This window comes from Ascidiella aspersa, chromosome 6, assembly GCF_963924565.1.
Source record: "Ascidiella aspersa chromosome 6, kaAscAspe10.2, whole genome shotgun sequence".
Lineage (NCBI taxonomy): Eukaryota > Metazoa > Chordata > Ascidiacea > Phlebobranchia > Ascidiidae > Ascidiella > Ascidiella aspersa.
Window position 1 is genome coordinate 28,255,778 of NC_139452.1, and position 507,536 is coordinate 28,763,313.

The 507,536-nt window shown below is 35.6% G+C and overlaps 29 protein-coding genes, 1 long non-coding RNA gene and 2 other non-coding genes across 38 annotated transcripts; 13 read left to right on the forward strand and 19 right to left on the reverse strand.

Moving 5' to 3' along the window:
* The first annotated feature begins 23,629 nt into the window (after positions 1 to 23,629).
* LOC146141124 (tectonin beta-propeller repeat-containing protein 2-like) lies at positions 23,630 to 42,160 on the forward strand. Its single transcript, XM_083391392.1, is given in 27 exon segments — positions 23,630 to 24,030; positions 24,527 to 24,655; positions 24,968 to 25,099; positions 25,725 to 25,876; positions 26,237 to 26,499; positions 27,003 to 27,161; positions 27,240 to 27,286; positions 27,523 to 27,645; positions 28,553 to 28,673; positions 28,675 to 28,805; positions 29,335 to 29,497; positions 29,781 to 29,872; positions 30,707 to 31,546; positions 31,854 to 31,940; positions 32,283 to 32,391; positions 32,788 to 32,919; positions 33,509 to 33,786; positions 34,184 to 34,292; positions 34,850 to 35,004; positions 36,165 to 36,227; positions 36,547 to 36,661; positions 37,282 to 37,386; positions 37,938 to 38,198; positions 38,866 to 39,044; positions 39,658 to 39,775; positions 40,429 to 40,581; positions 41,563 to 42,160. Coding segments are annotated over 27 exon segments (4,656 nt in total). The 5' UTR covers positions 23,630 to 23,820; the 3' UTR covers positions 41,793 to 42,160.
* Positions 42,161 to 43,102: 942 nt separating this feature from the next.
* Positions 43,103 to 47,644, forward strand: LOC146141125 (ATP-dependent RNA helicase DHX8-like). Of its 4 annotated transcripts, none has more exons than XM_083393155.1 (2): positions 43,103 to 43,726; positions 43,820 to 47,644. In XM_083393155.1, exons 1-2 carry the CDS (start codon positions 43,174 to 43,176, stop codon positions 46,846 to 46,848), a joined length of 3,582 nt encoding a protein of 1,193 aa, XP_083249281.1. In that variant the 5' UTR covers positions 43,103 to 43,173; the 3' UTR covers positions 46,849 to 47,644. The 4 variants fall into 4 exon arrangements, with proteins under 4 accessions (XP_083249281.1, XP_083249280.1, XP_083249282.1 ...); XM_083393154.1 differs by having other exon boundaries at positions 43,103 to 43,660; positions 43,727 to 47,644; XM_083393156.1 differs by having other exon boundaries at positions 43,103 to 43,420; positions 43,622 to 47,644.
* A 3,330-nt stretch (positions 47,645 to 50,974) lies between these two features.
* Positions 50,975 to 52,136, reverse strand: LOC146141126 (uncharacterized). The gene is made up of 2 exons (XM_083392376.1): positions 51,575 to 52,136; positions 50,975 to 51,386 (listed from the first exon to the last, which is right to left on the reverse strand). The coding sequence occupies exons 1-2, from the start codon at positions 52,064 to 52,066 to the stop codon at positions 51,024 to 51,026; spliced, it is 855 nt and encodes a 284-aa protein (XP_083248502.1). The 5' UTR covers positions 52,067 to 52,136; the 3' UTR covers positions 50,975 to 51,023.
* A 7,230-nt stretch (positions 52,137 to 59,366) lies between these two features.
* Positions 59,367 to 60,193, forward strand: LOC146141127 (ADP-ribosylation factor-like protein 6-interacting protein 1). The gene has a single exon (XM_083392086.1). It carries the CDS (start codon positions 59,419 to 59,421, stop codon positions 59,998 to 60,000), a length of 582 nt encoding a protein of 193 aa, XP_083248212.1. The 5' UTR covers positions 59,367 to 59,418; the 3' UTR covers positions 60,001 to 60,193.
* Positions 60,194 to 60,568: 375 nt separating this feature from the next.
* Positions 60,569 to 67,760, forward strand: LOC146141128 (vesicle transport through interaction with t-SNAREs homolog 1B-like). The gene is made up of 6 exons (XM_083392038.1): positions 60,569 to 61,614; positions 62,940 to 62,998; positions 64,503 to 64,616; positions 65,361 to 65,438; positions 66,294 to 66,461; positions 67,401 to 67,760. Exons 1-6 carry the CDS (start codon positions 61,509 to 61,511, stop codon positions 67,551 to 67,553), a joined length of 678 nt encoding a protein of 225 aa, XP_083248164.1. The 5' UTR covers positions 60,569 to 61,508; the 3' UTR covers positions 67,554 to 67,760.
* Positions 67,761 to 69,475: 1,715 nt separating this feature from the next.
* Positions 69,476 to 410,208, forward strand: LOC146141129 (nesprin-1-like). Its single transcript, XM_083392820.1, has 174 exons — positions 69,476 to 69,615; positions 70,318 to 70,402; positions 74,469 to 74,530; positions 75,121 to 75,216; positions 75,637 to 75,720; positions 76,229 to 76,321; positions 77,435 to 77,464; positions 78,359 to 78,543; positions 79,353 to 79,558; positions 82,042 to 82,145; positions 83,407 to 83,569; positions 83,805 to 83,905; positions 84,582 to 84,746; positions 85,858 to 85,978; positions 86,755 to 86,915; positions 88,252 to 88,404; positions 89,539 to 89,691; positions 90,368 to 90,520; positions 91,680 to 91,844; positions 91,979 to 92,122; positions 93,107 to 93,280; positions 93,788 to 93,875; positions 94,847 to 95,067; positions 95,836 to 96,014; positions 96,521 to 96,644; positions 97,261 to 97,418; positions 98,201 to 98,336; positions 98,817 to 98,945; positions 99,545 to 99,658; positions 101,112 to 101,228; positions 104,247 to 104,423; positions 105,104 to 105,388; positions 105,983 to 106,099; positions 108,653 to 108,844; positions 109,527 to 109,825; positions 110,345 to 110,458; positions 110,929 to 111,040; positions 111,242 to 111,334; positions 111,597 to 111,791; positions 290,337 to 290,449; positions 291,332 to 291,556; positions 292,010 to 292,207; positions 292,877 to 292,997; positions 293,789 to 293,885; positions 294,400 to 294,620; positions 295,112 to 295,254; positions 295,714 to 295,920; positions 296,750 to 296,900; positions 297,580 to 297,726; positions 298,259 to 298,424; positions 298,872 to 299,017; positions 299,735 to 299,908; positions 300,424 to 300,588; positions 301,035 to 301,190; positions 301,760 to 301,917; positions 302,388 to 302,513; positions 303,256 to 303,471; positions 304,030 to 304,120; positions 304,561 to 304,773; positions 305,721 to 305,842; positions 306,334 to 306,589; positions 306,963 to 307,096; positions 307,487 to 307,673; positions 308,275 to 308,436; positions 309,071 to 309,235; positions 309,729 to 309,869; positions 310,186 to 310,402; positions 310,867 to 310,984; positions 311,128 to 311,251; positions 311,878 to 312,079; positions 312,494 to 312,648; positions 313,223 to 313,333; positions 313,880 to 314,032; positions 314,774 to 314,938; positions 315,697 to 315,891; positions 316,675 to 316,836; positions 317,396 to 317,574; positions 317,984 to 318,161; positions 318,631 to 318,723; positions 319,001 to 319,207; positions 319,949 to 320,171; positions 320,651 to 320,817; positions 322,083 to 322,260; positions 323,656 to 323,776; positions 324,151 to 324,256; positions 325,975 to 326,093; positions 326,823 to 327,030; positions 327,416 to 327,643; positions 327,990 to 328,088; positions 328,893 to 329,010; positions 330,105 to 330,310; positions 330,836 to 330,978; positions 331,948 to 332,137; positions 332,744 to 332,855; positions 333,223 to 333,410; positions 334,410 to 334,597; positions 335,131 to 335,269; positions 335,838 to 336,008; positions 336,623 to 336,775; positions 337,470 to 337,496; positions 338,614 to 338,811; positions 339,340 to 339,486; positions 340,734 to 340,895; positions 341,598 to 341,749; positions 342,382 to 342,537; positions 343,010 to 343,196; positions 343,844 to 344,014; positions 344,487 to 344,621; positions 345,083 to 345,271; positions 345,711 to 345,848; positions 346,417 to 346,645; positions 347,236 to 347,661; positions 348,187 to 348,321; positions 348,747 to 349,032; positions 349,327 to 349,430; positions 349,909 to 350,031; positions 350,479 to 350,612; positions 351,185 to 351,343; positions 351,997 to 352,173; positions 352,763 to 352,862; positions 352,923 to 353,033; positions 354,173 to 354,220; positions 354,718 to 354,912; positions 356,101 to 356,225; positions 356,796 to 356,882; positions 357,083 to 357,221; positions 357,668 to 357,846; positions 358,247 to 358,342; positions 358,732 to 358,869; positions 359,674 to 359,823; positions 360,283 to 360,468; positions 361,233 to 361,370; positions 361,614 to 361,724; positions 362,382 to 362,555; positions 362,910 to 363,078; positions 363,660 to 363,822; positions 364,400 to 364,516; positions 364,977 to 365,160; positions 365,465 to 365,614; positions 365,928 to 366,047; positions 366,156 to 366,257; positions 366,768 to 366,906; positions 367,547 to 367,706; positions 368,093 to 368,205; positions 368,438 to 368,570; positions 368,970 to 369,162; positions 370,369 to 370,490; positions 371,283 to 371,463; positions 372,049 to 372,218; positions 372,793 to 372,936; positions 373,388 to 373,492; positions 373,956 to 374,187; positions 374,712 to 374,875; positions 375,339 to 375,530; positions 376,184 to 376,330; positions 376,691 to 376,817; positions 377,430 to 377,587; positions 383,257 to 383,419; positions 394,320 to 394,507; positions 395,329 to 395,479; positions 395,934 to 396,047; positions 396,599 to 396,808; positions 401,696 to 401,887; positions 402,097 to 402,290; positions 402,614 to 402,726; positions 403,186 to 403,277; positions 403,351 to 403,411; positions 403,596 to 403,801; positions 404,176 to 404,373; positions 405,098 to 405,280; positions 405,522 to 405,722; positions 407,382 to 407,480; positions 407,817 to 407,845; positions 409,567 to 410,208. The coding sequence occupies exons 1-174, from the start codon at positions 69,580 to 69,582 to the stop codon at positions 410,171 to 410,173; spliced, it is 27,099 nt and encodes a 9,032-aa protein (XP_083248946.1). The 5' UTR covers positions 69,476 to 69,579; the 3' UTR covers positions 410,174 to 410,208.
* LOC146141130 (5S ribosomal RNA) lies at positions 100,167 to 100,285 on the forward strand. Its single transcript, XR_014501391.1, has one exon. It is a non-coding gene; the product is annotated as a 5S ribosomal RNA (ribosomal RNA).
* On the reverse strand, positions 115,574 to 121,739 carry LOC146141131 (uncharacterized). Its single transcript, XM_083391552.1, has 6 exons — positions 121,519 to 121,739; positions 120,766 to 120,978; positions 120,059 to 120,189; positions 119,030 to 119,140; positions 117,646 to 117,730; positions 115,574 to 116,814 (listed from the first exon to the last, which is right to left on the reverse strand). Exons 1-6 carry the CDS (start codon positions 121,737 to 121,739, stop codon positions 116,499 to 116,501), a joined length of 1,077 nt encoding a protein of 358 aa, XP_083247678.1. The 3' UTR covers positions 115,574 to 116,498.
* On the reverse strand, positions 127,246 to 131,856 carry LOC146141132 (uncharacterized). Of its 4 annotated transcripts, none has more exons than XM_083391375.1 (5): positions 131,471 to 131,856; positions 130,623 to 130,838; positions 129,398 to 129,655; positions 129,136 to 129,250; positions 127,246 to 129,068 (listed from the first exon to the last, which is right to left on the reverse strand). In XM_083391375.1, exons 1-5 carry the CDS (start codon positions 131,520 to 131,522, stop codon positions 128,336 to 128,338), a joined length of 1,374 nt encoding a protein of 457 aa, XP_083247501.1. In that variant the 5' UTR covers positions 131,523 to 131,856; the 3' UTR covers positions 127,246 to 128,335. The 4 variants fall into 4 exon arrangements, with proteins under 4 accessions (XP_083247501.1, XP_083247500.1, XP_083247499.1 ...); XM_083391374.1 differs by having other exon boundaries at positions 129,136 to 129,316; XM_083391373.1 differs by having other exon boundaries at positions 129,136 to 129,655.
* Positions 141,050 to 142,440, reverse strand: LOC146141133 (uncharacterized). Its single transcript, XM_083392903.1, has 2 exons — positions 142,365 to 142,440; positions 141,050 to 142,051 (listed from the first exon to the last, which is right to left on the reverse strand). Exons 1-2 carry the CDS (start codon positions 142,403 to 142,405, stop codon positions 141,769 to 141,771), a joined length of 324 nt encoding a protein of 107 aa, XP_083249029.1. The 5' UTR covers positions 142,406 to 142,440; the 3' UTR covers positions 141,050 to 141,768.
* Positions 149,570 to 152,003, reverse strand: LOC146141134 (uncharacterized). The gene is made up of 6 exons (XM_083392260.1): positions 151,892 to 152,003; positions 151,174 to 151,362; positions 150,927 to 151,103; positions 150,582 to 150,638; positions 150,428 to 150,512; positions 149,570 to 150,122 (listed from the first exon to the last, which is right to left on the reverse strand). Exons 1-6 carry the CDS (start codon positions 151,944 to 151,946, stop codon positions 149,702 to 149,704), a joined length of 984 nt encoding a protein of 327 aa, XP_083248386.1. The 5' UTR covers positions 151,947 to 152,003; the 3' UTR covers positions 149,570 to 149,701.
* On the reverse strand, positions 156,791 to 158,457 carry LOC146141135 (uncharacterized). The gene is made up of 4 exons (XM_083391991.1): positions 158,344 to 158,457; positions 158,088 to 158,165; positions 157,511 to 157,592; positions 156,791 to 157,125 (listed from the first exon to the last, which is right to left on the reverse strand). Exons 1-4 carry the CDS (start codon positions 158,393 to 158,395, stop codon positions 156,960 to 156,962), a joined length of 378 nt encoding a protein of 125 aa, XP_083248117.1. The 5' UTR covers positions 158,396 to 158,457; the 3' UTR covers positions 156,791 to 156,959.
* Positions 160,013 to 163,707, reverse strand: LOC146141136 (uncharacterized). The gene is made up of 7 exons (XM_083391553.1): positions 163,468 to 163,707; positions 163,146 to 163,319; positions 162,376 to 162,543; positions 161,896 to 161,949; positions 161,564 to 161,758; positions 161,025 to 161,106; positions 160,013 to 160,685 (listed from the first exon to the last, which is right to left on the reverse strand). The coding sequence occupies exons 1-7, from the start codon at positions 163,523 to 163,525 to the stop codon at positions 160,250 to 160,252; spliced, it is 1,167 nt and encodes a 388-aa protein (XP_083247679.1). The 5' UTR covers positions 163,526 to 163,707; the 3' UTR covers positions 160,013 to 160,249.
* On the reverse strand, positions 189,188 to 193,539 carry LOC146141137 (uncharacterized). The gene is made up of 5 exons (XM_083392286.1): positions 193,318 to 193,539; positions 192,606 to 192,890; positions 191,415 to 191,642; positions 190,474 to 190,630; positions 189,188 to 189,624 (listed from the first exon to the last, which is right to left on the reverse strand). Exons 1-5 carry the CDS (start codon positions 193,379 to 193,381, stop codon positions 189,273 to 189,275), a joined length of 1,086 nt encoding a protein of 361 aa, XP_083248412.1. The 5' UTR covers positions 193,382 to 193,539; the 3' UTR covers positions 189,188 to 189,272.
* LOC146141138 (uncharacterized) lies at positions 195,245 to 196,216 on the reverse strand. Its single transcript, XM_083392362.1, has 2 exons — positions 196,012 to 196,216; positions 195,245 to 195,505 (listed from the first exon to the last, which is right to left on the reverse strand). Exons 1-2 carry the CDS (start codon positions 196,098 to 196,100, stop codon positions 195,256 to 195,258), a joined length of 339 nt encoding a protein of 112 aa, XP_083248488.1. The 5' UTR covers positions 196,101 to 196,216; the 3' UTR covers positions 195,245 to 195,255.
* On the reverse strand, positions 199,620 to 201,967 carry LOC146141139 (uncharacterized). The gene is made up of 5 exons (XM_083391554.1): positions 201,801 to 201,967; positions 201,301 to 201,534; positions 200,711 to 200,920; positions 200,380 to 200,467; positions 199,620 to 199,932 (listed from the first exon to the last, which is right to left on the reverse strand). Exons 2-5 carry the CDS (start codon positions 201,326 to 201,328, stop codon positions 199,620 to 199,622), a joined length of 639 nt encoding a protein of 212 aa, XP_083247680.1. The 5' UTR covers positions 201,329 to 201,534; positions 201,801 to 201,967.
* On the reverse strand, positions 204,093 to 205,582 carry LOC146141140 (uncharacterized). The gene is made up of 4 exons (XM_083391558.1): positions 205,313 to 205,582; positions 204,806 to 204,947; positions 204,682 to 204,725; positions 204,093 to 204,310 (listed from the first exon to the last, which is right to left on the reverse strand). Exons 1-4 carry the CDS (start codon positions 205,413 to 205,415, stop codon positions 204,093 to 204,095), a joined length of 507 nt encoding a protein of 168 aa, XP_083247684.1. The 5' UTR covers positions 205,416 to 205,582.
* LOC146141141 (uncharacterized) lies at positions 207,063 to 209,688 on the reverse strand. The gene is made up of 6 exons (XM_083391562.1): positions 209,625 to 209,688; positions 208,988 to 209,260; positions 208,644 to 208,871; positions 208,092 to 208,292; positions 207,582 to 207,672; positions 207,063 to 207,279 (listed from the first exon to the last, which is right to left on the reverse strand). The coding sequence occupies exons 1-6, from the start codon at positions 209,659 to 209,661 to the stop codon at positions 207,063 to 207,065; spliced, it is 1,047 nt and encodes a 348-aa protein (XP_083247688.1). The 5' UTR covers positions 209,662 to 209,688.
* LOC146141142 (uncharacterized) lies at positions 217,253 to 220,379 on the reverse strand. The gene is made up of 5 exons (XM_083391563.1): positions 220,364 to 220,379; positions 219,308 to 219,532; positions 218,735 to 218,840; positions 218,299 to 218,339; positions 217,253 to 217,716 (listed from the first exon to the last, which is right to left on the reverse strand). The coding sequence occupies exons 1-5, from the start codon at positions 220,377 to 220,379 to the stop codon at positions 217,418 to 217,420; spliced, it is 687 nt and encodes a 228-aa protein (XP_083247689.1). The 3' UTR covers positions 217,253 to 217,417.
* Positions 227,602 to 236,494, reverse strand: LOC146141143 (uncharacterized). The gene is made up of 10 exons (XM_083391565.1): positions 236,455 to 236,494; positions 235,543 to 235,767; positions 234,318 to 234,605; positions 233,537 to 233,657; positions 230,962 to 231,002; positions 230,072 to 230,293; positions 229,488 to 229,706; positions 228,783 to 228,884; positions 228,469 to 228,580; positions 227,602 to 227,997 (listed from the first exon to the last, which is right to left on the reverse strand). Exons 1-10 carry the CDS (start codon positions 236,492 to 236,494, stop codon positions 227,754 to 227,756), a joined length of 1,614 nt encoding a protein of 537 aa, XP_083247691.1. The 3' UTR covers positions 227,602 to 227,753.
* Positions 256,880 to 261,278, reverse strand: LOC146141144 (uncharacterized). Its single transcript, XM_083391566.1, has 5 exons — positions 261,242 to 261,278; positions 260,385 to 260,594; positions 259,743 to 259,940; positions 259,056 to 259,185; positions 256,880 to 258,448 (listed from the first exon to the last, which is right to left on the reverse strand). Exons 1-5 carry the CDS (start codon positions 261,276 to 261,278, stop codon positions 256,993 to 256,995), a joined length of 2,031 nt encoding a protein of 676 aa, XP_083247692.1. The 3' UTR covers positions 256,880 to 256,992.
* Positions 263,710 to 272,950, reverse strand: LOC146141145 (uncharacterized). The gene is made up of 7 exons (XM_083391568.1): positions 272,475 to 272,950; positions 271,769 to 271,951; positions 270,624 to 271,208; positions 270,034 to 270,129; positions 269,432 to 269,561; positions 265,395 to 265,500; positions 263,710 to 264,427 (listed from the first exon to the last, which is right to left on the reverse strand). Exons 1-7 carry the CDS (start codon positions 272,548 to 272,550, stop codon positions 264,290 to 264,292), a joined length of 1,314 nt encoding a protein of 437 aa, XP_083247694.1. The 5' UTR covers positions 272,551 to 272,950; the 3' UTR covers positions 263,710 to 264,289.
* On the reverse strand, positions 273,704 to 277,774 carry LOC146141146 (uncharacterized). The gene is made up of 5 exons (XM_083391569.1): positions 277,741 to 277,774; positions 276,143 to 276,646; positions 274,765 to 274,882; positions 274,308 to 274,383; positions 273,704 to 273,840 (listed from the first exon to the last, which is right to left on the reverse strand). The coding sequence occupies exons 1-5, from the start codon at positions 277,772 to 277,774 to the stop codon at positions 273,745 to 273,747; spliced, it is 828 nt and encodes a 275-aa protein (XP_083247695.1). The 3' UTR covers positions 273,704 to 273,744.
* Positions 328,260 to 328,334, forward strand: Trnaa-ggc (transfer RNA alanine (anticodon GGC)). Its single transcript has one exon. It is a non-coding gene; the product is annotated as a tRNA-Ala (tRNA).
* On the forward strand, positions 391,179 to 393,768 carry LOC146141148 (uncharacterized). The gene is made up of 2 exons (XM_083391571.1): positions 391,179 to 391,193; positions 391,900 to 393,768. The coding sequence occupies exons 1-2, from the start codon at positions 391,179 to 391,181 to the stop codon at positions 393,766 to 393,768; spliced, it is 1,884 nt and encodes a 627-aa protein (XP_083247697.1).
* Positions 410,209 to 419,317: 9,109 nt separating the features above from the next.
* Positions 419,318 to 429,252, reverse strand: LOC146141149 (sodium- and chloride-dependent betaine transporter-like). Its single transcript, XM_083392821.1, has 12 exons — positions 429,078 to 429,252; positions 428,229 to 428,360; positions 425,957 to 426,179; positions 425,287 to 425,419; positions 423,985 to 424,119; positions 423,395 to 423,495; positions 422,827 to 422,920; positions 422,265 to 422,408; positions 421,320 to 421,457; positions 420,619 to 420,825; positions 419,768 to 419,944; positions 419,318 to 419,380 (listed from the first exon to the last, which is right to left on the reverse strand). Exons 1-12 carry the CDS (start codon positions 429,250 to 429,252, stop codon positions 419,318 to 419,320), a joined length of 1,722 nt encoding a protein of 573 aa, XP_083248947.1.
* Positions 429,253 to 433,765: 4,513 nt separating this feature from the next.
* LOC146141150 (sodium- and chloride-dependent betaine transporter-like) lies at positions 433,766 to 443,691 on the reverse strand. The gene is made up of 12 exons (XM_083392822.1): positions 443,517 to 443,691; positions 442,668 to 442,799; positions 440,395 to 440,617; positions 439,726 to 439,858; positions 438,424 to 438,558; positions 437,834 to 437,934; positions 437,249 to 437,342; positions 436,688 to 436,831; positions 435,742 to 435,879; positions 435,024 to 435,230; positions 434,171 to 434,347; positions 433,766 to 433,828 (listed from the first exon to the last, which is right to left on the reverse strand). Exons 1-12 carry the CDS (start codon positions 443,689 to 443,691, stop codon positions 433,766 to 433,768), a joined length of 1,722 nt encoding a protein of 573 aa, XP_083248948.1.
* Positions 443,692 to 448,675: 4,984 nt separating this feature from the next.
* LOC146141151 (sodium- and chloride-dependent betaine transporter-like) lies at positions 448,676 to 456,510 on the forward strand. Its single transcript, XM_083392823.1, has 12 exons — positions 448,676 to 448,850; positions 449,583 to 449,714; positions 450,310 to 450,526; positions 451,023 to 451,155; positions 451,606 to 451,740; positions 451,918 to 452,021; positions 452,723 to 452,816; positions 453,164 to 453,307; positions 453,772 to 453,909; positions 454,665 to 454,871; positions 455,791 to 455,967; positions 456,448 to 456,510. The coding sequence occupies exons 1-12, from the start codon at positions 448,676 to 448,678 to the stop codon at positions 456,508 to 456,510; spliced, it is 1,719 nt and encodes a 572-aa protein (XP_083248949.1).
* Positions 456,511 to 458,605: 2,095 nt separating this feature from the next.
* Positions 458,606 to 468,092, forward strand: LOC146141152 (sodium- and chloride-dependent betaine transporter-like). Its single transcript, XM_083392824.1, has 12 exons — positions 458,606 to 458,780; positions 459,480 to 459,611; positions 460,924 to 461,146; positions 462,234 to 462,366; positions 463,005 to 463,139; positions 463,654 to 463,757; positions 464,251 to 464,344; positions 464,807 to 464,950; positions 465,498 to 465,635; positions 466,369 to 466,575; positions 467,316 to 467,492; positions 468,030 to 468,092. The coding sequence occupies exons 1-12, from the start codon at positions 458,606 to 458,608 to the stop codon at positions 468,090 to 468,092; spliced, it is 1,725 nt and encodes a 574-aa protein (XP_083248950.1).
* A 1,465-nt stretch (positions 468,093 to 469,557) lies between these two features.
* LOC146141153 (sodium- and chloride-dependent betaine transporter-like) lies at positions 469,558 to 475,833 on the forward strand. Its single transcript, XM_083392825.1, has 11 exons — positions 469,558 to 469,723; positions 470,119 to 470,250; positions 470,755 to 470,977; positions 471,239 to 471,371; positions 471,566 to 471,700; positions 472,644 to 472,747; positions 473,245 to 473,338; positions 473,886 to 474,029; positions 474,436 to 474,573; positions 475,170 to 475,346; positions 475,768 to 475,833. The coding sequence occupies exons 1-11, from the start codon at positions 469,558 to 469,560 to the stop codon at positions 475,831 to 475,833; spliced, it is 1,512 nt and encodes a 503-aa protein (XP_083248951.1).
* Positions 475,834 to 477,850: 2,017 nt separating this feature from the next.
* Positions 477,851 to 480,140, forward strand: LOC146141154 (uncharacterized). The gene is made up of 3 exons (XR_014501272.1): positions 477,851 to 477,967; positions 478,759 to 478,873; positions 479,909 to 480,140. It is a non-coding gene; the product is annotated as an uncharacterized LOC146141154 (long non-coding RNA).
* A 1,037-nt stretch (positions 480,141 to 481,177) lies between these two features.
* LOC146141155 (uncharacterized) lies at positions 481,178 to 487,430 on the forward strand. The gene is made up of 8 exons (XM_083392826.1): positions 481,178 to 481,214; positions 482,221 to 482,436; positions 483,182 to 483,418; positions 483,464 to 483,580; positions 483,975 to 484,086; positions 484,696 to 484,830; positions 485,404 to 485,538; positions 487,009 to 487,430. Exons 1-8 carry the CDS (start codon positions 481,178 to 481,180, stop codon positions 487,322 to 487,324), a joined length of 1,305 nt encoding a protein of 434 aa, XP_083248952.1. The 3' UTR covers positions 487,325 to 487,430.
* Positions 487,431 to 507,536: the final 20,106 nt, after the last annotated feature.

A 507,536-nucleotide genomic window follows, 5' to 3' on the forward strand; every position in this document is an offset into this window, starting at 1 on the left:
CTTCATTTGCCAAAACACACGTAACTTGTGCTTCTTTCAACCCATTAGGACAGGGCTCTTAAACTTTTTTTTCTCGATACCCTAAAAATATTTTGCTTTCGTGGATCACGGTCGGTGTGTAAATTGAGAGATGACGTCATAAAACAATTAGGCTTAAAAAAACTGCTGTTTTCCAACTACTGTAAAAATGAAAATTTTGTTTTTAATTAAACTATTTTTTTTGTAAAGTTTAAACTATTTTTTTTAAATAGTACACTTCGATTTCAATTAGGTCACCTAAAAATATAGTCCACGTTCCCCCAAGAGGTACAAGTACCCAGCTTAAGAACCCCTGCATTAGCGCCACTAGTTGTCATTTCGAGGTAGAATTTACCGCGCCGATAACTTGACTTTACTGCAAAATGCAAAGCAAAACGGTTACAGGTGCTTTCGGATTAGTGGTGTTTTGTAAGTAAAGGATAGGAGTTGAGTTGGGTGAAGAACAGGTTTGGAAGGTGTGTGCTTAAAACTGTTAAAAAATGCATACTGGTTAAACAGACCACATCTTTTTGCAGTTTCAACCAAGTTTGAGCAGCGATGTTCGAGCGTCGACATCACTTGGTCACAAGCTCTCAAGTCCCTGCCTGTGTCACGTGACGGGAATGACGTCAGTGTTGCGGTGAGTTTTTGAAACAAAATCTGTTTTGCCGGCATTAACCAGTTTTACTTGCAAAGCTTGGTATGTCACCCGAATACCCCTGGTGGTGGGATTCCAATTTTTTGTCAGTCGGCTATCACAAAAGTCATATATTTCAGCCGGTTCTGTTACAAAAAGTCATATTTTCCGGGATATAATTAAAGTAGTTGCAAGAACAGAATGCAACCCAAGTATCCAGCGAATGTTGCGATCTGCGAACCGGCTAATTCCAATCACTGCTAATAGCCACACTAAAAAGCAGTAGTCGTCTCACGACTTGTACTTATGACGCAACAATTAAATTTTAAAATAAACAAAAGGAAAATTACTAAAATTATACAAATTAACACAATATATGACTGTTACGTGCGACCTTGACCATTGCACATTTAACAAACACAATCACGTGACCTAATTGAATCTCATAAATCAATGTATGGAATAAGCTGCAAAGATCCATTGACAGTAACGTAATGCTAACCGGTTCGCTGAACTCATGAAATTTCGCGAGACAGTTCTATAGAAGCGGTGCGAACCGGCTAAATCCTACCACAGTATCCACCCCTTTGCATAGCACCCTCCTTGCGGGGAAATGAACTTATAAACAAGACGGGACACTTGGTCATTCACTTGTAGACTTAAGAGTTTTTTAGATTAAATTTCTTGTCGGCATTCTTCCAGTTTCAACAGATTTAATTAAACGACTGAGTCAACCTAAAGTTGGCAACGATTTTTCTTCCTTATGGCTGCGAACCAATCAATTGTTGTATGTCTTAGAGCACTTGGAACTGTAGGGGTATGGTCTGATAATGAGTCTTCAATTTATATAATTGCCAAGATGAATCGACCACACTCCTACAAGATTTGAGATGGCCTGTCTTCGTGAGGCCATTCAGGTCCAATACTTTCCTTTAGTTCTGATACATGAACAGTCAATTTTGCTGTCTTAGTAACAGCTGTAAAAGCCTCCTCTGCACTAGGCAGTACTGGGTGATACTGGTTGATACTGTTTTTTATTCGATTGAGCGACTATACTTATAGGCGAAAATATTTCTAAAATGCACAGGAAATATTGACGTAGATATTCTTACGATTTTCAATAATAAATCACGTGACAACAAGGCGTGGTCTAAACCTTTTTCTCTCGACTCTTATAGACGGAAATAATATTTTTGTCCAAATATGGCTTGAACAAAAGCGCTTCGATCTACATTGCGACGTAACTGGCGACGATTCTAAAAATAATGGATTGTTGACAATAAGGCGAATTTCAAAACAAAGCGCTCACATTAAACGGATATACGTCACCTCACATACAGCTCTGACGCATAAAAATTGGTGTAACAAGGCATTCGTTGCAAACTCTAGCAAGAGATATCGGCAATGGAATTTAAACAAAAACTTTCATGACGCAACATTAAGGCGATAAAACAAAGAATTAATTTGATGTGCTGACGTGTTGCGACAAATACTCTCTTTGCAAAGGTTTTGCAGTCATTTCGAATATATAGGAATGACATTCTTTTCCAATTGTTTTCGTGTGTTGTGTTTCAGCTGTTGTGAAATGCTTATGGAGCATTGGACGCGAAATTGTCCGATCATTCAACGCATTTGCGCAATTGTTTTTGGTTCGATTCCTGATTCCTCGAGAAAATTTTCGTTTGTGCCTGAACTGGCAAGGAGGATTTTGATATCAGCGTTCGCTGGTTGCTTGAAATGTGTTTCATCGACACGCCAGAGCAGTTTGCTGTGGCTTTTTTTTTTTTTAGGAAATCTGTGCGGCTTGCAGGAGAAAATCCCTGCACGGTGCGTTGCAATTCTGACGTCACCAGGAAGCCGTTGTTTTGCGCGTTGCATCTCGATCTATCGCTTTGTCCAACGCTTGTTGTGTTTGTTTTCTGAAATTTCAAAATATTTTTCCGGCAGATGTGTGTTCGAAATTATCTGTAGCAACACTCAGTATTCAAGTTATTTATATTTTGGTTATAGACACACATATTTTCTATACTTATATATATACATAGGCGCGACAGGTTACACTTAAAGTTTGAGACAATTAATTACTGCAATTTGTAATTACTCACGTTACATCTTTTGCGATTCAATACAAAATTAAATTCTTTTGATTTTTAACATTGAGCAACATTTCCTTAAAAATTTGCATTTTTTTTTTTAGTTTGCACAATTCGTTCAATGTAAGTTTTAAAATAACGACGCATCACAAGAAAATACGCTTTGAAGTTGCTGCTTATTCACTATTGCTTTCAACAAAAGGCAGGAAATGGGGTGTTCCTAAAGTTGTGATTTGAAAGCTAATGTTTCGCGTGTGGATAAATCATTATGCTTTTTGATACGAGGTATTTAAACTCGTGTGTAAACGCGGCTGCGTGATGAGAGAAAAACAGACAAAAACCCAAAACGTACCAAATGTTTAAAAGAATTCGGAAATTTAACACAAAATTATTTCGTGCACAACAAAATTAAATCGTGATTGACAAGTTTAACGCGTTGATTTCAAACTATTGAGCTCCAAGCACAAAAATTAAGCTCTTTTAACATTTATCAAAATATCGTGCGATCGATGTTTAAGCTTAGACTTCATAGATATAGACTATACATAATTTGCGAAATGCGATACATAATGGTTTAATAAAAAGTCGCACTAAAACAATTTACAGACCTTTCGGTCGGTATTTTAATAATTATACATATATATATTAAAAGTATAATAGATTTTCACCTGATAAACTAGGCAGAATCAGTTATTGTGAAATCCATAATTCCGTTTCGTTTTCCATGATTCCAAACAGTGGTGATGTCTTTATCGGCTACGCTTGTTTGTATTTCGTGTTTCGAATTCCAAGCAAATGCTTTGCTGACGCTATGGAGCGTCTCTTCACGTATCTTTCGATGAGATTATTTTCTTCTAAAGCTGGCTTCTTGCAAGTTCCAAACATGACAGTTTTTAGGCGGTCGCTTGTAGGTGGTCCATACAGATTAAGGCACATATTTTTTTTTTTTTGAGCTTCGTTTCTTCAGTCTTCTTGGGAAAGTAGTTTGCAGGTGGTTCGTTCCTCACTCGGGTCGCGCCAATTTTGTAGGGGGTGGGTCCGGATTAATGAGTTTGCATTTATATAATTGCCAAGATGAATCGACCACACTCCTACAAGATTTGAGATGGCCTGTCTTCGTGAGGCCATTCAGGTCCAATACTTTCCTTTAGTTCTGATACATGAACAGTCAATTTTGCTGTCTTAGTAACAGCTGTAAAAGCCTCCTCTGCACTAGGCAGTACTGGGTGATACTGGTTGATACTGTTTTTTATTCGATTGAGCGACTATACTTATAGGCGAAAATATTTCTAAAATGCACAGGAAATATTGACGTAGATATTCTTACGATTTTCAATAATAAATCACGTGACAACAAGGCGTGGTCTAAACCTTTTTCTCTCGACTCTTATAGACGGAAATAATATTTTTGTCCAAATATGGCTTGAACAAAAGCGCTTCGATCTACATTGCGACGTAACTGGCGACGATTCTAAAAATAATGGATTGTTGACAATAAGGCGAATTTCAAAACAAAGCGCTCACATTAAACGGATATACGTCACCTCACATACAGCTCTGACGCATAAAAATTGGTGTAACAAGGCATTCGTTGCAAACTCTAGCAAGAGATATCGGCAATGGAATTTAAACAAAAACTTTCATGACGCAACATTAAGGCGATAAAACAAAGAATTAATTTGATGTGCTGACGTGTTGCGACAGAACAAACATTTCTCGTTTTTTGTTTTACCGCGTTTGTTTAAGTAATGAGCGTCTCAGTTGGGAATAGGGAATTTACATTAGTTATGATATTTGCCGGAAATTGCAATTTATATGGATGAAACAATAAGTTTAAGATAAGATTAGTGTAACCCTTCTTACAACCCATTAAAGTTGTTGCACAATCCACGGTTTGTAAAGCTTTGTTTAAGTCAGTTAGTTGTTTGCAATTTATAAAAGTAGCCTACACGGCTGATCTTTACGTTTTTCATTGCCTCTAGTTCCTCTATATGTTAAAATAAATTACTGGTTACTGCAGTGTTTCTCAACCTTTTTATGATTAGCGGCACCCCTCAGAAATAACAAAAATATTACGGCACTCCTACAAGAATTTTCGGTAGGTAATTAACTAGAATGTCACAATAACACACCAATCCAACACAACGTTGGAAGTTATAATCGGATTTATTCCACTCTAATTTTTACAAAAAAAGTTTTAAAAGTTGAGCAAAAATCAGATTCTTAAAGATTCTCAAATATCTCGGCACCCTTGAGCATTAGAAATGGCACGTCAGGGTGCCGCGGAATCCCAGTTTTGAGAACCACTGGGTTACTGTGTAGTGCTAAGGATCAAACAGAATAATTTCATTAGATACAAAAGTTTTTTAGCTGTCTTCTTTTCAGTTAAACAACAAATTTATTTTTCTTGGTGTCCGGTATTAACCTATACTTAGTAAACGTGGCAGAAATGTAATCGTGTTGTTACGCTTTGTAACGTCACAATAAACGACCTTGTTTACTGTGTTGCGTCATCAAACAACCATTGTTTAGAAGAATAGTGTATGTGTAGTTGAATCAAGTATATGTCACGCTGGCCTAGCTGTAACTATCGCATCTTTTCTGAAGGTTGTATTCAACGAAAATGGAACTGAGACCATTAAAAGAGAAATTCCGTACAAGAGCAATTTTGTTAACATGCCGCTACAACCTGGAAACACAGTTAATGTACAGGTAGAACATAATTTATGTTAATTTGTAACTTTTTACTCAAGGTATATAACTTTTTACTCATTTGAGAAAAAAATAAACTAACATATAATTTTGCGGATTACTGTAAGTAAGTAGAGATAATTTACCACATAATCCTAGCCATATTTTACTTACGTTTATCTTTAGTTTATTGGAGTGAAGTGCCTAAGTAGTAAGGCAGCAAAAAAGAACAAAAATTCGTTAAGGAAAACACATCTTGATACTTTTGTGTCTGAAGAAATATTGAATTTTATTGTTGCTTTTTGCCATGATAAAGTGAAAAAATAGTGTTGTTTTGTTTGGTCAATAGCTATCCACTATCCCATTAAAATATTGTGTAAATAGCAGGGAGTGGAACACTTTGACTTTTCCGGTTCAGGTTCGGTTCGGGTTCAAGGATTTTTTCGGAATCCGGTTCAGTTCCGGTTTCGGTTCGGAGGAATTTAAAAGTTCCGGTTCAGCTCCGGTTCAATTATCGTTATTTCAAAACCGGTTCATAAAGTTCCGGTTCAGATACACTATAATTTGCGTTAAATCTCAAAATGTGGGTCGATAAATGTAAAGAATTATCTTTGAATTGTAACTCATTTAATCTAAGTTACGTGACTTATTGAAAATACAGCAACTCATTATTGAAATATCTAAAAAATTAAAAAATAAACGATTTTTTCATTCAATATTCATATTTTTTCATTCAATTTCGAACATGGCGTAACTTGACTCTGTAAAATAGAAGTTGTGACGTCATGCAGGAGCAAACCGCTTTTGTTTACAGGTTCGGGTTCGGTTAAGGTACAGGTACTTTCAAAATATTCGGTTCAGTTCCGGTTCAGCTCCTTAAAATCTTATAAAACCGGTTCAGGTTCGGTTACGGTTCGGAAAAAATTGACCCAAAACCGGTTCATAAAGTTCCGGTTCGGTTCCGGTTCGACTCCCTGGTAAATAGTGTATATCTTTCAATTAATAATATTAGGTTTTCATTCGATTTAAAAAAAAATCGGGTAGTCGTATTAGGCGAAAGATTATGTTTAGCAAACGTCCACGCACTTTTTCTCTTATTTTAACGTGGCATTTGTGTCCTTCAAGGTTACGGCGACCTTCAAAGGCTGCAGTGACCACGTGGTGACAACCAACAGCAGCTTTACATCACAAAACCTCGCCAAGTATAAGATAATGGAGCGCAGTTTAACTTTAAAGAATCGTCTCTGTGCAATAACCTTACCAAGCATTTACTCCAACACACCGTTCTGTAGCATCCAGGTAAAATAAAAACAAGAAAAACGATACTTAAACCAGGTAAAGGTTTTGGTTTTTAACTGCAACTTTAAGTACAATTTAATGAGTTAATTAAACTAGATCATCACTTAATGTGTTAGCTTAATTTATTCTTCAAAGGTTGTATGCATAAGTGCTTGTTACGTGACAAAATACATGACAAAAAAATACAAAAAAAAAATACTTCCTTACGTTGTTATAAATTAGCTAACATTGCTGTTTTGGTTTTCCTGAATCCTGATCGTTCTCCTTAACATTTGGTCCAGCCTAAAGAGTAATTTTATTTTAGTAGCTGGGCGTTCAAACCAAAGCAGTTAGCAGGCCACGTGACAACATTCTATGACTCAAATCAGTTCGTTATGTAACATGATCAGTAATCTTTCGTCCAGTCATAAATTTGGGGAATATAGCAAAATTTATCCATAATCACATCTGTTTGATGTAAAAACGGTAATTTACATATTCAATCCTACCAAAACGAGTTAAAACAATGTATCATGGGAAATGATATCATATAATGCAAAGCTCTTGTACATCACGTTTCAAGCCGTGATTCCCTTTTTGTTCTATTATTATATTGACTTGGTTAACACAACGTCACTTGAGCAAACATCAAAGTCTATACAAAAGTAAGTAGCATATGAACGTTTACAAAATGCAACATACTTCTGTATGGTCTTTGATATTGATTCTACGTCCAAGTACAACCTCCAGACTTATATATTAGATTTCTTCGAAACATTCGCCTACTTACTATGTTATATATTTTAATAGTCATTCTAGGTAAGTTACTTTTTCTAGTTTCGTTAAGGCCTGTCGTAAACGAGCTATTTTAATCGTTTTTTTAAGGTGGTTTCCACCAGCAAAAGTGGCACGCAAACCGATGACGTCATTCTCAATCAAAATGGCAGATTTGTTTTCGAAGTTAAAAAACATTCGTTGAATTATGACGTCAGTTTCACGGTACGAACTTTTTATTTAATACCTTTTCACTTTCTTTTTTTTGTTTTTTTCTTACTTTCTTTGTATTGTTTCTTGCGTTTTCTCTTCTCGTTTTCTAATTATTTTTCTTTCTGCCGTGTTTTTTCTCTTTTTTTCTTTCTTTCTTCCCTTTTCTTCTCTTTTTTTTTCTACTTTTTTACTCTCTTTTATTATTTAGACAAGTATACTTCGCATTTGATATTCACAAGAGCACAGTTAAAAGAATAAAAACATTAAATTTACTTCATGCTTACTACAATCAAAATAAAATCCAGATTTTTTATTGATTTCTACAGGTTTTTGCGACCTCTTTAAACCGCTACGAAGGTGTTACTGCGAACTTAACTTGTTCCGAGTCAATCAAAGGTTAGTTTGCTAAAGTTTAATTGACATTAATTTCAAAAAAATAAACAATACATCGCACTTTTTTCAGCTTCTCGAGATGCCTCGATGATAAGCTTGATTGTGGCTGTCGTTGTGGTGTTCATACTTCTTTTCGTAATTATTTCCATTGCTATTTTTTACTACAAGAGGTTAGTATTTGCTACTTAAAAATATTAAATATTACACTTACAGTTTTAACTATATATAAACAACCCGTTCTATAGTCCTAACAAATTCATTTTTTAACCTTCGAAAATAACTTTTTTTAACCCATTTTGACCTTTAAAAAAGCAAAACCCATACTTCAAACAAAACCCATACTTCAAAAACTATAACAACTAGAGTTCTAAATGCAAATAATGTATTTTTCCATCATTTGAGGAGAAAAACTGATCGAGAGAGTTGTTTTATTTTAAAACAATATTTTTCAATACGTGATTTAAAAATATTATTTGCACGTTATTGCGTTAAGGATTATTGACAGTGCTTTTTTGTTGCAGGAGATATCAAAAGAACCAACTTCCCACATTATCCGTTTATCGACCGAACGGTACGAATATATCTCGACTTTACAACTTTATTGCTTATTTATTAAACCTTGTGAATTTTTTATTAACTATTGCGTAAGTAAACTGCCTCTTTTCTGTTAAAATTTTAAAACAAAATCAAAAAGAATAATATAAAGCCAATCCGGCGGTATTAAAATCTCGCCCAGGAATTTAAAAGCCAATCCCCTGAGGTTGCTTAAAACAGGGCGGAGTCCGAGTCGACGAAGTCGGTTAATTTTGCTGAAGTCGGACTCGGGACTCGGGACTCGGGACTCGAGTAAGACTAACCCAATCCCGAGTCCGAAGTACGCATACGTAGTACCAAATTTTGAAACTGATAAGGCCGCGTATTGTAAATTGTAAAGGCGAAATGGCATATGGTGGATATTTCCAACTATATATTGTGAGTGGAAGGGTTTTATGACATCCACATAAATGGATTTCTGAATTTTCACCTTATTTCAATTACGTAAATAGGTGTAATACAGGTTGAAGAGTTGTTACCGGACTCAGAATAACGAAATCGCACTTTTGGCCGGAGTCGGGCTCGGTTAAATTTTGGTCTGGAGTCGAATTGTATTTTTATTACCCGACACGCAGCCCTGTCTTATTACACCGCCTTCTTATAGGCCTATTAACATTCTGCCTGCCTTTAAGACGGGGTTGCGAACATTTTTTGTACAATGTGCGAAAAAATGTACACGACAGAATAACTAACTCTAACTCTAACTTAAAAATGTTCGCACATTTTTGAAGACATTTTAAAATGTGCGCACATTGTGACAAAAGTGCGCACATTGTGCAAAACAACGCCACGTCCCCTGTTTTAGCACTTTTTTTGTTTTATTTCCAGCCCACCCGGACAGTGTCAACTCTCCTTTTAGAGCGAACGGCACCAACGAAGTGGTAAATATAAAGACCGTTATATACAGAGTGGGCCAAAAACAGGCTTACAGTTATAAAAAAGTAGGGTTTGGGCCTAAAAGTAAATTTATTGTTTTGGGGTTCTTCTCATACACCTTGTTTTTTACAACACCTCCAAAAAATAAATTCTTTGGTGTCAGGTCAGGTGAGCGTGGTAGCCATTCAATGCTACCTATTCTTCCAAGCCAACGTTGTAGAATAACTGTAAGCCTACTTTTGGCCCACCCTGTATACCCGCATCGCACAGAGCGAAGCCATATTTTTTAAAAGAAATAAAGAAAAAAAAATTAATACGAAATTGTCAGGTTTCTTTTCATCTTCGTCTCTTGTTGAGTTATCAGGAACGAAAAACTTGTTCATTGCTCTGTGCGAAACAGAATATGACCGTTGCAAGGGAGAAGACAAACAAATTTAGGAAACTTAATGGAAAGTGTCGTGCTATGGACAAGCGTTCCAAAGTACCAAATTTATAATCGACAAATCTATTTTTAATTAGAATATGTATGCTTTGTGTTGAACATGAATAAAGAATTATTCTTCATAAAAATGTTCTTTTTAGAGCGACTGTCTATAGTTTAGACTCTAACAATGTTGTATGTATATTTAGGTTCCAAGAATGCAAATTATTTTGAGCAACTCTAAGAAACCAAATTAATTTACGCACTTTTTTATTCACAGGTCGTGAATGTAATTGAAATCCCACCTGCAAATATTTCCGTTCGACGAAGCACGCGAACCAGCTACAGTAAGTAGAGTATTTTTTGGTAAAATAATTTTCAAACAATAAGTCGATTATTTGGATACACTATGCACGGATCTGTAATGTAGCTTGATAATGAATTGCAAAGCCAAAAAGGTCGAGTAGATGTTAAATTCAACTGATGATGATACAAGTTCGTTTCGAAACGTCTTGATCAAGATGATGTCGATCTACTCGACCTTTTTAGCTTTGCAATTTATTATCAAGTCGATTATTTCTTTAGCAGTATATGCAGCATCCCTAAAACTGCTGCGGTCTTGAGAGCTTTTGAATCTCACCATAAGCTATGGTTTGGCCTTGTCTTGTCTAAACATAAACTACAACGAGCTATTTGCTTTAAACTTATTCAAATTAGCTTTAAATCCAAAATCCGTTACATTTTGTGTTGATTTCTTTAGGAAGCACAAACTTTATTCCAACTGTTGAAGAGACTACTTGCATACCAGCCGACAACTTACTGCGATATTATATGGAGCATTCGGTCCACAAGCAAGAAAGCTTTCGAAAGATGTACGACGTAAGTATTCTACTTTGATCATAGCTGTCAACTGGTAACATTTTAAATTTGTTTTGCTTAATATGCGCCCAAAAATGTATTTCGTCCAATTTAGTTAGAAATACTTTTTGTTTAAATCAAGGATAGTCCAAATTATTTTTTGTTTAACTGGTAACGTTTCAAAACTGTTTGATTAATATGCGCCTTGGAATTTAGATCTGTCCGATAATATCGATTAAGAGCCAATTCTCGATGTCAAGAGCTCGTCCGATATAATTGTCGATCTGTGTAATATGTTTTCAGGCATATTTTGCGATCAAAGGTTGCGTTTTTATCTAAAGAGGTCTTTTTCTTCTTGCTAAATTTGTAAAGCCAAATAAACTAAATAAGTCAGAACAGACCGCTGCATTTTGATCGAAAAGTAATCCCTGAACTAAATAATAGAAACGATTAATTATGCTCAAATTATTTTCAAAAATTAAGTATGATCCAGAGAACTGTGGCTACACATGCGTACCAAAAAATAAGTTTAAATTGTTACTTGAATTTAAATTTAACAATGAAATACAACATTTTTAAATTTGTTTTTACATTTTTGAATATACCCGTTTAAACCATTAGCGCAATGTAACAACTAAAAAAAAAAAAAATAAAATAAAAAAAAAAAAAAAAAGAATTGGTGAGTGATAGCGAACCCATATAGGTTTACCCAACATGGGGTCGCGACCCATTTGAGACATCTGATTTAAAGAACTATTTCACAATGAGAAGTAACTTAGCAAATCGTGTCGTAACCATTTTTAGCTGAAATCAATCGCGACCTACAAGACCTTATAATGCATGTTGCTAATTTCAGGAGATTTGTAAGAAGTGCAAGGAAAATGAGACTTCGAACAGCGTTGCTAAGATGGAGTGCAACAAAGCGAAGAACAGATATCAAGACATTTACCCTTGTAAGAACACCCGGTTGTATTATGTTAAGTCTTCTACTTGCTATACCGTAAAATACTCAAATTCAATAAACATCGAAAATATTTGTTATTAATTATTAGTTATTACATAGCTTACTGAATTCCGCTGTAAAGATATAATTCAGGAAATTTCAATTGTAGCCACTTGAATAATTGATGTTTTTTGTTTATTTTTCAGACAATTGCTCGCGTGTTGTTCTTAATGGAGACGAGTACAACAATTATATTAACGCTTCATACATTGAGGTAACTTAAACTATACTGTCTTTTCTTTGTGGAAGACTCTGTTATGTTAATAGCGTTTACCGTTGCTGTAAAGTAGATACGTTTACTTGGTGGTACCATTTTAGTGTTTAAAAGAATAGAAGCGTCTTTATAAACTTTTATACGCAAAACAAAGTAAAAATCACTGTATAACAATTACTTCAAAAGGTCCGAATCAATGAAACAAGTGTGCTCCAGCTAGTAAAATTTGTAAGAAAATATTTTTTTTAATATGTCCATTTTTCTAAATATGACCTTAACCCCCACTCACCCTACTTTGTGAACCACTGGCGTAAGAAATGTGAAGTTTTGACCTACAAAGCAACATTAACCCTATAGAACAAATTCAAGCCTAAAGTGTGTTCCCTAACTGCGCAGGGTCACTGCGCAGCTCGCAAGTTCATCGCGACCCAAGGCCCGAAACCACAGACCGTCGACGACTTCTGGCGAATGATCTGGGAAAACGGTAGTGACGTCATCGTTATGCTCACAAAGTTATTCGAGTTGGGAAAGGTTTGTTGTAAAAAAGCAATTTATTTTCGATTTGTTGATATTTCGTCGTTACCTTGATTATATTTTATTAGTGGGCTAAAACGTTCGGTCGCATTAGAATTTATATAAACTGTAAAAATTTTTAATTAAAATAAATTTAAATACCAACATGTTTTTATACACGATTTTGATTTTTTCGTTCATTTATAAGATAAATGGTTAGGGATTTGAATAAAAGCGTAATAAAAACTGTAAAATAGACACTAAAAAGTAAATTACTTAATCATAGACATTTTAAAAAAATTTTTAGTCTTTCCAGTTAGGGGTTGATTAAAGCAAATTATACGCCTTAAGATATGAACCATGCAGTGTTGAAATGACCTAAGTTGGCAAGTGCACTCAAGTCACCGTTTTTAAATGACTTAACTCAAATTAAGTCTTTTAAACAAAATTACTTGACTTGACTTAAGTCTTTTAAGAGTCTTTTAAGACTTAAGTATTTTGGCGAAATGACTTGGGTTAAAATAAAGTGCTTTCTTTAATCATTTTTTATTATAATATTAGGTTATTTATCTTATTTTTCCCACAAATATAAAACTAAAAAGTAAATGATATAAACTAAAAAGTAAATTACAGAATATCCTGTATTTTAGTTCATTTTGAAAGCTTAACGGTTTTATAGTTGAGTTTGTTAATAGCGGTCCTCGTTGCTAAGCGCCTTTATCCGTAATTGTTACGTCATCGTTTGTTATGTCATGCGCAGGGCAAGTGCGCAAAGTACTGGCCTGACAACGGCAAATGTATGGAGAGCGGTGAACTGGATGTTGAAACCATAGAAGAAGTACAGTTGGGAGGTTTGATCAGGCGCAAGTTCATACTCTCAAATCACCAGGTAAATAACGAAAACAAATAAATATAATTGTATATAATAAATAAAATTGTATAATTTCGTTAAGCAGACGCTAACAGTGCATAAGGTTCAAAAAGGCGAAAAAGTTAAATAAAAAGAAAAAGAGAAATACGTTTAAAAATATCAGCTGCCATCAGGACGGCTTTGCTCGAAAAATATACCAGCCGAGGTGGGATTCGAACTCAAGACCTTAGCCAAATACATATTATAAATGTTTCAGTTCCATTGGAAAGGGAAAAAATATAAAATTTTGTACAAAGATGACATTTTTAGGCTCCAAGTCTAGCCTACTATTAAAAATGCATTTAATGGTTGTGATACGACTTGAAAGAGAATAACTGCAGTAAACATGTAAATATTATTTTTGTCAATTTCTGTTTAATAAACAAACATTCAAATCCAAAAAAATGTGAAAAATAGCATTAAAAGTAAAATAACAAACTAAAAAATCGCGTTTTTTTTCAAATGCTTTGTTTTAGAAACTTTCTTTTTTGTATCATTTTTTTTCATTTAACAGTTTATCTCAAAGCAGTTCATCTCAAAGTAGTTTATTTATATATACTTTAAGGAAAGGCCGTGTTACATACTTAACCAAAACCGATATTTGACCTCAGATAAAACGTCACGTGACCCACTTCCAGTATACGTCATGGCCCGACCACGGTATACCTGTGACGTCATCAAACCTAGTGTACCTCGTCAACGAGGTTAAGGCAATTTGCGACGACAACCCTATAGTGGTGCATTGCAGGTAATTTACCTATTCTGGTTTAATTTGGCTGGTGGTTAATATTTTCGTTAAATATTGAACGCATTTGCGTAACAGATAGAAGTCCGAAAAAATTATGGAAATATTTAAAAAAAAAATATGTTTTTGGGGTAAGTTCGTCAGTGACTCCTAAACATGAAAAAATATGTTTTGTTCAAATCTCCAGTGTTGTAAACCCGTTATTGTGTGGTGCATTGCATGTAAATTTTAGTTATTCTGGTGTAATTCGGTTAATTGTTGTATTTTTGTTTAATACTGAACGTAATTGCGTAACAGACAGAATTCTGAAACAAAAAAAATTTAAAGTATGTTTTGGGCTTTGTTTAAGTTTGTCGCTGAGACCTAAACATGCAAAGATGTGTTTTGAAATAAATTAAGTTTAAGTCAAGTCATTTGTAAAATAACTCAAGTCTAAGTCAAATCATGTTTGCAAGAACTTAAGTTCAAGGAAAGTTTTGATGATTGGATAACCAGTCAAGTCATAATTATTAGAGCAAGTCAAGTCCTTGTCATAAAAATTAAACGTTAAGCTAATAAAACTGCCAAACGAGTACGATTATGAGCAATACCGGTACCTCAAGTAAAAATATAGAATAAAACGCAACATAGAGCAAGCAAATTGTTTTATGTACTAAACTTAAAATAAATAACCCAATTTTATAAAGCAAAATGTCTAATGAAAGCACTCCATTTTAACCCAAGTCATTTGTCCAAAAGACTTAAGTCTAGTCAAGTCATTTCAAGTCATTTGAAAACATTGACTTTATTCATTACAACACTGCAAATCTCTTATATTATGTATTGCACATTTTTTTTATATTTCCCCCCAAAAATGAAATTGGTTTTCGCAAACTTCGGACGTAAAGTGTACCTTTTTGAATTTTTACCGTACATTTGGTAATTTGAAATGTACGCTTAGTGCCGGTGTGGGTCGTACGGGGACCTTCATAGCAGCTGATGTTTTGTTCGACCAACTGAACGCTTCTGGTAGAGTGGACGTTGTTGCTTGTATGACCAAAATGAGGAAGGCCAGGTCCAACATGATTCAAAGCGCTGTAAGTATTTTTTTCAAAGTAACAGTGATTAAGTTGGGGTGTATAGATGTGCTGTTTTTCAGCACAAATTTGTTTGTAAAAGTGATGTTGCGCGTAAATCTTATTGCATTTTTTAGAAAACACGCGAGTGTAGGATATTTCTGGCTTACATAGACCTTAAGGCTTAAGCGTTTCCTAAAACATGTTCGCAAAATAAACTGTGTGCGATTTCAAATTGTTTACGGGGAAAGCCCAAAATACATGACCTGAATATTCGTAAAAAATCGACATATTCCTGTTTTCACTTCCAATTATTACAAATAACTCAAGCCATATCATGGTAAAAAGCAAGAATAAAATTAAAAAAAAAAACATAAATAAGGCGTCACCATGTCGATTTTCTATGTCTCGGCTTTTAAATGTTTGTTGAAACTTGCTAAAAACCTAAAACTTGCTAAAATTGTTTTCTAACGGTTTCTTATATTTTCAGGAGCAATTCATTTACATCCACCGCTTACTTGCGGAATACAACTGGTCACCGGAATCAGACAGAACTGTGGACGAATTCCGCATTTTTGGAACCGATCAAGGGTAAGACTCTTAAGGCGATACATTTACCATAAAACAAAATCGAATCTTTTGACCAAAATCAGAAAAAAAATAGTAAAATAGCCTGCGTTGAGATTCACACTCACCAGCCATACGTGTGGGTTTTAAGTATGTTTTTAACCTTCCAAAACTGGCATGAAAATCGTTAATTGGTTAACTAAAAACTGTTAGCTCATGGCTCATAATTAACTATCATATAACTCTTGCGGTTAATTAGTCACTAACACTTTAGAGAGCTAGGAAAGAGTTGACACGCATGTGTATGTATGTTTTAATGTCTGAATGGTTCTGTCACGATTTGTTCTAAAAACGAGTAGATCGACATCATCTAAATTAGGACGTTTTTATACGAACTTAAATAATGCTCCGACTTTACAGACTGATAACAATTGCGTCTCACTTTTATAAGTTTAAATTACTTCTCAGTCCCATTAACTTAAGATGATACAAGTTCGTATCGAAACGTCTTTATCAAGATGATGTCGATCTACTCGACTTTTTTGGCTTTGCAATTCATTATGAAGATGCATTTTGTGAGATGTACGTCGTTTACATTAAGGATTTTTGCAGATTAACGATCATTCAGGATGAATTCGATCGACTTGAAGCCCTTAAACCTATACACGTTACAAGCGAGTTCGAAGAATGCGAATTGGGTGAGTCTTGTTATTCGTTGTTATTAACCTTAAGTAACGTATAACAGGGTTGCTATAAAGTTTTCCACTCTTTAAATATCTTTGATTGACTTAGCTTTGGTTTGCGTAATGAAAAGTCCTGGAAAAGCGATGTTTTTCCAAAACTCTTTAAATAGTCTTTAACATTGTTTTGTGTGCAGCTTGAAGTTTGTGTTTTAATTTGATCGATTTCACATGTTTATTAAGTAAGTGCGGTAGCCTACAAAAAAATTAAAAAATTAAATATTTTTTTGACTCTGGCATTTATGCTGATTTGTTTCTGAGTTATATTGAAAAAACGTCGAGCGACAACTTTTTAGTACCGTGGAAAAATATCCCTTCAATTAAAAATATATCAAATGATAACCTGCCAATATAATTAATCACAAAACAACACAAGAAAGTCGTAATGGTTTATTTAAAGAAATCGGGAAAAGTAAGGATTTTATATACTAACTTTAGATTTCTAAAAAGCGCTCGGAAATCTCATATCAAAAATACGTTAAGGCTGAGCGGTAAAATCTGTTCAAACAACAAAACAGAAGATTTAACCTAAAATACAACAATTTCATTTTCAATAGACGAGGATAGCAATCGTGTTTCGGTCGTAATGCCTTCGTCCAATGAAGAAATCCAAGTCGGAGCCCTTTACATAAAGGTAACGTAACATACAAGAGAATAGTAAAGTTCAATAATGTCGGACTGGAGATAGCCACCAAATTAATATAGGATTTCCAACCATGATTGCGATTCAATGCGGTGAATCCACCTTGGAAGCTAAATTCATTAAAAAATAGTAGATTATTAACAGGACGTAACTAAACTTCAAGTTAAAGCAGAGGTTCTTAAACTTTTTTTTTACCGCTGACCCCTAAAATTTTATTTTTGCTTCGCGTGGACCACGGCAGGCAAGAAATTTTTTAAAATGACTACAAAAATTTACGTCACAATACAAATAGACTTTCACAAATATGCTCATGATTCAAGTAAAATGGAGTCTTAATACATTCAGTGCTAAAACGTTTATTTTTTTAAGTGAAGTATTTGCTTTAAAAAATTGATTATTTCTTAAATATATCCTAATACTTCAATTTTGCCTTCATGGACCCTAAAATTAGTTTACGGGCCTCAAGGGGTCCATGGACCCCAGTTAAAAAAAACCTGAGCTAAAGTAAATTGTTTTATAATCATCTAAAAAACATAATGTCATTTAGGATCGGGCCGCGATACTTTTTTGCCAAAATATCGGGTATCGTTATCCGAATAAAATGTCAAGATCGAACATCCCTACAAGACGCCATTAGTACTTTTACATGTCCGTTTTCCTTCCGTAAACCTATTAACCTTTCCCCTCAGGACGCCAGCTTTCCACGCACTTACGTGGCTGCCCGCAGTGAAGGCTTCGACGACCAACGCTTCTGGCTAATGGTGGTAGAATGCAACGTGCTGCAGATAATCGAACTCGAGGACGCGGTAAGCTTTACTCCAATGTTTCACAACCTATTGGTCTCGGCCCAAAATTTGTAAATGCCAGCATCCAGAAAACGCAGTTTGAATGTTTTTGGGCGCTTATTTATTATTCTGCCTAAATTCTCAATTTTCGAAATATTTTTTTAAATTTAAGCATACCATTTTTCAGTGTATGTTCTGTTTTATTTTTAAAACTTCGTTTCTAGCTTTCGAATTTGGTTTCAAACCGTTGTTAGTTTGCCATTTGTGTTATTATGCCGAGCCTATAGAGTTTAATAGAGTAAAGCGACGGCCCTCTCGTAACTTAAATGTTCTCCATGGCAAAAACTAATCACGGATATTTAAAGTAGTCGAAAATTTCAGTTTAGACAGGGCGTAATAGACAAGATCTCGTTTATTGCCAGTAGAGCATGGAAATAATTTAACAAGAGTAACATTACTATTTTCTATTACTGGGCTGACTTTAGATAAATAACGTTTAGCAAATTGAATAAAATTTTGTGTTTTTAGGGTTCCACGATCACGTTAATGCGCAACAACGAGAGTGTGACGTACGGTGACGTCACACTGGACATTCTAGACGTCGAAGAAAAAGGGGGGTTTCTACAGCAACGGATAAAAGTCTCTCTCGCGAGCAGAACCTTTGTAAGTTTTATTGTTTCTTGTTTGGCAAAAAGTATTTTGTATTGGAGTTTGAAAATATTTGTCGATTTTGTTTTTATTATGGTTAAGCCCTGTCTCATTAAATTGAAACGCCATTTGCCTGACACCAGGGCTGTGGAGCCGGACTCGGAGTCTCGACATAGTCTGTTTTATTTTTCTTGGGTAGTACTCGGGACTCGAGTAAGACTACGTAGAATTACCAGAGTCCCGAGTCCAGTAGAGGTGGAATATTTTTCAACCACATATTGTGAGTGGATGAGTTATATGAATGGATTGCTGAACCTCCAACTTATTTTAATTACGTAAATAAATGAAATACGCAGGCTGTAGAGTCAGAGCCGGACTCGGGTTTGACGAAATCGCATATTTGGCTGGAGTCGTTTTTAATCAACTCCGTAGCCCTGCCTCGCATGTTAGACTTAAAAAATAAGTTGAATTTTATTGACACGAAACTGTCAGACTTTTGCTTTATTTTATCCTGATTTTTTGCTGAATGGCAAAGTTAATTGAGTTTTTTTTTGTACGTAAACAAAGTTAGCCCAACAGAAATAGTACAAAGTTATAGCAATTTTCCATTAAAGCTAGAATTCCACTTGAAGTCAAGTTTTGAAAAATCGTTATAACCAGGTTCAAAAATGAAAGCAAAACTGTTAAAAAATTGCAAACTGTCGCATAAATGATTGCCGATACTTGACTTTCTTTCCGATACCGATGCTACTCGAAAACTTTGTTTGTGTGAAAAACATCGCGGTGCGGTCCTATACCAAATAAAGTCATACTTACAATCAAAAACGTAAAATAATATAAATTGATAGTTTCACAATAATTATTTTCCGGTGGCCAGGCCAAAATTTGTTTAGCGTTCTGCGTAATGCAGTTTAGCTAGCTTTGGTTGTTTACCTAATATTATAGATAAATTTGCATTTCAAAATCGCTGCGTGAGGTTACAGGACATAACATAACCAAAATTCCTAGATTAGTTTGGTATTGGATCGGCACCGATACCACCCTAGTATCGGACGAGTACCGATATTACCAATTGGCATCGGGTATCAGCTTCGTTGTATCATCCCAAAAAGACCCTTTTTTTCTTCTTTTTTTTTGATAAAAAATTATTTAACTTTAGGTATGTACGGATGGATCTGTAATGTAGCTTGATAATGAATTTCAAAACCAAAAAGGTCGAGTAAATCGACATCTGACGATTTGCAATTTATTTTTATATTTGGTAATTTACTTAAACTTAAGCCTGTGTTTCTTTCGTTAGGATCCAATCGAAGTTGTTCGCTTGTGCGGTTTTGATTGGCCTCAGGACTTGACGCTTCCCCTTTTACCGCTAGTGGGCGCCATAAACACGATCCACCATCTCGAATCTTCCGTCACAAGAAGCAAGCTGCTCGTGCAGTGCAGGTGAGAAATAAACATTTTTGAAAAAAATACCTTTTTATTGATGGCTTATATGCAAAAATGCAGTAGGCCCAGGCTTTCTGCACGAAGCTAGAACAATATAGTTTTCGGAGCATAATGGTTGGAGGTTGGAGTAAGACGTAATAAGAATATCAAAGCCCATACAGAAGTAGGTATAGTTTTGAACCTGGAATACAGGAAATACGTGGAATACGTTCAAAAAGTATACCTACTTCTGCATGGGCTTTGATATTCTTAATATATTTTTCCTTTTTAATTACCGAAAATAATCATGTAGTATTTATTCGTTTATATACATATTTATTCGTTCTTCATACAAAATAACCCCACGCCGTCAGCCTAAATTTCGTTTAATGTAGCTTTTAATATTGATACCACCTTTAGTATTTATACGTAGGCTACTTTAGTATTGATACGGACTTTAGTATTGATACTTCACCAAGCTTTTTACAAATTTTATTTTAATAAACCAAAGGTGCACAATTATTTCTGTAGTTTATAATTAAGGCTGTTAATAATGTTGACCAGCATAATTATTAATGGACTTGCCATCATTTTGTTTGAAGGGTGGCCATGTTAGTTGATGTGATCATTTGAAAAAAATGACTTTTGTTGCATTTGTTGTTTGTAGCACTTTACGCGTTAAACATAATATTATAAAAAGTAGAAAAGCCAACCTTTGTTTTTCTTCTACCATTTTAGAAACGGGTTCAGTCGCACGGGGATGTTTATTGCTTCTATGAACGCAATTGATCGCTTCAAGTCGCTACAGCGAATCGACATGTTCCGCAATGTTCTTGATCTGAGAAGCATCGACTCAAATTTGGTGGACACTTTCGTGAGTAAAACGAAAGATCTACTTGTTTTCTAACCACATTTGGTGAAGAATGGTTGATAGTTTTGGATAAAAAAAGTTTCTTAATGTTTTGCTATAAAATACATTATACACCGAAAACTTGTAATTTTGGCTGCGTAACTTTATGCTGATATTATATTGAAACATGACTGCAGCATTGGTCCAGAATCCTACCACTTTTTAGAACTGCACTCCTTTAGAATCGTACAAATTTTTGAACACCTGTTTTAGAATTACACTCTTTCAAATAGTACCTGTTCTAGAATTGCGATCTTCTAAATTCGCACCCTTTTTTAGAATTGCGTTCTTCTACTATCGTACAATTTTTTAACAACTTTTCCAATCGTTTAATTTTATGTCAGTGATTTGACTTGAGCCACTGATGACTTTGACCCGGGACTAGTCTTGTTAATCTTTTCAATGGACTGTCTTCGAAATGACTTAACAACACTGGTGAAACACAGAGAAAGCGAAAAAGAACGACAGACATATAAAAGAAGCTGTACTCTGGACGCGAATATGTCCACAACTTGCCTAAAAACAAAGCATTTTTTGCAGGAAATGTACAGCTACTGCTATGACCTGCTGTCGGCCTACATGTCCACCTACAACTCAACATACGCCAATCTGCGCGGCTGACACTGCAAAAGAACTTCCATCATGGCTTGTCGCTAAACCAAAACTTTACAACCAAGTGATTTTCGAGAGAAGAGACATAAAAAACACGGGACCACTTGTCAAAGCATTACGTTTGCGGCCCACCCTGTTCTCTGCTTCCACTGTTTTTACTGTAAACTTGTTTGTCTCATTGGACTTTTTTACTGTAAAGTAAAAAACCTTTTTTACTGTAAACTCCCATTATTTGGCTTTTGTGAGTGGTTATTCCATCACCAAGAAATTTAGGGTGTTTTTAGTTGGTAAATATAGACACTGATATGAGATCTTATTTTCGATTGCCAAGCAGAAAAAATAATCGCCTTTCTGTGGGCAAAGTCTTCCTAGAGTTGGGATTTAAAGAAAATGCGGCACATTTTTTATATCATGACAAATCCAATTCCAATATTGCCATACGTCAAGTAAACTATTTTTGCCATACATCAAGTTTATCTTATAAGCATTGTGCATTCAAGTCTTATACATGCTTGCCTGCATGCCTGTTCTGTAAAACAGATTTCAGAATTTTACGGCAAATTAAAAAATATTTTGAGAATAACTGATTAAGGAATTGTGTTAGTTTTATCGTTTTCCTTTTTCCCATTGTTTCACTTCAAACGTGCCAAGACAGTGTTAATAAGATTATGGAGAAAATACTGTTTTTTTCAATAAACCATTTTTATGAAGAATGTTTGATGATTGTGAATTGTTAGTTTAGAAAAACAATCTTGATTACAACAGTATATGTAAGCCGCAGTCGTTGGTCAAAACGCAACTTCAGAAGGGTTAGATCTCAGTTGTTAACACACATCTGTGTGTATGTTTCATTGAATAAATGATACGGTACTGTGAATCCCCTTCAATTGAATTGCTTGTACTAACAGATTGAGCAAGCATTGGCGTATGGCTGTTTCTCGACTCGCTCCTCTCTGAGCCTTCAGAGCTAAGTTGGTAGAGCGACGGTCCCGGCTTGACCGGCGGTCGTGAGTTCGAACCACACTGCAGGCCAGTTGTTTTTCTAGTCTGCCCTGCTTGCATCATAGACCAACAGACTCGGTGAGTCTGCAATGACTTTCGGTGTAACAATAGCTGTATTTTTACGTTCTGTTGCAGTATAATACTTTTGATTTAATTCCGATCGACAATATTTTATATAAAACTGCGGCGGTCCGATTCTATACAAAATTATGTCATTATTAAGATCAAAGACGCAACATTGGCAAAATTTAAACGGGCGAATGTAGGGTTTCCTTGTTAATAAGACAAATTTGTCTTTCGCGTTAGGAATCCTGTTTATTTTATAATATTTTGTTAATAATTTAGTAAAGATAATAGAAAGCACATTTATACAATGTTTTTGGTCGGTATAACACATGTTTTTAAGTTTGGGGCAGAAATAATAATTCCTCAAATTTTAGTTGGGAAATTTGAATAACATATCAATCATTTAAGTGTGCTTTTATACAGTAATATTTGGCCGTAGGAAGAACAATAACCAAGACGAATTTGTTCAAGAAATGATAGATATTAACAATTTTTTTTAGATTTAAATTGTCACACCCCTACTAACCGCAAAGCGATGAAATGCGAGCTGTTTCCTTTGGTTGCCATTTAGGGACTTACTATAGGGACTTTCCCAGTTGGTCATATGATTGTTTTGATATTTTTATGAACTTACAAACAAATAGAGGCAAAGCAAATATTGGCTGTTGGTGCAATTGCAAGGACACCTAGAATTGTTTAAGTTTGGTTAACAATATTTTGCAAGTTTTCTGTTCTTTTCGTGCGAATTTAGCTAAACCATCATTGCTGCAAATATAAAATCAAGGTTTGCAAGGTTGAAAATATCCGAAGCTTTACTATTTCAGTTTTAGTTGATTTTTTTGTCGAACCATACTGGTAACATGCAAATATATCCTTTAGGTTGCATAAAATAGGCGAGATAGCACGCAAAACTTTTATTTAAATCAAAATCTTGTTGCATATTACATAAAGAACATATTTTTTACGACCTAAATGCTTGCAGATATAACAGGATTACCTACATTTCCATTTTTAATGATACCCAGGTTATATTTTGCTCAATCAATACAGACATAACTATTTTGTTAAAAGCTGTTCAGATTATGCTGTCTAAGAAATGAAGTCCTTGCAATAAAATTCGATTTATATCTACAAACATGTCAGAAAACCTTTTGCTTGCTGAACATCCCCTGTCACATGATGTTTTTGCCTCAATTCCAACCAAGTTTTACCACGGATTTGGAAGTTCCGAGGTCGTAATAACATGTTTTGATGCTACAACGTCTCACATTGCATTTGGTACAAATGCTGGAAGCGCATTCCTGTACAATAGAGATTCTGGACACATAATAAAAATCATTACACAAGTAAGATGTAATAAGATTATCAAAGCCCATACAGCAGTAGATAGAATTTTTGGTGGTCTTTCAGTTTTGTATGTAGAAGGCTATGCAAAAAAAACAAAACAAAAAAGTACCGCTTGCCACAACACACATTATTTGGGTTAGGGTGCGGGTTAGCATTTTGGTGAGGGTGGGTCAAGTGTTATTATTATATTTAACTTTCACCCGAACACTAACCCTAACCCAAACAATGTGCATTGCGGTATTTGTATACCGTTTTTTGGTTGATTTCTACTTTCATAACTAAAGGAGCGGCTAATTTTTAACAGTACGAATAATTCTTTATTCATTTTCAAAAAATTGGGTATTGCCTGTAAATGTTTATGCTGTCAAAATAAAAATAGGTATATTTATCAGTCTATAGTGAAAACAAATAAACTAGTTTCAAGGTTTTAACTGTAGGATTCATAATTTGAGTTTATTCAAGTAATTTAGCCAACATTTTTGTTTGAAATTTCAGGGCAAAAGTGATGTTGTTTCTACGGTAAAGATTATCGTCGGTCTTGACTGTCAAGTTGCGATAGGCACGCAAGATGGAAAAATAGTTGTAATTATTTTCTCTACCACTGCTGGTGGAGTTGCTAAAGAGGTAACATACATTTGTTATCATGGTCATAAAAAACAAGTTTCAAATGAAGTGCTTTTAGAAGTTTATCCAATTTAAACTTTAAGGTTGTAAATTTCCAATTTTGACATGACTTTTTTAAAATTTAGTAAAATATTAATATTTAGAAAGAATTTGCCCAACTGAGGTAGGGCTAAACTAGATCCCACACTGGTTATAACATCAATATAAATTCAACATTTTTCTATATACTGTTTGTATTAAAACAAATTTAAAATGATTAGTCAGCTCTGATTTAGAGGAAACCTTATAAAACACTTTTTTATCTTGTTGCAGGTTCGCAAATTTCCAATTGGCAAGCTTCATTCTTCCGAAGTGTGCGCTCTTGAGTGGAGTTTAAATGGAATGAAGCTACTTTCTGGAGATACCTCTGGCAAAATATTTTGCACTGAAGTTAACTTTGAACTGGTGAGCTTTTATGTTTGGTGTCATAAATATTTGGGCATAACTTTGCTAAATAAAGTCATTAAGGTCTCGATTTTATTGTTTTGTAACCAAATGATGACCACTATAAGTGTTATAACAATGATTTTTTTACAGTGCACTTGTTAAGTGCTAAATATATGTATAACTAAAGCTGGAATAAACCTGCAAACAGTTTGCATCATCCCAAACTTTGACAACTATTAGCTTTTTAAAATTATATTCGAATTAAAATTAGAGCTTTCTCCAGTTTTTTAAAATAGATAAGAATATGAATTTCCCAAATTAGATAACATATAAAACTTTTGGTAAAATCATAAAATACATTAGAACTGTAAAAGAGCATGCAGCAATTCACAAATTTATATTAGATTAGAATCAGGAGAGATTGCTCCAATTTGTCAAATTATTGAATGCTACAATTTGTCCATTTTTATTTTCTGTATCCCCGAAACATACTCGTACATGACCGATACATTTGTTTCAGAACATTGGGGCATAATGGTTGGAGGTTGTAGTAAGATGTTGAAAATGAATAAAGAGTTATTCGAAACGTTCAAAATGATACCTACTTCTGTATGGGCTTTGATATTCTTATTACGTGTTTCAGAACACATGCAGTGCTTCTCTTATCCACTCAGAAGGCAGTAGAATCGTCCAGATGCATTACAAGCACAAGACACTGCTGGTTGCAACTGAAGATCAAGTGGTTTTACACGCAGGCAGTGAAATGCACACAGTTGGTGCAAAACCTCAAAGAAGGTGGGTAGTTTGCATGTAATAAGGTGGTTGTCATTTAGAGTTTGCATGTAATAAGGTGGTTGTCATTTAGGGTAAAATGTTGCTTGTTTAGTTGTTTGTGAAATAATTGATTATTCAAAGAGCAAAACTCTTCAGGTAACCACTGAACCACTGTTTTTTTTTTTTATAATTTAAGTACGCCACCTAATATTTTATGCTGGTATATAATTTTGTTTGAAATTTTTACTTTTTAATTTGTTTTTGGAGTAATTATTTGCTCCAAAAAGCCTTATTCCCCCATCATTAGAATATATTCTTGAAGAAAATAAGAGATTTGATGTACATCAAATTGCAACATATTTTTGTTGAATTGTGTTTCAGTGGTTCATATGGAGCTTGTTTTAATGACGGGACTCTCAGCAAATCAGAGTTGAAAGTTTTCTCCTCGCGACCAAGCTTAAGACTCTGGGTTGCCGACAATGAAGGAACAGTCCAGTCAACAATAATTCTGAAGGAGGCAATAAAATGTAGTGAGAATATCATCAACTTGTCAAAAACTGAAGAGGAATTTCCACTTGATTATAACAGCCTGCGATTTGGGAAGGTCCTGCTTTTTAAAGAGTCGTATTTGGTAATTCACGATGGTAAGTACATGCTTTTACAGCTAAAGCTAGTGAGTCTTTCGTGTAGCCACCTTTTCTTGTAAAAGGTCTTTTTTTGTTTTTCAAAAGCAGTCTGATTGAAACGTCTTAAATTACATTCAATTTTATTAAAAGACCCAGAAATGCGATACCTTTCAGAAGTTTAAGAAGGCCGCATTGGGCAATGATTTGTAACATTATAATGTAAACACAGAATAAATACAAGATAATAAATATTTGTTTCAAATGTTAATAAATAAATGTTTGTTCAAAATGCTGCCTACTTCTTTATGGACTTCAAAATAAATTGTACATTTGACTACAGCCAGTATGTCCAAAGGATACTCTAAAACTTCCATAAATATTTTTGAATAATATGTACTCTATTTCCATTCAAAGGGGAAGATTCAAATTATATTAGAAATACAACTTTTAAGTTGTTTTATCTTGATATTCCAATTTTAAATTTAATTCTATCTATTGTTTTTTTACCTCACTTGCTTCAGAGAGCTTCCTTTGTGTGATTGACACCCGTTCAAATGCTGTTGTTGCTATGGTTTTTAACATCAGGGATTTGGTCGATGTGAGTGTCACCAAAGATGAGATACTAATACTTTGCAAAGGGAGAATTTTCCACAGGCTATCTGACAAGCCAGATGTACAAGGTAGGTTAACACCGAATGTTCTATTGCTAGTTTATTTGTGATATACCAATGTTAGTGCGTAATATGCTAATTTTTTAGGAAAACGCATCATTTCAAACCAAGATGACGACCCACTTAATCTCAAAGTAAGCTGTAAAATATATGAATATAATGCCAATTTTAAAAGTGTAAAAATGCTACATACTATCATACAGTTTAAAAACACATGTCAAAACTCAAACAATGTGATCAACAAATATCCATATTTTGGCTAATTTTATTTTACAGAAATATGAAATGCTATGTTCTGTGTATGGTTAAAGTGTTTGAAAATACATTATGTTTTTTGTTTTTCAATCTAGCATTCCTTTTTTATTTTAAGGCTGTGAAGAATTCATTTTCCGGGTTCAAGAAGAGTTTTTCTCCATTTGTTGGTGCCTTACAAACAAAAATGACAAGCTTTAATGTCAAAACTGAAACAATAGCTCACAAGCTGCAATCTCAGGTATAAAAACAGAATTCTAGTTTTTTTGCAGAATATTTTTCTTTATGAGAAACTTGCATGTCTGTAATGAACACAAAAATATCAGCTTTTACCTTTAGACGAAATAGTCTGGTACAGAATATATAACTCTTTTTTAGTTGTAATTCAAAGGCACATATAAGTGATGCTTTATGTTTTAAATACACAAATTTCAGTTCTTTCCAGATTCAATTAAAATCAGCTTTAGACCATTTGTGTTTTCTTAGGCCTAGATTAGAATTAAATTTACTGAATTTTTACAAACCAAAATATCAACTAGAATTACATTTAATTATTCACAATTAATTTACTTTAAATTGCAATTTTTTCTCATAGGAAGTTAAATATACCTGTGATCATTTTCATATGTTTTAAGTTACAAGTCATTTCAACCAATTCAAATTCTTTGTTTGACCGAGAGACTAAAATACTGTTGGACAAAGTACATTTTTGCTAAAATCCAAATTAGATTAAAACTAGAATAAGAGCACACAAGCAATTCAAAAATTAAATTAAAACGATAGAATTAGCTGCATTTTTCTCTTAATTTGTTGAATTAGAAAACTAGAATTATCAAGTTGTCCAATTGTGGTCACAAATGTTTCTGTGTTGCCATTGGCTCACATTGACACAAACCTCTTAAAAATAGAAGTGATGTCAATGCTGCTGTAAAATGATGTTGCAACTGAAATGATGCCATTAAAAGTTTTTGTACATGCTTAGATTTTGAGTATTGTGTATACCATGTATGTTTTATATATATTCTGCTATTTTTTTCAAAATAACCTGCAAATTTTTACATTCATATAATGCGTTTTATATTATCTGATAAAATAACTAAAAATCTATATCACAGTTCTATATTTTGAACTTAATGTTATTTAATCAGGCCCAAGATCTTAAGAAAAAGGTTGCAGCGATCCCGGTGGTAGAAATAGCCGACCACCTGTTTCACCAACCACAGAAATCGGACAATATAGAGTTGCAAACAGTAAAAACTGATAACTTCCCACAAAGTTGAGCCGTCAGATAAAAGTTTGTTAGATGATAAAACAAAAATTGACGCTGATGTGACAGAGTTAATGAAGGATTTGCTCAATTATTTGGATGATGTTGGAAATGTGGACTTTTTGCATTCGCAAGTAGGGATTAGCATTTGCACACTTTTGAACCTCATTTGTCAAGCTGAAATTTTAGCAATAGTATAAAGCAAAATTAAACATTTTAATCAAAAAAAAAATTTTACGGGAAAAAATATGCTGGAAATGTTCCTAGGGCCATTTATCGTTTTACACTTTTCAGGTTTTTTTAAACACACCAAACAGAAAGTTAAATTTGTCGTTATAATGGAATATTAACATTTGTAAAATTATGTTGTTTCCATATTGGTCACAATCTATGGTGTATTATAATCTTGAAGAAATATTTGTGTATAAATAATAATATTAGATTCTATTTGGTTTAAAATCAGCCAAAAACATTCTAATTTGTAATAATTAAAATTGTAATGTAATATTTGTTAATATTTATTTCTCATGTTAAGGCGAATGGCTTGCTGAATTGTTTGCCACTAATATGTTGTTCAATTTGAACTGCTTCTAAAATTAAATAGGTATTATTTGTTTTATTTGTGCTGTTTAAAACTCAGTCAATTTGTTTTATTTTTGTCAGGGTGATGTCAATCTTTCACTGCCAATGCCGCCCATTGTAGTTCAGCATCAATCTCAACGAAGAAAAAGCAGATTTGATAAAATCGGAGAACTTTCAGATTTGCAAGATGTCAAGGAAATTGTGTTCAGTTCAAAAGTTCGCAGAAAGAAGAAGAAAAATAAATGTAAAAATTGCAATGCATTAGTTGACTTGATATGAATATACTGTTGTGAATGAATGTAGAAATAAACCTTACAATATATCTTATCTCAGAAATGCCAATAAAAAAGTTCAACACATTTATATAATTAAGAATAGATGAAAGATTTTTTGTGAAAATATCAGTTTTTATCAATTTTTTTTAAGCTCTGCAATAGTACAAATACGTCCATTATAGTGCAATAGGGTCTTGAATGCGTGATGTTTCCACAAAAGGTCCAATATTTCTGTAAATATTTTATTTTTAGTGTTCGGTTCTGTCTCTTCTTTGGAGAGTGAAGATGGAAAGATTCAAACCAACTTAACGAAAGATGCAATGAACGACCTACATTCCCATCAGGTTAGTAAGCTCTTAATACCATTGTGTGGTACATGGATTAGCATTGCAATATTTAACTGCCTAGGATTAAATTCTTTCATGTACACTGAGTACATAGTTCCGCATAGGACAGAGGTTTGAGCCTTTGGTTATTAGTAGTTTTGACATGCAAAATTCTCTTTGATCGATGAATGGCAAAAAGGATTTTTCAATTAACTTAATTTGAATGCGACTTATAAGGCTATCCTGGTTTTATTTGTCAATTATATCATTACAGCCCAAACATATCTAAAAGGAGTAACAACACTATAACGTTAAGAATAAAAAAATATAGTTTTCATTTAAAAAAGCTTCATTACTGATAAACATTCCTCACTTCAATGCATTGTGTTAAAAGCTTTACCAGTATTGTCGTTTTTGAATAACTATATCAAGATGACCGAAATAGCAATGAAAATAAACAATACAAAGTAAACACACTTGGTAAAGTAAATAGAATGATGGGGTCAACAATTCACAAGTCTGTTCATCAGTGACTGTCAGTGGAAAAAAACATTTTTTGTTGTTTTTTAAATGTACCATTTTATTGAAAATAACAGATATAATGGCTTTTCTAAAGCTTATAATGCTATGCTTTAAAACAGGTGTAGGCAACCTTTTTTTTGTCTCGTGACAAAAACCGCATGACTGTTAATCAGGGATAAAACTAGCACAAAAAGAGTGCTTTTATGTAGTTGAAATAGCCGAAAAAACATGAGGAATGGCCTCGTGCCCAGTTACTGATGTTGCCTGTAGCCCTTAGGATGCCCACCCCTGCTTTACAACATTATTATTTATTATGTATTTGTATTTCAGGAGACCAAGTTTCAATCAAGCAGCCACTGTGCAGATTTACATCAAGACTCGCCCAAAACTGTAGATCATCTACAAATTCCGCACCATTTCCAATCCACCATTGGCACTGAACCCAAAACACCTGAAGCAGAATATATGCCAAGTATCCCAGCAGCCAGTTTGCCAAATGATCCTGTTACATACTCTATGCAACCTAAAGACAGCACTGGTGATATTTCTATTGCCAATCAAATTGTTGTTTCCCAATCTGGTACTACAGGATCACCGATTTCATCCACAACCCCATCTCCACATTTACAATTAGGTGATTCCTTACATTCTGTAGACCTTAGCTTTATCAGTAAAGAGGAAAATTCAAGTGCAGGAGAAGAACATGCTGCTGTGGAAAAATACAATCCTGAAATTGTTGCAAGCTTTGAAATCCACTCTTCTGCAATTCCAGATGAAAAGTCACAGAATTCACCTTCATTTAATGTAAAACCAAGTGTTCAGGCAGCATCTTATGAAATGCCAACTTCGTCAAATCTTCCAATTTTAAAAAGTAACGACAATTCAGATAAAAACCTGCTTAATAACATTCATTCCGCTGATCACAAAGAACAAGTTGTTGAAACCACTGACATTAGCCATCCACTGCAGTCAGTACCCTCTCTTAACCTGACTAATGACAGTAAAACTGTAATTGAACCGCAAAGCGATAAAACAAAATTACTTAAAATAGATTTATCTGCGACAAAGGCAAAGCAAACTAATGATATTGAGCCTGAAACTCCAGACATTTATGCAGTTGATAGTGTTACCGATGACTTCGGAAGTGAAAACGATTCCACAGAAACTGAGGTAGTTTAAAATTAATTAATCTGCAAGTCTAAGCCTTACTGTATGGTACCTTGATTTTTTGCAATTGTTGCATAATTAGTAAATGTTGTAATTTTAGTGAAAAACTAAACCCTTTTTATTAGGGAAAAAAATACTTTTGTTTTACCTAATGATAAACAACTTTTTATGCCAGTGTTCTTAAACTGGGGTCAACCATTCCGTATATATTAGTTTATTTTATTGTTTTTTTTTATGTTTTAGAAGTTTTTTTTTTTTTTTATGTAAAATTCTTAAAAAAATTTAAAAACCATTGATCTATATTATTTAGTCGGACGGTGAAGTTATCGACCATCTTAATCGAGATCCACCTGTGAATGAAGAAGAAGTTTCACAAAGGGATCAAAAATACTTCGCTGTTAGAATTTGTTTTTACATTTTTACAATTTAATACTTTTTAATTAAAATGTTAATTTTTGAAAAAAAGTTAATTTTTTGAAATGAAAAAGTTTTTTTTTTTTAAGTTGACCTGCAAGACGATTAAATAAGATTGCATTTAAAACAAAAGGCTAAACTTTTCTATTTACTGTTCAAATTTATATCACTGCTTTGAATTTGAACATTGGATTTTTTTTGGTTATAAATTTATCTTCGTTAAGCAAAATGTAATTTGTAACACCTGCACCGATGTAATAGAAAATGTGTTTGCTGTTCGGATAAAGAAACAAGTTAAGAAAGTTTTTTTTTTGCCTGTTTACAGTTTGTGGACAATCAGCCTAAAGTAGTCTCGGCTCTTTCACTTCCACATAAAGTTGCCGACAATTGGAATATCTTGGATCCCCCAGGATACACCATTGCATCTGTCACAGGTTATTCAGGGTTGCCCCAAAGTTTTTGAATCTTTAAAAGTTTAAATCGATTTACGTATACCCCTATGTTTTTTTAAGTAAAACAAACTAGATTTTCCAAGTAAAAAATTCTATGTGTGTTTTTAAAAGTATCATTATAATATTTTTTTTAAATTTTGTTGACTATCACATTTATGCTGCTTTGTTTTCCAATTGTATTAAAAAAATGTTGGCTATTCAATTTTAGGTCCAACTACTACTTTTCTTTAAATGTCTAAAATATAATAACTTTTTATTTGCATAGTAGTGCCTTATTTAAAATGACAACAAGTAACGGATATTTGTGCAATACAGATTGAAAATAATAGTTACAACCAATTTAAATTTATAGTTAGATAAAAAATGTTTTATTTACAGCCTCTGACAACTTTATCTGTCACATAACCTTCCGTAATCGCATTTACGTAACGGAATCAACTGGCGATGTGCATAATATTAAGTGGAGAAAACTTGCAAAGAAGGCTCAGCAAATAGCTATTTCATCATCTGGTAAGCATGCTAAAAAGTACATTGATAGAAGTTGAAACAACTTGAATGTTTATTTAATGGTAGATTTATTTATATATTGATTTATTATCCCATAGTTAAAGCGATCCCTAATTTACAACACATTCAATCCAAAACACCAATTTTTTAAATATTTGTAAACTGGAATCAACAACAAAAATCATTTTTTGGTTTTATCGATTTTTTTCCCCACAATTATATTAAACACTTTCACGTGTAAGCAATCTGGTATAGCAAATAAAATCTAAACAAAAAAGTTTCTATTAAAAACAGGTAATAAAAATAAATCACATCTTAAAATTAACAGCGATAAATAGTAAGCCTTTATTTTTAAACTATGTGTTTTGGTACCCAGTACATTTTTGCTTATATTACAGAAACTGGTGTTGCCTGTTTTGTCCCCAAATCTTTATTTATATCTGTTGATTACAAAAATATATTCACGTTTTGCCCGTTTTTTTTGTAAAACTTTCTAAAGATTTAAATTTTAAAACTTACAATTTTTTTTTTGAATGTTATGATAATTAAGATTTTTTTTCTAATTGTATAAAAAAAAAATATTTTTTTAAAGGTGATTTTACGTGGATCGTAACTCGTCGACAGAACCTCTACTCCACAAAGTGGCCGGCCACAGTTTCAACCTACAGCAACGAGATACAGTTGCCATGGAAACTGGTCTGTCCCGGCGTCACCCATGTGTCCCTGGGGGTCGCAGAGGGGTGGATAGTTGGGGCAGACGGCAAAATAACCCGTCAAGTGGGTCTGACCCGGTCGGAACCAAGCACAGAAGGAGGGGCAACTGTTAATGTGTCGATTATAAAAGATGGGAGAATTGTCGACGATGTTAAGGTTTGTATGTTTTTCAGCTAAAATGGTAATTCTTTTTTTCAAGTGTAATACCAAACCTAGTCACACACTCTATGTCTGGGTTCTTTGCGGACCCACTGAGTGGAGGTAAGTTGACTTATTTTACGAGGTCAATGAAGGCCTAATTGAATTCTTACTGAATCTAAACATAGACAATAAATTTTTATTTTTCAAAAAGTTAAGTTTTTTTCGAAAAAACAAAATGTTTTTTTTTTTTTAAAACAGAGCCGTTTTCTTAAATCTACAAGTTTTATGACCTTGTCTCTAAAAAAACACCCTTTTTTATGGATTCGCGTTAAAAAAAGTTTCAGAACCTATGCTCTATAGGTCTAGGTATAAATAATCAAAAAGGTTGACTTATGGTTGAATTTTTGTTCAGGTTCTCCAGACCGCCCTTACCAATGAAGCGGTGTGGCTCCTTTCCTCCGATGGAGAGATCTTTTGCAAATCGATGGACAGGGTGGATGCAGTGTCGCCATGGCAACGAGGTTTGGCTTTAAATGCCAGTTTACACTACAGCTGCGCTGAGCTGAGCTGAGCTGGGCGTGAAATTGTTTTCACTACAGATGCACTGAGCTGCGCTGGGCGTAAAAATCGAAAACGTAACGTTTTTCTATAGCTGCACTTGGCTTGAGTTTAGCAAAGCGTGAAAATCGCTCCAAAGCGTATTTTTTTCCAGCTTCACGCGGCTTGAGTTTAGCAAAGCGTGAAACGCCGCCAAACTAGAATTTAAATGTAAATTGCGCTTTGCTCAGCTCAGTGCAGCTGTAGTGTAAACGGGCCTTTAGTTTTTACAAAGTGAGCATTTTTTTCACATTGTTGTACAGAAAACCAGTAAAGACATTGACTAAAAGCTATTTTACATCGATACTTAAAACTAATGGGGCCGATCGAACCCTAAAGTATTTATCAGTGTGCAGGAATGTAGTAACAATGCAAGGGGATTTAAATCTTAGTTTAAATGAATAGAAATACATACAATAGCATTTTAAATTTACATTTTTTTTCTTCTGTTGCAATTTTAATATGTTGTTTTTTTGATTAGTGAGCTTGCCAGTATCACACGATCATACCCGTCATCCAATCAAGTCGATAGCAACCAACTCACAAAACACTATGTGGGCGGTCAACCATGTCGGTGAACTCTGGTTCAGGTCAAAGATCACATGTGACGAGCCCGCGGGAGACACCTGGTGGCAGGTTTGTGGTTTTATTTTATTTTTTTGAAAAAAAAAGTGTTTAGTGAAGATACCGGAAATCTAGTTTTTCTTCTGAAAATAAACGCGCTATAAGCATGAAGATATGTAAGTTAGTAATTTGTTATGTTGTTTATATTTTGTAAACTATTGCCTTTTTTGTAAATTTTTATAATAAATGTTTCTGGAATTTAAACATGTTCTTACCACGACTAATATTTAAACAAGTTATTTGTAAAAGTTTTATAAGTTTACAACTTTACTTGATATTTTAAAACTCAACCCAGCTTAAACTTTATTTAGTTCGTCGAAATAAAGATATGGCCTGTAAGAAATAAATAGGCTATAGTAACTTGTATATTTATGTTACGCAAATCGCCTTTTTTGTTTATTGATAATATCTACTGGAAAGTTAATCTTATCAAGGGTCAGAATATATAAAGAAGTTCTTATTAAGGAACATTCATGCTAGTTAGCGATGAATATTACGCAGTACTGTTAAACAACCTTATCTCCGGTAAAAACAACCATGAAAGCACATTACAATTAATTCATAATTAAAAGGCAACCTTTTGTGCAAAATCAATAATAAAATATTCTGTTTTAGTGACCCTGTAGGTCTGTTTATAGCGATCATGTTCTTGTTGTATTCTACGCACGCTTTCTTGTCGTGTATGCGTATTGCATTTGTACTTCCGCTCTTAGAGAGATCGCCCTGTCTCTCGCCCAGGCCATAACTACATTCTCTGGTCTTTTCGCTTCCCTTCTATTCTGCGACCTTATGCAAGGAATAAACTAAGCAACCTAGCAGTACACCTAGTAGTTCGGAATATACCATATAAGTTGCATTGCCTACATCTTCACTATATAATTATGTGATGCTTGCCTCCACTACAATTGTTAGTTGTTGTAATTGCCGCGATTGTTATATAATGTGAACAAACAAACAATGTTGGGTAATTGGCCGTATTCCTAATTTAGTATTTTTTGACAATTGGCTGAATAACAAATGAAGTATTTTTTTTAGGGGAGCTTGCGTGCTATTTTTTATTACGTCGCGTGCCACATTTGGCACGCGTACCGCTTGTTTGACACCCCTGTGCTAAACGAACCAAGAAATCCTATAACTTTGCTTTCCTAAATATTTCTTTTATATGATCGCAGGTTTACATGAGCGATTACCTCCAACCTCCATCCAACACACTTGGGATGCCAACTATATCAATGGTATGTAGTGTTTCTAAATATTAAGGCTATATCGAAAGGCTGCTGTTTCAATTAAAAGCACATTTTTAGCACATATTTAAGAGTTGCTTACATTTTTTTTCACAAAAGATCTTTTTGGATCTATATGGCTTAAGGTTGTTGTCATACGTAAAATGAATATCAAAGCCCATACAGAAGTAGATAGCATATTTTAACCGTTTCGAATAGAACTAAATTAATTTTCAATATGGTGCACTTTACATTAAACTTGTGCTTTAATTTTAAACTCATAAACACGATGTTTAGTTTTGTTCGATCGTTTTAGCCGAATTTTTTTTAGGTGACGTCGTGGCTGTACGGTCCCTCAAAGGCCCGTGGAGTGGCGATGAGTATGGGTGGAGTGTGGGTCGCAACTGACAACAACAAACTTCACGTCGCTTCTGGCGCAGTTACAGGTAAATTGCAAATCACTTTAGATTTTTTTGGGAAAATTTATTAATTTTATATTTTGTATGACAAGCCTCAAAAATTTGGAATTTGTTTGTTTTTAAGCTACACGTTTTTGACAGGCAAATAAACGTTTTTTTGGTGGGTTATGTGTGTACCCAACCTATATTGGAGGTAATCAAGTGTAGGTTTTTAGCTAAATCCGACATACGCTATCCAAACACGAAAATATTGTTTTTAATTTTTGTTAAATTGCTTTAAAACACAATCTGTTTTATGTTTTTTTTAATCTATGCGCTGTATTCTATAAAAAAACGGCAAAACAGTACAGTTACGCATTTAAAACAATCCGTTTATAGGAAAATCAATGAATCCAACGGATTAGGTTCATCAACGGGGACTATATTTTATTAACTGGCGCAGTTTGCCAACGTATTAGGTTTCCACCATAAATACCTGCCGAGAATGAAGAATTCCCTTAAAACTTATATGTTACTCGCTATAAATAGTTTCACGACAAAATGTATGCTTAATTTCTATAACACTGTCGACTGACTGCCATTAATTCTACAGGTATATTAAAAAAATGCGAAATCCATTTTAACATCTCGCTTTGTTTGCGCACCAGGTAACAGGTGGGAATCCCCTAACATCGCTGGAATATCTTCCTCCACTAGATGGAGCCACATAACGTCGTCGTCGATGTTTTCTGGTGATTCTGGAGGCTGGGAAGGTATGCTATAGCTGCATTAAACACTAAGCTAGCAATATAGGAGTTTTCATTAAAAGACCTATTACTGCTCCACTGTCTTGCTGTAATAAATTATCAGTCTTGAGTTGTGCATTAAACGTTGCACCATGTGTGTGTTAATATTTCTGTTTGTTTCACTTAGCTTTCAGAGACTAGAGTGCGGTGTTAAGCAGTATAGATGCCGCTTATAAAAGTCATGTTGGCCGCCAGTATTTTTTCCCTGCAAAACCTAAATTAAAAAATATTTTTTTACTGAAATTTGTAAACAATTACTTAGAAATAAAAAAGTAGTTTGTGTATGGAATTTCCGAAAGTATTTAGGTATATGCCTGGTAAATCCGCTTTAGTGTGCTGATTGCGAACTTAAAATTGCTATGTTATGCGAGCAGAAACATAAATATGATGAAAAACAGTGTTAAGATTAATGTTACAGCAAAAAATCTAAGGAAGATTCGACAGTACAAAACATTTATATTCTACACCGCACTGTTTATATCGCATTACACTCGTTTGTTTACTTTCAAACCTTGCAGGAGTATTGTGGTTGTCACGTAACAATGGCGAGATTATCCGTTTCTCCTCCTGCTCTCAAACGAGCGAGCGCTCCTCGGTGAGAAGAGCAGTCGACCTTGACCCTCCAATTGAGTCAACCTCCGATGTAAGGTGCCTTTCAGCCTCCAAGGAGTCCATATGGCTTGTCATGGATAGCGGCCAGGTGTTTGTAAGGTCGGGGGTCAGCGGTTCGATTCCCACCGGCACCAAGTGGCACAAATTGGACGTGGAGACCCAGTTAGGTGAGCAATAGAGGTGGTAATGCTTGTGATTTATGGGCCGTTTTTTTAAATTAGTCTGAAATACTTTTTTATGTAAAAAGTGACCTCTGTAATATGTCACTACTTTACACAAAATTTGCGAAATTTAGGCTTATGTGTGTAAATTTATTGTTTCGTGTTTCGCCCGATGTATACTTCCAACCATAACATTTTATGTTTCTTATGCGGCCCGCGGTTAAAAATAATTGCTCACCTCTGATCTAAACGCCTTGCCATTGAACAGCAACAATTACACAACTGTTTTTGAACGACCCACAAAAAATGTGATCAACGTCGTTTCTCTGCAAGGTCTTTACAAGGTCAAATATTGCCACGTGGTTAAATTGAAGGTCATTACAAGTTAAAAATCGCCAAGTGGTGAAAAATTCCAATATCGTCACGTGATCAAAGGTTATTACAAAGTCGAATGTTGTCACTTGGGTAAAGATCATTACAAGGTCAAATACATCGCAAAACAATTGTTTCTATTGTTTTAATTAAAAAGACATCGTTAGGAACCTTGCGGTCTTTCGCTGTCTCCTGGGAAATGTCAAATATTGCCAAACATTTTAATTTAGTCGATTTTCAAATTTTTTTAAAATTTTTTTTTTGTTGTGACAAAATAAAACCATACCCTATATTTTCACAGGTGAGCGTAGATTCGTCCATCTGGACTGTGGAACACAGTGTGTGTGGGCAGTCGACGACCTGGGAACTGTTTACGTTCGAATCGGCGCCTCATTCACCGAAGGAAACGTCACAATGGCCGCTGCGTGGCTCCCTCTGGAGGATTTTTGCTTCCCCTCGGCCGAAACCAAGTTTACGCAGGTAACACTGTTCGTCATATGCGCAGTTTTAAAAAAGCGCGTGCTTGAAACGTTGTGTTTAATTAGTTGTAATCGTTCATTTTTAGTCGATGTATTACCTGACAGTGGTCTTTAACCGGATCACTGTGGGGTTTGTGTCCTGGCATTTTTTCCTGGGTAACACCGTTTTTTTTTGGGCCAGTAAAATACTACTGACACTTATACGTATTACCTTATTACCTTATTACCTACACCCAAACAAAAAGCGAAAATGTTGACCTTCTGCCGATGCGCAGTTTAACTTTGTCTTTACCTCCAAGTTGCGGCACCATCTCTCTTTGGGCAAATTGTTGTCCTGAGGACTGGGTCTGAACCCATTACTGACAGTTCAGGCATTCCCGGCTTCCTTTTTGGTCAATGGGAAGAAGAAGCCACTACTCCCATTTACCCTTTACACTTACTTTCTTTATTTTATAAAATAAATAAAAAAAAGAAAATCGTACACAGAAAATAAAAATTTTAGTCAATGTATATAGATAAACAGGGTGGCCACAAAGTCGCATGGATCAGTTAGAGTACTCCTAAATTTACTGATTCTTTTTGCGCTCGCTTCTTATATGTTGTGTGGTATTCAGGTGGCCTGTGGTCCTTCAGACGTTACTGTGTGGGCATTGGACAACTTAGGTAACTCGTACGCTCGACTCGGCATTACTATGGACTTGCCGGTGGGAGAAAGCTGGAAACTCGTCAAAAGTGAGCTTTTTGTGACTCGATATTCTTTTAACGCTCAGGCACTGTGCTATGTTTCGGGTTAACGTACGTTGTGCAAATGCAAACGATTCGTTTGCCTTCTTCATGACCATCTACGTCATAGTGAGTATTGTTACGTCATTTTTGTGTTTTCATTTGAACTGCCATCACTGTTTTGTAAATGTTCTATCATTATGGTATTAATATTATATTCCCTTCCCCGCCATTTAACATCAAACCAGGTACTGAACTTTTTAACCGAAAATAAATTTATTTAATTAGAGTACCGTGTGTTTCATTTCATACAAAAGTAATCAATTTTCGGGTACGAAATTCATTATTTAGTTTGCCCTTACTCACCCAAAACTTATTTATGTTGTGATTATTATCTCAGTCTAGCAATAATCCATTTTTGGAAAGGTTACAAAACAGATTTGTCATTAAAGTTATAGAAGTTCGGTAAAAGAATATATATTTTTTGGAAATAAACATTTAATATAAAATAAAGCAGATTCATTGTAGTATTACATAAATAAAATAGTTGCATGACCACCAACTTTCGCTGGACCTTTTTGTCGCTAACTTAGATTTAAGACAGATTTCAAACTTTTTGATTTTGTGACAACACGTGACGTCACAATGGTACTTGTTTACAGGCAGCGCCGTCACAAAGCAGTTGTCGATCAGCAACCACACCGTGTGGGCGTTACGTCACGATGGGGCATTGTTACGTAGGTACGGCATCACACACAACGACTGCATGGGCGATTATTGGTCCAAGATGCCAGGGACATTCGAATGCTTTACAGGTTGGTTGTCTGCCGAACAGAGTTAAGACCAGGGCTGTGGAGTCGGTTTAAAAACAACCCTTGTCGAGTCCGACTCCGGCAAATTTGCCCTAATCGTTGTATCGCGAGTCGGACTCGCCTCTATTCCACCCATTTACGTAACTAAAATAAGACGGAAATTAAGCAATCCACTCGTGTATTATATAATAAATTCATCCTCCAAAAATACGTAGTTGTAGTGTTTAAGTTGTTTGTCCAAAGAGAAGTAAAAGAAGGGTAACATCATATCTTTTTTAATCAAAGATACTTTATTCCTTAAAAGAGAGTGACTTTCCACAACAGTGTGTTGAAACCGTTCGCAAAACGAATATTTTGCTCTACAACCTATTTGCTAGAAATTATTATTTACAGCCTTGTTGTTACAAGTGATATCGTTATTTATCTCCAAAAGAAATGCGTTGACAAGCTTTTCCGTTGCATTAGGCGGTACCTTAATATGGAAATATTACCCTCCTTGTATTTATCAGTGTTGTGAGGACGTAGGGGAAAATTATCTGAATGAATCGTGCAGTTTATGTTAAATAAAACTTTGGTGAAACAAGGATGTTGCCTGATTTGACCACTTGTTCATTTGCTTTACAGTTTTTCAAGTTTTCGAAAAAATGACATTGTTTGGAATATATCATCTAACCCACTTCAATCGTTTATCATTTTAGTTTGGCCAATGACTTGAATATAACTGAACTAGTCATGTGGTTTACCTTGGACATTAGGTTTTGCGAATAACTTGACTGTGACTTAAGCTTGTAATAATAACTAATGTTTAATACAGCACAGCTATTTACTGTTTGATACGTGAGCACTGAGCAACCTTTTAGATTTGATGGGAATCTTTGCTATAGGCAGCACATTGCAAAGCAAATAATACAGAACAAAAATACACATAAAGACAGATTATAGCATTTTAAAAGATATCGCTGGTTACTAAACTTGTTACAACAGCGACACCTTACGACGAGCTGTGGTCTCTCGATGCCGAACATCACCTTCGAAGTCACGTGACGAAACTCTACCGCCCCCCTCTGGTGGAAGCAATGTGTGAAGACGAACAGTTTATATTCCACCAATCAGCTTCTCCTAAAGACTTTGCTCCTTTGCGTGAATCGCCTCCTGACGACGAAACCTGGGAATTTGTAGATCCGCTAGATGTCGGTAGCGAGTTGCGAAAATAATTGGGCTGATTTGATTTTTGCAAATTATTCCTATTTCTTTTCAATTTTTATTTTCAAGTGCTTTATTCATATCTTTTGTTTATTTTTATCCAAGGTTGAGTTTTACAATTGCGAAGGAAGGTCATTTATAATAATTTACATTATTTTCAATGGGAACCATTTGCATAAAAATATTCCTAATAATCCGGAACTAATTTTTTAAACCTCACAACCAATATTATACTTATTACAAAACGTAGTTATTTTTTATTATTGCGTTTAAGCTCGATAAAATTTTAGAGATATTAATTTTGTTTTATAAAACTGTAAACTTGGCTTGTAAGATATCTTTTTGGTTTTAGTCTTAACTATTTTTTATTACGTTTAACCTGTGCAATATTTGACGTTTAAATGACATACTGTCGTTTAAATTATTTTATTTGTTTTAAATAAATGTATACAACTATTGTCATCCGTTCATTTAGTTTACGACTAAAATTAAATACATTTTTGTATTTAATGAGAAAAATTTACAAAACTAATTATTTGGATAACCTTTTATTATTTCTAGACTAAAAATAAGGGTAGTTTAAAACCATAAAAAGTCAGAGCAGGTTTTTTACTTGGCGGTACCCAATATTATCAAATAAAGCCGGTTACCTGAAAACCATGTAAAAATATATGGAACGCCCTGTAGTTCAGCATTGATACAACAAAATGAAATCCTAAAAACGTAGATAGTTGGCGAATGCGGTATAAAATTAGTAAGGTTGAAGTTTGCGACGTTTCCAAAACGTATGTTGACATTGATGCAATAATATGAAGTTGCGAAATGTATGTAACATCATGTAACTCGGCGTTGATACACAAAATGAGATCATAGCTACAAACGTCGCAAAACGTATATCGTTCAGTTAAGCCAGGTAACATTTATAAATGTATAAAGTTGGGCGCTGGTCTAGAATCCTACCACAATGCAAATTATTTGGGTTAGGGTGCGGGGTTAGCGTTTGGGTTAGGGTGGGTCAAGTATTACTATTAAAGAATGAATATATTAATACTTGACCCGCCTTCACCCAAACACTAACCGACACCCTAACTCAAATATTGTGCGTTGTTTTAATAATGTGGTAGGATTCTAGACCAGCGCCTAAAGTTGTAATGTGACGAAACGCTTATTGACATTGATGCAACAAATAGAAATTGCAAAACTAAAAACGTTATAAATCGCCTTGTATCACTTGATCCGTTCAGTTCTGGTGCATTTAGTGAAAGAGTGTTATATTACAGAAAATTATAGTCTTGTGTTCTGCAGTAGGTGGTGTAACATATTGTCAGTTCAAGCTTTCTGTATTGATTTGCTGTTAAAGTGTGCTAATTATATTAGTACCCTTTTAGAACTATGGATGAATTAAAAGAATTAGAGTACCTGTCACTAGTGTCTAAAGTATGCACGGAATTGGACAACCACTTGGGACTAAACGACAAGGATTTAGCAGAGTTTATCATAAAACTGGCCGAAAAATATCCAACGTTTAAGAAATTTTCCAAAGCTTTAAAGAAGAAAGGTGCAGATTTTTCTGACACTTTCAGTCAGAACCTTCTATCGCTTATTAAACGCATGAGGCCCACAGGTGGTGGTCAAACTAGTAAAGTTGTTGCACCTACAGATGCTGTCACTGAAGATGGTAAAAAAGATTACAAGGCAATGTTCCCGGCGCTTTGTCGAGCTGACGACATTGAAAAGGCAAAAAATGAAACTAAAGAACTTGAAAACCTGGCAACTACTGAAACAGTGGAAGTAAAAGAAAAAGTTGAAATAAAAACCAGCCCTCCTCCACAATCGAAAGATCATAGCGATGATGAAGACAAACATAAAAAACGGGAGCGCCATCGCAAAACTGACCGCCATGAAAGAAATCGTGAAAGTGATCGTAATGAAAGAAATCGTGAAGGTGGCCGCCTTGAAAGAAATCGTGAAAGTGACCGCCATGAAAGAAATCAGGAAAGTGAACGCCATGAAAAACGTCGTGGAGATGAAAGATCAGCGAAAAAACGCTCATATGATACTTCAGATGACCGCCGATCACGCAGGTCTTCACATGAGCGTGATTCGTATGAGAGTAAACGCAGTCGAAGCAGCCACTCAAATAACCGAAATCAGGAAAAGGAACAGCAGAAAAATCAGCCCCACGAAATTACACCAGGTGATATCTACGATGGCAAAATAACCTCGATAATGCAGTTTGGCTGTTTCGTACAGTTGCAAGGAATTCGCAAACGATGTGAGGGACTGGTTCACATTTCCGAACTGCGAGCAGAAGGTCGAGTGTCAAGCGTAACCGATGTAGTTTCCCGTGGGCAAATGTGCAAGGTTAAGGTCATAAGCTCAACTGGGACGAAAACAAGTCTTTCAATGAAGGATGTTGACCAAAAAACTGGCGAAGATTTGAACCCGTCACGAACCAGAAGAATGCAAAATGTGGAAACAGACAAAGAAGAGGTGGCCTGTCGCAACCCAGATCGCCCGACTGACCTTGCCATGGTTGGTGGGAATGCCGAGGGTGGTGGCGTACACCAAAAGCGTATCAACAAAGTATCAGATATGGAGCTTTGGGAAATTAAGCAAATGATTTCCGCCGGTTGCATGGATCCCACTGAGTTGCCCGATTTTGATGAAGAAACAGGGATTCTGCCAAAAGCAGAAAGCGATACTGAAGATCTTGAGATTGATCTTGTTGAAGAGGAGCCGCCATTTTTGTTGGGACACACAAAACAAAGCATTGACTTGAGCCCGGTAAGGATTGTGAAAAACCCTGACGGCTCGCTTTCTAAAGCTGCCATGATGCAAAATGCGTTGTCGAAAGAACGCAGGGAAATTAAACAGCAACAAAGAGAGGCGGAATTAGAATCGACCTCAACCTCGCAAACTAAGAACTGGAGCGATCCGATGCCTAAAGACGCCGGTCAAAACAACATGGCCACTGGTGCAAACAAAATTGGACTAATGGGCGACCTTCCCGAATGGAAAAAGCAAGCTTTCGGTGGCCAGAAGGCTTCTTATGGTAAAAAGACAGAGCTGTCCATCATCGAACAAAGACAAGGGCTGCCAATTTACAAACTCAAAGAGCAACTGGTACAAGCTGTCAATGATAATCAAATCCTAATTGTTATCGGCGAGACTGGCTCTGGAAAAACTACACAGATAACTCAGTACATTGCAGAGGCTGGTTACACAGTTAGGGGGAAAATTGGCTGTACTCAGCCTAGAAGGGTGGCTGCAATGTCTGTTGCTAAGCGTGTTTCGGAAGAGTTTGGATGCAGGCTTGGACAGGAAGTGGGATACACTATTCGTTTTGAAGATTGTTCAAGCTCTGACACAAAAATCAAGTACATGACGGATGGTATGTTGCTGCGAGAGTGTCTTATCGATTTCGACTTGAACCAGTATTCGGTTATTATGTTGGATGAAGCTCACGAAAGGACAATCCACACTGATGTGCTGTTTGGACTGCTTAAAAAGTGCATACTAGGAAGGAAAGACATGAAGCTTATCGTAACCTCGGCTACGCTTGATGCTGTCAAGTTTTCAGAGTACTTCTTTGGTGCTCCGATTTTCACGATTCCAGGCAGAACATTTCCCGTCGAAATCATGTACACAAAAGATCCAGAGCCTGACTATCTTGATGCTTCCCTGATTACTGTGATGCAAATCCACCTAACAGAACCACCAGGTGATGTCCTAATTTTCCTCACCGGTCAAGAGGAGATTGACACTGCTTGTGAGATTCTCTACGAACGCATGAAATCACTCGGAGCCGATGTCCCAGAGCTAATCATCCTTCCAGTTTACTCAGCTCTGCCCTCGGAAATGCAGACTCGCATATTCGACCCTGCACCCCCAGGCAGCCGTAAAGTTGTAATTGCCACAAATATCGCAGAAACGTCGCTCACAATTGACGGCATTCACTACGTTGTTGACCCTGGCTTTGTAAAGCAAAAGGTGTACAACAGCAAGACAGGTATCGACCAGCTCGTTGTGACGCCCATATCTCAGGCCCAAGCCAAGCAAAGAGCTGGGCGGGCTGGTCGCACCGGCCCTGGAAAGTGCTACAGACTGTACACCGAAAGAGCCTACCGAGATGAAATGCTGGCCACCGCAGTCCCAGAATTGCAAAGGACCAACTTGGCTTCTACTGTCTTGGCTCTCAAGGCAATGGGCATCAATGACTTGCTGTCTTTTGACTTTATGGACCCTCCACCAATGGAGACCCTTGTGACAGCTATGGAGCAGTTGTACCAACTCAGTGCTTTGGACGATGAAGGCTTGCTCACCAGACTTGGACGTCGAATGGCTGAATTTCCTCTTGACCCAATGCTGTGTAAAATGTTGATCATGTCAGTGCATCTGTCATGTAGCGAGGAGATCCTGACTGTTGTTTCCATGCTATCCGTGCAGAACGTGTTTTACAGACCCAAGGACAAGCAGTCGATCGCCGACCAGAAAAAAGCAAAGTTTCATCAGAACGAAGGTGACCACCTTACTCTCCTGGCAGTTTACAACTCCTGGAAAAACAACAAGTTCAGCAACCCGTGGTGCTTTGAGAACTTTATCCAGGCGAGAACGATGCGACGTGCACAGGATGTCCGCAAGCAAATGCTCGGTATCATGGACCGGCACAAACTGGACGTTGTTTCTTGCGGCAAAAAGATAACGCACATTCAGAAGGCGATACTCAGCGGATTTTTCCGCAACGCCGCCAAAAAAGACCCACAGGAGGGCTACAGAACTCTGGTTGACCAACAGGTTGTGTACATTCACCCGAGTAGTGCGTTGTTCAACCGTCAACCCGAGTGGATTGTCTACCACGAACTTGTGCTCACCACTAAGGAGTATATGCGCGAGGTGACCGCTATAGACCCCAAGTGGCTCGTCGAGTTTGCTCCCAAGTTTTTCAAGATGGGCGACCCGACGAAGTTGAGCAAGCAGAAGAAACAGATGCGACTAGAGCCGCTCTACAATCGCTACGAGGAACCGAACTCGTGGAGAATCTCGCGCGCTTACCGACGGCGATAGTCGAAAGTTTTGTGTGTACTGTTTTTGCGTCAAATTAAATATCGAAGCCCATCAAGAATAAGTAGCATTGCATTATCGTTTAAAAATTTAGTTGATGAAACCAAATTTGTAAAAAAAAAATTTTAGTTGGCTCTTTAACCAACCATTATTAAGGCTAAATACTCATGTTTGTCTCTAATTATGTAAATTAATTGAATAGTAATTTATTTGAAATGGTTTTGAGTAAAGTAGTTTATTTTAAACTCTTAAAAATTGCTGCAAAACTTCTAAATGGGTTTTCATATTTTTTCAATGATATCTGTAAAACGTGATGCTTTATTGTGTCTGAATTTTTGTCAGTTCTAAGGATTTTTTGACATCAACCTAATTTAACCGCAAACTGCAACTGTTAAAATATTTAGCATCCACCTTTGTAAAGGGTTTAAAAACGTGTGTAGGTCATTTTTCTGTCACTTGTTAAGTTTTGGTGTACAATGTGCATAGAAACACACAACTTCCTAACATAAAGAGTTAAAAAAGTATCTGATTGATGCCAATGACCCTCAAAATGTTTTTTAATTTTCACAATCTTCCTGATAACAAACACTTGAAACTCCTATACCCGAACCATGTTTTGAAAACCTGCCGTCTTTGTGAATTATACTTGCAAATCACCTTTGCTAAAAGTTCAATATTTCCTCAAGTAAACCAATATTTTAATGGATTTGTTGACATATGTCAGTCTTAATTCATTCTGTTGAATTGCCCTTACACAAATTGTGTACAATTTATTTTTAATATAAAAGGCCAATTCGCTCTTTAACAACTGCCAAGTGTGTAAACAAGCCATTTTGAAATGACTGAAGTCCTAGTCAAGTTAGAAGTCCGAGTCAAGTCCTTTTAAATAAATCACAAGTCAAGTTCTTGTAATTAGATCAGCGCTTTCTTACAGGTGCGGGGCAGGCAAATAGATAAAATGTTTAACATTATAAGCATACCGTTATAAATTATTTTTATTTCTCTTTAGGCTTAGGTCATTGACCATTAAATACTTTAACGAAATTGCAACTATAAAGTCAATGTAATTAAAGGGAACACACAAAAAGACCTAAAAAGTAACATTACCTAAGGCAGAAAAATCTATAAATCAAGTTATTGAGACCAACGACTAGGGATGCTCAAAGTAGAATATCAAATCCTTGGATTCGAATCCAATTCTGCCGTTTATTTCGGGTAATTGGAACCGACATAATTTAATGTTTTACCGCCGATTGTCGCGCCTAATTGTACAAACGCGTGTGGTAAGTTGGCCTGTCGCTGCGGCGACCAATTTATAGTGCTTGCTTTAAATGTAACCTCGTAGTGCAGTGTCAGCGTTTTTTCGGGCGACCAATTACCGCGTCTCGCGATAACGTTCGTCTAATAATTAAGTGTCAATCAAGCGTTATTGGGCGAGCGGCTAACGTGTAATGTCTGGTGTGGAGTTCGCAATTTCCCTAAATGTGTTAAGTTGCAAAAGTAACATAGCGTTGCAAAACGTGCTGGCCGTCCACAAAATGCGCTATAGGGTTACTTAAGGTCAACTTTAGGCCAACATTCAGGAAAGTTATGCAGTTATGCACAACGTAATTGTCAAGAATTCGTTATGTCAATAATAACTTTGTATTCTTTGCAGTACATCATTTGACTGCATAACATCATGTTAGTCAAAAAAGAAGCAATAAGACTTAACAATGCTTTCAAAATCAGGACCGAATTGCTTAAGACTTCTGTGTGCAGTGTTGCATTTTCTCACTATTGGCAAAAATATAAGTTTTGGACACAACCTGGACAGTTGACATATTACAGTTTACAGAACGGCTTCAGATGACAGTTGTTAAAAATGTTAAACATATGAGACAGTTTTTTTTATTTTAATGTACACATGTTAGAAAAGTGTTTGGGCGATTTATTGTGGGCCCTGTAGGGTAGATTAAGATTAATCCCTTCCCCAAACAAAATCGAGGTTAAATAATTTAATAAAAATATACTAGGATTCGCTATTCTGGATTCGTTATTCTAGATTCGAAACCTATTATTCTAGAATACCTTGGGATTCTACTTTGAACATCCCTACCAACGACATAATAAAGCCAAATACGCAGTAATATGCAGTGCAGAATAAGATCGAAATCGTCTGAATAAGATGTCGGAATACGTCTTAAATTCATCGCCATTTTAAGCCTTAACTGGCCAAAATAACGCCTGCAACTGTAGGGAGAGGGTATGGGACGATCGATGGCTCACCAGGGCTGCGGAGTCATACTCGGGACTCTAGTAAGACCACCTAAGACGACTACCCGAGTCCGACGGGTTTATTTATTTTTTTGGCCGGAATCTGATTGTTTTGTTTTTTTGTAACCTAGGGTACTCTGCAGCCCTGCTGCTCACTATACTTTTAGCAAATATTATCCAATATTTTTAATTATATAGCTATAGGTTGCATCCGTTTAATTGGTTTGTGCCAGTAATTATTTGAAGGCTACTTTTAATTCTACATGCAAGCTTTTCAGTTAGGCCTATATATTTTATTAATTGACATTACCCAGTTTACGAAGCATGCTTCTGTTAAATCAAATAAAGTCAAATCCGCCCTTGTAAGTCACGTAGGCTATGTTCTAGTTTCGTTTGACTTAGTGCTTATTTTAGTATTAACCTAAGTTAATCTGTGACAATATTTAATTTCGCCAGATAAAATGCACACAGTGAAAAAAAAATTACTTCTTATTAAATTTTCAAATTTTTTTATGGTTGGCTTGACTTTCGAAATTGTTATTCATTTTTGATGATCGATTTTGCAAGCATTGCTCAGAATAAAACGTTTCGACCGATTTAGTAGGTTTAACATTTATGTTGAATGCCATTGCAAACATGGTGACTTGGATTTTGACTAGTTATTATAATTACTTTGACATGAACTTGACTTGTTACCTAATAACTTGGACTTACACTTCACTGGCTCTGAAGTCAGATTTGTTTTTTAGAAATGTAGGGGAAGTGCGGGATCCATGGAACGAATTTGTTTTTTCAGTAATATCTTTCGAAATACAACTCAAAAACAATCGCGGTTATTTTCTTTGGAAAGCTTACAGCTATGTGTAGCCTACCTACATAAAAAAATAATATAAAATCTGACATACCCTTCTCAGTTTTTTTTTAAATATAAAAAACCTAACTTTTTGACCCATCGGTCCCACCCCACAGGACCTATGGAACACCCCATGTGACCTATGGAACAAAGCATTACTACATCTAAAACCACTGCGCTGAGTATTCCTGAAGTGAATAACTATACCCAGTTAATGGTGTACAAATAGTGGCACAAGAAAATTAAAAAAACACTCATGGCTAGCCAGTAGCCTACTCTGAATACAATTAGTCAACCTTACTTTCAACATGTACTTAGATATCCACTCTCTCCACAAAAAAATATTCACTGCTTTACCCAAAGACTATCAAAACACCTTACGAATATCAAGCTAAAAAGTACATTTTTCACCTAGAAAAGTGACAATTTGGAATAAATGAATTATTTCCAAAAGCATGCTGTAGAACTTTTTGGACTAAGTTCCGTACACAAAATCTTATTCCTACAACCAAAATTTTATTTAGTTCTGTCAACAGGGGACGCAATATGCCGGTGTTCCATTGGTCCCCATGTTCCATTGGTCCCGCACTTCCTCCCACCTCGTTTTAATTTCTTTCTAACTCTACTCTGTTTAAAATCCACGTAGGCTACGCCAGAACTTGTTCAACTACGTTTATTGTACAAAAAAATTTACAACAGCAAAGATCTTAAATTGACACTTCATTTCATAGCATGATTTTTCAAGAATTGTTTCGGCCAAGTACGGTATCCAACAGTGGATAATTTTTTTATGAATTGTAGGCCTATGATGGCGATTATTATTGTTTAGTTAGTTCAGCTACGGTAACCTATGGGAACGCGGTCCCAAAATATTTGAGATAAAATGGGCAAAAAAGAAAACAGTTTAATGAAGAAAAAAAAATTATGGATGATTTACCGTACGTAGCCTAATAATGATTAAAACAAATGAAACGATAATGTAATGTTTTTTTCATAAAAATCTATATAGAGGCCACAGTTCTCCACATGCACACTTTATTATTTACAAGGTTTTTGTTAAACGAAAATGTCAAGAAAGCCCCAAATGCTCCTTAATGGATCTTCCCAAATTACCACAGCAAACATAGTCATGGATATAGTGGGCCTTTATTGCACCATTAACATGCCTGCCAAGAACGAGATTTGTTGCCAAATTCATTTGGTTTCTAGCCGACATGGAAACAGGTGGAACATCGACCAAAGATTGGTCATCAGTGCACTGTATGCAATTTCCATCTGGGTCACAGCAATCGCATGTAAATTCATCCAATTTTTTGCCCGTTCTTCGGAAAGGACCCAGATTGTGGATTGTACAACTTGCACGATCTTTCCAAAACATCGGCTTGAGTTTGCAAACCACTGAGTCGTTGGTGAAGCAGTAATTTGCCGCCACCTAAAGTATCAATGTTATTCAAATGTTCAGCAAAACAACATTTATTTGTAAGTTAATGCAACAATTTCGTAAGCAAACAATGGAAAACCAAGTCGAGTTCATATAGTTTACATTTTTTTGTTGTGAAAGGAAACACCTTTTAGTTTCATTTTAGAAATTTAGATGGATAAAATACGCGTGTAACCTACCTTGGCAGCTCTGTTAGGCAACAAGACAATTCCACCAATGCTGAAAACCGCTGTTCTGTTCATGCGTTCATAAGCTTCACTTGGATATATATCGATATGCCTTACAGCTAAATCAAAGCACATAGAGCCATGACTGTGGGTGATGAACACAGACGTGATCTTTCCACAGTTGCACAGTGCTCCAGGCCTGCAAATAGCCGCTCTGATAGCACGAACAGTGTCCCTTGAACTGTTCTGTTTTAAACCTTCGGGGTCATTCAGTGAGAATAGGTCAGCAACACGGCAAGTGGTGTTGATAATCTCCTCAAATCGAGGGTTGAATATACCTCCTATAATACCAAGCCAACCACGTATCTGATTGTATGCTTCTTCTACTTCTTCTCCTCTGGAAGATTGGGAACTGGCAGAGCTAGACGAACTTGCCTTGTATCCAGTCACAAAATAAACTTTAAAATTGCCGCACAACTTTCGACCTGGATTGCATGTTGCCATTGCTATAAGGAAATGTGGCCAGCTCTGAACAAGCAAACAACTCTAAACTAGCGCGCAGTAACATAAAACCAAGCAGTTTTGCAATGAAGCAAATCACCTCACTATAGTGCTCACAGCTGCAGCAGTACAAAGAAATCCTGTAAAATGGCACCCGAAAAAGTCCCTAACGGTACGACGGCTATATATAGCTATAGAAATGCATCAATGTGTGACGCGCCATAAATCGAATTAAAAAGGTAACTAAGTTTGTTTTCACGTCAGTTGGACTTGAACCATGTATAGGTACATCAACTATAGTTCTCAAGCCACGTAATGGATTCAATCAATGCCTTTTTTACCCATAACTTTTATTGCTGCGGCTTGTTTGATAAAATTCCTACTAATAACAACGTTATAACCTAAATATCAAAATTTGCGCTCAGTAAACTCTGTATAGTGTTTTTCTTTTTTAAAAAAACTAATTAAATTTAGATTTACAAATATTTTGTTTTATAGCGTAAATCACCTATTGAAAAAACTCTTTTAATTCATGCTTTTTATATGCAATGTTTTGGATAGCGTCCCTACGCGGACCAACTATATATCGCCATCAAAAATTTAATGCGATTTTAAGACTGTTTAAAAAAACATGTATAAAACATAAAATAGTTTCCTAAACGTTTACAGAAAAGAAGCGTTATGTTTTATACCTGTTTTTGATAATCAGTCTTAACATCATTTGACACGAAAGCAAGAATCTTTCTTTTATATTTTATTGTCTGCGGAAGATTCTGTTCTTCCTAAAGTGCTTCAGCTTCAAAACAATTAATAAATATTTTTATTCACCGTTGCTGATTTGCAACCTACTGTGTTAGATATAGAAAATATACAAAAGGAAGCATTTATGGAAGTGCAAGCGTAATTCACGTTCACCACATTAATGCGAATCGTCATGGAACTATAAACGCCATAAATTGGTATAGCGAAAAATAGTTTCTATCGTTTTGTACATTTTTGTCAAGTTCATTAACTGTGCGAAGCGGCAAAGTTTTCAATGTAACTGGGACAAGCGTCTTAAGCTAATCAGAAAACAAATTCAAACAACAGCGCTGTCTTTCGTCTCTTGTTTGCACCTGGGCCGAAAAAGCTCATTTTTTTCAAGCTTTTTTCTATTCGTTCAGCTTGGCTGGTTGATAAGTGTACATTCGAGACAATGGAAAACTTTATTTCGCGCAAAACATTTTGCAATGAAACCAAAGTTCGTGAACACAAAATAATAAGGACTGTACCCAATTGACAACACTTAATCAAGCATTACCAATAAAACTCAAATTTTGAAAACACGAGTAAAACCAGGATCAGACATTTTGTTGAAGGAAAATAATTTCGCCTATACTGGCATCTTCAGTTCCCATTAGTAAAGCAAAATACATGTAACAAAATGTCTCATCTTGATTTTAATCGGGTTTTTAAGCTTTGAGTTTTATTGTTTATATACGCGTTAGTGGAACAGAGATCGACAAGCAGAAATCTGCTGCAAATGGTTTGGTTTCCATAAGATACGCCCTGATATATATTAATCAAGCATTCTTCTATTTTTCATGCTAAAAATGTAGGGTTAGGTTCAGTTGATGTTTTTTGTTGTAGGCTGCCTGCATCCGCAGTTACCGAATAATTCTTTCTACAGGCATAATTATTATTCTACACGTGATTTGTGTTGGCGAAATTATTGTCCTCTCAACAACAGCTTTGAACTGACTTGGCGAACAGGTGCTTTGATAGGGATGCCCGACACTTGATATTTTATTCGATACACATACACGATACTTTTAGACAAAAATGATCACGATCCGACATGACACCATAAACGTCATTAGTATATTAATAAATGAAAGTAAAACTTTCGAAGATAAGTTTGGCCGGTTTATTGAGCAAAACTTTGCTTTGGCGCTGAGAGGTTTGATTTTACCTTCTGTTGTTAACCTTAACTATTGTTTTTTAATTTAAGTTGGTAGAAATCTCTATGTTGGTTTGCAAAATATGCCTGAAATTGGAAAGAAACGGACTACTCGGATTTTATGTACAGTCAGCATTAAAAAACATAAGAATATACTTAAAACGTTAAAAAAGTAAATAAGGAAACGTTATAACGAGCGTATTAGAAAACAAAGGTTATAAACCACTGTGTTGAATATACAGTTGCACTTTATAGTTCTAACTTTGCTTTAATTCCGTTCTGTAAGCTGCTGCAGCAAACGTAATCGTGGATGTAATGAGCCGCCCCAATCTTGTTTACGTGGTTTCCGAGAACTAAATCTTTCATTACAAAGACTGTTTTGTTTCGCGAAGTTTTCGCCGGGCCATGATCTGAGGACTGCGGCAAACCAGCTGAGCTTGTTGTACAGCTATCATCTGTACACCACACAGCTTCGGTCGTCGTGTTACAGCAGTCACACACGAAATCCCGCAACCTGGTGCTGTTTCTGTGGAAGGCCCCAAGGCAAGAAATATTACATTGGTCTTCCTCTTTCCAGAACTTTCTTTTGAAAAGGGAAACGATTGAGTCGTTTTTGAACCAGTAGTTTTCCGTAACCTGTTGTACAAACAAAATACGAAAGTTGAAAAGACCTAACTTGGACCAGAGCAATATCACCGAAATGAGAACAATCAAGTGGCCAAGTACGCTGCGCCACCACGTATTCAACTACGGGTAAGTTTATTGTACAAAAATGATTTGCAGCAAAACGATCATAAATTAACACTTTGTTAGGCTACATATAGGCCTAGTATGTTTTGTAGCGGTACCACTCGTTTTTATTTGTTTTTACCTCTACTCTGTTTAACGCCACGTACGCCAGAATTTATACAACTACGTCTATTGTACAAAAATATTTAAATGAAATGTGAGAGCAATAAAGAAATACATTTTAAGGATGATTTGCGTAATAAAGATTAATAAAAATGAAATATTGCTGTCTTACAGTAGACTTTTCATAAAAGCTATACAGCTCATCACATGCACACTTTATTATTTACAAGACTTTTTTAAGGAAATCAAGAAAGCCCCAACTGCTTCTTGATGAATCTGCCCAAATTACAACAGCAAACATAGTCATGGATATAATGGGCCCTGACTGAATCATTCACATCACCCGGATCGTGGATTGTGCAACTTTCACGACCATTCCAAAACATCGGCTTGAGTTTGCCAACCACTGAGTCGTTGATGAAGCAGTAATTTACCGCCACCTAAAGTATTAATTGTCTTTTGCAAGAAATGTTTCATAAAAATAATCAAAAAAGGGACGTTAGTATAATTTTAGTGTAACAGTAATGTTACTAAACAGTTATTTCTAAGCTTTGTTGTAAGCTAGAAAATGTTATAAAAACAGAGCGATTTATCCAAATTGGGCGACTTTAAATTTACCTTAAGCAGTTCCGGTACAGAACTTTATATTGATATGAATATGTAACATATACCTTGGCCTTCCTTTGGCAACAAGAATATTATTTGCATAATAATAACCAATGAAGTTGATTAGGTTAAAGCGTATGCTGTAAAACATTTTGTTCAACGTTTTAAATAAATATTAAGGTAATAGCTTGAGGTTGTAGTTAGACGTAGAATAAATATCAGAGCCCATAAAGAAGTTTAACTAAGTAATATGTGATTTAGGCCGATAGCACATGAATCAGATATCTTGGTAAAACAGTATTGCTGGAAAGTTATTGGTTCAATTTGCACACGAAAAACAAGCATGTTACAGAGATGAGCCTAGTAACGCGGAAGAGCAATTTACGCTTAGTGAAAATCCATTTGCCGGTAAAGCGCAGCATTGTGACGCGGTGAGACGTCGTTTGTCAATGTCGCAATTTCCGGTTGTTTCACCGCTTTGTACAAACAACCAGATACGAAGACGTGTAGCATGTGCGTAACATTGCTGCTACTTATTACGCTGCGCACAAAAGTAAATACATACCATGGTCTGCATGGTGTTTTTGTGCTTTGAAATTGAGCCTTGTTTCAAGGTTTGCCAAACGCTGATTAGGTTAAAAATAGACAGAAGAAAAAAAGGATTGGTGTAATAAAAGGTGAGCGCGTGTAGGGGGCTGGGAAACTTGGTAAAAGTTTCAATAAAAAATCAAATGATTGCACTGGAATTTTAAAATTAGATATAGTGATCGTTTGATTTTATCGAAAAAAACGATATAGCAATACACCACAGCTACAGATATATCGCTATCGTTTTTCCTTAAAAACAAACTAATTTCCTAGTTGCTTAACTTCCAAAATTGTCATTTAGGCCTACTGTCTGAATAATTCAAATAATGTTTGGTTTATTGTTGTCGGCTTTGTGTAAAGGTATGGTGCAAAAACAAGAATTGTAGAGTATGATTTTGTACAGTAAAATTAAAATAGGCTTAATTGTTCAAAAATCAGTTTTTGTTCGCTAAAACATGAAAAATCGCTTAACATTGCGAGAATTTTTATCTTTATCTGTTCAAAAATGTAATATCGTTGATCTTTATTAAATATAGTATGACGCAACATTTGTTTGGTGTAGAGTTTGTGAATTAAAGTTAACTCAAATAGAATTTTACTGAATTTGCAGCTTATTTTATTCAAAAATTTTCGACATATCTTTAGTTACGGTCTGTTGGGTAAAGTCACGGATGATATATCGTCTTTGAGCCCCGACGTATTTCTTGTTAACGTATTTTGGAAAATCTTGTTTTAATTTCACGCAATTTGTATTCGCTGTTAAAAACTATTAAATGTCCTTTTGAACGCAAAAATCCTACTAATTATATTTGTCACGTTATCATATTGTTTACTTATAAATATAAACGAGCAAATTAAATAACAATGCTCGTTTAATTGGGAAATTAGCGTGGTAAATTAAGGCATCTTTTAAAATGTGGTTAGATCTTTAATGTTAGTAAATAAATAAATCGCTAGTATTACACATGAACAAACTTGAATGGTAAAAATGTGGAAAAAATGCACGTACTTAATGTAAACAATTTTAACTATTCTATTTAAGTGACATGTTTTTTTTTATCCGTTAAATCGATAATCAAATACGTGCTGAAGGTATTTAAAAATAAAACGACACGACCCAAGTCTGCATTTCATGTCACTACACGCCGAAATCTCAGTTGTGCAGCATTAAATTTTGAGGTGTGCAATTATGTTTTTTCTACACCTCAGGTGTGATTGCTGGAAAGATGTAAGCAATATAAGGATTGTGTAGAAATTTTAACTTTGTATCGTCACAACTTTTGTAGATATTGCCCAAAACCAATCCAGCGCGCCAACTTCGCCCAGGTGGTTGGAAGTACCTGAACGAAGTTGGGTAAAAGTGTTATTGCTGGATTAAAGCCAATACAAGAACTGTACAACAATTTCAGCTTATTAGAGGCACAACTTTTGGAGATATTGCCAAAAATAATCTAGGCGTGCCAAGTTCGCCCAGGTGTTGAACTCGTGTCACAAATTTAGCTCTTTTCCGAAATTTAAGTGCATAGTATACCAATTGAGGTGTGCACACAAATTTCTTTACAAAAAATATTGGGTGTGCACCTGCTACAGAATGGAGGCGGCCTAATGTAAACTTTAATTCTTTAGCTGGGTTTTTAAGTTGAATTACATGATTAGGGATGTTCAAAGTAGAATCCCAAGGTATTCTAGAATAATAGGTTTCGAATCTAGAATAACGAATCCAGAATAGCGAATCCTAGTATATTTTTCTTAAATTATTTAACCTTGATTTTGTTTGTGGAAGGGATTAATCTTAATCTACCCTACAGGACCCACAATCACAGCAATAAATCGCCCAAACAATTTGCTAACATGTGTACATTATAATAAAAAAAATCTCCCATATGTTTAACATTCTTAACAACTGTCATTTAAAGCAGTTCTGTAAACTGTAATATGTCAACTGTCCAGGTTGTTGCCAAAACTTATATTTTTGCCAATAGTGAGTACAATGCAACACTGCACACAGAAGTCTTAAGCAATTCGGTCCTGTTTTTTAAAGCATTGTTGGGTTTTAGGGCTTATTTTTTTACTAACAAGATTTGTTATGCAGTCAAATAATGTACTGCAAAGAATACAAAGTTACTATTGACTTAACTAATTCTTGACAATTACACTGCGCATAACAATGTAAAAGTTACTTTTGCAACGTAACGCATTTAGGGAAATTGCGAACTACGCACCTGGCACTACACGTTAGTCGCTCGCCCAATAACGCTTGATTCACACTTAATTATTAGACGAACGTTATCGCGAGACGGGGTAATTGGTCGCACGAAAAAACGCTGACACTGCGCTACCAGGTTACATTTAAAGCAAGCACTGTAAATTGGTCCCCGCGGCAACAGGCCAACTTACCACAAGCGTTTGTGCAATTAGGCGCAACAATCGGCGGTAAAACATTAAATTATATCGGTTCCAATTACCCGAAATAAATGGCAGAATTGGATTTGATATTCTACTTTGAACATCCCTATACATGATATGCCAATTTAATTCAAAAAAATGTTTTCTGGATAAAATAATGTTAAACAAAATTGCAACTCATTATTGAATCTAAAGCTTTTTTAAAATGTAGGGCCTGCCAAGACTGAATTTCATAAATTTGTGGCCGCCTATAAGATTTCCGCCAAAATTTTTTTCAAAATTCTCCAAACAACACATCAAAAATGCTATTTTTTATTATAGCCGCTAGAAATTTACCCTTAATGATGTGTCTGGCATTGTTTTGGGCAAGCATTGCATGCCAAAGATCTTGGCAGAAAGTCACTAGAATGCAGGGACTTGGGGGAACATGCCATCCACTGCATGTAATATTTTTCTAAACTGCACAACCTTGTACCTACTAGATTGTGAACATAAGACTATTGGGGATTTTATGATATTTGTCTAAAAATAGACTTTTGAATCAATAAAAGTTTGTTGGAAAATGATTGTTTTTTAGGCGCTCTTTCAGTATTGTACGTAAAAATTAATAAAAAACTGTTTTTCTTTAAATGCCGCATTCCACCACACATATTGTTTGGGTTAGATGCGGGTTAGCGTTTGGGTGAGGGTGGGTCAAGTTATTATTAATAATAAACATAATATTACTTGACCCACCCTCACCCAAACGCTAACCCGCACCCTAACCCAATCAATATGCGTTGTGGTATGCGATATTATTATTATTTTTTTTTTGCATAACTTTTCACGTACAATAGTGAAAGAGCGCCGTTTTTTACTGCTTAAAACGTTAATTGTAAATATCTAACCTAAATCTCCTTGTTTTTAAAGTTTTGAAGTTACAAAAAAGCTTAAACTGTGTATCAGACGATAAAAGTTCAGAGACATGGATTCATTCGAAAAGTCATCAGGGGATTGTAGCCCCAAGTCGGTCAAGTCGAGTTTCAAAAGTTGGCGTGAGATCATCGTAGTTGCCAGCAAACTGCTTAAATGGGAGAAGCCATATTATCCCGGGATCGTGATAGGCTTCATATCATTTGTCTTTCTCATGATCTGGTATCTGGACCCTTCCCTTATCACGGGATTGTCGATGCTGGCAATGATCGTTTGCATCCTGGACTATGTTATCCCGTTTGTGGCTCCCTTTGTTTTCCCAGAGACCTACTGGAACTCGGAGAAGGATAAAGAGTACTCAAACGCGTGCACAGCGATTGGCGATGCTCGCTTGACCGTTCGCAAGTCTCTAAACAGCCTCTTTCAGCTAAAGGAGACCAATCCTTGGCTGTATGTCGCTGTTGCCACCGTAACACTGAGCACACTGGCTTGGCTGGGAAACCAGATGCATAATCTGATGTTGACCTACTTCATCGTGCTCATCATTTCTTCCATCCCTGGCTTGGCTCATCACGGTCTCCTTGCTCGAGGCGCAACCGCGATGAGCAAGTTTGGAAAGAAGAGAAGGGACTAGGTTTCTGAGATGAGGTAACTTCAACAACAGCAGTCCGATTTGCAAGTGTGTTTCAACTGTGTATATTTGTATTACCTGACAAACTACTCAACCCCTGACAAGTTAAAATCGATACGGAGCTATAGGACTTTCAAAGTTGATACGGAGCCGTAGGACTTTCAAAGTGGCTAATCCCAGTTACAAATTATTTACTTGTCTTTTTAAGACGGAGAGTAAAGCAACAAGATTAACTCATGACAACTTGAAGTTGAAACTCTTCTGATATGGGGCCCTTAAGTTTTTAAGTGGCTGTTTCCAGTTACAAATATTTACATGTGTTCAGTTACAAATATTTTACGTGTGTTTAAACGAAGACTCCTATTTACATGTGTTAAAAACAAAAAAATCCTGATGTGTTTTTTTTGACATAAGAAACCAAGTAAAGCTTTTCAGTATTCGTAAAAATTAATTGTAGTGTTTTGCTTTTCTATCATCAACAATGTAAATGCAAACTGACCATAAATATATTACCGATTGTAAATAAAAGGCGTAATAGGAGACTACATTCAAATTTGTGGCACAGTTTTTTTTTTGTTTTAAACCTTATTAGGCATGATTGGCTCAAGCACTGAAAGTGTTAGTTGTTTATAGTCGTAGTGCTTGCCAGTTGTACAGACTCATGCATGTTGCAGTTTTTATGCTTTTTTTCTATGTGTTGTGTTCAACGTTTGTACATAATGGCGTTGGCATAGTTGAAACTGTGAAATGTGTGTTAAGATGTCTGTTCTTGTATTTTCTAGTAACCCATTACCAATAATATAGACGATATTCTTTTGTTTAAAGACTACTTGTAGAAAAATGTGGTTCAAATTTAATTTATTTAATTAAATATTTATTGTACCTTGCTGTTCACAAAGAAAAAATTATGAGAAAGTTCCGATTTTGTTGTGTTTTTTATGTTGTCTGTCTTTGATTGCCACGCCTAAGCTGCATTACGTCGTCTAAGTCTGTTGCTGGAATTTGGATCATGCTTTGAATAAATAATTCATGACTCTACCTTTTCTCAAGCAGCTGGAAGTTTGAATTAATCCAAACACTTTAAGGATGTTTTTGCTTACTTCCTTTCATCGTACTCATTTCTGTCATGATTATTCCTTAATCTTTAAAATTTGTCAACTTGGATTCTGGATAATAAGTTACTGCCTATTAAAGTTTCCACATATATTAACTAACTCACATTTAGACATACCTTATCAAAATAATTTTGATTCAAAGTTACCCAATTCTGTATGAGAATACCCAAACATTAACAGTTATGTTCAAAAAATTCAAACAATTTTATTTCTTCTCATATAATAATCCGTACTACTGTACACCATTTTTGAAGTTTTAATTTACACAAAAATGGATATTGTCAATTGTAAAAAAAACTTGTTTTTTTTCTTCTAATATGTAATCGCATATTAAACTGTGCTGCTGTACACAATTGTTAAATTGCGTGTTCACTTTGTTGCATATATACCTAGGTTATGGCGAGTAGTGAACTGTACGAAGAGCTAAAAGACAAATTGAGAATTGTTTTAAGCGACCTTAAGATTTTAACCAAGCAATCTGACATAAGAAATGTAAATGGAGGTAAGGAAACATTTCCTAGTATTTTCGCTTAGACTTCTAGCCGTTTAGGGTTGTTCAATAATTTATTGATGTTAAATAACTCTTTTTGCCACTGCAGTAATGTAAGTGCCGATCATAAAAAGACCATTTTCACAGTTATAAACTACCATCAATTTGTTGGAAGAAATTTGAAAGTGTTCTTGCAATTCTTAATTTGTTTCATCAATCTTATATAATATGTGTAGCAACCTGATGTTTGAAAAAAACTAGGATAAAATTTGACATTTTTATGATTACTTCCTGATTAAAAGATATCAACACATTTGAATAAATAAAGAAGGATTTCATTACCATTTTTTGTTTTTTAGCAATATGTTAAAAAGTAATTTGATTTCATTATTCAGTTCTTTTTTTAGCCCATAAATTGGAAAAGACCTAAAAATTTCCTTTAAAACTGTTAAAAAGACTATGTTTCCTTCAGCAAGCAATGCTATGCTGTGTATTGTTGTTTACCATGATGCAATGACTAATTGCATTGAATGTGTCGTCATAGGCTGCAGAACTAGGGCTTCCAACTAGCAGTATTTCCCTATGAATTGAATTGAATGACTGCGGTTTGTCACTGCATTAAGTTTAATGAGTTTCACAATGTTGCAGTTTTGATATGTCATATATCTTTCTCTTGCATAAATTTCAATTTAAAACAAGGCATTTTAATATTTCATGTAAATTAGACTTAGTTTATGCAAAGCTTTGACTATCTGCATTAGTCTGGCTGACTGACACTGAATATTAGCTTTTAGGAATCACTATAGTTTTCAACATATATACTTTATTGAAGAAAAACCTGCTAAATACCAAAAGAACAACCCCGTTAAATACCTCAATTTTCAATATAGTAGGAATAAATGCATTTTAACACTTGTGCTGCAACTTGTTAACAAATATTTATTATTGTATTTATTATTTGTATTATCTATATATGAATGACGACTGACCAGTATAGTTGACATTGTTCATACAATAAAACTAAGATTTTTTTTTTTTTTAAACTCTAGAAATGTTTTATTTAAAATATTTACACACTGTTATTTAGGTGTAGACATGTATTGTATACTATCGTTTTTCTGTGACTGTTTATGCCTTGTTTTAACACTTTTAAAACTCAAAATATTCACAAATAAAACTTTGTTTTAAAGAGTTATTTATTATTCCTTGTATTTCAGACTGTTTTTGCCGTGGTTTAACACTTTTAAAACCCAAAAATTTCAAAATTAAAACTTTGTTTAAAAGGTGTATTTACAACTTCATTTAAATAATCAACTTTCTTAAAATTGTTGTTTTAGAAGCTTTACATCAGCACGAAAAAACGACTCAAAGACTCTCTTCCCAAGCCCAATCACTGGTAAGTATTAAGGTTGTTTATTAGAACTAGGGTTCCTCTTTTTCCCAGATTTTTCACTCCCGGGAAACGGGATTGAAAAATGAAAATTCTGGTAATCCTGGAAATCTCGAAGAAAAAATTATACCTAATTTATGTGGTTATAATGTTAAAAAATATTTTATATTAGCTTCAAACATTTAATTAGGCTCTTTATGTTCTGTAGTGTTGCTTCTGCAATCTTACAAGACCTTCTTGTATTAAAGGCTGCACCCTTATTTAAAAAAAAGCACATGCATGACGCATTTTATTGGTAGGATAAGTTTAATTAAGTTTTTCCGATGGTAAGCGCAAATAAAGCAACTCAGGCAACAACTTTAATAGGTTTGATATTATTTTATCAAAAACATTTTCGGAGAGAAACCCTAATTAGAACCAGTGGTTCTCAAAATGTTTAATCTGTCAGATAACTTTTTTGATTCTTTAAAACAATGGTTAAATACATCAATTTTAAACAAGGATTTTTTAAAGTCACTGTACAATAATAATAATTACTACTTTTAAATATCTAGTTTTACAAACTAATTACTGTTTGTAGTTTTTTTAATATAATTATTTTGCCCAGTCTAAAGTTTTTATGAATGTAATAATTTAAAAGGAGCTGCGTAACCTCTTAATTTTCTTGACAGTCCCCAATTTGATAACCACTAAGAATTAGCCTATATTAAATTATTATTATTATTAGCTTTTTCTTTCAAACATATTACAGCAGTTAAAGCGTCGTTATAGACAGATATGTAGCATATATTTCTTAAGTGTTTCTAGATAGATATCTGCCATATATTTTTATAATTTTAATAAGTCTCCCTTGGGTTTTTCTCCGGTAAACTCTTTGGCTGAAATCAGTTATTGATTGCAGTCCACAAGCTTTTAATTTGATTTAAAGCTTTGAACTCTGCAATTTCCTTCAATGTGGTACGCAATATAACAGTCTCAGTTTATTGATAGTTTAATTATTGATTTAATTTTTATTCTTATTTTTATGGTTTTAGAGCAGTGATACTCCTCTAAGAACCTTATAAATTTGTATAAAAAGGAGAATTGCGAGAAATGCTGTACAATAATTACTCTTAAGGTTAAATAAGTTATGGATTTGCCCCAGTTAAATTTATCTGGATATGAGTTTAAAAGATGTTCATAGCACCACCTAAAACTTCCTTACAGACCCCAATTTGAGAACCTCTGTTCAAGAATACATAAATATAAAGCAGAGTGTTAATATTCACCTTTACTAGTAGATCTTTTAACTTTGTATGCCAATTTTCGAGCATAATAACTGGAGAGTTGTTGTTTGGTGAAAATATGAAGTTCATACAGAATTAGGTAGCAAACATGTTGAAAACGAAACATTATGGTAAACATTCAAAATATGCTACCTACTTCTGTATGGCCTTTGAATTCTATGCAATTTGCTTCCCTATTACTAAATAAATGTTTTTTTTTACAATATTTGCTTTCCTACTTTCAGATTAAGGATCTTGAAAATGAAATTTACCAAGCGCCAATGTCGTTTCAAGCCGGAATGAATCGCGAAGTGAGGAGATTTAAATATGAGCTGGAGAGCATTGAAAGACTAACTGAGGTTGGTTGCCATTTTTAACAAAGATACATTGTATGTATGTTTTTGCTGGCCATGCTAATAGACTATTTTGCAGCACTGGTATTAAAAAGCACCAGACTCCTTTTTAGCCCATTTTTTCTTAAGTTTTGTTATTTATCTTTAAATTTGCTTAGACCCTAAAAATATTTTTGCTTATTAGTTTTGCAAGTTTTATGTCTTCTCTATACGTCGACCCCTTTTAATTTACTAAAATTTTCCGCGACCCCGTAGTTTCAAACATAATATTTCTCATAGTCTGTTTTGGCACGCATTTGTTGAAGTAATGTGCATTTTTAGGTGTATTGTTTTTATTAAGTTTGCCATTGGCTTATTAAACCAAAAAAATAACATCTTTGTAGATGTAACACTTATTATACAGACTAACCTGTGACCCCTTAAACTGGTTGCATGACCCCAGCAGGGTCGCAACATAGTTTGGGAAGACCTGATATAAACATATGATGTTAAGGTATAATTGTTTAAATTTGTAGCAAAAAAATAACACCTTAACCACACAAAGAAACAAAAAGCTTCCTTGCCTTAAAAAAATTGAACACACCACACAGGTAATACCTGTTTTTGGAACACAGTAGCTCACTTTTTGTTTAAAATGACTCACAATCGAACTTGCTTTTTGTTATGTGGACAAAACTAAAAAGGTTTAAGCGTTTTTGCCGAAAAATCCTAGTGGTTACTACATTCTTTAGGTATTTGTTTTATTTGCAGCAAAAGTCTCCCTACTACATGCGTCAGGCTTCGTATGGTAAAGGAAGTACTTCCCAATCTACAAGTCCAATGGCCAAAGTAAGACTGATAGATTTATATTAATTTTGTTAACTGTCTGTAGTATATATAAGCTTGAATGTTTGTACAAATCGTGACATACTTTTTGCTACATTAGGTGATTTCACACAAATAACATGTTATTACTCCACGAAAAAAACAATATTACCCCACGAAAAACAAGTTTTGGTTGGAAGCTATTTGTAAAAACTAAAATAAATAGTTTTGCTTGGAAGCAATTGTGGTACTGAGATTTAAGATATTCCTAGATTAAGATTATTATTTGGCCAAATGTTTACCAAGGCTGTACTTTTTGCACTATAGATGCAGTTCGTTTTTATATCTTAATATATAATAATACCATAAGCTGTAGTTGGCCAACTCATTAATCATTATATTTCAACTGTTTAATCTCTGCAATTTCTCAGATAACTAAGAGTGTTTAATGCATGCTATTACTAAACATACATTGATATACAGTAAATTACTCACAGAAAAAAAAAATATAAATTTAATTTTTTTTTAGTCTATTCCTTTAACTTTATTACTCAACAAGTAAATCACAACTTTTCTAACAGAAATGTATGTTAAAAGTATGGTAATTTACAGTACAGGAGTCATACAAAAATGATCTTTCCTTGTTAACTTATCGTTTGAACCAGTCAATTTTAAATTTTTAAAAACATCTTTTTTGATGCAATCTAGCTGAAGTTTTCCACCCTTTGGGTTTGAGTAATTTTGCTGATTTAAATCACATATTTTTATGGACGCAATGAAGCACCAGTTTTCCGCCCTTTGGGTATAATTAATTTATCTGATTCGATACATGTAATTTGCTGTCACGAGCTTTTATCAGCAATTTTGATTTTATTTTAGGAACTCTCCGAACAGTCTAACCTTCTTCTCGGACACAAAAGCCTGAAGAGGGCGACAGAGAGCATCGCTCGATCCCAAGTGATCTCTGCTGAAAACGAAGCTATCGGAAACGACATTCTGAGCGATCTCGGGAGCCAGAGAGAGCAGCTACACAACACTAGAGATCGGGTCGGTTATTAAGCTCATTTTTATTGCAAGTTTTATTTTCTTAGGGTCATTGTTTATCAACTTTTTTGTCGCAGCAGTCCAAATGCTAAGCTCATGAATATGAGCGAAGCGTTGACGACCCAATTCTCCTCATTGAAGGTTTTTTTAGAGTACAAAACATAATAGAAATAGCAAAAATTAAAAAAAAAATTGTGAGCAATCTTGCTCAGAAAAAATGCTAAGAAATCTACCTATGTGAACCATTGCAGTGGGCTGCCCAAACCATTTTTGTTGTGTTGCGACCCATAGGTTAAGAAATAGTGCTTAAGGTTCTGAGTTCTGTGGTTTTTAAAGCGATCTATTTTTGCTTGTAATGCTCTTACTTTTAATAATATCTGTCCCCGTGTAATATAGCTCCCGAGCTTAAAGGGTGTCAAAAAAATATATATATATTAAAAACCATATTTTTTCGTCCTTATTAAAAACTGATTGCTGTGTCAATTGGTTGAATTTTTATTACATACCCTAGGTTAAATTGCATTGGTTTTTGGCAAGACAATGACATTGGGCACTGTGGTATATTTAAGGGGCTGTGTTGCTCTAATACACTTTTACTAAAAAAACATTCCTATTACTTCTACACCGAAAGCCATCACAGACTTGCCCAATCTGTTGATTAATGATGTAAGCAGGGTAGGATGGAAAAACAATTAGCATGTGGTGAGATTCGAACTCACGACCTCCAGTCATAGCGGGACCTCCGCTCTACCAACTGAGCTACTCAGAAACAACCATGACACCAAGGTTTGCTACATTCTGTTAGAACAACCAACTTCACATTGAAGCGTATATTACTTCTGTGCTAATATATGTACTCACTTTGTCACCTATATTATCACTTTAGCATAACAGCCGGTATGTGCAAACATTTTTTGAAAAACGAGTCATTTTATTTTGCAGCTTGAAGATACAAATGTTGAAATCACTCGATCACAAAAGCTTTTGAAAAGCATCCATCGAAACGTTGTTACAAACAAGATTTTTCTTATCTTCTTTATATTTATGGAACTTATTGTATTAGGCTGTGTTCTTTACTTAAAATTAAGGCCTTAAAATGTATTAATTCTACGCTAATTGTGCGATAACAGTATTATGTATTATGCTTGTTTACGTAAATGCTTAAAAACGGATTGTACCGTTTTAACTTTGATTTTTAGATTATATTGACGAAAAGTAGATCATTCTTTGTATGTGAAATACTGTATTGCCATATGCGCCTATTTTTCCATCGTTGTGCTATTTATTGCAATTTTGCCAATCCGTGTGCAATTTACTCTTTTATAATAAAATATTAAAATGCAGTTGTGTTTTTTCAGGAACACCGTTGGTTTAAAACCAAAAACGCAATACTGCATTGTATTTACTGCGATGTTAAGCCACAAATTACAATTTATAAAAAAGTTAAAAAAACGACTAAAGTTATAACTTTAAACAATAATGTTTTATCAAGATATTTAAATGCAGATGTTGATTTCAAGGACGTGTACTCTTTGTTGAATGAAAACACTACTTTTATTGGATTTATCATAGTTTTAAACCACAAAATACCATAAGGCTACATGAAAAAAGGAAACAACTTTACTGAAACACCGATTTAACCCGCAAAAGACTCGTAACTAAATTACAAAACTTATTAAATCAAAATTTGCTTTACAAACGGCATACTGTAAGTTTTACAAAAAAAAAAATACAAATTTGTTTAGAAAACAGGTTTAACTTCAAACTGAAAAAACACTTAAAAAGTTAAAAAAACAACTTGGACGACCATCAAAATCACGGCTTATCCACTAGTGGCGCTGCGGAGTCGCTAGGCAAAGCACGCTAAAAATATGGCAACAACGTATCAGTGCTTTTCAAATGAACGCGCGGCGTCCGTAGCGATCCGATCGGCGCTTAAGTCAACATTACTGGGCCAGAATTTGTTTGGACTTGGTGCCCCACAATTAAACAGGTTAAACGAGCTGGTTTTTTGTGCGTTTTTGTTCGAACGGTGAAGTTTTAATGATAGAAAGTAGGTCGTAGCCTACTTGCAATATTCGAGCAGAAAGTACTTTACAATATGGAATTGCAAAACATGTGACAGACAGTTAGTTATTACACAGAACATAACTTAAATATTTGGAATAAAATTTAAAACCACCAGAAAGGCATGTTCTAAAAGTTGTTTCTTCATAAAATGTTGCTTTTATAGAAATTGTTGCAAAGTTCCTGATAGTGGTTGTTAATTTGTACTAAAAAGTGAAACATGATATATATTATTACAATTTTTTTAATTTTTGGTCTTAAGATGTATTTAGGGACTATTCAAGTTCTGCATTTAAAGTTTTAGGAAAAATTTTGGTAAAATGCCCACATTTCTAAACAAATTGTGTAAATTGTAAACTTGAAATTTTAAGTTTATAGTAGATTGTGTATAAAAATGATTTATGTTGTATGTAGCTGGATTTAATAATGATGAAACACATTAATTTGAAAACAGTTTATAATAAAAGCCATATATAAAAAAAATAATTTTAATCAATGCTATGTAGTAGTTTTATCATGTTTAGATAATTGTTCTTTTCTTGCACTGTAAAAGAACCATTTTACCTATCAATGCATTAAAATAAGTAAATCTTAACAGTTTTGAAAAACAATAAAATACAAAACACGATGTAACTTTGCTACTTCATATTAAACTGATGTTTTTTACTGATAATTGTAATTGTATTTAGTATTGGATATGTTGTCAAACACTGCTATGATGTTTTGCATGGACAAAAACATTTTACCAACAACTTCAATCAGAATTGAAGAACTTTTAGTTGTTATTTAGTAGCTTACTGTTCCCAAAACATAATTTAAATTAGTCATTGGTTAGATTTGTGGGTATTTGTTTAAACATTAAGGCAAATTGCACTAGTTTAGAAATAAAATAACAAAACAAGAGGATACCAAAATGGCACCACAAGATAATATTTGCCTTTCATGCTTTTAGAAATTACTTTGAATAGGATTCTTGCAAATATATATGTAAATGTTATCAGAAAAACACTGTGCTATTGTGGATTATCTTTTGGGAGATTTTTGACAGCTTAAAATGTCAAGACAATCTCAGCTTGTGGGAAGCGACGAGGTAAGCTGACAAAAAAAATATTATTGTAAAATTAAAAAAAATAGTGTTGTAAAATTAAAAGAAATGTTATTGTAAATTAGTCGAATGCTTGTTGCATGTAAAATTAGAGTAGATTTATTTTATTTTTTTGGTGTCCCTGTTTAGATCCTCCTGTTTTGTTTGTTCTTTTGCTGTTATGTCCTTAAATTAAGGATAAGTATATGTAAAATTGTATGCATATTGCATATAGAACTGTGGGTTAAGCTTGTAATATAAACTTAATGTTATTAGCAGTGTCACCCCAAAATTGGCTGACTCATTTAATAATATAGAAATGTTTAATTTTTGTTATCTGATTCTGCATTTTATTCTGAAGATAAGTAGTGTTATTTTCAATTAAGGTATGACTAATTAAATATTATTTAAATCGGTCAGATGCAGCACCAAGCAATGGTGCTATGATTGCTGTTTCTCGAAATGCTTCCCTCCGAGCCTGTGTAGCTCAGTTGGAAGAATCACAGTCCCGGTATAACCATAGGTCGTGAGTTCGAACCTCACAGCAGGCAAGTTGTTTTTCCAGCCTGTCTTGCTTGCATTTTGGTCACCGATTCAGTTAATCTGTAGAAGGCTTCCGGTGTATTACACATATCTGATATAATTTCATATTACATATTTGATTGATTTTACTTGTAAATTACGGTTTTTTTAAACGTTGTTTTGAAGCTTCGTGGCCCACGAAGAAAACAACCGTCGACCAATCTTGGCCGTCCATCTTACAACTTCATCAAAACAGTCCAGGACTTGCAAAGTAAGATTTTGACAAGTTGTGTTTCCTGGTTGTTGCCAAAAGCACTGCAATAATAATGGGTGTAGTTATTGGACATTTCAAAATAAAACTGATTGGTAAATTGGAAGATGGGTTTATTATTGATATCAATGTATTTTTTCTGGAGAATTTTAATCAAAAATTTACTGGGGTCAGTTATTTAAGCTTGAATCAAAACCAGATGAGTTGCTTTTTCGTTGTTCTAGCTGTTTGGGCCACACATTGTTTCGCATTACATAAACACGCCAAATTACCACCTAAAAAATGTTTCAACATCCAAAACAATTGTCCGGGGGCCTTAATATGTTATTCACGGCGCAAAATCGCAAAACCACGGTCGCGCCAGTTATCAATGGACGCTTGGTAGTCATTATGGCGTAACAATGAGTGCTCGAGCGCCGGCGCTTTGGCCCAGAAGGAGCCTGGCATCGCATTGAGGCGTCTATTGTGCCCGGAGAGCTTTCACTGTTGCGGCGTTGGCGTCGGCTGTGGCTAGTTTTGTTTCGCCTATTGACTAGCGCCGTGAAAAGTCAACACTCGAAATACTATGCACGCACCAAACGTCAGGCCTGGGCCTGTCGCGGCTACCCTTTCCTGACAGGGCCGATCCTTGATTTTTGTTTGAAGGGGCATGAAAGTTTTTAGGGGTGGCGTCACTAAGTTACGTCATAGCTTGACGTTGTAAAACATTTATTCTTAAAAATACCGGCTGTTCTCGCAGATTGGTATTTATTTGTTGGTTTCAATTGGCAATACTTTCAATGTGAATAGATACATAACATATATATGAGAGACATAACAAGCTCTAAATAACGGTATGAATAGTCCAATTGAACGAAAATTGCACAGTTTGAGCGCGGATTTAAGTGTTTACATAGTTAAACCTAGTAAAAATACGTTTTTTTCGGGGGGGCATGGCCTGGTGCTCCCCTGGATTCGACCCTGATTCACCACACAAGGATTAGACGTCCGCTTACTCTCCTAGCCCATCGTTAGACCCAGAGACCCACTCAAGACCTTAAACTGGTTACAGCGGCCGGCATGTTTGCCTCTGGTCTTACACGCCGCAACCGAGTGGCGTTAGTAGTCTTGTCAAGGGGCTACTGTTTGATTGGCGATTTTTGCCCTTTGGTCTTGCGTTTTTTGAGTGTTGTCCACTCTGTACAAATGAGAAAGCTTGAATTGGAAAGCGTTGCCCATTAATTAAAAAATGGCCTTGAAGGTTTTTAAAGGATTTTTGTAACTGACTAGTGTTTAGGTACAACATACCTTTGTCTCACCATATTATCATATTATCCATTTTTAGTCGTTTGACTTTTTTTGTAAGCGACATACATTGGATAATGCTTGATAAATTAAAATTGTTTTTGCTGTTTTGTGCCAATTCGTGTTAATAATGACACATAAAAAAAATTCCGGCCAAAATTGTCAATCATAAATTCACGAACGGTGGCGTTTTCGAGTGCCATTGTGATGTCACTTTGCCCCCCCCCCCTCCTCCCCCCCGGGCCATGAGGGTCATCGTTCCATTGTCGCCACGCCACCGTGCGGAAACAAGGGGACTTATGGCGGGTGCAAGTTTTTTTGTGAGAATGTCGGTAAAAAGTCACGGAATGTGGTTTGAATTTGCCCGTTTTTAAATGAAAAAGAAACGAAAAGTTAGATTTGCAGAAATTTAAAACTATTTTTAAATATTAACTAAAGTTTACAACGGATTAATTAGAGACTAAAGGCAATATATAGAAGTAGGAAACATTTTGTAATAGTTTTCAGATAAAAAAGAATAAAGATTTGTTTTAAACGTTTACAAAATGCCACCTAATTGTGTATGGGCTTTAATATTCATTTCATCAATCTCCAACCTCCAGCCACAATGCTTTAAACATTGACAGGGGTTACACACTTCACTGCACTGTTTTTGTTTTGAAAGATCCCGCCGTTTTCGTTATCATTGGGGCGCGAAAGTTTTCCCTCTATAGTCCGTCCAAGGAGCCGAGCCGTTGAAATAGCTGAGCGCCTCCATTAATTATTAACCCAAGAGTTAAAACCAAACGTCTTTAAACACGGCGGCTCGTTTGCCCACAGCTTCAACTAACCGCCTTCCTTCAATTGAGCTTAGTTGCCGCGGTTTGCGCTACTAATTCGCCATAAACGATGCCTCTACAAATATCTTGGTTACACGTGTGTAGCACCCTGTTTTTACAGTAGCTGCACGTAAACATTGTTTTTTAGGGTTTTTAGATAGCAATTCAGTTGATGTATCATCGTAAATCGTGCTGTGGGCCCATTTTTTTTATTTGCACTTTTCTTCGTTGTGTAAACAGCGGCTTTAACGATTTGGTCAAATAAGCGCCTAAACAAAACTCTTTAAGAAATGCTTAATACTCGTCATCCGCAGTTGCTAACTGAATATGTTTAAAACAAACATATATTTGAGCATTGAGGCAAAGGGTCACCAAACTACAGCACACGGGAATTCGACCCGCGACCTATATCTTTAATAAGGATAAAGTCGATGGAAAAGTTGGCGAATGCAATTCAAGATTAAAATTTGATGAAATTTTAAACTGAAGGACAAATAATTAAATCTCAGTACCGCTTTTAGTGCATTTCCCTTATTTAACGATATAATGTTGTGAAAAAATGTCAACAAATTTCATATCCCGTCCGCGATTGTCAGGCTTTACCGTTATTTTGCAAAAAAAAAGACCAGCGTTTTTTAAGTAGGGTGTACGCCACACCGGTAAAGCCTGGCAAAATTTTGGTTTGGCATGTATGCTTTTATAGTAGCAGAAAAATCCATATTCTCATGACACGTATAGTAGGTTTAATGTGGCCTGACCTTTGTTGCAAAAATAAGTGGGGCGGTTCAGAAAGTTTGAAAAGCACTGGTTCAGACTGCTTGGTGAAAAACAGGCTGTTTTGTACAGCCTATATATATATATATCTCATTTTAAGCAACAATCTTTGTTTTACATCTTATTTTCGCAATATCTTACGATTTTTTAAGCTATTAAAACAGCTTAAATTGTGTGACATTGTTTAAGAGTGTATTAAATCAAGGCTATTAAGACAAACACTACACACAACTTTCGTTTGTCGGTTTGTGGAATTCCATCAATCCAGCCGCCGGTCGCTAACCTATTATTGCTAACTTGCCCACAGACGCGCGCGCCGCTTTGTTCGCGCCATTGTGACGTCACACAAAGCGGAATCGTTCGTTGTCATGTTGTGGTAACTTTCGTCTTTTCCTGTCTTGCCTGTTTCGAGTGACCATTACATCGCTGTTCGAATAACGGTCGCGAAATTTACGAGACAAAATTAATACATAGGATTGGATTTTATTTTGGGTGATTATGTTCTCTATACGGAGATAAATGATGAATACAGAATATTTTTTTGGGAAATATACGAATTTTCCTACTGATTTTTCAATATTTCCCCGAACAAAGCAATCAAATGTAAAAATAGGCGTAGTTCTTTTGACTCGCCATGTAACGAACATATTTTAACGTAAGAGTTTATAAAACTTTTTATAGTGATTTCGTCAGCATCTAAAGTTATTCCCTTTATCTTTTTCGACGCATCTTGAAATTGCTTAGAATGCTCTCATTATATTTTGTCAAAAGTTTATTTTGAGTAAAACCTTTATTAGGTCGCAATTTTTGCTAAAGTGTACCCACATTTCAGGTTATTCAATTTCATTATTTTGACGAATCATGCAGTTATTCCGATTTATTTATTCTGCGTTCAAACTTTAATCACAGCTAAATATAAACTATTGCTACCAGGCATAATATTAATCGAAAAACAACCCGTATGGTAATGGAAGATTACTCCAGCAAAGCTAGCAATTCAAGTCCGATATTATTAAAATATCTTAAAAGATGTATTTTAATTATCCTGACAAATGTTATCCGAAATACGTTATGCTTTAAGGGGTTCATCAAACAAATGAAACCCTGAGTGCTGTTTTACGAAATGTACCGATACCTGATATTTTTCTGCTTTTTTATTTTACGGTAACTTGAGTGTTTTTGTGTTTCAGATGAGCAAATGTCGGTGCAGAAACGCACTTTCACTCGCTGGATGAATGCCTATCTATGCAAAGTAAGCTCTTTATATTTATGTCGGGTTGCTTATCATTAAGCAGTTAACCGTGCTATTATCATGTTACGGCTTAACAACCATAAGTACAAATAATTCATTGTAAATTATAAATATGTTTCATGGTTTATTACCAATGCTTATGTTTAAATCCTTAAGTTACCGTATTTCGCCAAAAATGACGACTCTCATCTAAGACATTCGCCGAAACGACAGCCTTTGATATTTAATCGAGTGAGTGAGATTTGAACCTGTGTCGGAGACATGGAATGTCCGTCCTTTGTACGTTAGTAGAAAATTGCACAAACGATTTCAAATCGCCTTCAAAGCGCATTTAATTACTTTTTGAAAAGGTTAGGCTTCTTAGAGTGTGATATCTGTCGTTCCCTAAATACTACACGCGTGTTATACAATTACCTGCTAAATATATGTTCGTGATGCATATTTTCGATGGTACATAAAATTGAAAATCAAGTATCTTCAGCGACAAGGCGATAAACAACAAGCACATGGTAATAGATAAACACACCAATTTGCTGATAAGAAAGAAAAAAAATAGACTCGCTCAACTTCAACTTTGTTTACTCTCGCAGTGGCGCCCTCCAATGGAAATTACGAACTTGTTTGACGATATCAAGGACGGAACAAAACTCCTGGCCTTGCTGCAACTTCTGTCCGGACAAAGACTGGTAAGCTTGATTGACTTGCTGTAACTTTTCTAAAGCTCCACTTTTTGAATGAAACCAGCTGACTGACTTTTGACGGGGGAGTTTCCCTGAAAGGCTACCGAAAGGTAACCGGGGAATTCCCATGAAAATCAATTTGCTCCTAAAAATCTTTACTCGAAATGAAAATATTTAAACACATTGAGCGTAATATATAGTAATACTTCATTTGTTGAGTTCCTGACAGTGTATAGCGTATTTATCAAAACTGTCACGGTAACCCTCGGTTTGTTTATATTAATAAACTTATATTTTAGCCTGTAAATGTGCATTATTTGCCAAGCAAATGCGATGCCTCTTGAAAATTATTCATTCAATTTATTTTTTGACTGCTTTTCAAAAAAGTCGAACCTTTTTTTATTGCAACTTTGTATCTTTTTGCAGAACGGCGAGTCAGGCCGTAAACTAAAAAGGGTTCACTACCTCAGCAACATACAAATGGCCCTCGGGTTTCTCGACTCAAAAAAGGTATGTACATTTCCTTATTTCTAATAAATCGTCGACTATTCAAGAATGCCCTAAAAGGTTATAATGTCGTCTATACCATTTTTTTCGAGTCATATCTTGTTTTTGCCCGAACTATTTTTTTGTTGTGTGGTTTAGTTAGGTATGTCTTAAACATCGAAAAAGTATAACTCGTAGACTTTTCAAATTTTAAGGCAAGTTTAAAAAAAGGTTATTGTGGGCGTGGCTATTTTCACCTCTTTATAATCTATCCGCCTTCTATCTTTAGATTTAGACTCGTTCTTACAGTACGTATAGATATGTGGAGATATTGAAGTCACACTTATTCATGAAACTGCCCAAATAACTTTAATATTTTGAATGCATTAAAAATATTATTTTAATATGTTGATATGCCTATTTGTCACACACTTAGGTGGTAAAAATAATACCTTCAATAAACCGGATTAAAAAAGTTGCCGGTCCCTAATCTGCTATTAGCGATTTTAACTAGCTTAACTTTGTCGATCAGATACGATTGGTCAATATCAACGCGAGTGACATCGTAGACGGGAAACCTTCGATCGTTCTCGGGCTGCTTTGGACTATTATCCTCTACTTTCAGGTAAACTATTCATGCTGTACTCTTACTAAATAACAGTTGTGCATTTTGGTCAAAATATATGTAGGTTTTACATTATAGCGTTTATAATTTAAAACTTGTTATAGTTAAGCAAAAGCTATTTAGCTAGTAAACTTTTAAAGACTTCAATTATTAAAAGCTTGCATTTATATAATATTGTCGTGGCTCGTGACATATGGTATAGTGAGTTTATTGCAGCCAACTAAATCTTTAACTTTAAAATATGTTTTACACCCCTTAAATTCTTTGTTTTGCTACTCTAACTACTGCAATTAGGATGTGGATAAAATGGTAATATGTTTTTGCGTTAGTTCTATTAAATTGAAAAACAAAATATCCAAAAATACGGAAAAAATATTTCGCTTGCCTATATTACAATAGCTTTTCACCTATTAGTATTTTAGTATTTCACAAACTGTGATAATACGTTTGTAGCTTATAGTTGTCCGTCAAATTAGCCTCCCGAAACGTAACAATATGTTCAACATATTGTCGTGCATGCCACAATACGAACTTGTTTATTTTGTTCTCAACTCCCACCAAATACCGAATCGTACGTGTTTCTTTCGCTGTTATAGCTTGCCCAAAGTCTTGTTCGACAAGAGAAGTGAAGTTGTCCCGCTATTTGTAGCACGTTTTGTGTATTGTGTTGATTTATCATCCGATCACGAATCTAACCGCAAGTAAATCAACAAACCTATTCAGCTCAAGATTCCAATAAAGTCCCAATCCGGGCACACTTACTTTCTGCTTTATTTTTAACGTTTCGTCAAAAATGCAGCAAAAAGTATCAAAAAAACCTGACGCTGAAGTTAAAGACGAACTCGCGCACATGTTATTTTTGTTTATTTTAATAATATTTTAGCTTGTAGATACGAAACAGGGGTTGTTTGATCAAATGCTTTTTTTTCGATTTTGACCGTTTTTAGTAAAGGACCCAAGAAGAAAGTGGACGATAAAAAATAAAAAAAACAATTGAACCACTTTACATTTTTGATTTATCGAAAAATAACTTTACCCGAAATTAGTTTTTTTTTTAAATACTTGATTTTCTGCATGTTAATACGTTATTGTTGTTTGTGTTTGTGAACGAAGATAAGACAGAACCTCCTTCCAATGTTACACGTAAGTTGTACACGTCATCACCTTGCCACGACGTCACAGTATTGCGTTATCATTCATATTGTCACGTCATCGTTGCATGTCTATTTATTATTCACATCGCACATAGCGACACCTAACGGCACACAACGCATGTGCGAATTTTTCAATGCTAATTTTTGCATATGTTTTCCTCCACAGTACCTAACGCATATATTGGGTGGACTTTGTGTACTGTATATAATTACTCTACTAGTAGAGAATATATCCTTAGTTTTTAGGGAGAAACTGTTAATTGCAAATCTTTTATTTTTAAGATGACCTAAAATGCATAGGAATAAACAAACTGTTAATGGTATATTTTTATCATAGAAGATATAATTTTATGAAAACGAACAAACTCGTCAAATAAACTTCATTTTAGCTGTAAACTTTTAAAGCCGTTTACCATATTTCTAAAAGATATTGTTTTGCAGAATTACTTTTTTAACACAAAATTACACTGGTTGGAACTTATGAAATCGATTAGAACATGTTTTGCGATTAATAATTTCGCCATTTGACTCTATATAGTTTTTGTAATTAGTCTAACATTTCTTTTTAAAACGTTTATGCCTGGTTTTCCACGCAACCTAATTTTAAATAATAACTAAAGCATGAATGTTGGCCATTGCCATTTAATTTCATTTAACCAGGACAGCCAATCATAAATGACTATCTTCGTCTAATTTATTTTTTTATATTATATTTTTTATATATATATTTTTCTAAATTGTTGGAGGGTAAACCATTAAATATACAAGTTTCCATTTTTATGTAAAAAAGGACAATAGAATCGAACCCATCACCGCAACGAATTAAAACAAAAATTCTAATTATTTTTTAAGTAAAACTTAATAAAACATCTTACTGATCCAGATCGAGGAAATCACAAACAACTTATCACTGACCGGCGAACTGTCCGGTAGCACTTCCAGCCTGGACAGCTGCGTTGGGGCTGAGGATGGTTCACCCCCTCAGAAGCAGAAAAAGGGGGCCAAGGCAAAGTGGCAGGGGGCCGCCAAGAAGGCCCTGCTTTCCTGGGTGAAAAGGAAAACAAAAAAGTAAGTCTTTTAACCTTGTTGTGTGATTGTTTGCGTCACAGTCCAGTGTTTTGACTTGAATTTGTTCAATAAACGTTAAATAACCACGTTTTTCGATATGTACAGAATTATTTTGTTTTTGTTTTTATGCGTTGACTTTTATTGCAATACAGGAATCGCAAAATATTTAAAAATTTAAGTAATCTATACCTGTTCTTTTTACTGCTACTTGTACATACAAAAATAAATGGTTTTTGAAAAGTCAATTTTTTGGGGGATGTTAAACTGGTAATTTTATTAAACTGGTACCACGGCCTCAAACTATAGTTTGGTTCAAAAAATTATTCCATTTTTATTTGAAAAAGGGGAAAAAGTATGACTAAAATTAAACACAACTTGGCGAAGCAACTTTTTTACATTGCCTGTGTCAAAAGTGTTCAATATACTCCCAAGTGTTCAATATACTCCCAAGTGTTCAATATACTCCCAAGTGTTCAATATACTGCCACCTTCTTTTTAGCGCGTTTTAAAAATGCCCAAATTCGCCTAATTAAACCTTTTGCAGCTCGGATCCCATATTATTATCACCAATCAAATGAAGTAGAAACAACGTTAAAAAAGGGTCGACACCAAAACGACCGATGCACGACTGACGGCCCCCGATCGTCCCATACCCTCTACCTACAGGCGTTATTGGCCATTTATAACTTATTTCTATGAATTTAGAACGTATTCCGATAGTTATTTCTGGTTATTACTCGAATTTGGCTTTATTAGGTCGTTGGTCTTAATAATGACAAAAATGGTAAACTTAACTCTTACAATTGCAGCAAACCACCCGAACTTGACGTTGCTGTCCGCGACTTCGGTCCATCTTGGAGGGACGGCCGTGCTTTCCAGAGCATGATCCACACCATTGACCCTCAGTTGGTGGACGTGGATGCTATAAGAAGGGCCACAAACCGCCAGAACCTGGCCACGGCCTTCGATACCGCTTACCAGCACCTTGGTATACCTAAACTGCTGGACCCTGAAGGTTTGAAATCTTATTTCTTGTTGCCTTTGTAGTTGCTTGATAATTAGTTTCTAATTTCAGTCGTTTTAAACATGTTTAAACAGCAAAAACAAACAACATTTGATCTCAAGGTCTGTTGATTTTGTCCGTTTGAAAGGTTGATGTAGCTCCTATTAGTTTTCTTTAAATTATAGGCTGCCCATAGGATTTTTCGGTATTTTTCATTTCAGTCCTATTTAGTCATCAAATGACAACAAAAAACTTAAACTTGGTAGCAAAGTTTCCGTTTTTTTTACCATACGTTCCCTAAAGTTTATACCACCATAATGCCAACACATCAACTCCACAAGATAATGCATTTAACCTTGGCTAACATTATAGTGCAGCCCTATGCAATTTACTTGCTAAAGTTGTGTTCTATTAAGGCCAGCACACACGATTTTCTTAAGGTAAATTTGTTCCTATACTTAATTCCTAAGTAATTCTGTGTGTTGTGGGCCTCGATCTCTTATGAGAGATTTAATTATAATTAAAACGCGGTTTCGCGAAACCTTTGTGGAATATTTGTGCCTAGCCATCCCTAACCCCGACGTGTTAAGCATTTGATTGAAGTGTATTGATTGATCATTATGCTGCTGTGTCACTTAATCACACTCTGGTCCACCGTAGTAGCACATAAGAGTGGTCCTCCAGTGCTAATTTCGTGCACCAAAGCAGCAAACTTTTTACTGTAAATTAGCGCCGCGAAAGTATAATTTTACAGTTTTAAAAAAACACTTTAGGTTGCATTTTATTTCCGGAAGTTACTAACCTACTTATTTGTTCCAAGTTTGACATTTCAAATCATGTGTATTGTTACGCCATTGAGTTACATTGTATAGGTGCACACTCGTATAAGAGCATACGTTGTTGTCATTTTGTTTTCACTTGAATATGTTCAGGCGTATGCTGCATTTTTTTGGTGTTGAGGGCCCCAATTGGATCACTAGGCTTCGGCTTAAAATTTTTAAGTAGGTTATTTTGCTTTGGTAAAGATTGTTTTGGGGCAAAGGTTTTAGTACCGTGAGAAAAACTTGTTTACTTGTTTTGTCATTTAAAATTATATCTTGTTGTTGCAAAAGTTCCCTCCCCCGTTTAAATTTTGAAATACCCCTAGTATTAATCCATAGTTTACTAATTACTGTCGCTTGGTATAAACTTACACTATAACGGGTAGTCAGCCGTAAGATGGGTATTTGTGTATTTAAATGTTAAACGTTGTGTATTTAATGTCCATAGACAGACAGAGTTGTTTAGGTTGTAATTTGTTAATTTCATTTTCCATAGCCAAGTAGTGTCTATACTGTCAGTGCATGTTCATCTTCAATATTCACACGCTTGTTTTTGTCCTTTTGGTTCCAAGGATAATTCTGACACATGATGCTTAATATCAAACGCTCACGGCATTAAGTTATACAATGTAAAGCAGTATTTAGTTACGCCCTTATCCAACTCAGGAGCAAAATCTCTATTATTCCAAACCCATTTGAGCTGAAGCACTTTTAGGCCCCTTTACAATGTGAAACCAGCAAAAACTCGCCATTTAAACCAATTTAGTACAAATATTTACTTTAATTCATTATTTATAGACATTTTAACTTACAACGTTGGTATACTTAAATCGTAACAATCGCCACGTTCTAGAACCAACCTCAGTTTACTCTAGCGCCTGTGACGTGACAATACCGCGAACAGAGCGGTTATTGTTGGCTAACAATCCCGCTTGGTTACTCCGACTCTGGGCATTGTTGCGTATTGTTACGTCGATAATGGATGAATGAAGTGCTCAATCGCCGAGCTTTGTATTTTTATCACGTGACTTGGGTGTCTTAGCACAACAAAACTGCCGAGGAGCTTTATTTGGATGTTTTGCTGCGAATTATGTTCCGCTTTTGAAAAAAAGCGTGTCTAGAGCGAGTTTTACCAACGTTTTAATTTAATTTGCAAAAAAATTGCATGAACGGCGGAATTTTGTAAAAGTGCATTTATTACGAACCTTTATTGCACAAAAATTCTAATTAAGCCAACTGATTAAGGGAAGATAGCGCATCCTGTATATTATTACGAGTAGGAAAGCACGTATTATCGGTTAAAGGCTGATCCCAAAAGCACGGCATATTTTTGTAACAATACTATGATGCAGTACCTTTTAAGACATTTAGCGAAAACAAAACGGCTTTTACGAACTGGGAAGGTAATTGTGCCATCAAATATAGTTATCTAGAAGTGAAAGCAACTCAACTTTGGACACTAAAGCAAAACATGGCTAAAAACAACTTTACTATTTAAACGACCCTAATAATCACGCAATAAGAAAGGAGCGCATGAACGTACTTTGTGCCATTAACATCGGACCAAAATAAGGAAATACCCAAATGTTTTCTACTAAGTGTGACAGACTTTTGAATTATATAGGCCGAAAATTTATTTTCGGGACATATCTTTAATATTTTGTTTTTCTGCAGACGTTGACGTCGACCGACCCGACGAGAAGTCCATTATGACGTATGTGGCCCAGTTTGTGAAGCAATACGGTACAGCCGGTGAGGAGGGTCACGAAACCCCCCAGGTGAGAATAAAAGTTAATTTTGACAATAGTAAGTGGTTTACGAAAATTGTTACAAGCTTGCTTAATATTTTTAAACCTTTTTATAATATTTTTGTGTTTTATGCATTTATAATGTTGTCAGTCAAATTATAGTTTTCTATTTTATTTTTTAACATTTTGAAATTGTATTTAAATAGTTTTATTTGATTGACGTGACAATATGTTAGTTCCGCTTACGTCATGCATTTTCATCAATGCCGCGACACTATCTTCCAAATATGCCAATATTTACCGACACAAACTAGAGATTAGACGTGTCCTTGTATGAACAAGTTGTTGAAACTGATACCAGGGCACATGTCTCGGCCCTAACGTGTTTACTACTACACAACATCATAGGCGTGTATTCAATATTGTTTGTTGAGTTGAAACCTTTACGTCAACTGTTGTTTTAAAGCAGTGGTTCTTGATCTTTTTCTCTGCTGCGCCCCTTTTAAATCACCAACCCAATTCTTGCACCCCTTCTAAAATTGCCAAATTAACAAAACCATTGTATTTTTTTTTAAGTAACTGATTTTTATACAAGGTAACTGATAACACAGCAACACAATACAAAATTGTGAGTTAGTTTTACATTTAACTGAGCAAAGAAATAAGTTCCATTCATACATTTACTGTGTCTGACTCAGCATTCCCCTACCACCTTGGAATAGTTCTCGCACCCCTTAGGGGTGCGAGCACCCCTGGTTAAGAAACCCTGCTTTAAAGAGTCAAATATACACTAGCGGATAAAGATTAAAAAAGTTTTCCTATAATTAAAATAAGTCTTAATTCAGAGGTTGTCCACCAGGGGACCATATATTAGCTTTGTTGTGCGTTTTTTGACAGGTATATATGGATGTCCGATAATATCGGAGCCGATACCCGATGACCAGCGATACTCCGATACTCGGTGCCGATCCGATACCAAATTAATTTGTGAATTACAGCGATGATTTATGATAAAATGTAGCGTCTATACTTAGAAAGCTAAATTTTAGAGTATTTTGCACCGAATTTTCGAAAAACAAGTTTAATAATTTTATCAATCTATGTATGCGTGCTGCGTAAAGCGAATAAATTTCCTTTAAATCGTGTCAACGAACTTTAGTATCGTGTTAAAGAGTTAATATCTTAACAAGACATGTCAAAAAAAAAATTCTATCCACCTACGAAGTCCATTCTGTAATACCCTCATAAATACAAAACAATATCAGCCCATAAACTTATCCGTTGCCTTCAGGTTGACGAGGATGTGATACAATACGAGGACCTGATGACGTGGCTTTCTGAAGCAGAATCGACGATGGCCGACGTCCATAAAAGGCACAAGTACAGACAGCAGGATTACCTCGACCAGAAGGCGTTTAAACAAGAACTGGAACACAAGAGAGACTTGGTACGTAGTCTCATGCTAGCTCTACCTATATTAGAGTCCTAATGTCCGAAATAGCAAAACATTACTGCTAAGGGCTGCAAATAACAATGCCTTGTCCCCCCAGGACTTAAAAAATACAGCCATTTGAGTGACCTAATAGTATTTGTGATTCGAACATATTACTTAAAGTTTTACCGTCAACAACTAACCACATATCTTTTGGTTTATTTTTAATAAAGGTTTAATACACTTTTAGATTCAAGCGTTGCGTGAAAAATGGTTGGCAGGCGGCGCTAAAACCCTTGACCAAGACCAAATCAAGGCCATGGAAGAATTGCTCCTCAAAATAAATGACTCAGCAAAGGTAAGGGCTTAAGATCCAATCTTGGGTGACTTGAAAAAATCCTGAAGGGTCTCTGTAAATATATACTGTACACTACGATTAATATGATTTACAACTATGTTGTTACTGAAATATGCTGCTGTATCTCGCTTAACACTGCATATACGGAGTAGTTGGCAATTTGCGAAAGACAAATTGTTATTTAATATATATGGATTTATCCAGTCTGAAATATTGTAGCCTGATATTCTAGCCAAAATGGTATGTATCTTCTTCGATATGTGCAAGAGTAGAAAGCCTATTACTGAAATAAGAGATACAACTTTGGAACACTATATACGGATCTGTTCATAAGTTAAATGGATCTGTTCATAAGTTTAATCACTGATGATGGCATTAGAAATTGCCGAAACGTTTGAAAATAAAGCATGTCGCTTTTAACGTCTATTTGGGCCGTTATTTTCAACATTGAAGAGATAAAACATTTTAAGAAAGCGAAATGTTAGCAACACATTTAAAACTATGTAACAGAAAACAAACTGCTTTAAATCTTATCATGCTCTCACCATATTATGTCAAGCAAAATCCTTACGCAAATAAGAAAAAATCGAGATAATTGGGGATTGCAATAATGGAAAAATGTTAAGATCAGGTTCTAAACAAGTGAAGTTTTATAAAAATAAACTTTTTCCATAAGCGTTGGCACCGAGAGCTTGACAGTCGACTGCCAGGTCAACTTGGAGAAGTTGGTGCTTGGATTCACAAGGCTGAGGCCGCGGTCAGTGAAGCGGAATACGACGATGACGTCAGCGATGACGATTTGATTGCTGACGCCATCAAGCAACAACTGGACGAACACAAGGTTTGGTTCGATAGGATATTTCAATATATTAATTTAGTTTAAGTTTGAACTTGTTTTGGTTAGAACTGCGATTGTTACGTCACAAACGTTCAAATAAATGTCTCGATTTTTTGATTGCCTTAAAAGTTTTTTGAAGCTTACTTTGGTTAATACTAATTTACCTACTTTAAGTATGTAAAATAAGACATTCCTAGTCTAAAACAGTGCCTTTAAAACACTGGGCCCTTAAATATGGAAAGTTTGTAGTTTTAAAGTTGAAGTGTGTTATTGTAGTTCAACCGCAAGTAAGCCAAGCTGTTAAACGGTTCGAAAATTGGATTTATAGTTGTTTGGGCTTAGGTTGGTTTTATGGCTAATCAGCTGAACTAGAATTGGTACACCTTACTTTAATTAGTCTTAGTTACTTTCAGAGTTACCTTCTACACTAATATCTACAATTATGTTTTGATTTTTTAATAAACATATAGCAAATGAAACTTACTCAAATGCGACCCTTGTTTCTTTTTTTACCTTGAGAAATATTCTTTTTAACCTTGATTGTTCAAATTTTTCTACGCAAGTTTATTTTCTAGCCGGGTAATTGTTAAGCGACCCTATTAGGATACCTTTATTTAATATTATTTTGTTATTATTTTTTTACTTGGAATTGTTACGTCACAAACCCTAAAGTGTCTTTCGAATGTTTTGAAGGTTACCAATTGAATTAAAAATAAAGGAAATCGCTGTGAATAGGCTTTTCGGTGCAAAATATCTGGAATATGGATAATGTTGTTAGTTTTGAAGTTAAAATGTGTTATTTTAAATATTTCAACCGCAATAAGTCAAGTTGTAAAACGACACGAAAAGTTTGCTTTGCTGGCTTGTGTTTCCCTCTGTTTTTATAGATAAACTAGCATGTTGTATAGTGGACTAGGATATAGAAATAACGTAACTACAGTATTAAGAGTTACTCTCTGCAATGAACGTAACACTTGGTTTCCAAACAAAAATTATTAAATCGTTTGATGTTTGTCAATCAGTACTGTAACTTATTCTGGTGACTGTTTAACCCTGGTTTCAATCCTTGCTATTAATGTTACAAATCGTCAATGCAAGTCTGTTTTCTACTCAGGCCATCTTTAAGGATATGAATCCAATGCTACAAGCCTTTCAAAGAATGCGTAGGGCTCATAGATTTTCGGGACACAGCATCCCACTTGAACAACTGGAAGAAATGTCAAACAGATTTGCAGGTGGGCAGCGTTTTTTACAATTGTCGCGACTTTGCTATGCAAGTTAATGACAACGTAATTTCACATTAAAGCAAACAATTTTCAGGCTTTTCTGGCATTCACAAGGAGAACTATATAGATTTAGCAGTTTATTAACTAAATTAACGAATGGATAAATATCTTATAAAATGACTAACTTTCAATATGTGTCAGTGCAGTCTGAATAGTATGTGCTTTAATAGATATTTTAATAAATTGGTATTTTTTGAAGCTATTGCAGTAATTTTGTAATCTGTTCGAAATCCAGGGCAGTTATAGTACTGTAATTGGAAATGTAATAAATTAGTATGACACGTAGTAAAAAAAAACGTTTTTGTTTTTTTGGTTATGTCACCTATGAGCACCAAATATGTTTGCGGTTTTACCAAAAGTGACAACTTTATAGTTAATATAGTGTGTTATAATTGACATACTTATATAGAGTGCGTTATAATGGACATAGAAATAATGAGAACCACATCATCATAAAAAAAAAGAAATAAAAAATCACTGTACAATATTTACTCTAAGATTCAAACAAGGACTCCCATAATAAATACACGGGCTGTCAAGTGATCTATTATCTTGAGAAAAAAGCAAAAAAGTTCCCCGGCTGATATATATTTTGTCAATGAATTGAAAACGTGGTAAACAGACCCCTTAAATAATTTATAGACCCAAAGAGGTTTGTGGACATCAGTTTAAGAACCACTAATCAACATAATAATTAATTAATAACTCTTTAATGTGCTTTACAGCGCTGACCACCGCTTCAACACAGCGCTCTGCGCAGCTCGAATACGCCGAAACCAAGCACCGCTTGATGGCGCAACTGAGCAATGCTGACAAGATGGTGGCCGAATGGACCAAACGTTGTGGGGATAGGGAGTCGGTTCACGACACCTTGCAGAACTACATCGTAAGGGTTGAAATGCTTAGAATATGGAAACTAGAAAACCCTGTTTTATAGCAAAATATATATTTCTGTTTATTTTATGGATCTGTTTCTATTAAACAGTTTAAATGTAAGGTAAAATATATATTTGATTGTAAGGGACATTTTTGATACCTTGTATGCAGTGGGATATTGCCCTAATACTTAAATATGCTGTTATATTGCTAATTAGAACAAAGCATTGCTGCCCATATGTCGTTTATAGTTTTTTATTGCAACAACTTTAGTTGCCACCTTTCTGTGCAAGTTTTCTATCTAATCAACATTTGTTTATTTTTAAACCAGTTGCTATTTATCAGTCACTGTGAACCATTGTTGGGCAAAGATAGGCTTGTTATGCCCGTTTATGCCGCAGCATTTCCACTGCAAAAAGGTTAATCAGTGTTGTAAACAAGTCATTTTGAAAAGACTTAAGTCCAAGTCAAGTCATTTGTAAAATAACTTAAGTCCAAGTCAAGTAAGTATTTTCGAGCAAACCAATTCAAGTCCTTGTCATAGAAAATAACAAAACACGAAAAATAGTAAGCTAATATTTTTTCGTGCACAAATTGACACAAATAACGCAGTTTTATAAAAAAATTGCGAAACGACAACACATTATTTCAACCTAAGGAATTTGTCTAAAAGACTAAGTCAAGTCAAGACTTGGACAACTAGATTTATTTTAGCTTTTTAAAATTAGATTAGAATTAAAATTAGAGCATTTTAGTTTTTCTAAATTAGATTAGAATTAGAATTAGATCATTTTGAGTTTTTTCAAATTAGATTAGAATTAGAATTACCGAATTCTTGAAAAAACTAATTTGAACTAGAATCACATACAAGCAATTTAATTTAATCGCAAAGTATTCTTATAAGCATGTGAATGGTAAAGCCTTTTTATGCTTTTTATACTGTAAAAATTACATACAACTCGTTCCAACCAAAGAGTTTTAATTGAAATTCTGTGTTTCAACTGAGTGACTAAAAATGTCGTTGGACAAAGTAGCAGTTTTGGAAAAATCCGAATTAGATTAGAACTAGAATTAGAGCACACAGGCAATTCATAAATTAGATTAGAATTAGAATTAGCCGCATTTTGCTCTAATTCAATGAATTAGAAAACTAGAATTATCTAGTTGTCCAAGTCTGGTCAAGTCAAGTCATCTGAAAACAGTAAGATAACTTCACTTAAGTCATTAAAAGTCATTAACTTAAATCATTACAACACTGCTTGTTAACTAACAACCCCCGTGTGTATGCAGGAGCATTTGTTTGGGGTACTCATTACAACACTCTTTATTCCAAATTATGTTTCCAGGACAACGTCGAGAAACGTCGCGTTCTGGACAAACTCGAGTACATGTCATCAAAAGCGCGTCAGCTCGGTGAAGCGTATCTGCGCAGTGACGACACAATGACTGACGTAGAAAGGGAAGCTGTCCAGAAGTTTCTATCGGACAAGGAAGAGCAGGTAAACGACGCTGATCCTTAAAGTGATCGGTGTGTTGTAGTTTTTACACGTTTGCGCCGGTTTATAAGGATAAAAAAATGTGCTTGAGTGTGGTTCGAACTCACGCCCATTGGAAGTCGCAATATTGTTGGAGAGTGTATCGTCGATTACTTCTGTGTCTTTGAAAAGAAGAACAACTAAAATTGATGCACCTATTTAATCGTTGTGCTTGCAAACATTATAGCTCTTTACTCCTTACATAAACTTGTGCAAGTATTGGCGCATGGTTGTTTCTCGACTCGCTCCTCTCTGAGCCTGCTTAGCTCAGTTGGTAGAGCGACGGTCCCGGCATGACCGGAGGTCGTGAGTTCGAACCTCACTGCAGGCCAGTTGTTTTTCTGGCTTGCTCTGCTTGCATCATAGATCGACATATTCGGCGAGTCTGCGATGGCTTTTCGGTGTACTATTGATACGGAAGCCGTAATCGTTGGTCATAAAGCAACTTCCGAGGGGCTAGATAACAGATGTTACTAAACACATATGTTTGTGTGTATCTTTCATCTCCTTACATAAAGTTTCACCCTATATTTTTAGTTCCAACTATTTAAGACGAATCAAATATAGGAAAAACGTATTTTCCATTGGCTTGAAATAAATATTTAAGCCCAGGTCGTTAACATTAAACGTTTAGAACTATTTTAACATCATTCCCATTACGCCTTGCTACAAACCAATTATTCTCGAAAAATGTAGTTTTTCTAATTTCAGTTGCTAACTTCGTAAAACCAATCGATAACCCTTATAACGAAAACTAAATTCCGTAATAAGATATCAGCAACCTGTGCTGATTAATTAATTGTGCTATTTTAAACAAAACGATTTATTCGAATTAAGAGACTGATGGTGCCCTATTTTGTGGCGAAATATATTTTGCTTATAAATGACCAGAAATTATAAATGACTGATTTTGACAAATACAGAAAATTCTAAAGAATGTATGCTCCCATTTGAAGTCACTGTCGTCATTTACGTGTAGGGCGAGGAGATATCTTCTTATTTTACACATTTAGTGTGACATTCTTCTATTTATTTCTTTATTCAATTCATTAAATAGCCACACTCAAAGCAATGTCATCTAATTTTATGTCAATCCAGGCAAAGGCAGTGTGCGGTGAAATCGTAGAGGCTCGCAAGCAGCTTGAAGACGCCGCAGAAAAGTGGCGGGAATATGAGGAGAGCGTCGAGCAATTCCAGCCGTGGCTTGTGAAGGCTGAGAGCGCTCTCGTTGCTCCTGAGGAGGAGAAAAAGGTGCGAGGAGCAAGAGCAAAATCCGAGATGTTTTTTTGTCGAGGGGATAACATTTTTAGAGAACATGACGTCATAACACAATTATTCTTAAAATCACCTGTTAGTGCGCAAATGCTGTAAAAACCTACTCTGTTCGCCAAAAAATTGTTTATTTGGATAATTCGGCAAACTTTAATTAAAAAGGATACGTGAAACACGAAGCACATAACAGGTATTCTCATATTGCTCGAAATAACACTATTTGTATTATAATTTAGCATAAATTGCACTTCAGTTTATAAATCACACGGCACAACTTGCCATAGCATGCTTTGCGCCTTTGCGCTGAATATCATCAGATTAAGTCCTAAGTTACTTAAATGGGAAAAAACATAGTAAAAACAAATAAAAGTTTGCGCTAAGGAAAAAAAATCTTACTTATACATCATAGGCAAAAATAGAATTAAGCGGCATTGTCCGTGTACGTAATGTACGTAAACCCATACTTGCTGTTCAATGCGAAATTCAATCAACTTTTTGGAGCGCTTTTAAGTGACATTGCGTATATCTTTTTACAAAAAATTATGAAATTTTTTTACGAAAAACAACTTTTGTTACAATCCCAATCTTTAGCTTTGTTCATAAAACTCGCCACACGAAACTATTACATCCTTTATTGCAAGTTGCTGTTTTTTAGAAATTCTTTGGCGACTGGAAGCGTATGGAGAAAGTGTTCAACGTTCTGACCGAGAGCGGCGAATATTTGGCCGAAGTTTGTGAGGATCAGATTGCTGAAGACATCGACCGACACATGGACATTCTCGCATCACCCGCTGCCCGAGTCCTACAGGTGAGACAATAAGGTTCCGATATAAAGTCGCCATTTTGTGTCTATTATGTAAATCAGCTTCATACAAGCAGCGGTGCTTTAGAGCAGGGGTTCTTAAACTGGGGTCCATGGACCCCTTGGGGGTCCGTGAACTAGCTTTAGGGGGTACATAAAGGCCTAATTAAAGAACTAGTGTATACTTAAAGTAATTAATTTTTAAACGTAAACACTTTAATTAAAAATTAAACGGTTTTGCACTCAATGTATAGTTAGACTCCATTTAAGTTTCACATTTTTCGGACCGAAATAACAGAGTCATGAAGTCTATTTGTATTGTGACGTCAATTTATGACCTCATTTTGGAGCATTTCTTGTCTACCGGGGTCCATGCAAAGCAAAAAAAAAATTTAGGGGTCCGCGGTAAAAAAAGTTCAAGAACCCCTGCTTTAGAGTATTTATTTGACATTCATGGTTTCTGTTATTGATTTTATTGTATCGTGAAAAATAACTAGCTTGGTAGCATTGGCTCTTACCAGTTTTTGCTACAGTTAAAGCTGTTTTTATTTGAACATATCTTTGTTGGTTTGCTCCGCTACTTCCAAGCCGAACTTAAACTGTAGACGCAATAATATAATTTAAATTTTAAATAATTTAAAACAGGAATTTATCTTGGATCCCGGCAATTTTTGGTCACTCAAACATCTTAGTGACATTTTCACCAAAACTCAACGTTAAGATTATTTTATTTTCGTAAAGTGTATGTGATATGTTTATATATAATCCGATGCCTTATTATTAGGTTTGTTTAAACATATGGTGCCAGGCCCACATTATGGCACTATATTTTTTACCCAAATATTTTTTGTGTTTTTAACAGAAAAATAATTCTTGCTTATAATTCTTAAATTAGGATCGTTAGAACAATCGCTTATCGTGTATCTTTGGAAAACTAACACGGATAAATAACTTACCCATACTGAAGGAATGTGTGTTAACACAAAAAGATAATGCACCTATTAGGTTTGGACAGCATCTTCCGTAATCAAAGTAACCTGATGAAGCACGGTTGTGCAAAAGCTTGTCGAGAATCTAATACAATTTGTCTTTATACAGTGCCACCTGATTTCTTTATTTAGAATTAGACAAATACGGCCATATACAAAGGGAGCTCTTTATGTAGGAATGCGAGAAGTTTTCAAAAGAGGAAGAGATTGAAAAGCGACGACGTGATTTTGAGCTTGGCATCGAAAACCTTGACAAATGGTTGAACAACGTCGAGGCTGGATTGAACCAGTCGGTGCCGGTCGACTATAGTACTATAAAGGGACATATACAGGACTTGGAGGTTCGTTAATTAATGGGATCTATGTAATAGGATTGCAGTCACATGGACACTTTTTTTCTTCAGTAGCTAAACCTAAATTCGGATGTTTGAAAGTCTTCCTTAAATATTGTAAACCCCTCTTTTTTGCTCCTCAGGACGTGAGCGAAGAGACGACCCAGGTTGAAGAACAGTTCAAGGAACTGAGTAAAGTCGCACAAAGTCTTGTGAAGGACACCGAAGCAGCTGATGTGGATGTAATGCTTAAGACCATGACCGACGTCAAAGACAGGCTTTTAAAGGTTTGTTAACGCCACTAAGTTGAATAATTTTTTCTTTTTCTAACTATATCTTGTTCGGAAGTTTGTGTGGTAGATTTAGGTTGGATTAGTTTTAGCTTTAGATTACAGGGGTTCTTAAACTGGGGTCCCCCTTGGGGGTCCATGAGGGTCTAACTGGAATATTAGTTTTTATTTAAGAAGTAATCAATTTATTAAAAAAATCAATTTATTTAAAAATAAAATGATTTTGCACTGAATTTTTATTTAGACTGCATTTCACTTTCACAATTTTGGAACAAAATCAGCAAATTTATGAATTCTATTTGTACTGTGACGTCAATTTATGACGTCATTAAAAAAAAAAATTGGCCTACAGTGGTCCACGCGAGATGAAAGAAAATTTAAAGGGTCCACGGTAAAAAAAGTTTAAGAACCCCGGCTTTAGAAGAAGTTTAGATAATCCCAGACGCAGCATTTTCTCTTACGTTGTAAAGAAGGCTCAGCTAACATTTCCAGGGATACGTGTTGAAGTTTAATAACCACTGTTGTTAAAACCTGGGCTGTCGAGTTGGTTAAAAACAACTAGAGTTCGACTCTTGCTACACAGTTTTTATTGGCCTGATTTCAGTTAATCCCTTTGTGTTGTAGTTGCCTCATTTATTTTAGGGGTTGGTCGTTTAAATCCTATTTTCTCCCCGAAGTGATTTTTGTTAGATTTCAGCCAAATATTACATATTTTCGTTAAAATTTCAGCGTTATGTTTTTTTTCACCCACGTCATTTATTCCAAGCGTTGTAGGTTCAAATCTCATGCCCTTAAAAGAATTTATTTTAGATTTTCAGCCGATGTAATCGAATAGCGAGCAAGCTTTATATTTTCTAGGCCTGATCCCAGTTAATACTTAATCATCAGGCCCGTCATGTATTCCAAAGGTTGCAGGTTCAAACCCTCCAAAGTGATTTTTTTTTAGATTTCAGCCTCCATATTACATATTTTTCAATCCAGGCGCGCCGAACGGTGAGCAAGCTTTCCACCAACTTCTCTGACATGCTCAAGCCGATCCAGACTGTTGACGTCGACATAGAGTCGCTCAATGATTGGCTGGACGACGCCGAGCGATTATTGACGTCACACTCGCACCCAGAAACCGACATGGAGACTCAGTTTCAAGCACACCAGGTTAGTTTTGTTAACACGGTTGGGTGGGTTTAAAACCTTTAAAAAAATTTGGAATTTTTTTTTTACTTTTGTTGATGGGGGAGTTTTTCTTTCAAATACGCTTTGCTATTTTTTAAAATTGATAATTTTTTTTGAATTGATTTTTTTGTTGTTCTAAATGTCATTTCTAAACGTTTTTAGAAAGTGTGGCATAAGTTTTTGTTACGTATGATATTACGTCACAGGGTTATGACAAAATAATATGAAAAACCTTTTTAAACAGGATGGTATATAATGTTTTTGATAGTTAATTGATTGTTTGAGCATGCGTGCCTTAAAATGGATGCCCACTTTTTTAGGTGGTGATAAAATTGGCTATCAGATTAGTTTCGAGTTAGTAATACATTACATTTAAGTCAAATTTTATAAAAAAGGTGAAAAACTGGATAATAAGGTAACCGTCCGCTTTAGCAAAGTTGATGTAAATAGTCAATCATTGTCAATTTTTAATTAATGTTTGTGTTTTAGAAATTCTTCGCCAAAACGGAGCAGCAACAGGAGAAGTTAAGTCGGATGAGCCAAAACTTCTCCAAGATCCAGCAGCTAAGCACCCCCGGTAAGAATTTCGTGCCATAAATTTGCTCCTGCCGTTACTCCGTGTTGTTAGCCGTTAGGTTTAGACTGCAAAATGGAGTCTTTATATAAGAAAAATTATAAATCGATTTTCCTTGCCTTTATTTTAAACTTTTAGCGTTTTATCTTAAACGTGTATTCTTACCTTGATCATGATAAAGCCCTGTTGTGCCGAAGCTTGTCGATAGTATAATAGAATTTGCCTTTCAACGTTTCCCATAATCTTCAGATAACGTGTCAGACAAATGCGTCTATCATTAAAACTAATCACAAATAGTTATATACCTCAAAAGCTGTAAACTCCACATCTTGTAACACGCATGTATGTGGCGTTGTTAAATTTAAAGTTCTTTAAATAAGCCAAAGAAGTTTCGAAACGTTTTACGTTGAATAAAGTGCAAAAATTCGTTTACCAATTATTTTTCTTTAAAACGTCAGCCCCTAACGCCTCATTCGACCAATATCAATACATAATCCAAACAAAACTCTTAAAACTCCACATCGAACTACTGTTTTACTTAGGGATCGTTGATGCAATACATATACTTGTACAGGCTTGAGTGCCTTGTTAACATAAGCTACAGTTTAGTATCATAGGGTGGATGCCATATCACTTCTTGTAGGTAGCGGTTTAAAAGTTTAGGCTTACAATAAAATGTTATTTGAACCACACATCCAGCTAGATATTTCTAATTTACATTGTTTGCATGACAATTGTTGGCTAACCGACCAGTTAAGGTTAGCATCTCAAATGATCCCAGTGTACTATGGTTGGTGTGCCATTATTTTCGTTGATCATATCACAGCTGTACACAAACGTATTTGAATTTTTCACTACATAGTCTAATTCAAAGCTTAAACACTACTTTTTCTTTTGTACACTACTTTTTCTTTTGTACTAATAAAACTACTTTTTCTTTTGTACTAATAAAACTACTTTTTCTTTTGTACCAGGCATGGCAGTGGCAGACGTGCAAGACAAGATAACCGAATCAAGCGCTCGCTTGCAGCTCTGCACACAACAGGCTGCTGAGTGGAAGCCCAAGCTTAAGCAGGGCACCGAAGCACTGCGCAAGTACAGAGCAAGTCTTGGAGCTATGCAAAGATGGATGGAAAAATCACAAGAGGTTATGGTGGACGGAAAAGACCCAAAAGAAAGATTATCAGTGCATCAGGTGGGAATGGTTTCTTAAATAGATGGGATAAATAGGTGTTTTCGAACAACCGGGTATGAACAATGTATGAACAAACTCGCACATATGCATTTGCAACATTGACACTTACATAGAGTGACGTGTGACATATCATTAACGTTACATGAGGCACTGAATATGAGTAACTAACGACTTAGATAACAAACCTTATTGTTTTGCGTCGAACAAAATTTAAACTTTAACCAGTTTGCTTAAGCTGCGTTTGTATAAACAGTTTAAGAATGTCTGAAAAAGGAAATTTCATCATGTTAAAGACAAGGGATGTCTGATATACCGTATTTTATTTCGCTAGCGATACTAGATTGTTTAGGGCAAAAACTTATGTCCAAGCAAAGTAATTTAGCTGAATGAAAAAATTCAAGCCAAGTCATTTTGAAGCGGTGGTTCCTAAGACAACATGGGTAGCTCAGATATTAGTTTTCTTTCCCTTGGTCCATAAAAGCATACACATAATTCCGTAACATTTCAGTTTTCAACGAAGAACTTCTTGAACCCCGAGAAATACCCTATTTGGGATATTGGCTGATATATGTTATCTTTTTTATTAACATTTATACAAAGAAATTCTCCTCCGACCTTAAACAAACCCCTATTTGTAATATATTCCTTTTTTGTTAAAATGTGTTTCGTCAACGAAGTGTTTCTTCTCGGATCTTGAACGAACCCCTATTTGGGATATTGCGCAATATATATGTAACTCTTAGGTTAACGTTTCTTTTTTTAACGAAGGAATTTTTCTCCGACCTCCAACAAACCCCGATCAGTAGTTTCCTTGAGGCCAGTGATCAACTGCGCGAAGTGCAAACGTCACAAACGGAGCGCGCGTCCATCTATGACGTCAAGAACCAGATGCAACAGCAGTACCAGGCCGTGCTTAAGAAGGCCTCGGCAAAACTTATGCAATTAAAGTGAGTTGAGGCTGTTTCAGAAAACACATTTTTTTTGCTTTTGTAGAAATTTTTAGCTTAGTTTAAACCTAAAAGATTTTAGCAGGAATCGTTCTAAAGGTTAAAAACAAAAAAATTCATATTAAAAAATTCTTGTTACTGTTTTATAATTAGAGATCATTTCTAATTTTGAATTATTTTTGTTAAACGGTTAAACTTTATTTGACTGACAACAAAACTAAGTATATATTATACTTGAAGCACAAACTTTTATTTTCTAATTTTAGTGAATGCAGGAGATTCCTTTAATATTTTAAAGTTTAAGCAATGTGAAAAGCCATTTTTTTGCCTGTTTAGAATGTTGTACACCCTTTTTAAAAAGTGCTTTATTTTAGGTGCGTTACATTTAACAAGTATTTGTTTAGCGCAAGTTGAGCCAAATATTTATGCTTTTGAAAAAATATGTATTTCTTACAAACTCCTTATTTGTTTCTCGCAAAGATAAACTTTTATTTTCATTTGTTCAGATACGACGAAGCAGCGGATGAGTTCGCCGCTATACTGGATGAGTGCAAGGAGCAGCTGGCGAGCGAAGAAAACCGACTTTCGAGCAAATCCGTAGCACCAGAGGATTTAGTCGAGGAACACAAGGTATGATATTGAGATTTTTCCTTAACTTTTAAATAACTAAAGGTTAAAACGTACATTTATATTGGGGTATACATCAACCAGAACTTATGTCAATATGAATTCAATTATACTTGGGTACACTATGCACGGATCTGTAATGTAGCTTGATAATAAATTGCAAAGCCAAAAACGTCGAGTAGATCGACAGCATCTTGATTAAGACGTTTCGATCTACTCGACCTTTTTGGCTTTGCAATTTATTATCAAACTTCAATTATGGTAGTATAGTATTTGTATATTTAAAAAACCTGTGTATGGCACTATTAGAGACAAATTTATGACCTAAATACCTTTTAAAATACAATTTGGAATTTAATGACTGTTTTGAGTTTTAGCAGGACAACCTTACTTTTTGTATTGCGCAATCAACTTTTATATACCTTAATTGTAAACAGGTTTAGCGTTCCTATTTATACTTTTTGTCCTTTGAGCATACACACATAACTATAACTCATAGTAGTTATTTCGTTGAATAAATATAATTTTTTTACGCTATTTGTTAAATATTTTGCCCTTTGTACTGACCAGTGCTTTTTATTAGGTAAATATAGCTTATTCTTACGCTTTTTCTTCAAAGAACCACTTTCAAGAGCCGTTAGATCGCTTGTGCGAGCTTCTACAAAATATGGAGGATCTCAGCCAAAGTATGCCGTCACAAGGCCGTCAGGTGGAGCCAGTGAGCAGTAGACGAGAGGAGTACGAAAGTTTGCTGGCTGCCGAAGAAAGAACGCACAGGTGGAGATGGTTAAACTGATATATTATGACGTCACAACCGACGTCAGATGACATTAAAAAAACGTATTGAAAAGTCCGACGCTACGTACAGCGTTACCACTATTTTTTTCCTTTACTTACTTCGAATAAATACCGAAAAACTATTTTTACAGATTATTTTTTGTTGAAACGCAAAAAAATTTTTATGTTTTAACTATTTTTGTACTGGGACTCAATATCTACTATTGGCTAATCAAATCAAAACTCATTTTTATTGATAAATCCCTTTTTTGGTGTAAACCGAGTTAGTAACCAACATTTTGGTGAAATATACCAGCTTAGACTGGTATGTTGCCTGGTCGAGCAAATTCCAGTGAAAAAACTCATACTTTTCAACATTTTGTAATGTAATTTTCTTATTTCTTTGATAAACTTTCGTATCTATCTCTGGTTGTTTTCAATTTTGTGCCATCTTTGCGATTATTTATTCTGTTCTGTTGCAAAATATCTGATAAAAAGTGATATCATTTAAAAACAACGTTTGATATTTTGCCTAGTGGAGCAAAATTCAAGTTAAAAAAAAACTCACATTGCTTAACCTTAACTATGTACGTTCCTAGTACATTCAAGTTTCACTATGTACGTTCCCAACAAACTGCCGTAAAACTATTTGTGGTGGTTTCCAATTTGATAATGGATTTTTTTACGAATCTTTAAAAAGTTGTTTTTGCTAAGCAATTTAATTTGAATTTTACATGCAAATAATAAAAATAAAATTTTAATTAAACCCTTGTTTTTTTCAGCAAACTGACCCAGGTCCCTGAGAAGCAAAAGGACTTCAAGGCGACCCTGGGTAAAGTACAGGACTGGGTGAAAAACGCCGAAGAAATTATGGGGCTAATTCATAAACCACTGGAAGCAGATCCCATCAAGTTCAAGGTATGTTTTGAAAGGGGAGACCCCTTATTAAGTGTTTGTAACATTCTGTAGAAATAAATTTGATTCATTATCTGCAAAGAACTCTATCCTATAAATTAGAAGGATTGTTTTTATATGCTTGTATAGATAGGCTCGTTTGATTTTAAAAACAACGTTTTCCAATAAAAATGTTAAAAAAATAAATTTTAAATAAATGCGAATTGTTATGTGTTTTATTATTTCACGTTACTTTTGCCCCAGGATTTCGTGTTTAATGTTATCAGCAGGATAGCTTAGTTTACATGGACTCTTTTTTCAAATAGTTTATAAACAAACGAAAAATAGATTTTAAACAAATTACATTTTCTAGCAGGTTACGTGTTTCTGCGACATGTTGCCAAAATTAATTAGTGAAATGTCTATTATAAGCCTACGCTGTCCCTTTTCATATGTTTTTGGCTCGTTCTTATTGTATAATCCTTGATCCGTTTCACTTTCCAGGGGTTGAGGGATCGATTCTCGGCGACGACGGGCAGCAAGGACGCGCACTTGGACTCCCTGGAGTGGTTGAGCGACACCCTTAAGCACCTCGCTAAATACCTACCGGAAGACGAAGTGGGAAAAGACTTGGTACGTTAATTTTGTTTTTATAACCTTTTTGTGTTTAAAATGCGTTATTTTATGCCCGATTTCTTGGTATTTCATTCCAATACCCGATGATATTTGGGGCAAAATGAACAACCATCCAGTAACATATTTATTTTTATTGCTATGGTCAAAAACATTAATTTATTGGCATGGTTAAATATGCAAAATTTCTGACATTCAAACGTTTAAACCTTATTTTACAGGTTTAAAGGGCCGATAAATTTGAGAGGTTTAATAACTTCTATTAACTTTGCGCATCTTAGTATTTGTTTTATCAATAATTTAGTTTTGTATTCCATTTTTTGCGGTCAACGGGAATTGAGCACATGGTCCCTTGACATTTGCCATTGACGACTTCTTTGTGTTAAGTTTTCAGGTTTGCTGATGGAAAGAAATTGATTTCAAAATCCAACCCTTATTTCTAGTCTCGGAGAAAAATAATGTAGCAACTTTATCTGTTAGCCTAATTTTTTTTCTTTTAATATGCAAAACGTTTTGCTCACATTTTAAATGTTACTCATCGCTAGCAACTTTGTTTAAATGTAGTTTTTAAAATTTTAACGCTCTTTAATACTTTGCAGGAATCGCTTTTGTCGTGGCGAGCAAGCAGCCTTTCCATTATCAACGCGTTTGACGTGACTGAACGTAGGTTGGCTGCTGCAGAAACATGCTTCAAGTATCAACATGATATTGAGGTGAAGCAAAAATTTAACCAAATTTTTCAAGTGTTCTCGAATAGGATAAGTTTTTGCCCCTACGAAAATGTCTTACTGCGCCTTTTCTAGACTATTATTGTTATGGTAAATAATGGTATTTAGAATGTATTGTCTTAACTTCTAAATTTGTTATTCTATCTAATGTGATTGCGCCGTGCACTACGACTAAAAAGCATGTCAATAATTAACCAACCAAAAAAAACTGTTTAAGTTATGTTTTGTAAAATGAAAAATAAATATTCAGGTTTCGTTGCTACAGTTTCCGTCCTTTTTCAAATTACTCTTACTAAAACTAGAAGAAAGTTATATTGTGTCTGACTTTCTACTCTTCAAGTGTATTACCGGTTTAATTTAATCGCAGTTTAAGTCTCTTTATGAAAACCAATAGCATTATTCAAAACTGCTACGCAAAAATTACGCTAACTTGCTTCAAACTCAATAAGCGAACGTAAGGGCACTTTAACTCCATCGCTTTAACTACTGCTTTGCCTACGACCATACCACGTTGAATCCACCCCATCTCGTCCGATCTGGGAAGTTAAGCAACGTCGGGCCCGGTTAGTACTTGGATGGGTGACCGCCTGGGAATACCGGGTGTTGTAGGCTTTTGAGCATTATACGTTTTTTATACATACTCTCGAAAAAATCTAGCTAACTTTCAATTTAATATTTTTGCGCTGGTCTACCAGGGGTTTATATTGCTAACATTATTTGCGATAGGGTGCGAGTTAGCGTTTGGGTTTAGGTGGGTCAAGTATTATTATTATATTTATTCTACAATATTTATTTCTTCCTTGCAATTTTAATTTTGACAACTCGTTTGTTACTGTAGAAAAGTGGTAGGATTCTAGACCAGCGCCCAAAGATCTTACGTCGCACTTTTCTAGACCAGGGTTAACAGATTAATTCAAAGAAACAGTACAACTTTGGTGAAAGATAATTCATCAAATATTTTCCGGCAAACACCCTTACCCACACGTTTGATGCGGCCAACGAATAAGCTTTACCTAATTCTTGGGGTTGCTGCGCCACTCCCCAAAACCACCTTCAGTAAAGTCAATTCTGTTATTTTCCTTGGTCAACGTCGTAAGCACGACCAGGTCGAGTTATTTTCAACAAATATTATGTCAATTCTAAATCATTAGTTACTCAAGTCAATTCCAAGTTGTCCGAATTATTCCCATAAAAGTCCAGTCATTTAAAAACATAAGTGCTTTACATCAGGACATCAACTTAAATCATCACGACACTTCTCATTGGGGTTTCCGACATTGGTCACTTCAGGTCGACATGTATATTTTTTCACCCCATAAACTTGAAACCTCAATGACTTTCTTCCCCATAATGTGTCCTTTAGTAATAAGGACAATTTCCGTTAGGGTTTGTATGGCTTTAATAGCAAACGTTTACAATCCACCATGTTGTATTTCAGGAAACTGAGGAACTAATCGAGGCCGAAATGCGGAATCTCGAGGAATTCAGTAAAGATGTGGAAACGCAAGTTGTGGATAATTTGGACGATGCCAACCAGCAACTTGCTGCATGCCAGGTTCGTTACAATCCATCACTTCTTAATACAATAGCATTTTTGGACACGCAAAATCCCTAAAAGAAAATATCATAGTTTCAAAAAACACCTTTAAGGGCAGTCAATATGTAGTATTAAAGTATTATTCGCTTCAAATAATTAAAACCGAACAACCCTTCAATTATTTCCTCAAAACTGGATTGGCGAAGGTAAAAATTCTCTCACAGATACGAAGCGTAACACCAAAATACCTGACATACATGTAAAAAATCGAAATTTTGTCAGCCTGTAGTACAAGTCTGTTTTTATTTATAGATTATAGACTTATACGAGAAGTTGAAAAGTAATACAAATGTGGTTGTAGGCTTCAAAAAGTTTATAAAATTAGCAAAAATTAATGTAATAACACGCTTTAGCGTAATTTTTCTTGACAATTTTTTTATTAGAAATTTGTATTACAGGTTTAAAGCAAAAAATGTTTATACAAAAAAATCAACTAAACTACCTACTTGTTGAAATTACCTCAGGTTCAAATGAAATCCCATTAAAAATATACTAAACCCCTTCAAAATGTTAAATGTAGCTTGCCAAAATTGTTATACCTTTTGTTTATCATCCTTTGGAAAGCTAACGTGTATGGCCCTTATACATAACCACAAATTCTGCTTTACCGCGTTTAGCACACGCGTACCGCTAATACCACAAAGTGGCTTGAAACAATACGCCGCTTAAAGCTCTCATACCACAGGCAAACAAATACTCACACGCGGCGAAAGTTATGCCAAACGCGCCCACTTCGAGTGTGTATTCTTGGCCGCTCGAAAGCTGGCCAATTTCTAGGGCCACTTTACCGCCCAGTCTTTTTTTTTCTCCACCTTTTTAAAGCCAACTATGTATTCTTTAGTTTAACATCACAGATTTGTGCGTTTAAACAAATTTAATTTAAAGCCGGTGTTTTAAAAAATTTCAGGTAATTTATTTATATTTTAATGTTAAAACTGGTATATATTTATTCGTTTAGTTGACTATGTTGTGTACTTTAAACAACTGGATTCTAACCCCTATTTTAATCCCGTGCTGGCATGAGCTTTTCAGCAAGCTGCAGTAAAAGTTGCGCTGTGCGTTTAACAACTAACAAAACATCAAGTTATCGGACGTTTTCTAGAACATTTTTGTTTTACTTTTTAACTAAAACCTAAGAAACACTGTTACGTATAATCGTATGCAATCTTAATTCTCCACCTTATTATATTTTTTAACCTAACTTTGGTATGGGAAACATATCTGTAAGAAAATCAGTTTAAAAAACTACCGCATTGTTTTGTAACACCAAAGTAAACTGGCCCAACGGGTGAAAATGTCACAAAAAATAGGGTTCCGGCTGCTTTTGGAGTGGCCCCGAATCCCGGCCGTTTATAAAGCCTACTTGAGTTTTTCCTAGCCGAGAAGCACTTGAGAAGCTAACCGTTCCTCCACAGCTGAAACCTGTTGCAGTTGCGCCCATGCCAGGGGCCCGCGCTGCCCTTGGCTGTTTGTTGAGCTATAAAGTTTGAAGTCTTGAATTAACGCTTTGTATATTGGCGGCCGTGGTTTAAATCGTTGGCGTCGTTATGTGTACGACCGGCTAGCAGGTTCAGCTTTATAGTGAGGTTTGTAGAGGTTTAACTGTGAGATGTTAGCTTGGTATGAAGCTTAGTAGTTCTTGTAACACTTATAGCTACACTGTTTAGTGATTTATACAAATAGTTGTTCCTTTAGGATGTTCACGAATGCAGGTTCAGCTTTTTAGTGAGGTTTGTAAAGGTTTAACTGTGAGATGTTAGCTTTTTACGAGATTTTTTTTAGAGACTTTTAATGCCTTATTTTTTGGCGATATACCTTTCTCTTTTAAATGACTAGAACTTGTTAATGAATGACTTTGACTAAGACAGGAAGGTCTAAAGAATATTTGCTTGTTACGACGCTTAGTTCTTGTAACACTTAGCTGCATTGTTTAGCGATTTATTTTACCAGTTGTTCTTTTGAAATGTTTTACGAAATCTTTGACTGTGTTTCTTTGCTTTTGCTGTCAGTTTAAGTTACGTTTTGTTGACTGAGCAGTTAAAATTGTACACGAAGTAAATGTGCCTGGATTGCTGATCTACCATGTGCTCTAATCGCCTGTTTGTAAGTTACCTTATTTAACATTGACTAGTAATTTGTTAGGAACGAAACATCGCAGTTGTTAGCTGTCGTTGATTAAAATAGATTTCTTCGCTTTCCGAAGAAAGTCAAACCTGTCATTTTTAATCGTTCAACAATTTTATTTTTGGCTAAGGTTTTAATAGTCTGATTGAAAAAGAGTAATATAGATCAGGCGTCTTAAATTCTTGACACTGCTCGTTTTGCGAAACTTTAAAACAATCATTGTTTAGGGGATAATGGCTGAGCTATAGGTTTAATAGGTTGCTTTGCTTTAAAAAACATTATAGGCCTTATGGAAACTTACATGAAAACATGGCTCAGCCGCTCAATACGACACTGTTGACATTCGATGATGTTGTGTGTGTACGTAGGCTTATACAATGTTGTTCACCATCAAGTCTATATATATACATAATATTTAAAGACATGAATAAATACCTTTAAATATAGGTCAAACTAAAGGAATGATTTGAACCCATTATTGCCGGCGTATGTGTTTACATAATAAGGAAAAACGTTTTTTACTTTTTGGGTAAATTTTAATAGCAGCTAAAAGTGCTCTATTTTCGCGGTTGAATTCAATTCAACTTTTGCGAAAAAGGCAGCGTACTCACCATTAGTGTGTATGTGTATCGCCTAACTTACCAATCAAAAACAACTCTTGATTATTTTTTTGCAAACGGACGTATCCTCGCTGGAGCCGCTTTGATAACCATATTAATGACGTCATTCGTTATCAGGTCGGGCCGCGATACTTTTTGTCCAAAATATCGGGCATCGGTAGCGGACATTCCTAGTAGTGCATGTGTATCGTCCAACTTGACATTCGACTATAATTCTTGATAATTTTTCCAGACGGCCGTAAACTCGCTGGAGCCGCTTTCACAGCGAGTAGCGAGTGACGTATCGGCTGGAAAAGAGCTCCACGCTGACGAGCAAGTTCCATCCTTTCTCTACAACGACGTCTCCAACCTGGAGAAGCAGTGGAACAATCTGCAGCAAGCAGCATCCGAGAAGTACGATCAGATAAAGGTGAGTTTTAAATTAAAAAATTTGACGTTATTTAACATTTCAGGAGTTTTTATTATATTTTATGTTAAAGCATAGTAGTAATATAAAAGCCCATTCAGAGGTAACATTTTTAGCGTTTCGAACAGCTCTTGATCGTTTTTTACTATGTTGTTGATAATGAACAAAGTGTTATTCGAAACGTTTAAAATGGTGCCCTTATACTGCTTTAGGGGCTTTTATTTTATTACTCCGTACCATTACGCTCCTATATCAACACCTTTTATATAAGGTACTTTTTACATTTATTCCGAAGGTTTTTCGGCAAAGCTTCAAAAGTTGCGCTGGGTGTGTAGCAAAATCAAATTCGTGGTTATCAAACATTTTCTGGGACATTTTGTTTTAGTTTTTTTCATTAAAACCTGATAAACACTGTTTCATATAATCTAATTTTCAATGTTGTTTTAGAAAGCCAAAATGTCTTTATTTTTATTCAAGACACCACTTTTTATTTATAGAAAAATATTTACCTGTTTTATTAATCCGTAATTTTCGTTTAAATAAAGCAGCAAAACATAAGTGTGATGTTTTTTTAACCAAAAAACTATGATGTCTACATCAGCAAAACATTGAGCTAGTTATAAATTAAATGCTGAATAAAATTGCCAACCTTTCAATAATCTTTTAAACTTTTTATTCCGTAGTCCACCGTGGAGGCATGGGAAGAGCACGAATCGTTGTGCGTCGAAGTGACCGACTTTATTACGTCATCACTCCCCGCGTTGGACGCGAGATTACGCCTGAGCAACCTCAACTCCATAAACCAGGAGCTGAACGGAAAGTTCCTCCTGAAGAAACAACTGGAGAGATCGGAAGAGGATTTTGCCGCTATTAAGTCCGGATGCCCCTCCTTGACCTCCAGGAGTAGTGAAGATGGAAAGAGGGATTTAAAGAGCAAAAATGATGAGATGAAGCAGGGACTGGCTAAGGTGCGTTTGGCGTTGTAAAATAAACGTGTGCTAAATAATGGGAAGAACCTGCGTCAGATATAAAACTTTTATGTGCTACACAGTCGTATTTAAATCTAAAAAACACACATAGCCTTGGTGGTTTACTAGATACAAAAAAAATTACTTCAGGAGAGTATAAAAAAATTCTTCCAATTTACATACAGTTAAAGCAAATAAAATGTCCCAAAATTGTTTAATAAAATACGATATTTCCAAAATTAGATTTTTGTTTAATTAATACTGAGTGTTGTTAATTTTTATGTGCATTGTGCAATAATATTTTACATTAACAAAACTTTAGGAAAGTCCTAAAATAATGAGCAATTTTATGTAAAACTTGACTATAAACATTATGGTTAAATAGAGATCCACTCCTAAAATCGTATTTTTCAAAACTACTAACCTATTGTATCTAACACCACTTTTACTGCGTATGCCAGTTAATAGTTATACAAAAGTTTGCGTCAGCTACTACCCAGGTTTAACACAGGAAACACCTCATTAATATATCTCAATGGTTTGATGTTAAGTTTATTTCACATTAGGTTTTGTTAAAATGTAAATTTCCCACAGGTTCGTGAAAAGCTTGAGTTAAACATCTCCAAGCTCGAAGGAATAAAAGAGGATTGGCTTGATTGCGACAAACAGCTCACCGAGATCGGACGGTGGACACAAGATGTTCAGATGCAGGTGGGAAAAAAATATTACGGTGGAATAAGAAAGGGTCTTCATTTGCAGCAGTTTAACAATACGTCTGTCATTTACAAAGTTCAGAACTATACACACAAACATTAAACAGTTTTAGAATCATGTTTTCTGGCTCTAGGCATGAGATAAACCTGTTGATAAACGTATTTTAAAAAGTTAATTAATTTCGTGACATCTCTTGTCGTATGGTCTTTGTTTTTATTTTGGTAAAATCATAACAAAATTATTAATATCATTTCCTAGCAAATCAATTGATTTTTTGTCCATGTTTTATGGAAAATATTGCAAAGGTCAGGCAACAGTAGTATATGTAAATCAAAAATGTTGGGGTTAGCTGTATAAGTTAGGCCACTATAGTTCGACAGGCAAAGTTGTTTAAGAGGGAATTGCAACTGCAAAAACACAGCCTTTTAATTGCTTTCCAATTTTAAAGAAAAAATTTCGGTAACCATATTTGCCTTAAACAATAGGCAAGTCTCTTGACTGCCAACTTTAAACACTAATAGACTAAGAACAGTAATATACCACCATATGTAAATACGTTTATGAACCCCTGTGATTTTTTTGTCTATTTTTAGTTGCTTTGTTTAATTTGGACAACATGCCCTTTAAATCTCGATTAATCTGCTCAAGTCTATCCCGTGCGTACCTACATTTATAAACCATGATAAGCAAACTACCAATAGCTAAACACGTTTATAAACTAGTGCGAAAAAACACGTTTTATAAACTAGTGCGTTAACAAACCCTACAATCTGCACAACCTACTCTTAAATGGTTTACATATGGCATATAGGTGTTTATTTTGAGGTCGCTTATCAAGTTATATTCGCCCTTTGCTTGTTTGTTGAGCAAAGTTTAGTGTCAGAAATGCGGTCTCCATGGTGATAGTAGTTTATACTGCCACCTGACGGTGTTAACTGCGGTCAAATTGTTTGTAAAAGATCTTTATGAGTATTCAGTTAGGGTGTGAATTGAATTAAAGCATATTGCTTTGATTGCTTAAATTTGTGTGATTTAAAGTTGCTAGCTTGATTTTTTGTTATCAAGCTTGTCCTGGTATTATCCTGTTATGCGTTCTTTTGTACATTTACGTATTGGTTTGTTTGTAGTGGCAGTTGTTTCTTATTTAGGTTTTAGTAAGTCGTATAGTAAGAATATCAAAACCCTTGGGTTGGTATTCAAGGCGTAATAACAATCCTTGGCATAATTTAAAGTCAGCTTACGGATTAAGTAATAAAGCAATAGGGAGGTTGTGTGTATTGAAGCAGTGGTGTGCTGTGATGACAACTGGGTACTTTGAATCGCAGATTTAGCACTTGTCCTTGCTTTTTTATCGAATAAAAAAGTTTTTAGCCTAAACATTAAACTACATATGCGTTTTCGCAGCTAGTCTAGTATTTAAAATGTTAGGATTTTTTTTTAGTCCGCGCAGACGAAAAACACAAGTAGTTCATTTTGGTTGACCATATACTAATATAAGCTTATTAAAGTACATTTTATTAAGGTAGTCAAAAAATATTTTACATAAGTTCCAAATATGTAGAATTATTTTCAGGATCTTTATTGACCATCCGAATCTTTATTTTGTTTGGAATATTTTTGTACCCATTGTATTTTCATGCTGATGTAATACAGCAAACAATCAGTTAAAAATAATTCATATTGTAGGCACAGGCAGCTATATAGGTGTATAAGATAAGCGACTTTCGTTTCAATGTAACAACTTTCCCTGCGATGGCATTTCTTGGTCTGACGCGAGGCTTTAAACTTTAATATGGACTTCACTCGGCTGTTTGTATTGCGAGACTTCATTAAACAACTTAACAGCAAGGTAACCAAATAAAACGCTACTGTTGAATTGAAATGGAGAAACATTCTTTCTGCAGCAACTATACTGAGGATAATCAGATTTTATTGGTTTCTTATCCTTTTTATTATGAAAAGTTATTATTAAGTGTACCGCACACTTGTATTTCATATAGGTATTTAGTTTATTTCCTAAACTACATTATAAACTATCGCCAAACGCGTAGTATCTACTTTAGGCTTTAAAAGCGAAATACATCTAAAATTCCTCGTATTGTCCACCAATTAAATAAACGCATACAATCATACTTAAACAATAAATAAATTGTTAACACAGCCACAGGTACAGTAACGATTTCATGGTAATTTTTTATCTATTAAACTTTTGACATTCCGACGTATTAACCAGCTATAAGATGGTATTAATTATGGTGGTAAGACAAATCATACACAGAAAGACGCCACTGGGTTATTGCGACTTATTTGTGTAGATACATAAATCTTTGGATAAGATGAAATGTACTTTAATTACTTACTGAATTGGACTTGAGTCATCTTGACAATGAATGCATTTTGATTTGGGTTATTTTGCAAATGGTATAATTTTAAGTTATTTTTAAATGACTTGACCTGACTTGGGTATAGCGAATGACTTAAATCCAAAATGACGTAAAAACAGTGATAGAAACCAATCACGCATACACTCATGTTTTCTGTCTTCTCCAGATATCTGAGATCGAGCAATCGGATGAGAGTGCCGAGGTGCTCTTCTCTCGCGCCCAGGAGTCCTCCGGAGCAGTGAGGAGCAAGGAGCAGGAGCTGTTGGAGCTGGAGGAGCGATGCTCTTCCATCGAAGGACTCGTGAGTCCGACCACACTGGACGCTAAGCTGACTACTGTGAGAGGAAAATGGAAACAGGTAAGATGATGTTCGTGTGTTGATAGATTAGGAATGTGACTTTATTGGGCTACACGATTTAGATGGGTCTTATTAGTTTTTAACAGTTGGAGTTTTGCGCAAAGCTTTTACGAGTTAGACTGGTTTTGCTAATGCATTGTTTTTTTTCTTCGCTGTGTTCGGAAAACGCATTTTAAATGCCATTTTTGTCAATATTTCTCCTTTTTTTTAAGGCTACAATATTTGGTATAAAATTATATGTGAACATTTAATTTACATCTTTGGCCACATGCTTTACTCAAACTTATCGTTTAACGTTCTTTGTACTTCTAGTATTCAAATCAAAGTTAATGTTTCTTGTTTTGGTATTTTACAACTACACAAAGATGCTAAGTAAGTCCAAATTCTTAGCATTTTTTTCGAAGGTTTGAAAACATTTTTCAGCCAGGGTTATTTTTTGTCGATTTTTGAAGGCTTAAAAAATAGCAACTAAAGCCTTCAACCTAACATAATTTCAAAGTCAAAATTTAATCCCCTTTGCAAATTAATTTTTCAGCTATATTACAGATCAGTGTATAGTGTACCTCTCTTTTTACTTCACGATTTGCCTTTAATAGTTTATTTCCGTCATGCACATAATGACAGATTCAGTTTTTCAAAAAACAACATCGCACAAAGCTAATTGTGACGTCACAAATTGCAGGCGCACGCCCGTGTGGAGGCGCTAGTAAGCAGCCTGGGCGAGCACCTGAGTCACCAGGATAAGTTTGACGCCACGCAGCGGCAGTTAGACGAATTCCTCGAAAACGCTCAAACTCAGCTGGAAGCGCCGCTGGAGGCGTGTTCGAGCTCGGATGACGTCACAGACCGGAAGGACGCGCACCTGAAGTTTTCACACGGGTTGGAGCAGGTCAGGTTGGGACTCACAACGCTCCAGTCTGAATCGAAGTTGCTTAAAGATTCGCGGAGCGCTAATGATGTATACAAGAAGCTACAAAACAGGTGATTTGTGGTGTTTATTTTTTTCGGATTTTAAATTGCATTTTGTGAAATGGTGAAAAATGCAGAATGGCATATAATAAAGTTCCTTAATGAACTAAATATGTTTTGAACACTAAACAAATATTTGTTCGCATCTTTTCCAAAGAAATCATATGATGAATTGTTGTGCTATATCAGTACGTTCAAGGTTGGTTTCGTTTGAACGCATGCCAATAAAAGCATGAACCTGTTTTTTTGCTTTATTTATTTATTTGCCGTTGAATGGCGGTGGACCAGTTTACCTTACTGACAGTGGATGTTTGTATTACCGGTGATTTTGCTCTTTTGTGCTCCCTTTTTAGCTAATTTTATTATTAATTATTTATTAATTATTAAGCGCTTCTTTGTCCTTAATGTTTTTCTCTTTTTCCATGTTTTATCTTTTTAAATATGTTTTACTTACAAAAATCAACTAAAACACAGCAGCACCTGCTTATCTGAATTGCATAATAATCATCTGATTGTCTTCGTGTTCTACAGGTATAATGACGTCATACAGAAGGTGAAGGCGCGCTCGAAGCTTTTGGACGAAGCGCTGAGAGCTTGGCAGCGATATGAAAAGGACGTCGGGGTGGTGAGGCAGTTCATCGAAAAGTAAGCGAAAATTGCAGGGAAACAGTTAATATCTTTAAACAAAATTAAATAAAAAAATATTTTTGTCCTAAAAATTGTGTTAAAAAAATCGTTTTTTTTCAAAAAAACTACGAAAATAAATTTGATATGGAAAATATGGTAATACTTAAAAATTCATCGAAATGGATTATAGGTATGTCCGAAACTCTGTAGCACAATCCGATACTGACAGTTGCTATTTTATGCTCAAATGGTCGTGTTTCGATCAAATTAATTTTCTTGTTTTAAAAAATCGCTGAACATTATTTTGCCCCTCTTCTATTTCAACGAGCATTGGCAACTTGTTTGGGGTAAAACAGTTTAGTTTGTGCGACTAAGACGCCTTCGAGTTTGGCCAAACCGCCAACTGAAGCAATTGTTTTGCTTTTTACATCTAAGGATATAAACATAGCCATTGAAAATCAACCTGAAATCGTTTTTTTTTTCTTCAGATGCGAAAAAATCGTTAGTGAGGTCTCTGGGGCGCTACCTGGTGACCAAACCAAGCTGGTGAATGAACTTGAAACAGCTGACAAGCTTTGCAACGCTGTGCCAGCATATCAGGTATGCAACTAAGTGTCACTGGAAGTTTTACTTAATCGTGTTTTTTTGTCTTTGTGAAGTATTTAATGCTTTAAAGAAGAAAACACTGCCCATCCTAGTAATAACTACTGAAAATACCTTTAGCTTACCATCTTTTAAAACCTATAATCGCATGGTCAAACTGCATGGCGAATTACAATTACTGTTTTGTTTTATGCTCAGCAATCTGCGTCTGCGTTGAAAGACCAAGCCGAGGATCTTTCGCAATTCGTTGAAACCGATTCGGATCTACTTCTCACAAAGATCAGTGCTATGGTATTTATATTTTTGTACTGTGACACAAAACCTTTTCCCAGTTATAAAATAAAGTTGAAATTATTATTGTTTTATAGGTTTTGATCAAGCCTTTTTCCACGAGCCATTATTAAAAACCTTACGGGGCATTAAATGAAAGTTAAAATTTATTTTCAAGGTTTTTATTATTACAAATATTTTCCTAGGAATGCCATTTGGAAAGAATTTATTTTATACTCCTTTTATGTTCAATGTTTTGATTAACCCATCTGTTTTATTCCAGGAATGCCTTTTGGAAAGCCTCCCCCAGCAGTTCGCCGACCGCAAGCGAATCGTCGCCGCCGCCCTTGGAAGTCACGTGATGTACGCCGACACGGTTGAGCGATTCACCGGCTGGCTCCTCGCCTTCGAGAAATCTCTTCGAGCCACCACTGACGTATACCTTGATGACGTCACACGCGCAGTGACCGTGATCCAAGTAAGAGACGATTGAATATTGTGACGAATATGATTGGTTGGTTGGTGCAGGTGTGACTTGTGTTTGACTGCATTACGGAGGGCTCGAAATTTAAAGGCGAAAATGTGATTTTGAAGCGCAACAGAATTTTTTTCTTGAAAATAAAAAGTTTTTGCTCCTGAAATACAACTTTTGCTTAAAATTCCTTTTTAAATCGTAAAAAAAAATTCTATAATGTAAAAAAATGCTGTATTTTAATAAGTCTTCAATTTGGCCAACTCTTACAATATAAGCTGGAAAAATCGTCTAAATATCCCTGTTTTTTTAGCTATAAACTGAAGTAATTGCTTAACCTGACACAGATCTTTTTTTTTTGTCCAAGACAGTTTGAGCCCTGCGTAGTGTATGTGTGTATTTTGTGTTGTGGTCTGGATAGTTTCCAGCTTATTTACAGCTAGTTTTAGAGTCAGGTTGTGTGGAATCTGTTTTTAGTGTCAGATTTTTTTCCAAGCAACCTTAAGAGAACAGTTTATCATAACCTTAAAAACGAACTCATAGTTTAGTGAAGAGCCAAGTTGTGTATTGAAAAGATGTATGAGCGTCTTTGTCTGCTAAATAGTTATGATGCATGTGGTTGTTTGTTTTGTTTATTGCTTTATATTATAATGCAGGCAGATATCGTTGTAGTAACCAGATTTGTGTTGCAATCGAACTTATTTTATTACAAGATATATGCAAAATTTGTACAGTGGATATGTTGTATATATTGACAGAGAACTATTTTGCTGTACTTTCATAATTCAAGAACAATACACAACGTTGATATTTTATGTCATGCAGTAAAAAATATGTTGTACCTATTTACATAGCAAAACAGTATGTTACATAGATTTTGTATGTAACGACTGAGAAAACATTTGCTGTACTGTAACAAAATAAGAACAATGTCATACGTAGATAATGTAAATCGTAATTAAGAAGTTTTTTCTCTATTTTTTTACATGAAAAAAACAACATTAAGGGTCGAATTTTTGTGTGATTTAACAATCGTTGTTAACATACAGCGTGCTCTTTATTGACCTTTAAAAGTTTCAAGGTCGTGGAATTGGAAGTGGATTATTGAGATCTAAATATATTGGCTCACTATCATCTTTCTCTGAAATATTGTCGTACATTGAAACCGAGTCAAAATCTTCGCTGTTTCTGGCCGATTTAATGTAGTTTATTCCTTCTGTGAAAACTTCGTCATTTTTTAGGCTTTTTTGGCTGGGCAGAGGCATCATAGACCTCGGTGAAAAAAGAAAGGTTTGGTTGGTTTTGATTTCTGAGACTTTAATGTAACGAGGCGAGGTGTCATCGTAAAGATTGCTTAAAACAGTGACGTTTTCCGTATCTGTGTCATTTTCGAAATAACACCGCTTTCGTGGACGACGCCACCTAAAAAAGTTATTTTTTATTTTTTTTGGAATTGATATATGAGTTCGTGCTTATTAACAAAACAAACACATAACGTTGTCATAATTTTGTTATGAATAAATGTAGCATCTTACCTTTTCCGTAAACTCATGAGCAAGATCACAACGAATATTGTTTCGGTCACAAATAGACCAAGCACAACTTTCAACGTTGTTTTACCTGTGCAAATAATAGGGAACATGTTAACCGTTTAGGTCTCTAATTTCAGTGAAAAAAAACCCATATTACACGAAAAACATACTAAATAAACTGAATGCACCAGAGACCAGAGTGTATGCACAACCATTATTTTTGAGCAATAAAACTAAAGGTTTATACGGGTGAAACCTGCTACCAATGGTTTGGGATGCAATAAACATACACTCTTTTATATACCACTATGTTGACGTACGACATACCTGATGGTTTGATGTCCGAATGTTGCAGAGTGAAAATGCTTCTTTGCAAGGTGAAATACTGCCTTGTTAATGTTGAGTTGGGTATGCTATAGACGTAGAAGAAACTGTCGTTGTAGTTTTGAGCTTGAAGCACGTTTGATACGAAGAAGTCTGGCCGGCCGGCAGATCTTAAACGTAAAAAAATACCGGACTTGTATCATGTTAAATCGTAAAGAGTCGGCTACAAAGGTTTACTCATATTTTTGGCGTTACAAGCTAAACAGTGTTCTTAATAAATTAAAACTTGATGATTTTTTTACAATAAAGTTCACTCTTAATATTGGTTTTACTTTTGCAAAAAAAATCCTTCTGAATAAATGACGACTTTAATTGCTTTATTTTTAAAACAGATTTTAAAAACGAAAATTTTGTAAGTTTAATTTCCTAAAAACACAATTTTCTGCTAAACGTCAGTGAATTAAGAATTGCCTCGGCCAAAAAATAACTACGTTAACTGCAGATAAAGGTAACCTATCAGGAGTTATGTATTAAGTTTTGTCATGTTCGCTTAAAAAGTCTAAAATTACTTGGTTGACTACCTTGATTGCCATTGTGGAATTCCCAGTTCAGCTGTAAGCAGATATTTCCTATTGACGCATCTGTATCGACTGACGTTAAGCGGTTGGCCTGGTACAATTTTGCATGCGATATAGCCAAGCGCTTCAAATGGCCCAACACCACAGTCTGGCAACCAGAATCCAACCCCTGTTTCGTTATCCTGGTAGCTACTTGTTAATCCAAATAGTCTTCTAATGTCGACGTTTTCTTCTCTTCAAATGAAAAAACAAAATGAGATGATTTGTTTCTGGCTTTCACGACTTTGCCAGAATTATTATTACGGATTTAATTGTAACTAAACAAGAACTAAGGTAATATTGTTTGTTCGTATGTTTTATGTTTTATAGAAACGTTTATAAATTTTAAGTTTTCCTTTGGGCATTCGTAAGAGTTTGATGCTACATTCGCCATTTTAACGGCTAAAAACAAGATCTCGCGGTTACAAAACATTTTAAAGATAAGAAACACATTGATCTACATTTTTACCCTTTCACAACAACCATTTCTACTCTTGCTTTATCTCGGTAAGCTTCTCTTTGAAAATGTTGGCCAACCATACTGTAGCCATTAGGTGCATTGGCTTCCCAAATGGTAAACTCAGTTTCAGTTATTACAGCCCGTCCAGGCACTGTGAGCTTTTCGAGTTTAGCTTCGATCAGATTTAAAACTGAAAAGTATGGTAACAATTTCAAAGCTGAGTTTCACCTCTTTGCAAAGGTTTTATCGCTTACAAGTGTCTAGGTAAACAAATACTAGGGTCTAGATAAAATCGTGGTCGTTAAGGTTGTTCAAATTTAAAAACAACTGGATTTGTTTTAATGCACACTTTTTATTGGCACAACCAAGACAACTCTGTCCGTTCGATTATGTCTTATCCAATAGTAAGTATGTATATAATAGATCGACGTTTCGACGTGCTACACAGAACGTCTTCATCAGGAAGTAGGGTACATTCTGACTTAGACATTTCATTTAACGCCTTGCTGTATTCTCAAATAATTTGAATTTAACTAATACAAAATTTTATAATAAAAGAACATGTACGAAAAGTTTTAATAATATATCTTCACCAATTCTTACCTGCCAAAACGGGCACAATAACCTTAGTTAACTCCATAACGCTTTCGTACAAAACTCCTCAACATGTTATAGTTTAGCGCTCGCATAGTGGTCTTTGCTGGGCACATAAACACGCGAAATCTGCATGTAACTTACTTGCAGGTAAATTTGCCTTTCCTGTCTAAAGTCCTAATCGCTTTGTTGTTGAAAAGAGTGAGTAACATGCTTTATAGGTGCCAAAGGCAAAGAAACTTTACAGCTTGTGTGCGTTATCCGAAGTTTTATTAAAAATAAAATACGAAAATAAGTAAAATTACAAATCGCGTTTACATGATACGCTTGTGTGCTCATACTATGAAAAAAAAATGCAATCAAAAATAAAGTTAAAGACAAGTGTCTAATACAAAATATGATCAACAACATATGCATTGCTTTTTCATGTGTTTCAATGCATAACATGTTAAACGAACGTAAACTACTCTACGTGTGTCGCTCAAAATATGACCTGTTATTGAAAAAAAGTGACGTCACTGCGTTATGACGTAGCAACGATTGTGACGGGTATCTATCATTCAAGCCTTAAAATTGTGTTGTGCTAGAAATACGTTCCCACAGAATTTCACTTGTTGATACACCTTCTACCAATCTATATGTAAGTTTTTTCAGTGTCACTTCGTTGATGTGCAATCATACGTTGTTAGAATAGCCATAGGTCACTTCTGTTTTAGAAAAATGTTTTGTAAAATGAGCAAGAAAAATGACATTTTAACGCATTTTGTTAAGTGTCTTGGTAACCTTATCTTCATGAAAAAATCAAACAGAGTGGGTCGTCTTTCACTGGATAATGGTTGCTTCAACGTCGTTCTTTGAACCGCGTAGTAGTTTTTTTTTTCAAACCAATTAGTTAAACTTCCGTTACTAAATATTATTTGTGTGACTAGGTCATCTTTTCAGAAAAACGTGTCATATATAGGCAGGAAAAAGCCAGTTTATAAACTGGTCACTTGTTGCTTCTAATCTAGGCATTCTTTAAACCCGCGTAGTAATTTTGTACTTCTCGAACCATTTTGGTTAAATCTCCGCGCAGTCACTAACATTCATTTGTATGACTAGGTCATCTCTTCAGAAAAACGTTCAGAAATATCGTCAGGAAAAAAAGCCAGCTAATAAACTGGCCACTTGTTGCTTAATCTAGGTTCTAGGCCATTCCAGGAACGGCGTAAATGTTCTCGTAATCGTGGTTTGGCGAGTCCGCCATAGAATACGGGTTCATGTCTCTGGCGAACGCATAGTCAGACTCTCCGCTTGTGTACAGAACGTTGTCCTTCGTCTCTCTTTCCCAGTGGCTTTCTCCGTACAGGATATTTTCCTTTACTTCCGCTTCCGGGTTCTCAGGCCGCTCTCGCCTGCCACTTCCCACGAAGCGGGCGATCTCGTACTCACTCCCAGTGGTCGTCGTCACCGTGGTCGTGTTGGCGCTAGATGGCGCTACCTTCATGATTTGTCGACGGTACCTGGGTTAAAGTGGTTGACATTAGATTAGGCGCAATGCCGAGACACGAACCAAGGGAATATTTGGGCATTCGTTTCTTGTAAAATTGATAAAATAAAAATTTAAAGCCTTAGCGTGCAGCCCGTAAATTAAATAACAATAGACATATTTTTGGCTGTTTTGTACAAGTGTTAATTATTGAACTTGCCAAGTTAGGAAGATGTATAAAATGCCTAAATTGGATGCCCACTTGAATTTGTTATTTCTAACATGGCCTGAATATATTTCGTATTTCTTCCGGCTTTAAATTCCTTTTCAAACGCGTTGTAGCCGCTTACATTTAATAAAACGTTAATATAATACTCATATTTACTAACACACCTTTTGTATATTTTAAACCACTTTTATATATGATTTTTTTTTAACTTTAAGTTTTTCTTTGATTGTTGAACTGTGCCAACGCTATCTTATTCGTTGCGGTTGTTGCTGTATAACAACGGGAAAGTTTTTGTGGCGAATGGTCTGATTGTGGCTATGACCCAAAGGTGTGCGATTGCATCTCGGACTGTGCAGATGGTAGACGATATGGGCTGTCCAGGTTGTCAAAACAATCAGTTTAGGTGCAAAGAAAATAGCCAAATTGTTACCCGGTACTTTGTTTGATGCCAACACAGACTATTTAAATGCTAGTGACGAGTTAAAACGTATGGTAAAATATTGAACTTTCGTGAATGGCAAAAATAAACCTGTGCACCTGATATAACAGACTAAAATATCTAAACATTGAACATAATAGGGTGTGGTGCAATTGCAAGATGCATAAACAGTTTAAACAGTTTAAAGCACTACTTACCTTACACAACACACAAGTACAATAATGACAAGTAGAGCAGATCCCACGATGAATGCAATCGCTATTTTCAGCTCCATGTTCTTTTCTGCAAAACAGAAAAAACGTAAAAGTCGATCCCGGTACTTTTAGCCGTGCTTTATTAAACATCCTGTGCAAGTCACGTCGTTGCCCTTTTCGAGTGGATTTTTGCGACGGAATTTTAGCGATTATAAAGTGTCGTTTTTTTGCGAGAAACCTTCAACGTAAGAAAGGTCAGTTTTCGATTTTGCCAGACTGTCCTAGTTTTCCACTTTGAAAATGTCACCTCTGACTAGGATGCCATTTAAAAAGACCGTTTGTCATTTTTTTCCTTTCGAAAGGCACTTTTTGAAGAAAGGCCAAACCAGGGTATTTTTGTGACGCCGTGAGGTACTCTGCGCTGTGGTGATTAGGACAAAAATACGTTATAGTTTTTTAATTTGCGGCAGTTCGATCGTAGGCCTTTTAGTGAGAAAGTTTCGAAAAAAAAACAGAAAAAGGATTTTTGCCTTTCGAATCTGCATAAAATGTGTCCTACGTAGAATTTCCCCTTGAATTTACGCCTTAGGTAGTTAACCTCTTGCCAACCCACCATCTCGACATGCAACTGGCCGTGCTCCTAAAGTGCGTGAAAGGTTGTCGCTTATAAGTTGACGTGCGACCCACACGATCAGAAAAATTTACAAGCGCCTAGCTGAAATTCTGACCTCTAGTGCAAATGCATTGCCGTCACGTTTAACTATTCTCCAGACGGTCAGCATTAAATCTGCCTTTGAATCTTGTTAAAGAATATTTGTAAAATGCTTTTCTTGTTAACGTTGATTTTGTGATGGTGAGTCTGTTTTTAAGTAACCTTTAGTAACCCCTTATGACCTTTCATACTTTTATTGTAACGCTGACAATACGCCTGTTACGTCATAATATAACCCATTACGTCATAATATAACCCATTACTTTGTGACCGCACATAACAAATATTGTGACGTCATTCACGTTAGATGTACTTTATAATTAGCAATTGAGCAAAGCATCTTAAAAATAAGTATTTTGTTGTATATTTCTTTTTTGCTAAAATGATTCAATTACCTCTATTTGGCCCATATACTCTTTTAAGAGACCTGCTTTTATAACCTATTTCACAGCGGTCAAAGTTTGTTTATTCTTGACAACACTATCAGCGTGCTTAAAGATCAAAGACTCTTTAAATGTAGGTTTACAAAATTCCTGTAAATTACTAAATGCCCCCAACTTCACAATTTAGGACTCACGAATGCGGTCGTATTTCGTCCATTTTAAACCTATGCTTAACTATAGTTTACTCGATGCTATACACATTAAAATTCACGCACATACACATATGACTTACCTTGCACTATAGGAGGTTTTCTACTAGCAGGGGTATTAGTAGAGCTGGTCGTGGTTGAGGTTTGTGTTGTGGAGGTGGCAGCCACTGCTATCCGCTTCGTTTTTGTCACAACTGGAAAGGAAGTAAACCCACTCGTGTAATGAATATATTTAAAACAGTCATGCAAATCACCTCTACCGTTTAATGCTAAGTGTGAATAGCGCATGTGGACAGCATTTGGTTTCTTCTGGTTCAAATTGTTATCAGTATCACAACTTTCCAACATAAGTGTTCAAAGATAGATTCCCCAAACGTTTCTAATCTTTTTACATAACAACTCTAGTGTTTGACTATGATATTGGCTCATTTCACGGTTTTAATATACAGTATATAATTCTTTTTTTTTGTGAAATCAACCATAAGAACTTTAAATATAAGTAACTAGTGTTTGGTGTCGTATACCACATTTCACAAATTAAAATATGGATTTCAAAGTTTAAAAAATACCTTATAACGTTTCAAACTGTATTTTAACAACTGCCTTATATGATCGGTAGATCTTTTTCTTAAACCCGTTATTTTCCATATTTTTTCGTATTTTTTACCTTTACAAGTTAATATTGGAGTCAGGTTTCGCGTGAACGGCAGTATTTGTTTACCACAACCGGTTTGTGGTATAACACAGTGCGTGTTTACATGTGCTACTGGCCTCCGTACAACGCGTTTAAAACATGAAACGTTTCCGCAACTAAATGCTGAATACGCGTTATTGCCGGTTAGCTTTTGTGCCAACTTTTTGTTGCATAAGATTTATTATGTAAAATTTGAAAATATCGGATATTTATACTTCCAGAAAATACGTATCCAACGTTCAATAAATAGGATGTTGTAACCAGGCATGGTATATACTAAAATAAGTTCTTCTGGTATTTAATTGCTTGTCCAACGTTTCGGCTAACTATCTAGATAGCCTTCATCAGGGAATGTAACACACCACGGCCAACAACACGCGAAGTAAAATCACGACATTTCTATGTTTGCTTGGCTTACCGTTCCACCACTTTAAGGTGTAGGCCCTTATTCTGTAGTTGGTCACCATAGGGTAAGTTAGTATGTAGAACTCGCTCTGCCATCCGCTGTGCGATGTAATTGTCGAAAGCTTGTGTCCGTCGCCGCTTGAACTAATAATATATATGTATTAATGTTGCCCTGAATATGTGATGATGGAAATCACCCTGACCCTTGCAAGATAAATGTCGACCGTAATTCCTGATCAGTAACAGCAGAATACTCCAGCAAAGCTGATACGTGTATTAAATTGCTAATATGTGTATTAATTGGTGGTTAGAGATGGCAGTAAGACGCAGATAGATCTAAGGTCATACATATATAAAAAATGGTTTTGAGGAGGTTGTACACAAGTCTTTATTCATTTTCAACATTATGTAGGTGGGAATTCTGCTCTTTAGTGTAAAAACATATTTTAATGCTGAACACTATTCTCCGTATTAGGGTATTTCGGCTAAAAACAAAAATAATCAAAAAAATCAAGTTACCGTAGAATATATGAACTAGCATCATTTATTTACAAATCATACAGTGTTAAATATGAGACCATTAGCCTACTTTAAATCTTCATTAAAAAAAGGGATTTTTTTCTTCAAAATAGGTTATTGTTTTTTTAGCATTTTCTTCAGAGAAGCTTTTGTGATATCAGTATACAATATTATACATTGGATATTTTGTGTTATACTCACTACAAAACACCCTTCCTGTACGCCACGGAGGTAGCTTCTCTCTTCACGCATCTATATTTGCTCTTATCAGGCTGTGTAGCGTTAGGTGCGCCTACAGATCCCAAGCTAACATAACCTTCGGGACACCGCATCGACCAGATGTAGAGCTTATCCTCGAGCATCTGCCACTTGCCGTACAGTTCCACCGGTTCTGCCAAGCTGCCGTTCACAGATCTGAAATAAACGACTGGTTTATATTGGGATGATGTTCACGTTTACCAGTGAACATATTCGAAAAAACTTTGTATTTGTTTAGCATTTTTTAATGCTACTCATTTCATGCGCCCTAAAAGAAATGAGTATGTCGATTGTTGGCCTTTTTTTTATTAAGGTATGAGCTCATTAAAATCAGCAGAATTAATTTCTGAACTTTGTATTTTGCTTTTATATAGCTCCCCATTCATATAGGTGGGACCACACCAGAACAAAAGTTTACATTTCCAGTTTAAAATGCTTGCTTTGTTCTGCTGCATAGAAAAATTGATCCACAAAAAACATTAATCGTAATGGTTTTACTTCATGTTTTGAGAAAATCTTGATGCACACAAAAATATATTAGATTAATACCAGTAACAAGTGTATAAGTGTATTTTCGGAAACAAAAACAGTGCTAGCGTGATTTCGATAAAACGTTGCCACAGCCAAACAAAACTATAGACGAGTCGCCGACTATAAATAAACTCTCACTCGAACCCCACAAGTTAAAATCATTACCTTCCGACGAAAAGATGCTTGTCGCCGACGGGATTCGAACCGTTGTTGTGAGCGAACTGGCCAAGTACGTAGAAGTCGCTTCCAGCAGGTGCTTCAGGTTCCCATATCGAGCCGATTTGTGCCTTGTAAATCGCACGGGCACTTTTCGCCTCGAACACGTCTACCACACTGTCGAGGCAGAGTGCTGGAACTAAAAACAAAACTTCAGTTGTCTTTTGCATGTTTTTATTACATTTGAATTGCTTTACAACTGCCTTTTGTAACAAACAGTGTTATGAACAAGTTATTTGGGAATGACTTAAATCCTTGTCAAATTGATTGCAAGCAATGTTATCTTAACTTAAGTTAATGACTTGCCTTAAGTGCATTGTAGTTAATGTTTTTTGTTTTGTTTACTTGACTTGGCCATTTTGCCGAATAAGTTACAATAAATGGGTGTGTTTTCATCAATTAGTGCGAGAAATTTAAAGAGAGCCATGGTTGTTTGGTTACTTTTTGGATAATATCGAACTTGTTTTTTAACCGCTTTTCAAACATTCTTTTAAACAAGTTATTTTGAAAATCCCTGTACCCGTAATTCAAGTCATTATAACGTTTCATTACAAAATGTGATGGTAACATTGATGTAGCACAGGTTACTGTTTTGTCATTACACGCTTGCTTATTTTCGGTCGTTCCAAATTAGCTCAAACTAAAGGTATAGTTTGGGGCAAATACCAGTTGTAAACAAAGCGTATAGTTTGTTATTAACTACCGAACAGATAAGGATAATAATGTGAGTTATTTTCAATATATTTTTAACCATAAAAAAGACATGTTGTTTTTTACCTTATTTTGAGCCCTGGCGTTGGTTTAAAAAAAATTGGTCTCCTTAAAACAATTAGAAAAAGTAGACTAAATGATAAAAAAGTTTAAAAAGTCGGCCACGCCTTAAACGTAACGCAATGATCATTTTAACAAAATTTCCCCTATTTCCGCCTTAGGCTTTGTCGTTCTACTTTATGACTGTATCATGACTTATAAGTTCTTAACAGTTATTCATTTTAAGCCTCGTAAAGCGCCCCGTGACTGTTGGACCCGATGATTTGAAAATTGTTGTACGGGAAATTACGTCAGATGCGTTAGTTTCGACGCAACATCTTTGCAATTGTTCTTCGCGTTGTTCTACATTGCACATCGAAATGTGTCATCTCTTTTTGGGTTTTTGCACTCTGAGTCAGAGACCTCGAGGTCGCTCTAGGCGTGATATGTGCGCCCCAGTAGTGGTCTAAAACAGGGTTTCCAAAACTTCTTTACTACTCACATTATTACAACTTTCCGCAAACATTTGACAGTTAGCACTCAACCTTATCGTATTTATACTCTGCAACAAATTTGTTGAAGTAAATGGGTAGCTCACGGGTTTTGATTTTCACATTTGTTTTGCATTTGCAAATCTCAGGGAAAAAATAATTTTATGTGAAATAACCCTTAAAAAAAAATAAATAAATAAATAAATAAAAAAAGGCGTAAAATTGATGTGGACACATTCGCGACCCCCAAAACTCGTTTGTGTTATCCCCATTTTGTGGAACCCTAATGTCAGTGTCAAGATACATTCACTATGTCGAATGATCGATAAGATATGTAGCCTACCATTATATTTCCCAATTTTTTGTCGAAGAATTCTTTTAATGGTTAATCGCCATTTTTGTTACTCTATATAAGTTTTGTTATTTTTCTGATTTTTTTTTATTGAATTTTCTTACTGCAGTTTAACTGGGCGGCGTGAATATATGTTTTCGGTTTGGTGTTTGGCGTGATAGTAACATTGATGTAGCAAAGGTTACTGTTTTGTCATTACACGCTTGCTTATTTCCGGTCGTACACCTACAAAACAAGTGACGCATGGCACCGTTTGGCGGAATAAATCACGTTTCGACATACCCGACAGGTCAAAAAACGTAATCGATGGTTGTAAACCCTAATGAACGTATTTTAATGTATCGTTTTGTCGGTCCAACGCTAAACATAAATTAATATAATGCAACTTGCTAAAATTAACACAATAACAACGCTGGAATATTTTTTCGCCCATAGAAATATCCTAAATCCCACAGCGAAAAAACGTAATCAATGATTTTAAAAAGCGCATTGATAAATTGTTAATGGTGTTATTCTTTGTCAAACGATCACACATGTAAATATAATAGGAAGTAGCTATTATTCATTCAGCAACGCTCTAATTTTTAAAACGTCCGTATATGTACCCTCACCAAAATATTATTAGATTTGTCCTTACTGAATATCTGCGTTGAATACTAGTTTCCTTACCTATGAATAACAACTGTAGAACAGTAATAATCCATTGTCCTTGTTTCATATCTATGGAAGTATTTTAAATGTAACCTAAAAACGTAAAAATAGTGTAGTTTATAAACATTAATTTGACAATAACTTGCATTTCGTTTGTCGTAACTGTCGAAATAGAATTAGATAATAACACTGTATTTATATCTTCCAAAATAAGTTGTATCGATCGTATCTTCGAAAATAGTTTTATATTGAACATGCAGAACTGACTTTTAAAGCTGTGCGACCGCAAGATATATTAAAAAAACTTATATGATGTATACATGACTAAGTTAAAATATACTTAATATAATATAGATTACATGTAAAAGGGTTTCTACACTGTCCGTGCCAACAATACGTAAAAAATGCGATTAATTTGCGAAAAAAACAACTCCAGAATGACGTAATGATTTGACCTCAAATGACCACAAAGGCTAATAGTAGCAAAATATGGCACATTACGTCGTTGTTTGGAGAATAATGGTTGAAGGTTTTAGTTTAGCGGTTCTTAACCTTTTTATGGTCGTGGTCCACTTTTGTTTTGAAAATATTCCGTGGCTCACTTTTTAAAGTTCTGCTTAAATTTGTTATAAAAGAAATCAAGAATAACTTCAAAGTGTGAAAAGAAGAACGTTTTATAATAACCCACATGTAACGCAACTGTTAATGCGAAGCTTGAGATTGTAGTGCAAAATGAACTAAATATTTTAACAAATGAAACTAAAACTTTCACCAAGTTTACAATTTTCCAAATGCTCTGTGGCCCACCTCAAAATTAAGCCGATACAGCAGTAGGTACCATTTTGAACGTTTTACACTATATATTCATTTTTAACATCTCCGTCTGGCAAACTTGTCTAAATAGTTAATCATGTCCATTTTAAGAACAACTGTTCCATGCACTTGCCTTATTTGTATAAACCTGAAACTACTACAGTAAAGCTGTGTGCGTGTATAGAGCCCCAGACACTATAGCACTATGTGCTCAGCCCACATCATGTGAAACGAAAAAGCGGAAGATGTAACGCGACTCTTCCTGTTTACTTTCTGCCAGCTTCGAGTGTTGTATAATCTCTGTTGAGGAAACAGGGCGAATGCTTTTTAAGTTAGTGCATGGTGTAGTACGCCGAATATCTGTATAGTTTTTCGTATAGTAAGAATATCTAAGCCCATATAGAAGTATAGGTAGCAGTAGGATCAGAATTATCTGTATTTATTTTAATGATGAAAATTATATAGATATATTCGAAACGTTCATAAAATGCTATACCTTCTTGTGTATGGGCTTTGATATTCTTACTATGTCTAACTCATTATACCTCAACCCATTATGCTCCAATGAATAATTTTCGTTTGATTACGTATAAAGTCTGTGGTTTAAAATAAATGACAAAACATTTCCTTCTCTAACATGGCATTTTGTCCCTAGTATCATTTAACTTAAGTTTAAAGCCTTAATGGAATACTGTTTGCCTTGTTAAAATATTTGCGCACTAAAACGTTCATTAAACTTAAACGTCTCGTTTAGTGTTTCATATCGAGCTTTTATCATCTATTTTATTAGTATGCCTATTGCCTATATACTAACCATAGAAGTTAACTGCAAAATAAGTACGCCCTCTAAAATTTTGCAACTTAAAGCAACCGCTAAGATATGCACATATAGTAATATGCCTATTGCCTATCCTGTGTATTCGTTGGAACGATCGTCCAATGATACTATAGACAACTAGGACCAGCCTAATTACCATCACGAACCCTCATTAAGGCGAGTTGCACTTTGCATAAATTGCCTTCGCGGGCTAATTAACACTGCAGTATAGTTGCAATCTAACGACAATGATTTGGCAGATTCGGACGAAATTCCCTAATCATTTCTACTGTCTCTTGTACGATTGAAATTCCTTCTTAGGAATTTATAAACTGAATGCTAGTTTGGATATATTTTAACGCTATGTTAGCGAAGTTAAACATTGTGTATAAGTAGAATTCGTATAACTTTCACCAAAACCAGAACTAAATGCATCTTTATTTTTACATAGCATTTTTAATTTTGCTGCTTTGCCAAGTCTTAATAAACAACTGATTCTGTAAGTTAACTAGGAACAAAATTTTCTACGCAAATACTTCCCCATTGTGCGCGCATTCGCAAATTACACACAATAGGAGAAACACTAATACATTACTATCTTTCTTTAACTGTCTCCATCATTCCAATCAGTAATAGCTTTGTTGTTGTTTATGCACCGTATCAACAGGGTAAAAGCCTACAATGCATCAACAACCGGTAGACGCGTAATTTGTATTTTCGGCTACTCTCAGTTACTAAGAGAGCCGGGGACGAACGGAAGCGTTTATTGCGTGACAAACGCGCACTGTGACGTACTTTTTTGTTCCGTTCTTATGTCATAAGTGGGACAACTTTTTAACAAATGTATCTGTTTCGTTTCGTTAGTAAAAGACTATCCGGGACTGTATTATTGAAAACTTTGATGTGTTAAACCAGTGGTTCTTAACCTTTTTTCTTTCGTGGCCGATTTACGTTGCAAAAAAAATCTGTGGCCCAATAGTTTTATAGAAAAAAAAAAAAAGGTTTAGAACAAAACACAGCAGGACATATTTCAAAACAGATCATTTATTTAACCGTGCATTAGTGAGATACTTGCGGTGAAACAATAAATTTCCATTCCTTATAATTCCTCCCCAAGCCATTATTCCGGTAAAATTAAATATTTTGACACAAATGAAACTAAATCTAGCTTTTTAAATTGATCTGTGGCCCACCTCAAATGTTCTTATGACCCACCAGTGAGCCATGGCCCACTGGTTTAGAACCGCTGTGTTGGACGTAAGAATAGTTATCAAGGCCCATACAACATATGAAAATAAACAAAAAAAACTTTCACAAAGACAACCTACTTTTATGTGGTCTACAATATTCATTCTACGTCTCACTACAACCTCTTGGCATTATCTTATAATTTATTGACAACGTAATGCTACCTATGGGTTTTTATATTGATTGTACGTCAAACTACAACATCAAGCCAATATGTTAAAGTTTTATGTTTAGTTATTTTGTATTAATGTTCAAATATTTGTCCTCTTAAATGCACTTCAATCGAAATCTGCTTTAACCATTATAGGGTTTAACTAGATTTAGAAGTTGTAGTTTGACTGGTATCTTTGAAAAGGCAGTTATTCATCGTGGGAACTTTTGCAGTATGATGTATTTGCTGTTTCTAACATTAGGACTTACGGTTGCTGGAAAAAACGTGCAAATTACTTGAGCAAGGCGCCGCGCTCTCCTAAGCAGCTCTCTGTAAATTTATCGGTTCTCTGCTGCCTCTAGCGATCAAATTTTATAATTATTTTATCCGCATAACGTCGCTATATATATTCTTTATTTTAAAAGGTCGTTCAAGTCATTTCACAGTAGGGCGAATACAGAAAAACACGTAGAACTTATATAGTACAATAAACGGTTCATGCGATATTACAATCAGTGGTTCATGCAATTGTTTACAAATTGTTAGAGGCTACAAATCTTCTAATTGAAGTTACAATATATATTGTTACTATACGTCTTGGATGACTAAATATAGCGACACAGAAATTTCTATGTTCAAACAGCTGTTGACACACAAAAAACTTTAAATAAAAATAAAGCCTACGAAATTATATGAACTAAAAAAAACGCAGTATAGTTGTTAAGAGTCAAAAAAAAGAATCACATTTTCGGTAACGATAAAATTGCAGTTACCGTCAGTAAAAAGTCGGGATAATGCATTTCTATAACGTTTTTCAATGCTACTGACAAACAACATTCTTCGGCATTATAAAGCAAACAATGCCTTCGCAAGGTATAACCGTCGCAAAATGTTGCTATATTTAAATACTTACATACTGTTAAACGCAGTTAAAGTTCATTTTTTAGTTCTGGTAAAATTATGAGTTATGTGCTCATTTATTTTTTTTATTTGTTCTGAAAAGTCTATATTGGTTAGTTCTTCTATATACATTGAATCTAACCGATGAATATGAAATAATTATCATTTGTTTTTTTAAGTACAGTAAAAACGAACCGGTTGAAACAAGTATTTTGCTTTAATTGATATTTTTGTGGTTCTTAATTTCGGTCTGGTATATAAGTTGGTGGTGAGCCATTTTTTGTGTGTAAGGTATTATTTGGTTCTGGTTCATTATTGTGCTGTTTTAATTTTCAGTTTTAGTTCATTATTTGATTCTGATTTTTATTCTAGTTTAGATTTTTGGTTGTTCAATTTTTGCCTTCGGTCCATTTTTTTTATTTCTAGTTAAATTTACGGTTTTAGTTCAATTTTTTTTACTCTTATCCAGTTTTAGGTTTTGGTTCAGTTTTTGGTTATAGTTAACATTATGGTTTTAGTAAAAATTGTGGTTCTGGTCAAAGTTTAGTTCTGGTCCATTTTTTACATCTGGTACATTTTTGGTTTACTTAAAATTACGGTTTTAGTTCAAACTTTGCCGCTGTTCCATTATGTGGTTCCAGTCCAACGTTATCCTCCGAACCACTTTTAGGTTCTGGTGTTGCGTTTTGTTTCTTCCTCACCGACTTGTATGTGTCCTCTGACTCAGTGAAGCGCCTCAAAGCCCCGTTGCTTTCCAAGGTCCCTATTATTTCTCCGTAGGGCGAAGGGCCAGGCATCATTTCCAAATTGCTGGTGTACGTGGAGTTGACCAACTCAAAGCTGGGGCTATCAGGGAGTACATAGGGGTCTTCTTCTGGCTGACCGATGATCTCACTGTACTGGACAACGTTGCTGTCCACTCCTGAAAAATCGCCCGGTTTCGGCAGGTTTCCATTCGGGTCCTTTGCCAGGGTGTAATCCTTCGGTGGGGGGTTCGATTGTTGCGTCACATCGCTTGCTACGTCATAGAGGAAGAAGTTGCCCCTTCCGAAAGACGGAGGCCCCTCGGTTGGTGCCGGGTTGGGACTTTCCCCTGTGATCTCACAATAGGGGCTTGCGCCCTGCGTCTGGATCGGTTCCAAGTAGTTGTTGGCTCGCACTCGCGGTTTACGCCTTTGTTGCACGCCGTCGCGGTCTATGACGTCATAAGGGCGCTCGAGAAGCGCGACGTTCGAGTAGCCGCTGGGTGAAAGGGGTCGGTCACTTGGGGTCACGTGAACGGCGTAGGGGTTAATGTCGTCGAATGGTGCACCCTCTGATTTCGATCTATGTAAACAGGAAAAAAAACGAGGATGTTTGTTAAGTCTTTAATAAATTTTACAGCCCAACTCACTTTCGCCTGCGTCGATAGATCCAGATCAGCACCGTACACAGAACCAAGCACGTCACAGCCAGTGCAAGAAGTAGCACCCACGTCATCGATTTCGCTTGGGTGATGTCATCCATCTCTGTGTGATATGACGTAGTGTCGGTTGGTTGCGCTGTGCTCGCTGCTGCCGCCGCGTTGCCGCTTACTGCTCGCGAAAGATGCGTGACGCTGTGGTCGCGTGTTGCCGACTCTACGGTCGAGGATATTGTAGAAGATTGTCGCTTACCTTTATCGTGGCTTGTTGTTGTTTGAAGAAGTCTCTCGACTCGAATGAACTCGTAGTGCACGTTTACTCTGATTTGGCCCGTCTCGGTTTGCACCCCCAAACTGGGGGGCCATGACGTAGCCGGTTGCCAAGCGACGCTGCACGTTTGTAGTCTGACGTCATCGAAGTGGCTGGCGGTTAGTTCTGTTGGGTTAAGTTGAACTGATGGTGATATGTAGATTTGGCATAGGTCTTGTGCTGTCGTACAACGTTTCTCACCTGGTTGAAAAGCAAGAGTAGTTTGAACAATGCTAGCAAAAAAAACATGTTTTTAGGAAACATAGCTTAAAAATGTAACAGAAAACAATATGCTCCTGTTTAAATAAATCTAAGCATGAAAGGAACCATGTTTTAACAAACAACTGAAAAACATTGTGGACTAAATAAACGAGGCCAAACGAGATAAGGAGTTATTTTTGACTTGTCTTTTTGAACGAAATACACGTACATAAATCTTACATGAACACCGTGCATATGTTTTTAAACAAATTCTTTAAAACCGATTTTTGTGCTAACAAATTGCCAAATTTCTACCTGTCATCCACATAACATGTTTTATTACTTTTATGGTGAAATATTAGTAACATTTTTATGCAAGGGTCTCTCTAAGAAAGGCATTGATTTTTTAACTTTTAAACCTGACGGACCCATGTTTGTTCTTAGGTATAGTGGTCGATCGCATAAAGTTGTATTCAAGAAAAATAAAAAAATAAACTTCCTAACGCAATCCTGAGATTGATTCGCTGTTCAAAGGCATTGCAATTTACTTACAACAACAAAACTAATCAAAGCATTCTTTCGAATAGCAAAATCTGCCTGAATCCGAATGGTGAAAACAAACGATTCTGGTTGCACATCAATTGTAAAGGTTAAACTAAGTACAAAACTTAGTGAACCGAAAATCAGTTTGTTTGTATGTAATAAAAAGATAAATATATTTCGCTATAAAGCATCTTCAGTATCTAAAAACATAACACTACATAAGTCAAAAATACGCTAATAAAAACATAAAACCTTTTTGGTGTTTTTAGATACTGATGATGCTTTATAGCGAAATAAATTTATCTTTTTATTACATACAAACAAACTGATTTTCGGTTTACTAAGTTTTGTACTTAGTTTAATCTTAACAACAAAACTAAACGTATTGTTGTAGCTATGGTGTAACAGCGTTAAAAACTGTTACCATTTGGCAAAACGATGAAATCAAACGCAATGCTACAGTCCGGGTTGTTATGGTTGGTCGCCATAGCAACCGTGACAAATAGGACTTGGCTGACGTCATCAGTCGGTGGCGTCATCAACCACGTGCAGTTGACCTTGTCGTAGGTCACCAGCAGATTGCCGGAGACTGCGTGGGGCGGTGTGCTACCGTTGCATACTGTGTTGTTGATTTGGGTTGCTGATGAAAATCGTAAATTTATAACAAGGTAATAACGAAATTACTTTTTTATACTTTAACAATATCAAATCCAAGTCTCATTAGTAGTTTTTATTTCATATCAAATATTAAAAAATAAAATACGACAGTTGAGAAGATCTAAAGCAATTTAACTTTAGAGCCAAAATGCTAAAATGTTTAACAGTTTTGTTTAAATAAAAAAATAGATCATTATGATTCATTGATGTTTATTTTGGATTAATTTACATTCGTTCAGCGTTTTACATGTCACTATACAGTGCAAACATATTGTTGCAAAAGGTAAATATGTGTTGATTAAATCTAGTTTACGTGTAGTCGTGCATGCTTTGTTTTGTCTTGTGATTTAAAATATAAAGCTGAACAAATTGAAGTTATACAAAATGGTTTTATAAATATTTTAGCTGAGCGGATGCGCAAAGCGGAACACTTATTCTATAATTCCGTGAATGCCTATATACTTCCTGTGGTGAATCACATTTTAATTGGCGTTTTCACGCCAATACACACGTCCGCTTTAAATTGCTGTGTTTTTTAGCACAAATTGTTTGTTCAAAACGTAAATATAGTTATTCATAGTTTTTCCTATGTTTTATAAGTAGTTTGTTACTTACCGTGGCAGCATACCACGCCGACAAGCAAAACAACTATGACAGGACGGAACATCGCATTTGCTTCATTACAAATTACCAGTGCTTATATCAAAAAGGCTCCCGAATATTCTGTTGGCTTAATACACAATTAAACTCGATGTTAACTTAAGCTAAACAATGAGGTGCGAAACGCTTTTCCATTTTGTCTTGTAAGTATAAAACGTTTTGAGAACGTTTCCGGTCAATCATGTCCTGTTTATGCATTTTAAGGGGACCTTTATTTATTATTTGCCCTAATGAAAAATTTATATTAACTCTGTTTCCTATTTTTCATTAATTTGTCATAATTTAGGTAGCAAGCATCAATGTACAAATGTAGTTTATCTATTTGCAATTTACCAGCGTGTTACCAATTGAATCAACTCCGTTAATTTACCAACATTTTTCGAACGTAAACTCTTGTATTTTAAACACTAAATTCCACGTATAGCTACAGCCTCCAGACATTATGCTCTAAAGTGAATTTATACGTGCAAATTAACCCTATATTTACCAACAATATCCGAAGTTAAAGTCTTGCGTTTTTAACACTAATAACTATAACCCCAACCAATATACTCCAAAGTGAATTATTCGTGCAAATTAACTCTATATTTAACAACAATCTCCGAAGTTAAACTCTTGCCTTTCAAACACTAAATTCTACGTATCTACAACCCCAGCTATGATGCTCCAAAGTGGATTTATACGAGAAAGTTAACTTCGTATATTTACCAACAAAGTTAAACTCTTGCCTTTTAAACACTAAAAGGCCTCTGTATTTACCAACAATCTCCCAAGTTATACTCTTGCCTTTTAAACACTAAATGCATTCCAGCCTTTCGACAATCAGACCCACCATTTCTGCAAAGCGCGCATCAATAACAACAAGCCAGTTCAGCCGTAGTGCGCATATAACGACCTCTCCCGCCCACCATTGCTTGTATTATTTCGATGCTCGGGCGCTCGGTTCACACGCAATAATAGCGTGGGCCTGATCACGTGGTCGGAAATTGCGATTTGTTACGCAGCTTCCGCTTTGATTGTGACGTCATGCGTTTTGCCGCCGCGTTATTGTTTACTAGCGAGGATGGTAGACGCCGTTGAAGCGTGCGGGTATATGACGTGTCAGTGGGTAATGATGGATTTTTGTGGTGTGTTTTCCCTTGTAAACATATTTACACGTGGTTCTGTGGATGTTTTGTTATGTTTAGTATTTTCTATTGAATTATATACAGGGGCGTCTATATAAACTGTGAATGGACATCTTTATTAAAGTATAAACGTGGCTATACGTGTCTGGCGGATTTTATTTTGTATATATTTATTTGATTTATTTATGTGTGTATATGTTTTTTTTAATTTGAAACCATTGAGTGCTAGATCGACCAATGCTCCGCGAACGCAAAATAAAAAATATCAAACAGGATCTAATATTCTAAAGGTTATTCCTTAGCATAAAATATTTCCTTATTCCTGGATAGCAAACGTTTTTATTTTTACAGGAATTAATACGCCACTTATAGTTATGTCTCATAAGTTTAAATCTATAAATATAAGTTTGACACGAATATCGGAAACGAGTTCAAATTTTAACCATGCGCCTATGTTGACACCCAATTCACATAATTGTTTTAGTTGGTCTAATTTTATATTTACCTTGGTCTATTTTCTTATTTTTCCCAATTGCCAATTAGAGAAACATCTATGACTCATTTAAAACGTCATAACTTAATATTAAGTTGTTTAACCGCCGTTGAAAATTACATGTTATGAGTAATTTTAAACTAACCATGTATAGCCCACGTTAATTTCGTTAACATCATTCGTGATGTATGTTTGTTACACCACTATCCCTTTTTTAGGTATGACTCAACTAGTGTTCTACATCTTCGTCAAATCAGTAAGGTATTCCATTCCAAATTTGATGCGCAAAAGAATACACTGCGTTGAGTTTATTAATACTAACACAAAAGCGATAAATCACAATGTAAAGCATGAAAAAATAATGCCTGTTCAAGTTTGAAGTCAGACATGGAAAGAAAATTATATTGCCAAGATACGTATCATTAATTAAACAGTTGGGGTTTTAATTTGAGGACTTAGAAACAGATCAAATTTAAAACAATACGTAATATTCTATTCACATGTGTATGACAAATTCAAAACTAAAAGTAGTTAAGTGTAAGGTTTAGTTAAACCAATGGTTCCCAAAATAGGGTCCAAGAACCCATTGGACTGTTACGCAGTTTAAGGGGGTCGAATGAAAGTATTTGTCACAAACCAACTCAAAATGAATAAATGGTTTAAAAAAAGCAAGTGAACCCGTATGATCTATGCTTTATATTATTTACTTTTATTTTTACTTAATTGTTTAACGTTTTTCCTTTCACGATATTTTTTTGATGAAAGGTAGTCATTAAAATTTAAAACCATCCGCCACCTGGAATTTAGTAAAAAGTTAAGAAATCACTGGTTCATGGTAAATATTCACATCAGCTGTAATAATTCAAATAAAATCTCTCGCCCTGAGTTCATATTAAACGGTTTCGTTTTGCTAAACCACACTTTGTCAACCTGCGGACTCGAACGCCCAACCTTCGGAATTTACACGCATCTTATTCGAAGCTCACATGGAGGTTACTTTAGGTGCTTGTGAATTGGTTTTGTTCACAGAAGCATATGCTCCTGCGTTGTTCCCAGTCTCCACTGTCCCTTCTGAAGACCATTCGTTATCATGAGCGGCCACGCCATTACTGCCTTGCTGGTTTGTTGCGCCATTAGCTCGCGCGTTTCCATTGTTCTCAGTTGCGCGACTCTGTGGCCCCATCTGGCGTTTGCGCGATCTTTCCACTTCGTATCGTTCTTTGTAGCGCCTAAGAAAAGCACAATTAGTTTTTACGTCTAAATGGTTTCCAATTTTAGCGTAGAAAGATTTACCTAAAATATTTTTAACCCAAGATTTACTCAAAAGATTTTTAACCCAAGGATTAAAAATAGTTTTAATCTAAGCAATATATAAACCACTTTTAAAGTGCATTCGAAATACCCTAATAACAGTCGATCGGCTCATAACGTTAATTACATTATAATTAGCAATAAAAAGTTGTCTTTGCAGGCGTGCTAATAATGTTGCCCACAAATAATGCCTTACCTTCGTCCGAAAATAGCGGCCACGATTATGACAACACAAACGATTAGTATTGCTATCACTATAGCGACGATGATCCCCACTGATAATGTCGCTCCAGAAACTGAAAAAACATGTACAATCGTTAGTTGTAGGTGTTTGTAAACTAAAACTTTTTAAACTAAGTTACTAAATATTTTTAAAAAGTGCAAGTAAGTCGCACAAAGAGACTCATGGTGCCATTAAAGCCGGAATCGATTTAATCCCACCAATTGATTGACCTCGATAATAGGCCGCAATAGTCTGAAAACTGAATTTGTTTTGTATATAGATGGGCTGTTTTAAGGTAAATTTCATGGGCTAAAACGATTTAAATTTTTTAGGTATCTTTCATGGTCGGATATGACCTTTAACAATTAAATACGTCTACTAGAAAGTTAAAAAGTTTTTCAAATTGCACTTTGAAAGTATAGCATGACATAGTACTAGGTTTAATAGCCGTATATTATTTTTGCTTGGGTACACTATACACGGATCTGTGATGATAGTAAATTCCAAAGCCAAAAATGTCGAGTAAATAGAGTAGATTTGTATGAATACAATTCAAGCTCGTATTGAAACGTAGTATAGTATGTTATTTGTGTAATTAAATACAACTTACCCCTTTCTTCCGATATAGGTGTCGTTGTCGCTATTTTCGTCGTTGAAACCATGCCACTGCCTTCTGTGACCATATGATTAGTGGCAGTTGCCACCGTGGCATTGGTGACATTTGCCACTGTGCCAGTTGTGGCACTGGTGCTAGTCATCGCTGTAGTCGTATTAGGAAAGGCGGGGAAATTACCGGCACAAGCCAGGTAGTTTACGGTGTTTCCGTGACAACCACCTGTGACATATACAGGTTACAAAATAAGGTTTTGTTGAAAAAGGACACGTATTTCAAGTTTTTTAGGTTTGCTGGCCTGTAATGTAGTTATTGGTTACCAACCCTACGAGACTTTTTGACAGTTCTGAATTCTATTTGAATAAGGAACTGACGGTGTCAGTGTATGCGAAATATCTACCCCTTAAAAAAGTGTGATCCTGTGTTTCACTTGGGTTTTTAAGCTTCGGCTGTGAGAGTTTTTTTTATATACGCGTCAGAGGAACAATGATCGATAAGCAGAAACCTTCTGCCAATATTATTGCATTCCATAAAGATACACCCTTTTATACATGAAATAACTGTAGATTGGAATAAAAATTAAAAGTGTAATTCAGTTTTACCGGTAAACATTCGCGATTTTGCAATGTTTTATCTTGAAAAAACAAAAAAGATTACGACACTTTACTAATATTGGAGCTTTTTTTCAGACATGTAATGTTCAAAAAATTGAAAATGTACCAGTGCAGTTAGAAGCGCAGTAGTTCATAGAAAGCGGTAGTCTGCCGTCAATATTGAATTCAACAAGGCTGGGTAGACTAGAGTTGGTGCATTTTGTGTAAGAAACCAGGCAACTTGTACCTGCAACAAATAAAGCAAAACTTAAACACGTGAAAACTAAAGAAGCTTGACGCTCGTCTAAATATTTCAAAGGTAATAAAACAAATTTTAAGGCATTCGGAAGTTTTTGCTTTAGTCATTTTCTCAATTTAGAATCAAACTGACACTCATAGTTATATTCTGCTTGACCTTTCGTTAATCTATCACGCGATGTTTTACATTCTATTGTTCAATCTAGTATTCATCAAAATGTGGAGCATAATAATCGGGGGTTGTAGTTGAACGAAAGAATATCAAAGCAGCTAGTCAAGGAGGTAGTATTTTAATGTTGAAAATGAATTAATAGATATTAGAAACATTCGAAATGCTACCTACTTGTAAATGGGATTTGGTATTCTAACTTATCAAACTGTTCCAATATCGTCCACAAAAACTTATCCAACGATTTTAAAGCGAAATAATTAAATTCCTGTGGGTTTAGTTTTAATAGCTTCTATCTTACCATTTTTCGTGCAATTTCCTCTAAAGTTGGCCTGCGGAACATTGAGGTGAACCTGATCGACCCTAGTAATGTTAAGTACCACGCGACAAGTTATATTGGCGGGCGTTACTGCAAACTGTAGACCAACGGTTCCGCTTCCCAAAAACATCTCCGCGTAACAGAAGCAACCTTCGCCTTGCGCGTTTTCTGTAAAGGAAAACCATTGAATAAAGTGAATAAATTTTTTTATACTTTACACAAGGGTTCAACTGAACCAAACTTTTTTGGTGTAATTAAAAACAAAATTGCAGTTTATTCTTCAACCTTCGCTAAGGGTTTTATATGTATTTTCCTTTAATTGCTTTTTATGTTGGTGAATCATCGATTTTTGTCCAATAACTTTTTTATCGCTATTATTGAAAAAAATATTTGCTGATTATACTAGCAAAAAACTCCACAGCCAAGATAGGATCTGTTTTTATTATTATTTTTAACAGATTATAGTATGATTTTACTTCAAGTTGGATAATTACAGGATTCTGTATTTTAAAATCCATAAAACGAAACATTGAATATTTGAAGGTAAAAAACAGTCCTACTCACCAGATAGCGTCAGACAAACAACAACCAAAAGTAAGAATCCCCGCAAATATTCCATTGCAAATCCAAAAGACAGCGACCGTAAATCAAGCAAAAAATCAGCTCTTACAACTCAAATATGCCAAGGTATACCTTCCAGACGCGCGTCAATGCAGTAAATATTAGCCAGTCTACTACGCCAGTCGTCTTAAAACGCGTCGCCGACTGATTACTCACCCCATATACACTCGAGGAGGGACTAATGCACATCCCAGGCTAAACTCGGTCACAAGTCCTTATTTGTCGCGACCACCGCAGGCCATGGCTCATATGCACCTGACGTGTTGAAAATGATTCGCCAAAAGATGCCTGAAACCGTAGACAGCGCTTTGCCTTATATGCTAGCTACGTCATACTGGGACATCAAGGGACCGGGATTCCAATTAGGGAGTCGGGTTGCATTCGCTTGCTTTGATGTTGCTCTATATTCGTAAATGTGTGGGTTTTGCTTGGATGCCTTCGCAGATGATTGAATAGCGTAATCGCCACTGTTCGCCGAATTATGACGCCGTTTTAGCGTTTGATTTATTCAAATTTCATTTATAAATACACTCAGAGTAAAAAACGAACACAATTTTGGTAGTGCTTTGCAAAAAAAGGGTCGTACAAGTAAATGTTTAGGACTTGGAATTAAACTGAAACAGCATCTTAAAAGCTTTAAAATGTATGTCTTCTTAAGTTGCACCAAATTCCTAGAAATGCTTTTATGTTTAAAAAAGTATAGCAATAATACTACGGTAAATCTTTACATGAACCAAATTGCACTAGCAGTATAAATCCCTTTAAATACAGTGCTACATAAAATAAATCATGATCAAAGTGTTGCGTTTATTTTTAACACCAATTACAAGATTTGTAGAGCGTTTATAATTAACTAGTTACCGCACATAGCGAAAAACCCGTCATTATAACTGAAACTTTCAGGATTGCACTACGGTACGCCACATGTTTATAACATACAATACATTTAAAACAATCTTCTTTTTAAATGGTGCGTTTTAGTCAGGGATAGGACTAAAAAAATCAAGGTGGTTGAAAATATATTGTACAATCAAGTTCTAGAGACTTGCACAGCGTACAAAATGACGCAGTTACATGCGATACAATTCGTTCACAACAACCTGCTTTTCACTTGACCCGGCCATTTCGTAGTCATCGTTTGTCTTTCGATCATTAGCGGCATCATGTGTTCTGCCGTATTCTTTGTAGAGCACGTTGTTTACCACCTGGCGTTCATTATTCTCACCGTGTGTGTGATACAACACGTTGTCGACCATTTCTAGTTCCTTTCTGCCCGTGCATTCCTCGTATAAATGCGCTCCGAAGTTGCTTGCTGAAGTTGGAGTAGTTGTGTCTTTCCGACCCTGAGCTTCGCTGTTTTCTATAATCGAGGCCGCGGCGGCGTCAGTTTCTCGTTTTCGCCTTAACATAAACAAATAACTCATCTGATGAAAAAGTCACTTTTAGAGCGCATTTATGCATTAACTTGGTGAAGATTGGCTCTAATACTCGATATGAAAATATCGGTTAAGCAAAAAATAAACCTGATTTTAACATTGGATAAGGGTAGAGTGGCACGCATAACACGCCACTTACTTTGGCTATTTTTTAAATGAGATTTTTTGTTTGCCCTTGCCCAATTTATTGCCCTTGTTGTTCATTTTATTGTGTTTTGGATCTTGTTAAAACTGTTATCGATTATGCCATGTTTATTTTAATAAGAATAAGACGTGGTTCAATTATTATACATTGACCTTCGTACTTAATTCATACCCACCCTTTCCATAGAACAAGTGTTGCGACTAATATTCCGATAAGTACTAGCGCAACGGTCGCTCCAACCACACCATTTGTAAGTCTTGTATTGGCGTTTGTATCTGTAGAAATAACTTTGTTGAAGTAACAATAATCGAATTGAAGCCATTGCTTTTACTTTGTCTTCCACACATGTTGCTGGGTTCTACTTTGCGATATGTTTTCGTAAAAACAGAACGAAGGAGTTGTGTTTAAACATAATTTATGTGACCTTAATATTTAAATGGAGTGCTTTAATTTAAAATTGTGTTGCGCCTGAGTTTTACAGAATGTTTATGTTTAATTTAAACTACCCGATACTGCACCTTCTGTTGCAACACGCGTCGCATTGTTGGGCATTTGTGACGCCATACTCGGTATGGTGATTGCCCGCGATCCGTTCGTCATAGAAATGTGCGTTGCGGTTGTCGACTGGACAATCATCCCAGAAGGCGAACAACTGTAATCTGTCAAATTTAAACGTATGTTAGGAGTCATTACCTTGCAATCCACCGACAGTTTGATATCATAACTTTATTGACTATGTTTTCTAGCAAGTAGGCAACGGTAAACAACCCGTCATACTGCAATATACTTTTAAGTTGACTCATAAGCTTTAACCATGGTTGGCGCAAATTATTTATCGTTGCATCCTGATAGCTATAGTTTCTTAGAACTATTTTTTCATTTGTTCCTGGTGTCAGTACTGTACTGAGATGCAACCTAACAAGTTCTATAACACAAAAAAATTCTAGTTGTTTTAAAATGCCCCTAAACCGTTACAACGTATCTATTAATAAAATATTTTTTAAACGCACCATGCCCTTCTGATGTAGCACACTTTTAATTTCAAAAATATTTTAATGCGCTAAATTGCTATACTTAAACGCTCGGACGTGACTATTGCAACCAAAAAACTGCAACAAATGTTAAGTTGTACTGAATGGTGTGTCACTCTTATTGTGAACGTATAAAAGTTTGCCACAAGTAAAACCTACTTAATATCTTGTACGTCGACGAGTCCAGCAAGCTCACATTCACCTCAAAGCTGTTGTTTGCTGACACTTGGAACGTCACATTTTGGCATTCTCTACCATTAGGGCATTTAACCTCATATCGAAATATCGAAGTCACATTTTTGATCTTCGTGACTGTCTAGAGCCGGACGATGCTCTGTGTTTAAAATCTTATTTTTTTGTACCTCAAACTCATTTACTTAAACGTATGGACATATGTATATGTTTGAGTATGGGGGTTATCAATAACGATGGTTTCATTAAATTGTAGGTCCATGAAAAGTTATTGTTGCAAATGCTTAACAATAGGCTATAACTTGTCTTTTCCCAATAAAGTTTATCAAAACGTTAGCTTTTCCCAGGTTTAAGTTTGTACAAAACAAAGGAAAAGGCAATAAAAATGGAAGCATTCTAATAAGCAGTCCAACTATTATGGTGAAGCGACACAGATCGAGACGTTACATATTAATTTAACCGATGTCAAGTTTCACTTTCACCTCAGTTGCATTGGCTACAAAACAAACTTATATACTAACTGTTTAGACTTCATGCCAGTATAACTTACTTTGCCAGCAATGCTGTGAAAATAAACTTTCCAAAGCATTTTTCAAGTCATTTATCGACGGCGACGACGATCCATAAACAAACGTTAGGCTAATGCTGCCCTTTTCTACCGATCCATCGGATACGAAACTAAGCACTTTACTTTCTTCTTCGTAATAACAGCCGTAAGATTCCACACCTGTGATTAATTGTGATTTCGGTTTACAGCTTTATTCTGCAAGCATGAAGGCTAACTCAACTTGGACTTACCTTTCCAGATCATAAGTAAAATCAAAACTGTCCTCATGAGCCAACTGTTTTTCTTCATTTTTTTTTAAAAGTATTCCTTTGTCATTTTATAAGCATTATTGGCGCCAAAGTTTAAACAAATATTTCATTAAAGATATAGTGTAGCTGTCAGAATAACGAATATTGTTACCAGTGACTTTATTTATTTCATTTGTATACACGATACCACGCAATAATGTAAACAACATACTACATGCGAAGCAAATAACTTTGAAATACAATACAATATGAATATAAAACAGGAAATAACAGAATAAAATACAACTGCTAAATGACTTAAACGGAATCAGTCATGGCTTTAAGGATCATAAACAAAAAAACCGTCTATTTGACAACGGCCACATTAAGTCACGCCTTATCTAATTATAGCTTTGATTCGCGTAAAAAGCCCCAAGGAAAATTAAAAATGCTGGTCACTTGAAATTGTAAAACTGTCACACAGACTTATGCTGAAATGTAGGAAAGTTGAAGGATCAGTGTCGCTTAACGTGAAACACGGTAGCTAAAAGATATTTTGGACGCCCATGCAAATTTGTAATATCTGATTTGCTTGTGGGCGTCATACGTTACGGATTTCATAGAAATATAAAATGGGATCTGGGCTCATTGTCGCAATTTAAACGTGACTGGCTCATATATCATAATATGAAAAAAAGCTTATTAAAGCATAATCCGTGTTAAAGCACAGTGAGATGTTATAGAACTTATTGGCAGCATCTGTTAAAAAGTTCGGTTCACATCGGATAGAGTTCATTGTGTGTGTTGAAACCTATTGGGCGGTTCATATGTGATAGAGCTCGTTATATGTTTGTGTTTAAAACAAAATCCAGATCGAAAAAGATAGAACTCAATACAGATCTATCTGTTTCAAAACGTATAGTCAGTTTACATCCTATATAGTTCATTTTCCACCACTTGCTTCTCATTGGGTCCGGCCATCTCATAAGCCGCATTGTAATCAGGACCATCGCCCCTTTCACTAGCTCCACCATGGGCTTGGTATAGTTCGTTGTCGACCATTTCTCGCTGCTCGTATTTCTCGTACACGTTTCCCGGCCGGTTGTTGCCGATTGGTATGGTGTCGTTTACGCCGAGTGGACTTGCCTTTACTCCCCTGTTTTGCAGGTTGGCGACCATGACGGCTTTAGCTGCTTTCAGTCGTATTCGCCTGTGTAATAATAAGACAAAAACTATACAATTTTTTGAATTTTGATCATGATAGGGGAGGCTTGTTCAAAAAATTTCTGTCAAATTTGTGTTTTGTGCAAATTATTTTAAGGCGGTTCAATCAACTTTTCTTTAAATACATTAGTGTACACCTGGCACAAAATTTAAGGTTCCGGTGATTTAATGCAAGGTATTTTATAGTTATTTCCGTTTACAGAAATTCCCATTGACATCATTTTTAGGAACACGGTAAACGTCGTAAACAAGCTCCTAGAATAAAATCTTATATTCTTCCTTAAATTTATTAACTATACCTTTGCCATAGAATCAGAATGACGACTATTCCGATCAGCATTAATGCCACAGTTGCTCCAATCAAGCCATATGTCAGGTCTGAAATGTATGTGTGATTAACGTGTATGTTGATTTCACTGCTCAACGTCAATCAAAAGACGTGTATTGAACTTACTTGCGTGTCCCTGTGATTGCGATCCCAACGTTGTTTTTAGCTGCTGCAATGTCGTTAAGGCAGTGGTCATCTCAAGTGCGTCGGTCATTTCATTTGCAGTTGCACTTTTCGTATTGGTCTTTCTGTTTGCGGTTGTGAATACTTTTGACGATATACTCTGAGGGTGTCTGATCGTATTAGGGCATTCTAAATGTAGTGAGTAACTTAAAATGCAATGTCCTTAGTTGTATATTTAGGTGTCAAAAATAAACTTACTGTAATACTTTAGCGTATTACAAGAATTCTTATTGCGGGGAAACGACATATTAAAGCTTGAACTTGTCTTAATTTGAAATTGGATTGCGCTATTTCCAATGTATTTCTGTTCGGTACAATGCGGTTGACTATTATTCTCTTCTCCTATTAAAAACAGAAAACATCCCAATTAGTATATGTGCCTATTTTCGAACTACTTTATAGTATGGCAAAAAGTTGTATACTTAAATGACACCAATTTTCAAACTTTGGTTTCAGTTGTTCATTAGCTGAAAGTGTATGATCCTGGGTAAAATTTATGGTCACATAACAGATAACTTTGGTTCCGTCAGTTAGAAATGTAATACCCTCACATTCTGTAGATATTTGTACATCACAAGTGCAACCTTCCGGTGGTAAACCTGTATTTCGCAGGATAATAAATAGTTATTACATAGTATCACCATTTCTCTCAAATCGCATCTACAAAACGTGTTGAAATCGACAGTATACGTCAACTGTTTATGCGATAGGTCGGTGTTTCCGCCTATCTAAGTGACAATTAGTCAGACCAAATCTGGAATAAGACTTTAGCGTCCATTGGAAACGAAGTTATGCTATACATCAGGTATCACCCCCCTATGCAATGATATTACTGTACTTTTAACCAACTAATGGGACTGTTATAGGTCTTACGTGAGTTTGCTGAACTGAAGGGTTGTGATACTGGCGTGGTCGACATTATCATATTGGTCTTTTTGTTTGTAGTTGTTTTTCTTGTAGGTGATGTTATTGGGCGAATTTGGTTCTTGCTTGAACAGTTAAAATCTAAACAACATACGTCGCTGTAAACTTTATATTTTTAACCACTATATGGCAAACCTACAGTGCGTAGCACGGTTAGAATCCTTAGAAGAAGTTTCTCCAAACGATACGTTGAAACTATTTCTTGCATTGATTCGGAAGTTAAAACTGTTGTTTCTTTTTTGCATTTTGCAAGTTTGGCCACCTTGATTAGCCACCCATGTAGTGAGACCTATAGGACGTTGTAGATATAACCTAACGTAGGTTTTCTCGCATTAAAACCAAACTTACCAGGCAAGCACCAGTCTGCAAAAGCCTCTTTCACATCGCTTATATTAGGAGGTAATAAAGCCTGAGCAATACTTATAGTCACGTTACAGATCGTATTCCTTCCGTCGGATACAAATCCAAGGGTTCCATTAGAAGTAGATATAAGCACACTACACATGCATTCGTTCGGCTGCAATTCCACCGTCACTTAAGCAAAACAAAGGTTATTAGCTGTTATGTTAAAATTCACGTAAAATATTTGTTACTGCAACTAATACTGATTTTAATTTAAACGCAATAATACCAGGTTAGGAATAGGATTTGATTTTACACTTTATGGCAATGATAAACGCATATCGATTTAATAGAATGGTCAAGTTTTACTCATAGAGTCACAACATCGTCACCTCTTTTTACTTAGGTAGTTATGCACTTTTATTTTATACTTAAGTCTCTTTAGTGACCTTACCTTGGTTTGTAAATAGAATTGTCAGCAGTCCAAGTACGTTTTCTTTTTTAATCTTCATACTTATACCCAACTAAGTTTCGTTCATGGCGGCTACAACATTACTTAAGCAAATATACTGTTGAATTCGACAGTATACGTCACCTCTTTATGCAATACGTCGGTGTTTCCGCCTTTATAAATAACAATTAATCAGATCAACTCTGGAATATGACGTTACGCTCCATTGGAAAGAAACTTATGGCTTATGTTATGTTGATGTTATTTTATGTTATAATGACTTAGGTTAGCTCAAAATTAGCAATATTCCTGTATTTGGCTTTCAGAAATTATTTTCTTTACTTTGTCAGTTTCTTGTTATTGAACGTAAGTCGAATGCAGTAGTGGTATATCACATTTAACAATTTAAGCACACGTTTTCCAATTTGCAATGTCGTCTTGCACAGAAATAGCCCTGTTTTTCATTGCATGAATCAATTCGAAGATTACTCATTGACGGTTTTTATTAAAACACAGTGGTAAATATTCAAAATAATTGGAAAGATTCCAAACCATAAATTAAACACACACAATTTTATCACGGTTCGTGATTACCAAAGTAGGAAACGTAAGGTAGTTTAAATTTTAAAAGAAACTTTTTTGGTTAAAATCTTAACCCAAACTAATTGAGTTGGTTAAAGCGAAGCAAGGTTTCCACTAGGCTGCGCTATACAGTTTTTTAGTGTAATTTTATACATTTTACACGGCCATTTTGTAATAATCTTTACATTCTATATCGTTAAAAATGTTGAACTTCCGCCATGCAAGTAATTTTAAACGTTTTGACACCACTGCAAAACAAATTTTTTATACGGAAAACTTTCCCGATTCTAAATATTGAAAAAAAAACTGAAAAAAACAATCGCCCTAGTGATAACAGTTGCTTTTGCATATATACAAATTTATTAAAACCGTTGCTTTATACAAACAAACAAATAAACCTATTTAAGGGAAATTAACCCGATTCTAAACATTCTGTTGAAATCAGTAGTTACTCCACTGGTCTCCGTCTTCATTGTGCGCCAACTTGCTTTGATAAAGCGAATTCCGCACCATTCCGTAATGACTGGGTGGATCGGGGTCCGCGTAAATGTGCGATCCACCTTCTTCCGCATTCTGTTCCGCGATTCCGCCGCATTCCATGTATACGCCATCGCCATATTCGGTGTCCAAGTAGACCTGTTGGGTCGATTGGTCAAAGGTAACTCTTCCAGTCGCCGAGTTTTCGTGCATTTTTTCGTTCCTTGTTAAGCGATTTCTGCAGCATTCGCAGTCCTTGAATCTGTCGAAGCGAACCTCGATGCCTGGTACACATTCCACTCTTCTGGGATATAATTACTTAAAGTAACATTTCGAGCATAATGGCTGGAGGCTGTAGCTAGACGTAGAACGAATACCAAACCCATATTAAGGCAGTTACGATATTTTTGAACGTTTTGTTTATTCCAAAATGTAAGACGTTGCAAATGATTAAATAATTATTCAAAACGTTCAAAATATGCCACTTACTTCTGTATGGGCGTTGATATTTATGCTAGGTTTAACGCAACATGTTTTAACCTTTCAAACAACGATTAAAGCAACCTCTATATTTTTATTTTTGATTTCTATATTTAAGTATATATATTTTCCTTGGTATACGTCATACAGCTGTAGGGAAGCTACAAAAATGATTCATTTGCTGTAAGCAACTATAAGTCATACAACACAACCATCAATTTGAAATATAGTTTTTGGAAACTTTTCAAAAATAGTGCAAAGTTTTAAAACTATGAAAAGTAGGTATTAATTTAAGGCCATTGTTTATTAAAGTCTTTACTTTCGTTATTTTTACATAAGTTTAACGTTAGGTCATATTGCCACTTAGTAAATAACGTCCACCTCTCATCCACCCATCGGCCGAACTTTTTTAAATGTTTTGAAGCTTGTTATACGCTATTTGCTGGTCCTCTTACCTACATACAATGATAACAACAAGTAGCACGAGAACAGTCACCGCAACCGCTGCAATTACTCCTGTGTGTGACGCGCCTGGCCTCCTGCCTATTTTAAAACATAAATGTTGGTGTTGACCTTGTGTAGTTTTACTGTAAGCTTTGAGAAATGCTCTAATAATAGGTTTCGCCAGGACTACGCTTGAATTGTTTTGTCCGTTATAAGTGCTTATTTTAAACACTTTTATTTTTTAAGGTGTATAACAAATGTAACTAAGGTATTTTAAGTCTATACCTGGTATAAACATCTACTACACTTTATCAGTTTCTGGGCGTTTTGTTCTAAACTATTTTATCCCACAGGTTAAGTTTCTACGAATTGATATTGGCGTTACAGTTTAATAAAATACCTGACACGATAAACCCCTTATATTTAGGTTACACTGGTTTCAAAACCAGAACTGACGAACCACTTTTTATCCATATGATAAGTGTATTGAGGCACAAAATTTATCAGCAAAAACACATGTTAAAAAAAACACTTTTACCTTTGTGCCAAGTAAACGGGAACTTTCCGCGTTGCGGCGTCCACGTTGTTACGTTTTCGTGATAATCGTGATCTGTAAAGAAAATATAGTTTATATTTGAGCGGAGAAGTAAAGAAAAGACATGCTACCAGTCATACTCAAAGAAACACAATCGCTTACCGCTGGGTATTCCTGACCTTTTGACCCCTGCGTAACAAACAGGGTTAAATATCGTATTCGACAAACAAATAGGGATGTCCGATAATATTGGATCGAGGCCGATAACCGATACCAATTTGTAATGTAAGCAATCGTCCGATACTAAGGTGATATCGGTTCCAAATCGGACGAAAAACATAAGTTTTAGTCATGGTTTGCATATCTTTGCAGCGATTTTAGTCTTGAAGTGGATTTAAAAGACGATACTTTGCATTATTTTGTTGTTGACAGGACAGAAATACCGTCGTGTATAAACAATGTACCGAGGAAACAATTAGCATAGAGCGCCTTTACTAATTGCAACACACGTGATATACAGGAAGTGACTAACACTGTATCATAATAACGGGACGGTCCATGCGCCATGGCTGTCTGCCACTTAACCTAGACAAGGTGCCACGCACGTCCAAGGAATTTATCTATATCACTCTTCGTGCCATTGACGCAACTTTAGCGGAAATTGTGAACGATAAGGTCTATACTTAAAGGCACGAACTAGTTGACGAATTTAGATTAACTAAATAAGTCCAATAACCAATTTGTTTTCGATGGAATCCGCTCCCACACCAAATGACGTCATTACTATACACAAACAAGCAAAATAGATGAAACTTAAACGTCATGACGTAATTGGCCTCAGAGGTAACAAGTTTACAACTTGTTATTAACCTGCTTTTGTTCATAAATTTAGCTTTTAAATAAAATTCGCTGCGTTTCATAGCAAATGCCTAAAATTCCTTTTTAATTTACCGAGCCGATACCGTCCTCATATCGAGCGGGTACCGATAAAACCTCATGGCATCGGGTTTCGGCTCCGATTCCACATTTTTAGACATTCTTAGTTAAAAGGTCACAAAAGATACTATTTTGCAATTGATTTCATTTTTTCTACCGCTTTTAATGCAAGTTAAATGCAACGCCTTTTTGTAACTGATTTAATTATTGTTACAGCGTTCAATGCAAATAGATCCGTGGTTCAATGCAACCTTATTGCACTTTTGTAAAATAAACGTACTGAAATTGAATATACAACTATAACGCACCACCAGATCCGAAAGCCCTGTATTTGAGTGTAAATCCTTCGCCTGTGTCCCATCCCACTAAATGTATTCGAGGCCATGTTAGGGATTTGTAGACCGAACAAACGTGTGTGCGATGTGACCAAGTTACTTTTGCCCCTGTAAGGACAATACAGCTTCCCTTACTGAACTCTGTATCTTGAAGCCCTGAAAAGGATAATTTCGTTAATTGTGCTTTTGTTTTTTCAATGATTTTAAAATAGACTGGCTATACCGAAATTATAACCAACATTTAAAATTACAGTTCAATTTTCTTAAAAATAGTGCATACTTTTATAGCTATCTGTTAAAATAAACCTTAATATTAATTATTTCGGATATTTTACATGGATAACCTTAAGGGTAGAGATAAGTAAATAACTTGAAGAAATAAGAGTCTGCTACAATCGTGTTTACCAAACCTTTGAAGAAATTAAATTGGTTGCCCCGCCTTATTCTTACCGTGAAAATCGGCTCGTTTCAAAGTCAAGTCTCCCTGAAGAACCGAGAGCTTTACGTGTGTGAATTGGCTGGCGACTTGTTCGCTAATCTTAAAGTATTTGCATCGGCTCTTGACGGAGAAGTCGTGCACGTGTTCGTGGGCGTCTATCTTCAGGATGTGGTTCGATGCGCACGAATTGCCCGGTTTGCTAGTTAATGGCACAAAATTCCCACCTGTACGAATATCAACAGTGAATTAGAACCCAGTTTCGAAATATAGCATAGTACTATAGCTAATAGTTTTGTTTTCGCCTCACTTAAATGCAAAAAACAACAGTACAAAAGTTTTTTAGTACCATATAGATTTGCTGTTAACATTTGGGTCGTATGTAGTCTTACACTATCAAATTCCAGTTTGCTTGTTTGCTACAAAATTGTTAAGTTAAGGATTAATTTACAAACCTGCATATTCCACGAATCCAATTATAATATTGACAACTGTTAATAATATCCACATACTTTTAATCGATTTTACTTATAAATTGAAATAAAATGTATGACCATAGGAAGTTAGCTAAATAAAAATTATTTTTTTGATTAACTTTGGGTTTCTTGTTCTGTGCGGACAATACATTTGCTTCCGTCTTTTTATTTCCTTATAACTAGCCTTTCTTTTGGTTTCTATACAACAGGCGGCAAAGCTTGAGTTTTACAACTTTGCAATCCTTTTATTGTTAGATGGTAACTTGCGAACCATATTCCTGAAACCATATCCTCTCTGAGGTCTTGCCAGCCAACATTTGAGCTGCTTTTTTCATAGTTCGTACGTATTAGAGTTTCTTAACGTAAGCTACAACACGTGTATCCTGTATGTCTGGAATTTTGTCTGAAATGACTAAAATTTGTTTTACAAATCTGTCCTGTTTTCGAGATTTAAGCTAGCAGACTTAACGATCTAAGTTTACGCTTTATTGACTGAAATCCACAACGACTAATAAACACCAATATAAAGCTATTAAAAAAAATAACACCGATATATACATCACAAAAAATACCAATGTACAGCTATTATGCTTAACGCCAAAATTGAAACAGACAATTATTTTTTAGGACTGTTTATTCCAGAAACTCATTTTTTTCCTTTTAATTAAAAGCATAGCAAAAGTATTTTGTTTCATAGACTGTTTTTGTCATACATTCTTCTCGGTATTATTCTCATGCGAATAGGATTGGTATAACGAGTTGTGTACCAATCCATAGTTATGGTCCGTTCCGTTTTCTTGATATTGAACATAGGTTTTATCACCAGCGTTTGCATGTGTAAGGTCAACTTTTGCATTGGTGTTGTAAATTGAATTTTCAACCATGCCGTAGTTGCTTTCGGCTGGGTTCGTTTGGCCTTGTGCCGAAATTACATCATTTTTATCCGCTGGTGGAGACGATGTTTGATGATATATGGAATTATCCACCATTCCGTAGTGTGATTCCGCATTGTTGCTCCGTTGAATAGAGTTTTCCGCATATGTGTAATCCGTATTTTGGTTGCCGGCGTATGAGTCCAGGTTTTTGCTTTTCTTTGACGTTTTGTCATCGTGGCCTTTCCTTATGCATCTGGAATACGAATAAATTTAAATATTTTTTTTTATTTGGCTGTATTTGTGTTTAATAGAGACATTGGTTAAGGACATCTTACAGTTGGACTAAAATTAATTCATAATTCACGTGTTACTTTTTAGCTACCGCTTGAAACTCCAACTTTAAGCTAAGATTTTTAGACTGTTACCAAGAACAGATAATAATATATTTTCTTAATATTGTCTCTAAGGAGTGTATTATATGCCTATTAAAGCAAGTTTTTTATTGTGTGAGCTTTGTTAAATTTGATAAATCAACTGGTTAGCAACATCACGTTTTACCTGAGGTATATAACAACAGCTATGGCGATGGCAAGTAACGGCAATGTTACACCGACAACAATTGCGGTGGTTGAATTGTTAGCATCTGGAATAAAATAATATACTTGTAATTTGATTTATTTTTGTATACACGCCAATTTGACCAATCGCTTACCTTTAGGTGTTTGTGTAGTAGAAACAAAAAAGGGAGCTACAGTTGTAGTCGTTGTAACTGAAATTCAAAGTACAACTAATTAGGCGACTATTGTTATGGGTTTATAATAAATACCGGTCATACATAGGAAAATAGTCATTATACACGTAATACACACAATAATGTGTGATCCCATGTTTTTTCCACAAAGTTTTTTTTATCTTGCTACAACCCTAAACCATAATAACGTCCATTATAGTCAACCTAGCAAAAACGTTTGGTAAACGCTTTAAGAACTTATATAGTTATAGTTTGCCTTTATATGCATAAAACTACAGTAGCCATTAAATTCGCAGTCCAACTTACCACCGAGAAATGCCATGTAAGTCAACTTTAATCCTTTTCTGGTTGTAATCGGAGCCACAAAAATGATTTTATCCCAAGACACCGGGGTGAGATTAGTACAACCAACCCCACTGTTAACACCTTGTGAATTCCTTGCAATTAAAATGCAATCACCAGCAGAAAACTTCCTTCCTCCCTCTACAAACAAATATTGGATGATATTTTTTCTGCTTTGCAGCTAAAAATACAGCACACAAGTCTATTTTACCTTGAAATGCGTTTACTGGCGCACTAATTCGTCCTTCCAGAACTAGCAGCTGTACCGCATCAAATCGCAACGATATGTTCATTCTAACTGGAATAATTTCAATTTTGTTCGAAGGAACGATTGTAAATGTTCCGTTGAAATCAGTGATCGAAAGCCATCTGGTTGAATTTCTTAAGGCCATAGTTAAACCTGAATTAAAATTACCTTTTTTGATTTAATCTTGCTGTAGTCAACATATATAGTCCGATCTTTAAAAAAACAATTGTAGAACATGAAATGAAAATTCTTATGACTTTTCTTTGAACATTAGGATCTTACAATCAACGGTTAAATCGGGGGATACGCTTATTAGTGTATAACGATGTTTTTGCAAATTTTAGCTATGATATAATTTTATTTATAATTCTGTCGTTTTATCCCTGTGGAATATGGTACAAAGAAACAATAACACCTTTTAATTGCTATAAAGCATTGCTTCTCTAAAATATAATAAAATAGCAACCAATATGCCTTTGGCTCTACGCCTAATAAATACTAGTAAAATCCAGGATATTCTTATTGATGTACAACGTTTTAAGTATATATAAAATATATTTTTCATATGTTTTCATTAATATATTGTTGGTTTTCTCTGTGGCATGGGGTATAACGAAACGATAACACTTTTTAATTGCTGTAAGTACTACGGCATTAAATAATTTTAAACGAAACAACTTACCGCAAAAGCAAGTTAGCAGCATCAACGCATAAACACAGTTGCAGTGCTCTGCCATCAGCAGTATCCTCTCAATTACTGCTTAATAACTCCTATACTTCGCAATAGAAATAAGCTTAATGTTTTCCGATTAACTTGAAAAGCTCTCCTCGGTTAAGCTATAAGTTATGTGTTGTTTGACGCGCAACTGAAACCGTGCCAAGGTTTAACAAATTACTTCTTCCGCTGACGTAGGTTACCCGTATACCGTATCTACAAGTGGCTTATATTATTCAGTAAGTTAAACGAGTAATTTCACGACCGCGTATACACTCATCACAGGCTTTCTAAATTTTGGCGAATTCTCAGAAAGCTATATTTTTCTTGGGCTACATGTAGATTGTGTGGTATACAGATATAGACAGCGACATGTTTGCATTAAAACACAAAAATTTTGCATATTAGATTGTTTCTTGTTTTAAATTGTTAGGAGGTTCTAAAACCTTGTTAGGCTAAGTTAAAACTAAAGCATTATCACTACCACCAAACTTGCTATACGACCATTTTCCAAATCAGTATAGCTATAGAAGATTAATATTTCGAAATCTAATAGAGATTTGGCGTGTTTACTAATCTTTCTAAGTCATAATGGTATAAATTTAAAACATTGACGTTGCCTAACATTATTGATTAGATATTTCTTCTGAAAAGTCGAGAGGAGTAAACCACATAAAAAGAAAAAGAAAAAATGCGATAAAAGTTTTAAAAAAAGGACGATATTTTGCACGAAGATACCTAAAACATTGGTTTATATTTATATAAACTGTTGCTACCAGGCATGGTAATATAAATCAAAAACAGATCCTCTGGTAATTGTAATTGTTAACCAACGTTTCGGCAACCTATACGAGCATTGCTCGCGTTATTTCTGGTTTTTTTTGCTTTTCATTTATTGTACGAGCGTTCAGTGCCATTCACCCTGACGAAGGCGGCTTGTATTGGTTGCCGAAACGTTGGTTAACAATTACAATTACCAGAGGATCTGTTTTTGATTTATATTGGTTTATATTATTTTATTGTACGTATTGCAACAAAATATACAACAAAAAAGTTGTTTAATTAATCTTCTTTGTCACATACGAAAATACAATAAATGCACGCGGGTTGTAATCGATTTATTTGTACTGTCTTGGATGTGGTTTTAACTTTTTGCCGCTAGCTCCGTTCAATGCTGCTTTGATACAAGCTGTTTGCAACCATTCCGTAATGGCTCCCTCCTTCTATTTGCCCGTCTTGGTCACCACTCGCTTTTCTAGTTGTTTGGTTGCTGGCGCTGTCGTATATTACGTTGCTGGTCATCCCGTAGTGAGACGGCGGGCCACATTCGGCATACTGCTGGTTATTTCCCTGCGTTGTAGCAGCTCCCACAACTTCGTAAGTAGCTTGTTGCTGTGGTGAATTGGGTGCTGGTCGACTGTGGAACCTGCTCTCGGCGTTTGTGCTAGCCTTAGGTTTACGAGATGAATTTTTGTGAACACGCTTCCTAAAGAAATACAAACATGCAGTTATGGTTGCTGCTAAAACATATACCTGGTTGCTTGACTTATGTTGTGCCGTAATAGTATATATCCAAAGCCATATTTTTGCATTCGTTATATCATAGAAGACCCAAATGTTGATTGTTAAACTAAAAATAATCTTGGTTTTATATTTAATTTATGAACATTTCAGTGGTAATCTTTTTTTGGCAGCTTAGAAGAAATCAATGTAGACTGCTTTCTTACTTGAGAACTGTTGCCAGAATTAGAAGCATAATTCCAAGAAAAACTCCCACAATAATTCCAGCCATAACGTCGCTGCCAAGGCCACCTATATAGAAAGAATATTAACATAAAATATTAAAATAAACGACATCCCAATTACCAATACTAAAATACTGAAAAAAATATGAAGTCAAAAAAATCCAAAACTGAAAATTAGAAAAACAATCTTTCGTTTAATTAAAGTTGTATGATACGTACAAATTTCAATACCTGAGTTGCCTAAAGGTTTTGCGGTGGTTAAACGATCGCTGTCTACACCGGTTACTGCATAAGTTGTTGCAGACCCCACCATTGCATCTGTAGTCAGTGGTTTTCTGGGTGATTTTGTTCGCACTATGTTTGTCGTTGTTTCAAGAGGTTCGGCTGGTCTTGTTGCCAATGTCAGTATTGTCTTCGTTTCTTAAAACACATGTTATTTTGGAATAGAATAGCTGGACCAAAGCTCATACTGGTTTATTTAGCTTTTTTTGAACGTTTCGAATAAATCTTAGTTACACGAAAGAGGGAATACAAAAAGTTCAGAAAAAGTTTTAAAAATTTAAAAGATATATTGAAAATGAATAAAGACTTTCTAAAAGCTTTTACCAAATGCAACGTAAACTTCTCTATGAGATTTGGTATTTCTTTCAATGTAATTTTATTTGTGGTACTGATTGATGTGTTAAGTTTGTTAGCTGAAACGTACCTCTTGGCCCAAAGCTTGACCTTATTCTTGATGATAACGTAGAAATCGTTCCAGGAATGCTTTGTTTTGCTAAAACATAACAGAAAATAACAAAGTAGATGGAATCAGTATATTATTTGAAAATATGCTTTCTTTTAGGTTTAATAAACTATGCAAAAATACGTTATAGAATAAGTTTTAGTAAACAATACTGTATTACCGACATGTTAAGGGAATAGATAGAGTGACATTTTTACATCATGTACAATAACGTTCTATAATTTTAACCCAAATTTTAACTAATTTTGCCTTAATATTTTACCGCTTAACGTTATTGTGAATGTTTCTCCTGGGTTCGACGCAAATGCGATAAGTCGCATATCTCTCCAATTCTTGGCCGTCACAACTTTACACAAGCCGTTGTTTTCCTGTGTTTTTTCTGAATACCTCAAAATTCGTACTGTTTCTTGTTCCCCTTTCGTTTCACATGTTGCTGAAACAATGCATCTATTTTATCGATTGTTTTTAGTTGTGTTTGTCTTTATCAACAGGATAATTGAACACTGTATAAAAAGGCTTGTTTGGTAACCGTATTTGTCTTTACAAAAAACTGAACACTAGTTCACAAATTGTATTTTCGTAAAAAGGCTTAAACGTGATACAACAAGCATAACTTTGAAGCACACTCAAGTTGGTTGATGACTCAAATGATATACCATTGGCCGCGTATTCCTACGTGAGTGACTCGAATCTCACCAAAGTGCTTTGCTAGCACTATATTGAACGTTTGTTGTTCTTTTTCTTTTTTCTTTCAGTTAACCAGCATATTTGCTTCAGAGTCAGACCTCATTTATTTATTTAACGACTTTGGCGTGGTTTATCTACTTATTTAAGATGTTGCTTGTATTACTGTATAGTCCTTCTTATAATCAAAGTGCAGTTTACATATTCTCCACAAAATATCCCGGCCAACTTTTTTTTTATATCACCAAAGATCCAACTTTATACTTACTATCAAACGAGGTTATGTTCAGAAATATCGCGCTTGAGTTTTCCAAATGCAAGTCGATTTGGTCATTTTCTCCCCCATCTATTGTTAACAAGCATAATCCTTCTTCTGGCGTTGTATTAAACCTTTGGTTGACCGCTGACTGTTCCACCTTGAGCGTGTTTTTGCATGGGGCAGACAACATAATTTATAGTTTCTACCTAATTCGATAAACCAACAAACTGATGGAAAGATTGCTAGGTACGTTACATTACCAGCCAATTATGTGACTAATCTGGATATTCTGTCTCATTATTGTCTAGCAGGTCTGTAATATACGCGGTGCTCTTTGTTTTTCCAAACGTTTTAAACCTACTAACCTGAGCATGAAAGCTCATTTAGTTGTACAGCTGGTATTGTCTGACTTTTTTTAATTAACGCGATATACATTTTCAATTTTATGAAGTCGCGATATCAGAACATCTTGTTTAAAGCTCCCAATACTCTAATTCTTACTGTATAAATAAATGCGATGCTACCACATGTAACAACCTTAATATAGCGCAAATTAAATCCCATAATACATTACATTAATCAAGTCTCACAGGCTTTATCTGTCTTCAAAATTCAGCCTATATAGTCTGAATTGCAAGGCTTAGATGAATGCATACTGTAGAAGAATACCCCTGGTTGTCACGATCTGCCAATAGTGCAATGCAAATATTCGGACAGCGCTAGCTAAGACAGTCTGACTCGTCTCATGTTTGCCGGATGTTCTTACGTGAAAATCTTAAATTTAACCTAGCAATGGCCTGAAGGTCCCTTCAGTTTACTGAAATGAGCCCCGCCGTTGAAAAAGACCGAGGTAGAAATAAAAACACAAAAATGTGATTGTACACAAGACAATGACATGCAACTTTTAAGGTATGTTAATCTACGTATACCTGACTCTTTTAGGTCTTACCCAGTGCTAGAACTGTACGGTAAAATATTTTGACCCATGTTGCACAGACCATGTAATTAGTCAAGTACAAAATATGACAAAAACTTTTGAGGACATATTTGATTGGTTTGCGCAGAATTTTACATAACGCTCTCTATAATATATGGTTTAACAATTGCGAATGACTCACAAAAATGACCAAGAGTCCGCTTAGCTATTTTTACTTTTTCAAATTGTGTTAATTTTTGAAAAAAACTTTTTTGCTTTCTGTTATCTCCTTATTAAAACAAATACTGAACTCGGACTAAAAATATATCAATAATAGAACAAATCAAAGATGAATATTTGCGTTTAAGACCTCTCAAAAACGGAATCAAAGTGGCGAACCGTTTTATTAGCATCATGTAGACAACGAGAAAATGTGACTTCATAAGTTATCAAATTACCCAATTGAGTAATTTACACAAACTATGAACCACAAAATTAAGCTTTTTAATGCGGCAAAATAAAAAAGCTTGTTATCAAATGGTAAAAATACACCAATTTAAGTAATCAAATTACCTCTTGAATAGCGAACCATAGAAATTAAGCATTTGCGATAGAAAAACGAAAACTTCCGTCTTGGAGCACTATATGTTTTTTGGCGCGATTTTGTCTTGTCTTTTGTGTAAAATCTAATAAATAGCATTTGATGTCATCCCGTAATGCGACGGAGGTCCACATTCGGCGTACTGGGGTTCGGCTGGGGACCCAGAAGCTTCGTAAGTAGGGGGTTGTGCGCTTGCACCTTGTGCAGTGTTTTGTCCTGGATGCTTGCTTTTGCTGTTGCGTCTTTTGCACCTGATCAGAAATAACAAGTCAAACTCAGTGTGTGGGTAGGTTTGTGTTTTTGTACGTTTTAAAATGTATGTAACATTTTCTACAAGACATAGGACTTTCGAATACCAAAACTTATGTTTCTTTTATGAAAAAAAGTAATATAGTACTTTAATCGTAATTTTAGCAAACGTTTAGTCTAAAAATAATTAAAAAAATTTTTGACCTACTTAATGTTTGGCCCAATTTTTACTTCTAATTTCTTTACCTCTTTACATTTTTACCAAAATTATCTCTTTAACTAAAGAATGTATTTTATTAGTTGCTACACTTTTTATTATTTTGCCAAACGTCTTGTTTCGATGTCATCGGAGGCCCTATACAAAAACATATACAGTTATACACGCACCTTAATAGCAATGCTGCTGTAATCACGAGGATAAGAATAACGGCGAGCACTATGGCTGCTATTGCACCACCGTTAAGACCGTCTGTAAATTCAAGAATTCTTTATTTGTCAAAGTTTGCACAACGTGAAGAGAAACGAGTTAGCATTAATTTTAGCCTCTAAGTTTTTTTTTTACTTTTGGCATGGTACCAGAACTTTTACTTTTGATAGAGTTCGTTAAATAACATGTTGCTGTTCTAATGGCTCGAATTTATAAGTATATATACTTCGTTAAATAGTTTTTAATTTAATTTAATTGTTTTCTGTCCTAAAAAAAGCAAAATGTGGCAATAGTTAGAACCAATGAACGAAGCACACACGAATGTGTGTTTACAACTGTGATGTGCCCTTCTGAAGCTGGAGGTCGTGAGTTCGAACCTCACTGCAGGCTTGTTTTTCTAGCCTGCTCAGCTTGCATCCTTGATCGACAGATTTGGTGAGTCTGCGATTGCTTTCGGTGTACTAGTTACAACCAGAGTTGTTGTTTTAACTGTATGTTGATATATCATTTTAAACTGGTCATATGATCAGAACATACTTTTTGTTGTTGCTGTGCCTGGTTTAGCTTTTGTCGTTTTAGTTGTCGTCGTTTCCGTCTGTTCGCTTGAACCAGAACCTAAATTCAATAAAGAATGCATCAGTTTCTGCATTAAGAAATTACTACTTTTTTATCCACGGCTTAATGCGGATGTTGTTTAAAACTCCGAAATCGAATATAAACTTCATTATTTTAATTTTCTAGCAACCCAGGGGTATGTTAATTACTCTTTCATGTTTGTTTAAAAAATTTTCACCTTCTTGCACCACTTTAAACTCCCCTCTATTAAATCTCGCTTGTATAGTCATGTTCTTCCAATCTATGGCGTAAATAAGGAGACAACCGCCAGGATTTTTTCCACCAGAATTCGATCGACGGATCTCGATACAATTATCATTGCTGGTTAAACATCTGGGTTCATCCTTGGGTAGGGCTGAACATATGTTGATCACGTACAAGCTTACTGTTTTCTTAGACAAAAAACATGTTATAAGTGGTAAAATATTAAGTGTATATGATAAATATAATATTTTCCTGATTCAAAACAATATACCTTCCTTAAACGACGCTAAGGTAAACATTATAATGACCACAAACACTAACTTTGTGGACACCAGTTTAGTTATAACAAGACGCTATAAGTTAAAACAGAAAAGAAAACCCATAAATCGTATCAAAATGTAAAATTAGCTAAATAAAACAATTTATATTGGATAAATTTAATTAAACGTTTATTTTGTGGAGGTGTCGTACCTCCACTATTGAAATAACACAATATTTTTACAGCCAACCTGAAAAATACTTTGGATAAAATTTCAATCTTCCCTTTTCAATGATCAGTTTTACTTTTGTAAACTTTCCGCCGTTTATCTGAAGCGAGCATCGCCCCGTCAGAGAGTTGATTTTGAAAGGTCGCTCTTTTGACGTTACTTTAAGAACCGGCTTATTGCATTGCTTTAAGTTGTCTGTCATACATATATTTGCCTGTCATACTTATATTTTTCATAAAAAAATTATATATATATTTATAAACCTGTGTAATCCGTGTCATTAATTACTTTATGAAGCTGTGTAAAATCAGCAGTAAAGGTTTTGTAACTTTTTTTTAAATGCTGGAAAAAAGTGAGACCCATGTTTTATCAAAAATTGGCTGAGTTATATTAATATTGTTTAAGTTTCAAAAGTTTGTTGTTAAATATGTTATTTGTTAAAAATGCCACATATTTACTTAGCCTCAAGAAATGCCCAGTTGCAATAGAGGCCTCTTGTTCAGCAAGTAGTTTGTACAACAACCAGTCGTGCGAACTGTCATACTTGTTTTGTTCACATAAGTACAGTACTGGTTGCTATTTAATAATATTATACTCATACCTTGTAAAGCCGCGATGCTGATCAGTGCAAAACTGAACAACACCTGGAACGTGGTTCTTGTCGTCATTTTGTTCAATAATTTTACAAAGTCTAATTACCAAAGAATACAAGTTACACAATACCAGTATAACTAACGATTCGCATTACACATGTAGGCAATTTACCTTGTTAACTCTTCCACTGCGATAATCTATTTCTGTAGTAGAAAATAAATCAATAACTTTTAAGCGCATGCTTTGTTGAAATTAACTTATCTCAACCCAAAAGTGTGAATATTCTTTTGTTTGTGTGACGCAATGCATGCTGGAGGAAGCCCATTCTTCCTAGTACAATGACTGGTAATTTGCCATTCTCACTGACCTTATATAAACCGTTACTGATCTATTCTGTCTTTCCAAGAAATTTTAGGTCCCGCATATTGTCACCTAAAACAACCCTGTCCGAATTTACTTTATTCCGATGTATTTTTTCTTGAAAATCATTGTTTGCCTTGAACATTGTTTGCCTTGAACGTTATGTAGTTGATTTGACACATATTTACTTGTTTTTACAGCATTTTATTTCCAGAACGCAGCACGTTTTTTGGGGTAAACGAAACGTAATCAAAGTGCACTTCGTGACAAAAATGTACAACAATGTTCCCAAAAAATCAACCTGAATAATTTGCGAAAGAAGTAATTCGTAAGTAATAGCACGTTTAAAGAAAATATAAAACCGGCGTAGCGAAATAAATTGCGAATAACATTAATATAAGTACAAATAAATAACAGAGTCATGATTAAAATCGCATTTCAATAGTAAACGGCATTATTGCCATTCAAGTTTGTCTGATTTCCATCAACGCCTTGATACAGCGAGTTTTCCACCATCCCGTAATGCGTTTGCGTCGGGGCGCTTACGCCGTTTGCGTGACTTGCGTAAAGACTGTTCTGCGTCATTCCGTAATGCGAGTCTGCCTTTACGTCGCCAGCGGTTGCGTAAGCGCCACCGTCAGCCATTGCATAAAGTCCGTTAGCTGGCATTTGGTGCTGGTCGTTTGACTGATAAGCTACGTTCGAGGTTAAGCCATAATGTGATGAAGGTCCGCATTCAGAGTATTGTGGGTTGATGTGACCTCCTGTACCGGTTGCTAGCTCTTCGTATGTACGCGGTTCGGCGTACACGTTTTCCATACCAGCATCCGTATTTCCAGCCGGCTTATCGCCCTTGTCCTCTTCTATTTTGTACCTAAAATGAAAAGCAATGTGTTCAAAGTGCTTTGGTTGAATGTCGTACGAAATACATAAATTGTGTTTTTGGTTTGAAAATTAGATAATTTTTCCCTATTTGTTTTAAAAAGTATTTTAGCAAAAAACATTCAAATGGTATAACCCACACCTCGTGTGTGACTTTTAGGAAATTAAATCGATTTAAGCCTCTTTTAATTTTAGTATAAAAATAAAAAAAACGCTTTGCCTGTGCCTCTTTATTATTAAAAGGACAATCAGGCATTGATCATATTACTTCTACAGTATATACAGAAAAATGTATATGGTATAAAAGAAAAAAAGGGCAAATTGTTCTTACCTTAGTACCAACGCAACCACCAGTGCAATTAGAAGCAGAATAACGATTACGATAGCTGCTATCACGCCGTCGCTAAGTCCACCTGCAAGAATAGAGTATTGACTTGTAACTGATAAACCAGTATAACTACCAATGATTGTGTATACAGTGACCATCTTATTAACCATTTTTGTGTCTTCTGCATTTTTTCAATGCCTGTGTTCATCAAGAAACCTCGAATAAAGGCACTATCTATCGTGCTTATATTGAAAAAAATACGCGTCAAAATGAAACAAATAGCTGCCTAACAACATATAGCCATGATTGCTAGCTACCATATACGCATTCAATCTTTCGCAAATATGTGTAATGTATTTACCCGTGTAAACAAAGGAAAAACTATGGCCTTTCCATTGTTTACGCAAGTCTACAGTTAAGACTCTTGGGAATACCAGTATACAACCTTCTCTATAAATACAAGTAATGCACCAGTACGGTGCAAGTTGCGTGACGTAGTTATTTACGTTAGTTACTTGCGTCATTTCCTTGTCATGACTTACCAGCGCTTTCAAGGTGCACCGACGTGATGTTGCTGTTTGTTGAATTCGGAAAGGCTGCAGTTGGGCTTGGTGGGTTACTTTGTCTCTCCCTTGCAAAAGTGGTGGCTTGGCTGTTAGTTAAACTTACTTTTCTGTCGCTTGTTGATGTTTTGGGGCTGATCGTGGTCGTCGTTATTGCTGTAGTTGTTGTTGTTGCTGTGAACAGTTTGGACAACATTGTGTAAATCAGCATTTCCCAACTGCTTCCAAACTATGCTTTTACTGTTATATTTCAGATTCGTGTTTTGGTTTAAGGTTAACTGATTAACTGGACAAAACACAAACACCAATACCTGTGGTTGTTGTTGTTACTATTGTAGGTCGGGGTGTCGAAATCATTCCGGAGCCTACAAAAAATAAAAATGTTTGGTTATATTTGGTTTTAGCTATGTTTACTTGCAGATTTCATAGTAACACAAAATAGAACAATTCTTAGGAATAAACGGTAATTACCAATTGTGTTTAACGATGTAACAAAACGCCTATAGTGGCGCAAAATCTATTTTTCTTCTCCATTCACACATTTTAAACTATATAAGACAAGCTTATTATTGGACAAATAGCGAATTTGCCCCTGTATTGTTCACATAACTTTGGCACACAAAAGTCATGTTTTTGTATTATTTAAAAATTATTTTTTGTGCAAAAACGTGATATTTTACTTAGCGTGATCTATATATAATATTTTAGGCGGTGCGTTCTTTAAAATGGCATTACAGACATTTCAGGTCCTGACAATTCTTTATTGTATACTTTTTTTCTCAAATAAATACCTGTATGATCCATTTCGAATTTAGGTCCACTGCTTTTACTCGCTTCAACATACATTTTGTTCCAATCTTTAGCAGTAATTTGGAAGCAGTTATTGCCACCATTTGTTGGGGTTCTCGATATCACAACACACTCGCCCTCTATCAACTGTTGGGTTCGTCCGTTTAAGCCTGTAAGATTGATGAAAAATTTGTTCAATATTGTTAACCGATTGGGAAAATTTCAATGCTTCCATACCTTACCAATATTAAAACTTTAATCTCTTTTTTTAATCAAAAGCAGCTACTGTGATAATTATCTTTGTATATGGCTGTATTTGTCTAATTCTAAATAGAGGAATCAGATGGTACTGTGTAAAGACGAATTCGCCGTTTTTATCGTCTTTTACTCGCGCCTGTGCTTTTACTTTACTTCGTGCATTTCAACTGCTTTCATTTCCACTTTGACCTGATGAAGCACGGTTGTGCTAAAGCTTGTCGAGAATCCAATACAATTTGTATTTGTACAGTGCTACCTGATTTCTGTGATGTTCCTTTTCCAACGTTTGTGGGACCTATTTAACTATTTTGGCACACACTGCACTACGAGCGTTCGACGTCATTCATCCTAAAATGTTGGACAAGAAATATAATTGCCAGAGGAGCTGTTTTTGATTAATATTATGCCTGGTAGCAACAGTTTATATAATTTCTCTATTGGTAAAAAATACCTTTTATACTGATGTTTAAGAAATGACGGAATATTATTACACACAACCATTCACAAATCCTACCTGTAAAATCGTTAGGGCTGAACTTTGTAATACTTTTCCTTTTCGTCATTATGGTCACCGATGTGAAGGAGCCACCGTCTATATGCAGCTTACAGGTTCCGATGATAGGATCGATTTTGAACGTTTCTTTCTTTGCTGACACAGTTACCGTCCTTACACACGACTGGCAGTTAGCTGCATGAATAGAACAAGTATAAACATCATTGGAGTACATTAAAGTGTTACAAAACGCGTTTTAAACGACTTATGCCATTAATTATTCGGTATTATAACGTAAAAAAGTTAAATATATTGTAAATTTAAACATAGTTAAATAGCTTACCATACTGAATGATCTGATTCATCCAAAGTAGGACTCCCAATAATTTATAAAATTTCATTTTTTAGTTTTTACGATGCAACAGCTTGGTCATAAAGTTCTACACAAATTAGAAATATGTTTTCTGGGCACACAAATAATATTGATTTAGAACAAGTCGCATTCAAATTTATGCACTTTAGCAAATTAGTGATTTTGTCGTTAATAGCAACTCAAAACAGGCAGAAAGCATTCCATCTATAACCAGACATAGAAACCTTACCGACTAAAATTATCAACTGACTTCCTGGAAGTGATCTCAATTTGTTTCAGCGATTGCCCAAAAAAATATTTCAACTCAGCAAACCAATATCTCTCCCAAAAATATCCGATTAAGCCATCGACAATTCGCGCCGCAGCCTAAAGTGCATTAAAAAAAACGCAAAAAAAACAACAAAATTTGCCGCGGCCGAAATATATGTCATAACAATGCCCTACGCGATGGACACTTAAACGCCAATCAAACTGACCAAACGACGGAAACGCGAAATATTTATTCCCTGCCGTGGAATAGGAATATTTGGCGCTTTAATAAATGTAGTAGCTTTACGTGACTTGCCTGCTCTGTAAGTTAAGTCACGTAAACCTCCTACATTTATTGAAGCGCCAATATTTTTAGTGCTTGACGCCATTCACGTCGGAAGACATTGTGACGCATACTTCTGCACGTCAGGTGGAAGCTAAACCCCCACGAGGTCGCATTAGGGGCATACCCTGACGTCATCTATGACGTAGTTCTTCTTGGAAAGTCAGTCGCAGTTTGTTCTGGCTCGAGTTTTAATTACATTTTTGGTGATAACCAGTTTGTTAAATACAATGCTGTATGTAACGCAGTTGCTTTTGTCACGTGCGGTTGTGAATCACTATTACAGTGATTAAAATTAGCTTTCCAATGGTTGAACAATAAACTCATGTACTTCCGTGGTTAAGGCGTATCTGAATGGTTGCCTTACAACTTATATATCGCAAACCTTTTTATTAGGTGCTCAACTTAAATCAATTTCTACCCTTCATTATCTCTATTATATTCTGTTTTCCTTGCGAAACAAATTAAATTAATTCTAACAAACTGACCAAGTTCCTTACAAGTTAAAAACAAACGAAAGGTTGTATCGCATTTTCTTGCAGAATTAAGTACCATTACTTCAAGTTAATCTAAACATACAGTACGTTAAAAAGAATCCTCAAAGCAATTTTTCTGCTTGTTGTGTAATTTTTTAATATCTCATCTCTTGCAACAACTGTCACAAGGCTGTAATACCACAATAGATTTAGTTTACATCTAATGTGAATATTTGGACGCTAACCTGAAACATTGCGACGTGATGACTCGTTTTTGTGTGGTATATCCTACTTAAAACGGAATACCACTACTTTCGTGCAAATAACCGTAAAATAGTCTACTCATAGGCAGTTCTTCCTTAAGAGTTATAGTCTTGAAACGTTCGCACTTATTATAAAATATTACATCTATGGCTTATGTGTTTTCCAACATCAATTTTGAGTGTACTAATAATACTAGTAAAGGCACGACTTAGTGTGATTTGAGGTCCTATACATTTCGTGGGACTTTATCATCATCTTTATACACCTACAGTCTACGTATATGCAAATAACCTCGCGTCAACTTCCGTTTTTACCTAAAGTTTGAAGTCTACCTAACCAATGCTGATAAACTCGTCTCAACCATAACCTGCATTATTTTTTGGTTTGACACGTTTCAGCACTTAATGGTTGCACGTCTCTTACAAACAGCATATGTTTAAGTCGTACGCGTTCCTTAAAAGGCAAAATATGTAAATCAGGCGGCACTCTTAACGACAAAATGTATTAAATCTTGACAAGCTTTCGCACAACGCTAAACCTGGTGAAAGTGGCAATGATAGAAATGAAAAAACACACGAAGTAGAACACAAGCGCGAGTAAAAGGCGATCAAAAGAATCAGGACTTAAAAGGCAACAAATCGTCAAAACTCCATGGAAATACCAGGGTCTCGTCTGACGCAACGAACACGCCGGATATTTGCTGTTAAACGTTTCAATCAACGGATGGGCTATGCTCGTATGCTGTGTTGTGCTTAATCGCAACATATGGTTTTTCCAAGCGCTAATTTTGTGGTCTTTGCTGGGTATTTCTGTACAAATATTTCCATGCAACAAACTGGTAAATGTCTCCTGTGTAGTACAATTGTACCAACGTTTAATTTTAATGATGATTGGTGAATTTCTGTGCTTCCTTTAAATCATTATTTTGTTTTAGTATTTCTAGTAAAAACATTTTATTTTTCCTGTTTATATAGGCCTACATGTGTTTTAGTTAAACATAGCGACGAAAATAAATGACCTATTATGGATTTCCAAAATATAGTTCATAAACAACTATATGTAATTGCTAAAAGTTACCATTCTTTTATGAAGTTTTGTAAAATTATAGTAACCAACAATCATGGTCCACTGCTAATTATGGCACACCGCGCATTTCCGGCCTACCGAAAGGAGTAGGATCTTTTAAACTTTTACGAGGTTATTGGATCGCGTATTTCGTCACACCATTGGGCATCGGCCTGTAAAGTATGTTGTTTGAAAATTTCTTTAAATTAAATATGACACACCGTGAATTATCTTTCTACCGAAAGCAGTAGTATCCCCTAACTATTTTAAGGTTATTGAATCTCGTATTTCATCCCACCATTGGGCATCGGCCTATAAAGTTCGTTGTTGACGATTTGACGCTCGGTGCTCTTTAGCGCCGTGTCGTGGTACAAGCGGTTGTCCACCATTCCGTAATTCGGCGGCGGTCCGCATTCCGCGTAAGCTTCCTCTTCTCTGCGTTCCGCAATGTTTCGCCGCTGCCGCATTGCTTCATCGTCCACCACCGAGTATATGTCGTCCCTGTTCATTTCCAAACCGTCTTTGTCCGTATCCTCCTTGTGCTTTCTTTTTTGTCTGGTATTAAAGTATTTTAAGTGAGCTTTTTAGGGTTGACCTACAATAGCTTACTAGGGGTTTTCAACTTTTAATTTCCTAATGGCGCAACAGATTTGTGTGGCATCTGGAGTCATAACCAAAGCCATAAATTTAAGTTTAACTGGCGATAAATAAAACATGATATGCTTGTTCCAGCATTTGCGTATTTTTTTCGGGCTACACGTAATGGTCTGTGAACTTCTTTATCTAAAATGTGTTAAATATCGTCCGGGTTTAAGCGTTGCGTTAAGATTGTAGGCTACGAATCCTACAAATGCTACGCGAATAAAATAAGTTTGGGCATCACTGAGTTAAATACTATTATCATGTGCCACAGAAAGCAATAATAAATCGGGTTTCCACCCTAGTATATTACAAAAAAATCGCTGTTAAAGTTTTAGAATATCCCGGTTGTTCATATTATCTCACCTTCTCCATAGTAGACACATAACAGTAATTGCTAGTGCAATAAGAATAACTAGCACAACCACCAGTGCTATGATCAAGTCTGTGTTGTTACTTGTCTGCGGTGGAACTGTCGTTGTTACTGGAGCTGTTGGAAAAGGGTTTTAACATTTTAGCTTCTAATAATTATACTTAGTCGTTGTACATGTAAAATGTGTTTAATTTCCAAACTGTCCGATAATATTGGTTCAAAGCTAGACCGAAATTACTTTAACAAAGACATTAGTCCGATCCCAATGAGGAATTAGGTGAAGTAACAGGCTGGTAATTATTTGAAGAAATCCAACGAGGTATTTTGATCGTTGGAACTTACACAATATTAGTTCTACAATGTTTTTAAATGCCATTTAGTTAAGTTAAAATACCTCGCTTTTACCTGCAGTTGTGGTTTTCCTTGGTTTGGTTGGCTTCCTTGGTTCAGGAGACAGAAATGTTTTGGAGCTGGTTGGAGGTGGTTTTATGCTGGGTAGTTGTTTAGCGGTTGTCCTTATTGTTGTGACTGGTTTCGTTGTTGGCTTAGCTTTTTAGTAAAGCATGAATATTAAAAATAGTGGTCGATGAAATGTAAATTTTTAGCGTTATCGTGTATTTTGACACAAGTTGTCAGAAAACTACGGTATATACTATACGTTATAAAAAGACCGCTCTTTCTTTACGTACGTTATAAAAAGACCGCTCTTTTCTTTTACGTGAAATATATATTGTATCTATTATAGCGAATTCTAAGGTTATTTCAATTGGTTAAATTTTTGATATGAACATACGAAGTTAAAAAGTTTTTTTTAATCCCACAACCTTTTTAGGACGCTTTGAGCAATATAGATAAAAAACATACGTACGATGATTAATAGTAGTGCTGTTGATAGAGGCTATACCTTATAAACCAGTTAAACAAAGGTCATCCTATCTTAAAATACCCAATAAAACACACTGCTTACTTGGTTGGCAATTGACAACGTAGTAATCTAGCTCAAATCCTCGGAATTCGTTCTTTCCATCCGACGCAAAGGTTATGGTTGGATGACTGAGCTGTTGTAGAATGGTGTCGTGAACTGATATAGCATCGCATCTCTGTTGCAAAGGGCTGCATATCGGTGTAGAGGTGCCGTGATAGGCGTAACACTGAAAGGGAACCTGTTTGCCGCATACGCGATAACCTGCGCGGAAGAAGCCAATTGCTATGTTAGTTACTGAGTGGACGCTAACCTTATTTTTATGTTATAAAACGCCTTTACAACAAGTTAGAATATTAGTCTATCAATATTAGACTTGAATCCTACGAGTTAAAAGCCACTGTTTGATTAACTGAAACCCCAATAAGTTGGAATGTTAGTCTGCCAGTTTTTAAATTAATCCTACAACTTAAGTTAACTATCTGATGAACTGAGCAATCCATACGACACATTGGTATTTTTGTATTTTTTTAAGTCGACTTTACCCATAATGTTGACCTGATGGAAAGTTCTGTGTTTTGATTTAATCATTAAGTCGCACTCTACTGCAAAGTAAAATGGTACTTATATAATTTTATGCAGAGTAGAGTTTAATCACTTGTGTCAGACCCTATTAAAATGCTGAAGAACCGACCACGAGAAATCCTTTTTTCTGACCTTTTTTGAACATATAGTAATAAATTCCAAGTAATACCTCGGGTATTCAGATTAATCAACGCTAAAATGTCCTCGGAACTACTTTCGTTAGGGTTATTAAAAACATTTATAGGTAATTAATAGTACGAATATAAACATATATTATGCCTGTAAAACAACACGGCTTAAAAATACCGATGGCGTATAACTCTTTATCTAAAAAAGAGTGTCACTCTGAACAAATTGTATTTAAATGTATTCGGCATCAACAACCTACCGTCTGGCATTTGCAAATAGTCTTTACAGCTTTCCTCAATGTCCAACTTCCTAAACCTAACCACGAGGCCATGGTGAGGAGGTATGTCGAACCGCCAGACGCAACGCTGGTCCTTCTTGTATTTTCCGGGTGGGCTTGGGTAGCTTATTGTGCCACTGCTGTCGGTTATGATTAGGTTCTTTGCGTCGCATTGCATCGTTCGTGCTTTTGGAGGGCCTCGTTTTGGTGCGTAAGCCGACTTTGCGAAAATCACTGCACAAATAGAGTATTTATTGTGGAGCATAATAATTGAAGTTTGTAGTTAGACGTGGAAAGAATATTAAAGTCTATACAGAAGTAGGTAGCATTTTACTGGCTAACGATTCTAGGTGGCATGTCGTAATTTTACCGCAGTAAAACGATCAGGCAAAAAGAGAGTAAGGCTTGAAATCACACCATTCAATATTATTTTGCTCTATAAAAGCCTATAACTTTTCAATGGTATTTTTAACTTATATGTTTAATTTACTGGACTGATTTTATGTGGTACTTTTTAAATTGGTAACAAATTGCTTGTAATCCTTGTTACCTTTTTAATTTTTCACGTTTATAACAATATTGTGTTAATTTTGATACCTATACTTGTGTATAGGGGCTTTGATATTCTTACTACGTTTTACTACAACCTACAGCATTATGCTCCATAATTTAAATCTGTTAGAGATTTTACCTGCTACCAGCATCACGGTCTTGTAAAAAGTCGTCATCGTTATTACGAAATGGCATTTAATTAGCATGGTAAAGACCCGAATATCGACGAAAAATGTAACTCTACTCTAAATTTGATTACACGTTTCCCTACAGCACTAAAACAGTTGCTTTTTTACTACTAATAGTCTGCTCCAGTACAGCTTGCACACTTATCCCCAAGAACTCCTTGCAAGCTACGATATTTCCTTTCGGGTCATACAACTTTAATCGGCTTAAGGAAACCTTTATGAAGCTTATGTCATTTCCTGCTGCGTGCTCTGCAAAACATCTATATATAACCTGGCGCTCAGGTGGCACTCGGAAAACTTTGCTGTGGCGGCATGCATATTGCATTAACCGGGACCTTCTGTTTATTACACATTTGGCAAAAAAAAAATTATTACACATTTGGCAAAAAAAAACTACATGTTTGCCTTAATTACTTGGTATGTGTTTGATTACTGATTGTAGTTTGAAACGGTGCGCTTCGTCATTAAACTTTATGTTTCGACGAAAATTTCGTATACAAGATATGTCCCGAAAATAAATTTTCGGCTCATATAATTAGTTACAAATTAGTTACAATACACACGAAATTTAAATGGTGCGTTACTGTTGATTCCACACCGTAGCTTCGGAAACATAATAAACGCTTTTGGAATCTCTGATCACTAACACCAGTACTAGTCTAGACTTAAACGCATCCTTACAGCTTTGCTCGCTATAACTTTTTAAACGCATCCAGTCTGTCAGCTACCTCACGTTTGTGAGATCTACCGTCTATACTTCCTACAAAAACGTCTATCGTGTATGAACACATCGCCTAAACTAAAGCTCAAACCTGCACCGGTGATGGCCTACAAAGTGATGCGCTTCAGTACAATTTAATGTCATTTATTTTTTCCTTATTGTAACTGTATGAACAGTGGTTTTGTCAAACATTACGTACGTTTGGTAACAAATGCAGTCTTGAGTCGTAAGCTCCACAGGTTAAAATGACTAAATCTAAATGCAAGTGACTATAGGGAAGTAACACACAAACTTGATTAAAATGGTTCCTAAATAATATTGCACTAAAAAACACGCCAAATCAAATTATAGCTCTCGTTTTCCTAAAAGCTCTCGCGATTTCGCAGAACGAGTTGTAAAGTTTGTTTTAATTTATTAACATACAAACAGAAAAACACTCACAGTGACTGGCAAAAACAAATATACGTAACAGCGCAGCGCAACACGACTACCGCATGTTATATAAAACATTTTCCGTCATTTTCGGCTCAGTTCTATAGCCAGGTGCTAGTTCACCAGCAGTTGGGCCGTAATAATCGCCTTGATTTTGTTGTGTGGTTGTACGGTCGTTACTGATGGTCGTCTGCCGGCCTGTTGCGCTTTCGTAAAAGCAATTGGAAACCGCCTCTCCTTCGCCTTGTTGGAATATTGGAGTCGCGTTTTCCATCCTGCCAAAAACAGTCATTTCGATTCAGATTTTAGCGGAGACGGATCTCAGTGGAGCTGTATTTTTTGAGTGTTTTAACAACGTAACTACAATATTTTCCCGACTGCTTTTCCAGTATGTATACCCTACTGTGATCAATTCGCATTGTGACGTCATTTCTAAAATATCTAATGCTTTCCCTAACACAAATTCTAGATCCGCGCTAAAAGGTAGTTATAGTACGCCAGTGACACTAGACTCCACTGAATTTATCCAGAACATGAAAAAAAAATTAGTTTCTTTATACTAAAAGCTTTCTATAAATAATATAAATTTGACAGTTATCAGTATGGATTAACACACATGATGCCACCTAAAAGGCATCCCAAAAGCAGTCAGCCTAATGAGGATTTTAAACGTATGGCATGCCCTTACATAAACAAAAACCCTGATTAGGCTGATTTCAGTAAGCCCTTCCGAAGGCATCATGTGCACTACATATTGTTGGAATATTATCTATTGATAAAGGGTGTGCCTTTATCGTAGGTCAGTTCGAATCCAGGAGGGTTTTGTCACAGAATAAACATGTGTAAATGTACGTTTCGGTTGGAATATCACCTATTGATAAAATGTGCGCAGTTACCGTTGGCCAATACGACTACAGAAAGACTTTATCACACAATACACGTTATGCATATGAACGTTTCTCTCTAGATCAGGGGTGGGCAACTTTTCTAGTCGCGGGCCAAAACCAATCTAAAAAAGGTTTGCGTGGGTCATTGTATGTTAGCTGTGTATACTTTACGCATCTTATTATCACCACAACGACAGTTAATCATGGATAAAACTAGGGTGTTTTGCAATACATCCGATAGAGAAACAAGATTAACGCAAAGCGCAAAAAAAATTACTTTTACGTAGTTGAAATAGCCAAAAAATATTAGTAATGGTCTTGTGCCCAGTTTGTAGGTCGCGGGCCGGATTATATGTGTTGACCGGCCGGATCTGGCCCGCGGGCCGTAAGTTGCCTACCCCTGCTCTAAATTAAAGTTAAATTCCTTTTTGGTTTAACACCTCAAGTTTTCAGTTTTCTGTAACTTAAATTAGAAGGCCAATTACCCGCTAGCGATGTCCGTCCTGTCTCCAACCACCTCGTATGCGTACGTGTATTGGGATCCCACTACCATCTCGTTTGGACACTCGTAGACGTTGCTTTCCTCTTGGTAATCCTCTCTGTCGTCATTACGACCGGTATCTTGGGTTGGTCGATGCGCGGATTTCCTGTTGCAAAATAAATTTCCGATTTGAGTGAAAAGAGTAAACGTGATGTTTAATAAAAATGCCGGCTCGAATTAAAGCGAATAAAATTATTCGTTCGAATCGAAGCGGAATTATATCATTAATGGAGATACCTGTTTACTTTAAATATCCCATAAAATTACTTACTTGGTCAATCACAGGCAGCATTAAATTATTTAAAATATTTGAATAACGTTCACCTTCATATAGATACAGAAAGTTAACCATATTCAACGTTTTTTTTTAACAAATTGTTAATCACCGATAGAACGTGTGCCTGGTTAGAAGCTTAAATATTGTTTTATTTTAAGATTCCTGTTAGAAAAGTCGAGTTTAGAACTTCGTGATTAAACGGGCATATGATATTGCTTTACTTTCGACTATACCAAGTTGGGTAGGGCTGTTTTATATTTCGTAATCGTATTGCGTAAGTTAGGAAAAACAAGCAATTCACATTTCTTACGTAAAAGTGTTAATACAACAAACTCGCCATATTCAAGCCTCACTAACTTACCTCGTCCTGCCAAAGCACAGCACCACCAATACAACCAGTAGTATAACAACTGCTCCAACCACACCCCCAATTATTCCCAGCAGTGTGCTACGTTTTCCATTTCCACGTTCTTCTCTCCCACCTGTTAAATCAAATTGGTTATAGTTACCTGTTATATGCCGCACCAACAGACAGTTCCTGTAATCTTTTTCACTCACTTAACAGACAGTTCCTGTACAAAATAAAGCCTATCGTCTATGTTAAAAAATACAAAATATTGTTTTGATCTGATATCCACGAAATTGTTTGCCTTATGTTTTCAAAACAATCGGATTAAAAACTAGAACTTATATATAACTGACTTTAATTAATAATTCAAAAAAATATTTGCTAAGTCTTTGTTGTGGGGGATATTTTTTCTTTACACATTCAGTTCGCCATGAAAAAATATAACTGAGACAAGTTTACAACAATTGACGAGTTTTGATTCATATTCAGATACCTTTCAGTGCTTATATATTTCGATTTAAACCTCTAGCTAATACGGCGAATTTAGCAGGAAAGACTGAATTGTTTAACAGCTTTAAACTACGTATGTTGCCGGACATAATATTGGGTTGTTTTTCAATGGTGATGAAAGCGGTAATATTACACGTCAATTTGGCAAATGCTCAATACTTTACCTGTAGTGTGGACTTCTGTACTTTGGTTTGTATCGTTTTCTGTAGTGTTTTCTGTCCTTATGAATCTTTTTGTAGAATCAGGTATGAGAATTCCTGGTGGGCTTGTTGTAGTATCTATGCAATAATATAATTTATCTCACTTTTTGCTGCAAAAAGACAAAAAAAACATGTTTGTAATGTTTGCCCCAATCTTTAAATTACTAAAACAGCGTTTGATTCATCCTATCGCACGATTTATTGGTCCTAAAAATTAATTTGTTTATTTTATTTTGTTATTTAGAATATACTCCAACAACTAAAATTGCAAAGTTATAATTCAATCCATTCAATATATGTTTTCGTAAAAGCAAGGCCAGGCTAGCAAACCATTAGGATTACGACCTCCGGTCGAACCGGGACTGTCGTTCCACCAACTGAGCTACACAGGCTTAAAGGGGAGCTTGTCGAGAAATCACGTCCTGGGAAAACCGTACTGTCTGAGCTACTCGAGAAACGACCACCGTTTTACGATTTAATTTGCGCACTAATCTTTGTTAGTTACCTGCGCATTTTTGAACCACGTAGTGGGCCGTCATATAGTGTCTTTTGTTGTTTGTCCTCAGGGTAATATTAAACCTGGCACCAAAGGCAGAGTTGGCTCGTATGCATTCGCGCAAATACTCGGGCATTTGACATCCTGGTGCTCCAATCGCGATGCAATTCCACGATGAATTAATTAACCTTAAACCTAAAAACATGCAGTTGTTAGAGTCAACGTCCGTATCATTTCTTTATAAATTGCGATTTAGTGCGTTTTACTGGTATTTTTTAATATCACTGAAATTCCTGGGCATTTACTTAAGTATATTAGACCTACAATAAAATGTTCTATTTTAAGATATATATAAATCAGGTTTTACTAGACTTTTCAATATATTAAAAATAGTGTGTATTCCAAAAAGGCTAGATAAATTCCGCATTAAGGCTATTTTATTTCCCATCTAGTCAGATAAAAACTGAGTTGTGTTTTCGCAAAAGCAATGACATTGCTGCATTTTTCGCTTTTTTCTGTATACAGCTTTAAACACGTTTAATCTAAACTAGAGGTCACCAAAGTTTTTTAAAGAGCTGAGTTATTGTAATTATTCAAATCGCGGATCGGATTTAAAATTTTGTTTCGAACTTAATTGACTTGATTAATTCAACTAAAAATTGATACTATTGCTTACAAGTTATATGGAAAGTTACTACGAAAATATGCAGCATACCGAATAGAATGAACTGCCGGGTCTTATTTGACCTGCGGGCCGTAGTTTGGTGGCCCTTGTTCGTAGCTATCAAAGTTATATATCTAAAAGTTTTAAGTTCACTTACCACCGGGCAGTGTTAACGTCGCCTTTTTAAGCTTTCCGCGTCTCGCAATCTCAATAAACGACATAACAAGGAACTCTTGGCTTTGCAGATTAAACTGCCACACGCAGTCTTGCCGCCTGCAGTTCATCTTGGACGAATTAATCTCTCCAGTTGTATTCCTGACCAATTCGATTGCTGTTGACGAGTCTATTACTGTAATAAAATTAGAACAATGGTTTTAACATGAGAAATTTAGAAAACAATATAGGCTTCTTAGACTGTTTCAAAGAGAGACGCCAAGTATTATATAATAGATAAACTTATCTTAAAATTTAGACAGCTATTATTAAATTGGGGGCACAAGTTTTAGATGTCACAATTAGGCTATATCTACCTCTGCTCATTTTTTCATCAAAGTAAATTGTATTGTTTCTGACTTTGGATATTAAAATTTCAAAACTATAATGCAAAATACAATCCGAAACTACATATTGGCTAAACAAATGCCCAAAGCGGGCAGCTATAATTGTTCTGTTTATCACTATCAAAGTGGAAGGTTGTCGGAAAGTTTTACTAAATTAAAACAAATGTAATATTTACCGCTTTTGAAGACCAAAGCAACAAGGCATCTTAAAATCTTCATACCTAAAACGTTTATCTTTAAACCTTCTTTGAAATCAGTAAATTCGCAGATTTCTTGAACTCGTTTTGCTACTCGTCCTCTCGGCTTAACGATATATAGTTGTAATATTTTTTCGCCTGTTTGTATACGGGTTTTATGGTATTCGCTTTTTACAGTTTTCGGCTGATGACACTTTTAACTGCGTCACTGCTCAACACTTCCGCCCTCTATATTGTCTAAAATAGTGCAAAAAAAATAGTTGTAATAAGCGCACGCGGCACCAGCTCACCACAACACCATGATTTTCCTCGAAATTTGTGTTATTTGATGCAAAAGGCCAAAGTGCTGACAGTATCGTATGCTATAAAAGAACACAGCGAAATTATCAATGCAAATTAGTAGAGGGTCGCCGTTTTTATGACGTTTTAACTTGATAAAGTGAAAGGCAACTTTTGTTTGGCGTGTGATAACTAATTCAATTTAGTAAAAGTTATTGCCATGATTATATAAACTTTCCAAATATTTAATATCTACTAATAATAGTTCATTGTAACAAAAAAGAAACAAAATAAAAAATAAACACAATTGTTATTTAAATAGTTGTATTTTCTCAGGCATGTATAAACTAATTTATTTTTTTTAAGTTTTTTTCCGCCATGTTTTAGATGAACTTTTTAAGGCATTGAATAACTAATAGCAAGGTTCATGTTAACGAAAAATAAACGAAATAAAGAGATCTAAATTATAATTTCAACTCTACTTGTAACAATAAGTGCGCGACGTCTATTATGACGTTTGCGAACTTAAAAAAATACAGTAGGTAGATTAATAAATGTGTGCACATAATATAAAATGCAGTGAACTACGCGCAATTTAAATTGCGAAAACACCAATAAAGCACTACATATTAAACAAAACATTATCCTTCATTTCCTTCTCGTCCATATTATAGAGTTCATTGTCAACCATAACCCTTCCATTGCTGTGTGCTGCATCAGAGCTAGTGTAGAGTGGGTTATCAACCAGTTCCTTTTGAGAGGCATTGTATCCTGGCTGTTTATTGATATCGCCAGATTGATAGATTGAGTTATACACCATCTCGTGTTCGTTGCTCGGCCCGGCCACTGCGTACGTTCCCCCTACGTCGGTTGCAGTTTCGTACAAGTTTGGTCCTCTGACGTCATTCGGTGTTACGTCATTGGCGTGCGCGCGCGTATCTGCATTGCCGGCGCTTTTCTTGGAAGAAGTTTTTCTAAAATAGAAGTCGGAAATTTGTTGTTTGGATTTCGTTGCGTTTATTTAAACAACGGAGCCTGTATGTTGCGCATTTACTAGAAACTGTAGGGAGTAGGGCCTTTTTAGTCGGCTAAACAAGGTTAGATATTTTAGTATAAACAAGATCAGTCATTGCCTCGAAGTAAAGGCGCTACAAACTGCGTTAAGTTTCGTAAAAAACATATTGTCTGGTCCTTTTATTCTCATGTTGTTCTTGCTTTTTTCTCATATTTCCAAACTAGTTTTTCTGGCTGGTAGGTAAATAGTTGTTTCTCTATTTAAGGGCCTTCCAAACTTTATAATGTATGACTTTATTAAATTAACTTTCCGCGCTTCATTATGTTAAAAAGTAATAACAGAACATTTTTTAATCGCTCGAATTTGTTTAGGCATGTACTATTGGTATTTAGTTTAGTATTTAGTTGTAACATTACCATATTGAAAGTTAAAAAAACTACAATTTTTTAAACATAGCCCTTAGCGAAAGTTAACATGGGCCTACTAGTGACCTTTATAACTCATGACGCTATACCCCAAGTATAGGAAGACCTGGTGTATTTCTCTATCTTACCTTCTCCAGCATAAGCATATTGCCACGATAAGAGCCACGAGCAACAGAACGACGGCTACTGCTAAACCAGCGATTGTTCCAGCACCCATTGATGCCGCTATGGGAATACCTATAATACAAGGAAGTTTAATATGGCTGTGGTAGTAACTCACTGGCTATAAATGAGATCCCACTACAGCTTATCAATTTTAATTTTTTTTCGGCCTAATTTGATGATAACAATGTTTTTTGCGTTTTGATGATAGCAATGTTAGTAACCGACAACAGATGATTACAATTCATAGCCAATAAAGGTTGATAATGTTGTGACATATAGAGGTTTATTATATTGCTAAAAAGCTATAGTGTCTGATTGAATTGAATTTTAGTCGGGCGTTATAATAAAATGTCGAGAGGTGCTTTGCTAAATTTGGGGTAGAAATGATTTCTGTAGATTTTTTACTTTTCTTACGCCCACGAGCACACCAAACACAAAGCATATCGCTTTTAGTTAGTTATCAAAATCTTTTACTAAATTTACTGTAATTGTTTGGTAAAAACCGCATGAGGTTTAAAACTTACCAGTTACTTTTTGTGTTGATGCTGTCATCATTTTAGTTGTTAATTGGTGTGCCACAAAATCGCCTGAAAAGTAATAATCGTTATTTAATAGCATAAAAACCCGTAACATCCAGACAAAATGGCATTCAACTTTTCAGAGAAGTTTTGTAGTCTCTGATTGGGTAAATTCTGTCATCAAAATATTCATTATGATATGTTTTCTTACTTTGAGGACAATTTTGCACGGCTAAATCCGACGAAAAACTGTCGCCTTTTCGCCCAGCTTTGAAAAAAACGCTAACGTTCGGCGACCCATTGCTGTATTCACAGCTAATTGCTGGTTCCAGGGGACAGGGCTGCGTAGCTTGCTTTCCAATGGCAAAGCAGTCTCGTGGATTAAACGTCGTTATGTTCTTTCCTAAACATAAATATCAGCAGTAAATCCATATATATATTAGGTACTACCTCGTTCAAACCTATATAATTTTTCAAGCTTAGTATAGTACTCAAATAACAATTAAAAAGTACTTTTTTACTTTGAAGATTGTTGAATCCTTTTTGAATGTCCTGTTTAATTTATGTACTGTTATAAAGCTTACAGGTAATATAAGACAAAACGGTTCAATGCTGAATCTCATGACATATTACATCATTCCAAAATTATAATGTTAAAATGGTTCTAAAAATAAAAGTAAAACTATCATCTTAAACCACATTTGAAACGTTCCAAAAAAAATATTTTTCCTCTACTAGAGATTATCACATGGTGGAAACTGAAATATCCTTGACTTCCTCGCTTTAACTTTGTAATAGTGAAAACATTAATTAGGCGTTACTCAGATGATGCATTACATTTTACTAACCCTTATGATGTTAAATGTCACCGATATTAAAAAAAATATTTCAAAAATTACTATTTAAAACGTTTTAAGTGAGCATATTACTTGGTGGCAAACTGAAATATCCTTTGCTGCCTGACTTTAAGTCCATTCGCATTGATGTAAGTTTTACGATTTGGTGATTTTGGATGCGAATGTTCCACGTGCAACCGTCACTGCAATTCATCCCATCACTCGTTATTTGAAGTTTCTGTGGCACCTGTGTTGTTACACTTGGTTGTGCAGTAGATGAAGACTGTGTTCTGGCTGTAATTGCTGAAGCTGTTTTTGTTTTTGCTGTAGTTGCTGGTGTTATTGTTCCTGTGGCTAGTTTTGTTGATGTTGTGGCTCTTTTTGTTGTTGTTGTTGTTGTTGTAGGCGTTTTTTTTTTTTTCTTTTTGCAGCGAAACACTGAAACAATATTATGTTAAGGCGTTGTTTACAACTGAGAACATATCGTTTGACGTTTAGAGCAGTTACCACCAAACGTAACATAAAGAGCAACATAACTGTAAAGATGGACGATCTGGGGCCTTATGTAAACCTTTGGTCAAATTTTTTAAATTGGTTGTCGTTAAACAAAGAAGAGCAGAAATAATTCATTAACAAAAACCCAAATAAAAATTCCTTATATTGTCGTTCTGCTTACAATTTCATCTAAACTAGGTTAGATTTGCATCCATTCACGAAGGCGATATGTCAAGGGCCGGAACAATTAACTCTGTTGGTCGTGGTATGGTCTTAAATTTCGATTTGGTTTCACGGACTTATGCGTGGGCTAAATTATTTAAAGCACCGGTATGTAAAGGTTGACATAATATATGTTGACATAATATTTTCATAATAATATTTAGTGAAACACACCACGGTTAGTAATATTTATGAAATTATTATGCATATTTTCAAAACTTATAAATAAACTTACCGAAGCAAACAACATCGTTAAACAATCCCATTATAGCAGATGTTTTTCACCGATAGATAGTAAATTATTGTATTCGTAGATAGTTCTCTTAAATGTGAAATGTTAAGCAAAAACACGTTTAACCTGACATTTTTCCATGCCAAGGTTAAGGCAATTTAATAAAAAATCAGATCTTGTAAAACAAAAAACAATTTATTGCTACTAAAGTCGCACTTATACAAATACTATTAAAATTAAAATCTAGACGCTCTTACTGTTAATGAATTCAAGTTTAAATAAAACTGAGATATGTCTAAAGACCAAAATAAAATCTCGTCGCTTCGACTCTTACGGCCATTAAAATCAGATTTAAATAAAACTCTTTTATAATTTATTAACTGGACGCAGTGTATTAGCTTATGCAACCTAAACCTGTCTGTAAACTAAACTCTATTGTTATGGTAGCCTATAATCTTAATAGCTGCAACATCAATCACTAGGTCCTGGGTTCGTGCACTGATCACTACACTAAAGTAACCCTCACTCGCACAACTGAAATACGACACGAACGTTTTACTTGAAAGGCCCACTATAGGCTGAATTCCTAACCTTAAGTTAACCTGTGTAACACCGCTTAGTCCACATTATTAGACTACAGAAAAATCGCACTTTGTCAGGTTAAAGCTGAAGGTTTAAATGATTCGGTTTACAATAGCATTTAACCAAAGGCTTATTAGGAACCTGAATTGCGCATCCCACACCTTATCAGTCATTCGTACATTACTTCCTTGTGTGTTGTCCTACGTTTGTTGGGCCGTTGTGCATTTCATTAAGTTGTGCTTAACCATGAGGAAATGACTAGATTTTTTAATTACTTAAATGTTGTTCCCAGTCGGTAACCTTGGAATATTTCTATTGTTGAAAAGTTAGCTGTCACCATTAAGTTTTTCTCATTTGAAACTAGGAAATAATTGTTGTCCACTTTATTATCCAACTAAATCTGTTCTGAGTTCACAAAATCTCATGCTTAACGTTTTTCTTCTGCTTTGTGGTTGTATAAACGTTCCTTCCAACTATTTTACACAAACTTATTTAAAAAATGTGGTAAAAACACTAATCGAAACGGAATATTGTAATTGTACACAGTGGTTGAAACGGAAAGCAACCAATAAAAAACATAACACTGTATTTTTTTTATCACTTAAAATCGTCATACAGAATATTGTTCACAACGACAGCGCAGGGATCTCCTTGTTTATTGGATTGAAGAACTGTTTCATTCCCATCCATCGCGGTATTTATGTATGCGTTTGTCTCCATGGTGTGGTAAAGAACATTGTCGACCATCTGACCATTCTGGTTCGCATCTGGTGTTTTTGGGCGGATTTGGTGCATTTTGTCTTCGCGTTTCTGTTTCGTTCTGTACCTATAAGTAAAAAAACGAACGCCAAAAATGTTAACGTCTGTAAAGAAATCGCAAGAATTTAAACCTACTGCTTTTCATACAGCTGGGAAGTGGTAACACACGTCTTAATTTAAAAGCGATATTTTTGCAGTTATAATCAAGATTTTGTCTGTCTTTGGTCGTTCATTTAGCGTATTTTTCTTGCGTTTAAGTAGCATGTTAAAATAACCTGAAACTAATATTTTGCTTACCATTTACTTAACAAGTTGTTTCGTATTTACCTGAAATAAAAAACCAAAACGAGTCCCAGAATCAGCAAAGCTCCCAGAACAGCTCCTATTATTCCTCCCACCGATGTGCTGTTGTTTCCTAAATACCATTAAACGTTTTGTTAAAACTGAAATATATCCAAAAGGTAAGGCCTGAATGACTGGGGGTTAGTGATAAAACATAGAACAAAATACAGAAGAGTATCATTCTTTAAAATAATAAAAAGCATATTATATATTTGTTCTCAATGACCAGTAGATTGTAAACAACGAACAAATGATGTTAACGTATATATAAAACTACACACATTATCCCTTATTTTTCTATGCATTTCGCGATACAAAAGAATTGCAGTTTAATAACATTAGTAATATTTTTACCGCTTGGTGTCGTTGTTGCGCTCTTTTTTGTCGCTGAGAAAGATTTTTTTGTTGTCACTAATGACGATGTTGTTGTAAATAATGTTGTTGGCTTTGTTTCCGTCCCTGGGGAAGGTTGCATTTCTGTCACCATGGATGAGGCTGTCGTAAATAGTGTTGTTGTTTTTGTAGCGCTGCTTGGAGGTTGCTTGTTCGTTGTATTATCTAAGCCGGTTAAAACACTAAAATAAGTTTTCCTAAACAGTTGACATATTTTAACCACACAATTTTTAACTTCGTCTTCGCCCCCTATCTGCAGATAAACATTGATTTACTTTTGGTTTAGTAAGATTTTTTAATAAATTTTATATTTAAAAATATTATGTCACGTAATAATATCACTCCTGTGGCATCTTTACATAGTTCAGAGTGCTTCTGTTTTTTTTAAGGTACTGGCACACATGATTTATTTATTTTAACACCAGTGCAAACATAATGCTATTATATCAAATATGAAACCCACTAAATCAGTGATTCGTAAACTTGCGCCCCAGCACACCGGTAACAAATTGTACGTTCTTGCCTGAAACGTTAACCACGTTGTACTGCAGACGAAATCCCATTCTTCCGTTATGGCTGTTGGAGTAGAAATACACGTTGTTCAGTGAGTTGTTTCGCACCACATACGTAATATGTCCTTTGCACACCGATTTTATACCAGCTTCGCTCTGCACTTGTGTTTTAACGTGCTTAAGCACAAAGCACGTGGTCGGCAGGTCATTTGATCCACAGATGTAAAGTTGCCGTCCTATGTTGCGTGGGCACAAAATACTGGTTAAGGTTCGTTTAACACAAATGAAATGGTGTACAAGTTATGGTCACTAATTTTAGAGGTAAATCAAATAATAAATTAAACACCTAAAGGTAAGTAAATTCGAAAAATTTAGTAGGTTAAAAATTAACTGATAAAAAAACTTTTTTTTAAAAACATGTCCTCTTTAAAAGAACTGCAAATAAGCCTTAAGTTTAGAATTAGATCCATATCATTACTTACAACTATTACATCTCGAAACCACAGTAAATTACTATGTCTCAAAACTCATTTAAAATGGCTATATGTGCCAGCTAGTTTACATAAAAGCTCTTAATACTTACCATGTTGTAGTGTTATGTAGTCAACGCATTTCGAACTCGTTTTGCTCACACAAAAAGGTGTCGTACATAATGCCGATTTTATAACAATAAGGGTAGTAAACTTAATGACAACAGCTTGGTATTTGTCATCTACTGTAAAGTTCCATAGGCACGTTTGGGAATCCGGATAATGGTTAGGATAATTCGGTGAGGTGATGACCCCTGATTTGTTGTTAATCTCTGGTGTTTGAACGGCGCACGTGAGAATGGCACCATTGACTGTAAAACAGCTGACACCTGTCATAATAAACAGCCTCAGTTAGATTTTTATTTTGGAAATACTATGCATACAGAATTTGGCCTAAATATATGTAGATTAGCCCTAGCGTTTTATGTTGGCTACGCAATATTGCTGGGGTAAAATTATTTATTTTTTAAAGGCCAATGTTAACTCAGACCTTGTTTAGCGATCCGCGTTTCAAACAATTACCGGTTGGATAACAAACTTTTAAAGATATTTCTTTGCGATCCTTCCTTTATTTTTGGTTTCTAAGCTGCTATTCAAGCGCATTAGCCCTATTTTCCGATCAATTTGTCACACAATTAGACTTGGCAAAATACTTGGATATTTCAGCTTGACAGAAAATTAACGCTGGTTGAGTTCCAATTAAAATTTGTTTTCTTTTATATATTTTCAGTATTAAAATTGATACTTTAAAACCTAAATATCAGTCAGTTAAAAATTTGTTTCTAAAATACTACACTATTCTCCACTATAGTTGCCATATTACCCCCTGTATTACCCCCTGTATTAGACATACCTGCTGTGATAACAATTGTTATCAACGCGTTTTCCAACATCCTTGTCAATGTAATCAGATTCGAATTATGCGATGTAACTCACAAGAACAGTTCAATTCTTTACTATTGTCTTCACTAAGTTCTAAGCAAGCGAATTGTTCTACTAAAGTACTGTATGTAGTGTTCCTAAACGTAGGACGCTTTGATAATTTCCTTATTGAGGCCTTTGTGCAATGTGCATGTTTAAAAGTAGGAAGTAACCCTCGTTTGTCATTTCATGTTGCCTCAGTTAACCTGCAGTTATTAATCTGCATATCTTACGTCAACTTCATTTTCAAACTTAAGACACATCATTTGACCACATTGTTTTAAAAAAATTGATTTGGTTATTGACATACAGTGTGGTTTGTAATTTATTTTTGCTGGTTCTCTTTTCTTCACATATAGTCTTCTATTTTACCAATTGTTCAGTTTATTTTATTATTCATAGGCATTTTTTCTACTCTGGGGATCTAACTTATGATTTATCATTAGGCCACATCCAACAAAATTGATTTCGGTTGCTGACATACAGAATTTAAATTATTTTTATTTTTATCTTCATTATAGAAGTAAAAATAATAAAATAAAGTTTTGTTTTACTGATAATAACACGTCGAACTGTTATAAAAAAATGGCAAATTGAAGTGGCTAATTTTATTGGGCTGTTTAAAGATTCTGACGTGTAATAAAGTAATGAAGGTATTTTGAAGAACCCCAAGTTAAGGTACTTTGAAGAACCACAGAAAACATAAATTACAACGCAATAACAAGGCCTTAAGTAACAAATTATAACGCCATAAGTAATAAACCGGTGTTACGAGTTATGTAAACTTCTCTACGTTTTACATAAAGCAAAAAGGTGGCTAATTACATTCGTATGTGGATATATTAAAAAAATAAAGCAGGAGCGATAATACTGCTTTACAAAGTAACCAAGTAAAGTACACAGTGAAGCGATTTTACAAATCTGAATATCTGGACACTAGTCCTTCGCTTTACTAGAAATACCTAAATCAGGAGTCATTAAATAGTGTATACGTTGTTGAAAGGTCAAAAAATGTCCAGCCAATGTAAACAAGTTATTCGTTGATGTATGTATATAAATATATATTGAATGAATGCTTAGGCATTTGGAAATTTAGCAATATAAATAGGCTGAGTGATCTCCAGCTATATAAAAAAATAATAGGGCCTATAGCTTAGTTCTGCAAAGAAAACGTTGGCTTACATATACAGTATAATTCTTATGAAATACAGGCGTATATTCTCGAAAAATAAAAAAGGATGAATTACATTTGGCAGTGTGGAAATGCCAAAAAGTGGAGGTATCCAACTTGTATACCTAACACTAGTGGCACGACAGTGCATTCTGGTGTTATGCGAAGTTAAGAAATGTAACATAAGCATTGGTAAATTTTATCAAAAAGGTTGTTTTCAAACCACGAGATCGGAAAAGGGTAAAAAGTAAGAAAAAACGCCAACATAAAGCGTGACTGTAAAACGCCACTTAGTGGAAGGAGTTCATAAAAGGTTGAAAATCACTGCTGTAAAACAAAAAAAAGCGTAAAAAATAAACGTTATAGACAAGTTTTTGTTTTTGTAATACGCGAAGCATATATACTAGGCAAACGTTGGTCCTTTTGGCCGGAAGAACAATTTTACAATTGAAACAATGCCTGGCAGCAACAGTGTATTCGCAGAGCGTGTAAAACGTAGCGTTTTCTATGAAAAAGTTTGTTTTCAACCATTTATGTCGCCTGAAAGCCGTCATACAAAACATTGTCGACAACTTGCCGCTCGTTCTTGTTCGACTTATCAACTACAGCATAAAGATCATCCGGTTTATTGCTGGGAGGAACAACGTTGTTACTTCCGGGTTCAGGGGCTTTATTTTCTCTCGTATTGACGTAAACCGTTGCCTCTGACGTGTCGTAAATAACGTTGTCAACCATATGACCATTCCGGTTCGGTTGTGGTGCGTTTGTTTGGTTGGCTGGCGAGCGATTGGTAATGTTTTGATGCAAAGGCAAGTTTTCCGTCGGTTTATTCTGCTTTCTACACCTAGAAAATCACAATCAGTTTAAATAGCCAACATACACATTTTAACGCGGTATATACGAGAGGAATTGTAAATTATATAACCCATTAATTAATTTAAACTACGTTATTTTGCAGTTTATTACCTGGTTACCTTAAATAACAAACATTATTAATTATGATACAGCTAAGGATATATTCTGTTAAGTTTATCTACCACGTTAAACAGTTTTTACCAGTGTAGGTAAAATGAAGAAAAAATGTTTAACAAGACGCAGTAAGAATATCGAAGCCCATTCAGAAGTAGGTAGCATTTTTAACGTTCCGAATATCTATTTATCCCAACATGATTAGAAGTCACTGATATAAATACCCTATATTTATTCACAGCAATAAGAATGCATGTCGCTGATAACAGATAGGCTAAGACCCATCCACATGACTCAGATATTCAAAATAAATAGTGGTGTTGAGAACAGGAATTTAGTTAACATTAAACCTAAGTGGCCCGTCTTTATTGGAAACATTTTTAAACTATATAAATACACATAATATTGAACAAATTATCACATAATATTCTTACCTCAAGTAGAACACGAGAACCATTATGAATATAAGTCCAACGACCACTCCAACCACTGCCCCGATTATTCCGCCATATGATGCAGCTGCATTATCTATAATCGAATTCAAAATTAAAAACACAAGAATCCGGACCTAACCGGCCTTGAGTAGCCTAAAGTACTTTCCTAACTAGTCTTAAATCTTAAAGTTAATGTAGCTATAAGATTACCCGGTAAATAGTAATGAGTATAGTCGTTATTTCTTCCTAATTAGAAATGTTGGTCCATTAAACTAAGTGTTGTTTTCTCATTTGTTTGTTTTACTCTCAAAATCAGTGTTAAACCGCATGCTACAAAGAGTAATAACCAAAACCTATTTACCGCCAGGCGATGAGTTTTCTTTGACTGTTGTCGTCATGGGCGATTTAGTTGACGTCAAGGGCGGTATTGCTGTCGATGACGTTGTCGTTGACGTCATTGATGACGTAGTTGCTGAAGATAATGGTATTGAAGTGGTAGTTGTTGAACTTGTGGCTGTGTTTGTGGTTGATGTAGCTGTTGGTGTTGTGGTTGTTGTTGGTGTTGTGGTTGTTGTTGGTGTTGTTGTAGTAGTAGTAGTAGTGGTAGTAGTTGTTGTTGTTGTGGTTGTTGATGTTGTTGTTTTTGGTGTAGTTGCAGCTTAACATTGTATAACTATATGTTAAAATTACGTTCTCGTCGTAAGTATTGACACTGAATAAAAATTACTGTTCACGCAATAAACAATATTTGGCATTTACTATCACCTTTTCTGGCACATATACGCTGTTTGGTAAGTAATGGATTACGTGCATGTTAGTCCACTATACAAACTGGACCACAAAGGTTTAGAAATATTTAGGAGTATTTAAAAACAAAATACCGTAGTTCGGCTAAAAGGCTACTTGAAATTTAATAAACACGGGTAATACAATGGGGCTTCATCTTTAACGTAATGTAATACTTTACGTGTTTACCTGAAACGTTTACTACGTTGAACTTGAGACTGAATCCCTTTCGTGTGCTTCCACTGTCGGAGTAGAAATATACGTTGTTTGGTGAGCTGATTGTTTCTACATATGTATGTCCCCTGCAAGCTGGTGGTATACCAGCTGTATTTTCAACTTGAGTTGTCACATGCTTTAGCACAAAGCACGTTGGGGGTGGCGAATTTCCACAGATGATCAAATGCCGTCCAGAGTTTCCTAATCACAATTGGTAAACTAAGCCACACTGATGTATCACGAAATAAAACCGTTTACGATGGCACTTTAAATTGGCCGTATTACTTTTGTTAGGGCTCACTGGTTATGGTTACTCACCTTCGTCTTGAAGCGTCAGATGGTCGATGCATTTCGACACATTACTGGCGCAATATGGTGTTTTACATGAGACTCCTTTTAAAACCTTAAGATCGGTTATCTGAATAACAACAACTTGGTAATTGTCGTTCGCTCTAAATGACCATCTGCATGCTTGGTATGGTGGATAGTTGTTGGGATAGTTCGGTGAAGTAATAACCCCTGCCGGTGTATTTGATGTCCAGGCTGTGTCGACCGCACAGGAAAGTCCATCTGTTAGACTTGTAAAAGCACCTATATACAATAATAACAGTTACATGAAAGCACATATATACAGCAATCACAGCTACCTAAAAGTACCTATATATAACAATCACAATTACACATTTTATTGTTGTATTTTTTTTTGTTGCTATTCTATCGCATTACAGACATTTTGGATTGGCTTAATTAACAAACTTACTTACATTCATGATATATCCATGTGTGCATTTTTATTCTAAATAGCATCTTTTTATCTGGTAGCCATTACATTTAGTTTACATACCTGTAATAACAGCCATAACCAGTAGAGAAACATAATCCAACATCTTTAAGTCGTAGTTACCACAATTTTTCTTCCCTCATAGTCTTTAACTCGCTATCTACTATTTGCTGCTGGAATAATTTCTACTATATATCCTCTTGCACGGTAAAAGCTGTATACATTTAGTTTAGGTTTCCTTGTGGTGACGCTACTATAGGTTGTTAGTCATAGGATCTACATCCGGGGTAGTCATTCTACGATGAACTATGTTACCTTGTCGCTATCGAGTTGTAACTCTAAGGTAACTTATATAACGAGTTCCAGTTGAGTTTAAGACCGTTGGTTTAAATCACCTTAAATATTCAAAATTTCTCATGGATATGTTGCACTTTTTTCATAAACCTTGTACCATACCAACAAAATACAAGTATAAATCTATATAGTGAATCTAACATAACATTGATGTTCTTATAATTGTAGTTAAAGCTCCGAAAACACGTCTAGGAATCTGTTAGTAACAGCTGGTTATTGTCCTGTTTCCTTGACGTCACTTTCGTGTGATGACGTATTGCATCCTGACTCGAAATCGCCCACCGTGATTCAACTGTATACTTGCCTTACAGATATATACTGCTTGCTTTGTTCAAAATACCCGCCACCAGCAATACTTACTAAAGCAAAAGGGTGTTTCATAATTTAAGTTTATAAAATACACTGTAGATGTTAAACAAAAATAACACAATAGCCAACGAAAAGGCGTTAGTAATACTGTACGAGTATTTATGTATAGAAACCATATGCTGTTAATAGCAGATATTACGAAAGCAAGATTTCGAAAAATGTCACTTCATATAAAATCCTTAATTAACGGTACATTAAGAACTAGTTATACCCGTAAGCTTTTCAGATCTAATGATGAGTTTAGAAAAATAAACGCAAGTGTAGTATTAACGCGGCTGCCCTAAGCTATCTTTGTCTTTGCCACAATAAATCGACCTACAGTTGAAATCTACAGTCTTAAAGCGAGGATTTTATGCATTTTTGGCCTTAAGCATAAATCAATTTACCAAAATCGTGTGGTACCAAACGATGTAAAATGCCAATAAAAGTATGGGACCAGGAAGAGACGAGTTCTCTAAAACAATGCTTTCTCTTCGCACTAATCAAATTTGGCTTTTCATTTTATTTTATTTGTTCATGGTCAACACCAGTGTTCATTTTTTGTCCTTATTTTACTCTTTTCCTATTGTTTTCTTATTTCCCAAAAGTGCTTGTTGTTCCTTGCTCAGCAAAGTGATGCGAGTTACGATCCCTCTTCAAGAAAAGGACGTCTCCTATCACGATCCTATCCTCCTCCTGAACTTCACTAGAGACCTCCATCTTGATCTTATCTTCCTTCGGACCTTTCTCGACCGTTGCGTAGATTGGGATTTCTGGAGGAGTGGCGGATGTAAACGTCTCCTCCTCCTTGAATTTGTCCTCTTGCTTCCGCTGTCTTCTGAATGTTGAAGGCTTTCCCTCCCATCTTCGGAACATCGTCCCGTAGCGAAAGTCTCCAGGAGTATAAGTGCTCTCCCGCATCCGATCTTTTAACTTATCTTCATTTCTAAGAAAGGAAAATTGATGTCAACTGTTCGCTATTTATATACGGGTGAAAAGACTCATTTTTGAGCTGGATTTACTTAACAGATGTAGTATATTGCTAAAATGTATGAACTGAAACATTCATAAACAGAATGTGTATAATCTGTAATCAAGGCCTTCATGAGCCGTAATGACATTATATTGGTTACCAGTTGCCTAAGAAAGGAATAAATCAGTCGGTAATACAGGCTGTTGGTCCCCCCTTAAATGAGGTTTTACGTACTAATAGGATGCAGCAGGCAACGGCGCTACCAGCTACCACTGAGTCTATGTAGCTCGGTTGTTAAAGTGACGGTCCAGTATGGCCAGAGGTCGTGAGTTCGAACCTCTTCACAGGCTAGTTAGTTAGGCCAAGTGATTTCGGTAAGTTTTTTCTAGGCCACACGTTACTATTATCAGAAGAAAATTATCTTTAGTGGTATTTAAAATTGCGCTTAAAAATTAGATACTAACCATGATGATATAAGGTATCTTTATGTTTTAAAGGTCTTTTTAAACTGCCTTTCAATTTACTATATTTGGTTTGATTTACGTGGCAGCATTTGAATCACGTAATTTATTACGTCGTGGATATCTGTGTATAGGCAAACGCTGATCGTGGGTTAACTGAGTTGCATTTATTCATAGCTACGTCATCGCTATTTGGAAATGTATTATGATCTTTTGGGCGCAACCTTTTCCGTGATATATCACGATGTGATTAATGTACACTTTGTTTATACTTTCTTACCGGCCATCTAAGCCTTGATACCTAATGTCACAGTCACCCAACTACTAATAAAGCTACTGCAAAATAGGTTATTACGCTTACCTCTGCATTGTAATGCAAATGCACACAAGGAGTAGAATAAGAAATGCAAATCCGCCGATGGTTGCTCCTATTATAGTTGGCACTAGTGAGTCAGTTGAAGCACCAGCTAACGTGGTGGTGTCTTTTGTTTTTGCTACTATTGTAGTAGTGGTTGGCACTGCGAAAAAACAGGTTTACATTTGTCACGTTACTTGTATGGGCAATAGAAATTTTCTACAACGTGAAGTATTTACTTATTACAAAGTTGTTTGTAGAAGGAATATCATAGCCAATACAGAACTATATATTTTAAACGTTTCGAATAATACTTTATTCATTTTTTAACATGGTAAAGACAGCACTGATTTAATGTATGTACAGGATTCGAAATATTAACCAAATGCCATCCAATTTTGTTTATAGTTTCATATTCGTTCTACGTCTAACTACAACCTCCAGCCATTATGCTCCAAAGTTGTTAAGTTTACAAAAAAAAACAATTTATGTTTTCGTAACCCCTGTATAAGAATGTTTACAAAGGCAACTGAAGGCTTTGAAGTGTGAGAATGAATATGGGTATGAAGGGGCATTTATCGTTCTTAATATTCGATTAAAACCTATACTGTCTAAGGTGGTTAATTAGGCATGCTGTATTTCATGAATTGTCCTTAATGAAAGCAATGATGTGATTTTATGGTTCAACCAACTTTTTCCTGGATCCGAATAAGCTGAGCTAGCTGAAGGGTTATCCGTGACACTTGTGCGTGTTCTTGTCAGTCGCAAGTCTAAATTCAAAGTAAAAAAGTACCAAAACAAAACCTTTTCTTCAGACTATAACAACACTTTTTCGGAACTATATTTTTAACCCAAAATCGTTCGGCCCAAATTTGCTACATTCAACACGTTTTTCAAATTACATAATCCTGTACATAAACTAAAGCGCAAAAACTTTGTTTAAATACCTCTTAGGCATTCCGCTGTCTTATATGCGAGGCGAAATCCTTTTCCCTGTTCTGCTGCATTGGCGTAGAAGGCAAGTTGATAAGCCGATCTATTGGTGAATATGTATTCCCTTTGTTCGTGTCTGCACAGGTCTGGGATGTTAACGCACTGTAGAGGGTCTATTAGCTTCGTGAAAAGAACGTAGCACACCTTGGGTACAGTCTTGCCGCACAGGGCATAGCGCGGTTCTGTGAATATAAGCAACAAATGGAAGGGTTTCTAATTGCTCAATTGGTTGTTTTTCAGAAACTGTACGTTAAATCAAAATTATAGCCTTGCGCTTGTAAACAAATGACCACAACTACTGAGAATGAAAGCAAATTAGTAAAGACTGTGTTTGACCAAATTAGTAAAGACTGCGTTTGACCTAATTAGTAAAGACTGTGTTGACTCGAAGTAATATTAAAAGTCATTTACTTTCTAGAAAATCAAAAAAATGTCCTTCTTCGAATACCGGTTATAGATTTAATTAGGACAGTTTCTCAAATTTTATCTATTCAAAAACTATTATTCAACAATTAAAAAAGTCATTTATTAAACTTTTTCAACTTTTTGGTACTTGCCGTACTAACATGTCGTTAACTCTAAATTTGGTTCTGTATTTGTTTTTGTATGTCTATTTAACATTTCGACGTAGTTGTTGTCACAAACATAGTAATTTTATCGCTTTGTTGCGAGCTTTGGCGCAAAACGTAACCTAAGCCTCTGAGATATCACATTTCAAATGTTCGAAAAAGTAAAAAACAAAGGCTCAAGCAGCATATCGACCGTGCATTGCGAGTAGAAATGTACGCAAATAAAATCTTTGGTATTATAAACGAAAAACGGTTGTTTTTGTTAATTAAAACAGAAAACAAGGCTGATTCGACCTTTCGAGATTTTCTTTATCGAGTTTATATCGTTACAAACATCAAACGGAACCATTGCTGCCGAGATATCACGTTAAACCGCTTAGGCTGCAGCTCGCAATGTATTACGAGTAGGAATAAACTTCGTAAAAACTCAAATCTTTAAATATATACAAAAACGTCTTAATCTGTACAGAAAACGACTTGCGCCTTTTTCTGCTAAATTTTCAATACTGAGTGCAGTTGAAACCTAAATGAAATCGGTGATACAACATTCTGAAAACCCGAATCAATTTAACGTACCCACTCCAATGTTGACGTCATCAATGCACAGCTCCCCTTTTAAGTCGTTGCAGTACCCCGGGTCCAGGGGGCAGTTATCCGGGTTCTCCTGCACCCCCAATTCCTCGAAGTGTAAAATAATGACGTCATTGGCCGGGTCGGCCAGAAAGGTCCAAGTGCACATCTGGTTTGGGGGGTAAGTCTGGCCCAGGCCGTACATAGGCGACTGAATGTGTCCCTCTCTGTTTGCTACTGATAGTTGCTCGGTTGGTATTCCGCATGTTAGCAGGGTAGCGCATCGGCAGCCTAAAATATTTACAAAAAATCGGTGCAGCTAAATTACGGTTTATGGTAGGCCTACGTACAAAATCGTCTCTGGTGCACATTTTAGGATTTTGTTTTTTTCCACTTTGAAAATATACCAATAGTAGCTTTAAAGAAACAAGTATAACATAAAAAGATTATTTTAAACAGGAAACACTTTTCTAATTGCTTGCTACAAAATGTAAATAAATCTATCCTAATACTTTAACGACCCTCCAGATTTGTGATAGTTTAAATAGTTCCCTTAAATGCACAAAGCTTCTTAAGGCCCCTTACTGTGCACCAAAGCATACCTTTTATTTAGTTAAATTTAAATTATCTTTTGCAGCCTCTTATCATGTTAAACGCTCAATAAAATATTTTAAAATTCACCGAAAAGTATAACTATAGAAAGAAAGGAACTACTCACAGTTTAAAAGTGTAAAAATAACCACAGAAACCAATCCCTTGTATTCCATTGCCTTCCTAAACATTTCCACTCGCAGAAGGTTCTAATAACGCAACTCGTTACCCTTCCGGCAAAAGGAACTTAGGTAGCATAGTTGGCAACATACAGGCTTCGCAAAGTTGTCTCAGCAGTCGGGCGAAATCAATACCACACGCGCGTGTATTGTATCACCTGCTGGTAACAGTCACCGATCCAATTGTGTACTGATCAAATCACCATATCGCCATCGTGTTAAATCACGCCCATGTCTATACACGGCACTTGTTTGTGCCTTCTCAAGTGTTAGACTTTCGTGAAATGTGACGTAGATTTGCTTTATGATATCCCCCCGCGCCCTTGCCAGGCATCTTAATGTCGCTGTCTTTGCTTTATTAAAAGGTTGATATTAAAGCGTTCATTGATTTAAGTTTGTTTCTCTAAGTAATGCAACAATACGCTAGGAGCCACAAAAAACACTTTTTTTTAAAGTAATCCTTATATTTACACAGTATTATACACACTCGGTAACTGACGTGCAAAACTCGCTACAGTTGTCATTCGATAAATTCAACCAGAATTTAGCTGTTAAAGCGCTTTATTGCTATGTAAGTTAATTTTAACTTAATTAAACAACGGTACGCCACGACCGGCCAAAACACATATGGAACACTATAGTAAACCCGACATTTACACGGTGTAACTGGAGCAGTTTTTGTTGGCCTTAGATAAACCCCACGTGCTTTAATATAACTCAACCTGTGCGATTGAGGGATTGATTCCATAACTAGTTAGATAAGAAATACCATTATTGTTATCAAACTTTATTCTTAATTATCAGTCTTTTTGTATACACGTTGTTTTCCACGTATTTCGCCCAAGCATTTTTAATATATACATCTTGGCTAGCTAATTTGATAGTATATACAATACCTAATGTACATATGTTAAGCGTTTATTTGTGTAATTGTATTCGGAGCGATTAGGCTATGGCGGATATACAGGAAGTAATCAAACGTAGCATATCGCTACAGTATACTCGTGGCTATAGGCTGACAAAGCTTAGTGGGTTTTATTTGTTTAGTCACGATATAAGGAAAACTTTGCGATATTTTTATTGCATAAATGCACTCGTAAGACTACAGTTACGTTTATGCTACGGTTTAACAGTACTGTATTTTTAAACACTACAAGATAACAAAAACAAATAAATAACAAAAAAAAAAAAAATGCTTTACAGAACTCGGTTACACCGAAATTTAGTTTTGCAAATGGTCGCATTAATCTCACGGTCTGTCGATAAATGGTGGTAACATTGCCGAAGCATCAGGCAAGTATTATGCCACGTGTCTATTTGACGTGGAGCCTGCCATGTTGTTTAAACAAACTTGTAAAAGTTTGATTATTTTAGTTTAATTCCTTGAAATCCACCCGCCTCCGTCGGCTATTCTTTGACAAAAACGCAGTTTTATTACGTTTTATGAGTTTTAAGTGTCGGGTTTGGTGTAAAGGACTTTATGTTAAAAATACATTTATATAAACGAAAATATGTTTCTATTTATACATTTGCCTATAACTGCAGTCGACAAGGTCTTTCAGCCATTTGTATGTATAACTTGTTTTTCTATGGCTCAAAATTATTGGTGAGTCAATTTGGAATTGTTCAGTGAGATGCTGACCCCAAATTGTTTTGGCTTTATAACACTTGCCGAATCCCATCGTAGTCTTGCATACTGTATAACGTGTTTTAGAACGATTTGATGTATTTAAAGCATTGTTTTGGTTCACAGAGCTTGGTCAACGACGTTTTTCGCCCTTTCGTACAAATAACTTGCATTTCATGGGTTCAAATCAAAATGACTTTTGAGTAATTCTCGAGTTCAGGTTTTTTCCTAATCCGTTTGTCCAAACGTAAAGTCTCGATTACACTTGTCTGATCCCATCGTAATCTTGCCCGGCCGTTGCTGCTGCTGTAGGATTATCGTCCATCCGCATATATATGTTCTCCTCATCCGATTCCGGCTGGTCGTACAGGGTTTCCGGATGAGGGGGCGGTATAGCTACGTCATCCCACTCGTTGTTAGAGCTGTAGCGCGCGTTAAGCTTCGCTTGTTCATCTGGGCTTCCGCTCAATGGTGGTTCGCCGCTTCTGTCGGCTTTGCTTGGCTTTACCCTGACAGAATAACAGGTCTGTTTATACGAGGCAGCATTTATAGCTTCTGTGAGATTTCAATGCAGCTTTAAATTAAACGTCTGTCCAATTTTCAAGTGTCCAGAAAAAATTAGGTGGACGACTATGAAAAAAAAAATTAACACGTTTTCTCTTTTTGTCCAACATTTTTTGTAAAAAAAGTAATTGTAAAACTTTGAGTTGCACATTTCTAGAACTGCACTTTAGTGCGATCCATTTAAATTGTTTAGTTTGAAATGTTAATCCAAAATTAAACTACAAATTAAAGCGTGTTTTGCGAATTACGATAACATGTTTTTAAGAGAGTGGACCTGTTCGTACCTTTTAAGAAATACCCCGTTCTTAACGTTCGATGTCCCTAAAAGGATCTAAATTGACGTAATTTATGGACTTGAACTAGACAAATCAAAAATATACTTGCGCCTCAAAACGATCAAAATCGAATTTACTTTATTTTAATGCAACAAATCGTCTCATCAACTACCAACCTTCTACAACACGCTATTATCGCAACCAGTGCAATCAGCATAAACAACAAGTTGCCGGCTCCAAGAATTGCGATTACTGTCACATTCATGTTTCCATCGGGAATTAGTGGCTGCCGAAAATTTCTAGTCCCGTTGTTTTCACCATTTCCACCACTTCTGCTGTCAACTTGGGTGGCTACATTCTCTCCAGACAGTGTTGTGGTTGAGCTTGTTGTCTTTTTTGTTGTTGGTGTTATTGGTGTTGTTTCTGAAAGGTTTGACGGTGCTTAATTGTTAAATAACTGAAACCCTTACTTAAAACTTAAAACCACGGTTTGTAAAAGGTAAATAATATATAGGCATTTGTTAATATTGTATGGTTGTATTTAGTATAACAAGACGTTTTGTCAACTTTTGAACTTTTTTTGTAATAATTCTAAATTTCAACTTTTTACTTACCCACTGAACACTTAACAGTGGTGTAGTTAAGCTTGAAGCCTCGTTTGAGTCTTGAAAGGCCGCTTGTGAACCTTATCGAGTAGTTGAGGGATTTTGTTTTGACGACTTGCATATTAACATTGCTGCAATGACGGGTAAAGTCCCCACATGTTGAAATATTGATCGATTTGCTTGTCAGGATGTAGCAGGTTGGGGGAACCACCTCGCCACACAGCGAGAACTTAGGGTCTGTGGAATATGACACGGTTAATTGGTTTAACTGTGGTGTTCACCGGGAATTAAACTTATCTGTTTTTTTTTCTGTGTTCTTATTTATTACGTGAAACTTATGCAATGTAAAAAAAGTACAAAATGGCTATTTTAATGGCTGAAAATTTCTGCCTAATATTCTCTTGATATGCATTATAGTCATATTTTTGTCAAAAAAAATTTACAAAATTGTCATAAATCCGTTTACAATGGCGTCGACAAGCTTATTTAGCATAGAATTAGTTTTTTTATTTAGGCCTACAATTTTTTTCATACATTGTTATCTCATAGACTTGAGTTACTATAATCACCATCTGATAAGGATTTACAGTGATAACATACCTAATATATACTGCCGTTGCTTCACATTGATATATAATAGGTACATGCAAACAAAAGATATTATCAATTTGAAAAGCTCTTATCATGTGTTAGCAATGCTATATTGATTTTAATTTTTATCCTTACCCACGTTAATATCCAGCGCATCCACGCAATCTCCATCGTAGCAAACTTCATCGCTTCTGCATTTACTGCCCTTTCTTCGCACACTCATGTCCGTAAACTCGACGATTGTTACGTCACTAAGGGTGCTGCCCGGTAAAGTCCACGTGCAGGTTTGAGAGGCAGGGTAGGTTGCGCTTGTGCCATAACCTGGGGATGTTATGATGCCCTGTTCTTGCGTTATGCCCAGTTCATTAGGGGATAGGGCGCACATAGAATTGCAGACACCTGAAAAGTTTTAGTTGTTTAAGAAGGTGTCTTTTTTTAGCTAAATATTTTTTGCTGCTAAGGTAAGTTGAATTTACCAGTCTGGCGCGCACTTTAGCTTTTTGGGGGCTCGAAACTAGAAAAAGTAGCACTGCGAATGTTTGAATTGGCATCTTTTGCAAAATGCACTGCAAAGAAATCACAAATAAGCATCTAAAATCGCAATCTGCTACTTGACAACTAAAAACAGAAGCGGCAACTAAAATACAAAGCTTACATTTAGGTTGTTAATATAACTTACCTAACAAGCAAATTGCACTTGTAATACCTAGTAGAAGCATACTTCACAACGACTACAATTCTATAAACTCTTTGGTGTATTTTTGAACTTCAACAGACTTGAAACATGAACGGTTTTTAGTTATACAACCTTCAAGTTGGTCCATATAAATGCACAGAGGTGACTAACAAAATGCTATTTCACTGTTACCGAGTCACTTGTTGATAAAATAAGGCAAAATTGAGCCGAAAGCAAAAGAGTAATAATTGGCGGAAGTAGGTAACGTATCGTTTCCTGTCGTAATTACAAAATACGTTGTATCCGTTTGTTTTTTTTGCTTCGAACCTGTCATCTGTGCTGTATAGTTAATGACGTATTACGTGTAGGATTACGTCATATTTGAAAAGTGACATTTCCCTGTCATGCTGTTTCACGATTAACTGTTGTTATAGAAACACCAATTGTTGAAAAAGTTGAACGTGTTTTTAAATTCATTTTAGTGTTTACTAGCAACATAATACAAGTCTGTTTTAATCAATAAGTATTACCTGCATCTTTGAAGGCTTTAGTTTAATTACATTTTCCAACTGCATTTCATTTTTTTTTAACTAAACCACAAACTAGAAATTCGTTAGTAATATAAAAACGGAAAACTTCAACCGTTTATTATTTTACAGTGTAAGTGCAGAAAAAAGAAATGAACTATATATACACCGACAAATACAATACAGTAAATAACTCAAACCAGCATTGAAACCCCAACAATCGAGTCACGATGGAAAATAGTTCAATACACATAAAATCTTATCCAAGAAATACACAATTTTGTTTGCCATTTTTGGGAAAAAGAAGTTCAGTAAGGAAGTTTATTGTAAGCGGAATTGCATTTTCATGTGTTTCATAGCACTACGGAGGCTTAACGTTGCGTTGTAAACGTTATTGGTCACTCTGCTTTTCACAATAAAAACATATTTATTGGGCAGCCTGAGTCTCAAACTTTGTGTGTAATTGCTTTAGATTTATTTGAACCTGGAAAAACACAGTAGTTCAAAATGTAATGCGCTTTTATCACACTTCATAACAACAGTTGCAATAGCGATTTAGCGAGTCCCGATTTAACAGGCCAAGATTTCAACTCAGCATACAAAAGACATTGGGTTTGTAGAGCACGCATACTGCGTGTTATACACTACGTGTTTTCAAAACCATAGTTCAATATATCGATTTAGCGACATCTAGGGTATACGATTTCCTGCAAACCATCCGCTAGGTTAAGTATAATCTGCTTACTGCGAGTCGCCGTAAAGCACATTTACCACTGTCTCCTTCTCCTCGTTCTCTGGCCTCTGATTGGTCGATTGCTCCTGGTTTTCAGGCCTCTGATTGGTCGATTGCTCCTGGTTTTCAGGCCTCTGATTGGCCGATTCCTTCTGGTTCTCTGGCTTCTGATTGGTCGCCTGCCTCGCATTGATACTGGTTCGTTCGTACAGCAGGTTAGTTGCCCTGGCTTGCTCGATATCAGTCAGTTTCTCACGACTGCTTCCCGGTCGCGAATGGTAGAGAATATTTTCGACCTCCACGCGATTCGCGTTCGCCTGTGTTACGTCACCATTACTCGGGGAATCCCATTGTTTACGTCCGTAGAGTATATTCATTTTTGTTTCCTTTTCTTCCTAAAAAAACAAAGAAAAAAACGGTAGTGCCTTAAGTTCACTTCCAACCTACAAAGTTAACGAGCTATATGGTATTATTGGATTATTTTTTATGACGTCACGTTTTGACGTGACTTTGTGATGTCATCAATGAAAAATTGGCATAGCCTTCCTCAAATAAAACTTCAAGACCTGTGCCTGTTAAAATCCGCCTGATCCGATATTATCGGACATCAATAGTTTTCAAAAAGCTCTTAAAACGTGGTTTAAAGCCTAATTTAGTTCTGTGTTATAATAACCTGTGATTGTGCCGCGTCCCGTATCGTGCTGTATACATTGTTGGGCTTGGCCGCCCGGTCGCCGTCGCTTAGCAACGCGTTGACGTCATTGGCGGTGATGTAGCCGTTCGAGAGCGACGCCGAGTTTTCGTTGATGACATGGTCGTGTGACGTCATCGCCGCAGGCGCCTGGAACGAGCTGGTGGTCGGATGAGCGCTTCGTCGGTTGTTGGCCGGCAGGTTCTCGGAAGTGACGTAAGGGTTCACGACCTCTTCTCTTGGTGACGTCATAATTGGTGTTTTTCGTTTTTGTCTGAAATTTACCAAGGTCGGCTTGGATTTTATTTTTGTGGAAAGTAAGTTTGTTTATATAAATTTGATATCACATCGTTGAAATAGATATTTTGTTTGATTGGACTTTATTTTACTTTGTAAACTTACACTATAAACTTAAAAATCTCTATAAAAATATAAAAATATACAGGAATATTGATATCTTAGCAAGGTATTGATGTTAAAACCAAAAAGCCTACTTGGCCGTTGTTACACGTAAATTATTAGCAATTACAAACTAGTAAATATTAAAACAAAAATGCCCCAGCAGTACCTAGTGCTTTACACACCAAACGTGGCATATTTTGATATACATTTAGTGTTTAAAATGTTTTGTTTCCTAATCAACCACTAATTGCCGAAACATGCTACATCGTTCCGTTAGGTTTCCAAGAATACAATACTCAGGCCAGAGGTTTCTTCTTACCTCTTCATATACAAGCAAGCCAAAATGATCGTTGTTAAAACCATTAAAAACCCGACAACTCCTGCGATTATGTATATCAAGGTGGACTCTGGAATTAGAGAAGATATTTAAATGTTGTCACGATTACATAAAATGTAGTATGTACCACAATTCATTAACACTATATAATTTATATAGCATCTGTTTACAAAAAAATATTTGTAGGCTTTTTTCATTTTTTTTAATGTAATTGGGGATTCGTAATTCTTATATAAACCTAATTTGGTTTTGACCATTTTGTAACAAATATTTGCAAATGTATGCCAATTATAATTACATGCAAAACGATTACCGTCAAATGGTGCTGGCAAGCTTGTTGTAGACGAACTGTTTGAGGTTATTATTGTGGATGTTATTGTTGCTGTTTGAGTCGCCGTTGTTGTTGTAGTTTTTGTTGTTGTCGCTATTCTTATAGTTCTTGTTGCCACTGTAGTTGACATTGATGTTATGAAAGGCAATGTTGTTGTTGTTGTAGTAACTGGTTCACCTCTAGCGTTTGAATCTGGCACAGAAATCAGCCTATTTTGTAATTTAGTAATAATGGTTAAGTTTGGGATAAAGGCAGCCCACAATGCCCAACTAAAATTACCCCAACGAATGCTATTCAAACCCTATGTAAACACGTTCTTCTTCATGGTAATTTCACTATTCTTTTAATTTTCCTACTGATTTGATCGCTGCAACATAAATGACCAAGTTCGGAAACAATTGTGGTCTGCAATGATCCCTTGCTTACACTGCCACAAGATATACACACATAAATAGTTGTTTTAGAAGTGCGTATATTATAAACTCCTAGTACAATTTGTCTATGTTATTTATACTTAAACCTGCTAAATAAATAGCTAAATTTTGAGCATAATACAAACGTATGAAACTAACCGTCAACTTTGACGTAATAATAGCTCATACGAAATCCAGTGTGATTTGCATTGACTCCGTCGGAATAAAACAGAACCTCGTAATCTTTCTTTATACTGTTTAAACGTCCTTCAACCGTTTTGCAATATCTCGCTTGTAAATCAGCTGAGGGTTTAATGCGGTCACGTGTAACAATATAGCATCGGGATATGTCTGTTGTGCCACAGATGTCCAGTGAATTTCCCTTGGGTTCTCCTAAAACATAATTGCTAAAATAAATTTCAAAAACAGTAAACAACGATAAATTCCAAAAAATGAATTGCAAGTCAAGAAGGTTGAGTAGATCTACATCGTATTGATTAAGACCTCGACCATTTTGGCTTGAAATCAAATTTTTTGAATTAATTTTTTGAAATTTACACAAGCTACATTACAGATCCGTGCATAGTTTGCTCAATTACAATGTAAATTAAGGACAACGATATTATATTAATTTTACGTTCGTGACAAAATAATTTTACCGTTTCCCAACGTTAGATGATCGGTACAGGAACCAGGTTTAGTGGACTGACAAAAATCTGTTTGTTTACAACTGCTGCTTATTGTTTCAACATGCAGTGAAGTGATTTTCAGGAAGAGTACTTCATCCCTTTCAATGTTAAAGAACGTCCATATACAATGTTGTCTAACGGGGTAGAATCCATTTGGCGACTGCGGAGAACTGATAGTTCCTTGCGTTTTGTTTATGTGAAGCTGCTCTCGGCTTACGTCACAGTAGGAAGTAAATTGCGAAAAGCCTTGAGAAAAAATACTTGCTTTTTATAAATTCTTTCGTTGTCATTAAATACAAAATATTCGTCTTACCTGGTGATACAGACGATAACAATACTACCAACAATGTCCAGTTTAAAACGGAATCGCGAAACATTATTACCTTTTAGAAGCCTCACGTTTAAAACCTGCCTAAAAAGCGTGCAGTTTATAGATCATGTTAAACCTAACTTAATTCTATATAAAGTATAAACTCAATTGCAGTCTGAAACATAACCAAGTAGCGTAAGTTAACTGAAATTACGCCACGTGGTTTTTAACCTAACACAGTTCACTGATTGATCTTTTCCCTCTACAAATGTCACCTATTTGATCATTACACTCTAAAAAGTACTTACGTGCCAGAAAGATGGCGTACAAGGGTGACTGACAGCTCCTAGTTAAGCCATAACCAAATTTTGTACTGTCTGTTAAAGTTTACACAATGCTCAGAATCAAATAAGTCTGAATTTTATCGATAAACTCAATAACTGCCAACCCAATGCCAACAATTCCACCAGATTAACTAGTTAAAATGCCACTGCTTGAATCGGATCTGTCAAACGTCGTTTGAGGGCTTTCTTCATATCACGAACCGACTCCGGCTTGTATTTAAAGCGCCCAGTTCCCGGAAACTAAATTTAACGCCGCTCGACTGACGGAGTTAATTCTGTCACGCTTTTGTGATCTCGGCCGATGTGTAATAGCGTATGCTTGCTTGGGACTTCGACGTCATTTGTTAAACTCCTAAAACCCAAGGCTGGCGTACATTGTTTTGCAGGATACTGTTAATATTGTCACGTTTAATTTTTTTTACAACGTCAAAAAAACGTGAGATGACAGTTTATAATTTTACCCGCAAAGGCTTAATGTATGCTTCTTTCATTTTATCTGAACAAGAATGGTTTATTCACTCTATAATCCAGGTATTCTATTTAATTGCATTAATTACTACCAAAAAAGTAGGAAATATAGTTTGGATATCACGTTTGTTTTATGAAACACTATTCTGCGTGGTAATTTAATTTTCTATTTCATGATCATTTTTAAGCTGCATAATAAATGTTTATGAACGATGAATTAAAATGTATTTTGCCAGCAATATACAAAAAGTTATATGTAAGTTCATTTATTACAATTTTCACAGTTGTTTGTTAATAAACAAACGCCCTGTTAAACGAAAAACGCATAAAAAAGAAACAAATAAACAGCAAAAATGCGACAAAAACGTTTGCTTCGCAACTATATATCTCTACTTCGCAACTATCTTAAGCGCAGCAGCCCTTTTTGTCAAGTTCGTGTGATTATAGTTTCTGGTCAATGTACAAAAATGCCATGAATGCATTTAAAGTGTATATTTAAAAAAAAATCAAAATTACATTAGGTTCATTTCACTCATGTTATGGTGTTTTAAATTCGTTGACCCGGACAAAGATATATTTTCAATAAATTTACTATAATTACTTTACTGAGAATAAAGTTTTCTCGCTATATTTACCTTGGGACGTTTGCTACACAATATATTGATCAGAAAGAATCTAATGAATCCAGTTACTTTAATTAATCATACTTATTTTGAAACCAACACCTATTGACTATTAACTTCTATTGGATCTAGTCCTTCGTGACGAATTACTTGTACTGGTATTGACTTTTGTTTGTTGCAAATTAATGTGGACTAAATTCAATTAAAACGAATTGTTTAGCGCGATTTAAAACTCGAAGACGTAATTCCATCACATATTTTGATGCCCATACTATGGTATTGAATAATGTGATATTATGACGTTAAGTAACTGGTCAGTTGGCCTAAGATTTGGCAAACGCCTTATATTTGGTTAAATACTTTGGAAAATGTAATCAAATATTTTATACTATGGTAATGATTAATGTTAGGTATTGGTGTAAGTGGCTCAATACTTGAACTATAACTTGACTTGTTGGTATTTTGCAAGCGACTCACATTGGACTAAAGCCAACCAAAACAACTTGTTCAATGCGATTTAAAACTGGAAAACGTTCGGCGTCTTATCGCGTTTACTGAAGTTAACATAAGCGTCTTCATCCACTCCAGGCGGCCTCACTATGGGCTGCATGTACGTGGCATCGTTACTCTCCTCTACTACATTGTTGTTCACGTAAATCGCTTCACCGTCTTCTTCTTTTGCTTCAATCTCTTGGTTCACGTAAGTCGGCTGGTCTTGCGTTTCCTGTGGCCCGTCTGTTAGATATTTTAACTTGATTATATTGAGCGCATGTCGATTTTGGTAGCTTTTGGGTCAGTGGTTCGCAAACTTTGGACGAGAGAAAACAGGATACATAGCACCAATGACAGTAAAATTTACAAGGGGGCTGTCGTTTAAAACTTTTTATGGATCGCAGGTGATATGTTAATAGTTCTTTTTATTTAAATTTAGTTTTAATTTAAAATGGTTTAAATTGACAAAAATTTGTTATGGATTTTCTGTTGATGCCAGGCTTTGTATATTTTTCTTCTGGCAATATTTTTTTAAATGTATCTACATTTTCGATAAGTTAGATAAACCCGATAACAGGACAATAAAATTAGCTTATATTAAGTAGGTTTCTTACCATGATTGCTGCTACTGGCCGGCGATGGACTTTTGTCTTTGTTTCTAGAAAATAAAAGACTGTTACCTTGCTTAAGTCATACAAAGGTAAAGTTTACAAATATAAACCTACCAAGAAGACATACCTGGTGAATGTGAAGATGATAATTATTACGATGGCAATGCAGCCAATAATTGCTCCCACCACTATACCAACAGTTGTACCGTCGGCTAGTGGTTTGCCAGTCGTGGTAGTCGTGGTTGAAATAATAGAAGGTTCAGTCGAACCTAAAGACAAAACTTTGAACTGAATTAACGGTTATGTATGCTAAATTAAACAAACATACCTAGCCGACCGAAAGTGGCTGCTGTTCATTAATGCTTGGACACTGAGTTACGAATTTTTGCCCAGCGTCATAGAAATAAATGTTAAAAATGCATTATTTTTAAGTGGGTTAGAAAAAAATGCATGTTTTTAAGATCGTTTGGATGGTCGTACGAACACATGTTATTCCCAGCTGTGTAATATTTCCAGAATTTATCTCCTTATCCTCTTAAATTAGCCGGGTAGGCATATACACTTTATTAATATAATGTATTGAGTAAAATTACTTTGTTAACCGGGTAAATAGCGTCTACATTTCAGTTATTACCTGTCACATTTAGATTACCAGCGCTTGTAGAAAGTAGTGATGTTTCATGACTAGATTTTGTGTTGCCGTTAGTGGTTGTATTTAGACCTGTCAAGCTCAACATCCTTCTTAATGTAAGTCCATATGAAATGAGGATTTTAGGGGTTAAATCCTGCTGTTGAAAACCAGTGGTCCCTTCTGTCTTGTTTACTAGCAGTAGTGTTGGTCTGACATCTTTCAAAAAAGCTTGACTAACAAACGTTTTAATACCTTTTGTAAAGTGATAATTTATTTAGCTTACCTATAAAAGTAAAAGCTACATAAACCAATAGGCAACATCTATTTTATTTCAGAAGTAAGGCGTTTGTTAACACAAATTAGCAAAATCCTCACAAATGGTATATGTTAGAATCTATATTCGTACGAACACGCTATTGTAAACTTAGTAAAAAACGTCTTATGTTGTTATATAACATATTTGCACCTAAATAATTGATTCTAGCACTATAAAATAAACCAATTTGAAAGCTTACATATCTTTTTGACATCGCTATTGACGAAAATTTGGTAAAACAGTAAAACACTGAGCCCTTGTACTGAATCTGACTTAAATAAACCAACCTTGAAATTTAACTTGTCAGACGATTAGGCATCCCGATATAGCTTGCTAGGAAAGGCTATTTAGCAGTGGGGCAAAAAGCGAAGCACTTTATGACACTGCGCACAGTCAAGTCAGTTTAAACTTCTAAAGTTGTTGGCGGAAATTAAATTGCGAGAAAGCTGTTAAGTCACGTTTTAGAACATCCCATCCTCACACACAGTTCGTCTGCCTCATATATTTGCTACACAGCAGAGTCAGTTTGTATAGAGTTTTTTTACAGAAATAAAAAATTTAATTTTAAATTTCAACTTGAACTAATAATACATATATACACGTTTTTAACGCAGACTTCGTGAGTCACACTGGCTAACTATAAATCTAAATTTAAGTAACGTTTTTCACAGCACGTTACGCAAATAGGTAGTAAAACATTTTAGACACAATATAGTTTCTCTTAATTTACAAAAAGTTGCTTCACAATTGTAAAAACTTGACTTTATTTTGTTTGTAAAAAGCGTAAATAATCGCCTTTTAAGTAAATCTAAATACCGGACAGCCTTCCTTGTCATATGTATAGTCTAGGAAAGGCTTACATAGGCGCATTGTACGATTACAAGTAGCACACAAAATGCCACAGAGATTCCTAATGAAAAACATACATGCTCGTAAAACAATTACAACGGACTTCTAGGAAAAAAATACAACAGGAATTGAAAAAAAGGAAAAATACAACAGGAAAGGCATAATTTAAACAAAGTGTAAAGATTTTGAATTGTTTTTTTGGTTCCGTGCGCATCTATTAGTCATTTGCTATAAAAAATAAACGAATTATGTGGTTAAAGTAATAAGTTCAGTAAAAGTGAAAAACATTGGAGTATTTGAACAAAAGGGGGCCCCTGAAACAGTCCACGTTTTTTAAATGATTCTATTGGAAAGTAAACTCAGTGACGCCAAGAATAAAACAAGAAACAAACTTTGTTTACGTTTTCCAGAAATGATTGAAACGCGACAGTTTAGGAAAGTAACTACTGTAGCTGTATGTTTTATACAGGGATTATAACATAGTTACAAACGACTAATACTTTGTACAACGACATTTCTTGCAAACGCAAGACAAAAAAGCGTTTTTTTAATCTCAGCAAGACATCAGCTGTCACTAAATCTAATTAGTTATGGTTTAATAAATGTGATATAGTCAGGTTCTTTGGGTCTTCCATCCCTCGGCATTGGTTGCTCGTAGTTGGAATCGTTGCTCTCAGCAGCTGCGTTGTTGTTCACGTAGATCACCTCATGAGAGCTCAAGTTGCTTTGGTTCACGTAGGTTGGCTGGCTACTTGTTTGTGGCTCTTCTGGCGAGTTTTCCGGGGGTTTTTGTTTCTTTCTTTGCCTAACATTTTTGAAATGCCCTAATTTAGTACATGTCACAATAATCGGATTTGTTTTTTTTTTTTTAGCCTTGTATACGTTGTAAGATGGATGGACATGGGGATATGGGACTTTTGCAGGTACTAGTGAATTTTCTTATAGGTAAATTTAATGGTTCGTAATGTATTTTTACAAATCTTTGCAAATCCGTTGTTATTGGTAGACTGCGTTTCTTACAGTTTTAGACATTGGAATATGAGCTTTTGTTTACAATATATTGTTTCTGGAATGTGCAAGCTTGCGGTGAATCGTGAAAGTACAAACCTGAAGTAGAACACAAGACCAAATATGAGCAACAACAAAAGAATGACTCCCACGATAGATCCGATTATTCCACCAATTGATGTACTTGCATCTAAAATCCATTAAGAACAGTAATTAAAACGTGAAATTAATATGAAACTAAATTAAAGAATAATTTCTGGTTAAACAAATTTATTTTTGTGGATGTTGTTGTTGTTGTAGTGTTAGTTTGAGTTTTTTTGATGTTCAATTAAACTTATAAGTTTACCTGGTGAGTTTAAATTATAAATTTACCCTCTAGGTTTTTTAGGTTAAAAGTTACCTTATCGTTATTTTTAAAACCGCTGTTTTTCTTTCTGCGCTGTTTAAAACTTGGCCTAGTTTACTAGTTAGAGCTACGTTCAAGTCTGTCCTTAATTATTAAGGTTAGTCTTTGGTCATTAAGCCAAGTGTTTATTCTTGTGTATTTTTCACCCCAACAATCAGTACGCAACCTTATATTACAAACAATATTTGCAAAACTTGAGTCACCTGCAGGTGGAGATGTTCCTTTTACTGTTGTCGCTAAGGAAGGCTTGGTTGTTGACATCATTGATGACGTGGTTGCTGTTGGTGATGATATTAATGTGGTAGTTGTTAAACGTGTGGCTTGGGTTATGGTTGTTGTTGTTGTTATTGTTGATAATGCTTGGGAAGTTGATTTGGTAGTTGTTGTTTGCTGTGTAGTTGCACCTAAATATTTTAGAACTATTTTAAAAAAGCATTGTCTTTTAACCCAATCAACTATACTTGGTATTTCCAACCAAGCTACCCGACACATAATCCTCGGTATATATTTTGGAAACAATAAAAAAACATTGTTGTTTGTAGAACGATCGGTGACATGTAATTTAATTAACTATACAAATTCCAACGAGGTCCATAACGAGCCTGAAGTGTCTAAAATAAATAGATCCAAAACACTATTTAAAAATTAAGTACAGCAGTTACGTCTAGGCTTCCTTCACATACATATGGGGAACACAGTGATATTTTACCAATAGATCAATATTTACGTCAACATATAAGACTTTATGTGTTTACCTGAAACGTTTACTACGTTGAACTTGAGACTGAATCCCTTTCGTGTGCTTCCACTGTTGGAGTAGAAATATACGTTGTTTGGTGAGCTGATTGTTTCTACATATTTATGTCCCCTGCAAGCTGATAGTACACCATCTATATTTTCAACTTGAGTTGTCACGTGCTTAAGCACAAAGCACGTTGGGGGTGGCGATTCTCCACAGATGATCAAATGCCGCCCAGGGTTGCCTAATCACAAAGAAAAACTAAGCCACACTGATGCATCACGAAATAATACAGCTTACGATGGCACTTTAAATTGGCCGTATTACTTTTGTTAGGGCTCACTGGTCATGGTTACTCACCTACGTCTTGAAGCGTCAGATGGTCCATGCATTTCGACACATTACTGGCGCAGTATGGTGTATTACATGAGACTGCTTGTAAAACGTTAAGATTGGTTATCTGAATAACAACAACTTGGTAATTGTCGTTAACTCTAAATAACCATCTGCATGCTTGGGATGTTGGATAGTTGCGGGGATAGTTCGGTGAAGTAATAACCCCTGCCGGTGTATTTGATGTCCAGGCTGTGTCGACCGCACAGGAAAGTCCATTTGTTAGACTTAGGAAAGTACCTAACGAGAATGATAACAATACAGATCTTATAATTTAAAATATCCTCTATTTTAAAATACTGTTTAAAGCAAATTTTATTTTACCAAAGTATTAATTTTTATCACGCCAATCACTCACAGTACTTATCTTGATAAACATAATAACACATATAACAAAGTCTCTTCTAAACCAAACCCAAACAACGCGTTAAACTAAAACTAATACTTTGTGATTTTAAAACAATTTGAAAGGTCATATTGGAAATTGATATTTCTTCACCTATATCTACGCTAAATAATTTCAGCTATTTAGCAACGTCAAACTTCATGGCATAATCAAGCAAACATATTTTTCTACCACAATTAATGTTATCTTACGGCTCACCTGTAATACCAAGTAAAATCCACAAATATACCAGCATGGCTCAATTTAGTTGCTTGTCAAAACTTGACCAATCGTTGTAATGCAAGTTATTGTAATCCGATATGCTCGTACACTGCTACTATATTTTCACTACCTGTGTAGCGCATATTTCCGCGTTTGTAGTCATTTCCCTTTTTTTCCACTGCATGATTCATATATTGGCAACTGCTATTAATACATCACTGTGAGCGATGATCTAACATAGTATAGTGCAACAGATATTGGCATACCGCATCTTAAACAAATATTGTGCGTTTATTAAAGCGAAACTGTGTTTCAAACAAACACTAACCAACACATTAAGGTATAATTTCCGGAACCAACTTTTTATTGCTTTTGGCAAAACAGTGAATGAATCAGACGGAAATATTTTGCTTTATAGAAACAATATAGTCAAATAGAACAACGCTAACAAAATCACCACAGATAAGTGATTAATTTTTACATCTCCATAAGAAGAATGCTGTTTCTACAAGGCATGGCATATACGAAAAATAAGCCTTTCCGGTACTTATTTATTTTTTCCGACGTTTCAGCTATCATACAGAATGCCTTTTTTGTGTCATTTTCCTTTGCTTGATGTCGTTGCATTCCACGATGAAGGCATCCTGCATAGGTAGCCGAAACGTTGGATCAAATAAATAAGTACACAATGGTTTCTTTTCAGTATATCTCTGCAGAAATTAGGTTTCATCTTATCATAATTGACAAGGTGGACAAAAAACTCAATTTAAAAAAAATAAAAATAAGTATATTTTCTAAAGTTGATGTGAATACATTTCTATGTTTAACCACTTTTAGAAGTCTGTTGTGTTATTCCCAGTCTAGTTCAGCCAGTTACAGTAGCAACAATAAAATGGTTGATAATTGCCGAAATACATTACATTTTCGTATATTTTCTAATATTTTACAAAATCACCACACAAAAATATTATTTTTACATCGGTACAAGAAATTAGGTTTATCTTGTAATCGACTGGGCAAAACAAATAATTTATGTTTTGCCAAATGTGATATAATCGGGCTCTTTGTTTCTTCTTTCCCTCGGCATTGGTTGCTCGTAGTTGGAATCGTTGCTCTCAGCAGCTGCGTTGTTGTTGATGTAGATCACCTCATGAGAGCGCAAGTTGCTTTGGTTCACGTAGGTTGGCTGGCTGCTTGTTCGTGGCTCTTCTGGCGAGTGTTCTGACAGTTTCTGCTTCTTTTTGTACCTAATGTTTATAAATGACCAAATTTAGTAGGGGTACATATAAAAAAAACTTGGATTTTACATAACGTCCTTACATAACGCGTTATAAGGAGCAGCGACATGAGGATATGGGTCTTTTAAAGTTAGTATTATGTTTTATTAGGAAATTATAATAACTGTTAATGTTTTTTTTCCAACCCTTAAAAATATATTTTTGATTTAGGGAAGTGTATTTATGTCGATAAACCGCTGTTATTGGTAAACATCTTCCAATGCTCACAGTTTTGGATAAACGAATGTGCGCTTTTGTTGGAACACAAAAATAGTTTACTTGATGAGGAAAGAATTAATTGTTTCCAGAATGTGTAGAAAATGGTCGTAGGAATTTAGGTGTACGTAAAAGTACAAACCTGAAGTACAACACTAAACCAAATACGAACACCAACACAAGAATGACTCCCACGATAGATCCGATTATTTCGCCAATTGATGTACTTGCACCTGAAATCCATTAGGAACAGAAATTAAAACGTGAAAATCAATATGAAACGAACTTTTATAGCAAAAAAATTAAAACAATTTTTTATTGCCCTTGGTATTTTTGTTGTGCTTGTGCTTGCTGTAGTTGTTAATTTTGCTGTTTTTTTGTCCATTTTGTATTGGTTTGTTTCCGTTAAATGGTTTGCTGTCGTTAAACTTTCTGGTATTTGTAAAGTTAAAAAGTTTTTGCTGTTTACTTAAGAAAGTAAACTTAAAAATATTTAAGAAAGTTAACTTGTCGTTATTTTTAATTTTTCCTTATTTAAGAAGGTTAATCTTCGGCCATTAAACCAAGTGTTTATTCTTGTGTATTTTTCACCCCAACAATCAGTACGAAACCTTATATTACAAACAATATTTGCAAATCCCTATTTACCTCCAGGCAGCGATGTTCTTTTTACTGTTGTCGCCAAGGGCGTCAATGGCGTTAATGACGTTGTTGTTGACGTCATCGATGGTATAGTTGCTGTTGGTGTTGTTGTAGTTGAACTTGTTTCTGGGGTGGTGGTTGTTTTAGTTGTTGTTGTTGATAGTGTAGTTGGAGCTTAATATTTTAGAACTATATGTTAAAAAAAGTATCGCTGTTCACGCAATCAACTATACGTGGAACTTACAACCAAGCTCCCTGACACATATTTCTCAGTATATATTTTCAAAACGATTAAACAAACGTTGTTGTTTGGGAAACGATCGGTGACATGTAATTTAATTAACTATACAAATTCCAACGAGGTCCATAACGAGCCTGAAGTGTCTAAAATAAATAGATCCAAAACACTATTTAAAAATTAAGTACAGCAGTTACGTCTAGGCCTCCTTCACATACATGTGGGGAACACAGTGATATTTTACCAATAGATCAATATTTACGTCAACATATAAGACTCTATGTGTTTACCTGAAACGTTTACTACGTTGAACTTGAGACTGAATCCCTTTCGTGGGCTTCCACTGTCGGAGTAGAAATATACGTTGTTTGGTGAGCTGATTGTTTCTACATATGTATTTCCCCTGCAAGCTGATGGTATACCAGCTGTATTTTCAACTTGAGTTGTCACGTGCTTAAGCACAAAGCACGTTCGGGGTGGCGAATTTCCACAGATGATCAAATGCCGCCCAGGGTTGCCTAATCACAAAGAAAAACTAAGCCACACTGATGCATCACGAAATAATACAGCTTACGATGGCACTTTAAATTGGCCGTATTACTTTTGTTAGGGCTCACTGGTTATGATTACTCACCTTCGTCTTGAAGCGTCAGTTGGTCGATACATTTTGACGTTACATTGCTGGCGCAATATGGTGTATTACAGGAGACTGCTTGTAAAACGTTAAGATTGGTTATCTGAATAACAACAACTTGGTAATTGTCGTTCACTCTAAATGACCATCTGCATCCTTGGGATGTCGGATAGTTGTTGGGATAGTTCGGTGAAGTAATAACCCCTGCCGGTGTATTGGATGTCCATGCTGTGTCGACCGCACAGGAAAGCCCATCTGTTAGACTAATGGAAGCACCTATAGCAAGAATGATAAAAAATCAGGTCTTACAATTCTGAATATCCCCTGTTTTAAATATTTTGAAGCAAATTTGATTTTACCAAAATATTATTTTTTTATCAGACTAATAACATATTTATATTGATAAATAAAATAAAACATATTATTAATATACACTAACCCAAACAACTAGTTAAACTAAAACTAATACTTCATGATTTTAAAACATTTTGAAAGACTATATTGGAAAGTGATATTTCTTACACCTACAGTATATCGACACTAAATGATTTCAGCTATTTAGCAACGTCAAACGTTTATGGCACAATCAAGTAAAATATTATTTATACCACAATTCATGTTACCTTACGGCTCACCTGTAATACCAAGTACAACCAACAAATATACCAGCATGGCTCAATTTAGTTCCGTATCAAAACTTGAGCAATCGTCCTAATACAAGTTATTGTTATCCGATATGCTTAGACAATGCTCCTATGTTCGACCACCTGCGTATTTCCGCGTTTGTAATCATTTCCCCATTTTTTTCCACTGCATGATTCATATATAGGCAACTGCTATTAATACATCACTGTGATCGATGATCTAACATAGTGTATTGCAACAGATATTGGCATACCGCATCTTAAACAAATAAAGCAAAACGTTGTTTCAAACAAACACTGAACAACACATTAAGGTATATTTTCCGGAACCAACTTTTTATTGCTTTTGGCGAAACAGGGTATAATTCAGCCTGAAATATTTTGCTTTATAGAAACAATATAGTCTAATAAAAAAACAAATGGAACAACACGTACAAAATCACCACAGATAAGTGATTAATTTTTACATCTCAATAAGAAGAATGCTGTTTCTACAAGGCATGGCATATACAAAAAAGAAGCCTTTCCGGTACTTATTTATTTTTTCCGGCGTTTCAGCTATCATACAGAATGCCTTTTTTGTGTCATTTTCCTTTGCTTGATGTCGTTGCATTCCCCGATGAAGGAATCCTGTTTAGGTAGCCGAAACGTCAGATAAAATAAATAAGTACACAATGGATTATTTTCAGTATATCTCTGCAGGAAATTAGGTTTCATCTTGTCATAAATCGACAAGTTACAAAGTGATGGATTAAGGTTTATTAAAATGTGATATATTCGGGCTCTTTGTTTCGTTCTGTTCTCAACATTGGTTGCTCGTAGTTGGAATCGTTGCTCTCAGCAGCTGCGTTGTTGTTCACGTAGATCACGTCATGAGAGCGCAAGTTGCTTTGGTTCACGTAGGTTGGCTGGCTGCTTATTCGTGGCTCATCAGGCGAGTGTTCTGGCGGTTTCTGCTTCTTTTTGTGCCTGATTTAATAAAAGTTACCCTTTTACATTATGGCTGGTACCACAATATACACTACGTTCGCAAACTTTTCTTTCTACACAACGTTATAATGGGTTAATATCACGACTTAGAAGTTTTACACCACGTTCCTAAATTGATTTTTTTAAATGTTGGCAAAATAATACAATTGTTTTTTATCTGCTTGTTTTTTATAGGACACTCAAGTTTTTTTCCATTATTCAAATAAAAAACTTGTTTAGAAAATGTACCTCTTTTCTGTAATGTTAAATTTATTACTTTGGTAGAAGTACAAACCTGAAGTAGAACAAAAAACCAAACACGAGTAACGACACAAGAATGACTCCCACTATAGATCCGATTATTTCACCAATTGATGATGTATCTAAAATCAATTCATAATAATAATAACTAAAGATAGACATATTTTGAAAGCAACTTGTTTAAACAAACATCTAGGTTTGCAATTTAATTAAAAGCTTATTTTCATCTAGTGCTTCGTACAATTTACCAAAAATATTTTTATTGTGATACCTAGTAAGAATTATTTACCACTGTCTGGTTTTGTTGTTTCCGTTGTTTTTGTTTCGTTTGTTGTTATTTTTGTTGTCGTTGTTGTTGGTTGTGTTTGTGAAGTTGAAAAGTTATTGGTGGTTGATGAAGCTAAAAGTTTTTACTGTTACTCTTCATGCCTTTAGTTTTTATTTTGTACGACTAAAATTATGTGCTTTACCTGTGACGTTTACTACGTTAAACTTGAGCCTAAATCCCTTTCTCGTGCTTCCATTGTTGGAGTAGAAGTGTATGTTGTTTGGTGGGTTGATTGTGTCCACGTATGTTATATTTCCCCTGCAAACAGATGTTATACCATCTGTATTTTGAACTTGTGTTGTCACGTGCTTAAGGACAAAGCACGTTGAAGGTGGCGAATCTCCACAGACGAACAATTGCCGTCCCGCGTTGCCTAAAAATACATAGAAAACACGAAGCTTATTCTATTTGTTTCTGCAATGATAAAAATCACGGTTCTGAGTTCCTAGGGGGCAGCGAAAGACCGTTAGGTACACCGAGTCAGCTGCCCCCGACGTTCTGTTGCATTAAAATGTTATCAGGAATCGATCTGATTTAAATTACATAGAATGAACGAAAATACATAATACCTTACTGCATACAAACATAAAAACAATAAATAAACACACAGTACACGTAAAGTACAATAACTGCGAAAAAAGAAAATAAAAAAACAGCGACAGGAAAGAACAACAACAACAACAACAGCTGAAAAAAAAACATTACATCCAAAAAGTTACCTTTTTCTTGAAGCGTCATATAATCTTTGCATTTTGATGACACATTGCTAACACAGTGTGTTGTAGTACAGAAGGGTCCTTTTAAAACCAAAAGGTCCGTGATTTTGATGACAACAACTTGGTAACTGTCGTTTGTGACGAACGACCATCGGCACGATTGGGAATTAGTATAGTTTTGAGGATAATTAGGAGAAGTAAACGCCCCTTCAAGTGTGTTCGTCGGCCATGATGTGTTCACCGAGCATGAAAGGCCATCTGTCGGGCTCATGAAAAGACCTATTACCAGAGAGCGATAAAACTCACTTAACTTTAGCGTTATTTATAAACAGAAATGCTAAAGAATCAGATCGTATAATCCAGAATATCAAATTTTTTAAATTTATATTATTTTGTTTTAAAAAACTCTTGGTGACTTAGAGGCAAAGGTTAGTTATCTAGCTAAACATAAATATTAAATATATTAAAAGGTACCATTTACGCTAAAGCGAATCAAGCAATTAAACTAAAACTATTATTTATGATTTTAAACCAGCCTTCTTAGTAGGTTTTTGCATGTAGCTTACTTTAATAGTTACAGGTTTAAAGGAATATTGTAAACTGATATTTGTTGTACCTATCACTTAAATGAGTTGCTATTCAATAACGTCAAACGTTGAAGGAATATTTTAGCCAACTTCTCGAAACTGTAACGATATATTAAATTGTGTCTCACCTGCAATAAGTACAGTCCACAAATACTTCAGCATTGCTAAATTTAGATTTGTGTCATATCTCAAGCTACTGTCTTCATACAAGTTATTCAAAGGTAATTCAATATACACTATAGGGCTGGTACGTTTTGCCAGCTGCGTATTCCCTCACACTGTCATCATTTCCCTGTTTTTCTTTACTACTGTACATGATTCATAGGCAAATCCTAACCAGGCACCACAGTTAGCGATGATCTAACATTGTTTTTATTCAACAGAGATTTGCATACCGCTTCTGAAGCGACCAGTGTGTTTATGAAAGCCAAACTCAGTTTAAAACAACAATGAAAGACATTTATTTACGGTTCCAATGCAAATAACTTCTATTCTTTAGGCTTTTTGCGAAATACGGTATGAATGAATCAACACATTATACGTTTATAATTGGTGTATTGCCACATAAAAAACGTAAACAACCATTTCGAAAACACGCTGATTTATTCCTTTAATAGTGGCACTTTAATTCCGCACAAAAATATTTAATCAGTAGCCTTGTTTAACATTTCCGAATCACACTTCGCTAGTATTTGAAGGTTTTGCCTGTTTACTGAAGTTGAAACGGTAAAACAATCAAACTAAAGAGTAGCAACAAAACTAATGATTCACAAGGACCAAAACATTTACTAACAACGTTTGAATATTGAACTTCTGTTGTATATCTACTCAACAGTTAAGCTCAAAACTTTTATTGCATTCAAAGAAAAATTGTAATTAGAGTAGTTTGTCTTTACAATATAAAAATATGCAAACCTAGGCTGCTTATACGGGACATCTTCTAAGGCGCGTTACATTAGTTTAAGTCAGTGGTTACCTTGTCTAGGACCTATAGTGATTTATGTCGCACCACCTGTAGTGTTTTGTTTCTTTTATGTGTGTAAAAAATAAATAGGTTTATTTAAATAGTATTTTTAGTATTTCGGTTTGGTTACATATTTTAGTATTCGGTCACTCTACGTCTAACTACAGCCTCTAGCCATTATCTTAAGATTTATTCGAAACGTTCATAAAACGCCACCTTCTTCTGTATGGGCTTTAAAATTATTTTCAAGTTTCTGTTTTAAAAATGCGAACCGACGCTTATCTCTTGCTTTGCAACAAGTCTATTGAACGTTATCAGCTGAGGTCTCTCATGTTCATGTAAGTCGGATCTTCTTGTCCGTTAGCTCGTGACGTCATCGGTATAGGTTCCTCGTAGAAACCGGCGTTGTCGCTGTCCGCCACGTCATCATCAGTGACGTGTTCGTTGACGTAGATCGCTTCCTTTACGTTTATGTAGGTGGCTTGCTGCACCGCTGCTTCCTGTGGTTCTATCTTCACCATTGGTACGTCAGGGTCGGGCGGAGGCATGTCAGTTATTTCCACGGTTTCGTTACGAGAGATGTTTCCTTCCGTAGTATCTCGATGATTCGCGTCTTTAAAGTTTAAACGATGTGTGATTATTCTGGAGCATAATGACTTTCTAGTACAACTTACAATATATAAACTGTTGCTACCAGGCATAGTAATATCAATCAAAAAATAGCTCTTCTGATAATTGAAACGTTGGCAAAGAATTATAATTACCAAAAGAGCCAAATACAATGCCTGTTTTTTGGGAAGACCAATATCGAATGCTGAACTTTTTTCTAATGGCTAACACTACTTTCTGTGTTTTTTATATTAACCTTAATAACGGGGAATCAGTATATAACGTTTAAACAATGTGTGATTATTCTGGAGCATAACGGCTGGAGATTACAGTGTAACATACAGTAAAAATCAAAGGGATTTAATTGTTTTTTTAATGCGTGATTACATACTCATGGAGAAATCCAGAAGAATGACAACCCTATAATAGGTAGAACAAATATTGGAGATTGCAGGTTTAAGCAAAAATGAGAATCAATATCAAAGCGCGCCCTAACTGAGAAACATTTTTTTAATGGTTCAACCGATAATTAATTAGATTTATCTTAAATCACTGGTGAAAAACATATATTCATGCAAAAGCTTACCGTTAGTCGGGGTCACTTTTCGCTTCTTCTTTAATAAGATCCTGAAACAAAAGTAGTTTTTTAATTAGTGCAACGTATAGTCTTTAAAAATCTTTATCGTCCCGAAAACAATTGTAACGAACGTCCAGTCGCCAATCAATCAGGTACCAGTTTTAATTGGATAATATTTGAACATAATTATGTGATTATCAGTTTCATCCATAAGACATATCCAGAAAAACATAAAACTAACCTTTTTTACATTTATTTTTTAGACGCCGTCATTATAACTTAAGTTTGTTGTAAAGTCGAATCCTTTAACTGCTTAAGTGATTCATCTCAGGAGCTTCTAAGATCCCCACAGCACAGTTAAACTCGTCATTAAGTTACATTCCTAGTTTTAAATTCAAAATTACGTCCACCACATTATGGCATCACAGAGAGCATTCGACCTTACCTTGTCACCATAACAATAAGGAGCAGGAGAAAGAGGACTCCTGCCGCCACTCCCACTCCGATTGCGATTATGGCGTCATTAGGAGCGGTGTCGGGCTTCGTTGTAGCTAAAAAATGAGTTTCAGTAAAGTTCGTGTTTTGTATTAGTGTTCAGTAGAAATTGTACTTAAAAGTCGGTTTCCGACAGAAAGAGCTTCAATAGCGGTTGATAGTGTCGTACTGCCTGTTAATTTGTTTACAATTTACGTTGGTTATATTTGCTGCAAAGAATATATACCGCCGTTAATTTTTATGTGGCGAAAACACATTTAACCAAAGAATATATTGGGCCTAAACAACTAAGTAAAAAAAAAAATTGGGGTTTGCTTAATTGTTTATGCATTTGACCGGCCCTTTTAATAAAATAAAAGTGCCCCCGCCCCCCCCCCCCAAAAAAATAATAAAAGATAAATCACTTTTATGTTCGTACGTTTCGAAAGGTGTATATAAAGATTTGCATGAAAGGACAACAGCTGTCGAAATCGTTGTTAGCAAACGACGCAGTTCTATGATTCATAAGCTCTCTTATACTCACTCATTGGCGGCGGGCGTGGACATTCCGTTACTTTGTAGCTGAATCTTATCGTTTCGTTGCTGGGACTCTCGGCAAAGGTGATCCCGACCTGTGATGACGTAATTGACCCAGGTTCGATGACGTCATTGCACTGAGATGGACCGCAGGTTGAACCCGACCAGCGAAAGGTCACACATGAGCCGTTGGCTTGGGCGAATAGGCTTGAGTTGGCTGAGACGTTTTCCCCTTAAAAATAGTTTTTAACATTTTGGCAATTGAATTTTAGCGCCTTGATAGAGTATTTCTCAACCGATGGGCTAAAAGCTGTTATGAGGTGGACCGTACATCTATTAGAGATATGTTGTTACTTGGGTTGTGGTAAATAGAAGCTATGCCTTGTATGAATACAATTTCAAGACGTTTTATGCATGGTATAAGACAATTTGCGCCAAATCCATAATACCAGAGTTTCTAACCTTTTTTAACACAATAAAATCTTTACTTGCCTCAAAACCAACACTGTTTCTTAACGAATGTAAAAGTTGTTCAAGAACCGACAAAGATAATACTTTCTTTAATCTTCAAAAAGCTTTGCAGTTTGCCCTGTGACGTTTATGTCACTTATTAAAGAGTAGTGATGTCACTACATATCAAGCGTTTCCGCTGCACTATAGTTTAGTAAAGTGGTTAATCATATTATTGCAACGTGTTTCGTGTTAAAGTCAGTAGAACTTTCTGGAAACGTTATCACAATGTAATCTATGCTCTTTTACGTTTGCTTTATGTCATGAACGAGTTGTAATTTGTGTCAAGAAAAAGTATAACAATAATAAAAATTTTACTTGAAACAAGACAAACATCTATTTCGAAATGAAAAACGCATTAATTTTTTAACATGATGTTGGTAAAAAGTAACATTTATTACAACGTTAACTTGTTTAACACAAACGCCGAACAATTATAATTGTATATGGCAGCACAGAAACCAAGTAAACAATTCACGCTAACCCGAAAAATACAGTGCGTTTATCCTGATAAATTTCAAGATGGGGCGTTAACGTTGTAAATAAATGTTACTTTTTACCAATATCATGTTAAAAAATTGATGCGTTGAAGGAGTCCTTCCCTGCTAAATTTCTTGCTCAGTTATTTTTAGGCTTTTTGGACTTTTTCGATTTTTAATCATTTTCGTTAGCTCAGTCCGGGCGAACATATTTATTCCTGGTCATACTACAACCACCAAGCTTTATTTAACATACACTTTGTATTACGTTATATTACTTACAATATGGAAACGTAAAGTTTCGATTTGTGTTTATCTTGAGAGTCAGACTTTGGTTTTTGGCGACTTGGAAGTAGAAAGTGCAGTTCGTTGCGGGTTGGTTTGTCACGGATCCGTGTTTGCTGGATAAAGTGACTGGGCAGGGTAGAACCACGGCTCGCATCAAACAAGCTATAAAATAAATTTAGCTTTGTCAGGGTAAAAAACTACTGCTTGATACCATTACCTCGTTAATACACACTTTTCCTAAACGAACACATAAGATGCCCTGATTTAAATAAGCCTCTCCAAAGGCATCTCTGTACTATATATGAGTGCCTTTTCGTTGATCAGTACGACTTCAGAATGCTTGATCACAGAATACGCATTGTGTATTACATTTTCATATGTATTTTCATAAAACTTTACTGCGTTTAATTCGTTTAAGAAGTTTGCTGCTTTATTCATACTTTTTATTTAGATACTTTCGAATTTATTTAACACTACCTGTTTCCGAAAAACAATATATGTTGGTATCGTTTTTTCAAAGACGTGATATTAAAGTATTTAACATAATGTCTCGAGTTAATTTTAACTAAGCAATATTGTTTTGTTAAACAAGATAATCATACGCAAAAAACGTTATTATAGTAACATCATATAGAAGAGATACATTAAAACACAACTTTTTACACTCTTACCTAAAATAGCCGCCAGCAAGAAACGCACCAAAAACATTTTTTCTGAAAAAATTAACTCTTTTCTGCTTTAAAAAAGTATCCAAGTAACGACAGCTTATAATTACGTTGCCACAGCTTAATTGAACGTTACTAGATCTTAATAAATAGCTTCTCGAAGCTTAGATAAACAAAAAATGGGCCAGCCATTGTGGCGAAAGGGAGCCGCGGAAGAAACGTGCCGTGCGTTGTCCCTTCTCTATCGTTATGACGTCACTATGGTGCTCGCGCGCCCGCGTCAAGGAAGTAGCAGATTCGACAGCGGCGACTTAATTGCTGCTTACGATGGCAAAAGATTTCGGGGGTTACTGCACAAGAATACATGATTTTGCTCGCTAGACTTGTTGATTGAGAATTTTAATGCGTGTTTTCTCGCCAATCAGGCTACGTTAACCTTTTTAAAATAAAACGAATACATTATTTTATTAGTCAAGGTCGAGGCCATTTTTATTCTGTTTTAAAACATTATTAAAGTAGATATTATTCGTGTCGAATAACTCTTTGAAGAAAATGCTACTTACTCCTGTATGGGCTTTGACATTCTTATTACGTCTTACTACAACCCTCAACCATTATGCTACAAAATCTCATGTGTTTTATGTTATTTGACAATTTCTTAGTTTAATTGATATAAAATATAGCTTCCTTCTTGATACTTTAACTATATTTTTCGGTGATAAGTTTAAATTTGTACTTCACGTTTTTCCATCACCACTTCGTCCACCCAACTTATGCAATAACCGCTAATATTTTTACACCGCTCCGTGAACATATTAGTTTTCATCATAATATTAAATTAAAAGACATATTTTATTTCCAGCCATAAATGCTTAGTTTTTTTTCTATTGTGTCCAATTTGTACGTGAAATTCTGCTTCAATATGGTTTGTAGAACCTTTCTGACATGCGAAAATATCCAAGAGGATGCTAATTGTGTTAAAACAAAAATCTTGACGTTATATTCCGAGAAACGACTCCGCTATTTATGGATACAGCTTCATAATTTTATTTTGCATCTTAGAAATGGTCGCCTATATACGGTGTATAACACATGTTTTGCACAGACAACGATTTATTTAACGATCCGCGTGAAACACAAAAATTGCAATATGTACAAACCAACGGTCGATTAAGATAGAAAGGGTTTGAGATATACTCAGTGTTTGAAAAACGACTTTGCAAAGACGTATTAAAAATCGACGACGAAATTACAGTTCCAAAAATACGCAACTTTTTCCAATGGGAAACCCTCAGTGGTATTTAAGTAATGTTTAAAAGCATACAGTAATATGAAGACGGAGAGATAACTCGCAAATCAAAAAGAGCCAATTACTAAATTACACAAAATACCTTGTAATGTTAAGCTATTGAAAACAAAATGGACCTCTATTATAACAGTGAACAGTGGAATTCCAGCTTTCGGAGCCTATATAGAATAATAGCAAATACCCAAAACACAAAGTTCAGCGGGTTTCCATAAAATACATCATAATGTCCGAAAACAACAAGTTTGACCACCTTTCATGAATTGTGGCTCATTTTATAGGTCCTTTCCCCTTCTCACATCACAGTTTGTGAACCCTGCTCACATTTAAGAAAAATACCCTTCGAATATCACAGTTTGTGAACCCTACTCACATTTAAGAAAAATTCCCTTCGAATATCACAGGGGGATCTTTACAAAAATAATTAAAACCACAAAGTAAATTGTGAATTTTTGTATATTGTTTTCTCAAGTTCCTTGGTCAAAAATCCTGAACTCATAAATTGACCTCCTAAATTAAACCAATTAAACTTCGAAAACCTGCTGTTTTAAGATTAACATATGTGAAACTTAAATGAAGCCTTACATTTAAAAAAATGGGCACCAAAGTTTCATTTTCACATACCTTTTTAATTTTACTTTTTTTCAGTTTTTAAGTTAATCAATAAGATTTCGATAAGGCCTTTATAGCCCCCTAAAATATTACACGTTGTTCCTGATCTAGATCATTTCAATATAGAGCGGCCTTTGTTGCGCTATTGGTTCTTCGTATGCTGGCGTAACGTTGTGAAGAGTCTCCGGTAATATGTAGTGGTATGTGTGCGGTATTGCTTCTGCGATGTAAGGTTGAGAAAATTGACCTTCGATTCCAGGAGTACTCGGTGGCGCCGCTGGTGGCCGAGCGGTGGGCGGAACTCGGCCGCTAGGTGGGGGTGTTTCTTGGTTTTTAAGCTTGTGGCTTGTGCCGCTATTCTTTCTGCGATATAATAGAATTGTGAAAGGGGGATATATAGTTAAAATTTCAAAGGTAAAATTTTGATAGTTGGATATATAGATGATATTGCTTAGATAAAACAAGTATTTAATAACCTATTTTGTACTTTGGTAAGGCTAACGTTTTCAGTTGTTCTTACAATTACAAGTATGCTAATTGCTAGTATATGTGCCTTAACCGTTGGCCTTGAAATTTGACAGAACACAGTTATGCAAAAGTGTATAAACTGTTTAAATTATGATTGATATTTACTTTTCCTTGATAGATTTGGTATATGTAAGCTAGTTTTTGTTGGGCTTATAGTTATGCTACATTTAAAATCCAAATAAGGTATGCTTCCTTACTATCGTTTTTTTACATTTTGCACATAGTCTCCGAACGAGAGTTTCTTACTTTTTCTCCTTCAAAAGCATATAGGCGAGTGTTATTCCACCCACAAGTAGAAACACGCACACCACTGCTGTCACCACGAACTCTGTAAGGTGCGAGGTCGCTGTACCTGTGCATAACATACATTACAATACACATTTTACCGTCAATAAAGTTGTTTAAGTAGAATATTTTGAAAACACTGAAAGGCATTGAAAACACTAAAAAGTTTGTAAGCAACAGGTAATTTTTTTTAATAGTGTAAAGGTAAATGCAATTTGAATTGTTTTTAAGTTGGAATTTGTTAAAAAAGTCTCGACTAGGAATAAGGCTTTTCAATATTATTTGTTTCCATCACAGCACTGTCATTTAACTCAAACGTAAACACATTTGGATTTAACTTACAACTTTTTAACAGTTTAAACTATTTGGCTCATCATATTAGTCAGAAATGCTGCCGAAGGTCTAACATTCTTTACAATTAACTGTGATTTCTAGAAGATGGAAACAAATTACCGCGTGGTTAACTACAGTTTACACGAGTAGAAACTAAAAACCTAGAAGCCACTCTAAACGGCGAAATCCAAACAAACGCCTGTTCTGTAAATTAAGTCATACTGCTGACCGGTTTTAATTACTTGGCTCATATTAGTCACAAATACTGCCTCCGGTTAAAAATTATTTTCAATCAACTGTAATTTCCCGAAGATAACAAATTACCGCGAGGTTAGCATTGGAAAGTAAAAACCTAAAAGCCACTCAAAACGGCAAACTCCAAACAAATGTTTTGTCTTATTGAAGTAAGTCGTACTTATAGGGGTGCACACCGCCGTTTCAAAGGCAATATCCGCTTCATCGTATACCGTCGCATTCTTCATGGGCGATAGTCGCAGAACTAGTGGTTGTTTGGTGTTGTTATTTGGGATGCGGGTTTCGATGCAGTCGCTATCCACATTGCAAGTTGATTCCTCACCCCGGTAGTAGAACGCGCAGCGGTTTGAGTAGCTTAAACTCGAGTACTCGCCGACGGGGTTACTCGATCTTGCAGTATGAGAAAAATCTGGCACAAAGTATTTAATGTAAGGATTAAGACTCTAGCAATAAAGTAGTGTCTGATTGAAACAAAGTTGCTCGACCTAGCGGTATGAGACAAATCTGGTTCAAAACATTAAAACTGTGTATTGAAAGATTTCAGTTAAAACGAACTGAGGTATTGTATTTTAAGTTAAGCCATTCAGCGAAAGTAGAACATCAATTATTACTATTTTAGGTTTAAAAAATAATTGTTAATTTTAGGTTAAAGGATATATTACTCTTAAACGATTTAGTTGGGAAAGTATAATGAAAGTTAAAGTTTATCAAAAGACAATATAAGTTTAATTGAGAAATTTAACTTAAATAAATTTATTTAAACGAAGATCGTTTGAATTTTGTTCTGAACGCATGGTTTGCAAAAAAAGCTGCCACGTTTTTCTCTAGCGTTTCTTAAAATTAAAATATACGCGTAATTTTTTGCTTTTTTGATGCACTTTTTAAAAGTAAAAGACAACAATAATAAGTACGGGTCAAGACAAATAAATACAGATAAAACAATACAAAATTGCTCCATACTGGCCAACGATAACAGCACACATATAATACACAAGATACCTTCAGAAAGGCATAAACCGAAATCAGTCAGACTAATCAGTATTATAGAACGAGCAAGGCCGCAGGCTAGAGAACCAACCATGTATTCTATAGCGATGAAGGTCGAACTCACGACCCCACTCATACTGATATGACATCCGGTGTACTATAATAAAGATTTCACGTTTTTGCCATTTAACTCACGATCAGGGAGGTCAACATTGATTTCCGCCGTTTTTCTGATCAGACGCAGTGTGAGAGCCTGATTGACTCCAATGTGGATGTTCCACTTTCTTCCACAGTAGTTGTACTCTCCGAAGTTGTCCAACGCTCCGTAGCGGTAAAACGCGTGTTGCTGTTGCGTCACCTTACGTACGTCAATCGTATCGCACGCGTATCCGGTGGTCAGGCGAAACAGGAGAACTAAAACAAACAGAACCACAAAAGGGTATAAAAATATGTTTAAAAAGAGGTGAATACCATAGTTACGCATAATGCATTATCAGTTTTGCCTAACACAGTGGTCGGCAAACTTTTTTTGACGCGGCCCAAAGTACTCTTTTCAGAGCTATTGAAGGCCCACTACGTAAAACCACTACGAATACAGTATCGGATGCAGGATGTTTGATTTTAAGGTGAAATATTAGGCGAAAACTATTAGAAAACACTGCCATAGCATAATGTAAAACACACATAAAAGGAATAATATACGCGCGAAGTGCGAAACTTTTTTTCCATATTTGGCACGTGGACCTTTCCAAGCTGAGCTAATTTAAAGTTTTTCTGCCACACTTTTAAAATAAAGTGCAATAAATGTACGGCTGTCACGCGGCCCACAACTACATGATAATACTAAGCTATTCGAAAGTAACTCGCGGACCACTAAAAATGGTTCTGCGGCCCACATTTCGGCCGCGGCCCACAGTTTGCCGACCACTGGCCTAAAAAACGTGTTGGAACAAGCTTATAAGTCCGGATATACCCAATGAAAAAAATTATAATATTAATATTTTATCTAAACTAAAGTACTGATTAATGATCAATAGAAACAATATATTGAACCTTTAAAACAGTGTCTCGAACCTTTTTAGGTTTGATTCGGGCTAGGTACATCCGTGTTTTTATATATAAATATATTAATTTTTTACTGTAATATTCACATCTTGACATTAAATCTTAACTGAGTTCTATCCTCTGATGGTTAACGCATAAAACATTTAAATTCAAAAAAGTGCGCTATAGTTTTCAGCTTTGATGCCATTTTTAAGCAAAGTCATTTTTAATCTTTACTAAACTAGATAACATTGTGTAAATGTTTATAATAAATCATAATCATAGAATAAATAAAAAAAGCGGCGTATCACGTACTGTTTTCTATTTTCCTTTGGTTTCCCTACAGCTTCAATTATAAATAAGATGCTTTTTGTTTGATGTTAACGTTCGCATAATTTTACCTTAACTGCTTTCATTTGAATATTTCACGCGTCTGACTGGCACCTTAAAATCATTATACGTCTCATTTTAACGATTGTAATCTCTCGTATTCAAGAATCCAACTTTAACCATTACTCCACAACTTACCTGCTGGAAAAATCATTCGCATCTTGACAAATATTAGCAGGAACTGTATACATTTACCCCAGTCCTACTTTACTCATCAAGACTCTATACCGCGATAACGTATTTTCCTCAACCCGCAACTTTGCAGAGCATGATTGACGACCGACGTATTTGCTCATAGATTACTAGACCCCCGATATAGCCATGACGTCAGACTCCTGAGGTGCGTTATAAACAGGAAGTCTTGAATTGTGTGCTAGGCTGACTGAAATTTTGCTGCGATTTTGTTCCTTCCCTGATTAAGAAACGTTCTTTTCTGTGTACGTGTTTTCACTTGTATTAGAATGAAGAAGTCTATAGCTGTTATTTAAAGAAAGTTCATAGCTGCAAAAGTTTCTGCTTTGGTTGTATTTAAAAAAAAATTCAAACCTTCCAAAACACAAAATTCAAATCTTCCAAACACTGTTTAAATGGCTTCGTTTATAATTTTCTATAATTTTACTGTTATATGAACCAAACCACAACTATTGTAAGCATAAATGAAATAACTCTATTCCAGGAAATCAGTTAAAAAAGCACAAATCGTGCAAACGAACTTAAATATTATTAACAAACACACGAAGCCATTTACACATCAGAAAAAATCAAAAAAAATCAGTGTATTTCGACGTAGACGGGCTTAATGCAGGTTGGGTCCTCATAATGATGAGCATTGGTGGGTTGTATGTAGTCGTACGATACAGAGTTGTTATCTGCAGCAAAAGAATTCGAGTAGTTTCTCTCCTGAACTGCTAATGTGCTCGGGAGCACTGGTGGCGGACGTTCGGTTGGCGGAATGCGCTCGGTAGGTGGCACCACACTCAGAGTTGTCAACCTTCTTGCTGCTTCGCAATTTTTCCTGCGTTTGAATAACACAGTGATAACAAATAATGCATATACAGAGATAAAAAACAGTCAATTACTGAAGTGAAAATTATGATGCCGTGTAATGGTAAGTATGTAATAAAACACCATTTTTAGTCGAATTGGTAGCACAAAAACTAAAAACGTAAAAAATCGCAACATGTTACAGACTTGCGGTTCAGTGTTTGTTTATTCTATATTACTACGACCTTCAGAAATTTAAAACATTATTTATTTATACTTGTTTAAATATTTTATGATAGTTTGGCTACGAAAGGCACAACATATGCGTAAATTATTTTTTCCTTAACCTAACTGTATATAAAACTTTAACTAATGCTTATTAAATCGCCTAAAACTTTAAGGAAATAAAATCCTCCTAAAAAAAAATTAAATAAGCTGCTTCGCAAGAAAAAGGATTGACGCCAACGTTGGTTCGATATTTTATCAAGTTGATTCGTCCCACCTTTTTTCGTTGAGGAGCATTTTAACGAGAATGAACACCGCCAGAAGTAAAAACGCACTGATGACCGCCATCACTGTGAACGCAGTCAGGTGTGACCGGATGAGGCTATTGGCTGAAATAAACCACGTGACAAAATAATGAAATTTGTTACCATAACTAAAGAAGCGTAAAAATGGAGTCTGAAACTACTAAAAATATTTTAATTTTTAGAACCAAAATATATTGGCTTTCATTTTATATATAATTTACTGGAAAGCTATGGCAAATAATAGTTAAAAACTGTTAACGTGAAATAGAGACAAAACGATTCTTACCTTGATTTTCTTCTGTTATTGTAGTTGTGTCAATGGCGTCTGGCTCTGTGACGTCTGGCTCTATGACGTCTGGCTCTGTGACTTCTGGTTGGATTTGATTTCCTAAATAAAAAGTTTGTTACAGTAGCTGTCCTTAAAGATGCTCAGTTACATGCTGTTAACTATAATGCAGTATATAATTTATAGTAATATTGCTACATTTTTTAAACAAAAAATACCTCTTTGTATAGTTATAAATCAAGATTTGCCCTTTCAAACATATACGAGGTTTATAATTATGGGTTTACTTTGCTTGAATAAACTTAATTATTCGAAAGTCTTAATTGAAACTGTTTTAGAGGTCTAATCAAAACTTGCACACAATGTCACCTACATCAATTTAACCTGCTACTATTATTTAACCTTAAAACCATTCAGCCATTAGAACGTCAAAGGTTGTGCGTATTCTGCATAACTTTGAACAAAAATTTTGGAGCCTAATGGTTGAAGGTTGTAGTAAGACGTAGTAAGAATAACGAAGCCCATACAGAAGTAGGTAGCATTTTGAACGTTTCGAATAAATCTTAAGATAATGGCTGGAGGTTGTAGTAAGACGTAATAAAAATTTCATAGCCCATACGGAAGTAGGTATCATTTTGAACGTTTCCAAAATGTCTTTATTTCTTTTTTAACATAGTCTTTAAACAAAAACAATATATCATTCACCGGAAGTTGCGCAATCCACTATAGTGTAGTTGACCGTAAAGCTTCGATAGTTTTTTCTCTGCCTTGAGCGGAAGGTGATTAGAGGTGGCCAGTTGCTGAGCTTGTAGATCTGCATGCTACAATGGCACTGAGGCACGTTCATTAAGCACGAGCTCCCTAAAGCATCCGATGCCACGTAGCTAAAGCAGTTGCGTGGAGCATCTCCACACAATTTAAACCCTACAACAACAAAAATGCTTTTAACTAATCTTGGACAACCAGCTTTTTCTAGATGTCTTTAAGTTGTAAAAACAATTTTTGGGTGTTATAATGTACTACTAAAAAGTTTAATTTCCAGTTTTCAAAATTAGGTATTTTTTTATGAAAATCTTAATTAAAAAACATTATTTGGTAAAGCGTATATTTTATTAGTTTATCAAAAAATGTTTGGACCCTATCAACGTTAGTTTGTAATCTTCTTTCTCTTTCCAATAAGTTACTCAGAATAAATAAAATGCGTCCAAATTTGACATGGTAAAGGTAAAAATAAATATAGTTAATACTAGCTGTGATATTTACTGAACAACATTTCACACTGCGTTTACCGTTGGGTAACTGTAGGTAATCTTCGCTGCATGACTCAAATAAGCTGCCAGAATTGACTTGCAGAACATCAATAATGGCAGCCTGGGACCGACTGGCGTTTATTCTCCATTCGCAAGTTTGATAGGATATAATACTTCCACGGCTCGTCGGCGTGTAAAACGTGCCGTTCCCGTTCAACGTCTTTACATTGTTACATTGGGCCGAGCTGCCATGCAGAATCCCTGCAAGACAAAATGTTTCTCACTGAACTGATATAATTGATAAACAAGTGAATATATTTATGTGGTCTAGCCCAGGGTCACCATACTACAACCCCGGGCCAGATTTGGCGTGCAGAGTTAATTCTATTTTTTTAGATAAAAGATGGAGTATAATTAAAACGCTTTTGAATGCGAATCCAAAGTAAATTTTGATAAAATTTTTAAATTGTAAGGCAATTTATTAAGGCTCACTATAGTTTTGCATATAGTTATTTATATTTCCTTCGTTTAACAAAATTCAAATTAATAAAGTTCGACACATAACTGAATATTCAGCCCGCGACCTCCAGGCCTTGAAGTTATCAGACCCTCTAACTAAAACGTTTAGAGACCCCTTATCTAGCCCTTGTAGAAATTATTCTAATTTATGGCATGCAACGTTACATTCAGATTGTTTTGGAAATTATTTCCAATTTGGCCTCTAGTGCAGTTCTAATGCGCATATGTAACGTTACCATAGTTTCTATGTTATACCCAACATTTTTTGACGAAATATGACGTGACGTCACAAAAATATGTTTTAAACAATACACCACTAACTTTGTTAAACTAACATTAACTTCTGAACTCAAGTTTTAACTCTTCTACACAGCAAAAAAAACTTTTATATTTTACTTGAATAAACTTACCTGCGAGTATTACAGCAGCAATGACGACAAGCTGGGCCATTCTTGCAAAACATACAACAAACTAACTAAAACTTACTCGTTATACACGAAACATAAATATCCAACGCTTCGCAGCATTACTCGATCGTTAAAGCTAAGCGGGTGGCGCGGCGCACGTTTGGAAAGTTTGCTTGACGTGTTTTCCTTTTCTTTAACTCCCGTCCACCTTATCAGGTTTATTTTGGACCAGGAAGAACCCAGGTTGATAGAACAATGGTGGAATCGCTGATTAATCGCTTTTGAGAGGGTTAGACAACGTTGATGACGATTATAGGCGTCATGCGAAATACACCGCCTGTTTGTTTTCCCATGTTTGGGGGGCTTTTTACGGTTTGTGACGGTTTTATAACTTGACGCTGCTTTCTATATTTCGATTTGACCTAGTTTGACACACACAAGAACCGTAAATTAAACAGTGTTTAACGTTTTTCCGTTGTACCCACTTGATACATGTTCTTAATGCTGCCTTAACAGTGACGTGCATGTGTGATTTAAATGCTCAGCCTGGCCCCCCTTGAACTATTTTATAACGTCACATAAAACGACAGGTAAAACAATGACGGAAAAGCAAAGACGTTATTATGTTTCGCTCACTTATGACCGTGAATTACGATATCTCTCTGACGCTTTATCTCACAATTTCGTATTATGCCTTATACAGAGTTTTGTTGCCAATATGAAAGGCATACCGGAACCTTGATTTTGTTTGTATTTGCTATAAATATAAGTCCCCTGCGTATGTGTATAATTTGTTTTTGAATAAATTTGGATTTGCTCAGAAAGAGGTTAACGCAAAATTTGTAGTGCCTAAAATGCTTCTTTTAATTGTACCTAATAAATACAATTTCACACAAAGCAAAGAAAATGGCGCAAAATTCCATACTTAAAAATGTTTTTTAATAAGTAACAGTAGAATAACATTTATTCACAGCGAAAAAAAATATCCTCAAACACATATAATACCAAATAGGAAAGTGCAAACGGATAATAACAGTTTACCCACTTATTCAATTAAATAGCAAATGTCAGGTGTTAAATAAAATAAGCAAATGTCTAATTGGCAATTGCAAAAATACTCAATTTGGACTAACGTCCATATAAAATGACGTTTTAGCACTGGTACTTACTGTATAGGTTTCACAAGCTATCGAAAAAACGCCCGCAGTGTGTTAACTACAACTTTTGAAAAGTTCTTCTTAATTGACGTAGGCTCCGATTTTCTTCCATTTTCAGCCACAATAAGCATAAGTGTCTGGTCTTCAGGAAATTGTCTTGAATATTTTCTGTCGAACTTTATTAGCTTGATAATCATTAAACGTAGGAAACATACAATTATCAAAATATGCACTAAGCTTTATAAACAGTTCTGTTAACACCCTATTATTGACAGTAGTTTAGCTTAATTAGGTAAATGTGCCTCCGGTCGGAATAATTAGAAAAACAGTTTTCTAATCACGTTGTAAAGCGTTGAAATTCAAACGACCTATAGCGTTGCATCGGCAGCGGAAAAAAGTAATTACAAGCTAGAGCAGTAAACCGTGTGCTACTAAGGAAAAACACGCCACACGTTCTCTTTTCCACATCTCCAGCGTTTGCAAACGGACCCAAATAAAAAGATACTCGAATTAAATCCATAGTTGCTCGAACGAACCTTACACATTTTAAGACTATAATCAGTTCCGGTGTAAAATCGAAATCTGCTGGGCTCCAAATATTTTTTTTTATGATTTTCTTGTTGTAAATGCTTTTAAAGTTGGAAGTGAATTAAAAGTGAACTTGCAAAATGAAATGGTCACAATTGAAGGTTCTGGTGAGTGTTCCAAAGTTGATAAACTTACTATTAAGACTCCACCAGCATTCAGTGAGTGTGTGTTGGTTATTTAAATAATTTGTAACAATTCTAAAATTAAAATCAAATAATGCATCTCAAAGCCTAAAAGGAAAAAAAGGTCGAGTAAAAAGCAAACCGACAACAACTTGGGCAAATACGACAAAATGCCTTTGAGTTTGTAATATACTGTCGGCATTTAAAAAGTTGGTTGAGTGTTGTGGCAAGGTGGAACACTACTAGACTAAGCCTTGTTGATGCTTCCATCGAAGCTGTGGTATCGGTCCAGCTTGTCGGTTGATAGATCTTCTGCGTAGTTTGCGTTGCGAAAAGCTACAGGTTGGTCGAAAGTCGACTTCTGTGAGCGCCTGCGTTATAAAGTAGTCTAGAAACTCGACAAAATGTGTTTACATGCACTTGGAGCAAAATGGTTGGAGGTTTTAGGTAGACGTATTGGGAAATCAAAACCCATACAGAAATAGGTAACATTTTGAACGTTTCGAATAACTCTTTATTCATTTTCGACATGTCGATGTCTTATTCCTACTATGCTTTTTATGCCATTTGTCGGAAGGCTCACCGAAATCTAACGTTTCAATTAGAAATTTATGGGAAATTATTGGCCATGCAACTCAAAAAATTTTTTATGTGTCATTTTTTTGAAGAATGATATTAAAAGCAAAATATTAACCATCTCATTCAACTTACCTCAATAAGAAAACCAGTATGACAATAAGCAGAAGGAATAGAATGCTCACAACTCCGACTATAATTGCGGAAAGCCTTATTTTTGACACCTCGTCCTTTAGAGACAGAACATTTGATTCGTCTGCAAAACATACGTTTACAAACTTTAAAAACAAAGTCAGGTTAACAAAGGAATTGCTAGCCTTATCTTAGATATAAACTTACCTACAGCATCACCTTGCGGTTTGTTAAATGGTATCTTTGTCCGCGTGGTGTTGTACTTGACTGTATTAGAAAAACGTTTTTAAGCACCTAATTAAAACAATAACTGACACAACGACGTCAAAAAAATACAAAACTTTTAAAAAACATTCACCCAACGACAAATACATAACAAAGCTATCCGATTATCAATACCATCTTGCAAAGCCATCGTATCTATGATTGTAGGTCCATTTTTTCACATTAAACGTTTTAGAAAATAATTTTACAATTTTTGGCAACTTTTTTTGTATACCTGGCTTTAAAACATTAAAGCTTTGTAGTTCAGTATATGTTGTCTTATTTGCAGTTTATGATAAAATTGTCAATTTCAAGAAACATGGTAAACCTAAGGTGCTATACATAACACATCGTCAATCTTTGTCGTCTCCAAATTTTCTTAATTTGCATACTTTGGCGACTTAATCTTTTAAGGAAATGTATTTAAACTAAGGTCCAATATAAAACATATATCTTGAATACTTTGGCGATTTTGTACTTCTCCAATATATTAAAACTACATAACAAGACAGCTCAATACCTGTGGGACTTCCAACATCAGCAACAACGGCGTAGGTCGATTGTTCTACTTTTACGTCACAATCGATGAACGCGTAGCTGATCAGCGCGTAATAATAGTGCGATTTGCTGCTAATCCGGGGCGGCCAGGTCTTGCTCTCTCGCGCCGCTTGGCCACACACGTTTCTGACGTCACTGTCGATCGGACACGTGACGCGCGCGGCGTCGGGAGCTCTGACGTAGACGCCGCACCAGGCCTTGGTCGAGTCTGTGTATTCGCGAGACGAAGTGTTGTGCGGTAGAATGGATCCTGTGTGCGCGGGAAACGGGTTAGTCGCCTTTCGTGTAATGTGCTCGCGTCCGATCGTGGGAATCAGGACGTAATGTTTCTGTTTGCTGCTGACTGATTATTGTTTGCGTTATGGGCCCGACGCAAGGAAATGTGTTTTAAAGCTCTATTTGGAGCATAATGGTTTAAGGTTTTGGTCCGAATATCAAGTGCGAATATCAAAGCCCATACAGAAGTAGGTAGCATTTTGTGGACCTTTCAAATATCTCTTAGGAAACCTACTTCTGTATGGGCTTTGATATTCTTACTAAAGCTCTCTTTTCGGCTGATCCATGACGCAATGCTTCTGGTTGCTGCTGACTGTTTATTGTTTGCATTTCGGGCTCAAACTACGAAATGTGATTCAAAGCTCTCTTTGAAGCATAATGCTTGGAGGTTGTAGTAATATTATCAAAGGTCATATAGAAGTAGGTAGCATTTTGAACGTATTGAATAATTCTTTATTGATTTTCAACATGAATAATAAAGAGTTATTCGAAACCTTTAAAATGATTGCTACTTCTGTATGAACTTTGATATGCTTACTAAAGTTTTTTTTTATAGTTTGTTAAACCAAAAAATACGGCTGTAAGAATGTTACCCACAGTTGCGTTGCTTTTATACAAAAAGCGTTTTAAACACGTTTGAAATTATATCAACTTCTGTATGGGCTTCGATATTCTAACTACAACCTCCAACCATTATGCCCTAAAGAAATTTATGTTTCGTCATTAAGATAATTTTCAAACTCAATTCATGAAAAACGACGTGCCTAATTTAAAAGCACCCAAATATTGCACAGAACTATATTAAAAAAACATATAGCCTATATTACGCATGCACACGCCAGTGATAATATATCGATTAAAACGAACTTAGTGTCCCGGTAAATAGCCTCTTCCTAAACCTTACAACTTACCATCCGGTAGATTAATCTGGTCGCTCCAATAGTCGTTGTTGTATCTTGCGATATGCGGGATTGTGATCAACAGCATTACGTTGCTTCTTCCTTGTGGAGGCTCGAAGGTCCAGGTGCAAATCTCCCCTGTGCTGTTCCATATCTCGTAGTAGAGGTGTCCATGTCGATTGGTGAAGGTTGTTTCACCGCAGCCTGTTGCATCACTTTGCACAAAGCTTGTGGAACCTAAGCGATAAATTTCAGCTGTTTATGGTTTAAATTAACTTCAAAAATTGTAAGCAGGCAGTACTTAAAATAAGTTGTATTTTGTTAGTTGACAGTCTTTAGTGAAAAGTGTAAGCTTGTATTTGTTCACGTTTATCCCAAAAATTGTCAGCAGGCGGTACTTTAAATTTTTTAATTAGCAGTCCTTAGCCATAAATGTTAGCTTGTGGTAGTTCAAATTTAGGACTTGAACTTTGTCTTATTATTTTTTTTTAAACCTCGGACTTTATTTCGCAAAATGACCGGACTGGGCTTCAGTTATTGTGATTGTTCAAATTACTCCTGAACAGTGGATCATAATTTTCTGTTAACCAATGTTAACAGTATGAGTTATACGTTATACGCTGGTCAGTGTTTAACTGACCGTTAAAATCAATATATAAACCTCTGCAATCTGCCAATATTTAAAAAATGTTGTCGTCGACACAAAAATATATTTGCTTTTAAAACTAATAGTTCCTAAAACGTCATGCAGCAATCCCTGTTATAAATTCCCGCATAAAGCCCAACTTAATGTAAAATCAACCTTTTTATCAGATAAGTTAAAATTAAAGGATACTTTAGATAGATTTTTACCTTGCAATCAAAACGCGAATAAAATCTAAATACAAAATGCTGATTATACTGTGTCGCATTACCAAAGCTCACCTGTCAGTATCAGCACCACAAAAATCGCTCCAAATCCCATGGTAGCCCGTTCGATCGCTCGCAGCAAAAAGCTCTGCTAGACTAACATTAAAAACTCGTGACGGAAATGCATGTCCGTCGGTGTTTGGCAGCGTTTGCAGAAATCCACTCGATTCTCTGTTTTCGTCTGATCTCTCGTTTTTGTTGTTATGACATAGTGATTTTTTCCCTTTTTCTCCATTTTTCTCTCTCTCTTCGATTTGTTTTGATTTGGCGGGGCAGAAATAATCGGAATTACACGCCGCATATGTCGCCGCGGACATTAGTCATTAATTTTACATCTGAGTAGTGCGCCGCGCTCAGAAAATTCCCCATTTTGCGACCGACGAGAATTTCAGGTACGAGTTGATCGATTTTCGGCATGTTTTATTACGAAAAATATATCAACAAATACAGTGGCTTTATTACAAAATATAAAAAAAGATACGTCTCTTGTAATTCGATAGATTAAGTTAATCTGCAAAATACTTTTGTTCTCAAGTTGAATTAATTGCAATCCAAAAAGCCACTTATAAAATTTTGCGAAATTGTCAGTATTGATTATTATGCGCCACACGAAATATAGAACAAAAGCGAAAATAAAAATAAATCTCTTTAAACCCACAAACTGCACACTTTTCACTTTTCCATGCAAATAAGTCGTGGACCAAATTTCTTTCTCTGTCCAAAAACAGCGTTTCTCAACTGTGGCCTTCAGTTCCTGTAGTGGACTACGTAACAGTCTTCTGTGGGCCACCAACAATACTATTTGAATTATTAGTCAGTTAAACTCATTTGTGTTTTCTATTATGACTTTGGACACCTCCCAAATGATGTCCCATGATATATTTGTGTGACACATGAACATGGGGCCACAAAGCGCTAAAAGCCCATGAAAATGGTTGAGAACCTATGCTTTGAAATAAGACCAAAAACACTAACACCACACAAAAATTGCCCGCGATTCGAACCCGCGACCTTCGGACTTCACCTTCTTAACTGATTGTACTCTGCCTCGTTTTGAGCGACAATCTCCTGGTAAGGGTTCTCGTAGTTCGTAGGAGCCAACTGACCCCTACTATGCACAGCAGTCGAGCTGGAACCTTGGGCTTGGGCGCATCTGTAAGCTGGCTTCACCGAAAGCTCGTAGGTGACGTTCGCGGTTGAATTGCCTGACGCTGTAGTGCCGCTGCGACCTCTGGCGGTTGATGTTTGCGCGTCGTGGTGGCCGCTAGTTGGCTTCTGGTCGTTGTTGAGGTTTTCCTGCTTGCGCCGTTCAGTTCTGTGAAATAAAATATAAAGAGTTACGAACGGCAAGATGTGTCTGATTGTTGATTAATATTGTAATATAATGTGTCGTTAAAAGTTGAGCCTTACTGACGTTTTGAGATAAACACAGCTTTTGTGAATGACACAAACCTCCGTACCACACGTCTAAAATAAAGACTGTGTTTTAAGTGAGATATTTGTTTCTGCAACTAGTGTATATTAATAGACAAAGATAATACCGTTGCTGATGTTAATATTATTATGTTATGTGCAGTTGGTTTCTATAAATGACTACATTTTTTATCTAAAAAACAAAATTTCTTCCCATCTTACACATTATAATATGTGTGCAAATCAGACGGAACCTTTTAACGACAAATTATATTACAATATTACATTTTTTTGGTGTAACCGTAGCTCACCAAAATAAAGTTGTCTAGAACATAGTTTAGAATTAGACAAATATGGCAACTAACAAAGATTGACACTTATCATTGCTTCAAAACAATACTTACATAGACTTGAATAAAAGAAAGCAAGCCAATGCCAGACTAGCAGCTAGCAAGGCTCCCAGTATAGCGAAGGTTTCCGTCATTGGGTTGCATTGCTTTTGCAATCCTTGTGCAGCTGTAAAATACGTTTACCATGTTAGCTAATTTGAAGTTAGTCAACTTGTGTAACTTGGATTTCAAGACTAGCGTACAAACACCAATAGTTGTCTAGCGATCCATGTGGAAATAAAGGAGTTACGTGAAACTAGTCTAATTTTTTTGCCTCGTTAACATTTTTTGGTACTATATTTTCCTTGCAAACACCAAAGCAAACATGTATAGACCCATGTTCTTAAAAATACCCCTCGATTACCTGTTGTAGCCGTTTTTATACCCTGGTTGTAACTGACTAATTCCTTACTTGCAATTTAGCATCTTCTGTTCGTTTTGCATAAATGTTTTCTAGTATTGCGCTCTTCTTTTAATTACCAAGCAAAATAATTTAGAAAGCTTTGTATTAAAATACGACTTGACTTACGAGTTATACATTTCGTTTTTTTAACCCTTGTCGTAGCTAACTAATTACTTACTGCAGCTTTAATTTTTTTTTGCAGCTTGAATGTTTTGAAGTACTGCGCACTCCATTTAATCACAAACAAAAAAAAAATAAGAAAGCTTTGTATAAAACACCCCTCGACTTACCAGTTGTAGATTCCGGACAACTTTCCCCCTTAATCTCGCCACATCTGAAGAAGGTGTAGGAGAAATGCATGTAAATGGCGAGTTTTTCCTTCTCCATAACAGCCGGCCACAAGGCGCTTTGCTTTACCGGTTTATCGCATATCGAGCTGTAGGTGCTGCCGGCCGTACACTTGCTTCCCGGCTTGCTGTACACCCCGCACCACTCCGCGTGTATTTTATCGATAGTCATCCGCGGAAGAATCGTGTCTGTGAATTGGAAAAGTTAATATGGCGCTGGTTCAGAATCCTACCGATTTTTTACAGTAACGGGACGAGTTGTACAAATTGAAATTGTAAGGAACAAATAAATACAATAATAATAATAATTGACTCACCACAACCCAAACACTAACTCGCAACCTACCCAAATAATGTTAGCCATATAAAAGTGTGGTAAGATTTTAGACCAGCGCGGTGAATATGGTTGAGATAAAAGTAAAACTAATCGTACACGTACCATTGCCGGCCACCATACTTATTTCTTATTACTTATCGCAGAAAAGCGATATTATTTTATGGCTACTTCATAATAATAGCTATAAAAGTAATGTCGCCCAACTCAAGTAGAACATACACAAAACCGATAGGCGGTCTCCCAATAAGCTATAGAAAGTGATTAAGTATGACGCCCTACGTACTGTCTGGAAGTGTGATCGAATCTCCTGAGTTGTAACTCTGAAGCGTGATGAACGTTATGACGAGCAGGTAATCGTCATCGGTGGTTCTTGGAGGCACAAACTCCCAGTTGTGGAACGAACTGAGGCTGTAGTACACTAGTCCTGTTGTCTTGTTTAACATCGTAACACCCTCAGCAACTTGTATGAGATGATGCGCTGCTCCTAAAATGTTTTTACAATTTATATTCTTATTCAATAAAAGGTGCTCACACATATGTGTTGAACAACTGTGATCTAGCCCTTCTAAAGCTGCTTTTTGACCAACGATAACGACTTTCGTATAACACTATACCGGAAGCCATTTATGGCCGAAGGTCGTGAGTTCGCACCTCACCACAAGCTGGTTGATTTTGTAGCCTGCCTTGTTTGTATCTTTGAACGACAGATTCGGTGAGTCTGCGATGGATTTTAGTGTACTATTATATTCCTATTATTCTTTCGTTAGGCTAGGTAAAGTGCTTGATGCATTTTAAACAACACGAAAACCAAACGGAGCCTTTGGAAAATAATATAGTTGCAGTTCAAAACAGAAATCAAAGAAAAAAGGACGTTTCGAAGTATATGTAACATTGTGTGAAAAGTTTAGAAATGAAAACAATAACAATACTTGTGAAACGCTAACCCGCACCCTAACGCAAATAATTAGCTGCAGTAAGCATTGCTTATCCTGCCTAACATTTGGTCGAAGTATTTTTCGGTAAAAACACTTAACGCAAGATATGATGGTAAATCGCGGGTATACGGGGACATATAAGGTGTTTTAATAGTGTATTCGTTGAAATAGGAAGTATGTCGTACTTGCTTTGTTGTAACGGAGTTTACCTGGGTTCATATACTCCAGATTTTCAATTATCCGCTGCCTTCGTGTTTACGTCTAATGCTTTTCCACCTGCATAACCTCTATTGACAATGGCTGCTGCATACGTCATTTGGCTTGCTTACGTTAAGGGAAGCAAGGTTTGCACATTGTGTGGCGTGAAATTAATGAGGAAATTGCCTCTACTTTGGTTGGTCTCCAATTATGGCGCACGTATATATAAGAACAAGTTTAGTCAACTTGTTTTTGGGACTTTTACTTACCTAGAAACAGTAGCAAGAAAACATATTTCCCCGTCGTCATTCTTCGTCTAAATGTCCACGAAATCCACTCCAGTGTCCTTTTTACGAGGCAAAGTTCATAAATAAGCTTTTGTAGACCTTGTTTTCTAACCCTAAGATATATATCTGTTAACAAATTGAGGGTTAATGTACTTTTTAGCAAAAAATTGATTTTTAAGCAAAATATGTAGAGCTAAGCTGATGATTTTTTTTCTACGTTTATTGAGCGAAACAACACGATTTGCTTGTGTTTCGATCAGAACACACTCTAAAGCTTTTTCTACCTAATTTTCTGTCATTTGTTAACCTACTGTTTCTGTCATTTTCAACTTTGTATGACCACATCCATGGATAAGCTATCAGTTTCTTACATTCTGTGAGCTTTTAACAAATTAAGAACTTATTAAACATAGCCCCAGGTAAATAGTTATTAATTCAATATTTGTAAAATTTTTCAACCTTATTTTGTTCCTACGTTTAAACCAAAGAATATTTCCTTGTATATCTGAGCTCCTTTAAAATCATTAAACCTATTTTGCGTTATAACAATTTTACAACCCGTTTAAAAGGAGCCATTAATTTTAAATATTCTAACTAAAGATCCATTCTGTATTGCTTTGTGCTCCACAATACCTTTGTTTTAAAAGACAAATTTCCGAGCGACATACAAATTAAACATCCTTAGCGGCATTACATCTAAATAACTGTAGGCTGATGTAAGCTAAACTAATCTCCACAACTAAGCAACAACTACTCCACCAACTGTGACGTAACAAGCATATGATTATCAGCGGACAAATGTTTACCGGTGATTTCACCAGCGCCGATCCGAACCAGAACAAAGCGTCAGTGGAAAACGCGCTACGGTGTGTGTTACGTCACAATACCGCAGTATAGCTTAAAAACACCTATGATTTGTTCGTGGTTGCGTTGAGGTTAAGGCAATTGAGGGTCACTGCGGTACGCTTACGGAACTATTGGGGAATTTTCTATTTGGTAAAACCACCTGTACGATTACAATTTTTTTTTTAAAGTAGTTTTGAAATAAAGCCTACTGGCTCCCAAATTTTTGTTGACGACGCCCTTTGAAAACTTATCGAAACTCGCGGCGTCGTAATGAATTCAAAGCTTGCAGTTATATTAAAAATGTTGTTACAAAAATAAGTTTGGTTAAAAATGCAAACTGCTGAAAAAATTTAATCGTTAAGTTGAAAAAGGTTGAAAACATTGATGTTGCAACAGTAAACCTCTGTTAAAACCTTTTGCATTCTAGATCGTGACAAACAATGCACGTCGCAGGTCTACACTCAGTCGTTAACTTCTATCTATTATATGCTGGATTGCTGTTCTTCTATTATTACAGTCTGCATTTATTTGTAGTTATTTATTCAAATATTCTTTGCAATGAAATCTTCAAACCTTGCTATTGTAGCTACAACGCTCGACGAAACAACACTAACTTGAATGCTTGGTACTGAAGTAACAATATACGTTAGAGCACGTAACCATAACAATCAACTCGGTGTAAGGCATCTGCGGGGAGCAACAATTTGGCTGCGGATTTGATTAAAAATACGTCCGACTTCGGCCAAATGTGCTATTTCGTCAAGTCCCGAGTTCGACTCAAGCAAACCAAACCGACTCCGTTGGGTCCCGATACCGACTTCGATATATGTTACTATCTTACACTTCTAATGCATGCAGCCACAACGCTAACGAAACAACACAAATGGTTGATACTGCGGTAACCGATGTTCGTCATAAAACGTCACTATCTTACATTTCTAATGCAGTGTCTTTATATTTACATTGCAGTGCAAATCTGAAAGCCCTTTGAATGCAATACAACCATGCACACTTGCTAATGGGACCCAGCAATAGGATGTCCTGGCACTTATAACGCGATTGGTGTTGCCTCTATTCAGGCAGCTATGGGCGCGCTTATGAAGCTCAGCACAAAAATAACCGGAATCACGCTTTTAATAGAAGCGCTGCGACAGGAAGTGCTTGCGTAGTAGCTACGTGAACAAAAATTAACAGCGCATTACCGCTGATGTATGTGGCTCCTGTAGCGTTTGTAAAAACACCATGACATAGTATTATTTAAACAAAAAAAGCTTTTGTTTTTGTTGTTGTTTTTTTCAACAAGATATGCGCTCACATCTTTAATGCACTCAGTTCGATTTTGTTGTTTTGGTGGCCCCACCCTGAACGTGTTTTATTTTTATTGCGAATATACTTGGCACGCCAAAGTTTATATCTCTTTATCGTTGAGCACCAACCTCAGCATACAAAATAGGATGGAGACATATTTAGAAGGACCCTAAACTAAATTACATCACGGAATAAAATATAGATCTCAAAGATTTATTCGACCAAGTTACCAATTTCTGTGTTTCAATTCTGTAACAACAAACGCTGACAGTTAAATTGCGGAAATGTTCATTAACATGCAATACAAACAAGCTCTAACATTGCAACAAAACTACAGCGTTATGGTCGATTGGGCGATATGGCGTTTACTGTAATTGTTTTACCATCGTTTTCTGATTAAATGTACACCAGTCAACCGCGATAGAAAGCGTTATTGCAGATTTTTATGGAAAGGTTTTAATGTCAGTAAAGACAATTCTCAAGATTGCAAGCTGAATTGAAAACCTATGAAACCCAAAACCTATGTCAACGATTAATATCTTATTTTCGTAAATGAACCACCTTTGAGCTACTTTTCTTCATTGATGACTCCCAATAATATAATGAGTTGTAATTTTCTCATAAAAAACCCGATGTCACGTCGTTAGGGAGGGAAAACACCTCATTATGTTTTTCATGCATTGGGAATTATTTGCTGTCTAGATAAAGCAGTCGCTACTTCTCTTACAACACACCCTTACTCGTTGGGACACGTTTATACACTTTAAAAGCAATCTTAATTCGAGTTGTCCATTTACTATGTCTTTTTTGTAGTAAGAAGCTTGATTGATTTGCGTTTGTATCTTTTCTTAGTTAGAACAGCGTTCATTCACTCAAGAAAGTTAATTTGGCTGTTTTTAATCCATAATTGTCTCTTTGGAAATTAAAGAAAAACCGTAATAACAATTATACACAAGGACGCACATTAAACATTCTCGAACGACGTTTATTTATGCACACGCGAAAATGAAAGATTCCAAGAGAAATACAAAGTTATTAAATCATTTACTGTAATCCTCCCCGTCGTCAAAAGGTCCTCTTATCAATCTAATTGGCTCTTCTTTTCTACTCCTGGATGTTGCATAGATGATAAGTACTGCGCAGATACAGAGAAGAAGAATTCCGGACACAACTCCGAGGGCTATCGTGGATGTCTTGTACCTCTGCGCTCTTCCCCGTGACTCTGTAGCAAAACATACGTGATTGAACGTCATTAAACAGGCTAAACGCTATGATTCACGTTCGAACTAAATATAGCTCATACACTCATATAGGCTGTGATTATGGGGCTTTGAATTGCACAGCTGTTTTTCCCCAATACTTGAGCAAAATTGTGTACACTTGCAACGAAACACGTGATAATAAAAACGCTAGAAAATGAAACTGCTTTCATGTTTCTCAATTTTGGGTGACGCAACTAAGTGTAAGGGGTCTCGAGTGACGTTTGATGCATTTTACAACAATGTTTTGCCTTTCGGTGTACAAGTGTCAAGCATAATGCAAATCTGAATACCTAAGTTATACTTGTTAGTTGCAAATTAGTTAATAGTTTACTGGGCAGAATAACTTCTCCGATAATTTTAATTCTTTCCCAACGTTTCGACGTTCAAGTAGCCATTTTTTTGAATATTATTATGCCTGGTGGCAAGACTAATGTTACTGTTAATGAACTACATATATGCAAATTCAATTCCTCTTACATTTGATGCTCAGTAACTATCCAGGACTGATTTTGCATACTTGTTGGCCTAGTACCAAACTAGTTATATCAGTTGGTCTGCAACCATTTTATATTGGTTGTCAATTCTATATTTTAATTGGATTCAATACGCCTAAGACTTCCACCGACACTATTGGACCATTGCAACAATATGCTTATTTATATATTCACCCTTAAACTAAATAATATGTAAAACCCAAAACACCCACAAACTTATAGAAAAGTTTCAACAATATGATGTTTTAAAAATTCACTCTAAAACAAACCAGGCATCAATTGTTCTTAGTAACTCAAAATATCAAATAAAATTAAAAGAAAATGGCGCCGATATGGCTTGGTAAGTTTAAGCAATTGACCTTCAAGCCACAAGGCTAATCTTCCTTTGTCGTTTTTCGCAAACATCTTGTTTCCCAACTGAGCTGAGTTTGCTGGTGTTTTGGTTGTTTTAGCTGGTGTCGTTGCTGGTGTTGTGGTTGCTGTGGATGTCGTCGAGGCTGTAGTTGAGGTATCAGCCCGCGATGTAACCACAGGTGGGGCATTGAACTGCGGTGTATTGTCACACGTGTTAATCCAGTACTTTACAATGAGGATTGAGTTGTGGGTGGTCCGCGTTCTCAGATTGGGCGGCCAAGCAGTTTTACGAAGGGTGTGGCAGCCCTCTCTGCCTTGCATGCAGTCGGCCAAATGGTCAAACGTTGGGCTTTTTGATGAGTAGAAGCAGTTTACGGTGTTGTTCCATGTTCCTGCAATTAAAGTTATGTTTGTCTTGACCACATATTGGCTGGCAGTTTTGTGAACGTTTCAAAATCGTTATTCACTTTTGCGAACGTTTACAAATCTTTATTAATTTTTAGTACAAAATAAACCTTAAATATGAGTTACGATTTGGAGCATAATGGTTGGAGGTTGTAGTAATACGTAGAAAGAATATCAAATCCCATATAGAAGTAGGTAGCGCTTTGAACATTAATAGAGAGATATTCGAAATGTTCAAAATGCCACCTACCTTTGTATGGGCTTTGATATTCTAACTACGTCTTACTACAACCCCCAACCGATTTTTCTTAAATTAGAAATTAGTAAAAAATTAAAAAAAAAAAAAAAAAAAAAAAAAATACTTGAAATCTTAAAATTTAAATTTTGCTAATTTTATAAATGGACCAAAACGTTCCTTATATTCCCAAATAGCATCGAAAGCGGTGTACTTACCGCATGTTCCACTTTTGCACGTCAGATTGGCTTGCATCATTACAATCTTATCGTCGGGTGCTGGATTTACTTGCCAGTAACATCTCTCTTTATTAAGCTCAATTCCGAATGAATATTCGTTGGTTTTCGAATGAATCAAATCAATTGTATCTCCACAGGCCGCCCAGCAAGTGCCGAGCAGTACGGCTAAATAAACGTACAAGGTTTAAAGTTTATCTTGGTTGATAGCCGTAATCGTCTTATTTAAAAACTAAAACAAAGTAGCACTTTAAAAACTTGTATTTGATGTTGATCAGTTTCGCATAACAGTGCTTTATCATCTGATCTAAAAAATCAATTTCGATAAATGAATGACTACATTTAAACAAGCCTTGATACACACACATATCCGTGATTTAGCCTTGTAATAACAGAATGTAGCAAGGATTGGCTTCATGGTTGTTTTCAATTGGCTTTCCCTGAGGTGTTAGCTCAGTAGGTAGAGCGACTGTCCCGGTATGGCCGCAGGTCGTGAGATCGAACCTCTGCAGGCTAGTTGTTTTTCTAGCCGGCCATACTTGCACCATTGATCGACAGATTCGGTTAGCAGTTATTTTGTTAGGTTTAATTACTTGAAATTTTTTGTTTTTAATCTTAATTTAAAACTTATCGGTGTGTCCAAAATCTCGTTTTGGCAAATAAATTAACAACTTTAGGAAAGCTATGCAAACCAACCAATGGTTACTGCAGACAAATAATTTACCATAAAATAGTTTAAACCAAACTACTTCGACTTGTGTTTTTCCTTTAGCGTGTCACTGTCAAGTGCAAAATGTTTTCGATTAACTAAAATGTTGTCGAATTTTAGACTGTGCACTCTTCGGAAAACATACAATTGCTAGATTCTAATTAAAAAAAAATAAGTTAGCTTAAAAAGCTTGAATATTTTTGTGATTCCTTCCGATGTTCAAGCAGTTTATTTAGTATAAAAACGAAATTCAATGCGAAATTTTAGTTTTAGTATAATACCTTTATATGGGTTAGTTAAACGTACACATTTCAGTTATTTAAACCTACCTTTAACAATGAACAAGCAGAGCAAAATTTTCGCCATGGACTTTTTGATTGCAATGCGCCTGGTCTGCATCAAGTTTTACTGCCCTTTGCGAAACTAGCTTTTAAGCGCCAGTTTATAAACTCTTTATCGTGACAGACTAGAGAGGAAAATTAAATTCCCATTTTCTTTCTTAATAGCTATTACGAAACTGCGCCTGCTTCCCGATTTGAAACGTGACTTCAATTATGTCCAAGGCAAAACTCCCCAACGGTAATTATTATCAATTATGGTGAAAATCCAAATGATCCTGACACAGCCTAGAAAACTAAAAAAAAACGTTGGTTATAAAGAAAATTGAATACCAAACTGTCGTGTTTATCTACAGCAGGGGTTCTTTAACTGGGGCCTTTAGGAACGATCAGGGTACGTGAACTAGTTTTGGGGCTTTATAAAGCTTGCTTTTTTAAACCCTTATAAAAATAATATCGTATAATATAAAATTAAATGATTTTTTTCAAAAGGAAATTAGGAAAAAAGAGTTTGCCTTCTTGGGTGTATTTATACTCGATTTAAGTTTTATATAGTTGCGCATGAATTCAGCCGGAAACAGTAGGTTTTCAAAGCCTATACGTGTTTCATGACGTCATTTTAAAAAAAAACTTCATGTCCACCCTACTCCAATCAAAACCAAAAAAATTCTAGGGTTCCGCTTTACAAAATATTTAGAACCTTTGTTCTATGGGAAGGTGTTGCTTTCAAGTGCCATACAGTCGTTTATCACGATTTGGATCAAGTAGTGACATTATTGTCATTTGGTCATGCAAGTTTTAAATTCCAACTCGTGATCATTTAAAGCGGTTCCATCCATTCATTTGCACAAAACTTACTCGGGTTAAGAAAGAGCATTTTCCGGGCTTTGAAAAAAAAACGTGACACCCGTTAGTACACGTCAACGACGAAGGGTTTTATAACACTACCAACACGTTTTCCAGAAACGAATAAATACATAAATATTGACCCTTTTTGAAAGTGTTGTTCTATGTTCTCAAAACAAAGCAGCAGTTTTTTTGTACACTTCACTCGACAAGTAAAAACTTGTTTCCATGAGGAAATAGTTATTTTTTTTAAGTGTTTTCCCGCCGAATTTCCCAAATTCTCAGCGTTTTCTAAAAAATAGAGGAAATATACTTTCCATAACGCACTTTTGCGAAGTTTATGCTATGTTCGTGCTAATATCCTCATTTTGTTAAGTTCACCTTGTGTGTGTATTGTTACACATTTCATCACGTGACATGCATTGCAAGGACAAATACGTCAGTTCAAACATTATTCAACGTACACCGAAGGGCTACTAGATCACAGTTGTTAAACGCATGTGTATCTTTCAATATATTAAATATGTTCTATATTTTATTTTTTTCACTTTTCCTAAAAATTAGCACTTGCTAAGTCGCAATATTGCAGTACTTTTTTTTCTTTATTTGCATTCCTGGCATAATTAACACACTTCCGGAATTCCCTCGAATGACGCTTGTTTTGCTGACTGCTACTTTCGCTTATGATGTAACACTGCGCATGATTGGCGCGAGATGGATTTAAATGTAAACAGGCAATTGTGACTCAGCGAATACAGCTCCAGACATTTTGTCAAAATTATCGTTGTAGTTTATTCAACTGGACATTTTGAAATCCGTTTAACGCATTACAAACAATAAGTATTGAGTTTTTCAAAATCAACTCCACGTACTGTCAACTTTTTTAGGTTAAAGTCAAGTCTCAGTCTGTATTTTATTAATTACGAAACAAATCTACGGCATAATTCCTTTTTATTGTAGTTTTTATAGCAATCTAGCTATATAAGGGTATCTTGTAATGCATTTTACACGTGGCCAGTTTGAGTTTTTTTACAACACGTCAAAACATTTTTGTCACGTTTTATTTTAATTTTTGAATCTGTATAACACACGCAAAAGTTCGATAAAAGTCATTTAATATATGTTTAGATAAAATCAGAAAACAATACAATAAAAATTTGGCAGTGGTTTTAATAATTTTGAAAACTAAAGACCCTATAATACATGCAAAAAATGGTCTAAATATCAGTGTTTTTGCGATTACAGCAAAATAAAATATTACACGACCAAAAAGTAAAGATATTAATGAGGGGATGTATGGATGCATGGCCTCTTAGAGCTCCATGAAATAGAAAAAAAAGACTTTTTTAATTTCGTGGTGCGTTTGACGCAAAACCAAACTGTTCAAATTTAAAAGCTTTTGAAATATTTTTGCCGCGATGTTTTTAAATTTTTTTAGTGTAAAGCAAGCAGAAAAAAATTGAGAAACTTTTATTACAGCAGTGTTTCTCAACCTTATTTCGCCAATACTAAGCGTAAACACAACGGCAAAGTTTTGACGACCCAATTCTATTTGCTGAACTTTATAACTGAACAAAACAGAAGACAAATGGCACAAATAAATTCAAATTTCCCAATTTTTTCTCAATTGTGAATAAATCTTGCTCGGGATCGACCTCAATAAATCTTACCACGTAAACTACTGCAGCCGGTGACCCAACCAAGTTAAGCATCGAAACAATTTTTAGACTCATATAGGTTGAGGAACATTGTGTTACAGTGTCGCAGTAAATGTTAAGGTTTACAGAAACCCCAGAGAATGGATTCATCGATTTTAAAACATTTGTATCACATGAGTACACTATGCACGGATCTGTAATGTAGCTTGGTAATTAATTGCAAAGCCAAAAAGCGACATCATCTTGATCAAGACGTTTCAAAACGAACTTGTAACATTTTCAGTTTATGTTAACTTTTATCTGAAGATGATACAAGTTCGTATCGAAACGTCTTAATCAAGATGATGTCGATCTACTCGACATTTTTGCCTTTAGATTTGTTTTACACTTATCGAAAATAGCGTTTAATTGTTGGTGTTAGCTGTTCCCACCACCGCAGTGTACACGATATTTTGCGCTGGAGGCTGATCTTGGTTGAAATCCACGTACTCGGGAACTCCGCCAGGTGGCGGTACTGACTTCTCGTATGACGTCACTGAGTTGACGTAGGGTGAGTCAGCATCGTGGTTTGCCTTGGGCGGAAGGTTTGGGCTTCTTTGGTTGTTTTCTGGAAGTAAATACGTCTTGTCATTGGGTTATTTAAAGTTTGAAATCTATTTCGTCATTTGGTCAGGTGAAGTTAGAAAACTATTTTTTATGGGAAAGTTAAATTTCGTTGTAGTAAAATTTCTGGTAGATGTTTTGAATGGTACTGCTAGAAATATCAGAGATTAAAAAAAAAACATCGAATATACTTTTTTGCTATGTGCTTTAATTATAACGCTTTTATTGCCACCCAAATGTATATGGTGGTTTACGAAACAATATTTGTGGTAATGTATTCATTTGTGAATAATGGCAAAACACTTTGAAGCATAATGGTTCGAGGTTGTAGTAAGACGTAGTAAAAATATCAAAGCCCATACAGAAATAGGTAACATTTTGAAGGTTTCGAATAAATCTTAAGATAATGACTAGAGGTTTTAGTTACACGAAGAAAGAATATGAAAGCCCCTACAGAAGTAGGTAGCATTTTAATATTTTCGAAATATTTCGAATAACCCTTTATTGATTTGCAACATCTATATTATTATTACGTTAAAAATGAATAAAGAGATATTGGAAACGTTCACAATTCTACCTAATGCTGTATAGGATTTGATATTCTTACTATACGAATTGCAATACAAATTTGATTGAAACATGCAGGAGACGTACTAATACCCAATTTAGGTGGATCCCCAGGGGGTGGTGGTCCCACAGTTTGAGGGGGGTTGTGGAACCTGGTCGGTTGACCTTGGGTGCCAGGGGGCATTGGGTCATATGACGTACGAGCGTACTCAACAATCAAGTTTTCCTTGTCAAGTTTAGCAATGTACTTTCTTCGCCTGAAAAAACAAAACATTGTACATGAAATTCACACAGTCAAGTGTTACTGTAATTAATGTTTACTATATTTTATACAGCCGTCCAATATATATATTTATACTATCTAGGTCAGGGATTCTTAAACTGGGATCCATGGACCTCTTGGGGGTACGTGAACTGATATTAGGGGTCCATGAAGGCCTAATTAAAGAACTAGTGTATACTTAAAGTAATTAATTTTTAAAAGAAAACACTTTAATTTAAAATTAAACGGTTTTGCACTGAATGTATAGTTAGACTCCATTGAACTTTCACATATTTCGGACCGATATAACAGAGTCATGAAGTCTCTTTGTATTGCGACGTCAATTTATGACGTCATTTTGGAGCATTTCTTGTCTACTGGGGTCTATGCAAAGCAAAAAACATTTTGGGGGTCCGCGGTAAAAAAAGTTTAAGAACCCCTGGTCTAGGTCCTTATTATAAAGTTTTTCAAACCTAAAATAGTTTTGATAATAGGTTTTCCTGCAGAATTGCTGTCGATTCGATTAAATAATTTCGATTATAATTTATTTCTAACCTAATAAAATGACTTTTATTAAATATTAAAACATAAGATCGGAATAGAGAAACACGTAGTATAAGGTTAAAGTTGTTTTCTTCACCAAATTTTTGGTTCTATATATTTCGACCTGTGGAAATTTCACGTTTAATTTGCTTAAATCGTTTACAGCCACGCCGAGTTCCGTGCTATTGCACATCACAAGAACCGTGGAATGATATCGATTTAAAAGCTTGGACAGGCATTTAATACAAAAACATGCTGCAGTGCGTGTGTAATACTTACAGTACGAAGTAAGCAAGAAGGAGCAGAATAATAAAAGTCAGGGCAAAGAGTAGGCCAAGTATAATCGGTTCCGGACCTGAAAAACGATGCGCATTATTAAACTACAAGTGCTTATGTAGTACTACCAAAAACCAAAACAATGAGCTCTTTGAAAAGTTGAAATCGTACTTTAAAGATGTTCTTTCTTATTTTTGTAGCACAAAAAATTACTACGGTAAACTTTATTTTCATACGCGGATAAATTCTTGCAAATATATGTCTCCTGAAACAAAATATTAGCCAAAACCCATTCTATAAATAAACTAGCAATGTACATTACACAATTATTTGTATTTGACGTTAGATTACCTGAACTTGTCTTTTGGAGATTAACATTTTTTGTTATTATTTTCAAAACAGATCCACTAGTTTTTATAGTTTTAAAAACAAAAACTTAACTACAATACACATGCCTTTCGGTTGCGGTGGTTTCTGACATTTGAAGAAGGCATAGTTCAACAGAAAGTAGGTCTTATTGACCGCAATTTTGATAGTGGGTGGCCATTCCTTGGACACCAAGTCCATTGTGCTGTTGCAAAGCATGTCAAGGGTTGTTCTACAATCCGTGAGCCCAGATTCGCTCTTCACAAAGCTGTAGCACGTGGCTGGTGATGTTACTGTGCTCCAGGACCGCTGGGGTATCTTTGACAGGCCTGGAAAGAATAAAGCATCTCGAATTTTTAGGAGCATAAGTTTCGGATGTTTAAATTTGCTATTGTTTCTATGTTGAAAATGAATAAAAAGTTATTCGAAACGTCAAAATGATACCTACTTCTGTATGGGCTTTGATATTCTTATTACGTCTTACTGCAACCTCCAACCATTATGCTCCAAAATTTGCTATTAGTTTTAATATTAAAGGGTGGCCACAGAGTGTTTAAGTCTTTAAAATCTTCGAAGGTTTTTGAATTGATTTACTAAGTAAAAAGTCTTTAAAAGCGCATGTTTTCAAAAAATATTTAAATAGTCTTTAATTTTATTTAAAGTTCAAGTTATGTAATCATAAAGTGGCTTAAAAAGAACAATACAAAATAGTTTTTAAATTATGTTGACCATGACATTGATACTGTTTTGTTTTCGAAGTATATCACATAAAACGTCCAACTCAGATTCCTCAGCCCTGATTGTTACACGTTACCGCTTTATTCTGTATGGGTTTTGGTATTAAATCATTGTTGCTTAGGATATTTGAGCATTTCCACCTGCATTTCTCCACCCAAAACAATTCCTTACTACCTGGTGAGTAAGGTTGGTGTTTGAAGTGATTACGCGAAATAAAACATGTTTTAAAAATGAAATTCGTATCAGAGGCTTTTACTTTTAACTGTTAAAAAGTGACCTGTAACTGAAAAGTTTTTCATACACCTGCTTAAAACATTTAAAAAAGAATCAAACTTAAATCTAAAGCAGAGAGATTTTAACAGTCAAATAAACCGAAAAATCTCATTTTGTAAAACACTTTAAACCAAAGCGCCCACCATCTGCCGGTAAAACGATGAAGTCGGTGCTCTTAAATATCTTAACGTGAAGAAACTGGACAGTGAATACGACATCTCCTCGAATACTTGCTGGAGGAACGAAGGTCCAAGAGCAGTTTTGAGTTCCCACTACGCTTTTGTTGTGCGGGAAAACAATCTGACCAAGTCTTAAATTGTAGCTGGAAGGACCGCAGTCGGCTCTGGCGCTTTGTAGGATCACCAAACCTGAAAATGTTAAATTTTAGCGCAAAACTTGGAAAAAAACCCTAAAAAGACTTGGTTTGATACATTGCTGGTTAATTTGTGTTGAAAAATTTCTAAAAATCTTGGTTTTAATACCTTAAAAAAAAAAAAAAAAAAAAAAAAAAAAAAAAAAACCCTACGAATTTGTTTTGAATACCTTGCTGGTTGATTTTCGATTAACAAAGCCCCCCAAAACTTATTCTTAAGCTATTAAAAACTAAAATAATTTACGTCGTACAGTTAACGAAATATTTGTAACTGTTTGAACTTAACTACTTTTTGAAAAGAAGCGTTTTACAATGCGAAATTTAGAAATCAACTTAATAGAAAATTTAGGCTCTCAAATATGTAATAGGTACGACCGGCGATTTGACGCTAAATTTAAATTTAATTACACATTAAAATAAGAATCTTGATTAATATTTAGGTGTAGGAAATAGTGCAAGACAAATAATGGATCGGCTGTCAAACGTCAAAGCGTATTGTGTGAAATATAAAATTCCGTCTCCTTCTGTTAATCAACTAATTTTTATCCGAATGTAGCCTACTTCCTACCTTGAATGGCAAAACACATCAGTACATATCGTCTTATCCTAGTCATCATAAAAATTATAAGCCTTTCCAAACGATATTTAAGGCTATTTTAATTCTGAACAGCGCTTTAAAAAAGCCAGCTTAAAGTTATTGTTTACACCGGTAGGTTGTTTAGACACAGCAGTAAGGTGTTTATCCCGTCTTGAAAACCCGATCCATCAGCGCTTAAACTTACGCCGCCTCGTCATACGTTAGAAAGTCCCTTCCTCGCATGCTTGCAGACGTTACGTCGTTAGCTCTTCTTAAACTCTCAAAGCTGGTCATATTTAGTAACACCTACCACGGCATACCGGTATAGTGCTTCCCATCTAAATACTTTTTTTTTATATATTTATTCTAATATTCAGCATAATGGTTAGAGGTTGTAGTAAGACGTAATAAGAATATCAAAGCCTATACAGAAGTAGGTATCATTTTGAACGTTTCGAATAAACTTTTATTCATTTTCAACTTCAAATAAAGAGTTATTTGAAACGTTTAAAATGATACCTACTTCTGTATGGGCTTTGATATTCTTATTACGTATTTTAGTATGCTTGTTAAATCATCTGGATATTTTGCCGTATATTATGTCACATAACGAATTTGGAATTTCGACAAAGCGTGAGAGTTAGTAAAATAAGACATTCCTTACATACGTTTAGTTTAACTGGTTAAATAAAAGCCACACAGTTCTTACCGGAAAATGTAACAGTATTCAGTTTTAACTTATTATCAAAATCATATTTATTTTACATTTATTCAAACATACTAAATAACCGGGATTGACTCATATAAAACGTCCTTATTGTAAATTACAATATTCATTTCTGAGGTGAGCGTTATTTTGTTTACGCAAGACAAATTGTGACACCGTGCGGCTGACGAGATGCGCAGATTCGTGAAGCTAGGTGTCGTTAAACAAATAATGTTCACGTCACTACTTCCCACAGTAGAACGCTTGAGTGATGCATATTGCGGATGCACGTTTAATGCCCCCTTTCTTGCGGGAATTTCAAAACACTTGATTGTCTAGACTGCGCTGTCTGCCACAAGGTGGCGTAAAGTGCAGCCAACTGATTGTTTGTTTAAATTTGGCTCTAAAATCTTTATACCACCTACTGCTGACTTGAACACTCACCAAACCTTATTTATGCAAACCTAATGTTTTCCACTAACTTTTGCACTAGAAAGTTAAATACAGTACAAGATTAAAATAAACTAATGCCAAACTAATAGAGTAAGTTGTAAGAACTTCAACGCCCATACAAAACTATAGGTAGCTTGTTAAACGTTTCGAATACCTCTTAATTCATTTTGAACATAGTGCAAAGGCACTGACTCCTTACTGCTAACCCTATAGTAAAGGTTTTACGTATAGAAATTTGATCAAAATATTTCCTATGTAAAACATGTTTTTATTGCAATTCCCAACTGTTAAGAAATTAAGCTAGAAATGGTTTACAGCAAGTGTTTTGTGTAAAATAATGCCGCTGTTGTAAAGTTTTATCGTTTAATATTATGTCAGCATATTCCCAAGGGAATTCAGTTAACTGTGGCGTGGGAACTGAAGTGTAAGTTTTCAAATTTGCCCTCGTAAGAAAAGGCGCGAAAACAGCAATAGGCTTCCAGGAATAGCTCAGGATATTGCTCAACCGCCATTTGAGAGTTTACTGCAGTACACAAGAGGTCATGTGACTGCTTAACCTGTGATAAACCAACCGAGCAGTTAATAACTTTTTGTACGTGTACTACTTGCCGTAAATATTTCTCTAAGCACCATTGGTAAGATTAAAAGGCATATTCGTAGAGGTACATCTAAAATGCTGAAAGCAAATCCATGGTATCCCACTTAAGAAGTTCTAACAAATATAAAATTTAACTTGTTTAACGTTTTTTAAAGATGTAAACAACTCTTATTTCATCCATGACAACTTATGGCTTAAACGTACTTAATTGCTGTAAGTTTCTGAATTTTTTGACATAACAAGTTTCGCAACAATTCCTTTTGTGATAATATGTTTAAAATGTTCTGGGTGTAGAAAGACCCAGTTTGGCACAATACCTAATTTGCTTAAATGCTTTTCGAAACGCCATGTTTGAATCAGTTGATTGTTTCTCTTCGGTGACGTTGACAATGGCGCTTGTGACGTTGAATCCGGTATTGGTTTGTTTGTGATCGTTGGCGGTTTCTCCTTTGAGATAAAAACGCCAAGCAAAAAACGTGGTGTTTGTGTTTAAGACTTTCGTTCACCAATAACCATCTGTTGTGAGGTTTGCTATGAGGATTTTTGGCAAACGAGATTTCCTGGAGAATACAGACTGTAGCGTTTTTTTTTTAACATTAAACGTTTGTTGAAAATTGGGTTTTAGTGGATTTATACTATATAGCAACATACAGTAAACATAACACTGGCGTTTTTTCCCGCAAATACATCTTTATTCCGCAGACTACAACGTGTGTTTCGAACATAGGTTTTATTTCTGACTTTGTGCGAATTACCTCTAACAATAACATATTCAGTACTGTTGCAGAATTCATTCCAATTTGATAAAAAACGCAGTTTGTACGAAAAGTGAATTATGTTTTTTGCTGCCGTACAAATATTTTTGAGCTTTTCTGACTAAGTTTTTTTTGTTTTTGCTAGGAACGAAAAAATCTCGTCGTTTGATTTTAAACATAATCACGTTTATTATTTTAGCAGTAAAATACAAACATTCAAACATGCGCGACCGAGTAAATAGAACAAAACGGATATATTTATGGGCGCAACAAAGTAAATATAAAAAAAAAACAAAAAAAAACAGAGCTTAACAGCTGTTTATTCAAAAAAACAGAGCTAAACAGTCGTTTTTAAAGAGTGATTATGGAAAAACAGACAAACAGTTATCATGGCGATCGGATTTCGATACTTCTACTTATTCATTTAATTTTTTGTGATACACGCTTGCTGAAAACAGAAAATTTATTTTTTCTCCAAATCCACCGGCCGACATTCTTCGTAAGCAACAATCGACAATTTTCTTTCTTCGAGCAAATTCTTCTTCAGCATCATATGGCGCGTTTGTACGTCATAAAGGGCATTGTCAATAGTTTCCTTGTTATCTGCCGAATCGTAAAGCACATTCTCCCTCAATTCAAGATTTTGACTTCCGGGAGTGTTTTCAGTTTCTGACGCAATTTCCTTTGTGTTTGTGACGTCATTAGTTCCATACAGAACGTTGGGCGTCATATTTGAGGCAGATCCGGCCGAATCGTAAAGTACATTATCTTTCAACTGGAGATTTGGACTTTTAGGAGCAGCTAGAGCTTCTGGCGTTGCTTTCTTCGTGCCTATGACGTCATTACTTGCGTAAAGAACGTTTGGCGTCATATTTGAGGCAGATCCGGCCGAATCGTAAAGCACGTTATCTCTTAAATCAAGATTTGGACTTTTAGGAGCAGCTAGAGCACCTATGACGTCATTGCTTGCGTAAAGAACGTTTGGCGTCATATTTGAGGCAGATCCGGCCGAATCGTAAAGCACGTTGTCTCTTAAATCAAGATTTGGACTTTTAGGAGCAGCTAGAGCACCTATGACGTCATTGCTTGCGTAAAGAACGTTTGGCGTCATATCGGAAACGGCCGCAGCGGAGCTATCGTAAAGCACGTTTTGTTTAACCTCAGATCCAACTTTTATTCCCGTATCGCACAATACGGTGCTGGTCATTGCTTCATCAGGATTTAAACCAACATCAGTAACTCTGGTCGAATTCAGGCGCGGTTTTTCCACTTTTTTACCGCCAAGCTGTACCGCGGGCCCATCTGTGGTCAACTTGGAGTAGACTCTATCTTCTGGCTTCATTTTGCTATTTTTCTCCGGTAGAACGGGCGTCGGTGTGTCGTACGTTTTGTACTTGGTCCTAAGGTTGACTTTCGTATTTGGATGCCTCACGCTTTGCGACGTCGGGGCTTCCCCCTTCGGTTTAGGCTTCTTCCCGCCTCCGACCGTCTGGTTTCGCTGTAGCGAGTCGTAGGCTTCCACTACGTCAGATTTCGTGTTCTCGATGACGTCATATGTGTTGACGTCATCGTCCAGTGGCGTCACTTCCTCGTAGGCAGAGAAATCAGAGATCTTGCCAATATCGACGCTCTTTGTCATCGTAAGGGTTTTCTTCTTCGGTGCAGGACTCGGTTTCATCACTGCGTAACCGGCAGCAGGTTTTGGCGAGCTCTTCATCACTGGAGTGTAGGAGTTGCGGAGCCGGCTGGATGTTGCTTGTTGTCTTCTGAGATCGCTGCAACCAGCAACTTCCTCCTGTGCATCCACTCGCTGGTAGATGTCGTCCCCCTCTTCGTCTTGTGCTTGCTGCTTCATCTGTAAGGCGGAGTAGCTCATTCCTGGCTCTGGAGTTGTGTCAGGAGAAGCTGGAGACTGTTTTCTGTAAAACAGAATTTTGGCGTCAGGTTTAACCACCTTTTGTCCTCAAAATTTATTTTAGTAATATGTATAGCCGGAGACTGTTTTCCGTAAAGATAAATTTCGTTTGTTTTGCTTTAGCGATGGCAGTGACCCCAGGATCCTACTCTACGATCAAGTCGATTAACAGAAACTTAATTTAGCGCTCACGATGTTTACAAAGTGGAAATATAAATTTATTTATAGTATGAATGTTACAGAAAAAAGTGTATTGTGGCGTTTGTTTCTGTTACTTTATTTCTTAACTGGTCAAGCGACCATTCGTTAGCCTTTAAAAATTGTTAGGTCCATCGCAATTAAACACAAGTTGGATACGCCACCAATAGACTAATGATTGGAATCGGCATTATGTTCAACATTGCTAGCGTGACACGCATCAAAGCCTATGAAATAAAATAGAGCCAACCAATGTTGTGTTGGTACAGTGCTTATTAGGTTGCACCTGTCCTATAGTGTATGGTTTGAACTCAGCATTAATTAGAATACTGCAAGCGTGCCCGCAACAGAACCTATAAAATACACTAGAGCCAACCAATGTTGTGTTGGTAAACTGTGAAGTAGCAACAAACCTTGTGCGGCGTAGAGCGGCCCCCGATCCTGCCACACTGATCAGCGCCAGTAGTAAGGCTGCACCGCCCACTACAGCTGTTATGGCCACACCGTTTGTATTCATACTGGCCGGACATGTTGTGCTGCAGTCTACACCAAAAGCAATTACATATTCGGCTATATAACGTCTGCAAATTGACAGGCAATTTAAATTTATGTTTGTGAAAGCTGCTGACATTTGGCGATTTGTAACAATGCAGGCGTCAAGTAAACAGAAAAACGAGCTATTAACAGTTTGACTGCTAAGAAGTCTAATAGAACTCTCAAAATCATGCTGTTATATATATACAAAAATGTTGTTTTACTAACACCACATAAACTACTTATGTTGTACAAACGGTTTATATTGCACAACTCACAAAATTACATTGTAAAGCTACATAACTGTGGAGCGTTATTATGGTTAGGGTTTGTGTAAGGGTGTTTACGAATTAACTGAGCCCTGATGTAGGTTTAACATCAGTTAAACAAAAGTCACCTAATTCTGGTTAAACTCTTTTACATCCACCACAAATAAATTACAAATGCTCAATAATAGAATCATTCTTTCTAACTATTTCTGTTCATTTTGCTAAAGGAAAATATACTTCTGGGTATAAATTATATCAAACTGCTGCGAATATAAAAATAGATCACGCTATACTTGCCTTCCTTGCGAAGTAGCTCATACGTCACGAACACTGACGTCATGTTCGTGCTTTTGACGGTTATGACGTCACTTGTAAGGGTCGTGACCTTGCATGACTCCGTGACGTTGTACTTGGCGAGGCACTGGGTCGAAATGTCAGATGAGGCCAGAAGAAAAATACGGCAGGCGGGAAGTTGCTTGAATTCACGGAATTGTTCTGAAATAATTTGAGATGCGAAAGTTACTTTTGTATATTTTGAGTTGTATCGGCTTTAACTAAGATTTCACTCTTTTCTTGATTTGTCTTTTACCAATTTAAGGAAACTTGTTCCAAAGTTTGGACCAATAAACCAGTATTCGTGCATGTATTTGTATCAAAGCAGATATCTAAGCTTTCTTTTACATCATTCAATTGAGGTATATTCGGAATTTGTTTAGTCAGATTTAGACCTATAAATAGCACAACGTGGTAATTTAAAAACTAAGTGTTCCTAGTTAATTTAAGCCAAACTATATATAAGATTCGGGCCTAACCCTAACGTAATGGAAAACTGTTTTAAAGTGTAAAATGCAGGTGACTTTTTTATTTTTTTAGCGATTTTCCGACACCTAAACATTACGGTGTGCAAATTTGGAAATCACTCTTAATTTTAATGCTCACCCGAATTTATCAATAAACTCCCATTTCCATTTGCTTTGTGGACAATCAGCGACGCTCCGAAAAACTCTGAGCCGATTTTGATTGGTCGCGGGCATCCGTCGGTGCACTGTGACGTAACACTAGCGTCGGGGTGTTGGCAGGAAATCGATCCCTGTCTGCCGCTTGTTGTTGTTACGTCACAAGCGCAAGTTCCTCTCAGTATGATGGACACTGTCGGGAAAAGGTTATTGCAGGTCGTTTACTGTGGGGTGTGACTGGTACAATACGAGTCAGTGTGGATTCCTAATAAGTGTTATTGTTATTTGTTAAATGAGTAATTATGAGAATTCCGGAATTTCCATGTTTTTTTTAGATAGAATTGTACTGTACAGATCTGTATACAGCATTAACAATAGTTATATACTGTTAAAAACTTTTTAAATTATTAAGTATTTTCAAAACAAACATTTTAGAAGGAAAGCCAAAATTGGCTACTTAAAAATTTGCAAATACTTTAAAAAAGACTTTTCCATGGAATTTTACCTTATTAGCCCAACGCATGCGAAATTACAATTAAATTTTTATCATAAGCGAAAAATTCTTACTGTACTTGCCAAAACCATTTTAAAAACGAGAAAAAATAAACATAATTACGTCATTCTTTGCGCCAAACAAATCGAGATATGTAGAGTTTGTTTACGTGAAAACATTCCAATATGTTTTGCTCATGGGGCCAAGACGGCGTTTAACGCGTGTTAGATTAAAGTTCATTTGGTGATTAATCCTTAAAGATTTATCTGTTAACACGTCTCTTTCGAGTGTTACAAGTTACTCTACACGCTTTTAAGGCAGTAAGAATATTTGACAACTGTACTTACGACTGAATACACATCCAACGAGCGTGACAGCTGCCATCTCTGTAAATACCCTTTAAGAGCAATGGTGCTCGACTCAGATCAATAAAATGTCCTCCCCTATGAAGGCACAGCAGCAATAACTAAACGTAAACAACTTTAGATAAAATACATTTTTAGAGCATAATGGGTTAAGGATATAGTAAGAATATCTAAGCCCATACAAAAGTAGGTATCATTTTGGGCGTTTCAAATAAGATGTTAAAAATGGTTAAGGAGATATCCGAAACGTTCAAAATGATACCTATTCTATATTGTCTTTGATATTCTTACTACGTTATTTTAGTTAGTTAAACTCCTAGGCACAAGCTGTTCTGGGCTTTTGCTTTTAATACTGTATTTTGGGCGGGATGTTTTATCCATACGCGCCTGTTGTTGAAATCTATATTTTCATCTAATCTGCAAAAGCTCAAATTAAATCGCAAGTATTGTAATCACCTAATTTTGCTTTATTCCTCCTGTTCTATTTTTACCCTGCCTTAAATTTTGGTCATTTTTTCAAAGAAAGAATTCACAACGCCATCTGAAACGATTAAAATATCATTCCCCCGTGATATTGTTTGTTTAAAGAAAGCGCCTGATCACTTGGAGAAGTATAACATACTACGAAGCTATAGGTTAAAAATACTAACGGCATAGAAGGTTTTCTGGGCTTATTTTAGCAGGAAACCCCACGCAAAATACGTGGGTACACCGATGATAAACATTCCCACCCATAGCTCGGATATGACGCGATTTACTGCAGGAAATGTTCATGCCGCTGTAATTTTTTATATCTGATTAACAACGTACTTTTTGCGTTTCTGCAATGGATGTAGTTAAAACAAACAACGTTTTTCCTGTCGCTGTTAGCATCACTTTCAGTGGCAGTATTTTTTAATGCTATGTTATTTTGCATATTTGTGAAGTGAATATAAATTGATTATACTTATGAGTACATAAAAAAAAATAAACCTAAATAATTTTAGGCATGAATGATTCCTAGAATCATCTGGATAACGAAGACCAAAAACTAAATGCCTATAGCAAAAGCAAAATTTTAGATGTATACAGAGTTCAGGGACATAAAACTGTTATTCTACACTTTGCAAAAAAGATTAACTTTAGAGCCTAATGGCTGGCGGTTTTAGTTATAGACGTAGAATGAATACCAAAACCCATACAGAAGTAGGTAACATTAATGTTAAAAATGAATAAAAATTAATTTAAAACTTACAAAATGCTGTATGGGCTTTGATATTCATTCTACAAAAAACGATAAAGGTTTAAATGACTTTGCCATAATTTTATTTCACTCGCAAGTTTTTTTTTTCAAAAGACTCATTTAAAGGCTTTATTTTGATGTCATAAGGTTGATCTGGTAAATTAAGTATTTATTTTAATGTGAAATGGTTTCAATTTGATCTAAATGCTACCATATACCAAACAGCACACACTTAACATAATCTCGAAATAGGAACTATATTTTGTCGCAAACCAAAGAACAGGCGGAAAGAAAAGAAAGGCGCGGAGAAAAGAAACACAACAACACCATTTCGCGAAAAAATGGATGATTTACACAGGTTTTGGATAAATATTTATAATGAAGGGCGCAAAAAGACGCATACATGTCAGGAAAAATACGCTGTAAACAGGGTATGGGGTTTGTGTGGTTTGGAACAAGTCGTCAAACGGATATTTAGGGGCACAAAAATTAGCGAGGGGTGCAAAATGTAAGGGGTTTAAAAAGCACGGTATATTTTAAACATAAAGTTAACAACTACATATTTCGACACGTTGTGCCTTTTAAGGATGTCCAATAACAGCGGATCGGAGCCGACACCCGATACCAAATTGGCCAAAAACCTGAAAGAAATTTACTTCAATTTCACCTAGGTTTTTTAGCATAACTAATGACGTCATTGGGTATCAGATCGCGATGCTTTTTGTCCGAAAATCGGGCATCGGAATAAAGGTGTTTTTTTCACGAAGTACAAAGCACTATTCCTTGAATCATAAGCAAATGAAGTTTACAGTAAAGCAGGGTTGCCAGCGGATTTATGGAAAAAAATTCAAAGACTTTGGTTTGTTCAACGTTTTTTCAATGTAATTCCAAAAAAACACAGTATAAATGGCATACTTGACACAATAACAAGTATAATTCAAAAATTTGTTTTGCAATAGCCCCTACTAAACTTCTAAGACTATTCTTAGTCTTTTTTAAACTTTTTAGTATGCAAATTATTTCAAATATTTTAAATGCGTTTGCAATACTAAACTTCCAAGTCTATTCAAAGACTCTAAGGGTTTTTAAAGATTTTAGTAGGTAAATTAATTCAAAGACATTCAAACACTTTTCAAAATCCAAAGACTTTTGTGGCAACCCTGTATAGGCAATCTAGTTCCGAGCACTACAATCACCTTAGCACTTTCCTTCGTACAGAAGCACGCATGCTGATGTCACAATGCGCAATAGTGACGTCACGAGTAGATTGTGTATCAATGCTGTGTTGCCATGGCAATTTCTATAGTTACGCTTTTCGAGGTTTCGGTTTCACAGTTTTGAGCGCTCGAGTACGACTTGAAGATTCGAGATTAAGCTATAGTGTGTATAAAGTCTCTCTGGCAGTGAAAAGTCTATTTTGAATATATATACGTCACCAGCTGGTTATTACGTCACACACGTGGAATGAGGAAAACGCCGACATATACACACAATATTGAAAAATATCAAATATTTGCAAATATTTAAGCGTTTTTATCCGAAAAAACGTTATTTACTCTTTTTTTCATATTGAATTAAAAAATTCGAAACAACAAAAAATAATTTCCTATTTAACAATATATAGAAAGAAAAAGCTTTCATGCTGTTTGTCAAACGAATCGTTTTTAACTAATATTACAAAAAACAGAAAAAATATATATTTTGCCCAAATATTTTTTTGTCCGTAATATCAAACCGCTCCAAACTTATCAACCATGATTGTCACTCAGGCATTTCACAGCACTACGTCACTTCCCGTTACGTCACAGTTACGTCACCGGGAATTTCCCCTGGCTGCCGTAGCCCGAATCGGTTGTGACGTAAGGCACCTTTGTGACGGATTCACGAGATGGACTTGAATCTTGACTCTCGCGGTCGCCACCCTCCACTAGAGGCGCTGCCGGGTCCTGGAACAAATAAATAAAGTCATTTAAACAATGATTATGTTGAAAACAGATAAATAAATATTTGGACCTTGGAAATATGCTGCCTACAACTCCAAACTGTCTTTTACGTTATACCAAAGATAAAATAATCCACTCATTCCACTTTGCTACTCTGGTTTTCTTGAATGTAAACCAAAAACAGACGATTTTCATGCTGAATGCAATGTGATGCGACGCACAGCTCGTGAAAAAGGTGCGCTGTCAGTTCCCTTGAGTCACGAGACACCAAGAACTTGTTTGTAAACAATAATTAACCCCGACACAAGCAATTTATCTCCCTAACACGTGATGCAATTTGACGGGCGAACGACAAAACGTTCAGAAACCGAATATTGGCTTCCTGGAGTCAAAATTCGGTTTTAAGCTCACTATAGGCTGTGTTTTTTAATCTTTCTTAATGTGCTTATAGCTAGAAGTGCTACGAAATCGGAATTTTAGCTTCATAGTCAAAATTTATTTATAAGCCTAATAGGGGTTGTTTTTAGGACATTTTCGAGACAAACCGTTAAGTCGAACTTAAGTCAAAATTGAATTCCTAAACTCACTATAGCCTATAGGCTGTGTTTTAAATCTTTCTCAAAAGGGCTACAAAATCGAATATTGGCTTCATGAAGTCAAAATTTTAATTCTAAACCTCTACTGAGGGTTGGTTTATTCCTGTTATGGCGATGAACGGCTTTTGTTTCATACCGAAAGCAATTTTCCTTCTATGAAATACTTTGGCTTGCTTTTAAGGTGGGTTCAGAACAAAACCAACAGTACATTCTCCTGTGAGTCATAATATGCACTTTCTTGCCTAACAGTCGGTACTCAAATAAAAAAGCACATTTGACGTGGTAAAAAAAACAGATCATAAAATTCAGACGCAGGTATACTGCATCCTGCGTATTGTGTGCGATTAGCGCTATTGTACAGCCTACAAACTTGCCTTAACGTCGGAATTGGACGATTTTCGTTCCATCAGCGGTATTGATGTTTCCTTGTTGGCTTCATTTGCCTTTTCTTCGTCCTTGGCCGCTTTTTGTCGACGACGTCTGTTATAAATAATGGAGAAATAAGTTATGCATGTACATAACATCCTTGGCAATCAAAGTTCTTATGTCTTCGTTAACATTGTGATTTCCTTAAACGAGCGATTCTTTAACTGTACACCAGGATGTCTCGAGAAATTTTTAAAGGTAAAAACTGATAATATTAAGAAATTTACCCATTTCTTTGCCGTGTATTAAAGGAGAAGTTCTAGCATTTGGTATATACAGTAGTGTGCCGCGATTTTTGTTTTCTCATTTCGTTAGTGTGCAAGCTTAAAACAGTTAATGTATTGGTATATTTTAGCAAACAGTTTTATGTTTCCTTATCTTAAAAGACGTTTTTTGACATGTTTTGTGGCAAATGATCAAATTGCTGCAGCATAAATACGTTGAACTTTATCTTTGTTCAAACCTACTCAATGCTTTCCGAACTATTTCGTGTACCCCTGTCCCCTAATATTCAACAGTGTGCTAATGCTCGTGGCATGTATGCACATGACTCACAAGTATGGAAATATGTTCTGGGTCTTGTTTATAGGCGGGCTGACAGATCCACCAGGCAGACACGTTGTTTACAGAGGTTATTCACTTGCGTTCTGTGCGTGATCTGTCCGGTTTTTAACCTTTGCTCTACATCCGTGTTTTGCCTTGGCCGGGAATCGAACAAGGTTCTGAGTTTCTCTGGTCGTGATTTGCGTAAACTTTTAAGTTTTTTTTTGATAATTTCATTCTTCCGTCAAACTATTTTAGTGTAGTGGTTTGTATTAGGGACGCTTGGGTAAAGCGGTTTTACCCCGATTTACTTTATGACGTAATGTGTAACCCAGTGACGTAATCAAATCGGAGTTCCCGCATTTCTGTTTTTAGCAGCATTATACCCGTCGGTCGCCGAACCTCATAGCTTCCGCATGCCACTTGTGATAAATAATTAAAATTTTCCGCCTAGAAAGGTGTTCCTTATGCGTATAGCTGGTATGCACTGAACACCACGCCTTAAAACTCAATGTTTGCTGTGCATATGAAAAGCATACGATTGTGCAAACAAAAAGCAAGGACGATGGTATAAAATCGAACGTTGGTTTTTTCGTGAGACTAAGATAAATACAAAGTACTTGGTGTGTACAACGCACAAACATTTTACAAGGCTGTTGTTTTAGGTTTTCGAAAACCTGACAAACTTTTTTGTATGAGGTAAAAGTTAACAAAGTATAGAGAAACGTTGTTTTTTTAGAAAATACAAGCAACTCGCTGTTAAAGTTTACAAAATCTGGGAAGTTTTGATTTTTTGGTAAGTTGGCAAAAATTTGGCAACGCTGGCTTTTGTAAGTATACGAATATTTAAGCCAACCTGTTTTTGCAAGGGTAAAATTTAGGCAACGCTTACGTTTAGATCCTAAGCAACAGCCGTTGGCAAAAACCAACTGGTTTGCTGCTGCAATAAGGCATTGGCAACGCGGAAGCTGGAACTAGCATTAGCGGAAGGCAATTATTACGCTGGTGGTTTGTGGTTTATGAAAACAAACAAAATCACGGTCGTGGAGCGTGTAACGTGCAGGTGACTGCGTGGTGGCTAACACTACAAAGTTTAAACGTAATAAGAACATCAAAGCCCATACAGATTTTATAAAGTTTTGTTCACGCCGGGCGCGTTTTGCGTTAAACGGAAAACGTCGACGCTCAAAACGTTAAAAAAGCTTTCGGTTGTGGAAAGTTGAAATGTTTTAACTTTGACGCTTTCGGTTTAAAGCGAGGAAATTTACCATTGGGGCTGGTAACGCGTTGTGTGTGTATTGGACGACGCTGGCGTTTTGCGCTAGGCGATAACGCCAGAAGCAAAACGCGTCTCCATATGTCAACCAAAGGCTTTGCAGAATTGAATCGGTATATCATTAAGAAAAATGTATTACGGAAATATAATGGCCAGAAGGGTATTTTTATGTTGACAATAAGCCTGTAAAAAACAGCTTGTTCTCAGTGTTACATGTCGCCGAAAATGGCACGTCGAGTTAGCGTTTTCCATCACTCTGACGTATGAATGTACTTTATTTTCAGATATGTGCTGAATAAGCATAGGCAACCTTGGCGAATTAGGTTTAAAAAAAACGTTCTTTCTCGAATTTATTCTAATCATTACGCTTAAAAAACGAGTTTACAGTGTAAGCGTACAACGAGTAGGATTTTTGGCCAGAATAAACATAGGACGGTCCTTTCATTGACGAATGCCTTAAACCATGTTGGCCAAACACACACAGCACGCCTATAATTTATGTATTTTCCTACTAGTTGTTTGAATAAGCAGTTAACCCAGTTTTTCGCGCAATTTCTTTCTTGCGCCAAATTTTGGCAGTGCTATGTTAATATAATTAAACAGAAATCCCTACACGTTATTTGCAAACTGTAAATCCAAACTTCAATGCGACCTAGAGGGAAGAGGGAATAATATAAGCCTATACAGAAGTTAGGCAGCAAATTTTGAAATTTTCGGATAATTCTTTACATCAGAATATCACATGTGGAAAACGAATAAAAAAATGTTCTAGACGTTCAAAATATGCTACAGTAACTACTTTTATATGGACATTAATATGTTCATTCTATATACGTCTAACTTAAACCCCGGGCCATTATTCTTTAAATGCGACTTATTTCGATAGTTGGTCAGCGTTCGCATTTTTTATATGCTTTAACCAAAATTAGACAACGCATGTACAATAAAAAATTCGAACCCAGTAAGTTCTTTACGCTACGTCTTTGGTTGCCCAAACTTAAATACCCATTGCACAGCCAACTATTTCATCCTAGTCAGTCAGTCAAGCGCTGGCCTTAACGGTACGTCTTTTTTAACGCTTGCCCAAACTTGAATACCCAATACCCATTGTACAGCAACTATTTCATCAACCATTTTATCCTAGTCAGTCTGACCGAGCTAGTTTCCCGTACGTCGTTTTTCAAGCCCTGCCCAAATTTGAATACCCAATACTCATTGCACAGCCAACCATTTAATCCTAGTCAGTCAGTCAGCTGCTGGCGTGATAAGCACGAGATACAGGTATTCGGCAGAAATGACGTCATTCATGAATAATTTGCTCAGCAATGTGTTTCCAGCTACTGTCGACCGACGGTTGCCGGTTGTTCGTGGTTGTAATAGCTACTGTACGCACACAAACCCGAACCGCTGCTGTGTATGGCGTGATTAGCTCTTTGCAATTCCGAGGTATTCACTAGTTTTAATACGATTTCCGCTAAAAGATCGCCAAGTGTTGTCAAATTGAAGCATGCATTATTTAAAGACAAGTTGTATTGAAATCTTGACAGGGTAGACCTGACAAAGAACGGTTGTGCTAAAAAGCTTGTCAAGATTTCGATAAAATTGTCTTTTTGAAATTACACAAAATCTACGACCACTCGCAACATTGATTAATGCGTAGCCGTTTATACTGAAGGCCTTGTCACAATCGCGCGTAATCTCGCATTGCTTGTAATTTAAAACCTTTTGGACACTTATATATGTATCGCGTGGTATGCACCTCTTTATGTAATCTGAATACCAATAATGTCCGGTTTGTTTGAACAAATTATCGTTGAGCGTTGCTGAAATCTCAGCATGTATTGGAGGTTTTTATATATTAGTCAAAAACCCTTGTTTCCCGACATTTTGCGTTTTTTGTTCCATAATTTAAAAATGTTATTCAGTTTTTTTTGCGCGATCGAGCTTTATTCAGGATGTAACTATTTTGTAGGGCGGCACCCATACGATATTAATGCATTTACGTTAATAAAAGAGGTAGATTTTCAACAGAATGCACATTTTCCAGACTCTTAAGCATGTTTCCGCCATTTTCACATTTTCTTTACTTACCGAACCTAATTTATTACGCGTGGTAATTTTCAAGGCCTGAAAAAAAAAATAAAAAAAAAATTCAAAAAAGCTCACCTTTTAATGAATAGGTAGAGCGCCACAGAGCAGAAAGCCAAAATAAACAAGAGAACGCTGACGATAACTAATGGGGTCGACGATGTCTTTCTGGGGGCCACTGTACCACTTCCGTCTGTTAGCTGTGAATCTGTAGTTAAAAAAGCAGTTTTAAAATCGTGAAAAAAAGAACTGATTTGTTCGGAAGGGCAAAATATCGATCATTATAAGGTTTGTAAAAGCTATAGAAATCAGCAGTACACAAAGGCCCGTTGTATTTGTTTTTTAAAGTTATGAGAAAAATAAATTGCGCGGTGATTAAAGATTAAAAATTACTCTTAAAATTAATTTATGATTTGTGTTAGAATTTTAGGATTTATAGATGATTTTAAGTCCAAGAAATGTTTAAAATTTTTAGACGATTTTAACTTTAATTAACGCATTTATGATTTTTTTTTTCGATTTTACTAGGAATGATAGAAATATAAGATTTAGCTGGTTTTAAATGGCATTTAGGTTAAAGATTTCTTGGGGGATTGTGGTTTAAATTTCCGGATTAAGGATTTTCGATTTCCAGACGGTTTCAGCCGAAATGTCAGAATTTAGGAGAAATTTAATATCACCTTCTGCTGTTGGGTCTGCGTTGGCGTTATCCGTGCTTTCTTCACCAGAAATCCTGCCTTTTCCGCCTTTTTCGTTGTTTTTCTTGCTTGGTGTCTCTGCATTTCAAATAAAATGTTAGGATGTCTTAAATGGAGCGAGAAATATGCGTTATTGTCAGTTGGCGGCTGCTTCCGTTGTACGCATACCATTCTATTTGGCACCGAGAAAATACAATAGTCCGAAATGAGCTGTTCGATTTTTTATATCTTGACCCTTTGATAACTGGCGTTTTGGTTGTTTTTTGCATAAACAAATCTACCCCGAAAGTTCAAATTATAGTGAACACATTTTAGGCCTTTCAAACAAACTATTAAACTTTAAAGCATAATGGCTGTAGGTTCTACTTAGACGTATGTAATATCAGAGAGTACAGAAGTAGATAGCATATTTTAAACATTTTAAATAATTATTTATTCATCTTTCAACTTTGTTTTCGTAATTTTCAGTCTTTAACTCCCCATAGGTTATAATAACAAACCAATTTTTGTGATAAAGTATGTTCTTAGTGTTCGCCAACTTAAACGATTTAAATAATACAAAAACAACTTACTGGAAACAGTAGCTTCTGAGCCTGCAGTGCCCGCTGGTTTGTTAGATGGAGTTGTGGTTGGTTTGGTCGAACTTTTCAGCAGAATTGGTGGAATTGGGGAGGGCGGTGGTGTAGGTGTTGTTGTAATTTTGCGTGTAGTTGTTGTGAGGGGAATTAGAGGCGCAATTGACGGGGAATCGGCTGTTTTTGTGGTTGTAACTGTTATTGTAGGCGACTTTACAGTTGTCGTGCTTTCCGTTACTGATGGTCTGTTTGTTTTTGTGGTTGTTGTTGTAGGAATTGTAGCTTTCACTGTCGTCGTTGTTGTTGCTGTTGTTGTGGGAATTGTTGTAGTTTCCACTGTTGTAGTTGTAGGTGGTTGTGTAGGAAAGGGCTTGGGTCCGTCTTGGGGGCAACTATCTGCACATTTTCCCCACTGCCGTGGTCCACCGTTCCTGTTGGCTGATGCGTTGTAGTTGGCCACAACCGGGCACCAGTAGTAGATGGACCACGTTCCTCTGTAGTAAATGCACCCCACCCCGGTATGTGTGTGGCCATGTTCGTCGGTGTAAGGCCAGACGCATTGGTAACCTTCTGCAGTGCACCCTGAGAAAACAAGTAAAAATTGGATATACTATGCACGGATTTGTAATGTAGTTTGATAACGAATTGCAAAGCCAAAAAGGCATTGTCAAGCTCCAAGTAAAAATGTTTTTAAAAAAGTGCTATTCCTGAGACTATAAAACTAGTTTTCTAATAATGTTTAAAATGTAAAAAAAAAAACCACAGAGAAAACAACCACAGAGAAATTTGGCTGTAAATTAACATAGTTTTGGCTGTGTTTGAGTAAAATAGATACCTGGCGGCATAAAAACATAGTTTTACCAGCCTTTAAAAAATCGCAATCAGGCAGCAAAAAATGTTTTTGCATTCTTAAAATGATGAAAACGTGTCGTAAAAACGTTACTTTTGGCAGTTTTACAGGTATTTCAATGTTTTTTCAGTAGGAAAACAACACATCTTCAATGTTTTCGTTTTAAAGTACTAGCAATCTGTGAAGGGCTTTTTGATTTTTAAGCAATTTTTTATCGTTTATTTCTGTAAAGGCAACAATATACATTCTAAATGTTTTAGTACTGCTTCAGGTATTTGTGAAAAGCACTTACTGGGTTCGCCTGGTTTAGAGCAGTCGTTATCACAATATCCCCAGTCTTTCCCGTGCTTGTTTTCTAGAACGTTGCTTTTAATTCCACACCAGTTGCCGGCCAAGCTAGCCAAACATTTGCTGTGATTTCTTCCACCGTATGTGAAGGGAAATTTACATTCTACACCACTTGACGTACAAGTTTCTGTAAAGAAAAACAGCGTTATTTATATGTACATACATTTTAGTATAATTGTTGGAGGTTTTAGTTGGACGTAGTAAGAATGTGAAAGCCTGTTTTACTGTGTAATTTAAGTTAATTTCAATATGGCGTCTACTATTGATGTAGTACAATGATGTTAAAAACAAGTAAAGAGATATTTGAAAACGTTAAAAATGCTTCCTACTTTTTTATGGGCTTAATAATTTTACTACGTACATCTGTATTCTTAATACGAGTTTTTGATTGGATGTAGGCCGCTTTATTTAAAGTTAATCGTTTTCGGACACTAATTGAATTGAAATGGGTCGTCATGGTTTGCTGCTACTACATAATTTATGAATGGTCCGGCGCTCGTACGATATGACGTAGTTCTTTGGGAGAATGTCAAAAAAACGTCTGGAAATTTCTTATCTAAACACGTGGCTTTATAAGCCAACAACCATTTGTTACAAGTTTTATTTTACATGTTAAAATTCGGTTACTACAATGAATAAAACATACTTACTATTTGCAGCAAATACTTCTTTGAAGTTTCCAAATAAAGCCAATAAACAAGCGAAAAAAATATATCCAACCTTCATTTTATAGACCTAAGTTAACTCAAAAACCAGTCTGCAAAACAATGGCAATTGTCTTGTCACAAACACAAATCGCTCGACAATCAGCAGACGGACGTTTCTACATTAAGCTGATCACTTAAAACAGCCCAGGTCAAACTTGAAACACCATTAATGGCAACTATACTCACTAAAAGCACGCATTGTAATCGACTCTTTGAACATTATAGAGCCAACGCGGCAGAGTATGTCTAAGTGCCTTTGCCAAGCGAGGCGTGTCAATTGATAAGCTATCTACAAAAAACTAGTTCCTGAGGCAATTCCATATGCGCAAGTCGTACAGCAGTTCAAATGACTGATACGGCCTGGTTTAAGTAAATATTACCACTGTATACACAACTAGTCTGTTGTTATTTTGATTCTACAAACCGTTATTTAAACAACAGTCAAAATAATAGCTAAATTTTATCTAGTTCACAGTAAATCAATACTTAAACACTCAATAACCATTAAACCGTTATTCTATTATAGGTTAAACATCCACTAGTAGCACATTCCAATCAGACACACACCCAAACTAAGCCTTGTTGTCATTCAACAACCCTAACCGGCTTACACCGGCAGTCTTTTAAATTCAAACAGAAAGGATTTTTTCTTTTACTACGCCCTGGACCACGCTACCGCCTTTGCAGAGGTTACTCTAGGTCATTTGGCTGGCGTTACTTTGGGTCGCGCAGTGGTGTTGGGTTACAGTAGCACCGACAACAGTCTTCCTTCCCAGTTAGTAGGCCCTATATACATGGGAGAATTTGCATTGGTCTTTTTGATTTGTGTACATACACTTGCTAATGTATACAAAGTCATATTTCAGTAATAAACATTTGGCAGTTCATTACTCGGTAACAAGAAATATCCTAGTTGTTTCTCTGCTAAAAGTTAATGAAGTAAATACCCCAATTTTGACAAATTGTATGTACTTAAAACATCCAATTTTAATCTAAGTCATTTGTCAAATAGAATTAAGTTTAAGTCTTACAAGTGATACAAAATACTTTAATAGTATAAATAAGCCATTTTCTCCCAAAATGCTTAAGTAAATCAAGCCAATGTTGTCATTAGGCTACATCACTGAAAATACCTAGTAAGTTTAATAACAGCAAAAAAGAAAAGCACGTCAATAAAGCAATAGCGTATAACATAAGCAAATAAAAGTTTAAGTTATACAGATTGCTTTTCTGGCTGTTTTATTGCTTGCAATTCTTGGGCGTCTTTTTCTTTTTCACAATATTTCGCTCGTTGTTTTGGAATTGGCGCCTGCAAAAAGAAAATAACAGTAACCACTTTTTTAAGCTACTACATATTGTTGCTTAGGAATGGTAATCAGTTATTCATTGAGACGAAATGATATCTGAAGTTAAATGTTTTTTTATTATAAATATAATAATGCTTTTTTCCGTCCCACCAGTTTTGTGTGTAAGGTGTCGCTACACAGTTTATTAAAACGAAGTTGTTTAATATTTTGGGAATTAAATCAGCACTATTTTGCCCCGTTAAAGTTAGTTTAGGTCATATTGTAGGATTAAACTCGTGCCTCACGATATTATAATTTAAGAATGAATTCAGTCTTTTTGTCTGATTTCCAACTAACAATTATAAATGTAAACCTGTTTATGTTTTATAAGCCTAATATCCGCCGCTATATTGAACCATAATGCTGCTGTTGAGTTTTACAATAATCTCATTACTTGCTTGGTTTAAGCGCCGTAAAACCTAGGACGCACCTGTTTTGTTTCACCTGGAATTAACGCCACTCCATTTTCCGGATTTTTTTCGTCGCTTGGTGGCGCTAGACCTCGCCTGTTAAAGATTTGAAATGCGTTCGATTTTTTTATCAACAAGACGCATGTCGAATTCGCTTGTGGTACGGTATACATTTGCAATAAAAATGGGCCGCTGAGGATTAAAATAATTCTGAAATCACAACAGATAGAAACTGTCGTTTTTTTATTTTAAATGTTAAAACTAGATTTATTGTTTTTTCACAACACATAAGCCTTTAAACTTTTTATCTTATGTTTATAACAAAACAGCAATTTGCCTGTAATTTTTTTGTGTTGTTTTTCGTTAGAAATAATTAAATTTAAATTAGAGTGCCACATATTTATTTAACGATAGTTGTTCAAGCCTATTAAAAATGTCACTGCCTTCTAATATACTTTTTTGTTTTTGAACATTTACCTTGTACAAATGCAGTAGAGGGCCACTAGCCCGATAATAACCAACACGGACACAACTCCAGCCCCAACCACCATAAATACAGATGCTTCGGCTTCCGTTGATGTGACCACAATTGCCCCTGCATACAAAACATACAAATACCCCTGAACTATTGTAAAAATGGACAAGCCTTCGCAAGGCCCCTCTAGCTTTAAAAACGTTTTAGATTTCATGTCGATTCACCATACAGTGGATTGTGCCTGTAGTTAATTTCGCTGCCTTTGACCAATTTATCATGTACAAAAATTTGGGCCATTAGTTTGATTGGAAAAACTCTAGGTTTAAAAACGTTTCAGATTTCATATAAGGAACTCTCTAATTGTGCGTCATATCTATTAATATTTTCTTTGGCCTTTACATTCTCCTACGTATTTAATTGTGTTATCAAGCAATCAGTCAGCCGCAGTTTGAATTCGCACAGCCCGACTCCAATTCCACTTAGTGTATCTTACAGTTCCCACGCATTTCAAGGGCGGTCAGGTCCGCTGTGATTGGTTGCCGGCCAACAAGCAAAAGTGGGCGTGTCGCCACTCCCACAGGACGCAGCTGGACGGCAAACGTGATCTCATGCACGTCGATTACGCGATATTATTGTTTTGTCTACCTTGTTTACGAGTTTGTTTTGCACCATAAACGAATAAAATATAAGCTCAAGTTCGCGTATATGGAGCATACTGGTTGGGGTTTTAGTTCAACTTGAACACAATTTGAAATAACACGCACTTTTTTTTATTCAGAGAAGTGGCATCACAGATTTATTTCAATTTATCGGCAAACAAGTTATAATTTGAAACATGTTTTTTTACCACGACCGAAGAGTAGATTAGACCAGACTGGCGATTTAAGCAAAAAAACAAGTTTTAATCGTAATAAATTTAAAATATACGGGTTAAAAAGCTAACCAAACAAAAAAGTTTTTAGTTAAAATATCAAAGCTCATATTAAAGTAGGTAATATTATAAACGTTTCGAACATCTCTTTATCCAGTTTTGACATATGTTCAAAATGTTGCCTACTTGTACATGGGCTTTGAAATTCCCATTGGCTTATTTAGGTTTTCTGCAAAAATAATACAAAAGCGCCCATGTGATCAAAACAAAAAAAAAATTAAAATCAAACCCAACCGCACACTTTTGGTTACTTACTTACGTCACCATAAAAGATTGGCTTTGAACAAATAACGTAGGCCTTTTTCAGTTTAGCCAAAATGCTCGAAATCAAGACTTTTTTATTAACTAGGAGTTCAATCGATAAACAGTTATCAATTATTACTTAACCTAGGGTTTAAGCCTGGATTGCGAGCGCGATCACACGCGTTCAAAAATCAAATTTAATTTACCTTCCGGCGTTGTCCCATGGGGAATATCTTCGCCATTCTCAACAGCTTGCAAAGTCTGGGAACGATCGAAACTTGCTGTGGGACTTTGGGTGGCTTCTGCATCTGCTCTAGTTGAAGGATTTCGTCGCAAAATCGCAGAGGAAACAGGTCTTTGCGTTGTCAAAACTTTAACGAAAGTTGTCGCAACCGTCCATTTGCGGTAAAATTCGTCCACAGCTGAACTAGCTGATGTTAAATTGTGTGTCGTTTGGACATTTGTACTCGTAGCTACTGTTGTACTCGCCTTTGTACTCGTGGTTTCGAGTGGCTGAGTAGTTGTAGCCTCGCTGGGGCAGTGGTCGGCGCAGTATCCCCACTCGTAGTCCCCCGATTTAAAGTCGTGGGTGAGGGGGCACCAGAAATAGTTTCGTTTCCAAGCTGGGGTCGCGTAGGGGCAGGTTGTGTGGTTGTGGCCGTACTCGTCAACCCAGGGAAGGGCACATTTAACTCCTTCAGTCGTGCAATCTAAACAAGCAAATTGTTACTCTGGTTGAGTCCAGTGGTTGAAGATTTTATGCGTCATTAGAAATACGTTATTTCAATGAATGTGATTTTTTTTTAATTTCGATATAAGAATATAGAACGAAACAACCACATACACAAAAATACGTAGACTTGGATAATATACTGAGGAAAACAGGAGTTCAAAGGGCAAGATCATAGTAATTTCCCATGCGTGTATTTTCATGGCAAGGACTTTAGGATATCCACGTCCAAACCCTTACGATTTCAGGCAATGTTTTTTTTTAACAAATGAAGTCTTTTTGCCATTAAAATATTTTGTGAGAATTTTTAACATCGTCTAAACAAAAATAGGGCTAGCAAAATGTGCGATTAATGAAACCACTTTCTGTACATTCCCGTTTTCCGCAACTTCTCACTATAGCTACTCTTAAAGCCAAAGGACAAATAATACTTTGCCAGCGTTAGTCAGAAAGGACAACACCTTGAACAGAAAATAAAACACTCGATATTATGCTCTTTATCAGTTAATAAAGTTAATAGTACACAGAAGCTACGTCATCTTTAAGAAGTTTACACGCCCCTAAATCACCTTGTACTCTACCCGAAATTTTATGTTTAAAGCATGATATGTGAACAATTAACTTTCGTTGCATTGCGAAATCGCGTCAAACGAATTTGGGGTCACTCCAGGTCAAACGCGGCGCGATATCGACCAATCAGATGGCAGCATATCAGGAGCCCGGGTTGCCGTCTTACCGATAAATTATTAAACCTCACTATGAATAAATCAGGAAGAAATAGAGATGGTTGATATTCTTTTTCGTCAACCACGAGTGATTTTTGCGTTGAACACAAATCTTGAAAATTATTAGGTTCACTCGAAATAAAACTGTATTTATGGTTCGCAAAAAAGCTGCACTAAGCCCTACAATGTTCTATTAATCTGGTCAAGATTAGTTTTTGTATCCCTGGTATGTAATTAGGCACTTTTTAACCACACGGAAAAACTTGTTATACTTGGGTAATGGGGTTTCACCTAACACACAGGGTACATAACCTCAATACGACCCTAAACAATTCGCGTAGAATAAAACCCAACTGCATCATAAGTTGTTGTAGGTGAAACATTTTTTTATGGCATTTTTAGGTTTGCAAACAATAAATAGATGCGACAGTCTGCTAGCAATTTGATTGAGTGGGTGTGGCACAAAATTTATAAAACACCCATTAACTGTACAAAATGTAGAAGACAAATCCTTGATTTGTTGTGCTTAAATCGTACAGTTGCCTTCCCCATATAACAAAACCTAAAATTTTACTACACATAATCTATCGGGTGCTTTGAGCGTTACAAATGTTGGCAACCCCTGCAATAGACGTTGAATTTAGTCAAAGATAAGTTACCTGACTTGTAAGTGACGGTGCAGTCGTTGTCGCAGTAATCCCAGTCGACTTTTTCCTCATTTACAGTCACTTCACTCTTAATTCCACACCACGTGCGACCACTGGAGGGCAAACACACGAACCTGAGTCGGCCGTCGAACGTGAATGGGAAAACACATTCAATTCCGTCCTTGGTGCATTGACCTGTGACCAGTTAAAATAAATCGGGTTCTTGGTTTTCAACTCGGCTATAAAACGTTTAGATTTTGTGGTAATACCGTTAGGTAAACATTCCCTTAAATTGATTTGGTCTCAAAAGTTGGTACTTTCATTTAAAGCTTTCAAGAAAATCTTATGTATTTTGACTTGTGTATAAACATATAGCAATAAAGCGAAAAAAAAAATTGTACAGTATAACACTTCAATGCGACAAATTTTATTTTTTGGTTGCAATCTGATTTTTTTGGAGAGCGGCTATTTTGTCGAAGATGAAGTTTTTCAAAATAGAATTAAAAATAAAGCGTTTGCTTTGCGAAAAATGTGCTAGGCCCATTTAATTATTGAAAATGCTAATCAACTATTTTCTGGTTAAAACACATTACTTACGTTTTATTGTTCTTGTAGCTCCGTGTACCGTTGCAAAGGTTATAAAAGCCACAATCAACGTTAAAACTTTCCTCATACCCATATACCTAACTATGTGACCATGCAGCATTCTGTGAGTACCTAGATTGAAAAAAACTTTTGCATTTGCAAATCAAATATTTCGTTCTTACAGTTTGCGACTCTTTACTGTGTGCTGTACTTCACCTTTTCAAGGCTACCCTAACGACGCCAACATCCTTGTATTTAGGGCTTTCTTAACAGTAGTGGTTTAGGGTGTTTTAAGGTGCAGAAACGGTTAAACTTACACTGATTATAACTATAGCAGGTAATTGGCATAGTAAGGATACCAAAGCCCATACAGAAATACCTATCATTTTAAACACTAAAAATATCTCATTATTCATTATTGATTTTAAAATGAGATATTCGAAACGTTGCAAATGCTCTCTGCTTCTGTATGGGCTTTGATATTCGTACTACGTCTTACTATAACCTTTAACCATTATGTTCCAGAGAAATAACAGTTTGTACACTTGAATAAAATTTATTGCGGGCCCTCAAATTTTCTTAGTTGTTATCAGAGCCAAACCTTAACCTGCTGAACAGCTAACGACTGTTCGTCTAACGATATTAATTTGTCAAGAGCAATATATTCTGTTCAGTGTTGTCGCCTAATGTATCGATCTTCTAAGCCTACTGGAACCTGTCAACACTTGTAGTGTTTGCCTTATACCTTAGCCTCTCAGCATCGCTGTCGCTGTTTTGGAACTGAAACGCTAGCATAAGGCGTAATAGTTAACGTTCCCGTGTATTCAACGTTCGCCATAAAATCCAAACCTTACTCCCACGCCTTACGTAGAAATCAATTCCCTTTCGCCTTCCGCCACTGCTTCTTCGTACAGATGTCCGACTGGTTTCCCAATAACAGTGTAGAACTGCTATCAGAGCTATCACTAAGGATAGATAACACTCTTACACCGACAAACACATATACACATCTTTAGAATATAGGAAGTGTATAGGTTATATCAAGTCAAACAGACATTTACAGTAGTAAACATTGTTGTGTTTTACAATAACGCTGTTTTCGAGAATTAAATTTATATCTAAAAACGAAAATATATTTATTTAAAAAATGTCTGATCTTCCCTCGGGTTTTAAACACATATTTAGTTTTATTGTATATATACGCGTCAGCCAATAAGTGGTCGACAAGCAGAAACCTGCTGCCAATGGTCTTGGATCCCATAAAGATACGCTCTTTTATATCTATATTACATACATATGGCCTTATTTTCTATTTGCATCGCAAAATTACAAAAAATCTTGGTTTAACTAATGTATTTAACAATCTACTGCAGCAATCTATGTTGTAGGGTTTAAGGGTTATTTATTTTCAAGCGATTCCGCTCGACCTTTAAATGATAGCAAAAATCAATACTTACCCTGTTGTTCAAATCCGTCTTAACCTTATTATCTCGATCGAAAGACAATATCGTGAAACTCATTTAAACAGATAGCAAAATAACCTTTAAACAGACAAAATTACCGTTCGAAGAAATAATACGTATCGTCGTCTGCTTATACGTACAGCTAAAACACACAATACTTCTACTATCGTTGTAAGACGTATCCCTGCTATATATCAGGTAGTACTGTATAAAGACAAATGGTACCGAAATCTTGACCAGCTTTCGAACAACCGTGCTTCATCAGGTCAAAGTAGAAATGAACGCAGTTAAAAGCACGAAGTAGAAGCACAAGCGAGTAAAAAGACCTTCCTATATTTAAACATTTAAACTTTGGAACCGCTATTAGCAACGGAAGTCTGAACTTTGGATCCACTATAAACGAGCTTTGAAACTTGACACCTCACGAAATGTCCCTTAAAAGCCTTTGGGTATAGCACAATGCCTATAACGATCTGACCTCTGTAAAGCTAGATGATCGGAATGCAAGCCAATGGATTAAGAGCTTAACTCCTGACTTGGACCGAAAATGGCTGCATGTAGGATGTCAACATTGCCTTAAATTACATTTTTGTGCACATATTGCAAACTGAATGGAGTTATTAATCTACGTAATACAAGGTATTTGCCTCAAAAAATAATATCACGGGGTCGTATTATGCGAGTTTAGTAACTTTAATAAAAAAATAACTAAAGTGCTGCAAATTAGCATTACTTATTACAGCCACTTGCAGTACCATCGCTAATTCAACTTTAAGTCGCAATGCTATTGATCTTAGCAGATATGTGGCTTAAGTTTGGCGTTCCCCTAATTCCTTACAACATAGCAACCGATGGGAGATACACTCACAATTCACATATGTGTTCAACAACTGTGATCTAGCTCTTTTGAAGCTGCCTTTTGACCAACGATAACGGCAAACGTATCGATAGTACACCAAAACTATTTAGCAGTCGTACTGGCCTTGTGTATTTGTCTGGACAAAGGTTCGTTTCTAGATCCTATTCGGAAGTTGTCCAAGAGGTTTGACCTGAAGTCAAACCTTATTTAGTCTTTGGACTTTCCATAGTCTTTCAGATTGTTTCCGAGAGACTACACTTTCGATTTGTCCTTCAATAAAGTAAATAGAGAGAGAGAGAGAGAGAGAGAGAGAGAGAGAGAGAGAGAGAGAGAGAGAGAGAGAGAGAGAGAGAGAGAGAGAGAGAGAGAGAGAGAGAGAGAGAGAGAGAGAGAGAGAGAGAGAGAGAGAGAGAGAGAGAGAGAGAGAGAGAGAGAGAGAGAGAGAGCAAGTCTGGTGCAAAAGTAGGTAGGCCTATTGAGCTTGCGCTAGGTCAAAACAGAAAGCCTAGGGAGCAGTTAGTAGCATTTGAGTACATTTCTAATTAACACTTATGTAAAATCTTCAAAGAATGCAACCCATTCCTGTGTTGGTGTAGCTATTCTTTCCAAGTCTTACTATACCCCCAATCCATTGTATTAATCTTTATTTGCAACGGTGACAAAATACTGCCCAATTCTCCATGGGATTTACAAATTCTACGTACAGCCACCGTGAAATTACAGCTTTTGTAAGGTTTTTAATATATAGGAATTGCTTTAACTAAAATAAAACAAGTATGCACCATATAGAATGATCTTTGTTCGATTTTCGTTGGTAATTCATTCGAAACCGTTAAGAGACAAGGTTGACAAACAGTCGCCACTTTTGTATTTCACACTGAAAAGGGCACAAAAGTCTTAAAAATAGTGATACGAAAATACAAAGCATTGATGCATTGTGTTGTAGACAGACCCCTTGCACAAAACAAATGAAGTTAAAAAGTGTTTTAGGGTTTATAACAAACCCGCACATAACAAAACACACATATTTTACTACGGCGAAGACAAAATGAACGTTCCCTTATATTTCACAAGTTACTTAAAATCCTAGACTGCTACATCGCGACCATTCAAACAACCAATTAGCCATTCAAAAATCTATATTGCGATTAGCAATTCAACAATGCACTAGCTTAAATGGACCAGTATAGTTCAAGATAGCTTTGCCCATCATAATATGTCGTTTTGATTTCTGCTTTCACCCTTAGAGCAGGGGTTCTTAAACTTTAGCCCCCTAATTTTTTTTTTTTGGCTTCGCGTGGACCACGGTAGGCGAGAAATATTCAGAGATGACGTCATAAATTGACGACACAATACAAATAGTCTTTAGAAATATGCTGATGATAAAATGAAGTCTAAATACATTGCTAAAGCCATTTATTCTTAATTAAACACTTTGAAAAAAATGATTACTTCTTAAATATACACTAGTGTTTCAATTCGGCCTTCACGGACCACTTAAAATTAGTTCACGTACCCAAAGGGGTCAATGGACCCCAATTTAAGAACCCCTGCTTAGAGAATTCAAAATCAGTAAACCAAGCCAGCATTATTATTGTTTTTTTCTTTATTTTCTTCCACATTTGAGTTTCTTCTCTCGTCAAACGATCTCGGACTCACTACTGACAGCTTGTGGAGGTCCACTTTGGCTAGACTGCGAATAAATTACAAAGTTATGACTTGTAATATTGTTTTTTACATAAAAAGAGTTTTTGTTGTCGTTGTTGCAGGAACTGCTTATGCTGGCATACATTTCATGAGAGAAGATGTATTTTGCTTGATTCTTTACATGTTTATTAGATTTTACGTTTTGTTATCATAAAAATGAAGAGTTTGTTTAAAAGGTTTATTCACAGTTAGCTACTGCATAAATGAGGTTACTTAATAACTTGTAAAACTACAGCTTTTTGTATTTCAAATTAAAAGAAGCAGTTATTTTAGAACTGTACAAGATTTCTCCAACGCCGTTTGGTGTTTGATTTTTGTACTATAAAATCTACTAAAACATTCGCTTACACTTTATGTTATACGTAATAAGAACAACAGATGTTGAAAATGAATAAAGAGTTATTCGAAACGTTCAAAATGCAACCTACTTCTGTATGGGCTTTGATATTCTTATTACGTCTTACTACAACCTCCAACCATTATGCTCCAAACTTTATGTTATTATTCCTTTTTCAATGTACGAAAACTTCTTGAATATAATACGAGCTGAAATAAGGAATGCTTAAACACTTACTGTATGTGCTTACGCGTTATATTTATCGTAAGTGATTTTGTATGGAGCGGGAAATTTATGACGCCGGAGTCGACTCAAGTTACGGGTTCACTTCCTAATATGTAAATGGCGCCAAGCGCTAAGGACCTAACAATGGGCATTTCCAAACCGCGCCAAACGTTATAAAAATATTCCTCTAGCTTATGGGACCACCATGCTTTGTACTAAATGGCTAATATAAATCCACTTTTGGTTCTCGGCTCAGAAAATAAAAGCCATCCGTATTCAAAGCCCATACAGAATAAGGTAACTTTTGCGAAAGTTCCACTAAATCTGAAGATAATTTCTGGAAATGGAGTTAGAATTATAATGAATATCACAGCCCATACAGAGGTATAGGTTGCGATTTGTGAACGTTTCAAATAAAGCGAACAATATTGAAAATATGTAGGCCTATACCAATCTTTCACCAAATGCTACCCATTTCTGTATGGCCTTTAAAAGCGCATGAGGCTTTTAGTGCGCATGACTTTCGGTTTTTGAGCCTATAATAGCTTTAACAGGTTTTTATTTTGGAAAAAATAATGCAAATTCAAACTTCGTATTTGGTTATTGTTTTTTTTTAACTAAAAAAAGTGGCACTGTAGACAATTGTTTTTCACTGTTGACAAACTTTCGCACAACCGTTCTTTATAAGGAAAATAACATTTTCTACAGTGCCACTTGTATTCAGTTTTTGAATAGGAAAAATGCGGCCATTAACCCACTAATTTTAGTTAATACCTTACAGAGGTTTGTCTTTTAGTTATTTTAAAGCATCGTGGTAAAATTTCCCAGCTCTTGCCAGTTTGTCAATGCCAAAGCGTTTCCCTCTACTGCTAATCAGCGGCAAGGAAGTCTATTGCTTCACAAGGCGTGCCATTTTTCTTGCGGCTGCGCAGGAAGCTATATACGTCAACTCACCGGGTCTTTTTTCAGAAGCTTTATCTTGCTTTGTTCTTGCGCTTCACACTTGCCGTCCACTGTTACCACAGCCACATGACGCCTTCTGAAATTGGGAGCATTGACGTGTTAGCAGGTGCTGGTTTATAGTGTTGGTTATTCATGGGATCTACTTAGTCCAGGCCTATTTCACCGCCACAAATGTGAGGCCCCCAATTATCGAGAAGTAAAGATTAAGGCATAAGGTTATCAAAAAAAACAGAATGTAGAAAACAACCTTTGCTAATAGAGTTGTCGAGTATATATTAACTAAAGTCAAACGATACCTACCGAATACGTTAGGCGAAAAGGCTCCATATGGTTTTACTATATGCAGCTTACCGCAATCTATTGTTATTTTACTTGCATCGTCTATGAAAGGGTTTATTTACGCCATTTTATTTGCCCGGCCCGCTATTTTAATGCTTTACATCGTTTTCTACTGACTTTAAAAACATTGTAATATTCTAAGTTGGTAAAATTAATATGGTGGATCAATTTTATAAATATTTAGATTTTTTCATAATTAAATTAAAACATGTTCTTTCACCAGCTAACCTTTAGTCCAAACCTAACACTAAGGAAAATGTTAATATAAAATCAATCATAACGTTTGAGTTAACGAGATGCACCAGCTGATTATTTTTTAGAGGAAATTAATTTTCAAAGATGTTAAATCAGATGCATTATAACTTCCTAGTAAGTTCGCAGACCCAAGTTTATGAATCACTTATCTAACCCAATCAAAATGTATTTTTTACCTTCGCATTCGCCAAACCAGTCCAACAATAAGTGCAAGAACCGCAATTGCTGCCACCACCAGTAGAACCGTTATAAGCACTAAGTTGTTGCTTTTGCTTTTCCCATCGTCGTTGGCTTTGTCATCTACAATCTAAAGATATCACACAAATAGATAAGTGAGTTTACGGACGGTCAAAATGGTTGCCTGCGATTCGGTAGCAAAAAAATCGGGATGTATGTAATAGTAAAAATATAATATATAAAAATATAACTATGACTTTTCATATTTAGAATTAAACGTAATGCTTATTTATGTATTCAGAAATTCTGCTGTTGTTTTTCATTGGTTATGTACTTCGGCTTAAAAGTGCTTTCTGAACTTTTTGTTGCAAGTTTTGGTTTTAAATTTAACCCTATTAGACTTTACAACATTGCAGACAAATTCGCTACGTTGCAAACCCTTACGCTGGGATTTTTGGATTGATGCTATGATGGTCTGTAACGTTAAGGCCTTTTCCGTTTCAATATGCCAAGCATGGTCATATCCTGCTCAATTCTAAATAAATCCAAGCTGTTTTTTGATAGGCGTTCGCGTGGGCTGCAAAACCATGGTTTCGTCGGATGGCAAGCGCGGATGTACGCACATTGCACATGCCCCGCATTTATTAGAGACAGAACCCTAATTCTAAAGATTGAATTTGTCATGTCTGCTATGCCTCAATTAAACGTTTGGTAAAGTTTACATAAAACAAACTTGGTATTTTTGAAACCTTTTTAAAAAGTATGAGTGATACCTAGTTGATAACGAAAGTTTCCTTTAAAAATGAAATAGAAAATTGAAACTTTTATATTTGAATAAGGATTTGAAAACATTCGTTATGGCAAATTTTAGGTTGCGTATAAATACTAATAATTTGTCTTAAAGCCAAACTTTGAACGTCGAAAAGATAAAACAAGTCATCCAAACGTCCTTAGATGCACAATTACAAATAATTTAGTTTACTCTGAAATACAAAATGTGTTAAAAACTGAACATGTTATTGTTAGTGGGCTTACTTTGTCTTTGTCGTCGTTTTCCGAAACTTCACCGGGTGCTTCAGCTTTGCTCTCTCTGCCTTGTATGAGAGTGTTTGTTGGAGCATCTGCTGTCGTTGTTGGATTTGGGAGCGTTGTTTTCGGTTCTGCTGTAGCGTTCGAAGAGATTTTTGATGTTGTACTTTTTGGGGGTGTTGATGTGGTTGCTGCCAATACTGGAGTTCTAGTTGTTGTTGCTGTTGTTGTTAAAGATTTTATTGTCGATGTCGTAGTTGCTGTTGTTCGAGCAGGAGTTTTTGTTGTAATTGTTATGTTTGTTAAAGAATTTGTCGTCGATGTTGTAGTTGACGATGTTGGCAAAGCGGTAGTTTTTGTTGTAGTCGTGGTTGTTTTTGCAGCAGGAGCTTTTGTCGTAATAGTTGTTCTTGTTGTTGCTGTTGTAGCAGGGGCTTTTGTTGTTGTAGTTGTTGCTGTTGTCGTTGTTGTTGGTGCAAGAGCTTTTGTTGTTGTAGTTGTTGCTGTAGTACCCGGAGCTTTCGTTGTAGTTGTTGTTGCTGTTGTAGCAGGAGCTGTTGTAGTAGTTGTTGCTGTTGTCGTTGTTGTTGGTGCAAGAGCTTTTGTTGTTGTAGTGGTTGCTGTAGTAGCTGGAGCTTTCGTTGTAGTCGTTGTTGTTGCTGTAGTAGCAGGAGTTTTTGTTGTTGTTGCTGTAGTAGCAGGAGCTTTTGTTGTAGTTGTTGTTGTTGTTGTTATTGTTGTTGTTGTTTTTGCTGTTGTAGAAGGAGCTTTTGTTGTTGCAGTTGTTGCTGTTGTCGTTGTTGTTGGTGCAAGAGCTTTTGTTGTTGTAGTTGTTGCTGTAGTAGCTGAAGCTTTCGTTGTAGTCGTTGCTGTTGTAGCAGGAGCTTTTGTTGTTGTTGTAGTTGTTGCTGTTGTCGTTGTTGTTGGTGCAAGAGCTTTTGTTGTTGTAGTTGTTGCTGTAGTACCCGGAGCTTTCGTTGTAGTTGTTGTTGCTGTTGTAGCAGGAGCTGTTGTAGTAGTTGTTGCTGTTGTCGTTGTTGTTGGTGCAAGAGCTTTTGTTGTTGTAGTGGTTGCTGTAGTAGCTGGAGCTTTCGTTGTAGTCGTTGTTGTTGCTGTAGTAGCAGGAGTTTTTGTTGTTGTTGCTATAGTAGCAGGAGCTTTTGTTGTAGTTGTTGTTGTTGTTGTTGTTGTTGTTTTTCCTGTTGTAGCAGGAGCTTTTGTTGTTGCAGTTGTTGCTGTTGTCGTTGTTGTTGGTGCAAGAGCTTTTGTTGTTGTAGTTGTTGCTGTAGTAGCTGAAGCTTTCGTTGTAGTCGTTGCTGTTGTTGTTGCTGTTGTAGCAGGAGCTTTTGTTGTTGTAGTTGTTGCTGTTGTCGTTGTTGTTGGTGCAAGAGCTTTTGTTGTTGTAGTTGTTGCTGTAGTGGCAGGAGTCTTTGTTGTTGTTGTTGCTGTAGTAGCAGGATCTTTTGTTGTATTTGTTGCTGTTGTAGCAGGAGCTTTTGTTGTTGTGGTTGTTGCTGTTATCGTTGTTGTTGGTGCAAGAGCTTTTGTTGCTGTAGTTGTTGCTGCATTAGCTGGAGCTTTCGTTGTAGTTGTTGTTGTTTTTGTTGTTGTTGCTGTTGTAGCAGGAGCTTTTGTTGTTGTAGTTGTTGCTGTTGTCGTTGTTGCTGTAGTAGCTGGAGCTTTCGTTGTATTTGTTGTTGTTGCTGTAGTAGCAGAAGTTTTTGTTGTTGTTGTTGTTGTTGGTGTTGTAGCAGGAGCTTTTGTTGTAGTTGTTGCTGTTGTTGTTGATGCTAAATTTTTTGTCAATAATGCCGTTGTTTGTATGTTTACAAACAGAAAAAGCACCACGGCAACAACAAGCAAACCTTTTATTGTATTCATGTTTAACTTTATCTTTTTGGAAATTCAGTACTATAAAGTCCTCTATATTGTGCAAAACATTTATTGAAATTATTAATCTAACTATGGATATTTCGATTTGCATTAATAACTACACGTTAGTTAGAAAACAACCAAAGTTTTATAAAACAAGTGTTGACAAGCCAGTCCATACGTAGCTATAAGAATAACTTAAACTCTCTATAGTTTTCCTAACTTGAACTGTAACTAAGCACTCTGACGAAGCAAAACTTGACAGAAGAGCGAATTCATAATATAAGTCAGATAAGCAAAAACAGCCAAAGCATAAAATTGTACAATACACTTTAGAAGAACCGATCTCCGCTTGACATCTACATAACAGAAATACTACTAAAGTAGACACGACTATATTTTAACGGAGTACTCTGTACTGAGCTTGACAATGTAGTATAAATCGTTTGCAAAACTTGGTTTTGGTAGGCCTCGAACAAACTTCACGGTTTTGCTCGAACAAAATTCACGGTTTTGCTGCAATAAAGACGAAAAAACACGGCTAAAGGCAAAGTCGAATAAGATCCTCCCCAAGTTGATACCTAATTCTGTATGGCTTACCTATTTCTTACTACGTCTTAGTACGACCTCCAACCGCTCCAAACTATATTGCAATTTGTATTACAACGGTTCCACCTAATTCACAATTTTAAAAGTGTAATGTCTAATAAAATGACTGATTTTTTAGCCGCTATCGTCAGGATTAGGCGGCATCAAAATGGTCACGACCCGCTGTAAGGTTTATGAACCGCCATTTGCAAAAAACGCGCCTTTTTCGTTTCGATTCGCGTCTCCTCTTGCGGATACGTGTCGGATTTCAACTGCACAAGCACGATGCTAAACTGCATTATAAAGCTGTTGGTCCATGCACATGAAAATACATTGGGTGTTAGCGTTTGTTAAATGGGAAGTCATCTTCTTACACCGAGTAGTCACGTATTTATTTCCCCGAAACTGTATTTGCCTCCCTAAACTGTATATATTTTACCTATTTTTAACTATGTAATTACATTTTTTTCTGAATTGCAAGTCTTAGTTGTGTGTCGAGCATGTCTTAGATGAATCTTTTTAACGCAAAATAGCCGTGCGTCCAATTGCACAATCGAACATGAATGTTTGGACATGTTAAACGATATAAAGTCGTTTCTCGCTTCGCACGTTTTTCGACTATTTTAACTATGTAAATGCAATTTTTTGGGGGGCGAATCTCAAATATGTTTCTAAAGCATGTCTTAGCTCATTTTTGAGAAATATTTTTTAGCTCAAATGCTCGATGCGTCTCATCGCACCCTCAAAAATGAAACTTTTGGCAACTTAAAAGATACAAAGACGTTGTTTCGCTTTGCGCAAATCAAAATCATTTTGTAATGTAGCTTTTGTATTGAAAGTAACACCTCTTTCACCTTAAAAACAAATTATACGAACTGTGTGGTTTAGTAACTTTGTGATCTCACGTTATGTCGAAATTTGTTACGTCATCTATGAAGTTTGTTCGTGGCCCCTCTAAGCAAAAATTGGATCCTCGTCGGGTCACAGCATCTACATAATGTTAGCTAAAATGTACAGTGCGTTAGGACCCAAGCTTGATGCATGTAACTGTAAATGTACAGGATGCTAGGGAAAACCCAGAGTTGCTTCCTTCCCGTTCAGACAGCAATGTTCGTTTCGTTTCTTCGTTTCTGTTCGCAAGGGAAATACCGAATAAGCGTTAGGTCAGATTTATTAGTAGCTGACGAAATTATTCATCGACAAATCAGGTTCAGTTCGACAAAACAAGAATAGGTTGCTGGTATACAGAAAAGTGTATCAGTTAAGAATCTTGCACGTTCTGCAAACCAAATGCGTCTTAATTTGGTTGTAGCTCAATTTTTTCAAAGCAGCAAGATTAATTTTTCGTCAAGAAAGTTGTTTTACATTTGGTATGTGTTAATTGTGATGGTGTATGAGATATGTGAATGCATGTGTTGTGCTCAAAGTGTGCTGCGTACATTTAACGTTGCCTTTAATATTTATTTAAAATTTTTTACCTACATTATAAAGTACTGAAACTGAGAAACAGTAAAATAAATAAAGCCATACAAATAAACACAGGCAACCAAAAGTTGGTAAATAAACCCTAATGTTCCTAAACCTTACTAGAAACTCGGTAGTCGCCGAATATATTTTTCACGTTGTGTTTTATTTTAACTTCGTGCTTTAGTCGCATATTTTAAATAGGGCTAGCCACCTCGTAAGTCGCACTGGGCAATCATAACGGCCCGGTATAGAACACCTTGCAATGCAAAACTAGCATTAATACTTTACCGGAGGCTTGCTGTTCTAGAAGCCAACTACTTGACAAGGCTAACTCTGAAGTCTGTTTCTTTGTATGGCTTTGATGTTGACTTACCTATACGCAACCTATTAATTGTTTACCCTGTATATTAAATCCTATCCTTGTTTACTCAGAGCCAAAGAAGCGAGATCGAAAATCATCAGGAGGATTATCAGGCACTTGCCTGCCACCTAGAGGATTTGCGGACCATGTGCGACCCGAATGAAAGGAAGACGCTGAACGCAAGGTACGCAAGAAGGAAAACACTATTAAAATGCTCTGCTATGCGATATTTACTAAACTATATGGTCTTTTTGAAGCAATACATGCTTATATGAAGCTGTAGTGAACTACAGCGTTTTAAATGTTGGATACCTTGCTTATTTTGATTTTAGTGATTGCTTTTGAAGCGCAAATCTTGAATTGTTTTCACTGAAACTAAGAGACAGTTCTTATTTCGTTTTAACCGTTTATTAAGTGTTATTAGTCGCGCTTACAAAACTTTCCTAAAAATGTCTTCAGAAAGGGGGTAGCTGTCGGAACTAGAAAAGAAAAACTACAAACACAATTAAAATTTACGTAATAAGAATATCAAAGCCAATACAGAAGCAGGTATCATTTTGAACGTTACGAATAACTCTTTAATCATTTTCAAGATGTTGAAAATGAATAAAGAGTTATTCGAAACGTTCAAAATGATACCTGCTTCTGTATGGGCTTTGATATTCTTATTACGTCTTACTACAACCTCCAACCATCATGCTCCACAATTAAAATTAAAATACGCAAAAATAAAAATGAATTAAAAACCAGGCAAAACAAATTTTACACCAAGCGTAATCGCGATTTATAAAATAATTTTTCCTTATTTGAGATCTGACACAATTTATTTAATCCAGAGTTATAAAACAGAATGGATTACCAAAAAGTGTGAATCTTTATTGTTTAGTTTTAATTTTAAGTGCACGATACACAATACCGTTAGCAGACGGTTTAGATTGTGATACCGATATTTTATATTTTAATAATTTTTTAGGACGTTTCATGACTACGTTTATCGTTTTTAGTGTATTAATATTTTTGGTCTTTCTACAAATAAAAATACCACTGCTAACTCCTGACGTTTTAGGTACACCGAGTGCACCAAGTTCCTGGGCAGGGTTTGTGAGGTTGTTTCGGCGCGCGAGGAAGCGCTTGAGCGCCTCTCGTCGTTCCACGCCAGTGCGCATGACGTCATCGTCACGCTCGACCGCCTCGAGGACAACGTCACTAACAACCCGATCTCGACCGAAGAGCTGAACCGCTGGCAGAGCGATTCACACCGGTTGACAAAGCTGATGAAAGATTGCTCAAGGTACAATTTAATATTCTTAAAGTTAGTGAAAAATCCTATGAACAAACAGAGCTTTAATAGTTTGTGACAAATCTAAAGGCTCCTGACCATAAACATTTAATATTAAACAGAGCTTACCAAGTATACATACACAAGTATAGTTAGCATTTTATGAATTTCTATGATATTAAAAATTAATAAAAATGTATTCGAAACGTTCACAAAGTGCTACTGTACATATAATTTGGATGAAGATTGCGCAAGGTAAAATTAAGTTTGTGAAAATCTAAACTACACTGAGCATTAAACAGTTTCCAAAGCTACAAACCTTAAACGATACTATCACTTGGTATCGGGTATCGGTTCAGATCCGATATAATCAAACATCCATACTTCAAAGTTTAAAATACAGAATTCTCAAAATCTAATCAGAATCGAAAATAATATCTAACACGCCACCTTCCTGTTGCTTAGCAACGGCTCTGGCCTAGACCCGATTCTTCAGCAAGCCCAGCTTACCACGCTCGACAGCGCCTCCACGCGAAAGCGCACCACTGTACGAGGATACGTGAATCGCTTGCAAGCGAGATGCGAGAAGCTGCAGGCTTCAATCTCCATGAAGCGAGAACACTTTGACGAGGTGGACAGCATTTGGCACGGATTCCTTGACAGGTAAGCCATAAATTTGTATCAGTCGGCAAATATCGAACATAAAGAATAAAAACAGCTGATATCCTTTGCTGGAAAGCATCTTTGTCTGAATCTTATGGATTTTGTCTATAGGAAGGTTAAAACATCCTTGGCAACAAAAATAGCTTAATTTATTATTTATTTTAAAAAAATAGCTTAATTCTATTGATCTATCAGTCGCCCAAAATCGTGCATTAAAGATAAAAAACAGCTTATGTTCTTTGCTGGAAAGCTTCTTTGTTTAAATCTATTTCTATTTGTTTTATAAAAAGGTTAAAACATCCTTGGCAACCAAAAAAGTTTAATTATATTGATGTACCATTTAATCCAGTAGATTTTGACCTTGGTGCCTGAAGACAAATAAAATGAATAAAATAATTAGTGACTAATGTTACTTTCCCAATATCCTACAAAAAATATTTTTTTGCTATACTTGAAATAAAAAAATTGCATGCTGATTATTGGGATTAAAAATCTAAAGCATACAAGGGCCAAATTTGGTTGTATCCATAACTTTAACTATTAGTAACTATTAGAGATAAACTGTTTCTATTGACCGGTATTTACAAATCGTACCAAAGCGTTTACACTCATAACAAAGTGCGCCTTGCTTCAACCAGTAAAATCAGCATTTGCTTTAACATTATGCAGGAAAGAGAAGCTGCTGAAGGCACTTGAAGATTTAGAGGAACGTGCTGAGATCGATATCGCCATGGAAACGCTGAACATCGAAAGTATTCAGGAATTTATCAAAGTCTACAACAAACTTCAGGTGGGATAGTACATAACCAGTTGTATATTTGCAATACAGAGGAATCAGGTGGCACTGTATAAAGACAAATTGTATTTGATTCTCGACAAGCTTTCGCACAACCGTGCTTCATTAGGTCAAAGTATAAATGAAAACAATTAAAATGCACGTAAAAGCACAGGCGAAAGTAAAAGGCGATAAGAATGGTGACGTCTAACATATCCACAGGCACATGCTCGCAAAAGCGTGTTACTGACGCAAAAACAATTATACTACGAGCGCTTCAAGGTACGATGGGTGTAGTACAGCCTGCTATGAGGTGTAGTGTGACATAAAGCCCAAATCCCGATTGAGCCCGACATTAATGGCATCGATTTTGCAATACAGTTACACGTATGATATTTAAAATACAGTAGAACGTAGGATATTTGCAGGAGCAATGCATTTTATGCCGATTTTCTTAGTTATGCCAACCAACTGAGATTAAAATCTATGTGTTTGTCTATATTTTTTTTAATTTTTTAGTTTTTTTTTAAATTCTTAGGTTCGTTGCTGTTAACTAGTTGCTGTTAACTAGATAAGTCACAACTGTTTTTTGTGCGCTATTTGTTAAAAGAAGTTCACTTTTCGACGAGGAGTAAAACGTTACTCGAATTTAGGTTGCTTATCACAGCAACCCAAGTCCACTAAAACAAAGCCGTTATCACATCTAAATATGGAATTGGGTCGCTAAAAGTTAAAATATTTTACATGTTCAGATGTGCGGGTAATGCTATACAGACTAAACACTGGCATAACTTTCAAACTTACAGGAAGAGCTGGAACTGAAGAAGTACGAGCTGAGTGGACTTCAAAGCAAGGGAAAACAACTCGGCGAAACTGATCCGACACAGAACAACGTAGTTAAAGGTAATTGTGCTAATTGCGGCATTAAAGCGAAAATAACAGGCTTTTATATATTGCAAACCTAATTGTTTGACCTTTCAGACCGTAATTTTGTTTACTATTGTTTTAGTTATGTTTGGCAGCCACAAGTAAGCCCTTCTTTTTTGGAAATAGCAGCTGCTTATTAATGCCAACCCAAGCTCTGTATAGCCTTGACTAGTACGTTCAAAAGGAATCAAAGTCCTTGAACTTGAGAAGGTATCCTCCTGTGACCTTACAAATTAATCAGCACCAGTGCTTGGTCACCAAGTTCAAACTGAATGCAGTGTATTTAATAGGCAGAACCCAACCTATAGCAGGGATTTTCAATCTTTTCAGTCTGCGACCCTCTTTTAGACCTGTAATATTTGTTATTGCATGGGTTTTAGATCTATTATTAATTTTAAACAGCAAACTATGGCAAACTGTTCCAAACTAGGCTTTTGAATTTTTTTTGAAAAACCGATACATTTTTTAAAACATACCACAACTATCGCAGAGCACGTTAAACTGGTCGAAATGACTTGGGATGACACCAAGAACCTGATTTGCGAGCGAGAAGAACAACTCAAGAAACTGGCCGGTCTGCTCCGAGACTACGACAACGTGCGCGTCACGGTCGAGCGCACACTGGCCAACGCGGAAAGTCTATCGTCTGCTTCCGAAGCTCCAAGGCATTTTAATGCGGAAGAAGTGAAGAGACATGTCAATAAACTTGAGGTGGGGCATTTTTGGTAATTGTTTAACCCGCACGAAATAGTTTAACAGTACTTTTTAAGAGAAGTGCTTGTTTCGACTTCTAAATAAATAATTTAAAATCTTTTAAAATTAAAAGGTATGGCACTTAAACTAGAGCTGTACTTAGAAAGAGCATGGCGTAAAATTGCTTTCCCACTTACCAAAAAAATGACGCTCCTTGAAAAATTTGAATTGCTTTATTTTTGTTTACGCCAGGTAAATGTTATAATTTCATTCTGTAACTGTTGGTTAATCTTTTTTGTGGCCGCTTACATTGCAGTTAACGTAAATTTTACAATGTAATATAACTAAATGACAATTGCTTATTAATTATGGAGAAAATTAAGGAAATAAAAAACAGTTGAACCCCATAGCTGGGTACAAATCAATTTACCCGAACATCTGTTAAAAATATAAATAAATCCCAGACCTTGTAACTCGGCAAGTAACAAATCCTTCAACTTTTCGTGTAGAGTCTGAAACATGAACTTGATGAAAAGCAACCTGTGATGGACGATTTGACTCGTAAAGGCAAACTCGTAGCTGCTGAAGCCAAACGACAACTAGTATCAGAAGCTTCTTCCATACATACTCACCTCGAAGACCTGGTTGACAGGTAAAACTGGAACAATTTAGTTTCTCTTTTGAAACTAATGCTGTAATTTTGTTTCTCAAATGAACTATGCCATCTTGATAAGTTTCTTATGGTTTTCAAACCTCTTTTTTGTCATTTTTGCATATGAGGGTTTTTAAACTAATTTTGCTTGAGTTTTTTTTTTGTTATTTATTTTTTTACTTTGTTAATATATTGTCGTGAAAGTTTAAAATAAGAAAAAAATAAGGAGAACATCTCATATTGCTAATATTATCCACTATTGCCACTACATGTTTATACTATTATTGACAGATAACTGTATGAAAGTATTTTACCAGTCCGTAACACAGACTGTAAATTAAAACTTGCCAGAAACCTGTTACTGTTCGAAAAGGTTTACATTTTGCTCTAAAAAGCCTAAAAATAAATAGATAACAGTAAAAAAGCCTGTAAACCTTAATAATACCAATTTGTTTTCAGATACCTGGATGTCGGTGACAAGGTTGAGGAGACGATAGAAAGCCTAAAGGGTCAACTCAACCTCTGGAAGGAACTGATGACAGCTGATGAGGATTTGGACGACTGGATGAACACCTCCATCAACGAACTCAATGCATCTGTGTCAAGTCTTGAAGATAGCGCAAGACTTCAGGGACGAATAAGGGAGGTTCATGATGAAATTGAAAAGTAAGGATTTATACTTGTTTTGTTTTTTGTTTTTTTATGTGATCGAGTTTGTTTTAATCTAAATTTGGTCAAAGGCACCTGTTTTACCCGTATTAGTGACAGGTGTGTCATTATTCATTAACCCTTACAACTTCAGAAGGGCCAGACACAGATATACGCATACTTCTATTATTGTTTTGCTTAGATAACTTATCCATCGCATTCTGTCTTTCTGATGTTATTTGTATTTAGTGGAAAATAAAAAAAATCAGACATTTAAGCGAAAAATAAGAACTTAATTTTCAAAACAATACAACAAATACACAATACAATAAACGTTTTTGTAAAGAAAAAAATCATATTTACCCATTTGTAACTCAAAATGTCGGTTAGTCAAAAGTTGTTCGAATGTAACAGTACCATGTTGAATACGTTTTATAATTTGCCCAGTAATTCTCGTTAAATTGAACAGTGGTCCTTCATTTCAGTTTAATAAATTAGGATTTTGGTAGCTTTTAATGGCAGAATATAAACCGAAATATAATTTATTTTTATTCTGTCATTATCACCAACGAAATATTTATGCCAACACCACTTTTCTGTTGTATAAAAATGATCAAAGCATGTTCAAAATTCTTAGGGACACTTTAGCAAACCCAACCTACTTCTTCCGTATTTAATAATAATACTTGACCCACCCTTAAACAATTGTGGTAGGATTCTAGACCAGCGCCTTCAATCAGTTATACCAAATTACCCACAAAAATATTTTACAACAGATAAAAACATGCTAAAATTGAATTACTTCATTTTTAAACAAAGATTCTTACCTCTCTGTATATCTGTCTAGGAACAAATCGATGTTTGAGGAATTGCAGCGCAAAATGAACGAGGTTAGTACCACCAGGAGGCGTAGTTCGGTTGGAGAGATGGACGAACTGACCCAAGTGAACGAGAGCATGAAGGTCAAGCTGGAGAGAGCAACAAGCGTCTATAAGCAGGTGAGATACATTGTTGTTTGTAATATCAGCAACAAGGTATACATGAATTGCTGGTAGGTCATAGAAGAGTTTCAAAATTATATAGGTTCAAGTTAATGATCTTCGAATTAAGAAACTGACGATGCCTTTGGGCGAAATAAAGAAATGATTTTATGTTTTATCTGTTTTTATAAAACATTTTGTTCTTTTACATTTTATTATCTGCGGGAAAAGTAATTTTTTAAATGACTTCGGTATTATCATCATTTTGCTTCGAAGCATACATTATGTCAGCCAATTTAAAAAGACTTTCATTATAAGACTACAATTTTCGATATTGTTCCGTAATTGTTTTATTGCAACTTGACTTAATTTAGTAAATATAACAATTATCTTTAATTTACTTGTTTCAACCTTTTTTCTATATATATTTTTTAATATTAAAAAACAATATTTTTAGGAAATCGTTTTTCAATCATAAGTCTGAATTAACAGTTTCGAAGTTTGTTTAATTAGGAAACAAGCTATAGTTTTGTCAAACCTTTTTTGAAATTCTGTTCTGATAATGTATCCTAGTATTTAAAACATAAAAACATGCATGTATTTGTGAAGCGATCGTTTCCGCTCCAAAGTGACCGTTGCTGACGTTTAAGATCCCAATTTAATTTACGCCGTAAATTGACCGTTGACGATGTTTCAGGCGCAAACGAAGCTTGAGGACTTCACGACACAGAAGAAGATGCTGGTGGATTACGTGAATGAACTCCACAGTTGGTTGGAACACAAGGAACAAACGCTCAATGGGATGCTGAGGAATCCCAAGCCCGAACATCTCAAGAAATGCAGGGTATGTTTAAGTTACATGAGATTCATTTCGAGTTGAGCAATACAGAACTTATTTGGGATTCGTAACCGAACACCGAAATACCGAAAACTTGAAAATCAGAAAATCAGACTTGAAAATCAGTATGCCTAAGGTTGCTTACGATTTTCTAGCTATTTATTTGCAATACTAACAGCAACTCAAACTAATTTCTTCAAACATTTTTATTTAGTGAGTTTTTGTTCTTTATAAAAATTAAAGTTGTTTTAGGCTACCCATTAACCATTGACAACTAAACTAATATTAAAACTAACAGCTCTTTTATTTGTTTTAAGTTGAATATTAAAATGAGCTTTACAGTTTTGAATTAAAATTTTGTTTAAATATGAAAATGTATTAACTTTTAAGCACCTAATGTGTTTGCTAACAAACTTTCATTTATACCTTCTGACCACTAAAATATTTACTTTGAAGCAGCCAATTTACTTAGTTTAAACCAACAAAGTTTAAACCAACAAAACTATCACCTAACCAACAACTTCCTGCTTTATTATAGGACACAAACGCCGAGGTCCTGGCCCAACGTGACAACGTTGAGTCGACGAAGGAACACTTGAACAGCCTCTGTCGAAAGTTCCAGACTCCTGAGCTTGATGCTGTTCAGGAGAAGGTCGCTCAACTCTCAACTAAGTACGAGGATATATCAAAACTGCTCGCCAAAGGTACGAAATTTCTCCTAGTTAATATTTTTCAGTAGCCAAAGTTTATAATGTATAAATTTTGCAACTTTAGAATATCTTTTTTAACAAAAGGAGCTCTCTAATTTTGCCAGTGGTAAAACTGTTTTATGCATAAATAAGAGTATGTCGCAAAAAAGTCGAAATTCAGCTATTGCCTTAAGAGTTCTGTTCTGGCACAATTCCCTTTCAATCAGTTTTTATTTTATAAGGAATTTGTTCACCCTTTTACGAATTATTTGGAAAAAGAGGAAAACTATGGTGTCTACAATTACATTGATTTTTATCTCGTAGTCATGCAGAGTTGTCTTCAATATTAAAGCCACCTGTATATAAGTCAAATTAATGTTGCCGATTTAAAAATAAAACATTTATTAATTTGATCTGGTTGCAAGTCCAAAGTTAAACAATTACCTTACCATTGCCCCCTAGTGATGGACAGTCTGGAAGGCAACATGGATGACGACTTCAATAATTCGGTCAAAGATTTCTATTCTTGGTTCCGCTCCGCTAAAGAAGTGCTCGGCGCATGCGCCGACAACTCCGGGGATGTCCCCGCACTCGAGGAAAAACTTGAGGTAATTTCGGAATATTTAAAACTGTTACTTTTTTAATTGGCCCCTTGCTTAAGTACCAGTGTCTATATGTTTGACAAATGGCTTGAAACTGGATCAGGTTATGATCTTATTTTTAAAGTCTGGGAAAATAAATCGGGAATTTAATTTTGTATTAAATAAATTGGTAACTTTAGCCACATTTTTTTTTTTTTTTAACTTAATTTAATTAATAAATTTTATTCCAAAGTTAACCCTTACTATTCAGCTAAAACAAAATATATATACAAAAAACTCGAAGTACTTCACAATTTTCATTTTGCCAAAGAGCGTGGAAAAATCTCTAAAAAACTTGAGGTACATTTACAATAAAATAGTGCAACTAGTGTTTTGGGGGTTGTTATTGCCATTCTTTTGTGTTATTTGTTATTGGATATGGTACTACCATTATTTTCAAAGAATTTTATTAGCTATGTAATATTAACAACTCCATCATTACCAGAAGTAAAAAAAATAGTTTAACTATCGTTTTATCACGAAAAAAAAAATTAAAAAGAGTTTAAAAATATTATCCAGTTAAAAAATCATATATTGTGCAAGTTTTTGTTTAGTAGAAAAATATTTGCCAAGGCAAGCCTCAACATAATTCCCAATTCAAAATATAAACAAATTTAGCACCAACTCAAACGACGTTAGCCACAATAGCAACGAGAGTAAGTCTTAACTACCGAAATTTTCTAGAAACTCCAAAATCTGGTCGGCAAAATGGAGGAGGGCGAAAACCGCGTGAACCGTGTGATGACGAGTGGTGACGTATGCTGTGACGCACAATTGTCACGCGCCAGTGCAGATTCAGTTCAGCAGCAAATGCAGGGGATTAAGGACGAGTGGCATGTCTTCCTGGCTAATGTGCAGGTGAAATAGTAGTTTATATTTACTTTATATTGGTTTTAACATTTGCTGGGTCTGTAACTTTCGTATATAAATATATATATATATTTTTTTTTTGATTTTATTATAGGACATTCTTTTAGGCAAGTACTGCTCTAGTGGTGTATTAAGAATAACATGTTTTTGTGTAAAAGTTATTACTTTAATTTAGAACAAATACCATTTCGTAAAATGTTTGATGGATGAAAAATAGGCAAATACCAAAATTATAAAATAGCCTTAATGTAAATTGCTTACGCCAATTTAAGAGCCAGGATAACTTAAAATAACTCTTTTGTTTATTGGTTTAACTCGCGTTTGCAAATTGTTAATTAATTAAATTTTTTCTTAGAAATTTGACACCTGATTCCAATTAGATATAACTATTCTTTTAAGTCGTGGTTTTTAAGGGTTGATTTCACTTTTTTTCTTAAAGAGTTATTATTTTTTTTCAATTAGTAATCACCTTAAACATGTTGTTTTCTGTTTCCCTTTAATAGGAGCAACGTGCCAACCTTGAAACGTCCTTGGCGGTCCTGAGGTCACTCGAGGACAACCGCAAGGAACTGGCTAAGTCGCTCAAGGTCATCGAAAGGTCACTTCAGGAAGAAGAAGAACCGAAAGATAGAATCGATGATAAAACTAAACAACTGGAAGTCGTTCAGGTGAGATATGGCCGAGAATTAAAAATTATGTGTAATAGTAACATTAAAAACAACTCTATTTTTCATGACCCTAAACAAAAATCCTGGATAGGCCCCCTTCTTGGACTAAATCTTTTTTTTTTCAAACTAAGCAACTCGAAATTGTACAGGTGAGGTTTGGCTGAGAATTAAAAATTATTTGTAACAGTAACACTAAAAAACAATTGACTAATAAACTGTAGGATAAGGTGCAATTTTTGGTATTTTTGCACCAATTTGCTCGAGAACAGAGGATGCCTTAATTTTTCTATGACGTACCTTTTTGACGTCATTCCTGGAAATTCGCATACCCTTATACCTGTTCGCAAGAACTACATTATTTTAAATAAATATGCTTTGTAATGGAATTTTAGCAACGTAAACCAAGTAGATTGATAACGCTTAACAAATGGCGTTTGATATTCCAGGGCTTAAGTAAGGAGCTAAGTGGCAAGAGCAAGCAGGTTGAGAACTTGATGCAACAAGCTCACGAAGTTATGGAGAGTGAATTGTCGCAGAGTGGGAGTGCAAAGAAGGCACAACAACTCATCTCAATGTACCACGGGCTATGCAGGAAGGCGAAGGTAACAGCTCTTTCTTGATTTGGATTTTTTTCTTTTATCCATCATTTAGGATTTAAACGGCTGGGCTGGAAGGCAACAAATATTTTATTTTATTTATTATTATTATTTTTTTTTTTAGGGGGGGGGTTATTAAACAGCAGGAGCGACCATTACAGTTTAAAATACGTTTATATCGCCCACACATGGTGGTTTAGAGCTTTTCTTCGCTTTTTTTTCTTCGTAAGTATGAGAGCTACGCATTTTTTTGCTTAATTTTTTTCCATATTTTTACTATTCGTTTATGCACGCTTCACATATTTTTTCTTAACGCGATAGACAGGTTCGGAAATCAAAACCTAACTTTGTGCGGTTTTATTATTTTGCTTTTTGTCTGTTTAACTTAACTTGCAAGTCTGGCACGATTTCCCTATTGCGAAATAACTATGTTCTGTTATAACATCTAACCCATTTTACAATTCTGAAAGTTCAAATGGTAACACCAAATAGCATCACATCTTTTCTATTCCAGAAACAAACATGTTCTCGTTTAACATACTTTTTTCATTTTGTAACGACATTCATTCATTCAGGAGCGCTTACGTTTTTGCGAGCGAAGCGTGGTCGACCAACGTCAGTATGACGAGGCTATGACGTCAAGCAAGTCTTGGCTCCAATCAGCGACCAGCAAACTGCAAGGCTGCGTCGAGTCTAGTCAGGAGGCGTCCGATCAAATTGAATTGGAAGCAAGGTAACTAAAATGAGTGTTTTGACTATCTTCGTATAGAATTAGCATTTTTCGACCTATTGTGTGTGGTGACGCTTGATTATATGTTGAAAACTTCGATTAGAACTATAGTCTATTTTAAATGAGGATGTAGATAATAATATATGTCGGTAATCCTACAATTATAAAGTATTGGTTCATACGTGTACACGACAATGTAATGGAATTTAAACTTTATTTTAATAGTTCTCACACATAGGCACAAACACACATATATATATATATGTGTATATATATATTGTACAATATATGTACGGTATAGTCATTTATGATCGTTACCAATTTTTGGTCTTATGTTATATTTTATTGCGTTGTTTTAGCTTAACAACAAATAATAATAGATCTTAAATTACAACTTAGAATTGTCAACAAGAGTGTGCATAAATGATAGCGTAAAACCATATTTGGTAATAAGCTGTTAAACTTGCTCCCAGGTTGCAAGAAGTACAATCCCTTCAGTCTTCACAACAAGAAGGCGAAGTAAAACTGAACATCGCACTCGGGAAAGGAGAGAGGGCATCACAGTCGTCAAGCATGGACGGAAAGCACGAGATACACGAGTAAGGCATTAAATGTTTTTTTATGTTTCTTGAACTTCTTTACCATTCCCTCAAGATGTAACGTTCTTCCTTGAATGCAAAATTTGTAAAGACTTAACTGTTGATAATACCATTTTGTCTAAGCGGGTTTAACTAGGCTATACTTTACCAATTTAAATATAGATTTTATTTAGGCCCGCCAGTGAAAATCATCCGGCCCGCGACCTCTTTTTTCAAACTAGACACAATGCCATGCACCATATTTTTAACTTTTTGGACCATACGAAAACGCAAAAAATTTTCGCGCTTCGCGAGCCCTAAGTTACTCCAACTTAATCTTTTCTCCGATGAATTTCGTCTTTTATGATAAAATTACACCAAAGGGTATCACAAATGTGTTTAATTTAACTTCTGTGTGTGCGCAATGCGTTCGCGCGTTAACTTTTTAGTATAAAATAGACATTTTTATTCAAATTGCACAAAACATTTAGGTCCGACCCCGATTTAGAATGATTAAAAACCACACGTTTTTATAACAAAATTTTTGTGAAAACTTATTGCGGCCCGCCGAGAACTTGCTGAGGTTGGTTTGGCCCGCGACTAGCAAAAGGTTGCCGACCCCTGGTTTACAGTTTGACGCTTAGTTGTAATAATCGAAAGACTGGAGTAATTAAAATATGTAACGTTACAATTATGTTCACAAATTGTTAGGAGGAACATATATACTATAAATCCTCTAATCACAATTTTTTTCCCCTTTTAGCGCTCTCCAAGAGCTTAAGTCGAACTACGACGATTTGAGCGACAAGCTTCAAGACTGCAGGAACAAGCTCGCTCAGCGGCTCTCTGATTGGCTGCAGTACACCCAGTCACGTGACGAGCTCGTGTCCTGGTTGGATGAGAACGACGCGGTTTTCGCGGGAAGACCAGCCCTAGCTGCTGACGTCAAGGATAAGGAAGCTCAACTGGAAAAATACAAGTAAAAAACTTTAACAACTGTGGAGCGTATAGGTTGTAGTTGGACGTTGTAATAATTTTAAGGCTGTCACATTGACTAATATAATATAAGTGCGTATCGAAACGTCTTAATCTTAATAAAAAATATTGTCGTCTTAATCAAAATAATGTCGATCTACTCAACCTTTTTGGCGGAATAATTTGTTATTAGGGTACATTACAGATCCGTGCAGAGTCTACCTTAGTGTATAATATATTACAATCAGAGCCTTCTCACTGATGTTGAAAATGAATATATATAAGAAATATATTCGAAGCGTTCAAAATGTACTGGTTCAAAATGTTACCTACTTCTGTATTGGCCCAAGCAAAATTGTTTTTAGTTTCGCAAATTTAATTTTTCCCCTGTGGAATAACGATTTTTTTTGTTAATTTACCAACGAATAAAATACAGTAAACGACAACGAAATATGATATTGTTTTACAATAGTTTGTTGCTTCCAATGTTTTTACATAATGCCTTTAGAATTCTTACACTTTACTACTATGAGGTAACAATGATTTATTTTTGTCAAAATAGGTTGATTGAGGAAGATGTGACGTCACACGAGGAAACAATCGAAGCTCTACGTAACAAAGCGAAACGACTCAACCGCGACGACGATTTCCAGGTAGACATAAAAACCCCGGTTTTACCTTAGAAGATTTACCTAAATGCAAATCGTTTTTCATTGGATTAACCTGCTGATATGCTCCATAGAATCAAAATGAATGTAATAATCTTAACATGTAAACAAACTGGTTATCGATTTTTTAATTTTTTGATTTTTTTGTTTGTTATAAAATCGTTTTAAAGTAGAAGATTTTATAAAATTGACATATTTCGCTTTCAAACACTACGGTAATGACTATAGTATCTTCATCAGTGTAAACAACATGTTTTATTGAAATTGTTACAAAAGTCTATTGTGTTCCGAACAACATACAATGTAATTTAAATTTTTACCTTTTCAAAAAAAATTGTCAGTTATTCTACTAAATTTGGTCAATATTGTTTATTTGAAACACCCATTGTCTTTCCATTGTTACATCACAATTATTCGATTCTCAGTCGATCGAGGAGCGATTCGGGCAAGTGCGCGAAAACGCGGTGGAGCGTGTCGGTCAGCTGACGCGATGCTTGGATGAGCACGAGAGCTATTATGACGCAACAAGGGACTTCACCGATTGGATAAACTCGGCCAAAGAGGAATTGGATCGTTGGTCTGATATTGGGGGAAGCACCGATAAAGATGCGATACAGAGGAAGCTACAAAAAGTTCAGGTTTGTGTTTTAATGAAAACTCTGGTTTGGTTTACACAGGATTTACTTATTAAGGCCTGTTGATATAAAGGCGGGGATTTTATGATTTAGATCAGTGTCTCTTAAACAAGTAGTAAGTGTTAAGTTAAAGATGCGATTCAGAGAAAGCTACAGAAATTTCAGGTTCGTGTTTTAATGCAACATCTGCTTTAAAGGTTTACAGGAGTGGTTTTTAAATGCCTGTTAAGGAAACATTCGGCTGAAATTCATAAAACTTGGGTCCCTTGGGAAATTTTATTTGGGTCTCTTTGGGAAATTTCATTTTTTGAAAACATTGTTCTTATTGGGCTAAACTGATTTAGTAAATCATTTAACGTCTTTGGAACAGTAAGTGTATGGTATGAGAAATAATTTGAAAGTTATAGAGTAATTATTTTAGCCTATTGTTTTAAATTTTCCTTGTTTCAACAATTGATCGGTCATCCAATATTTTAAAGAAGCAATGGGGGCCCGTAGGGTAAAAAAGAAGAAACCAGTGTTTTAGATCAGATATAAGATTTGTTAAATACTATTTGCCGTGTTTTGAAGGAATGCTCCCACCTTAAGTTTGAAACTTAGGTGGATAGTATAATTATAGAATTGTTATTGCTTCAGATCATATAAATCTTAAAAATCATTGAAATACACGAACAATTACGAACTGGGATCTGTACGAACTATTTAGCTTGAATAGAAAAAGAGTGGCCCAAATAACTGATAAAAGATTCATACTTTTATATTGCAAACGTTTCGACAAGTGCTTATGCCATCATCAGTGCGTAAAATTGAGGTTAAAATTATTTGGGCCACTCTTTTTCTATTGAAGATTATGAACAGATCCGTGTTTAGTGTTCCTACTTAGCGTTTAGGTGTCGTAATCAGACTAGCATGAGTACAAACGGGTTGGTTTAACTGTTATTTCGCCACAGAGCCTGAAATTGACGCGAACCTACGGACGCCAGAAGCTTGACACCGCCATCGAGATCGGTGATCACGTGATTTCGGAAACCGCCGAATCGGGCCGTGACGTCATCAAAACTGAGATCGAAGGGTGAGGGGTTTATGACCGAATTTCACATTACTTTGTAAACTGTTTTTAACTCATTAGTATACACCGTTTGTTACACCAGCTTTTCGTACATTATTAATATAAATGTGTATATTGGGACATGAATTGTTCATTTCTTAACTTGGTTTTATAAACTGCAAGTAGACATTTATAAACAGGTACTTTTAAATTAATATGCGCGCTTTTTTTAGTTGATACTGTATCTTGAGTTGTAATTGATTCATAAAAAGGCATTACTTTACTATTGAAGAATTCAGTTTATTGCATTAATTTAAACCAATTTAAGTTAACCTGATGTAGTATTTTGTCTACCATGAATACTAGATAAGGTCTCCAATATTTAATGAATAATTAAAATAGTTAAATATTTGTCTTTCTTGTTTTGTGTTCACGTTAGTGTGGTTGTTTCGGAAACTCGTGATAAATAAATAAATATAATCTAAATCTAAACGTCTCTACCGTATTTCTTTCAGCCTGAAGGAAGAATGGAGGTCTTGGGATCGAAACTTGATCGAGACCGAGATTTCCCTGGAATCCCTGCTTTCCCAAGTCACTAAATACGAGGAGAGTTTTGAAATCGAGAGGAGTGCGCTTGACGACGCCCTCCAGCGGTTCCGGTCACGCTTGGATGAGCTTGACGTCACCGAGCTACTGGAGAAGAGCGCCCCCGGTGGTGAAAGCGAGGCTCAGCAGCCGAGCATTACGACGGCGACTTTAAAGAAGTGCAAGGTAGGGTTTGGAACGTTGGATGTGCGGAGTGTAGGGGTTACTTGCGCATGTGCTCTATTCGTTGTGTTTGTTCTACAGAAACTTTAATAAATATATATTTTTTGTGTTATTTTTGTTTTGTTATATAATAGAGAAAATATTTGTTTAATGTGTACAGTGTTGTTTATTTGTGAGACTATTCATTTAATAGAAAATCAATTGTTAAACCAATAGGAAATGACTGATATTTATTTATTGTTTTTAACTTTTTTGCCTAATATGGTATTTTTTGCGTCACATTTATAGCATAAGGACACATATGTAGGTAAATCAAAGTTTTTTTTCTTTTCTGTCCCGTCAATCCATCACCTTAAATCTCAATTTTATGTCGTAGGTTGTAATTCAGTCGTTGAACGACCTTCAAGAATCGGTGGATACCCTCAAAGCAAGGTTGAACACAATGTGTCGCACTTACCAGGGACCGGAAATCAACCAGCTCTCAAAAGACGTTACTTCCGTCTTGCAAAGGTTAGTGTTGCTCAATGTAGCTTAATTAACAAAACTAGAAAAACGAAAAAGCATAAAGTTTATATTCGTTTCGGTATATTGCCATTTCTCATACCTTAAAATTTTACAACAAAAGATCCCGGTTTGAAAATGCTAAATCTACGTCACTTAAAGACAAATTGTTAAAAAACTAGAGTTTCAAAAATAAACTGTCAAAGAAGACGCCACTTTTATTTGAAGTCGTAAAGTAACTTCATAATCGATAAACGAGATCTTAAAGAGTAGCTACGCGCTATTTGTTTCTCTACCAAACCAGAAATTCCCATCCTAGCAATCAAAAAGTATTGCTAAGGCCAACCATTTAGCGTTCTTGTTTACTTTTGAAACAAAATTTTAATTGTGACGTCACAGGTACGACGGCTACCGCATGAGGGCGGAAAAGTGTCGGGTAAACAGCGAGCGTTTGTTGAGCGAGTCTTTCCAGGGCTCTGTTCGCGACTTCGACATCTGGGTAAAGTCTAAGAGAGACTCACTTCACAAGTATGGGGAGATATCTGGAGACCGAGAGGTGGCACAAGAGAGGCTACAGCACTTGCAGGTAAAAATTTAAATGCTGTTTTATGTTCAGTCCCGTTCGTTTAAAAACAACCCGTCAACGTAATAGCTTCTCATTTTTAAAAGGGACTTCTGTCCTTTTGTCCTTGATAATTTAAAGTGTTTTTGCAGCATATGCTTCGACAAGCGATGTTTAGTATTGACAACAAAATGTTAATTTTTGAGATATAACAAATCAAAATAAATACTTGCACGTGGATAGATTTGTCATCTGAGTCTTATACATGGTTTAACCTTAAATATAATTAGATTATAGTCTTTAAGTCTTCAAACACAAAGTGACATTCACAATAATTTTATTTAAAATTTAAAACGCAAATATTTCTAAATTCTACTTATTTCATTCAAAAAAAAACAAGCAGATGCTGTTATAATATCATCTAATACGGTTGTACGTTTTGGTTACTTAAACTTGTTTTTTATTGTGTTTATCTCTATAAATTGTTTACCTACCATGGCTTTTTTGTTTACTCACCCCTATAAATATTTACCTTTCCTTAACCACAGGCCCAGAGATTTAATATTTCCGTTTCCAACCATTTTACTGTTTATCCGTCGTCTAATTGCCACGGTGTTTGGCGCAGGCGCTCCTGAGCGGAGTAGAAGCTGGCCAAACCAAGCTGAACGCGATCGCCAACACGAGTGAATGCTTGCTGGCAGTCCTTAGCCCTGAAACTTCGAGCTCATTCAAACAACAAGCGAAACAGTGCAGAGAAAACTGGAAAAACTTCCTAAATCTGCTACAGGTGAGGTTTAAGACTTTTACGCGACATGAAAACTGTACACAGCCATTCGTTGATGACTTAACAACTTTTGCTGTATTTGGAGATTACGCTGAAGACATGATACGGTTTAGCCAAAAGCTGTAAAAGCCTGTAGAATTTCTGTTAAAATATGCGTTTAGCATTTGCTGTCGTTTGAATCTAGTTCACAATGTTATGCTCCTTTTATAAGTAAGGTGTGGATATATTTCAGTCACTTTAACTGATGATAATTCGTCTTGAAACGTCAAGATGATCAAGATGATGTCCATTTACTAGACCTTTTTGGCTTTAATATTTGTTATCAAGTAATGCTTATAATAGAAATGTTTATCACTAATAAGGTGGTTGTTGTCTCATTAAAATTTGCCTTCAAACGAAAAAAACTTTAGGATACATATCATTTAATTTTTAATTCCAAGATGAAGCAAAAAACCTTTTGATTAACCACGTGTTTCCCAAATTAAATTGACTGATTTTTGAAGTTTTATAACGGTTTTGTAGAAATCTTTTCCTTCTATATACACTCCTAAGTTTTGAAGTATTTTAGGAAATGCATGCACATTTTAATAACTAACAACCCTTACGCTCTTAACCTTGACCTCTAAACTGTTTGCAGGACCGTGAGCAGGGCGTACGCAGTCATGTGGAACAACTGAAGGAATTTGATTCTAACGTTCGTGAAATGACAGATTGGTTGAAAGAGATTGAAACAAGATTCGAAGCTGAATCGGGTCTAAAGGCAACAATAGGACTCAAGAAGTCACAATACAATGCATTCCAAGTAATATTTGTTATGATGTTGATATAAATGTGAAGGCGGATTCTACATATACTTATTTCGCTTTAGAAGGGCTACAGATAGATCATATGTCACCCCTCTAGGCAATTATTAGGATTCAGCTTAAGTCTGCAGACACAAACTGCTTTTAACTTGGTTTACTATTCTCCCGATAAAATTGTAACCCTTTTTCCAATTCTCCACAATGTAGCTTGTCCATTGCAACCAATAAGCTCCTAGAACTGCATGTTAATCTCACTGTTTTACCTACAAATTATAGGCCTGTTATGTAAACAGAAATTAGGGCAAGTGCGTCATTTTTCAGCAAACAAAACAAGTTGAAATTTTAGATTTTTTTACTTGCTGAGAAAAGCATCAGAGAAGCGTCATGCCTTTAGGGAAAAAAATCCTGACTAAACAAAATCAAGACTGACTAACACTTTAGGTGAGCAAATAGGCTGGATTAAAATCTTTCAATGTTTTATTCTCTTTTCAGTCACTGGCTGGCGATATAGCCGACCACCAGTACAAGTACGATCGTATGAAGCGAAAAGCTCAAAAGCTTGGATCTTCACTTGAACTGAGCAGACTCAACCAGCTGATTACACGATACCACGCCGTCACAAAACAAGTCCAGGTTTGTACCAAACTGAATGACATAATAGTTAGGACCCACTGCTCTCAGTTTAAACTTGTCAATTCGTAGCACAGATTGTCTTTCAATTTTTAAGTAAGATCTCTAAAATTATTGTGAACTTTTTCTTGAAACTTACGCACATTGGAATTTATGCTATTGAGCGTCGCAATTAAGGACAGGTCAGTATTTGATAAAAAGCAAAAATTTCCAAATTGACAGATCTTTTAAGTCGTAACAAGTCTACACGTGACACAACTAGTAGCGTTTAAACTGAAAGCTCAAAATCGACCAATCAGCGACTGTCACGTGTTTGCAGGACGCGCTGAAGCGTTGCGAGCAGCAGGTCACGGACCACCAGTCGCACCAATCAGCGCTCACCGAGTGCCAGGAATGGATGAGTGACTTCGGGCATCGCATGGAGTCCTACTCCAACCTGACTGGAGGTAAGATGATGTTGGAACAAAGGCTGGGAAAGATTGAGGAACTACTGGCGTCCAGACAAGATGGAGATATCAAGATCAACGTTATGCTTGGTGAGATTTTGTTGTAACCTTTAGACCCGGAGTTTAGTTTTCCTTTGTGTTGTGTTTAACGTTTTTTGGCTGTTTATATGTCTGGAGCTTGATTTGATGTTTGGCTATATAATTGTTGTAACAAAAGGATTTTACGATTTTTTTTAAATACACGTAGCCCATTTTGATGATATTTTCACTTTAATTATTTATATTTCAGAATAAAATATACCCAAATGTATTAGTAATTTTATGAAAAAAAAGATTAGTTTCCTAAAGCAGCGAGTTTGGTGTACCGCAGGTTTTCTCATGTATCTGGTCTATATAGATTTTGGTAGCAATTATACAAACATTTCAAATACAATTATTTAAAATTGAGCAAGAAATCTAACTATATTGCTGCGTTGTGAATGCCTTTCGCAAGTTTATTCGACAACTATTTTTGCAAAATACTAATCATTAACGCTATCACAATTCAAACACAGGTCGAGGTGAGAAGATTCTCGAAACCACGGCCCCTAAAGGACGCCACAACATCGAGAGTCAGATGAAAAGTTTGCAGGAAACCTGGGAGAAATACGTCACACAGGCAGAACAATGGAGGTGACGTCACAATATTCCCATGATGTAGCTTATTTAAAACTACACTTTAACCTTATTTCTGAACAATGTTTATTTTTGAATTAATATTGTTTTAAATTGTACCTCAAAAAGTTAAATAAATTTACGACATTTTTTGACATCAGATCCAAACTGGTAAACTGCATTGCACTGTGGGAAGAGTATGACGAGGCAGTAAAAAGTGCACAGTCATGGCTGGAACAGGCTGAAGAAGCGATCAAAAACGAGAAAGATGCGAGAGCGGAACAGGTAGGAAATCTTCGTAGAACAATATATAAATTTGTCAAAGATTCTCCATTGTATTTCATTTTGAAAATTTATTTAGGAAAACAAAAAGTCGTAATTATCTGTTTAAAAGCATGTTTTAACCGGTTAATTTTCATCTTAAATTTTTAAATATTTAAAAAATTGTCTTTTTTTTAGAAACTAACAAGTTGCGTTGACCAACAAAAACCTAAAGTCCTAACAGAAACCATGTATGATTTAAAATTAACCGAAACATACGTTTTGTCATAAGCTTTTCTTTTACATAACAAGCGCCACCTAGCAAAGCTAGCAATTCAGGTCAGACACATTAACCAGATCTTAAAAGATATATATAGATTCATTCGAATTAAGATATACACGATGCCTTAGTTGGCGAAATATATATATATCTTTTAAGATCTGGTTAATGTGTCTGACCTGAATTGCTAGCTTTGCTAGATTATTTTGCCGTTACTGATCAGGAATTAAGGTCAACATCTTGCAAGGGTCAAGGTGATTTCTATTTTTCACATATTCAGTGCAACATAACAAGCGCCTTAGATCTTTCTCTTTTATTAATGATCTTCACCGTCTGTTCTCTCAATATAGCTCATATTGTTACGTAACAGGCAAACGCGTCCGAATCGACCTTCAGCGACCTTGAGAAGTGCCAGTCATTGTACCGTGACGTGAAACAACGATCTGCCCTTATAGAAAAGGCCCAGGAATGTGCTAGTAGGGTTGCAGAAGCTACTGGTGATGCTGGTGGCACAAGGGTGGACACTGCTGAGCTGAGAGATCTATACCAAGAGACTTTAAATGCAGCGCAAGGTTTGTAAAACACTTTGATATTTGTAGTTATGCCACCACTTTTTTAGCATGCAGGCTAACGTTTTTATGTAATACGAAATTGTTGTTTTGTTTAAATATTTTTGATTTGTTTTTGCTCGTTTTTGTCTGAAAGATTTTGACCCAAACACAATAGAATCTTAACATTAAAATCTCGTAACCTATTCTGTGTTCGTTTTCATCACTAAATATGTCACATACGTGCCGCTAACGTTTTAGCACTCTTTTAATAAGTGGGAAGAAACACCAAACAAATAGAAACATCTGTGAATTCCAAGAAGATATCTAAAACCTCTCTGTAAAAAAACTTAAGGGTACATTTCTCACAAACCCTACATTATTTTGTCTACGTTTATCATGATCGTCAGCTTTTCATTGTTTGATTTTTCCAACTAGAACTTTTGGACGAGGTTGAGATTGCTGCGGAATCGACCAAGTCTTACCACCAAGCTCTACATGTCTTCACCGACTGGTTCTCGGGCAAACCTGTGGAGTTGTTCAGGTTGTCAGACCTCAGTGGTGGAAGGCAAATACTTGCTCATAACCTCACGGTACGTTCGTCGGTGCATATATAAGTTGTAAACATGGCGATGTCACATACCTCAAAAGACTCGTTGAAATCAAGGAAATTGCTTTGTCGTTGTTTAACTCTTGTTTTTCATTTAGAAAAGGCAATTCGATCAATAGATTTTGATTTAGATACTTGCTCATTACCTCACGGTACGGGTGTTAGTTATTAAAATCAGTAAATAACTATAAAAAAATTTTGACTCACACTTGAAACTATTAAAGATTAAACCACGGAAAGGTACATTATTTTTACCTAAGTGTTATCTTTATTTGCAAAGGGAAATAATAGACCCAGTTCTCATTGCTGTAGGTTAGTGGGCCTTATACTTTCAACAAAAAACAATAGTTTAATAAACAAATAACCTATTTCAGAGATCAAATCCCTAAGTTGAAATTTTTTTTGTTTTAGTCAAGTCATTGATATTGTGCATAAACGGTTAACATTTTCCGGAATCTAAGCATTGAATCGTGATATGTTAGATATGATGTGTAAGCGTAGGTTAATATGTTTAATAGTTAAGCAACTGTTTTTTTGTTTCTTCTTGTTATTACCAGGCATTGCAAAGCATCGAACGGGAAATCCCCGAAGGCGAGGATAAACTGAAGTTGGCTTTCAGTGCTGGGAAGAAAAATAGCTCGGACAAAACGGTCAAGATACAACTGCAGGTGGGAATAAAGGGATTTGTGATATTTTAGGCTATTTTTTTTTTTACTTTTCTGTATTGCTCATAAATTGGTGCAGTTTTCAACTTTGAACAAATTGAAAATCACAGCTATAGTGTTTTGTCTACAGGTAAAAATGTTTATTTATTAATCTAAGAAAGGTTTTTCCGAAGCATAAACTAAACGTTTTTTTCCGAAACATATTTTAAAGTTTTTTGGCAAAAAGTTCATAACTTATTTATTTGTAACGTTACGCCGCTAGAAGAAATACAACATTATCTGAAAACATTGTTGTAATTTTCTGTTAAATTTATATCAAAAAGGTTTGTACAATAGGCAAGATCTTTCTGGCTTTGATATTGATTATTATCAATCTATATTAAAAAGCCTGTTTGCTTATTCATCTAAACTCCAAGCGACAACATTTGTAGTTTACAGATCGTAGTAAACTGCCCAATTTGCATTTTACTCCACGTCATCTTTTCAAACTCGCCGTCGGGTATTCCCCAACTTTAAACCCTTTACAACACTAATTTCGATTTGTTGTAGAACTTGAAAGAGGAATGGACGGATTACCGTAAAACTCTGACCGAAGCTCTCAGTCAAACTCGTAAATTACTCGAGGAAACTGAAAAGTACGAGAAAATATGCGCCTCCTTTCAAGACTGGATCAACGCGATGGAACAATGCCCTGATAATGACGTAAGACATGACACTTTGTGATTCGGTGAAAATATTTAAGATACTCCTATAACGCATAATGGTTGGAGTTTGTAGTAAGACGTAGTGAAAATATCAAAGCCCATACATAAGTGGGAAGTGTTTTAAACTTTACGAATACCTTTTAGATCTTTGTAATCGCTAAAGCAAAATGCCAAAACATTCAATAAACGCATTGGGGCATAATGTTTGCAGGTAAAAGTAAAACGTAGTAAGAATATCAAAGCCCATACAAAATTAGGTATCATTTTGAACGTTTTTAACACATCTTTATTCATCTTAACAAAGAGTTCGAAATAATACCTACCTCTGTATGGGCTTAAACTTACACCTATAGTTGTCGAATTGAATTTTAAATGTCTGACAAGTCATAAATCAACCGTTATAAGTTTTTTGTTCAGTTTATAAATAAAACTATATTTTTGGATTAAATATCCAAAACGATTTAGATTAAATACTCGAATCTCCATCAGCTTAAGTAATTCCGTTTAGCAACTTTGCAAGGCCGTTTTCTTTTCGGTTTTGGTACATCGTTTTGAGCTGTCATTTAGAAAAAATGAAAATAACGTAACTTTAAACCTAGGGTTTAGCTAAAGATATGAAAATATCCTACAAACAAAATAATGTCTTTCCGTAAAAAACAATTAGAAACGATTTTCAAGCGTTTTGAAACGTGTTTATACAGCAGTCAATTTCATTGTAATCTTAAACCACGTGTTGCAGGTTCAGCTGACCGGTGACCTTGAAGAGAACAAGGTTGCAGCTGACCGCTTCCGGTTGTACACTGACGAGGTGACCAACAACAGACACAAGCTGGAGAAACTAACAAAGGCTGCTCAGAGTCTACTTGAGACTTGTGCGCCCTCTGACGGAAGCATGAGCAAACAGGTTCGGTTTAAAAAAATTTGCCACAACAAAAAAATGTTTCACTTTTTTCCAGAAGGGTGTTAATTAAAGAAGGGTGTTAATTTTGTTGATATTTTAGCTCCCTTTTCCTTCTCATTTTTTCCAATATTTCTCTCGATTCTTTTTAACTTACCTGTCGAAGGTAGCAATGTGATAAAAAAGTTATCTTTTATCAGGAACCTAAAGTTGGCCTTTGTCATAATTCAGTTTAATTTTTATCATAATTCAGTTTAATCCCTATTTACGCAGATCGTATATCCGTTTATGTGTATTGCAAATCTGGTGTACTTCATTATTTAGACATGATAAATTTTTGACACTGCTTTTGTTCTAAACTTTTCACAAAATAGTGAAAAAATAGTAAACCTAAAACCTCGAGCAATTTCAATTTTATTCAATTAAAAGTTAATTTGCATATTTACAAAAATCCAAATTATTTTGGCAAGTAGGTCAACAAAGCAAAATCCCATATCTCCAGTAACACCAAATATTTTAGTCGAAATTTTCGCGCAATATTCAAAATATAACATCTTATCCAAAAATAACAACAATTTACAAAAGATCATTTTTTTATTAAATTACAGCGTAAGTCCTCAACAGACTAACCGAATCAGTCGATCAATTAAGGATATTCATGCAAGCCAGGCTAATAAACAACCACTAGCCTTCGGTGAGGTTCGAACTCGCAACCTCCGGTCATACCGGGACCGATTGTTAATGAATATTTTAATTCTAACCAGGTTGCCCAGCTCAGCGCTCGCTACCAATCACTGCTGATGAAGTGCAAGACACGCCTCCGCGTCTACCAATCAGCGGTTGAGGTTCAGAGCGATTACCAGCAGCTTTCGGACAACTTCGACCAGTGGCTCACTAGCGCCACCGACCGGTTTGCCGTCTACGTTACACAGGATTCGTCACACCCGGATAATACCGAGGTGAGTAAATTTGGATTGCTTACTAAGGTAACTGGTAAATTTTACTGACACCTACCAATAAAAAATAGAGATAGTACTGAAGTGGGTTAATTTTTTTTATTAATACGTAACTTTGTGAATTTTTTACTGATATCTACAAATAAATATGGAGAAAAGTTTATTTTCTGTCGTGCACGTTTTGGTGGCTGGCAAATTTTGCTTAAACCTTCAAACAAGCATTTATTCTTCAATCTTAATTTATTGTTTATTTACGTTTCCCAGCACGAACTTTAAGGTGTTTGTTTGGTCTATGTCAAAATACCTTTTCCGGTTACCTAAACTTGTAAGTAAGCAATATTACTTTAGTCACATGGAACGAATGCAACCCATAAGGTACAACACACTTAGGATGCGCAAAATCTGACATAATGTTTTTGTCAAATTTCGATTAAAAGTGCACCCAATCAATAAATAGAATTGCTTACTTTCTATTTCACGATTTTGAATAAATTTTATAAGTTTTACGACAGAAATTAGGCAATTACAAACTAATATAAAGTTCGTGTGGAAGTTTATATATTTTCAAACTATAAGTTTTACAGTGTTACTTTAAAAAACAGGTTTATTGACAAAATGTGCAAACAATTGTACACAACCGTAAAAGTTAAAAAAAATTGTAACCTTTTATTTGATGTAAAACCGGAAATTGTACTGATACGTTTTTGTTACAATGTTGCCGTCAGATTTACAGTTTTCAAAACCATCTAAGATTTATAAACCGCAATTAAGAACTGTGTTTACCAGGATCGCTGCGATAAGCTTGATGATCTTCTGATCGAGTTTGAGTCGAAGAAGACTTCACTTTCTCAAATCAGTGACAAATCGAGCAAGTTGATCCAAGCAATCGATGCTGAGTTCCAACCTCAGATCACAAGGCAGACATCACAACAGCACGATGACTTCCAGGTGGATAACTTTGTAATGATGTAAAATTTACCTGTTAACAGTATTGTAATGACTTAAGTGCACGTAAGTCACTGTTTTTATATGACTTGACTTGACTTACGTATTTTGACCTTGTTGAGTTAAGTGGTTTTGACAAAGGACTCGACATGGACTTCAGTCATTTTGTCAATTACTTGGGTTAAAATTAAGTGTTTTTATTGAATATTTTGTAATAAAACTGTGGTATTTATATTAATTTTTTTACGTAAACAATTTGTAATTTGTAGTTGATTTATTGCCCATAACCATTTGTGAATATAGCAGCCTTATCACGCCAAACATCTTTTGTTAACTATTTTGCATATTTAGGGAAAAATGATAGAGTTATACACATTGGGATCTGAGTTAATTTTTACCTGAGAATTACTCTGTCTTGATTTTGGTATAGCTTAAATGTGCAAGAGACTGAATTTGATTAATATAGTCTCAAAAGAATTCCCCCAATTTGTTTTAAGTTAGTTCAGTACTCCATGATTGTTGAACGTTCCGCTCAAGTCTAAATACTATTTTCCCACCGCAGGACTTGTACGTTCGCATCCAAGCTGCGCAGCGCACCATGCGGCGAACTTTGCACCTTCAGAAGGACTTTAACAACGCACTAGAGGCGCTGAAGAGTTGGCTCAGTGACGTTCTCGCGAAAGTTGAAACAAAACCGGAACTGAAGTATGAGCTCTTTGAGAAGAAGGCACAATTCGCCAGGTAACTTGTTCAAAGTGTTATATTAGGTTTAAATAAATTGTATTTGTAATTCACGCGTAAGAGAGACTGTTTAAAAGATTACTTTGCCCGGTAGATGAAAATAAGTTTTATGTTATACTTAACTTGTATATAGTTGTTATTTGGTGTGATTGTTTCCCGGATCTAAATTTTGACATAACAGTAGTTAAACCCAGTTGTTTAGTTAGAAAGAAAAACAATTCTTTCTATTGCTCTGGGCTCTAAAATTTATAATTTTTCGACAAACCACAGCTTTACTTTTAAAATATTTTTTTGTTTTGTTTAGTTGCACTTAATTTTGACTTAATATAAATACTGCAGAGTTGTATCTAATAGTGTGTAGGTACAGTAGTTCTGTTTATTCTAACTTTTTAATGTTTCTCCCTCTCAGGTACGTTGGTTACCAGGAAGACATCACCAAGCACCAGGACGGAGTGCATGACGTCATCAACAAGTCTGGACGCCTGCCAGCGCAGTCACGTGACTCGCGTGACGTGGAACAAGTGGGCGAGAAGTACCACAGGGTGGCGCACTTGTGCCAGCAGAGGATCGAAGATTTGAGAAGCAAGGTATGACGTCATGTTTGTTTATAGAAAACTATTATCTTAGCAAATAACTTGAATTGTATTGTGGATTAATATATTCCCTTCTGTTGTTTATTTTTTTTAGTTAGTTTTTTATTGTTTATCGATTCTAACTTGTCAAATACTATGATCTTGGAAAATAACTAGTTATTATTGTGGAAAACAATACAGAAGTTCCCTTATATTTTTCCTATTTTTTGTTCTTTTTTATTTATTGTTTATTCATGTAAGCTTGCCAAATACGTAAAGTCCCTAATAAAAATCTATTTAAAGTTAACAAAATATAAAATAACCTTGTAAAGGATGAAAAACACGATTTGTCAATATATAGTGTTTTTATGTTTTATCTATTTGTCAATATATAGTGTTTTTATGTTTGTTTTATCACTGCGACGGATTAAGAAAATTGAAGCGATTGTTGTTTTACATATTGTTAACGCGCTTCTCCGTTTAGGTAAAGTCCCACCAAGAATACCACGACGCAGTCCAATCGGCTGAAAGATGGTTGCTCAACAAATCGTCACAGATCATGATGGCGTCGTCTCAGGTAATTGATGGTTTCAATTAAAAATAATAATAAATTTTTGTGGCTTGCATAAACAGACAAAGTAAATATCCCGAACCTTTTTTGAAACCCTCTCATACATTTCGATATTTGCTGTATTATTATGTTTGCCGTTATCGTTGGTCAGTACAACTCCAGAAAGGCTTGATCAAATATTATAAACATTGTGTATATGTATGTTTCAGTTGCTATTAAGATCCATATTGCAAATGTAAACAAAACCAATAAACAACTACTACTTCACCTATATACATCGCAGGATATCGCTGACTCCACTGACTCTTCCCCCGCATCCATAATGGAAGATCAGCTCCTGGAGTACACAGGAGTTCAGGAGGAGATCACCAACTTCAGGAGCGAGGTCCAGGCCGCATCCACTCTGGGGAAAAGGCTCCTCAATGAGTATGAGGAGGATAAACGGGAACCCCTGGAGAGCCAGATACAAAGTCAACTGGCTGGATTACAGGTGAGGGTTGTTGACTACAAATGGTCTAGGAAAGGGCTAAGGCTCTACCGCTCATGTAAGGACTTGCGGAACAACTATGATTTTTTTTTATTTTACAGCGATTAAGCCCTTAACATTTAAGAAACAATAAACGGGTCTGTGCTTACAATTGTTTCTTTGTTAAAAACCGGACAAAATATCGAGGTTACATTCCTTTAACTTAACAATAAATTTGAAAACTACAGAAATAAGCACGATAGGGTAACCCTGTCTAACTGTGGCTCTTGGGGTAGCCTTGTCTAACTGGGAGGGTAGTCTTGTCTAACTGTGGCGCTTGGGGTAGCCCTGTCTAACTGTGCTGACTTTTTGAACTGGCGGATCTCTTCCTTTTTTAAACAACGAAGTATCCCTTTTTTTTTTTTTTTTTTTTTTTTTTACAAGTTAAAAGAAATCGCCGTGCAGTAACTACTCTCGCATTCATCATGTCAGTACCATACAAAATATGCACAAGCTAACAACGCTACAATGTTCAAGTTATAATTTCAGATTAACGCAAAAATGTTTGTAGATTTAAAGTTAAATTATTTTCTCAGTTTTAAATGCAAGCGTGATGGGTTTACCATGAAGAAAATTGCACTGATTATTGCAGCACGAAGTACAATTAAAAAATAAATGGTTTTGTTCCTTGTTGATAGAAAAAATAAGTTTAAATTCTTCAACCAATTTTCCTCATTTAATAAACAACACATTTTCCCTATTTAGGCCACATATGACGCCGTTCAAAACGCGGCAGCACAGCTACTTCGTCGTCTAACCGAGGTGGTTCACAAACACCAAGACCTCAGCGTCAAACTGGATCAGCTTGCCGTTTGGCTGGATGAGCAGCAGGCAAGCATACGAGTGGCTTGTGCAAGTCCGGCCGCTAATTTGTACGACGCTGGACGAAGAGTCAAGGATATAGCGCTGCTAATTGAAGATGTCAAAGGTTTGTGACCTTTTATGTGCGATTTTTCCTCCTTTAAAAACTAGGTTAACTAGTTGGGTAGTAGTCACCAAAGGTTAGTCAATTAATAGTCATCTACTATTCCAGCATAGAAATAAGCATGTCTGAGTTTGTACACAAATGTACAACTATAGTAAATGCTATGCATTTCAATAACAAAACTCAAATATAAATAGTCTTAGCATTACTGTATTTATAAGTTTTGCTGCGTTTTATATTCTTCAGTATAAATTGTAGTCATGGGTCACTCACCTTATATCACTTTTCTTCTTTATCTGTTAAAATCTTAAATAGACCCTTTCTTAAACATACCTAATACAATTTTAGTCTTGTTGAAGGAACTTTTAATTCACAAATATTCAATAATTACTGATCTATAACTTAAGAGATTTGTTTGTTGACTATTCTAACCACACAATTGATATAACTACCGCTAAACCAATTTACTTGAAATTCTTCAGGCAAAGAGCTCTTCCTTGAAGAGAGCTCGTCACGTGACCCAGACCTGAGCATCCCATTGGAGGAAAAGTTTGGCGCCTTTAAACAGGAGCTCGAAGTTCTGCTGGAGGGCGCTGCGGAGGCTGAGGTGGAATGGAGAAGCACACTGAACATGCAGAACGAATTTAAGGTAAAAAAGCATATTGGTTAAAGGTTGTTGTAGTAAGATTAAGTAAGAATATCAAAAACCCTCACAGAAGTAGGTAACATGTTGAAAATGAATAAAGAGATATTCGAAACCTTTAAAATGATACCTATACTTCTATATTGGCTTTGACATTGTTACTGCGATTCACTCATTAAATTGAGTTCTCTCTGTGATTCTCCCATCTTTTTTGGCCGCGTCTAAGTTTCTTCAAATCTACTCATGCTTTTTAAAACTAAATAAAATATATTTAGGTGTCGTTCGATTTATTGTAACAAAAAGAAAATATAACTTACGCCAGTCACAATAATATTGTGTTGGAACCATCTAAAAATAGTATCACTAGTGAGAACCACTTGTTTCTGGCAATAATATGCCTTGTAAAGTTGGTGACTTTAATCGCAGGGGACTTGAGTTTTAAAACATTCAAAACACTCAAGTACAAGTTAGGATCATTAGTTCGAACGACTTAAGCCAGGTCAAGTCATTTAAAAGCTGTGACTTTAGTGAAGTCACTGACTTAAGTTATTACAACACTGGCGTGGTGTACACTGGTTTATCTGGAATACTTTTTTGTGTTAATTGGTGATTTTAATCGCAGAAAGCGACTTCAATTTTTCTTACTCTTTACATTACCTCAATCAGCTTAATGCGAAATTTTGACAACTTATCCTAAAACATTTATCTGTATAACTCTCCCTAACTCACAGAAAAACTATGTTTTATGAAAGAAAATTTCTATCAGCATATTTGGGCGATTTTTACAAACAGTTAAAATAAAATTGTGTTCAATCTGCCCCACGAGAGGTAATTTGGTGACCCCTGAATTAGGGAAATTTATTGTGTAAAGTCACATAATTTTACATGTAGGTAGAACGAGTTCCCAGGCAACAATGCTGTAAAATATCACCTTAACTCTTCCTCAAAACCAATTCGCTGTATCATTCTCACAGAAATGGCTGCCATAGACTGTGTAAAATATCACCCACTTGTTCTAAAACATTTCTCTTTATAACTTTGCCTAACTTACAGGAAATTTCACATATAGCCTAGATTTAGACGCTCCGAGGCAAAATCGCTGTAAAATATCGCCCTAACTTTCCCTCAAAAGCAATTTGCCGTGTCATTCTCACAGAAATGGTTGCTGGATTGCATAAAATTTCATCCACTTATCTAGAACATTTCTCTTACTACAAACTCCAACTTATCTGCTGCAAAATTACTCTGTACAACTTTTTTATAACTCACAGGAATGGTTGCTGGATACTGAAAGGCTTCTCCATCGACTTGAAGACGCCCCAGCTGAGGCATCAGCACTCGCCGCTAAAGATCACGCGCAAAAGTGCAAGAAGGTGTATGATGACGTCAGCGATAGAAAGGGGATACTTGCCCTCCTCGACGACAAGTACTGCCACCTACTAGGCAAAGGTATTTGCTTGGATGTACCTTGGTTTAATTGGTTGTTGGTTGTGAAAGTAATGTACGAATGGTAAAAAAATATAAAGCTTGATCGTTTATTTGATCCTTTCAATTTTGTACACATTCCTGTTGCAAGTTGTAACTTTAAGGGGAAAAAAGAGATAAGGACACGAAAGCGTTGATGAATGTTCATATTTTTTATTTAGTTTAAACGAACACTGTAAAATTTAGTTTCATTTTCTATTAACGCAAAATCGTTTAATAGTGCAATTGAACTTTAAGTTAATAATGGACGTTTTGTACTAGAAGTTACTTTTTTTGATACCCAAAACCTGTGGGTAATAAATAAATCATAGTAAAATAATTTCATTTATTAATTAAATTGGAAAAATTTAAGATACAGAAATGGTTCACATCGTGTGATTGTTCTAGAAACATAATAGGCACTTTTGACGTCACAACGGTTTTAGGTTTATTGGCAGTTGGAGAATGATTATTTTTAACAAAACACACGTAAAGTTTTGTAAACCCTTACAACAATTTCATTTTAGTAAATGGAATGACCTGACATTTTTGAGTCATTTACCTAGCATACAAATGGATATTTTAGTCCTAGAAAGGATTTATTGCTACACACTTAGTACAATAGAGCGGCCACCCTAAGTGTGTGTATATTAGCAACACGCGAGCTCTATATAATCTCCTATCCTGTGGAGCATACACTATAGGGATTTAACAAGGCCGAAGCCTCTAAGCGTCTATTTTTGGTGAACACAATGTGAATTGGACAATGCTTGTTCTTGTTAAAATTGCGAACGACGCTCTTACGAACAGGCTTCGTTATACGAAAACGGTTATAAAACGAAAACGTTTAGTCGATAATTTTATTTCGGAAAAGCGCTGTCTGTTACTCAATTTTATAACGAAGGGATAGTGTGTTCGATGTTAAATTAGTGTTCTATCTTTCGTTTTAGCTTTGTTTGCCAGAATCAGCTTTCAATGGTAATCATTAATATGTTTTAACTATATCCAGTGGTTCGCCCATATTATTACATCTTATGGTATTTAGACTGAAAAAAATAATACTCGGTGGAAAAAAATAACAATACTATTTTAAGAGTATGATTACTTAACTCCTTTGGCCACAAATTGTATTCATCATGGTTTTTGTAGTATGGTGTGTATTTTACTTTTGATCTCGTAAGGAATGTTTAACTTTTTACTAAAGTTTAGAAAAGAATATTCCTAAAAATTTTTTTTGCCGTAATTGTGTTTCAAAATAATTTTAAACATTACTTCCTATGCTCTTCATAGCAGATAAAAAATTGTATTATTGCTTTATAAAAATGAGCGTCGAGAGATATATTGCGACGGTGTGCTTGGTAAGGCTGAATTTGAACGCAGGGGAAAATGACGACTCGGAATTTCACGACCTCATTTCACAATGGGAGCGACTGTACGCCATGGCAGGCAACCTCAACCAATCACAGCAGAGGAATTTGAACGCGACCCAGGATTTCAACTAGTGAGTTGCCGATCGAAAAATATACGTTGAACGTTTTTTTACATTTTTGCTGAGTAGTAAACGGTTTTGAACTGAAGTTACTGCAATAGGCATCATTATTTTTAAACCTAATATAGTTTAAAGCAAATAAGAAATATATTTGGTTTGAATTTTATTACGTTCGTAAAAATGGTTCTTAAAGCATAAAAAACATTGTCTTAAATCGTCAACACTGCTTTTTAAATTGTAAAAAACTAAAACAAGCCTAAAAGTGAAACAAACTGTCGAGATTTTTTAATCACTTTTAATAGATTTTAGTGGAGCTTAAATGCTTGATACCTGGGTATTTTTGTTGCCCTTATGCTTTCATAAACTAATTATACGTATTTTTACAGTTACTTGTCGGAAGTTGAGGCACTGACGCAGCGTTATCAGTCAGAGGCTGAGAAGTTAATGAGAAATGTGAGCGACAGTACAACGGATCGACTGCAGAAAGCAAAGGTAATTTAAAAAATATTAAACATGGAGTGCAGTGTAAACAAATGGCTATTACACTGATGTTTTTGTTAACTAAACTTAAAGGCCTTTAGAAATACCCCTAAATTATGTTTGACGATATGCTGTATATTACGTGGTTGGAAAATCGTTTGTTCACAAGTAACATATTTAGGACAACAAAGTTTTCAAGCTCGTACTTTGAGATGTATATTCAGAAGCTATTGATTACGATGATTCGTTTCAGTGTGAAGGTCCTTATCGTATCATTAACAAGCACATTATCACATTTTTCAGGAAATATTTACTTTATCCACAATTTAAATGTAGAAGAATATGGCAACAAAACGCTAATATATTTAAGAAATTAGTTAAATCTTCAACGACTTTACTTATCATGTGTGAGATGTACAAATTGTACAGCCTTTGTCTTTCACTTAAAACGTCGCAATTCATTAAACGTATGCCGCAGCCCATTGATATAACCTGTTGTCGGCTGATATTAAAAGGGTCAATAAACGAGAGCCCTTGTACAATGTTATACCGGTGCCATGATAAGAGCCACTTAACTTTGTGGATGAGTTTTTACACAATACACACTATATTATTGGTAGGCACACAAAACATAGTGCTACTGCAGATAAGCGTGTTTGCCGGAGTTGTGGGTTAACAAACGCTAAGTACACTATGTTATTGAGTTATTCTTCGCTATAGTAGCCTAAAGGTTTTTAAAATTAGAAATGCTATGCTGCGTATGTTAAAGATGGTTAGTTAACTAAAGAATACTATGTTATAACGTTAAGATCTCAAAAGCACAGACTGATTGGACAGAATAGAAAAGTATAAAGTTGCATCTTCTTATTAATGACTTAGGTGCGTTTTCGTGCACTAATAATTATCTTAAAAACAAAGACAGCACAAGGTGAAATCTTCGCCATTCCTAGCCTTTAACTTTACACTGGCGTTAGTAATCCAATTAGCTGCTTTGACTTGATCAAGGTTACTCCGGTTGTGCAAATGGTAACTTTAGAGGTCGCTAAACCAATCGCGAATTATCACAAGTGGTTATTTATGGTTGCATTGTATTGGAAAAGGGGCTGCAGTTTGTCCTTGTTTAGTTGTTGTATATGCTGGTCTTGGTCGTGTAAATATAGCAGATTATTATATTTAAAAAGCCTTTTTACGTTGTATCATTTCAGCACTTTTAACGTTCGAAACAAAACATTTTTATTAAAGCTTTAAATTTGTGAACTTAAACCAATGTTTGTAAAGGGGAATACGTTACATATTTGACTAACTTTAAAGTCACTTTTAAAGGTTTTATAGCACTTTTATCACTGATCATTAGCAGGTACTCATGTTACAACCTGCAGAGTAAAATACGGGTGTATGACTCGTGGGCAAATAGGCGAGTAAGTGTTGTTATGTTTGTAGCCGCAATGTGGACAAATGTCAAGTTCTAAACGAGATTTATTTACTGCGATTAAGAATTGCATCCGACCGACCCTAGAGTAACTTTTACCACTGAATTTTAAACACATCACTTACTTTTTTCCTGTAATTTTAGAGTATTTTCTCCAATGGCAGAGAAACACTGACCTAATACAGATTTAATCTAAGCTAGAAGATTACTCAAAAAACAGTTATTAGCCCGCAAGGCAAATATTTGAATCAATGTTGTTATGCTGGGAGCCGCAATGTGGACTTGTCTGTTGGAAATGCAGGATTTGGTTGAAGAGATGCAGCGGAACAGAAGGAGCCTGGATGCTCTCACGGAGCGACTTGACAACCTCACTCCTCGGATGAGCACCCACGATGCTGAGATGGTGGAGGACAAAGTCAGGTGAGGATTAGGAAGAAGATAAACTGCATCTTCAAGGGGATTAATTTTAAGATAACTGTATCTTAGCTGTATAATGGTATTTTGGTTTAGTATTAAATGCGTATTATTTGAATATACTTCAGCTTCTATGAAAATTAACATAATGACGACGTTGCGAATAATTACAATGACGTTACGTAATTTTCTATAATGGTACACATTTTTAATGACGTCAGCAAAATAACCCGTTATAATGATGTCATACGTACTTACGTTATTATGACGTCACACGTACTTAAACCAAACCCTCACATTCGTGTTAGCTCGTCTGTTTATCCATATACTTTATGTAAACCACGCCTCGCAACAATCATCCACCTTTTTTCAATGTGACGTCACATAACCAACACTATATGACGTCACAGGCCCCTGAACCAGCATTCGAAGATAATTTTATCCCCTAGCTATATATTGGCATTTTGTTTTGTAAATAAATAAATGCGTATTAATTCAATAAGCTTAAGCTTCGATTAAAGTTAACATAATGACGACGTTTCAAAAACTTACAATGACGTTAAGTTTTTAATGACGACAAATAATTCGGTTATGACGTCACAAGTTCTTAAACGAATCCCTCACATTTGTATTAGCTCGCAGTTTTCGTATATTTTATTTAAACCACGCCGCGTAACAATCGACCACTCGTCTTCCAATGTGACGTCACACAACCGACGCTCTATGACGTCACAGGCACCTGAACCAGCGCTGGATCGAGGCGGAGCAGAAACTGCAATCGCGCGCTCAGCTTCTCGAGTCTACAGCTTGTGAGTTGCGTGAGTATAGGAGACAACTGGATGCGACCACGTGTTGGTTGAAAGCACTGCTCGACAAGGTCAACGACCCCGTGCCAATGACCTTGAGCGTGGAGGACTTGAACGCTGCGAGACAAAAGCACAGCGTGAGTATAGGAAAAGATTGTGAGATTGATTTTAAGCGTTAAATTTCTGCAGTTATATAAGTGGGATAAGGGCCGTTTTGCCTATGACGCAACACAAACAGAATTTCATTTTTTATCTAAATTAATAAAAATAAAATTGAATTAAATTATGGTAAAATATTTATCATTGAAAATGGAACAAATGTGATCTGAATATATGAAAACCCTTATAAAACCCTGATACGTAAACCAAAGGTATAAACTATAGTCTGGAGTTCTTAAGTGTCAATAGTATAGTATTTTAACTGTCAACAGAACTTTATCAAAAAAACAACAATTATTTCAATAAAAATTAATAAAAGTCAATAAAAACCCATTGAAACATTTGTTTAATCTTCCTACCCAGATGTTGTGTAAGGAGCTGAACCAAAAGAAAGAGGAATTCAGTGAATTGAGCAGCTGCCACCAGACTCTACCTCTCAGTCTGAGCGCAACAGAGCGCGAGAAGCTCCATAGTGACGTCACAGACATCCAGGCGTTGTTCCGTCGCGCGCAATCGACCGCGAACGATAAGACGAACGCGCTGAACCATGCAATCGGCAGGAGGAAGGACCTGTGGGCTACGTCACAACAGGTAGACTGTTACGCAACAAAGGGAATTGTTACGGCTAATTTTGTTGTTTCCTTTTGAATTTGAAATTTCACGTGGCAAAATATGTAAAATCATCTTAGATTAATGCCTTTTTTGTCTAATTCAAAAGCTGTAAATGCATTTTGCCCCTACATACAAAACAAATTAAAATTTATGTAATTTTTGGGCTTAACCTCATCAAAGTTGGTCGTTTATGGGATGTTTATAAAATAACTAGCTATAAAGAGTTTCAAATTCAATCTAAAAGTTACTGCTCTCTTTTTGAGGCCATTTTTTTCTTTCTTTACAGCGAGGCGAGTTTTATTATATTGTTGTGTTTTTATTGCAGGCTCTTGCATGGCTTGAGCATATCAAAGAAACGCTGGAAAAGTACAAGACGTTCCCGCTTCATCCTGATGCAGTGGCTAAACTTATACAAGAACACAGGGTACGATTGAGGGATTGCCAGTATTGCAGTTTTCATAATATATACTTTTAATATGATTGAGACATCGTGTGATATAACTTTTAACAATATTAGTTTGCCATAAATGCGTTTTCGGTCCAAACTACGTTAGGTTTAAAAAAGGCATACGTCATTGTAGGAGTTCCCTTCTGAGCCTGCATAGCTCAGTTGGTAGAGCGACGGTCCCGGCTTGACCGGAGGTCGTGAGTTCGAACCTCACTGCAGGCTAGTTGTTTTTCTAGTCTGCCCTGCTTGCATCATAGATCAATAGACTCGGTGAGTCTGCGATGGCTTTCGGTGTACTTATTGTAGGAGATGTTGTTTTTCAAATGGATTTCCAAAGGACTTTACAAAGAGAACATTTAATTTAGATTTTTGTTGTTTTTTTAGTTTAGGTTTGTCCCATTAACATTTTGTATTTGAGGTTTGTCCCCAAAACATCTGATTTATGTAAACCCTATTTATGAAATTAAGTTTAAAGGTGGTTTAAACAAAACTTTTATTCCAGGTCTACTCTTTAAACTATGTTATTTCAAGATTTTTTTTGCTTAGTTGTTTAGGCGTTCTACATTTAAGCAGTAAGACACAAGTTTAGACTTAAAACCGAAAATAGAATTCTAAAATTGCGTTTCAAAATGTTCAGGTTGTCCCTTGAAAAGCGCTTTTGTAATGTCGAAGCTCTTTTAAAACATAACCAGTTTTCCAAACTTTTGTTGTTCTTTGTTTTAGGTTTGTCCCATAAAGTTATGATTTTTATTAAATACTATTTCCAAATGTATTTTTCAGGCGCTTTACAAGGAGATCGTCCGACACAAAGTCACAGTCGACGAGGTGATTGCAACCGGCATCCAGATCATCTACGAGGGCAAACCGGACAGCGTAAGCGTGCGAGGCAAGTTATCAGGTATAACCCCACACTTTATTATGCCGTCATCACTGCTGACGTAGACGTGACGTGACGTAGCCGTGACGTGGTGGAAGCGTAGAAGTCGCTGCGACTTTTCTTCGTTTTTGTTGTGACCGTGGTGAAGGGTGTGGTAAATCTTTGTTTAGTTGTAGATTTTTTTAAATGTCCCCAGTAAGACCAAACTAAGTCCAAAATGTGGCAACGGAAAGTCATTTTGTTTTGATGTTAAAAAAATAAAATAACTGAATTTGAATTAAAACACTTATGGTGCTCATAGGTGTAAAGTATATTTATCTTAATATCTAAATAAAGTTCTTGACTCTTAATTCTACTTAGTTTGGTCTTTATTACTGAGTAAAAGAAACGAAAAATCAGTTTGTTTTAATGTTGAGATTACATTATTTCGAAATAAGATATGACGATGCTCTCACAGATGTATGTTTCTTCTTTAAATCTAAATAAACTGATTTTCGGCTTTTACGTTTTCTACTTAGTTTGATCTTGTTCACTTGATGTACAACCTAAATCTTTGTTTCAAGCAGGTTTTTTCAATCATTCCATTCAAACAAAACTGTAGAATTTACCTTCCATTTGTTACAGCTTTATATTTCACTTAATGTCGTTTTGTTTCACAATGTTGCTTTGGTTTAGTGTTGCTTGTACTTTTTGTTGCGTTTTTGTGTTGTCAAGTTTCTTGTAGCTCTGTTTTGGTGTTTATACTGTATCACACATAGTTGCCTGAATATCAACTGAAAAGTTTGATACAAAAAGTAGAATATATCATTTTTCCGAGACAGAAACTTTCAATTTTTTTTTACTTTTGCGATAGTAATCGTAAAGGTTAAAAAGTTGGAATTAAGTTGCGCAGTTTTATTAAATTTTGTCATACCGTCTTTGATAAAATAGATAACTTTTAATTTTTATTTAAATCAAAAAACAAATAATATAAGGGCTTTTGGCCAGTAAACAACGCCCTTATATTCTAAACATCCAGTAAAATAAAGTTTATATATTCCAACATTTTTTACTGAACCCTTTCTACCAAAAAAAGTATCCCAATTAACGTCTACATTACTGATCGCATCGGACAGGCCTCGAAGATAGCTATGTCGAAGTGGATGAACTGTGGCGAATTAAACTGGATGAGCTTCAGCGTTTACTGGCAGACCGTGAGTTGTTTCATGCCGATGTAGATCACTGCTTACGTTGGCTGAAGGAGGCTGATATCGTGACCTTCCCAGAGGTCAACCTCGCCGCATCGCTGCCTGACCTTGAAACTCACCTTGGCCGATACGAGGTCGGTGAATGTAAAAAGTTTGCATGTCGTTGTTTGATCCGTTTTACATCGAAATTTACGATATTTCTATCGTCATAAATTGCTTCGTTTTTTTGTGAAAGGTTTTCATAACTTTACGTGGATATAAACATATAACCTTGGGCTATACCGAATCAGTACAAAGTGTGACAGTTTGTGCCATTTGTTTTTACGGATTTTACAGAATGACTTGGTTTTGTGTTAAAATATATTGCCCAGTTTATTGTGATGTCTATCATATCTTAAACTAAAATAAAGAATTCGGAAAATTGCTACGAATCCATACATCCTTTAAAATTAACAAAATATGTTCTTTTTTCTGTAAATTCAATAAATTTTTCTAGCACAGCTGGTTGCAATTTACCAAGAAATATAATATAATTAAAGCACAGCACATATGAGACCAAATTCTACCTTCTCTCACCTTAAGAAAAGTCGAGTGCTACATTAGAGGAGCACAAATGTCATCGCTCTTTATAAGGTAGTACACGATATATTGCTTTTCAGGCGATATTAAGCGAGTCCGTGAAATATCGCGACCTCGTATGTAAAGTTTGCGAGAAAGCGCAGGAAATTCTGCCGCAACTTTCCGACGTCGACCAGAGTCTGCTCACCGATAAAATGAAGAACATAAAGGATCAGTTCGAGCAGTAAGTCAAACTCAACTTAGAAAAACCCTGGATATGTTGTGATTTCATTCCAAATTCTAAACCTAAGTTGCATAAACTTAAAAATATATATAATTTGTTAAAGTCAATTCTGCCAAGTAACTGAACACCCTCATACAATCCTAGGACGTTACCGATTTTCTGTTTACTACAACATTAATTGATACCCCATTTCTTAAGCGGGACTTTACATTTAAAATGTATAAGACTATTCAAAATTTACATTTCTTAAAATTATCATCGGTTTTTTTGGCAATAGTTTTCGTAAATTTCCCTACTAGATCAAGTAACTAAATTGGCAATGCTTGCATGAAATACTATTATTTAAGTTATTTGTGTAACGTCCTTAATAGCCTTATTTCGTGTAGCCAGTGGTTTAATTGCACTTAAAGTGACTTTTAACAAAATGAAATGCTGCTTTCCATGTTTGACAAAACCAACTAAAAATGCTGCTTTTCCATGATCAAATTATTTTGGTTTTTCTGTTTCGCTTCTGAATATATTGCTCACATAGGGATAATTTGTGGTTCAATAAACCAAATAATGAAGGCACAATGGCAAAAATAGTCCAACATAAAATGCAACGTATATAAACTGTTGCTTCCAAGCATGGTAATATAAATCAAAAACAGCTCTTCTGGTAATTTTAATTTTTTACCAACGTTTCGGCAACCTATGCAAGTCGCCTTCGTCAGGGTGAATAACACCAAACGCTCGTACAATAAATAGAAAACACACAAAGGAAAAAAGCAGAAATCGGTGTCATTCACCCTGACGAAGGCTACTTGCATAGGTTGCCGAAACGTTGGTTAAGAATAGCAATTACCAGAGGAGCTGTTTGGATTTAAATAAAATTCAACGTGTTACATTTTTCAACCAAAATACCACTGTCTCCTACGTTCAACAATTTTTGCTTCTAGCATTAAGTAATGACTTGCAATTGCCTTTTAGTGTTTGCAAGTTCGCCGAGGACAAGTCTGATCAGATGCGAGAGATGATGTCATCGCGGAGGGAGTATATCCACTCGTTGGAACAGCTCGAGGATTACTTGGGTGTTGGTCAAACTATGCTCAGGGAACTAGATGATATGAGCACTGGACATACCGCTGGTCAAGCAAGGACATTACTGCTCAAAGCTGAGGTAATGGTTCTGGATGTTTTTACGAATTTATCTCTTATGATAAATTCAAAGTTTGGCGATAAACAAATGCCAGCATATTTGTTACGTAATATTCGAACGTTACTACACATATAATATTCACTTGATAATCGGTTTTAAATTAAGTCTGTTACAATTTAATATATATTTTGAAAGTTGACAGCATGGCAGTTACATAATCTTCGCATGCAACTACAAATATGATATCAAATGTTTGGTATCTGCCTGAGCTAAAATTTATTTTTTACTTCAGTCCAGTACACTATAATAAACATTTTTATCAACAAAAAAGCTAATGTAAGAAGTTACTTTGATTAAGCTTTAACGGATTTATTTATACCGTGTCAAAACCAAAATAACCCGAAACATACAAATATTAAAAAAATATTGTTTACCTATAGATTAACAACGTATTAACTTCAAAGTTTCGTACGTTCTTTATTTATATGCAAACATAAGCCAAACTCTCTCAATGTCCGAAGCGCGAACAAAGTCGCCAAACATATTAAATATAAAGCCACTTGTTTACGATAAAAAACTGAAGGTTAATTATTTTATCCAACGTTTAACACTTATTTTCGTTCGCAGAAAATCCAGCATTCGATCTCGGATCGCAGACCTAGTCTTGAGAAGATTGAAAAGATGAGAGATTGCCTCAGGGGATCCGGGCAACCATGGCAACCAGAGGAACTCCTTAAAGGTGGGACGTTATATTATGGTCGTTATGATAAATAAACTATCGTCAGCAGAAAATATGCGTAATTTAAGAATAATTGCCAGTGTTACAGAAATATTTTTCAGACGTAACAGAACCATTGGTGAATACTATAAAAAAAAATTTCGCTAAACAAAAAATATTGTATTGGTCGTTTTTATTATTTGCTAGTCCTTTTTTATCATTATTTTCAAAATTTATGAATATTTTACAGTTTTTGTTATTTTTAATTTGATTTTCATATTGCATTATATAATTTATAGATAAACTAATATAATTGCCGCAATGAACCTCTTATTTCGAGGTCTTATTCCCATTCTACGTTTGCATTTAACGTTTGCCATTTATGTAGCAACCGCAATCTACCACCGGATGTCGCAGCAGAGCTCGCAGCGTATTGAGCGCTTCCGCGAGATGGCGCTGTGCCGCGAGCGCTTTGAGCATCGAATAGATGAGCTTGGGGAACAGATCGAAGACTGCGACCGTGAACTTAACACTGGAAGTCCAAGCAGAGTGGAACACAAGCTAACAATATCACAGGTTGCTTGTATTCAACACTCACAGTGTTTTTTTTTCATTGTGTGCAACCATTTACAATTTATTACAGCTACCTAACAGTTCGTCTTTGTTTGGTTTTTCATGTCATTTTCAACGATTAGGTGTCCTATTGGATGTATTCAACACCCACATTGCGCTAAGTCGGGCTATTGTTTAACTGTGTGCTACAATTTACAATTTATTGCCGCTGCCAAATGCAATACACGTAAATTATTTGTTTTATTGTTTACTGGCAAATGATGATAGTTGTTCGGGTCTGGGAGTTTGCTTTATAATAAACTTCTGTTTAATATATTATAAATCGGCTTACGTGTAATATATTATAAAGCGATTTATGTGTAATATATTATAAATCGGCTTAGGTGTAATATATAATAAAGCGATTGTATCAAATTTTATCCTACGCACTTATTTATAATTAAATATCGTTCTATATCATATACTTCGATTAACGGCTATATCAAGTATTTCATAACCTTCTAGAAATCAGACCCATATTTGCGACCAAATTTATTATTTAATTCATGCTCCTTATTCGCACGCCTAAACGTTTGTTTCATACAGTGCTTAAACATTTAGCCGTTAAAACATTGGTCGCGTATTCCTAATAGAGTGACATCACTATGTTATAATTCCTATCTGTATTATCGTATGGAATTTATTTAGGGTATGGTTATCTGGTCAAGTAGTATACTAATAAATAATTTTAGCACCTTTTATTATAATCGGCCACTTTAAGTACACTGTTCAGCATCGGAAAGGCTAATCAAAACCGGTGACCTTTCAAATATTTTGTCCATTAAGATTTTTTTAATCCAGCAGGGTCTTGAAGCTAAAAACAACTACACTTTGGAGTGGGGTTCGAACTTACAACCTCGGTCATATCGGTTGGGTATCAAAAATCCAATTACGCATATCTAGTTCGGCAAATAGCCTAAGCCTTATTATTAAATGTAACTATATCTGTGCTTTTTCTTACAGCAAATGGCCGCGATGCTCACGAGTTGTCAGATCGAACTTCGTTCGGTTTCCGGACTCGCTGAGCAGCTCTGCTCCGATATGGAGGAACAAGACAAAGCTCTCATCCGAGATAAAGTTGATGCGCTCCGTACTGCCCTCCACCGGATCCAGGGCAACCTGGGAGAAAGGCAACGCGACCTCGAGAAACGGTATGTGACGTAACAGAGGGTGAGTGTCGTAATACGTGGTTAGTGACGTAATGCTTGGTAAGTTGAAAAAGCTGCGAATAACGTAAAACGTGGTAATGTATTAAAAACAAACTGACGTAAAAAGCGGCAATTATCGTAGAAAAGTGGTTAATGACGTAGGAAATTTTTTTATGACGTAATCGATAATTTTAGTAAAATAAGCGAAAAGGGGTTATTGAGGTGGAAAGTTTAAGATTGTATTACTTAGGATAAACAAATCCGCAATAAATAAACATTTTCTTGTTTAAAATCCAAGCGTTTGTGTTAACCAGGAGTTATGGGGTAAACCATAAAAGTCAATCTTGTTTTTCGTTGGTTTACCCCATTAACATTACGTAGCGTTTGAGGACTGGGGAAATACCTTATTTTATCCAAACAACAAATTGTTTTGGCAATTTAAAACGGCCATGCTGCTGTAATTAGTGTTAATCACAACTTGTTATTGACTGTTAGTCGCATAAAACCATCCGTGAAGTATACAACTTTCGTCACAGCATCGTGTCACGGCGCGACTTTCAAGGTGACCTTGAGAAGGGGGTGGCGTGGCTGGAGGAGACCCAGAGCGCCCTCGAGTGTGAGAGCCCCCTGAAACTTGACCCCCAAAGTGTGCAGGAAGAAATCAAGAAGCTGCAGGTGACATTACATTGGGTTGTAAAAAAAATGATTTAAACTTTATTTTCTTTCAAAAGACAAAACTTGTAGTGAGTCTGCATTTGACATTATTTGGATTGTAAAAATGTATTTTTTTATCAATGGTACCTCTAAGAACCGCACTATAACCTATAGTTTGGCTAAACAAAATACCTTTTTACCGTCTTGAAAAAAGGAAAGACCTCGTTTAAATTGCAAGATAACACAAATTTCCATTTAATGTCGATCTTTGATAATGTCAATAATTACAACACAAACTATTAAGTATTTGCATAGAAATTAAAAAAACAAATACGTAATAAACAAAATATGGTACCGAGAAAACGAAAACAGTATAACTTTCTTGTAACTTGGTACCAGTCAAATGTTGTTTACTCGATCAATATCTCACAAAAAACTTATCGATTTTAGAAACATTTCGGGTAAAAAAAACACACAACAAAACGCTGTTTTCCTAATTAATCTTGCTGCGGATCACCAAAGAAGAGGCTTATCGCTTTTACAAGAATTTCTAAAAAAATTTCCATTTTGCCGATTAATCTTCCTGCAGATCACCAAGGAAGAGGTGGAGTCCCGACTTCGCGTTCTGGGTGCCCTTGGCGACAAGGAGGTAGAGCGCCACCTTGAGGAGGACGACCAGCTTCCGGGTGTAGTTTCCCACCAACTCGACACGCTAAACAGACTCCAAGGCTCCCTCACGCGGGTGATTGACGTCAAACAGGTTCGTGCTTTGCTGCTTATATATATTGGGGTTGTTCGAAAAGCACTTTTTTGTCAAATTTTAGCGGGAACCCCCCTAGAGTTTATTCGTCTAAAACACAACAAGCCCCACCAGGTTGCATCGAAAATCCCCACAAACCAATTCTGAGCACGTTTGGTTCAGTTTAACTGTGCTACGTCAATTTTTAGTTTGATACGTGATACGTTGACAAAGTGTAAGGACATTTCCAATAAAATACGATTAGTAGGTTTATCAAATAACATGTCTGTTTTTCAATACACCAATTTACAATATGTTGAAATATGTTATATAAATCCAAAAAAGCTAAACGAATCCCAAATCCTCTTTAGGTCGTATCGCAGCAACATTTTTTATGTTTTACTAAATTGTCTCGTAACTGTATGAAAACTCTTTAAAAAATCGCAAACAGCAACGTATCGTTAACTCACAAACCCCCCTGTGAACGTCAAGAGCGTTTGTTGGAGGCGCTACAATTGAACATAGAACCAGTTTCTAGCCTTCCATATCCACTTACAACATCCTACTCTTATGTACGCCTGTTTTCGCCCTGTTGCCTCCTATTGTGACTTAACAAGCACGCCATTGTTGCGCAGGAGCGTTTGTTGGAGGCGCTCGAGTCCCGTCAGCGTTACGCGGATTGCATGAGTCGAGTAACGAGTAAGCTGGGTAGTGCGAGTGCAGAGTTGCAACTACTTGAAGCCGACAGCAACCCTGAGCACGCGAGAGATCTACTTGAGCAACATCAGGTATGCACTATAAAGATATTTGTTTTATTAAATGGGATCTAGTTGTTGGTGTTGGTTTGGGTATAATTTACCCTGCTTTTCGTTATTAAAATACTAAACTGAGTAATTGATAATAAATTGCAAAGCCAAAAAAGTCGAGTTGATCGACATCATCTTGATTAAGTCGTTTCGATACAACTTGTATCATCTTCAGTTAATGTGGCACATTAACCTTTTTGGCTTAGCAAAATATTATCAACTACATTGCAGATCCGTGCATAGTACCTAATTAATTGATATTATATTGATTTTTGTTAGTAACAATTTTTTTTATAGTAATTTTGTTGTTACAATTTTAGGCCATTGGTTTTATCAAAAAATAATTTAAAAAGTTTGTATTTTTTAGAAAATTTGTAAGATGAAAGTAATTATTTTTTTCATCCATTTGTTTTGCAATCTTGTTTAACAGATAATCCACTTTGTAAAAATGAATATGGGTATAATTTACCAAGTTGCTTAAAAAATTGTGAATAAAAACCACAACTACTTAATTTGGGTGCCGAAATAGTTTTTTAATTTGAAACCAATTGCTTTTAAAAGATTTAAAACAGTTAGATTTTCTATTTTGAATTATTTTTATTAATTCACAATTTTGTAGCTGCAATTCCATTTTAATTTGTGCACATAATTGTAATTTATCATGCCACCGATTCAGGCCGACTACATGATCCACCAATATGAGGTAACTCAGCATGCATACATCGGTGTATGTTAGTCCTATAGTATTCCGTTGCATGCTTTGAAAATAGCTTAGTTGTTAGAATGTAAGGTCATCATATCTAATGTAAACTATTACTTGTCGTCTATCGCAACCTTTCCTAAAATTACTATAAACAGATGTCATTAAAATGTATCAGTTTAGAAATAATGTTAAATCCAGTTTTCTGGTGCAATTAGTTTCACAAAGTTGCCCAAAAAGAAATTGGAAAACTCAATATTTTACTATTATATCGCTACAGAGTATTGCGTCATGAAACGTCAATCATTAGGTGGTAGTTTGAGTGTATGTATTTTGACTTTATTCCTTTAAAGGTTTAGCGTTTTCAGAATAATGTCGTAATGCCGCGTAAGTTGCATGAACCCTATCTTTTACATTACTTTCTCAGTTTAGCATCACAGTTTGCTTCCTTTTTCTGAATATTATTTTACCATCTGACTTATATTTTGAGCATGATCGTTGGTTGTACGGTGCATGCGCAACTTTATGTTTGTGAATTTGAGTTCGCCTAACCGTCCGTTGAAACTGGACAGGTAAATTTGCAATAATTGGGGTAATGAAACTGTATGTTATAAAATGAAGAATACCAAAGAAACTTATCACAAAAATCTCAATACTTATATTCTAAGCTTCATTTTTTATTTCATATTTATATTTTATAATGCATTGTTACACTGATTTCACCAATTTGAATCAACTTCAGCTGGAATCAACTTGTACCAAGTTAAACCAGTTGAAATAAATTTATACCAGTTTAAGTCATTTTGATTTGATTTATTCCAAATTTGAACCAATTTGTACCAATTATTGAAATCGGTTAAACGAAATTATATAACCTAAAAATACAATGTCGGAATCTACTTATAACAATTTGAACTAGTTTGATTAAATTTATATCAGTTTAAATTATTTGTAATAAGACTTTTCGGTTTAAACCAATATAAGCCAATCTAAACCAACCTGTACCAATTTTAGTAGATGTCAACCAGTTTTAACCAACTTTACCAATTTAAATCAGTTTAATCGATACGATAACCAATGTAAAGCAATTTAATCGACACGACAAACGACAACTTTCCAGGCGCTTTTTACGACCGAGGGAGAAATCCTTCATTACGTCGATGAACTTGAGGAGGTTGCGAATGACCTTGACAGCATGTCGGGAACAATTGGACTCACTAAGACGGCACGTGACACACTCTCTACCGCCGTTGGCGGCGTGAGGGAGCGTGCCGAGAATCTGCTAGATGCCGCTAAAGAGATACACAACAGTTTGCAGGTTGGTTGCCAGTGATCGAAATATTAGCAAATTTCTCAAAACAATTATAGGAAACCACTACGCACATTTTAAAATTAAAATATAAAATAATTTGTTCTCTTAACTGGGGTAAAATTTCTTTCAACACTAGTATAGCTGAGATTAAAGTTTTAGTTTTTAAAATGTAGGCTTTAATCGAATATTTAAAAACAGTTTGTGCCTTAAATTTAACAAATACAAAAGTGAGGTGAAATACTTGACACAGTTTTACTAAAACTTTCTAAACTAATTGTAATCCTCATTGTAAATGCAACAATTGCATTCCAACTCCAAAAAAATGGCCAAAATAAATAAGTTAAGATAATATAATAATTAACTTGGTGTACTCAATCTGTTACTTTTTCTTCCTAGCTTTGTTTTGTGGTATTCCTGCTTTACTTTTTCTCAAACATTTCCACTGGGTTTTCAGTTGCATACAATCCGCACTGCTTGCATTTTCTTTCGTCCACCTGTTAAGTCCATTAACTTACAAACTGTTTAACTATTCAGGCTGCTGCTATCAGTTGGGAAGGATTTGACCTTGAACTTGACCGCGTGACGTCAAAGATGACGCGCAGCGAGGAAAAGTTGAAAAGGGTCGACTGCTCGATGCCTACGTCACTGGAAGCTGCACAGGAGATAATCAAGGACTTTCAGGTTAAATAAGAGAACACTTTTATAACATTTATTCACCGAATTACAAACCTCTGTTTTAATTGAGACTTGTTTTACGTATAAATGATAAATTTTTTAAACATTTATCTCGGATTTCTCTGCCTTGAAACTTTGCTCGATAATTCTGGCAGACAAGGACTTTCAGGTGAATTAAGACGCTTTGAAAAATACTTTTTCAACAAAATTCCAAACCTCTGACTTAATTAAGGGTTGTTTTACTCATAAATGATGAAAATCTTTAACAATTATTTCGGATATCTCTGCTTTGAAATTTTGCTCGATAATTCTACCAGACATGGACTTTTAGGTGAAGTGAGTGAACACTTTAAAACATTTATTTCAGCGAAATTACAAAATTCTGTTTGAATTTAGGATCGCTTAACTTATAAATGACGCAAAATTTGAACATTTATCTCTGTAAAATAAACAAATCTGTATACCTTGAAATTAAAAAAAAATTGTAATGCATCAAAAAAGCTCAAATGAGAGAAAACTTCATAAAAAAAATTGTAAAAAAACATAGTAATATAACTCCAAAGCTGTGTTTTTATACGAGTCACAACTTATACAAGCATTTAAAAAGTAAATAATAATTTTTTTATTTCAATCTGTTGTGTATCAAAGTTTATCTATAACTTTGGCATAAATTTCGCTTTTTAAAAACTATGAGGTTATAAAATTGACTAAATATATGATTTGGACAACGAAATACATATTACCAACTACTTGTACGCTAATTTAGGCGAACGCATTTAGAAGGAAATACTTTTACGTTTTATATCCGGTAGCTGGGTATATTTCTGTGCGTTGCCACAATATATATATGTATTTGTTTTCGGCGTACAATTGTTTGACATCTTGAGGAACACCATAAGCTAATTTGCAAAATAAAGTTTAAATGTAGGCCAGGTCAGGTTAGTTTGTTGTATTATATAAAGTATATATTTCACAGTCCAATGTTTTTTTTTATTTTAAATGTGCTACAGATGAATATTTTGCGTTTATATAATCAAATCTGTCGGTGTAGTTTGTTTCTGCAAATGAATTTAATTATATATTACACAACAGTTAGTTTAACAATGCAGAAAATATGTGATGTATTTATATTTGCTTTGATATTTAATCTACCAAAAAGTACGTAAAATTGCCCAACGTTAGCTGTGGTTTGCCTAAACGCATTTCATGTGATGTTTATTTTAAACAATGCCGTTTGTATTGTTACGTCACAGACCCTTTGCTGCGAGATCTCGAACATCGAGAGCAGCGTGCAAGCGTTGCAGGAAGTTTCACACGCACTGACGACAAGCGACAGCGTAAGCGGTAGAATGGCTGTAGGAAGGTCACTAACCGGTGTGAAACAAAGACTGACACGACTTCAAGCCGGGTCAAAGGTGAGAGGCTGTGGTCACTGAACCGAATAATTACTGAATTTGTTATTAGTTTTTGTTTTAGGGGAGGGATTATGTTATTTTAGATTGAGTGTTTTTATTGTTGTTTTGCTAAAGCCTATAAAAATAAAAATAAACGACATCTAAAAGTTTCGGCAAACTTTTCATAAAGGTATTCTTCCTCAAAAGCAAATAGTTTGTTTAAAAAACTGTTACAAAATAACTACCTTGTTTTTTCCATTTTTTACGATTTTATGATCGAACCTTAGAGTTGATAACCATATACTTGTTTAATTTAAATTCTGTGAATCAGGCTGTAATGTTCAAAAGCAAGTGTAGTTTATTTTTTACAGACTACAAACAATCTGTTCTTTAGTTCGATTAAGAATACAAATTTAGGTATAAAAATGAATTTCTCCCGTGAAAATAATAATTACCTGGGAAATTACTCAAAAATTAACAAAACGAAAAACGAGTCATTTCTGTTGACAACCGTTTAGCAAAAATGTTAAAAGTTTCATTTTCGGACGAAACATTCCGACCTTTTAAAGTAATGAGCATTTTTACTAAATATTGCATCTCCCTTAGCTACAAAGTGTCACATGTTTTCAGGAAAAAAGCACTATTTGACTTTAAACGAAATTTTCGTTCACGACTAGTCTACCAAAAATGTTAAAACTTTCAAAAAAAAAAAACGTTCTTTAGGACATGCAACGACTCCTGGACAAAAGCGTTCGCGAGTGGCGTATCTTCAAGGAAGTGACGTCATCTACCGGAAGTACGCTTGACCGCGTCCAGGAGAAACTGCCCAATCGCGCGCTCGAGAAGTGCACCCTACAGGAACTGACGCAACAAAGGTAAAAGCGCGATTTTTATTTCGTAATATTATCGTTGATGTGTCCTCACAGCGGAACAAGAAAATTAGGAATGTTTTTTCGTTAAATTTGCTTTATCTGGGATAAAATAAACCGACATTTGCTGCTTTTACGATTATTTTACGATTATTTTCAAATTTTAGAGTTTTATTTAAACTCCCTTGAAAAAGAAGCGCCTATTTTCATTATTTAACCAAACTGGATTAATATAAAAATGTTTTCACTGGTACTAAGTATCCTGTAAATAAATCCGCATCCATATTTCATCTTGTGAAAAACAAAATGGAAATTTTTAAAGGGAATAAGTCAACGTTTCCTTGAAACATTAAACCTAATACTTTACAGCAACATAAGGAATACAATAATAATAATTTAGCCATTCATTCCTAGTAATAGTACCCTTATTATATGTTTTCTTTCCTGCTAATGATCGGCATTGTAGAAAACGATCAGAAAAACATTAACAACTTTATGCGCTTTGATTTACTTTTTGTTAAATTGTCTTAAAAAGGAAAAATATTAGTGATTGGACGACGGGTGTCAACAAACCTCCACAAGCCTTTACATAATTTTCTCAAATTCATTGCTCTATACGTTTTCTCTACACCAATCAGGGCGACTCTTCACGCGCTCCAGAATGACGTAGCATCTGTGACGCGTCGGTTGAGTACAGTGCACGACGCCGCACACACACTCACGGGGAGGCTGGACTCGCCTGTTAAAGGGTCGGTGCTGGATAAGGCTGAGGACATTGAAGATAGATGCCACAAGTAAGATGTTTATAGTGGATTTTCTTGGTTGATTTATAGTTTATAAGTTTGAGACTAACAACATCGATGCTAGATGCCACAAGTACGATACGTTGATTTAAGCAGTATCCCTCTGCTAGAGGAGTTGTAATGTTCTCAAGTAAGGCGTTATTCTGATCTACCACTTAGTTATTTTTAGTTGCAAGCTCACGCTTATGCGTTTAACTACCTACAATTTATTCTTGCATTCGTCCCCACTTATAAATTCACTAAAACAACCTAGGTTTTGATAATAAATTGCAAAGCCAAAGAGGTCGAGTAGATCAACAGCATCTTGATTAGAATTTCGATACGAACTGGTATTATCTTCAGTTTATGTGACTGAGAAACAAATCAAAGCATCTTGTATAAAAGCATAGGTTTTACTGGTAAAAAGTCGAGAGATTTTCCAGATAATAGCTTAAGAATCAACGCTGTAAACAATTTCTTCCAGACTTTCAGAAGCTACTATTGTTCGACTTGCCGATGTGAAGGCCGAGATGCAATCACGCGAAACGTTGAACGCCGAACTTCGCGACATGTTGGTGTGGGTTGAAGATATGAGGGAGAATGCTGACCGCACACTGGACATTGCACCAGCACCTGGACATGTACAGGACAAACTAGACGCACTCAGACAGGTAAAAGCTGTGTGCAAAGAGGTTTCTATCGAGGGTTATACATCAAGTGTAAACATGGTAACAAGGGATAGACAACTATGAAGAAAGCTATTTCTTGTTCAGGACAAAAACTGAAATAGTTAAAATTAATTTTTAATTGTTGGCCATGTTTGTTTGGCATTTTGGTATTGTATGTTCTGGTTCTTTTAAGCCGATTTTGGAAAGTTTTTAAACTTTCGTGAATTCTGGCTAAACTCAAAATGTATACAAAGAGTTTATGAAGAGAGGATTATCATTTTTCTCGCCAAACTATTGTTTTCTCTTTTCTGGCTGACTCATTAATGTTGTGTTTTTTGTGATATTAATTTAGTTTTCAAGTTAAAAAAAATAAATGTATCGATTCTGGAAGCTTTAAGGCGATTTTATAAAGCGTTAATTATGCTGTGCCTGTTTACATCGCGCAATTTATAAGTTTGACACTTAAAATAAAAACACTGGTCTGTAATCTTATTTAAAATGTTTCAATAAATCACATACCCACACTCAGGAATTATTAGGGTGGAGTGATTGAAACAAAATAGTTTAAAGAATAAAGCCGAATATCTTAATTCGTTTTAATGTCCATCCATTGCATATGATCCAACTCCACAATGTTTCTTCCACAACAGTTGAAGGACCAGCTTTCAAACAAAGAAGGTCACTTCAACAAGATATCTGAGGAGCAGAGGCAGAAGTACCTCCAGAACTACGCAATCCTCCCCGTTGAACTCTCCTCCACCATCGCAAAGATCAGGATTGCTCTGGCAGCTCTTCACCAAGAGCTGAGGAACAAAGAGGATGTGAGTTGACGAAACTTCACTTACTTTAAAAGCTTAAAACAATGTCTATATCTGTTATATTTTGACTACAAGGATAATTTATTTAATTTTTTGCTTGTTTCTAACAAATCAAAAAGCTGTTTTAAAATATATCCCAGTAATATAAAACTGAAGTGTAAGCATTTTTTTCATTTTTAACGTCTTGCCTTACAGACTCACTAAAACGCTTGTATTTTATAAACTTGGACAAAATTCCAATGTTATGACAGCTACCAATTTCGTTCCACCCCAAAATACCTAGTTTTTATCTCCAATTATAACATACTTAAATGTAGGTTAAACGCATCCTAGTTAGGCTTTAATTATTATAAAATACTTATTTTAGCTTCAAGGTCGAATAAAAATTTTAATTTATTTTCTAATAAACAAAATGAGCTTGAAAATAACGAGGAAATGACGAACTTGCCTTACACATAATTGCATCTTTATCTAGGAGCTGGAGTCGGCTCGCAACTTGCGTGAGGATTACCACGATGAGCTGATGCAGATCTCCTCTCTCCTCACCGACACAGAAATGCAGCTCACTGAAGATCCACAAGATCAGGTTTCATCTAAAGACACACAAAGGGTGAGGATGCTTATGCTTGTAGAGCATGAATTTTTCTTGAAAGAATTTTGAACTAATTAATTTGAAGTTGATCGAATTTCGTCCTAAATTTTCCAATTCGGTTTAGATTACTTTTAAATTCTCGCCCCAATATTTCGATCCTAGAAAGATTATAAAATCAACTTTTTTAATCCGATATCCAAAGGGTAAGGCGGTTTGTGTAAGTCGGAACAATTTTAGGGACTAATTTTCGACTTATATTTTCGATTCTGGATGAAATGTTATACTAAATGTTTCCAATTCTGGATAAAAATACTTTGTCGCCTTCTAATCAATTTTAAACCGCGAATGTTTTTTTCACTCTGTAAGCTAACATGGCGAAATATTGTTTATTACACAGATGCTTAGTCGGTCACAATACCCTGCACTGCACCTGTATCCCTGTTCTATTTACAAAAATATTTTGCATTTCATTTTCTTAGCAACTTTCCGATCGCCTGGACCGTTGTCACGTGCGCCTGGTTAGTCTCGACGCAGTCGCACAGGAGATCGCAGAGCAGACGTCGCACGAGGGCAGCAAAGCGTCGTTAAATGCAGCGGTCAGCGCCGTCAATGACCATTACGTAAGGGTACAGGGGATGATGGACGCAAAGATACACCAAGCCAATCAGGTAAAAGAGGCTATATTTTAGGTTAGTTTTTACATTAGTTTATTTCATTATTCGGTCGTGTATGCGTTAAAATAGGAACTTGTTTACAATTTTTCAGCATAAATTGAAAAATTAGTTCAGAGTTACCTCCGCGGTCCTCAGAAAACTGCTTCACAGACCCCTAGGCTTGTATTTTTGATTTTACTATCGGACAATATGCACAATAAATTCTTTGTTTAGTTTCTATTTTATGGAGGCAGATTCCTGGTAAAAAAGGAAACATATTAATTTTCATTTATCTATTTTTTTTAATTCCTACCTAGGAAAAAGATTTTGGTATTCCCAGTTGCTTAAAGTTGAAAACAAACCTCAGGTTATGAAAGAGTGCGTTAAAACAATAAATCAAGAGCGCGAAAGTTGCAATTTTAAATTTTGACATTAGTTATAATTCAATCTCCAGGCTTCGGTATACTTGGACGAACTGGATGAGATGGGCGAGTTCCTGGATGAGTGGAAGGGCAAGGCGGTGTCGCAGATTGCTGGTCCACTCACTGTCTCCGATGCTAGGGATGCAAGAAAGCAAATGCGAGAACATAAGGTAAACATTGGAACATAACGGTTGTAGCAAGACCTAATAAGAATATCAAAGCCCATTTTGAGTCGAAATGTTCAAAATGCTACCTACTTCTGTATGGACTTTAATATTTTTATAAGGTAAAAGGTAAACGTATCAACTGAAAATCACTTTAAGGGATATTATTATTTTCAAACATTCTCTCTTAAATCCAGATGCTTCGCTTATATGTTGTTGCATAACATTCTTGTTTCTTTTTGTTAATTCTGTTCCAATATTTTAACTTGTTGCCTAAAAATGCTTTATTAGACTTTTTTGCAAACGAACTATAATCTTCAATTAATAAAACTAATAAAATTATAAAACATTTAAAAAACAACATTAAAAGGTATGAAATAATTGAAAAAAGGTATAAAATAATTTTTGTTGAATTAAAAAAGGAAAATTAAAAAAATATATGAATTAAAAAAAAGGTAATTTTTTGAAAAAAAAATAAACATCATTTAAAAAAAAGTAAATTCTTGAAAAGAACAAATATGAATTTTTAAAAAATATTATTTTTTAAAAAACTAACTTCTTCTTCCTCGTGCAGAATCTCCGTGATCAGCTCCGGAGGTTGGGAAGCGAATTGGAGCGGAAGAGAGATCGTCTTCCTGCATCACTTCCCTCCACATCAGCTGCGCTCTTCAACCGCAAAATCGACCGGATGTTGGAGGAGTGCGCAGGAGTTGAGAGTCAGATCCGCAGGAGAGAAGACGAATTAGGGGAGGCGGTTGCCATGGCAACCGATATGGAGGAGGAGGTGCAGAAGATCATGGAAGGTTGGCTTGTTTTACTGACTGTTTTTCTCTATTAAATTAGGCAAATTAAATACGAACCAGTCGAAACAAAATGAAAATTAAATCTAAAATTAAATCTAAAATTAAATCTAAAATTAAATCTAAAATTAAATATAAAATTAAATATAAACTTAAATATAAAATTCAATAAAGATTAAATTTAGAATTAAATAAAAAATTTAATATAAAAATGAATACAAAAATAAATACTAAAATAAATATAGAAAAAAAAATAAATAAAATAAACTAGGCTAGGCCAAAAATTGAGATGAGTTATGCATTTTATTGGTATTGCGCTACTACCTGTATATATACTTAAGTTTTCCTGGGTGATATCCCCACCGTGTGAACTATCCAGTCAAAAAAATTAACAGTCAACATTTTTTTGTTGTCACCCTTGATCTTTGACTTAGGATCTCATGTGTCTGTTGTGTCGTTTATTTGCTACAAACCTACATTAAATTTTCTAAAACACGATTCAAATATTTCTACGTAAAGAATCTAAGCATTATGCTAACTTCATAACTTTTTTTTATATCGTTTAGTTTTAAATCTTTCTATATTTGTCCCAGGCGTAGAAAAACTCCGTGAGAAGTCAGACGCCGAAAGCCCAGAGCGAACCATTCTCCAACAAATCGAAGCCAAGAAGCAGCTCCTTAACAGACTGGATCAGTGGAAGCGCAAACTGGATGAGGTGAAGGAAAACCACCCCTACCAGCTCTCCCCCTGTCCGTCTCCACGAAAGAGGGGAGACCAGGAACCCCAGGGGGTCCCAAAATTACCCCTACACACCCTCAGGGAACCCATAGAGGCCGTGAGGTTGGCCAATGATGCAGAACAAGCGATCGACGAAGTGGAACTGGCCGTCATGGCTGACTTGCTCCAGCTGGAAGCAGTCGCGCGTGACAATGACGTGTACGAGGATGAGATCCAGAGATTGCTGACTGATCTTGAAGATGCTAAGAAGAGATTGGACGATTTCCCAACCCCAAGAAAAGGTATTTTACTTTTTATAGCGGTTAATACGTAAAGTGCTGTAATAATGCAGCCGATCACTATCCAAATGACATAATCCAACGAAGCATCCGAAAAAATAATCGACAAAAATTCCGTCTTGTATGTTTTCACCTTTTTTAGTGAAGTGCTGAGGCCGATTAATAACATAATCGTCATTATGTTCAAAAATAAAAAAATTAATAAACGCACAAATTTGCGAAATAGTTCGATTACTTTATTTGCAAGAGTAAGTTTAAAATTATATCCATTCGTGCAGAAAACGCAAGGGACACTAATGAATCAATTCCCTCTTTACCCTTTTTTAGTATGCATCAAATCTTTTCACTGTTTAAGTAGGTTTATTAGGGTGTCAGAAATGCACCAATATATACAAGGTTACAACCAGATTTATAAGCCTACTTTAACGTAACTCTACTTTTTTGTGTGCCGCATTACATTGACTGGTATTTACTATTATCTTCACACTTTAATATAGTCTCTTCATTAAAATCTTCTTTTTCTTCCAGGTTCCTCCCGTGTGTCCACTCCCCGCGACGTACGCGAAGAGTTGGAGGAATATCGGATGTTGACTCAGGAGGTGGAAAATTATCAGAGGCAGATCCGGGAGCTGAGGGATCAAGCTGACAGGATGAAGGGCAAGGGTGAGTCGAGCACTTGGTCGGAAGATCTTGGGTCATTTTACTTGGTCAGAAGATCTTGTGACATTTCACTTGGTCAGATGTACATATATTTTTTCACTTGGTCATTATGAACAAGTGCCATTCTCTATTTTTACATATCCGTGTTAAATGAATTTAAATTCACTTATCTGAACGATAGAAACTTATTTTTTTAATTTTTAAGCAGGTATTTTTTATTTTTTTATAAAATTAATTTACGTTTACGCTAAACTGATGAGACACAATACCAGTTAAAAATATTTTTGCTTATTAAATTGCCTGAAACACGTTTAAAGTCATAGAAAATGGTTACGTTTCCTATGACAACTTAAATAAAGTGGCTATGATTTTAACCAAATAAATATAAAATACGCCAAAAACAAATTTTGGTACGTTTTGATTTACAGACAATTCGACCATTTTACCTGACAATTTGGACTCCCCTCCATACGACTCCAACGACCAGGATAAGTTCGACTACACTGTCACGGATTACAGCAAGGCTTCGCCACACTGGAGTCCTCGTACTTCAACTCGGCAACAACGTGATTCGCCAATCGGCACACCACGTGATCAACTCACCGACCAATCAATATCGCCGGTTTCCGAGCCGAAGCCGACCCCGACTTTTGACGACATGCTGCTTGCTACAACCAAGAGAGTGCCAATATCACCCATTGTGAACAAGTCAAAGTAAGTATTAGGCTATAACACACTGCTTAAATTAAATTTAGAAGCAATTTTAAGTACAACTTGTTTTGAACAATTTTTTTAACATAAAAAAATGGGAAAGATGCGAAAACAATGTTGGTGGTACTAGAAGTAACCAAAATGTTTGTAAATCCGATATTCATATCAAATTTTAATGTATCTTAGCATGAAAATTTCTTCAAATAATATGCGTTTACTGGCCTTAAGCAACTTTAAATGTCAAAGTACAGGATAAAAGGACAACGTTTTGATTATGTTCAATCGTTTGTGTTTAAGATCGCCATCAGTGAAACGTCGTCTCACTGACCTGCTCAGTCAGCAGTTGGGGGATGAACCGGATGGGGGATCACCGGATTCGAAAATGTTCGACGCAATGTCTGGTGAGATAAAAACGTTTGTCCTTTCGCTTTATAACATTTTGTAGTGTCGTTACTCGTCTTTAAATCACCTACAATTAATCAATCATTAAATATACAACACTAGAATAGAAATATAATTCGAATGTAAATAAAAATCCAACAAACTGAAAGGCGAGATTTTGTTTTTTGATTTTATGTGGTCAAATATAACACCATTTATATCATTGGCTAAATTTTCTCCTCAAAATCTCCAAACTATCTCTTTGATGCTAATTACGCACATGTTTAGAACCGATTCCCGTGTGTGTTGAGAACCACTTAAGTGCAACTATTTAAAATACGAATTTTGCTCAACCTACTAAAATAAGGTGTTGAGTTGAGATTCAAACTCGTACCCCTGGAACTTTGCAAGTCCAAGAGAGTTATAAAAAAGCATTATAGCTAATAATTTTTTTTCGAACTTTCAGCACATGTGTCTATTTTTTATATGAATTTCCAGACGTGTCCACGTGCAGCACCGGCTCCTTATTGTCCCCGCGACACGCGATGCCAATTGTCTCGACGTCACCCGACTCTGCTATTGCGCAATCGACCGACATGGACCGCTACGATCAGATTGATGGTGAGGTTTCAGTTTAAAGTAACACCCGGCAAATTTGTAAGAAAAGAGTATGAGAAATTAATTTATAATTTAGTAGAAAATGGAGTGAGTAAAGTAAATGAGATTAACTCGTTTTTCAACTTCCATTTGTTAATTACCTTTTTCTGTTTTTGACTCTATTTTTCGTGCAACATTAAAAAAAGCATTTTAATGGAACTACCAAGATTCAAATATGATTTTGAAAGAATGACAAAAACGGTTATGGTGAACACATATTAGGGACAGTCGTTAACAGTTAACATTAGGTGTACCATTGGCTTTAACCTAGTTTTGTATCAAAATATAATGTTTTTAAGGTTATTCCATTTTTAACACCCTTGCCCATAGTTTGTTATCCAACGACTGCTTTGGCTATTGAGCCATGAACTTACGCGTAGCAATGGGTAATCAATACGTCACTGTTTGTAGATGACGTCACTCCCCGTCCGATACGCACGAGCAGTCCCTTTATGGTCACCAGAGGGCGCGACAGTTCGTTCCTGGACTCCCCTGACCACAAGCTTCAAGTTGTAGACCGATCCCTGTCGAAACTAAAGGAGCAGGTCGGTTTGGAAGAACTTGTTTAATCAAGATGAATCTAAGATAGCAACAAAAAGGAGTATTGCAAATTGTTCTTAAACATAAAAAAATATATTACAAAATAATGAGATGAGCTAAATAAAAATGTTGACTTTTTTAGGTTGGGATTTTTTGGCCAGGAAATTTATAAACTGTATTTAAAATGTTTTAATTTTTTGATTGTTTTTGCGAAAATTGGTCAAAACATACAAATATAGCGTTACAATAGTAAATACCAAAAAATGAACAAAAGCTATCAATAGAAGGTGAAAATGTGTTATAGTAAAAACTGGTTTCACATGAGGTTTTTGGTGCCGTAATGTGCAGTTCTACAAAAATTAGCCAATGTATCTATTGCAGATAAAAATAAATTAATATTTTTTCAAATTGTTTTCGAGAAAACTTTCACAGAGTTTAATCGTCTTTATAAATCATTATCTTAATTATTTGCAGGAATAATACATTTTAATTAATAGAGCTTATAGCATAAATGATGGCAGACAACATCTTACAATATTGTTCTATCTTAAATTTTTTTTTTTCTTTTTTGCTTTAGTTGGGTGAAAAGGCTGATTCTCTCCTCAGCGCCCTCCACCGGCAAGACGACCTCCAACACGATATTCAGGAAGTGACGTCAAAATTGGACGAGTTCCAGGAACGGTTGGACTCATCCGATAAACAGGTTGACCTTCAGAAGACCTTGACGGACACGCAGGTTTTTACCTAGCACATTTTGTTTTGAGTTTCTAGAAAATATATTTCAACAATTGAGGGACAGAACTTCGTTTTCCTAGACAAAAAAAAAAGTACAATAACATGAATAAATAAAAAAGACAGGGATTTAATTTATAAAAATAGTGTCATTGTTATCAAACTTATTTTTACAAATGTGCCCCAACATTTGCAATTTTCTCTAATTATCTTGACTTTAGGAGTAATATTCAACTAATAAAATTGTTTCAAAAACATAAAATATTATAATTATGTTTAACTAAAACTGAAGGCTTAAGAAATTTATGCTTTACGATCGATGGGACATCAAATGTCTTAGGCCTGAAAAAAACGAAAAATAAGTTATTTGACCAGCACTTGTCGACAGGAACTACTAGAGGAGTATAAATTGTTTCATTAGTATAAAGCATATTTTTATTATATATTATGATTAAGTTAAATTAGCAGAAATCTGTAATAATGGATAATTGCGTATATTACTATACAAATTAATTGAAAGGTATTTCTGTCTGTAAACTTACACAAACAGTGTGGTAAGTATGTACTGTCATTAACTCCAGCAAAATACTATCTTAAGCCACAAAAAGTTTCAAAACAGGAGAAAAGTAGGTTATTTGACCAGCACTTTGTCCCCAGGAACTGCTGGACGACATCAATCGCCTGATCCCAAAGCTTGAGTCGGTTGATCGTAAGGTGAGATTCCTGGATCCAACTCACAGTGGGAAAGACGCTTTTAAGGCCACAGTGTCGGTGCTCTACGATCGATGGGACACGATCAGGATGCAGGCAACTTCAAAGCAGAATACTGTAGAGGTAATATGGAAGCGTGGTATTATTTAACATTTAAGTCAGGGTAGGTTTTACGTTTAACGTGTGACCAAAAAAATATGTTTTATAAATTTAAAATGTCTTTGTTACATCTGACGATTTTCTCTTTTCGTTAGACCAGCGAATGTTTTTTCACCTATCCATAAACAAACTGCTTGAACTAGATTAATTTATTTGTCCCTCTTATTTATTTTTATCTGTTTTAATCTCTACAATAAATAAGTTCGTTGTACAGCAAAAATTGTAAAACCAAAACTGGAAAAAATTTGCAACTAAAATGTAATATCAACCTAATAAAGCTAAACAAAAATCCAATTAAAAAAAATATAATCCAATTAAAAAAAAAAAAATATTAAAAAAAATAAAAGAAAAAAAGCTTGTTTTAGATACATTATCAAGACAAATGACTGATATTTTTTTCAAACAGTCTTTTCCTAATTCTTAACAACAATTCCCTTTTTCAGATCAAAGTGACGATCTTTGAAATAATTTAAACCTAAAATTTGAATTTGAACTACAAACTGTCAATACGGTTTCTTACAAACAAATTCTTCACAAAAATGTTATTTTTCAGATTAAAATTCTTGAGGACGAGCAATACCGCCGCATGGTTGAGGCTTACAAGGCCGAACTACAGCAAGTCGCTGATTGGATGCAAGAAGCAAAACAAAGCAGCGTTTCTCCTCCTCCTATTCAATCCCTACCTCCTGCTCCTCCTGGGAGCTCCTCCGGAGGATCAACATCCGGAGGCAGCAACATGACTTCAGTCCACAAACAGCTGGATCAGTGCAGGAACACTGTGCTTGATATTGAGAGGAAACTAATACTGCTTTCTGAGCTCAGTGGTGAGTTGTTGTTGTTTGAAAAATAGTCTTTTTTCTTTGTTTGGCAGTGTTGTAATGTCCACTTATGTCTTTTGACCAAAGTGACTTGACTTAAGTATTATGACCAAAATGACTTGACTTGACTTGACTTGACTTATGGCTTTCCGACAATTAACTTGACTTAAACTTACGTCATTGTGTCAAATAATTTGGGTTTAAATAAAATGAGCACTGTGCTTGATATTGAGAGGAAGCTAATCTTGCTTTCAGAGCTCAGTGGTGAGTTGTTGTTGTTGTTTGAAAAATATAATTTAAATTAAGGCGGAAAATGTTTTAGAAAGCAATTTTTACTTACAAGTATTGCGCCGACTATTAGTATCATCCAACAAACGGATGAGGGTTGACTTTAATTGACAAATTAAATAAATATGCTGCTTCTACCAGGCTTAGTATACTAAAGATATGGTATTAAGCGATTCGTTCGAGTTTAGAAGATACCGTTTTGACGAAACACATTTCTCTAAAAAAACACACATTTTTCTCTATTTTAACATCTAATAAAATAGTTGACGTTAAACCGTTTTAGGAAAAAAAATTTCTTGTATAATGCCGAATCTCAGTATCATGGCTTTAAATAAATGAGGGTTGAGTTGGTATTTTATTAATTGATTTTTTTGGGTCATAAAGAAATGACTTGGTAAATAATTTTGAGATAAATTTTCCATTTTGTATTAACGCAAGTATAAGTGCAAGATAAACTGAAAATACAATCGTTAACAATAATAATTAAGTGTGTATAATAAAACAAAAATTTTGCGGAAAATAAAAAAGGTACAACTTATTACATGTTATATTAAACCCATGTAATGGTTTAGAAAAATATGTGGTTTTGTTTTGTTAATATCTGTCTGTGGTACCAATTAATTATTGTGTATGTCAAAACTGTGAATTGTCAAAATTGTATTTTTTTGCCTAATTTCGTTGTAGAGGTAGCGTTTTAGGACTCTTTCAATCACTACGATTAATTAATCAACCAATTTGTTCAACCTTTCAACCATGTATAATTAAAATAACTTTCGTAGAACTTGATTTAACATGTTAGATCATATCGATTTATTATTTTAGGGCATAATTGCCACATATTGTCAATATTTTTGCAGAACGTTTTGACACATTTTGGAGAAGCAATCCCGTCTATGAGGTACTCGGTACGTCACCTCATTTGCATAACAAGCTTGCATTACCTATGACGTAATCGTGACGCAACAATCCTAAATTGCCTGACGTCACATAACGCTTTCAGATTGCAAATTTAAAGCATTGCGGTGCCATTGGTATCGGGGAAATCATTGCGTTATCAAAATTAAGTGTGACGTCACACTTTTACTGTTTTGCGTCATCAAGTTAATTGTGACGTCACATTTTTACTGTTATGCGTCATGAAATTAAGTGTGACGTCACGTTTTACTGCTATGCGTCATCAAATTAAGTGTGACGTCACATTTTTACTGTTATGCATCATCAAATTAAGTGTGACGTCACATTTTTACTGTTATGCATTATCAAGTTAAGTGTGACGTCACGTTTTACTGTTATGCGTCATTAAATTAATTGTGACGTCACATTTTACTGCTAAGCGTCATTATATTAGCTATGACGTCATATTTTACTCTCATTACGTCATCCCATTAACTAAAACTAACAGGAACGCCATATCGCGAAACGCGTGACGTCACTCTGACGCCACAATCGTTCCGATCTCGCACGTCATCGACGTCATCAAACGCGGGCAGTGTGATGTCATCAGCGATCCCTGCCACGTTCCGTTCCATGGGCTTGACGTCATCAAGGACACGTCATAGTTCCGGTCTGCCGAGTGTGAAGCGGTTGTTTGGTGCTGGTGTGTGAAACATAACAGTGATAGTTTGTTCTAACTGGCTTTAAACTGTTTGTTCTCTTAATCACCACTTTATTCATGCTAAAATTTTTTAACATTGAAATGATTTTCCAAAAAATTGTAAAAAAGAGTAGTGGACCAAACAATGAACACTTGGCTTTACACTAGCAGAGTCCTTTTCTCGATATTAAGTAAAGTTAGTTTGTTGTACAAGGTCTCATTTTAAGCCAGAGTAAAACAAACTTTTTGAATTTACCAATAGTTTTCTGTCACTTTTAAACTTCCAATCAACACTGAATAAAAATCTATTTTAGAAATATCTTGTCACCAAAGTTAATTAAATGCATCCACGCTTTTCGCACCCTGCTTTTCGCACGCTTCTTACACCCCTGTCAACGTGGGCAACTTGATTTATTTATATTTTCAAAGTGGAAATTAAGTTCAAAGGATTACTGGAAACTTAAATTCGCACTACCAAACTACAAATTATTTTTCCACTTGCTTGCGCACACGAAAATTTTTCTGTTTTTATTTGTTACACGATAAATTAATTGTACTTATGCTTTTAGCAAAGCGCCTACACTCATTTGATCATACGTATGAACAAAATCACTTGATTTATCATTATTCATTACAGTGTGTGTGTGTGTTATATTTTATCTGCACGTGTGTCTTAACAAACTAACACCTTCTGTTTTTCCTGTTTGATTGCGTTTTCTTGTTAACTGGTAAATGCTGCTAACTATATTCATTTAAACGTTAGCTAAATATTGCATGTTGTAAAAGTTGTCAAAAAGTGTCAACTTCTGCAACAAACAGTGTATTTTTCATTAGTAACCTTGATTTAACTAATCTTTGGTTTTGACAACTGCTAAATTTGTTGTGCATGAGTTTTGTTTTATTTATTTTATTATATTGGCGATTATTTAGTATTGTCTAACGGACGCGATATGTGTTGTTTGTAAGAGTTTAATGAAACCGTCATTAAAAAATAATCACCAAGTAATTGCATGTACAGTAAATAAATTGCACGCCATTTACGTTTAAGTTGCATGTTACATTGTATAATAATAATTACACACCAAGTAATCACTTTAAATGTGTCAAAAACTGTATATCTTGTGCCTACAGCTGCTATCATTGTTTTTCTTTTTATCCTGAGCTTCACAATACCGTGCCTTTTTTCCGCAGACAAGTCGTCGGTTCTCTCGCAAGCCGAGGAGCAGCGGGACGCCCTCTTGCGGGAGCTCGAGTCTGTGAAAGGTGACCTTGAGAACTTGCAGCGGGAAACGCAGGACAGGGAAAGGTCACTGCAGGTAACAATTATGAAATTGTGTTGCATTTCCATTATTAAAGAAGCAAATTAAAAGTTTTATTAGACAAACATACAAGATTACTGCAGGTGAAATTCATAAAATTCGGTTACTTTCATTGTTAACTTAATTTTAACACATGAAAAACCCACTGCAGGTGAAAATATTACTCTGTAGGTGAAAATATTACATTTCTATGTTTCAACTTTTAATAATTTAAAAAAGTTACTGCAGATAAAAATAATAAAATTCGGATACATTTTTGTCGTCAATAAAGCAAATTCAATGTTATTAGACAAACATACATAGAAATATTTATTAAAAAAGACTTATTTTTTCCCTATTAATCAACAGCGTACAAAATAAAAGAAAGGTTCAAAAAAATTTTTTGGTGTAACGCGAGAACTTTTATTGCTTAAATAAGTTGTTTAAAAAAGATTAAAAATTAATTTTTGTTTTGTGATATTTTTATTGTTGAAATATGTCATTACAAGCTCATGTTATTTTCCCAAATCGATTTTTTTTTACTTAAACAATCCTTCTTGTAATGTTTCGGCTTTGGATGTTTTTTAGAATGAACTGAACACAAAACTGGACGAATCGTTGTTAGAACAAGAATCACGAGCTCAAAAAATGAAAGATTGGCTTGAATCTTTAGAGGTATGTCAAAAAAAGGCGATATTTGTTTTAAACCTTTCAAAATAACTAATTCCTTTTATCTATGTTTATACACGTTTCTCCTAAAGAGCATAACTGATTAATTTTAAAACAGAACTTAAAAACCGTTTATTTTACTAACTTTTGAAACTCCTTATTTTATTTATCTTTAAATAAATCCACTCCCCATTGTTTCGTTACAGACCGATGTGCCCGACCCGGAAGTACTCACTCCCACGACTCTGCAGCGCCAACTATCGGAGGATTTGCGTGGCCACCAGGACGACCTGGAATCGGTTGCTAGGAAAGGAAGGAGCAGATCAGCTTCGAAAGAATCATCTAGTGAGTAAATCTTCCAGTTAGAAAAAAACTGATAACTTTTGTTTTAAATAGCATACTACTAATTATATAAAATTTAGACCGACAATTTAGACCGAAAAACACTTATGCATTGTTTTAACGGCACCTGGTTGAAAACCACTGTTTTATAATACAAAAGTGGTTCCCTAAATAATACTTTACAAGAAGCAAAAGCACCTGCTGTGGTAATAACACTTACTTCAGTAAACCAATAGTGATTGTAACCATTGTAATACTAATCAAATTTTAATACAATTGGTTAGAAATGTGAAAAGCTTGGCAAATTTTATATGATTAATCTGATTTTACCAAAATTAGTAAGTCGCGTAAGTTTTTAGCCAGACAAAAAGCGGTCACGACCACAAAAAAGGCCGGGACCACTGTGACAGAGCATTCAGTTTAATCACGAAATTTGTTTTAAATTGCAGTGCTTTCACCGCGACCTGTCGCAGACGAGCCAAGTTCTTGGGAGAAACTTCGCGCAGATGTTGAAACAAAATCCGCAGCCACCGACCAACTGACTAGCAAGGAGATGACAAGTGGAACCCACCTCACACTAGCACAAGCTGTGGACTGCGGGGAGAGGGTAAACCCCGCTAAATTGAAGGTACGGAACGTTTTAAGCACTAATAGGGAAATCAGGTTAACAAAATCGAAGCGAGCAACATACGTAAAAGAGACGCTGAAAGAATATTGAATTCGCCAAAGCGGCATCATCAGTTTCTTTGAAATGAAATTCAAGGAAGGCTATTAACAATAAAAATAACATATCAATTTTGAAAATGAAAGCAATGTAGGTTTTGGAATCCTAGGAAGATACATCTATTAAAACTCGAAAACGTCTAAGTTTAGCTCTTTAGTAAGCGATATGCTTCATGCACTTTGTTTAGCATCTATAAACAGTATTACAAATATTACAAGATATCGTTAAAATGTAAATATTCTGCACAAATTTTTATATTATATATTTGTATCACAACAAAGTTGATATTTTTTTTTCTTGTTAGGACACACTTGACGAGATGAACAACAACTGGAGAAACTTAAACCACTCAACGCAAAACGCTTCACAGATCGACGAAAGATCACAGGATTCTCTCAAGGTAACTCCCTGGGTTGGAAATTTTACCGGACGAGTATGACGCAATTAATCAGTTACCAATTATGACGTCATTTGTGCCAACTTAATCCACTAAAAAGATTTGGTTCTTGTCTGATAAAAAAGTATCGATGTAACATACTTTATTAAACAAAGTGTAAATGTCACATAAGCTACCAAAATAACCATTTTTCCATCTTTTTGCTATATATATACTTTAGGGTGGAATTTTATTTTCTTCTAAAGATATTTAATTTCGACCAAGTATACTTTGAATGAAAACTCTTTTAACACTACATATTATGTGCCTGTGCCTGATACATCAGGTGGGACTTTGTTGCAATTTAACAACTTGACGTAAATTTGTTGATGTACTTGCTTGCAATCCAACAGAGTTTGACAACGTTACTTGATCAAGTCGAGTTCGATCTGATCTTGAGCGATTGGACGAAGGAGAGCGATCCTGGAATTCAGAGGGAATGTAAAGCTCTGCAGGAAAGCTTGAGCGATCTACAGACAACTTGCAAACAGGTGAAAACACAAATATATAAACATTACTGGCATATTCTTTTATACAAGATGTTTACGTTATTGGCCTTCGTAGGCGATCTCCAGACAACTTGTAAACAGGTGATAATAAATAGTACTATATAAGTTTTATTATATACAGCTACCCGGTTATTATTATGAGTATGCTGTAATCGTTGGTCAGTACCACTTTAGCACGGCTGATCACATGATATACCCATGTGAATTCCATGATTTATCGGGCATCAGTTGTTATTTAGTTTTTGTTATATATTAGGGAGCTAAATCGCCGTATATACCCATGTATACTCCATGGCTCAGTTTTAGGTTTGATTTTGGCAGAATTCTTTATTAAATGACAACTGTAATTGAAACTAGCTTTGTTTGAGAAGTTTGAGATGACGATTTGATATCTTTAGGTATAGTTAATCGGTCTGAGTGTAATTATAAGAAATATAGGTTACTGGGAGTCTAACTACAAGATATCGCTTCACTGCCATTTAAAAAAGTACCATTTCCTCTTGAAAATAAAATCTATCTATTGGAAATGGCCGAAACGTGCTAATTATCATTTTCCTTACATTTGCGAATTACCAAGAGCCCTAAACAAAATTTTAAACCGGTTTCACGGAAAATTCGCTGTGTTTTCCCTAAGGTGAACATATCAGTTTGGCTATCTGCGTGCTATCTAGGATCATAGTAGTGCATTGTAAACTCACATTCAAGTAAAACCTTCCAATTAACTATGAAGAGAAAAAAATATCTTTCTTTTAAGCTGTTACACTTTTTTTATTTCGATCTTCCCAGTTTTCGCCCGAGAACCCACTGATCCGTAACCAATGCGACATCCAATCAACGCTGCGTTGCCTTGACAACCGAATGCGCGCGGTGCTCGAACAACAGCGCAATTGGGAGACCAGGTCACGTGACAAAATGAACCAATGGCGAAACGTACAGGTTTGGAAATACCTTATCATCCAATACATTCAATTCTCCTGTCTTTTAAACTTTCAACCATATTTCATATAGCTTACAATCGATTCTTCTTTTTTTTGAATGGCGTAACCTTAATGCATGCATATAATCAGTCAATGCTCGAAATTAAATAAAAAGTTATTATTCTAGCAGAAGACCTAGCAGGTGTACAAAATATTGTAGCTGAAAAATGCTGCAATTTAACAAAAGTTTTATTGCTTAATTTGAGGATAATGCAGCAATACACTGCATATGCAAGGTGGACGTGTATTTTTTCTGATTTACATTTATATATCGTACAAAAATTTAAATCTCTATAATACAAGTGATTTGGTATTGCATTTTTAGGTAACATATGCAATTTTCTTAGTGGATTATATATACATTTCTTAGCAGACAATTTTTTGAATTCTTCGACATTAATATTTTTTTCGGTTCCAGGTTGACCTCAAGATGTCGCTGTCGCAGCTCGGCCAGATCCGGAAGCAGCTCAAACACGTCACATCCGGTAGAGACGTGGTAGAAGCGGCTGACCTTAAGCTTCGATGCGACAAGATCAAGGCCCTCCAGCAAGAGGTCACGACCTTGAAGGAACAGTTCAAAGTTCACCTCCTAACCGCCGAAAAAGTGATTTTTTGCCTCCTTATGAAAATTTTAGTAAAACTGAAATCTCTAGTAAACGTAAATTTCCGTAAAACAAAGCTCGGTGCACTAATGAAAACCGTGTATTTCGCGGATTTTAGCTGAAAAAAGTGGATCTGCTCAAGCCTAAATATTTATTTCTGGCCGAACTTTGTTGTCCGCGTGTTTAGAGATTCTTGTTGTACAAGTTAATGTTAATCGACTTGAATTTTTTATAACAACATTTTGGTGCAACACTAAAAACCGTTACAAGGCAAATATTTATCCAAGTCCAGAAATAGTTCATAATAAATTAGGATGGAAATCTGCCATAGTTTGATCGCTGCTAAGAATATTTTATTTCAATCAAATTGACTTCTTAAAGTCTAAATATTACGTTTTTTTATGTAAACGTTGTTTTTGGCCTATAAAAGCAGTGGTTCGTAACTTGTGAATGATTATTCCCGAAGGGAGTACTTGTTAATTTGTGGCGCAAGTTTTTAGAATAATATTAAATTCCATCTTCCTTTTACGCTTTTCTTTTCACGCTGAAAAGCAAAAAGTAGTATTCAGTCTTTCAATGGTTTAAATTTTGTATTTGTATTTGTATTCAAATTATACGATATAATTTTAATATATTAAATATGGTAAAAAAACATCTAATTCGTTTAAAAAAGTTAACAACCACTCCTTTAAGATTTAATGTACAAATTAGGTCTTGTTTCTTTCATGTTGGTCTGTTTAATCTAAACTTTGTGTGTTTTGATTAGTTTGCAGTTGGCGCCTACCCGTGCCACACGGCCGACTCGCATCTTTTGAAAAGCATGATCTGTGACGTCACAAAGGAATTGCAAGCCTCACTGACCGAGCTGAGGTTGAGGATTAACGAAGAACAAAACTTTCAACAGGTTTATGCAAAAGAAAAATAGCTTAAAACGGTCTTTTGGGCCATATTTGCATAGACTAAAACGAAAGGATATTTAATCAAATAAATTGTGATATCGAAATAATTAAACTGGAATTAAAAACAGTCATTCTGTTTAAATAATGTTTTAGTTTTAACTTTTCCATCTTTTTACCAAGACCAATTTTGAGCTAAAGTTAAACTGTGAAGAAAGTTTAAATGTAAACAATTGATTGTTACCTCACAGATGTTGACCGACTACAAAGCTTTGCTTGAGGCAGGAAACGATAAAGTGTCGCGAAGCAAAACAGATGTTTTAAGCCTGAACGACTTTAAGCAGTTTATCTCATTGCTCAAGGTTCGTCGCAATTTAGTTCTCTTTCAAACGGCCTGTATTTAATTTAGTTACATGTAATGAAAAACAGTAAATCAGCCGGTCCTTTTTGGTAAGTGCTCCGCCAGGTCAAACAGAGTTGTAAAAAGCTTGTTAATTTTTACAAAATGTGTTAATAATTTGACTTGCTATCTATTTACGGTTTTTAATATGTGCCTACCACTACCATCTAATTCTAAGATTATACACAAAGCTGTTCCGTAGTTATATTTAATTCAAATTATTAGAACATTATTGTTCTTTATTTAATAAAATAGTCATTTTGTAGTTAAAAAGGTCCCAACGGCTTGTTTTAGGAACGTATTGTATATTTGATAGTTTGAAACATAGAAAAGAATTGTCCTTGAAGAATCCGCCATAGTTTAACTTCATTTTTTTTTCTTTTAATATTACCACTTGTTTTTTAATTACACGAAAAAGATGCTGAATCAATCTGTTAGTTATCTAAAAATGCAATTTGGCAAATATTTTTTATTTTTGTGCAATTTTATGGAAATCAATTAGCACAACGACCTAATATAAAGAATCGTAGCACTGTTATAATACAAACACTAAAACAATATGCCCAAGTCACTCTAGTAAGGAAATTTTTCACTGAGTATTTTTTTTATGTTTTTCCAGGACTTTTCTTCAGCCGTGCAAACTCACCGAGCCGTTTGCGTCGAAACTTGCGACAAAATGTTCGACGATCTACAAGCAGCGCAGCGACATCTGCTGGACGAACTTACCGACGAACACTTGACGCTGGAGGGCAGGCTTGTCGACAAAATCGCGGATTTTGAACGCTGTGTTAAGGTCAGTATAGCAGTTATTTAAAGCACTTTGATTGTATTTTGTAAATCAAACAATTCCAAGTTTTTAAGTGTTTTCAAAATACCAAAATATCTTCTTTTATTTAGAAATTAATCATTAAATATCCCAAACTGCCCAAATTTTTCGAATAATTTGTGTCGCAATCGAGTTTTATTTAATTTTTCTTTAGAATACCTAAAAAATAATCTTCTTTAGAAATTAATAATGCAATATCCCAAACTGCTCAAATTTTGCTTTTTCTTTAATTTCCAAATGTCACTAAATATACACAATGCAGAAAGGTTCTTTTCAGTTTCTATGTTAAAAAACTAATTTAACAACTAAATGTTGTTTCAGGATTGGGAGGAATTCGAATCTGAAATCCTCCATCTGAGCGATGATCTGGAAACTGTGGAGTCTCTTCTTCCGGAGGAGAAGGGATCCTCCGACCATGAAGTGGAGGAAGTTAAATCCAGGATCCATCTGCTTGAAAGTCTTCAGGAGAAACTAAACAATGCGGAATCAGGTGGAAATCTCAACTTTGCTTGTGATATCGCGCGATAAATGCAACTTGTGTGATATACTTGGCGTTTATTTTCTGTTAAATACGGAATAACACATAGGACAGAATTGTATTAAAATCTTGACAAGCTTTCGCACAACCATGCTTCATCGGGTCAAAGTAATAAAAAAGTACATTAGGGCAACGGCCGTATCGATGTTTTTACCTTGAAACTATAGCGTTTAATCGGTTAAGTCTACGAAGTACAATGTGATAAGATTTGACTCACACTTAGCAGTTGCTATCATATAAAATACCTTTTCGATATTGCTTAACACAAATTAGCTAACAAGGCTGGGCTATAACTAATATTGGTCAGTGTGCCATAAAGTTTACTTCCTTGTTAGTAATGTATTTTATTAGGACTTAAACGCTAAAAAAGAAAAGTGAAACATAAAAAATCTAACCTTTTACTCTTATGTCAAGTATCTTTTTATTTTTTTATTTTTTTTGCACATATTTTTTGTAACGTTTCTACCTCAAATTCCTACTAAATTTCTGTTAATACTGTACTTTCCAGTATATCATTACTATTTTATATTTAGGACTCGAACAAACAAAGCTCCACTGGGCAAAGATAGCCGAGCAAGTCACGTGCACGGGATCCGATAATCGCTGTAGCGAACTCACCAACCAGTGGAAGCGCCTGAGTTCAAAGGTCAAGAAAGAACTCGAACGACTGAACAAGATACGTCACGTGTTGCCAAGGTAACCAGACTTTGCTGGGTTCTAGGGTTAATTCAAATTGAAACGTTTACCGGAATGTTATTTTGAATTAGAGATTAACATAGTTATGGTTAGTTTTATTTAATTTTTTATGGGACTCGGTTGGGAAGCTACTGTTCGAATTAAAAATGAACAATAACATTGGACTTTAGTATAATTCCAAAACAGGAATTTTATCCAGTTATATTTAGCGTTTAACGTTTCGAACATTTAGTCTGCTTTTTGGAACAATATTTGGTTAAGTTATAGTATATGTCTAACTAAATTATGAAAACACGAGACTGTGCGTTATTTAGTTACACTTGTGCATTATTGTGACCTAGTTACAAAACTAAATAGAGAACAAAATTAGAAATTAGTTTATACTTAAGTTTTATTAAATTTTTATAATATTAGCCCTGCTGCTATTTCATGTAAACTTAATCTGCTTTCCACCGCAATATTAGGTGACGTTTTAGGATGTGCAAACAAAATAATTAAGAAAAAGTTAAAGCAAAAATGAAACCATTTACCTACACTTGTGTTTTGAAGTACCCTTGTTACATTCGTTTTCCTGCAGATACAGAGAAACTGTCTCGACCCTTCAGGAATGGATGGGGACTTCCTCCAGACAAATATCATCTTTGTTGGAAAGACTCAACGACCGATCAATTGACAAGTCGCGATTCGAACAATGGTAAATATGATCTTAGCGTTGTGGTCGATTTTATTGAGTAGAGTTTACAAAATGTTTATCATTTGGTTTCTTATGGGTAATTTTAATTTGCAATAATATTCTTGATCAGTTTATGACAAAAAGTCTGTAACTTAACCCCATATTTAAAGTCAATGCGTTGTAACACTTATGGTGAAAAAATTGTAATTTTCTATCTTTAAGTGATTGTATATGCAAAACGACATTCGATGTGATGTGCAACAACATATAAATAACATTTGGAAACCTTTACCATACAACATGAAAAAACAGACATTAACATAAATAAATTATATTACACATCCTAAAAAGTAAAAAAATAATTCCAATGTGACAAGACAGGAAAAGCATGAAAATAAGCCCAAATTTTGCGTTTTTTACTGTAATATGTAACAGTGAATAACAAATAAAACTTGGGAAAAAATACATCCTTTCCTTCTAGCTCGGAAGAATTCGCGTCACTCCTTTCCGATCTCCCTATCCACCGTCTTGCGTTGGACGAGGTTGGAAAAATGTCCGAAGTTTTGTCGGAATCAAAACGAGACAACAACGACCCGCTGGAGGTCGCTACGGCGTGGGAAACTGTCACTTCCGGGGTCGCTGCTGTTCGAGAAAAGCTTACAAAGGTAACAAAACTGAACGTAACAATATATGAATACTAAGTAAGAGTATCGAAGCCCTTATAGAAGTAAATAACATTTTGAACGTTTCGAATATCTCATTTTGAACATCATCAACAATTGAATATCTCATTTTCAACATCATGAACAATTGAACATTCATCAACATCAACCTGGTGTAACTCTGCTTGTAATAGCAATGATTTTTACTAATAAACAAATTACACTAACATTAACTACAATGTAGATTATACTACTATTCGTTAATTAAAGTTAATATAAAGCAAATATTTGACTACAAATTTCACAGGTTGAAACCGAAGTCTTGTCTCCTTCTGACATTCTATTCGATATGACGTCATGGGTGGCTACAGCGAATTCGGCGATCGATCGAGAGAATGTGAAGAGTTTTGACGCAGTTTCGAGCGAGGATTGCAAGCAACAAATAACCGCTTATCAGGTAATATTAGGGCTGTCCAACATGTAAATCTGTCATAAAGAATAATTGCACCTGTTCATCAATAGTTTAAAGCAAACAATTTATGCCAATTGAAAATCCTGAGTGTTTACTATTGAGTCATTCAGTGACGGCTTGTTATATCCTCAGCCGTAAATTCGACTCTGACTTGAGCACCATTTCTTTAACATAACTAATTTCTGTATTGTAGGATAAATATTAGTGTATATTTGAAGAAATACCTGATGGGTAGTGGCCGGATTTAAAAAAAAAACGTTGTCATATCTTGTATAACAAAGTTCTATTATGTTTTCAGTCGTTCGAAGAGATTATGACGACCAAGCAAAAATCTCTTGATTTCGTTAACTCTGCTGGCACCACGTGTGCAGCTGACCTCGAGAAACTCAACCGCCAATGGGAGCTATTACGAACCCGGGTAAGATGGACATTTATTTGTTTTTATATTTTTATCGGACCCAGGTAGTTTGGTAAATGTTAATATGTTGTCAAGTTGGTGTGTATTATGACGTGCTTTGTGTTTTAGGTGGAACGGTGCATCAACCAATCAAAACGCGAATCACAGAAGTGGCGGGATCACGAGGATGACGTCACGAAACTACGTCACTGGGCCGAACAAAGTTTGAAGGTGAGCTACTTCGCTTCTGATGTGATACAAACGGATATTAAACCGGTTTATTTAGGGATATATCAATAGTGGAAAAATGCTAGTAAATATATCTTCACCTATATTATATTCCAACTGGAGCGTGTATGTTTGTGTGTTGGAGATGCAACAACGCTGAATAGAGAGCGAACCGTAATCAAACGAAAATATATCTTTAACTTTTTTGTATTTTACTCAAACATCACAATTTAAAACAAAATATTTTTTGGTAGTTTTGTTATACTTTTTTTAAGTTTATTTTGCCCGAAAACTTTAAATTGACTTTATTCGTACCTTTACTTGTGTTGATACAAATACTTTTTTTAAGTTTTTCAAAGCTTTTCGCATTTAATCTTCAATCTCTCCAGTCATTAGTTTTGTCCTTTAATTTAAGTTTATTCTGTTAAAAAACTCAGCTGTGGCTAATTTGTTTCTTTACTCTTATTACTTAAAATTCAAAATATTTTAACATTTCACCTTTCACCTCTCCAGTCATTGGACGAGGATTCCGCGTCACCGCGAATGGGGTCACGTGCCTTTGTGACGTCAACAATAGGCCACGTGCTCGCGATGGAAGAAGAACTGAAATCGAAACGCGAAGAAATCGAAAATCTGCAAAGCGTCTATCTTGGTAAGTTAGCATTTTCCACAGACGCGATTTTCAAGATATATTTGTTTAGCTATGTATTAGGTCAAGTCAGTTAAATTTGTGATTCTCAGCGTTTTTGGAGGTCATTTTGAAAACCTTGTTTTACCTTTCAATAGACTTTAATCAATCTTCGCGGCCAACATTTACTGAGTATTTTTATTAGTTGATTTTACATTTTAACTGGCATATCTATGACACTGACAGTGGTTCTGGTACGATTAAAATTCATTCCAAATCACACAAAAAATCAATTTTACACTGAAAAAACGTCGAACGTTCTGTTTGCCTAAACCTATAGAAACAATTGAAACAGCTCAGCCATGTGTTTGGCCGTCGTCTTGGCTTCTTGTAAATTGCATTAGAGGTGCAAGCTGTAGGGGTGAATGTGTGTTAGTTTTGCCTTGTGTTACCATACCGTCAACAGTAAAACTAATAATTCGACAGCGTTCTTTTTACTATACTGATGGTGTGCTGACTAGGTTAACTCCTTTAAATGAACACCAACGGATTATTGCACGAATTCACTTAACGTTTTTATACATTGGAGGAAGTTGTTGGTTCGCTTTATTAGGCAGCCTTTTGAAAAGCTAAACATTTATTAATGTACAAACTTCTCTTTCAGATCTCGTTTCGGATAAAAACGTCGGCCACAAATCCTGGTCAGTAGCGTCAAGTTCAGACAACCCTGGTGTACCGGATCTGGAAAAAACCTTCTCGATGCTGGAGCAGGCGATTGCTAAACGAAAAGAGCAACTAAACAACTTTAACCAGATCTGGAAAAAGTACGTTTAACCATCACTAAACGGGCGTTGGCTAGAAAGAGTACCTCTACAAGACATTTGAAAGCAAATGAAAAACAGCATATTTTTTGCAGAGAAATTAAAAAAATACATTATTATTTGAAGATGAATCTTAAAATATAAGTTTTCCATATCAAAACATTGCTAAAATGAAATAAACCTAACTGTCTGCTACATTATGAAGATTAAGCTAACCTGCAAGAGTTTTCTTCTTCCAAAGAGTATAAAAAGTTGACTTAAATAATAAATAAGATAGAATAAGGTTGAAAGGTATTATGGTTAAATTCTTATTCCTAATTTTCTTGCTTCTATAATAGTTTTAGTTACTGTACAATGAGAGATATTGTGTTATATGCTTTGCCTTCCAGATATTCCAATGCCGAACAATTTGTGTCCGACCACCTGACGGCAGCAGAGAGGTTCCTCACAACCGACCAATTCACCTACGGGAAATCCCCTGACAAGATACGAAAGCTCCAAGGTAAAGTGATTCAACCAATTAGCATCTTGGTAGTTGATTGTTAGCCCAAACTGTCTGTGGCGAACATTTACAAACAACGTATTCACGTTTTACGTCACTTTGGGAGTTATACATTTCCCCATCAATTGCTTTAATTTATAATTGCTTCAACAGTTTTGCACCTATCCCACTAGAAGCTTTTTTTTAACAATTTTCCAGCCACTAAAGCCTACATCATAACATTTTTCTCCAGATGCCCTCGATGCGTTGGAAAGTCAGAGGTTGCAGGTTCAACTCTTGGCTGTGGAAGCCGACTGTGTTGTGGCAAGTTGCCACGAGGAAGTGGGAGACCACGTGCGCGCTAAGGTCACAGACATCAATGCAAGGTCAGCCACAATTACACTCTTCCTTTTTTTTCCATTGTAACCAATTGTTCATCCTAATATTTATTATCGTACAAAAAACAGCCTTTGTAGACAATTTAACCATTGGTGGGTATTTTGCCGACATTTTGCATATTTCTTTAACAAAAAAATAGTCATTTTTTGGTTTTATCAAAGTTAAATCTATAGGGTATCTAACAAAGCGTCTGAAAAAAATGATTTTATTAAAATGTATTTTTCCAAAATCCAACCATGTTAATATTTTGTTAAACGCTTTACTAGATAAAGGTTGCCAAAAATTTACTCAATACTAACATGGCTGATTTATCAAAAAATATCCCTTGGGAAGTTTTTTTTTGTTTGATCGATACGACAATAGAACTAACGATATTATTCAACCAGGTGGAACGATATATCGTCGAGTATCGTGGCCCGGATCGAGCACCACCGCGAAGTTATCGACCTTAAGCGGGAATACGATGAGAAGGTTTTGGAGACGGACACTCGAGCCGACTCACTGAGATCAAGGGTCGCGCAAGTTGTTGGCGGGGATTCCGTGATCGAAAGCCCGCGGGATTTGCTCATGAAGGCTGAGGTAGGTAGTCCGACATTTTTGGAAATCAATACGCGAAACAGAATGAATATTAAGCCCATATAGAAGTAGGTATTTTGTAAATGTTTGGAATAATTAAATCAATGTGGAGCCCAATAAAGAATTCGAAGCTTTCAAATTGCTACCTATACTCCTCTGTGTGGGCTATATATTCTACAACAGGGGTTCTTAAACTTGTTTTACCACGGACCTCTAATCTTTTTTTAGCTTTGCATGGACCCCGGTACGCAAGAAATGCTCCAGAATGACGTCACAATACAAATAGATTTCATAACTCTGTTTATTTCGGTCCGAAAAATGTGAAAGTTAAATGGAGTCTAACTATACATTCAGTGCAAAACCGTTTAATTTTTAATTAAAGTGTTTTCTTTGAAAAATTAATAACTTTTTAAGTGTACATTAGTTTTTTAATTAGGCCTTCATGGACCCCCTAAAACTAGTTCACGGACCCCCAAGGGGTCCATGGACCCCAGTTTAAGAACCCCTGTTCTACAATCTCCAGCAATTATGCTCCAAAAATCTATATAATATTTCTGTTCTTTTCCATTGTTTCCAGGACGTTAATCTAAAGCCATGTATCTCGGTATCAACGCGATATGTTTTGTTTATTTTACAACTTTGGGTCAGCATTAGTTAAGTTGATATAATAAAACAAGGCGCTAAATAAAATATTTATTCCTCGTTAACCTTAATTTATTTCGGTGTTAGCGTGGAATTAGTTCAATACGATTTTTTAGGCATCCTAAAAAATATTTGATAAGGTTGTTGTCCAACAAAACTTATAAAATTTATCTGATATTTACTTAATAAAAAAATCAATTCCTAATATTTTTAAAAAAAGGTTGTGATGGGCTCGCAAAATTTAATGTTTACTGCATTTTTAAAAAGTGGAATAATATAGCTTGATAATAAATTGCATTGTTGACATTAACTGAAGATGATACAAGCTCGTATCGAAACGTCTTAATCAAGATGATGTCGATCTACTCAATTTTGGCTTTGCAATTTATCATCAAGCTACATTACCGATCCGTGCATAGTGTACCCAAATGCAATAATGTAACTTGTTTAACCTTTTATTACCTATTTAATTACAGAACACGCGTTACAGTTTAACCCCAAAAAACGAACCTTCAATTTCCCTATAATTACTAACTCACACCACTCCCATTTTTTGTTTGTTGTCAGGGTTTGGAGGAAACGTGTGAAAAGTTGCGGGTCGCCCTCACCACATTGGAAGGCATTTGCTCGCGCGCTGAACAAGCTAAGCAAACACAACTGGCCGCCTCCATGGCTGCCAGCAACGCAAGGTAAAACAGAATTGGTTGTACCAATGCTTTAAGGTTAATATGGAAAAGCAGCATTTAGATATATACTATTATGAACGCAAGCTAGAAATACAGTTTACAGTCTTACGTTGTTCTCTGTTGATATAGGATAGGTTCTTTTTTGCACAACAATTCATCATTTTTAATTTTATCCAAGTTTTTAATTTATCCGTTTTGCTGGTATTCGAGCAACGCAAGGTAGATAGAAAAATTTGTTTATACGAGTTTATTCTGGATTATTTACGGTTTTAATGCTTTCAAGGCATTTCAGGAATCTGGTATTCAAGTGCTATTGATATTTACTTGAAAATGTCTAAAATACAGTTTGCAGTTTCGACGTGATAAAAAACAAATTTTCATAAACTAGAATTTTTGCAGAATTTGTTGCCTTGTCTATAAGCGCAAAGTTCCATATAAAATTTGTGATTTAAAAAAAGAAATTTATTTAGTTATGTTTTTACTGCTTTGTGAGTGATACAAGTAATTCTGTATATTATATAATATTTAGTTTGAAAATTTAGACAAGCCTATTTTCCGTGGTTTAGTTTGAGTAAATTTGCTTACAATTTAGACTTTCTGTTATTTTGGTAACAGAAAATTAAACTATACTTTATTCCAGTGTAGCTTATAAAAAATAAACTTGACTTGGTCAAAGTGTTTCAACGATTTAATAAAACTTTTTTATCTTTTGTTTATTTTAACAAAATTTGATTTACATTTTAGTTATTACATGTTTCGTGTTATTTATCATTGGCGCAAATTCCCGTCCAACAGAATTTCCGCCAAAGTAGTTCGAATTATCCGCACTGCCAGAGTGGCGGTAGAGAGCATGCGCGAGTTGTCGACTATATCGGATGAGCTGAACGATAAGATCGGGTACATGGATGCCTGGATGAGCGAAGCGCAAAACACCGGAAAAGTAGAAGACGCTGCAAAGGACAGAAGAAGCATAGAAGTGAGTTTAAGATGTAAAACGTATCATTTAATGAATAAACTGAGGCATTTCAAAATTAAGCCTGATACTATTACAGCCACCATCATCGACTTAGTTTTAAAAAAGTTAACGATATTGAATTACTTTTAGTATAACATTTGTGATTTGTAAACAAAAATGTTCAAAGAATGCCTTAATATACATAATATGCTGTTTTTTGTACATTTCGGGTTTGTACAGTCATTGCCCAAACTATGTTTTCTCTATTTACCTTTGCTCCTAAAAGTTGCTGTCATTGAAGCGTTATTCAAAACTTTATATTGATTAGGACTATCATTATATTTATGTAGATAAGACTTTTTTGTTATTATTTGCGTGGTGAGTAAAAAGATATGAAAATAATTTCTAAAATATTGCAAAAAATAAAAAAAATGAGGGAAAAACTCTATAACAATTTCTAAATGAAGTGCTTTGAAAAAATTTTTATTGCAGAACGATTTTTAAATACAAATTTTTTTTCTTTTAGCTATTCATATTAATAAAATGCTATTTAATAATAAAAAAGAAAACAAACACTTTACCGAAATGCACAACGTTCATTTTCAGACGAACCTGGAGGAATTACGCGCACAGCTTCAGGCTTTCAAAGCTTACTCCCACACTATGGATGACGTCAATCGACTGGCTCACAAACTACCAATGACAGATCGACACGTCAGCAAAATACAGGCGCTCAATGAAAGATGGAAAGAATCAATTAAAAGCACGTGCAAGAAGTGAGTTCAGTCTATTACTTCACAATACGTATTTGCAACACTGCACAGGTAACAATTTATACCGAAGTAAACTGGTTTTAGAGGAATTTCGCTCACCGCTAAAAGTTCATTTTTACTCTCGTATAGATTTCACAAAGTTGTGCTAAAATTAAATTGCTGTGGCAAAATCTCATTCTTTTGGTAACTACAGATATAAACACACACAAAAAAACTTTTAACAACAACAAAACGTTGCCCAGTTGTATTTCTACAAAGTTCTTCGTTTTCAAAATATCAACGAGGTATAACGGTTGCTTTATCTAAACATTGGACGTTATGCGATATTAAATAGTTCTTAGGATGAGTGTTTTTGTTTGAACACTTTTTGTTACATTGGAAAATTCAATTTTGGGGTTACGTTACTTTTTTTCTTAGTTAAATTCTTAAAATTTAAGCCAAAAATACTTAATAGAACAGTTGTTTGACATAAGAATTGCAGTAAAAAATATTCAGTAAGGTCATTGGTTTGTTTAGAAAACACAATATATTTTTAATCAATAAGCCTTAGGCAAGAAACCCCTACATTTCATTCCAGGTTCGGTGTCCATCTGACGACTCTCTTGCCCCACCTAGAGTTTAAGGACAAGTGTGAGCGTTGGATTTTATTTGTGACGCAAGCGGAACGTGGACTGGTGGCCGACCTGCCATGCTCCTACAGGGGATTGCTCGAACAAGCAAGGTAATCTAATATAAAGAAAGTTAAAAAAAAAAGCCAGCGCTATGATGGAACGCAAAATTGTGAAGCATTCCTTATTTTTTAAAAACAAAATATCCAGATAATGTGGTGTGAAACTTACATGATAGCCTTGATATCTTTACCAATTACTTGATATGGCTAAAAGACCCCATGAAAAATATTATGAGCATGCTAGATAAAAACAAGTTAAATAATCTTCTTTCTGACATGTGTTACAATTCAGGCTAAATTCTTATTTTAGAAAACGTATTTCAGCGAATTGTTGACCAATTTACAAAATAAGAGCTTAACAATAATCTCTGTTTTACAATCTGGATAAAATAGTATATCAAAACAACTTTAACTAGTATACAGAAAAATCTAACCGCTTTTGAGTTTGACTGATAAAACCTATATTAAAACAACTTTAGTTTAACAAGGTTTTCTGTTCTAGGTCCTATGACCTTTTCATCGTCGAGAGCGGCGCGCGACAGCAATTGTTACGTCATATTATTGACGAGGGTGAACAAATGCTCAAGGAAAATGTCGTCGACGATAGGTAAGAAATGCCAGGACGCAAACTGAAACTTGTGTTGTCCATTATTATCAAAACAAAGCCAAGTGGTAGTATCGCCCCTCGTCCGATACCAGGGTAGTATCTGTGCCGGTCCTACGCTAAATTATTTGTAAAAAATGAATTTCTGAATTAATAATACTTTAAATGGTTAGATGTACTTCCTACTAAAATCATAATAAATTGAATAAAAGCAGTGCGAACAAATTTATTAATAAAAATTTTGTTAATATAAATAACCTTACAACTCAAAAAGCAATAAATAATAACTACAAGAACTAATGGTAATAACGAAAAAATCAAGCCATATTTTCTATGATGTTTTTATGCTTAAAATATCAATATTTAATAAAATCTCACGCTTATAAAAGTTCTCAAACGATTTTTTTAATTTTTTGTTAATTTGTTTTTATTTTAAATTTTTTAAATCAATCTCCTTTTTTGGCAGAGTTGAATTCCGCAACAAACTTTCCTCCCTCGACAAACAATGGAGCAGGGTTCTCCGCAGTGCGCGAGAGCGCAAGTCAGTCGTCGACGCTGCCATAGCAACCTGGCTAGACTACAAGCAGCACAGCGACCTTGTGACTTCATCGACTCGTCTGTGTGACGTAGAGATGACGAAGTTCGACAGGGAACTTCCGGTGGTTGGACTTGCGCCAACAACCCTCGCTGAAATAATGGTGAGTGGAAACATAACTTTTACTTTGTTATCATGTAAAAAACAAAATTAATTATTATTCACTTCAATTTAAATTTTTTAAATTTCAAACTTATTAATTTTTCGGGAATTAAAGTGCTTTGTTGCATTTGACTGAAAACAACCTATGGGTTATTTTAGCTTCTAATAATAACATAAAACAACACCCAACAAAAGTATATTCAGACGACAAACACGCTCAATGTGTAAAAGTAATATGTCGAAATCTAAGTACATTTTAATTATAGTAAAAATTGTTGTCATAGGTTTAAGTCGACTTTTTTATTGAATTCAGAGCAACAATACTTAACACACTTTGCTTCAAAGTTGGTAAATACGCGTTATATCAGGTGCTAATCCCAAGAATTGCAGTTGAGCAAAACTAAACAACAAAGATTATCGTTTTTCAGGAATGTTTAACAGAAAAATTTAGGCCAATTCAGGACATACGAAAATAGCGGCTTAGAAGCCCTTACGGCACTAAACAACATTAACGTGACCTTTAAGGAGCTTGAGTCTTCAACCGACGCTGGAATCTGCTCTGCGATGTTGGATTCCGGTCACCGCGTGATGTCGCTAGTGAGGGGAGATTTTCACGCTCGACTGAAGAAGGAAATTTCCACTTGTCACAACGACTTCCTAAACGCCAACCACGCCGTTAAGGACAAGAGGTTGAATAAAGAACTTTGTATTAAATATTATATGATTAGTTTTAACATTAATATGAGATGCTGTTCTCAAGCGTTGAAAAGCAAAGTTTTGTACAGCCGTTTTTTTAATTTTGTATTATATTTCAATTTTAATTTTGATTTATTCATTTTTTAAATTATAATCAACAAATTTTTAAGAAAGTTTTGGTCAGTGGTTGTAAAACTGAAAACGTTAAGAAAAGGAAGTGGTCACTAATTGAATCTTTTTACCTAAGACCATTCATTATTAAAGCGAGTAATCAAAATCATCTTTTTTTTTTTCGATTTTCTCTTTTTAGCCTTTTAATATTTCCGCATCTGAGCATTTTTGATCTACAACTTGTACATCATTCAGTGTGACGTCATCATTTTTGACATGACGTCACATTGGTTGAAATAACGCATTAAGCAAAACATTGCTTAACCGGTTTACTTTATTCCACAGACGCCAACTTCAAAACATCGTCAACAAATGGGATGTGTGTGACGCCAAGATCAATGACGTCATCACTTGGTTACGTCAGACGCGCGAGATGCTCGGCGCCGCGATGCCCGTCACGCTCGAAGACCTCCACGCGGAGGCGATAAAGTGTCGGGACAGGGAAATCACCTTTGAGAGGAATCCGGACAAAATGAGGTTCGTGAGGTTTTCGGGTTGGTTTGGGGTTTAAATGAAAAAAAGACCAACATTTTATTTGTTATTGAATATTATTTAAACTTTTAGTCTAAAGAAAATATGCTTCTGTTTGAAGTCATCGTAGTCATGTGCTAGCATGGGAGGGAAAATATCCTTTTTATAAACATTAATTTGCCACGGTTTGTTTCCTATTGGTATTTCGTCGTAAGTAACATAATATTGACAAAGGCAGTAATATTCAACTGAATTTTTTTTGGTCAGACTGATGTTTGTAACTGTTTTCTTTGGGGGGGGGGGATTATGGCAGTGTTTTCCTTTTATGCCGTTTTGAAAGCATTTTTCTGTTTACTTTTACCAATCGAAAACAGGCCAAGCCTGTAAACAACTGTTCTAGTGTTTTTAAGGTGAGCAACTACACAAATGCGCAGCACGACAAGAACATTTAAATATCACCTTTTGTGCACTTGTACAATCATCTATGCATCAGCAGTTATCACATAAACGCAATTATACATAAAAATCGGAAAGGCACAACTTTTTTTTTGTGGATAAATCAAAGGATAAGCCGATGAGACAAACTCCACTTTTTCTTTTTATAGTCCAGTACTTTTAATCCTAAAATAAACTATACATCGTTTTTAATTTCACTTTAGAACGATCGAAAAACTTTCCAACAACCTCCCTGATCTTGTGTCACGTGCCGACATGTCACTCATGCGTGAACGAATCTCATTGGCTCGCGCACTCTGGCATGACGTGCGCAACGAAGTGGAACAGAGGAAAAGATCCGTCGAAGAAAGGTGAGATTTATATTGTTTTCCTTTTTGGTATTTTAACTGTACTTTATCTTTTTTTTTAAATAGTTTTACAAGTCAGAGTTTTTATTTTTTTAAATTTCAACAAGACAAAATTAATTTGTGTTCATCATTTTTAAACTGTCGTCGGGTTTGGTATATTGTATTATTTAAAATTATGTTTAATTTATTGAAATTTTTCACTATTAGCCTGGATTTAAAGCTTATTTTTTTTAATATTTTTAAGTTTAAATGCCCTTGGTGACGACTCAATTAGATTTGGTTGAAAATAAAATGTGTAGCCATGAAGTTTGCCCAACTTACGTTTTTCAAAACTCTTCAACCACATGATGTTTCGTATTACAGAATTAACTCTTGGAACGAATTCGGCGAGAAATATCGAGATCTTTGCGAATGGCTGTCCGACACTGAGCGCAAGGTGGCGCAATTGAGTGATTCTGACGCCGAGGAGTTTCTCGAGAAACTCCAAAAGGTTTGTTGTTAGTTTCCACTTGTTTTTTCGTTGCTGTTTCTTTACAAATATGGGTGTTCTTGCTGGCAGATTGCATGTGTAAATTATTCTGCTAAGCATTACAAGCTATGCTTTAAAACAAAGTTATTTACCCTTTCCCGCTTAGAACAACTTGGCTGGAACATAAACTCTTTGACTAAACTGAGGTACTTCGACTGACTTTGGGACCTAATAATCTTTCTAGTTTGTTCTGCCCTTGCAGTTATTTAGCTTTTCTTCTCGATAAGGTGCACTTGACTTTAACTGAACTTAGGGACTTCACCTGGCTTACGGTCTTCAACTGAAAAATATTCCTAGATTGTTAGGCCCTCGCAGTTATTTACCTTTTTATTCGACTAAGGACAACTTGGCTTGGTACATAAACTATTTTACTAAGCCTAGGGACTTCAAGTGACTTAGGGGCTTTAACCAAGTAATCTTTCTAGATTGTTCTGCCCTTATAGTTATTTAACCTTTTATTCTACTTAGGACTTTAACTGAACTTGACTTAGGGACTCAGGGACTTTACTTTAACTAATAAATATTTTTAGATTGTTCCGCCATCGCAGATATTTAACCTTTTATTCTACTTAGGACTACTTGGCTGGCGACAGTTTGGACGACAAGCGATCACACCTCGAGAAACTCGCCTCCTTGCTAGCGCCACCTGCCGGAAGCGACAACGAGGTCGAAAGAAAACTTAAGAAGATCACCGATAGGTGGCAGTATTTGGAGGGACTGGCTCGTGCAAGGTTGGTACAAAACGAGTAGTAACTCTGGTTATGAAACTTATTTTGTCTTGGACCATTAACGAGTGCTACTCATCAAATCGAGTAGAAACTTTACTCTAAAAAATTAAAAGAAGTACAAAACGAGTAAATACTCTGGTTGAGAAACTTGTTCCGACTCGGACGAGTAACGAGTGACTCATTAGCTAATTGGTTACAGGTTATGATTTCATTGTTTTAATTATTTTGTGGATAGTGTTGTTAGAAATGTCTACATTAACTTCGAAAAGGTATTTTTTTTCCTAAACATATAAAAACCCAATAACATAAACGCAACAAAAGGTTTTTTTGACATAATTTAATGTTCGGTTACAGATTGTAATGTAAACTTTTTTTATGGAAAGTCTTGTCATAAAGTCGCAAGAACGTAACCATACTTTTTTAAAGCTATACCAGCTCCCTGATATACCTATATCTCGCATAGTCGCCTTCAGAAACAGCGTAGTTGCCTATAGCACTGTTGTACAGTATCAGCATGGGTTTTCTACACTTGAAATATTACGCCGGTTAACCTGCGAAAATTCTCGAAGTTTCAATTAATAAGGACATTTTATCGTTTTAAAGGTTTATCTAGGTGGTGATAAAGGGCGTGATTTTAAAGCTTTCGTGTAAACTGTCCATTGCCGACATCCATATACCGTAAAACTTAGCCTGCAGTTTACATTTGTCTCGCGCTGAAGAAAATAAAATTGCGTAAATTAGTTGTAAGATAAATTTGCGTAAATTAGTTGTAAAAACGAAAAATCTGTCTTTTGTCAAATTAGGGGTTTTGTAACTAAAGTACAGCATGTGGTTTGAACATAAAGTGTAAAATTTTACTCAATTTGCCCTGTTTGTAAAAATGTTTGGCTAGTTATGGCAGCGAAAGTAAAAGTGTATTTAAGGTAGTTTGCAGATTTCGTTGAGCAGATGAAAAATTTGCGACATATAAATGATAAATATTTGAGTTGTAATATACAATCTAAAAATCACCTGCTTTATTTAGTTGAGACAAACATAGCCTGCTGTATAATGAAAACCTTTGAATTCTAGTTTTGAAGGCTTTTTGAGAACATAACTCGTCAATATTTACATAACACATAGATAATGCAAGCGAACTTTCCAGCGATGTAGAAACGCGAGAAGCGCTTTGTCGAAAATCACTCACCCGTAACTAGGGATGTTCAAAGTAGAATCCCAAGGTATTCTAGAATAATAGGTTTCGAATCTAGAATAACGAATCCAGAATAGCGAATCCTAGTATATTTTTATTAAATTATTTAACCTCGATTTTGTTTGGGGAAGGGATTAATCTTAATCTACCCTATAGGGTCCACAATCACAGCAATAAATCGCCCAAACAATTTTCTAACATGTGTACATTATAATTAAAAAACTCTCTCATATGTTTAACATTCTTAACAACTGTCATCTGAAGCCGTTCTGTAAACTGTAATATGTCAACTGTCCAGGTTGTCTCCAAAACTTATATTTTTGCCAATAGTGAGAAAATGCAACACTTCACACAGAAGTCTTAAGCAATTCGGTCCTGATTTTCAAAGCATTGTTAAGTCTTGTTGCTTCTTTTTTGACTAACATGATCTGTTATGCAGTCAAATGATGTACTGCAAAGAATACAAAGTTATTATTGACATAACGAATTCTTGACAATTACGTTGTGCATAACTGCATAACTTCCCTGAATATTGGCCTAAAGTTGACCTGAAGTAACCTCATAGCGCATTTTGTGGACGGCCAGCACGTTTTGCAACGCAATATTACTTTTGCAACTTAACGCATTTAGGGAAATTGCGAACTCCACACCTGACATTACACGTTAGCCGCTCGCTCAATAACGCTTGATTGACACTTAATTATTAGACGAACATTATCGCGTCGCGGTAATTGGTCGCCCGAAAAAACGCTGACACTGCACTACGAGGTTACATTTAAAGCAAGCACTATAAATTGGTCGCCGCGGCGACAGGCCAACTTACCACACGCGTTTGTGCAATTAGGCGCAACAATCCGCGGTAAAACATTAAATTATATCGGTTCCAATTACCCGAAATAAATGGCAGAATTGGATTCGAATCCCATCTGGATTCGAATCCAAGGATTCGATATTCTACTTTGAGCATCCCTACCCGTAACCACAACAACATGTTTGATTGATGAACTTTCAAGATCGCGTACCCAAGCCGCATCGAGGACTCGCGAACTTAATTAATTTCTACGCAATAGCTTGTTATGAAATGTTGAGAGGTTTTAACAAATAGGCAGTTTGACCAGTGCGCATAACATTAATAGCTTACTGAATAAACACTAATTGAAGAAATTTCTTGTAAGTTAGCTTGAGGTACGTATGTTCTTAATTTTGTATTTCGGGTGTACAACAGTTTATTTTTAAATACGCTGTACAGTAACGTATAGAAAACCTTTTTATAAATGATAAGTGAAAATATTTTGTCAGTAAAACTTGTAGTCTGGGCTATGATTAGGATTAAAGCGACGAATCAAAGCTTTTAGTGTAAAAACGTTAATGAAAATGTCAACATAAAATTTGGGCCCAGGATAAAATTTATAATTCCGCAAGTAGATTCATGTGTTACTTTTGAAAAATTCAACTAATTCCTGATTATAAGAATCAAGTTAGGAAAATAAACCATTTTTTGGAAGCCGACTGGCGACTATGTTTAATGAAATATTCAATGTGCATAGTTCTTTGTAATGAAACGGCCGATTTTATCTCAATACAAGTATATTTATAGGCTAACTTTTAAAATATGCAAAGCGAATCGATTGATCGATTAAATCACAGCTCAAGGGAATTGCTATCTCGCCTTTAATCGCGGCAAATCACGACCAGAGGGCTAAAGGTTTGGTCGTGTTTGCTGTTGTGCATTTTTGTGGCTGCATGTTTGTTGCACCGTTTCCACAAAGCTAGCCAGTTGTTTGGGGGATAATGTAAGGGAGGGTATAGCTATATGAACCAGTGTTGTAGTCAAATCATTTTCAAAGTGCCAGTCAAGTATTTTTTTAAATACCAAGTCAAGTCCCAGTCCAAGACGTTAGAGAAAGTCAACTTCAAGACAAGTCCGTGTCAAAAAAAACAAAAAACAGTATACTAATAAAATTGGTAAACTCTTTCGACTGAGAAGTTATACACGTTAAAAAAATGAACGCAAAATATAACAAGCAAAATGTGTTATGCGCAAAAATTAAGATAAATAACCACAATTATAAAAAAATGCTTAATATATACCCCTCATTTCAACCCAAGTTGACAAAATAACTTAAGTCCAAGTCAACTCACTCGTCTAAAACTTACGTCAGGTTTAGTCAAGTCATTAGAAATAAATCAAGTGCACCTAAGACGAGGCAGTGATTTAAGTCATTAGAGCACTGGTATCAACCAGCTAAGTAGCCTCTGTAATGCAAACTCGCCTAAAGCTATGAGTGTTGTGGATGTTTCTCTAAACTTGAAGCGACAAAGTCGTGCAGATGAATTAAGATGCATTGGATACAATAGATTGAACGTCTAGTCTGTAAATGTGTATTTCTCAATTTTTATCTTAAATTTTGCGTTTTTCTGATTCAAAAGTGAAAATTTACGCTCATTCATGAGTCTATTAAAATATTAACAAGACCACAAGATGCCATTAAATGCATGTTTTAAAGAGTTTTACTTAGTAATATCAGTAAATGCGTATTTTTGTTTAAATGCGAATAAGTCTTAGATTGAATTTTTACATTTTCTAACTTAATTTTTTAAATGTACGCGACTAGCACACAGCGTATTCAAATATTAACCAGATACAATCAGAACATATTTACAAGCATGTCTTACAAGTGTGTTACTTGTAAAACATCTAAGTCGGCAAGATACACATTGTGGCTATTGACGCTCACACAAATGACGTATCGCTTCGCAATGCGCGTTTTTGCATTACGTCATGTCGTCGGCGTTCGCGGGGTTACTCCTGGTCAAGCGGTTCGAGTATGAGTTTTGGCGGGAAGTGTCGGTTTGTGATGGCATTGTGACGCTTGAATGACACTTGGAGCTTTTGGCTTTTGACGTTTGCTTGAGCGTATGAGTGCTGGAATTCTGACCTACTTTCGCGGTAGAGTTTTATTTAAACCGCTAAAACAATGATGATATTAAAATACAATATAGTCGACACTTACAGCTTTATTATAACTTAAAGTTATTTATTTAAAAATGCTTAAAATTCAACAGGGGTAATTTAAAGGTTGATACTGTGGTTTAAACGACAAGACAAAAAATTGCTGTTAATGAAACAAAAGGTAATCTCGCTAAACGATCAAGTGGTTACCATTTGGCTAATGGCCTACTTAAAGAAATATATTTCGCATCATTTTTTTACAAGAAACGTCACAAATTTTGACGATTGACTTGAGAATTAATTCGAACGGCTCGGGGAGGAGTTTTGGCGGGAAGGTTTGTGACGACATTGTGACGCTTGAATGACAATTGGAGTTTTTTCTTTTGACGTTTGCTTCGGCATAAAAATGCAGGAATGTTGACCTATTTTTGGGAAAGAGTTTGGCTTTAACCGAATAATCAAGATTGTAATAAAACATAATATAGTCGACATTTACAGCTTTATGATACCTTAATTTTATTCTTATAAAAAATGTTTAAAATTTAACAGGGGTAATTTAAAGGTTGACGCTGTGGTTTTTAAACTTTAACAGGGAAATGACCAACAAAGATTTAAAAATTGCTAAGTGATTATGATCATTTGTATATTGGTTTACTTAAAAATATACTTTTTCATCATATTTTTACAAAAAATCTCTTAAATTTTGACGGTTGGCTTGAGAGTATATTCGTACGGCTCATTAAAATGCGGTTTAAATCCCACACAATATTAGCCACAAACGTGGGAGACATTTGTCAAATGCTCCCTGTTTTGTTGCCTTCCTGAATTATTAACGCCCTGTGTGCAGCAGATGTCTAACAAGGATTGATCGTAATACCTGGGAGCGACATTAAAGTGAATGTAGCCAAACAAAACCACCACTGAGGTTTATCGATTTAACAAACCGAAATTGGACCCGGGGATGTTCAAAGTGCAGCTTGCACAGAGTGCTACAAAGGTTATATACCATATATATTCAACGCTTTATTTAGTATAATCAGACGAATTGGCTTTGCAAGGCAAAAACAGTCTTGTTTCCGTTCGCGGAAAGAATTTTTTTACATGTAAACCAATTTTCTAAGAAAAGCAACGTAAGATTACCACCACGGCGATCAAATCGTGCATAGAAGTGAATTTGAAGTCCTGTGTTCAGACATGATTTGGGATTTAGTTCTTCACAAAACAACAAATTGATTACGATCACTTTTAGATAAGTTTCGTCAAGAAAAACACTGGTTCTAAAAAAAGTGAAAGAAAAGTTTCGGCTTTTCAGAATTTTCCTAAAGGTTTGTATGTCTTGCTCCCAGGTCTCTCAGTAAAAACAAAACTTTAAATCATGGTTCAGTTAGCTGGTGAAATAGTTTTTATTCATTTAATGGCTTTAAATCTAAGGAAAACCTCAATACTTAGTGGCATAATTACGGTATGATGTTTACACCAATGGCTTACCCAAGGTTCATTCTTCTTAATACTTAGTTTTTTTCGCAGAGCACGAAAGTTGAAGGAAACCATCGCGGCAGTCGCTCAACTCGACACCTGCATGACCGGGCTCCGTGATTGGCTGAAATCGATCGAGTTCAACCTGCTGAAACCAGTCATGCATCACGAGTGCACTGATGACGACATCGAGCGCAGACTCGAAGAACAAAAGGTGGTTTTTTGTTTTTTTCTTGACTTTTGTTTTTCGTTAAAAGTTCAAAAAACCCTATTTTTAACCGAATCTTTGCAAAAAGTTTTAAATGTGGAACACTACAAGGTTTTGACTCAAGAATTATCTTTCTCATATAGCTTAATTTTTAAGCTACTGGGTTTTAAAACTACATAGCAAAATAATTTGTTTAACCCCACTTTAGAAAACCGTTTGCCGATATTGGTGTTAATAAGATGTTGTTAAAAAGCGGCAGCAGTTCTACGGTCGTGAGTTCGAATCTCAGCGACGCAGATGTTTTACAAACCTGTATCTCAGTGTCAGTGTAACAGTGCATCAGGCATGTCAGTTTTCAGGCACGTCGATTCTGATAAAAACGTAACCTTTAGGTAAGGTTTACAGACATATTTTTTCATAAATTTGAAAGCAAAGTCTCTATTTTCTTTCTTTCAATGAATCGGGCAAATTTGATTCTGCTTTTGCGATAATTGAGTTTATGGATTCCTGTCAAATCTCTTTCAGCTCCTCTATGTTTTTCCTGTAACTGAGATTAGCAAAGCCGGTACTTGAAGGCGGATATAGTTTAATTCACTCACGCAGTCAGAAGTGTGTGTAGTGTTGTCAAGGCTTCCTGCTCTGGCTTTTGTTCCAATCATGAAACTCTATTTGACCCGCTCGTTGTTGCTTTAACTGTTCGCGGTTTAATTTTATGCAGTTTAAAATTCGTTCCGCTGATATTCGGTAATTAAACAGTTGCCCTATAACATGTGGTGAATGCTTAATTACCATCCAACATTGAATGGGTAGTTGAACATTAAGGCATTTCGATTTAGTAGGCTCTTTTTACGTCTTTTTTTACAAGGAAATGCATACGTTGCTGGAGTACTACTCAGTACGAAGTTTTGGCTGTTGTTTTGTTAATATGTATACATGTGATAGGAGTTCATTCAGTCATATGTATCATATGTTGTTTTGATAGCTGAATAAACGCTATTGTGTAATACGCAGTACAATATGCGCAGTTCAACCTGGTATTTTATAAAGGTATCAAAAACAAGTTAAAGCTAACTGTTCATTAGCGTATATATAGCATATATCATATGTAGGTTTTCACGAAATAAACAGTTTACATTCTATGTATTCGTTAGAAGTGGCAGTTTTGTTTTCTTGCATAGAGTGGTGATTGTTATTTATTTACAAACTTGCGAATTGGCTTGCACCTTTGCCGTTTAAACTTGACTGCTTAGCGTTGGCACTATTCATGAAGCTCACCATCCAAAATGTAATCATAACCAGCGGCAGGCCTTGAGATAACAGCTTAACGGCACAAGCAGCAACAGGTCACCGACGCTCGACAGAAGAAAGAGACTCCAGCTAGGCTTTTAGCACTTGAAGCAGCCGCTGCAAAGGAAAAAGGTCGCCTGTCTCAAGTCTGTAGCCTTTACTGCACGCAGCAGTTTCTGTCACACGACTTAAAAGCGTCAAGTCTCTGCGTGAGTTATTAGCTTAATTCGGGTGTGCTAGGCAAATACGGTCTAGTTCGATGTAAAGGGCCTTGTTTAATGTGTGATGTTGCTTGCGGTTTTGCATATAGAGAGGCTGTACAGCTCAGCTGTAATACGTTTAACTTGACAGGTAATGAGTGAGATTGGCTGTCCAGTGCGCAGCGGCGCTAGTTTATTGATTTGTGTGATTAAGGCCGTCGAAAACTCAGAATGCCACGTTAATAAAATACAGTTGAAACTGTAGAATGGAAAACTGAATGTGTAAAATAAGAAGGTATATGTTCGCTCTTAGTCATTTATAGGAGAAATATATTTCGCCACAAAATAAGGCAAAATCAGTGTATAGAAAATGGATAAATGACGACAATGACTTCAAAAAGGAGAAACTGTAGAACATTAATTTCGTACAGGAATGCAGAACGTAGCTAGATCGTAGCCAAGAAATGGAAAGTTTTCGTTTAAATCTCTATGAGCGCCTTTAAGTTTTATTGTTGTTCGATCGGTCGTTGAAACGCAATCAATAGTTGGAAGTCAACCAGTTTATCAACTTATTCGCGGGGTTTTTATGACAACTGGAAGCGACCAAAACCGCAGTTGGAGGTCGATTGTTAAGTCATAGGAAAGCTTCGGCTAGAGCGGAAACAGTTGTTGACTTTCAAATTGCTGCGACCAGGAAACGGATTGGTGTTTAATTGGACCCTTTGCTCGTGTCAGTCAAAATTCAGCTTAGTATATTGTCACTTCAATTTGGAAATAAAGGATTGGAATATATAGAGGAGGTGAAATATATCTTTACGGCTGTGGTTAGGAAAAATAATTACGGTAAAAAGCGTGTAAAAGATTTACGAGTAAAAATATTCGGTAATAGAAAATCTAGGCCTAACTGTGACCCAATGACGTTTTCGTGCTGTCGAGCAGACGAGCATTAGCTCATCTATATTTGCTTAAAAAGGTCAATAACCTTCTACCAGAAGCGATCGTTTTGGCTGTGTCATTGGTCTTTTCATTGTTGCTGTACAAATTAAAAATGTAGCAATACCGGTAACCTGGTCATAAGTTATGCCCTTAGGTTGTCTATAACTTTGTGTAGTTTTAGCGTTCAAACCGAGTGCGCGCTCTTTTTACGCTTGACTGGTCGGCTGGCTTGCAACGATAGATGCGTCACAGATATACTGTTACGTCATACAGAAGCGTACCGTAGCCACGGCATGGCCAGCTAGTGTGGTAGGGGTAGCAGACTGGTGCTAATGCTTTTTGGCTGTACCCATTCTCTTTGTTTACGGGTGCCTTTGGACAGGAAGCCATGCGGTTTAAATGCCTGCGGTCGTGACTTGACCCAGTCTATTGTCGCTGTCTTTAGACCCGGGTCGTGTTAAGCATTCTGTCGTTATCGTCTGGCTTTTAATACTGGTATTTAAACAGATTTCAGAAATTAACCTTTAATCTGTATTGAAACAGATTTCAGAAATTAACCTTTGAACTGGCATAATATAGTTAGTAGACAGAGGTCTTCTGGCATTCTGTCGTTTTTATCTAAGGGATTCGGTTTTCTAGTGTATGGAGTATATCAATTCTTTCCCCTTTTTATGTGAGTTGTGAAATGCAGTATATGTTCGGGTTTTCAAGAACAGTGACGATGTGTAATTTGTATACTAACGTTTCGTTTTTTTCGAGTTGCAAGCCATTCAGTGGCCAGCACTTTTTGGACCCGTTATATGTATAGATTGCGTGTTTCTAGTATAATAACGTTCCATATATAAGGATAAACGAATTTAAAATCGCCATTTCAGGGGTTAAATAGCAATAGAATTAAAGTTAGCGGATTAATGATCTGTAATGCGACCCTTAAAATATAAACTTTAGGTTTTTCTAGTATATACCTAATAAGTGTATATAAATTGTTAGAGAGCTATCGATATTTCAACTTTCCATTTTTACGTGAGTTACAAAATGCAGTCTATGTTCGGGTTTTCAAGAACAGGAACGATATGTAAATTGTGTTATAACGTTTTGGGTTGTTTATGTTGTAGTATATATAAGCCATTTGGTGTCGACACTATTTATGACCCGTTGTATATATAGATTGCGTGTATTTGTGTGGGTGATGCTTAAACGTTCCATATGTAATTATAGACAAATCTAAAATCGACATATGCGAAATTTAATAGCAGTAAAAAGATTATTAGCGTTTCCATAAATGGTCAGTTATGCGACCCTTAAAATGATCAGAACCACTGGTGCCAGGACCGTATTTATAATTGTGCCCACTAGGCCTATCAACGAATACCGATTCCACATTCTTTCAATGTACAGTAAAATTCGCCAAAAATACCTAGGTTGCAAACTTGTACTCAAATACCTTATCTATTTCCAAAATTAGATTAATGATAGAAGCAGAAAAGCACGGCATTATTTTCAAGGAACAGAACAAGTGAGTTCCCAAACATCTCGGAAAGTTTATTTTTGTATGCATTAGGGCTACTCGAATACGATAGGCTAGTGTGCCTGCATCTTTCAGTTAGCTATAGTCTGCCATCGAATTGTCGTGGGACCACAACGCATTTAGCTCCACGCTGTATTCTGTTCCCTTGGGAGGTTGACTAACAGCCGCACAGCACGTGTATGTGGGGTAGAGAAGCTCTTAACCGTTGTGGGATGCATGTGATCATATTCATATGATTGTTGCGTAGTGATCATGTTTAAGATCTTGTGAGCAACATGATTGTATTGATTTCTGAAACAAATCGTGGGTTTAGTAGCTGGCGAGGGCGTATATAAGGGCCTCTTGAAATAACATTTTAATGCATTGTAAGATTGTTCATTATGTTTCTTTGAACGTATAGTGTTTAATTGCTTGTGAGCATTTTTAGAAGGCTTGTTCATGAAACAGATCATGTCTAATGTCTCGTGACTCGTGAGCATTTACATGAAAGCTTGTTCATGACAGATCATGCTTATCTCGTGAGCACGTTTATGAGGGATCTATGGTAAATCGAACCGTTTTCCGTATCTAGTTAGTGTGTTTATAAAACAAGTTACTTTGATCAGTGCGTTATATCACGTTTTTTGGATTTCGTGATACGTGTCACGCAGCTTTTTTCATGAGTTCAATCACGGTGAAAGTTGGGCGGTAAAAGGTTTGTGCGTGAGTTATTTCACGAGTTGGCCGCGTTTCCTATTCCATGATACAGCTCACAGGATAATGTTGTTTCTTTAAGAGTTAGTTTTTATTGTTGGTTAACTGCATAGATATTTACTTGTACTTGGCATAATTCTTTTTAATAATTATTTTAAAAACTTGTGATGATTTGACGTCTGTGTACCCTTAAAGTGCTTGGACTACTGCTGGTTATATGTTTTCCAAGTAGGTTTGGTTTGTTATACGGTTCAATGCTGACTCTGCAATCTTGTGACCTTTCAAAATCTCCCTGGGGGATCTTAACTCGCTGTCTGAAGAATGCAAAGTAATATACTGCATAATAAACTATGAACGGCTCAAGACTTGTTGAATGAAATGAATTCCCACAAGAACTGTGCACTTAATGTCCAGTTGTTTTCAATGACTTAATGGGGCGAAATAATTTATCGGTGGATCTGGTTTAAATTCATTGTAAACGTTTTTATTTTGCAATGATTTACTATTTAGTTAAATCGAGTTTGTGTTTGTTTAATCGTAGTAAAAATACAAGGAAATAAGCGCGGCAAACTTAACCCAATAAACTTGTACAAATGGTTGTTCTTCTGAGCCTTATTTTATAATTATATAGATTTCGTTCACTTTTCACGCAATGTGTCGCTTAGAATGTATTTTTGCATCACGTAACCGCATTCAGCCTAAAAAATACAGAAATCAATTTCACTGAATGGGGTAATTGCAAAGAAAATACTCGCCTCTCCACAAAAGAAAAGTGAAGAAAATTATTTGCTCTTATGCAGGCACATAATACTCAACTGTAACATTTAGAGAAGGCTAATTTAGTTTGCATTACGTAGTCATTTTAGGCCAATGAATGATTTCCTTCAGGAAACCGCATTAAACAGCTTTGAACCCAGGAATCAATTTCCTGAATGGGCTACTTGTCAAGACAATACTTCTCCGCTAAGGCCAGAATGTTTTTAAGTGAGGAAACTATTTACTCTTATACAGGCAGTTAATACACAATGCAACATTTAGAACGCTAATGTATCTTGTAATAAATAGCAATTTTAGGCCAATGGACGATTTTAAACAGCTTTAAACCCAGAAATCAATTCACTGAATAGGGTCCTTGACAAGGCAATATTCGCCTCTCGACTAAGACCAAGTATAGAAAACTATTTAATCTTATGCAGGCAGTTGATACACAGTCTAACATTAAGAAGGCTAATTTGCTTTGCGTTACGTAGTCATTCTAGGTCAATAAATGCTTTCCTTTTGGAAACCGCGTTAAACAGCCTTTAAAGCCAGAAATCAAATTCACTCGATGAGGAACTTGACAAGGCTATACTCGCCTATCCACAAAGGCCAAGTGAATAAAACTATTTACTCTTATGTAGACAGTTAATAAACATTGTAATATTTAAAAGGCTGATGTATTTTGCACAACCTAGCCATTTTTTAAATACGAAAATGCAACGTTAATACAAAATGCAACATTCAGAAGGTCATCTTTTAGTAAATAGCAATTTTAGGCCAATGAATGATTTCCTTTAGGAAACCGCATTAAAGAGCCTTAAACCCAGGAATCAATTCACTGAATGGGCTACTTGAGAAGGCAATACTCGCCTCTCCGCCAAGGCTAAGTGCTATCTAGCTAAGGTTGCATTTTTCTAGTCGGATAGCCGCGAGCTATATTCGCAGGAATGTGACAAAACGCGTTGCGCTTATATTCTTCGATCACAATTGCTCGTTTGTGACGGTGTGTTTTTGCCGTGATTTGTATTTTGACAACAATTTAACGCTCCGCTGCTTATTGTTACGTCACTTCCGTTGCGCATAATCGCGCCGTTAAATAATCGCGTGTCGCGCGACGTCTGACTCGATGTGGTGTTTATAAGTGCTCAATCAAAACCCCAAGCGCTGCAATTTGTGTGTTGAGGCCAAACGAAGCTAATACAACAGCTTGCTGCTCTTATTGCTATTTTTGTACACGGGTAAACGTGCTAGCCTAATATTATGCTCTTTAACGTGTGGCTTTTAGGCAGTAAATTTAAAACCGTGTTTCTTAACTCAAGGGTCGAGAAGTTGGGTTGGGTTGCCGACTGAAGTAGTTTGATAAGGTTAGATTTAGGAAGCTAATTCAACACCCAAAGGAAGCTGCTCTTCATTGCTATTTTTATACACACGGTCATTAGTCCTAATATTATGCTCATCAGCGTGTAGGTTTTAGTCAGTAAATTTAAAACCGTGTTTCTCAACTTAAGGGTCGAAAAGTTTGGTTAGGTTGGGTTGCCGACTGTAGTTTTATATGGTTATATTTATTAAGATTAGGTTGGAGCAAATTTTTTTCCACTACTTAAAAAATTTACATGAAATACGAAGGCATGGAGCATGTTAATTTATTCCAACTTATTTGTATAAGGTTAGGTTATACTATTGGGGTTTTATTCACTTAACGCTAGAAAAAGTTTCAGTGAAGAGAACTTAATCGTCAAACTATGATGCTATACTTACGTTTAGTATTTCAAAAAAGGGTTGAAAATACTAATATTAAGAACATAAAGCGGAAAATGTTAGTGTTGATAAGACAGCCTTGTTGTAAAGATTATTATCGTTTGAATATGTTTTACATAATATAGCCAGCAAATCACGATTTAAAGAGGTGATTTTTTTGTTGGTTTATGTTTTTTTTGTCGCAAATGTTTTCCGAATAGCAAATTTGGAGCCTAGAAATATTGACATTAGTTAGACACATTTGTCTTTCTCAGTATAAAAATACAGGCTTAAATTTTGTAACAGATCTCAATGATTTCACTTTTATTTATGTGGGAAAATTGTGGATTTTTCCAAGTTCAACGTCATTTTCAATATTTGAAATTATAACAGGGTTATAATTTTGCAAAAAAATTATAAAATGATTTGTTTGTTAAAAGTTCATCGCTTTAGGCTCGTCATTTGCAGTTGTTAAATGTTAAGGCAAATGAAGCGTACAGCATTGCAGCAGCAGTTGACATTTTACCTGCTTTGATTAATAACGTGATATATCTGAAGCTTAGATTGCAGTGTCAGGCAAATAGCCACTAAAATTACCTTTCAGCACACTGCATTAAGGTACACAATGTGCGTAATGCCAGTAATTTAATGTACATTATTCGACTAAAATTAGTCAGTAACACAGCCATGAAATCAGTTAAAATCGCGTGTTGCTTATCGCTACGTACAGTGCTGTGGTTAAACAGATAAGATTAGACATCCTTCCGTGGTATTTCGCGGAAATGTAGCAACACTCAGTGTGTTATGCAGACCGAGCAAACTAAACCCATCGTTCAGGAAACCTGTTTTAAACAAAGAATTAGGTTAACTAAGTCAAAAATTAATTAAGGGATTTCAATAAAACTATGAAAGCCATGATATTGGATACAATTGACATTTTTCTATTTACAATTTTTTTGCAATACCTTTTGTCATCACTACTGTAAAAACAAGACAATTTAAACCGATAAAAAATAACACAATTGAAAGCAACCTTAACCTTAACCGTGTAGCTATTTTTATCTGTTGCATTATTTCTATGTTCACACCAAGCGTGTTAGACATAGTCTTGTTCTACTTATTCCACGAAAGTATTCATAAACGCCACAAAACGCGCAATAAACCCAAATTTAGCCGAAGTAGTAGCAGAACACATTAACATGACCCTTGGGCTGTTGTTACCTGTTGCATTATTACTATATGAACACTTAGCTGGTCACGAATAGTCTTGATTGCCTAAATCCACGTTAAGTATTCATAAACACGAAAAAAACGTGCACTAAACCTTCTACTATTCACCCTTTCAGCTTAGGCAGTTTCCACACATTAGCATGTTTAGCCCGGAGTACTTTGACAAGCAATGTGCTTACGTAGAGTCCCTCCACAACGCGTTGGAGGTGGCGGTTGGTGGATCAACTGAGCTATCAAGCGATCCAAATGCAAGACTCAAGATCTGCTCTGACTGTCAGAAACCTCAACTTTTCTGCGGGAATTCAGAGCCCGGATCGCCGCAGACTCCAAAGCGACATCTTGACTTCGATCGCGACGATGATTATGACGAAACAGTCGAACCACGCGACCACAAGAGCAGCACCTACGTCACCGCTGTAATGAACACGTTACTCACAACTCGCTCGCCTTCGAGTACGAGTTACTCGGATAAAGGGGTGCTGGACGAGTCGACTGAGAACTCGCCGGTTACTCATAAGCAGTTTTTCCTGCGCAGAAGGCCTTCGATGCGAGCTGAGGGCAGAACTGAAACCCAAGCGTCGAAATTACACCACCGGAGGAGTCTCAGGACGCTGCGAGATCCTAAACCGTCCCAATCTACAGATCCGATAGAGTCACCTAAACCATTAAAGCTAGAAACCAAAACCAAACCCTTATCGTTAAACTTTGGTAATCAAGAAATCCTACACAAAGCTTTGCAATCGCAGTCGAACGGGGATTCCCCTTTGGCTCGATCAGCAGCGCAGAGTTTAACAAATACAGGAAACGCATCAGTTGTGGATGACAGGTCGAATCGTGCCGTTAAAAGCGCACATAAGCGACTACCTGGGGGTGTAGAGGCTAGTACTACTGCTACGGATAGTGCTGGCGTTTTGAGGAAAGACTGTGCTTCAAAACGAGACTTCTACTACACTCTATCGCCGCTTTTGCTTGACCAAACTATGGATTGTGGTCAAATTGAGAAGGATTTATTACCAAACGGAGAAAATATGGAAGTAGATCAAGAAACAGACAACCCGGAAGGGAAAACTAGCGAGAATCCAACAAAACCAGCCGGAAAAATGGCTTCAAACTGCGATGAAAAGCCAATGGACGGAGTATGTGAGCTAAGTGAGCGTAAATCAGAATCTACAGAAAGCGACGCTTGTAGTACGATTAGCGACGGTTCGTCCACTGCAACATCAACATCGAGTGCAAAACCAGAGTACTTTGCCGTGATCAAGAAACCTAAAGGTCGCGAACGTAGCAGAGATCGATCCAAGTCATTTGGCACCTCGTTCGGTCGCCATAGCAACTCTTTTCGCGGCGCGCATGCGCAGGTCATGTCGGCGCTGTACGACAGGACGAATACGAGCGGCGCTGGGCATCAGGACAAAACAAATACCCCGAAAAACAAGGTTATTTCGAGCCACACGGAATCAGTGAATCTTCAGCAACTCGCAAACGTTTCAGTCGAAGCTTCCAGAAAACAAGGTGACGTCATACGGACACCGTTGACCCATAAAAAGCCTTATCTGGTCCCCGACACGTCCCAGCTAGCTAGCCCCGGGTACGAACCAGGCGTCTTGTCCTTCTCCAACGTTTTCGAGATCGGTGACGTCACTAGTTATGACGTAGGCGACGATTCGTTTATAGATGATGACTTCATGAAGGACGGTTACTGCCAATGCAGCTATTGCAACCGTAACGACGAAATCTTTTCATCAACTCATAACAAGGATTGGGTCCATGACGAGACGAGCGATTCGTTTCACTGCAAACGCAAGGCCAATATTTCCAGGGGTCGCGGGTTCGACTCCCCGCTCACACGAGAAGACCTAGATTCGCCCGTTCCGTCTGAGAAGAGCTCTGATTACAAGAAGAGTCCTCAGTATCAAGCGCTTGTGGATTTATTTTGCCAATGTCAACATCAAGCTGATGTTGATCAAGAGGTTGTTATGTGTTGAAGTCAAACGATTTGTCGTTACGCCTGTCTCATGCATATTAGCGTTACTTTTTATCCAAATATGAAGCCGAAACATGGATTTATCTTGGTTTTAGTTTTGAGAATGATGGTTGGCAATTATTTTCGGAAAAATCAAACCCTTTAATGGCCCGTCCACCCGCCACCAAATTTGATTATATCGAAATCCTTAAGCCGAAATTGTCACAAGTCATTGTACAACTTTTTATATTCCACGAGTAAAAAGTTTTAAGATTTTTTTACCGATACCAACTTTATATTGCCCTACGGTTTGCTTTGATATATTTTTACATTAGGTGATCAAAGTATAGATGAAGCAAAACCATTTGTTCGATACTTTTAACAAGCAATGTTATATAACTGTTAATTTCCACTATAATGTAGAACAAGTCTTTACAATAATAAGTACGATAAATATTACCCATATCTGAGTAACAGGCAAGGTTTTTCTTTTTTTACTTCAACTGCAACTTATGTTCTATTCGCTACATTTAAGTTTATTTTGATCCACGTTTTTCGCTTATTTTTACACAGGGTCTGCAGAAGGACATCGAAAAGCACAGCACCGGTGTCACGTCGGTCCTCAATCTGTGTGAAGTCCTGCTCCACGATGGAGACGCCTGCGCTACTGAAGCGGAACGTCAGTCGATCGAGGAAGCGACCAAAAGTTTGGACAGGAGGTGGCGCAATATATGCGCACTTTCAATGGAAAGGAGACTCAAGTAAGAACTGTTTTTGTGCCTCTTAAAAGGCTTAAGCAAAACTATTTTTGTATATCTCAAAAAATTCAACTAAGAAGTATATTTTGTGCCTCTTAAAAATGTGTGGATTGATATGTAAACCTTTTCAAAATTGAATAACTAATCCTGTTGAACAAAATTGGAAGTTGTTACCTTCAGGTCAAAGGAGTATGGCAATGTTGCCAGTAAATTGTTTTGACAAAGAGACTGATGTAGGAACTGTTTCCGTACCTCAAAAAAAAAAAAAAAAAAAAAAAAAAAAAGTTAATCCGCCAGGTACTGCAACAAAAAGTAAATCCGCCAGGTACTGCTAATAGCCAGAACTGATGTAACTGTTAATGGACAAGTTGTATTTGTAAAACTAGCGAGCTTTCCCAAAAAACTGTGCCTCAAACCAAAAGTATCGATTTGCCTGATGTACCACAGTAATTTACAAAAGTCCTTTGAATTAAAATGCATCTATATTTCCCTTTAATTCAATTAAACCATATATAAAAACAGCACCGTTATTCAGTGGAGCATTACAATTGGATGAACATCGTATGAGCTATATAAGTGCCTAAAGTCAAAACAACTAACTCTTTTATATTGGTTAACGTGCTTGGATTTACGATTGCTATCTATTGATATGTTGACTTGTGGAGCTAACTATATTTCCACCATTTAAATCCAAATTTAACCCCCGCACCTTACCCTTTGGATTGGTGACACTCAGCGTTTGGTTGCCACATTATATATTGCAAGAAAGGAACGCGTCCGTTGAAAAAGTTTGAGAACCACTAATTGAGTTTTTTTATCTCCAGAATCGAGGACACCCAGCGCTTGTGGCAGAAGTTTCTCTCCGACTTCGCTCGATTCGGGGAGTGGCTACATGAGTGCGAGATGACGTCATCATGTCCTGAATCATCGTTTTTGGAATACCAAGACGCGAGAGAGATGCTCCGGACCAACGAGGTATGTAGTTGTAGGAATTTAAGCGGAGGAAAACTTGTAATTGGTGATTTTATGTTAATCGCAAAGTAAGTTAGTTAATTTTGGTCAAAAACTATTTATTTTTTGGGGGTTCTGGAATTTTTGTAGCCCGCATTTATTTAGGGATATTTTCAAGTACGGCAAATTGACATATTTACATCTCAATGCAATAAAGCTGCCCCTAAAATGCCACTGGTAGTTATACAAGATGGCAAATTTTGTGTAAAATTTTGCCCAAACTATTTTTTTCCTTTATTTTCTACTTATAAAATAAAACAAAGTCCAGGATGGTTGTTTATTTGATATATGTGACAAAATGTCTCATTCACCTGTTTGTATTCAAAATTGCACCAGTCAAGATAGAGCCTGTCAACGTGTTCTGCAGCAACACAATACTAGGTGTATTCCTTACTTCAGTTTCTTATTATTCCCACAGAGCTTTCAACGCAAAGTGCACGAAGGATTGGGACAACTCGAACTTATCAACAAGGAATACAGGAGACTTGCCCGTGAGAACAGAACAGATACAAGCAACAAGCTTAAACAACTGGTGAGTCGTCTTTCTATGGCACTTGTCGACTGTCCTTCTTTAATACAACTCGATGCAAAACAAAAGTAAAATCTGTTTATTAACATCTGAAAGTCTTTCCACTTTGTCATTTGGAAGATGACGTTAATTCCATCTTGCAAGTTTAAGTTATATTTTGACTTGAATAGTATAATACTTACTTGGCAAACGATTATATGTCGCGTTACACTTTTGTACATAATTATAGTGATAGAAATTATAATCAACAAAACAGTTAACCACAGCTAAGACGGAAAACGCCACAATTTTTGTCAAATTGTTTTCACTTACAATTATATTGCTTATTGCACTAAACAACGCACAATTACTTGAACGGTGCTTTAATCTTTAATTAAAATTTAGTATTAACTTCTTGTAGTTTATGCGGCCAATTTTAAGTAATATTCTTGCAAGAAACTGAATGTTGCAAATTTAGTATAATACCTTTGTTTAGTTTCTGGTAACGCTATAGATAAGACACACGCAGTAATATCCAGCAGAGTGAGTTAACCATTTAATCCATTCGTTTAAAGGTTCACGACGGCAACATGCGCTGGGACGCCATCTCGCGGCGAGTAACTTGCGTCCTGCGACGACTCAAGCACGCCATCGAGCGACGAGAGTGCTTCGAGGCTCAACGCGAGTCCCTGTTGGTCTGGCTCACCGAGACTGACCTTCAGCTCACCAACCTTGAGCATTTCAGCCCCAAATCCGATTCCAAGGTCAAAGTCGACCAAGTCAAGGTGAAATATTAGACACTTGTTATAGAAAAAGAAGGAATAAGCGTAGATTATGAGCTTCAAATTTGCTGTAATCATAAATGTTAAAAGATAAATAATCGTACCACAGTCTGTTCACATATTATAGTCAAATTGTGGACTATATTTTGCTTTTAATAGAATATACACCAATGGAAATATCTTTCAAAGATATTTTTAAACTTTAAAACTGACTCCGGCGTTTAATTCAAGCTAAAAAGACAAAAATGACAACTTTTTTCCAAACTTTTTGTAATTTCTTAGCGTAATGTCAATTTTGTTTTCTAGAGGTTTGTATTGTTTATTATCACTCTTGTAAACATACAACCCATCAACATTTCAGAATATTATGTTTCTTAAGTGTTGTTTTTTTGCTTTATTACACCGCAGCAATTACATTTGGAAAAGGATTGAGGGTGTAGCAAATAAAACCAGCTTCCCCCATAAAAAGCTAAAAATACAACCAATAAACCAAAACCCTTCAAAACAGTTGCTATTATAATCCCACAGCTATTCCCAGCCTTGCTTGTTCAACACGCAATAACACGATTCCGTATTAAAATCGACACCCCAGATATTATCCTATAAACGCTCGTAATACGGATGGCCGGTTAATTTGCTCAAATTTAATTGCTTATTGCTTTAATACGCCTAACGTGCGACCCTTCGCCACACAATCGGGACACCAGATCATCGCCCAGAGCTATTGAGTTAGTGCCTGGCATTGTGTTGTTCTTAGACGGCTAATTGGTTGCTCAGAGAAGTTAGTCGCTATAGAAGCATGTCTAGCGTCAGTTCTGGTTTGTTACTATACAGCTGGATAGCAAGTTTTTGAATGATTGTGGTTAGTAATTCAGGTAAAGAAAGCAGTTATTCAGTTAGATTTATATAGATTAAGTAGTTAAATCAGCCAGTTAGTTTTTAAATGTGCCCCAAAATGTTATTGAAGATAGCTTCATTTCCGTTTTCTTTCAGTTTGATCTGTGTAAATTTGGCTTTTGTATTTGGTTGAATGTCTGAAGCTTGAACCGTCACTTTTTAGTGCAGATTTGCACGTTAGTTGCATATGGTAATCTGACCCGTACACGCCCGAAGTTTTCATCCTAGCGTATCCTGGCGCTGTATATAACACTATGCGGTGTTGGTTAGTGTTGTTGGTATAAGAGCCGGTGCGAAAATCGAGTATGTGAAGCTCCTGCAAAGTGGCAACACGAAAAGTTGAAGTAGCTTTCAAGTTTGCCATTCCTTTTGGTATTGTGGTTTTTATTTGGAAGCAAATTGTGAAACATGTGCAGTCAAAACAAGGTGTAGTTGCAGGCTTGCAGCGCAGAATAATTGTTTGTTTTTTTCATTTGGAGCGATGTAGCACTAGGCGAGCCGTTGTCGTTGTAGTAAAACTTCAGAAAGAACAAAACTGAGCAATTGGAAACCAAGCCTGTATTTTGCGTACAATGTATTGAAATATTTTGTTGTGAAGAAGTGTAATTCAATGTATATATAAAGTAAACCAATGTATCAAGCTGTGATTCAACTAGGATATGATTCAACTAGGATCAGTAATAATGTTGTTTAGCACTGTTACTGCCCAGCAATCGCCCTATCCTGTTGTTTATGTTAGTCTCCAGTCCAGGTCTTAACTCAGATTGGAGTCACCCGCTAATCATCCACGTTGTCGTTATAATTATCCACACAGCAGCCATTATAATGTCCTCGTTATCAGTCTTTCAAAACAAAGCGACCTACATTAGCAGTTAAGACGACGCGGTTATTAAAATAGAGCAAACCGACTCTATACATAACTGTGAGTTATATGTGCCAGGATATAGCGTATTAGTTAATCTATTTTAGGTTTTTGTTGGTTTTAGCACTACAGATAAGAAAAGGTATTGTATTCTTCTGTGGCAAGATTAATGCGTTTCTTGTCTGCTGTTGCAATTAGTTTCCAAGATATTTAAAAGTTCGTAAAATACTTACTTTGAGTTAAATCTTTTTAAGGTGATTTGTAAAAATTGTTTTAGCAGTAATAAACTGACTTAATAGAAATAGTTGGAATTTTTTTCTTTAAGGAATTGAGTAGTGTGCTAGTAAGTCCTTTTTGTAAATTACTGCCCCAGTTTAATGTATTGATAAAAACGCCTTTAGTTATTTTATGTGAATACAATTTCTCTAAGTTCCCTGATTTTTTAATCAAATATATAGTCGCGTTTTCATCCAACCGAAATGTCGAAACAAATAACTGTGGACGGTATACAACCAGTCATTTTCGAGGTTACAGTTTGTTTTCCCGTGCGTTTTGCTTTCAGCACAATATAATGCTGTTGTTTAATGTCGCGGCCTATTTGCTTAGTTGTTTAAATACGCAGTCGGCCTGCGCTCTCTTGTTTAAAAAGCCTTGTTTACGACCGGAGTCGGGCTCCAACGCTATACTCGCATGCAATGTGGTATCACCCGTAAACTAACGACGTATAAAAAACGGTGATGTTGCGAAGCTATCAAAGCCGTAAATCTTGTGATTTTTGTTTAAAGTGAATTTTAAGCGATTTTGCGTAAAAGAGTTAATGCTGTTACATCTTAAGTTAATATTAATCAAAAAAATGATAAATAGTTGAATTACATTTAAATTTAAAACAAATTTGTTTTTTTAAATATTATTATAAAACAATGAAAAAAATTGATTCAGATTTGGTGGAAATTTATTGACAATAAAAAGCAATATTTTTTTCTGATTTTCACTATATTATACACCCTTATTTTTTAGGAAGAAGCCTTTTTTTCGAATTTCCAGGTGGTCTGTTTTTTTACAATTTTCATTGATATTTTGGAATAGCTCCTCACAATTGTGTCAGTAGGCGCACTTTAAAGCGCAATCACCGGCCTAAATCGTTTCCCACTCTCTTAACAAACGCCAAGAAACCGGCAATTACTTCTTTACAAGCTTCGACGTCACCCAATTGTCGCCATTGAAAGCACGTGTTTTTCGAACGAGCGCTGTTATTTACCCACTCGCTACGTGCGTTTGCTAGCGCCTCGCTATATTTGTACAGCGCTAGGTGCAGATGGTGGTTGGATAGCGTATTGCTGCGCATATGAGGAATTGTGTTATGTTGAGCTGGTTGCGGTTTTGCTATGTGTTGTTGTTTCCTGAAAAAGTGTTTTTTTGGCGGACTGCGAAAATTGCTTATTTGGTGACGAGCGGTTTGAAATGCAACACTTGTACGTAAAGTCGAATCTCTGTGTTCATTTCGGCAGTGCACAAAACCTGACTTAACGAAAGTTGAGATATTCGTTTTAAAATGTTTTAAAGACAAAATAACATAGTTCAGCAAAATAGTTTTTTTGTATTTTGAAGAATATAGTTGCTAATCCTGTAGCTTAAAGAGTGGGCATGTTTTGTCACATTTTTTAAGAAAATCCTTTGTTTATAAAAGAGTTTCCGGAATTATAGCTGACTGGAGTGTCTTGAGTCATTGGTTCAATTCAAACTTTATAGTGTAGATATATTTAAGCATACATTAACGATTACCAGAATTGTCACGGTTGTTATTCTTTATATTTGCCTTTTGTTAGCCTTTTCCCTTTTCATGGTCCAATGCCCCCAACTCCCAACTTTTGTGGTTTTCCGCGTTCTGATACAGTTGTTGAACAGAGCTGGCGACGACAGACTTTTTTATGTTAAATTTGAAATCGATCGACCACAGTGGGCCGTAGGTTTTTGCTCCAAAATAAACCGCGTTCTATCACTTGCTGACACATTGAAGTGTCGCACAGTTTAACGCCGCACAATTTCACGCCGACGCTACGTCAAGTATAAAGGACTGTTGTTTGCATTTGAGCCTGAGCAAATTTACAAAAGGGCGCTCCCCTATAGGATATCGTTAATTCGCCCGCGCATTGAGCACAGTGCTCATTTTGAAGCACGCCCTTTAGGTGTAGCTTGCTGTGTATTGTAAGGGAGACTGGTTTTGCTATATTATCGATATGTCCAGCAACCAACTTGATGTCTTTGCTCGTTTTAAGCTCTGGTTAAGGCTGGTTAAAATGGACGAGGCTGAGTTTTACTCTGAAATGTTTCGCGACGAAATTAGAAACCAGCTTACTCTACTCACGGTGAGTTTAAGAGAGACTGTATAGTGTATATGACAAATGACGTCGAAACAATTATTTCTCTTCGTTTTATTAGTTGTTTGAATGCTAAAGAGAAAGTTAGGATGTTCGACTACATTATCTCGCTTTCTATAGGTTATACTTAAAACAATGACAATGTTTATTTTACACCTTGATGATGTGCTGTTACATCTTAGGCCAATGCTCGTGCAAAAAAATCAACTGTTGGGTTAAATTCAAATTTTAAACTTAAATATATTTTTTTAATAATATAACACAATAAAATGTAATCTTCTTCGCAACAATATCTAGTAGAATGTTTTTTAAAGGGTATCAGGAAATCCGATTAAACAATAGAAACTCTGCCCTACATTTAACCCACATTATATATATAGGTTTACAGTTCCATCGGAATTACGATTGTGTTGAATAAATATCAATAACATTAAGTATTACGTACATAACGATTCAGCTAGTGGTGGTATTATATTATGGAGGTATTACAAGGTTTTAACAATTCCTAACATTGTCCGTACTGTCGTTGTATAAAGCCAATAATGTTTAAATACAACAAACAACTAGACAGAAACGGAATCAAACTATATAAAATTTGAATGTTAATTCAAAGATTAAGAAAAGTGTTCAAAATAATTAAAATTAAAAACCCTTATTTAAAAAAAAAATGGTCAATGGCCAACCAGTCGTGACACAAAATCTCTAGAAAAAAGTAAAAAAAAAAGACTTTAAAAAACATTTTTCTTTCACCAGCTCTTCCAAGCGAAGATTGAAGAGCGGATCCCTCTTCTCCAGGAGCTAGATACAAGAGGAAAGACTCTTCTGGAGAAGAGCGCTGATGCGGACTGCGTCTGCATTGAGGAGGAGCTTCGGGACTTCCACGAGTATTGCCAGGAGGTTGTTGGAAGATTGGATCGTTACCACAGGAAGCTGCTCCGATTGATGGTTAGAGTTTGTGTCTTGCCTTGGCAAACTGGGGAAAATGTGCTGATATCTTAAAGACAAAAATATTTTAGTTCTATTGTTTACCTCCGTGACGTAATTGCATTTAACAAACTTTTTTACTTTTCACCTTGCTGCGTTGCAATAATTGTGTCAAAGCAATTTAAGCACTTTGCTGTTTACCACATTTTTTAATTTTTTTATAATTTCAGAGTGGCGACAAGGGCGGTTACCAGACATCGCTGTTCGACGAAAGCGACATCAACAACCTGAGCTGGTGGACTGCCACCTACCTCACTGACGTCACCAATTCGGAGAGTGACGTCACTGGAAGCGACCTGCTGGCGACACCTAACGGTGGATCGTCGGTGCCGGAAAAACGAAGAGGCGGAAAAACTACTGGAAGGTAAGGAATGGCATGAAGAAAGTATTTAAAAAGATGAAGTCTTATGAAAATTAAAATAGTAAGTAATTAAAATAGTTAATTTTATAATGGAATTGTGAAAATACGTGTTTTTTTTAGTTCAAAAACGTATATATTATGAAACACATAAAAAAATTCTTATGTAATAATCATTTTTGTTAAATTTTTTTGTTATCCTAAAAACATAATGAGGGGAAAAAATTAAATTAAAAAACCAAGATATAATACACGTCCAATTTGTCTGCTTGCTCCTGTATAATTTGATATACTTTTTATTAATGTAATGTACTTTTATTATGTTTCAGGACCTCTCCACACAGTGTTGGTTCACTAGAGTGGGATCATTATGATATAAGTGCTTCAGAAATGGAAGCCAAACTTGCTAACGGCGAAATGACTGACGACGACTCACTACCAGGTAAAGAATAGCTCTCCTAGCACCACGAAAATATAGTTTTTCTAGTCCCCACAATGTTTTTAGCACAACTTGGTGCATGTTCGACTCGTCAAAATAGTTTTTGTCTTGTCGTTATGAGGCCACCAAACTACGTGGCGTATATCCGGCTCTTGCGGTTTTTAAGCCGTGTTTTGAAATGCTACGTAAAGTTGTATCGTTAAACAACTTTTATCCAAGTGTATAATTTCAAATCATGGTAAACACTGATATTTTGTCCCAATGTTTTTAAGAACCTTCCCAATTTATTTTAGTGGTCGAAACAACTTTTGTTAGTGCAATCGCAGGACTTTAAACTTGCTTACACATATGTGTTGTGATACCAAAAATCAGCCACTTCTATATATAAACTAGTTTCATTTAAATACACCTCTGTGATTGATTCCTTCTTACCTTTATTAACCATGATATTATTAAACGCAGAGCTTACTCCGTTTGATGATGATTACGGTGATATTCTCTCCGACGGTGGAATTAGCTTGGAATCCGGGTCGAGGAAAACCTCACCGAGAGACGTACGTGCACTCTGTCGACCGGGATAGAATTGATTTGTTTTTTAAAAACTAATTGTTTTTGTGTTTTAAGCAGAAACCGGAATTGACGAAACTGGGAAAAGACTCGAGATCTCTGATCACCGACAACGAAACTGGTATGAAATTATTTCTTTAATTGGTCATTTTGAGCTGCTTTTAAACAAAGGCCTATGTTTGTCTACAACACTTAAAGAACTACAAATCTGTTAGAAAAAGTCAAGTAACTTATAACCTTTTAAATAAAAATCAGTACATTTGTAGTTTATAAATTTAACTAAAAACGTGATTTTTTTTCTTTAGAAACTGGTCCTGCTAAAAGGCCACGTCGCGATGCTGACATTTTGGAACAAAAAGACCAGAAAGACCAGCAGCAGCGTTCCCAGATGAACCACGACCTTGATTCTACCCTTGCTTGGTTGGAAATCACCAAAAGCACTCTTGCTGAATCGGAATCCCTCTCCGATCAGACCGTAACCCAGATTGAGAGGAGTGTTAAACAACTTAAGGTAAGCTTGTTTTCTCTATTGTATTTCTACAAACGTCACCTTTGATCTATAACTTTGTACATTGGACTATAATTCAACTTACAGTTGGTAATTTCTTTGTTGCAAAAAACATGTTTGTTTTTTTAAACAAAGTCAATGTCTAACTCCTATTGATAAAACATATTGTTTGCTTGTTGTAAACAAAATATGATCTGATACAGGTATTTCATAGGAAAAAGTTTGTATTAGGGAGTTAGCTTCATTTGCGAATGGGTTTGCTAATCTGAAAAACTGTAGTAATGACTAAGAAAGCAAATAAATGACAAAACTATTGTCAAAGACGTGTTTGTTTAGGTATTTTTTGTGACCAGAATTGCAAACATTCATTTCCACAGGTCCTTCAGAAAGAAATCGAATCACGAAAGCCGATCGTCATGTCGATCAACATCATGGCCTCCGACATCAGCAACCGTGACGTCACCGATGATGACGTCACGACCAAGCTGCAGAAAATGAAAGAAGGTTGGAAGGAGGTGAACGCGGGCGCCACCAAGCGGAAGGAAAAACTGCAGAAATGTTTCATTCGCTCGGAGGTAAACAAAATAGGCCAACGTTTTGTTTTGTAATAGTTTTATAAAACGCATAAAATAAATAGCAAAGCCCATACAGAAGTAGTTAGCATTTTGTGGACGTTCCGGATAAATCTTCTAACATAAATATAAATATATACCAGTCAAAGTGAAGTGAAAACATGTTGAACAAAGTTTTTTGATCAGAAAATGATGTTTTTTGATCATTTTGACAAGTTTGTTGTTTTTTTTTGTATTTCGTCCTTCGCAAATTTGTTCAAATGATTTTACTTTTGTTTATTACACACTAAAACTCCCACAAGTATCATACCACGTTGCTTAAAAGTAAACTAAAATGCTGTTTTTTTTCTCATTAAATAATTGGAAAACGATGATTGCTTTAAAAAAATACTTTGTTTGCAATCTAAAACAGTGCATGACGATTTGATTTAACGATCGGTTTTAAACAAGTCACCGTCTGTCGTGAAAACTAATAGACCGTCCGATATTGAAATCTTTATCAGGAATTTATTAATAACACAAAAGCTTACTCAAGTTTGATTAATATCTTAATTCGATTGAATACAAAACAATGTATATCAAAAAAATGCGGAACCCATTTTCTCCACCACATTTTACAGTGGCATCCTTCCATACGATTTCCGCCCAAACTTGAAACTAAAACAGTGTATGTATGTATTGTATATATTACAGCGTTGTTGTTATCCAACCATTTTTACTTACTTAGGAGGTGCAGCATTCCATCACTGAACTTCGTCGTTGGATCGGCGAGCAGGATCGAAAACGTCAGGATCTGGCGGAGCTGTGCAACAACCGGGATTCCCCCGTGCCGATACCGCTTCAGACCTTGAGACGAGGAAGAAAAGCGTTGATCCAAGTGAGGGTGGAAACACTGGAGGAAAGAGTCAAGGTGGGTGAAGTAAAATGAAATAATCTTGAACAAGTGGTATTTTTTTCATATTTTGCCTCATATTTTTTTGCTTAATTTGGATTATCAGTAAACTGAGAAATTGTTGTTAACTATAAACATTTTTTAATTTTAATACTTAAACCGTTTAAATTTTTTACTTCCAATATTAAATAAACTACCCACCTAATTTATTTAAATATTTACTTCATTTTAATTTACATGATTTTATTTTCGTTTTCAGGTCGCTTCGCTTCAAGAGATTTCCAACCAGCTCTTGTTCGATGACGTCAGAACTCGCACCTCCACATCACCACTAGGTGACGCTACAGCAACCTCGGATCGCCTCAACGAGGTCGGCGGACACTTGAAGGCGCTGTTGGAGCGCGTGGCCGACGATTTGAAGTTGGCAGAGAGAGCCTTGAAAGAGGAAAGAGGCAGAATGGTAAGGATAGGGCACTTTTTTTGGATTATTTTGTTTTGTGTGAGTTTGTGCACTGTCACAAAGCTTCCCAAAACGGAATACCGGTAATTTTGTGTTTTTGCCTGCAGTTTTTTGACGCAATTTCGCCAAATTATTTAGGGTACAAGTAAAAAACAAAACTTTTTTTTGCGATTTTTACCTTAACGCGTCTGTCTATTTGTCACATTACCATTTTTTTATTCACCTTTTTTATTTTTATTTTCCTTTTCTCCAAGTTTAAAGTAATAGTTTTATATTAGGACAAGCTCTTTTTATTTATTCGAACACCATGTTGTACAACAGGTAAAACCAAAAAGCTTTGTTTTTTTTTCAAATATTTAAACGTAACGGTCTAACAAAGTGTTACAAAACCTTTAAAATTTTGTGTATTGGTTAAGTTAAAACTAAAGATACTTTCTAGCACAAACTATTTCTATTTTTGCTTTATCCATACACCACGTTGTAAAATTCCCATCGTAAAGAAAGAGTCCGTAGATCGCTTGGCGGAAAAAAGGCAACGCGTACAATTGCTTTTGCCTTTTTCTTACGCCGACGAAACCACACAAGCCTCTCTCGCGCTTTTGTTTAAGCCGGTTCCCGCCAACCGTTGCTTCGCGTGGCCTTTGTGCCTTTCACCAGGCCGACTCAAGCTAATGTAGAAGCGGCCGGTTACTGAATACTGGCCTATTCATTCACCACGCATTAACTTAATTTTACCGCCGTGATTTAAAAACGTATGCCAAAAATTTTGCGTTTAGGTAATGAGAACCGACTTCTAAAACTAGGGCTTTTGTTTTGCATTCGCTCCGCTGAGACGTTTAGTTTGGGTATAACTTGGCACAGTACAACATAGGGCCACGAACTGTGTTTATTTAAGTCGATGGAAGATGGACTTGTAGGCTTATCAATTATATCAAGGTCTAACGGCGTTTATTTACAATCGTTTTCTAAGGCCGTTTAGTTTGGGCCAGTACAATATAACCTTGCCCAGCAATCACTTAACGGTGTTTATTTGAGCTACCGTAGCAGCGAAATAACGGCCTGTCAGGGTTATCAATTAAAGCAAGCCTTTTACGACCGTTTTATTTGGGCCTGTAGAGCCTAGCCCAGTCCAGCGGCCACCTACTGTGTTTGCTTAAGCCGTCTGCGTCTTTTTCTCTAGCAAACGCTCCAGGGTACCAGTTGTGGTTAGGTTGGCGAGAGCTCATGTTACTTCGGGCTTCTAGATTTCGCTTTAAATTGCTGACAAATATTTGCCTGTAGATAGTTGTAGCCGTTGTGTGCGATGTAGCCGTTTTCAATTAGTTACAGTAGCGTTTTTTTTAGATTTAGGCGCAGTTTGTTAGTTAAGTGTAAGGAAATTAGAACATAAGGCAAGCATAAAACAAGTTATACCGAATACTTGTAATAGTATCATGTACTACAGTTTATAAATCAAAACATTGCGCTATTATTTTAAGCACTGTTGATGTTGGCTATATGTACGTCACACAAATTTTAAATTTAATAAGCTTCAAAGTTTAACTAAAGCGGAAACTGGCTTATTGTGTGGCAATACCGGAACTGTAACGCCACTCATAGTGTATAAAGCGTTGTGTAGTTTGATATCAGCTTTTAATGTAGTACTATTGTGTTTTGCAGAGAGAAGGTGCTAGTTCGTGTTCTGAAACTGATTCCGTCGCTTCAGACGCTTCGCTGTATTCAAGCCCGTCTCTGAAATTGAAGATGCTTCGTAGAAAGGTAACTAAGTTTTCTAGCAAGTGATTTTTCGTAGAAACAGACTAACATAAAGTAGAGGTAACTATAGTCAAATGTACGGTTTTAAGTTTTTATCATCATTTCAATATTAAATATGTAGTAGTTTTTGTAGATTTTTTACCCCGTTCATTCACCAAAATCTTAATACTTAAAAGTTCTAAAACAACAGTAATTTTTCCCACCTTTAGAATAATAAAATTCTTTGTAGTGTAGTTTTTGTGTTTGCAAAGAAATAACCAAATGTTTTATTTTGTTTTTTCTCCTTTCTTTTTTTCTCTCTCTCGTGTGGTCGTGCCTTTTTCTCTCGCTTCTCTCTAGGACGAAGATTTCAACTCGAGGTCATCCAGGTTAGTCAGTTTGTCAGGAGGTCGTCTTTTCATCCACGTGTCCCGCCCCGTGTATTTGTGCTTGTTTTTGTTGTTTTTGTTTCTGTCGTTACTTTATACGCGTGTTTTGTCTCTGTTGGTGGATGCCTGCAGCAAAGAAGCCTATTTCTTTCGACAAACTAACCCAAAAGAAGCACAAGAAAAATTTACCAAAAGCTACTTTTAACACAACTAAAAATTCAATACTAAAAACATTTTTTTTACAAGTATAATAAAAAAATATAAATCATAAGTTCCTTAGCATAACCGGCAGTAGATTTTATAGCTTGAAATTCATATACAAAAGTTAGTTGTGGGTTAAACATACCTTTGCCCGTCTATATTTAGTGATCCTAGAATTTGTCAGTTTATGAACCAGGAATTTGTAGATAAAATAATGGATTTTAAGCTATAAAACGTGCTGCCATTTATGTAGGTAAATTAACCGGGACTGAAGTTGTAACAAAAGCTATGACATGAAAATAGGTAACTACTAGTAACCTAAAAACGCATATTTGGAATGCAATGCTTTTTGGTCCACAATGGAGCCAAAGGTAAGAACTAACTTTCAATACCCCGAATAACGCAACAATTTGAGTAAATAAAAGAAGGTTGACTAGGTTTGCTCTATAGCACCGCCTAGCGAGTTTTTTTGCCATAAACCACTGCGTGTTTGAATATATTATGCGCTAAACTTCTGTAAAATTAGTTTTTAACACTATTGTAATTCGAATTAGTTGAAGACATTTACTAAATCCGCCTAACATGTACATAATCAAGAAAAGTGCCAATACGTTTTAATGTTTCAGCTAAGAAACACTAATAATATCAGCACAACATCTGCATTATAGACGTAATGAATCATATTGCAAATATTGTCGCAAAACGAGGCCGAAACAGACATATATTTTTGTACAACAAACTACTTAAATAAATTAGTTCATAATTAAAAGGCCCTAACAGTATTTTTTTGAGTTGCCAAGTATTTTTTTGAGTTTTATGATATGACTACGTTATTTACCCGTACCGAGTTCTAAAACAACACAGACACAGTACTAACAAAAAACCCTACAAACATCCTAAAATATGACCTGATGCTATGGATTGCACGACGCATGATTTCAGTGGGTGTAAAGCGTTATTTTCGCAGGTATTTGGCATGAATGGTGTTCATCATCTCTCTTTCTTTGTTTCTTCTTTCTGTTGTAACCACATTATTTACAGCTCGGTTTTTCAGTCTTCTTGTTTTGTTTTTTCTTGGTTAGCATGTAACCAAACAAAAGAAGAGCATGTGTTGGACAGGGTGGAATCTTAACAGTCGTCTATTTTATTATTATGCTTACAGTTTACTTTACTGCATTTCTTTTACTGGCTTTTTGGGCACTTTTTTGGCATTTGCATAGCTCCAACTACAAAAATGTTTCTCTAAACATTTACGGTTCAATTAATACTGGTTAACAAAGTTTAACCAATCATTTAAGAATTTTTGAAAAAAAGTTTTCCCGTAAGCAGTTTTTCTGTATAAGCAGTCGTTGTTTAATAAAAATGCATGGGTTACTGATTTTCTTTTAAGAAAAACTACAGACCTCACATTTTGGGCCCAAACTATTTCGGTCCGAGCCAGTAAAATAAAATTCAGTAAACGTTACGTTTTCAAAAATCTTAAATTTCCGCCTTTTAAACTTTTTTTATTTTTCTTCCAGCTACGAAGAGACGACAAGAAATCCGCCTAACGACATTACCTCAGCCTCTTCAATCAGCGTCAACCAATCACAAGACGCCAACACAACTACACTGACCAATCACAGGACCGCAGCCTCGACTACAACAACCAGCACAACGACTGCGACTTACAGCAGCGCCAATCACGCTTCGATTCTTGCCCGCGTTCAGCAGGAAGCGATTATGACGAAACAAACGCGAACAATCGAAACTGGCGGGAACAAGCAGCACTCGACCGACAGCGACGGGGAATCGGGATATGTTGAATATGAGGCAGAATACGACGCCCTATGCGACGCGGTACACTGGGCCGTTGACCGGGCCGGCACCGGGAATTCCCCGGCACCTTTGGAACCGAGTGGTTCCGATTCCGACCTAGCCTCCCTACCAGTCATTAAGGCTGGTTACTTCCGGCGAGCCCTGAAAGCAGCCCTACCATTTTACGCATTCGCCCTTTTGCTATTTCTCATCGTTGTCTTGATGCCGCGCGTATGCCTGGACGAAAGGTTCGCCTGCTTAAGCCAAAACTCGCTGCACGGCTACCTAACCCCGGTGCTAACCTGGACCGACGGCCCACCGCCCACGTGACGTCATAACGGTGACGTCATGAAAATTTATTTGACCGTAACCCGAGACCTTGACCTTGAAGTTTGTGCTGTTCCTGCTGTGTTTTTTCTGGAAAGTTCTCTCTCTCTCTCTTGTGAAAAATCAAATTTAATCCGTCCCGTGAAAAAGGAATAAAAGCGCCTTTCCACTGTGAAATTGTAAACTTGCCCCCTTTTGTGCTACTTGTGCGGCGAACCCTTAAGCAGTGTAAATTAGAAAGGCGCGCTGTGTAAAAACCTATTTTTCTAGCTTTTCATCATTCGCACGTTTTGTAAATAGAACTTTTTTGTAAGGCCCTTGTGTTTATTTTGTCTTTTCTGCTACTGTATGCTTTTGTAGATATAGAATACAAATCTATCTTGTTTTTTTGATGAAATCTCTTTTTTCTTACAACTTTGTATTGTATTTGTAGGCAAGTGCGCACGTTTTTTACTACGTTTGTAGATTCGCAAATGATGGAATGTGATCAAACACAAATAAAACTTACTTCACATTAAGTCTGTTTTTTTAAAGTTTGCTGCGATAGTCTACAAAGGTTTTTATGTTTTTAAGTATCAGGTTGTAGAATTCAACTAATATGTCCATGAAAACGAGATATAATGATTTTGATTTCACAAGTTTCTCAAGAACATCCAGTACATTTCAAAATAGCGCGATCATTTTAAACATCTATAAACATCAACCAAGATATAACCTATTCCAAATTACATTGGCAAATGTAACGTAACCCAAAAATTCAGCCAGAAACCAATTTGAGTTGGTTCTAACCGGTTTCTAGAAAAATTCCGGAAAAAAATCCAAAAATCCAAAAAAGGACATTTAAATCAAAATATTCAAAAATTAGCTCAAATTTACTTAAAATTCAGGCAAAAAGCAGTTTGAGCTGGATCTTAACGGTTTCTGGGAAAATTCCGGTCATTTCCTGTTGAAAAGACATTTAAATCAAAACATTCAAAAATTCAAAAAAGGACCAGGCTATAGCCTTGCCAAATTTTTAAATTTGAAATAATTTATTTTTCGCGCAAAATTTACTTGAAATTCAGGCAAAAACCAGTTTGAGCTGGATCTAACCGGTTTCTGGGAAAAATTTCGGTTATTTCTTGTTGAAAATACATTTAAATCAAAACATTCAAAAATCCAAAAAAGGACAAGGGTACACCCTTGCCAAATTTTTAAATTTGATATAATTTATTTTTCGCTCCAATTTACTTAAAATTCAGGCAAAAAACTGTTATGCTGGTTCTAACCAGTTTCTGTACAAAAATTCCTGTTATTTCTTGTTGAAAAGACATTTAAATCAAAACATTCAAAAATCGAAACAAGGACAAGGCTATACCCTTGCCAAATTTTTAAATTTGATATAATTTGTTTTTCGCTCAAATTTACTTAAAATTCAGGCAAAAACCAGTTTGAGATGGATCTAACCGGTTTCTGTGCAAAAATTCCTGTTATTTCTTGTTGAAAAGACATTTAAATCAAAATATTCAAAAATCCAAAAAAAGGACAAGGCTATACCCTTGCCAAATTTTCAAATTTGATATAATTTATTTTTCGCTCCAATTTACTTAAAATTCAGGCAAAAAACAGTTTGAGCTGGATCTAACCGGTTTCTGGGAAAAAATCCGGTTATTTTCTGTTGAAAAGAAATTAAAATTAAAATATTCAAAAGTCCAAAAAAGGACAAGGCTATACCCTTGCCAATTTTTCAAATTTGATATAATTTGTTTTTCGCTCAAATTTACTTAAAATTCAGGTAAAAAATAGTTTGAGCTGGATCTAACCGGTTTCTGGGAAAAAATCCGGTTATTTTCTGTTGAAAAGACATTCAAATTAAAATATTCAAAAATCAAAAAAAGGACAAGGCTATACCCTTGCCAAATTTTCAAATTTGATATAATTTATTTTTCGCTCCAATTTACTTAAAATTCAGGCAAAAAACAGTTTGAGCTGGATCTAACCGGTTTCTGGGAAAAATTCCGGTTATTTTCTGTTGAAAAGACATTCAAATCAAAATATTCAAAAATCCAAAAAAGGACAAGGCTATACCCTTGCCAAATTTTCAAATTTTGATATAATTTGTTTTTCTCTCGAATTTACTTGAAATTCAGGCAAAAAACAGTTTGAGCTGGTTCTAACCGGTTTCTGTGCAAAAATTCCTGTTATTTCTTGTTGAAAAGACATTTAAATCAAAATATTCCAAAATCCAAAAAAGGACAAGGCTATATACCCTTGCCAAATTTTCAAATTTGATATAATTTATTTTTCGCTCCAATTTACTTAAAATTCAGGCAAAAAACAGTTTGAGCTGGATCTAACCGGTTTCTGGGAAAAATTCCGGTTATTTTCTGCTGAAAAGACTTGTGCTGTTCCTGCTGTGTTTTTTCTGGAAAGTTCTCTCTCTCTCTCTTGTGAAAAATCAAATTTAATCCGTCCCGTGAAAAAGGAATAAAAGCGCCTTTCCACTGTGAAATTGTAAACTTGCCCCCTTTTGTGCTACTTGTGCGGCGAACCCTTAAGCAGTGTAAATTAGAAAGGCGCGCTGTGTAAAAACCTATTTTTCTAGCTTTTCATCATTCGCACGTTTTGTAAATAGAACTTTTTTGTAAGGCCCTTGTGTTTATTTTGTCTTTTCTGCTACTGTATGCTTTTGTAGATATAGAATACAAATCTATCTTGTTTTTTTGATGAAATCTCTTTTTTCTTACAACTTTGTATTGTATTTGTAGGCAAGTGCGCACGTTTTTTACTACGTTTGTAGATTCGCAAATGATGGAATGTGATCAAACACAAATAAAACTTACTTCACATTAAGTCTGTTTTTTTAAAGTTTGCTGCGATAGTCTACAAAGGTTTTTATGTTTTTAAGTATCAGGTTGTAGAATTCAACTAATATGTCCATGAAAACGAGATATAATGATTTTGATTTCACAAGTTTCTCAAGAACATCCAGTACATTTCAAAATAGCGCGATCATTTTAAACATCTATAAGCATCAACCAAGATATAACCTATTCCAAATTACATTGGCAAATGTAACGTAACCCAAAAATTCAGCCAGAAACCAATTTGAGTTGGTTCTAACCGGTTTCTAGAAAAATTCCGGAAAAAAATCCAAAAATCCAAAAAAGGACATTTAAATCAAAATATTCAAAAATTAGCTCAAATTTACTTAAAATTCAGGCAAAAAGCAGTTTGAGCTGGATCTTAACGGTTTCTGGGAAAATTCCGGTCATTTCCTGTTGAAAAGACATTTAAATCAAAACATTCAAAAATTCAAAAAAGGACCAGGCTATAGCCTTGCCAAATTTTTAAATTTGAAATAATTTATTTTTCGCGCAAAATTTACTTGAAATTCAGGCAAAAACCAGTTTGAGCTGGATCTAACCGGTTTCTGGGAAAAATTTCGGTTATTTCTTGTTGAAAATACATTTAAATCAAAACATTCAAAAATCCAAAAAAGGACAAGGGTACACCCTTGCCAAATTTTTAAATTTGATATAATTTATTTTTCGCTCCAATTTACTTAAAATTCAGGCAAAAAACTGTTATGCTGGTTCTAACCAGTTTCTGTACAAAAATTCCTGTTATTTCTTGTTGAAAAGACATTTAAATCAAAACATTCAAAAATCGAAACAAGGACAAGGCTATACCCTTGCCAAATTTTTAAATTTGATATAATTTGTTTTTCGCTCAAATTTACTTAAAATTCAGGCAAAAACCAGTTTGAGATGGATTTAACCGGTTTCTGTGCAAAAATTCCTGTTATTTCTTGTTGAAAAGACATTTAAATCAAAATATTCAAAAATCCAAAAAAAGGACAAGGCTATACCCTTGCCAAATTTTCAAATTTGATATAATTTATTTTTCGCTCCAATTTACTTAAAATTCAGGCAAAAAACAGTTTGAGCTGGATCTAACCGGTTTCTGGGAAAAATTCCGGTTATTTTCTGTTGAAAAGAAATTAAAATTAAAATATTCAAAAGTCCAAAAAAGGACAAGGCTATACCCTTGCCAATTTTTCAAATTTGATATAATTTGTTTTTCGCTCAAATTTACTTAAAATTCAGGTAAAAAATAGTTTGAGCTGGATCTAACCGGTTTCTGGGAAAAAATCCGGTTATTTTCTGTTGAAAAGACATTCAAATTAAAATATTCAAAAATCAAAAAAAGGACAAGGCTATACCCTTGCCAAATTTTCAAATTTGATATAATTTATTTTTCGCTCCAATTTACTTAAAATTCAGGCAAAAAACAGTTTGAGCTGGATCTAACCGGTTTCTGGGAAAAATTCCGGTTATTTTCTGTTGAAAAGACATTCAAATCAAAATATTCAAAAATCCAAAAAAGGACAAGGCTATACCCTTGCCAAATTTTCAAATTTTGATATAATTTGTTTTTCTCTCGAATTTACTTGAAATTCAGGCAAAAAACAGTTTGAGCTGGTTCTAACCGGTTTCTGTGCAAAAATTCCTGTTATTTCTTGTTGAAAAGACATTTAAATCAAAATATTCAAAAATCCAAAAAAGGACAAGGCTATATACCCTTGCCAAATTTTTAAATTTGATATAATTTATTTTTCGCTCCAATTTACTTAAAATTCAGGCAAAAAACTGTTATGCTGGTTCTAACCAGTTTCTGTGCAAAAATTCCTGTTATTTCTTGTTGAAAAGACATTTAAATCAAAACATTCAAAAATCGAAACAAGGACAAGGCTATACCCTTGTCAAATTTTTAAATTTGATATAATTTATTTTTCGCTTAAATTTACTTAAAATTCAGGTAAAAAATAGTTTGAGCTGGATCTAACCGGTTTCTGGGAAAAAATCCGGTTATTTTCTGTTGAAAAGACATTCAAATTAAAATATTCAAAAATCAAAAAAAGGACAAGGCTATACCCTTGCCAAATTTTCAAATTTGATATAATTTCTTTTTCGCTCTAATTTACTTAAAATTCAGGCAAAAAACAGTTTGAGCTGGATCTAACCGGTTTCTGGGAAAAATTCCGGTTATTTTCTGTTGAAAAGACATTCAAATCAAAATATTCAAAAATCCAAAAAAGGACAAGGCTATATACCCTTGCCTAATTTTCAAATTTGATATAATTTATTTTTCGCTCCAATTTACTTAAAATTCAGGCAAAAAACAGTTTGAGCTGGATCTAACCGGTTTCTGGGAAAAAATCCGGTTATTTTCTGTTGAAAAGAAATTAAAATTAAAATATTCAAAAGTCCAAAAAAGGACAAGGCTATACCCTTGCCAAATTTTCAAATTTGATATAATTTGTTTTTCGCTCAAATTTACTTAAAATTCAGGTAAAAAATAGTTTGAGCTGGATCTAACCGGTTTCTGGGAAAAAATCCGGTTATTTTCTGTTGAAAAGACATTCAAATTAAAATATTCAAAAATCAAAAAAAGGACAAGGCTATACCCTTGCCAAATTTTCAAATTTGATATAATTTATTTTTCGCTCCAATTTACTTAAAATTCAGGCAAAAAACAGTTTGAGCTGGATCTAACCGGTTTCTGGGAAAAATTCCGGTTATTTTCTGTTGAAAAGACATTCAAATCAAAATATTCAAAAATCCAAAAAAGGACAAGGCTATACCCTTGCCAAATTTTCAAATTTTGATATAATTTGTTTTTCTCTCGAATTTACTTGAAATTCAGGCAAAAAACAGTTTGAGCTGGTTCTAACCGGTTTCTGTGCAAAAATTCCTGTTATTTCTTGTTGAAAAGACATTTAAATCAAAATATTCAAAAATCCAAAAAAGGACAAGGCTATATACCCTTGCCAAATTTTCAAATTTGATATAATTTATTTTTCGCTCCAATTTACTTAAAATTCAGGCAAAAAACAGTTTGAGCTGGATCTAACCGGTTTCTGGGAAAAATTCCGGTTATTTTCTGCTGAAAAGACATTCAAATCAAAATATTCAAAAATCCAAAAAAGGACAAGGCTATACCCTTGCCAAATTTTCAAATTTTGATATAATTTGTTTTTCTCTCGAATTTACTTGAAATTCAGGCAAAAAACAGTTTGAGCTGGTTCTAACCGGTTTCTGTGCAAAAATTCCTGTTATTTCTTGTTGAAAAGACATTTAAATCAAAATATTCAAAAATCCAAAAAAGGACAAGGCTATATACCCTTGCCAAATTTTCAAATTTGATATAATTTATTTTTCGCTCCAATTTACTTAAAATTCAGGCAAAAAACAGTTTGAGCTGGATCTAACCGGTTTCTGGGAAAAATTCCGGTTATTTTCTGCTGAAAAGACATTCAAATCAAAATATTCAAAAATCCAAAAAAGGACAAGGCTATACCCTTGCCAAATTTTCAAATTTTGATATAATTTGTTTTTCTCTCGAATTTACTTGAAATTCAGGCAAAAAACAGTTTGAGCTGGTTCTAACCGGTTTCTGTGCAAAAATTCCTGTTATTTCTTGTTGAAAAGACATTTAAATCAAAACATTCAAAAATCGAAACAAGGACAATATACCCTTGTCAAATTTTTAAATTTGATATAATTTATTTTTCGCTTAAATTTACTTAAAATTCAGGTAAAAAATAGTTTGAGCTGGATCTAACCGGTTTCTGGGAAAAAATCCGGTTATTTTCTGTTGAAAAGACATTCAAATTAAAATATTCAAAAATCAAAAAAAGGACAAGGCTATACCCTTGCCAAATTTTCAAATTTGATATAATTTCTTTTTCGCTCTAATTTACTTAAAATTCAGGCAAAAAACAGTTTGAGCTGGATCTAACCGGTTTCTGGGAAAAATTCCGGTTATTTTCTGTTGAAAAGACATTCAAATCAAAATATTCAAAAATCCAAAAAAGGACAAGGCTATATACCCTTGCCTAATTTTCAAATTTGATATAATTTGTTTTTCGCTCGAATTTACTCAAAATTCAGGCAAAAAACAGTTTGAGCTGTATCTAACCGGTTTCTGGGAAAAATTCCGGTTATTTTCAATTGAAAAGACATTCAAATCAAAATATTCAAAAATCCAAAAAAGGACAAGGCTATAGCTTTGCCAAATTTTTAAATTTGATATAATTTATTTTTCGCTCCAATTTACTTGAAATTCAGGCAAAAAACAGTTTGAGCTGGTTCTAACCGGTTTTTGTGCAAAAATTCCTGTTATTTCTTGTTGAAAAGACATTTAAATCAAAATATTCAAAAATCCAAAAAAAGGACAAGGCTATTATACCCTTGCCAAATTTTTTAATTTGATATAATTTGTTTTTCGCTCAAATTTACTTAAAATTCAGGCAAAAACCAGTTTGAGATGGATCTAACCGGTTTCTGTGCAAAAATTCCTGTTATTTCTTGTTGAAAAGACATTTAAATCAAAATATTCAAAAATCCAAAAAAAGGACAAGGCTATACCCTTGCCAAATTTTTAAATTTGATATAATTTATTTTTCGCTCCAATTTACTTGAAATTCAGGCAAAAAACAGTTTGAGCTGGTTCTAACCGGTTTCTGTGCAAAAATTCCTGTTATTTCTTGTTGAAAAGACATTTAAATCAAAATATTCAAAAATCCAAAAAAGGACAAGGCTATATACCCTTGCCAAATTTTCAAATTTGATATAATTTGTTTTTCGCTCGAATTTACTCAAAATTCAGGCAAAAACCAGTTTGAGCTGGATCTAACCGGTTTCTGGGAAAAATTCCGGTTATTTTCTCTTGAAAAGACATTTAAATCAAAATATTCAAAAATCCATAAAAGGGCAGGGCTATGACCTTGCCAAATTTGTAAATTTCGATCAACATTTTTTTACACCAAATTTGATATAACAGCAAATATTTTCGAATATTATGATTTACTTGAAAGTATTCAATATGATTCGGGTCGGGAATCCCTGGCTTAACTGAATAATATGAATACCTTCAAGTAAATCATTGTCGGACTTAAATCCATTGTCATAAATATATCGGCGTACGCCAGTATTGGAAAAATGTGAAATGTTCATGCTTTGTTATAACTCTCTAAGTTAATCCACCATGCTGGACCTTCTTCCTTACAATAATACATACCTAAATGTTACGTACGAACTTACCCACTACAACCCATTGAAATTCCCGTTACCCGCTCTAAAACCCTAATTACGCACAACTCGTTTATTCTCACGGCGAAAATTACGGGCTGTATCATCACTTTTATTATTTAAAAAAAAATGTTAAACGTTATATTTTTTGTAAATTGGCCATTACGTATCACCTTTATACCGAAATAATCCTAAAGTAACTGCTGTTCGTTGTATGTTGATATTAGGACATATATAATACCTACATTGTTGTGATTTTGTTTTTGTTTTTTTTCCTCTGCTTTTAAATCAAATAGAAAAAACATCAGCCTTTATTAGTGATTCAAAGGCACTCAGTTTGCTTAATTGCTTTGCAAAGTGATTAGCTCGTTTACAGATTGACTTATATATAGTTTTGAAGCTTGCGTGTGAATTACAAGTCTCATTCAACTAATTTGCCTCGACCAATCATCCTCACTATTACTTCAAGGTATTTGCTGTAGTCTGATTACAAATCCACACAGTTTTTGTTGGCTGGTGTTGAGCTGGCCTGGCAGCAAGCCGGCCACACCCGCTCTCTGTATTGACTAGACAATACTGGTCTGGTTATATTGATATAAGATTTCGCATATATAAGTTGAAGGTTTGCATGAAAGAGAAAAGGCGACACGAGAAAGCGGAAATGATTCAGAACCCGCAGCCTTTTTGGCAGCCGGGAACAGTGACATTCACGCGTTCACACAGGTGAAATACTTTTAGCTGTAACGGAATATGTGTCACATTATACATTAATCAAATGTGAACCAGCTGAAGCTTTGTTCGCAGCGTGACAGGAAGTGTTTTGTAAAGGCGTGAAAAAGTAGCAACATTTTTTATTATACATTTTGAAAAGAACACCACTCAAATAAACGTCTTAAATACTCAATAAAACATCTTAAATGACCGTTGTTGCTACAGTTTTCTACGCTTTACCGCACTTTTTTTTAATGTTTGGGAAAAAAATCCCCCTTCCTGACTACCTAAATACAAACACAAAAACACACGAAATAAAATATTGCTGAAAGAATTTTTGTTGTTCAGACGAAAAATAACTTTATAGCATTCGCATTTCAACTTCAATCTTTGAGGAATCCGGGTCGTCGTTAGTTTGGGATTCCTAAACATAAAAGCAGACTGTAAGATTTTGAACACATTCCAGTTAATATTTAAACTGTTTAACAAACACAGGTATAAAGGATAAAAACATTTCTTAATAATATAATCTATTGAAATGACTTTCTGCATATTTTGAAATATTCAAAGATAAAGACGTTATACTAGTCACCGCTTTTACAGGACTTGGATAAGTATAATGGAGATTTAAAATACTTAGCAACAAAGGTACCGGTAGTATGGAGATATCATGAAATCTGAATACTCTATGTTTTGTGCATGTTCCGAATTGTTTTATTGCTTTTATCACTCTACCAATTGCTACTTAGTTTTTCAGCAACGTACCTCATTAAATTCCTAGTTCAATATAACCTTTATTAGCTCTAAATACCTTTTCATCCTTCTTTGGTCTCTTCCTGTTTCTGACCAGTGTGAATATTGCGTATGCCGGGATCCAAGCAAACGAGCTTAAACTCATGATATGAGCGATCAGCTGAGCCCACACTGGGTAAACGTAGTCGCCGTATGTCAGAAGCGAAGAGTTGGCCAAGTAATATATTACTACAAGCTGCAGAAAATAGACTCACTTATCACTTACAGGTTCATTATAAAGCATGACCAACAGTTCTAAGGTTTATTTCGCTGGATAGCATTTTATTTTTTTTAAATAGAGCTATTTAGGTTTGGTGCATTTTCGGGGGCTTTAAACATGTAGCGAAGTAACTAAAAAGCGAAAACTAATAAATTCTTGTTAGCTGTATGTTATACAGTGATTTGTATGTGCTACATTAATATTAATGGAGCTCTGTTTAATTTTTGCAATGATTGTTTTCGAACCTAATAAGAGTTTTAGACTAAAAAATTAGCGTTTGGGCTTAAGTGGGTCAAGTATTATTATTATTATATTTATTCTTGAATATTTATGCCTTACTTCAAATTTAAACTTTGACAACTCGTTTCGTTGCTATTAAAATAAATGTGGTAGGATTCCAGACCAGCGCCCAATGCTGTCTAGTAAATTCCAATATAATCTATTTATTTTGAGAAATTTTAAAACTGTATGTTGAAACGACAATTTGGCAATTGTTTTGCCGTATAATGAAACAAAATTAGATAAAACGCTTAAATAACTGTGAAACCTATCTTACATATTAAAAGTTATTTATAATGTTTGACGCACAGTTAAAACATCTGTGAAACTACTTAGTTTGCATAAAATACGACTAAAACGCTGCCGCTTACCACACAGATAGGTGGTCCTGTGTACTTGCAGCATATCTTGAACCACATCTTGCCGTAGTGAGGTCCGATCATGGCCATGAGTTCGTCCCAGTATCTGTCCAAGCCGTAAATCCAGGCCACAGCCACAAACTCGCACAAGGAGATGGCGTACAGACACCACCCACTAACAGCGTAGTTATTGTAGATCTCGAAAATGTAAACTCCGCCCTATGAGAAAATACTCTAATTAAACTGTTTTCGTTTTACGTCCACTCATAGCTTTTTGAGTTTTGTTTTTTAAGGGAAATGGGGTAAAGTTTTATTAGATATACTTTAATAGCTAAGGTATATACATGCTTACAGAGACTGGAAGATGTAAAAGATTGAGGAGAACGCAAAACTTTTATATTTTAGGCTAAGGTTAGTTTATGACATTTTTGCAGTGGATGGTGTTTTCTGTTGCTGTTTTAATTGTTGTTTGTTTGTCCACAGTTTTACCTATCCCTGTGGTCGTTTTCTTATGTGTTAATTTCGGTTCGGTATCATCTAAATAACACTTTAAACTGTGTGGAGAGGGCGTGGGGCGATTAGGGGGTCCACCGGTCTGACATTGGGCGTATGGGCCTTAAGTTGATTTGAACGCCGTTTTCTGATATGTTTTTTGTTTATATGGAGGGATTAAATTTACTAAACAAAAAGCCTAGTTCAGTCATTGAGTTTACCTCTGTGACCATCAAGAGTCCCACAAGAAAGAAAATAAATCCAAGGACGGCTTGAACTATCTCGCGGTTGTAGCGAAGTTTGCGAATCCTTGCCACATTGTCGATCACAATCGAGGCAATGCACTCTTGGAACACAAACTGTAGAAAAAAAAACACTTTAGCAAAACAAATAACTATTACAACAAGATTGATGGGTTGTCTCTCTTTGTGCCAGTAGATTGAATAAAATCATTTTTCCCGACTTACTTGTAGAACTGAATAAACGTTTTTAAAATAGCTAAGGAACTTTATTTACTTCTAGTGTAGTACGTTTAAAGAAAGCAACGTCATTTGAAGAATACTTAAATTTAAACTCGATCATGTTTCAAAAAATAAGACGTTAAATTAAGTGGAACTGAACGAAATTGTGAAAAAGTTGCCTAAATGTCTTCCTAGTTAAATTATTTTTCCAATTGAGTTTGATCAGGTCAAGCATTTTGCCCTCATTTTTTTTTAAAGACTTAAGTCGATAATTAGCAATACTCTTTTGACTGGAACTTAAATCAAGCAAGAATCGTTTTAAAATAACTTTTCACGTAACTTAACACACCAATGAATCAAAGCCAAGCGATTCGCACGAACAGACGAATAGGAGTCGCACCAAACCCGAAATCATCTGCTGGAAAAAATTCCTTATCTATTATGAGCAATTTTCCGCGTGTAAAATTCCCTCATTAAAAGAGCCATATATGGCTCGCGAGCTATAGGTTCCCGATCCCTGCCTTAGACTAATTAGCTAAGTGACTTATGTCAAAGTCTGTTAACGATTTGCTCTTGTCAAAACAAACAAATTGATTAAAAACATTCAGTTAGGTCCACACCCGCATGTTCTTGCTTATGACTTAAAAACACAAGGCGGTGACTGGTTACTTTTTTACCGATCATGACATATCACCATTAACTCACCAATGAATCAAAGCCGAGCGTGAGAAGCACGAGAAAGAAAAGCGCAGTCCAGAACTGGGGAAGAGGCAGAAGAGACAGGGCTTCGGGGTAAACTGCAAAGGCCAAGCCCGGTCCTGACTGCGCCACTGCGTCGATCGTTGTGTTCTGGTAACGATAAAAATCTACTGAATTAGTGGATAATTGTGGAACTAAACGTGCCACAATACGACTCATTTTAAGGAATATATTTGGTCCAACTGATGATTTAAGAAGGCGATATTGATGATGAGGTTAAACACCAGGTTGCCGTGGTGGGTAAGCCCTCTATAGATAAGGGGTTAATATGGGGCCTGGTGCATTCCCTCCAGGGCCTTCTGTGGGTAAACTGGGTTTGTTGAAGGGGGAGTTACCCGTGGGTCGTCTACGGTATTGGGTGGAGGCAAACTTGTGTTGTTTATTGAAGTATTGAGCAATTTTCCAACTATTAATTATAAACCAACAAAAAGAAAATAGGTGCGAATTTTTTTGTTGGTGTTATACTACTCTTTGTCGTTTAATACTGAAGAATGCTTATGTGGCTTACCTTGTATTTTGCCATGAACCCGAGAGTTGAAAAGATGGCAAAACCGCTCACAAAACTTGTCACTGAATTCACAACTCCAATGATGATAGAATCTCTGAAATGGGAAACATGAGTACTCATAGTTTAATCTTTGTTGCTTGTATCATTGCCATTATATCAAACATGCTACTCTACTGTAAATTGCTGCAATCCCGTTACCAAACTGACAAGTTGGTGAAAAGTTTCGGTTCATAAACATTTTGAAGAAAACACTAATACAGGAATTCACAAGTGTATACATTGTGATCGGTTTGGCCAAGGTAGTTAGTTCGAACCTCATCGCAGGTAAATTGTTTTTCTAGCCAGACGTCGCTTGCACTATTATCCTTATAAGCCAACTGATTTTCGGTAATAGGCTAAGCTTTCCAAATATACCCGGTATATTCATTGAAAGTATTTCATGTTCTTGTAAAATCCTTTTGTCCCATTAGAAAGGGTCCATCTACCCTCAGTTAAGAAACCCTGGTGTAAAGCATAAGCGCATTTTTTTATATGACATCGTTCATCGCTGTAAAGTGTAAAGCATTACCTTATTACGTTGTGATTGATCTTGTTGTAACTGCCGAGAACCACACATGAGCCGCAAATTGAGTAGGAATACAGCACTTGGGAACCAGCACTCGTCCAAACCTATGTTAAACATTACATAAAAAGGGGTATCTTTATAGAATACAAAACGATTGGCAGTAGGTTTCTGCTTGTCGATCACTGTTCCGCTGACGCGTATATAACAAAAAAATACAGGATCAGACCTTTTTTAAAAGGAATATATATTTGGCCTATACTGGTATCGTCAAGTAAAGTTTATGTATTTTACTTTACTTATAGGAACTGACAATGCCAGTATAGGCGAAACATATATGTCTGATCCTAGTTTTACTCGGGTTTCAAACTTCAATTTTTATTGTTTAAGTTAAACGTAATATGGCCTTATTTTGTTGAAGCTGTAGATAATTAGGTAACATTCTTTTACAAAAGATTGGACAAAGTTTTATTTTATTCCTTGTAACTTTTGTGCTTGGTGTTGTGTATAGGACTTCGATTTTCTACATAATGGCTATACTGGCTAATCTATGGTAGTAATAATTTTCTCTGTATGAACCAAATACTTTCATATACCTCTATTTCCTTCAGTTTAGTGAAATTTGGATACAAATAATATACAATCCCATCACTAGCGCCGTCAAGTGTAGCGCCTCGCACCAATAGAATTGCGATGAGAATGAAAGGAGCAGTTGCCGTTACGTAAGCTACCTAGAGATATAAAAAAACAATTGTGAAACATTACACTAAATAGTGTGCATTTAAGCGGTCCATATAATTTTTTTCAATAAACAAAAAATTAAAAAATACAAATTGTTAACCGCTGTTTAAAATTAATCTAAACTATCCCATGGCAATTATTGTTGTTTTTAACAATTCGGTGACCAATATAAGTTGCCTTCTTCAGACTAAATGACAACGACCGCATGACAACACATAGTAAAAATGGAAAGAAATTGACGATTCGATGTAAAGCGTTCCTATGTTAAACAACAAAATTAATTACCAGAGAATCTATTTGTGATTACTATTATCCCTGGTAGCAAGAGATTAAACACTGGTTTAAATGTTATTAAAAATACAAAGGTATATCCCAGGGGTCGGAAAACTTTTTTTGTCGCGGCCCAAAATACTCTTTTTTATTGAAGGCCCACTGAATAAAACAACTACGTAAACAGCGTCGGAATAGTTGCTTTAAGTTTGAGGCATTAGAATGACGTCACAATTAGAAACACTTGTTTTTCTCGAACGAAAACGTGCACAACCATGAAGTTAAAATTCAGTTTAACTAAGCGTATGAAAAAAAAATAAATACAAATTGGGTTGATTACTTTTACATTGGCGAAACTCCAATTAAAAGGATACGTGAGGCATATGACACGAAATATTTTCATTTGTAGTATAATTTAACAGAAATTGAACTGGACAGTTATGAGTCGGACGACGCCAGAAATTATAGAATATCGCTTGGCTGAATAGATTTAAGTTTAAAACTTAATATACACGTACATAAAAATCCTTATATTTAACTTCAAAATTAACATCGCAGTTCAAGTAATTTGAGAAACTTGGTACTTGGTAGTATAAATCAAAGAGCGCGCGAAGCTCGAAAAATTTTGCGTTTACATATAGTTTTATTTGAAAATAAATATATATTGACAGGCACTCAGGGCTCCATTTGGCAAGCGGGCCTGAACCACGCTGAGACAATTTATTTCTTAGCCATATCAACTTTTGAAATACAGTAATGAATGTACGGCTATTACGCGGCCCACAACTACATAATAACACTAAACTATTCAAAAGTAACTCGCGGCCCACAGTTTGCCGATTACTGGTACATCCAACATAAATACAAGTTAAGCGAGCATACAGCACCTTAGCTGTCCACTTTATTCCTTTGAACGTTGTAAAGTAGATGGATACCCAGATAATTGCCAAACATAAGACTAGATCTGGTTTAAGCTTTCCAAGGTCGTGGATGCCCGAAGTAATGCCGAGTACTCCGTAACTTGCAAAATATTAAATGTAAGAATATTTAAAGAAATAGCGAACTATGCACTTTACTGATGTACAAGCAATAATAATGCAAAATGCACTTTTTGACGTTAATCGACAGTTGCCACCCTCTGGAATTTCAAGATGCGATTATTATCATTGTTTATAATTATATTACGTTTTTAGACAATTTTATGCGGGCGCATCTGGCAACATATACAAAGTAAACTGCTTTACAAGCAATAACCAAATCCGCCAAAAAATTGCAATGACAACACTTAAGTAAAACATGGTCATTCGTTTTAAAAACGTGTCGAGTCAAGTGATTTTGCCCAGAAGACTTGAGAGTAAAGTTAATTGAAAATATCGACTCAAGCGCATTTAAGTCGAGTCTTAAGTCACCGCAACAGTGACAGTTTTGTGTTGCACAGAACGAAAGTGCAAAACTTTGCGATGCTGTTACAAGAAAATATTAATCTTTAAGGCGCCCTTTGATTATGTCGTGCGATGTACTTTTAGTTGTTTATATTAATTAAACGCCATCGCTTACTTCCAAAATTCTTCTCCAGCCGACATGAGTTTACTTGAGTTTGTCCCGGTTGTGTTCACACCGCTTGGTGTCACGCAGTCAGCAGTGTTCCAATCGTTGTGACAAGTGGTCCAGGGCAAGTTTGTGGCAAAGCTGCTGACGAAGTACTTCAGGCACCAAGTGAGCAAAACTGGATAACTGGCGTTGGCGTGGACAAGTATCGCCGAACCTGCTAGTCCGATTCCTGAGGAATTAAATATTTTAACATTGACGACAGCTATTATATTGCACTTTTAACGATCGAAAATACATACTTGTTGAACCATTTTAGTTTATATTATCGTTGATACATTACTTATCAGTAGAGCGATTATTTTTTTACTTTTCAAAAAAAGTCAAAATTTTGTTAAAATTTACATGATAGGTAAAAATTTGTCAAAACAATTTCAAGTCCCTATCGAATAAAATGTACATAAATTGTTTAAAAAAACTATCAATTATTTTTGCGTTGTATTTGTTTTTCTTTCGCATTTTTACAGTTGTTTGCCGTTTTGAAAGGGCAAAAATATAAGATCTGCATTTTCATGAGTTTTGCACAAACCCGAAAAAAATAACAGATTTGTGTTCGACCGGTAGTCAGTAAAACATCAAAACGTGTGGTTGCCAACGCCAAGACGCTAATGCAATACTTCAAACAGCAATATGTTACCTAATTCAATACATTTCCAATAGATCCGAAATTTGTCAAAATATATATTTTTAGGTCAATATTTGTCACAATTTAAATTTGTCAGGTGAAAATTTCCCATTTTTAGGTCAACAATAATCGCCCTACTTTTCAGCAATACGATTGGAAAAATGTGTTTGTTTTGCAGTATCATAGTGAATCCTAACAATCTCTTTTGCCTTTGGAAACTGAGCATTCTAACATTGCGCAATGATACCATTTAGCGAATTAGAAACATATAGGCTACCCACCCTGTGGCATTATTTGATGCGAGTTAAGACATAAACAAATGGATTGCACTTAAAGAAAGATTGCCTAAAATATATTATGGTTTGTTGTCTGGTGAATGCTAATTCCCAGCACACGAAAAGCCCTTGCTGCAGAGTGAGATGTAGGCGTTATTATACTTTAGCAGTGGTTCCCAAACTGTGGGCCATGGCCCAGTGCTCGGCCACCAAGACAATTTGAATGGGCCACAGAGCCATTTGAACAGATTCTACTGTTTTGTTATAATGTATATATTATGCGCTTTGTTTTGAAAACGATAATTATTTAGCAAGAAAGGTCATTGTCTCCTAACAATGGGTTTTGGCTGTTATGTTGGAGATGGTAGTTCAAATTGGGTGAGCAATGTTGCCAACCTAGCGTGTTATTAAACTACAGCGTGTTATTAAATTATAGCATAAACTAGGGATCGGCAACCTTTTTCTAGTCGCGGGCCGAAACCAAACTAAAAAGGTCTCTGCGAGCCGCACAAAATGATAATTAAGAATTGTGTTATTTAATTGTTAGAACAACTGTGAATCAGGCGGGCCTCGGATATTTTTGCACTTAAAAACGTGTTTAATTACATTTACAGAGGCAGTAAAGTGTTGACGCAAAGCGAATAAAAAGTGTAACAAAAATACTTTGAGGGAACGCGATAACATCTAAAGTTAATCTAGCTCAGTGTTTGTTAACTGTCAAGTCAAGTCGCATCTTGCGAGCGAAGCGAGTGCGATTTTTCTTGATATACCGGTATTTCTATTAAATTTTTTGCAAGTTTTATACATTGCCGAAAATAGAAATTAAAAAAATGTTACAAAATATATATCCAATGTTTTTGCGCTACGCACTTGGCAGCCTTCTACGGTGCAACGGTAAAGAATCGCTGATCTAGTTGAAAAGGCAGCATCAAAACGTAAACAAACCGGACGTAGAATGAACATTCGCGCGAAAGCGGGAAATTGTTTCGTAATTACGTAGTTATAATAGTCAAAAAGTATGTGAAATAGACTCGTGTCTAATTTGTCGAAGAGGCGGCGGGCCGGATGAATTACATCGGCGGGCAGAATTCGGCCCGCGGGCTGTAGGTTGCCGACCCCGGGCATAAACCAACAGAGCGGTGCGATTCATGTTGCTGTGCACTGCGCGTCCGGGATAGATTCTAGATTCCTCTGCTCATAAAATGACTTAACTGCCATCCCATAAATAAAAGCTTATGAGATCTCTTTTTCACATTAACAACAAACTGTACGAACTGCATTAAACTTTTCGTAGTTCAGTATGCCAGATTTTGCAACTCACCTTTGAAGACAGGAATGATAGCCCAGCTTTTTATCAAACCTTTCCTGACCTTTTGACCAATGCTCATCTCCAGAAGCAGAAGGGGAATTCCCAGAAAGAGGGCGCACAAAATGTATGGCAGGAGAAACGCACCTTTATCAAAGTTATAATGTGTTTAATTCAATAAAACATATACACACATATGCGTGTACAACAACTGTGATCTAGCTATTCTGATGCCGCTTTTTGACCAACCATGATAGCTAAGTATCATTAGTACACTGAAAGCCATTGCAGACTCACAGAATCTGTCGATCAATAATGCAAGCAGGGCAGGCTAGAAAAACAACTAGCCTGCAGTGAGGTTCGAACTCATGACTTCCGGTCAATCCGGGACCGTCGCTCTACCAACTGAGCTGTATGGGTTCAGAAGGGAGCAAATGTTCTCTCAGTGAATAACGCTACAGAGAAAACAAACTATAATAGCCATCTTTTTCCCATGTTGAACTAGAATTTTCAAAGGATGAACTTTCACTTAAAAGAGATATTTTCACCTACCCCTTTCGTTAATAAGCCTTGTGCAAACAAAATACTATTTTTATTAATTTATTTTGGTATATAGTTAGGGTTAGCAAGAATAATATTAAAAAATAGCCGTAAGACTTGCTAAGTATGCATCGCCCTTTCATGCTTAGTATGACGTCGCAAAAGTAACTATACTTAGGTATCTGCACAATAATGCACTTTTACAACGTTTATAGTATTCAGTTATAGATTGATGCAATAACAAATGTTATATTACAATAAATCTTTATCCTGGCATCAATTTAGGTTTGGGCTTTCCTTCTTTAAAATGTAATGTTAACCAACCTCCGCCATTCTTAAAACACAAATAGGGAAATCGCCAAACATTCCCAAGACCAACAGTACATCCAGCTGTGGCGAACAAAAAATCCCCAGGTTTCTTCCATTGCGATCGAGTCTTCTTCAAATCTTTCTTCATTTCAGCTTCATGAAAACCCTTTGACAAATCATCGTTTGACATGTTTAATTCACGAAATCTGTAAAAGTAAGGTGTCTTGAGCTTCCCATCACAATATTACAAAATCGAATAAATTAAAACATCAATGATAGATGAATACACAGTCATACGTGTACAACAACTGTGATCTAACCCTACTGAAGTAATGTTTGATCAATGATAACGTCTTAAATATTATACAACGAAAGTGTTGAACAGACTAACCGAATCAGTCGATGAATTAAGGATATTCATCGACGCTAGAGAAGCAGCTATAACTCATGATCATACCGGGACCTTCGCTCATTAAACTATAATTTAAAACGTCTTAATATAACAGGCTTTTAGATATCTGATACCTAACACAAACTGAACAAAGTAATACTGCTAAGGAACGGGCTGCACAATAACTTAAATTCATGTAGGCTACTTTTTGTCGTCTAACATGAATAAACCTAATATGCGGCATCGAATGAATCAATAAAAGTGTTAGGTTGTCGGTATTAGCCAACTATTATCATATTTAGCAACCATAGATCAGTTTTTTATTTAGCAATACAATTGTTTACAATAAACAAATAATAACCGGAGGAGGTAACTTTGGCTAATTTTCGCTTTATATAGTAATACCTTGTTTTCATCAGCTATTTATATGGCTTAGTGTGAATATGTTTGATATAACGGTGAATATTTTTAACGCTAGCTAGTTGTTGTAATTGCAGTACGGCTTTTTATTTGAAATGGCAAAAGCTGAGACGATATTAATCGCTCATCATTTTTTTTAAAGTTTAACATTTTCGTCCCTTCATTCAACCGATTCTTTTTCTCGTCCTCAAAATATAATATTTGCTAAAAACAACCTCCAAGCCTGAAGTATAACACTGTATCCTGTAACACTAACAACGCTATTAACGTTTCTTTTTTCTATTTTGCTACCGTAGTTTAATAGTTAATAACAGTTGACTATAGACTGATCCACCACGGTAAGAGTTAAACACGGTTGCGCACAGTAGTAGTAATCCTAAATGATTCTTGAAACACGTCACTGTGTAAGTCGGACGAGTATTTTGAAGCTGCCGGTTTTTACATTTTGAAATTATCCAGTTTAACAAATTAAAAGCAAGCAATCCTGCAAGATTCCTGTAGCCAAGAATCCTGTAAGCAAGCAACTTATCCACGCGTTAATAGTTATTATGGATAATGTAACTGTCTGAAATATGAAAACAACTATAAGCTTTAGTTACTAAAGACAGTGCGAAAGACCCAAACATTGAGGGAATTATTTAATTTGATGCAATCAACGGACAGACGCCTGACCTAAATTGTAATCCACCTGCGGGAACGAGTTTTTCAATCTGAAGCAGCCTCGAGCTTACACACCACCGCGTTGATGAACTCGAGGCAAAAGTGAGGCAGTTACAATCCCAAATTAAAACTGCCGAATGCCAAAGAGCAAACAAGGGATACGTGAAGAGCTGCGTTCTAAAGAATACAACTTGCTGTTTCATGGTATCGATCAAGCTAATTCATACGAACCACAAACTACAACTGAAATGAATATCAGAAACTTTATCTGCGGTAAACTGCGTATCGCCCTCTGTTCTTGCTAATATTCATTTTAGCAATGTTTGTCGTCTGTGAAGAAGAGATTCTGCCGCTTTTCAACTGCCTTTAGTTAAACATAGATCCGCTCTTTTGTCGACATTCAAAGCTTTGATTTCACTTCAGTTTTAAATCTTAGAAAGCAATTTATCGAGTTTTAGCTGTTAAATTGAGCGACGACTGATGTTAGCTGTTATTTATTCTTTGGCACTTGATTGATTTAATGGTGATAGATTGATATGCTAACACTGCACATATGAAACTACAATAGGGCCTAAACAATGACGTTAGTTACTTATTCTACTGCACCCACTCCCTTAAACAAAAATCCTAGGCCCACCCTGTCTAACAGAGTAAGTAATGCAAAAAGGCGAAAGCTAGTTGTTGCGTTTTAGCTTAAACAGGAAATCGCGTTTCAGCGGATACACTAAATTGAATTGACCCCCTCAAAAACAACAGGCCCCTTTCCTTTATATCTTGTAGATATAACGTTTGTTGTAAATAAATGCTTTGCGGCGTGTAATAAAAACAACCCGCAAGCCAGTAATATAATACTGCATCCTGTAACACTAAATAACCCTATTACGTTCCTACTTGGTATTTTGCAACAGTCGTTTAACAGTTAAAAATAGTTTATTAGCTCACCAATCAGCAGTTGAGCGCTGTCACCCATATTAACATAGACCTTGTTGTGTTTGGGATTTTTTAAATTTTTTATTTAAATTTATTTTTAACAGGAAATAACCCAATTTTTACGCAGAATCCGGTTACAACCAGCTCAAACTGGATTCTGCCTACATTTGAAGCAAATTTGTGTAAAAACCAAATTAATTGCCATTTAAAAATTTGACAAGGCAATAGCCTTGTAGTTTTAGGATATTTCATTTTTTTTTACATAAATGTCTTTTTACCAGGAAACAACTGGATTTCTTTTGAGCAAATTTGTGCAACCAAATAATTTATTGGCAAGGCTATGATTTTTTTGATTATTTTGATTTAAATTTCTCTTCAACAGGAAATAGCAATAAATTCAAATTTATGCCAAATCAATTTTATTTTGCCCTAAACTGCTTAAAATTCAGGCAGAAACCAGTTTGAGCTGGTTCTAACCGGTTTCTGTGTAAAATTCCGGTTATTTCCTGGTAAAAAGCCATTTAAGTGAAAATTTAAAAATCTAAAAAGAACAAGGCTATCGCCTTGCCAAATTTTCAAATTTAGATGTAAATGTTTGCACGAATTTGCTTAAAATTCAGGCTGAAACCAGTTTGAGCTGGATCTAACCGGTTTCTGGGAAAAATTCCGGTTATTTCTTGTTGAAAAGACATTTAAAACAAAATATTCAAAAATCCAAAAAAGGACAAGGCTATACCCTTGCCAAATTTTCAAATTTGATATAATTTATTTTTTGCTCCAATTTACTTACAATTCAAGTAAAAAACAGTTTGAGCTGGATCTTACCGGTTTCTGGGAAAAATTCCGGTTATTTTTTGTTGAAAAGACATTTAAATCAAATAATTCAAAAATCCTAATAAGGACAAGGCTATACCCTTGCCAAATTTTCAAATTTGATATAATTTATTTTTCGCTTAAATTTACTTAAAATTCAGGCAAAAACCAGTTTGAGCTGGATCTAACCGGTTTCTGTACAAAATTCCGGTCATTTCCTGTTGAAAAGACATTTAAATCAAAATATTCAAAAATCCAAAAAAGGACAAGGCTATACCCTTGCCAAATATTTAAATTTGAAATAATTTATTTTTCGCTCCAATTTACTTAAAATTCAGGTAAAAACAGTTTGAGCTGGTTCTAACCGGTTTCTGGATAAAAATTCGGTTATTACCGGTTGAAAAGCCATTTAGGTGAAAATTTTAAAATTCCGAAAAGGACAGGGCTATGACCTTGCCAAATTTTTAAATTTCGATCAAAATTGCTTACTCCAAATTTGATATAACGGCAAATACTTTCGAATATTATGATTTACTTGAAAGTATTCAATATGATTCGGGTCGGGAATCCCTGGCTTAACTGAATAATATGAAATACCTTCAAGTGAATCATTGTCGGACTTAAACCCATTGTCATAAATATATCGGCGTACGCCAGTATTGGAAAAATGTGAAATGTTCATGCTTTGTTATAACTCTCTAAGTTAATCCACCATGCTGGACCTTCTTCCTTACAATAATACATACCTAAATGTTAGGTACGATCTTACCCACTAAGAAGTGTTCCCCATTAAAATGCCCGTTACCCGCTCTGAAACCCTAATTATGGCCAACTCGTTTATTCTCACGGCGAAAATTACGGGCTGTATCATCAGTTTTAATATTTAAAAAAAAATGTTAAACGTTATATTTTCTGTAAATTGGCCAATACGTATCACCTTTATACCGAAAGAACCTAAAGTAACTGCTGTTCGTTGTATGTTGATATTAGAACATATATAATACCTACATTGTTGTGTTTTTGTTTTTTTTCCTCTGCTTTTAAATCAAATATAGAAAAACATCAGCCTTTATTAGTGATTCGAAGGCACTCAGTTTGCTTAATTGCTTTGCAAAGTGATTAGCTCGTTTACAGATTGACTTATATATAGTTTTCTACGCTTTACCGTATTTTTTTTAAATGTGTGTTGAACTTATTTGAAATCTTTGGAACACTATATACGGATTTAATGGTGAAAATAACGGCCCAAATAGACATAAAAAGCGACATGCTTTGTTATCTCTGATGATGGCATGAGCATTTGCCGAAACGTTTGAATAATAAAGCATGTCGCTTTTTATGTCTATTTGGGCCGTTATTTTCACCATTAAATCATTTGAAATCCCTTTGGGAAAAAAATCCCCCTTCCTGACTACCTAAATACAAACACATAAACACACGAAATGAAATATTGCTAAAATAATTTTTGTTGTTCAGACGAAAAATAACTTTATAGCATTTGCATTTCAACTTCAATCTTTGAGGAATCCGTGTCGTCGTTAGTTTGGGATTCCTAAACATAAAAGCAGACTGTAAGATTTTGAACACATTCCAGTTAATATTTAAACTGTTTAACAAACACAGGTATAAAGGATAAAAACATTTCTTAATAATATAATCTATTGACAAGACTTTCTGCATATTTTGAAATATTCAAAGATAAAGACGTTATACTAGTCACCGCTTTTACAGGACTTGGATAAGTAATGGAGATTTAAAATACTTAGCAACAAAGGTACCGGTAGTATGGAGATATCATGAAATCTGAATACTCTACGTTTTGTGCATGTTCCGATTTGTTTTATTGCTTTTATCACTCTACCAATTGCTACTTAGTTTTTCAGCAACGTAATACCTTTTCATCCCTTATTCTTTCCTTCCTGTTTCTCACCAGTGTGAATAATGCGTATGCCGGGATCCAAGCAAACGAGCTTAAACTCATGATATGAGCGATCAGCTGAGCCCACACTGGGTAAACGTAGTCGCCGTATGTCAGCAGCGAAGTGTTGGCCAAGTAGTAAATTACTACAAGCTGCAGAAAATAGGCTCACTTATCACTTACAGGTTCATTATAAAGCATGATCAACAGTTTTAAGGTTTATTTCGCTGGAAAGCATTTTATTTTTTTTAAATAGAGCTATTTAGGTTTGGTGCATTTTCGGGGGCTTTAAACATGTAGCGAAGTAACTAAAAAGCGAAAACTAATAAATTCTTGTTAGCTGTGTGTTATACAGTAATTTGTATGTGCTTCATTAATATTAATGGAGCTCTGTTTAAGTTTTGCAATGATTGTTTTCGAACCTAATAAGAGTTTTAGACTAAAAAATTAGCGTTTGGGCTTAAGTGGGTCAAGTATTATTATTATTATATTTATTCTTGAATATTTATGCCTTACTTCAAATTTAAACTTTGACAACTCGTTTCGTTGCTATTAAAATACATGTGGTAGGATTCCAGACCAGCGCCCAATGCTGTCTTATAGAGATTCCAATATAATCTATTTATTTTGAGAAATTTTAAAACTGTATGTAAAAACGACAATTTGGCAATTGTTTTGCCGTATAATGAAACAAAATTAGATGCAACGCTTAAATACCGGTGAAACCTACCTTACACATTAACAGTTATTTATAATGCTTAACGCACAGATAAAACATCTGTGAATCTACTTAGTTTGCATAAAATGCCACTAAAAAGCAGCCGCTTACCACGCAGATAGGTGGTCCTGTATACTTGCAGCATATCTTGAACCACATCTTGCCATAGTGAGGTCCGATCATGGCCATGAGTTCGTCCCAGTATCTGTCCAAGCCGTAAATCCAGGCCACAGCCACAAACTCGCACAAGGAGATGGCGTACAGACACCAACCGCTAACAGCGTAGTTGTTGTAGATCTCGAAAATGTAAACTCCGCCCTATGAGAAAATACTCTAATTAAACGTTTTTCGTTTTACGTCTACTCATAGCTTTTTGAGTTAAGTTTTTTAAGGGAAATAGGGTAAAGTTTTATTAGATATACTTTAATGAATTAAAACTTAAGTAGCTAAGGTATATACATGCTTACAGAGACTGGAATATCTAAAAGATTGAGGAGAACGCAAAACTTTTATATTTTAGGGTAAGGTTAGTTCATGACATTTTTGCAGTGGATGGTGTTTTCTGTTGCTGTTTTAATTGTTGTTTGTTTTTCCACAGTTTTACCTAGCCCTGTGGTCGTTTTCTTCTGTGCTAATTTCGGTTCGGTATCATCTAAATAACACTTTAAACTGTGTGGAGAAGGCATGGGGCGATTAGGGGGTCCACCGATCTGACATTGGGCGTATGGGCCTTAAGTTGATTTGAACGCCGTTTTCTGATATGTTTTTTGTTTATATGGAGGGATTAAATTTACTAAACAAAAAGCCTAGTTCAGTCATTTGAGTTTACCTCTGTGACCATCAAGAGTCCCACAAGAAAGAAAAGAAATCCAAGGACGGCTTGAACTATCTCGCGGTTGTAGCGAAGTTTGCGAATCCTTGGCACATTGTCGATCACAATCGAGGCAATGCACTCTTGGAACACAAACTGTTGAAAAAAAAACACTTTAGCAAAACAAATAACTATTACAACAAGATTGATGGGCTTGTCTCTCTTTGTGCCAGTAGATTGAATAAAATCATTTTTCCCGACTTACTTGTAGAACTGAATAAACGTTTTTAAAATAGCTAAGGAACTTTATTTACTTCTAGTGTAGTACATTTAAAGAAAGCAACGTCATTTGAAGAATACTTAAATTTAAACTCGATTATGTTTCAAAAAATAAGACGTTAAATTAAGTGCAACTGAACGAAATTGTGAAAAAGTTGCCTAAATGTCTTCCTAATTAAATTATTTTTCCAATTGAGTTTGATCAGGTCAAGCATTTTGCCCTCATTTTTTTTTAAAAGACTTAAGTCGATAATTAGCAATACTCTTTTGACTGGAACTTAAATCAAGCAAGAATCGTTTTAAAATAACTTTTCACGTAACTTAACACACCAATGAATCAAAGCCAAGCGATTCGCACGAACAGACAAATAGGAGTCGCACCAAACCCGAAATCATCTGCTGGAAAAAATTCCTTATCTATTATGAGCAATTTTCCGCGGGTAAATTCCCTCATTAAAAGAGCCATATATGGCTCGCGAGCTATAGGTTCCCGATCCCTGCCTTAGACTAATTAGCTAAGTGACTTATGTCAAAGTCTGTTAACGATTTGCTCTTGTCAAAACAAACAAATTGATTAAAAACATTCAGTTAGGTCCACACCCGCATGTTCTTGCTTATGACTTAAAAACACAAGGCGGTGACTGGTTACTTTTTTACCGATCATGACATATCACCATTAACTCACCAATGAATCAAAGCCGAGCGTGAGAAGCACGAGAAAGAAAAGCGCAGTCCAGAACTGGGGAAGAGGCAGAAGAGACAGGGCTTCGGGGTAAACTGCAAAGGCCAAGCCCGGTCCTGACTGCGCCACTGCGTCGATCGTTGTGTTCTGGTAACGATAAAAATCTACTGAATTAGTGGATAATTGTGGAACTAAACGTGCCACAATACGACTCATTTTAAGGAATATATTTGGTTCAACTGATGATTTAAGAAGGCGATATTGATGATGAGGTTAAACACCAGGTTGCCGTGGTGGGTAAGCCCTCTATAGATAAGGGGTTAATATGGGGCCTGGTGCATTCCCTCCTGGGCCTTCTGTGGGTAAACTGGGTTTGTTGGAGGGGGAGTTACCCGTGGGTCGTCTACGGTATTGGGTGGAGGCAAACTTGTGTTGTTTATTGAAGTATTGAGCAATTTTCCAACTATTAATTATAAACCAACAAAAAGAAAATAGGTGCGATTTTTTTGTTGGTGTTATACTACTCTTTGTTGTTTAATACTGAAGAATGCTTATGTGGCTTACCTTGTATTTTGCCATGAACCCGAGAGTTGAAAAGATGGCAAAACCGCTCACAAAACTTGTCACTGAATTCACAACTCCAATGATGATAGAATCTCTGAAATGGGAAACATGAGTACTCATAGTTTAATCTTTGTTGCTTGTACCATTGCCATTATATCAGCTTTCTATGGACGTAGAACATACTACTCTACTGTAAATTTCTGCAATCCCGTTACCAAACTGACAAGTTGGTGAAAAGTTTCGGTTCATAAACATTTTGAAGAAAACACTAATACAGGAATTCACAAGTGTATACATTGTGATCGGTTTGGCCAAGGTAGTTAGTTCGAACCTCATCGCAGGTAAATTGTTTTTCTAGCCAGACGTCGCTTGCATTATTATCCTTATAAGCCAACTGATTTTCGGTAATAGGCTAAGCTTTCCAAATATACCCGGTATATTCATTGAAAGTATTTCATGTTGTTGTAAAATCCTTTTGTCCCATTAGAAAGGGTCCATCTACCCTCAGTTAAGAAACCCTGGTGTAAAGCATAAGCGCATTTTTTTATATGACATCGTTCATCGCTGTAAAGTGTAAAGCATTACCTTATTACGTTGTGATTGATCTTGTTGTAACTGCCGAGAACCACACATGAGCCGCAAATTGAGTAGGAATACAGCACTTGGGAACCAGCACTCGTCCAAACCTATGTTAAACATTACATAAAAAGGGGTATCTTTATAGAATACAAAACGATTGGCAGTAGGTTTCTGCTTGTCGATCACTGTTCCGCTGACGCGTATATAACAAAAAAATACAGGATCAGACCTTTTTTAAAAGGAATATATATTTGGCCTATACTGGTATCGTCAAGTAAAGTTTATGTATTTTACTTTACTTATAGGAACTGACAATGCCAGTATAGGCGAAACATATATGTCTGATCCTAGTTTTACTCGGGTTTCAAACTTCAATTTTTATTGTTTAAGTTAAACGTAATATGGCCTTATTTTGTTGAAGCTGTAGATAATTAGGTAACATTCTTTTACAAAAGATTGGACAAAGTTTTATTTTATTCCTTGTAACTTTTGTGCTTGGTGTTGTGTATAGGACTTCGATTTTCTACATAATGGCTATACTGGCTAATCTATGGTAGTAATAATTTTCTCTGTATGAACCAAATACTTTCATATACCTCTATTTCCTTCAGTTTAGTGAAATTTGGATACAAATAATATACAATCCCATCACTAGCGCCGTCAAGTGTAGCGCCTCGCACCAATAGAATTGCGATGAGAATGAAAGGAGCAGTTGCCGTTACGTAAGCTACCTAGAGATATAAAAAAACAATTGTGAAACATTACACTAAATAGTGTGCATTTAAGCGGTCCATATAATTTTTTTCAATAAACAAAAAATTAAAAAATACAAATTGTTAACCGCTGTTTAAAATTAATCTAAACTATCCCATGGCAATTATTGTTGTTTTTAACAATTCGGTGACCAATATAAGTTGCCTTCTTCAGACTAAATGACAACGACCGCATGACAACACATAGTAAAAATGGAAAGAAATTGACGATTCGATGTAAAGCGTTCCTATGTTAGACAACAAAATTAATTACCAGAGAATCTATTTGTGATTACTATTATCCCTGGTAGCAAGAGATTAAACACTGGTTTAAATGTTATTAAAAATACAAAGGTATATCCCAGGGGTCGGAAAACTTTTTTTGTCGCGGCCCAAAATACTCTTTTTTATTGAAGGCCCACTGAATAAAACAACTACGTAAACAGCGTCGGAATAGTTGCTTTAAGTTTGAGGCATTAGAATGACGTCACAATTAGAAACACTTGTTTTTCTCGAACGAAAACGTGCACAACCATGAAGTTAAAATTCAGTTTAACTAAGCGTATGAAAAAAAAATAAATACAAATTGGGTTGATTACTTTTACATTGGCGAAACTCCAATTAAAAGGATACGTGAGGCATATGACACGAAATATTTTCATTTGTAGTATAATTTAACAGAAATTGAACTGGAAAGTTATGAGTCGGACGACGCCAGAAATTATAGAATATCGCTTGGCTGAATAGATTTAAGTTTAAAACTTAATATACACGTACATAAAAATCCTTATATTTAACTTCAAAATTAACATCGCAGTTCAAGTAATTTGAGAAACTTGGTACTTGGTAGTATAAATCAAAGAGCGCGCGAAGCTCGAAAAATTTTGCGTTTACATATAGTTTTATTTGAAAATAAATATATATTGACAGGCACTCAGGGCTCCATTTGGCAAGCGGGCCTGAACCACGCTGAGACAATTTATTTCTTAGCCATATCAACTTTTGAAATACAGTAATGAATGTACGGCTATTACGCGGCCCACAACTACATAATAACACTAAACTATTCAAAAGTAACTCGCGGCCGACAGTTTGCCGATTACTGGTACATCCAACATAAATACAAGTTAAGCGAGCATACAGCACCTTAGCTGTCCACTTTATTCCTTTGAACGTTGTAAAGTAGATGGATACCCAGATAATTGCCAAACATAAGACTAGATCTGGTTTAAGCTTTCCAAGGTCGTGGATGCCCGAAGTAATGCCGAGTACTCCGTAACTTGCAAAATATTAAATGTAAGAATATTTAAAGAAATAGCGAACTATGCACTTTACTGATGTACAAGCAATAATAATGCAAAATGCACTTTTTGACGTTAATCGACAGTTGCCACCCTCTGGAATTTCAAGATGCGATTATTATCATTGTTTATAATTATATTACGTTTTTAGACAATTTTATGCGGGCGCATCTGGCAACATATACAAAGTAAACTGCTTTACAAGCAATAACCAAATCCGCCAAAAAATTGCAATGACAACACTTAAGTAAAACATGGTCATTCGTTTTAAAAACGTGTCGAGTCAAGTGATTTTGCCCAGAAGACTTGAGAGTAAAGTTAATTGAAAATCCGACTAAAGCGCATTTAAGTCGAGTCTTAAGTCACCGCAACAGTGACAGTTTTGTGTTGCACAGAACGAAAGTGCAAAACTTTGCGATGCTGTTACAAGAAAATATTAATCTTTAAGGCGCCCTTTGATTATGTCGTGCGATGTACTTTTAGTTGTTTATATTAATTAAACGCCATCGCTTACTTCCAAAATTCTTCTCCAGCCGACATGAGTTTACTTGAGTTTGTCCCGGTTGTGTTCACACCGCTTGGTGTCACGCAGTCAGCAGTGTTCCAATCGTTGTGACAAGTGGTCCAGGGCAAGTTTGTGGCAAAGCTGCTGACGAAGTACTTCAGGCACCAAGTGAGCAAAACTGGATAACTGGCGTTGGCGTGGACAAGTATCGCCGAACCTGCTAGTCCGATTCCTGAGGAATTAAATATTTTAACATTGACGACAGCTATTATATTGCACTTTTAACGATCGAAAATACATACTTGTTTAACCATTTTAGTTTATATTATCGTTGATACATTACTTATCAGTAGAGCGATTATTTTTTTACTTTTCAAAAAAAGTCAAAATTTTGTTAAAATTTACATGATAGGTAAAAATTTGTCAAAACAATTTCAAGTCCCTATCGAATAAAATGTACATAAATTGTTTAAAAAAACTATCAATTATTTTTGCGTTGTATTTGTTTTTCTTTCGCATTTTTACAGTTGTTTGCCGTTTTGAAAGGGCAAAAATATAAGATCTGCATTTTCATGAGTTTTGCACAAACCCGAAAAAAATAACAGATTTGTGTTCGACCGGTAGTCAGTAAAACATCAAAACGTGTGGTTGCCAACGCCAAGACGCTAATGCAATACTTCAAACAGCAATATGTTACCTAATTCAATACATTTCCAATAGATCCGAAATTTGTCAAAATATATATTTTTAGGTCAATATTTGTCACAATTTAAATTTGTCAGGTGAAAATTTCCCATTTTTAGGTCAACAATAATCGCCCTACTTTTCAGCAATACGATTGGAAAAATGTGTTTGTTTTGCAGTATCATAGTGAATCCTAACAATCTCTTTTGCCTTTGGAAACTGAGCATTCTAACATTGCGCAATGATACCATTTAGCGAATTAGAAACATATAGGCTACCCACCCTGTGGCATTATTTGATGCGAGTTAAGACATAAACAAATGGATTGCACTTAAAGAAAGATTGCCTAAAATATATTATGGTTTGTTGTCTGGTGAATGCTAATTCCCAGCACACGAAAAGCCCTTGCTGCAGAGTGAGATGTAGGCGTTATTATACTTTAGCAGTGGTTCCCAAACTGTGGGCCATGGCCCAGTGCTCGGCCACCAAGACAATTTGAATGGGCCACAGAGCCATTTAAACAGATTCTACTGTTTTGTTATAATGTATATATTATGCGCTTTGTTTTGAAAACGATAATTATTTAGCAAGAAAGGTCATTGTCTCCTAACAATGGGTTTTGGCTGTTATGTTGGAGATGGTAGTTCAAATTGGGTGAGCAATGTTGCCAACCTAGCGTGTTATTAAACTACAGCGTGTTATTAAATTATAGCATAAACTAGGGATCGGCAACCTTTTTCTAGTCGCGGGCCGAAACCAAACTAAAAAGGTCTCTGCGAGCCGCACAAAATGATAATTAAGAATTGTGTTATTTAATTGTTAGAACAACTGTGAATCAGGCGGGCCTCGGATATTTTTGCACTTAAAAACGTGTTTAATTACATTTACAGAGGCAGTAAAGTGTTGACGCAAAGCGAATAAAAAGTGTAACAAAAATACTTTGAGGGAACGCGATAACATCTAAAGTTAATCTAGCTCAGTGTTTGTTAACTGTCAAGTCAAGTCGCATCTTGCGAGCGAAGCGAGTGCGATTTTTCTTGATATACCGGTATTTCTATTAAATTTTTTGCAAGTTTTATTACATTGCCGAAAATAGAAATTAAAAAAATGTTACAAAATATATATCCAATGTTTTTGCGCTACGCACTTGGCAGCCTTCTACGGTGCAACGGTAAAGAATCGCTGATCTAGTTGAAAAGGCAGCATCAAAACGTAAACAAACCGGACGTAGAATGAACATTCGCGCGAAAGCGGGAAAATGTTTCGTAATTACGTAGTTATAATAGTCAAAAAGTATGTGAAATAGACTCGTGTCTAATTTGTCGAAGAGGCGGCGGGCCGGATGAATTACATCGGCGGGCAGAATTCGGCCCGCGGGCTGTAGGTTGCCGACCCCGGGCATAAACCAACAGAGCGGTGCGATTCATGTTGCTGTGCACTGCGCGTCCGGGATAGATTCTAGATTCCTCTGCTCATAAAATGACTTAACTGCCATCCCATAAATAAAAGCTTATGAGATCTCTTTTTCACATTAACAACAAACTGTACGAACTGCATTAAACTTTTCGTAGTTCAGTATGCCAGATTTTGCAACTCACCTTTGAAGACAGGAATGATAGCCCAGCTTTTTATCAAACCTTTCCTGACCTTTTGACCAATGCTCATCTCCAGAAGCAGAAGGGGAATTCCCAGAAAGAGGGCGCACAAAATGTATGGCAGGAGAAACGCACCTTTATCAAAGTTATAATGTGTTTAATTCAATAAAACATATACACACATATGCGTGTACAACAACTGTGATCTAGCTATTCTGATGCCGCTTTTTGACCAACCATGATAGCTAAGTATCATTAGTACACTGAAAGCCATTGCAGACTCACAGAATCTGTCGATCAATAATGCAAGCAGGGCAGGCTAGAAAAACAACTAGCCTGCAGTGAGGTTCGAACTCATGACTTCCGGTCAATCCGGGACCGTCGCTCTACCAACTGAGCTGTATGGGTTCAGAAGGGAGCAAATGTTCTCTCAGTGAATAACGCTACAGAGAAAACAAACTATAATAGCCATCTTTTTCCCATGTTGAACTAGAACTTTCAAAGGATGAACTTTCACTTAAAAGAGATATTTTCACCTACCCCTTTCGTTAATAAGCCTTGTGCAAACAAAATACTATTTTTATTAATTTATTTTGGTATATAGTTAGGGTTAGCAAGAATAATATTAAAAAATAGCCGTAAGACTTGCTAAGTATGCATCGCCCTTTCATGCTTAGTATGACGTCGCAAAAGTAACTATACTTAGGTATCTGCACAATAATGCACTTTTACAACGTTTATAGTATTCAGTTATAGATTGATGCAATAACAAATGTTATATTACAATAAATCTTTATCCTGGCATCAATTTAGGTTTGGGCTTTCCTTCTTTAAAATGTAATGTTAACCAACCTCCGCCATTCTTAAAACACAAATAGGGAAATCGCCAAACATTCCCAAGACCAACAGTACATCCAGCTGTGGCGAACAAAAAATCCCCAGGTTTCTTCCATTGCGATCGAGTCTTCTTCAAATCTTTCTTCATTTCAGCTTCATGAAAACCCTTTGACAAATCATCGTTTGACATGTTTAATTCACGAAATCTGTAAAAGTAAGGTGTCTTGAGCTTCCCATCACAATATTACAAAATCGAATAAATTAAAACATCAATGATAGATGAATACACAGTCATACGTGTACAACAACTGTGATCTAACCCTACTGAAGTAATGTTTGATCAATGATAACGTCTTAAATATTATACAACGAAAGTGTTGAACAGACTAACCGAATCAGTCGATGAATTAAGGTTATTCATCGACGCTAGAGAAGCAGCTATAACTCATGATCATACCGGGACCTTCGCTCATTAAACTATAATTTAAAACGTCTTAATATAACAGGCTTTTAGATATCTGATACCTAACACAAACTGAACAAAGTAATACTGCTAAGGAACGGGCTGCACAATAACTTAAATTCATGTAGGCTACTTTTTGTCGTCTAACATGAATAAACCTAATATGCGGCATCGAATGAATCAATAAAAGTGTTAGGTTGTCGGTATTAGCCAACTATTATCATATTTAGCAACCATAGATCAGTTTTTTATTTAGCAATACAATTGTTTACAATAAACAAATAATAACCGGAGGAGGTAACTTTGGCTAATTTTCGCTTTATATAGTAATACCTTGTTTTCATCAGCTATTTATATGGCTTAGTGTGAATATGTTTGATATAACGGTGAATATTTTTAACGCTAGCTAGTTGTTGTAATTGCAGTACGGCTTTTTATTTGAAATGGCAAAAGCTGAGACGATATTAATCGCTCATCATTTTTTTTAAAGTTTAACATTTTCGTCCCTTCATTCAACCGATTCTTTTTCTCGTCCTCAAAATATAATATTTGCTAAAAACAACCTCCAAGCCTGAAGTATAACACTGTATCCTGTAACACTAACAACGCTATTAACGTTTCTTTTTTCTATTTTGCTACCGTAGTTTAATAGTTAATAACAGTTGACTATAGACTGATCCACCACGGTAAGAGTTAAACACGGTTGCGCACAGTAGTAGTAATCCTAAATGATTCTTGAAACACGTCACTGTGTAAGTCGGACGAGTATTTTGAAGCTGCCGGTTTTTACATTTTGAAATTATCCAGTTTAACAAATTAAAAGCAAGCAATCCTGCAAGATTCCTGTAGCCAAGAATCCTGTAAGCAAGCAACTTATCCACGCGTTAATAGTTATTATGGATAATGTAACTGTCTGAAATATGAAAACAACTATAAGCTTTAGTTACTAAAGACAGTGCGAAAGACCCAAACATTGAGGGAATTATTTAATTTGATGCAATCAACGGACAGACGCCTGACCTAAATTGTAATCCACCTGCGGGAACGAGTTTTTCAATCTGAAGCAGCCTCGAGCTTACACACCACCGCGTTGATGAACTCGAGGCAAAAGTGAGGCAGTTACAATCCCAAATTAAAACTGCCGAATGCCAAAGAGCAAACAAGGGATACGTGAAGAGCTGCGTTCTAAAGAATACAACTTGCTGTTTCATGGTATCGATCAAGCTAATTCATACGAACCACAAACTACAACTGAAATGAATATCAGAAACTTTATCTGCGGTAAACTGCGTATCGCCCTCTGTTCTTGCTAATATTCATTTTAGCAATGTTTGTCGTCTGTGAAGAAGAGATTCTGCCGCTTTTCAACTGCCTTTAGTTAAACATAGATCCGCTCTTTTGTCGACATTCAAAGCTTTGATTTCACTTCAGTTTTAAATCTTAGAAAGCAATTTATCGAGTTTTAGCTGTTAAATTGAGCGACGACTGATGTTAGCTGTTATTTATTCTTTGGCACTTGATTGATTTAATGGTGATAGATTGATATGCTAACACTGCACATATGAAACTACAATAGGGCCTAAACAATGACGTTAGTTACTTATTCTACTGCACCCACTCCCTTAAACAAAAATCCTAGGCCCACCCTGTCTAACAGAGTAAGTAATGCAAAAAGGCGAAAGCTAGTTGTTGCGTTTTAGCTTAAACAGGAAATCGCGTTTCAGCGGATACACTAAATTGAATTGACCCCCTCAAAAACAACAGGCCCCTTTCCTTTATATCTTGTAGATATAACGTTTGTTGTAAATAAATGCTTTGCGGCGTGTAATAAAAACAACCCGCAAGCCAGTAATATAATACTGCATCCTGTAACACTAAATAACCCTATTACGTTCCTACTTGGTATTTTGCAACAGTCGTTTAACAGTTAAAAATAGTTTATTTGCTCACCAATCAGCAGTTGAGCGCTGTCACCCATATTAACATAGACCTTGTTGTGTTTGCGATTTTTTTAATTTTTTATTTAAATTTATTTTTAACAGGAAATAACCCAATTTTTACGCAGAATCCGGTTACCACCAGCTCAAACTGGATTCTGCCTAAATTTGAAGCAAATTTGTGCAAAAACCAAATTAATTGCCATTTAAAAATTTGACAAGGCAATAGCCTTGTAGTTTTTAGGATATTTCATTTTTTTTACATAAATGTCTTTTTACCAGGAAACAACTGGATTTCTTACTAGAAATCGGTTAGAACCACCTCAAACTGGTTTCTGCCTGAATTTTGAGCAAATTTGTGCAACCAATTAATTTATTGGCAAGGCTATGATTTTTTTGATTATTTTGATTTAAATTTCTCTTCAACAGGAAATAGCAATAAATTCAAATTTATGCCAAAATCAATTTTTTTTTGCCCTAAACTGCTTAAAATTCAGGCAGAAACCAGTTTGAGCTGGTTCTAACCGGTTTCTGTGTAAAATTCCGGTTATTTCCTGGTAAAAAGCCATTTAAGTGAAAATTTAAAAATCTAAAAAAGAACAAGGCTATCGCCTTGCCAAATTTTCAAATTTAGATGTAAATGTTTGCACGAATTTGCTTAAAATTCAGTCAGAAACCAATTTTAGCTGGTTCTTGTCGGCTTCTGTGTATTTCCTGTTGATAAAACATTTATGTAAAAATTAAAAATATTCAAAGGACAAGGTTTATGTTAACATGGATGAGAGCGCTCAACTGCTGATAGATGAGGTAATAAACTATTTTTAACTGTTAATAGTCTCTTTTAACTTTTAAACGTCTGAAAATAACAAGTAGAAACTTAAAAGCGTTATTTAGTGTTACACGATGCAATATTATATTACTGGTCCGTAGTTTGTTTTTAACTCACGCCGCAATGTGCTTATTTTTAGCAAACATTATTTTTACAAGACATACAGAAAAAATGTCGTTTGAAAAGCGATAAAAATGTTATACTTTAAAAATAAGTTACGAGCGATTGGTCAGCTGAGACAATAAATAAGGTTCTATCATTGACAAAAAGCCCGGGTTTTGAGGGAGTCAATTCAATTCAGTGTATACACTTAAACACGATTTCCTGTGAATAGCAGTGTGTTCAGTAATTTGAGATAGAAACACAGCAACTAGCTTTCGCCGGTTTGCATTACTTACTCTGTTAGACAGGGCGGGCCTAGGATTATTGTCTGAGGGGGACGCATCAAAATTTCGAGATATAACATCACACAGTCATGTCGTAATTTTGAATGTCCGATAATATCGCCAGTTGTTAGTATCGGTACCCGCCCTATAAAATTATGTCGTAAGCCATAACAAATGTCAAGTGGTAGTATCGGTACTCCTTCGATATAGTTATAACGTAAGCCATAACAAATGTCAATGTTATTATCGGTACACGCCCCATAAAACTATATCGTAGGCCATAACAAATGTCGAGTGGTAGTATCGGTACTCATCCGATACTAGGTTGTATCGCTGTGATACCACATGAATCGACGTTGCGTCGGTCGCGCACGCTCTGCGTCTGTATTTGGCGCTCGAGGGCGCTCGAGGGCGCTGCGATGGTTCTCCCTGCGAGCTGGACGCGATCGGACACACGTACTCGCCGCTGCCGAATTCGCGCGCTTGCATAAATTTCACTGTAAACGTAATGCCAATGCGATAAATAAGGGTGAATGAGAATTTACATATTTAGGGCGCAGTTCAGAATTTTTTCGGGTGCACTTTTTGAAGGTTAAAAGTGCACTTACCATACTTTCAACTGTGGCCTTTTCACAACGCAGCCTTTTTAAAAAATTTAGTGGAACTTTTAGCCATGTTTATGGCTTTAACGCAGCAATTCTACCTCAAAGGGCAAATAAAAAAATGCAGTTTTGGGCAAAGTCTCGTGTCCCCTTTGGATCCACCCCTGTTGTAAGATGGCCTTAAGATGTAAGATGAATGAGACATTCTGAAATAGCAGACAAGCGAGGTTTTTGCAATCGTTCATAAAAACAGCTGTTTATGCTTTTGTAAAAAGACATTCAGCGTGCTACAGAAAGATCTGCTGTTAGCTGAAAAGATGGTGTTTTGAAAGGATATTTATTTTTGATTATTATGTAATGATTGCAGGTTATAATGAGTGTCCATTAAGTTCATCTCATGGTTAAATTAATACTGAAAGATAAAACCGACCACTCAACATTATTAAGAATGTCCAATAATATTGGGTCGGAGATGCTATCCAATGCCAAGTCGTTGTTTCGGCACTTGTCCTATATAAAAGGTTATATATGCATTTCAGCAACAATTTATAGGTTTTGTAGAACGGGGCCGCTCAAAATATAGGACTAACTGTTTCCCCCGAATTAGGTTTTGGCATGGTTGTCGTGTAGCGAGTTTGTTTTTTCTAACGTTATATTAAACTGCAGTTACAATCCTAGATTATATTGGGGTATCGGTATTACACAAAGTCAGACATTAGTAAATCAGTGATACTGCAGGCTAGTTTTTTTTTTTAGCCGGACCTTGCTTGCATCATTGATCGATTCGATGAGTCTGTTGAGGACTTTATGATCACTATAATAAGTAAGCCGTTATCGTTAATCAAACAACAACTTCAGAAAGGTAAATCACAGTTGTTGTTTAACTGTTTAAAGATTTTGTGAGATTGTGATGGGAAGTAAAAGTCATGTCATTTTTTCAGATTTCGCGAATTAAACATGTCAAACGATGATTTGTCGAAGGGTTCTCTGGAAGCTGAAAACAAGAAACATTTAAAGAAGACTCGATCGCAATGGAAGAAACCCTGGGATTTTTTGTTCGCCACAGCTGGATGTACTATTGGTCTTGGAAATGTTTGGAGATTTCCCTATTTGTGTTTCAAGAATGGTGGAGGTTAGAAATGTTTTCAATATTCAGCCAATTTATGATAGGCTTTATGTTGTGTTATAAGAATGGTGGAGGTTAGTAAATAGTGTATTTTGAAGAACGAAAGCCCAAACCTGAATTGATGCCATGATAAAATTTGTTATAGCATATATGACCTAATGTTATAAGCGTCGTAAAAGTGTAGTATTGGCAAAATATTAGATATAATCGAGATTATTCTTGTAACTATATCTCGATAGAAATTAAAAAAACTATTATTTTGTTTGCAAAAGGCTTAGTTTACCTAAACGGCGTACTTGACGATATTTTAAGTGAAGTTTTAGAGTTTTTAAATTTTTAGTACAAAGTGTTGAAGCAAAGAATGTGTGTCTGAGGATGGTAATAATTTAAGTACTTTGACAGATTTATTTTCTCCATAGCGTTGTTCACTAAAAGTAAAATTAAATTACACACTCTCTACTTTCTAAAACCTGTGGCCGGAGTTCGTGAGTTCAAACCTCACCACAGACTAGTTGTTTTTCTAGCCTGCCCTGCTTGCATCATTGATCGACAAATTCGGTGGGTCTGTGCATGCTTCTGGTGTACTAATCTTACGTAAGCCGTTATCGTTGGTCAAAAAGCAGCTTCAGAAGGGCTAGATCACAGTTGTTGTACACGTAGGTTTGTTGTACACGTAGTTGTTGTACACGTAGGTTGTGTATCTTTCATTGAATTAAACACCTTATAACTTTCATAAAGGTGCGTTTCTCCTGCCCTACCTTCTAAGCGCCATTTTCCTGGGAATTCCCCTTTTGCTTCTGGAGATGAGCATTGGTCAAAAGGTCAGAAAAGGTTTGATAAAAAGCTGGGCCATCATTCCTGTCTTCAAAGGTGAGTTGCAAAATGTGGCATACTGAATGTACTGCCAAAAGTGAAATTAAGCTTGTATGTACATTTGTTTGATTCAAATAATTTTTGGTTGGAGATATTTTATTAGCAGAGTTATCTTGAAACTCGCCCGGCCGCGCAGTGTATAAAAACGTACATAGCGTCACTCTGTTTGTTTATGTTATAGTTTAATAACGCATACAGCTTATTGTGCAACAATGTATTTTCGTTTGCTGGGAATTAATGTTCACCAGAAAATAAGCATTATATATTTACGCTTTTAAACGCAATAGATTTAGTTTTTCTCCAAGAGCAATCGACTAGTCTTTCTTTTAACTGGAATCAAGCAAGGCCATAGGGTATGTTTTTAATTCAATCACTCTGCAGTGTTATCACGATGAGTTTTATAGGGTATTTAAGCAAAAAAAGAGATTTTAGAGTTAGAGTTAACATTTGATGATTGCAGCTGATTAGTAAAATATCAAAGATAATTATAACTAAATTGGTTAAACAAGTATTTCCGGTCGTTTAAATTTGTAATCCAATACCTGTCACCAACCTGAAGGGTCAATAAGCAATGAAATACTTAATTTTAAAGGAATCGGAATTGCAAGTGCTGTAATACTTGTCCACGCCAACATCTGTTATCCAATCCTGCTCACTTGGTGCCTGAAGTACTTCGTCAGCAGCTTTGCCACAAACTTGCCCTGGACCACTTGCCACAACGATTGGAACACTGCTGACTGTGTGACACCAAGCGATGTGAACACAACCAATTCGAGCGACCCAAAGTCGGCTGGAGAAGAATTTTGGAAGTAAGCGATGGCGTTTAATTAATAGAAACAACTGAAATATACGACATAAACAAATAGCATCTTTAAGATTAAGATTTTCTTGTAACAGCATCGCAAATTTTGCACTTTCGTTCTGTGCAAAATTAAACTACTTACCAATGTGGGAATCACTTAAGTGCATGACTTAACTCAAACTATTTCTAAATGTCTTAACTCATCTTAAGTCTTCTGGGCAAAATGACTTGCCTCGACACTTTTTTTAAAACGAATGACCATGTTTTTACTTGAATGTTTTCATTATAATTTTTTTTTTTTTTTTGTTATGACAATAACTTGGGTTAGACTTGGCTCGTTTATGTTGCCAATCGATTTGGACACCAGTCATTTAAAAATAAAATGTTTAAAACACTGCTGATTACCCTCAAAAACAGGCATTTTGCAATATTGTTGCTTGATGTGTTAGCAAAGTGCTACAGTTCACCATTTCATAGTATACTTACATTTTATATTTTGTAAGTTACGGAGTACTTGGCGTTAGTTCGGGCATTGGAGATCTTGGAAAGCTTAAACCAGACCTGGTCTTATGTTTGGCAATTATCTGGGTCTCCATCTACTTTACAACGTTCAAAGGAATAAAGTGGACAGCGAAGGTGCTGAATGTTAGCTTAGCTTGTATTTTTTCACGACATTTTACTATATTTTTGAAAAACCAGTTTACAAACTATTGCTACCAAGCATAATATTACCTCAAAAGAGATGCCTAGTATTGTTTTTGTTCTTCGTTTGGACGACGTTTTGAATCGTATCGTTAAGCCCGATTTATTTTCATTTTTACTTTGTTTTAGTCATGCTTTGTATGTAAAAGTGTTCGGTGTTATTCACCCTTAGAAGACGTCTTATATAGGTTGCTAAAAAGTTGGAGAATGAATAGAACGAACAGAAAAACTATTTTGGATTTATCAAACAGCCTCAAACATTTTGTATATTCAGCTTATAAAGTAATTTTTTAAAATAGTATGTTGATTCTTTTTATATTTTATTTTTAATGTACACTATTTAAAAAATATTTTCAAGAACAAAACTATGTTTCATATCTCTAGGTAGCTTACATAACGGCAACAGCTCCTTTTATTCTTATCGCAATTCTATTGGTGCGAGGCGCTACACTTGATGGCGCTAGAGATGGGATCGTATATTATCTCTATCCAAACGTCACAAAGCTAATGGAAATAGAGGTACGTGAGACTAATTTGCTAATATAGACAACAACATTTCTACGAAAGATCTATAATGTACCAAAAAACATAAAACTAATTGGAAAGAGAAATGAAACATTGCTCAGAATTTAGGAAAGAATGTTACATAATTACCTATGGTTTTAACAAAAATGCCAATTTACGTTTAACATATAGGTTTGGACGAGTGCTGGTTCCCAAGTGCTGTATTCCTACTCAGTTTGCTTCGGGTCAAGTGTGGTGCTTGGCAGTTACAACAAGATTAATCACAACGTAATAAGGTAAAGTTTAGCGCTGATACTTTGCACCAGGGTTTCTTAACTGAGGGTAGATGGGCTCTTTCCAACGGGACAACAGGCATTTATAAGAACATAATAATACTTTCAATGAATAAACTGGGTAACTTCTGGAAGCTTATTACCAAAATCAGTTTGCCTAATAAGGATTATCGTGCAAGAAAGGCCAGGCTAAAAAATATCTAGTCTGTGATGAGGTTCGAACTCACGACCTTGTCGTTCTATTAACTGAGCTGCACAGCGGACTCAGTAGAAAGTACGTCGATAAATGAACAAAGCACGTCTGCCAGCTGCATCCTGTTCGTGCGTAGAACTCCGGATCAACAGCCTTGCCTTGGTTAATACCAAAGTAGCATATGGTTTAATTCGAATGTGCATAACACAAGAAGGGCACCAGCATTTATAGGCGAGTAGTCGAGTAATTTCACTGCGATACAACCAGCGCACTACACGGTAATTACGAACACGTAACTAGAGCACACGACTCAGGGGCTGCAGGCAACCTCTCGCATTAGAACCACGTGATCACTCCAGGACTATGGTTAGGCAAAAAGTCACGAAATTCACATTGTTGTATATTGCGATCAGTGGTACAATCTAAGTCTGTTTGAGGTTTATATAATAATGGGAATATTACAAGAAACACAGATTACACTAGCAGGACTCATGTTAGGAATTTTGTTTAGAGATTCTATCATTATCGGAGTTATGAATTCAGTGACAAGTTTTGTGAGCGGTTTCGCCATCTTTTCAACCCTTGGGTTCATGGCAAAATACAAGGTAGGCTCCATTGGTATTCTTTAGTATTATGACAAAAAGACTACTATTACAACAACCAACATCGTAAGCAGTAATATGTTTTAACAGCAATAGTTTAAATAATGCTCGATATCAGTTCAAAACAGAAATATCATGGCAATACTTACTTTGAACTCCAAATCAATATGATCTTTCCTAAATCGTTAATTGAATCAAATATAATGTCCAAGAAGATATCAAATTGTACGTTTAATCCACTATAACCGTAGATTCTATTCGTTAGCAGAACACAACGATCGAACACAACGAGAAGAGATAATATGTAGTTCTTAAGTTTCTACTTGTGTAAATAATTTTAATGTTGCCAGAACACAACGATCGACGAAGTGGCGCAGTCAGGTCCGGGCTTGGCCTTTACAGTTTACCCCGAAGCCCTGTCTCTTCTACCTCTTCCCCAGTTCTGGACTGCGCTTTTCTTTCTCGTGCTTCTCACACTTGGCTTCGATTCAATGGTGAGTTAAGTTGCGCTAAGATATGTGAAAAGTCAGTCAAAAGCAATAAAAAGACAATTGAAACAACTAAATAAACTTAACTATTTTTAAAAGGTTTTTTTGCTTGATCTAAGTGTTTTGTAAAAAAGCTTGACCTGACCAAACTTATTTCAACTAATAATTGAACCTAGGACATTTAGGCAACTTTTGATGGCAATTAAGTTCATTTGGATTTTTTGTTTTAAAAAGTGTTCAAATTTAAGTGACTTGAAATGACAAGCTGCGAACTTAAGTTATTTAAACTACATTCTTTGAAGGCAACAGAAAGCTTCTTAGTTTGATTAGGAAAGTTTCTTCAGATCTAAGCTCCGAAAAATAATTTTATTCAAACTACTGTCAAAAAGAGAGAAACCCCATCAATGTTGTTGTCATTGTTTTATGTTTCGGTTAACCGCTTTATTACTGAATTATATGTATTTTCACAGTTTGTGTTTCAAGAGTGCATTGCCTCTAATGTGATCGACAATGTGCCAAGGATTCGCAAACTTCGCTACAACCGCGAGATAGTTCAAGCCGTCCTTGGATTTCTTATGTTTCTTGTGGGACTCTTGATGGTCACAGAGGTAAACTCAAATGACTAAACTTTAAAAAATATCTCTTCAGGCATAACTTTAAACGTAAACCTATGATAACAAAGAGAGATATCAGAAAATGGCGCCGTTAATATTGCGGCGCCCAAACGCCGGTACCAAAACGGTCGATGTCAGATTGGTGAACCCTAATCGTCCCATACCTATGGTAGGCCTACTATTACAGATTATAACTTAAGGGCTGTAACTCAAATACGGGCTGTTGATCCCCTTCTGATGTTGTATGTGCGGACAGGATGCAACAGGCAAGAAGTCATGGTTATTTCTAGACTTGCTCCTCTCTAAACCTGTGTAGCTCGGTTGGTAGAGCGACGGTATGACCGGAGGTCGTGAGTTCGAACCTCACTGCAGGCTAATTGTCTTTCTAGCCTAGCCTGGCCTTACTTGCACTACAACACTGATTAGAATGATTTGATTTCAGTAAGCCTTTTCGAAAGCATCTTGTGTACTATGACAGTGTTGATAAATCCGCTGTAGATGTTTTTGTTTTATATATCTTATTGCGTATTTCCCTCAATATAACTAACCAAATCTAACACTGGAAAAAAACGCACACAGGGATGAGTAAAACTGCACAAAGCTTTATTTTAAAATAAACCCTTTTTCGTTGTAAAAAATGTACATTTTAATGATACACCAAAAAGCATTCATGGACCCCCTGAAACCAGTCCGCGTACTCACAAGAGTACAGTTGACCCATGCTTAAGAACCCTTGTATTTTCTCATAGGGTGGAGTTTATATTTTCGAGATCTACAATAACTACGCTGTTAGCGGTTGGTGTCTGTACGCCATCTCCTTGTGCGAGTTTGTGGCTGTGGCCTGGATTTACGGCTTGGACAGATACTGGGACGAACTCATGGCCATGATCGGACCTCACTACGGCAAGATGTGGTTCAAGATATGCTGCAAGTACACAGGACCCCCTATCTGTGTGGTAAGGACAGGTTTTTAGCAGTGTATTTTGAAATGACTTAGGTCCAAATAACACGTCAAGTCATAACTAGAGCAAGTCAATTTTAAGTGCTTGTCATAAATATAAAACTTTAAACTATCAAAAGTTTGTAAAATCGTCCGATTATGAGCAATAACTCAAGTAAAAATATAAACTAGCAAACAAATTAAAAAATAATAACATAAATAATAGCAAACAAATTGTTTTATGTGCAAAAATTAAGAAAATTCGTTAATGAAAACGCTTCATATTTACCCAAATCAGTCGTCCGAAAGACTTAAGTTTAAGTCAAGTCATTTGTTCAAAAGACTTAAGTCAAGTCATATAAAAAAGTGACTTAAGTTAAATCATTGTCTTTAATCATTACAACACTGGTTTTTAGTTTAATTTAAACAAAATAAATTGATTCATTGGTGTTTTATTTGTGGCGGTATAGGTAACTTTTTATATGCAAGATATGTTGTGTGGATATTTAAGCGTTAAATCTATTTTTATTTCAATATTTTAAACAATTTTAAAAATTGCCAAATTTAATATAGATTCGATTATAATAATAATAAGACAGCATTTATTGTCAACACTCATTTGTAACTGTAACCACAATCTGTTTCCTGTGATTTATGTCCAAGTATATAACGTGTATTTGCTCATTTTCTTACCAAGTCGGTAAGATTTGTTTAAATCCAAGTTCTATCAGGACTCAATAAAATCATACAAATTTAAGACTAATACAAAGCTCATACACAGCACTCTGAACAACACACAATACTTAAATCATTTAAATGCACAAAACCTAAATAACCTTCTTAAAAAAAAAAGAAAAAATCCAGTCTTTCCAGCCAAACAAACCTTAAAACTGTTGATCATGCTTTACCTAAAATAAGTGGACATGTTTTCGCAGCTTGTAGTAATATATTACTTGGCCAACACTTCGCTTCTGACATACGGCGACTACGTTTACCCAGTGTGGGCTCAGCTGATCGCTCATATCATGAGTTTGAGCTCGTTTGCGTGGATCCCTGCATACGCAATATTCACACTGGTGAGAAACAGGAAGAGAAAAAAGAAGAATGAAAAGGTATTTTACAATACAAGAAAGAACATTGCTGAAAGCCTAATCGGAACATAAACAAAATGTATACAATTTGTCGATTTTAAGATATCTCCATACTACCATTACCAGGTTTATTGCCAAGTAGTTTAAAGCGGATTTACTTAACCCAGTACTGCATAAGCGGCAAATAACGTCATTATCTTTGAAATATTTTTTAAATATGTAGAAAGTCATGTCAATAGATCATATTATATTTAGACTGTTTAGCAAAAACAGGTATAAAAGCGTACAATAATTTCAATTTACAGAATTCACTGTGTACTCCTGCTGGCATTTTATACATGTTTATTTTTGTACAGAAACTAAGAATAACTGTTTTATACGGTGAAAGGTATATTTCATTAAATTTAAAAAAATTCTTTATCCTTTATATTTGTGTGGACTAAACAGTTTTTATGTTAAATGGAATGTGTTCAAAATCTTACAGTCTGCTTCTATGTTCAGGCACTTCAAACTAATGATGACAAGGATTACGCAATGAATGAAGTTGAAATGCGAATGCTTTAAAGTTATTTGTTTTCGTCTGAACGCAATAAGAATTCTATCAGCAATCTTTTGTTTCGTGTGTTTGTATTTAGACTGTCAGGAAGTTATTTGTTTAGGCCCCGCTGTAGTTTCATATGTGCAGTGTTGGCATATCAATCTATCACCATTAAATCAATCAAGTGCCAAAGAATAAATAACAGCTAATATCAGTCGTCGCTCAATTTAACAGCTAAAACTCGATAAATTGCTTTCTAAGATTTAAAACGGAAGTGAAATCAAAGCTTTGAATGTCGACAATAGAGCGGGTCTATGTTTAACTAAAGGCATTTGAAAAGAGTTTACCAAACTTTATTTAGCGGCAGAGTCTCTTCTTGACAGGCGATAAACATTGCTAAGATGAATATTAGCAAGAACAGGGGGCGATACGCAGTTTATGGCTGATAAAATTCCTGGTGATCATTTCGGTTTTTATTCTGTGGTTTGTATGAATTAGTTTGATCGATACCATGAAAATGTAAGTTGTATTCTTTGAAACGCAGCTCTTCACGTAACCCTTGTTTGCTGCTTGGGCATTTGGCAGTTTTAATTTGGGATTGTAACTGTCTCACTTTTGCCTCGAGTTCATCAACGCGGTGGTGTGCAAGCTCAAGGCTTACTTCGGCTTGAAAAACTCGTTCCCGCAGGTGGATTGCAATTAAGTCAGGCGCCTGTTCATTGATTGCATCAAATTAAATAAGTCACGTGATGTTTGGTTCTAAAATTAGAATATTTAAAAAAACGTTTTTTGGGATACACTGTATTTATTAGAGCCGTGTCATATCACATTCCATACTTTTTGCCAGAAACAATCTGCTCCAGCAATTTATCAAGGTTTATGGTTTGTTTTTTGGTCTACTCCTGTTAATGTTGCTTGAAGAACGCTATTTTAAAATTCCGACACAACGCGATCGACCAGGTGAAATGTGACGATCAAGGGGTGGGTCGCCATTGAAGTGTTGACCACCCCTGATTATAACTTTACGGATTTTTCACGAAGTGTCAACTGCACTGCACCCATTTCCCCATTATCAACCACCTCGCAAAAAATGCTGCCTTCGCCGCACCCTATTCTGCTGTAGCCTAAACAGCAGTAAACTTGTACTGCTGTTTACCGATAAAATGTCGTCAGCTGCTGTATCCTGGCAGCCAAAACTGCTGTACCACTGCCCTGCCTATATCATCACTTAGAAGTAAAATCCTGAGACTTTGTACGCCACGGGACTAACTTTTCATTTATGATGTCATAAAATCGCAGCGCAAACGAATAATTTTAGAATATTATTCAACACCGGTTACCAGAGGAAAACGATCAAAGTTCTGCAGTTGTTGAAAAGAAGACCAAAAGATAAGGACATTTAAGTTTTCTAAGAACTATACTGACTTAGAGGTTGTTTTTAGCAAACCTTATATTTACAGGACATGGAGTCAAAGCGTATGTTGACTGAAGGGAAGAAAATGTTAAAATGTTAAAAATTAAAGTGATTGATAAGCGGAGTCGATTAATAAGCTTTTTTCACTTCAAATGAAAAGCTCGTTTCCTGAGGGAGTCAATGCCATTCAGTGTTTTCGCTTAAGCACGGTTTTCGGTAGAAAAGTGTCATTAGTAATTTGAGATTAAAACGCAACAATAGCTGGCGTTAAAAATATTCGCCGTTATTTCAAACATATTCACACTAAGCCATAATAATAGCTGACGAAAACAGGGTATTAGTGTGTAAAGCCAAAATTAGCCAAAAGTAGCTTCTCTGGTAATTATTTTTTAATTTTGAATATAGATATTACCAAATGAAAAAATCTGATTAATGATTCCTAAATATTTTAGTTTGCTAATACCAGCAACCTAACATTTTTATTGATTCATTCGATTGCGCATATTAGGTTTATTCTTGTTAGACGACAAAAGTACATGAATTTAAGTTATTTGCAGCTCGGTGCTTACCAGTATAGGCTTTATTTGGAAAGTATTGGGAAATCTAAAAACCTGGTATTTCAAAGGGTTATAATTTATTAGATTTTGTAAGATTGTGATGGGTTCAAGTTAAAGTCATCTAACGTTTACAGATTTCGTGAATTAAACATGTCAAACGATGATTTGTCGAAGGGTTCTCAGGAAGCTGAAGTGAAGAAAGATTTGAAGAAGACTCGATCGCAATGGAAGAAACCTGGGGATTTTTTGTTCGCCACAGCTGGATGTACTGTTGGTCTTGGAAATGTTTGGCGTTTTCCCTATTTGTGTTTTAAGAATGGTGGAGGTTAGTAAATGGTGCATATTGAAGATTGAACGCCCAAAACTAAATTGACCTCATAATAAAGATTTAGTTGTAATATAAAAATTGTTAAACCGTCAATCTATGACATAAGACTATAAACGTCCTGAAAGTGTATTATTGTGCAGATAACTAAGTATAGATACATTTGCGACTTCATACTTAGCATCAAATGGCGATGTATACTTACTAAGTTTTACGGAAATTTTTCGAGATTATTCTTGGAACTATATACCAACATAAATCGATTAAAATATTATTTTGTTTGCACAAGGTTTATTAAAGGCTTGGGTGAAAAGATCTATTTTAAGTGAAAGTTTATTCTTTGAAAATTCGTGTTCAACATAAAGAGATAGATATAGTTGGGAATGTTAAAAGTTTTAGTAATTTGACAGTTTGTTTTCTCTGTAGCGTTATTCACTGAGAGAAAATTGAATTAAACATTTGCTCCCTTCTGAACCTGTGCAGCTGAGATGATAGTGCGAAGCTCCTGGTATGGCCTGAGGTCGTGAGTTCGAACCTCACAAAAGGGTAGTGTTTTTCTTTGTCTGCGGTTGGTTTCGGTGTACTGGTGATACTTAGCTGTCATCGTTGGTCAAAAAGCGGCATCAGAATAGCTAGATTGTTGTACACGTATGTGTGTGTATCTTCTATTTAATTAAACACCTTATACCTTTCATAAAGGTGCGTTTCTGCTGACGTACCTTCTAAGCGCCACATTCCTGGGAATTCCCCTTTTGCTTCTGGAGATGAGCATTGGTCAAAAGGTCAGAAAAGGTTTGATAAAAAGCTGGGCTATCATTCCTGTCTTCAAAGGTGAGTTGCAAATCTGGCATACCGAACTACGAAAAGTTTAATGTAGTTCGTACAGTTTGTTGTTAATGTGAAAAAGAGACCTCATGGGCTTTAATTTCTAGGATGGCAGGTTAAGCACAATAAAAAAGAAAAAAAATACAATAAAAAATAAAAAACAAGCAACCCGCAAATTAAAAAAACGAGAACTCAGAAAAAAACAAGCCCAAAGTCGCTTGAAAAGCGCAAGGTTGGCAACATTTTCTACGCACCCAACTGCTATCTCCAACACAGAAACTAAAACCCATTGTTAGGATACAATGACCTTTTTTGCTCAAAATTATTGTTTTTCAAAACAAAGCGCATAGTATCTACTGTATAACAAAACAGTAGAATCTGTTCAAATTGCTCTGTGGCTCATTAAAATTGTCTTGGTGGCCGAGTACTGCTGCTATGGTATAATAACGCCTACATCTCACTCTGCAGCAAGGGCTTTTCGTGTGCTGGGAATTCACATTCCCCAGACAATAAGCATCATATATTTACGCTTCTAATAGCAATCGATTTATTCTTTCTTTAAGTGCAATCCATTTGTTTTTGTTTTAACTCGCATCAAATAATGCCACAGGGTGAGTAGCCTATGTTTCTAATTCGCTAAATGGTATCATTGTGCAATGTTAGCATGCTCAGTTTCTCAAGCCAAAAGAGATGTTTAGGATTCACAATGATACTGCAAAACAAACACATTTTTCCAATCGTAGGTGATAACTGAAAAGTGGGGCTATTATTTTTGACCTAAAAATGAGAAATTTTGACGTCAAAAAGTGAAATTGTGACAAATTTTGACCCACAAATATATATTTTTGACAAATTTCGGACCTATTAGAAATACATTGATTTAGGTAACATATTGCTGTTTGAAGTATTGCATTAGCGTCTTGGCATTGTCAACCACACGTTTTGATGTTTTACTGACTACCGGTCGAACACAAATCAGTTATTCTTTCGGGTTTGTGCAAAACTCATGAAAATGCCCAAGAAAAACAACACTTGAAATGCAACGTAAACATAATTGCCATTTTTTTTAATTGTTAAACGATTTATATACATTTTAATCGATTGTGACTTGAAATAGTTTTGACAAATTTTAACCTAACGTGTAAATTTTAACAAAATGTTGACTTCATTGACAAGTCAAAAATTAATCGCTTAACTGATAAGTAATGTATAATCGATGATAAAAACTAAAATGGTAAAACAAGTATGCATTTTCTATCGGTAAAATTTTTAATTTAATACTTGTCGGTCACCAATGTTAAAATGCTTAATACCACAGGAATCGGATTTGCAAGTGCCGTATTAATTGTCTACTCAAACGTCCAACACCCAATCGTGCTTGCGTGGTGCCTGAAGTACTTCGTCAGCAGCTTTGCCACAAACTTGCCCTGGACCACTTGCCACAACGATTGGAACACTGCTGACTGCGTTACACCAAGCGGTGTGAACACAACCGGGACAAACTCAAGTAAACTCATGTCGGCCGGGGAAGAATTTTGGAAGTAAGCGACGGCGTTTAATTAATATAAACAACTGAAAGTACATCGCACGACATAAACAAATAGCATCTTTAAGATTAAGATTTTCTTGGAACAGCATCGTAAAGTTTTGCACTTTCGTTCTGTGCACAACAAACCACCAGTGCTGCAGTGTATTTTGTGACTTATGACTTGACTTAAATGCACTTTAGTCGATATTTTTAAGTAACTTTACTCTCAAGTCTTCTGGGTAAAATCAATTGACTCGACACGTTTTTAAAACGAATGACCATGTTTTTACTTAAGTGTTGTCATTGCAATTTATTGGCGAATTTGGTTATTGCTTGTAAAGCAGTTTACTTAGTATATTTTGCCAGAGGCGCCCGCATAAAATTTTCCAGGGGGAGGGCAATATGAATATATACACATAATTTAACTTTAGTACCGCTATTTATGATAATAATATGTACATACAAATTTATAGCAGTAGAAATTTATATACAAATCAATATTATTCCATTGGTACCATTGCAGATTCACCGAATCTGTCGATCATTGATGCAAGCAGGGCAGACTAGAAAAAACAGCTAGCCTGCAGTGAGGTTCGAACTCACGACCTCCGGTCAAGCCGGGACCGTCGCTCTTCCAACAGAGCTATGCAGGCTCAGAAGGGAACGAGTCGAGAAACAACCACGCGCCAATGCTTCTCACTTTGTTAGTACAAGCGACTTTATAAAGCAGCTTCAGAAGGGCTAGATCTCAGTTGTTAACACTCATATGTGTGTATATATGTTTCATTGTAATATTCCATTAGTAATTTATTAAAACTGAGTTACTAAGCATGAAGTAATATAATTATACACAATGATAATAATCGCATTATAAAATTCCAGAGGGTGGCAAGTGCCCCCCTCACCCCAATTGACTTGCTATGGCAATGGTTTGGACTTGACTTGCTATTTGTTGCAAATGGCTTTAAACACCATTCATTTAATAATAATTTTTTTGAAACACTATACTGATTAGGCTACCCTTAAAAAGGGCGTTTTGCAGTACTATTGCCTATACATTAGTAAATTTCATAGTATACTTACATTTTATATTTTGTAAGTTACGGAGTACTTGGCGTTACTTCGGGCATTGAAGATCTTGGAAAGCTTAAACCAGACCTGGTCTTATGTTTGGCAATTACCTGGGTCTCCATCTACTTTACAACGTTCAAAGGAATAAATTGGACAGCTAAGGTTTTGCATTGTCGCTCAACTTGTATTTAAATTGGATATTACTTTGTATTTTTAATAACATTTAAACAAGTGTGATAATATTAATCACAAATAGATCCTCTGGTAATTAATTTTATTGTCTAACGTTAGAACATTTTACATCGAATCGTTAAGCTCAATGTTTTGTCATTTTTACTGTGTGTTGTCATGCATTGTATTGAACAAGCGTTCATTTCATTTAGCCTGAAGAAGCCAACTTATGTAGGTTGCCGAATTGTTGAAAAACAACAATAATTGCCGTAAGAGATATAGTTTAAATTTAGATTTAGTTTAACGTAATAAGAATATCAAAGCCCATACAGAAGTAGGTATCATTTTGAATAGTTGAAATGCTATGATGAAAATGAATAAAGAGTGATTCGAAACGTTCAAAATGCTACCCACTTCAATATGGGCTTTGGTATTCTTATTACGTCTTACTACAACCTCCAACCATTATGCTCCAAAGATTTAGTTTAGTTTAGAATAATTTTAAACAGCGGTTTACAATTTGTACTTTTGCATTTTTTTTTCAGTTAATTAAAAAAATTATATCGGTCGCTTAAATGCACACTATTTAAGGAAATGTTTAAAAATTGTTTTTTTTTTCATATCTCTAGGTAGCTTACGTAACGGCAACTGCTCCGTTAATCCTTATCGCAATTATTGTGGTGCGAGGCGCTACCTTAGATGGCGCTAGTGATGGGATCGTATATTATCTCTATCCGAATGTCACTAAACTAATGGAAATAGAGGTATGTGAAAGTAGTTTGTTAAATCATAGAAAATTATTACTACCATAGATTAGCCAGTATTGCCATTATGTAGAAAAATCGAAGTCCTATACAAGACTAAGCAAAAAACTTACAAAGAAGAAAGTCAAACTTTGTCCGGTCTCTTATGAAAGAATGCTACCTAATTATCTACTGCTTCAACAAAATAAGGCCATATTAAGTTTAACTTAAACCATAAAAATTAAAGTTTAATAATCCGAGTAAAAACAGGATCAGACATATATGTTTCGCCTATACTGGCATCGTCAGTTCCTAAAAGTAAAGTAAAATACATATACTTTACTTGACGATGCCAGTATAGGCGAAATATATATTTCCTTGAATAAATGTCTGATCCTGGTTTCATTCGGGTTTTTTAAACTTTGAGTTTTTTGTTATATACGCGTCAGCTGACCAGTGATCGACCAGCAGAAACCTGCTGCCAATAGTTTTGGATTCTATAAAGATACCACTTTATATATAACGTTTAACATAGGTTTGGACGAGTGCTGGTTCCCAAGTGCTGTATTCCTACACAATTTGCTTCGGCTCAAGTGTGGTTCTCGGCAGTTACAACAAGATAGATCACAACGTTATAAGGTAATGCTTTACACGTTACAGCGATGACCTATACCACTTATATTCTTTGCGCTGATGCTTTACATCAGGATTTTTTAACTGAGGGTAAATTTGTCCTTTCTAACGGGACGGAAGGATTTTATAAGAACATGAAATGCTTTCAAGGAATATACCGGTTAGATTGGGAAAGCTTAGCCTATTACCGAAAATCAGTTGGCTTATCAGGATTATAGTGCAAGCGACGTCTGGCTAGAAAAACAACTTACCTGCGATGAGGTTCGAACTAACTACCTTGGCCAAAGCGATCACAGAACCTTGTGAATTCCTGTATTAGTGTTTTCTTCGAAATGTTTATGAACTGAAACTTTCCACCAACTTGTCAGTTTGGTAACGGGATTGCAGCAATTTACAGTATAGAGTGGTATATTCACCGTCTATTAAAAGCTTATATAATGGTAATGATACAAGCAAGAAAGATTACACTATCAGCACTCATTTTTCCCTTTTTGCTTAGAGATTCTATTATTATCGGAGTTATGAATTCAGTGACAAGTTTTGTGAGCGGTTTTGCCATCTTTTCAACCCTTGGGTTCATGGCAAAATACAAGGTAAGCCACATACACATTCCTACGTATTAAACAAAAAAGTGTAGTATAACACGAACAAGAAACATTCGCAACTATTTTATTCTTGTTGGTTTATAATTAATAATAGTTGGAAAATTGCTCAATATTCCAAATAAATGATATCTGAAGAAATAAGATGCCAATTACTTCAACAAACAACAAAAGATTGTCTCCACCCTATACGTGGATGACCAATAAGGAAAACACCCTCCAACAAACCCAGTTTTACCCACCGATAGCCCATGAGGAAATGCACCGGGACCCATACTACCCCGTTAGCAACAGGGGGCTTACCCACAACGGCAACCCGGTGGTTACTCTCATCATCAATATCGCCTTCTTCAATCCTAAGTTGGACCAAATATATTCCTTAAAATGCGTCGTATTGTGGCACTTTACAATCCACATTTATCCACTCAATCAGTAGACCTTTGTCGTTACCAGAACACGACGATCGACGAAGTGGCGCAGTCAGGCCCGGGCTTGGCTTTTACAGTTTACCCCGAAGCCCTGTCTCTTCTGCCTCTTCCCCAGTTCTGGACTGCGCTTTTCTTTCTCGTGCTCATCACGCTTGGATTCGATTCATTGGTAAGTTAAGTTATGTTAAACGTTGAAAAAAGCTAAGCTAAGTTATTTTAAAACGATTCTTGCTTGAGTTAAGTTCAAGTCAAAAAAGGATTGGGCTTCCCTAATGGTTAGCAGTAATATTTAATTGTTTTCGTAAGTGAAGTGAAGTCACTACTTAAAAAACTAATTATCCACTTATGTCTTTAAATGCAAAATGCTTGACCTGATCAAACTCAATTGGAAAAATAATTTAACTAGGAAGACAGTAATTTAAACTTAGGCAACTTTTATACAATTTCGTTTAGTTCCTATTATTTTGGCATTCTATTTTTTAAAAAACAAGACTGAGTTTAGAATTAAGTAATCTTCAAATGACGTACTTGGATGATGCTTAAAATGTACTACAGTACACTAAAATAAATAAAGTTCCTTTGCTATTTTTGAAACGTTTATTCAGACCTAAGTTGCGAAAAATAGTTTTATTCGTTTTAGTGTCACAAAGAGAGACAAACCCATCATTGTTGTTGTGATAGTTCTTGGTTTTGCTAACGTGGAGTTTTTTCTACAGTTTGTGTTCCAAGAGTGCATTGCCTCGATTGTGATCGACAATGTGGCAAGGATTCGCAAACTTCGCTACAACCGCGAGATAGTTCAAGCCGTCCTTGGATTTCTTATGTTTCTTGTGGGACTCTTGATGGTCACAGAGGTAAACTCAAATGACTGAACTAGACTTTTTGTTTTGTAAATTTAATCCCTCCATACAAACAAAAAAACATATGAGAAAAGGACCTTAAAATTAGGGCGCTCATAAGGCCAATGTCAGACCTGTGGACCCCTTAATCGTCATATGCCCTTTTCACACAGTTCAAAGTGTTATTTAGGCCAGTGATTCTTAAACTTTTTTTTAGTTTTGTTCATCCCTAGCATCTATCTCCAGATTTCCTTTACCCTTGTCTCATGATATGATAAAACTATCTCGTCTATATATAACAGCACACACGGAATATAGATTCACTATGGGATGAACCATTCACCTGATTAAGAAACACTGATTTAGACCATTTAAGGGTTATTTCGATGAGTTTAGGACTTATTTGAACCAAAATTAACACAGGCGAAACGCCCACCGGGTTGAGTAAAACTGTTGGCAAACAAACAACAATTAAAAACAACAACAGAAAACACCATCCACTGCAAAAATGTCATGAACCTTATCCTAAAGTATAAATTAGATACAACAAAGTTTTGCGTTCTCCTGAACCTTTTAGATCTTCCAATCGCTTTCAGTAAGTACACCTGAGCTATTATAGTTTACATTCATTAAAGTATATTTAAGCCTAGTCTTATTAAAACTTTGCAATATTGCCTTAAAAATAGAAACGCAAAACATATGTGTGGACGTAAAACGAGAACAGTTTAATTAAAGGCTTTTTTCATAGGGTGGAGTTTACATTTTCGAGATCTACAACAACTACGCTGTTAGCGGTTGGTGTCTGTACGCCATCTCCTTGTGCGAGTTTGTGGCTGTGGCCTGGATTTACGGCTTGGACAGATACTGGGACGAACTCATGGCCATGATCGGACCTCACTACGGCAAGATGTGGTTCAAGATATGCTGCAAGTATACAGGACCCCCTATCTGTGTGGTAAGCGGCAGTTTTTAGTTGTATTTTATGCAAACTAATTTTTCACAGGTTTTCGATACTTGTGGCAAGCGGTATCTATGAGTAACTCTTTTGTCCATGAAGCACGGTTGTGCGAAAGCCCGTCAACAGTGAAATACAATTTGCCAACAGTGTCACTTGATTTCAGTTTTTAATCCTTTTGTGTGTGTAGTAGTTTTTCACAGGTATATTAACGTTAAATCAAGTTTATTTCAATATTTTAAAATAATCGCCAAATGACGTTTTCATATAATTTAGGAAATAGTGCAAATTGAATAGGTTCTATTATAATCCCAATACGACAGCATTTTTATCCACATCTATTTGCAAATAACTATAACCCGTTTAACGTGATTCAGACCCTAAGTACATATTTCCTGTTTTCACCTGTGTTTGCTTTTTTCTAAATAATTTTCTTACTATGTACGGTAAGATTGGTTTAAATCCAAATTCTATCACAACTCAAAACGAAAATTTCAAAGATTTTTAATGATAAAGCTTAAACACAGAACTCCTAATAACAAACAGCTATCGATTACTTATTTGTTTGTGCTGTTTTTACCGTGCTTAACTACATGGTTATAGAGCTTCTACTGCAAGAGAAAATATAAAAACCTAAACAGCTATATTAAAAAAAATTAAAAGACTTTCCGGCCGGATAAACCTTAAAACTTTTAATAAGGCTTTCTTATGAATTTCAATTCAAGAAATATATTTTTTAGCTTGTAGTAATATATTACTTGGCCAACACTTCGCTTCTGACATACGGCGACTACGTTTACCCAGTGTGGGCTCAGATGATCGCTCATATCATGAGTTTAAGCTCGTTTGCTTGGATCCCGGCATACGCAATCTTCACACTGGTGAGAAACAGAAAGGAAAGAATAAAGGATGAAAAGGTATTTAGAGCTAAGTAAAGGTTATAATTAAACTATGAAATAAAAGAGGTAGGTTGTTAAAAAAACTAAGCAGGAATTGGTAAAGCGGTAAAAAAAAACACAACAATCGGAACATAAACAAAAACATGCAATTTGCGTATCTTAATATACCGCCATACTACCCTTAACTTTTTTATTGCTAAGTGTTTTAAAGCGTTATTGCTTAACCAAATCCTGTAGAAGCGGCAACTAACGTTATTATCTTAAGATATTTCCAAATATGCAGAAAGTCTTGCCAACAGATCAGATTATATTTAGAATGTTTGGCAAAAACAGGCATAAAAGCGCAGGCTACAATAATTTCAGTTTACACGATTCACTGTGTACTCCTGCTGGCATTTTATACATATTTTTTGTACACAAACTGAAAATGCCTGTTTTATACGGCGAATGATATATTTCCGCAAATTTTAAGAAACATTATTATGCTTTTATACTAAACAGTCTAAATATCAACAGGGTTGGGTTCAAAATCTTAAAGTCTGCTTCTATGTTTAGGAACTTCAAACTAACGATGACAAAGATAGCGCAATGAATGAAGTTGAAATGCGAATGCTTTGAAGTATTTTGTTTTCATCTGAAAGCAAAAATATTCTACAAAGTTCAGCAATTTTTATTTCGTGTGTTTTTTGTTTGTATTCAGATTGTCAAGAAGTTATTTATTTAGGCCCTGGTGTAGTTTCGTATGTGCAGTGCATCGCAATCCATCAACGAGTAAATCTGTCGAATGACATACAAATGAATAATTCCAAATATTATCAGTCCTCGCACAATTCAAGTTACAGTACTTTATGCAGTTTAAAAGTGAATTGCAATCAAAGTGTTGAATGTTGACGATACAGCGGGACTCTTTCTAACCAAAGGGATAGTAATTTAACAAACTTGGTTTAGTGGGAGGAAACAGGCTAAGTGCGGAAAAGCGTAGAAGATTGTATAAGCCGATATGCAAACTACTTTGTTTTCTCAAAGAGGTAATCACTTTGCAAAGCAACTTAGATTAAATTAGGCACTTACATATCATAAGGGTTACAAAATTTAAATAAGGTTATTACATAACCAGGGGTGCTCATTGGTCGGTGAAAAAAACTCAGTGCCGTCGAAACATAAACCAGCTGTTTTTTAATGTTTATAAGCAGAGTTAAAAACAAGAGCTTGCATGACTAAATACAGGGTTCGCAAACTATGATGATATTGTATGATTGTATTGACAGCTACAGACAAAAAATAAAATTGAGCAATGTTTATGTTTACGCTTTACGACGACTACGTCCGACCGGTGAAATTAAAACAATGTCATTTGTCACGAAATTTTGTCTAATAGAGTACACATACATGCCGGTGTACGAAATCAGTCGAAAATAGCGAAAGAAAGCGATAACACCAATATTGTCGCTTTTCGGATAACTATATTTTGGGGTTATTTTACGAAAAATTTTGCCTTTGTTTGTCTAAGTCGTTCAGTTTTTGTAGCGAGCACTACGAAAAAGTAACTAGCAACTTAAAAAAAGACCAGATCAATTTAGTTTAAAAGTGGTACAATATTATTGGCGAGTAAACCATAGGCGTAGCCAGGGGGGGGCTGAGGGGCCATGGCAAAATTTATAAATATTTTACTCTTAATAATTTGTTTTTTTTAGTATTGAAGAGCAGTACCACAACAGTCGGTCACAGGCATGCCACACCTTTAATTGTCATGCACTGTTACGTCACAAACAATGTATTTTATATTACGTTAGCTATACATTAATGTAGTTTTACCACTTTTAGAAAGTTTTTGCTCTTTGAATGGTTTTTGAGTAGTGCATTAACACTCAGTCAGTTGCTGCTCGAAACAGTTTTCTAGCATTGTTCTTTGTGTTCGTTAGGGCAGTTAATACAATGACAAAAGCTAAACAAAAAAGTTCAAACTTTTTTGCCCCCAAAAAATTTTTGGCTGGCTACGCCACTGGAGTAAACGTAAAACCCGCAACTAAATAAAACTACGAATTGATTAACTTTAGTAGATCAACAATTCCTAAAACTAAACATGCCAAGCGAGGAATTGCCAGAGAATTCTAGCAATATTGGTAAGCCAAAGAAGACGCGGGCTGAATGGAAGAAACCTTGGGACTTTATGTTTGCATCAGTGGGATGCACCATTGGTCTTGGAAACGTTTGGAGATTTCCCTACTTGTGTTTCAAGAATGGTGGAGGTAACAACTGCTTTACAATTTTTGGTCAATTGTTTTATTATATACATTTGTGTTGTATTGAAAATAGGCCCATGAGGGAATGAAGTCAATATCATGCCAAACAAATGGCGAAAATAAGTTTTGGAATACATTTTAGACCATAATGCTTCGTTCGTGATAAGACGTAGATTATGTCGAAGCCAATACAGAAGTAGGGAGCATTTTGAGACCGTTTCAAAAACTCTTTATTCATTTTCAGCATAGTCAAAATAAACACGTTCAAAAACCTATTCAGTTCTGTATGGGCTTTGATATTCTTACTGTGGAAAACGTTTGTTTTTTGATAATTATAGTTTGTAGGTTTATTGCGTTTAGGAAAGAAATTGTGTCTTTTTTCTAACCTTGTTTTCTCAAAGGTGCGTTTCTCCTGCCCTACCTTCTAAGCGCCATCTTCCTGGGAATTCCCCTTTTGCTCCTGGAGATGAGCATTGGTCAAAAGGTCAAGAAAGGTTTGATAAAAAGCTGGGCCATCATTCCTGTCTTCAAAGGTGAGTTGCAAACTTTGTAAATCCAGAAAAGCATACTGTAGAATAAGAACAGCGTCCTAATTTAAGTTTTGTGTTGAAAAAGGCGCCGTTGGAAAATGGTATAGGCCTATATTTATTTTTATATAAATTTGTCCTTTAGAAGTATATTTGAAAAATGTCTTACACCAAAGTTGTGCCATTAGCACAGTAGTTGCCAACCACAGGAAAACGGACTGTAAACAGTATTGAGATTAAACGACAGAACAAGAAACGTTTGAATGCCAACTTTTCCAATGTGATATTTTCTGTGACCTACAAGTTGCATTTCGGAAATTTAAGCCCTGAAATCCATTTACTATGTTGTGTAACTGTCCTTTACTTCAAATATTTGTTAATTTATAATTAAAGACACTTCTGCATAATAACAGTGAAAGGCAAGTAACTTAGCGGGCTGCAGTAACATTTTTAATTACTTAACACGGAAAGGTAGTTCCGCATAGAAATGGCTGCAGAATATTTCATCAGGAATCGGAATTGCAAGTGCTGTAATACTTGTTCATACCAACGCCAGTTATCCAATCCTGCTCACTTGGTGTCTAAAATACTTCGTCAGCAGCTTTGCCACCAACTTGCCTTGGACCACTTGCCACAACGATTGGAACACTGCTGACTGCGTTACACCAAGCGGTGTGAACACAACCGGGACAAACTCAAGTAAACTCATGTCGGCTGGAGAAGAATTTTGGAAGTAAGCGATTATCTTAATGATGGTTCAACTCAAGAATATAATACCATCAGCTTCAAACTAAATCTCAATGTACGCTGTCTACCGTTCATATCCCTTACTTCTCTGTTGCAAACTGACTAGAAGGTTGTTTGTGATTCCTGTTATACCAAGAAACACCATAAAATATTTAATACCAAAAGGGCTATTCGCAGCGAATGCTGCCATTTTACTGAGTGTTCCCGATATCCATGAATAACTAACGTTTTTCAATATGTTTGCAAGGTACGGAGTGCTTGGCATTACTTCAGGCATCGACGATCTTGGAAAGCTTAAACCAGATCTAGTCTTATGTTTGGCAGTTCTGTGGGTGGCCATTTGCTTGACAACCTTCAAAGGAATAAAATGGACAGCAAAAGTACGTTTTTTTTAGTAGTGACCGTTAATGACATACGTAAACTAAATAACATTTGGCTTCCCACTTTTTGTAAAAATTGGAATTCAAGCAAACTAAATTTAAAAGTGAAGTCGTTGAAATTTTGACCAAAACATATTCGATTTAGGTAGTGCTTATAAAACAATATACATTTTACAAATAACATTTTTTTAAAGGTTGCTTACGTAACGGCAACAGCACCTTTCATTCTTATCGCAATTCTTTTGGTGAGAGGCGCTACATTAGATGGCGCTACAGATGGGATTGTATATTACTTGTATCCAAACGTCACAAAGCTAATGGAAGTAGAGGTATGCCACAGTGTTTTGTTATACAATCAATTGTTATCACTCTACTACGGAATACATTTTGTTCTTGGGAATTACAGTTTGTCGGGTATTTGCGGTTAGGAAAGAATTTATTACTTTTTTTACCTTGTTTTTCGAAAGTATATTTATCTGTATCCGAATGACACGAAACTGACGGAAGTAGAGGTATGCCGCAGTATTTTGTTATACAATGAATTGTTATGACTCTACTATTATTTGCCGATAAAGAATGTTTGGCTAAATACAGAGTATTAAGGCAAAAGATTCTTGCAGACAGCGACGAAATGCACTTAGTTAGCCAGAACTGCCATTTTATTCTCATGAGAGGACCATTACCTAATTATATGACCAACCCATCTATTTGACACATCAGAACGCAATCTAAGAGTTCCTCGATTTTTAGGTTTGAAACAATTAAATGGCATAAAAGCTTACTCAGTAAGGGTGGACCCGACGAACCTAACATATGGTCGAGAGAATATGTCAGTTGTAAAAGTCATTTTGACATGATGTCCAAGTCAAGTCATCGCTAAAATAACTTAAAACTAAGTCAAGCGTTTTAAATGAATAACTAGACAAGTCCCAGTCCAAGCCAAGTCATAATTAGGTCAAGACAACTTCAAGTTAAGTCCTTCATTAAAACAAACGTTAAGCAAATAAAATTGGTAAACTCGTCCGATTATGAGCAATAACTGAAGTAACAAATAAAACATACGCAACTTGTAGCAAGTAAATTGTTTTACCAGCAAATATTAAGAGAAATATCCAATTTTACAAAAAATGCTTCATTTTATCAAAATAATTAAGTTAAGTCAAGTCATTTGAAAACAGTTACGTAACACAATACAACACCGGAAATAAACAAATGCTGAATGAGCTTGCTTTTGTTCTGCGTTCGTTAAACCAATTTAATCATTTTCAATAGGTTTGGGCGAGTGCTGGCTCGCAAGTCATTTACTCCTACTCCATTGGATTAGGCTCAAGTGTGGTGCTCGGCAGTTACAACAAGCCAAGTCACAATGTGATAAGGTAATACTTCCAATAGGACATATCTGATAAAAATTTCCAACGTCTTTGTCAAGTAATTTTTTCTTGTAGTGTGTTCTACTAACATTTCAATGTAAATGTTTTTCCAACTAGCTAAATAAATGTTTTACCGACAACTACCCGGGTAACAGAGTCCACACTGTTTACAAATTTAGATCAATTCGAAGTCCTAGTTAAGTCATTATTTAAATTATCTCACGTCTAAGTCAAATCATTAGCGAAAATGACGGCAAACATCTCTAATCACGAGCAATTTTGACTGGCAAACACCAAAAACTTAGTATGACTGCGAGCAAAGTGTTTTACGGGCAGATATTTCGTTAAAGCACACCCAAATTTAACAAAACAAAATTAATAGAAACAACTTCTGATTTCACTGTAATTTAGGTCATTAAAAATTGACTTCAGTACACTAAATTAACTTGAGTCAAAACAAAGATGCATTCCAGTTACTAAATTATAATAACTTTTTTTTTCAGAGATTCCATCATCATTGGAGTTATGAATTGCGTGACAGGTTTCGTAAGCGGTTTTGCCATCTTCTCAACTCTTGGGTTCATGGCAAAATACAAGGTAATTATATTCTTGCTCGTTTATTTTAGGTTTCAGTTTGAATTAAACACAAAAAGTCTGACCTAAGTTTGTTCAAAAAATCATACCTTAACTCATACCTTTAGGACAAATATACCTCACAATACCAATTTTAATTTATAAAATGACCGTGCAGATGGTACGCGACAACAAACCCAAGATAAAAAGAATAACAGAGCAACATTTGTTTCACCCAAACGTTGCTCTAATATTTTGGTAACCTTTTAAAAGACAGTTAATTGTACGTATCAAATTATTGACGGGATAACATGTAATCCACGAGGGTCAATTCGCAACACAATTTTTTATCGTTCCTAGAACACATTTCAAAAAAGAGATGCCATGTTACGAACTTACGATTAAATATAATACGACTGTACGGCATCAAGCAGTTTTACGTTTTTTTTGAAAGACGTGGTCCAGTTATTTCTTTAGACGCCTGAAATTTGACAAAATTACATGCGCAACACGTGTACAAAACCACTCCTGATAAAATCACTTTAAAAAATGGATTTTCTCTCGTTACCAGAACACAACTATCGACGAAGTGGCGCAGTCAGGCCCGGGCTTGGCCTTTACAGTTTACCCCGAAGCCCTGTCTCTTCTGCCTCTTCCCCAGTTCTGGACTGCGCTTTTCTTTCTCGTGCTTCTCACACTTGGCTTTGATTCAATGGTGAGCTGGTACACGCTTAGAATATGTTTAAATCGGTAAAAAAGTCAGTACCGCCTTGTGTTTTTATGTAATAAGCAATAACATGTGGCATTCTTTTTCCAAAAGTGGACCTAAGTCATTGTTTTTTTAAGTGCAATTGGTACATAGGCCAGACTTTAACATAGGTCATTTGGCTAATTCGTCTAAGGCAATAACAACATAAACTTGGATTTAATGATTTGGACGGGCATTTAGAGAGCTTTCACTTAAAAAATAACTGACTTGTAAGTATTTCTGCAAAAGACTTGGGTTAGACTCATTTAATTTTAAAGTGAATTGTTTACAACACTAATAAAATCAACCGAAAAATGTTGTGGTTTAAAGTTTCTTGTTCAGCTTTGCCTCTCAAAACGTACATTGTCCACAGTTTGTGTTCCAAGAGTGCATTGCCTCGAATGTGATCGACAATGTGCCAAGGATTCGCAAACTTCGATACAACCGCGAAATAGTTCAAGTCGTCCTGGGGTTTCTGATGTTCCTTGTCGGACTCTTGATGGTCACAGAGGTAAACTAAAATGACTGAACTAGGCTTTTTGTTTTGTAAATTTAATCCCCCCATATAAAAGAAAACATATCAAAAAACAAGGTTTAAATTAAGACCCCATACGGCTTATGAAGTCGTTTTTGGCTTTCTCATGTTCCTTGTCGGACTCTTGATGGTCACAGAGGTAAAATACCAGCTAAAGCAAACATTCAATGTTGGAAATGTAGTTTTGCCGGTCAAATAACGATTTATCAAAATTAGCGTTTTTTTACTTTTTTCACGTCGACCCAAAATTAAGCGTAAGTATAACAACGCAGCTTTGGTGACCAAATTATCATCACTGAACTTTAAGGGAACAAAACATAAGAAATTGGTATATTAGGTAGAGGGAGTTTATTTATTATAGACCATGTTTTACATTGTAAACAGGACCCCCTATCTGTATACAGGACCCCCTATCTGTGTGGTAAGCGGCAGATTATTAGTTGTATTTCATGCAAACTAATTTGTTACTGGTGTTCGATCTGTGTGGTGTAAGCGGTATCTATATGAGTAATTTTTTTACCTGATGAAGCAGGTTTTCTTATGAATTTAAATTAAGAAGTATATTTTTACAGCTTGTAGTAATATATTACTTGGCCAACACTTCCCTTCTGACATACGGCGACTACGTTTACCCAGTGTGGGCTCAGCTGATCGCTCATATCATGAGTTTGAGCTCGTTTGCGTGGATCCCTGCATACGCAATATTCACACTGGTGAGAAACAGAAAGGAAAGAAAGAAGGATAAAAAGGTATTTTACAATTGACTTAATAACATGAGATTGATGGTAGTTTTATTTCACTTAGGGTTGAAAATCTTTAAAATTTTCATATTTTATAGCATTAATTATTAGGGTTTTTGTGCGTTGGATTTAATCTTGGACCCTGTAAAGCAAGCTGCAATTATTCGGCAGCCATATCCCGCTTATTATAACAGTTTCTACATGTTGTGTTAATTATTTGTAGGGTGGTAGTATTGGTTGGGTTGTAGGATCAATAAAATGAAACTTATACTTCTAACTTCAGTAAATAATTGTCCCGGCCCTGGCTTTGAAATAATCGTCGTAATGGATTAGGCTTTTTTCGAAATTGTTCATTCGCGTGTTACACTTCTACGAGTAAACTTGTCTAAAAAGGAGAGTAAAAAACAAATAGCATTCGTTATACTTCTAGGTACTGCGAACTATCAACGACGATAAAGATTCAGAAATGAATGAAGTTGAAATGAGAATTCTGTGAGATCTATTTTTGGATACGAAAGTAGTCCTGCAATTTTGTCAATGTTTATTATTCGTGTATGTTAATGAGAGTGTATTCTTTACATTTTGTATACCATAATTGTGGTGACATATTTATTATAGACCACATTATATAACTACCAGTCTGAAATAAAGACGAACAAAACGCGTTGGCGTTGCTATAAAAATACCCTTACAATACGTTCAGAAGGGCTATATCATAGTGGCTGTACAGTACAAGTATGTGTAGGTGTCTTTTATCGGCTCTATGCTATAGATTATATCATGTAATCACAACACGAAAACTGTTTTTTTAATGTAGAAAAAAAAACGTTTTGTAATGGCGAAACAATTGTATTTAATTGAATAGGTTTATCTAATTCTTTCAGCCCGCAGCATGTTCCCTTAATGAAGCTAAAATACGGTTAATGACAGTTTAGTAACAGAAATGTTTGTCGGAAGTGTAGCGCACGACTATTTACCGACTAAGAGATTTTGTGTTTATTGTGCAATTTACGCTGTAACGGCTTATTCCCCAGATTTATTGTCTACTCGCACCAAAGTGTAAATGCTAAATGTCCTGTTCCACGATTATCTCGGCGGTCAGCAGTTTGATTGTCGGTAGCTATTTAAGACCGTTTTCCGCTTGTAAAAGAAACTTCTTCTCAGTTATCGTCTTGCTGTTCGCAACCTTTGATATTTGCAAGTAGCTTCTACTATATGCTAACTTGTCCGTCTTCTATAGTTTAACTGGTTGTTTGCTTATCAGATAATATAATTCTAATAACCTATACGTCTTGTGGTTGGCTAACGAGTTATTCGCACGCAACCTTAAAGCGAGAGTCAGAAACTTCAACAATTAAACTCGTGCCCCACAGAAGCAACTAGAAACTTTGGACAATTTAAAGCTTTATATAAGTTTTTTTAATTAGTTTGACGTTTCCTTTGTTTAATTTAAATTAAATCAATAAAATCTAACACATCATTTTACATGCGATCGCCTGTCCTTAGAGTTATCACACATTTACAAAATGTTACTGTAGGATAAACCTCGTCTAGTTTAGCGACGTTATAGCTATATTGTAACTTTAAGATCGCGCTTATTACATTGCGTAGGATAGATAAGACCAGCGTACAGTTAAACAGCAACAATAGGTATTTTTTTGAATTAATTGAAAAAATCCTACCAACACGGCAACGGGAGAAATGCAGACAGGATCTACGGTTTAGCATAACGCGATTGTCGAACAAGATTAAGTGGGTAAGCGGGATGTGTAGCCTTTCGCTTCCTCTGCGCGTTTGACAGTTCTACGAGGGAGGGGCTGGGTACAACGCTTTACAACTAACTGTGCAGCTCGAACCGAATAGTCGAGGCAGGCAGCCTTGGGTTGAGTTTAACAGCGAACGAAGGCAAACAAGCTACTAACAGGCACGATTTTCTGCACGGGACACACAACAAGGGTTTAACAACCGCAACGAAGGACCTTATCAGCCGATAACTTGTAACGGATATCGAAATCTAACAACGGAACTGCACATAGGCCGAAAGAAACCAATTTGCATTACACCAGTATTACAAATCAGTCTTTGGAGCAGCGTCTATTCTACAATCTAAAATCACATTCAAAAGAGTTGAATGAAATAGTTAGGAAATACCAGTGCAAGAGCAGAAACGACTTGTCTAATTCTAAATCAACGATTGCCTATTGTGAAACAACGGTAAGTTTTGTTTAGAAAACCATCTTTAAATTATGATTTATTAACAAAAACGTATGTTATCCAGAATAAGTTCTACTTTAAAGGGTCACTATACAGCACAAAAGAGCAAATAATTCAAATTTACACAAACTTTTTGTTGGAAATTACAGCTTACATATTTTACAGTTATATTTGTTAACTTTTTTAGCATACGTCATTTGCACATTTAAATAGCCAGTATAATATTAAAACCCTTGTGGTGGAAAGTTGTATGACGCTTAGAATATGAATATGTAAAGATATGCTTATTATTAATTTTAGAGTCAAAGAAGAGCAAAAAAAACTGGAAAACAACTGCAGCAGGTAGAACAAAAATTTTGGGTCCAAAAACAAGCAGATGACCAACCAAATGAATCCAAGCGACCAACTTGAACATGGTAAAGTCAACAAAGTTTGATACACACTAGTGTAGAACGTTTTTTCTGACTTTAATTAATTTTATTTCTAAAAAAATATTTTGTAAATACACGACGTAAGATTGTGTTTTAAACTTGGATGAAAAACAAAGAAATTCTTATTAAAGTATCAGTTTCAAAACGAAATTACCAATCAAACATTGATTACTAACATTGACTACTAGAAGATAATGATTAGGATTCGTAACCAATGGGATCGACCAGTTTCAATGAAAGCCAATGCAATATATAGCAAATCAACGCAGTATAGATATTACCATCGAGCCCTAAGTAATGTTAGCTGAAGTGCACGTTTCATGCATTACCGCCGACCACATATACAGGAAATCCTCTATTACTGTTGATTGCTTTCTAAGCCAGGTCACACCATTTAGACGCTTATATGTACGCCTCACATTTTACCTTTTAAATACCTAACATAGCCAATATGTTGACCATGAAGTTTTTTTCCAGATAAGTGACCGTAAAGTTGGTTTATTTATTTGGCTGTTCATTCATACTTCTATAGGTTGACAATAATTTTCGAAACAAGTTGTAAACATACAATCTTTAGGTTAAAGATGACTGAATATCACCTTTGACCAAACTTATTTTTGTTGTCGTATTAAACAAATATTTAACATATTTAGTAGAAGTGTTAAGTTCATATAAAAGTAGATAACATTGTATAAACCTATCAAACATTTATCATATTTTGTCTAAAGTTTACTGCAATATCAAACCAATTTGTTTCTAAATACGGTTTGTTCCAGGGGAACTTGGAAATGTGCCAGCAAACATGCAGTTTTTCCTGTACACCATGGTTGGACTAGGGGCGTTCTTTATTCTCATCGCAATAATAATCATTATTGTGTACCTCAAGCTAAGGTAACATAAGGTCACATAATTTTACCTTTTGTTGTGAAGTTAACGGCAAACGTAATAGAAATGACACCCCATCCGTCAGAAATCAGTGCAGTTCTAAGCAAAAAGGTCTACGACAATCAGTGCATTCAAAGGATCAAAAAGTCCGACTTTTAGACTTTGAGGTCTTGGACAATGCACTAATTTGCATTAACAAATGTGCATAAGAAGATTAAGTTTAACAATACTTGACCCAACCAAACCCAAACGCTAACCAGCGCCCTAACCCAAATAATGTGCGATAATTTAATAATTATAACGCTTCAGGCCCCAATACCTCAATTTGTGACGTAATAATCTTAAATACAAGGACGAGAAACCATCCGAGTTTGGGCTTTTTTCCCCAGCATTTAAAGAATTATTAAAATAACGCACATTATTTGGGTTAGGATTCGGGTTAGCGTTAGGGTTTAGGTGGGTCAAGTGTTATTAATCCTATCTCATACTTTTTGTTATCTTTTCTGAACTTTTAATGAATATTTTTAATTTATTTACGCCGGGAGTTTACCTAAAGGTCCAAATCAGTGCATTGCCAGGACCTCAAGGTCTAAAAGTCTAGACTTTTCTGCCTTAGGATGCCCTGATTGTCGTAGACCTTTTTGCTTAGAAATGCACTGATTTCTAACGGATCGGGTGGAAATGAAATAAATGTTGGACCTATGTAAAGTAAACCAGTTTGCTATGATACTTATTCTTAAGAAATTACTGCAAAATATTTGTAAATCGGCGAATCAATAACTCCGTCTATATAAATAAACTAAACTAATACTTTTTAACACACTATTACGGATGATGCCGCGGCAAAGTCCACTAACTAAGGGACAACTTGTCAATTTACTAAAAACGTATTTCTACTGATCATTTAATGACCGCTGTGTTATCGAAAAATAACCAACCTATCATAAGGGTTAACGTTAGTTTCGTGGCGCATTACCATTCAAACGCTGTATGTTGTGTATAGCTTACATAACGACAATGTTGTTATTTGTTTTAATTCAGACGTGTCCGCAAAGAGATTCAAACCGAACAAGGGCAATCCCCCTTTCCAAGAATCGCTGTGCTGGAGTTATAGGCAAAAGTCATTTGCATAAATCCTTTTTAAAGGACTAAATCTATACTTTGCTGTGCTCAGTTTGTAGATAACTTTAATGTGTACACACCATAAAATGTGCTGCGTTTTGTGAAAATGTTTTTTTAAAAGTAAAATAAAGTAGCGTTAAGTGTTGCTGGCGACACCTTAAAAAATAAATTAAAAATATCATATATACACGTTTACATTCGCTTCGCAACATTTAAAGTCCTGCTTTTGTGACCGTGTGATGTATTACCCTGCTATGTCACTGTATAAAAGTGCCCTAAAACCGGGTTGTCGTTTTTTTTTGTCAAGTGCATTATAAGAAAGTGTTTCTTTATGAAGAAGTGTTGTACACGTCGTAACACTTTTTCAGGTGACGTATGATACTGCAGTTAGGTTAGGATCGTGGAGCTTGTATAAACATACGACATCGCTATGAGCATATATTGCACAATGTACGGAAAAGCAATGGAGAATTTGTTAATCTTTAAAAATAAATATAGGTCACACATAATTTATTAAATACATAAATTAATGATAGGAAGCAAACAAACCTTAGTTTTTCCTGGTCATTTTCCTCGTGGTTTCACTTCGCTACCGTTTGCTTGAAACTTCGAAAAGCAACTTAGAAACTCGACCACGATTGATCGTTGATCTAAAAGTTTTTGTAGAGTTATAAACGTATTCCTACATGTCTTACATATTATTACAGACAGTAAAACTAGATTTTCATACGGGCTCTAAAATGGCAATAGAGGGCTTGAATAAGACATAAAATGATATTACTTCTGAATGTATCTAAAATAAACACTAGGTCCTTAAAATGTTAAATACACCCTACTGGTACTTTACATAAAGGTGATACATCGCTTGTTTCGCATATCCGGTAGAATAAAGCAAAGTGTTCGAAACAAATTTTTCAATCCGAGTCAAAACGAACACCGCGGCACTGTGGAGTGACGCAAGTGAAGGAACTGCTACTACTAACAATAAGAATGACGCGCTTAAGCCATTATAACGCGGCTCAGAAAGAATGGAGGGAAGTTAGTGCGATCCCAGTCATTGTGTGAAAATTTACCTTCATCGTATAGCGTCACATTTAGGCAGGCCTGCTTTAAGAAGGACACGACAGAGTCTTTAGGACATATTCGTGTAACTTGTACAAAATACACCGACCAGCACTTATTAAAAATATGGCAAAGGCATTGTGGATTGGTTTGTTGATGACAGGTAAGGATGTACGCTTTAAGACTTAAAATAAACTTGTACAGTACACGGGTGCGGGTTTATTTTTGAAGTGTACGTTTGTTTGTTGAAATTTACTTATTAAATCTTTTTCACGAAAAGAGAAAGGAGTAGAGCCGGCCAAGGATTTAAGTTTTGTGGCATTTCTTATTGCGTAGCAACATGACGTCATCAACAATAGAAACAAGATTCAAACTGTTAAAACGTGTTGCAGTGGTCTCGGGCTGTATTCGCCAAAAGCAAAAATATGAGTTTTATATATATGCAATGAAAGATACACACACAGTTATGTGTTCAAAAACTGTGATTTAGCCCTTCGGAAGCTGCTTTTTGACCAACTATTAAATCTTATGTATCATTAGTACACCGATAGCCATCGCAGACTCACGAAACCTGTCGATCAAAATATAACAAGCAAGGCAGGCTAGGAAAACAACTAGCCTGCAGTGAGGTTCCAACTCACGATTTAAATATGCATATTTATTTGTTAACAGTTCAGGTGTTTTTTTGGTCAAGAAAACATATATGTCGATTAAAAAAGTTTCTTGATAGTTATGCCTGTATGACGGAACCCAAAGTACAGAATTTGTATCAGGAAGTCTCAAAATAGGCGCGTGAATAGCTGAAAATTACCGTACAGAAAACAACGCAAAAAAAAGTGATACTGAAAGTGCGAAAATGTATCGGGTAAATGTAAGTGAGGCAGATATGTGCCCACGAACACGCCCGAAAAGTAGCCACAAAACTAATTCTCATATCATGTGGAAGTTAAAATGCAATGAATATGTCTTAGTAACAGAAAACTTTCAGCTAATAATACCGCAAATTAGTTAGTCATTTGTTAGTAAACTTGATAGTTTTGGAGGATTCACATTAAAAACTTCTAAGAGATATAAACGACGGTCCGCGTCAGCTGACGTTTATCAAACCCTTAACCGTGCTATGTACCTTAACCGTTAAAATCATTGCGAATTCTTGTATTTCCTGTTAGGTGGATTTTTGCTCGTTCGAGGTTCGCCCCTTTGCGAAAAGATGGGAACAGATAGAACTGGGTTGATCCACTTTGACAGCCGTTTGAACAACGGCACCAATGAGAGCATGTCGTGCCAGTGGAGCCTCAACACAAATACGAGCCAATTCGTGCTCTCTTTGAAGCTGATAGATCTGCGAACTTCTGGTCGAAACTTATCCTTCGTAACTCCCGACGGTAAGCGTTGTATTATTGTTTTTGTTAATATTTCTGTGGCAAGCAAAGTGGCAAAACTGCACAGTTTCGCTTTAGTAATTCGTTGTAAGCATATAGCTGTTTTCAACGTATATTTAACGAATTTTTTTGGCTGCCTTAAAGTCGATATGTGCCCACAAAAAGCCTCCAATAACGTTATTTTTAGTCAGCACTTCGATACAATAAGAAGCTTCAAATCATATAATTCCTGTCCACATAGCTCACCAGCAAAGTAAAGTTAAAATAATATACAAATTTCTGCGTTTTATATAGTAGGCTATAGTTAAGTTGCTATAGCCTACTACTACGAAACAAACATTGGCAAAATTAGAATCATTTATATTTTTGATGTAAAATGGATAATTAACGTGGACGAATAAATATACGGGTCTCTGTGATATTTACCTATTTAATCCGATACCAGTTATTTTGACCAAAAAAACAACAACAGTAGTTTACAGGTATTTTTTATATTCTTAGGTGATTAATGTATTGAGGTTTAGCTATCTCTATTGTGTACTATTTTGCGATTAATTTACTTTGTAAGGTTACAATTGCTGCCCTAGAACGCAAACCATGGCCCTTACCACCCTCGATACCGCCGATACCACAGTATCGGACGAGTATCGATATTATCACGTGGCATCGGCATTGGCTCTGCCCCGATATCATCGGACATCTATCTCAGTAACCCTAACATTGTAACCCTACCAAAACCTTGTTTTAGGAACGGTTGTTAAATCGGATGGAGGCGGCAGTCCGTCAGCCTCCAACGAACAATGGTGCGGACTTTACGTGAAGAAAAACGACGGAAACGAAACTACCTGTGGATCTTCGGTCGAGTATCCCGACATTTGCGCCAACTCCATAACCAACATCAGCCAAACCTGGCCTCCTATCATTACCATTAAAGCGCAAGGAAACGTGAGCACAGTTGACACCACAGCTGGCCAAAACGACACCGGTTACCCCGTGACTATCGTTCTGTACACATTCTTTATGTGTCCAGGCAACAAGGTAACCCCCAACAAGGTATCCCCCAACATAACGATGTTAAGTACAACTACGCAGACCAGTACAACTACACCACTCAGTTCGACTACTGCTGCAACTACAACTACTACAGGTATGACCACAACAACAACAAAGAATAAAGCGACTGAGCCGGGTAACACGTATTACAGAAGCGCAATAAAAATTGATTGAATGCCGAATTGCTTTTGGCAATCTATTTTTAAAAAATATGCGAATCGTTTTCTAGCAGGATTCAGTTTTATAGAAAGGGGGAATTTGTTTAAAAGACTCGCTATGGACGAATGTGCTTTATCAAATTAGTGAAATTCTTCGTTAGTTTAGGGTTTATGTTCCCTATCGTGTTATATATTCTTTTTTTTACTTATACTGCAACTGGTATATCAATAGGTATTTATTACCAATAGAAATGATACATGGGGTCGCTAAACAAGCTATATGGTAGAATAGAAGCCATAATTATAACACTATCGTACTATACTTTTCAGTTACATCAGCACCTACGACCCTCGCCGTTTTTCTGCTAGCTGCGTCATTGGCGTTTGCGGTTTGCTTTGGATTGTGCAGCTGCACGTTTGTGTTCCTCTTCACTAAATCCAGGTACGGTTGCCAATAAATAAAGACAGGTTAAAAAGTGTCGGTGCCAGGTGGACCTCAAGTGCTTACACACTTTTTTCTATCAAAACGATACAGATGTTCATGTTTTTGTATCCAGTCGGTGGTATCTCAATAAATGTTCTTGAAAACCCCAGCCTACGTTGATTTAAAGTAAATTGCCTTAGTTCAATTCTTTAATATAACAATCTGATACGAGCCTTGACGGCCATTTCGAGTAAGACATTTTACTTGAAAAAAAAATCCAAAAGCTACATGTAAGTGTTTTTCAAAACGCGTCATATCTTGATCCTAAAATGAATAAAGAGTTATGGAAAACTTTCAAAGTTCTACCTACTTCTGTATGGGCTTTGATATTTATTTTAGGTCCAAATACAATATTCTGCTATTATCTTAAGAATTATTCAAAACATTCACAAAATGCAGTACTTCTGTATGGGCCGTGATATTTATTCTACGTCAAAATACAACAATCAGCCAATCTGCTTCAAATATCATTTTTTCTCCTTTACAAGAATGATTTTTTTTTTTTCAGTTTAAACCGGTTACATTTGATAACGGAATTTATCATAAAAATTCTCAAATTTATTCCAGATACCTGAAACGATCGCAAAATAGTAACCAGAACACCACAGAGGCACCAATCGAAACTACAGGAAATCGGTCCAATCAAGAAAACAGCGCACCTAAGGTTTCAACTGCAAAGAAACGTGCTTTAACTCCACTAAGGTTTGTGTTAAATTAGTTTGAATAGTGTTTGTCTTTTCCACTTGACTTGTGCGAAAGTTGCATTGCTGTATATGTTGGTTGTAGGTTAGGTATATTTTTGAAAGTTTTAGCCGGACAATGTGCGTTTTAATTGATTAGGAGTTTGTGTGTTTGCATTTACTATAGTTAAAATGAAGGTGAAGTATAGTTTGTTCGGTAAATTCTTGCCACTTTGGCGTTAACGTGTTATAGTAAAACCTAACCTGACTTTATACACACCGTTTATTGTTTCTAACCTATTTCAATAAAATTAGTTAGGACGATTATAAATGTTTTCAAGCAGCGTCAGGCAACTCTTCTGTAAATTTAGACGACAACATGTATTTTGGTATTTGTGAAATTGCGGAGGCAACATTTTGAACAAGTTTCTTCTGGTAAACTAAAACTTAAAAGAAATGTTTCGGTAATTCATTTAATTAAAAAAATCAATCCTACTAGAATTGTGCTACCCCTTGAAAATATTTTGTACGTTCACCAGACAAATATTTAGATATTTCCGGGTGTTTGTTTTTCCTCTAATCCTTTGTGCTTCAGATCATTAAAGTGGAACCAAAACAAGAAGAACCGTAGTGACGTCACAAAAGCAACAATCGAACACAGCGGTAATCCCCTAAGTGCAGACAACAAAGGAAAAGTTGTAACCGGAAAGTCCGCTATAAAACCGCTGAGGTGCGTGTTACAGTTCTTGACGTGATTTATAGTCACCTCAATTAAATTAGCCCAGAGCTCCCCAAACGGTGGTTCGTAACCATATACAAGGGCAGGCTGGCAGAATCTTGCCAGGCTTCTGGTGACAAGCAATTTTGGTCTAAATTATCCTAAACTTGAATGATGTGTTCGCCTAACCCTAGAAGGAATGTATCAACTTTGGCAGGTTTTGGCGATAAACAAGGCTATTAACAAGTAAACAGGATAACAAAACGTTGCGCCAAATGCGCAAAATTTTTTGTGACATCAAGTAATTGACAAATACATTTAAAGGGACATGCGAAGGTACAACCTGGGGCCTGGAACTGCACATGTCTGCTTTTCTTACTCCAACACTGTTACATTGAAAAGCTGTTTTTTCATGCGGAAACGTGCAGCTTAAAACCAAATTAAAAAGCGCGAAAAACGTATTCTTCGGAGAAATCTTCCATTTATATTCCTCTAAATAATGATATTTAAAATACAAATTGTCACAGTCACAGTGCAACATGACACATAGTATGCATAATATATTACCTTTGGGATAGATAGATTTGTTTAAAACAAAGACATTAAACCTAGCAAAACAAGGTTAAAGGTCGCGCAAAGCGCGTAAAATTTTTGCGATAATTAAAACAAGCAAAAATATACTTCAGGCCTTAGGTGGAGAAGCATATCCTTGTACATCCTTAATATGCCGATGCGAATGTTACACCTGTTTAGCAGGAAATGGAGAATATTTCATATAATGGAGAATTCAACTCAATATAGAAATACTTGCCAATCAAAGCAAAATTGCAAAAACACAACGTGCTTCTACAGCAACTTTTTTTTAAATGGCACAACAAAATTAATTTCTGCCAATTGTGTGTAGGGGGTTGCAAGTTTTAGTGGACGCGAGTAGATCCACGTTAACTTTTTTAAGTGATGAGACCTCTTATCATTTTCGATATAGAAATATCAAACTTATACAGAACACAATTCACAACTGAGTCGCACAATACATCAACAATTGCGAAAAGCTTTTAAATAATAAAAGAGGTAGCATACTAGCAAAATTAGAAAGCCCTGAATTAAACAAGCCCTTCATTAAGTCAACATTTTCTTCGCTAACACAACTCGCCACATATGATTGCCACAGTGAAGTAAACACTTTAGTTTTCTAAAAGTTACTTCATCATTTCTGCTTTTTTTCTCCCGTATTTATTTTTTGGAGAAAGGTCGCTATTTGTGAGGAAGAATTAAATATAAAAATAAACTTTTATTTATTTTCTGGGGATGTACTGCAAGCTATAAAAAAGTGAGAACCACTGGTAATAACTTTCCCAAAATACTATTAAGGGTGCCGCAAACCATTTATTTGTTTCTGTATAGTGTACCGCAAGCGAAAAAGGTTAGGAACCACTGTTTTAAACACCTGAATCACCCTATTCTTTTATTTTTCACCGCCAGGACAAATAAGGTGGAATACGTGAACAGCGGTTTCCTTAAAAAGACCTTCGGAATCCACGGAAAGCCACAAAACCGAAACGAAAACACCAGTCAAAGTAACGCGAAAACCGGGAAGAAAATCGCCTTGAAACCGGGAGGAAATGTGCCAGGGATGTCTATATACGATGACCCAGACGCGAATCACGGCTATGTGCAAATGGCATCTCGTCCAGGTCCCAGTTCTAAGCCTCTACAGGTCGATGAAGCTGGCTACTTAGTTGTCAACGGGTCGCCAGCCAAGCCAGAATATATCAGCTTTGCGCAAATCAAGCAGTAATGAATCAGACACTGTGATTGCGAACCGTTTTACGCCGTTGTTTCCAGTATCTTTTTTATGTATATCCCATTGTCGAACTATTTCTGGACTCCAGCCATAAGACCGAAAGAGAACAACATCAAGGTCAAAATAAAACACACAATAAGATCAAAATTGCCCTAATACCTAATAGTCGTAGGCCTAATAACGTCTAAATTGGAGTAAGACCTAAACAAGTCGAAATAAGACCTAAATGTTTAAAATAAGGCTTATACAACGTTTAACTATTCCAAAACCCATCCCTACTCTTTCACTAATTTCTTAAATAAGAATAAGGCCGATGCGTCAATGCCAGACCGATGGACCCAATCGTCCCTCCTATACCTACAGTTTTAAGCGTCATTCCAATACATTTAGAACTAACTCCGACAGATTTGGTTCTTATTCGAACGATTTTACATGTTGTTCTGTCGTGTTTCTTACTCTGCGTTGGGCTTCATTATGTCATTGGTCTTAATACTATCGTACCGTAGATTATTGTATCGCTATCGACATAATCGACAAACATTCCTTTCGATACATAACGACGTTCAACATATTTTCTCTTTTCTCTGATCACCGTTATTTTCACGCTTGTGATCACTTTTATTTTTGTTGCCGTTTAGACGGATATCATGAATTGCTTACATTAAAAATCATGAAAATATCATGAATTTCACAAAATTAAGTTTGCACAAGATTACTCAAATGTTTAAAAAGCTTTTTTACTTTTACAAAATTTTCTCGTTGTACACAAGAGAACTCTTTTCTCCATGTGTTGTGTTATTTTCTAAATTTTAATAGTTTTAAGCACCTGGAAAACTATCTTGCGCCCTTATGTGATAGATTCATTCCAGGTTTGTTTTTGCTTGTATTGGCATTTGCTGTTAGTCGTGTTGAAACCATTAAACACTTGTTTAGCTGTTTATCCAAGACGGATATCAATCCCCATAATTAAACACAACATTAAACATTATTTAGTTGATGCAGTGCAGGATGAATACAGTTGGTTCCTATAGGATTAATTACAGACAGGCGCTGAAAGGAACCGTTTGACAAACATGATTGTGAAGTATCACCAAAGCACAATATAAAACATTACAAGATAGAATATTGCTTGACAAAAAAAATCTCAGGTTATATATGTTTATTTTTTCGAAAGAATCTTTACATATGTTTATTTTTCCGAAAGAATCTTTACATTGTGTGCTTTACGAAACCATGCACTTAACATTAGGTATAACAGTCAACCAACCGTATCAAGATGCTGTTGTTTATTGTGTTCAGTTGAAACTGTTTGCTTGAAAATGGTCGCCTGTTAAGTTATTTACATTGATAATACGCCGAATTGCCTGTTGCTATGACGTACTTTGCGCGTGGAAACGCCCACGTTAAGCCGTGAATAACCCAGCAATCAGCGTGTTAGTACAATGAACGTAGTGCTTACAAAGGAAGTGATTCACCAAACTCATATAGACTCGGTCTTAGTAAATAAATTGCAACATGGAAGTATGGTTATAGAGAATAGATAGAAGGCCTGGAACTAGTTTAGCTATTATATATATATACAAAGTTGGCCAAAAGCAGGCTTACAGTTATAAAAAGGTGGGTTTGGGTCTAAAATAAATGTATTGTTTTGGGGTTCTTCTCATTCACCTTGTTATTTACAATACCCCCCTAAAAGAAATCCATTGGTGTCAGGTCAGGTGAGCGTGGTGGTCATTCAATGCTACCCCTTCTTTCAAGCCAAGGCTGTGGAATAACTGTAAGCCTACTTTTAGCCCACCCTGTATTTATATATATGCATCTTTGTTGATGTTATACACTTACATGCGTCGTACAAGTTAAGTAAAAATAATCCCTTGCTTTAACTTCTAGGCTGTTAAATTGCCATTTGTTTAACGTATACGTGATTGGAAAATTAGGTTTCATGTATTCCCCTTCTTGTTTAGCTCTTGTAATTGGGTGCTTGCATGGAACATTTGCATTAACCACATCAAACAGCTTTTTGTCGTATTATGATAAATTAAAGTAGCGAATAACACCTTAAAAAAATTAAAGCAGTGATTTTCAACCTTTTTTAGTGCCAGAGCCGCATTTCGAACCTAAGGTTTGCAAGGAGCCGCATAAAAAACAACAGTAGGCATATAATTAAAAAACATTATGAAATAAACAAGAAAACAACAAAAATATATTACGCCAGCCTAGGCTAACAAATTAACACTGTTAAAATAGCTATATATTATTGCCATAGCTTGTCGAGCAGGAAGTAACCCGGTAACATTATTACGTCGTACCCGGGAGTAACATCAGTACTTCTCGTCATCCTTGATGATGCAATTTATTAATTCTTGATTTATCTTACTGCCTTTGTTGCAATTCTGCTACTACTAACTAATTTTTCATCCGTTAGTGAGGGCCGCAAAATTTACAGTTAAGAGCCGCGGTTGAGAATCACTGTTCTAGAGACTGGGGGTTACTTAAACGCAGTTTACAACTCACAATGTTTTTCCAGCTATTTGCAAGGACGTTGTGGATACTAATTTGTGGTGAGTACATTTAATATGAAGAGGCAGAGATAACATGGCATGAATCTAGTCAAACCTAGTTACATAGAAAGCGGCGTAAACACATGCGTGGTCTCCAGTTTTCTGTTTTTAATGCAGAACTTCCAGTGTCGGCATCTCTGTCGTGGTCCAGAATTTCTTTGTATTTGCTTATATCAATCATGATACAATGCATTCTGATGATGGCAAACTATTAGTTTATTAAAAGCTGTAATTGTTTCTGTGTACATTCGTTGCGGTAAAATACTGAGTTAAACGAAGCTAACAATGAGCGTGTTTTATTGTAATGTTGTAGTAATCAACGCCTTATGGTCGACCACTATAGTTTAAGAACAAAAATAAAACTTTTCTTTATGACCTAGTTTAGCGTCATCGGTACAGTGGCAAACTGTGAGTTATTATTGGCAATATTTTACCATGATTTTTCCTGTTAGGCATGACATCAATGGAAGTTCTTGCTGGGTGTCCGACAGCAACCAAGAACAGAACATTTGGATTCGTATTGTATTATTTTGGAGGTACTTCTTCGACTAACCAGGAGACATGTGACTGGGAATTCAAAACCACAAGAAGCGACGTCGTATTTTCCATGCAACTTAGTTACTACTACGGGGATGCTGTTGTCCATACATTTGCAGCACCAGACGGTTAGTTTGCTATATGCAAAACGGAACGTAAACGAATTATGGCCGGTTCGCCGGATCCCCCCCAAAACACGTTATTTTTTCACCGGTGTATGTCGAAAAAATGAAACGTATCAGAAAATTCAAACTGATGTTGTAGTTAGTTGCGTGTTATTTTTCTTCGTAGAGCCATATAGTCGACGTTTGTAGAGCCATACGATTGTTTAGCTCCCCGCAAATGCTTTATCGCACGGGCAAATGTATTCAACGAAAGAGCCATTTGCAGAAAATACAAGCACCAGAGAGAGCTTCGAAATTATTTCAATAAAAAACGGTAAATAATGTTAGTCACAATAATATTCACGGTAATAACAAAATAACACGCATAATATTTATTAATTTCAGTCTTTTGTTAACTAACTCTTCGGATTCTATGTCTAGTGTTACGTCATAAACGAAATGGTGGCCTAAATAAAGAAAATAAAAAGAGAGAAACGTTCATAAACGATACACTTGGTGGCCGTAACAGTTTTTTTTTTTAATTCTACGATTCGAATGGAAGAGCCACAAAAAACATGCCCGGCGAGCCGCACTTTGCCCACCCCTGGTTTATCACCTTCTGCCGAATGTATACATTTATAACGTGAGATTTCAGTTGCATATTTGGCATGGAGCAATAGCCTCAGATTTTCGAAACTTTTTTTTTGGCCGTCCCAATTTTACGACGTACCTCTGTGACGTGTCTTAAGAAAATTTAATGCGTTAAATGTTTCCATTTTCCGGTAAGAAAATTATGGTAGTTGTTTTCACATATCACACAAACTTAAAATAACGCTTATTGACTTACTTTACAGGCAAGCAAATATTTTCCAAACGGTATGCGGGTTGGAGTGAAGGTTGGTGCGGAAGTTACGTCAAAAGGAACTCAGGAAACGAGACGACTTGTAAAGCTATAAAGTATCCAACTATGTGCAAAAATATAAGCACAGTGAGCTTGACTTGGCCGCCACAAATTAGGACAATGGTTACAGCGGATTACACCAACAGCTACAAGAGGATTAAAATAGTTTATGCATTTCTGGAATGTCCTACACGTAACACCAACAGCATTACAACAGCTAAGTCGCCAACTGGTTTTGACACTCAAGGTAAATGTATTAATTAACTAATTTTTTTTTCTTTCTAAATCTAGAAACATTTGCATGTTTTTTTAACTGCTTTCTACCTTTAGACACAACAACTGTCGAAACCAACATGAAGCACAGCAGCATAAACCCGACAGACATAGGTGAGCTAACCTCGGGTGGGTAACAAAAACTGCATTTACGATAAGGCACCACTTGGTTTACACATGCTAAAATGGTTTCTATCCATTAATCACAAGCTGAATTTTTTTTTTACTAGTACGAAGGTCGAAAGTGGATCATAAGTAACTGTTGGTATGTACGTCGTTATATGGTACGGAACGCCTAGATTACAATTATACCATAGCGGGCGGAAAGTTTCACTCTCGAGAGTGCTACCAAAAATTCTTTTGGACGAAAAGTATCGCGATCCCACCGATATGACGAAATTAATATGCTCAAACAAGCAATATAGATTAAATTAAATTGTCCAAAGTATGCTTTTTCTGGTTATTAGGGTAAAATTTTCTTTAATTTTAGTTTTTTTCTTTTAGTTTAGTTAGTTACCTACAGTTGTTAACGGATTATCATTATTTGATGAATTTGTGTTACAAGATAAAAATCGCTTGTTGGATCGCAAGTCATGGATGAAATATCCATACTTAATTGGTATCGCATCGGCACCAATGCCACCCTAGTACCCGACGAGTACAAATACCACCATTTGGTATCGGGTATCGGCTCCGATCCAATATTATCGGACATCCCTAATAGTGCTGCTTACTTTCACACCAAATGCGACTAATTCCAAGAAAGGCGCGCCTTTCTATATCCAGACTTTTACGTGAAACTTGGAAGGCGGGGTAACCTGTGTAAGTAATCCCGATCAAATATATACAAAAAGTCGGTAGAAATCTGTATTTATTTTTTAGACACCCCATCTACTACGAACAGCCGAAGTAACAAGGATTCGTCAGCTATAATAATCGGTACAACGCTTGGAGTTTTGATCATTTTTACTCTTGGTTTTATAGCTGTGGGAGCAGTAAAATACAAGTAGGTATAAGAGCAAAATATAAACATAGGCAAAATCAAAACATATCCTCTTATCCTCGGTCTTATAGCCATATATTTTAACAGAGTTTTGATAACGTTTGACTTACCGCGAAAGAAAAACTTTAGTATGTAAAAATAGGCACATGATTACTAAGGTAAAGAACTCTATAGGCCAGACACGGGTAAACTAATACGGCTCGCGACCCGCATGTGACATGTATTTTTTGGCTCATTTGGGTAAAGAGTAAAACAAAAATAAAATAAGAGAGGTGCACTAATATATATATATATATATATAAATATATTTAAAGTATGTTTCTTTTATTAATATATTTTATTGTGACACATATAGAGTATTTTCCCATGGAACCCTGTGATGTAACATTATATATAGTGTTGTTGCTTCAAAGAACCAATTCACAACGATATTCGGTTGATGCAATGACTTTTAAGGAAGTCTTTTTTTAAATCCTTAATATTCATTCGTTGTTACTATTTTAAAATTCTACCATAGCCTTCACAGCCCACTAAACGTGATTGAACAATTAATAACTTAAATTCACTTCAAGCGGCTGATTAATCTCATAAATTTTAGAATGCGGATTGCGTGCTAAGAAACAATTACATAAAATATTTCTGACATAGGCTTTTAAGCAATTAGGCTATAGTAGAAGAGACCGTTTCTCTCTCTTAAAACATTTTTAAAATGACTGCCAAAACCAACGTCTCACAGTTGGTAGAATTCAACAAACTAAACCAGTGTTTCGTAACCTTTTTCAATTTAGGGCTCAACCAAAGACATTTTAAAAAGTTGCCGCGCAGAACGAAGCGAGCTCGAATTTTGTTTGAGTACACCAGTATTTCCTTAAATTGCTTGCATATTTTTTCATTACATAGGTTTGATAGTTACATGTCTTAAGAGTACTGCGGAATCAATGAACTAAGCCGAATAGAAATGAATATATGTTTAATATATCAAAATTGTTTTTCGTTTGCCCGCGGTGCACATGACAACATTCCATGGCGCACCGGTAATTAAGCGCTGAACTGAACTATGAGATAGCAATGTGTGTACAACGAAAGCTATCGCAGACTCACCTAATCTCTCGAGCAATGATGCGCAAATGATACATAAGCCAAAATCGTTGGGCAAAAAGAAGCTTCAGAAAGGCTAGATCACAATTGTTAACACACATATGTGTGTGCATCTTTCATTAATTGCAATGTGTGTCTCGATTAGAAATCTCCAAAAAGAGTTGTTATCGGCCCAAAGGAGACTAACAAACGACCCAGCTGGACAGCCAAGTCCGGGTGATATGCGTACAACACCATCTACTACAGGAGCACAAAGCATGGAAGCTGAGCCAAGACGAGGAATGGTCGACAACGTACTTTATGGGTCTGCAAGTGCTTCAGGCGAACAACGGACCGTGTATAACGAACTGTACAAACTATGAAATGTGACACTAACAGCTAGATATGAATTTTTTTACATTATCTTGATTAAGACGTTTCGAAAGAAACACACATTAACTAAAGATGAAACAAGGTCGTATCGAAACGTCATATTCAAGATAATGTCGATCTACTCGACCTTTTGGCTTTAAAATTCATTATCAAGCTACAACACAGATCCGTGCATAGTGTAGCTGACATCAAAAGCTTTTTTGATTTTGTTAATTTCGTTTTTAATTTTAAGAATCTGTTGTTTTTCTTGATCTTGTAAGTGAACTGTTTCAAATTTTTACTTTTTCAGTTTTTGTAGCTTAGTTTTATGTTCTTATTATCTTGTTGTTTTTCTTGGTTTTACTTGGTTAATTATTTCTTTGTCAACTATACGTTATCAGTGTTATTACAGTCTGTATAAGAGATAGAACAAATGGCAAAATGTGTTATTACCGACACGATAAATGTTTCGTATATGTGTCAAGGCTGTCAATGTGTGACCACAAGGTTGCCCGCTGTTAAATATAAAATTTGTTTCATTATTTGTATTTTTTTAATATGTTCGATAGAAAAGAGGTGACTGGAAAATTATGTTACATATTGCTTGATACATGCAATTTTAAACTAAATGTTGAGCACGACAATTACAGCGTTACTTCAGGCCAAATTACACCATTCTACATTGTTAGTTCGTTTGGGCCAAAAAAAGTAAAGTCGTGTTACGTGCTTAATTAGCACTACAAAATTATCACCGGTTGCTAATTACGCCGACTGTAAATTCTAACATTCATTATTAATTTAGCGCCTTTGTTTTTAAATGTAGGGCTAGGAATTAGGTTTTCACATTTCGAGACATGTATAATTGTATATTAATGTAATATTCTTGTGCGCTGTGGTGTTCGCCGTTAATTGGACTTTAGACATGTTTTTTCCTGTCTCCAAACATTTCTGCAAATTTCACGATCATTTATCGCTTGTTTTCCGGCGCGGTTTAACTTCTCACTAAAAGGTCCGCCCAATGTTATCTTTCCACGAAACGGCCGCCCTGTAAGGCGGGCCTGGGGTTTCCGGGAGCGCGTCGGTTCCCGTGGAAAGGAGTTTTGTTTTAGCGTATATTACGAGCGGCTGACCGCCTACAGCTCGATAGACGTCTGGGTGTAGCCTTGTGAAATTAGCGAGTAAAACTTTAAGTTTCATTATGCTCTGTCTGTCGCTTTTGTAAGTAATTGTGTGTGTCCAAGTGTCATTATTGTTTGTGGTGTGGTAATATTCTACTCTTGCAACCAATACATCTGTACATTGGGTTTTCTTGTTGTGGTCTTTAATATAAGTTCTCTTTGGTAGGTTATTTATTGCCCGAAAATAAGGACTCACAGCGACTTTACAGGAGGCCTAGGTAATTTTCTAGAATTACTAGTAAAGTCGTAACAGTCGTGTATTACCAAAAATGACAGAACACAAATCTCTTGTAAACCAGGAACTGAAACAATTAGCATGTTTTAAGATTTCATAACAGGATCTTAGTCAGACCGCGTACCATTGAGCTATACGCGGAACTGCCGAATACACAAGTTTAAAATAAACGCAAGTTATTTTAAACATGAATAGCCTGTCACTCCATTTCTTGCTCACTCCCACGAAGCGCGAAAAAAATTCCCTTTATTCGGTTAAATAGACAACATTTTAATTTAGTACAAGACGCGACGCATTGATTGGAAAAATGCACATTTTTCATTTTTTCAGCGTTTATCTTGTTTCAAAAGTGTTACTAATAAAACAATGGCCTTAAGGCCTGAGTCGGAACCAGCAATAATCCATAACTAAACCAAACGAAATCGAGATATTTTAAAAACTAAGTGCAACATGAACGTAAGGGCCACATAACACTGGGTAAAGAGCCGCATGTGGCTCGCGAGCAGTAGTCAACGTCAAATCAAAGCCCTCAAAATGTTTTGAGGTCACGACAAACGACTAAAATAACCCGTGGTCGTTTTTCGGTTTCACATTATTCGGCTAAATGACAAAATCACATGTGGTGGTATATGCTTTCCCTATAACTTCCTACATTAGGGTCTAAAGCAGGGGTTCCCAAACTTTTTTGGTCTGTGGCCCAAATGTCTATTTAAAAGCGATTCGTGGCCCACCACGTGGTACTTCTATGAAATACAAGCCCAAAAAACACAATAAAAAACAAGCCAAAAAAACAAGCAAACCGCAATTAAAATAAAAAAAAAACGCAAACTCAGAAAAAAACAAGCTCAAATTCCCTTGAAAACCGCAAGGTTGGCAATTGCTGCTCACCCACTTTGAACTGCCATCTCCAACACAGCAGCTAAAACCCATTTTTAGGAGACAATGACCTTTTTTGCTATATAATGATTGCTTTTCAAAACAAAGCGCATACTATCTACTGTATAAATATACAGTATAAATCTGTTCAAATGGCTCTGTGGCCCATTGAAAATGTCTTGGTGGCCTAGTACTGGGCCATGGCCCACAGTTTGGGAACCACTGGTCTAAAGCGAGTTGTGTAGGACTTGTGCTGTTCAAAAAACCCACATAAAGAAGCGAGACAGTTTTTGAATACGTGTGTTTATATAGTACACTTCTTGATTACAATTAAATCTTTATCGCATTGCTCGTCGCCGCACACTGCCATTAACTATTTTTTCCCCTCATTGTTATTACCTTATATCGCACTATTATTGGCAATTCGTTGCTATGGCGGAAAAAGAATTCAAGCAAATTTGTTTTACGCTAAACATACAGAACATTTTTTTATACGAAATAAATTGTAAAAAAGATTCATGTAAAATCAAACAAAAGGTAAAGGTTGTGTGTAGTCAAACACATTATAGCAGTGATTCTCAACATTTTTTTTCACTGCGTACCACCTCGAGCTTCCATGATCTTGTTGCGTACCAACAAAATGCCGAAAAACTGAACTTTACTCAAAATGTATATAGGATTATTAACAGGGGTGGATTAACTTAGTTCGGCCGGAAATTTCAAAACAAATGCGGCCCACTACTCTCAAAAAAGTTTCCCTGTTTTAACTTGCAAGATACTGGTAGTCAAGTTTTGTGATTCTTTGTTGTTTTGCTATGATGTCATAAAATAAATTTGCATAGATGTTCCGGAAAGATAATAGTTCCTATCGTTAAAGAGGCATAAAATATTTAACTATACAATCATTACAATGAATTTTAGTTTATTACAATAAAAAAAATGCTTAATCTTTTGGTACAACTGTAATTTTACTTAAAAACATACTGCGTACTGCGTACCACCCAAAATGACTTCGCGTACCACAGGTTGAGAACCACTGCGTTATAGCGAATATCTGTTCCAAACAAAAAAATCTAGGTTCGTTTAAAATAGCTTTACACGGCCCGCGAGTTTAGAAGCGCTGCTATAACGGATTTCCTTTATTGGACAAAGTTGAGCGAAGGAGCAAAGCCAAGCCAGCCATTTGTAAACCAACAGTTTACCGGTCATTTTAGAGCTATAAACAGTGATGGATTCAAACAGGCACAGTAATCTAGACCAGTGATCAATAAACTTGTTTCATAAAATGCCGTATAAATATAAGGCCTTACGAAGTCAAATTATTAAAAGTATTCACGACCGCGGGCTGGAAATAAATATTTGTGTCGAAGTTTATTAACCTAATGCTCGTTAAACCAGGGACAATAAATAACTATTTAACAAAATTGTAGTGCGAGAATTAAGCGAACTTAACGATTAGATAACGATTACAGCAACAGTATTCTACAAATCGGGATGTTGGCCTTCGAAAAGATATTTTATGAAAACGTACAGTTGTTTGACTCATTGGGACACTTTATATGGTTACATAAATATCTATATTTTATAAAACAAAACCTTACATTCTTTAACATGTGACCCAGAAATTTTAAATATGATTCTATATTCTTTGACAGAAGAGTGTTTTAAAAGTAGACTCTCGAAAGTTCGTTTCTCTTTTTCGCTTAAGTCGTTTGTGTTTTCGAGAGATCTTGTTGACTTAAAATAAAACTTCGTTACACCCGTCATTTCAATACTTGGTTTCCGACTTGTTGAACGCGGGCGTGATGTTGCAAATCAACTCCCAACTATTAAAGCAATAGCGATATATGGCACGACTTTACTTAGTTGTGCTCTGAATCACTGAACTTAGCCGGAAGCCTCCGACAGAAAAAACGAATCAGTCGATCAAGATGCAAGCAAGGCCAGTCAAGAAAAACAACTAGCCTGAAATGAGGTTGAAACGCACGAACTTCGGGCACCTTAGCTCTAGAGATCGACCGATATCGATAATATACCTGAAATATACCCGATACCTGAAATACCGATACCCGATACCGATACCCGATTTTTTACATTTTGGAACCGATACCCGATACCGATTTTTTACATTTTGGAACCGATACCCGATACCGATTTTTATATACCCTATTAAACTATTATTTTACATATTAACTTGACCTGATGCTAAAACCAAATTTTTTTAATAAAAAAATTGATAAGTTGTTTGTTGTACAGGAAAAACGATATCATATTTTGGTACTAAAAATATAAGTACCGGCCTACATTTACCTATACCGATATATCGGTAAAAGCCAACTATCGGCCGATATTATCGGTAAACCGATATATCGGTCTATCTCTACTTTAATCAAGTATAGCAGGGACGGCGAACCTTTTTATCGCTGGGGTCACAAACACGCATTACTCCTTACAAAATGCGCAAGTGGGTCATATATTTAATTATTTGCTAATTGTGTGCGAAACACTGCTGTGCGGTATTTTAAGTGTTATTGCCTGGGTTGGTAATTCAAGGTTATTGACTGATTTCCAAATTCTGATTCCCATGTATATTAAGAAGCTAAATAGTTAACAAATGCTGCAGATTTTTTTATGGGATTACAGGAGTTCAGAAGAAAGCTTTTCAGCACGATTTATTGGCTAAACCTGGGTTTTAGGAACTTTTAGTCTGCGAACTCTTAATTTCCCTTAAAGCGGTGGTCGGCAAACTTTTTGCGTCGCGAAAAGACAAGTGGGTCATTAAAAATCTGTGGTGGGTCACTTTGTGACCCGCGGGATAGTGGTTCGCTATCCCTGAAGTATGGACTGTGTTCCAAAATTATGCAAACGTGACAAAAATAACCCCCAAAACAAGTGATTTCTTGAGCCCTGATTCTTCTGGTTTACACTAAGTCATAAAGCGACGTTTCGGCAGCAGTTATCAATCCATCTATTTATAAAAAAAATATAAGCAATATATTTTACGTGTTAAAATAATAGAGAAAAGGCACTGCAAATATTTAAAAAATATACTTCACGTCTCTTCAGTGAGGATACGTGATTTCGGTTGTTGTGGTTATAACTGGACAAATTTACCTAAAATATTTAACCGTGCCACTATACGTGATCACAGTCTGTATAAGAGATAGAACAAAAGGTAAAATCTGTTCTTACCGAAACGGTAAATGTTTCGTATATGTCAAGGCTGTATACTTCACGTCTCTTCAGTGCGGAAGGCTGTTTGCTACAACGTTGGGCAATGATTCAAGTTACAAAACATGTACTTACTCACGGTGGATGTTGTTAGTCAGCGCTTAGGGGTTTTAAACGCACACTGCGTTCGTAATTGTGCGCAAACGCCTTCGTCACTTGAATGTCATGGTAAAATTACGACCGCACACTGACATACCTTATACTGGTTGTTAGGATTGTATTTAAAAGAGAAGGACTGCTGTTGATGAAGATTTTCTGATAAGCTACTAAATGCATTGGTTCAAGTTTCACTTTGTTTTGCTGAACTTTTTAGTGCTGAATACCGTTCTGTACCTGACGTGCGCTGTCGGCTGCCAGGTTGAATTTTCAAGTAAATCTGGAACGATTGCCTATGGAAGAAGCTTCCGCAGTTGTAAACAAAAGTGTAGCTGGATATTTTCCTACAATAGTAGTGGAGAAGTTGCTTTTCGACTAAAGTTTCTTCTTAGTGAGGGGAATGCAAAACGAGACGAATCGGTCACTTTACCAGACGGTGAGTATTTTGGTAATTCACACTTTGACATCAGGGATTTATATAAAAATACGATTTTTTTTCAGTAAGACAGGATCAGTGCAATAGTTTCTTGGAAATATAGTGACATGTGAATGGGGTATTCTGAAGAAAACAATATGATTTTGCGTTTGATTTATCTAAATGGATTTAAATACAGTAAGGGTTGCATTCGGGTAGAATGGAATATTTCATAAGCTGTAAACAGCCTATATAAAAGTCTCACGTATAACTTTAATCATTGCTTCTATGATGATTCATTTGTCCATCATCATTAAACAAATCGTTTGTAGCATCTTTTGCGATAACAATCCATATCTACCCTATACATATGCCGAAACTTGGCTGGTTTAATTCTTGGTTAGTTGCAGAAATATACAGCTATTGTTTCGGGTAGGTTCGGTTTTGCCGGAAAAAACGATCAACAGCACTTCGAAGTGGTGTGCCGTGTACGTAAAAGCACCGGGCAGTCAAAATACTTCTTGCGTTGAGAATGTGACAATCGCCAACATATGCGACCAAGCCACAGTGCGCAGTCAACAATGGCCACCGACCATTACAACTCATGTTTGGTCTTACACAATGCAAGTGGACTACGATTTTGTCGACTGTAAAGCTTGGACAACAACCACAACGGCCAATGAAACACATACCGCGTCAACAACAAGAACAACGAAGGTGGCGACAAATCAGACTGTCTTATACGAAACAACAGGTGAAGTATTAATAAAAATTAACGCGGTGTAGCAATAGTAGAGCTTCCTAAACATTTTAGTCTGCAAACCCTTTTACTTTGTAATAACTATTCGCAACCCTTCGAACTATGATAACATATTATTTCATAATTTCTAGTTTCACGCGTATTTGTTGAGTTCTGTGCAACTCAGTTGTCAATTGAGTTTTATTGGTTTAGAAATTTGCATAACGAAAATTAAAAAAAGCCCAACTCATTTATGTTTAGATGTAACATTCGTTTCTTTTGATATGAATTACTCGCAATTCATCAAGCTCATTGCGCGATCCTAGTCTAGGAAGCCCTATAGCCTGTACAATTTCGCAAGTTACATACGACGCATCAACCAGTTATTCGCGGTTCTTATGTTCACTTTGTTCTCGTTTATAGGATTCACAATGGTCGATTACGTTTGCTATAGTCGCCGATTCTCGTATAGGTTCCCATTTAAATTCTTATGCTTTTCTATAATAAATATAGACAATAGAGACTGTGACAGCGCAATTGCAATTGATATGTTTTAACAAATCCCCGTTGCAAATAAAATGTTGCGTTATGCAAGCTGCATACTATTGTTGGCTGTAGTGTTACATTTACTGTAACTGGGCTATTTGCTTAAAGCAGGACGTTTGTCTAGTCAAAAGTGATTTATAGGCACCGAACTTTTAAAATTCCAGGGCGTTATTTTCCAGAATCTAGACAGTGCAAAATTACTTATATATAAATAAGATAAAAAATGTGAGCTCTTAGATAGCAGCTGTTTCATGTTATTACTGTAGTTTGTAGATTTTATGAACTCTTGCCTATAATTGGTAATAGTAAAATGAAATATTCTGTGTCTAACTGTCCAGCCATCCCACAATATGTCTATATACCTACATGAAGTGATCTTTATCAATAATACTGTTTTTAACCGGTCGAGTCGAGCATTAGCACAATGATTAATCGTTTTTTTAACACCAGGATTCTTTAGCGCTGAGGTTACTACGTCAAGGAATTCCCCGAGAAACAGATCGAAAGTGGTTGCACAAGAAACCGTTGGACGAAACCTGACAGCGGTGTCTGTTGTGTTGGCTGTGCTGTTACTCATCGCACTCTTGGCCTTTTTGGCTGTTCTTTTTAAGTACAGGTACAAACCTATGTGTCGCCATAATACTTCCATCTGGTTAACTTTGACGTAGAAATCTCATACTAATTTATGACTTGGTTACCTTGAGATAAACTGTAAGGACTGGCGATACCATTTCGGATAACTAATATGATTGAAGATTGCTGATCTACAATTTCGTGACGAAATTTATTGACTTGATTTGTAGAATTATACGAATTAAAACTTAAAAAGCAATGCGAAAATGTGTTGTGAGTTTTCAAATCGTCCCGTATAGTTTAAATTTTCATCAAAGTTTAGTTTAAACCCGACAAACTTTGTAACAAAACTGCGTGTTTTATAGTTTTTAGATATCTGTATTTAGAAAATATACCCTGGACCGGAAAAACTTACTTCGCGGACCTTAGTTTCCAATGATAAGAACGTTATTCGTTTTCTAACTGTATACATATCAGATGTACCACAGTAACAAACAAACTTCTAATTCCAAATGTAAAATTGTTCTTCCAGCAAAATTTGTTAAATTACTAATGTTTCGACCACCACCTATTCGGGCTTTCTAAATATCTGTATTTAGAAAATATACCCTGGACCGGAAAAACTTACTTCGCGGACCTTAGTTTCCAATGATAAGAACGTTATTCGTTTTCTAACTGTATACATATCAGATGTACCACAGTAACAAACAAACTTCTAATTCCAAATGTAAAATTGTTCTTCCAGCAAAATTTGTTAAATTACTAATGTTTCGACCACCACCTATTCGGGCAATCTTCTTCGGTGCAATAAAATTGCAACTCCAGGCAAAAAAGAACAATGCCTAGCAGCATCAGCTTGTAAACAATGTTTCACAGCAAAAACTAATTTCAGTTAGGAATAAGTTTTATCCTACATAGAAAATTATTACAACTTGTTTATTGTTTAGAACATTGCAATCAAGAATGGCGAAGAATTCTGAGAAAAGCCATGCATCAGTCTACGGAAACGACCCTTCATCCGACAACAACATGTACGCAATGGCCACGGCTCCTTCACAAGCGACTAACTCAGTAGCAAATGGGGAACGAGAAATGGTGGACAACGAACTTTACACCGCCAACGATGTGCGTGAAGAAAAACAGACTGTCTACAACGAACTTTACGCAGCCAACAATGTTTTGGAAGAAAAACAGACTGTGTACAACGAACTATACAAAGCTTAGTTTGCTTGTTTAAATGACATATTCTCAGAACCATAGTGTTCCGTTTAATTTTTTACCACGTGCCTAAACTATTGTGTTGGGCAAACGACAACGTCCCCAAAGGAGCCATGTGGCCACATATTATGAACTTTACTGAAGTAAACATTGGGTAGTGAAAGTATTATATCTAAACATCCTTGCAAAATAGTTTTGGTTTGGCTCCAGGAGACATTGGCGTCAGCAGCTTGTTAAAAAATATTTTTTACTTGTTTTCCTGCTCACTTGGAAATGTATTATAGGTGCAAAAAAGTTCGCCAATTTGTGGAAACAAAAATCACTTAGCGGGAGCACTGTTCAGCACAGCGCACTTGAGGTCAAAACTTGAAAAAAGAGTGTGTTATTTATTTGTCTTGCTTGTTCATATTTCACTGCTAAATATTTTCGTCCTTATTTTTCCCTTCGCAAACGATATACAAAGCTTCCGAAATGAAATCCAGCATAATCATTTCAATACCGCCCACATAAATGGTTCCATACACCACCATTGATTTTAAAGTTTGTATAGAAAGCCAATTAACAAATCTTTGGTTGAAATTGCGCAAATTTGTTTGAGCGCGTAATGAAATTGTGTACGTGTTTATAAAATAACGGAATAAAATGTGATAATGTGCCTATGGTGGTCCAAAGTTTGAAACAAAATAAGATTGACTTTCATTTGATGATATATTTTGCATAATAATTACAACGTTCCAGCCGATACAAAAATCTATAAAAACTCTATATACATCGATTTTCGACTTACTGTAACTTTAACGCACTAAATCATGGTGAACTTTTGTTTTAAAGGGGTTTACCTAAATGTTGTAAACAAGTCAATTTAAAATGACTTAAATCCGAGTCAAATCATGGCAATAAAATGTACGGTCAGATCAAGTCATTTACCTAAATAAAATGTTGAATTATATATTGAAAATGTAAACTAGTAACATCCTGAGAGATATTTTGATTAACGAATTGTAACAAACACGTAACAATTACTTAATTCGAAATCAAACTCCTTAACAAGAAAAACTGGAATAAAAAGACTAAACGAATTTTCTCAAAATTATTTTAAAGCTTTTAAGTCTAAGTAAAATTGATTGCCTCAAAATTGATTTGCGTCAAGTCAAGTCATTAAAACGTCAGCACACAATAATATCAAACAAAGGGAACTATAAATACCGTTAACTATTTAAATCCAAGCATTGGAGAAACAAATGGAAGCCTTCTATGGATAAGCATTAGACACATGACGTAGTTTAACAGGTTTACATGCGTGATACGTGCATAGTTGCGCGGGTCACTTTATTGTTTGTGTGTAGTAGCTATACCAGGAAATACTGTCACCAAGCGTTGTTAGCTGTAGACAATAACAAGCGGGTACAACACTGTTTGGCTGTTTTTTTTGTGGACGACTAAATTCGCCGAAGTGTGATCAAAGCGGGAATGATTGGTCTCAAGTGGAAAAACGTTTTTCTGAGCTTTCTATTACTGGAAACTGTTTATCAAAGCGTTGTCGGTTGCAAACATGAATTCTCTAGTCGATTCGGAAAAATATCTTACAAGGCAGATTATTCATGGCAGAAATGCGACTGGAAATTTACTTACAATGGAAGCAGAAGTGATGTTGTTTTGGGAATAAAGATTAAGAACATTTGGCTACACAGTGACGAAATAATTACTTTGCCAGACGGTGAGTATGCCAATGTTTTAAATTCTTCCAGTTAATTTGTAATCGGACTTTTAAGTTACTCATTTTTTTTTATTTAAATTCAATATTGCATATTACGTTTGCCAACTTAAACATTCGCAAAGTGTGTAAAACTAATGGTTAGTAGCAGTCCTAAAAATAAATATAGGGTCCGTGAGGTAATCATTTGTTTTAAAAAAGGGTGCTGAAATTAAAACAGGTTGTTAATCACTTGTCTTCGCGTCTTAGCTCTAAATTACTCATGCAAAAATATCTGAACATTTATTCCATTAAAACCCTAAGCAAATTCAACAAGTGTTTTTATTAAAAGGGAAAGCTATTTCAACTCGTCTCTGGATTGCTCAATATTGTGGAGTGTTTGTGAAAGAGTTTGGATTACAAGAATCGTGCAACGATGGAGTAAAGTATCCTATAATTTGTGACAAGCCGAGCGTTTACAGCAAATCGTGGCCACCCAACATTACAACTAAACTGTATTCTCATGAAATGGAATTAGTTTACGGTTTTTTCGACTGCACAAATATTACCACAACCACAACTACAACAACAACAACAGCAAAGGCTACAACAAGGACGTCAACGACAAAAACAGCAACTACAACAAAATCCTCCACAGCAACAACGAGAAAAAACGATGTGGAAACGACAACAACAGCGTTTTCAATAGGTAAAAAAATTACAATATTTCTTTGTTGCTTGTACAGTAATGTTTATTTTTTTATTTCGGCTTTTTGAATGGAAAAACTAGACAAAAAACAAGCTATTTGTTACTTTAATATATTTCCAGGAGTTTTAAGCTCTGAAGTTACTAGGCCAGATACTTCCCAAAGAAACAACTTTAAGTTTGCGGCGCAAGAAGAAATTGCACGAAATATGACAGTAACAAGCGGTATATTGGCTGCATTACTGCTCATTTCTGTTTGTGCCTTGGTAGCGGCCTTCATTAAATACAGGTAAATATTTATCCAGCAGTTTTTATGAGGCATGGATAAATTAATTTCATTAAAAAAAAATTAAAAATGTTGGACACATTTTCCTCCATGGCCTCATTTATTACATAGTCTAATAGAAAATAAGGCCAAAAGAATAGTACATAAACAAATATGCTGTGTATCGTTTTGATCTTATCCGATCTTAATCTACAAATATTGTTCAAAGAATATTTACGTAGTAAGAATATCAAATCCCATACAGAAGTAGGTATTATTTTAAATGTTTCGAATAACTTTTTATTTATATACAACATGAACTACGTATAAGAACATGAATCAGGAGTTATTCAAAACGGTCACAATGATACCCAAATAGTCCGTCATTCCTACAAAGTGTATGGGCTTTAATATTCATACTATGTCTTACTACAACCTCCAACCATTATGCTCCAAACCTACATTTGTTTAGAAACTTGAGCAAACAACCGACAACGAACGGAAACAACGTTAACGCAATGGTGACAGGTCCTTCGCAAGCAACTTATTCTACGGCATACGGGGAAAGGGAAATGGTCGACAACGAACTTTACGCAACAAGCAATGCTGGAGAGAAACAGACTGTTTACAACGAGCTTTACACGGCTTAGATCGCTTGTTTTTATAACACCGATGTGGTATAGGAAAAAGAGTTATGAACTGAACAACGCCGGCTTGTAAAAATATATGTGTCATCTTCAGAAATTTTGCGGAGTCGGAAGCTTTTTTGGTTTATGGGCGTAAAAAACATACAAAGTTTTAATTGTATTTTTAGGAATTTTTCGGCATCTAGTTAAAAAAAATCACTCAAAACGTGCTAAAAGACACCAAAGATACATATAATTTCGCGAAAACAAATGCTATTATTCCCAGTCCAATATAGGTAAAAAATATTGTTAGGTAAGGATCCATAGCCACGTACTACTGTAGATTTATCTGCAGACCAGATTATTTTCATTAAAAGAGTCATAGATATGGAAGTCGCCTAACCTTACACAAATGGCCACAGTAATGTGTAATCTATTATGGAAACTCGATTTTCTTCCACTTTAGTTCCATTTTATGTATTTTTACTGTGATTCTCTTTTCTACGCCTTTTAAATTGTTTTTAGTTCGCAGTTATGTTGCTGTATAAATATATAAAATCATAAATATTGAACTGTTTAAATATTGAGTTAGTGTTTTCCATATATATATATATTAGTGTTTTCCATAATAAGGTGTATTACATTGTTATCATAATCCAGGAATGTTAAAGTCCGGGACAGTAAAAAAATAAAGTCTTACACTTTTTCCGTTGGTGTGGTAAATCTAAACAAAGATCCTACCAAGGTTGCTGGTACGAAAAGCGCCTTTATGAGAGATGTCATATCAGGTCAGATAAGTTATAATATCATGTCAATGGAAAATAAATGTATTGCAAATTGCAAATAGCCGTGTAAAATTTGAATGGCTTTATATGATTTCACCAGCCGCAAATACATTCCAATCAAAAAGCAAATGGAAATCATAAGTGCAAACGATACTTTCAATCCTATTGTTTCGCATTGCATACCAAGTGCGGTATT

What these genes read in the sequence shown, in the direction of transcription:
- LOC146141138 (XM_083392362.1), bottom strand. Translation starts at nt 196,100, where the DNA reads ATGAATGTGACAGTAATCGCAATTCTTGGAGCCGGCAACTTGTTGTTT. An exon ending in ATAATAGCGTGTTGTAGAAG is followed by an intron (nt 195,506 to 196,011) that starts GTTGGTAGTTGA and finishes TTATTCTGTCAG; the next exon opens with GGTAAAGCCAAGCAAAGCCG.
- LOC146141133 (XM_083392903.1), bottom strand. Translation starts at nt 142,405, where the DNA reads ATGCTGATCGGAATAGTCGTCATTCTGATTCTATGGCAAAG. An exon ending in ATTCTGATTCTATGGCAAAG is followed by an intron (nt 142,052 to 142,364) that starts GTATAGTTAATA and finishes ATTATTACACAG; the next exon opens with GCGAATACGACTGAAAGCAG.
- LOC146141136 (XM_083391553.1), bottom strand. Translation starts at nt 163,525, where the DNA reads ATGAAATTTTATAAATTATTGGGAGTCCTACTTTGGATGAATCAGATC. An exon ending in GAATCAGATCATTCAGTATG is followed by an intron (nt 163,320 to 163,467) that starts GTAAGCTATTTA and finishes CTATTCATGCAG; the next exon opens with CTAACTGCCAGTCGTGTGTA. An exon ending in GTGGTTGCGTTGGTACTAAG is followed by an intron (nt 160,686 to 161,024) that starts GTAAGAACAATT and finishes TTTTCATTTTAG; the next exon opens with GTACAAAATAGAAGAGGACA.
- LOC146141142 (XM_083391563.1), bottom strand. An exon ending in CTTATTGTTATGGTGACAAG is followed by an intron (nt 218,340 to 218,734) that starts GTAAGGTCGAAT and finishes CTTTTGTTTCAG; the next exon opens with GATCTTATTAAAGAAGAAGC. An exon ending in AAAAGTGACCCCGACTAACG is followed by an intron (nt 217,717 to 218,298) that starts GTAAGCTTTTGC and finishes TAAACTTTAAAG; the next exon opens with ACGCGAATCATCGAGATACT.
- LOC146141151 (XM_083392823.1), top strand. Translation starts at nt 448,676, where the DNA reads ATGTCAAACGATGATTTGTCGAAGGGTTCTCTGGAAGCTGAAAACAAG. An exon ending in GACTCTTGATGGTCACAGAG is followed by an intron (nt 453,910 to 454,664) that starts GTAAACTCAAAT and finishes ATTTTCTCATAG; the next exon opens with GGTGGAGTTTATATTTTCGA. An exon ending in GAAAAAAGAAGAATGAAAAG is followed by an intron (nt 455,968 to 456,447) that starts GTATTTTACAAT and finishes TTCTATGTTCAG; the next exon opens with GCACTTCAAACTAATGATGA.
- LOC146141135 (XM_083391991.1), bottom strand. Translation starts at nt 158,395, where the DNA reads ATGACTATACAAGCGAGATTTAATAGAGGGGAGTTTAAAGTGGTGCAA. An exon ending in GTTTAAAGTGGTGCAAGAAG is followed by an intron (nt 158,166 to 158,343) that starts GTGAAAATTTTT and finishes TATTGAATTTAG; the next exon opens with GTTCTGGTTCAAGCGAACAG. An exon ending in ACAGCAGCATTGCTATTAAG is followed by an intron (nt 157,126 to 157,510) that starts GTGCGTGTATAA and finishes ATTTCTGATCAG; the next exon opens with GTGCAAAAGACGCAACAGCA.
- LOC146141149 (XM_083392821.1), bottom strand. Translation starts at nt 429,252, where the DNA reads ATGTCAAACGATGATTTGTCAAAGGGTTTTCATGAAGCTGAAATGAAG. An exon ending in GAATAAAGTGGACAGCTAAG is followed by an intron (nt 424,120 to 425,286) that starts GTGCTGTATGCT and finishes TTATATCTCTAG; the next exon opens with GTAGCTTACGTAACGGCAAC. An exon ending in ATCAATCACAACGTAATAAG is followed by an intron (nt 422,921 to 423,394) that starts GTAATGCTTTAC and finishes TTCCCATTTCAG; the next exon opens with AGATTCTATCATCATTGGAG.
- LOC146141132 (XM_083391373.1), bottom strand. Translation starts at nt 131,522, where the DNA reads ATGTTCCGTCCTGTCATAGTTGTTTTGCTTGTCGGCGTGGTATGCTGC. An exon ending in TTTCATCGTTTTGCCAAATG is followed by an intron (nt 129,656 to 130,622) that starts GTAACAGTTTTT and finishes CTTTTCAACCAG; the next exon opens with GTGAGAAACGTTGTACGACA. An exon ending in ATCTATCGACGCAGGCGAAA is followed by an intron (nt 129,069 to 129,135) that starts GTGAGTTGGGCT and finishes CTGTTTACATAG; the next exon opens with ATCGAAATCAGAGGGTGCAC.
- LOC146141145 (XM_083391568.1), bottom strand. Translation starts at nt 272,550, where the DNA reads ATGAAGGTTGGATATATTTTTTTCGCTTGTTTATTGGCTTTATTTGGA. An exon ending in CTCAGAAGCTACTGTTTCCA is followed by an intron (nt 270,130 to 270,623) that starts GTAAGTTGTTTT and finishes TTTGAAATGCAG; the next exon opens with AGACACCAAGCAAGAAAAAC. An exon ending in CTCTACCTATTCATTAAAAG is followed by an intron (nt 265,501 to 269,431) that starts GTGAGCTTTTTT and finishes TATTTATAACAG; the next exon opens with ACGTCGTCGACAAAAAGCGG.
- LOC146141139 (XM_083391554.1), bottom strand. Translation starts at nt 201,328, where the DNA reads ATGAGCTATTATTACGTCAAAGTTGACG. An exon ending in CTTGCCAGCACCATTTGACG is followed by an intron (nt 200,468 to 200,710) that starts GTAATCGTTTTG and finishes CTCTAATTCCAG; the next exon opens with AGTCCACCTTGATATACATA. An exon ending in GCTTGCTTGTATATGAAGAG is followed by an intron (nt 199,933 to 200,379) that starts GTAAGAAGAAAC and finishes GGTAAATTTCAG; the next exon opens with ACAAAAACGAAAAACACCAA.
- LOC146141134 (XM_083392260.1), bottom strand. Translation starts at nt 151,946, where the DNA reads ATGGCAGAGCACTGCAACTGTGTTTATGCGTTGATGCTGCTAACTTGC. An exon ending in GCCAGTAAACGCATTTCAAG is followed by an intron (nt 151,104 to 151,173) that starts GTAAAATAGACT and finishes ATTTGTTTGTAG; the next exon opens with AGGGAGGAAGGAAGTTTTCT. An exon ending in TACTACACAAACACCTAAAG is followed by an intron (nt 150,513 to 150,581) that starts GTAAGCGATTGG and finishes ATTTTATTCCAG; the next exon opens with ATGCTAACAATTCAACCACC.
- LOC146141137 (XM_083392286.1), bottom strand. Translation starts at nt 193,381, where the DNA reads ATGTTTAGGAAGGCAATGGAATACAAGGGATTGGTTTCTGTGGTTATT. An exon ending in TATTTTTACACTTTTAAACT is followed by an intron (nt 192,891 to 193,317) that starts GTGAGTAGTTCC and finishes TAAATATTTTAG; the next exon opens with GCTGCCGATGCGCTACCCTG. An exon ending in GACAGCGGAATGCCTAAGAG is followed by an intron (nt 190,631 to 191,414) that starts GTATTTAAACAA and finishes GTTTTTTCGCAG; the next exon opens with TGCCAACCACTACTACAATA.
- LOC146141128 (XM_083392038.1), top strand. Translation starts at nt 61,509, where the DNA reads ATGGCGAGTAGTGAACTGTACGAAGAGCTAAAAGACAAATTGAGAATT. An exon ending in CATAAGAAATGTAAATGGAG is followed by an intron (nt 61,615 to 62,939) that starts GTAAGGAAACAT and finishes TTGTTGTTTTAG; the next exon opens with AAGCTTTACATCAGCACGAA. An exon ending in CTACAAGTCCAATGGCCAAA is followed by an intron (nt 65,439 to 66,293) that starts GTAAGACTGATA and finishes ATTTTATTTTAG; the next exon opens with GAACTCTCCGAACAGTCTAA.
- LOC146141125 (XM_083393153.1), top strand. Translation starts at nt 43,174, where the DNA reads ATGGATGAATTAAAAGAATTAGAGTACCTGTCACTAGTGTCTAAAGTA.
- LOC146141143 (XM_083391565.1), bottom strand. Translation starts at nt 236,494, where the DNA reads ATGGGATTTGGAGCGATTTTTGTGGTGCTGATACTGACAG. An exon ending in TGTGGTGCTGATACTGACAG is followed by an intron (nt 235,768 to 236,454) that starts GTGAGCTTTGGT and finishes TTTATCGCTTAG; the next exon opens with GTTCCACAAGCTTTGTGCAA. An exon ending in AGTGGATTGCGCAACTTCCG is followed by an intron (nt 228,885 to 229,487) that starts GTGAATGATATA and finishes CTTTTTATTTAG; the next exon opens with GAAATCAAATCCAACCAGAA.
- LOC146141129 (XM_083392820.1), top strand. Translation starts at nt 69,580, where the DNA reads ATGTCAAGACAATCTCAGCTTGTGGGAAGCGACGAG. An exon ending in CACTCGAGGAAAAACTTGAG is followed by an intron (nt 299,018 to 299,734) that starts GTAATTTCGGAA and finishes GAAATTTTCTAG; the next exon opens with AAACTCCAAAATCTGGTCGG. An exon ending in GGAAGCTACAAAAAGTTCAG is followed by an intron (nt 304,774 to 305,720) that starts GTTTGTGTTTTA and finishes ATTTCGCCACAG; the next exon opens with AGCCTGAAATTGACGCGAAC.
- LOC146141126 (XM_083392376.1), bottom strand. Translation starts at nt 52,066, where the DNA reads ATGGCAACATGCAATCCAGGTCGAAAGTTGTGCGGCAATTTTAAAGTT. An exon ending in TGCCTAACAGAGCTGCCAAG is followed by an intron (nt 51,387 to 51,574) that starts GTAGGTTACACG and finishes TTGATACTTTAG; the next exon opens with GTGGCGGCAAATTACTGCTT.
- LOC146141131 (XM_083391552.1), bottom strand. Translation starts at nt 121,739, where the DNA reads ATGCAAAAGACAACTGAAGTTTTGTTTTTAGTTCCAGCACTCTGCCTC. An exon ending in AAAACCTCCTATAGTGCAAG is followed by an intron (nt 117,731 to 119,029) that starts GTAAGTCATATG and finishes TCTGTTTTGCAG; the next exon opens with AAAAGAACATGGAGCTGAAA. An exon ending in GTACTTGTGTGTTGTGTAAG is followed by an intron (nt 116,815 to 117,645) that starts GTAAGTAGTGCT and finishes ACTTTAACCCAG; the next exon opens with GTACCGTCGACAAATCATGA.
- LOC146141152 (XM_083392824.1), top strand. Translation starts at nt 458,606, where the DNA reads ATGTCAAACGATGATTTGTCGAAGGGTTCTCAGGAAGCTGAAGTGAAG. An exon ending in TATCATTCCTGTCTTCAAAG is followed by an intron (nt 459,612 to 460,923) that starts GTGAGTTGCAAA and finishes TTAATACCACAG; the next exon opens with GAATCGGATTTGCAAGTGCC. An exon ending in CGCTTGGATTCGATTCATTG is followed by an intron (nt 464,951 to 465,497) that starts GTAAGTTAAGTT and finishes TTTTTTCTACAG; the next exon opens with TTTGTGTTCCAAGAGTGCAT.
- LOC146141150 (XM_083392822.1), bottom strand. Translation starts at nt 443,691, where the DNA reads ATGTCAAACGATGATTTGTCAAAGGGTTTTCATGAAGCTGAAATGAAG. An exon ending in ATCAATCACAACGTAATAAG is followed by an intron (nt 437,343 to 437,833) that starts GTAATGCTTTAC and finishes TTCCCATTTCAG; the next exon opens with AGATTCTATCATCATTGGAG. An exon ending in CGCTCGGCTTTGATTCATTG is followed by an intron (nt 435,880 to 436,687) that starts GTGAGTTAATGG and finishes TTTTTTCAACAG; the next exon opens with TTTGTGTTCCAAGAGTGCAT.
- LOC146141127 (XM_083392086.1), top strand. Translation starts at nt 59,419, where the DNA reads ATGGATTCATTCGAAAAGTCATCAGGGGATTGTAGCCCCAAGTCGGTC.
- LOC146141144 (XM_083391566.1), bottom strand. Translation starts at nt 261,278, where the DNA reads ATGGCAGCTGTCACGCTCGTTGGATGTGTATTCAGTC. An exon ending in CGTTGGATGTGTATTCAGTC is followed by an intron (nt 260,595 to 261,241) that starts GTAAGTACAGTT and finishes TTTTCCCGACAG; the next exon opens with TGTCCATCATACTGAGAGGA. An exon ending in GCCGCTCTACGCCGCACAAG is followed by an intron (nt 258,449 to 259,055) that starts GTTTGTTGCTAC and finishes TCTGTTTTACAG; the next exon opens with AAAACAGTCTCCAGCTTCTC.
- LOC146141146 (XM_083391569.1), bottom strand. Translation starts at nt 277,774, where the DNA reads ATGTTTCACCTACAACAACTTATGATGCAGTTGG. An exon ending in CCATGGGACAACGCCGGAAG is followed by an intron (nt 274,883 to 276,142) that starts GTAAATTAAATT and finishes TTTTGTATGCAG; the next exon opens with GGGCAATTGTGGTCACATCA. An exon ending in TTCCAGGTGAAACAAAACAG is followed by an intron (nt 273,841 to 274,307) that starts GTGCGTCCTAGG and finishes TTCTTTTTGCAG; the next exon opens with GCGCCAATTCCAAAACAACG.
- LOC146141141 (XM_083391562.1), bottom strand. Translation starts at nt 209,661, where the DNA reads ATGCTGGTATATTTGTGGATTTTACTTGGTATTACAG. An exon ending in GATTTTACTTGGTATTACAG is followed by an intron (nt 209,261 to 209,624) that starts GTGAGCCGTAAG and finishes CATTCTCGTTAG; the next exon opens with GTACTTTCCTAAGTCTAACA. An exon ending in GGTCTTGTGTTCTACTTCAG is followed by an intron (nt 207,280 to 207,581) that starts GTTTGTACTTTC and finishes CAAAAATGTTAG; the next exon opens with GCAAAGAAAGAAACAAAAAC.
- LOC146141155 (XM_083392826.1), top strand. Translation starts at nt 481,178, where the DNA reads ATGGCAAAGGCATTGTGGATTGGTTTGTTGATGACAG. An exon ending in GATTGGTTTGTTGATGACAG is followed by an intron (nt 481,215 to 482,220) that starts GTAAGGATGTAC and finishes ATTTCCTGTTAG; the next exon opens with GTGGATTTTTGCTCGTTCGA. An exon ending in TCCGCTATAAAACCGCTGAG is followed by an intron (nt 485,539 to 487,008) that starts GTGCGTGTTACA and finishes TTTCACCGCCAG; the next exon opens with GACAAATAAGGTGGAATACG.
- LOC146141153 (XM_083392825.1), top strand. Translation starts at nt 469,558, where the DNA reads ATGCCAAGCGAGGAATTGCCAGAGAATTCTAGCAATATTGGTAAGCCA. An exon ending in CAAAGCTAATGGAAGTAGAG is followed by an intron (nt 471,701 to 472,643) that starts GTATGCCACAGT and finishes CATTTTCAATAG; the next exon opens with GTTTGGGCGAGTGCTGGCTC. An exon ending in CACTTGGCTTTGATTCAATG is followed by an intron (nt 474,030 to 474,435) that starts GTGAGCTGGTAC and finishes CATTGTCCACAG; the next exon opens with TTTGTGTTCCAAGAGTGCAT.
- LOC146141140 (XM_083391558.1), bottom strand. Translation starts at nt 205,415, where the DNA reads ATGTTGAGCTTGACAGGTCTAAATACAACCACTAACGGCAACACAAAA. An exon ending in TGGTAATCTAAATGTGACAG is followed by an intron (nt 204,948 to 205,312) that starts GTAATAACTGAA and finishes TTTTGTCTTTAG; the next exon opens with GTTCGACTGAACCTTCTATT. An exon ending in ATCATCTTCACATTCACCAG is followed by an intron (nt 204,726 to 204,805) that starts GTATGTCTTCTT and finishes TTTATTTTCTAG; the next exon opens with AAACAAAGACAAAAGTCCAT.